Genomic DNA, 533,459 nt, shown 5'->3' with positions numbered 1-533,459 from the left:
CTGCCCATGACTGGGGCTTAGCCTTGTTGCCTCACTTCATTCTCAAATCTTTGAGTGCACTCATCCAGAAGCTCCATGCTGGATGGCTTCTTTGCATGTGGAGTGCTGCCATCATGCTCAAGTAATTAGCATCTTCTCCTCGGCAGTATTGACTTGTAGGTTCCTTTTACAGAGAGTCCCTTGTAGGAGAGCTGCTGCTGCTGCTGCTGCTAAGTCGCTTCAGTTGTGTCTGACTCTGTGCGACCCCATAGACGGCAGCCCACTAGCTCCCCTGTCCCTGGGATTCTCCAGGCAAGAACACTGGAGTGGGTTGCCATTTCCTTCTCCAATGCATGAAAGTGGAAAGTGAAAGTGAAGTTGTTCATTCGTGTCCGACTCTGCCCACCAGGCTCCTCCATCCATGGGATTTTCCAGGCAAGAGTGCTGGAGTGGGGTGCCGCTTTCTCCGTATAGGAGAGCAAACCATGACAAAAATTGGAAAACTTTCCTTTCTTTGGACATCTCTGCCCAGCGAGTTCCTTCCGTGCTTCCTAGGTGGCGCTAGTGGTAACGAGCCCGACTGCCAGTGCAGGAGATGTAGGAGGCGTGGGTTCGATCTCTGGGTTGAGAAGATCCCCTGAAGAAGGGCATGCAACCCGCTTCCGTATTCTTGCCTGGAGAATCCCATGGACAGAGGAGCCTGGCGGACTATGACCCATGGGGTCGCAAAGAGCTGGACATGACTGAAGTGACTTAGCACACCCAGATGAGTTCCCCGGGCATGGCTGTTCCTGCCATGTGAAGTGGGCTGGGATGAGGAGGCAGACAGGGTTGAAGGAGTGCTGAATTAATATCAGTTGTTCACTCCTAGCTCTAAAGCCAGATCTCAGGTCTTTAAATGTACTGAGGGTGCTTGTCATAGGAAGCATGTCCATGAAGAGATGCCCAAGACAAATAGATTAATCCAGAAAACAGGCAAACAAAATGTATAACATGATCCCATTTTCCCTTGCATTTCTCTATTATCTGAATTTATTTTTTATATAGTATATGCATGATGACTTTGTGCATAGTAAAAAAACAATAAAGATTAGAAAAACATGCTAAACTGCTGGCATATTGGTCAGGAATAGAGCCTTCAATTGAAGGAAAAATAGAGGGATAAGGTGGCATCTTTATAAAGACTGGTTTTGGAAACATTGGAAAAGTCATATTATCAAAATTGTTTTTTAAAATGATGAAACACAAAGTAAAATCCATTGTTGTTGCTGTTTAAAAATTTAGTCACTAAGTTGTGTCCAACTCTTTGCGACCCCACGGACTACAGCATGCCAGGCTTCCCTGTCCATCACTATCTCCTGTAGTTTGCTCAAACTCATGTCCATTGTGTCTGTGATGCCATCCAACCAGCTCGTCCTCTGTCGTCCCCTTCTCCTCCTGCCCTCAATCTTTCCCAGCATCAGGGTCTTTTCCAATGAGTCAGCTCTTTGTATCAGGTGGCCAGAGTATTGGCGCTTCAGCTTCAGCATCAGACCTTCTAATGAACTGTGAGCTAGGCTTCATTTCCATGAAATGATGGTAAAATGATGAAAATAATATCAGCAAGCATGCCCTGGAACAGCAGAATCATGGAGGAGCAGATGGCATTTCTGCCTTCTTTTGTCCAAGAAAATGTTCTGTGCCTTCTCCTCATGGAGGCTTCCTCGTTCTGTCCTCACTGTTGAGTAAGTGGTAAGTGGCTATGTTCTCTCCAGGGGATCATGCCAGTGTCTCAGAGGCATCCATTATCTGATTAGAGATTAGGGATTGAGAAGATGAGGGAAGCTGACATTTAATAGCACTGCTGTGTGTCCAACACTGGGCCAGTGACTTTATTGCTCTCATGACCCAAAGTCCTTGGATCCAAGAGGGGCTAAGAGCAAGTTTAGAGGTTCTAACTTCCCCCCTTTAGTTCAGCTCATATACTTTTTTAAAGATTTTTTTTTTAATGTGGACCATTTTAAAAGTCTTTATTGAATTTGTTACAATACTGTTTCTGTTTTATGTTATGGTTTTTTGACTGCAAGGCATGTGGGGTCTCAGCCTCCTGACCAGGGTTTGAAGCCACATCCCCTGCACTGGAAGGTGACATCTTAACCACTGGACCACCTAGGAAGTCCCCATATTTTTAAATAGACTTTATTTTTTAGAGCAGTTTTAGTTTGCAGCACAGATGAGAGGAAGGTACAGAGGCTTGCCATAAACCTCTGGCCCCCAGTGAATGCACAGCTTTACTTTTATCAACATCCCCCATCAGAATGGTGCATTTGTTACAATTGATGAACCTACTTTGACACATCATAGTCACTCCAAGTCCATAGTTTACATAAGGGCTCACTGTTGCTGTTGTATATCCGATGGGTTTGGACACCTGTATAATGACTGGATCCACCATTATAGTATCACACAGACTAGTTTCACTGCCCTTAAAACCCTCTGTGCTCTAACTTTCATTCCCCATAACCCCTGACAACCACTGGTCTCTTTATTGTCTCCATGGCTGTCTTCTGCAGGATATCACATAGCTGGAATCATGTAGTCTGTATCCTTTACAGATAGGCTGCTTTCACTTAGTAAAGTGCGTTTAAGTTCACCCCCAGTATTCATGGCGTGATAGCTTATTTCTTTTAGTAGTGGATTATACTCCATTGTCTGGATGTACCACAGTTTATTTATCTAGTCACCTGCTGAAGCACATCTGGGTTGCTTCCAAGTTTTGGCAATTATGAACAAAAGCTGCTACTATAAACATTCATGTGCAGGTTTTTGTGTGGACATGTTTTTAACTCCTTTGGATAAATACCAAGGAGTAGATGTTAGCTTTTGGCACTTTCTCCTGCTTCTGTGAACTTGAAAACTACAAATATGTATACCTGTTTTATTAAAAGGGCTAATTCAAATTACCCACATATAAATTAAAGTCTCTTTTAGTTGCATATGTTTTCTGTCTTAACTTGGATGATATTAGCTCCTGGGGCACATTAAAACTGATTTTTTTCAGTGGATTTACAATAAAATAAAAATTTACAATAAAAATATGTTTCTTAGTTCCCAGTCCAAATTAGCTGGAACACTTTCCATGTGGCTATTCAGGGTCCTGCTTCCTTCCATCACCACCAGGTGCCCAGAGTTCTTTCCATTCAGCTGATGGCCTGGGAGAGGGATTATGTGGAAGTCAAGTGTGTCTGAATCACCTTAACCTGCAGGAGACAACATCACTTCTGCACATATCTCCTTGGTAAGAACTGGTCCTGTCTAGGTACTGGGGAATGTAATGCTTCCTGGGCAGCCATTTCCCCCTCAAACTCTGCACCCTAGAGGAGGATCACGCATCTTTCCTGGTTACCCGACTACCCACCACAGGTATATGTGTGTGCATGCGTGCATGCTCAGTCGTGTCCGACTCTTTGTGACCCTTGGACTGTAGCCTCCAGGCTCCTCTGTCCATGGGATTCTCCAGGCAAGAATACTGGAGTGGGTTGTCATTTCCTCCTCCAGGGGATCTTTCTGACCCAGGGATCAAACCCGTCTCTTGCATCTTCTGCACTGGCAGGTGGCTCTTTACCACTGTGCCACCTGGGAAGCCCACTCATGATTCAAATATATGATTTTGGGTTCTGGAAAAATCCAATGTTTAATCTCATCAGTCACTTTCCAACTAGCAATGAATGCCAGAAAAAAAGAGGTTATTTGGAGTTAAGGAGAAGTTTGGGGCAGGGGGTAGAGAGGGCTTCCCAGCTGGTGCTAGTGGTAAATAATCTGTCTGCCAATTCAGGAGATGCAAGATGTGGGTCTGATCCCTGGCATGGGAAGATACCCTGGAGGAGGAAATGGCAACCCACTCCAGTATTCTTGCCTGAAAAACTCCATAGACAGAGGAGCCTGGTGGGCTACAGTCCATGGGGTCACAAAAAGCTGGACATGACTGAGTATGCATGCCCAGCAAGATGGTATAGAGAGTCAGATCAGTCATCCTGAAGCTTCCTGCCTGAACTTATGCAAGCCATGGATTGACAGATGTAACATCCCCTGAGCAGAGTGGTCAGAGAGAAGAAGCAGATCTGTTTCTCAGCAAATTCTTTAGCAGGGTAAAAATCCTCCATGGATTACAGAGAATGTCAATGTCTTGTGTGTTTCCAAGTGTTAGTCACTCAGTTGTGTCTGACTTTTTGCGACCCCATGAACTGTAGCCCACCAAGGCTCCTCTGTCCGTGGAATTTTCCAGGCAAGAATACTGGAGTGGGTAGCCATTCCCACCTCCAGAGAGATCTTCCCAAGCCAGGGATCGAACCCGGGTCTCCTGCATTGCAGGCAGATTCTTTGCTGTCTGAGTATTTCCAAAATTATTAGTAAAACTAAACACCCCTTTGTGTAGGAAGTAGCTATACGTCTAAAACACTGCTGTTGGCATTTCTGATGGATTCAGCTATTTGGAGAAGAAAATAGTATCAGACCTTAAAGTTGAAAACATGGACATCTTATGACTCGGCAATTCCATCAGTGCTCTATCGATAAGGATTTATTTTCCAGTCAACAACCCCAGATAACAAAATAGTGAAAACAACTGCATATATAAATAACTCCTAGTGGCTTCATTTTTTGACAAGATGACATCTGAAGAGCAGGAAAAAATTGACCAAGTTCTTATGAGAGAGAAATCGATTCTTTTGGAATGCCGCTGTCAGCAGGGGAAAATACACTTTGGCAGCAAGTTTCTAAATGATGGAGACTGTCATGCTGTTTGTCTCACAGACATTCTCAGGGCAAGTCTGAGAATTAGAACTTCGGTAGGTAAAAATATCTGTGCAGAGAAGAATCAATGGGTTACATCAGGCAGTTCATATGAGATGGGCAAATATATGAGATGGAATAATAAATTTTACAGTAACATTTTAACTCATTAAAAAAAATTAACAGAAGTATTGATTCAGGGAGAATGGAAATGTTATAGGATTTCTCAGTTGTAGGAGAAGTGGAGATTTAGAGAGAATAATTTGCTTTGCAGACCGACTGCAGAGCAGTTACTTCAAGTAACGTGATAGGAGCATGATCATGGTCACCCGAGTGATACATGTAGTCAATTTTCTTTCGTATGGTCACTTAATTGAGGACCTCAGCTCTTCAGAAGAGTGTGCTAGAAATATAAAATGTATATGCTTGGGTAGAGACATGGATGGACCTAGAGACTGTCACACAGAGTGAAGAAAGTCAGAAAGAGAAAAATAAATATCATATATTAACGCATATATGTGAAATCTAGAATGACGGTACAAGTGAATCTGTTTGTGAAACAGCTATAGAGCCTCAGATGTAGACAACAAACTAGGTATGAACACCAAGGAGGGAAAAGACGTGGTGGGATGAATTGGGAGAATGGGACTGTCATATCTATATACACTACCATGTATAAAATATAACTAGTGAGCACCTACTGTGCAGCCCAGGGGACTCAGCTCAGCACTCTGCGGTGACATGAATGGGGAGGAAATCCAAAGAAGAGGGATAAATGTATGCTTACAGCTGATTCACTCTGCTGCGCAGCAGAAACCAACACAACATTATAAACAACTATAGTCCAATAAAAATCAATTAAAAAATAAAATGTATATGAAATAAAATAGATCTCAGAGCAGAAAACCATGTCACAGACTTCATGGGCTTAAAGCTCAGACATTGTGCTCAGAGTAGTTTCCTCACAATACTGCTTGGGTTTGTCTAATCTAACTTTGTGTTTGTGTCTGACAGACCTGGCTGGCTGTTTGCTCCTTTAAATAGCATGGTTTAAGAGGAACACATTAGAGGGGTAGGTGTGTGTGTGTGTGTGTGTGTGTGTGTGTGGATACACACCTAAAACATGGTTCTTAGTGGGGTAATTTTGCTTCTCCCTCTACCAGGTAAGATCTGACACAATGTCTGGAGACATTTATTTAAGCTGAAGTGTAGTGGATTTACGTTAAGTTAGTTCAGGTTTGCGTGCGTGCTAAGTTGCTTCCGTCGTGTCCAACTCTGTGACCCTATGGACTGCAGCCGCCCCGGCTCCTCTGTGCATGGGATTCTCCAGCCAAGAATACTGGAGTGGGCTCCATTTCCTCCTCCAGTAGTGCAAGTGTATAGTATAGTAACTCAGTTAGTTTTTTCAGATTATGTTCCATTATAGGTTATTACAAGTTATTAACCATGATTCTCTGTGCTGTACTGTAAATCCTAGTTGCTCCTCAGTTTTATGTATAGTAGTTTATATCTGTTAATACCATACTCCTAATTTATCCTCCCCCCTTTCTTTCCCTTTTCGTAACCAAAAGTTTGTTTTCTATGTCTGTGAATCTGTTTCTACTTTGTATATAGGTTCATTTGTATTATCTTTTAACTTAAAAATTTTTTTCTCTGCCTACCAGAACAACAAGGAATTTGTTTTATTTTTTATACAACACTATAGTTCAATTTAACTTTAAAATTTATATATAATCTCTAAACCAAATACATATTATAGGACAAAAATTATTTATTAGAAAAATTATTTGTTGGCTAATTTTATTCGCTAATATAATTAAAGTTAATTAAACATGCTTGAATATCTAAGTGAAAAATAATTTTGTAATATCGAATATTTTATTAATAAACTTAATAATACAATGTTTGACAATACACTGATTAATACAAAATATTTTTACTCAGAATAACTTCTTTATTGTACATCATGCAAAATTATAAAATTATTTGAAAAAAATCCTAAGAGAACTTTTAAGAAATGTATTCTTTTTTGAAAAGGCTTAGTATATTAAAACAAAAATTTAGCAAACTTATCTAAACAATTGTTAAGGTCTTTCCAGTTTTGAATGTCTATAATCTGTTTATTCCATTTATCAGTTTATTACACAAGTAAATTAAGTTACTTAATCATTCAATATTTGTTGGCTCTCTAACAGTATAGCATAATGACCTGTATTATTATTTGTACAACAATGGATGCATTATTTGGTTATGATAATGTATATTCTTTATGGATACATTTTAATTTTTACCTATTTAATTCCAGTTAGACTATAAGTCTTTCAAGAAAAAACTGTATGTGAGAATTCTTCCCTTTCTTTGGGAAATTAGTTAAAAGGAATATATCAATCCTGCTGCTTCAAAATGTCTTGTTGAAAAAACTCTAAAATTGTATTACTCTTTAGATTCCACATATGAGTGATATCATATAGTATTTGTCTTTGTCTGATTTACCTCAGTAAGAATACTATTCTCTAGGTCCATCCATGTTGCTGAAAATGACAATGTTTCATTCTGTTTTATGGCTGAGTAATATTCCATTGTATATATACACACTGCAACTTCTTAAGTCAATCGTGTGTTGATGCCAAGACATGGGAACAACCCAAGTGCCCAGTTTTTGATTGGATTGCTTTCGTTTTTTGATACTGAGTTGTATGAGCTATTTGTATATTTTGGAGAGATTTTTGATTGTCCTGACTGGGAAGGAAAGGAGAATTGTTACTGGTATTCAAAGACAGAGGCCAATGAAGAATTATCAGGCACAAAATATCAGTAGTTCTTCTAGAAGCAGGCAGAAGAACATCAGAAGAATGTGTGTGGCAGCTTACAACCTAACAGTGAGGTAGGAGGCAGAAAAATGATACAAGCAGACACATGAGTTTCAAAAAATTAAATATGCAAAAGCATGTCAGGGTGACATGGCTTAGCACGGAGGCAAAGAACTCGATGCATGTCAATAAACTGCTGAGGCTATCTCTGTATCAGTGCGCTGAGTGGTAATGGCTGTTCAAATAATGTTAATGTATTCAGTTTAATAAAATATGTGGGTGATCTTTATTACCTGTGGCTAAGCCAGAATGCAGATAGTAGAGACTGACATCAGTGATAAACAAATACTTCTGAACAATGCCTGGAGCTAAGGGACTGCTACCCGGTGTACTGGAGGCAGAATTTATGTGAGAAAGGATGTGCATTCAGACATCCTAGCTCTGCCAGTGTGTGACCTTGGACGAATTTTAAATCTGACTCTCTGCAGGGGATTATCAGATCTACCATGCTGAGTGCTATGAAGATTAAATAAAAATATTTGTGTAAAGAGCCTGAGGCATAGAAAGCACTTAGTACATAAGAATTTTTACTATAGAAATGGTAAAGAAATCATTCATTCATAATGTTGATAATAAGTAAATACTACCTAGACGTATTAAAAAGCAGAGACATCACTTTGCCAACGAAGATCTGTATAATCAAAGCTTTGGTTTTTCCAGTAGTCAGATGTGAGAGTTGGATCTTAAAGAAGGCTGAGCACTGAAGAACAGATGCTTTTGAACTGTGATACTGGAGAAGACTCTTGAGAGTCCCTTGGATTTCAAGGAGATTAAACCAGTCAATCCTAAAGGGAATCAACCCTGAATATTCATTGGAAGAACAGATGCTGACGCTGAAGCTCCAATACTTTGGCCACTGGATGCAAAGAGCCAACTCATTGGAAAAGACCCTGACATGGGAAAAGATTGAGGGCAGGAGTAGAAGGGGGCAGCAAGAGGAGAGATGGTTGGATAGCATCACCAACTCAATGGACATGAATTTGAGCAAACTCGGGGAGGTAGTAAAGGACAGAGGAAGCTGGCGTGCTGCAGTCCATGGGGTCACAGAGACTTGGACACAACTTAGCAATTGAACAGCAACAACATCTATATTTATAATGTATTTATATAATAACAACATACGAGGAAAAATTTTTATAGATAATCTGATGTCTTGAGGTCTAGACATTTCAGTGTCTTGGCATTTGGCAAGTAAAAGGTGATCAGCACAATGCTGGCTACCTGAACTCTGTGACCAGCCCACTCACCCATTCTTGGACAGCAGTGATGAGTTTCTGGAGCAAGACGGTAGAATGAGGGTGCCTCTCAACCAGACAGACCTCGAGGACGGGAAGAAGAGAAACAAGCATTTACCTGAAAGTAAATGCTCCAGATATTGAACAAAGAACTCCACCACTACATTGTTGAATTTGATCCACCCAACAGCCATCTCATTGGAAAAGACCCTGATGCTGGGAAAGATTAAGGGCAGGAGGAGAAGGGGGCGACAGAGAATGAGATGGTTGGATAGCATCATCAACTCAGTGACCATGAGTTTGAGCAAACTCTGAGAGATAGGGAACCCTGGCGTGCTGCAGGCCACGGGGTCACAAAGAGTCAGACACAACTGAGTAGCTAAACGACAACAGCAACAGCCATCTCGGTGTTGGAGGGAGACTGTCAGTCTTGCCTATTCCGGCTCCTACCTGCTAGGAAAGCAAAGAAATCCTGCAGCATCTGCACATGTAATTAAATCACTTCCATCAGAAAGAACCCACATCAGTGAGGCAGTCACATACCCAAGACATGGTTAAGGGCATCAGTGACTATCTTTCTCTCCTTTAACTCCTGGACCTCTTATAGCTTCATCTTCAGACAGAACTAGGTTAGTATCCTGGCTTCAGGGCTTACTACCTTCGGGGCCTCGTTACTTCGGTGAAAAAACTGTAGAGAAGCAAGTTACTTTATCTCTTTAAGCCTCAATTTCTTCACTTGTAAAATGGGATAATAATAATTTCTATTTCTCAGGGTTATTGTGTAACAAACATTATTAAATAAAAATTACATACATATATTCAATACATATAAAATATTACAGATAAAATCATGTCCATGAAGCATTTAGCTCAAGGTTTGCATATAATAAGAATTCTATGAATGGTGACTGCTCTTTTCAGTATTAATTATTATCACCCTTGGGATGGCTTTGGGTAAAGATCTTATTGAATATTACCCTGATGATCTGGGTCCTAAGTTGGCACTGCTCTCAAGGAGTAATTCTTCTATTGGATTTCCTGTAGTTAGCTTTTAAAATTCACAAAAAAAATAAATTCAATTCTGAATTCCTTTTCAATAAGGAATAGCAACTTTTCCTTTTAAGAAAAGTTCAAACAGTATAATTAGTCAGAATTACTGTATGAAAGTGGACATTATCTATAAAAAGAAATTGCAAACTCATTGTTGAAATCACAAACTCATTTTTGTGGGAATTACAAACTCTTGTTGAAATTACAAACATATCTTATATCCTTTTTATACTTTTACATTGGTGAAAAGAACATGTCTTGGTTTATCCTGAGTTATTTCAAGTATTTTGAGTTACTGCCTTTTATTTTATTGTCTGTTTGTTCTAAAATAAACAGGTAGGTCTGCACCTGCTCGAGTCCAGTGTCCCTTGTGGGAATGGTCTAGCCTTACTCCTAGGACACATGACCTTTGAGCAGGTTGTGTGTACTGTATAGAAGACGGAACTTGTCTCAATTGAGATACACTTTCATTTTTTGCTGTCTGAGCAGATAAAGGTGAGACAGGAGCAAAAGCAGAGTTGTAGGCAGCAATAATTCTAAATATTGGTTTGCTTTGGGGCTTAGACCTGGACCAGCTTCTCTATTAATGTCAACTTGTTAAATGAGTTCACCCTGGCTGTTGGTTTTGAATACCATTAGCATGTTGATGACTGTATTTATATCTACAGCCCAAATCTCATCCCTGAGGTCATTTTCATCCATTGTACTGCCTACTTGACGTCTCCATGTGACTGTCTAATTGGAAATCTAAACTTCACACATGCAGAACCACCCTCCTGATTCCAGACCATGACTTTCACCAGGCCTATGCCTCTCTAGCTCAGTAAGTGGCCCCACTCCAGTGATGAAGAATTGTCTGGTCTTTGTCTCCATTCCTGGGACTCTCTAAACCCTTGGAATCTCCCAGGTGATAGGACTGGCTCTGTTAATCATGGCGGGTCTCTTAGACCACACCTGATTTTATGCTAATGAGATGACTAAGGACAAGGGCTGGCCGTGCCAGGAAGACAGCTGTGTGATTTGAGGGTTGGGGCCTTGAGCCACCTGACATCAGCCCAACCTCTGAAGATGGGGGAGCTGGAGAGTAAATTCAATTCTGTGGCCAAGGAGTCAATGCATCATGCCTATATAATGAAGCCCCCTTAAATACTCTGGGCACTAGGGCATGAGTGAGCCTCCTGATTTGTGATACACATCGATGTGCTAGGAGGGTAACACATTCCGAAAACATGGAAACTTCACCTTTGGGCTCCTCCCAGACCTCACCTTATGTGTCCCGTCATTAGGCTGGCCTTAATGTGTATCCTGTATTATAAAATTGCAAGTAAACTGTTTTCCTGAGATCTATAAGTTGTTCTAGCAAATTGTTAAAACTCAAAGGAAATGAACCCCAAACAGGTGGCCAGTTGATTAGAAGTGCAGGTGACCTGAGAACCCTGGAGCTTGTGGAGGACCATGCTGTAAACCTGTGAGGTTTGAACTAACTCCAGGCAGTTAGCCCGAGCTCATCCACTCCTTCCCATCTCTACTACCCCTTCCTCAATCTTAGCCACCATCACTTAAACCTGAACAACCTAGACGGTCTTTTCCTTCCACCCTTGGCTCTACAGTCTACTCTCTATTTTCCTCCATTCAGTAATCAGAGTGATCTTATAGAAATGGAAACCACTCAATGACATGATACTGAAAAATGCTCCTACAGTTTCCCCTCACACCTAGAATAGAGTTAAAGTTCTTCCCAGGGTCTACAAGGTCCTGCACAGACTTGCACTTGTGTGTTTATTTAACCTCAATTCCCTTTATTCCCCAATGGCGCAGTGGTAAAGAATCCGCCAGCAATTCAGGAGATGCAAGAGATTTAGGTTCCATCCCTGGGTTAGGAAGATCCCCTGGAACAGGGAGTGACAAGCCACTTCAGTGTTCTTGCCTTGAGAATCTCATGGCCAGAGGAGCCTGGTGGGCTACAGTCCATGGGGTCACACACAGTCAGACACGACTCAGCCTGCACACATGCCCTTTATTCACTGAGCATCAGACACACTGGCTTCCTTTCTGATCCTGTACCACAGTGATACTCAATCTAATTGCACTTTAAAATCACATGGAGCACTGAAAAAATACCAAGCATTAGAGTGAAGCCTGGGCATTGGTATTTTTAGAATGTTCTTCAAGGTCATCAAATGGGCAGCCATGGTTGAGAGCCAGAGCATCAACACCAAGAGCTCTTTTCTGCTGCTAGACTTAATCCTTGTAGTCCTGTCCACCTGGAGTGCTTCTGAGATTGCCAGGTCTCACTTCAGACATCATCTCCTCAGAGAGGACGACTCAGATATTCTCCTAAGGTGGCTCTTAGTGTTTTCCTCTTTCTCGTCCCTTTATTTACTTTATAATACTCACTTTAATTTGTAAGTTTCTTGCTCATTTAGGTTTACTTGTATCTGCTTCCCCCAGTAGAATGTGAGTACCACGAGAATAGAGTCTTCTTTGTTGCTGTATCTTTAGCTGCTTAGCACAAAGGCTGGCATAGATGCTCAGCAAATGCATTTTAAGTGTTTCTTAAGCAAATAATTGAATAACTGAAAAAACTAGCTAAGGTTCCACATGGAAAAACAGTACTCAGAAATGCATAACCAGTGGGATCTACTGTTTAGCTCATGGAGCTCTGCTCAGTGTTATAGCACATGAACTCTGGGTGGGAGGTGAGTCTAGGGGAGAACCGATACATGTAAATGTATGGCTGAGTGCCTTTGTTGTTTGCCTGAAATTATCACAACATTGTTAATTGACTATACCGCAATACAAAATAAAAAGTTTTTTTTTTAAAGAAAACTAGTACTTGATGAATTTAACTGCTCCTTTGTCTTTCTGTATGTAGTTTATCTGTATCTATATCTACATCTCTATTTCTACATGTCTATAGACACAAATGTATGAATTTGTATGTAAATACACATACACATACTATATGTGTAGTATATATTTTTTCCTAGGGAAAAAAAATGGTTCTTTTAAAAATATTTGTCCAACACTGGGAAAATGTGAAGTAAACGAGTCCCAGGAGGCCTAAAGAGGAGAGGAACATCATTTGGCTGTCAAATTGGAGACTGTTCAGGTTGAGGTCTTGGGCTCAAAGCCTTCCTGGAACGCTGCCGTTGTTGGACCAACGTCTGGTCCTGTCTCAGGCCTCAGCTTCGATGTCACTGCTTTGCACCAGAGTTGAGTGCCCTTCTGTGCCAATCACTGTGGAGGGTTTGATGTGCCTCCTTGTTTGTCCTGTCTCTCGGGGGCTGTCCTGTCTCCATTCCCTGAGCGCCCAGAACAGTGCCTGGCAAACAGCTGGAGCTCAAACGGGCACTGGATGCACTTGAGCACAGGGCAGCGACTTAGGAGAGGTTTCAGAGACATTAAATTGGGCTCGGACCCTAGCTGCTTCTTCAATTGTTTTATCACCCCAGACAGAGTCACTTCATTGAGGAGATAGGGAGAACAGTATCTACCCTCAAGAGTTGTGGGGCCAAATGAAAACTATACTGGGAAACGATTTGTAATAGCTATGTCCATTAAGTTTCAAATTAAATTGAATTTATTGACTTCCATGTGGTACATATTAATATATACAATGGAATATTACTCAGCCAAAAAGAAAGGAACAAAACTGGGTCATTTGTAGAGATGGGGATGGACCTAGAGACTGTCACACAGAGTTAAGAAAGCCAGAAAGGCAAAAACAAATGTCTTATTAACGCATATATGCAGAATCAAGAAAAACGGTATAGACAATCTTATTTGCAGAGCAGAAACAGGGACAGTCTTAGAGAACAAATGTATGGATACCAAGAAAGGGAGAGGGCGGATGGGAGGAATTGGGAGACTGAGATTGACATATATACATTATTGATACTATGTATAAAAGAGATGACTAATGAGAATATGCTGTATAGCACAGAGAACCCAACTCAGTGCTACGTGGTGACCTAAATGGGAAGGAAATCCAAAAAAGAGGGGATATATGTATATGTATGGCTGATTCATTTTGCGGTACAGTAGAAACTAACACAACATTGTAAAGCAACCATTCTCTTAAAAAATTGATTAAAAAAAATCTACTGGCTTCCCTATTTTCTCAAAGCAGAGACCTCAGACCTGGCCAACCACTTCAGACCACGGGGATTCATCAGGGAGCACGACTGTGCCCACTCTGTGCCTGCCCCTTCATGGTTCTTTCAGGCAACAGCGTTTCCCCAAGTTTCTTGACTACTAAGCAGGGCTGTGAGCTGGTGCAGATTCCCTGAAGACCAAGCTCCCCTCTGGGTGTGTGGCTTTGTGGAGACCTAGAGGATGGGTTAGCATCTGTGACATGTAAACGGAAAATACACGCTGGGGTCTTTGGGTCACTTTTCCCCCTGATCATTAAACTACAGCATGCACAGGAAAACTGTGAGCCTGAATATTAAATGTGGGGAACTGACAGTGGCTTCTTTGATGGAAAATTCTCAATCTGATTCTCAGGAATTTACCGGTAATTTACGACCTCATTGCTTGATTGATGAGGTTGTTGCCAAGGATTTCTTTTTTTAATCTTTGACATTTTTAGCTTGCCTACAATCCAGGAGCTTCAGGCACAGGCAGTTCTGTTCTTTTCTAGGAAAATGAACCTCTTTCCATGAAATAGATTTGTTTCTGAAGGCTCATTTTGATGTTGTCTCCCTCTCTCTTCCTGTGATGCAAGAAAGCTGCAACAAGGTAGGCCCTCTATCTGCAAATCTGAAACCATGGGGAATGAAGTTGTGCTCAGGAAATTAAAAAGAAAAATTCATGCTAGGTGGGGCTACCTATCTATGGAATATACCCTAAGATTGTCTGTGAACATTTAAGCAAACAGTTGGAGGACACGACAAGCTCTATCCAAGTGGAAGAACACATCTACAGTTGGAGAGAATCCATTTCAAATCCTGGCTCTGTAATCTACTACAAGTATAATCTTGGGAAATTTTCTTAAATTCTTTAAATCTTAGTTTCCTTATTTTTCAGTATATAGTTTGCCAATGTATATAGCAAGGAATTTATTATAACAATTAAATGAGGTATTATTGTATCTGAAGCCCTTGGATAATGCTCATACCTCACAGGCACTGAGTATAATGTTATTATCTCCAGGGCCATCTTCATTATGAAGGTTCTTAGGGTACAGTTTCAAGGAGGTGGGAAAATTGGATGTGACTGCAACTTTGAAAATGAATTGTCGACGTTTTTTGGAGTAAGTACTCATCTAAATGCTGTGTGATATGTATTAACTCAACAACACTGGGAAGTAGGTTCAACTCTCCCCTCTATCATATATATTAGGAAAATGAGGCACAGAAACAAAGTCATACAGCTGAACAGTGGCCGAAACAGGATGCCAATTTAGAGGGACCTGTGTGCCAAGCCACTGACTGTTCAGCTTCCTTCCAGGGTATACATCCACTTAACTTGTTTCCTTACGTTACAAAAGACCAGTGAAGAGGCGGGAAAGAGTAAATTTTATTTATGTGTTTACTTATGGCTGTGCAGAGCCTTCCCTGCTGTGTGGGCTTTTCTCTAGCTGCGGAGAGCGGGGACTACTCTGGTTGTGATGCGAGGGCTTCTGATTGTGGTGGCTTTTGTTGTGGAGCACAGACCCTAAGGCACGCAGGCTTCAGTAGCTGCGGTTTCCGGGCGCTAGAGCACAGGCTCATTAGTTGCAGTGCACGGGCTTAGTCGCCCTGCGGCATGTGGAATCTTCCTGCATCAGGGATCAAACCTGTGTCTCCTGCATCAGGAGGCGGACCCTTTACCACTGAGCCACCAGCAAAGCCCCTATCTTTCTCCCGACTTACTTCGCTTAATGTGATGATCTCTAATTCCTCTCATGTCGCCCTAGCATTACTCGCATTACAGATAGCATTACTTCCTCTGAGGCCCAAGGGCCCTGGAGCCCGTGCTGTGCGACAGGAGAAGCCACGTCAGTGAGAAGCCCGGGCAGCGCAGCTGGAGAGTGGTCCCCGCTCACCACCGCTGGAGGAAGAGCCCACATAGCGGCAGAGACCCAGCACAGCCTAAGTGAGCAGATGAAGACAGACACCGTATGATAGCACTTGTGTTCTGGTTTAGTTCCTACGCTGCATCTGACTCTTTTGCGACCCCTTGCACTGTGGTCCGCCAGGCTCCTCTGCCCATGGGATTTCCCAGGCAAGAATACTGGAGTCGGTTGCCATTCCCTTCTTCAGGGGATCTTACCGACTCAGGGACTGAACTCATGTCTCCTGCATTGCAGGCAGTTTTTTTTTTGTTTGTTTTTTTGTTTTTCCTTTTACCACTGGGCCACCAGAGAAGCCCCTATCACTTATATATGGAATCTCAAATATGTCACAAATGAACCTACCTATGAAGCAGAAAAGGATTCACACAGAGAATGGACATGATTTGCTAAGGGGGAAGGGAGGTGGGGGAGTGACGGAGTGGGAGTTTGGGGTTAGCAGATGCAAACTATTATATGTATTAATAGAACAGATATATAGCTCAGGCTCAGTTGTTTAGTCACGTCTGACTCTTTGCGACCCTTTGGACTGTAGCCCATCAGGCTCCTCTGTCAGTGGGACTTTTTGGGCAAGAACACTGGAGTTGGTTGCCAAGTCCTCCGCTAGGGGATCTTCTCTACCCAGGGACTGAACTTGTATCGCCTGAATTGCAGGTGGATTCTTTACTGCTGAGCCATCAGGGAAACCCCAATATAGCTCAGGGAACCCATATTCAATACACTATGATAAACCATAATGGGAAGGAATATGAAAAAGAATATATATATAACTAAATCACTTTATTGCATAGCAGAAACTACCACAACATTGTAAATAAACTACACTTCAAAAACAATAAATTTTTGTTTTTAATATCAAATTTATTATTTATAATATTATTCATATTAATTTTTAAATCACTTATTTTTATCTACCAGTTCTATTCTCTCTCAATTATTCTTATCACTTATAGTGTTATTATCTTAATTTTAATAATTTTAGTAATATTTTAATTTTATAAATGTATTTAAAATTAATATAGATTTTATCTGCTTTACCTAAAACCAGTGGTCCACATATAGAAAAATTTGAGAGATACTTCCCTATCTAATCCTACTCCAAGCTAGCACTGGGGGAAAAAGATGAACAAAACATGCTATTTCTGATATCAAGCACTTGAAATCTAACTGGGTAATTTATATGCATAAGTTTCCAGAATAATGAGACAATGTATGATATAATTATACAAAGAAACTTGTATTTGCCAAGTGGCAGGGCTAAAGCCAGGAGAGAGTTCTCTTGACTATATCACTGTATCAGTAGTCTTAAAATCTAACATTTAGTGTGAAGAATTTTGACTTTTAATTGCTCAGTTACTCAGTCATGTCTGACTCTGCCACCCCATGGACTGTAGCCCTCCAGGTTCCTCTGTCCATGGGATTTTTTAAGGCAAGAATACTGGAATGGGTTGCCATTTTCTCCTCCAGGGGATCTTCCAAACCCAGGAATTGAACCTATGTCTCCTGCGCCTCCTGCTTTGCAAGAGGATTCTTTTACCTCTGAGCCACTGGGGGGATTTTAAGCAATACAAAAAAGAAGAGTATAGGCTGGGGAGCCACATTTACTCATTACACAAATTCAATAATGATTAAACCCATGGACATTCTCATTTGATATACATTGCCAGTTACTTCTTCCCACACCACTCCCTGGATTATTTTGAAGCAAATCCCAGATATATTGTTTCATGCATAAATACTATCACAGTATCTTTAAAAGGTATGTGTCTTTAAAAAAAACTAATAATATCATTAAATTGCATAAAAGTTATTTACTTTCTAATCTTTGATCAATGTCCCAAATTTCCCTGATTGTCTTATAAACATGTGTACATGCAAATGAGCTAATGTGTTCTTATGTATGCTTGTGCATGGGCGTGTTTATACTTGGTTTGTTGGAAACAGGATGCAAACAATCCATATATTACATTGATTATCTTGAAAACATCTTTTTAAATCTACAGATGCCCTTTCCTTTTTAAAAACATTTTATGTGACCATTAAGAAAAAATATGTAATCAAATTGATCCATTCTTGCCTTACTGCATCTGGATTCTCTGTCATGGTTAGTGAAGATTTCCCCATTCTCAGATTAGATACATTCACACATGTTTTCTTCTGCATGTTTTCATATTTAATATTTAAACCTCTGATCCATTTGAAATTTATTCTAGCATAAGTTGTGAAGAGTGGATCTAATTTTATATGTTTCCAAATGACTATCCAAATTTCTCAGCACCATTTTTAAAATGTCCATCCCCATACTTCTCTTTTAAATTTCCTCACCTGGTCAAGGGAGAATAGCAGTGTAAGACAGATGAACAAATATTATTCAGACATTATAAGAAATCAAGCTATCCATGTGTACTGATGCAGAAAAACATCTTTCATATGTTGAGTTCAGTCACTCAGTGTGAGTCCTTGTGACCCCGTGGACTGCAGCATGCCAGGTCTCCCTGCCCATCATCAAGTCCTGGAGCTTACTCAAACCCATGTCCATCGAGTCAGTGATGCCATCCAACCGTCTCATCCTCTGTCGTCCCCTTCTCCTGCCGTCAATCTTTCCCAGCATCAGGGTCTTTACAAATGAGTCAGCTGTTCCCATCAGGTGGCCGAGGTATTGGAGTTTCAGCTTCAGCATCAGTCCTTCCAATGAATACTCAGGACTGATTTCCTTTAGGATGGACTGGTTGGATCTCCTTGCTGTCCAAGGGACTCTCAAGAGTCTTCTCCAATACCACAGTTCAGAAGCATCAATTCTTTGGTGCTCAGCTTTCTTTATAGTCCAACTCACATCCATAAGTGATTACTGGAAAAACCATAGCTTTGATTAGATGGATCTTTGTTGGTAAAATAATGTCTCTGCTTTTTAATAAGCTGTCTAGGTTGCTCATAACTTTTCTTCCAAGGAGCAAACATCTTTTAATTTCATGGCTGCAGCCACCATCTGCAGTGATTTTGAAGCCCCCCAAAATAAAGTCTTTCATATATTATTAAACTAAAAAGGATGTAAAGGTGAATACAGTATGAGTCAATTTTTGTTTTAAAATTATATACATACATACATACATACATATATAATATACAAGAAAGAATATATACAGGAAAAAAATATATGGAAAATACCTGGAAAATTTTTCTTCAAACTGTAAATAATGGTTAACAGTGATTACTTCTAGAGGTGGGAAAAAAGAGGTTGAGTTTTAATTTTCTTTTTGTATATTTTAGTTATTATTATTTTTTTTACAATAAGCACATACTATATTGGCTCAAAAGTGAAATCTGAAAAAAAAAGATCATTAGCACATCCTGGAAAATCCTATGGATAGAGGAGCCTGGTAGGCTGCCGTCCATGGGGTGGCTAAGAGTCGAGCACGACTGAGCGACTTCCCTTTCACTTTTATGCATTGGAGAAGGAAATGGCAACCCACTCCAGTGTTCTTGCCAGGAGACTCCCAGGGACAGAGGAGCCTAGTGGGCTGCCGTCTATGGGGTTGCACAGAGTCGGACACGACTGACGCGACTTAGCAGCAGCAGCAGCAGCAGCAGCACACCTTGAACTGCAGTCAACAAATGTTTATTAGTTCCACTGTGTGCTAGGTTTGCTTGTATGCTCTGTGTCTGTGTTTCCCCACAATGCATTTTCAAATCACCCACTTTCTCGTTTCTTGGTTTTCTACTCTGAAAAAAGGAAGTTTCAGAACGCTCTCAGGATGGACAATTAGGAGACCTAGATTCTGGTCCCCACCCCTCTGGACTAGCTTGTCAGTTAGCGTATGGCTTCTCTGATCCTTTTGCGTCTACACCTGTTAAAGGGGGCTTGGATGAGGTCCTCTCTGCATTGTGCTGTCTCTCTCTGGAATTCTGTGATCTGACAATGTTTCCAAGTACTCTGCATGCATCATGTGACCAGTCCCATTCTAGCCAGGCTGGCCAGTTCCAGTAAGTCCCTGACCATCCAGCCTGGCTGGAAAGTAGCATTCAGAGAATATTTACTCTGTTTGATTATGCCCATTCTGCAGACCAGGATAGATTCTTTAGGATAAATTATTTAATTTATATTTAAATTAAATATAGATTATTTAGGATAGATAGATTATTTAGAATAGATTATTTATATTTAATTAGTATCATAGGTTGCAAATGTCAGGGAAATTTTGGGAAGAGGAATTAAAAAGGGATTACATAAGTCTCTTAAGCAGCAAGTTTTCTTTTTGTTGGATAGTGAAGTTAATCTATTTCTTTTAATACCTTTTATTGAGTAATAAGTGTTTAATATAGCTTTTAAAAATTGAGTACAGTGTGATTATGTTATAAAAGCATTCAACTTCTGCAAAATCAGCTATATATATGTGTGATTCTAGTGTTTTGCACACAGCATGGACTTTATATGCAAGTTGACTTTCTTACCTGGTGCTTAGCTGAAGAAACAGCTATCTGTTCCAATGCCACAGGAATTACTAGTTAGATTGATCAACCAATAACTGACCAACCAGCAGTTGATCAGTCTGAGCACTGTATTTAGTGTACAATTAAGAGAATTCAATTTTAACTATATATAATTTTTCACATTGTAAGCTGCCATTGGAAGCTAATATTGACATAAAATGAATTTCTATTGTAATTTCAATGTATGCTCAATGTAAAAAGTTGAAAAAATATAGCAGCAGAAGAAACTAAAAGTTATCTATAATCTTTTTACATGGAGATAATAACTATAATGGTTGTTCAGGTTTATGGCTCTCCAATATTTACTCTAAGCACATATTAATGTGTTAGGATACACATTTGAGATATTTTTCTAGGTATTTTGCCCACTGGATTCAAAGTATTGTATTTTATCCTGCGGTCATCTCTCACTACCCTCCACTCTATCAGTTCTTAAAAGTTCAACATTACCTTTTGAAGCTTTTGTCAGAATTAAAGAGCCTAGAATATCTAGCTCTGGGATGTCAATATTTTGAAGGTCTATGTCCTGGAGAATTTAGTGCATAACATTGCACGAGTGGGGCTTCCCTGGTGGTCCAGCAGTTAAGAATTTGCCTGCCAATGCAGGGCACACAGGTTTGATCCCTGGTCCTGGAAGATTCCATATGCCTCAGTGCAACTAAGCCTGTGTTCAGTAACTATGTGCCACAATTACTGAAGCACGGAAGCCCTTGCACTGTAGAGTCCCTGCTCTACAGGGACACAGAGCACTTGCAAGGAGAGAAGTAGATGGAGTTGAGAAAAACTATGTGGCCTTGAGGGGACCCAGCACCGAGCTGCTGCCCATTCTTTGCTCAAGAGAGCACCATCTATGCTGGCAACTGGGAAATGTGTCAAGTCCCACTGACTACTGTGCCCCGCCTGGAGTAAGCTTTTGTATTACTAGGCCAAGAAACAAAGTAGGTGTTCCCTCCCTACCATCACACTAGTATCACCCACAGAGGTCTGTCAGTGTGTTTCTGGCACGTTGATCACCTGGCGTGAGTGCTGTCCATCTGTTCCCCGAGACACTGCTAGTCTCAGTCGAATCACCTCATGTGTCCAGTGGCCACTTTGCTGGTCACCAACACTTGTGAGCCCAGCTGGAGCCCGGGCCCTGGACACCTGGAGGGGCCATGGTGAGGTCACACAGAAAGACCCAGCTGTGGTTCTTTGGTGAAACCAGCTCTCTGAGACACCAACCCACCCCTTAGACATTCAAAACTGGCACATACTCCATGGCCTATTCAGAGAGCCTTCTTTTCCACTTTATAATCTAATCATACATTTCCTCCTGTGATTAATATTCTCCAGAAGAATGATTTTCATGGTTTCAGGGCATGTGCAGGTAGCATAATTTATTTTCAAAAATCATCTTTTGTTGGATGTGCAGATGATTTCCAGTGTTTTGCTGCTGCGAATGGTGTTACAATGACCTGCCTTGTGAAATCTTTGTGAATGTCTCTGAATTGAAAACAGACTCATAAAAAATGTCAAGCAATCACGGAACAAGGACTATGAACATGATTGCCTGGGTTTTGCCTTTGCTTTCCAAGATTATCAGCAGCCCATAAAGCAGCTGAAGCCTCAGCTGCCTTGCAGATGGGCAAAGCCCACAGGGGCTTCATGTGGGCTTAACACACTGGAGAGGGGAAGAAAGGCAGACATAGGAGTTTAAGATTGCCATGGAAACACACTTCTTGGCTAAATATACATCTTTCTATCTAACCCATGTCTCAGAGTCTACAATGACCTGTATATGCGGAGTGAGGTCCCACTTTGGGGTCAGCAGTTTCTGAGGAGACTCTGCAGTCCCTAGCAGCTTTTGCCCTCTCCCTTATGACTCAGGAAGTCCAGCTAGAGTTGTCTTCACACATGAACAGAAAAGTCGTGAAATACTGATGCTGTGTTACTGACTCTGCTGCAAACACTTGGAGAGTATCAGCCCCTTCCACATCAATAAGCTTTGCATTAAGCATGAGTGCCCCGAAGTCACGCTTATCCTTTTGGCTACAGGGTGGGAGGACTAGGAGCCCAGGCCAGAGGAAGATGCCAAACTGGGGGGGGGGGGGCGGTCATAGTCCCTTTTTTCAATGTTTTTACTGTAGAACCAGTTCAGTCAGTGCAGAGAACGAAAGTGTGTTACCCATCAAACAACCCATGACTTGGAGAAGCCCAATGGGTCACTTTGAATTTTCTACTCTTTCATATTAGAAAAAGGGAAATCGTGTTGTGCAGCAGAAACTAACATGACATTGTAATACAACTATACTCTAATTAAAAAATAAATAATTAAAAAAAGAAAAAGGGAAGTGGTAGGATTTTAACATATTTTATCTCTGTTTACACACTCATTACAGTAAATTTGGAGAGTGCAGAAAGATATTAAAATTTTAAAAAATTTGCCATTTCCACTCCCTAGTGGGATGGAAAGTTCACAGTGGCTGCCCCCGCAATAGGCATAATTATCAACATTCCCCTTTAAAGTGGTACATTTGTTACAGTCAATAGCTTATACTGACACATCACTATCACCCAAGTCTGTAGGGTTCACTGTTGGTGGTGTACAGTCTATGGATTTGGATAAATGTATGAAGACATGCATTTACCATACGACTGTCATAAAGATGAGTTTCACTGCCTTAAAAATCCTCTGCGCTGGATTTTTAGGGCAATGAATACATTGTATATGATACTGTGATGAAGCATACATGTTACTGTACATTTGTGCAAACCTACAGAATGTACAACAAGAGTGAGCCCTCATGTAAACTGTAGACTTCGGATGATTCTGATGTGTCAGTGTACTTTTATTAATCATAACATACATACTACTCCAGTGGGGGGTGTTGATAATGGAAGAGGACTTGATGGACATGTGTCTGAGCAAGCTCCGGGAGTTGGCGATGGACAGGACAGCCTGGTGTGCTGCAGTCCATGGGGCAGCAAAGAGTCAGACACGACTGAGTGACTGAACTGAACTGACTGATGCGTGTATGGGAGGAGAAGATATATAAGAAGCCTCTGTACCTCCTTCCTTACTTTGCTGTGCTAAAACTTTCCTAAAAAAATAAAGCCTATTATTAAAAAAAAACCCTTCATGCTTTGCCTACTTATCCCTTAATTTATGTGTGTCTTTATATTTAAAATGGGATTCTTGTAGACACCATAGAGCAGAGTCTTGCTCTTTCATCCACTCTGTCAAAGTCTATCTTTTAACTGGGGTGTTTATACTCTTGACATTTAAAATGTTTATCGATACAGTTGGATTACTATCTACACTATTTTTTCCTGTTTTCTGTTCATTGCGCTTGTTCTTTATTCCTATTTTTGTCATCCATTCCTTTTCCGTTATTTGTAGTTTTACTTGAGCACTTTATATGATTCAATTTTCTCTCCTTTCTTAGCATATCAATTTTACTTCTTTTTCAGTTTTATTTAAGGGGTTGCCCTTGATAGAAATTGAGCTTCCCAGGTGGCACAGTGGTAAAGAATCTGCTTGCCAATGCAGGAGACACAGGAGATACAGGTTCGATCCCTGGGTCAGGAAGATCCCCTGGAAGAGGAAATGGCAATCTACTCCAGTATTCTTGCCTGGAATATTCCATGGACAGAGGAACCTGGCAGGCTACAGTCCATGGGGTCGCAAAAAGTCGGACACGACCCCGCAACTGACTATGCATGCAGGCAGGCCTAGATAGAATTTGCAATACATATATTTACAGATGAATCCAAGTCCATTTTCTTTCTTTTTAACTAATTAATTTGGGTGCACCCAACCAGCTTGTGGAACCTAGTTCCCTGACCAGGGATCGAACCCATACCCACAGCAATGAAATCAAGGTGTCTTAACCACTGGATTGCTAGGGAATTCTGAAGTCCACCTTCAAATAACGCTATACTGCTTCACAAGTAGTGCAAGTACCTATGAAAACAAAAAATTCCTAATTTCTTCTTCCCAACCCTTGCTTATACCTTATATCACTGCAGTCATTTATCTCATTCATACAGAAGCATATGGAAGTGTGTATGCTTATATATACAATTGCATATGCTTATATTGTATATATTGGAGAAGGAATTGACTACCCACTCCGGTATTCTTGCCTGGGAGATCCCATGGGCAGAGGAGCGTGGTGGGCTACAGTTCATGGGGTCACAAAGAGTCGGACATGACTAAGTGACTAAATGATGATGATTATATTGTATATGTATAATAAACATACAGAATCAAGTACATTGTTGCTACCGTTATCTGTAACAATTATCTGTGAAATCAATTAAGAATCAGTTCAGTTCAGTTCAGTTCAGTTGCTCAGTCGTGTCTGACTCTTTGCGACCCCGTGAATCGCAGCACGCCAGGCCTCCCTGTCCATCACCAACTCCCGGAGTTCACTCAGACTCACGTCCAAGAATAAGAAACATAAAAGCTTTTATTTACCTTCATAGATTTCTTCTCTCGCACTCTTCCTTTCTTTATGTGGATTGAGCTCCTGACCCATATCACTTTCCTTCCGTTGGAGGAGTTCATCCAGAGGATGTGACCACTTGATGACCTGTGAGCCTGACCCAGGAGGTGGGAGGCTCTTCCGCCTTCCACTGTCCTTTAAGCCTGCACTCTGCCCACCGTTCCCACAGTGTGAGCCATTTTCAAAGATGCAGCTTTAAAGCCATCTGTTGTTCAGGCCATCTGGATGGTATGTGTGACCGAACTTTGTTCGGTCCTCTACATAAACTTTAAGATTCTGGTGGGCAGGTCTGGAGATTGACTTATCTTGTGGCCTAAGATAAGCCTCAAGGTAAGCCTCAACCTAATTATTACTGAATTAGGTCACGTGGATGCCTACAGGCGCCCCAGCTGGCCTGGGTGGGGAAGGTTTTTCCCTGTTCAACTGGGACAAAAACCGAAGCTGAGATGGAAGCAATATAAGCTTTATTCAATGGCCAGAGTCTGGAGAAGCAGGAACTTAGTTGCAAATCAACTTCTCACCTGGGTGAATGATTCAGGCAAGAATTTAAGGGTAAGGTTCATGAGGGGGAGGCATCTGCATGGGTTTTCTAAGAGCCAGGATTCTTCCTGGAACTGAGTTGCTACCTCTTTTCTGCTCACGCATGGTTCTCTGGCATCTGGGTTGGAAGCCGGTGGAACCATCCTGGTGTAGATGGCAGAGAGGTTAGTATAACAATGAGATGGTAAGGGCCTAGATCTGATGGATAGAGTGCTGATGAACTATGGAATGAGGTTCGTGACATTGTACAGGAGACAGTGATCAAGACCATCCCCATGGAAAGGAAATGCAAAAAAGCAAAATGGCTGTCTGGGGAGGACTTACAAATAGCTGTGAAAAGAAGAGAAGCAAAAAGCAAAGGAGAAAAGGAAAGATAAAAAGCATCTGAATGCAGAGTTCCACAGAATAGCAAAAAGAGATAAGAAAGCCTTCCTCAGTGATCAATGCAAAGAAATAGAGAGGAAAACAACAGAATGGGAAAGACTAGAGACCTCTTCAAGAAAATTAGAGATACCAGGGGAACATTTCATGCAAAGATGAACTCGATAAAGGACAGAAATGGTATGGACCTAACAGAAGGAGAAGATATTAAGAAGAGGTGGCAAGAATACACAGAAGAACTGTACAAAAAAGATCTTCACCACCAAGATAATCACAATAGTGTGATCATTCATCTAGAGCCAGACATCCTGGAATGTGAAGTCAAGTGGGCCTTAGAAAGCATCACTACGAACAAAGCTAGTGGAGGTGATGGAATTCCAGTGGAGCTATTTCAAATGCTGTGAAAGTGCTGCACTCAATATGCCAGCAAATTTGGAAGACTCAGCAGTGGCCACAGGACTGGAAAAGATCAGTTTTCATCCCAATCCCAAAGAAAGGCAATGCCAAAGAATGCTCAAACTACCGCCCAGTTGCACTCATCTCACATGCTAGTAAAGTCATGCTCAAAATTCTCCAAGCCAGGCTTCAGAAATACATGAACTGTGAACTTCCTGATGTTCAAGCTGGTTTTAGAAAAGGCAGAGGAACCAGAGATCAAATTGCCAACATCTGCTGGATCATGGAAAAAGCAAGAGAGTTCCAGAAAAACATCTATTTCTGCTTTCTTGACTATGCCAAAGCCTTTGACTGTGTGGATTACAATAAACTGTGGAAAATTCTGGGGGAGATGGGAATACCAGACCCCTGACCTGCCTCTTGAGAAATCTGTATGCAGGTCAGGAAGCAACAGTTAGAACTGGACATGGAACAACAGACTGGTTTCAAATAGGAAAAGGAGTACATCAAGGCTGTATATTGTCACCCTGCTTATTTAACTTCTGTGCAGAGTACATCATGAGAAACGCTGGACTGGAAGAAGCACAAGCTGGAATCAAGATTGCCGGGAGATATATCAATAACCTCAGATATGCAGATGACTCCACCCTGATGGCAGAAAGTGAAGAGGAACTAAAAAGCCTCTTGATGAAAGTGAAAGAGGAGAGTGAAAAAGTTGGCTTAAAGCTCAGCATTCAGAAAACGAAGATCATGGCATCTGGTCCCATCACTTCATGGGAAATAGATGGGGAAACAGTGGAAACAGTGTCAGACTTTATTTTTGGGGGCTCCAAAATCACTGCAGATGGTGACTGCAGCCATGAAATTAAAAGACACTTACTCCTTGGAAGAAAAGTTATGACCAAACTAGATAGCATATTCAAAAGCAGAGACATTACTTTGCCAACAAAGGTATGTCTAGTCAAGGCTATGGTTTTTCCAGTGGTCATGTATGGATGTGAGAGTTGGACTGTGAAGAAGGCTGAGCGCCAAAGAATTGATGCTTTTGAACTGTGGTGCTGGAGAAGACTCTTGAGAGTCCCTTGGACTGCAAGGAGATCCAACCAGTCCATTCTGAAGGAGATCAGCCCTGGGATTTCTTTGGAAGGAATGATGCTAAAGCTGAAGCTCCAGTGCTTTGGCCACCTCATGCGAAGAGTTGACTCATTGGAAAAGACTTTGATGCTGGGAGGGATTGGAGGCAGGAGAAGAAGGGGACGACAGAGGATGAGATGTCTGGATGGCATCATGGACTTGATGGACATGAATCTGAGTGAGCTCCGGGAGTTGGTGATGGACAGGGAGGCCTGGCATGCTGTGATTCATGGGATTGCAAAGTCAGACACGACTGAGCAACTGAATTGAACTGAACAAGAGCCCCACTTGTGACGCTGAACCAGCTTGCCAGGGTGTTCTTGTGGATGGACTCTTGTTCCTGTGCCATGAACAGGACATGGTTTGTTACTGTTCAGTCGCTAAGTCGTGTCCAACTCTTTGCGACCCCATGGACAGCAGCACGCCGGGTTCCCCTGTCCTTCATTATCTCCCGGAGTCTGCTCAAATTCATGTCACTGAGTTGGTAATGTTATCTAACCATCTCAGCCCCTGTCACCCCCTTCTCCTTTTGCTTTCAATCTTTTCCAGCATCAGGGTCTTTTCCAATGAGTCAGCTCTTATCATTGGGCTTGCCAGGTGGCGCTAGCGGTAAAAAACCCACCTGCCAATGCAGGAGACACAGGAGATGCAGGTTTGAACCCTGGGTTGGGAAGATCCCTTGGAGAAGGAAGCGGCAACCCACTCCAGTATTCTCACCTGGGAGATCCCATGGACAGAAGAGCCTGGTGGGCTGTAGTTTATGGAGTCGCAGGGTTGGACACGACTGAAACAACTTAACACGCACGCATGGTTTGGTCTCCTCACAGTCCAAGAAACTCTCAAGAGTTTTCTCCAGTACCACAACTTGAAAAGTTAGCTGTGGTTTTCTGCATTTTACCTGGAGGGAGGGGCAGGGGTATGGTCCTGGGGCCACAGCCTTGGTACCAAGTTCCCTTGCTTGTTAGACCTGCCACCTACTAGGCTGGAGCGTCTGCCTCTTTCTTAAGGCTCTCCTCATCCTTTGTGTCTGGGAATCTCTTTCAGATTTTCCACGGGAAGCTCTAGGTCGTTTTTTTTTAACATTAAAAAATATATATTTATTTAAAAACATTTTAAACTTCTTTTGGCAGTGCTGGGTCTTAGTTGCAGCTGGGCAGGATCTAGTTCTCTGGCTCAGGATCAAACCAGTACCCTGCATTGGGAGCACAGAGTCTTAGCCACTGGGCCACCAGGCTGTTGGTTTTGAACCAACACCTTCTCTCTGAAGAAACTTCTTTTAACATTTCAAGGCAAGAATGTATAGATTTTGCCTCTCAATTTTTGTTTGCCTTAGAATGTATTTATGGTTCTCTTTTGAAGAGGACCTCAGAATACAGAATCCTAGGTTGGAGTTCATTTTTTTCCCCCTCTCTACACTTCAAATATTTCACTCCTCGCTTTTGCTTGCATGATTTCTGAGGGAATAGGTGGATGTCATTTTTCCTTTGGTCCTTTTAGAGGGAAGGCATGTTTTCCCTCTGGCTCTTTTAAAGATTTTTATCTTTGATTTTCCTCAGCTGGAATATTATATGCTTAATATTTTCCCCCATTATCCTATCTATTCTCTGAGCTTCCTGAATCTGTGAGTTGGTGGCTGATGTTAATTTGGTGAAATTCTTAGTCATTATGATACTGAGTCCAAGCTCATTTTGCTCGCTGCTTGACAGACCAGTATACAGGGAGAGGAGTTCTGAGGCAAGGAATGACGATATTTGCAAAGGTAGCAGGCTGAGGAGACGGCAGACAAGCGTCTCAGAGAACCATCTTTCGCGTCAGAATTCGGGCTCCTTTATATAGAGGTGGGGGGGGAGGGGCACACTGTGAGGCGACCGTTGGTGGGGGCGGGAGGCTAACAGCCAATCAGGAAGGCCCACTCTAACGGCTGGGCGTCCAGGCCGCCCCTATTGTAATTGTTGCTCTGAATATTTCTTCTGTTCCTTCTTTTCCCCTTGGTATTCCTTTTACTTGGATGTTGTACCTTCTGTAGTTGTCCCACAGCTCTTGGCTCTTCTGTTCCATTTTTAATTTTTTTTCCTCGTTGCCTCTCAGTTTTAGAAGTCTCTAGTGGCGTATCAGGCTTCCCAGGGGGTGCTGCTGCTGCTGCTGGTAAGTCACTTCAGTCGTGTCCGACTCTGTGCGACCCCAGAAACGGCAGCCCACCAGGCTCTGCCATCCCTGGGATTCTCCAGGCAAGAACACTGGAGTGGGTTGCCATTTCCTTCTCCAATGAATGAAAGTGAAAAGTAAAAGTGAAGTCGCTCAGTCATGTCCGACTCTTCACTACCCCATGGACTGCAGCCTACCAGGCTTCTACATCCATGGGATTTTCCAGGCAAGAGTACTGGAGTGGGGTGCCATTGCCTTCTCCCCAGGGGGTGCTAGTGGTAAAGAATCCGTCTGCCAAAGGAGACCCAAGACAGGAGGGTTTGATTCCTGGCGCAGGGTAGATCTCCCTGAGAAAGAAATGGGAACCTGCTCCAGTGTTCTTGCCTGGAGAAGCCCATGGACAGAGGAGCCTGGCGGGTACAGTCCATGATCCCAAAAGAGTAATGTGTATACGTGGACTTGTGTATACATGGTGTCTAGATGGAGAAGATATTTGGGGAGGAAAGGACAAGCACTTCACCCAGCTTGGGTGGCTTCCTTAAGTGGGAATACATGAGCTGAGTTTTTAATGGTGACAAGAATTCAGCCAGATGAAGACCGAGCTGACAAAGAGAGCTTAGTTAGAGGAAACAGCTCATGCAAAGCTGGAGGCGTGGAAACTGGACAGTGTCCTGGGTGGCAGGTGAAGACTGACGGGGCATCGAGAGAGACAAGATTAAGAACTGGGTTAGCAGGAGTTATTTTCATTTTGGTCTCCAAGAACTGTGTTTCTCCTGGAAAGAGATCAGAAACTCACAGTTCTCTGTAGAGTACAGTCTGTAACACATGCTTCTGCTCAGTTGTGTCCCACCGTTTGTGACTCCAAGGACTGTAGCCATGCAGGCTCCTCTGACCATGGGATTTTCCAGGCAAGAATACTGGAGAGGGTTGCACTTCCTTCTCCAGGGGATCTTCCCAACTCAGGGATCCAACACATGTCTCCTGCATTGGCAGGTGGATTCTTTACCACTGAGCCACTGCATGTCAGTGAGGCCAAGCTTTACCAAGCAGAATATGGTCCAGAAATCTTTTATTATTATTACTTTTTTCTTAAGGAATCCTCTTTTATTATTATTATTTTTTCCCCTCAGGATCCTCTTTAAGAAGGTGTGGGACAAGGGTCAGGGTTTTTTTTTTTGTTTTTTTTTTTGATGTGGACCATTAAAAAAAAAGTATATTGAATGTGTTACAATATTGCTTATGTTTCACGTTTTGGTTTTTTGGCCTTGAGGCATGCGGAATCTTAGCTCCCCCACCAGGGATGGAACCCTCACCCCCTGCATTGGAAGGTGAAGTCTTAACCACTGGACCACCAAGGAAGTCCCAAGGGTCAGTTTTTAAAGGATTTTCATCAAACATAGAATTTAAAATGAAAGTTTAGCACCTAAGATAAATTTCACTTATCTAAAAAGTTCACTTAACTGGCTTACTTAGAAACAGTGCTTTTAGGCTTTTTTAATTAGAAAAATGTGTAAAAGTAAATATTGAACATAACTCCAGTGTAGAAAAAGCAGGCATCTCAGCTTGAAACAACGGTGTGTGTGTATATGTGTGCGTGCGTGTGTCTGTACCAAAGCATCCAGAACTCAAGTGATATGTGTGTCCTTCACCTGGAAGACTAGAACTATAGAACACAATTTACAAAATGTTGACTTAGAGAATATGAGAGATGAAGGAACTTACAGATGATTCAATAAATTGTTAGAATTCTAAAACCTTCATGTTAGAAATAGGAATTCTAAGAGTTGGCAAGGTATTGTAACTGTTTTTTTCCAGGGAATGAGACCAAATGATGTCTCAGGCACTCTAAAAATTCTGATGACTTAATTTCTCCACATGCTTTCTTTTCCCCAGAAAGGAACTTGACATACTGGGACCATCTTGGGCCTCAATTCAGGAAGTTTAATAAAAATAACAAGTATAAATTTTGTTATTTTGAGAACACTTTCTGTATTTCCTACACTGTGAAAGCATTTTCTATTTGTTATCTTAAATTTTAAAAAGATTGTGATAAAATACATAGAACAAATTTTGTTATCTTAGCCACTTTTAAGTATACAGTTTAGCAGTATTAGGTAATTCACGTTTTTATGCAACCATCACCACCATCCATCTCCAGAACTCTTTTTATCTTGCAAAACTGAAACTTGGTACCAATTATGGAACAATTCCTACTACCCTCCTGGCAACTACCATTCCACTTTCTGTCTCTTTGACTACTCTGGTACTTTATATAACTGGAATTATACAGTATTTGTCCTTTAGTTATTGGCTTATTTCACTTAACATAGTCCTTCATGTTCATCCACGTTGCAACATGTATCAGAATTTCCCTCTTTTAGGACTGAATTTCATTATATGTATATACCACCATTTGCTTATCCAAATGGTTGCTTCCTTCTCTTGGCTATTGTCAATAATATTACTAAAAATATGTTTTAAAATATCTCTTTAAATCCTTGCTTCCAATTTTTTAGGCATCCTCATACATGGATTCTGGGTCAAGTGGTAATTCTATTTTTAATTTTTTGAAGAACAACCTTACTGTTTTTCATGGCAACAGCACCATTTTACATTTTTCCTAACAGTGCACAACAGTTCCAACTTCTCTGCATCATTGCCAACCCTTGCTGTTTTGTTTTCTTTAAACAGCGATAGCCGTCCTAATGGGTGTGAGGTGGTAATTCAGTGTGGTTTTGATTTGCATTTCTCTAATGATTAGTGATGTTGAGCATCTTTTTATGTGTTTACTGACATTTGTATATTTTCTTTGGAGATATACCAGTTCAAATCCTTTGTCCATTTTTAAACTGGGTTTGGTTTTTGTTTTGTTGAGTTGTAAGGGTTCTGTATGTCTGCTTGCTATTAACCCTTGATGAAATAGATCACTTGCAAATATTTTCTCCCATCCTGTGAGTTGCCTTTTCACTCTGTTGACCGTATCCTTTGATGCACAGAAGCTTTTAATTTCATATATAGACCAATTTATCTTTTTCTTTTTTTTGCTTTTGTTGCCTGTTCTTTTGTTTGTGACATACCCAAGAAATCAATGCCAAATCTAATATCATAAGAGTTCTGTAGGGCTCACGCTTATATTTAGGTCTTTCCTCCATTTTGAGTTAATTTTTGTATAGGTTGTAAAGCAAGGGTTGCATTTCATTCTTTTACATGTGGATATCTGGTTTTCCCAACATCATTTGTTGAAGCCACATGACTTTCTTAAAGCCACCCAGCTAAATGGTAGCACAGATAGGAAAAAACCTTAGCTTTCTGTTTTTAAGTTTTTTAAGTCTTCCGCTCTATTCTTTGTTAGTGCCCATGGCCCACTCTTTTAGGTAACTGAGGCATTACTGTCATCACACACAGTTATGATGGAGCTTATACCCTTGAGTACACTTGCATTTTTAAGGAAGAATTTGTTGCCCCTAATATTTTTGAATAAGTAAAGAAATCACCGCCTGCTCAAATAGTCATCCAGTGTCCCCCTCTACTCACCATTCTTCTGAGTTTGGAACAAAGGCAAAGCAAATCACAAAAATAGTCACTTGTCATTTGTACTTTATTTCACATAGTTATCCGTACTAAATCCCAGGGCCCCTTAAGTACCAAGCATCTTTCCACAGGGAAAGAAAATAGGCTTGCTCAATGAGCTGTAAATATATTAAAGTATGAATTATGAAATGATTAATGTGAGAGGTCCAAACTTCGCTAACTAAATTTCTAAACTACATTCTACCTACTGAGACTCTCTTTGATCATAATGCTAGTTTGATTCATCACTAAACTGCCTTCTATCTAATTTTCTTTGTAGGAACTGGTACTTAATATATCTCAGAGGGAAAGATTTATGAGTAAAAATCCTAAGAGTAAAAACATTTAAAAATCACTTTCAAAATGTGTTAAACAGGACAAATTTCATTCTGTGTAAGCCTGTGTAACACTATGTATATTGAGTCCCACAGAGTCTAGTCTTTGCCTGGTGTTGTGCTTAAAGAAACACAACTCAACAATTAAAAGTAATTAGAATATTCCAGTGTTAGCAATCATATGCCTCTTGATCAACAGCAGAGTAGATTCAATTCATCACCCATGTTTCTTTCAGTCTGTGAGTCTTTCACACTCTGCAACCATCCTTCCAGCTGAATCAGATGTCCTCCCTGACACCTATCCAGTAGCCTGTTTTATTTTAATCCCTTCTCTCCTTCCTTCTAGAATCCATTTTCTTCCTCAGATATTTCCTTCCTCAAAGGTTTTACTGCAATGCACAATAAAGGAAATAGCCTTATCACCTTCATCCCCACCATTCTTGTCCAGGCCACCATCACTTCTAGCCCAAATATCTACATCAACATCTAAATAGTCTCCTTGCTTCCACCCCAGTCTGATCATCAAAAACCAGATGATCATTTAAAAATATACACCAGTCTCACCTGTCCCCCCACTTTGAGTACTCGCTTGTTTACTATCTGTTTCTCCTAATAGATGGTGCTCTTTAATGATGGAGAATCTTGTCTGTTTCTGGGTTGTATCCTCAGGGAGGAGAGCATTGATGATTGGTACATGAAAGGCACCCCCAGTTTTTTGAATGAAAAACTGAGCTGTTGAACAAACTTCTTGCTTGCTTTTATGCATTTATTTATTTGTTTTTGGCTGTGCTGGATCTTCATTACTGCGTGGGCTTTCCGCTAGGTGTGGCTGAGGGCTTCTCATTGTGGTGGCTTCTCTTGTTGTGGAGCACAGGCTCCAGGGCGCACTTCAGTAGTTGTGTAGGCTCAGTAGTGGTGGCTCCCGGGCTTGAGAGCACAGGCTCAGCGGTTGTGACTCAGGGGCTTAGTTGCTCCATAGCATGTGGGATCATCCCAGATGAGAGATCGAACCTGGGTCTCCTGCATTGGCAGGAAGATTCTTTACCTTTGAGCCACCATGAAAGCCCCCATCCTTCTTTTGTAAATACTGTTTCTTCTGTAGAGGATGCCCTTTGTAAGAACTGGCAAAATTTCAGCTTCAGGTTAAAGAAAAGATAGCATGCTTTATTTCACATAAACAAGTAGCTTACACACATTTTGAGCATGGCCAATGCGATACCAATAAGGCTTCACAAATAGTGAGGTGAACAAATCCTATACTCAAGGAAAACAAATGCTACATCTCTTCTACCTTCCTACTGCTACCCGCAATGCCACAATTCATATGAAAGTGAAAGTCACTCAGTCCTGTCTGACTCCATGGACTGTCTGACAGTCCATGGCATTCTCTAGGCCAGAATACTGGAGTGGGTAGCCTTTCCCTTCTCCAGGGGATCTTCCCAACCCAGGTCTCCAGCATTGCAAGTGGGTTGTTTACCAGCTGAGCCACAAAGGAAGCCCAAGAATGCTCGCATGGGTAGCCTGTCCCTTCTCCAGTGGATCTTTCTGACCCAAGAATCGAACTGGGGTGTCCTGCATTGCAGGCAGATTCTTTACCAACTGAGCTATTGGGAAACCCTATATATATATACAATTTTTTTTCTTAGTGGTTTCCTCTTAATAAAAGGGAGATCAAGAAGAAAGACTTAAACAGTAAGGAAGTTAATGTGTTTCCATTATTGGAAATACAGAGGTAGCCAGATTCTAGCAATAGGATGATGTTGTTGAGTTTGACGGTGCTTTTTATGTCTCTGTCTGACATCTGGTACTGTGTGTGTACAGCTCCTGTGCCCCGTCTCATATCCTCTCAGTCTACCTTCCATCCAGCCTTGGATGCAAGAGTCAGCTCTACTCAAGTGTTTTGGCACCTTGCCTCAGCAACACAGTGTATTTTTTACTTTCTGCCCCAGGGCTTTTCTAATACTAGATATGGGATTCTTCTGGGAACCTGCTTGTCCAATTCGAGGACCAATGAATGATTCAGTCCCAGAATCATCAGTTCTTTTGTGAAGCCTCTGTGAGGCAGCTAAACCAACTGGAGCACCAGCTGATGCTTCCACATAAATAAATGTGCAAATATGAAATTTACATTCAGTGCTCAGACCTTTGATCAATTAGAGATGAATGTGCCAGATAAACATCTTAGAACATCTAAGTGGCCTGGAATAGTGCTTGGCACATAGTAGGTACTCAATAATATTGGCCTATTATTAATATGGTTGAATACATTATATATATGCATACACATATATTAATATATTTAACAACACATTTTATCTTTATACATCTATTCTTGGGTTTCACTTGCAGTCATCTCTGTTTCTAGAGCTTGAAGTGAATAAAGATCTGTTGAATGAATGAATGAACAAATAGTACAAAGAATATATGCTATATAAATATCTGGAAGGGAGAGATTACTATGGGAAGCTAGGGGAGGAAGTGAGGTTGTCTGGGCAGGTTCATTGGAAGAAGTGGAATCTCAGCAGGTACTTGAAGGATAAATTAGGTTTTTATAGGGTTGAGGATTAGAAACAATATTAGTATGAGGAGCTGTATGTGTAATGATACAGAAGAGAAAACAAATACAAAATATTCAAGGGAGTAGACCGATTTGGGTGGAATGGGAGGTGTCGGGACAGGCATGAGGAAGAATAAGACAGGACAGCTAGGTTGGAACTAAAATTATTCCTATAGGAGAGTGATTTTATGGAAGAATCCAGGCTTTGGAATTTTACTGTAATTTGACTCGACCCTTTTGCTTATTGGTTGTGTGGCCTTCAAGGTATTACCTGACCACTTTAAGCTTTTAAAAAGAAATTTAGCACATGAAAATAAAGTGCATAACTTGCAGTGTTTTGGGAAAAATTAGCAAAAATATATATAGAATGGCTTTCAAATAGTAAGTATGTGGTAAAAGCAGCTGTTGAATCGATTGTTATTCTGGCAGGTAATGTTAAAAGCTTTTTTTTTTTTTTTTAAATACAGGAAGAGTGTCTTAACATCATTTGATGGTAATATAATTGAACCATCAAAATTTACAGAGTGATAAAACCCAGGAAATGAACCAGCAAGTCTGCCAGACGCGTCCAGTGTATGGAAATCGCTGTCTTCTCTGGTTGACTGGGAAGCAGCAGAAGGTAATGGAAATATTTAAAATCCTGTGATGGGATTTTGTGGGTTCTTTTTTTCCTCATTTAGATTTAGTTTTAAAATTCTGCTTTCAAGCAGGTAACTGCTTTCTTTAAAATGGAATTGTTTTGTTTTTCTGCAGTATCAGGTGATACTTTCCTTTCTAAGAGCCAACAGTCAAATCTTTCTCAGTAAGTTCACATACTGAATTTTGCCATGGTCAACTCTGGAATTTCTCCCTGCCTGTAGAGCAAGTGGAAGAGATTCTGATTCTTTGCATCTTAAGTTTTTCTACTGATAACAAGCTACAGTCAGAAGAGACTTTATCATTATCACATTATTCTTAGGCAAAGGCCCAGAAAGAGTAAACACTGGTTTTGTAAATAAGTTCATTCATATCACTTTTTAAAGATTCTGCGTATAAGTGATATCATATGATATTCACTTGTAAGATTTACTTCACTTAGTATGGTCATCTCCGGGTCCATCCATGTTGCTGCAAATGGCATTATTTCATTCTTTCTAATGGCTTTGGTAATATTCCATTACCATTGTATATACCTACCAGAAACAGACTTAGAAAAAGAATGTATGTTTAGCAGGGGAAAGTGTGGGGGAGGAAGGGCATAGATTGGGAGGTTGTGATTGACATGTATACACTACTATATTTAAAATAAATAACCAACAAGACCCACTGCATAGCACAGGGAACTCTGCTCAATATTCTGTAATAATCTAAATGGTAAAAAAGACTTGAAAAAGAAAAGGTACATGTATATGTATATGGCAACCCGCTCCAGTATTCTTGCCTGGAGAATCCCCTGGACAGAGGACACTGGCAGGCTACAGTCCTTGGGGTCGCAAAAGAGTTGGGCATGACTGAGCGACTAACACTATGTATAACTGGATCACTTTGCTGCATACCTGAAATTAACAAAACATTGTTAATCAACTATCATTTCAGTTCAGTTCAGTCGCTCAGTTGTGTCCGACTCTTTGCGACCTCATGAACTGCAGGACTTCTGGCCTCCCTGTCCATCACCAACTCCTGGAGCTGCTCAAACTCATGTCCATCGAGTCAGTGATGCTATCCAATCACCTCCTCCTCTGTCGTCCCCTTCTCCTCCCGCCTTCAGTCTTTCCCAGCATCAAGGCCTTTTCAGTTCATCAAGTGGCTAAAGTATTGGAGTTTCAGTTTCAGGATCAGTCCTTCCAATGAACACTCAGGACTGATCTCCTTTAGGATGGACTGGTTGGATCTCCTTGCAGTCCAAGGGACCCTCTATACTCCAACATAAAATAGAAACTTGAAAAATTAAGTGAAGAAAAAGAGTAAATACCAGTGCTTTTCAGAATGTGCTGGTTTCCATACTGTAGCTTCAGCTGTGACTCACACTTTGCAGCCACAAACCACTGGCAGCTCTCATTTGGCACTCGTTGGCCCTTCCAAAACGCAAATTGACTGTGGATTTTCCCATTTCTACTCTCATTACCTTAACCTTTGCTGTTCTAAGCAAGCAGTTTAGGAGTCCACTGTACTTACTTTCCCAAAGCGAAAACATAAAATGAAAGCGTTCCCTTAGATGCATTTGTATTCTTGAAGTGAATTGTTGTAATTAACAATAGAATTCTGTGGGAGGAGGACACAGAAATTTGACAGTTGTCCCCCTGATTCCTGAAGAAAATAGGACCCCAAATGCTTTTGATTAAGTGAGGTTTATCTCTTGAGGCTTGAGGGATAAGAAAAGGTAATTTAGTTTCTACAGAAACATTTTGGTGAGAGATGTGCCTTGAATTTAAAGTAAGTTACATATCTGACTCAAAACGAATCTCAAAAGAAAATTTTAAAAATGATCTTCCCTTCAGGTTTTCAGTTAGAAGTCAGAATTAGCATTTCTTTACCTATTGAAAAAGGAGATTTCCATTTATTAGAAGCAGTATATCATCGTGGTTATTGTCACTCCTGGTTTTAGGATGAGATAGCATAGGTTCATCTCCTGACGTCATTACTTACTATTAAGTGATCTTTGGCAAGTTACACAACTTGTCTGAAAAATGTACCTACCTCATAAAACAGTCGTGAGAATTAGAGTTAGCAAATCAATTTCTGCTTTCCAGTAATATTTAATAGGCGGCGTGTCATTAATCTTCTGCATCAACTAGAAAAAAAAGAATTAATTATAGGAATCATATTTTATTTTTATTATTATTTAAACATGTTTATTAATTTATTTGGTTTCATTGAGGCATGTAGGATCTTTCACTGAGGCATACAGGGTTCCTCTATTTGTGATGCACTGGCTCCAGCACGTGCGGGCTCAGTAGTTGCAGCTTTTGGGCTTAGCTGTCCCATGAAATGTGGGATCTTAGTTCCCCAACGAGGCATCAAACCCAATCCCCTGCACAGGAAGACGAATTTTTAACCACTAGACCACCAAAGAAGTCCCAGAAATCATATTTTAAAAGATATCTGAGAATAGTGGAAACAAAAAGGACTAAATGAGCTAACATTCCAAAAAGAAAGAGCTCTTTCTGTTGTTCAGTTGCTAAGTCTTATCTGACTATTTGCAGCTCCATGGACTGTAGCATGCCAGGCTTCCCTGACCTTCACTGTCTCCCGGAGTCTGCTCAGACTCATATCCACTGAGTTGATGATGCCATCCAACTATCTCATCTTCTGTCACCTGGCTGCCCTCAATCTTTACTAGCATCAGGGTCTTTTCCAGTGAATCAGCTCTTTGCATCAGGTGGCCAAAGTTTTGGAGCTTCAGCTTCAGTATCAGTCCTTCCAATGATCTCCTGCTAGGTGAGTTGATTTTGCTCTTTTCTTCCTTATGGAGATTTGCTGAGTCCAAGCATGAGCTGACGATCAGGTAAAGGGGCTCTACTGCTGCTGCTGCTGCTAAGTTGCTTTGATCGTGTCCGACTCTGTGCGACCCCACAGATGGCAGCCCACTAGGCTCCTCCATCCCTGGGATTCTCCAGGCAAGAACACTGGAGTGGGTTGCCATTTCCTTCTCCAATGCATGAAAGTGAAAAATGAAAGTGAAGTCGCTCGGTCGTGTCCGACTCTTTGCGACCCCATGGACTGCAGCCCACCAGGCTCCTCCATCCATGGGATTCTCCAGGCAAGATGGGCTCTACTAGGGGAAGACAAACCGGCAGAGCTTTAGAACACCATATGGCTCTATGCCTGTTTAAAATGTACAGAAACCCCAAATGTACATTTTGCCTGGCAGGATCTTTGCTGAATGCTGAGTCGGGGAGTGGTGTAAGAAGCTAGGTGTTGAATTGGAAAGGCAGAGTGAGATATTTTGCAGTCTCATAGTGCTGATAAGTAAAATCCTCCCTGAGGCAATGTCCTGCAATAAACACATGACCACTGTCATCTTTAAGACATATGAAAACAGAGGTGAAATTAGCCTAAGTAGAGCTAATATCCAGTTCCTTGGAAGCATATTTTTGGATGGATTGAGGTGAGTAACCCCTCATCTCATCTGTATAACAGAGGGCAAGGTAAATGATCTCTAAGAAGCAACAATAATTTCAGTTTTCAATACTTCCTTTACACACAATATCTGACATACAAATTTAAAAAAAGGGATAATGCAAAGAGACAAGAAAAATTTTACTAGTAGTCAACAGAAAAGATAATAAACTAGACTAAATTATTCCTAAATTGAAGTTAGTAGATTTTATTATAAATGTGTTAAAGAACATAGAAAGATGGAGCAAAGTCTACGTCAATTAATCAAGTAGCCATTGGAAAAAATGTAATATCTAGGCTTAAAAACTCATTGGATGGGTTTAATAGCAAATTGGTCATCAGTTCAGTTCAGTCGCTCACTCATGTCTGACTCTTTGCGATCCCGTGAATTGCACCCTGCCAGGCCTCTCTGTCCGTCACCAACTCCCAGAGTTTACCCAAACTCATATCCATCGAGTCAGTGATGCCATCCAGCTATCTCATCCTCTGTCGTTTCCTTCTCCTTCTGCCCCCAATCTCTCCGAGCATCAGAGTCTTTTCCAATGAGTCAACTCTTTGCATGACGTGGCCAAAGGATTGGAGTTTCAGCTTCAGCATCAGCCCTTCCAATGAACACCCAGGACTGATCTCATTTAGGATGGACTAGTTGGATCTCCTTGCAGTTCAAGGGACTCACAAGAGTCTTCTCCAACACCACCGTTCAAAAGCATCAATTCTTCGGTGCTCAGCTTTCTTCACAGCCGAAAGCAAATTTAGTGAACCTAAAGAAAGGTCAGTAGAAAACTCTCAAGCTAAAGTAAAAAGAAGGTGAAAAGGGAATAGAAAGAATGGAGCATAAGACATGAGGGATAATAGCAAAACCACTTAACCATGTGTAATGTATGTGCTCTCTCAATCTAAGAGTATAGGAGAGAGAAAACAGGGCAGAAACAACATTTGAAAAGATAATCTGAGAATTTTCTGAAACTAGTGAAAACATTAACCCACAAATTCAAGATGCTCAGTATCAGAAAAAAATAAAGAAAATCATGTTGTTGTTCAGTCACTCAGTTATGTCTGATTTTTTGTGAGCCATGGACTGCAGCTTGCCAGGTTTCCCTGTCCTTTACTAACTCCCAGAGCTTGCTCAGACTTATGTCCATCCAGTCAGTGATGCCATCCAACCATCTTTTCCTCTGTTGTCCCCTTCTCCTCCTGCCTTCAATCTTTCCCAGCATCAGGGTCTTTTCCAATGAGTCAGTTCTTTGCATCAGGTGACCAAGTATTGGCCAAAGAAAATCATACATAGGAACAGAATAATTAAAAAGAAAGAAAAAATTAAAAGAAGCAAAATTTTAAAAGATTACTTTCAGAGAAGTGAAAATAAGACTAATAGAGTTTTAGACTGAACATACAACACACATCAAGAAGACAATAGAATGACATCTTAAAAATGATGAAAGAAAAAAACTTCCATCTATAAGTGCTATATATAGTGAAAAGGGACCTTCAAAAATAAAGGTCAAATAAAGACATTTTTAATTGAAAAAAATTTGAAATAATTAGTCTCTAGCAGTCTAGAGAATTAGTCTCTTCCCTACAAAAAATACTAAAAAGACCTATTCAGACTGAAGTAAAGGAACCCCCAAGAAATATACAGGAAGGAATGAAGAGCTGGGTAAATATATGATAATATATAGAAAAACAATGACTGTAAAAGAACAGTAGTAACAATGTCTTGTGGGTTGTGGGGTTTGGTGTATATATGTATATATATATATATATATATATATATATATATATATATGCACGCTAAGTTGCTTCAGTCATGTCTGACTGTGTGACCCCATTGACTGGAGCCCATCAGCTCCTCAGTGCATGGGATTCTCCAGGCAAGAATACTAGAGGGGGCTGCCATGCCCTTCTCCAGGGCCTCTTCCTAACCTAGGGACTGAATCTGCGTCTCCTGCACTGTAGGTGGCAGGTGAATTCTTTACCCACTGAGCCATCAGGGAAACATATACATATTTATATATGAAATTTCTTCAGTCGCATCTGTCATCTGTCTTCCCACGATGGGAATGGTGTATGCTAAGACCTATCAACCCCATTTTATAGCAAGTTTTTTTCTTTTTTTTTTTTCGCCACGCCACAGCTTGTAGGATCTTAGTTCCCCGATCTGCACCCTCGGCAGTGAACTTGTACCTTTAGCAAAGAAAGCATGCAGTCCTAACCACTGGACCATCGGGGAATTCTCCACAGCAGGTATTACAGTGCATCAGACTGACATCTAAGGGTCAGGTGATATAATGAAATTCACTCATGTAATCTGAGAGGGGTTATTTGAAATATATATGAAGAGAGAGAGAGAGATTTGTTGGATCTGTTTCTGTATGAATAGCTCAGAAAAATTTCTTGGACAAAGCAGCTGGCCTAACTGAAAAGCAAAAAAAAAAATAAGTCTGTTTACTGATCTTTGCACTTGAAATTATGTCATTGTAAATTAAAAAATGTTTAAAAATTTTTATATTAAAATATATATTGTAGCACAAAGTTAAAAAAAAAGATAAATGGAGCTGAACTTAGATTTTTGCATTTTTTGGGAAGTGATAAGTGATGTGCTTTGTTGTGCTTAGTTGCTCAGTTGTGTTTGACTCTTTGCGACCCCATGGACTGTAGCCCACCAGGCTCCTCTGTCCATGGGGATTCTCCTGGCAAGAATACTGGAATGGTTTGCTATGCCCTCCTCCAGGGGATCTTCCCAACCCAGGGATCGAACCTAAGCCTCCCGCATTGCTGGCAGATTCTTTACCATCTGAGTCACCAGGAAAGTGATGAGGTGACTGCAATTAGAGTTGCACTATAGAAACAGAGCATCTAACTAAGATAAATATACTAAAAGGGAAAACTAAAGTGAATAGAGTATATATAATAATTTAATTAAAGATATTGATTAATGAAGAAGAAGGTAGGAAGATGATAAACAGACAATGAAAAATGGGACAGAAAACAAATTCCTAAAAGTTTGAAAATTATACTTCAAATAATCCTATGGATCAAGGAAATCACAGTCTACATTAGATAATAGTTTAAACTGAACAAAAATGTATATGGAACATATAAAAATTGGTTAGATATAACCAAATCAGTGTTTAGAGGGACGTTTATAGGCTATTAAAACTCAATAATCTAAGTTTCTATTTGAAGACAGGCAAGGAGTAGCATAAAAGAAAGGAAAACCATCAACTCACCAAAATCAGGAATGAAAAATGAGACATCACTGCAGCTAAAAATTTTGAAAAATTAAATGAAATGGATAAAGTTCTTGAAAAGTAATAGTTTAACAAAGCTGAGAGAAGAAGAAATAGAAAATCTGAGTAGTCACATGGCTAATAAAATAATTGAACTTGTAATAAAAAACCTCACAATAAAAACTTTAGGCTCTAATAGTTTCACTGATGACTTTCCCCCAATGTTTAAGAAAGCATACACAATCTATACAAACTGTTCCAGATAAAAGAAATGAGAAAAACTTTTCAGCTTGTTTATGAGGCCAGCACAACCTTGCTGTAAAAGCTTGACAGAGACATTGTAAAAGCAGAATTCTAAGTTAATATCCCTCATGAACGTAGAATATTTTTATATAAAATATTAAAATATCAAATCAAATCCAGTTATATATAAAATATGACATCATGGAGTTTATTTGAGGAATATAAAGGTGGTTTAACATTCAAAAGTCAATGAATGAACTCTCCAGAAAGCAGGAATAGAAGGAACATACCTCAACATAATAAAAGCTATATATGACAAACCCACAGCAAACATTATCCTCAATGGTGAAAAATTGAAAGCATTTTCCCTAAAGTCAGGAACAAGACAAAGGTGCCCACTTTCACCGCTACTATTCAACATAGTTCTGAAAGTTTTGGCCACAGCAATCAGAGCAGAAAGAAATAAAAGGAATCCAAATTGGAAAAGAAGAAGTAAAACTCTCACTGTTTGCAGATGACACGATCCTCTATATAGAAAACCCTAAAGACTCCACCAGAAAATCACTAGAGCTAATCAATGAATATAGTAAAGTTGCAGGATATAAAATCAACACACAGAAATCCCTTGCATTCCTATACACTAATAATGAGAAGTTCAGTTCAGTTCAGTCGCTCAGTCGTGTCCCACTCTTTGCGACCCCATGAATCACAGCACGCCAGGCCTCCCTGTCCATCACCATCTCCCAGAGTTCACTCAACTCACGTCCATCGAGTCAGTGATGCCATCCAGCCATCTCATCCTCAGTCGTCCCCTTCTCCTCCTGCCCCCGATCCCTCCCAGCATCAGAGTCTTTTCCAGTGAGTCAACTCTTTGCATGAGGTGGCCAAAGTACTGGAGTTTCAGCTTTAGCATCATTCCTTCCAAAGAAATCCCAGGGTTGATCTCCTTTAGAATGGACTGGTTGGATCTCCTTGCAGTCCAAGGGACTCTCAAGAGTCTTCTCCAACACCACAGTTCAAAAGCATCAATTCTTCGGCGCTCATCCTTCTTCACAGTCCAACTCTCACATCCATACATGACCACAGGAAAAACCATAGCCTTGATTGGACGAACCTTAGTTGGCAAAGTAATGTCTCTGCTTTTGAATATGCTATCTAGGTTGGTCATAACTTTCCTTCCAAGGAGTAAGCGTCTTTTAATTTCATGGCTGTAGTCACCATCTGCAGTGATTTCGGAGCCCCCCCAAATAAAGTCTGACACTGTTTCTATGGTTTCCCCATCTATTTCCCATGAAGTGATGGGACCGGATGACATGATCTTCGTTTTCTGAATGTTGAGCTTTAAGCCAACTTTTTCACTCTCCTCTTTCACTTTCATCAAGAGGCTTTTTAGCTCCTCTTCACTTTCTGCCAAAAGGGTGGTGTCATCTGCGTGTCTGAAATGATTGATATTTCTCCCGGCAATCTTGAATCCAGCTTGCATTTCTTCCAGTCCAGCGTTTCTCATGATGTACTCTGCACAGAAGTTAAATAAGCAGGGTGACAATATACAGCCTTGACGTACTCCTTTTCCTATTTGGAACCAGTCTGTTGTTCCATGTCCAGTTCTAACTGTTGCTTCCTGACCTGCATACAGATTTCTCAAGAGGCAGGTTAGGTGGTCTGGTATTCCCATCTCTCTTCAGAATTTTCCGCAGTTTATTGTGATCCACACAGTCAAAGGCTTTGGCATAGTCAAGAAAGCAGAAATAGATGTTTTTCTGGAACTCTCTTGCTTTTTCGATGATCCGGCGGTTGTTGGCAATTTGATCTCTGGTTCCTCTGCCTTTTCTAAAACCAGCTTGAACATCAGGGAGTTCACGGTTCACGTATTGCTGAAGCCAAGTAGAAAAAGAAATTAAGGAAACAATTCCATTCACCATTGCAACGAAAATAATAAAATACTTAGGAATATATCTACCTAAAGAAACTAAAGGCCTATATATAGAAAACTATAAAACACTGATGGAAGAAATCAAAGAGGACACTTATAGATAGAGAAATACACCATGTTCATGGATTGGAAGAATCAATATAGTGAAAATGAGTAAAAGCAATCTACAGATTCAATGCAATCCCTATCAAGCTACCAGTGGTATTTTTCACAGAACTAGAACAAATAATTTCAAGATTTGTATGGAAATACAAAAATCCTTGAATAGCCAAAGCAATCTTGAGAAAGAAGAATGGAACTGGAGGAATCAACTTACCTGTCTTCAGGCTCTACTACAAAGCCACAGTCATCAAGACAGTATGGTACTGGCACAAAGACAGAAATATAGATCAATGGAACAAAATAGAAAGACCAGAGATAAATCCACACACCTATGGACACCTTATCTTTGACAAAGGAGGCAAGAATATACGATGGAGTAAAGACAGTCTCTTTAACAAGTGGTGCTGGGAAAACTGGTCAACCACTTGTAAAAGAATGAAACTAGATCACTTTCTAACACCACACACAAAAATAAACTCAAAATGGATTAAAGATCTAAACATAAGACCAGAAACTATAAAACTCCTAGAGGAGAACATAGGCAAAACACTCTCTGACATAAATCACAGCAGGACCCTCTATGATCCACCTCCCAGAATACTGGAAATAAAAGCAAAAATAAACAAATGGGATCTAATTAAACTTAAAAGCTTCTGCACAACAAAGGAAACTATAAGCAAGGTGAAAAGACAGCCTTCGGAATGGGAGAAAATAATAGCAAATGAAGCAACTGACAAACAACTAATCTCAAAAATATACAAGCAACTTATGCAGCTCAATTCCAGAAAAATAAACGACCCAATCAAAAAATGAGCCAAAGAACTAAATAGACATTTCTCCAAAGAAGACATATGGATGGCTAACAAACACATGAAAATATGCTCAACATCACTCATTATCAGAGAAATGCAAATCAAGACCACAATGAGGTACCACTTCACACCAGTCAGAATGGCTGTGATCCAAAAGTCTGCAAGCAATAAATGCTGGAGAGGGTGTGGAGAAAAGGGAACCCTCTTACACTGTTGGTGGGAATGCAAACTAGTACAGCCACTATGGAGAACAGTGTGGAGATTCCTTAAAAAATTGCAAACAGAACTGCCATATGACCCAGCAATCCCACTTCTGGGCATACACACCAAGGAAACCAGAATTGAAAGAGACACATGTACCCCAATGTTCATTGCAGCACTGTTTATAATAGCCAGGACATGGAAACAACCTAGATATCCATCAGCAGATGAATGGATAAGAAAGCTGTGGTACATATACACAATGGAGTATTCAGTTCAGTTCAGTTCAATCGCTCAGTCGTGTCCGACTCTTTGTGACCCCATGAATCGCAGCACGCCAGGCCTCCCTGTCTATCATCCTCTCCTGGAGTTCACTCAGACTCACATCCATCAAGTCTGTGATGCGATCCAGCCATCTCATCCTCAGTCATCCCCTTCTCCTCCTGCCCACCAATCCCTCCCAGCATCAGAGTCTTTTCCAGTGAGTCAACTCTTTGCATGAGGTGGCCAAAGTACTGGAGTTTCAGCTTTAGCATCATTCCTTCCAAAGAAATCCCAGGGTTGATCTCCTTCAGAATGGACTGGTTGGATCTCCTTGCAGTCCAAGGGACTCTCAAGAGTCTTCTCCAACACCACAGTTCAAAAGCATCAATTCTTCAGCGCCCATCCTTCTTCACAGTTCAACTCTCACATCCATACATGACCACAGGAAAAAACAATGGCCTTGACTAGACAGACCTTAGTTGGCCAAGTAATGTCTCTGCTTTTGAATATGCTATCTAGGTTGGTCATAACTTTCCTTCCAAGGAGTAAGCGTCTTTTAATTTCATGGCTGTAGTCACCATCTGCAGTGATTTTGGAGCCCCCCAAAATAAAGTCTTACTCAGCCATTAAAAAGAATACATTTGAATCAGTTCTACTGAGATGGATGAAACTGGAGCCGATTATACAGAGTGAAGTAAGCCAGAAAGAGAAATATCAATACAGTATACTAACACGTATATATGGAATTTAGAAAGATGGTAATGGTAGCCCTGTATGTGAGGCAGCAAAAGAGACACAGATGTATAGAATGGACTTTTGGACTCTGAGGGAGAGGGAGAGGGAGGGATGATTTGGGAGAATGGCACTGAAACATGTATACTATCATGTAAGAAACGAATCACCAGTTTACGTTCGATACAGGATACAGGATGCTTGGGGCTGGTGCACGGGGATGATCCAGAGAGATGATATGGGATGGGAGGTGGGAGCGGGGTTCAGGACTGGGAACTCATGTACACCCGTCGTGGATTCATGTCAATGTATGGCAAAACCAATACAGTATTGTAAAGTAAAATAAAGTAAAAATAAAAATTAAAAAAAAATAAAATTTTATTTTGGTAAAAAAAAATAAAAGCAGAAAACACACTGTTCACCTTTTTTTGTTTTGATACATAAATTTCTGCTTTGATTATTATATTTTGTACCATGTGTTTCTTTGTGACATTTTATTTTTAAATCGTTCATGTTCTTTGTGTCAATCATTGAAAATTTAACAGTAATGATACTTATTTCAAATAGCCTTTATACCTTTTCTGCTGCCTTTAATCTGTTGGCACCTGGTAAAAACTATATCAAAGTTTCTTATGAGTTATACTTAATATAAGAATCAATATAACACAAAATGAAACTATATGAGTAAGAATTCTAGGCTTTAGTTGAGGAGCTTTGCAATAAAACATTTTGTTCTAAAAAAAAAAAGTCAATGAATGGAATCACCCATATGAGTTGAATAAAATAGTAAAACTATGGATATCTCAGTGGAGGCAAAAAACTTTCGACAAAATTATACATATTTATTATGAAAAGTTCTTTCATCTGATAGAGTTTTTAACAACGGCTAACATCATACTTAAGGGTAAAATATGCTTTTTTATGAAATTAAGAATAAGATAAGGCTCTTCATTATCACTTTTATAATTAAAATATGTAATAGTATGAAGACTTTTCCCCTGAATATGAATAAAACCAGATATCCAGTACCACGACTTTATTTTTGAAAAACCTTTAATTTTATACTGGAATATAGCTAGTTAACAATGTTGTGATAGTTTCAGGTGGACAGCAAAGGGACTCAGCCATACATAAGCATGGATCCATTCTCCCCCAAGCCCCCCTCCTATGGAGGCTGCCGCATAGCATTGAGCATAGTTCCCTTGCTGCACAGTAGGCCCTTGTTGGTTATCCGTTTTAATATAGTAGCCTCAGTACCACTTTAATTCAATGTTGTTTGAGAGGTCTTAACCAGAGTCGTCAGGCAAGAAGAAGTTTAGATATCAGATATAAGCATTGATGGACTTTCCTGGTGGTCCAACGGTAAAGAATCCGCCTGCCAATGCAGGAGACACAAGTTCGATCCCTGGTCGGGGAAGATTCCCTGGAATAGGAAATGGCAACCCATTCCAGTATTCTTGCCTGGAAAATTCCATGCACAGCGGAACCTGGCGAGCTGCACGCATGGGGTCGCAAAGAGTCCACACGACCGAGCAGGCACGCACTATCCGAGGATTCACCTTCCCAGGAATTCAAGTCGTGCCCTCCGAAGTGTCTTAGTTTGGGGCTGGTGAAAGGGAATGTGGAGTGCATAGCGCCCCCTGGTTCCGGGCGCGGTGGAAAGCGTGAAAGAGATGCCAGTCATCAATAGGGGATGAAACTCGAAACTCGAGGAATAAGAAGTTTAGCGTGTATTGCTCTGCAAATCCAGACAGCTTGAGTCCCCAGCTGGGTCCCCTGCCCATCAAGCTATCCCAAACACTCCGTCTTGAATCAGAAGGGGATTTAGAAGCGAGAAGAGGTGGCCGCCGCCAATGCCTTTAATGCCCAGGCCGGGAAGAAAGCGGGTTAGGATCTGATCCCGCTGAGTAGAGGACCCAGGAGCCTCCCGCCCTGAGTGCTCGGTGTGGCGGGGGCGCGCTGCGCGCTGCGGCGGCGCGGGCGCCGTGATGCAGGTGTGACACTCGCGGACTCCTGCCTCCGCCGGGATCGCCCCAGCACCGCGTTCTCCCGAGCAGCCGGCCGGGCCACCCGGACGGATCCCGCTCCGCCCGCACCCGGAGGCGGCCGCGTGCGGATTTCCCACCCAGGTAGGGGACGGCATTGCTCGCTCCAGTGCGTGCAGACCCGGCCGGGGGCGCGGAGCCCGCGCGACCCTGGGGGCTCCCAGGCTCGCCTGCCTGGGCTGAAACGTACACGCTGCTACCTCTGAATGTTGTTTATAGTAAATGGCACAAAGACAGGGGAGAGTCTTGGAAAGCTGGCGCAGAAAAGCAAGCACTTGCCTGCTGCGCGGGGTTGCGCGCCTCTTTGAAGCGGGCATCCCCAAGGGCTGTTTTTAAATCCTGTTTGAACTGTTAGCGCCATACATAGTTTTGCAACTTAGGCTATTGACGTTGATAACTCCCTTTCCATAAGCTTCCTAGTTACCCCTTTTAGTTTCAGTTATTTGCAATTAGATGGATGTGTGTGTGTGTGTGTGTGTGTGTGTGTGTGTGTGTGTGTGTGTGTGGTGAATGATGTTGTTGTTGGTTTGTTCTTAAAGGACAGATCGAAACCAGGCTTTCACCTGGTACCTCTGGATTGGGGTTTGTGAGTGTGTATTTGTGTGTGTGGAGGGCGCCCTCCGCGGGCGTGGGAGCCGTTTCTTAGGGACGCGGAGAGGATTTGTTTATAGATGGATTTTAGCGCAAGGAAAAGAACATGATTTGTTCTGCAGGGACGGGTGAGCGGGTGCGTTTAGCCAGGAAGGAGCGAGGCACTGCCGTTTCCTCCGCAGACGGGTGTTAGATATATCTGCTGTCCAGGGTTCAGCCTGGCTGCTGAAACACGATCCTTAAACCAGAAATCACAGATGCAGACTAACTCCTTTTAAAGGTAACTTAACCTCGGTGTCTGGGGCTCTGGTAAGAGCAGACCGGTAGGGTGGGGTGGGGTGTGTGCTCATTTTTTAAAAAGCGTGTTCAGAAGCAAATGTGGGTGGTTTTGAGGTTCAGGGAGTGGCAGGTGAGGGATAGGAAGTAGATGCCTACAGAGGATAATTAGACATCCTAGCCAGCTCAGTGAGCCTTCTGGTCTACCCTGGTCTCTTCTGTTTCTGCTTCTTGCCCTTTCCAGAAGAGGTCACTTGCCCTGCTTGCTCCAGTGGGTGCAGCAAGCACAGCACAGGCTCGCTCTGCATCTTTCTTGAGTCAGCAAATACTGGCTGAGCACCTAGTATGTGTCAGAGGCTGGATTAACCCTGGGGGGTGCAGAGAGCATGAAAACAAAGGCCATTTCCCCAGAAGCTCACATCTGGTGGAGAAGAAACACCTGTAATAAGGAGGTGTGATAGGTTCAGCAATGTAGATGTAGAAAGAATGGTGGGAGCAGGAAGAGAGGGATTAATGTGGCAGTGATTTTTTTTTTTTTAAACTTAAGCACTCCTAGGTGAGACATTACATGAATTTCAGTAGAAATGGGGTCCCTCTCTTGGTCCTTTGGTCTGTAACCCCCATCAGTCTCCCCGTCATCAGCATCAAGGCTGCTGTACGTGCAGAGCTCTGTAAGTTACAGCAGAGTTGGCATTTGCAATATGTTACCAGATACCAGTAGACACAGACACAAGATGATAACCAAGAGAAGAGAGTGTCCAGTGCAGGACGTCAGGCTTTTTGTTTCTTTAATGGATCGTTTCCCCAAGTTCTAGGACCAGGAAGGTTTGGGAGCAGTACATCACAAAGGCAAGGATTCTGGATAGTTCTGAGGGATTCTCCGAGCAGATGAACTTCTGTCTTCATCTCCTTTGGGTCCCTGACCTGTCTGTGCTTGTCCCAGCTCAGTTCAGAAGGAAAGCTCTGAACTTGGATGTCTCTAAATGGATGGAATAAAGGAAATCTAGAGCTATCCCAACCAATGTGCTCTGGGAAATAAAAATCCAATCTGACAGATTTTTTTTCCTGGACAAAATCTATGGTGGGTGATAGAAAAATGGTAGAATGAAGAACTCTTGTGTTATACAGGTTGCCAGAGATGCGTCTTACATGTGTCTTATAACCTAAACTGTCACTAAGGTATTTAAAAAGCAGATTGTCACACTTCAAGGACTGTGGGTTTTGATACTCAAACAGACCTAGGTAAGTGTCTTGTGCAGGTTTCTTAGCCTCGCTTTGGGTTCCTGAGCTGTAAAATGGAGATAACAGTGGAATTCTTATAATATAATTACATCATAAGTGCTTAAAAATATGTTTATTGGGAAATGATCATCATATATAAATTGCTTGACACAAAGTAGGTGCTTAAGAAATGGCAGTTCATTCATTGAGCACTATGTGTCAGGAATTGCTGTGTGTAGGGATAAGGACTGAATTAAATAAAGTCCCTCAAGGAGCTTACTGTGTGTGTGTGTGTGTGTGTGTGTATGTAAGATAATGGACAAATAAATAACAAGATAATGATGCATTGTAGTGGAGAGAAATAAAGCAGAGTAAGAGGAATGGGGAGTCTTGCCAGAGGGCGGGGTGAAGATTGTTATTGTTTAAAATAGCTTGGTCAGGGAAGGCTTTGCTGATGAGTGACATTTGACTGGACCCCTGGGGAAGTGAGGAGCGGGCCAGGCAGATGTCTGAGGAAGAGCATTCCGGGCAGTGTAGCAGCACCTGCAAAACCCTGAAGCAGGAGGGAGGTGTGTTCATATGAAAACCCAGAGAGGAGTCCAGTGAGGCTGTGGGTGAGTGAGCAAGGGGAGCAGCAGTAGGATTTGAGGTCAGAGGGGCAAGCCGGCAGGGTCACTGGGGTATTGCCTCTCATGATTTCTATTTGTTGCTAAGATTAATATCCTGAGCACTTGAGGAAGGAATTGGCTGACATCTTACACTCGATGTTTAGAAGAAGGCTGGTTGGGAGACATAGGTTCCTAGGTCACTCAGCCTGAGCAAATGCAGCCAGCAGAGGCATAAATCTTTCCAAGGTGATGAGGAGCTCAGTGCAAAACAGTGTTCAGCAACCTTTCATCCAGATCAAGGACTGTTTTAGGGCTTCTTTTGGGCCTTTACCCTGCAATGAAAGAAAGGGCCACCCTTAGCGAACAGTCCTGCAGGTATTGTCCTTGCTAGTTTTTAGTCTGTATTCTTTGAGGATGAAAGTAGTTTCTATGGCTATGGAAAGATATTAGAATCAACTGGAAATACATCGACTGTTGGTGTACTATTCATGTACCATGAACATGATATTATATGGTGCATTTATTTGAGACTTCCATCTTGTAGGCCGAACACGAGGAAGACCACAATTTGCTGCTCCACCCCTCTGGGACATCGTTCCTCTAAAGCAGGGATCCCTGACCTCTGGGATCTAATGCCTGATGATCTGAGATGGAGCTGATGTAATAGTAATAGGAATAAAGTGTGCAATGAATGTAATGCACTTAAATCATCCTGAAACCATCTCCCCTGCCTGGTCCATGGAAAAATTGTCTTCCATGAAACTGGTCCCTGGTGCCAAACAGATTGGGGACTGTTGCTCTAAAGAGCATGGTTTTGTCAGACTCACTGTTACCAAACAGGAGAGTGTGAGGGGAGGGAGGACAGATAAATTAGGAGTTTGGGATTAAAATACACACATTGGGCTTCCCAGGTGGCACTAATGGTAAAGAATCTGTCTGCAAGGCAGGAGATGCAGGAGACGCGGGTTTTATCTCTGAGTTGAGAAGATCCCTTGGAGGAGGGCACAGCACTCCACTCCAGTATTCTTGCCTGGAGAATCCCATGGGCCAAGGAGGCTGGTGTGCTGCAGCCCATGGGGCTGCAAAGAGGGGGACGTGGCTGAGCAACTGAGCACACACACACACACACACACACTATAACATATAAAATAGATTAACAACAAGGACCTACTGCATAGCACAGGAACTGCATTCAGTATCTTCTAATAACCTATAATGCAAAAGAATCGGAAAAAGAACTTATATACATATTTATATATTATATGTGTCTGATAGAATCACTTTGCTGTACACTTGAAATCAACTGGACCCAATTAAAAAAAATAAAGTGTATGGTTTGGGGGATTTGAGAGCTTTCCCCCATGGCTGACCCTAGTGCTGTGGGACTGTTGCAGTGTGTTTCATGGATACAAATGGGGTTGGATGCCTGAGAAGCTGGTCAAAGTTTCTATGAAACAGGATTTGACAAGGTTGGGTCCTGGCTGGGTGGCTGGTTGGGTGTCCCCCAAGTCACCCCTTTAGAAGGCGACTTTCACCTGTGGATTTTTTTTCCATCCAAGGTCTTGCTGCCTCAGAAAGCCGCTCTGTCCCTCTGGGCTACATCGCAGTGACCTTGCTCACCTCCGACTGTGAATTTGCAGTGGCTGGGACCCTGTGTGGCGTCGCGGGGTGTCTTCTTCTTGCAGATCCCCTTGGTGACAGCCACATCACAAGGAGAAGCTTTCCTGATGAGCACATATTCAGAGCAGAGCAGCTGAGATGCCTCCCCTGGGGGCTGATCACATACATTAGGGCTGATCTTACCAAGGGGACTACAGGACAAATCTCTCCACAACTTAGCAGCTTAAGACAGCAACCATTTCTCATTTTCTCGGGCTGGCCAGGCAGTTCTTTAGGTCTGAGTTGGGCTTGATTCATCCCAGCTGGGTTTGTTCATGTGACTTTTGTCTGCTGTTGGAGTGGCTGAGAGCTGGCTGCTTGAGGGTGGCCTTACCTGGGGGAACTTGGCTCTGCTCCGGGTAGTACATTTTCCAACAGGCTAGCCCAACATGTTCATATACTATCCCTGGTATCCAAGGGTGGGCGGAAACTTGCCTGACCTCTTGAGGTCTAAGCTTATGCTTGGCACACTGTTGTTTCATCTTTGTCTATTGACAAAAGTAAGTCACAAGACCATCCCAGAGCGAAGGTGTAGAGAGTCTGCCTGCGATGCAGGAGACCAGGGTTCGATCCCTGGGTCAGGAAGATCCCCTGGAGAAGGGAATGGATACCCACTCCAGTATGCTTGCCTGGAGAATCCCATGGACAGAGGAGCCTGGCGGACTGCAGTCCATGGTGTTGCAAAGGGTTGGACATGACTGTGACTGACACTTTCTCTTCAACTCACAAGGTCAGCCCAGAGTGAAGGTGTAGAGACTAGAATACACTTTAAAAAATTATTTACTCATTTGGCTGTGCCAGGTCTTAGATACAGCACGTGGGATCTTTGACCTTTTGTTGTGGCATGTAGGGTCTAGTTGCCTGACCAGGGATGGAACCTGCGCCCCCTGCATTGGGAGCGCAAGGTCTTAGCTGCTGAACCACCAGGGAAGTCCCTGGAGTACACTGCTTGATGGGAGGAGCTATGAAGGCACACTGCAAAGAGCATGGATATGGAGGGAGGAGGGAACTGGACAGTCTTTGCATTCAGTCTGCCATAGGGACGTTAATATTTAAAGCCCCCTTGACTAAGGCTCCTTTTTCCCCAAATTCTGCTTGAATGGACAGTGCCTGAAACTTGCCCTTTTCTTTTTCTCTGTTGTTCTCTGTCTCCATGGCTGATCAGCCTCAGACATATGAATCTTTAGATAGCCATTCATCCACCAGATATTTACTGAGTGTTCCTTACACGCCAGGCATGGGCTTCCCAGGTGGCACAGTGGTAAAGAACCTGCCTGCCAATGCAGGATGCACAAGAGATGCAGGTTCAATCCCTGGGTTGGGAAGATCCCCTGGAGGAGGAAATGGCAACCCATTCCAGTATTCTGTGCCTAGAAAATCCCATGGACAGAGGGGCCTGGTGGGCTACAGTCTATGGAGTCCCAAAGAGTCAGACAGGACTGAGCGACTGAGCGCCCACACAAACATGAGGCAAGGTGGCAAGGTCCATCCTCATGAGCGGCATCCTAGTTGGGGAGATGGCATGTAGATAAGTAAATATGCATTATGTGATGAGAGGACATCAAGCAGGGAGAACAGGATGAGGAGTGCCTGGTTGGGTGGATGAGGAGCAGGGTGAAGGGAGGGCTGGGAGTGCTCAGGGTGACATGAAGGAAGAGAATCAGCCAGATGGATGTTTGGGGAAGGACCCTTCTAGGCAGGGAAAGCGACAAGCGTGAAAGCCCTGAGGGAACAGTGTCCTGGTGTGGCCTGGGAACAGAAAGGGCGTTCGTGTCGAGGGAGTGAGGATGGAGAAGGTGAGATCAGACAAACTGCTGAGAGCTGGGTAATACAAGGTTATCTAGGGCCTTGTGTAGACTGTGGCTTTTACTCTGAGCATGATGGGAAGCCAGTGGAGAATTTTGAGCACTCGCTGACATTATCTGATTTAAGCTTTACAATGATTACCTGAGCTTTAGACTTTAGAATAGACTTTTGGGGTTAAGGGTGAAAACAGGGAGATAAAGTCAGGAGGCTACTGCAGTGATCCAGGCAAGAGATGATGGTGGTTTGGACCAGGGTAGTTAGTGGTGATGGTGAAAAGTCATCAAATTACAGATATATTGCTCTAGGGATTCAGGGATGACTCTACATATTTTGACCTGAGCAACTAGAAAGAGTGGCCCTTTACTGAAATGGAGAAGGAAGAGTAGTGGGGTTTAACTGAACATCCAATGGGAGATGTTAATTTGATAGTTACACGTGTGGGTCTACAGTTGAAGGAAGAGGTCCTAGAAGGAGATACAAGCTTGAGTGTCGTTAGCACTCTTAATTTGTCCCTTCAGTGAGCCCAGTCCCTGCTGTGCCACCAGTGCCCTGCATATTGTTTGGCACATAGTCTGCGCTCAGTATTTACTGAATGAGTGAATGGAGTCATTCAATCACTGGAGGTGACTGCGGATCTTTGTTTCAGTGGGTCTTGAAGTGTAACTCCCTGAAGTTATTCTTTTTCTTTTCAAGGTCTCATGAGAGCCTTATTGTGGATCCCACGGACTAAAAACAGACTTTAAATGTGAAGGCTCCAATTGCTTATGTCTTATAGAAAACAATGTGTGATGACAAGTAAGAAGGAGAAACAAGTGGGAACCAAAAAATAGCTCATACTTTCAAAAAAGGAGACAAAATCCTGCAGGAGAGGAGGTTGAAATTCAGAGGTGTGATGTTCTTGGGTTATTATTGTCCTCCTCTTAATTTAAGATTAAGCAGAAGCAGGAAAGAATCTTGAAAAAGGAAGATGTTTATTTAAATCAATTTTGTGCCAAGTGAAAGAGTGTCACCAGCTTGCTTGAAAAATCCCACATCCACAGCATCTTGTGTAATCTGTTCCTGTTTATAAAAGGAGAGAAATCCGCAATAGTCTTATAGGAAAAGGGAGGAACAGTTATGGGGTTTAATTGGTGTGACTTTAATTGGAATGACTTCAATCTCAGACTCCAGGTGCTGACCATTTCCTCCCTGTGGTGTGGCTGAATATGTGTGAGTGTGAGTTTTGTTTGTAGTGATATTAGAGGGGGTGGGAGTGAGGAAAAAAGTAGGTACTGCAATGGCAAATGGTTTCCTGTTTGTGTGTGTGTGTGAGAGAGAGGGAGAGAGAGAGAGAGAGACAGAGAGAAGGAAAGGGACAACAGTGGGAGAAAAAGAACTGAAGCTGAGAAGGAAATATGAGAAAGGGATATCAAGTTGGCCTCCGTTTTTACGTGTGGATACCAAGCTTGACCATGCTGGAGATTGGATGGAGCGCTGGGATTTGGGATCAAACAAAACTTGGTTTGGACTCAATCTTCCTTACTTTCTAGCTGTGTAACTGTAGCAAGTTATTTAATTTCCCTGAGCCCTGGTTCCTTCAGTTATAACATGGTGATGGTGATGATGGTGGCAGTGAGGGTGATGATGATGGTTGGTGGTGGTGATGAAAGTGATGATGGAAGTAGTAATAACACCCAAGTGGTCTGCAGTTTCTTTCATGCTCCTGTTCTTGGAAATGTGTTGGTCTAAATACTAATGAAAGAATTACTGAGTGCACGCTTAGTCATCAGTTGTGTCCGACTCTTTGTGACCTCATGGACTGCAGCCCTCCAGGCTCATCTGTCCATGGGATTCTCCAGGCAAGAGTACTGGAGTGGGTTGCCATTTCCTCCTCCACGGGATCTCCTGACCCAGGGATCAAACCCATGTCTTCTGTGGCTCCTGCATGGCAGGTGGATTCCTTACCTGCTGATCCATCGGGGCGTCCCAAAGGATCGTTACATCTAATGAAAGAATTGGGAATTCTAAGTGTAGAGAGAGTTTAGAACCTGTCATTTAATGTTTCCAGTTCTGATGAGATTATTTGTATGAAGCGCCCATTGTGTTCAAAATGAGACAGGTGGATAATAATAGACTTATGAGCTAGAGATTTCTGAGGTGCCTCAAAGGGAAATCAACCTTCCATTCTCTACAATAGGCCAACCCCCAGCTCAGCTCTGCATTGGCTCATACTTTGTTAGAATTCCTTGATCAAAGTTTTTGAGTCATTTGGATTATGGAGGTGCAGAAACTCTCCATCAGATGCCTCTGGGTTTTGCTCCCATAAAATCTACCCCATGATGTTTTCTACTGGAAAATCTGCTGTTTTCCCTACTCCAGGTACATAGTAGGCACACAATACGAGTCTATTTGATTCATGAATGAGTAAATGCTGTTGTGCTTGCTCGGTTGGCTGAGGCTTCTTGGCTTTTCCTCTTTGACCTGGACCAGACGTGATGATGTGAGAGAGTGCAGAGTCTGCAGCATCTAGTAAGTATTCAGCAGCTAAGGGTTTCCCAGGTGGCGCTAGTGCTAAGGAATCCGCCTACCAATGTAGGAAACTTGAAAGATGTAGGTTCAATCGCTGGGTTGGGGTCGGGAAGATCCCCTGGAGGAAGGCATGGTAACCCACTCCAATATTCTTGTCTGGAGGATCCCATGGACAGAGGAGCCTGGCGGGCTACAGTCCATGGAGTTGCAGAGTCGGACACAACTGAGTGACTAACATACAACACCCAGCAGCGAATGGTTTCTCTCTGTCCCACCTCCTGGCCTTTGCTGCCATTCTGGCCTCCTCTGGATCAAGGAGCATGGACTCAGGTTTCTCCTGGGGTTCTCAGATGCTTCCAGAGCGAAGACCAAAGCTCCCTTGCTGTCCTGACCATGAACTACAGTTCACCCACTGTGTCTCCTGTTGCAGTGAAACCCTGCACCGTGGCTTCCCTCCTTCACCAGCCCACACAGAAGCCTGTGGTCCTATCACATTTCTCTATTTCTATGGAAGCTCCTGCTCCACGCACTTCTTGTTTCCTTCAGTCTTTAGAGCTTGCTTCTGTCCAGGGCAGCAGTGGGAAGAGTAGCATTAACTTTTTTCTTTTCCCCAAAAGGCAACTGAAAATTCTCCTCTAACCAGAGACCCTGTGTGTGTGTGTGTGTTATTGCTCAGTCATGTCCGACTCTGCGACCCCATGGACTATAGCCTGCTAGGCTCCTCAATCCATGGAATTTTCCAGGCAAGAATATGAAGTGGATTGCCATTCCCTTCTCCAGGGGATCTTCCTGACATAGGAATCGAACCCCAGTCTCCCGTATTGCAGACAGATTCTTTATCATCTGAGCCACCAGGGAAGCCCAGTGATTCTGTGACCCCTCAGAAATAGAATTAAATTGAACCCTTAGGAGCTGGAACATATAGGCCATGTCTTCACTTCCATTCCCACTTTATAGACGGGAAACCTGAGGTCCAGAGTGAGGAAATCACAGATGAAGGTACTCTTGGACAAGCGGTGGAACAACCTCATTTCTTTCTCTTCCCGTTCTATGTAGAGGCAGGAGAAGGTAATTTGGCCAGACTTCTGGGGCCTTCTTGCATCACAGATGTCCTGGTCTAGCAGTTGGCTGTTCAAGCTGGGAGCTGGGGACCATTAACTGCTTCATACATCAAACCCAGATGATGCATGTGTTGGCAGGAGCTCTGGCGCCTGAAAGTCATGTAAGCATGGGGGAGATGTGTGTATTTCACCCATGTATTTTCATGGCTCCCCATTACTGAAACCTGCCAATGAATACATGTCCGTCCATCAATACCTCCAAACGTACACATTTGTTTTAATAAGTATTTCATTGGCAGGTTCCTTTGGCTTCCCTGGTGGCTCGGACAGTAAAGATTCTACCTGCAATGCAGGAGGCCCAGGTTCAATACCTGGGTCTGGAAGATGCTGGTAAAGGGAATGGCAACCCACTCTGTTATTCTTGCCTGGAGAAGTCCCTGGACAGAGGAGCCTGAGGGGCTATAGTTTCATCCAGTTAGGAAGAGTCAGACACGACTGAGTGACTTTCACTTTCACTTTTCGTAGGCAGTTTCCTTTTTGGGCCCAGAACAAGTTCAGGACAATGGAAGGACTTACTTGGACTAGAGGATCTTAGTGTTTCAGAGCTGCAGGGACTGTAGGAATCTAAACTCCCTACTAGGCAAAGACAGGAGCTGAGTCTAGAGAAGGAAATGACTTGCTTAAGGTCCCACAGTCAGGGAGCACTAGAGAGAGGACCAGAGCCCAGGTCAGGCCTGCAGAAACTAAGCTCGTCTGACAGTAGAGAGCAAGAGAGACCATGATCACAGCAGCGCTATTTACAAGGTATGGAAGCAACCTAAGTGTCCGTCAGCGATGACTGGGTAAAGAAGCTGTGTACATACATACAATGGAATACTAGTCAGCCTCATAAACAAATGCAGTTTTGCCATTCACAACAACATGGGTGGACTTGGAGGGTATTATGCTTGGAGAAATAAGTCAGCCAGAGAAAGGCAAATACTGTATGGGGTCATTTATATGTGGAATCTAAAAAAAGAAAACCGGCTAGTGAATATAACAGAAAAGAAACAGACTCACAGATACAGAGAACAAACGAGTGGTCACCAGTTGGGAGAGGGAAGTGGGAAGGGGCCGGAGAGGGGTAGGAGATTAAGAGGGACAAACTACGGGGCATAAAATAAACAAGCTACAAGGGTAAGTATTGTGCGGCACAGGGAATATCCAATACTTTATAATAACTGTCAGTGAGACACAAGCTTTCAAAATTGTGGATCAGTGTGTTGTGCTCCTGAAATTTATGTAATCTTGTACACTGCCTGTACCTCGATTAGAAAAATTAAGGAAAAAAAGAGAGCACAGGAAATGAAGCCTGGGTGCCCTTCACGCTGAGAAGCCCTCTGCAGCATGAGGGCCGGTTGCCCCAGGCAGTTGAGAGCCTGGGCGGCTCCCCTGCAGCTTCCTCCGAGAAATCCTCTGGGGGTTTCCCCTGCCGGTGACCCAAGCGCAGGCCCAGGGAGCGGAGCTCCTGGTCTGCCCGCGGTCCCTGCTCTCCTGCCAGGCGCAGGGTCTGACCGTGGCCTCTCGCCTGATCGGGGGGTGGGGGGCAACAGATGGTGCTGATCGGAGCCCAGCTGGCACGTGGGCGGCTCTGAGGGAACAGAAACGGCTTGGCGGGGAGGGGCCTGCGCCAGACCAGAGTCCCGGGCGCCCCCAGGACAGGGCTAAAGAGGTCACGGCCATGTCAGGAGTTCCTGACCTTGGCACTGGAGGGCTGAAGGGACTCTGTTCCACTCCTGTGCGACACCCCCACCAGGATGAGTGATGAAGGCAGCCCACCCACGGTTGCTTAAATGTCTGTGGGTTACAGGCGGCTGCTTTGAGTATTTTTCAGCAAAGCATAAAAATTAAGCTTGAAGGAAAGGGAAGATCTGGGAAAGCAGAGTAAAGGTGGTAGCTTCAAAATTAAAGTGGTAGCACAGGGAACTCTCGCTGGATGTTACGTGGCAGCCTGGATGGGAGGGGAGTTTGGGGGAGGATGGATACATGTATGCCTATGGCTGGGACCCTCTGCTGTCCACCTGAAACTATTACATCACTGTCAATTGGTTATGCTCCAATATAAAAGAAAAAGTTAAAAAATGAAAGTAGTGAGAGGATAAGACCACGTGGAGTGATGAAGGAGTCGATTAGAAAGGGTCAGAGCAAAATCCTCCCTGGTGGTCCAGTGGCTAGGAGCCCGAGCTTCTAGTGCCAGGAGCCCGGGGTTTGATCCTTGGTCAGAGAACTAGATCGCACAAGCTGCAACTAAAAAATTCCTGTATGTGGCAACTAAAGCCTGGTGCAGTCAAATAAATAAATAAAAATAGATATTAAAAAAGACAAAAGAAGAGAAACAGAGCAGCATGGAAACAGGATGGGATGCTGAGCTGAGCTCTCCTCTCCCTCCCCACGTTGGGTGACCTTGTCTTCATTTGGGGGTCCCAGCCCATCTCTGGCAGAGAAGCTGTGCCAGGCTCCCCACCTCACATCACAGGGCTGGGGGCCTCCTGTCTCCGCAGTGACCCAGTGGGGGACCAAGTGGAGCTCCCACAGGCCAGGCTATTCCGTGTCACTGCCAGGTGGATGTCCTGGGGCTCTCAGCCCATTTTCTCCAGGCCTGTAAGGTCTCTTCTGGCTGGCTTGACCTTCCAATTATTCCTGGATTCTTGAGCTTCTTAGAGAGGATAGAGAAAGCAAAGAGTCCTGGAGTCAGTCTCTCCTGGGTTCCCGGCCTGGCCTTGCTTCTTACTCAGTTGAGATCTTAGGTGAGTCATTTAGCAATGCTGGGCCTCAGTTTTCCAATCAGTAAAATGGGAGTGATGATGGTCTTACCTTCTCTGTAGAGTCACTGGTGGCAGATACTGTTAGATGCTGAATCCTCAGCCCAATGACTAATTGAGGTCCATTTACAGCAGCAGCTGCTGCAGGCCTGTCACCTCCAGATTTCCTGTGCACACCCCCAGATTCCCTGCAGCCTGCTCAGGGCTCTCATCTGCTCCCTCTGCTCTCACACTGGGAAGACGAGGAAATGCTTAGGACTTGCCCATTTGGGAAACAGAGGGGAAAATCATGCTGGTGTTAGAAGAATCACCTTCAGCATTTGCTCAGCACCTCATATTCCAACAGCAGTGTCCTCACAGTAACCCTCAAATAGGCAGCTTATAAATCTGTTATATTCTCTTATAGATAAAGAAATAGAGACAGCAGAGGTTTCATCTTACAGCAAAGTTAGCTTTGTACTGAGGACCCACATGGATGCATTAGATGTGGTTCCTCTGAGCTTGTAGTTTGATCATGTGACAATAATGATGATTATGATATATATATGATTTCATTTCATTTCATTCTTCTAATCCCTGTGAAGTGGGAGTTTTTTGTCTCCATTTCGTCATGGAGTAAACTGAGGTTCAGAGAAGTTAAATAAGTTTCCCAAAGGTTATTGTTGTTCAGTCTCTCAGTAGTGTCTGACTCTTTGTGACCCCATGGACTGGAGCACACTAGGCTTCCCTGTCCTTCACCATCTCCTGGAGTTTGCTCAAACTCATGTCCACTGAGTCAGCGATGCCATCCAACCATCTAATCCTTTGTTGTCCCCTTCTTCTCCTGCCTTCAATCTTTCCCAGCATCGAGGTCTTTTCCAATAAGTTGGCTCTTCACATCAGATGGCCAAAGTATTGGAAGTTCAGTTTCAGCATCAGTCCTTCCAGTGAAAATTCAAGGTTGATTTCCATTAAGATTGATGGGTTTGATCTCTGTGCTGTCGAAGAGACTCTAAAGAGTCTTCTCCAACACCACAGTTTGAAAGCATCAATTCTTTGGAACTCAGCCTTCTTTATGGTCCAATTATCACATCCACACATGATTATTGGGAAAACCATAGCTTTGACTATACAGACCTTTGTCGGCAAAGTAATGTTAGCATTGGTGGAAGGGGAGGATGGACTTGAATGCAAGGCTGCTTAACCTCAGAACGTGTTCTTTGCTGTGTGCTGTGTGCCCTCCCAACCAAGTCCATGAAGGCTGGTTAAGTGCAGCTGCTGCTGCTGCTGCTAAATTGCTTCAGTCGTGTCCGACTCTGTACGACCCACCAGGCTCCCCTGTCCCTGGGATTCTCCAGGCAAGAACACTGGAGTGGGTTGCCATTGCCTTCTCCAGTGCATCAAAGTGAAAAGTGGAAGTGAAGGCGCTCAGTTGTGCCCGACTCTCAGGTGCAGCAATGAGCCTCAATCCATGACCTCGACTCCTGCCTCTCCTGCCCCTGTTGCTACAACCCACAGGCCCCTAAAGGGAGTTTGCAAACATCTGGTTACTTCCTAGTGGGCTTAAATCAGGAACTGGATCCAGCTGGATTCCCAGCCTCTGAAGCTATTTTTCTACAAGGTCTTATAAGGACTGCAGTGCCTAGGCGCTGTTGTTGGGAAGCTCATTAATTAATTATGAGACTACAAGGTGAGACAATGATGTCACAGAGATATAAACGGAGTGAATGTTTGTGGGAGCATGGACTATAAGCAGTGATTATTGCTGCATAAGGAGAGAAGACTGAGGGCCAGAAAAACTACTGGACAGGGTGAAGGGGCATTGCTTAACTGGGCCTTGAAGGATGAGTAGGAGTTTTCCAGGAGGGCGCTGGGGAGGAGAATGGTATTCCTGATAGAGGAGATCGTTTGAGAAGTAGCTAGACCTGAGAGTGTTCAGTTGATTACGGAACCACAAGCAAACTGGTGTGGTGAGGTGGTTTTGGCTGGCAGGTGAGGCAGGAGAAGGAGATGGTGGAAGGTGGCATGGAAACACACTGGAACCTCTTGGGGTTTTCCTGTTTTAACTTTTGTTGGAGTATAATTGGTTTACAATGTTTTGTTAGTTCCTCTTGGGAGTTTCAATGTTATTAGGAGTGCAGAGGAGGAAAACCCCCTCCAAACCCACTAACATACTCAGAAGAGCTGATTTTTGTCTGGGCTCCTTGAAATGGTCTTTTGAATGTCGAGATAATTACTGTCCTTTGCTTCATTCACAAGGCCTGGCCGTGTGTGAACTGTGTGGATCATAAGTCTGATATAGTCTCCATCACAGACATCCATCCAATTAGAGAAACAACAGCAGTGGAAACTGTGATTGATGTCTTGGAGACCTTCAGTGTACAGAAAGATCCAAGATAGCGTGGAAAATATTTAAGAACTATAAAGAAGTCCTAGACCATAGTTGCCCAGAACAAACAGAACAGAAAGTTCTGTTTTCTGGCTTTAGAGTAGAGGAGAGAGCTGCAAGGGACCAAGAGGACCAGCAATCTCTTTATTAAACCTGCTTCCTACTCTTCCTGGACACACAGACTCCGTCTCCCAGCCTTTTTTTTGCAAGTGAGTGTGGCCATGTGACAGGTCTGTTGATATCATGAGAATGGGTGTGATGGGTACCACTTCCAGGGCCGGCCAGTGAACTTCAATATGCCTTCCTCCAAGCTCTTTTCCCGTCCACTGGCTGGCCCTGCTTGGCGCTGTCTTGTGCAAGAAATAGGCTCTGCCTACGTTAAACTACTGACATTTTTGGAGTTTGTTATAGCAGTTAGCCTACTTTCACCAATACAAAGCTTGAAATTTTAATTAGTAATTACTCATAAGCTTATAGGAGAAGGCAATGGCACCCCACTCCAGTACTCTTGCCTGGAGAATCCCATGGATGGAGGAGCCTGGTGGGCTGCAGTCCATGGGGTCGCGAAAGGTCAGACACAACTGAGGAACTTCACTTTCACTTTTCACTTTCATGCATTGGAGAAGGAAATGGCAACCCACTCCAGTGTTCTTGCCTGGAGAATCCCAGGGACGGGGGAGCCTGGTGGGCTGCTGTCTATGGGGTTGCACCGAGTCAGACATGACTGAAACGACTTAGCAGCAGCAGCTGCAGCATAAGCTTATGGGAACACATCACAGAGGATCAAGAAGAGCATTTCTTGATAACATAAAGATGAAAAAGCTACCTCTGGGCTGACTGCTGGGGTGCCTGTTTCATGTGAGCTTCTTTTGTTTTAATTTTAAAATTTATTGTATTTCTATTTATTAACATCTATTTTAATATTTAAACTTATTGAGCCTTAGGAAGCATCACTATGAACAAAGCTAGTGGAGGTGAAGGAATTCCAGTTGAGCTCTTTCAAATCCTGAAAGATGATGCTGTGAAAGTTCTACACTCAATATGCCAGCAAATTTGGAAAACTCAGCAGTGGCCACAGGACTGGAAAAGGTCAATTTTCATTCCAATTCCAAAGAAAGGCAATGCCAAAGAATGCTCAAACTACCACACAGTTGCACTCATCTCATACACTAGGAAAGTCATGCCCCAAATTCTCCAAGCCAGGCTTCAGCAATACATGAGCCGTGAACTTCCAGATGTTCAAGTTGATTTTAGAAGACGCAGAGGAACCAGAGATCAAATTGCCAACATCCGCTGGATCATGGAGAAAGCAAAAGAGTTCCAGAAAAACATCTATTTCTGCTTTCTTGACTATGCCAAAGCCTTTGACTGTGTGGATCACAATAAACTGTAGAAAATTCTGAAAGAGATGGGAATACCAGACCACCTGACCTGCCTCTTGAGAAATCTGTATGCAGGTCAGTAAGCAACAGTTAGAACTGGACATGGAACAACAGACTGGTTTCAAATAGGAAAAGGAGTACGTCAGGGCTGTATATTGTCACCCTGCTTATTTAACTTCTGTGCAGAGTACATCATGAGAAACGCTGGACTGGAAGAAACACAAGCTGGATTCAAGATTGCCGGGAGAAATATCAATAACCTCAGATGTGCAGATGACACCACCCTTATGGCGGAAAGTGAAGAGGAATTAAAAACCCTCTTGATGCAAGTGAAGGAGGAGAGTGAAAAAGTTGGCTTAAAGCTCAACATTCAGAAAACGAAGATCATGGCATCTGGTCCCACCACTTCATGGGAAATAGATGGAGAAACAGTGGAAACAGTGTCAGACTTTATTTTTGGGGGCTCCAAAATCATTGCAGATGGTGACTGCAGCGGTGAAATTAAAAGACGCTTACCCCTTGGAAGGAAAGTTATGACCAACCTAGATAGCATATTCACAAGCAGAGACATTACTTTGCCAACAAAGGAGTCTAGTCAAGGCTATGGTTTTTCCTGTGGTCATGTATGGATGTGAGAGTTGGACTGTGAAGAAAGCTGAGCATTGAAGAATTGATGCTTTTGAATGGTGGTGTTGGAGAAGACTCTTGAGAGTCCCTTGGACTGCAAGGAGATCCAACCAGTCCATTCTGAAGGAGATCAGCCCTGGGATTTCTTTGGAAGGAATGATGCTAACGCTGAAACTCCAATACTTTGGCCACCTCATGAGAAGAGTTAACTCATTGGAAAAGACTCTGATGCTGGGAGGGATTGGGGGTAGGAGGAGAAGGGGACGACAGAGGATGAGATGGCTGGATGGCATCACTGACTCGATGAACGTGAGTTTGAGTGAACTCTGGGAGTTGGTGATGGACAGGGAGGCCTGGTGTGCTGCGATTCATGGGGTCACAAAGAGTTGGACACGACTGAGTGACTGAACTGAACTGAAAATAGTTATACTGCACAGTATTTAAAAAATCCAATAATTTTAGATAGGCAGAATCACCATATGATTCAGCAATCCCACTCCTGGGCATATATCCAACAAAACTGCAATTCAAAAAAATATATGCACCCCTGTGTTCATAGCAACACTATTCATAATAGCCAAGACATAGAAGCAACTAGAAAGGGACAATTTAAATGTCCCTGGTGGTATATATCTTATATGTGTGTGTGTGTGTGTACACAATAGAATAGTACTCACCCAGTAAAAAGAATGAAATAATGCCATTTTGCAGCAACATGAATGTAACTAGAGATTATCATACTAAATTGTTGTTGTGCTTCAGTCACTAAGTTGTATCTGACTCTTTGCCACCCCATGGACTGCAGCAAGCAGGCTTCCCTGTCCTTCACTGTCTCCTGGAGTTTGCTCAGATTCATGTCCATTGAGTCAATGATGCCATCCAATCATCTTATCCTCTGTTGCCCCCCTTCTCTTTTTGCCTTCAGTTTTTCCCAGCATCAGGGTCTTTTCCAGTGAGTCGGCTCTTCACATCAGGTGGCCAAAGTATTGGAGCTTCAGCTTCAGCATCAGTCCTTCCAATGAATATTCAGCATTGATTTCTTTTAGGATTGACTGGTTTAATCTCCTTTCTGTCCAAGGGACTCTCAAGAGTCTTTGCCAGAACCCAATTTGAAAGCATCAATTCTTTGGCACTCAGCCTTCTTTATGGTCCAGCTCTCACATCTGTACATGAATACTGGAAAAACCATAGCTTTGACTATATGGACATTTGTTGGCAAAGTGATGTCTCTGATTTTAAATACGGTCTAGGTTTGTCATAGCGTTTCTCCCAAAGAACAAGTATCTTTTAATTTCACGGCTGCAGTCACCATGTGCCGTGATTTTGGAGCCCAGGAAAATAAAATCTGTCACTGTTTCTACTTTTTCCCCATCTATTTGCCTCGAAGTGATGGAACTGGATGCCATGATCTTAGTTTATTGAATGTTGAGCTTTAAGCCAGCTTTTTCACTCTCCTCTTTCATGCTTATCAAGAGGCTCTTTAGTAAGTCGGAAAAAGACAAATACCATATGATGTCAGTTGTATGTGGAATCTAACTATGACGCAAATGAACCTATGAAACGGAAACAGAGTCCTGGACAGAGAACAGACTGAGGGTTCCTGAGGGAGGGGGTTGGGGGAAAGGTGGAATGGGAAATGGGGGTTAGCACATGCAAGCTTTTATATTCAGAATATAAGCAACCAGGAGGTTCTTAAATGCAGGAAAGGGTGCAGGGTTAAATGGCCAGTGTTTCCTCTGATGACTCTTCCTTGAGCCTATGCACTCTGAAAAGACTCAAGTTCAATATTTTCCCCTTCCTCCCACATTGTTTCTGACTTCTATAAAACGATGAGGATATCTTGTAACATTTGATATCATTCAAAAAATAATAATTTTTTACACTGAAAACCGGGGAAGTTCTTGTCACATAAATTACATAAATAATTAAGAGTGTTGGAGCTCTTTGTATTATGCAGTGTGGTTGAGCATCTTACTGAGAGCAGTGCTGGGTGAGTGAGGAAATCTTCTAGGAAAAAAGCTCCATCTTTGGTGAAATGTGCCTGACGACCACGGAGCATATATGCCTCAGATAAGATTGGCTTCTCCAGGTGTGTTGACCATCTGTATCCTATATTGTAGTTTGGACCATCCACTGAAACTTGAAGTACTTAACAGGTAGATTTGGTCTTTTGGCCCCTGATGCTATACTGTAGATCCCCAAAGGGCTTGATGAAAGGTGTGACCAGATGCTTATTGGCCAGCGTGTTCTCAAAGGCTGGTGTCTGAGGTTGTAGCAGGTGTTTGAGGCCCAAGTGTAGCACATTAAAAATTTGATTCTTGCCCAAAAGTACACTTCGCAGTTATGTTTCTATTTTGTAGCTTTTATCTTCTAGGATCCCACTGATCTATTATTCTAGTATGAAGTGGTGGGCTTCTAGATTAGCCACAGTTTTTCCCGTGGTGAATACTATCAGAATATTACAGTGAACACTGGTGGAGTCCCCAGCTCACATTCCACACAGAGGATTCATCTCAGCAAACAGTGATAACCCCATTCACTTTGTTAGTGATTGGCTCAAAAGTGTGACTCAGTTCTGGCTAATGAGAAGTGAGGATAAGTAGACAAAGCAGCATCTGGGGAAGGTTTTTTTGGTCCTAAAGTGGAAACCACCCCCCCCCCCAAAGAAACCACAGTCCTTTTTCTTTCTCTGCACGTTGTCACATGTACATACTACACCTGGAATTGTGGCAGCCATCTGGGCTCCAGATGATACGTCATGGTTTTAGTGAATCAGCTCATTCTGGAATCCTCCCATCTGGACTTTCTGCTTCCTTATTGCTTAAGTCAGTTTCTGTTTCATTGTGACAAAATAATTTTTTGTGTGGAAAATACTGTTGGCTGCCTCTTCAGTATGTTTTATCCTTTTCTTCATTACCATGAGAACCTCACTTTTTTTTTTTCCTTTTTCCGCCAGAGAGGAAAGGGCAATATACTCAGCTGAAAATGTTTTCTCTTCAGATTTCTTTTCAGCTAGAGATGACTCCAATTCTAGCTACTGAGATATAGATGCAAAGTTCTGAGTGGGGCCTTGGGGAAACCTTTTTAATAGGAATAGGTTTTTTCCACCTTCTAAACTGTTTATCATACTTAGAATGATAGGTAATATGTGCTGAATTATGGAGTAGTTCATCTAGATATATTATTGAGCAGATGGTCTTTAGAATTTAAAGTTACCATATGTAAAATCGATGGTGGTGGTGGTTTAGGCACTAAGTCCTGTCCGACTCTTGTGACCCCATGGACTGTAGTCCGCCAGGCTTCTCTGTCTATGAGATTCTCCAGGCGAGAATACTGGAGTGGATTGTCATTTTTTTCTCCAGGGGATCTTCCCGACCCAGGAATCAAACCTAGGTTTCCCACATTGCAGGCAGATTCTTTACCGACTGAGCTATGAGGGAAGCCCAAAATAGATAAAAATCGATAAAATCGATAAAAATCGGTAAAATCAGTAAAATCAATAGCTGGTGGGAATTCATTGTATGATGCAGGGAGCTCAAAGCCGGTGCTCTGTCACAACCCAGAGGGGTGGGAGGGGGTGGGAGGGGGTGGGACGGGGTGGGACGGGGTGGGAGGGGGTGGGAGGGGGTGGGAGGGGGTGGAAAGGGGAGGGAAGAGGGAGGCAGGTTCAAGAAGAGCACGTATGCATGCCTGTGGCTGATTCATGTTGGTGTAGGGCAAAAACCAAAACAATGTTGTAAAGAAATTATCCCCCAATTAAAAATGAATTAAAAAAGTAAAAAAATAAGAGAAGCGTATCGTATACTAAGACACATATCTGTGGAATCTAGAAAGATAGCACTGCTGAAGCTGTTTGTAGGGCAGCAGTGGAGACACAGGCTTAGAGAGCAGGCTTGTGCACAACAGGGGAAAGAGAGGGCAGGGGGAGTTGAGAGAGCAGCCCCGAAACACATCCCAAGCCGCCTGTGAAACAGACAGCCAGTGGGAGTTCGCTGATGCAGGGAGCAGAAAAAAAAGTGAAGGTGACTTCAAGCTTTGCAAAAAAACTCCAACAAATTAAAATATGGCTTTGTTGCCACTGTTTAGTTTCGATATCTATGCCGTTTATACGCAACTTGATGTCCTTTTTCTTATTTGAAAGAGTTTTTAAAAATTTGTTTTTTGTTAAAAAAACAGTGGTAGTTCTATTTTCTGGTGTTGCTCAGTAATGCACCATATGTATTTATTTATCTATTTTTCTCTTTACCTTTTGATTCTGTTCACCCATTTCTCCAATTCCTTCTGTCCTTGGAAGGAAGGAGGACTGTTCTCTGTGTCTATGAGCATGTTTATTTATTTGTTTAGTAGATTCCACATAAAAGAGAGAGCTTGCAGTATTTTTCTTTCTTTGACTTACTTCACTTAGCATAGTGCCATTAAGTTTGTCACAAGTGGCATGGTTTCACTCTTTTTTTATGGCAGAATAATATTCTATTCTTTATCCATTCATCTATTGATGGACATTAGGTTGCTTTTATATCTTGACTGTTGTAAACAATGCTGCAATGAACATGGGGGGTACCTATATCTTTTGAGTTAGTGTTTTCATTTTCTTCAAATAAATACCTAGAAGTGGAACTGCTGGATCATATGGTAATTCTATTTTTCAGATTTTGAGGAACCTATAGCACGTTTTCCATAGTGGCTGTGCCAATTTATGTTCCCACCAACAGTGTACTAAGGGTCTCTTTTCTCTACAATCCTCATCAACACTTGTTCTTTCTTATCTTTTTCGTAATAGCCATTCTAACAGGTATGAGGTGACAGCTCATTGTAGTTTTGATTTGCATTTCCCTCATGATTAGTGATACTGAGCTCTTATCATGTGACTCTTGGTGGTTTTCTTTGGAAAAAAGCATGACGTAAGGTAGTGGCCACGTTTCTTTCTTTTCTGTGTGGCTGTCCAGTTTTCCCAATGTCATTTATTAATAGACTTTCCTTTCTGCAGTGTATATTCTTGACTCTTTTGTTGGAAATCAATTGACCATATATGCAAAGGTTTATCTCTGGGCTCTTTATTCTGTTCCATTGATCTATGTGTCTGATGCTTTTGCCAACACCAAAAATACACTGACAATACGTAGTTTCGTGGTGTATAGGAAGGTACCTTCATCTTTGTTCTTCTCTCAAGATTACTTTGGTTTTTTGAGTTTTTTTGGTGTGGTTTCATACAAATTTTAGGATTGTTTGTTCTATTTCTTTGAAAAATTCTGTTGGAATTTTGATAGGGATTGTATTGATGATGCTATTATTTTAAAACATATTTCATTTTTTTAGAGCAGTTACAAGTTGACAGGAAAATTGAGAGGAAGATACAGAGAGTTCTCATCCCTCTGCTCCCAAACATGCACAGTCTCTACTGTTATAGGATCCCCACCGAAGTGGGACATTTGGTACCACTGATAAGCCTACACTGACACATCACGATCTCTCAAAGTCTGTGCTTTACCTTAGGGTTCATTCTTGGTGTTTCCCATTCTGTGTGCCATAGCATTTTAAAGCCAAACAGCTTGGTTTGATACTTATAGGTTATATAACCTTGGACAAGTAGTTTAACTTTTCAGAGCCTCAGTTTCCTCATCTGTAAAATGGTCATAGTAATATGTACTTTCAGCAGTTATTGGGGTGCATTTATTGAGGAGATAGTGCTTTGCAGACCACATGGCGCTCAATAGGTGTTTTCCCTCTGGACTGAAACAGTTTCCTCATCTGTAAAATGGTCATAGTAATACGTACTTTCAGCAGTTATTGGGGTGCATTTATCGAGGAGATAGTGCTTTGCAGACCACATGGCACTCAACAGGTGTTTTCCCTCTGGACTGAAAACTCCCTGGGAGCCAACACTGTATCATCTTATCTACCCCTAAAGCTCTGGTGTCTACCAGTCCCTGGCAGACAAAGTGCTCAATGGTTAGTTATCTAGCACACTTGGCGTGCCTTTGAAAAAATAAGTAATTAACTTTCGGCTGTGCTGGGTCTATCATTCCTGCCCGAGAGCTTGCTCTGGTTGTGGAGAGCGGGGTCTACTCTCTAGGTGCAGAGCCTCTCATCCCAGCGGCTTCTCTCATTGCAGAGCATGGGCTCCAGCGCTCAGGGCCTTCAGTAGCTGTGGCTCTTGGGCTTAGTCGCTCCCCAGCATGGGGGATTTTCCCAGACTGGGGACTAAACCTGTGTGTTCCCTCCATTGTCAGGTGGCTTCTTAACCACTGGACCACCAGGGACATCCCACACTTGGAATACCTTATACCTTAAACCAGTCTGTGCATTTCAAAGGAGAAATGCTGTAAGCCTGGCTTGGAGAATTGAGAAGGGTGATGGAGGAACCTAAAGAGGGTCTACCACCTTGGCCCTCGGGTGCTGAAGGGTTAATAATCAGCTCACCAGAGGGCTAGAGAACAGGAATTTGCAAGAGAAGGTGGGGGTGCTTTCCATTTCTAATGTGTGTGCATGAGATTGCTCTATATTTGGATGATGGCTCTCTCATCTGAGGGTTAATCCTCTTTGTCCGAGTCATCCAGCCCGGGGATTAACTGCTTTAAACTCCAAGCCTCACTGTCCCTGACAATGTGAGTTTTGTGTTGCCAAGAACTGGGGCTTTCAGGGGTCAGTTTTTATTGACCCAGCACACAAGGCTCCTTTGTGATCACTAAATCCTCACCCCTTAATACTATGGAGAGAGAGACTGAGGCCCCTTTAGGGGAGGTAACATTATTTCCTGTGGCAGATTTATGATCAGAGCCTCTGTTTCCAGCCTGGAGTTCTCTCTTCTGCTCTGTGCTAGTGTTTAATGAAGGTTTCAGAAGAAGCTTAGCTGAAAGAGCGAAACAATGGAATGGAGTGCTGGAGTCCTGATGTAAATTCCATGTTGTGTTCTGGGGAAATCTCCAGTATGTCTGGGAAAAGTCTAGCTGGCTCCTTTGCTAATAGATGGTCTATTTGGAAACACTTCCACGGGTCTTGAGTCCCCCACCACTTTTGACTTTGGGTGCCCAGCTCCCAATTCCCTTTCTGGGATCAAGAAAATCTGGCTGACTCCACTGGGGTCACATCCCTGTCCTGGAGACAACTCTTTGAGTCCCACATGGTGTGAGGGAAGAGGAGTTCCTTAAAGGGAAATTGAGGATTTGTTACTAAAAGAAGGGGAATTGGTTATTGGTCATGGAAACCCCCGGTGTCTGTCACAGATACTGAGCTGACTTTTGCTTAAATAAAGATTATAAAGTATTAGTTTTGTTGATATGTATCAAAGACGTTAAAGTCTGGCTATGTCTTCATCTTTCCTTCTTTTCTAAGGGGTTCTGAATCTACTCTTTTTAAAAAATATGTATTTATTTGGCTGAATTGGGTCTTAGTTGTGGTATACAGGGTCTTCCTTGCGTCATGAGGGATCTTTCATTTGCAGCACCTGAAACTCTAGCTGTGGCATGGGGTCTTTAGCTGTTCCATAGCATGTGGGATATTAGTTCCCTGACCAGGGATTGAACTTCTGTTCCCTGTGTTGCAAGGCAGATTCTTAACTGCTGGACCACCAGGGAAGTCCCATGGTTTCCCTATTCTTGCATTTTAAGAATTAAAATATGAACAATTCAAAGGTAGCTTCCCCTCCATCCCTGAAATCCCCTTTACATCTATATTCAACAAATATTGATTGACTGCCCACCATGCTAGGCATCGGGGTTAGTGGTGCGGAAGGAAGACTCAATCCTTGTCCTCTGAATTGCTGGCTTGTCTGTAACTTGAAGACCTGTAAGCCCCACTGCTGGCCATCAGGGGTACTAACTTTGGTTAAAAAAGGGAGTGCGTCATTGAATCACACTGTTGAGTTATTCTGCCAAAGAACGTGACTTCACATTCTCCCTGCATGCAGAACATCCTGCAAATTGGAAGAGACAAAAAAATCCATCTTGGGACCAAACGTCTTGCTACTGTGTTCTCCTGAAATGGGGAAAGTGGGTGGCTTTGACTTGTACTGCTTCTGTTTGCAGGCTGTGAACAAGAACGGGCACTCCAGCCTGCTTTGTTGTTGTGTGGCGGTGTTTGAACACTGGACAGCGTATTGCTTTGCTATTATCAGGTTACTTGTATAAGCCTAGCAGCTGGGCAATTGTGTAATCGTTCTTAAAAGAAAAAGCCAGAGATATTTGCTTAGAGAGAATTTCTAAAAAGGTAGAGAATGAGACGTGCGGTGCAGTCCCATGCAGAACAACCCCAGCAGTTGGATGATTGCTCTTCACAAAGGCAGGATTGTTCCTTGGTTAGAATTCCCCGTGGGACTTCCCCTCTTCAAAGTTCAGGGATGGTTCATGCATTCTGGAAGGGAAGCCTGTCTCATTTTCTCTGCACACACTGACAGAGCTGGAAAAGTTGCCTTGGCTCTTGGGATCTAGTCAATCTTATGCTGAGAGCCTTGCAGCTCTGAGTCCAAAGTCAGTCCCAGGATACAGACCCTGGAGAGCATAGAGCTGCGCTTTTCTCTCTTCCTGTTTCATGTTCCTGCTGTGGTCAGATGACTGGATTTGAAGCTTGTCTCCTTCACTTGCTAATTGTGCTTAAGTGCTCTGTGCCTCAATTTTGTTATCTATATAATAAAGATAACATCAATGGGGCTCTGTCTCATACAGTTGTGATGAGAAAGAAACTAAATGAGGTACTACAGTGCTCAAGACTTCCCAGGTGGCTCAGTGGTACAGAATCTGTCTGCTACTGCAGGAGACTCAGGACAGGGGTTCAATTTCTGGGTTGGGAAGTCCCCTGGAGTAGGAAATGACAGTATTCCTGCTGAGGAAATCCCATAGACAGAGGAGCCTGGTGGTTACAGTCCGTGGGGTTGCAGAGTTGGACACAACCGAGTAACTGAACATACACGCACTATAGTGCTCAGCATAACATTGGGCAGATACCAAGTGTATCAGTCAGCTATTACTGCCTGAGAATAATAATGCTGCATAACAAACATCCTCAGATCGCTCAGTGACTGACACAATGAACTTTATTTATCTCACTCATGAGTTTGTCAGTCAAATAGAGAGGCTCTCCTTCATGTTGCAGGTCAGGTGCAGATCTGCTCTGTGCGTCTCTCATCCAGCTCCTTGGATGCTACAGGCAGCTGCTAAGGATGTGTCCTTCTCACGGCAAATGGTAGGAGGACATGAGAGATGCCTAACTGTAAAAGTAAATTGAAAGCCCCTGTGCATATCCTGTTGCTGACATTTCATTGGCCAAAGCAAACCACATCGCCAAACCCAACATCAACTAAGTGAGAAAGTACACATCTCTCACAGTGGAAAACACTGCCACATTATTTGGCTAAGAGTGTGGATTATAACTGTATTCCATTGGGGAGAAGAATTGGGAATGATAATTTGAACCGTCACAGCAAGTTATTTATATAACAGGAAGTTGAGTGGAAATTTTCTGTTGTTGTGCAGTTGCTAAGTCATGTCTGACCCGTGGACTGCAGCATGCCAGGCCTCCTTGTTCCTCGCCATCTCCTGGAGTTTGCTCAAACTTGCATCCATTGAATCGGTGATGTCATCCAACCCTCTCATCCTTTTCTTCCCTCTTTTCCTTTTGCCTTCAATCTTTCCCAGCATCAGGGTTTTTTCTTTTTTTTTTTTCCAATGAGTTCATATGAGGTGGCCAAAGTATTAGAGCTTCAGGATCAGTCCTTCCAATGAGTATTCAGGGTTGATTTCCCTTACAATTGACTGGTTTAATCTCCGAACTGTCCAAGGGATTCTCAAAAGTCTTCTCCAGCACCACAATTTGAAAGCACCAATTCTTCAGTGCTCAGCCTTCTTTATGAAAATTTTCTATCGTCCCAGAATAGGCATTCAGAGGGCAAATTTGAAAATATGAAGTTTTAGGCACTCTGTTTTTACACTGAGCCACAAATAACCAGGGGGCTTCCCGGATGGCTCAGTGGTCAAAAATCCACTTGCTAATACAGAGACATTACTTTGCCGACTAAGGTCTGTCTAGTCAAGGCTATGGTTTTTCCTGTAGTCATGTATGGATGTGAGAGTTGGACTGTGAAGAAGGCTGAGCGCCGAAGAACTGATGCTTTTGAACTGTGGTGTTGGAGAAGACTCTTGAGAGTCCCTTGGACTGCAAAGAGATCCAACCAGTCCATTCTGAAGGAGATCAACCCTGGGATTTCTTTTGAAGGAATGATGCTAAAGCTGAAACTCCAATACTTTGGCTACCTCATGAGAAGAGTTGACTCGTTGGAAAAAACTCTGATGCTGGGAGGGACTGGGGGCAGGAGGAGAAGGGGACAACCGAGGATGAGATGGCTGGATGGCATCACAGACTCGATGGACGTGAGTCTGAGTGAACTCTGGGAGATGGTAATGGACAGGGAGGCCTGGCATGCTGCAGTTCATGGGGTCGCAAAGAGTCGGACATGACTGAGTGACTGAACTGAATTAAACTGAATACAGGAGACACAGGAGATGCAGGTCCAGTTGCTGGGTTGGGAAGATCCCCTGGAGGAGGAAATGGCAACCTGCTCCAGTATTCTTGCCTGGAAAATCCCATGGACAGAGGAACCTGGTGGACTACACAGTCCACGAGGTTGCAAAGAATTGGATGTGACTGAACATGCACACACAAATAACTGGGGCCCCTTGTGACTTTCCAAGAGGTATCAAATCTGGCCTTGGAGCCCTCAACTCTAAGCCTCCAGGTCTACATAGGTATAAAGATGGAAAAGAAGGCATCATCTATGGAATCTTTACCTGTAGAACGTACTTGCTTGAGGTGAAGGACTGTTTGCTCCCCATGAAGTCAAGTGAAGGGACCTTGAGAGATTCCCTTATACAGACTGGAGATTCTTGCAAAGAGGGCTATGGGGCATCTTATACCCACAGACACTCCACCCCTCTGTGGTTCTGCTGGAGTGTATTGAGCTTGGAGGGCTTGATGTGTCCCCTGGAGTTTAGAGCAGTGAAGACATGGAGTGCCTCCTTTGAGTCTGGAAATTTTGACAGGTAGGAGGCTTAATAGAGTAGCCCATACCAGCAGGGAAACATGGATGGTGATACAGTGCCAAGGGAAGAAAAGGACCTTTTTCTCATCCATTCACTGAGGCTTTAGAAGGTACTGAAGGCTCCTTGGAAGGAAGCATAAAGCTTAGGGGAGGAGCAGGCGCCCCAGGGCTGCCTAAACAGTAGCTAAATCATAGCAGGGGGAAATCTATTGGGTTGGCCAAAGAGTTCATCCGGGTCTCCCCATAAGATGCTGCAGAAAAACCCGGATGAACTTTTTGGTCAGCCCAATACTTGAAGTAGTGGCTGGATGCATGGTCAGCTAGAGGGTGTGAGCTGGGACCCAGTTGCCCCTCTCTGAGATGCTCCTCAGTGCTGCAAAAAGCTAAGGTGAGCTGAGCCTTGCCCCAAGAAAGCAGCATACCTGGGAACTGCTGGCATTAGAGGGGCTGGTATAGACCAGAGCAATGCCAGGAGGGACATCTCCGTTACCGTAATTATTGTTTTGCCTCTGCGTCACTCAGCGTTCCAGTTGAACAGACAGAATCGATCTGCTGCCTTCCTCCACTTCCAGCCCCTCTTTCTAGCTCCTTCCTGCCTCCCTTTAGCTCTGCTTGGAGCCTGGCACATTTCATGTACTCGCTAATCAGCTCTCCCCATGTGGAGGCAGGGCACAGGGGTGTGGGCATGCTGGCTGATCTGCCTGGGGCTCCCAGAGCTTACTCCTAATCCCCAGCCTCTGTCTGGCTGGCAGCAGATGGGATCCTCTGTGGGGAGCTCACCCAGGATGCTCCACTTTTTAGGATAAGGCAAGGTCCAAAGAACAAAAATAAAATTCTGCTACTGAGTGTATATTTGCAAGGAGCAAACGGTTGGCATTTCTAGGGGAATAAGAGTTTCCTAGTGGTGAGCTATATATATGTATATTTTAATGATAAATCTTTCCTTAATCTCAGGGAGAGATTCAGTGGTTAAAGTGGATGAGGGAAAAGGATAAAATGTGCCTGAGGTCTAGTCTGAGTACAAAGTTCTAGTGAGCAATCCATTCATTCTTCTGTTTAGGTTGGGGTCACTTGCTGAGTTGCCTGAATTTAGCAGATGACAAATCCCCCCACTCTGGCTCTGGTTGTTGTAAACTATTATATTAATAACACACAGAATGTGAGTTATTCCAAGACTCATGTTTGCAAGGGAATTTGAAATTACCAAAATGTATTGGTGAAATTAGGAACTATTCAAGTTTGTCATCCAGGTCACTGGTTTCTGTATGCTTACTAATTTTTTTCTGATTAGCTTGATAATATTTGCTATTGAATAAGATTTGGAAAATAGTAAAACTTATATATTATAAAGTTACTCATAGTGCCAAGTTACTTTTCAGAACATGGTGCTAATTTACCCTACGACCAGCAATGTATGAATGCCCCTCAATGCATCCTTGATGTTTAATTATGAAAAAAATAAAAACATGGTCAATTTGTTCATTGAGACAAGATGTTACTTTTCATATATTTTATTGCTAACATGATTGAGCACTTTGCTTATTGACTAATTGTATTTCCTTTTTTTTAAGCATTGTCTTTCCATGTCCTTTGTCCATTTAAAATTGAGTGTTAGTGTTTTCCATATTTGTTAGTAAAAACTATGTGCGTATTGAGGTTACTAAATCAGTGACTCATAATTACTGTAATCATGTTCCAATCTATTTGCCTTTAATTTTGTACTTATATGGTCTTCTTGCCATGTAGCAATCTAATTTTTATGTATTCATATTGCTAGTGTTTTCAGTTAAAATTCCATTCTTTTCATGCTTAAGTTTTTCCTTACCCTAAAATTTCCTTACCCTGTAAATTTGGACTGTTTTTACCATTTTAATTTTATATGTGAGCTATTAATCATTTTTACTTTGTTATGATCTGATGGTGGGAGGTAGGGAATTAATCTCTATTTTGTTGTTGTTCAGTCACTCAGTCGTGTCCAACCGTTTGTGACCCCATGGACTGTAGCCCGCCAGGATCCTCTATCTGTGTAATTTCCTGGGCAAGAATACTGGAATGGGTTGTCAGTTCTATCTCCAGAGAATCTTCGCAACCCAGGGATCAAACCTGCTGCATTGGCAGGTGGGTTATTTACCACTGACCACCAGGGAAGCCCAACTCTATTTTAGTTCATTTTATCTGTGGTTGATCAGTTCTTCAGCACCACTTAGTGAATACTCCTTTCCCCACTGAGTTGAAAACCCACTTGTATATTTTGCTCTATTTGATCTCTCTATCTCAAACTCATGTAATTATTATACTTTAATGTTCTGCTTTAATGTCTAGAAGTACAAATCCCTCTTCAGTCTTACTTTTAAAATGTTCCTTTGGTATTTGGCTCAGATGGTAAAGAATCTGCCTGCAGTGCAGGAGATCAGAGTTTGATCCTTGAGTTGGGAAGATCTCCTGGAGAAGGGAATGGCAACCCACTCCAGTATCCTTGCCTTCAGAATTCCATAGACAAAAGAGCCTGGTGAGCTACAGTCCATGGGGTCACAAAGAGTTGGCTGAGTGACTTTCACTTGGGTATTTTCACCCATTTATTCTTCCAGGTGAATTACTGAGTTATGTTGCCAAATGTGTTGAGAAGCCAGAGCTGGTGTATTGAATTAAGAATATGCGAACTCTGACCTGCTGAATGAGGGGGTACAAACCATCTGCATAGGATTGGCAAGTGGCTCCTTCAGCCTCTGAGGTTCCACTTTGGGGAAGGGGAACTTCAGGGGTGGTTTTATTAAATTTTTAAAATTTACTTTTAATTGAAGGATAATTAGAATATTTTGATGGTTTCATGCATCAACATGAATCAGCCATGGGTGTACATATGTCCCCTTCCCCTTCAACCTCACTCCCACTTCCCCCCAACTCCATCCCTTTAGGTTGTCCGAGAGCGCCAGCTTTGGGTTTCAGGGGTGGGTTTTGACTGAAGGTGCAGTTTCAATACGCTTGCATGGTAGGAAGTGAGTGGGCACAGTTGTGGCAGGGGGAAGGGCAGTCTTCTGTCCCAGGTCACGATCCAGCAGGAGACTGAGGGCAGTGTAGTAAGTGCGTGTTGCTTATAAGGTGGTTGGGCCAGAAGTTCCTGATTTTTCATGGGCTTAACTCTGTGTGGTTATTTTATTTTTATTAATTAATGTTCTAAAAATTGGAGGATAGTTGATTTACAGTGTTGTGTTGGTTTCTGCCATATAAGAATGTGAGTCAGTCATAACTGTAAGTTTATCTCCTCCCTCTTGAGCCTTCCCTTCCCCAACCCACCCCTCTAGGTCATCGCAGAGCATCCGGCTGGGTTCCCTGTGTTACAGAGCAGCTTCCCGCTAGCTGTCTGTTTTACAGATGGCAGTGTATATATGCCAGTGCCACTCTCTTGATTGGTCCCACCCTCTCCTTCCCTTGTTATGTCCTTGGGTCTATCACTACATCTGCCAATAGGATAATCAGTATAATTTTTCTAGATTCCGTGTATATGCGTTAATATATGTTATTTGTTTTTCTTTTTCTGACTTTCTTCACCTTGTAGAGCATGCTCTAGTTCCATCCACCCTAGTTCAGTTGATTCACATTTGTTCCTTTTTATGGCTGAGTAATATTCCATTATATATGTATACATGTGCTTAACTCTAATTGTGAAGTCGTTCAGTCATGTCTGACTCTTTGCGACCCCGTGGACTATAGCCTACCATGTTCCTCCATCCATGGGATTTTCCAAGCAAGAATACTGGAGTGGGTTGCCATTTCCTTCTCCAGGGGGTCTTCCCGACCCAGGGATTGAACCCGGGCCTCCCACATTGTAGACAGATGCTTTACCGTCTGAGCCACCCCACTGAAGTGTTTAATAGCTGCCTAAGTAGCAATGTACCCTGTTTGGAGCAAAACCCAGGAGCAAATAATCACAACCTGGGAGGGTTGGTGTGGGGGTGGTTTCCTGGGAGGACACAGGAGGTCACCAGCTGGCTCGGCAGGTGGAATGCCAGCTGGGTCAGGGGTCTCTGAGTCCCTGGGCAGGGTGGCCACTCAGATGGTGAAGCATCTGCCTACAATGCAAGAGACCTGGGTTCAATCCCTGGGTCGAGAAGATCCCCTGGAGAAGGAAATGGCAACCCACTCCAGTATTCTTGCTTGGAAAATCCCATGGATGTAGAAGCCTGGTAGGCTACAGTCCATGGGGTCGCAGAGTTGGACAAAACTGAGTGACTTCGCCTTCACTAACTCTAATTAGTTATCTTAAAAGGGACCCTGGAAAAAGCAAAGCAGGAACTTATGGAGGGAATCCTAAACTGAATCCTTTTCTAATTGTCCAGACTCTGGATAGGGTTATCATATTGTAAAATGCCTAGGCAAAAGCTCAGAAAAACAAAAGTTGTTTTTCTCATCATACTGAGTTAAGAAAAAATCCTGTTGGAATTTGGATAAGAATTATAGTTTAATTCCACTACCAATTACATTTATATTTATGTAGTTACATTACTAGTTAATTTGGTGACAATTGGTTTTACACAACATGGTATATTTCTTTATTTATCCAATGTTTATTTTCAGTCTCTCTATGAAGCTTTGTATTTTAAAATAACAAAACTATTAAAATAAGAAAATAATAGAAAAAAAACTAACCCTCACTGAGGATTATATGCTAGGCTTTGGTTAGTTTAAATATAATATCTCATTAATCTTTCCAATTTACCCAAGATGATTCAGTCAGTAAATGGCAGAGAAACCTAGTCAAGACTTTTAGATTCTGGAGCCTGAGCAATTACACTATAGCCCTTCCCTTAAGATTCCGGCAAATTATCTCCTGTAGTTTAAAGTGGCAGGGAAATAGTCTATGAGAATACTAAGTTTTGTTCTTATGTTAATAATTTATATTAAAATTTTCTCTTTGAAATTAAGAAAGTGTTAGAATGGGGTGCACTTTGCTTGAAATTTGGTAAACACTATGGATTTGAAGGGGCTTCACAGGTGGTGCCAATGGTAAAGAACCTGCCTGCCAATGCAGGAGACACAAGAGACAAGGGTTTGATCCCTGGGTCAGGGAAGATCCCCTGGAGGAGGAACTGGGAACCCACTCCAGCGTTCTTGCCTGGAGAATCCCAGGGACAGAGGAGCCTTGCCGGGGTCCAGCCCCAGTGGATCCAGGGTATTTGAAGTGGAGACGGCATCGGCGTCTGAGGAATTAATTGCTTAATTAAAGATATGGAGGGAGATTAGAAAGAAATAGTGTAGTAGGAAAATTAGTGGAGAAAAGAGGCTGAATAACTTGGTTTATGTGGAGAACCAATAAAGTTCCAAGACAAGGAATTTGCACCATCTACGTAGGCCACCGGTGCCCGCTTAAATAGCAGAGGATGCCCCGCCTTGGGCTCCCTCTCGCATGGGTCTTAGAAGCTGGGGCAAATAAGTAGACTCGGTGAGCCTCCACGCTCCAGATGGGAATTCAGCCAGAAAAGGGAGAAAAGAACGACATGGGGGAGCCAAGCATCGGTGCCAGATCCACAACTTTATTTTCAAAAGCAGCTTATATACCCCCACATTGTACATAAAGAAATAATGGAATATGCAGAGTTATGCAGGGGCAGCAGTCCTGACCCTTATTGAGACCAGGCTTTCCTCTTGCATACCTTCCCATATACAAAAGGTCCCAGGTGGTTTTACATCATCTTCTGGCCAGGGGGCCTGTTAACATTTTTGTGGCTCTTTTCCTAGATAAATGTCTATAAACCAGAAAACTCTTTTTCCCTTGAAGTGTTTTCTCTTTAATCTGCATCACCCTCAAAGTGCTAATTAAAGTTACATCCCTGTAGAACAAAGGTGCAGTGGGTTATAACAAAGAAAATACTTAACTCAAAGATCTAATGTTGCCAATACCAGGTCTACTACCTGTTTTTTCTACATGCCAACTATATCTACAAATAAAAGATATGAAATTTTGGCAGCAAGTATTGGCTCAACAAATGAAACCCTTAATCAGTCCTATTCTAATGATTTTGACTCCTCTGAAGCCCCTACATTCCTAGGATGTTTTAAGCTTCCTGTGCCTCTTGCGGTCAGGAGGCCACAAACAATCACATGTGCAGCTGTAAGAGTCTGGCAGGCAGGCTAGAAAGCCATCAGAGGGGTGTTTGGATTGAAACACTCTTATTATGCCCAGGAGATTTATTATCTAAAAGCTCTAAATTAACTTTTTCCAGAAAAAGGTGGTAGGGGGGCAGCCCCCTGTTAATGTCAGAAGAGTAGGTAGAAAGCATAACACAGTAAAGCAGGCAGACTCTTGGTTTTAAGGGTAGATGCTTGGGAACAGGGTGTCTCCTGAGGCTCGATCCCGCCTTTGGCGTATGCCGAGCCTCCTTCCTCATGACCTTTGCCATGGGCGGAGTTCCTCACGCTGGCTCCCGGCAGAGCCTGGCAGGCTGCAGTTTGTAGGGTCGCTCAGAGTCAGACATGACTGAAGAGACTTAGCACAGCACAACACATAAATTTGAAGAGTGAAGATTTTCTTTATATTAGGCAAATTTTTATCCAGTGCTTTGGTTCCCAATCCTGGCTGTGTATTAGAATCAGCTGTGGAGTTTATTTAAAAAAACAAACAAAAAACCAAGCAATATCCTAACTCTCCTTAAGGATACTTAAGCCAAACTCTAAGGGTGGCAGTTTCTTAAAGAAATTGCCCAGTGATCCTGATGTGCAGCCAAAGTTTTCGACCCTGACAGAGTAAACATTCAGTTGTCATTTCTGTTTTCTGACATTTTTATTTTCCCCTAGAGTCACCCACAGTTCTTGGCTAGAATCTCCTTTCTTTGTCTTTCACATCTATCATATTCTCTGATCACTTTTACCTTTTTATATTTTTGATTTTCTTTCTGAAGGTGGACTCAACAGCCGGGCAAACCAAACAGATCACCCACTAGCTAGAAGGAAAGAGAGTTGGCTTAAAAAGGAAAACAGATGCGATTAGAACATCAATTCTCTTAAAACTCACGAGTCCTCATCCCAGTCGGAATTTTTTCCCTCTGCCACACCCTCTCCTTCTCCATCCACCTCAAGAAAGAATCTATTTATAAACTATTTTGAAAACCATTGCTTGTTCAGGAACCTGACTACAAGAGACTGTATTCCCAATATGTGCTAAACGGCCCCATTTGCAAACCCCCATTATGTCAGGTACTATACAGTAAGTCTTCTACATGCTAACCTTCAAGTTTCACACTTTCAAAAATGCAACCGTGCATGTGATTCTAGCAAAGAACCAGAACCCATGCCATCAAGATCAGTCGTGAGTGAAATCGCAGCTTGCACTCCGTCTCCTACTGTTGATGACCCTTCAGCTCTACCCTCTCCCACCTCGTCTCCCTCCTCCATCAGTAACTCTTCTGGCCTGTTCACTCCATGCCAGCCCCTGCAAGCCGGCTGTTGTACTGTACTACTGTACTTTTCAAGGTCCTGTACTATAAGATTAAAAATGTTTCTTTTTTGTGTGTGTTTATTTTTTAACGTATTATTTTTGTGAAAAGTATAAACCTCTTTCAGTACAGTACTATATAGCTGATTGCATTAGTTGGGTACCTAGGCTAACTTTGTTGGACTTACAAATTAGGCTTGCCAATGCGCTCTTGGAACAGAACTTGTTCATATGTAGGGGACTTACTATAGATATATGTCATGAGTATAAGGCCAGGGGTGTTGCAGATGCATCGAAGATGAGCACAAGGCCTGACTCAGAGTAGGTTTCATCAGAGATGCTCCCTGCCACCCATCAAGACTTAAGTCATGGTGCTCAAGTAGGGGTCCCCAAACATCCTGAGGACTCAGCTGGGAAAGCAGGGGTGCCCTGTCTGGAGCGTCTTTAACTGCTCAGCTTTCTTCTCATGGGTAGTGATTCTGCTCCTTTTGCCTTGTGAGCCATTTGGACACCAGTTCCCTGCTTGTTCTCTGCTACAGAGCTGGCATCCCAGGTCTGACTCCTTCTCCATCCCCTCTGCTGCTTCCAGTTGCTTCTTTTGTCTCTATGAGGGACTGAACAACGCTGGACTCCCCAGTTAAGATACTGAGCACCTGGGCTTATCTTCCCCAATGTTTCATCTATTCTCAGTCCTGCACTTTCCAAGACACCTGTTTGAATAAAAGCTTGAGGAAGAGACGGTGCTTGTGGGCCATCAAACCTCGAAGCCTGCATTTGTTTATCCAGGAATACCCAAGAAAGCCAAGATCCATGCAATAAACTGCATGCACATTGTTCTATTCATGGGACACAAATGGAGGGGAGTTTGTGTGTGTTCAATGCCTGCCATTTCTAAAGAGTAGACCTCCTTTGCTCTTTTCCAAAAATTCCCACAAGGGAGAAAGTATTATTCCCACTTTACAGAGAAGCTGAGTCACTTATCCAGTGTCTCATGGTTGGCATGTGGTAGAGTTGGGATCCACACCTTCAGATTCCTTGTCCAGGACTCTTTACATTGGGCATGTCTTCACTCTAGAGATGAACAGGGAGAGATTAATTGGGAACAGGCTGGACTCACTAGATAAGCCATCTCCAGGAGAGACCCTCCTGAGCTCTGAGCACATGTGGCCTGTGTCCCCTCACTGTTCCTAGATTACTGTTTCACCTGGAAGTCACCCAGGGCCACGTGGAAGACTGCTGCCCAGAGAGACGCCCTGAAGCGGTGCATAGGGCAAACGGGGGGAGCATCACTCTGGAGGTTACCCCATCATAAGGCATTTAGCTTTGCCAGTTCAAAGTTGTACTCAGTCACTCAGTCCTGTCTGACTCCCTGAGACGCTATGGATTGTAGCCTGCCGGGCTCCTCTGTCCGTCGGATTCTCCAGGCAAGAATACTGGAGTGGGTTGCCATTTCCTCCTCCCGGGGATCTTCCTGAAAGGGATAGAACCCGCATCTCCTGCATTGCCAGGTGGGTTCTTTATCACTGAGCCACCTGGGAAGTCAGTTCAGAGAGGACTCTTTAAATTCCTTGGGAAACAGTGGTCCATGGAGCCCTGTGGTGCTCTGCTCATCCCGTGGCTCCTCTTCCAGCCTCCTCTTCTCCCTGTTCTGGAGCCTGGAAGTCCAGGTCGAGGTGCCCGCAGGTTTGTTTCCTCCTGAGGGCTCTCTCCTTTAGCCCAGCTGATGTCTTCTTACGTGGTTTTCCTCTGTGTGTATCTCTGGTCAATCTCTGCATGTCCCCCTCACAGAATGGTCCTCCTGGGTAATCCTCAGGGTGGACAAAACTGTGCCTTGCCTTGCTGATGCTGGTTTGCTCTTCTTTTCTCACCACATTCATTACGTTATCAGAATGCTATTAAGATTTACATGAAACCTCCCAGCCTCGGGGCCCATCTGTTCTTGCTATTTATTCCCCCAGGGGAGTCACGAATCTGTCATCTGCGATTTTACAGTTCTCCGTATCCGAGGTGCCAGTGCCACGTTTCCTCTGTGAGGCCGTGATGCACGGCTCTCCTCTTCATGAAGGGCTCTGGGGGGTATCGTGCAAAGAATGACACCCCCTTCTTCAGGAAGTGAGACGCCTTCTCCTGAGTGCCAGGCACAGCCGCCAAGTCCTGCTGGGAAAATATGCACCCTTGCTTCACACAACTGAGGCCCCCGGGCCCAAACAGAGGTCAGAGACCTCTTTTAAGTCAGACTTAAAACAGCTTCCTGCTGTCCAGAGATACAGCCATTATTTGTTCTTGAAAGGGAGTGGTATTAGTTTGCCAGAGCTGCTACAACGAAATAACACAGATGGAGAGGCTTGATGTTGTTGAGCAGTCGCTCAGTCGTGTCCGACTCTTTGCGACCCCATGGACTGCAGCCCGCCAGGCCTCCCTGTCCATCACCAACTCCTGGAGTGTGTCTATGTTCATGTTCATCGAGCCAGTGATGCCATCTAACCATCTCATCCTCTGCCACGCTCTTTGCCTTTTGCCTTCAGTCCTTCCCAGCATCAGTCTTTCCCAGGGGAGGCTTGAACGGCAGGAAACCTCCTCCTTGTTCTGGAGGCTGGAAGTCCAGGTCAAGGTGCCTGCAGGTTCATTTCTCCTGAGGGCTCTCTCCTTGACTTGTGGGCAGTAGCCCAGCTGATGTCTTCTTACATGCTCTTCCTCCATGTGTGTATCTCTGGTGAATCCTGGCATGTCCTAATCTCTTCTTTCTTTAAAATATTTGTTTATTTAGCATTTAACAACGTTAGTTTCGGTTGTGTTGGGTCTTCGTTGCTGTGTGCAGGCATTCTCGAGTTGCAGAGCAGGGGCTGCTCTCCAGGTGTGGTTCATGGGCTTCTCTTGTGGAGCACAGGCTCTGGGCACTCGGGCTAAGCAGCTGTGGTACATGGGCTTAGTTGCCCCACAGCGTGTGCCGTCTTCCTGGACACCAGGGATCAAATCTGTTTCCCCTGCACTGGCAGGCAGACTTTTAGCCACTGGACCAGCAGGGAAGACCTCCTCTTATCAGAACACTGGTCAGATTGGGTCGGGGTCCACCCTGAGGGCCTCAGTGAACTTCCTGCTCAGTCTCTCAGTTGTGTCTGACTCTTTGCGATCCCACGGACTCCTCTGTCCATGGCATTCTCCAGCCAAGAACACTGGAGTGGGTTGCCATGCCCTCCTCCAGGGGATCTTCCTGACCCAGCGATCCAACCCGCGTCTCCTATGTCTCCTGCATTGGCAGGCGGGTTCTTTACCACTAGCGCCTCCCGGGTCACCTCTTTAAAGGTCCTGTCTCCAAATACAGTCACATTCTGAGGCACTGGGTGTTCAATGTATGAATCATGAGGGAGCATAAGTCAACCTATAACCGAGAGTTAATAAGTGAGAATACAGACACTGTTGAGTTTCTGTTCTGTGCCAGGCACTGTACTTGCAGTTTCACATACATTTTCCCATTTATTGAAAAGGATCTTATAGATCATGCAACAGCGATCCCAGCTGAACTCTGTATAATGACCACTGGCAGTCGGCACAAGAGGTGAAGCTCCCCTTGGGAAGCTGTTTAACACCAAGGGATAAAGATCAGAGAGAGGAATTTAAGTTGCCTTGAAGAGAGAAAAGGGTCCCCAGTCCCACTGCACTTGAACATAACTGGATTGAATAAATTAACAATGATGATAATAATACTGATAGTAATTGAAATTTGTTTTTTTTAAAATATATTTATTTATTTACTTGACTGCCTCCAGTCTTAGTTGCAGCATGTGGGATCTTCATTGCGTCATGGGGGATCTTTCGTTGCAGTGCATGGACTCTCTAGTCGTGGCACGCAGGCTCTAGAGCACGTGGGTTCAGTAGTTTAGGCTGGCAGGCTTAGCTGCTCCATGGCACGTGGGATCTTAGTTCCCCAACCAGGGATTGAACCGATGTCCCTGCATTCCAGGGCAGATTCTTTAACCACTGGACCATCATGGAAATCCCTGAAATTTGTCGAGTGCTTGCTGTGTTCTAAATGCTTTTAGCATTTGTTATTGTTGCTCAGTTGCCAAGTCATATCCGACTCTTTTCGACCTGATGGACTGCAGCACACCAGGCCTCCTTGTCCTTCACCATTTCCCAGAGTTTGCCCAAGTTCATGTCCATTGAATCGGTGATGCCATCCAACCATCTCATCCTCTGTCACCCTCTTCTTCTGCCTTCAGTCTTTCCCAGCATCAGGGTCTTTTCCAATGAGTCAGTTCTTTGCATTGGATGGCCAGAGTACTGGAGCTTCAGCTTCAGCATCAGTCCTTCCAAGCTTCTAGTGTATGACATATTTAATTGTTGCCATTCTAAAGAAAGAACACATTTAACACTCTTACGAGGTGTTGATCAGTCAAGTATGTGCAGAAAAATGAGCTTCTCAGAAGGCGATGCTGGCAGTACCTTCCAAATACTGCCCAAGAAAGGGGACATTCTAGCCAGCAGACCCAGGTATTGGCAAGGCTGTACCTACTATGGGGGCACAGGTGCCAGGATCTGAGCTGGAGGCCAGAGAGCATGACTCATCCACCTCTGCCTCCTCCAGTCCTGTTCTCAGCATCCTTCCAAATACAGATGGGTCTCCCATGCTGGTCTGCCTAATAAGATAGGGGGTGCTGGTTATGCCAAGATGAGGATTCTGACTTACCGGTAGGTGTCTCCTTGCAAACCAGTCAGGCCTTCTGGTTGCTGTCTGGAATCAATGGGGAATGGGAGAGAGACTTGTGTTGCAGGCCAGATGAAACCTGATTTGGGGTGACAGCCAGACCTTGGGCAGGGATATTATGTTTATTTCTTTTGCTGCTGTAATAAATCGCCACATAGTGGGTAAAAATGACACACATGTATTATAAGGGCTTCCCTTGTGGCTCAATGGTAAAGAATCCACCTGCAGTGCAGGAGACATGGATTTGATCCCTGGATTGGGAAGATCCCCTGGAGCAGGAAACGACAGCCCACTCCAGTATTCTTGCCTGGGAAATCCCAGGGAGAGAGGAGCCTGGTGGGATACAGTCCATGAGGGTTGTGAAAGAGTAGGACACAACTTATCGGCTAAATAGTAATAAATTGTCTTACAGTTCTACAGGTCGGATCGAAATGGGTGTCTCTGGGCTAAAATCAAGGTGCCTGCAGGGCTGTATTCTTTTGCAGGCTGGAGGAGAGAACCTGATCCCTCGCTTTTTCTGGTTTCTAGAATCTGACTGCATCCCCAGGCTTGTGCCCTTTTCTCCACCTTCATATCCAGCAGCTTAGCGTTCTCTGATTTCGCTCTGACTTTCCCCCTCCTGTCTTCCTCTTCTCTATGAGGACCCTTGTCATCACAATGGGTCCACTCCCATAGCTCAGCATAGCCTCTGCATCATAAGATCCTTTACTTAATCACACCTGTGAGTGAGTCCCTTTTGCTGTGTCAAGTAGCACGTCCACAGATTCCAGGGACTAGGATGTGGACAGCTTTGGGAGCTCATTCTTCTGCCTCCCACAGTTATGCCCTTTTAAAAATTGGTATCTCTTTGTTTATTTTTTTGACCATGCCATGTAGCATGGAAGATGTTAGTTCCCTGATCAGGGATCAAACCTGGATTGGGAGCACAGCCTCTTAACCCCTAGACTGCCAGGGAAATCCCCCCACAATTATCCTTACTGAGCTAAGAGCACCCTTTTGGGAATACGCTTGGATGACGGTCAGCTGTTCACTTTAGTGACACCCAGCCTCAACCCTGGCTGCACACTCTAATTTTTGAAGTTGGGGATATCCCAACCTGGTGAGGCAGTGGGGATGTTGTCATAACCCACATGAAGGTCCAGGAAACTGAGGGTCACAGAGGCTGAGTAGTTTTCTGGGATTGGCACCCATTTCCGCCAGTAGCCCCATCATTGGCATTGCACTGTGTTCCTTTCCAATCCATATAACAGACAGGGACATCAAAACTTATTTCCATTAGTATTTCTTTCATAAGGAGGAATATAATTCCTGACCAGGGGCAGGGAAGTAGAAATTAAAGCATGTTGTTGTTTAGTTGCTCAGTCCTGTCTGACTCTTTGCGACCCCGTGGACTGTATCTCGTCAGGCTCCTCTGTGCGTGGGATTTCCCAGGCAAGAATACTGGAGGGGGGTTGCCATTCCCTTTTCCAGGGGGTTGGTCAGACCCAGAGATCAAGCCCGAGTCTCCTGCAGTGGCAGGTGGGTTCTTTACCATCCCATCCACCAGGGAACACAAGTCTATTTCTTCATGTGATGTGCCAGGGATTGCCGTGTCTGTTTCAAAAGCTAACAGTCCTTGCTTTTTGGGGTCTCTCTGCACTTGGCTTTATTGTAAAACTTAATCAACAAATCAGGGTACAGACCACCTTCAGAAGGAAGTAGGCAGATCTCTTATTTTGTTAAATTGCTCACGCATACATGGATTCTTTCATTGCACACAGAGTGGCTTTTCTTTGGTGGGTGTTGTGAGGAATATAGAGATGTTGAAAATGTGAATATTGTTCTCAAGCAGTTCAGTCTGGTCATTTGTACTGTAGACCACAGAGGTAATCTTGTAGACCAGGCTTTGAAGCTGAAAGATGGGCTCAACTCCATCAATCACCAGCTGAGTGATACTTGGCAAGTAGCTTAACCTCTCTGAGCCTGCTTCAGTTCCTCCTTCCATACAATGGGATAATAACCGTACCTACCTTGGAGGGTGCTTGTAAGGACCAAGTGAATGTCAAACTCCCAACTCTGAGCTGAGTGCATGGCAGATGCTCATGAGATGTTCTCAATCCTTCTTTTCCCTGGCTGCTTAGCCTTGTCTTTACAGAAAAGAGAAGAGTGTGCATGAGATGGGGTGGGGAGAGTGGGAGGTAAATTTAAGCATTTCTGGGATGTTCTAATAATGGGCAGAGGCCAGGCTGAAAAGAGATCAGCTGTGCCTTTTGCGTGCCTGATGCAGAGCAAACTCGTTCGGCCCTCGCCCTCTGTTTGAGGCTGCCAGAGAGGCATTCTGTGCTCCAAACCCGCATGCTGGCAGCATTGTCCAGCATCATCTTCCAGCAGAAAGGCTCAGCAGGTGTTTAGAAAGCAGACTGTCCACCCTGTTCTGATTTTGGAAAAGAAAAGCTCTTTCTGTGGAACAAATAACCTCTGAATCAGAAAGAGAAGAAATACTCTAGAGGCATAACAGATGAATAGAATAGACCCAGGGACAGCCCAGAAGGATGTTTGTGTGTCTGGAGCTGAGATGCCAGTGGGAAGGTGGGGTGTGTTGAGGGGAAGGAGGAGAGAGACATTTGGTATAAGAGTTGTGCCAGGCTCTGTGTGATGCCTTTGTAGGCGGAGTTCAGGTTTTAATCCCTGAATACTGGAGTGCAAAAATAGTCCCGGTGGTGACCAGGATTTCTTTTTACTGACTGATTGAGGTATGTTTGATGAACAATGCTGTGTTAATTTCTGCTGTACTGCAAAATGACTCATGTATGTACATACATATCTTCTTCTTCTTTTTTTTTAATCTTCTTTTCCATCATGATTTATCCCAGGATATTGAATATAATTCCCTTGTGAGATATAGTCTGGATTTCTATGTTAACTCTGCAAAGCCAAGCAGATTCAGGAGTAGTTCTTTGAGCTTTTCTTGTCTTTTTCTCATTAGATGCATTAAAATGACTTGCATTTTGTGGACTGTAAGGAGACTTGAGTGGAGGGAGGGAAGAATGACATTTGGTGCTATTTGCACAGAGAAGCATCCCCCAGGTATTCGAGCATATTCCACAGATAAAAGAAGGTGAGTGCACTTCTGAATGCTCTTATCTTTCTTAGCCTTATCCCCAGGGCTCAAATCAAAGCTGAGATGGCGGAGAAAATGGCTCTCCACCCGGCGGGGACACATGCTGTCACCAGCCCTGCTCTCTGTCTAGCAGAGATTGTCAGCCCCCTCCTGGGAGCTGTTTTCACCCTCTCCCACCGATGAGTCATCCTCAGAGGCCAGTTCTCAAGAAGGTGGGATGGCAGAGCAGGAGGAGGTGTCAGAATGTGAAAGCTGTTCTGTTCTTTCCTTGAAAATTAACTTGGCAGCTTGTAAGCAGTGAGCTTTCTGCATGGAGACAGAACAAGTGAGCGGACCAGCTAGTGAGCCAGGGCCTGGAACCCACCCCCATCTTCCACTTAATTGAGTACGAGATCCCGACGTTGCCTTATGCAAGTCTCATCATATTGCTTTATAAACAGGGGTGAAATAATCATGGTGACAGTTTCTTTGGGAGATCCTTGGGATCAAGTCATTTCAACAAATATTTAATGTGCTCTGGGCCAGTGGTGAAGAACTGTCCACCAAGGCAGGAAACTCGGCTTGGATGTCTGGGTTGGGAAGATCCCCTGGAAGAGAACATGGCAACCCACTCCAGTGTTCTTGCCTGGAAAATCCCATGGACAGAGAAGCCTGGAAGGCTACAGTCCATGGGGTCACAAAAGAGTCAGACATCACTTAGCGACTAAACAACAACAATGGGTCAGGTATGTGCCATATACAGAAATAAGTACATTGCGGGTATCTGCCCTCGAGGCGATGGGAAAATGGACGTGTACATGACCATCACGTAAGGTCAGTGGAAATGAAGGCTATGGTCAAGGTATAAAGGGCCGGTGTGCCAATGAAGGAGAAATCCTTGTCTGCAGGAGCTGGCACGGGGGGAGGAGGGAGCAACCAAGTGAGATGGTGAAGCCAGCAAGGTCTGGGAAAAGCCCAGAACTGGAACATGATCTGAGGGCACAGATGTGGCCACGAGGTGGTCAGAACCCAAAGGGAATAACACGCGGAGCATCCTGTGTGCTGGTTACGTGGCTGCTGGGGACCCCTGGGGGCTCTGGTGCTGGGGAAATTGGTAGGCAGCAGGGAGCTGCCCAATGCTTCTTTTTTCTTTTTTCCCTAGACGTGGACCATTTATTTATTATTTTTAAAAATTGGAGTATAGGGCTTCCCTGGTGGCAATGGTAAAGAATCTGCCTGCAATGCAGGAGACTCAGGTTCGAACCTTCGGTCAGGAAGATCCCCTGAAGGAGGGCATGGCAACCCACTCCAGTATTCGTGCCTGAAAAATCCCATGGACAGAGGAGCCTGGGCAGCCTACAGTCCATGGGTCATGAAGAGTCAGACACAGCTGAGTGACTCACACTAACAGTTGCTTTACAAGGTTGTTAGTTTCCCCTGTACAGTAAAGTGAATCAGCCGTGCACATACGAATATCTTCTCTTTTTTAGATTTCCTTCCTGTTTACCGGGTCACCACAGAGCACTGAGTAGAATTCCCTGTGTTATACACTCGGTTCTACCAAGGTTTCTTTAGAGGGAATTGTTTTGGTCTGATCTGGTCTGCCGTTGGAGGCAGTAAGTGGTTTTAGGCTCATTTGCTGGTTAGACTCTTCACTAATTGTGTGCCTGCAAGCATGGTTTCCCTCGGGCTCTACTTCATCAGCTGTAGAGTGGAGGCAGAAATGGTGCCCACGTAGGGATCTTAGGAGGTGGAATGGGATGACATAGGGAGAATGCTTAGCTCAGTGACTGGCACTTGGAAGGCTCAGCAAAGGGTGTGCATGTCAATAGCCATTCAAGGAAGGCTCCACTGTGCGGAGCAGGGCGGGTGGGGATGGTACTCCCCGAGATGAGGGGCTGCAGGCCTGAGGCCACGTGACGGTTGCTGTGTTGGCAGGTTGGGGAGGCCAGTGCCTGAACCTGGGTGGCGGTGGGAAGGGGCAAAGAGGGACTGTGATGATGTGATGCTGAGACTGCAGGTCTATGAGGTGTGGGGAGTGGGGCTGAGGAAGGAGGGAGCAGTCAGCTGCTGGAGTTCCAGAGTTAGGACAACTGGAAAGAGGATGGGGCACTGCTGGAGGAATCCTGAGTTCCATTTGAGCATTTCAGAGGCTGGTGTACGTCTTAGTGGGCAGACTTGTGAGGTAATGGCAAATTCAGGGGGCAAGGTCAGGGCTGAGTTATGTGCTTGGCTAGGGCTGAAATGTGCTGTGGGAGAAGAGGTTGTACAGTCTTCCACGGAGAGAGAGTAGATACAGAAGGGAAAAGTGCCGTGAGAGAGCCTTAGGGAATATTCCCATATAAAAAGGAGGTGTGGTCCAGTGGCTAAGATTCCACACTCCCAAGGCAGGGGACCCAGTTCGATTCCTGGTCAGGGAACTACATCCTGCATGCCACAGCTTGAAGATCCTGCGTGCTGTGGCTAAGTCCCAGTTCAGCCAAATAAATGAATATGAAAAATAAAAAGGAGATGGAGGATAATGAACACGGAATGAGAGAGACGGCAGGGGGGATGAGAGAGAGGGCATTCAGGGAGGAAGGAGAGAGATCCAGGAGAGGGCTGGTGCCACGGACCCCAGAGTAGGAGAGGTCTGCCCAAGGGGGATCCAGGAGGATGGGGACCCACAAGAGACCTCTGAATGGTGATTAGGACAGAATCAGTGAGTCTGGAGGAGACTCTGCCAGCACAGTCCTGAGAACAAGAAGTGCAGCTCCAGGGGTGAAGAAACAAGTATGCAGGTGGGGATACAGGCCAGCGAACCTAGACATTTCTCAGGATGGTGGAAGAAGGAAGGAGACGATGTAGATTGACTTAGCGAGAAAGAGCATAGGGAGAAATGTTTTTAGAATGTGCGGGGCTTGAGCATTTTTACAGAATAAAAACTAAGTGAGAAGAAAGACCTGGAAGATGCAGGGAAGGAGGTGGTGGATGGAACCAAGTCTGGGACCCCCTGGGGGCAGGTGGGGCTGCTCACAGTGGGAGGCTGGTCTTCAGGCCATGATGGTGTGTAGAGAGCCTGGATGGGAGGAGGGTGGAGACGTTTGGAGACAAGGTTGCGGGACTCAGTGAATGGGGTGAAGAGGGAAGGTTTTGGAAGTGAGTGAGGTTTATGGGAAAGGTTTGGAACAGCCCTCACGGGGGATAACTAGGCACTAACCAGGGACTCAACAAACTGACAAGCAGAACTGGGGCTCAGTTGATTTGAGCATCCAGACTGGAGGCTGAGCTGATGAGCCCGTATGTGTGTGTGTGCGTGTGTACATATGTGTGTATTACATATGTAGTCCATGTATATATTGTGTATATATACATATACATATTGTGTACATATATTGTGTATATATACACAAATGTTGTATTTTGATTGTTTTTGTTTTCCCATGAGCATGGTCAAGCTAAGCAATGGGAAGAAAGTGGGATTATGCAGGGCTGGAAATTGTGCCTGTCTGTGGTACCTCATGAGAACTAGCATTGTTTCGTTTAAGGTCAGTGCCTGATAGGGAGCAGCAGACTAAAGACACGCTTGTGTTGTGTGCCAGACCTTGAGAAATTAGCTCATTTAATACTATGAAAACCCTATGAGGGAGGGCATGTTATTTTTAAAAATAATTATTCATTTATTTGGCTGTATCTTAGTCGCAGTATGTGGGATCTAGTTCCCTGACCAGGGATCGAACCCAGGCCCCCTGCATTCGAAGCTTGGAGTCTTAGCCACTGGACCACCAGGGAAGTCCTGGAGGCCATGCCTTGCAAATGAAGAAACTGAGGGTCATAGAAGTGACCTGAACATGCCCCACGTAAGATACGTGGCAGGCTTTCCAGATGGCACAGTGGTAAAGAATCTGCCTGCCATTTCAGGAGACACAGAGATCTGGGTTTGATCCCTGGGTTGGGAAAATCCCCTGAAGAAGGAAATGGCAACCCACTCCAGTATTCTTCCCTGGAGAGTCCCATGGACAGAGGAGCCTGGTGGGCTATAGTCCATGGGGTCACGAAGAGACAGACACGACTGAGCACGCGCGCGCACACACACACACACACAGACACACACACACACACAGAGGAAGTGGTGGTGGCGGGGAACAGACCAGTGAATCTGTAAGAGCTTGGCCTTTTGTCTCTGTCTGGTGGGTGCAGCAGAAGACGTGGGTTTGGGGGTAAGGTCACACGTAAGGGAAGCAGTTCCCCTGGGGCCAGATGCACCAGTGAGCAGCGGGCTGTGACTCTGGAAAAAAGAACAACGCAGAACCCAGCCTCCTGTTCCACTACTCTAAGGCAACATATGTGGGAACTTTCTCTTCCCTTCTCTCTCTTTTTTGAGGCTGTCTGCACAGGAATTGACAAATTCTAATGATAGTCTATTTTGGAGGGAGTGTTAAATTATTCAGATGCAGGCACAAATAGAACGTCTCCAGCAGCCTTGACATCCTGCTTGAACCCACAGATGTCAATTTCCTGGACGCTGTGAGGGTCTGCAGACCATGCCTGGGTGGGAGGTGGGGGCAGGGCTTTTATGAACTGTCTAAACACTGCTGTCCGGAGCCAGGACTCCAAACCCTGAAGGTGTCCAGCCACAGGCTGCAAGGACGGTGGGGTAGGGCATGGCTCCATGACGACGGGGCTTCTTCAAGTTCTCTTCACCCTCCTCCTCAAGGGCGTCCTAAGCCGGCCAGGTGTGCTAACCCTTGAAAGCAGCCACTGTGACCTCCGCTTCTGCTGGGATTACACCTGCGGTTTTGCATTTCTCAGAGCTCCAAAAGGCTCATGTGAGAATCATGATGATGTTCAGGAAAGTTCAGAAGTCAGGCATGTTTCAATTTCTCAACGTGGGACTTTTCTCTTGTCTCTCTGCTACTTTCTTCTCATGGTTCCTTCCATTCTCTGGAACTCCTTTGTCTTGAGGATGCTCAGCCAAGAGGCCATTGAGGATGGCTCTGATTCTAGACCCTCCCTGTGGAAGTCCCTGGAGGCCTGGACAGAGCAACCATGTAGGTGCAACCTAGGGCGGTTATTTAATTTATATCCAAACCCAGACACCAGAGTGAAAAGGGGGTGCTCTTTAATAGTGACCCCAGGATGTCAGGCATTAACAGGCACTGTTCGGAACAATCTGGGCTACTCTAGAAAGAATGGGGGCTGGGGGGTTGCAGTTAAGTGTTTTATTCATCTTTAAACAACTTCATTTTCCTCATTGGTTGAACTGAAATCTGCTTTCTGTGAGCCTGTTGGAGTAAGACACATCGTATGCCAGGCCCAATTCCTAGCACAGAAGTGTTCAATATATTGACTCCATCTCTTTTTTCTTAAAAAAAAAAAAAAACAAAAAACCTTAAACAAACTCAATAAAAACAATAGTGGCAACAAAAACTGCTCTGCACCAAAAATCATTTGGAGGTTCCCAGCAGGTAGCGTTGAGCGCTGGCCTATTTTCGCCACTTCCCCCTCCCCTGGCATTCCTGCTAATCCATAGGTAGAGGATTGCTTTTTCACTCAACCATTTTCTTTTCTTCTCAGATGCTGTTGTCTCAGGTGCTTGTCTTGTCTCCCATCAGGCGCTTCATCCCCCACAACCCCCCTCTTTTTTCACTTTAACCTCCCAAAGAGATTTTTCTTTTGGCACATATTCCCCCTATCTGCCACCCTCTTGATCCTCCTCATGAAATTAAAAAATGAATTCATCTGTCTGCCTGCATCGGGCCTTAGCTGTGGTCTGTATGATCCTTAATTGCGGCATGTGGACTCTAGCTGCGACACGTGGGATCTAGTTCCCCCACCGGGGATTGAACCAGGCCCTCCTGCATTGGGAGCATGGAGTCTTCACCACTGGACCACCAGGGAAGTCCTGTGAAATATTTTTTAACTTTTAATTTTATGTTGACGTCTAGTTGATTAACAATGTTGTGATGGTTTCAGATGTACAGCAAAGTGAGTCAGTTAAGTTACACATATATGTGTATCTATGCTTTTTTCAAATTCTTCTCCCATTTACGTTGTTACATAATATTGAGCAGAGTTCCCTATACTGCACAGTAGGTCCTTGTTGGTTTCCCATTTTAAATATAAGAGTGTGTACATGTCCATCCCAAACTCCCTAACTATCCCTTCCCCCATCCTTCCTCCTGGCAACCATAAGTTCATTCTCTAAGTCTGTGAGTCTGTTTCATAAATAGGTTCATTGGTATCATTTCTTTTTAGAATCCAGAATCTACATCATAGGGTGTTTCTCTTTCCCTGTCTGTCTTACTTCAATCAGTATGATAATCTCGAGGTCCGTCCATATTGCTGCAAATGTCATGATTCCACGTGCAGGAGGAAGTGCTCTGAATCTCTGCCCTGCAGGAGGGTGAGAGAACCCTCATGCATTCTCCCACTGCCAGAGTTTAGGTATTCAACTCCTCTTTCCTTACACACAACCTTGATTTTTTTTTTCCAGAGTTAGCTATGAATAGAAATATAAACTATCACGTTTTGAAAACTTTGTAAATATCCCTGAGAGGTCTGGGAGTCCCAGGGTAAATCACTGGTCTCTGATACATGAAAGAGTGACCTGTGTTCTCTGGAGATAATTCAGCAGAAGGCATTCAGGCAGCTATAGGTGGATGGTGCAGCTTAGGCATGAACCTAAGTAGGAAGAGAGTGGGCTGATCTCAGCGGGCTGTTGGGAGTTTTGATTCAGGGTTCATGCACCTGACAATTCCAGAATGTAAGGTTTCAGGTTGTGGGGCTTTACTCTCTAGGGACCTTTGGTACATTTTTAGAGAGAGAACTTTTTTGTTTAATTTTATTTGCTTAGTTGTTTTTGGCTGGGCTGGGCCTTCATTGCTGCAAGCAGGCTTTCCCTAGTTGCAGCAAGCGGGGGCTACTCTTCCTTGTGGTGCTTGGGCTCCTTATTGTGGTGGCTTCTCTTGTTGCGGAGCATGGGCTCTGAGGCGCGTGGGCCTTGGCAGTTGCGGTACCTGAGCTCTAGAGCACAGACTCAAAGTTGTCGTGCCCGGGCTTAGCTGTTCTGTGGCATGTGGAATCTTCCCGGACCAGGGATTGAACCAGCGTCCCCTGCTTTGCAAGATGGACTCTTAATCACTGGACCACCAGGGAAGCCCCTGGAGAGAAAGCTTTTATCTCCATGTGTTGATCCCAGCCAGCAGATACCAGTGAGAGGGTCCCGCCCTTTGGAGTGCTGTTCCTAAGCAGAGAACTGTGCAGTGGAATAAGGGATCTTGTGGGTAGCTGCCAGCAGTCCCCTACGTCTTTCATTTCATCACTGGCTAGATTCGCTGAGCCCTGATTGGACTGCGAAGTAGGAGCAGCCATTGCTTCCACAGTCTGTGAGAAGGCGCTCTAAGCTTCAGTAGGCAAATCCTTCTAGCTGTCAGCATGTCTATCTTCCCAGGAGCAGGGATGGCTTCCTCTTTCCCTGGGAAAGGTGGGAGTGGTGACAGCCGGGGCTGGTTCTTCTCCTGGGCCGAGAGGCATCTGGAAGCTGGTTCACAGGGACCCAGGGCTGGTAGTGATGAAGTGGAGACTGGCATGTTTGGCTGGAAAGGAGAAGAGAGATGACTCTGGGAGGACTAGTCATTCCTCCTGTCCTGGCCGTGGGCTCCTTCTCCTGACCTGGAAGAAACAGCTACTCCTTAAGGAAAGGTTGAATCCTGTGCAGAAGTTGATCTGTATGGCAAAAACCAGTACAATATTGTAAAATAATTAGCCTCCAATTAAAAAAAAAAAAAGAAATCAGAAGTGCCTCTCATTTTCAGGGAATGGAAGTCCCAACTGAGATAACAGTTGTTGGGACAACTTGGGAAAATCAGATTGTTGCTGAGCCTTAGTTTCTCCAGGTGAGAGGTGAGAGTTTTGGGTGGGATAGCTTCTACATCTCATTGAATATTTTTTTTTTCTGGTTCTGGAAAATTTTTAAATCATTTTATGGAAAACTTGAATATGATGGTGGGACACCCCTCCAGACTCCAATGACTAATCACGCCAATTACTAATGAGTGTTTAAGCCACTCTTATATCAGAATCCAGCCAGCTCAGTCACTTTGAAAATTGTGTGGTTCTCAATGTGAGACTGAAGAGGCGAGTGGCATTAAAACATTTACCACAAAACTGTTACTTATTTTAAACTTATAGTTGCATTTACTGTGGATAAAAGGTCAGCAAATAACTAGGAGTAGTCACATGTCAGACATGAGATGGTGGACAGATTACGTGAACATTTATCTTTAGACTCAGAAATCTTACTTCTGATATTTAATCCCAAAAATATGATGGCAAAAATACGAAAACTTATTTATAAAAGGCTAATAATTGTAGCCAAGAACATCAATTGATTCAAACATACCAAACACGTTTAGACCTACAGGTTCATAATGGTTCTCAGAATAAAATGCTGCATTGGTCACCTTTGTAGGATTTAGGAAGGGACTTCCCTGGTCGTCCCATGGCTAAGAGTTTGCCTTCCAATGCCGGGGACACTGGTTTAGTCCCTGGTGAGGAAACTAAGATTCCCCATGTCGTGGGGCAGCTAAGCCAGCTTGCCCCAACTAGAGAGTCTACGCTGCAGATTACAGATCATGCAATCAGAGAGAAGCCCGTGTGCTGCGTCAGAAGATCCCGAATGCTGAAACTAAGACCCGACACGGCCAATAAATGCATGAATAAACATTTTAAAAATAAAAAGGAAATTCCCTTAAAAGAAGATTAGGGAGCCAACTTGTTCTGAGAACTGGGGAAAGGATTAGATAGTTACCTTGCCTTTCCTATGCAAACTAGTTTAGGACAATTAAAGAGTAAATGAGGGAAAGCAGCTTCTTTTTATAGAGTTATTCCAGGTAATAAGTAAAAAGAGTGATAGAGCAGGAATTTTGTCACCCTTAATTTCTGAGTCTAGGCAGCGATCACCAATGGCTGCTAACATGATGAAAAACAGACAAGATGTTATTTGCTTCTTGGTAGAAGCACCATACCATTGCCTGTGAAGTAGCTTTGAAAAAAACTAATCTGAGTATGAATAAAAGCAGCAATGTCCAATAGAACTTTCTGTGATGACAGAGATGTTTTATATCTGCGCCATCTAATATAGTAGTCCCTGGCCTCATGTGGGTATTGAGAACTTGAAGGGAGACTAATGTGATTAAAGAAATGAATTTTTAAAATTTATTGGGTTGTGATTAATTTAAATTAAAAAAAAATTTTAATTGAACTGTAGTTGATTTACAAGGTTGTGTTAGTTTCTGGTGTATAGCAAAGTGATTCATATATATAATGGAAAAGAATATGAAGAGAATATGTATATATATACATGCAAGTTATACATACATATATATCCATTATCTTTTTCATATTCTTTTCCATTTTGGTTTATTTTATGGTATTGAATATAGTTCCCTGTGTTATACAGTAAGACCTTGTTTATTTATTTTATATACAGTAAATTTTACTTTATTTTGCAGTAAATTTATTATAAAATATGGGCTTCCCTTGTGGCTCAGACCGTAAAGAATCTGCCTGCAATGCAGGAGACCCGGGTTCGATCTCTGGGTTGGGAAGTTCCCCTGGAGAAGGGAATGGCAACCCACTCCAGTATTCTTGCCTGGAGAATCCCATGGATAGAGGACCCTGGCGAGCTACAGTCTATGGAGTTGCAAAGCGCTGGACACGACTGAGTGACTAACACTTTCACTCAGTTTATATATTTTTATATATCTGCTAATCTTAAACTCCTAATTTATCCCTCCTCCACCTCCTTCCCCTTTGGTAACCACGAATTTGTTTCCATGTCTGTGAGTTTGTGTCTGTTGTGTAAATAAATTAATTTGTGTCATATTTTGGATTTCACATATAAGTGACACCGCATGGTATTTGTCTTTCTCTTTCTGTCTTGATTAATTTAAATTTAGTTAGCCATATGTAGCTAAGGGCTATGACATTGGACCACACAGCTCTAGGCTTACCTGTGAGCTTATGGAAGACACATAGCACAGAAGAACATGTTAAATGACACCATAGGAATGCAAACAGCAAAACATACTGTAAAGAAAAGTCTATAGAACAAACTGTTTTCACCAGTAAATAAGATAAAAACCAGATATTCTGGGGAACATGTAAATTATTACAGATAAATGATAACCACCAATTACAAGATATGGAGCATCTTTGAATCATGATTTGAACAAAGAAACTAAAAAAATTATAAGAAAATAGTATTACCAAGTTATTACTGTTTTTTAGGTCTGATCACAGAATACTAATTATTTGAAAAAGAGTCCTATTATTTTAGAGACACTACTGATATCTTTATAAATGAAATCACATGATGTATGTGATTTGATTCAAAACAATCCAGTGTATGTGTGAGGTGGGGAAGAGGATAGAGAATTGAGTGGGTGTAGATGAAACAAGATTGGAATGAGTTGATCACTGTTCAAGCTGGTTGGTGGGTACATGGGAGTTCATTATATTATTCACTCTACTTTTGAATGTGTTTGAAAATTTTTGTGATAAAATGTGAAAAACTGAAAGAAGTAAAGGAAATTTCCAAGAAGCCTCTTCCAAGTTTAAATAACAGCAACAGTGAGAAAAGTTTCACCTTTGACTTAAATCTGAGCTGGGAGCTGGGGGCCATAAAGGATGTACACAGGGGACCCAAAAGGAAAGGCAGGGTCCCCTGAGGGCAGACGCCACTGTCAACCCTGCCATCAGGAAAACCTGGAGCTGGGGCTAAGATTTCTTTTTAAGCTGGTGCTGCTGCTAAGTCGCTTCAGTCGTGTCCGACTCTGCGCGACCCCATAGACGGCAGCCCACCAGGCTCCCCTGTCCCTGGGATTCTCCAGGCAAGAACACTGGAGTGGATTGCCATTTCCTTCTCCAATGCATGAAAGTAAAAAGTGAAAGTGAAGTCGCTCAGTCGTGTCCGACTCTTAGTGACCCCATGGACTTGCAGCCTACCAGGCTCTTCCGCCCATGGGATTTTCCAGGCAAGAGTACTGGAGTGGGGTGCCATCGCCTTCTCCTACCTCAGTTTAAAATGATTCCTGAAAAAAAAAAAAAAAAAGAGATTCCTGGTCTGTAGTGTCCCTGGTTCTCAGAGAAGGCAAAAACAAATTCTCTCTGAAGGAGAGCATCTTCCAGTTAGGCATGTGGGATTCTACAGACTAAGGTCAAACAAGTATGAACAAGTATTAGGGTGAATATAAAAATTATCATCCAAACTAGGACACTTTTGGTGATGAAAGAAAGTGATAAAATAATTTTTGTTGTTTAGTTGCTAAGTCGTGTCCAACTATTTTGCAACCCCTTGAATTGTAGCTTGCCAGTCTCGTCTGTCCTTGGGATTCCCCAGGCAAGAATACTGGAGTGGGTTGCCATTTCTTTCTCCTGGGGATCTTCCCGACTCAGGGCTGGAACCCACGTCTCCTGCCTTGGCAGGGGGGTTCTTTACCAATGAGCCACCAGGGAAGCTCTGCTGAAATAATTAGCAGATATTAAATTACTGCAAAAGAGAAAAACAAGGATTTTCCTGGAGAAACCAGTGGTTCCCCCTGGCAAACAGGTGTGGAAGGAAGACCCACCTCTTCTGCTTCTGGAGTCTGGTGGGAGTGAGAGATCACATCTCACCTCAGATCATTTGGAAGCTGATCTCATGCTCTGGGTCAGTGGTTCTCAAAATGTGGTCCTCAGACCAGTAGCATCCTGGGAATTTGTTAGGATTGTAAATTTCTTGGACTCTCCCCTAGACCTAATAAAGTAGAAACTCAGGGGTGAGGCCTAACAAGCTGTTTGGAACAAGTCCTTTTGGAACAGGTCAGCGGTCCTGACCTTTTTGGCACAGAGGCTGGTTTCGTGGAAGACAATTTTTCCATGGACCTGGAGCAGGGATGGTTTGGGGACGATTTGAGCACGTAACACTTATTGTGCACTTTATTTCTATTATTACTGTATCAGCTCCTACTCAGAGCATCAGGCATTAGACCTTGGAGGTTGGGGACCCCCGACTTAAGTGAGTCTAATGGCCTAAGTCTGAGAACCCCTGGCCTGTGCTCAGGTGTGCTCACTCAGTCGAGTCCATCTCTTTTGAGACCCCATGGGCAGTAGCCCACCAAGCTCCTCTGTCCATGGGATTTTCTGGGCAAGAATACTGGAGTGGGATGCCATTTCCTACTCCAAGTGATCTTCCCAACCCAGGGATCGAACCCACATCTCTTCTGCCTCCTGCATTGCAGGCGGTGGATTCTTTACCACTGTTCCACCTGGGAAGCCCTGTTTGAGAACCACCGGCCTAGGTAAACATTTTTTAACTGGTGTTATCAACTATTAACAAAATTCCAATGAGCATCACAATACCAATGACATGTTTCTTACAAGTAATAGCAGATAGGAAGAAAGGTGCATTTTTCCCCCATAATAAACATTTAAATGGCACCTGGTAATTCTATAGAGTCTAATGACAGTCTTTCAGTAATTATCTGTTGAGAAGGATTTTAAACTAATACAAATGCCTTTTATCATTTTATGTAAACATTTTCTGTCTCAAAGATCTAGTGATTCTGCCAGAGAATTAGAACAGAAATATCACTTTCTCAAGGGAGGATTTAATTAGGTGTATGCCTCTTCTCTGTGCCAGTTCCTGGAATTTTCCTCCAAGTTCTCAAACAGCTCTGGCTCATTTAGGTCATTTAGGTCTGGTACTCACTTAACCTGGGATCTAAACTGCAGCCGTTCCTGTCTGTTCTTGTCTTCCAGCAAAAATTGTAGCACATGGCTGACACTAGTTTCTTTTTCTTTGCTGGGTTTCCTGTACTAACCAGACTGAGTTTGGGGTATGAATTGGGTATATCTGTGGCTTAACACACTCTCTTCTCTCTAAGACATACCTGCACTTGTCCTGAACAAGTTTCTGGCATGTCTCAGTGGCCAAGCATAATAGGATGGGCTCTCCCCGTTAATTAGAGCCTTCCTGGAAGTTTATAAACACATGGAGAGAGTCTCTCTTCTTCAGTACTTTGGCCACCTGATGCAAAGAGCCGACTCATTGGAAAAGACTCTGATGCTGGGAAAGATTGAGGGCAGGAAGAGAAGGGGACGACAGAGGAGATGGCTGGATGGCATCGCTGACTCAATGGACATGAGTTTGAGCAAACGCAGGGAGATAGTGAAGGACAGGGAAGCCTGGCATGCTGCAGCCATGGGGTCGTAAAGAGACGGGCCGGACTCAGCAGCTGAACAGCAGCAGCAGATTCATTTCTGGCTGTGCTGGGTCTTGGTCACAGCGTGGGCCTCTCTCTAGTTGCAGTAGGTGGGGGCTGCTCTTCAGTCGCCACGCGCAGCCTTCTCCCTGCGGCGGCTTCTCCTGTGCCGCGTGCAGCCTTCTCCCTGCGGTGGCTTCTCTTGTTGCAGAGCACGGGCTCCAGGGCGCAGGGACTTCTGCAGCTGTGGCTTGTGGCCTCTGTAGTTGCGGTTCCCTGTCTCTGGAGCACAGGCTCAGTGGTTGGGGTGCACGGGCTTAGTTGCTCCGCGGTGTGTGAGAACTTTCCAGACGAGGCGTCAAACCCATGTCTTTTGCGTTGGCAGGCAGATTCTTTACCATTGAGCAACCAGTGAAGCCCCTCTCTGCTTTCTTATGGCCACAGGCCACAAATGGAAACCCATCCGGCCTTCAGTGGACATATATTCATGCTACAATTTCTCTCACTTCCTCCAACTTCTCTTAAAAATAGACCTATTATTGTGATGGAAGCTAGAATTTCTACAATACGAAGGGGGTAGTTCTTACACTTGAGTGGCATATAATCAGTGTTTTTTAAACCCCACTTCTGAAATTGGCTGCATTATGGGGGGGCCTTTAAAATACATTCTTAGAGGGATTTCCCTGGTGGTCCAGTGGCTCAGACTCCACCCTCCCAGAGCAGGGGGCCCAGGTTTGATCCCTGGTCAGAGAAGTAGACCCCCACATCCTGGAACTAAGAGTCTGCATGTCACATCTAAGACCTGGCTAAGCTAAGTCGCTTCAGTCGTGTCCGACTCTGTTTGACCCTATGGACTGCAGCCACCCAGGTTCCTCCGTCCATGGGATTTTCCAGGCAAGAGTACTGGAGTGGGTTGCCATAAATAAATAAAATACAGTCTTTTTTGCACCCCTTCTCCCAAAGAGTCTGCTTTAGCAGATATGCAGTGAGAAATGCCAATTTGGGGAGCCTTCTTAGGGGATTCCAAGGCACAGCTTGAATTTGGAGCAGTTGATGTTGAGTTAGAGCTGTTCTAGCAAAGATGATGTTTTTCCAGATCTTCTGCTGGTATCATTTTAGGGTCTGTTGCAGAGTAGCAATACACTCTTCTTCAAGAAGACCTGAGGTCTTCAGGAGCATCTTTGCAATTTACTCTTGCAATCTAGTCTCCATCCAGTGAGGGATCAGCCTGTGGCCTGGACAGGAGTGCAGGCAGGGTAAGGCTGGCAATGCCCCTTGCCATCTGACTCTTTGGGTAAATTACCAAATTCCTGTGAAACTCACGTTGCTTGTCCGAACAACGGTAAGAATAATATATACTTGGGAGGGCTCTTGTGAAGATTAATGAGAGAATAGGAATAAAATACTGAGTCTGACATCTAGTAACTACTCACTAAATAGAATATATATAAAATTCATTTATATATAATTTATCATATGTGTTTTTATATATTTTTTCTACTTAGAGGCTCAAGCCTATAAAGTTGCAAATAGTTTTCTTCTGAACAGAGGTCACATGTTAGCAACATATTTTTTTTTTGCTACAGATTACAGGAAGTTTCATTCAGAGAGGTGAATGCTATACCTGAAAGAGAGTATGCCTATTTTATTTTATTATTATTTTTAATTGCTGTATAGTTGATTTATAATGCTATTGTGGTCTGGTGTATAGAGAAGCAATTCGGTTATACATATATATATATATATTCTTTATCAGATTTTTCCATTATAGTTTATTATATTCAGTTTAGTTCTTTATGCTATATCTTATTGTTTATCTATTAATATTTTCTGTATAGTAATGTGTATATGCCAAATTCCTAATTTATCCTTCTCCCTTCTGCTTTCCCCTTTGATAATCATGAGATTTTTCCTACATCTGTGAGTCTGTTTCTGTTTTGAAAATAAAGTAATTTGTATCATTTTTTAAATCATATGGTATTTGTCTTTCTCTTTCTGACTTAATTCACTTCATATAATCTCTAAATCTACCCATGTTGCAGCAAATGGCATTATTTTGTTCTCTTTTATGATTGAGTGATATACCATTTGCGTGTATACCACATCTCCTTTGTCCATCTCTGATTGCGTAATATACCATTTGCGTGTATACCAGATCTCCTTTGTCCATCTCTGATTGAGTAATATACCATTTGTGTGTATACCACGTCTCCTTTATCCATCTATGATTGAGTAATATACCATTTGTATGTATACCAGATCTCCTTTATCCATCTATGATTGTGTGATATACCATTTGCGTGTATACCAGATCTCCTTTGTCCATCTCTGATTGAGTAATATACCATTTGTGTGTATACCACGTCTCCTTTATCCATCTATGATTGAGTAATATACCATTTGTATGTATACCAGATCTCCTTTATCCATCTATGATTGTGTGATATACCATTTGCGTGTATACCAGATCTCCTTTGTCCATCTCTGATTGAGTAATATACCATTTGCGTGTATACCACATCTCCTTTACCCATTCATCTGTTGATGAACACAGGTAGCTTCCGTGTCCTGGCTATTGTAAATAGTGCTGCTGTGAACACTGGGGTGCCTGCATATTTTAAAATTACATATTTTTCCAGAAATATGACCAGAAGTGAGATTGCTGGATCATATGGTAATTCTATTTTTAGTTTTCTTAAGGAACTCCATGCTGTTTTCCATAGTGACTGCACCAACTACATTCCTACCAACAGTGTAGGAAAATTCCCTTTTCTGCACATTCTCTCCAGCATTTATTATTTTTAGACATTTTGATGATGGCCATTCTGACTGGTGTGAAGTGATAACCTCGCTGTAGTTTTGATTTGCATTTTTCTAGTAAATAGTGATATTGTGCATAAAGAATATATGTTTAAAAGTTGGACACTTTCTGACAGAAATTAGTAAAAAGAATTTCTGTCTAGGGTCCTCCCAATGTCAAAATCAATGCTCCCTCAATGCTTCTGAGCAGAGGAGTGGCATAAAAGGGGCTGAGATGAAAAGATGGAGGTCTTTAAAAAAATTAATTAATTAATTTTAATTGGAGGATAATTACTTTACAATATTGTGATGGTTTTTGCCATACATTGATGTGAGTCACCCTTGGCTGCACCTGTGTTCCCCCATCCTGAGTCCCCCTCAACGCCTCCCTCCCCACCCCATCCCCCTGGGTTGGCCCAGAGCCCCAGCTTTGAGTGCCATGTTTCATGCGTTGACCTTGCCCTGGTCATCTGTTTTTCATATGGTAATATACACGTTTCAGTGTTATTCTCTCATATCATCCCACCCTCATCTCCCACACAGTCCAAAAGTCTGTTCTTTACATCTGTGTCTCTTCTGCAGCCTTGCTTATAGAATCATTATTACTGTCCTTCTAAATTCTATATATATGTGTGTGTTTTTTCTTTTTTTAATTTTTATTTTTACTTTATTTTACTTTACAATACTGTATTGGTTTTGCCATACATTGACATGAATCTGCCACAGGTGTACATGAGTTCCCAATCCTGAACCCCCCTCCCACCTCCCACCCCATATCATCTCTCTGGATCATCCCCGTGCACCAGCCCCAAGCACCCTGTATCCTGCATTGAACATAGACTGGCGATTCGTTTCTTACATGATAGTATACATGTTTCAGTGCCATTCTCCCAAATCATCCCACCCTCTCCCTCAGAGTCCAAAAGTCCATTCTATACATCTGTGTCTCTTTTGCTGTCTCACATACAGGGTTATCATTACCATCTTTCTAAATTCCATATATATGTGTTGATATACTGTATTGGTGTTTCTCTTTCTGATTTACTTCACTCTGTATAATAGGCTCCACTTCCATCCACCTCAGAACTGACTCAAATGTGTTCTCTTTTATAGCTGAGTAACATCCCATTGTGTATACGTACTATAACTTCCTTATCCATTCATCTGCCGATGAACATCTAGGTTGCTTCCATGTCCTAGCTATTGTAAACAGTGCTGCGATGAACATGGCGGTATGTGTCTCTTTCAGTTCTGGTTTCCTCGGTGTGCATGCCTAGCAGTGGCAGTTGTTTCCTGTTTTTTAAGGAATCTCCGCACTGTTCTCCATAGTGGGTGTACCAGTTTGCATTCCCACCAACAGTGTAAGAGGGTTCCCTTTTTTCCACACATGTGGTCCCATCACTTCATGGCAAATAGATGGGGAAACAGTGGAAACAGTGTCAAACTTTATTTTTGGGGGCTCCAAAATCACTGTAGATGGTGATTGCAGCCATGAAATTAAAAGATGCTTACTCCTTGGAAGAAAAGCTATGACCAAACTAGATAGCATACTGAAAAGCAGAGACATTACTTTGCCAACAAAGGTCCGTCTAGTCAAGGCTATGGTTTTTCCAGTGGTCATGTATGGATGTGAGAGTTGGACTGTGAAGAAAGGTGAGCACCGAAGAATTGATGCTTTTGAACTGTGGTGTTGGAGAAGACTCTTGAGAGTCCCTTGGACTACAAGGAGATCCAACTGGTCTGTTCTGAAGGAGATCAGCCCTGGGATTCCTTTGGAGGGAATGATCCTGAAGCTGAAACTGCAGTACTTTGACCACCTCATGCGAAGACTTGACTCATTGGAAAAGACTCTGATGCTGGGAGCGATTGGGGGCAGGAGGAGAAGGGGATGACAGAGGATGAGATGGCTGGATGGCATCACTGACCTGATGGACATGAGTCTGAGTGAACTCCGGGAGTTGGTGATGGACAGGGAGGCCTGGTGTGCTGCAATTCATGGGGTCGCAAAGAGTCGGACACGACTGAGCAACTGAACTGAACTGAACTCCAGCATTTATTGTTCATAGACTTTTTGATGGAAGACATCTTTAAAAGATATTTAAAAGCATTTATTTTTATTTACTTGGCTGCACTGGGTCTTAGCTGTGGCACACTGGATCTTTGATCTTCACTGTGGCATGTGAGCTCTGAGTTGCAGCATGTTGAGATCTAGTTCCCTGACCAGGGATCAAATCCAGGCCTCCTGCACTGAGAGCTCAGAGTCTTAGCCACTGGACCACCAGGGAAATCTCAACTTTTGCAGACCTCTTAGCGCAGCCTCGGTGTTAGCTGGAGGCTCTCTGACTCTTCAGTGCTGGATGTGGTCGGAAACATTCAAGATTTCCTGCTGTTCTTGGGGGCTTTCATTCCAAGATCAACTTTGACTACTTTACTCTGCTTCTTGTTTTTTCCTCGGTCTTGTGAAGCTCCTTTCCTTGCCACAAAACTTTGCTGTGTAGCAAATTTTACCTAAGTTTGGAGACATGGAAGTGAGTTTATATTATAGTTGGGACACAACTGAAACTCGAATATGAAGCGTCTCTAAGACTCCTCTTCCTTGTTCCTTAGTCTCACTGTTCTGTCTCCCCTCCTCACTCTTTTATGCTTAGTTCTTCCAGTTCATTTGAAATGCAAAACAATTTACCTACCTCTTTTTCTACTTTTTCTCTTGCTAACCCAAGCTCTCAGGGTTTCTGCTGCCGCAAGTGACCTTGCAAGATTTTTTCCTGAACAAAGAGAATTACTTCCTGAATAGAATTATGGAACTTTCTTTTAAGATGCTAATTTATTTCTCACCCCCATCCAAACCTAATTATTTAAGCCGTGAGATGCTGAACAAATACAGACACAATAATGTAAGTGGTGGTGGTGGTGTTAGTAATGGAGAGAAAAACAGGATGCAAGGGATAGAAATAAGAGCTCACAACAAATTGAGCAGAGAAAAAAAAAAATGGAAGGGAAGGGAAGGACCCATTTACTGAATGCCAGTATCTCGTGTGATATGACAACCCTATTGATTTTGTCCCAATTTTCCAAGAACGCCAAAGTTCAGAGAGTTTAAATGGAACTGTAAATGCAAGATGCAGGATCCAATCCAGGTATGAAGGAAAGACCTGTATTCTTTGCACTGTAGTCTTTTTTTTTTTTTTTTTGAAGCGATTAGGATATAGTTGCTTTCCAATGTTGTGTTAGTTTCTACTGTACAGCAAAATGAGTCAGCCATAACTGTACATATATCCCCTCTTTTTTGTATTTCCTTCCCATGTGGGTCCCCACAGAGCTCAAGCAGAGTTTCCTGTGCTATACAGCAGATTCTCATTCGTTATCTATTTTATACATAGTATATATGTCAACCCCGGTCTCCCAATTCCTCCTACCTCCCACCTTTGGTATCTGTATGTTTGTTCTCTTCATTCGTGTTTCTATTTCTGCTTTGTAAACAAGGTAGTCCATACTGATCTTTTTCAGATTCCACATATATGTATTGATACATGATATGACTTACTTCAGTGTATGGGACACTCTCTAGGTTCATCCATGTCTCTACAAATGACCCAGTTTTGTTCCTTTTTATAGCTGAGTAATATTTCATTGTGTATATGCACCGCATCTTCTTCATTCATTCCTCTGTTGATGGACATTTAGGTTGCATTGTATTCTTAGTCACTTCCTCTTCTACCATAGAGAACTTAAGGTTGGTTCTGAAATGATATTTTGTCTTAAGTGGGCTGCCACGCCCTCCTCCACGGGATCTTCCCAACCCAGGGATGGAATTTGCATCTCTTAGGTCTCCTGTATTGGCAGGTGGGTTCTGTACCACTAGCACCACCTGGGAAGCCTTCAGTTCAGTTCAGTTGCTCACTTGTGTCCGACTCTGCGACCCCATGAATTGCAGCACGCCAGGCCTCCCTGTCCATCACCAACTCCCGGAGTTCACTCAGACTAATGTCCATCGAGTTGGTGATGCCATCCAGCCATCTCCTCCTCTGTCGCCCCCTTCTAAACTAATTCAGTATAAAATTATTTTTGATAATAATAAAGTTTAGGCTATACCTTACTGTTTAGAAATTTTATTTACTTATTTGTCTTTGGCTGTGCTGGGTCTACATTGCTGTGTGGGTTTTTTTCTGGTTGTGGAGAGCTGGGGCTCCTCTCTAGTTGTGGTGTGTGGGCTTCCCATTGTGGTGGCTTCTCTTCTTGCAGGGCACGGGCTCCAGGGTGCACAGGCTTCAGTAGCTGCGGCACGTGTGCTCAGTAATTGTGGCACACAGGCTCGGTAGTTGTGGCACACTCCACAGCAGGTTGGATCCTCCCGGACTGGGGATCGAACCGGTGTCTCCTGCATTGGCAGCTGGATTGTTTACCACTGAGCCACCAGGGAACACCCACCCTTACTTTTTTGTGGCCCACAATTTGGATCTTGGTGTAAGTCTTTATATGGTTTATCATGTGAAAGCAACAAAAATCTGCCCCTTCACAGGTGCAGGTCTCTTGACTTACGTGATAGAGCAGGGCCAGCTCTGGCACATTCCAGGGAGGCTGGTTTCCCAGTGGTTACTACCATCCAGGGATAGACTGATTGGCTCACTGTCCTGGGAGGAGGCATTTAAGCAAAGAGTGTAGGGCCGCTTGGCTGGGATATTGTTGTGAGGATTCTGATTTGGATGAGAAGTTCCCAGATAGGGCTGCTCATCAGAATCACTTGGAGAAGACAGGTTCAAAATCCAGTCACCTGTGTCTTACTATCGATGATTCAGCATGTCTGGAATGGCTCAGGGGCATTTCAAATATACACCTCCTGTGGGACTTTCCTGGGGGTCCAGTGGTTAAGAATCCACCTTCCAGTGCAGGGGGCGTGGGTTCTATCACTGGTTGAGGAACTGAGATCCTATATGCCGTGTGGCCAGATAAAATACAATAGATAAATAAGGAAATAAAATAGACACTCCAGCCGATTCTGATGCATACCAAGGTTTGGAGACTGTTGGAACAGGTTATCATTAAAATCCCCTCCAAGACAGGGTGCTCAAGGCTGGTGCACTGGGACGACCCTGAGGGATGCGATAGGGAGGGCGGTGGGTGGGGGATTCAGGATGGGGAACACATGTACACCCATGGCTGATTCATGTCAATGTATGGCAAAATCACTACAATATTGTAAAGTGTTTAGCCTCCAATTAAAATAAATTATTTAGTTAAAAAAAAATCCCCTCCAATCAGGAGAATGGATACATGTGCATGTGTGGCTGAGTCCCTTTGCCATGCACTTGAAATTATCACAGTATTGTTAATTGCCTACACTCCAATATAAATAAAAAGTTTAAAATAAAAATTTAAATCCCCTCTATCACAAGGTTCTAAAAATTCTACCTTTTGTTGGGGGTAGTGGTCTTCCCTATCTTGTAGTCTTTAAATCACAGTGTTTTATTCATGTGGGCAGGGACAACTGGTCACACATAGTATCTGTTTCATTATTGGAGAACACAGAATATTGAGCTGCCTTTAAAGTATCTGGGATGCACCTTCTTTTTGTAAGGGGAAGTGTTGTTTATTTTAGGGATCCTTGTTCATGTTGCCAGAAGACCACACAGAGTTTCCTTTGAAGAAGCTCAATAATGTTTATACACCTGCAGGAACTAGCTAGAGGGATCAAGATGAGCTGCTTAGTTGATATCACATTTATTTTTTAAAAAGTGGAAGGGTAAACACAGGACTGGGGTGATTTGGGGCATGTGGCATGCCTAAGTACACTTTTCCTTGGCATACGTGAAGCAGAAAAAGAAAACTTCTCAAGGGATTCAGTAGTAAATGTATTGTTTTGGGGCCTTGGAGAATGCATTTCCCAGTATCTCTCCAGTTCTTTTCATTAATTAAAAAAAAAAGAAAAGCTTTGGCTCATTCTTCCCCAAATAGATGGATACTAGTAATAAATAATGAAAAAAATTGAATGCTGGGAAAATGACATGCAATTTTTCCTTGATATAAGCCCTTCTTAATAACCGATGCACCCAGCTTTTCTAGTGACTAAGGGTCTTTCCTTAAAGGAATATGTAATGTGGACAGAGCTGAGAGAGACTTTCTGAGTTGGTGGTTAGCTCCAAGGTGTTAGACGCTAAACTTGTGCTTCTCAACAGGAGCATCTCTTGGGCAGAGACACAGTGTACAGAAGTAATGGCTTTTCCCACTATTTTCACGTTGTTCCATGCTACTGAGCCTTCTTTGGCAGCTGGCCTGTTCTTCATTTTTAATGTAGGGAGCCTCTATAATTAACTCAAGCCTATTTCTGCTGTGTTAATTAATGTGTGCATACAGGAGGTTGCTGTTTTCCCTTAAGGTGTGATGAACGGAACTGGTTTTCAAGGAAGTCACCTAGTGCTTTAGCAGATGGAGCAGTTGGCTTTGGGAAACATTCACAATGAATAGCAAGACGAGACTAATTCTACTTGATAAAGTCTGTCTGTCAGGGTCAAGGGTATAAAGAGTGGTCCCCAGGCTCCTCTAGGCTCCCTGTGGGCATTTGAGGTTGATGAGAAAAGCAGAAGGGACTTGTTCACTGAAATCAGTCAGAGCTGGGTCTGAGTCTTAATGTGACCCTCTAGCGACTATGTGGGCCTTGATAAGTCTTACTTGTTCATCTATAAATGGGGCACGAAACACGCATTTTGTCTGAATTAATTCAGGTAACATTGGGGAAGCTTCTCTGTTCTGTAACTCAATGCATGAGCCTATAAGTTATCTGTGAGTGTTTATCCTGTCAGACAGTAAGCTCCCTGGAAGCAGAGACTGTGTTCTATTAATATTTGATTCATGTCTCTGATGCCTAGTAATAGTAAGAACTCATGTTCACTGAAAATATGAAAGATGAACTGGTCTTGTTTGATTAGTGGCTAGGGCCCGAGTGCATACAAACGTTATAGCCCTGAGCCCTTAACTTGTCTGTCCCTAAAGGAGTCTGAACCCACCGCTTGGACTTCCTCAGCCTCATTGGCAAAGTGTTGGTTTTGCCAGTCCAATTGCACTGCCCCTTCCTGAAGGGTCCTTCTAGTCTGGGAGTCCCCTTCTGTAAGTGAGTCTCCCCTTCTGAGATATGAGCTGGATGCAGGATTTTACAGAGATGCTGGCCTGCCCAGATGCGCCATGTAGTCGCTCCTTTCGTGGGTCTTGTCAGCAGCCAGTGACAGTGTGGCAGACAGGCAGAGCACGACAGGTGCCAGGGTGTATATCTCCTCCTCTCTCAGGAGCCTCTCTCTTTCCCCGTCCCCGGGGACTCTCTTTTAACTAGCATGAAATCAACTCTCCCTTTCTGCTAAGACACCCAGTCCGTGCTTAGAACTCCTCTTTACCGAAGGCCTTCAGTCTTTGGGACACATGACTGAGAACACGTTCAGGTAATTTACTCCCTGCTCTGCCATGAGCCTCTCCTGGCTGACCATGTGCAAAATTCACCACTTGCTTACATGTGTCAAAGGAGAGCTAGTATCTTAAAATGTTCTATACATAGTACTTAGGAAGAAATCATTAGGTTCTAGGGACTGGTCTTATTAAAGATGGCAATGTTACAGGACTTTGTTGCCGTTCAGTCTCCCAGTCGTGTCGGACTCTCTGCGACCCCATGGACTGCACCACACCAGGCCTCCCTGTCCCTCACCAACTCCCGGAGTTTGCCCAAATTCATGTTCATTGCATCGGTGAGGCCGTCCAGCCATCTCATCCTCTGACACTCTCTATAGTCCTATAAAGTTATAGGACTTGAGGGGCTATTAGTTCATTGTGGTTGCTGAGATGGTAATGAAACTCCAGGTATGATCTCAGTATTTAGGGCAGGAAGAAGAAGGGAAGAGACAAAAGTTTTCTTTCCAGATTTCTCCATTTTAATGAGAAATCAAATAGCATTTTACACTTCTACTTCCCCCCGGTAGATGAACTTGTTTGTCTCATTGACCAGGGCTGGGTCACACAGCTGCCTCTAACTGCACAGGAAGCTGGGAAAACAAAGGCTGTATTTTCAGCCAGAGCGAAGGGGGTTAGGAATGCTATTGGGTTAGCCTTAGTCTGGGTTCCTTCAGAAGGAGATTCTGATACAAGGATTTGAACACTAGCGACTCAGCAGCAGCAGCAGTGAGTGTGGGACTAAAATCATGACATCTGGTCCCATCACTTTATGGTAAACAGAAGGGGCAACAATGGAAGCAGTGACAGATTCTATTTTCTTGGGCTCAAAAATCACTGTGGACAGTACTGTGGCCTGAAATTAAAAGATGCTTGCTTCTTGGAGGAAAAGCTATGGCAAACCTAGACAGCATATTAGAAAGCAAAGACATCACTTTGCCGGCAAAGGTCCATCTAGTCAAAGGTATGGTTTTTCCAGTAGTCATGTGTGGATGTGAGAGTTAAACCATAAAGAAGGCTGAGAACCAAATAATTGATGATTTTGAACTGTGGTGTTGGAGAAGACTCTCAAAAGTCCCTTGCATTCTGCAAGGAGATTCAACCAGCCAAATCTAAAGGAAATAAAACCTGAATGTTCATTGGAAGGACTGATGCTTAAGCTGAAATTCTAATACTGTGGCCACCTAATGCGAAGAGCTGACTTGTTGGAAAAGACCCTGATGCTGGGAAAGATTGAAGGCAAAAGGAGAAAGGGGCAGCAGAAGATGAGATGGTCAGATAGCATCACCAACTCAATGGATATGAATCTGAGTAAACTCCAGGAGATAGTGAAGGACAGGGAAGCCTGGCGTGCTGAAGTCAGTGGGGTGGCAAAGAGTCAGATACAACTTAGTGACTGGACATACACACACACAGTGTGTCTGGGCGGTGAAGTAAGCCCTGGTAGAAGTGCTAGGAAAGTGAGGCAGAGAGAATAGCATTCTAGCATGTTTGTAAGAGTTCTCCAGAGCAGAGGAACCGGTGAGACATGGATACACATCTGTATCTACACACACATACACGATACGGAACTGACTCACACAGACGTTGAAAGCTGAGAGAATACAAACTCTGCAGTCAGCAAACTGGAGACCCAGGACAGAAAACTAAGTTCCAGTCTGAGTCTGAGTCCGAAGGCAGGAGAAGACTGTTTGCAACTCAAAGACGCCCAGGCAGAGAGAAGGAATTCATTTTTATTCAGCCTTTCATTCTGTTTAGACCTTCAGCGCATTCGATGAAGCCCACTCTCACTTAGGAAGGTCATCTGCTTCACTCAGGCCGCCAAGGCAGCACTTTGTTTCGTTTTTTTGTCTCTGCAGGTTTTTGGTTGCCCTGGGTCTTTGTTGTGGCATGGGGCTTTCCCTAGTTGCGTTATGTGGGGGCTTCTCTAGTTGTGGCGGGTGGGCTCAGTAGTGGCGACTCGTGGGCTTACTTGCCTTGTGGCATGTGGGATCTTAGTTCCCTGACCAGGGGATGAATCCATGTCCCCTGGATTGGAAGGTGGATCCTCACCACGGGACCACCAGGGGAGACCCCCCGTAGGCAACATTAATATCATCCAGGAATCCCTTCACAGACACACCCAGCAATAACGTTTAACTAAATGTCTGGGTGCCTCGTGGCCCAGCTGCACTTAAAGTTAACCATCACACCATGAAAGAGGGTGTTGTCAAGCTGGCTATCACTTTGGACGGCTGGAGCCTCACCCTGCTGGAGCATTTCTGAGAGCAAGTACGTCCAGCAGGCCTTGGTTGAGGGATGCAGGGGGAATTTGAGTCCCAGACACTTCCGTCCTGCCTGTGAACTGGCCAACAGGCATGGGCATTGGAAATAGGTCCTGGCATGGGGAGTCTGGCGGGAACTCAAAAGTAATAAGATGAAGGGATACGGGTGGGCTCAGATAGCATCAGCTACATCAACCCACAGAGTTTGCCACACAGGGTGGGATAAAGCACTTGGAGGCTTTCTTATCTTTAAAATATTTTTTTAAACTTCTAATTGGAGAATTACAAATTTACAATTTTGTGTTGATTTTTGTTGTGCTTTGTGCTCAGTTGTGTCCAAGTCTTTGCAACTCCATGGACTGTAGCCCGCCAGGCTCCTCTGTCCATGGAATTTTTCAGTCAAGAATACTGGAGTGGGTTGCCATTTCCTTCTCCAGGCTTTTGCTGTATAGCAATGCAGATCAGCCATAAGTATATATATATATATATATATATATATATATATATATATATATGCAGCCATAAAATTAAAAGACGTTTACCCCTTGGAAGGAAAGCTGTAACAAACCTAGACAACATATTAAAAAACAGAGACATCACTTTGCTGGTGAAGATCCATCTAGTCAAAGCTATAGTTTTTCCAGTAGTCATGTATGGATGTGAGAGCTGGACCATAAAGAAGGCTGAGAACCAAAGAATTGATGCTTTTGAACTGTGGTACTGAAGAAGACTCTTGAGAGTCCCTTGAACTACAAGGAGATCAAAGCAGACCACCTGACCTGCCTCTTGAGAAACCTATATGCAGGTCAGGAAGCAACAGTTAGAATAGGACATGGAACAACAGACTGGTTCCAAATAGGAAAAGCAGTACATCAAGGCTGTATATTGTCACCCTGCTTATTTAACTTCTATGCAGAGTACATCATGAGAAACGCGGGGCTGGAAGAAGCACAAGCTGGAATCAAGATTGCTGGGAGAAATATCAATAACCTGCAGATGACAGCACCCTTATGGCAGAAAGTGAAGAGGAACTAAAAAGCCTCTTGATGAAAGTGAAAGAGGAGAGTGAAAAAGTTGGCTTAAAGCTCAACATTCAGAAAACGAAGATCACGGCATCTGGTCCCATCACTTCATGGGAAATAGATGGGGAAACAGTGGAAACAGTATCAGACTTTTTGGGGCTCTAAAATCACTGCAGATGGTGATTGCAGCCATGAAATTAAAAAACGTTTACTCCTTGGAAGGAAAGTTATGACCAACCTAGATAGCATATTGTAAAGCAGAGACATTACTTTGCCAACAAAGGTCTGTCTAGTCAAGGCTATGGTTTTTCCAGTGGTCATGTGTGGATGATGTGAAAGTTGGACTGTGAAGAAATCTGAGTGCTGTAGAATTGATGCTTTTGAACTGTGGTGTTGGAGAGGACTCTTGAGAGTCCCTTGGAATGCAAGGAGATCAAACCAGTCCATTCTGAAGGAGATCAGCCCTGGGTGCTCTTTGGAAGGACTGATGCTGAAGCTGAAACTCCAGTACTTTGGCCACCTCATGCGAAGAGTTGACTCAATGGAAAAGACTCTGATGCTGGGAGGGATTGAGGGTAGGAGGAGAAGGGGACGACAGGATGAGATGGCTGGATGGCATCACCAACTCGATAGACGTGAGTTTAAGTGAACTCCGGGGTTGGTGATGGACAGGGAGGCCTGGTGTGCTGCGATTCATGGGGTTGCACAGAGTCGGACACGACTGAGCGACTGAACTGAATTGAACTGAACTGAAAGAAGTCAGTCCTAAAGGAAATCAAACCTGAATATTCATTGGAAGGTTTGATGCTGAAACTGAAGCTCCAATATTTTGGCTGCCTGATTCGGAGAGCCGACTCACTGGAAAAGACCCTGATGCTGGGAAAGAATGAAGGCAGGAGGAGAAGTGGACAGCAAGGTTAGATACCATCACTGATTCAAGGAACATGAATCTGAGCAAACTCCCAGAGATAGTGATGGACAGGGAAGCCTGGCATGCTGCAGTCCATGGGGTTGCAAAGAGTCAGACACAACTTAGTGACTGAACAACAAAAACAAATATATATAGATATATATGTCCTCTCCTTCTTGAACCTCCCTCACACCCCCACCCCCACTTCTCTGGGTTGTCACAGAGCACTGGACTGGGCTCCCTGTGTTGTGTAGCAGCTTCCCACTAGCTGTCCGTTTTACACATGGTCGTGTATTTATGTCAATCTAATCTCTCAGTTCGTCCCACCTTCCCCTTTCCCCACTGTGTCCCCCACCCTCTATGTCTGCATCTCTATCCTGCCCTGCAGATAGGTTCATCTGTACCATCCCATGTATCTTTAAAATATTTAAAGCTGGGGATCAATTCTAAGTCCCAGATGCTTTAACCTCTGGGACTCGATCTCAGAAGAAGAACTTGTGCTCTTAAGACATTTTCTCTGGGAACAACCCACCAAAGAAAGATTTGTCAAACAGGATCTCAAGGGACTGAACTGTCGATGTTATAGCCTGGACCACCGTGGGGGTCTCCCCATCTCGGATGGGTTTGGAGCCCAAAGGAAGGGTGAATTGCATTATCTTTTGTAACGTTCACCTTCAGCCTTGGGCGAGGTGATGCTGCCGACTGTCCTCAAGAGAGAAGGACTGAGGCTCAGAGACAGGGAGGAATTTACCCTAATCAGAAAGCTGGAAAGAAAAGTCACACAGAGTGGAATCTGGGGCCACCTGATGATAAGTCTGGTGCCCTTTTGGTGGTACCCAGCTGTTCCCCCCCAGGAAAATGACCTTTCAAAGGCACGGTATGAATTAATAATGGTATAATTATTCACTGCTACACTTTTTCTTGTGCTGACTCATGAGCATCCAGGCCTATGGTGGAAAGTGGGTTTTTCTGGTTGGGGAGTGAGTTGCACTGACCCTCTGACCTCTCTCCTCTCGTCTCTCCTTTCCTTTTCTCCCTTTTCCTTGTGTCAGGCCTTCCCCGCTCCACCCCCACCGTTCCCCTCATTCCTTCCCTTCCTTCTGCCCCCTCTGTTAGTAGGATCTGGTGTCATATTTCTGAGCCATTCAAGTCAATTTATCCTGGGTGACCCATGCTCTAACATGTTGCTATAAAGCCTTCAGGTACCTGCATCCATGCTGAGTTGCTTTAGCCATGTCTGAGTTTGTGACCCCATGGACTGTAGCCCACCAGGCTCCTCTGTCCATGGGATTCTTCAGGCAAGAATACTGGAGTGGGTTGCCATGCCCTTCTCCAGGGGATCTTCCCGACCCAGGGATCACAGGTAGCTGCAATAGCTGAGTCAATACATAAATGCTTCCATAACATCCTGGCCTTTAGAATTGCTCTTGACCCATAGCCTCTGCTGAAGGGAGGACCAGGGCTCTGGGTTTGTGCCTGCTGTGATGAGCATAGGGGTGGAGCACATCTGAGAGGGGAACAATCTCATCATATTTTCTGTCCTGAGAATCTAGTTCTGAAACCACGAGAGTGCAATAGTCATGGGTGAGTGGCCAAGCATACTACCAAGCCAAGTCAGTGTCTTAGATATGGGGAGCAGAGAGCTGGGTGTGAGCAGGGATACGTGGTGCTCCCTGGGAAGCAGACACAGAGAACAGATGGAAGGAATTGGACCCTGCACCCCCATCCTTCCCTGGGCTAGACTTTCTTCCCTTGCCCAAGACAGCGGAATGATTCTGCTTAAGGAAACCTCCCTGACACATGCTGCTGGGCGAGGGAGTTGATTTCTTTCCATCCAGATGAGTCTCTGCCCAGCGGGCTTGTGTAACAAGTGGTGGCCAAGCCCCATGATGGGCATGGGTGGAGCTTTGCTTCCGTGCTGACACGGAACACGGGCAGCCAAGTAGGCTTATGGAAACTTGAGCCTGAGTGTATATGTGTATGCGTGTGTTTGTGTGTGCTGTTTTAATTGATTAAAATTTTATTAAAGTATGATGATAAAAACTTCAGTATAAAAACTTAAAGTCCAGAGACTTCCCTGGTAGTCTAGTGGTTAAGGCTTCACCTTCCAGTGCAGAAGGCATGGGTTCAATCTCTGATCAGACAGTGAAGCCCCACATGCCTTGGGGTCAAAAAACCAAAGCATAAAACAGGAGCAGTATAGTAACATATTCAATTAAGATTTGTAAAAACGGTCCATGTTAAAAAAACACACAAAACTTAATAAAATCCATTTAAACAACTCCAAAGGTATGGCAAGAGACATAAAATAATGTGCAGAATATTCTTTCAAGGTATTTCCTGTAAGTTGCATTAGACCCCTTCTTCTAAAAAGAGCTTTTATGTAAGACACAAAAAGTCTTGAAAGATTAATAAGCTTGACAATTCATGTTCTGAAAAAGTTGCCTTACTTTGCAAAATGTTGAACTAGTACCCACTCATATCTTAAAGATAGTACCATTTATTTACTACCCTCCTCTTTGAGATACATTTTTGGAATTAGATTAGAACCTAGAAATCTTTGCTGCCCCTGGCTTGGTCCTGCTATACTCACAGGTTAAATGGCTTTCCAGGGTAGCAGAGTTAGTGGCAGCTTGGGACTAGAAGACTAGCCTCCAAAGTACTTGTTTAGAGGGACCACCACACCCCACCTCCATTTTTTAAATTAGATTCTTATACAGATAATATGGGCTTCCCTGGTGGCCCAGACGGTAAAGAATCTGCCTGCAGTGCAGGAGACCCAGGTTTGATCTCTGGGTTGGGAAGATCCTCTGGGGAAGGGAATGGCAATCCACTCCAGTATTATTGCCTGGAGAATCCCATGGACAGAGGAGCCTGGCAGCTACAGTCCATGTAGAAGCAGAGTTGGACACGACTGAGCACCTAACATACACACGCATAGTTGAATTACAATGTTGGGTTAGTTTCAGGTGTACAGCAAAATGATTCCCTTATATATATATTCCATTTCAGATCCTTTCCCCATATAGGTTACTACAAAACACTGAGTAGAGCTGTCTGTGCTGTACAGCAGGTCCTTGTAGTTTGTCTGTTTCATATATCATAGTGGTAAAGAATCTGTCTGCAAAGCAGGAGATGCAGGAGACGCAGGTTGGGAAGATCCCCTGGAGGAGGGTATGGCAGCTCACTCCAGTATTCTTGCCTGGAGAATCCCTGAACAGAGGAGCCTGGAGGGCTACAGTCTATAGGTTTGCAGAGTCAGACATGACTGAAGCGACTTAGCATGCCTGTAGTATGTATATGCAAATCCCAAACTCCTAATTTATCCCTCCCCCACTTTCCCCTTGGTAACCATAGGTTTGTTTTCAAAGTTTGTGAGCCCATTTCTGTTTTGTAAATAAGTTCATTTGTATTTTTTTTGTTTAGATTCTATATACAAGTGATATCACATGATATGTGTCTTTCTCTGACTTACTTCATTTACTATGATAATCTCTAGGTCCATCCATGTTGCCGCAGATAAGCCTGTGTGTTTCTTTGCAACACTGATCAAGGCCAGAACTCCTAACTGAAACAAAACAAAACCACACCCATCAAAAAAGACAACCGTCACAGCAGTGCATACCCAGAAAGTAGCCAGGTGGTTTGTATAGAAGAGTTGCAGGTTTTAAATTTTGTTCTAGTATCCCTTAGCGAGCAGATTGTGATTTCTACGTTCATTTGAAAAGGTAAACAATAAGCAGAAAAGCCTGGAATAACGAAAGTTAAGTATCAACTCTCTTAACCCAATCAGCCCAAGACCACCATCTGTGGCCTGACAAAGCTCCATCAGTCTATTGCATTTGAGGAGGCTGCACTTCAGAGGAACCATGAGTCTTCTCAGAAAATGGGGGAAAAGTAGAATCGTGACAGGATTTTGGAGAAGGGTAAAGTTTAAGTGAAATGGAAATAAAGGTTCAAAGCTGAGCAGAGCTGTATATAAAGGTGTCAGGTCTGGACTGTAAACTCGCCCCAGGCTTCTGTTCCCTTGGAAACAATGAGGTTATGATGCATACAAATGTTGTCTTCAGAGCCCCCTTCTCTGAAGTTCTGCACCTGGGCTGGAGATTGAGGCTCCATCTTTGTGTCAGAGTGGCTAAGATCCTCCACCAGGGGAGAGTGAAATGTTTTATTCTTACAGATCCTATTTCCAGTAGCAACATTTCTGGTAGTCTCTGCTTTTAGAGATCAAGGTTTTTCTGGATGTAAGAAAGCAGGAGTTACTCAAAGAAGGTTATAATGTCAGCGTGTCCTTGGGAGAAATATTTTTTTCTATTACTTTGCAGCTGGTTTTATCTTAATCTGTTATCCCAGCCTGATGAATAGCAGGGGTAGGTAGATTTATACTTTCCCAGTCTGAGCTTATTTTTACTTTCTCAAAAGTTTGGGGTTCTTGGAAGGAAAATGTGATGGTTAGGGGATCAGTGTTCTTCAGTTTTTCCAAAGCCTGTGAAAACTTGTAGCTATTCTAAATGAACACAAACCATTAACAATATTTGAGAAGCAGCTAGGTGGGAGCTGCCAGCTTGGCTGATATGGCAGCTGGTGGGGGGGGCCCAGTCTTGGGGATACTTCCCCAATCTGGGGTCTCCTGTGGCCCACCTTCCTGAGTTTCCCATATTGGGGATACCAGATGTTCTCTTACTGACATTTTTTTTTTTAAGAAGTAGATTCATATCTTTTACTTAAATAAATGCATCACAAAATGAAGCCTTTAATCACCACCATAAAAGGAGAAACAGTGTCAGCTGCATAAATTCAAAGTAACCATAAAAAAAGAAATAAGAGGATGACTAGTATCATTATTTTCTAGGTGATTTCTTGTCAAATTGCTGAGCTCAAGGCTTGCCTTGCCTTTAAAGAACAGGGTGGTGGTGGAGAGGCTAACAACACATGTCAGAAAGATGTTAAATCATATCCCATTCAGCACCAAACCCAGGCCTTCTCTGTGATATCATCAGAAAGATGAAAGAGAGCTAATAGAGGAATCTCACTCCAGAATTCAGTATTAAGGCTGTGTTTGGGTACCACTCCTATCATCTGTGGTGTCAACAGGACTCTGTGACTCACACCCCGGGAAACTGGTTTTGTGCTCTGAGACTGCTGGCTACAGAGTCTTGGTCCCAGGATGGAATCAAATCAATGGTTTGATCAGATGTGGGACCGTGGGGCAGGTGTCTAACCTCTCCAAGGCCATTTCCTCATCTGTCCCACTGGAAGAGTAGTTGTTACTACCTCTCATGATTGCTCTGAGAATTTAATGAGCTGATCCATGGAAAACCATTGACTCTGTGTCAGGCACATACAGAGTTCTCCATAGGGGTGAGCTAGGACACCAAGACAAGCTTGTGTCCTGTATCTGCCAAAGAGTCAGCTCGTGGGTAGGTTCTAGACATCATCTAGGTCACAAGAGATGTCTCTCCAAATGGGCCGAGGGAGAAAGACCCGCTGAGTGTTGAGGGTCAGTTCCTACTGTGCCAAGGTTGTAAGAACAGGGCTGCTAGACACAAAGGTCAAAGCAAAATAGGCAGGAACCTCCGGCAAGTTCTTAAAAGGACATCTGCCAAGAAGATGGTGGAAGCAAGAGAGAGGGCCCCAAATGCAGACAAGTAGTGCTGAAGGTGTGTGTATGTGTGTGTGTGTATGTGTGTGTGCACTCCGCTGTGTCCCACTCTTTGCAACCCTGTGGACTGGTAACTCATCAGGCTGCTCTGTCCATGGGATTTTTGAGGCAAGAACACCGGAGCGGGTTGCCATTTCCTTCTCAGGGGATCGTCCCAACCCAGAGATCAGATCAGTGTCTTTTATGTCTCCTGCGTTAGCAGGTGAGTTCTTTACCACTGAGCCACCTGGGAGCTTGTTCATGTCATAGGGACCTCCAGATAACTCCAGGCTGGGCTCAGTGAAAATGTCTCATGGAGACTTTGCTGCAGTGCCCAAGGGAAAGGAGCGGCCTCAGAAAGCTTGCATGGTCTCTGCCAAATTTCAGGGAAGGGTACAAATCACCATCCTTCCCTGGAGTGGAGTGAGAGGCCTGGTATGATTACTCAGGACCTCTCAGAGATGGGCTCTCTTGTGTGAGATCATGTAATAAGTGTGTGCACCTAGGAATGTCTGATGAGAGACTTCCACACTGAACCGCAGGCATAGCCTTCTGGTTCCCAATGATCCTTCTTAGGGCCCAGCATGGGGTCTGAGGGGATTATAATCCCCAGGGATGTAGCTGTGGTGGGGGACACAGCACCAGACACCAGGAGCTACGTGAGCCCTGGAGTTGTAGGTGGGCAGGACTGTCTAAACATCAGGAGAATCAAAGCTCAGAAAAATCAGGGTTTCCACAGTGGCTCAGTGGTAAAGAATCTATCTTTCCTGTGCAGGAGACACAGGTTCGATCCCTGGTATAGGGCCGTGGAGCAACTGAACCCGTCCACCACAACCCCTGCAGCGTGCTCTAGAGCGCAGGAATTGCAAGTGCAAAGCCCACGCGCCTGGAGCCCGTGCTCCCCAACAGAAGAAACCACTGCAGTGAGAAGCCTGTGCACCACGGCTGGAGAGTAGCCCCCACTTGCCGCAACTAGAGAAAAGCCTGCACAATGAAGACCCAGCACAATCATAAATAAATGTGTATAAAAGTTCAGGAAGATCAAGTCAAACCCTGAACAGGATGGCTGAAGCGGAGTAGGAACCTGTAAGCTGAAGCCAAGGGCAAGGTGTTGGGGGAGCATGAAGTAGAATCTGAGCCAGATTATGGATGGGAAGATGTACAGGAGAGATTAATGCTGATGGCTCTGCCCTGTCACCCTTGATGGGCATTAGCTTGGCTTAAGCATACTGGAACACATGCTCATTCCTACTTGGAAATCTCTAATCAAAGGCAAAGTCAGATAGACGCTCATCATCAAGCCGGAGGGACAACCAAAATCCCCAAGAAGTTTAGCGTCACCTGCCAGTAACACTGCCTGGAACGTCTCCAGGTGTAATGTCCTTTCACTCCATTGTTCTCGTGTGTAACCCTGGCTCCCTTGCTTCATGAGCCACATGGAGACACTGCCTCCTTGATGTGGACTGCTAGTGGTGATTTTTGTGTTTACCTAAAGCAGTGGGACAGATGCTTTATCTGGAAATGAAAACCCCAGGTAAACAAGTGCAGGTGCAAGCCCATCGCTGGGTGCCTGGGGCTCTCTGTCACTGAACTTGGCCCCAGCTGGAGGGTTGATCAGGCCATAGTCAGGGCGGGGTTAAGGTTTTGTGTGTATTAAACACTGATGTCATGAGGGCCGGTTAGGGACTGGCAGGTTGAACTTGGAAATGAGACCAGGATTCAGGGAGAATTTTCTCCTTTCCCTCATTTCCATCTGTATTCTGGGGCAACTGGGTGTACAATCACTGCGTACCCAGAGATACAGGGTTTCTGCATTAGCTCATCTCCATAAAGGATCTAGAGAGGCGTGACATCTGAAGAGGTGTTCTGCATCGCCCTTGGGAGACCCAGACCTCCTGCTCCCCTTTTCCTTTTCTTCTCTTCCTCCCCACATCACACATCCCTCATCGCTCCCTGGCTCCAAGATAATTTTGGCCGGAGTAACAATCTGAACACATAGCTTTCTTCATGACTCTCCCCCGATCAAAGATAATAATAAAGCAACCACTTTTTGTTGCTGACAATATGCTGGGCAGAGTTCTAAGCATTTTGAACATTCTAGCTCGTGTATTCCTTGCAACAACACCATGGTGTATTATCAGCCCTGTTTTATTCTTTTTAAAATTTATTTATTTTCAATTGAGGGATAACTGGCTTTCAATATTGTGTTGGATTCTGCCATATATCAACATGAATCAGCCACAGGCACATGTATGTCCCCTCCCTCTTTGACCTCCCTCCCACTTCCTACCCCATCAGCCCCGTTTTAGAGAGGAGGGAATGGAGGTGTGAAGGACTTAATTAACTTGTCCCAGGTTAGAGAGGTGATACGTGGCAGAGCTGGTTTGCACCTGGGATCTGAATTGAGAGTCCATGCCCTCGCCCACTCTGCTTGCAGGATGAACAGGTTCATTGGCCTGGGCATCCAGAGTCCTCTACCATCTGGGCCTCCTCTGCCTCTTCCCCTAGGTTTGCATCTCTGAGCACATTCAGAAGATGAGGTGCTTTCTCAGCTCCGCGAGGATCAATTTCTGACAAAACATTAAGTCAAGTAAGAAGAGAAGAAAACTTCATAAAGAGTACAAAGAAATTTATTAAAAATGAACAGCAAGCTCTATACCAAGTAGCATAAGACATCTTTATTCAAGTTTTGGATAAGGCAGAGATATTTGTTACTGCTATCATTCAAAAAATTTGAGGGTTCTAATTGATAGAATACAGTCATAAAAATAAATGACATATATTGAAAGAGAAGGAGCTAAAAGTTTCTGAAATCATTTTATACCTATAAAATCTAAGAGCCTAAATGAAAAACTGTTATAATTAATGAGATTACTTAGCTGGAAATTCAATGAATATGCAAAAATAGATTTCCCTTTTCCCCCATTAAAAATGATTTTGAAAGTAAAATGGAGTAAAAATTAATGACAAATTATAAAATATCTAATGATAAGTAAGAAATATATTAGCAATATGAAGAAAACTCTACATTTTTACAGAAGAATATAAATTTTATCAAAGGAAAGGGATATGCCATATTCTTGGATAGACAGGTGACATCATAAAGATAAAAATTTTTCTGAAACCAGTGTAAACATTTAATGCAACTCTGGTAAGAATCATTGTGTTATCTTTTTTTGGAGAGGTGGAATATTGAAAAATGTATTCTAAATTTCACATCACCTACTAAATACCTGAAAATAGCTAATAAGACTTGAAAAAGAAGAAAAATAACTAGAGGGTACCTACCATACTATGCATTATAATCTAACATAAAGCTACTACGATCAAAACAATCAATGGACTGGAAGAGGGAGTGGATTGGAAGAGGGAGTTCAGAAATAGTTCCAGGGATCATATGGGATGTTAGTGTGTGATAAATGTAGTAATTCAAATTATTGAGGTTACTATTATTCATTAAATATTAGTGGAAGGATTGTTACCTATTTTGGAAAAAAAATAGACCCCTACCTCAAACCTTATAATCAGAATGAGTTTCATATGAAATAATCATCTAGGAGTAGCCCCAAACTGGAAACAGTCTAAATGGTCATCAACTGGTGAGTGGGTGAACAAAAAGCTGCTTATTCACACAGTGGAACCCTATGCAGCAACAAAGTGGGTTAGCTACTGATACATCCAACAACCTAGGTTAGCCTCAAAAACAGTACGCTAAATGAAAGATGCTGAACAAAATACTATGTATCATGTGATTCCATTTATGTGAAATTTTTAGAAAAGGAAAAAGCTATAGAGATCGGTTGTTTCTTGGGGACTGGAGTAGGAGCAGGGATGGACTGAACACAAGCGTGAAGAACACTCTGGGGGTGAGGGCTGTGTTCTGAAACTGCATGCTTGTACAACTTCATACATTTGCTATACCATTTATCAAACTGCAGAACTGGGATGAATGAGTTTTAGGTATGAAAATAATCAACTGAGAAAGCTATTAATATTAAGAGTGAAAAAAGGAAAAGTATAAAATAATTAAATTTTGGAGTAACTTATCAGAAAATATTGTTTATAAATTTGTGATGAGGAATATTTTCTTAAGTCATAGGAAAGCCACTAAGAAACATATACATTTGGTACCACAAGGTCAGCAAAATTCATGGTGAAAGACACGTTTAAAATGTAAAAATGTAAATAATAGACTTGGGTAAAGTGTTTGCATCATGTGTAAAAGATGAGTGAATTTTTCTTTATACAAACCTCGTAAAAGTTAAAATAGACAAACAATTTAGTCTCAGATCAGCGAAGGATATTCACAGATGACAATGCAAATAGGCATTATTTGTATTATTCCATGGCTTAGGTAGCCATGGAAATGAAACAAAACTTACTGATTGGCAAAATTTCTAACATTTGATAATACTTAGTATTATCTGTGAGGGTGTGAAGGAATGAAGTCTGCTTTGGGGAGTGTAAATCAATTCAACATTTTTGGAGATTAAATGGATACTAGCTATAAAATTTTTTTTAAAACTACATGCTTTTGATGAAATAATCCCTCTTCTTGCAATCTGTTTTCCAGAAAAAAAAAAAAAAGTACAGCTATATCAAGACAAATGCATCTGTATGTTTTTTGGGTTCTTTGAAAATAACAAGAAATGAAACCTGGTGAATTTCTGTAAATAGGGATGTGTTTGAATGTTTTGCTACATCAATATAATATCCAGGACTGAGGTCCCCATCTCCTTGCTAGTTGTCACTTAGGGATTGCTCTCAGCTCCTAGGGGTCACTTGCATTTCTTGTCTCATGTCCCCTTCATCTTTAAGTCAAAATGGCATTGCCAAATACTTCTCATGATCTGAATCTCTGACTTGTGCTGTCTTTGAACTTAAGAGCCAGATTTAAAGAGTTCATGTGATTAGGTCAGGTGCACCTGGGAAATCTCTCTGTCCTAGGAGGAACTGGCTTGCAAAAGTCCTTCATAGTAATACATGGATTTCTGTTTGACTGAATAACTGGGAGAAGGTGTGTGCTCACCAGGTCCAGAGAATGCTGGGGGCTATCTTACAACAAAGCTAATCTGAAATCAAAGGACTGAGCATCGAAATACCATCAGACAATGTAGAGTTTTTTCTTTTCAACAGTCATACGTATTTTCAAGAATTTAACAGGAGAAAAAGAGTCTATCATATTTACCTAGATATTTACCATTTCCAATTTCTTTCTGATATTATTAATATTCTTTACCATCTGAGCCACTGTTTCCCTTCCACCTAATGTTTCCTTTAGTTTTTTTTTTTTTAATAAAATCTGCTGGCAACAAATTCTCTGTTTTTCTTCATCTGAAAATGTCTCAATTTTGCCTTTATCCTTGAAGGATATTTTCACTGGATATGGAATGTAGGTGAACAACTTTTCTAGCACTTTAACAATATCATTCCACTGTCTCCTGGTCTCCATGCTTTCTAATGAGAAATCTTCTGTGACTTGAATTATTGCTCTCTTATACCAGGGTTCTGGAATTCACTGGTGACAGTTTGAGCTGCATGATTCTTTGCTTTGGGGCTGTCCTGTGTATTGTGGGAAGTCCACTGTGGAGTGTTAAGCAGCCTCCTTGGCTTACTAGATGCCAAGGCATCCCACTCTCAGTGCGACAAATAAAAATGTCACCAGACATTGACAAATGTCCTTGGGGGGGTGGGGGTGAAAATCATCCCAGCTGAGAACCATTGTTATGTTCTTAATATAATGTAGCATAAAAAGCCCTCTTTCTTCCCTTCCTCCCTCTTTCCCTCCTGCTGGTTCTGTCCTTCCTTCCTCCTTCCCTCTCTGCTTGGTTTTCAGCAGTTTGATTACAGAGTATCTGGTCCTGCTTTTCTTTGAGCTTAATCCTATTAGAGGTCCACTGAATTCCTTATATCTGTAAATTTATATCCTATAAATTGGAGAAGCATTTGGGCATTACTTGTTCAAATATATATTTTTTCTGCACCAGTTTCCTTCTCTTCTCCTTTTGAAACAAAAATGATGTAGATTTTTAGAACTTTTGATATTACTACACTGCTCCCTGAAACCTGGTGTTTTTTTTTTTTCAATTTTTGTTCCTGTATTGTTCAGATTAGAAAATTTCTATTAATCTATCTTTTAGTTCATTAACTCATTCTTGAATCCTTATTCTTCTGTTGAACCCATCTAGGGAATTTTAAACTTCAGTTTTATTATAGTTTTCAGTTCTAAAATTTTGACTTGGTTTGTTTTGGTAGTTTCTGTTGTTTTCCTGAAAATGTCTCTTTTTTAATTCACTCAACGGGTATTTGCCTTCCCTTCATGGAACATTGTTGCAGTAGGTGTTTTAAAGTCCTTGTCTAATAATCTCAACATATAATTTACTCAGATTTGGCATCTGTTGTCTTTTCTTTTAGAATTAATGAGATTTTTCTGTTTTTTTTTGTTGTTGTTGTTGAGTAATTTGAAAGGCGACATTCATTTCCTATTGCTGATGTAACAAATTACCACAAATTTATTGGTTTAAGACAGCACACATTTATTTTCTTCTAGTCGTGGAGGTCAGAAGTCTAAGGTGTTGGCAGGGCTGCACGTTCCTCCTGGAGGCTTTCAGGGAGAATGTATTTTCTTGTCTTTCTCATCTTCTGGAAGTTTCTATAGTCCTTGGCCTATGGCCTCTTTCTCCATCTTCAACCTCTGATTTTATCGTCACATCTCCGTTTTGTCTGACCCTGATCTTCCTGCTCTTCTTATACAAAGACTCTTGTGAGTCCACTGGACACACCCAGAGAATCCAGGATAATCTCCCATCTCAAGATCCTTAACGTTATCACATTTGTGGAATCCCTTTTATCACGTAAGGGATTTACTGTCCTTTTACTTCACTAACAAAAAAGATTGATGTATCTTTGGCTGTGCTGGGTCTTTGTTGTTGTGCATGGGCTTTCTCTAGTTGTGTTGACCATCTGGTGATGCCCATGTGTAGAGTCTTCTCTTGTGTTGTTGGAAGACTGTGTTTGCTATGACCAGTGCGTTCTCTTGGCAAAACTCTATTAGCTTTGCCCTGCTTCATTCCGTATTGCAAGGCCAAATTTGCCTGTTACTCCAGGTATTTCTTGACTTCCTACTTTTGCATTCCAGTCCCCTATAATGAAAAGGACATATGTTTTGGGTGTTTGTTTTAAAAGGTCTTGTAGGTCTTCATAGAACTGTTCAACTTCAGCTTCTTCAGCATTACTGGTTGGGGCATAGACTTGGATTACTATGATATTGAATGGTTTGCCTTGGAAATGAACAGAGATCATTCTGTCATTTCTGAGACTGCATCCAACTACTGCATTTCGGACTCTTTTGTTGACCTTGATGGCTACTCCATTTCTTCTAAGGGATTCCTGGTATGATCACTCACCTAGAGCCAGACATCCTGGAATGTGAAGTCAAGTGGGCCTTAGCAAGCATCACTACGAACAAAGCTAGTGAAGGTGATGGAATTCGAGTTGAGCTATTTCAAATCATGAAAGATGATACTGTGAAAGTGCTGCACTCAATATGCCAGCAAGTTTGGAAAATTCAGCAGTGGCCACAAGACTGGAAAAGGTCGGTTTTCATTCCAATCCCAAAGAAAGGCAATGCCAAAGAATGCTCAAACTACCACACAATTTCACTCATCTCACACGCTAGTAAAGTAATGCTCAAAATTCTCCAAGCCAGGCTTCAGCAATACGTGAACCACGAACTTCCAGATGTTCAAGCTGGATTTAGAAAAGGCAGAGGAACCAGAGATCAAATTGCCAGCATCCGCTGGATCATGGAAAAAGCAAGAGAGTTCCAGAAAAACATTTCTTTCTGCTTTCTTGGCTATGCCAAAGCCTTTGACTATGTGGATCACAATAAATTGTGGAAAATTCTGAAAGAGATGGGAATACCAGACCACCTTACCTGCCTCTTGAAAAACCTATATGCAGGTCAGGAAACAACAGTTAGAACTGGACATGGAACAACAGACTGGTTCCAAATAGGAAAAGGAGTACATCAAGGCTGTATATTGTCACCCTGCTAATTTAACATCATGAGAAACGCGGGGCTGGAAGAAGCACAAGCTGGAATCAAGATTGCCGGGAGAAATATCAATAACCTCAGGTATGCAGATGACAGCACCCTTATGGCAGAAAGTGAAGAGGCACTAAAAAGCCTCTTGATGAAAGTGAAAGAGGAGAGTGAAAAAGTTGGCTTAAAGCTCAACATTCAGAAAACGAAGATCATGTCATCCAGTCCCATCACTTCATGGGAAATAGATGGGGAAACCATAGAAACAGTGTCAGACTTTATTTTGGGGGGCTCCAAAATCACTGTAGATGGTGATTGCAGCGATGAAATTAAAAGACGCTTACTCCTTGGAAGGAAAGTTATGACCAACCTAGATAGCATATTCAAAAGCAGAGACATTACTTTGCCAACAAAGGTATGTCTAGTCAAGGCTATGGTTTTTCCTGTGGTCATGTATGGATGTGAGAGTTGGACTGTGAAGAAAGCTGAGAGCCAAAGAATTGATGCTTTTGAACTGTGGTGCTGGAGAAGACTCTTGAGAGTCCCTTGGACTGCAAGGAGATCCAACCAGTCCATTCTAAAGGAGATCAGCCCTGGGTGTTCTTTAGAAGGAATGATGTTAAAGCTGAAACTCCAGTACTTTGGCCACCTGATGCAAAAGAGATGACTCATTGGAAAAGACTCTGATGCAGGGAGGGATTGGGGGCAGGAGGAGAAGGGGACGACAGAGGATGAGATGGCTGGATGGCATCATCGACTCGATGGATGTGAGTCTGAGTGAACTCCGGGAGTTGGTGATGGACAGGGAGGCCTGGCGTGCTGCGATTCATGGGGTCGCAAAAAGTCAGACACGACTGAGCAACTGAACTGAACTGAACTGAACTGAAAATCCAAGTCTAACCTGGAGAGTTAGGAGTTAAAAAATTAAGCCAGGAAATTCACTGCTATTTGGTTCTTTGAGTTTTCATTTTCCTCCCTACCAAGCCCACTGCTATTTACTTTTTAGAATCCTCATATAGTTGCTTTATCTAGTTTGTCCAGAGATTTTATCAGTAATGAGTGGGAGAGATAGAGAGCAGAGTGTACGCATTCCATCTTCCCCAGAACTGGACGTCCCAGGTAGAGTATTAATAATATGAATGATGATGTGGCTGCAGCTTTAGATAAGAAAGTGAAATGTATCATTATAGTCTTGGCTGTGGTGATTCTTCTTATTTGCAGGAGGAACCTATACTGAGTTCTCCTAGTTAGCCTGGGGGTAGACTATTGCTATTTTTAAAGGATGCCAGTAAATAGTTATTGCTCATTTGGTGTTTATAGAAGGTTCCTTTATCTTTCTGCGTACAAAGTAGTAATAATCACCGTCATTGCCAGGGTCATCTTCTTTCAGTACTTGAGTGCTTACTATTTTCCAGGATCCATGCTAAGGGCTTTTTACATATGTTGTGTCTCTTTAAAATAACCCCATCAGTGTAGACTTTGCAGACGTTCCAGGTTTGAGATTATTTCATAGTGGCTTCCTTAAGAACCTGGACTGTATTTCCCTCTCCTACCCAGCACTTAGCCCTGTACCTGGTATATAGAAGTTTCTCAGTAAATATCTGCTCAGTGAATGAATGGATGCAAGACCACCCCCACCCAGCCTTGCTTTATAGGCTTTTTAAGGAGAATGTAGGACTTTTTAAAAATTAGTTTTTATTGGCATATGGCTGCTTTACAATGTTGTGTTAGTTTCTACTGTACAGCAAAATGAATCAGCTATACATGTATCCCCTCCCTTTTGGACTTCCTTCCCATTCAGGTCCCACAGAGCATTGAGTCAAGTTCCCTGTACTATACAGTAGGCTCTCGTTAGTTATCTATTTTATATGTAGCATCCATAGTGTATATACGTCAATACCAACCCCCCAATTCCTCTCACCCCCAGAATTTAGGAATTTGTATGTGCTTTTCTTTCCTTACTTCAGCTGAGAGGAGAGACCCTTTCAAAGAACACACTCACTTTGCCCTGCATCTGTTCTCTGAACAAATTGCGTTCTGTCTGCTGGGGGGTGCAGTGAGGGAGGCAGACGGAATCCCAGCCCCACAGAGCTTGGCGTCTAATATATGAAAGGCAGGCAAGAAAAGAGGAATGGATAAACAAGTGAGGGCATTTCAGGGGGTGGTAAGTGATAGGTAGAAGCAAAAGGGTAGTGGGTAGACCCCGGGGGTGTGAGGCTGCGTTAGTTTGGATGATCAGGGAAGCTCTCTGTGGAAGAGGTCATGTTTGAGCTGATTTTTGAGAAAGGTGCCAGCAGACGGTCATTCATCTGCAGGTTCATTCATCACATCCCAACTTGGAGTTTTCCTGTTGCTTAACCTGCTCATTCTTTTCATTGAGACGATTAAAAGTGTAAATAAAACTTTAATAGGAGAAATGTTTTAAAAAGACTAAGGAGAATCAGCTCCTTTGTTTTCTGTTTTGGAATTTTCTTTATTGTTATTATTTTATTCTTTTGGCTGCGCTGTGCTGCACAGTATGTGGGGTCTTAGTTGCCTGGCCAGGGATGGAACGCATGCTCCGTGCATTGGAAGCGTGGAGTCTAAACCACTGGACTGCCAGAGAAACTCCTCAGTTCCTTTCAGATCATTAAAGGGGACCTATAAAGACTACCCAGTGATTTATTTTAGCCCAGCTTTAAAAAAGTTATCAAAGATTACAGAAATTGGTCTCCTAGGTCCATGTTTTCCGAGTTTGACCACCAGAACTAAAAACCCTTGATTAATTCAATAGCTATCTCGTGGGACTGAAGTGTCCATAGACATGGTTTGTATAATACCAGACAAAAAATAAAGATGCTTGACTGTGGTTTCTTTTTTAATTGCTCTTATAGCCTTCTGAGAGGTAAAAATGTTGGTTTGTTAGATTTTTTTTAAGAATTACAAAAAACATTCCGTGTGTGCGTACATGCTAAGTCACTTCAGTCGTGTCTGACTCTTTGCGACCCCATGGACTGTAGCGCCCCAGACTCCTCTGTCCATGGAATTCTCCAGGCAAGAATACTGGAGTTGGTTTCCATTTCCTCCTCTAAAAAGAACATTATAGAAACTTAATTGAAATTACATTAAAAAACGTAATTGCCCCTGACTGTTAGGTCTCTTGTGCAAGAGACCTTGCGTTCATCACTGCATTTTCAGAAACCAGAACAGCACTTGGCTGTAAATATTTGACATTCGTCAAATGAATACATGCTTCTGGGGAAGTTTTACTAATCTAATGCAATAATTAGGCTTTAATTAAAACCAGCACAATTCATTAGTGTTCAGGTTTTTTGAGGTAGTTAGTTGACAGTGAAACTTGAATAATATGCATCTTGGAATGTGGTTTTAAGTTCCTGGACTAATACTATCACATCTAGTCTTCATTGTCGGAGAAGGCAATGGCACCCCACTCCAGTACTCTTGCCTGGAAAATCCCATGAGCGGAGGAGCCTGGAAGGCTGCAGTCCATGGGGTTGCAAAGAGTTGGATACAACTGAGCGAGTTCACTTTCACTTTTCACTTTCATGCATTGGAGAAGGAAATGGCAACCCACTCCAGTGTTCTTGCCTGGAGAATCCCAGGGATGGGGAGTCTGGTGGGCTACTGTCTATGGGGTCGCACAGAGTCGGACACAACTGAAGTGACTTAGCAGCAGCAGTCTTCATTATGGACTCACTCTGTGTCAGTGGTTTCAGCACATTTAAATCCTCCACAACTCTGCCTTTTTCTTTTGCAGATGAGAAAACTGTGATGGAGAGAGGTTAAGTTCAAAGTCATGCAGCTAACTAGTAGCAGAACCAGAATTTGTATCTCAGTCCAATGTGGAGACTTGTGCTCTTAAACTGTTATCCTATTCAAAGACAGGGAAGTGTAGGGATCAGTCTTTGGGTTCTGGAGCTGAGTTTCCTGGGTTTGAATCCTGGCTTTGCTGTGTGACATTGGATACATGGCTTGAACTTTCCGTGCTTCTGTTTCATTTCAGTTCAGTTCAGTTGCTCAGTCGTGTCTGACTCTTTGTGACCCCATGAATCGCAGCACGCCAGGCCTCCCTGTCCATCACCAACTCCTGGAATTCACTCACACTCACGTCCATCGAGTTGGTGATGCCATCCAGCCATCTCATCCTTTGTCATCTCCTTCTCCTCCTACCCGTAATCCTTCCCAGCATCAGAGTCTTTTCCAGTGAGTCAACTCTTCACACGAGGTGGCCAAAGTATTGGAGTTTCAGCTTTAGCATCATTCCTTCTAAAGAACATCCAGGACTGATCTCCTTTAGAATGGACTGGTTGGATCTCCTTGCAGTCTAAGGGACTCTTAGGAGTCTTCTCCAACACCACAGTTCAAAAGCATCAATTCTTCAGCACTCAGCTTTCTTCACAGTCCAACTCTCACATCCATACATGACCACAGGAAAAACCATAGCCTTGACTAGATGGACCTTTGTTGGCTAAGTAATGTCTCTGCTTTTGAATATGCTATCTAGGTTGGTCATAACTTTCCTTCCAAGGAGTAAGCGTCTTTTAATTTCATGGCTGCAATCACCATCTGCAGTGATTTTGGAGCCCCCCAAAATAAAGTCTGACACTGTTTCCACTGTTTCCCCATCTATTTCCCATGGAGTGATGGGACCAGATGCCATGATCTTAGTTTTCTGAATACTGAGCCCTAAGCCAACTGGAAATAATTATGTGCACTAAGTCTCTTAGTCATGTCTGAATCTTTTCAATCCTATGGACTGTAGCCCTCCAGGTTCCTCTGCCCATGGGATTCTTTAGGCAAGAATACTGGAGTGGGTTGCCATTTCTTCCTCCAGGGGATCCTCTTGACCCAGGGATTGAACTGGCATCTCTTATCTCTTGCATTGGCAGGAGATCCTCTTTAGCATTAGCGCCATGAAAGTGAAAGTGAAAGTGAAGTCGCTCAGTCGTGTCTGACTCTGTGCAACCCCACGGACTGCAGCCCACCAGGCTCCTCCGTCCATGGGATTCTCCAGGCAAGAGTACTGGAGTGGTGTGCCATTGCCTTCTCCAACTAGCGCCATAGTCCTCAGCCAATACAGTTATTTAAGTTTTTATGGAAAGCCTGTAGTTACCTTTAGTGGTAAAGGACCCTCCTGCCAGTGCAGAAGATGTAAGATATGTGGCTGTATCCCTGGGCTGGGAAGATCCCCTTGAGAAGGAAATGGCAACCCACTCCAGTATTCTTGCCTGGGAAATCCCATGGACAGAGGAGCCTGGGGGGCTACAGTCCACTGGGTCCCAAAGAGTCAGTGTGTCATGACTGAAGTGACTTAGCACGTGTATATAGTCAGCAGTCCATGGGATGAAGTTCCCATCTTCAGGTCTGAGCTCAGACAGTTTGGGTGTGTTTGGTCTTTTGAGCTGGTGGGAGTACCAGGCTGGTGTCAGGTGTGGTCTTGAACATCCTGGCCAGGCTGCCTTCCTGCCTCTGCAGTCACTCTGAGCACTAGCCTGCAGTTTATGTCAAACGCTATCCTCGCCTGGTCTGCCGGTCGTGTGTCAAGTTGGCAGCCAATTTTCTCAGAGCAGTTGGTTGGAATGGGACTCTGAGGCTGTGCCCAAAGTCATAAAACACTCAGACTCTGCTTAAATGGCCATCATCTCTCCTCGTGATGCGTACGGATTGCTGCGGCTTTATTGATCAGGCAACAATCTCTTGCTCTCAGGAAAAAGCTCTGTGCTTAACCCACACAGACCAGTTCTGTCTTTTGGCCCTCTCTTTTCTTTTGGCATTTTAACAAAATCTGTGAATTAACACTTCCAGGGAGTGTTTTCAAGTAGTTGCCCATCAGTGAATCTATCTTGCTCCACGGATCAGAAGCTAAAACGACTGGGTTTTAATGATGCCATTGCCTCTTTAATCCACCTGCTGTCCGCACCCGCTGTAGGACTCCTTTTTTTTTTTTTTCCTAAGTATTTAGTTATTTATTTAACAAATGTATTTGGCTTCATCGAGTCTTAGTGGCAGCATGTGGGATCTAGTTTCCTGATCAGGGATAGAACCTGGATGCCCTGCAATGGGAGCGTGGAGTCTCAGCCATTGGGCCACCAGGGAAGCCCCAGGATAGTCTTTCTGATACACTAGTCTGACCATGTCACTCTTGGGCTTAAACGTCTTCAGTGGTGAGAAAGCTTTGAGGGGTGGTGGTAGAAATATCATGTTTCTGGTGGTGGTTAAATGTCAAAATGCATCAAACTGTACCTTAGCATCACATCATTAAATTGGTGCAGTTGTATCATATGTCAGTTACACTTTGTACCACAGAAGGAGTCAGGAGCGCAAACAGCTGCATGTCCTTTTTTTTTTTCTTTTAGGAAATCTCTTCTCAACCCTTCCCAGTGAGGGAGTTCCCCTTCTCTGTTCCTTCCCAGATGCCCCATGTGCCAGGCATTACGCTGTGCACAAGAGCCACAAAGGTGGGGACGCCACGGCTCAGCCTCCCTGGGTCACCCCGAGCGAGCCCCTTACAGAGCGTTTTCATCCGCAGCGAGTCTTTGCGTTTTCTTCCGGCACATGGCGTCTTCAGAATGGGGGGAAAGGATGGGAAGCATGAGCAGGGAGTAGGGCCTGGATGCTGGCAGTGATGTAAATGAGCTCTCCAGAGCCTCTCTTTCGTGCCTCCCTCCAAGATGTTTCCCACCCTTTCTGTAACACATAGAAGTCAGAGAGCAGAGCAGTGAAGAGTTTAGACTCTGGAGACTGTCAGTCAAGATGGCTAACCTGTGCGACTGCGTGCAAGCTGCTTAACCTCTCTGTACCTTGGTTTTCTACCTATAAGACAAAGAGGAAAATAAGAATTTTCACCTCAAAAGATTAAGTGGATTAATATGGGCTTCCTTGGTAGCTCAGATGGTAAAGATTCTGCCTGCAACGTGGGAGACATGGGTTCGCTCCCTGGGTTGGGAAGATCTCCTGGAAAAGGGAAGGGCTACCCACTCCAATATTCTTGTCTGGGAAATCCCAAGAACAAAGGAGACTGGCAGACTACAGTTGATGGGGTCACAAAGAGTCGGGCATGACTGAGTGACTAATACACACACACACACACACACACACACACACACTGATGACAGCATGTAGCTCATAATAAAGGTTATATATATCATTAATGTCTGGCAAATATACTGAGATGATGAGTGAGAGCTTGCCTTGAAGGGTCATTTTTTTTCCTAATGAAGTCAGATAATCAACAAGGGAACAAATCAGTACCAAGATGATGCCACATTGTAATAAGTTTTGTGAGAGGAGCAAAGGAGGTAATGTGCTCAGGAGTAATATTTTCTGGGGAAAGGAGACATTGGTTGGTGTGGGTCTCTGTGAAGAGGGTACATTTGGACTAAAGACCGAACAATGGAAGATTCTGTGACTAGGGAAGTTAGACTCGAGAGGCGAGAAACCTGGCTTTGAATCTCAGCTTCACTGACTATCTTTGTGGTTTCAGGCAAGTTACTTGAGTTCTTCATGTTTCTTTGGGGATAATAATTGAACCTTGCAGACACCAGTGTGATAGTTCTGCACATGATGGTTGTGCTAATGGTCTGATGGCACGTAGTAGGCACTGTTTACACTTTATTTCCACTCCCAGTGGGAAATTGAACGTTGAATGCTGTGCTATCACTTAATTTTGGGTGAAAATGGCTTAATTTTAACCCAAAGATCACATTCTCTTAATGGCATAAGTCCCCTTCACGACCACATCCTAATTTCCTTTATCTTCTCATTAAGTAATATTGTTCAGTCGTTAAGTTGTGTCTGACTCTTTGTGACCCCCATGGACTGCATCACATCAGGCTTCCCTGTCCTTCACTATATTCTGGAGTTTGCTCAAAGTCATGTCCATTGATTCGGTGCAACCATCCAACCATCTCATCCTCTGTCTCCCCCTTCTCTTCTTGCTCTCCATTCTTTCCAAGCATCAGGGTCTTTCCCAATGATTCGGTTCTTTGCATCAGGTGGTCAAAGTGTTAGAGCTTCAGTTTCAGCTTCAGTCCTTCCGATGAGTATTCAGGGTTGATTTCCTTTAGGACTGAGTGGTTTGATCTCCTTGCTTATTAAATAATATTCAACACTAAATGGGATCCAGCATGCCTAAAAGTGCTTCCCTGATAGTTCAGTTAGTAAAGAATCCACTTGCAATGCAGAAGATTCCTGGGCTGGGAAGATCTGCTGGAGAAGGGATAGGCTACCCACCCAGTATTCTTGGGCTTCCCTTGTGGCTCAGCTGGTAAAGAATCCACCTGCAATGCAGGAGACCTGGGTTCAATCCCTGGGTTGGGAAGATCCCCTGGAGAAGGGAAAGGCTACCCACTCCAGTATTCTGGCCTGGAAAATTCCATGGTCTGTATAGTCCATGGGGTTGCAAAGAGTTGGACATGACCGAGCGACTTTCACTTTCACTTTTCATGCCTAAGAGTGCTGTCCAGCTTAGGCAGTTTATACCTTAGGGAGTAGCCCATGGAGAGTGTTTTCATTCAGGTGGCAAAAGGAAGCTGATTGTAGTGATAGTGTAAGAAAAGCTTTTTCTAAGATAATTCTCCAAATTTGTGACATTTCTATGTAACTCATTAGATGATTCAGGTCACTGGATGGACCAGTCTCTTAGCATTGAAACTTCTGAGCCAACTGGTGTCCCAGATGTAGGAGTCAGCTTGAGTTGAAGACCCTGAGCAGAGTGAGGGTGATTTCAGACCCAGTGGTCTCCCTCTGGGAGAACTTTTCCAACTGTAATTCATAGAAGAGATGCCAAGGGCGGGTGGATGCCTATGGAGTTCTTTGTGTTCATTGCATCAGAGAAGGTGAGAGTGATGATGGGGAGGGTCTCTGAGACTAGGGTTGTGTGGCATCCTCTTATCAGCCCTATATCTCTGTCGCCACCTGGGATCACTTCAGACATGAATATATAGTGTGCTGTTCTGGCAAGGATAAAGCAAGTCTGGAAAAAAGTAACTTGACAAGAAATTATTTGTCCTATCAAATGGAACACAGTCTATTCCATCATATTACCTTGCCCCACTAGTAAAGATAAAAGGGAAATTCCACACCATTGACATGCTACAAGCTGATCCATCGGGTCGTTTTAGTAAAGGAAGGAGGGCACACATTTCCTTATTTCCTAGTAAGTGCCGATGTTTATGTGCCTCATCTGATTTGCTTGCTACCTTCTCCCTGTGATGTTGGATATGCTTATCTCCACTTGATAGAAGAGGAATCTAAGGTTTAAAAAATATAAGTCATTTTTTCCAGGGCCATGTGGCCAGGAAACAGAGGTCAAGATTCAAAATCACATATGTCTGACTCTGGAGACCACAATTTGCCTCCTACTTTGCTTTCCTGCTCAAGGGTTTTAGGGGGCTTCTTGTTAATGGGATTTTGAGCCTGCCCTGCTCTGTGTTAAGTACTGGGGCTACAGAGATAAATGAGCCATGTAGTCTTTAAATTTCTCTCATGCATTATGAGTTCACAATGTTGTGAATGTCAGGTGTTCTAGACTCTTCACAAAAGATGACAGTAGACATAGTAACTTCTTTACAAGACCAACAATTAAATAAGTCCTGATGCAATTGCAGTCATTTTTTTTTTTTTTTTGGGCCCCAGGCAGTTATTTAGAGTGTGAAGCAAGTCGTGAATGTAAGACATGCAGAAACGATGAGCAGATGAAAATGTCAACATTTTCAAAGACCAGGAGGAAAATTCAGTTTGCGTTCCATCCTGTCCTTGGCAAATAGTCAGTTTCCTCCCCCTCTGTTTTCGTGTTAATCACAAGTGAATGTGGATCTGGCTTGTTTACTTCTTGAATCTGTTTGCTCACTGACATCCACACAGCTTTGGGACTGGAGTATTCATTTCCTTTGTCATCTTGATGAATGCCCACAGAATTATATAGCAAAACGGCTGTGAAGTACAATGAAACTGATTCAACAGTGGAGCTTAGTCTATGGGAAAGGCTCATTGATATCCTACTAGAGAGGCAATAACCTATGATGGAATCTACCATGTTGTACAAAGAGTTTTGAAGAAATTCCCCCCTGAGTTTTGACCTAGAACAAGTCATAAATTTTATGCTGGATCATAAAACTGAATGTAAGGGTGCTAACTGAGGTGGAGAACCCAAGAGCTGTTTATGCAGTTGTTGTCAGACTGCTTTTGTTGAAGAGTCTATATAATTAAGGCAAAAAGTGTTTTCTGGCTAAGAGTTTGGTCAATTGCTCTGATTTTTCCCACTTGATGTTTCAGTAATTCACAATAGAAAATGAAATCATGGTGTCTAGGTAATTCAAGTGAAGGCTGACTTTCTCCAACTTATCTAAATAATTTAATCTTGATTTGTATGATCACATGGTGATCATAGCTATTTGGTAGTTAGTCTTCAGCCTTACCCAAAGCTTACCCAAAGGCCATCTCCTCCAACTCAGTGAAGTCCTCACATTAGATATTCCAAATGATTTGCTTTGATAGCTTTTTTTCCTCCTTTTTGATCTCCATTTCCAAATGATTTGTAAATGATCTCCTTTGCCTTAAAAAAAAAAAGGCTTTTATTGAATTTGTTACAATATTGCTTCTGTTTCACGTTTTGGTTTTTTGGCCCTGAGGCATGTGGAACTCCCCGATCAAAGACTGAACCTGCACCCCCTGTATTAGAAGACGAAGTCTTAACCACTGGACCCCCAGGAGAAGGGAAGTCCCTTCTCCTTTGCTTCTATAGGATTATGTATTTGCAATGTCTATCTCTTCCCTAGAATAGGTACTTCATGAGGACAGGGTCTGCAGTCTCTTCAGCCTTGTCATTGTGCCTGGCACAGAGGTGCTCCATAGAGGCTGTTCAGAGTAACTGTGAATTGATTGGATGACTCTTTGAGTCCATGGACATACCTATGAATGATAATTCTCCATAGCAGTTTCCAAACTTGACATTTCTATGTGCTTTTGAGCTTGATTTGTGGTTAACTAATATCTAGCAGAGTTGTGGATTTTTTTTCCTTTATGAATGGCATTTCAAAAGATGGTACAGACAAGAAACTTCAAATGAAGTCCTTGAAGTGAGGGACCCAAAGAGGTCCTCATGACCTCTGCCACAGAAACATGCCCTCGGCATTATCTACCCAGCTCTGACTTCGCGCTGACCCATCCTGGATGCCCCTGCAGTCAGTGGCATGCATTGGAGGGATGGCTGGCTGGGCGCAGGGCACAGACTGGTGGCTCAGAATGGCCACAGCTGATTGGCCTCTGGGGTGATCACGTTCCCAACCTGGGGCTGAAGAATACCATCATCACTGGATTCGTACTTAGGTTTAGGATCTCATTTCAGACGCTTGAAATTGGAGCTTCTAGTTTTTGAGGTTTTTGAGGCACGTTTTATTTGGCTAATCAGTTGTTCGTGCATTCAACAAATATTAATTGAGCACTTACTGTGCGCCAGTGCCAAAGACCACAAAGCAAGGCCCTTTGTTCACTGCAGGCCCCCATCACAGTGGCAGGTAGATGGACGGTCACACGCCGGGCCTTGCGAGGTTTCTAAAAAGGAAAGCACTCCCTGTTGACATGATCCTTGCTTTGAATTAGTCGTAGGAAAAACATTCCTATTCTGCTTCCCACAAAGCCTGTTTCTCCCGCTTGAGTTTATTTTGCAGTGTCAGCACGTTTTTCATTTGGGTGCATTTTAAATCAGAGGGCCAGTGATAATGTGGTTCTAGAAAGATAGACACAGATAGATAACCTGACATCTGAGATGTCTAAGTATTTCAAAATCAAAGAAGAAAAAGTGCAGATTTCCAAGGGTCCATTCTCTCTCTCTATTTTTAGAGTTAAACTCTTAAAACTACTTATACTGAGCAATTATCTTCCTCTAGAAATTCTTTCTTCAAGTTCTGCCCCTTGTGTTGACAGTCTGTGGTGGGTCCAGTCTGCTGGATAAGTAAAAAGAAATGAAAAAAATTTTAAAAAGCAATGGTCGTGGCCTTCCAGTCTTCCAGCCAATGTCTTCCTTTATCCACCCATATCTTAAATTTCCTGATTACCACTATTTAACTGTCTGGTATGCATGTATCTGGGCCTTCCCTGGTGGCTCAGTGGTCAAGAATCTGCTTGCAATGCAGGAGACACAGGAGATATGGGCTGTATCCCTGGGTTGGGAAGATCCCCTGGAGGAGGGCATGGCAACCCACTCCAGTATTCTTGCAGGGAAAATCCCATGGAGAGGAGCCTGGTGGGCTCTGGTTCTTGGGGTCACAAAGAGTCAGACACGACTGAAGTGACTGAGCCCTTGTATGTATGTATTCATACATCTATCTATATGTGTCTATCATATCTAGATATAGATTGCAGAGACATACAGTCTGGCTTGAACTAGAGTCTTTCTCCTTCTAAAAGACCAAGTGCTGCAAAGTTTTCTACATTAATTTACAGATAATCCACCCCAGGTTCAACCATGACTCTCACATGAAAGAAGTGACATCTGACAACTCCTTTACTCAAGGAAGTGACAGCTTCATGATGGTCATCAAACTGATTATTCCATTTGTTCACTGTTACCTAATTGGTTAATGGGATAAGTCATTATTTAAAGACAATGAGCTGAAATAAATTTTTTTTTTAAACTTTAGTAAGAAGTAGTGTTCTTTTGTGTGTATAATGAGGAAAGGGAGAAAACACTACCTAGCTTAGGAAAGTTCCTGATGCTATGAAATTCTCATTTGCAAGGCTCGGAGACTCTCCTGTGATGTCCATTCGAACCAAGGTATGACTTGGTGAGAACTTGAGTCAGTCATAATATAATGAGATTTTATTATCGAAGGAAGTAAGGTTGCAGGTGGAATGTTTTCTTTTAAAATTTATTATTATTATTTAAAAATTTTAACTGGAGGATAATTGCTTAACAATGTTTTGTTGGTTTCAGCCATAAGTATACATCTATCCTCTCCCTCTCAACCCTCTTCCATCACAGGTGGAATTCTTTCTCCTTCATTTCATTAGGTTGAACTGTATGAATTTTTTAACTTTCAAGAAATGTATTCCATTGTTGATCCAGAAATGTAATTTTGAAGATAAAAGCATGGGACTCTGAGTTTCATTTCCTGGGTACCATTGATTTGCTGCATGTCCTTAGTCAAGTCACTTAATTTCTCAGAGCTTTAGTTTTCTCATCTGAAAAATGGGAATGATATTGGTTCCTACCTCCTAGGATTAGAGAATGCTTGTAAAATGCTTAGCACACAGTACCTTTCCAATAAATACTACCTATGAATGCCTCATTTGGGCATCACAAGTGGATGTCCGATGTTGTGAGAGTTCATGGACAGATACCAGTTACTTCTTGGCTTTGGTTATGCTCTTTAAATTGTCCCTTTTTCTTAGCATCTTTCCCAAGGTCCTGCTATTGGAAGCTATACTGCCTTGTGATTCATCACCCAGTACTTTCTATTCCCCAATTTCTTTCTTCTTTACCTTGTTTTTTTCCGCTGCTAGTCAGCTGCTGCTTCTTTTGTGAGCTTGAAAGTGCCTACTCATGACTTATCTGTTACTTCAAAGCCATATGCTTCATTTTATCATTGGCATCCAACTTTGTATCTGACCTTCACTACTTTATTCAGAATTCAAACAGTCAGAAGCAACTGCCCTTTGTTTTCTCAAATGTTTGCTTAAGAATCTAAGTCAAAATGTTACCACAGTGTTTTGAGATTTCTCAGACTCTTTGGCTTAAATGTACATGACAGAATCTGCATATATTCTTGGTTGATTAATGTTAGTATAATAAAATTGTTACGAATCTACTTCAGTTAAGTATTTATAAATCAACTATATTCCAATAAAAATGCTTAAGAGGCAAATATCTATAAAGGTTTCTTTCATTTTTAAAGAGGTATGATATTGGGAATCATTTTATCCTGTCACTGGAGCTTTCTTCTGAAACGTATGTCCTGTCCATCAAGTTGAATATCAACTAAAAGATGTTTGAGAAAAAATTACTTTGCTTTCTAATTTATAAAGACGTGCAGCACATTTGTTGCTGTGTATCTGTTTGCAATCTTGAATTTTTGCAAGTAGTTCTTTTGCATCCATGATATGGATGATATTTTCCTTCCTTTCATTTAAACAGGGGGGAATGCTTAGCCTTTAAGGCATGCAACTCTCTCCAGTCCATTGACGGTAAGTGTCTTGCTCTTGTTGGTCCAAAGCTCATAACTATTTGAGAAGATATTCTGATTTTCTCCAGCAAAACACATGAGAATAAGTAGAATGGAACATGGAGATTTCTGCCCTTCATGCCCACAAGTCAGTGTCCTTTGAGGTTTCCTGAAGAAAATAGTACAGAGCATTTTCAAAGGTCAAATTGCTGAACCGGAAAAGTAATATGATGATTAGGGTGATGATAATGGCTAGCATTTGTTCAGCTTACCCTGGACTCAGGGACTCATTGAACTCTCAGAATACTCTGCAACATAGTTCTCATTATCTCTTTTTTTCCAGGTGAAGAAACTTAAAGCTCAGGGGTAAAGTAACTTGCCCAAGGTCACGTGGCTGTGGCCTGTTTCTGAATCACACACTCAGCACTAGTCCATCAACCATGAGGCTGACTGGTGCTTTATTATCAGGGTATCCTGACACCCCAGTGGGGTGGGACTAGACCCCTCTTTTGATGGACTGCTGCCTGTCTGAGGCTGTGTTTGGACTTCTGCTCCTTCTCTCCTTATCATCATAAACAAGAGGATTGTTTATAAGGGATTATTACACGGTGGTATTTTTCCTTCTTTGAACAAAGGTGTGGTTGTTGGTATGGAATTACCCACTTATTTTCTTCTAAAAAAATTAGGCTGTGGCCAGTCTGGCTATTTATTAGTGAGTCGGGGAATGACAAAGGCGAAGACTGATTTCTTTTACATCCAAAGCTGGTAACAACAGATCCTTAGGAGACCTATTTGCCAGATCACTGCCATAAATGTGTTTTCTTTTATGTAAACAGGACTAATGATGGAATTTAAATTTATTTCTTTATGTTTGTAAGTGAGATAAGCCACAGAGCAAACAGTATATGTAAAACTTTTTAGTGGGGCAGCATTATGGATGATAGGAAAAGCATAATTACACATGGAATTGGTCAAAGCTAATTCCAAAGACCAGCTTGTTGTGTGTCCTTTAAGGCATTTGACCTCTTTGAGGCTTGATTTTCTGATTTTTAAGAGGAAGTAATCATACCTACCCCTGGAGGTACTGAATAAGCTGTAGAAGTGTGAAAATATTCTAGATGCTTAATAAATCTTAAAAAATGAGAGGAGATTCAAGTCTTTCTTAGGCAATTAACTTGGAAGCATGATATATCAGTCGAATACACAAAAGAGATTTATTTGGGGAAGCTTGTTTATCTTTTAAAACTACGCTCTTTTTTTTTTTTTTTTGCACTAGAAAGATGATTGCTTGAACACATTCTGTTCTTATAATGAGTGCTGGAGAAGGCCTGAGTCACGCACACAACATGCTTTTAAGAAAAACTGACAGGCACTAACATTTCCCAGACATCCATGCCTGGATGCATGAACACTGCATTAAAAAAATCTACCAGCATTACCTTTTGTGGCATATTGTTGGAGGTTAATAATTTATCTGATGTGACTGCTTGAGGAAATATTTCTCCATATTTGCAAGTGGGTTCTTCTTTCTCATTTCTCAGTAGATTTATTGCATGGGTAAAGTGAATTCTATAGTGCTCTTAAATGTTTCTCTGTAAGAGATGAGTTTCAGAGTCTCACATTTAATCAATAATTTTTCACTTGACAGCAGAGTAGAGCATTCCCCAGGATCATTGGAAAACCGCAGGTAAAGGTCACTGTCCAATGTGCTGAAAAAGTGCTCCAGCTTATGAAATCAGTGACCTTGGGTTTGTTTTTTAGAAGGCACCTCATTCACATATGTAATCCAGTATTTAAAAATACCTCACAGTATTTAAAGTAAATCTTCATGTGGCTTGTAGGGTACCATCTGTCAACAGACATTGGTTTGATACCTAGAAAATAGTGATAATCCTGAAATCGTTTTATTTTTTCAATTTTTTTTTCTGTGGCAACAAATAAAAATTTCTTCTTACTACAGAGATAAGCGGATTTTGTGAAAGTTTTACTGAGTGTAAATTATAACTAGTTTAATAATTTTCTGTTTTCACTTACGAGGAAGTAGCACTTGGAGGCTTCCCTGATAGCTCAGTTGGTAAAGAGTACGCCTGCAATGCAGGAGACCCCGGTTCAATTCCTGGGTCGGGAAGACCCACTGGAGAAGGGATAGTTACCCACTCCAGTATTCTTGGACTTCCCTTGTGACTCAGCTGGTAAAGAATCTGCTTGCAATGTGGGAGACCTGGATTCGATCCCTGATTTGGGAAGATCCCCTGGAGAAGGGAAAGGCTACCCACTCCAGTATCCTAGCCTGGAGAATTCCATGGACTCTATTGTCCAAGGGGTTGCAAGAAGTAGGACACGACTGAGTGACTTTCACTTTCACTTTCAAGTAGCACTTGGAATTTGTGAATTTTCATTTGGCAAAACACTGACTGTATTTCTTTTCAGACTGGTGTGTTAGAGCTTTTGAGAAGAACCGAACCACAGTTTTGGAAGTTAAACTCAGTTTGATTTAGTATATTTGGGTTTAATTTTAAAGCTTTAATACCATAATAAACAATAATAATGAAGCTATTTTATACTCATAAAATATTCAAATACAAATTACTAATACATTTGGGATTGAAAGGGGCTTCCCAAGTGGCTCAAAGAAAGCTTAACATATTTTATTAAGACTGTATATTAGCTTTCACTTAGTTATTTTGTCAGTAAGTTTTCCTATACTTGCCTCATTTTAAAAGGAATAACTATAGAGACCCATCAGAGACAAATTTATTAAAGATTTACAACCTACCTTTTACAAGAGGCCAAGAGAGGCACCAGCAAGAAGTCTGTCATCTCAGTGTGGGCATTAACTTCTTGAATCCAGAGAATTTGGAAGCCAAATTCCTTTGAACATGAATGTGTGGCCTGAATAGTGAAAGCTATTTAAAGACTTTTTGAAAAACTAAATTGTTTTGAAAGCTTTTACTTCTATGAAAGTGAAAGTCACTCAGTCGTGTCTGACTCTTTGTGACCCCATGGACTGTGGTCCGCCAGGCTCCTCTGTCTATATTCTCCAGGCAGGAATACTGGAGTGGATTGCCATTTCCTTCTCCAGGGGATCTTCCTGACCCAGGGATGGAACCTAGGTCTCCTGCATTGCAGGCAGGTTCTTTACCACTATAGAAGCACCTTATTTCTATGACCCATCGTATATTCCAGGTTGTCTTGCTTTTTGTTCCTATGATTTGATAGATTCTAATACTAAGCACTGGTTTATCTGCACTGTTTTTCCTAGGCTAGCTTTCTTTTTTTCTGAAAATGCCTTTTTTTCACCTCTCTTTGGGTTTTGGACCATGTTTAATTTATGGCACACTGTTGTGATTGGTCCTTGGAAAGGTGCTCTGTGTTTCGTGTTTATTTAGTCATTTACATTTTTTCCTAGCTCCATCCTTAATTACCTCCTCCCAGAGGGATTTACTCCAACATGTTTAAGTCCATTTGTGTACGTTTTTGAAATGTATTGTGTTATATGTATATGTATTTATATACACTAAACATGGATGACTTTACACCATGGTTCTGTTTTGTTTCCTGCTTTTCCACTTAGTGCTATTTTTAAGGAAGTGTAGAAAGTGTTAGTCTCTCGGTTGTGTCTGACTCTTTGTGACCTGATGGAATGTAGCCCGCCAGGCTCTTCTGTCTATGGAATTCTCCAGGCAAGAATACTGGAGTGGGTAGTCATTTTCTTCTCCAGGGGTCTTCTCGACCCAGGAGTGGAAGCTGAGTCTCCTGTATCACAGAGGGTTTGTGATATAGGAAACTCAGGAAACCTGTGTGTGTGTGTGTGTGTGTGTGTGTGTGTGTGTACATACACACACACATATGGCTTCCCAGGGTGGCATGGTGGTAAAGAATCCGCCTGCCAACGCAGGAGACACAGGTTTGATCACTTGGTTGGAAAGATCCTCTGGAGGAGGAAATGGCAACCTGCTCCAGTAGTCTTGCCTGGAAAATTCCATGAACAGAGGAGCCTGGCAGACTATACTCCTTGGGGTCATAGAATCAGACGCAACTGAGCACAGGAACACATGTATCCATATATGTTTATATGCATTTCAACGCTTCTGACTTTATAAAGAAGTCAATTTTCTCCAAATTAACTCACCAACACATTGTGATTCTAATAGAATGCCCCATTTATATATGATGTTATAATTTCATTATAGGAGTATGGTAAATCTCTCCATATATTCAGGACTTTTGAAAATTTTTTGGGGTCAAATTTTAGGTATTCCCATACAGGCCTTATAGACTCATTTTTAGAATAACTCCTTGACAGTTTTTTAGATTTTTATAGCTTTTGTGTAGAGTATCTCATTTCATATTATATTTTCTTGTTAGTTATTGCTAATAAAGGGAAATGCTACTTATTTTAATATGTTGATCTTTTATCCATAAACCTTGAATTGTTACATCTATATGAATAATCTACACGAATGATCTTACCATTCATGAATAATAGTTGTTGTGCCCTTTCATCTCCAATGTTTTCTGTTTTTCCCTTATTTCTTTCTTTTGCGTAGTTGAATTGGTGGAGACCTCCAATACTGTGTTGTACAGTTGTGGTAAAACGTGCACTTTTTCCTGTTCTCAAGTGAACACATGTCAGATGTTCTCAACAAGCGTGATTTCTGTTGTCAGTTTTGGCAATGAACCCTTCCTGTAGTGCTTTTTCTAATTTAATTTAATTTAATTATTTTATTTTATTTTACTTTACAATACTGTATTGGTTTTGCCATACATTGACATGAATCCACCACGGGTGTACATGCGATCCCAAACATGAACCCCCCTCCCACCTCCCTCCCAACAACATCCCTCTGGCAAACAACTAATCTCAAAAATATACAAGCAACTTATGCAACTCAATTCCAGAAAAATAAACGACCCAATCAAAAAATGGGCCAAAGAACTAAATAGACATTTCTCCAAAGAAGACATACAGATGGCTAACAAACACATGAAAAGATGCTCAACATCACTCATTATTAGAGAAATGCAAATCAAAACCACAATGAGGTACCACTTCACACCAGTGAGAATGGCTGCGATCCAAAAATCTGCAAGCAATAAGTGCTGGAGAGGGTGTGGAGAAAAAGGAACCCTCCTACACTGTTGGTGGGAATGCAAACTAGTACAACCAGTATGGAAAACAGTGTGGAGATTCCTTAAAAAATTGCAAATAGAACTACCATATGACCCAGCAATCCCACTGCTGGGCATACACACCGAGGAAACCAGAATTGAAAGAGACACATGTACCCCAGTGTTCATCGCAGCACTGTTTATAGTGTTTTCTTTTTAACCAGTTCCAAGTGTCTTCAACTTTCCATTTTTATTTCTTCTTCATTCCAAAGACAGAGTATTTCTTAGTTTTCAGACATACGATGTTGACTTCTAATTTTATTGCTTTATAGTCAGAAACTAAATCTGTATGAAACTTCTGTTGTGGCCTGGTACACTGTAAGTTTTTGCTAGTGTTTCATATATATCAACAAACATATACACACATGTAGTTCTTCGACATGACTTTTTCTTTGCTTTATCTTCTTCTGAGAAGGAAGTATCAGAAAAGCTCCAGCTATAATCATTGGTTTATTTACTCCTCACTGTGGTTTTATCTTTCATGCTTCATGTACATTGATTCTGTGTTATTTAGAGCATTATGTTCATGGTTACTATAGTTTCTTGGTCTAGTGTTGCTTCCACCAGTATGTAACATAGGCCTTTTTTCCTTAAGATTCTTTTTACCTTACATTCTATTTAGTCTGATATTAAGAGTTTTGGGGGTTCTTATTTTTCCATTTCTTTATTTTCATCTGGCAGACTCCCACTTTGACCAAATTTTTGGCTCCTCTTAGTAATCTAGAGTTTGACCTTGGCCTTCAGAGTTCAGTTTCAGCAAAGAATCTTTATAAGTGAGTTTAGGGAGAACCTCCCCATCCTTTATGTCTGATCAAATGCCTCATCCTGTATCCTTGATATCCAAGTCCTTTACCTGCCTTTAGCAGAATCCTATTAAGCCAGTTTTGCAAAAATTTCCCCACCCTCATTATCTTGCCAGGTTCTTCTTAGTGATTTTCCATCTACTGACTCCTTCACTCTTCTTTCTGGCTGTAATGCTTCAGCTGTCTTTGCTGCCTTTGGAGTTGAGCTCAGTTCAACAGTGGAGTCTCTCTCCTCTATTGCAATAGCTCAGATAAAATTTTTCTTGTCCTTTTTGCCAAGTGGTGCAAAATATTTCTTTTACGTGATTTCTCCATGAACTTTTGCTTTGAATAAATCTCTTATAGGCAACAAATCTCTTATCTTTTGCTGGATAGTTTTCAAAATGCAACCTGAAGATATTTCAATCATGTTGTGTAACTTCAATTGTAATTATTATTATATTAGGATTTGTTGCGTTATCTTGTTTTCTGTTTTGGTTTTGCATACCCTTTGTCTTTCTTCCCCTCCCATCCTGCTTTCTAATACATATGTTGAATTCTACTTTACAGATTTTTTAAGTTGTAGTTTTAGTTTCCTTGTGGTTACCTCTAGGTCATTAAAGCTGCATTTATCTTTACGAACTAAGCAAATACATTGTCATAGTCTCACTTCACTCTGGTCTGGCCCTCCCTGTCCACCCCTATGATAGCACTGATCTTTAGTTCTAGGTACAGGAGAAGGCGATGGCACCTCACTCCAGTACTCTTGCCTGGAAAACCCCATGGGCGGAGGAGCCTGGTAGGCTGCAGTCCATGGGGTCACTAAGAATCAGATATGACTGAGCTACTTCACTTTCACGCATTGGAGAAGGAAATGGCAACCCACTCCAGTGTTCCTGCCTGGAGAATCCCAGGGACGGGGGAGCCTGGTGGGCTGCCATCTATGGGGTCACACGGAGTCGGACACGACTGAAGCAACTTAGCACTTAGCACATACACATATACATACATACATAAATATATATGTATTTGAGTCATCAGTTATTTAGAAAATAAAATGTTAGTATATTTACTTACTTTTTCTTCCTTGTATATAGGACTCTAATAGAATTTAATTTCTCTTTTTGCAGTACTATTCCTCTTAAAAAGTATTTTCAAAGTGAGTCTTTGTGTTATAAACCTTCTAAGGCCTTGAATGCCTCAAAATATCTTTATTTCACTTTTGCATTTAATGGAAAGTTTGACTAACAAAATTCTAGACTGTCTTAATTCAGTTTCTTTCTCTAAGTCTTTGTTAATCTGATATCTTGACTTCTTCTGTTGTGAGGGCCGAGTTTCATCATGGAAGTGACCTTTGGCCTCTCAACTTTGAATACAATGGTCACTGAGTCACCCCTCCTATGGCTTTAAAATATTTGACAAAATTCTTCCCTTTAAGAAAGGACGAGAAGAAAAGGGGAGAGTAGGTAACATTTCCTTTTGTTTCACAAGGTCATGGAATTAACTGATTTTTTTCTATTTTAAAAAAATCTCAGAAAGTTTTTCTTGCTGTGGACAGGAGCTGCTTTTTCTGAGATGGGCCTTAGGGACCGCTGTGTGATTCCTACCTTGAAACAAAGCTGCACTGTTTTTCAGGCACCTTCTGGCAGGCTCCAGAGGCCGGGTAGAGTGGAGGCTGTTCTTGATGCAGTGAGCTGGCCTGGAATGTTCAAACCTGTCATTTTCAGGCTGTGGCTGTATTTATACAATACACTATTCCCCTCCCTCCCCTGCTTTTCTTCTCTAAAGTGGAAAAGCAAATCAGGTCACTGATTTGTTTTCTATGTGTTAAAACATAGTGGTCACTTTTGCTCAGTGAGACATCTGTCTCTTAGGCATTTGTGTTTGCCCAGTATCATGCCCTGTCCAGCTCTTGGAAGTGATGGGGGAGTCAGGAAAGGTGAGCCTGAGAATGCAGCAGGATGGGAAGGAGCCCCTGTAAGTGATACAGGAGGTGAATCTGCACAGGGGTTATTTGCTGTGCCCGCCTGGCACCCCACCACGAAGCAGGACCTCATTAAACATTATTTGAAAAATGTACCTGTTGACCTTGATGCATATAGTTAACCTCTCATTTCCAAAGAAGCAGGATTCACTTTGTTTTGCCCTGACATTTTCCAAGCTGGAGATTTAAAAATTAATAATAAAAAAACCCAACAGCAGAGCCAGGGAACTCCCATAGGAAAACCCAGACTGTCTGTATTTCCTTCTCTTTCTTGAAGCAGAGCAGATGGTGGCTTCACTTACCAGGTCAAAGCAAGAGGCAGATCTCAGAGTGGACCCACCCTACACATTCTACAAATTTTAAGACCTTTGAAGACCTTCAAATATGTGAGAAAAGCTCAGGGACATTTTGCCAGCACAGAATGAAAGCAACTCTCATCTTCTCAAAGCTCCTCATTCTAGGAAGTACTCAGGAAGCACTTTCATATTTGTCCATTTATGTTATCCTGAGGATTAATTATCAAGCGGGGTGCTTGTAAAATCATCACAAAATAGATCACTGGAGTAGATTTAACTGCTCTGAATGTGCTTATTGCTGTCTCAGAGAGAGCAAGCTAAAAAAGATTTTCTTTGTTTTCCTCCATATTCCAGCATGTTTAAGTTTATCAAACCTGAATAATAGCCATGCTGCTGCTGCTGCTAAGTCGCTTCAGTCGACCCTGGAGACGGCAGCCCACCAGGCTCCCCCGTCTCTGGGATTCTCCAGGCAAGAACACTGGAGTGGGCTGCTATTTCCTTCTCCAATGCATGAAAGTGAAAAGTGAAAGTGAAGTCGCTCAGTCGTGTCCGACTCCTAGCGACCCCATGGACTGCAGCCTACCAGGCTCCTCCGTCCATGGGTTTTTCCAGGCAAGAGTGCTGGAGTGGGCTGCCATCGCCTTCTCCAATAAGGACCCACAAAGTTTCCCCCTACTTCTACAGTGTAAATGCGGGGTTGTAAGCCAACATTTGTGTTTGCAGTTGATCATCAGGAGGCTTGCTTTCTTACAGGACCCTGGCTGAGGCACTGAGATGCTGGAGTGGATGACCAGCACAGGAGAGAGTCGAACTGAGGCAAAGTCAGCTGGGGTCAGTCAAGGGCAGTTTCAGTTAGGGTCTTGTACTAGGGGAGGTGGGGAGAGAAGACATTTCCCAGTGAAGGGGAACGGTAGGATGGGGAGGCAGGAGGCCCTGGTTCATGACGTGTTGGGCGAGGGACAGAGCAGGGCACGTGTCGTTCTGCCTTAACCACCCCACAAAGGCACGACCTTGGGCGGGCAACCTGCGTCTCTAGGCCCCATGAGCTTCATTTCCCGTTTAGATAAAGTAGGAACAATGCCTTTGGGTAGAATGTATGTATTCCTTGGATATGTAGGGCCGTCTGGAGTGGAGAGTGGTCCAGTGTGTGTGTGTGTGTGTGTGTGTGCGTGTGTGTGTGTGTGTGTGTGCACTCGCACGTGTATGTGTGCTCAGTCACTCAGTTGCGTCTGACTGGTTGTGACCCTATGGACCACAGTCCACCAGGTTCCTCTGCCCATGGGTTTCCCAAACAAGAATACTAGAGTGGGTTGCCATGCCCTATATATATTATATATATATAATATACATTCATATTAAATATATATAATATATATTATCCAGTAGTATATATATAATATATATATTTTCCAGTAGTCTCAATATTACATACATCTATATATGCTCTTTATATGTATGCAAACAGGTGGATGCTACATGGTCTCTACCTCATCTGTGTTTATCTATGTGCTGTGGCTTAGTCACTTGGTTGTGTCCAACCCTTTGCACCCCCATGGACTGTAGCCCACCAGGCTCCTCTGTCCATGGGGATTCTCCGCATGAATACCGGAGTGGGTTGCCATGCCCTCCTCTGGGTGATCTTCCCAACCCAGGGATCAAACCCAGGTATCCCACACTGCAGGCAGAATGTTTACCATCTGAGCCACCAGGGAAGTCCAGAATTACTGGAGTGGGTAACGTATCCCTTCTCCAGGGGATCTTCCCTACCCAGGAATCAAACTGGGGTCTCCTGCATTGCAGGAGGATTCTTTACCAGCTCAGCTATCAGGGAAGCCATATTTATCTATAGCTATCTATCTATCTGGGCTTCCCAGGTGGCGCTAGTGGTAAAGAACCCGCCTGCCAATGCAGGAGACATAAGAGACGTGAGTTTGATCCCTGGGTCAGGAAGATTCCCTGGAGGAGGGCATGGCAACCTCCTCCAATATTCTTGCCTGGAGAATCCTGTTGGGTAGAGGAGCCTGGCGGGTTCCAGTCCAGGGGATCACAAAGAGTCAGACACGACTGAGTGACTGACACACAGACATATATCTATCTATATATCTCTCCTATCTATCATCTATCTGCCCATCTTCCTATCTACCTATCAATGGAGAGAGGAGATTTACTATGAGGAACTGGCTCACATAACTACAGAGGCTGAGAAGTCCTGTGATCTGCCGCTGTCTTCAGGCTGGAGACCCAGGAAAGTGGGTGGCGTAATTCCAGTCCGAGTTTGAAGTCCTGTGAACCAGGAGAGCCGATGGCGTAAATCCTAGTCCAAGGGCAGAAGTCTGATGTCCCAGCTCAAGTAGGCAGCCAGGAAATGAATGACTTCCCTGTTCCTCCATCTTTTGTTCCGGCCAGGCTCTCAGTGGACTGGACTGCACGGTGCCCACCCATTCTGTGGAGGACAGCTTTACTGAGTCCACTGATTCAAATACTCACCTGCTGTGGAAACACCGTCATACACACAGCCAGTTTAATGTGAGCGCCCTGCGCTCCAGTCAAGCTGACACACGCAGTGAGCCATCACAAGTTATAAGGCAGTGGGCGGGTTAAATGCTGAAGCGCAGATGAAGCGCCACTCAGGGCCTGACATGCAAGTCCTTGAAATCTGCTTGCTGTTGTTGCTGTAGTTGCTTTATGGATGCTGACGCTGTTATATAGGTACATTTTCTGTCGGCATCGGGATTGAAGGAGACTCCTCTGTCCTCCAATAGAGTTTGCTCAAATTCGTGTCCATTGAACTGGTAATGCTATCTAACCATCTCATTCTCTGCCACCCTCTTCTCCCTTTTCCTTCAATCTTTCCCATCATCAGGGTCTTTCCCAATGAATTGGCTCTTTGCATCAGGTGGCCAAAGTATACCAGGGTTCTGTTCTATTCTGTTACATCTAGAACAAAATGTGTCTACCTCTTTAAAACAGTCTGCAGGCAAGGAAAATATCCATACAAGGGAAGCTGTTTAAGTGCTTTAGACTTTATGTTCATAATAATTTATTAAAGATCTGCTGCTGAGAGTCTTTTTTTTTTTTTTCAAAAATAAATCAATAGTTCACTCACAGGCCAAAATACTAAAATTCTTCTCTTCCTGCGAGAAATGAATCATGGAAAAAGATCATATTTGATGTGTTTGTGAAACATTTATTCACTCTGTGTTCAGAGCCAGGCATGAGTATAAAATGAAGCATAACATAAATTAGGGCCCCTGTGATGCGGTGCTCACAGTCTAGAGGAGATGAACACTGGTACAAAGCATCTTAAAATAAGATGCTGTAACGTGGATGGACCTAGAGATAGTCATAGTAAGTGAAGTGAGACAGGGGAAGACAGATATCACACGATATCACTTCCATGGGGAATCTAATAAAATGATGCAAATGGTTATTTACAAAACAGAAATAGGCTCACAGACATAGAAAACAAGCTTGTGGTTATCAAAGGGGATAGCAGCTGTGGTGGAGAGGGGGAGTAGATAAATTAGGAGTTTGGGATTAATTGATACACACACTATATATATAATATATATACATATGCGTATGTACATATGCATATATATAAAATAGATAACCAACAAAGACACCGTATAGCACAGGGAACTATATTCAATACCTTGTGATAACCTAAAATGGAAAGAATCTGAAAAAGAATACATGCATGGCAGGTAGCTTCTTTACCGTCTGAGCCACCAGGGAAGCCCGTGTGTGTGTGTGTGTGTGTGTGTGTGTGTGTGTGTGTGTGTGTGTATATATACACATGAACTCTCTCTCTATATATATATAATCTTATATATATATGTAAAATCTATCTATAAATCACTTTGCTATACACCTGAAATAACACAACATTGTAAATTAACTTCAATTAAAAAATGGTTATAAAAATAGAGTAGGAAAATGGAAAGTACATTTCATGGATTTTAGCAAGCTGCTGGCATGACACACATACAAATAAGATGCTATTAAGTGCTATTGCATTAGAGTTCCATAGGTTCCAAAGATGATGGGAACATAGATGTGGGAGCAATCTGCTGTGTCTGGATGGGCTTCCCCAAAGCCTTGGGGAGGAAGTGATGCTTGGATTGGAGTTGCTAGGCTAATTGGACACCCCTTGTGTGTGTAGGGCCCTGTAGGCTGGAAGGAGGCACAGACTGAGGGGCAGGATGTGGGATGTGGCTAAAGATGAGATGAAGGGCTGAAGTTGCCTGCAAGGCCTTTGATGTTATGTTGGGGAGTTTGGATTTGATCCTGTAGTCAGGGGTTGGGGTGGACACTGTAGGGAAATATGCATTTGATGCACATGCCCTGGATAAACACCAGAGATAGGGAGGAAGAACATTCAGCAACGATGTGAATTTCCTCTGCTTATAGATCCAAGGAAGTTTTCTGCCTGTTGATCAAGGTGGGCCCATGCAACTTGCTGTTGGAATGAAATTGCATTAAAATCAGCGCTGCGCCTTTCAGGACTGGCACTGTGGGGTGACAGCTGGGAGTGTCTAGCTAGGCACAGGTCCGGGTAGATGGAAACAACAATGATGACGGATGTTTACACAGCATGTCACCTGCTGGGGGGAAGTTGGGACTTTGCCCCTCTTCTGCTCAGTCTGTTAGCCATGCAACCTTCAGCCCACAGATGCTGGTCTTAGATGAAAGCAAACCGGAAAGGCCCTATGCCCTGCCTCTGATCCATGTCAGAGCAAGGATGGCCTTATCAAAATATCACACTTCTTCCTGGAGAGTCAGTATCAGTTAATGCAAAGGAATGCTGTGATCATTGTTTTTTTTTTTTAAGATTCTTTTTGATGTGGACAATTTTTGAAGTCTTTGTTGATTTTGTTACAATATTACTTAATTTATGTTTTGGTTTTTTGGCCACGTAGTATATGGGATCCTAGCTCCCTGACTGCTGCTGCTGCTAAGTCGTGTCAGTTGTGTCCAACTCTATGCGACCCCATAGACGGCAGCCCACCAGGCTCCCCCATCCTTGGTATTCTCTAGGCAAGAATACTGGAGTGGGTTGCCATTTCCTTCTCCAATGCATGAAAGTGAAAAGTCAAAGTGGAGTCGCTTAGTCATGTCTGACTCTTAGTGACCCCATGGACTGTTGCCTACCAGACTCCTCCGTCCATGGGATTTTCTAGGCAAGAGTACTGGAGTGGGGTGCCATTGCCTTCTCCAAGCTCCCTGACTACTAGGGATCAAACCTGTAACTCCCAGCATTGGAAGGCACAGTCTTAACCACTGGACCATCAGGGAAGTTCCATGATCATTGTGTGTGTGTGTGTGTGTGTGTGTTTTTTAATAAACTTTTATTTTGTACTGGGGTATAGCGGACTGGAGAAGGAAACAGCAACCCACTCCAGTATTTTTGTCTGGAAAATCCCATGGACAGAGAAGCCTGAAGGGCTATAGTACATGGGGTCTCAAAGAGTCAGACACAGCTTAGCACCTAAACAACAACATAGCCAATTAACAGTGTTGTGATAGTTTCACGTGAACCTTGAAGGGACTCAGCCATACATGCACATGTATCCATTCTCCCCCAAACTCCCCTCCCACCCAGGCTGCCCATAACATCGAGCAGAGTTCCATGTGCTGTACAGTAGGTCCTTGTTGCTTATCCATTTTAAATATAGCAGAGTGTGCCATGATCATTGTTTTTAATGACAAAAAACCTAAATCACCTTAAAGAGATGGATCATTACAGAGAAAGGTACGAAGGAATACTATACCTCAGTTAAATTAATTAGGATTACACATATGTTATGGCTAAATCTCTATAATGTTGGGCTAAAAAACCAGGGTATTTAACATAGGACCCCACTTATATAAAGTTTAAAAGTCATGCAAAGCATATTGAACAGATACAGTGTTATGTGGGAAGCTCTAAATACTTTGGCCACCTAATGAGAAGAGTTGGCTCTTTGGAAAAGACCCTGATGCTGGTAAAGATTGAGGGCAGGAGGAGAAGGGGGCACAGAGGATGGGGTGGTTGGATGGCATCACCTACTCAAAGGACGTGAGTATGAGCAAACTCAGGGAGATAATGAAGGACAGGGAAGCCTGGTGTGTTGCAGTCCATGAGGTTGCAAAGAGTCTGACTTTTGGAGAGCCATGACTTAGTGACTGAACAATAATAAAAACCTGTGAATCTCTGGGAAGAAGAGAGAGAGATGTTACAATATGGGAAAGGTCTACATGGGGGAGCTTCAGGTTTATCCAAACAACTTTCTTTGTTTTGAAAGCAAGAAGTCCACAAGGTCAAAGTTAAGATTAGATATATCTGGGCCATGAGTTCATGGTTTTTCATTATGGTATATTATTTTCTCTTTGCATTTCTGTGTTTGAAGAGAAATTTCATTAACACAATAAAATCTTAAAAGGCAATGCTTTAATCAAGGCACCCAGGTCTACTCAAAGAAGACATTACTTTTGGCATTAAAATTTTCCTAATTGCTTTGTCTTCCCCATTGACAGGTTTTGGTCTTCATCCAGAAGACATGTGTGTGCGTAGGGGGTGTGTTTGGAGATCTGTTAGGGGAAGCGAACATATTTGTCAAAATGGAGTATGGTGTTTGTATCAGAAACCTAAAAAACTATTTTCTTTAAGTGAAATGCAGAACATATGACCTTAATGAATAGAAGGGCTGTGCTGTCAGTGAGTGGACCTAGACCTTGGGAGCTGAGCACACCATAAGGGGTGAGTGGGGACGGTGGTGGGGAAGCAGGAGCCTGCTTGAGGTGATATTGCCCAAGGAGGGTGGCTGGAGATCTTAGTTATAATTTTTATTAAAAAAATATTCATTTCTTTGGCCGCGTTGGGTCTTAGTTGCCACACGTGGGGGCTTTGTTTCGTCACGTGAGATCTTCTGTTGCAGTGTGTGGACTCTCAAGTTGCAGCTCCTGGGCTGTGGACTCAGGAGTTGTGGCTTGTGGGCTTAGCTGCTCCTTGGCCCGTAGGATCTCAGTTCCCCGAACACGGATCAAAGCTGGGTCCTCTGCATTGCAACTCGGATTCTCAACCACTGGACCACCGGGGAAGTCCCTTAATTATAATTATTAAAGCTATGTGGCCAGCTTTGGTTTGACCCAGACTAGTCTTGCTGCGTGCTCGGGGCCTGATCTGCTGGAGGGAACATAAGCCGTAGTGATTCTAAAGACGCGAGATGGCTCTTTAGGACTGGCTGAACCTCCTGTGGTTTTGCATGTGTATTTACAGTTTGAAGCAGCGTATCTGGTATTACCGGATATATTTTCTCGACCTCCCTCGTGGTCCAGTGGTGGAGAGTCACCTGCCAATGCAGGGGACACGGGTTTGATCCCTAGTCGGGGGAGGTCCACATGCTGTGGAGCAAATAAGCGCATGTGCCACGACCACTGAGGCCGGTGGGCACAGAGCCCGTGCTCCACAGCAAGGGAAGCCACAGCAGTGAGAAGCCTGATCCCAGCGACTGGAGAGGCGCGCCTGCTCCCCGCGACTAGAGAAAACCTGTGGGCAGCAGCGAAGACCCAGCACAGCCAAAAATAAATGAATAAACAAACTTTAAAAAAGAAAACCAAGAAACTTAAAATTTTTTTTCTGCATTGAATATAATACTTTTTTCTTTCCTCCGCCCCTCCCCCCGCCCACCCCATGTGTATTACAGAGAGCTAAACTCAACATATCTCAGGGGAAAAACTTTCAGAAAATAATGTGACTCTTAACAGAGCCATCACACCCTCGGGGGAAGAATGAGGGTTAGGAAATGAATGGCTGTGGAATTTGTTGAAGTGGGGGAAGTGAAAGTGTTCCTACTCTTTGTGACCCCCTTGGACTGTAGCCTACCAGGCTCCTCTGTCCGTGGGGTTTGCTAGGCAAGAATACTGGAGTGGGTTGCAATGTCCTCCTCCAGGCGATCTTCCTGACCTAGGGATTGAACCCACATCTCCTGTGTCTCCTGCATTGGCAGGCAGATTCTTTATCTACTAAGCCACCGGGGAAGCCTATAAAGGAGGGGGAGCATAGGTAAAAAAAAAAAGGCTGATAACAATGCTCTAGGCCAGAATGCTCAGGGGACCAGAATATTGGTGGTGATGATGAGGATGCAGGCGTTTGATAGCAAAGCGTGTTCTTCCGTCTCCTAGAGATCTCCCTGCCTGGAGTGGGAGCAAGTAGTGCTTCTGAGCAGGTGTTAGGCTCCCAGGTTCTGGGAGCAGAGTAAATACTTTGCAGGCTGTGATGGTCCTTGTTTGTTTTCAAGCCTGTTAGTATTGAATCAGTACCACAAGCAGTAAGAGATGAGAACCGTTGAGGGACCTGCATTTCAGTGCCCAGGTGGGGCTGTAGGTAAGCCAGGTAATGAAGCAGAGGCCAGTAGAAGTTTCTGGACATTCACCATGGGGATGAGGGCTTGGCATGTTACTCTGGGCTAAAGGCTATTAATTTTGAGCCCACTTGCCGATGAGGAAGCAAGTGTACAGTTAAATATGGTTAAAATAGTATGGTTTTTTATGGTGCTCCCCAGGTGGCGCTACTGATAAAGAACCGACCAGCCAATGGAGGAGACATAAGAGTTGCAGGTTCAGTCCCTGAGTCAGGAAGATCCCCTGGAGGAGGGCATGGCAACCTCCTCCGGTACTCTTGCCTGGAGAATCCCATGGACAGAGGAGCCTGGTGGGCTATAGTCCATGGGGTTGCATAACGTCGGACGTCGGACATGACTGAAGCAATTTAACACACATGAGTGCAAGACAAATTAACAGGAGAAAAACAAATTTTATTTTGTATGTACAAGGAAACCATCAAAAAATAAACAAGGACTCAAAGAAATGACCCAAACAGGTGGCTTTCATGCCTTTTAGACAGAAACACTAAATTTGTGAGGAATTGACAAGGCAAAGGGGTTTTGGATTGAGTAGTAACTTAGTGAAGAAATAACAACGTTTATTGACACAGGCTTCTCAGCCTGGAGCTCCCTGTCTTTGGTCATAGGGATGTCTCTCTTCCTTCTGGTACAAGCAGGGTACCTTTCATGGGGGAGGTCTGCTTTTAGGGGAACGAAAGAGGGTCAGAGTGTCCTTTTCACAGCAGCTGTTTCTTCAGTTCAGTTCAGTTCAGTTCACTCGCTTAGTTGTGTCCGACTCTTTGCGACCCCATGAATTGCAGCACACCAGGGCTCCCTGTCCATCACCAACTCCCGGAGTTCAGTCAGACTCACGTCCATTGAGTCAGTGATGCCATCCAGCCATCTCATCCTCTGTCGTCCCCTTCTCCTCCTGCCCCCAATCCCTCCCAGCATCAGAGTCTTTTCCAATGAGTCAACTCTTTGCATGAGGTGGCCAAAGTACTGGAGTTTCAGCTTTAGCATCAGTCCTTCCAAAGAAACCCCAGGGCTGATCTCCTTCAGAATGGACTGGTTGGATCTCTCTGCAGTCCAAGGGACTCTCAAGAGTCTTCTCCAACACCATAGTTCAAAAGCATCAATTCTTCTGTGCTCAGCCCTCTTCACAGTCCAACTCTTACATCCATACATGACCACAGGAAAAACCATAGCCTTGACTAGACGGACCTTTGTTGGCAAAGTAATGTCTCTGCTTTTGAATATGCTATCTAGGTTGGTCATAACTTTTCTTCCAAGGAGTAAGAGTCTTTTAATTTCATGGCTGCAATCACCATCTGCAGTGATTTTGGAGCCCCCAGAAATAAAGTCTGACACTGTTTCCACTGTTTCCTCATCTATTTCCCATGAAGTGATGGGACCAAGTAACATCAATTCAAAATAATCAGTATGCCAAAGTGGCATCTTTCGGGACAGTCTACTCCTGAACCCCATCACCAGCCTGCAATATTGCCTTCCCATAATCTCCTGATCCTGTTCCATTTTCAGTCAAAGCTGCTCCTCCTGCAGATTTTTTTCATCTAGTCTCAGAGTCATCTGACTCCTCTCTTGTGGTCACACCCCACATCTAATCCATCTACAAATCCAGATGGCTGTACCTCCAACACAGAGCCAGGTCTGACAGTTCCTACCACTTCGGTCATAACCATCTCAGCCTAAACTACTGCTCTTGCTGGTTTGGGTTATGGCAAGACCGGCCTTCCCCTGTGGCTTCCCTGTTCCCTTCCTTGTCTGCCCACCCCCTGTCTACACGCCCAGTCTATTTTCAACACAGCGCTGACCAGAGTGATCCTGTTAAAATTTGTGAAATCACATCACACCTCTGCTCTGTATCTCTCACGGCTCCTGACTTTGCACTTGCCCTCTTTACTTGAACTACTTTCTGCAACTACAGTTGTTCCTCAGTATCTGCAGGGGGTTGGTTCCAGGATCCTCCCTGGATACCAAATTCTGAGGATGCTCAAGTCCCTTGTGCTATAAAATGGTGTAATACAGCCAACCCTCCCGCATCTGTGGATCCTGCATCCATGGGTGTGGACCCTGCAGATAGGAGAGTGCTGACTATATCTGCATGGCTCATGCCTTTACTTCCTTCTATTCTTTACTCACATGTCAATTTATCATGAGGTCTTCCTTTATTTCTCTACCTGAAACAGCCCATTCTCACTGTTCCAGGATCCTGTTGCCCTTAATCTGCTTTGTTTTTATACAGGGCACTGTTAAATAACAAAAATTCAACTTGAATAAATTTGAAGACCTAACTGGCTTTTTAAAAATCAATTCAATTTTTTTTTAAACTGGTTATGTTTTAAATGGTTCTATCAGTGAGCAGCACTTCCTAGTTTTATCCCCACAAAGCTACATTCTTGGCAGCTCCATCACGTGGGGTTGCAAGACGCGTCTTGATTACGGTCTGCACAGCATGGATGTCAGCTGGGCACACGGACTGTCAGGAAGTCTGCGTCTGTCCAGTGTCTTGAAGCAGATATTGCAGATGCTGTACCAGTTAGTTCTGACAGCTTCAATATCACTCAGCAGATGCTGGGCCAGGCACATCCCCCAGATCGGTAGCAATGCAATGCCTGTGAAAATAACAGCCACGATGGTTAAGCTGCCCTGCAACCACCTCTCAATTTGGGATACATAGCATTTCATAAGCTTCCCTGGTGGCTCAGAGGTTACAGTGTCTGCCTGCAATGCGGGAGACCTGGGTTCGATCCCTGGGTCGGGAAGATCCCCTGGAGAAGGAAATGGCCACCCACTCCAGTACTCTTGCCTGGAGAATCCCATGGACGGAGGAGCCTGGCGGGCTACAGTCCACGGGGTCACTAAGAGTCGGACACGACTAAGCAACTTCACTTTCACTAGCATTTCGTATAGATTGCTATCTGCCAACTGCCTTTCGGTTTTTTGCCTGGCGTCCTAGCCACGCCGGGTCTGTTCGTTTACTTGGCTGGGTCTTCGTCGCTGCGTGCGGTCTGTCCCGGGTTGCGGTGAATGGGGCTGCTCTCTGTTGCCGGGCGTGGGCTTTGCGCCGCAGTGGCTCCTCTTGTTGTGTGTGGAGCACAGGCTCTCGGATGTGTGGGCTTCAGTTGTTGCTGCCCGTAGGCTTCAGCAGTTGTGGCTTGTGGGCTTACTGCCCTGCAGTGTGTGCGATCTTCGCGGATCAGGGATGGAACCCGTGTCCCCTGTATAGGCGGGTGGATTCTTAACCATTGGACCACCAGGGAAGTCCCTGCACCGAGTGTTAAGTCCACCTTCGGAAGGCTCTTTAGTACAGCAGGAGAATGTCACACTGCGTTGTTCTTGACTCTCTTTGGAATCTCTGCAACTGCAGTAAATATTAAATATTTAGGTTCCAACCGTCGGCTCCAAAAGCCTCACAGCAGCATCCTGTATAGCAATAGAATGCAGCTCTGCTGAGCTGCAAGAAAGGAAAGGCGTACAAAGGCAGAGGGGCTTCCCTGGTGGCCCAGTGGTGAAGAGTCTGCCTGCCAGTGCAGGAGATGTGCTTCAGTCCCAGGGCTGGGGAGGTCCCCTGGAGGAGGGCACGGCAACCCACTCCAGTGTTCCTGCCTAGCAAATCCCTCGGACAGAGGAGCCTGGTGGGCTACAGTCCATAGGATCACAAAGAGTCGGACAAATCTGAGTGACGATGCCTGCAAGCACGGTTACCCTAACCACATTTCCTGTTCTCAATAGTCAGAGGTGGCCGGTGGCTACTGTAACAGGTAGCCCAGAAAGTTCTGCTGGACAGAAGGTTTTGCCTTCGTGTCTTTTAGATTTCTAACATTTTCTAGTTTTGAGTAGGGATGTTTGTTTAAAAGAAAAGCTAATGCACATTTGTGATGTGTTGAGAGTTACGATAGTAGATCATGTAATATTTATGGAGGTTTACACACATCGGCTGTGTTTATCTATCCACTCACCTTTCTTCTGTGCTGTGCTAAGTCGCTTCAGTTGTGTCTGACTCTTGGTGACCCTATGGACTGTATGTAGCCCACCAGTCTCCTCTGTCCATGGAATTTTCCAGGCAAGAATACTGGAGTGGGTTGCCATGCCCTCCTCCAGGGTATCTTCTGACCCAGGGATTGAACCCGTGTCTCTTATGTCTCCTACATTGGCAGGTTTTTTTTTTTTTTTTCACCACTAGTGCCACCTGGGAAGCTCTAACTTCTTCTCACCATCACCCTATAAGGTGGGAAACACTGAGGTTGAGAGGAGTTAAATAAACTTGCCAAACTTCTGCCAACCAAGTTGACCTAAGGCTGAAGTATGGACCCCAACTTTTGTTTTCTGGAGTAATTCACATGCTTCAGAAAGAAGCTCACAGTTCCCCTGTTGTTGCTGCTCCCTCATCTCCTCTTCTTCCGGAAAGCTTTATTGTCTGGATACAGTGCCCATGATCCCCTTTCCCAGAGGTCACTACTGTTAATATTTGGTTAATATTTCCCAAAGGTTCTCCATGCATATAGCCATATTTTGCACCAAGGGGGACCCTTTCCAGGGCTGGAGAGTGGGTTCTTGTTTAACACTCAGAAATGAATTGTTTGAGGAGACACATGTGCTGACAAGGCAAGGGACTTTATTGGGAAGAGGCTCCTGGCTGGAGAGCGTCAGGGTGAGGGAACCCAGGAGAACTGCTCTGCCACGGGGCTGGCAGTCTCAGGTTTTATGGTGATGAAATTAGCTTCCAGGTTGTCTCTGGCCAGTCATCTCATTTGACCCATATTCTGTCTGACTCAGGGCTCTTCCTGATGGTCAATCTTGACTGGGTTCTTCCCAGTCAAGCCAGGGTCCCTGAGCCCTGAGGAAGCAATGGCAACATTTCTGAAGTAGTTGAAACTGACTGGTGTTTATGCAGCTGGTTTCAAATTCCCCAGCAGAGACCTCTCCCATTTTGCAAAAATGCTCGTATCCACACTTCTATATATATGGACATGCATGCATGCAAGCATGCTCAGTCAATCAGTTGTGTCCAACTCTCTGTGACCCTGTGGACTGTTGCCTTCCTGGCTCCTCTGTCCATGGGGTTTTCCAGGCAAGAACACTGGAGTAGGTTGCCATTTCCTCCTCCCAGGGAATCTTCCCAACCCAGGCATCGAACCTATGTCTCCTATTTCTCCTAAATTGGCAGGCGGGTTCTTTACCGTGGCGCCACCTGGAAAGCCTATACATATATGCACACCAGCTTGCAGATTACCTTTTTCCCCCCTTAGATGTCTAGGGTGAATCATGACTGTGTGGTTTATGATGAAGAGGAAAGTCTTTTTTTTTTCCCTTCTGAAAAGAAAACAACACCGGGCTAGTTGCTTTCAGAGGTGGAAGTTTCCAAAGATCAGCATGCTAAAGACAGTAGCATATTCAGGGAACACAGAAAGACGTGGCGTCTTTGGCTTCACGGCTCCCAATGGTAGCAGCCGGCAGCTCTGGGGGTGGATCCCGGATGATGCTTGAGCAGGAATTGTCCTTCACACGGCATGTTGCCGTGATGTGCCATCTGTTTCTGGGATGATTCTAGTAGCTGTTGAGGAGCCCATGAAAATATCCCTGCCAGGTCTTCTTAAAATGCATCTTTCCCCATAGAGGGTGTATGACAACCCTCTAAACAATAAGGCAGTTTAGGAATAGGGGGACAAGGAAGATGCATCTTTTAAGAAAAAGAGCTACCTGCCACCCAGTATGGCTCCCTCCTCCCTTCCTCCTCCCTTCTGTCTCACTCAGGAGTTCAGGACATAGCTCCCCTAGTTCATTTTGGTGTCCACAGGCAGATGAAAGGATGCTGTGATGGATCATTTATTTGGGTTTCGACTGACGCTCAGGGGCATCAGTGGAAACCCAGTCTTCTCTTTGTTTTTCTTTTGCAACACAGTATTTATTAAGTGGGGCTTCCCTGGTAGCTCAGACAGTAAAGAATCTGCCTGCAATGCAGGAGACCTGGGTTTGATCCCTCTATCAGGAAGATCCCCTGGTGAAGGAAATGGCAAACCACTCCAGTATTCTTGCCTGGAGAATCCCATGGTCAGAGGAGCCTGGCGGGCTACACTGCCTTGAGTGCAGAGTTCTGCAGCCTGGCACTGGGAGACAAATACAAGGTGGACCCTGCCCTCAAGGTGCTGGCAGTCTAGGCAGTCAGCTCCAAGGGTGGGGGAGGGCAGGGATGCTGCGTGGGGTGGCTTAAACAGAGGTCTTTAAGGTGCTGACATCATTTGAAATCTCTCCTTACCGAATAGGTCAAATAGGTTGGAGTCATTTCGATAGGAGGGCCAAACAGCAGAAAGAGCCATGTCAAGGAATTCTATCACCCAAGTAGCCAGGCTTGTCGGGTGTCAGACTGAGATAATCTGTGACATTCTGTAAAAATGTGGAGAAGCCCAAAGACCACAGCCGAGGCTGCCAAGTATAGCCCTGGGTGTGAATCTGACTGACTCTCTCCGGGCTTGTGACCTTAGGCAATTCTCTTGAACTCTTGTTACCCAGATCCACCCGTTAGGTCCTCGAGAGGATGAAATGAGCTTGTGTGTGAGAAAGCTCCTGACATGTATTACAAGCTCATTACAGGGTCCCTTCCTCTCCCCTTTTCTTTCGCTGTTACTCTAGGGTCTGGAGTGGAGCCCAGAACTGTATAAAACTCTAGACTCTAGCACTAAATCTGTTTGCATTCCTGGCAACATTTGAGCCCTTTCTAATTACCAAGTGTATACATTGCCAAAGCTGAATCAGAGGCGAGGACGGAAAGAAGGAGGAGACTAATTACAGAGATGTCATACCCTGGAGTGGGGGGCGGAGGAGGACCACGGGGCCAGTCACACCGAAGACTGAGTCATCCCAGGATAATTAGGAGCTGGAGGCAAGAATTAGCAGGTCCTGGGGTAGGGACTTCCCTGGTGGTCCAGTGGTTGAGAATATGCTTTCCAATGTGGGGGATGTGAGTTCTATCCCTGCTTGGAAGCTAAGATCCCACATGCTGTGGAGCAGCTAGGTCCATGTGCTGCGGCTAAGCCTGTGCGCCACAACTAGAGAGCTCATGGGCCGTGACTAAAGAGCCCGAGCAAAGCAACCACTGAGCCCTCATGCTCCAGGGCCCGTGGATCCCGACAAGAGGAGGCTGTGTGCGCCACGACTGGAGAAAGTCTGTGTGCTGCAGCAAAGACCAGGGGCTAGGACATGGAAGCAACCTAGATGTCCAGTGACGGACGAATGGATAAGAAAGCTGTGGTACTTATACACAATGGGATATTACTCAGCTGATAAAAAGAATGCATTCAAATCAGTTCTAATGAGATGGATGAAACTGAAGCCTATTATACAGAGTTAAGTAAGTCAGAAAGAAAAACAGAATATTAATGCATATGTATGGAATTGATGGTAACAATGACCCCATATAAGAGACAGCCAAAGAGACACAGATGTAAAGAACAGACTTTTGGACTCAGTGGGAGAAGGCGAGGGTGGGATGATTTGAGAGAATAGCATTGAGACACGTATATTACCATATGTGAAATAGATCACCAGTCCAGGTTCGATGCTTAAGACAGGGTGCTCAGTGCTGGTGCACTGGGATGACCCTGAGGGATGGGATGGGGAGGGAGGTGGGAGGGGGGTTCAGGATGGGGGACACATGTACACCCATGGCTGATTCATGTCAATCTATGGCAAAAACCACTACAATATTGTAAAGTAATTAACCTTCAATTAAAATAAACTAATTTTAAAAAGTGTAAAAAGAAAAAAAATGTACTGGGGTAAATTTAAAAATGTATATTATTTTTGGGAAACATAGGGGACTAACAAAAGCAAGATAAGCCAGGAAGTGTTTCTTCAAAGTGAGAAGTGTGGGGGAGGTTTCCAGCAGTGGGGAGAGCAGCAGGATGATGGGACCCAGGGTGCAGCCATAACCAGGCAGCAGAAATCAGGGGCCCCTGGTCAAGCGGTGTGTGATAAGTCCATTGGCCTGAGCTGCAGAATCTGCTACTTGTAGGCAACCCTAGAGGAGGGGGCATGTCCATGACTGGGCTTCCCAGGTGGCGCTAGTGGTAAAGAACCTGCCTGCCAATGCTGGAAACATAAGAGATGTGGGTTCGATCCCTGGGTTAGGAAGATCCCCTGGAGTAGAAAATGGCAACCCTCTCCAGTATTGTCTGGAGACTCCCATGGACAGAGCAGCCTGGTGGGCTACAGTCCATGGCATTGCAAAGAGTCAGACACGACTGAAGCAACTTAGCTCAGCATGGGCAAGGCTGGAATGTGGCGAAGAGCAGATTTTTTAAAATAACTTTTTATTTTAAACTGGAGTATCCTTGTTTGGAGGAGCCTGAGTCAGACGTGATTAAGTGACTTCATTTTCACTTTTCACTTTCATAGTTGATTAGCAATGTGTTAGTTTCAGGAATACAGCAAATTATTTAGTTACACATATACATGTATCTATTCTTTTTTCAAATTATTTTCCCATTTACATTGTTATATAATAAGGAGCCCATTTCCCTGTGCTATATAGTAGGCCCTTGGTTATTTATTTTGTTTTAATTTTTGTTTTTTCCCCACTAAAAAATTTTTTTTAAAATTTTTGTTAACACTGAAAACGTTTTATATGGGGGTTAGCCATATGTGAAACGAATCACCAGTCCAGGTTCGATGCATGATACAGGGTGCTCGGGGCTAGTGCACTGGGATGACCCAGAGGGATGGGATGGGGAAGGAGGTGGGAGGCGGGTTCAGGATGGGGAACACGTGTACACTCATGGCGAATTCATGTCAATGTATGGCAAAGCCAATACAATATTGTGAAGTAAAAAAATAAAAAATTAAAAAAAAATTAAATCAAGAATGTTATAAAAACAAAACAAAACAATGTTGTTGTAGTTTCAGTTACACAGCAAAGTGAGTCAGTTATACATGTGTCTGTGTTGTGCTGTGTTTAGCCGTTCAGTCGTGTCCGACTTTTTGTGACCCAGTGGACTGTAGCCCCCTCAGGCTCCTCTGTCCGTGGGATTCTCCAGGCAAGAATACTGGAGTGGGTTGCCATGCCCTCCTCCAAAGCATCCGCCCAACCCAGGGATCGAACCCATGTTTCCCACATTGCAGATGGATTCTTGACCTTCTGAGCCACAGGGAAGCCCATACGTGTCTCTATTCTTTGTCACATTCTCTTCCCATTTAGGTTGTTGCATGACGAGGAGCAGAGTTCCCTGTGATATACAGTAGGTCTATGGCAGTGTGAACCTACCAAACTCCGTAGCTATCCCTTCCCCCACCCTTCCCCTCCTGGCAACCACAGTTTCACTCTAAGTCCATGCGTCTGTTTCTGTTTTGTAAATAAGTTCATTTGTATCTTTTTTTAGATTACCATAAAAGTGCTGTCATATGATATTTGTTTTATTTTGTCTGACTTACGTTGCTTAGTACAAGAATCTCCAGGTCCATCCATGTTGCTGCACGTGGCACTATTTCATGATTTTTTTTTGTGACTGAGTAATGTTCCATTGTATATATGGACCACATCGTCTTTATCCGTTTCTCTGTCAATAGACGTTTAGGTTGCTTCCACGTCTTGGCTATTGTAAGCAGTGCTGCGATGAACATTTGGGTGCATGTAACCCTTCGGACCATGTTTTCCTCCAGTTATATGTCCAGAAGTGGGATTGCAAGATCATATGGTAGGAGGGAAGGCTAGTTTTAAGAAAAAAAAATGGACAGGGGCTAAGACAAGAGAAGAGGTAAATCAAGACATGAGGAAAAACTCCTTCAGCCCGGCTCTTCTTCCTCCGATTTGCCCTTGGGGGCACGTTGGGGCGGCCTTGGTTCCTCCTTGTTATCACCTTTCTTCCATCTGCCATGCTTCATTTTCCTCACCAATCTGTATCCACAAAGTTTTTAGTCTTTTAGGAAGAGATCCAGTTTTTTAACCAATGGCCCTGTACTAGAGTATCAAATCATTTAAATTTAATGCCAGTTCTATATTTTTACTTTTCAGTTCAGTTCAGTTGCTCAGTCGTGTCCGACTCTTTGCGACTCCATGAATGACAGCATGCCAGGCCTCCCTGTCCATCACCAACTCCTGGAGTTCACTCAGACTCACATCCATCGAGTCCGTGATGCCATCCAGCCATCTCATCCTCTGTCGTCCCCTTCTCCTCCTGCCCCCAATCTCTCCCAGCATCAGAGTCTTTTCCGATGAGTCAACTCTTCGCATGAGGTGGCCAAAGTACTGGAGTTTCAGCGTTAGCATCATTCCTTCCAAAGAAATCCCAGGACTGATCTCCTTCAGAATGGACTGGTTGGATCTCCTTGCAGTCCAAGGGACTCTCAAGAGTCTTCTCCAACACCACAGTTCAAAAGCATCAATTCTTCAGCGCTCAGCCTTCTTCACAGTCCAACTCTCACATCCATACATGACCACAGGAAAAACCATAGACTTGACTAGACGGACCTTTGTTGGCAAAGTAATGTCTCTGCTTTTCCATATGCTATCTAGGTTGGTCACAACTTTTCTTCCAAGGAGTAAGCGTCTTTTAATTTCATGGCTGCAGTCACCATCTGCAGTGATTTTGGAGCCCCCCAAAAATAAAGTCTGACACTGTTTCCACTGTTTCCCCATCTATTTCCCATGAAGTGATGGGACCAGATGCCATGATCTTCATTTTCTGAATGTTGAGCTTTAAGCCAACTTTTTCACTCTCCACTTTCACTTTCATCAAGAGGCTTTTTAGTTCCTCTTCACTTTCTGCCATAAGGGTGGTGTCATCTGCATACCTGAGGTTATTGATATTTCTCCCGGCAATCTTGATTCCAGCTTGTGCTTCTTCCAGCCCAGTGTTTCTCATGATGTACTCTGCATAGAAGTTAAATAAGCAGGGTGACAATATACAGCCCTGACGTACTCCTTTTCCTGTTTGGAACCAGTCTGTTGTTCCATGTCCAGTTCTAACTGTTGCTTCCTGACCTGCGTATAGGTTTCTCAAGAGGCAGGTCAGGTGGGGATCTACTTCTAAAGACTGTAACTCACCAGAAGATGGAGATGATCTTATGTGTGAAGAAACCTGTCCTTACAGAAATCTGTTGTTCTGGGTTTCAGTAAAATATCTGTGAGCTAGACTATAAGGGGTATGAGGGCAGGAGCTTGTTATACTCCTCTCAACACCCCCAGTGGGCTTCCCAGGTGGCACTATGGATAGAGAACCCTACTGCCAATGTAGAAGACAAGAGACGCAGGTTTGATCCCTGGGTTGGGAAGATCCCCTGGAGGAGGGCATGGCAACCCACTCCAGCATTCCTGCCTGGAGAAGTCCATGGACAGCCTGGTGTGCTACAGTCCATGGGGTTGCAGAGTCAGACACGACTGAAGTGACTGAGCACACACACACACACACACACACACACACACACACACACACACACACAGAGCATCCCCAGCTCTGGGCACAATACCGAGCCCCAGCCCCGCAAGGTGAGCGACGGTGATGATGAGAGTTCAGTGAGACTAATCCCCTTAGGAAGGAGTTATGAGAAAAGAAAATATAGCTGGGGAGGTGGAGTGTTGCTTAGCACTGGTCCTTCAAGGTCAAATTTGGCGGCAGTGGTCTGAAGGTCTTGAGAAACCACTTAAGAAGAGCTGTTACTCAGGCCATAGGGAGGTGAGCTGACTCTGTTGGGGTAACTCAGGTGAGAGGTGTTCTGAGGCGGTGTCAGTGGGATGAAGGCTTGTCTCCAGACCTTATTTCTCTGGCACAGTGTCAAAGTGTAAAAGCTAATGGGCTTAGTGGGCAAAACCTGTAAACTACACAAGAAGGGGACCCTGGGTATTTGGCTTTCTTGATGATGGACACAGAAGTGTTCAAGCTGATAGTCAATTCTGCTATTGGTATGGCACTCTAAACTATTTGTTTCTTATCTTTAAGCTGTGTTTTCAACCAGTAGAATGATTTTTGAATCAAATCTATTTTGGGGAAGGAAAAAAGGTACATTTGAAATGCCCAGCAGGTTCTAATCGCTCTTCTTGCACTGGGCGATGGAAGTCCACTGGCAGTGAGACGCATCTTTCAGCGCTCCCTTAGATAAAAGCTCGTGCTGTGTTCTGTGAGTGTCCAAGTAGATGTGGGCAACACAGGGGGTGTCAATTTAATAGCTCTTACTTTTCTTTCCAAAGGAAATATTGCTTCTCAGGAAAAACAAAGCAAACATTTATTTTTCAAAAGGCTAGTTTAAAATGTACCTGTGCTGAACTTTGCTCAGTGTCATGTGGCAGCCTGGATGGGAGGGGAGATGGGGGGGGGAAATGGATACATGTGTATATGTATGGCTGAGTTGCTCTGCTGTACACCTGAAACTATCATGACATTGTTAATTAATTATACTCCAATATAAAATAAAATGTTTAAAAAAGAAAATCAACAACAGAATAATTAAAGAGAGCTGATGGGGGGATATGCAGATATAGATATTTCACATCATTCTGTGATGGAATAGTAAAAAATTAAAAACTGGGAAATATTTTAAAAAATAGAAATTAAAGCAAAATGAAATGTACCTATGCTGCTTCACGCCTCAGCTTTGAGGTGTCAGTGAGTCCAGCACCCTCTGTTGTCACTCAAGGCCCTTCTTAACCTTGCCTTACCTTCACTTCCACATCTATCTCCAGCCATCCTCCCCAAGGCCTGCCAAGCTCCCTCTGGGCTCACTGGCCTCCATGGAGCTCCCATTATTAAAAAACCTGATGATACCAAAGGGAAGCAGAAAACGCCACTTTGGCATATTGATTCTTTTGAATTAATGTTACTTAAGAAACTGCCAGTACAAGAAGAACACTTTAATTTTCCTTTGTTCCCCTGAAAGCAGGAAATAAATCTCTCGCATGAAAAGTAACTTCCCTGTACCAGGAGGGTAGTGGGCATCCTTTTTACAAGAAATAGGAAATTTAGCTCCAAGAAGGCTGTCTAAGCAAACCTTCTTACCTCTTAACTAATTTACTTCCAAAGTTCAGGCCCCTTTGTCACGTCGGTTCTTCACATATTTGTTGTTTCTTTGCCTACAAGGCATAAACACTGCCTGCATTAGTCATCTCTTTGAGTCTCATATTTTTATGAGGCACCTGTACATATCAAGTTAAATTTGTTTTTCTCCTGTTAACTTGTCCTATGGCAATTTAATCATTATGCCCACCAAAGATCTGAGGGAAGAAGACACTGTTTTTCTGCCCCTGTGTTACCCAAATTTGCTGTGTAATCTTGTCAGTCTGTGAGTTTACTTAGGGCACATATGTTCCTAAGTGAACATTCAGGGACGTTTTCAGTTGTTGCTTGGAGTATACAGTCTTTGTTGAGTGTGTCTGATTGCAAAGTGAAGTGGGATGGAGACTTCCCAGTGGTCCAGTGATTAAGACTCCACCTTCCAATGCAGGGGCCACAGATTCCACCCCCGATCAGGGAACCGAGGCCCTACCTGCTGTGGGGTGTGACCAAAAATAAAAAACAGCAACAGGAAAGTGGAACTGTGGAGTGTTCTGTTACAGAATAGAGGAAGCCTGGATTCCAAGGGCCTGAGACAGGGCGTCTGTGTTATCAGGCAGGCAGGCCCTCCCAGCAGTAGGTAGTCAGTAGACTTCTACATACATTTAATTTTTCATCAAACCAGCATTGGTTTCCATCTGGCAGCAGGAAAAGCACTAAGGGTGTGGGGGAGGAAGCTTGGTCCAGGTGGAAACTTTGAATCTTGACTCTCAAACTTAGCTGTGTGGCCTTGGCAAGTGACTTGGACTCTGAGTCTGTTTTCTCATCTGTGGAGTAGAAAAACAAGCCTAACTATCTCGTAGTGTGGTGAAGCTGAAACAGAGATGATAGACTTGAAGTACTCAGGAAACAAAATGTTGCTTTCATTCTGCTTTGAAGGCAGTGTTTTGTCTCAGTGATATTTGCCAACCATGCCTTCGTCATGCATGACCCTCAACTATAAGGGCAGCCGTGGAGACGCACACAGAGGAACAGACTTGTGGATACTTGTGGGTGAAGGAGAGAGTAGCCTGGGAAACGCGTACATTACCATATGTAAAAGAGATGCAGGTGAGAATTGGTTGTGTGATACAGGGGATTCGACCCAGGGCTCTGTGACAACCTAGAGGGCTGGGATGGGTGGGAGGTGGGAGGGGGGTTCACGAGGGAGGGGACATGCGGATACCTGTGGCTGGCTGATTTGTGTTGGTGTATGGCAGAAACCAGCACAGTATTGTAGAGCAATTGTCCTTTGATAACTGTATTTTGCTCTATATTTGTCAATATTGTACAATTAAAACCTTTGATAATTATTACTCAAGGACAGTTATGTTTTATAAATACTGTTCAGTTGTCCTCTCCAATAGAATGATGACTCAGATGCACTCTTTCTATAAAACTTTACAAGTAATAGAAAAACAAAAACTGAAAACAATACAATATTAGGTTATTAATGTTTCGTTTCAGTTCAGTTCATTTCAGTTCAGTTGCTCAGTCATGTCCAACTCTTTGCGACCCCATGAATTGCAGCACGCCAGGCCTCCCTGTCCATCACCAACTCCCGGAGTTCACTCAGACTCACGTCCATCGAGTCCGTGATGCCATCCAGCCATCTCATCCTCTGTTGTCCCCTTTTCCTCCTGCCCCCAATCCCTCCCAGCATCAGAGTATTTTCCAGTGAGTCGACTCTTCACATGAGGTGGCCAGAGTACTGGAGTTTCAGCTTTAGCATCATTCCTTCCAAAGAACACCCAAGCTCCGAATCTAAGGCCTGTTTCACTTTGGTTAAAAAGGCAGTTTAACAAGTTAGCAAGCTGATGATAGAGCTGTGCTGGCCCCCCCCGAAGGAGACTTTTTCTTTGACAATCAAAAGGGATAGAAAGAACATTAAAAATACACTTTTCTTCATGCAATTAATGTTATTTAATGGTATGGTTGAACATCTATCTTTAAAAAAGTTTTTATTTTATATTGGAGCATAGTTGATTAACAATATTGTGTTAGTTTTATGTATACAGCAAAGCGGTCCAGTTATACATATATTTGTATCTATTCTTTTTCAAATTATTTTCCCATTTAGGTTGTTATGTAATATTGAACAGAGTTCCCTGTGCTATACAGTAGGTATATATGTTGGTTGTCCATTTTAAATATAGCAGTGTGTACATGTCCATCCCAAACCCCTATTTATCCTTCTCCTTCCTTACCCTCTGGTAACCATAAATTCATTTCTAAGTCTGTGAGTCTGTTTTTGTTTTGTAAATGAGTGCATTCATATAATTTTTTTAAAAAAGACTCCCCATGTAAGCGATGTCACGTGAGGTTTGTTTTTCTCTGTCTCACTTCGCTTAGTATAACAATCTCCAGGTCCATCCGTGGTGCTGCACATGGAACTATTTCATTCCTTTTAATGGCTGAGTAGTATTCTGTGGTATATCTATTTACCACATCTTCTTTATCCGTTCATCTGGGATCTTTTGAAATCATATCAGATACCAGCAAAGGTAGCATCACCCACTCTGGGAGCCTGACCTTGGGAAACAGTCCTTTAGGAGTGTCAGGAAGGGGGAAATTTGCCCCTCAATTCCTCTTGAGTTCTTGCGGCTAGACTAGTAATAAAATTGACACAAGACAGATGAAGAGGAGAAAAAGAAACACATTTTAATTCAAGCATATAGAGGTCTGGTAGAAATGAGACCTAAGAAGTGGCCCAAAGCAGGCAGCTTTTATACGTTTTAGGCAAGGTAACAGTACATCTGGGAAGAATTGGCACAGCAAAGAGATTTAGGTTTTAGGTGCTCAATCAGTGAAGCATCTAGAATTTAGGCCTGGCATCGTCAATTAAAGAAGTGACAGGGTTTGTTCATGAATTCTCTGCCTGAATTCCCTGTTTCTGGCGATAAGGGTGTTCTCTTAAATACAGATGTACCTTTCACATGAGAGATTTATTTCCTGCTTTCAAGGGGACTTCAGATGATCAAAGTGTCCCTCCTGCACTGGCTGTTTCTTAAGTAACTGCAATTCAGAGTAATCGATATGGTGTATTTTGAGGGAGCCACTCTGAACCATAAAATGTGCAAATTATCATCTGGTTACTGCAGGGATGGGGGTGGGGGGGTCCCGGGGGGAGAGGAGGTGGTACAGAGTGATGGGGGGAGGTGGTCAGGACTCTAGCCAGAGGGTAGGGACTCCTGAGACTGCTGGGGCTGCAGCGGAGTGCGGTGCTAAAAACCGAGAGAATATTACTTCAGTCTGTGTGTTTGCTGTTTGTGGGATGCACTGAAGGCTCTTACCATCCTTCTAGTTCTGTTACGCAGTGCTGCAGAGGTTAGTGGGTATGTAGAAATGCATAGAGTGCGTGCTCAGTCGCGTCCAGCTCTGCGACCCCATAGACTGTAGCCTGCCAGGCTCCTCTGTCTGTGGAATTTTCCAGGCAAGAATACTGGAGTGGGTTGCCATTTCCTATTTCAGGAGAAATTCATATCTCTGTGTTATTCATTTATATAATAATAGCTATTTTTATTGAGCTCTTTCTTGATGGTAGACACTGTACCGAGCTTTTTGAATCTATCAACTCATTTAATTCTCATAAAGACCCAATGAATAGGAACTCACTTTCTCTTCATTTCACACATGAGGAAACCAAAGCTTAAAGGTTAAATGGCTTGCTCAGATTCTCAGAGCTTGTGAGGAGCAGAACTAGAATCTGCAGATGTATGGCCAAGAATTTGCTTTACAATATCACAGCAAGGCAAGAAATACCTTTAAAAATGTGTTTCTTACTCAAATAAGAGTAGGGTTGGTAAGATGGCGATGATCAGTCTTTGTTAGGGCTCCCTTCCCCACTCCACTGAACTGTTTTAAGTGTGTGTGTGTTACTTGCTCAGTCACGTCCAATTCTTTGCCACCCCATGGATTATATGTAGCCCACCAGGCTCCTCTGTCCTGAAATTCTGCAGGCAAGAATAGTGGCGTCATAGCCATTCCCTTCTCCAGGGGACCTTCTCGACCCAGGGATGGAACCCAGTCTCCTGCTTTGCAGGCAGGTTCTTTACCATCTGAGTCACCAGGGACTACTTAAGGCCCCCCTCAAATTGTGAGGATGCCTGGTTCTTGGTCCGTGGCTACAGCCGCAGAGATTCTCCTGGTCCTTTCTGGTGCTCAGTGTTGCCTGTGGGATCAGGTTTTCTGCCATCTGTCGGGCGGTTCTGGTTTGGATGGATACAGTGGCACCATCCGACAATTCTTGATTTTTTTTTTTTCACTGCATGAGACCATTTTTGCTGATTCTGCGGTGCAGGATTAATAGCCTCCACGGGCACCCACAGCCTATCCTTCATTTGCAGTGCCGCCTGCTGGACAGATAGGGCTCTATCTTCTCTTAGGAAACTCACAGGCTCCTTCTCTGTGAGTGCCCTCTCTCAGGGCTTGGGTACATCCCCTACAAGTCAAAGCACCAGCTCCTCTTGCCCTCTCCTTCTTCCAGGAGCTTCTAGTTTAGCTCCTGGAAGGAACTAATTGTCTGAAGACTTGGCTGAGGCTGTCTTTGGATTTGCCCTTGAATCTCAAACAAATTGTTAACCGCTTCCAGGGGTAAGAAGAGCATCAGCCAGAGGTTCTTGACTTTGAGTGATCACAAGAACTACCTGGAGAGCTTGCTAATAAAACAGATTTCTGTCCCCCTTCTGTGTCAAAAGGTTTGAAATAGGATCGAAGAGTGTATTTACTTGGCACCAAGTGATTCTCCTGGAGGTGGTTTGAGGGGTGTCCTTAGAAAAACCCTGATTTGGCCTTAGAACACAGAGGAGGAGTTCAGTTCAGTTGAACTGAATCCTAACCCTGACCCTGACCCTGACCCTAACCCTGACCCTGACCCTAATTTTTCTATGGTTCAGTTGAGTGCAGTTCAGTCACTCAGTCGTGTCCGACTCTTTGCAACCCCATGAATCGCAGCACGCCAGGCCTCCCTGTCCATCACCAACTCCCAGAGTTCGCTCAGACTCACGTCCATAGAGTCGGTATGCCATCCAGCCATCTCATCCTCTGTCGTCCCCTTCTCCTCCTGCCCCCAATCCCTCCCAGCATCAGAGTCTTTTCCAATGAGTCAACTCTTCGCATGAGGTGGCCAAAGTACTGGAGTTTCAGCTTTAGCATCAGTCCTTCCAGTGAACACCCAGGACTGGTCTCCTTTAGAATGGACTGGTTGGATCCCCTTGCAGTCCAAGGGACTCGCAAGAAGCTTCTCCAACACCACAGTTCAAAAGCATCAATTCTTCGGCCCTCAGCCTTCTTCACAGTCCAACTCTCACATCCATACATGACCACTGGAAAAACCGTAGGCTTGACTAGACAGACCTTTGTTGGCAAAGTAATGTCTCTGCTTTTCCATATGCTATCTAGGTTGGTCATAACTTTTCTTCCAAGGAGTAAGCACCTTTTAATTTCATGGCTGCAATCACCAAAATATAAAGCCCCCAAAATAAAGTCTGACACTGTTTCCACTGTTTCCCCATCTATTTCCAATGAAGTGATGGGACCAGATGCCATGATCTTCGTTTTCTGAATGTTGAGCTTTAAGCCAACTTTTTCACTCTCCTCTTTCACTTTCATCAAGAGGCTTTTTAGTTCTTCTTCACTTTCTGCCATAAGGTTGGTGTCATCTGCATATCTGAGGTGATTGATATTTCTCCCGGCAATCTTGAATCCAGCTTGTGCTTCTTCCAGCCCAGCGTTTCTCATGATGTACTCTGCATAGAAGTTAAATAAGCAGGATGACAATATATAGCCTTGACGTACTGCTTTTCCTATTTGGAAACAGTTTGTTGTTCCATGTCCAGTTCTAACTGTTGCTTCCTGACCTGCATACAGATTTCTCAAGAGGCAGGTCAGGTGGTCTGGTATTCCCATCTCTTTCAGAATTTTCCACAGTTTATTGTGATCCACACAGTCAAAGGCTTTGGCATAGTCAATAAAGCAGAAGTAGATGTTGTTTTGGAACTCTCTTGCTTTTTCCATGATCCAAGGGATGTTGGCAATTTGATCTCTGGTTCCTCTGCCTTTTCTAAATCCAGCTTGAACATCTGGAAGTTCATGGTTTATGTACTGTTGAAGCCTGGCTTGGAGAATTTTGGGCATTTAACTTTGCTAGTGTGTGAGATGAGTGCAATTGTGCGGTAGCTTGAACATTCTTTGGCATTGCCTTTCTTGAATGAAAACTGACCTTTCCCAGTCCTTTGGCCACTGCTGAATATTCCAAATTTGCTGGCATATTGAGTGCAGCACTTTCACAGCATCATGTTTTAGGATTTGAAATAGCTCAACTGGAATTCCATCACCTCCACTAGCTTTTTCTGTAGTGATGTTTCCTAAGGCCCACTTGACTTCAGATTCCAGGATGTCTGGCTCTAAGTGAGTGATCACACCATCATGGTTATCTGGGCCATGAAGATCTTTTTTGTACAGTTCTTCTGTGTATTCTTGCTACCTCTTCTTAATATCTTCTGCTTCTGTTAGGTCCATACCATTTCTGTCCTTTGTTGTGCCCATCTTTGCATGAAATATTCCCTTGGTAACTCTAATTTTCTTGAAGAGATCTCCAGTCTTTCCCATTCTATTTTTTCCCTCTACTTCTTTGCATTGATCAGTGAGGAATACTTTCTTATCTGAGAGAGAGAAAATTAACAGTTCAGGGATCACCAGATCAACATTGATTGGGCTTCCCAGGTTGCTCAGTGGTAAAGAGCCCACCTGCCAATGCAGGAGACACAGGAGGCATGGGTTCAGTCCCTGGGAAGATCCCTGGGAGGAGGAAATGGCAACCTACTCTGGTATTATTGCCTGGAAAATCCCATGGCCAGAGGAGCCTGCCGGGCTACAGTCTATGAGGTCACAATGACTTGGACACTACCTGGCGACTGAGCACAAGCAGGCCGGTCAACATTAACATCTTAATGGACCATCCCACCAGATAGGAATACATTTGTATGATATAAACACATATTTACAACATATAATGTTATGGAAACTATTGGCATAGTGATTTAAATGTATGATTTACCTAGTATTCATCTACTATTGCAGTGTGATCATCTTCTAGTATAGTGTTATCATTTTTTCTTAATGAATTCTTCAAAGCCTATACTTTTTATATCACCATAATATTTAACTATATAAGTATGCCAACATTTATTTTGTTGTTGTTTAATTGCTAAATCACTTCCAACTCTTTGCAAACCCTTGGATTGTGGCCTGGCAGACTCCTCTGTCCATGGGATTTCCCAGGCAAGAGTACTCAATTGGTTGCCATTTCCTCCTCCAGGAGATATTCCCAACCCTGGGATAGATCCCATGTATGCATTCGCAGGCATATTCTTTGCCACGGAACCACATAGCCCCTGTTGTTTAATATACAGGGATGGTTTTCCAGGCTTGATGTCCTAAATAATGCTTGGATTAGCACTCTTCTCCATAAATTGTTATTTTGCTTTTGTATTTAAAATGAAGAACCTCTCAACAGTCAAATTAAGGATGACATTACTCTAAAGGATTTGATAGTACTTTTTATTTCCCTCTAACTAAAAAGATCACGTGGTTTGATTCTTTCTTAATAATCATTTCTCACACCTTGGAAACTCACTTTCTGTTTTAACACAATAGAATAGCAGGATGATTCAGCTAAGAGGAGAGAAGTACTTTTAATATCACACTAATGAGCTCATTCTGTTTTAAGTGGGACAGTGATTGTTGGAAACCTCAGAGAAAACATCTTCCAATACCAGCCAGATTAAGTCTTGGTATTTCTTGCTCACAGGAGATATAACCTACTACAGGAACATCAAGCAGTGTATTACAGGGAGCGTTGCAGGTGGTTAAAACATGTTTTACCTTCTATAGTTCACAACAAATAACTCAAGTTGTCCTTAGAACCGTTGCATTCTGGGTCATCTCAACTGAGACCTCGGGGTCAATAGAAGGCCAGTAGGGAAGTAAAAGAGTAAATGACTCCTTATAAAAGGTGGCATCTTCAGGATGTCAGCTGATCAGACTTTTCTTTGATAAAGGTAAGCCAGCTGGTCTGTTTATACCAAAGGCAGGGGAATTGTGGCCCGTGGGCCAGTTTTGATTTGCTTTCAGGCAGGCACTGAGTTAGGGCTTCCCAGGCAGTGCTAGTGGTAAAGAACCTGCCTGCCAGTGCAGGGGATGTGAGAGACGCAGGTTCGATCCCTGGGTTTTGAAGATCCCCTGGAGTAGGAAATGGCAACCACTCTTAGTATTCTTGCCTGGAAAACTCCACAGACAGAGGAGCCTGGTGGGCTACAGTCCATGGGGTCACAAAGAGTCGGATCCAACTGAGCACATGAGCAGATATGTAACCTGTGATCTCTCTAATCCTCTAAGACACTGAGTAGCTGTTAACCTCCTTTATTGAGCAAATATTCTCAAAGACCTTCTGCAGACTCTGTAATTGGTGCTGGAGATGAAGAACTTAGTAAAATCCAGTGTTTATCTATCCTAGAATTGCTCACAATCTCTTGGTTGAACTACACAACTACAATATAATATACATACATATATATTATGTATACATGACAATGCAGCCTGACATTTAGACACATGGATCTGAATGCCTCACCCAGGTTCCCACCATGACTTGATGGCAGGCATAAGACTATAGTTCACATCCTGTATCCCTGGGTCCAGTGGTCTTTCTCTTAAACTACTGACAATATTTTGTACTGAATCCCCTGCCTTCTCTTTGGACTTATTATTGGCATGACCTGTACAATTAAGATGGGAAGTGAAGCAAGAGGTGTATGCAAAGCTAACTGACGCATGGACTGTCTCATTGGTGCTCATCTGTGTATGACTGAGTGACTGAACTCAACTGAGTTTGCCGACCTTCCTATCTCTTGTTCATGTAAGGTAGAATTACACTAAGTTTCTAGATAACATTTTTCTCAGGCTTTACCCCTCTTTGCCTCAGTTCAGTTCAGTTCAGTCGCTCAGTCATGTCCGACTCTTTGCGACCCCATGAATCGCAGCATGCCAGGCCTCCCTGTGCATCACCAACTTCCGGAGTTCACTCAGACTCACGTCCATCGAGTCAGTGATGCCATCCAGCGATCTCATCCTCCGTCGTCCCCTTCTCCTCCTGCCCCCAATCCCTCCCAGCATCAGAGTCTTTTCCAATGAGTCAAGTCTTCGCATGAGGTGGCCAAAGTACTGGAGTTTCAGCTTCAGCATTATCCCCTCCAAAGAAATCCCAGGGCTGGGAATCCTTCAGAATGGACTGGCTGGATCTCCTTGCAGTCCAAGGGACTCTCAAGAGTCTTCTCCAACACCACAGTTCAAAAGCATCAATTCTTCAGCGCTCAGCCGTCTTCACAGTCCAACTCTCACATCCATACATGACCACAGGAAAAACCATAGCCTTGGCTAGACGGACCTTAGTCGGCAAAGTAATGTCTCTGCTTTCGAATATGCTATCTAGGTTGGTCATAACTTTTCTTCCAAAGAGTAAGTGTCTTCTAATTTCATGGCTGCAGTCACCATCTGCAGTGATTTTGGAGCCACCAGAAATGAAGTCTGACACTGTTTCCACTTTTTCCCCATCTATTTCCCATGGAGTGATGGGACTGGATGCCATGATGTTCGTTTTCTGAATGTTGAGCTTTAAGCCAACATTTTCACTCTCCACTTTCACTTTCATCAAGAGGCTTTTTAGTTCCTCTTCACTTTCTGCCATAAGGGTGGTGTCATCTGCATATCTGAGGTTATTGATATTTCTTCCGGCAATCTTGATTCCAGCTTGTGTTTCTTCCAGTCCAGCATTTCTCATGATGTACTCTGCATAGAAGTTAAGTAAGCAGGGTGACAATATACAGCCTTGACGTACTCCTTTTCCTATTTTGAACCAGTCTGTTGTTTCATGTCCAGTTCTAACTGTTGCTTCCTGACCTGCATACAGATTTCTCAAGAGGCAGGTTAGGTGGTTTGGTATTCCCATCTCCCTCAGAATTTTCCACAGTTATTGTGATCCACACAGTCAAAGGCTTTGGCATAGTCAAGAAAGCAGAAATAGATGTTTTTCTGGAACTCTCTTGCTTTTTCGATGATCCAGTGGATGTTGGCAATTTGATCTCTGGTTCCTCTGCCTTTTCTAAAACCAGCTTGAACATCAGGAAGTTCACGGTTCATGTATTTCTGAAGCCTGGCTTGGAGAATTTTGAGCATTACTTTAGTCCCCCCTTAATTCCTGCCAAATAGTTTCAGGAGTCCCCAAGCCATCTCCTGTGTTGATGCACTAGTCTTTCTAAGTGTAGGTTATCTGCCATGTTCTTCTGCTCTGAGTCGTTGGGGTGAAGGCCAATATCAGCTGAAGGGCACTGCTACCTACTCCTGCTAAAGAGGCCAAGGAGTGTGCTCAGTTTGAGCTCAGACCAGGGGTGGTCTGAGTCTACTGGTATCTTTGCTAAAAGGACATTGTCTATCATTGTTTGCACCCAAGGAGCTACAGTCTGGGCTTTTAATGTACCACATTTGATTTGATTGAAGCTGGTGGAAAATCTTGGAAGGTTGTGGTTGTGGCCCATTGGGCTACAACCAGGCTATTTTGTGCTAATTCTTACTTCTAATGGGTCCAGCATGCAGATAGATTCTGGGACACCTGCCAAGTGGTCTTTCAATACATGACAAAATCCTAAGATGAATAAAGCCTAGGTTCTAAGCACAAAATGAGTGCTTCACTATTTAGAAGAGTCTGCAGGCATGCTCAGTTGCTCAGTTGCGTCCAACTCTTTGAGACCTCATGGATGGTAGTTTGCCAGGCTGCTCTAACTATAGGATTTTCCAGGCAAGAAAACTGGAGCAGGTTGCCATTTCCTACTCGAGGGAATCTTCCCAATCCAGGGATTGAATCTGCCTCTTCTGCACTGGCAAGTGAATTCTTCATGACCAAGCCACCTGAGAAGCCCCCTTAGAAGAGCCTATATTCCATAAATGTTAATACAGGTTCCAAGGAAAAAGAGGTCTATAATCACTGGTTTCAATCAATTAAATCCTGTTAAATAGATTTTGGAAGGAAGTAAAGGGAGAGAATAGCAGCTTTATTACGTAATATACATTATAAAATCATTTAAAATAATAGGGCTTCCCTAGTGGCACACATGGTAAAGAATTCACTTGCAATGCAGGAGACCTGGATTTGATCTCTGGGTCAGGAAGATCCCCTGGAAAAGGGAATGGCTACCCACTCCAATATTCTTGTCTAGAGAATTCCATGGACAGAGGGGCCTGGCAGGCTACAGTGCATGGGGTTGCAAAGAGTCAGACATGACTGAGCAACTTATTTATTATATTTAATATCATTTATTATTAAAATACACATGATGTAAAATCCACTCATTAGAGTAAATGGTTTTATTAAATTTATAGAGTTGTGCAGCAACCATCACTATAATCCAGTTTTCGAATATTCCCAACACTCAACTTTCCTGAAATTTACTTATAGTCACTCCCCTCTCCCACCTCTGGCCCCAGGCAACCACTTATCTGCTTTCTGTCTCGATAAATTTGCCAGTATGCTACTGGAGATCAGTGGAAAAATAACTCCAGAAAGAATGAAGAGAAGGAGCCAAAGCAAAAAAAACCACCCAGTTGTGGATATGACTGGTGATGGAAGTCAAGTATGATACTGTAAAGAGCAATATTGCATAGGAACCAGGAATGTTAGGACTGTGAATCAAGGCAAATTGAAAGTGGTCAAACAGGAGATGGCAAGAGTGAACACTGGTATTTTAGGAATCAGTGAACTAAATGGGTGAATATTACTCATGATCATTATATCTGCTACTGTGGGCAAGAATCCCTTAGAAGAAATGGAGTAGCCATCATAGTCAACAAGAGTCTGAAATGCAGTACTTGGATGCAATCTCAAAAATGACAGAATGATCTCTGTTCATTTCCAAGGCAAACCATTCAATGTCATAGTAATCCAAGTCTATGCCCTGACCAGTAATGCTGAAGAAGCTGAAGTTTAATGGTTCTATGAAGACCTACAAGACCTTCTAGAACTAACACCTCAAAAAAGATGTCCTTTTCATTATAGAGTACTGGAATGCAAAAGTAGGAAGTCAAGAAACACCTGGAGTAACAGGCAAATTTGGCCTTGGAGTACAAAATGAAGCAGGTCAAAGGCTGACAGAGTTTTGCTAAGAGAATGCACTGGTCATAGCAAACACCCTCTTCCAACAACACAAGAGAAGACTCTACACATGGACATCACCAGATGGTCAATACTGAAATCGGATGATTATATTCTTTGCAGCCAAAGATGGAGACGCTCTATACAGTCAGCACAAACAAGACCGGTAGCTGACTGTGGCTCAGATCATGAACTACTTATTGCCAAATTCAGACTTAGATTGAAGAAAGTAGGGAAATCCACTAGACCATTCAGGTATGACCTAAATCAAATCCCTTATGATTATACAGTGGAAGTGAGAAATAGATTCAACGGATTAGATCTGATAGACAACAGAGTGCCTGAAGAACTATGGATAGAGGTTCATGACATTGTACAGGAGGCAGTGATCAAGACCATCCTCAAGAAAAAGAAATGCAAAAAGGCTAAATGGTCATCTAAGTAGGCCTTACAAATAGTTGTGAAAAGAAGAAAATTGAAAGGCAAAGGAGAAAAGGAAAGATATACCCATTTGAATGCAGAGTTCCAAAGAATAGCAAGGAGAGATAAGAAAGCCCTCCTTAGTAATCAATGTAAAGAAATAGAGGAAAACAGTAGAATGGGAAAGACTAGAGATCTCTTCAAGAAAATTAGAGATACCAAGGGAACATTTCATGCAAAGATGTGTACAACAAAGAACAGAAACCGTATGGACCTAACAGAAGCAGAAGATATTAAGAAGAGGTGGCAAAAATACATAGAAGAACTATATAAAAAAGATCCTCATGACCCAGATAACCATGATGGTGTGATCACTCACCTAGAGCCAGACATCCTGGAATGTGAAGTCAAGTGGGCCTCAGGAAACATCGCTACAAACAAAGCTAGTGGAGGTGATGGAATTCCAGTTGAGCTATTTCAAATCCTAAAAGATGAGGCTGTGAAAGTGCTGCACTCAATATGCCAGCAAATTTGGAAAACTCAGCAGTGGCCACAGGACTGGGAAAGGTCAGTTTTCATTCCAATCCCAAAGAAAGGCAATGCCAAAGAATGCTCAAACTACAGCACAATTGGACTCATCTCACACCTTAGCGAAGAAATGTTCAAAATTTTCCAAGCCAGACTTCAACAGTACATGAACCGTGAACTTCCAGATGTTCAAGCTGGATTTAGAAAAGGCAGAGGAACCAGAGATCAAATTGTCAACATCCCTTGGATCATTGAAAAAGCAAGAGAGTTCCAGAAAAACATCTGCTTCTGCTTTATTGACTATGCCAAAGCCTTTGACTGTGTGGATCACAACAAACTGTGGGAAATTCTTAAAGAGATGGGAATACCAGACCACCTGACCTGCCTCCTGAGAAATCTGTATGCAGGTCAAGAAGCAACAGTTAGACCTGGACATGGAACAACCAACTGTTTCCAAATAGGAAAAGCAGTACGTCAAGGCTATATATTGTTACCCTGCTTATTTAACTTCTATGCAGAGTACATCATGTGAAATGCTAGACTGGATGAAGCACAAGCTGGAGTCAAGATTACCAGGAGAAATATCAATAACCTCAGATATGCAGATGATACTGCCTTATGGCAGAAAGTGAAGAAGAACTAAAGAGCCTCTTGATGAAAGTGAAAGAGGAGAGTGAAAAATTGGCTTAAAACTCAACATTCAGAAAACTAAGATCATGGAATCCAGTCCCATCACTTCATGGCAAATAGACGGGGAAACAATGGAAACAGTGACAGACTTAATTTTGGGGGGCTCCAAAATCACTGTAGATGGTGACTGCAGCCATGAAATTAAAAGACGCTTACTCCTTGGAATAAAAGCTATGACCAACCTAGATAGCATATTCAAAAGCAGAGACTTAGTTTGCGAACAAAGGTCCATCCAGTCAAAGCTATGGTTTTTCCAGTATTCATGCATGGGTATGAGAGTTGGACTATAAAGAAAGCTGAGCATTGTAGAATTGATGCTTTTGAACTGTGGTGTTGGAGAAGACTCTTGAGAGTCCCTTGGCCTGCAAGGATATCCAACCAGTCAATCCTAAAGAAAATCAGTCCTAACTATTCATTGGAAGGACTGATGCTGAAGCTGAAACTCTAATACTTTGGCCACATGATGAGAAGAACTGACTCATTGGAAAAGCCCCTGATGCTGGGGAAGATTAAAGGCAGGAGAAGAAGGGGATGACAGAGGATGAACTGGTTGGATGGCATCACTGACTCAATGGACATGAGTCTGATCAAGCTCCAGGAGTTGGTGATGGACAGGGAAGCCTGGCGTGCTGCAGTCCACGGGGTTTCAAAGAGTTGGACATGACTGAGCAACTGAACTGAACTGAAATTTGCCAGTTCTGGAGATTTCATATAATGGAGTCACACACCAGATGGCCCTTTGTGTTTGCTTTCTTTTTAACTGACGTAATGTTTCTGAGGTTCCTCCATGTTGTAATATGTGCCCATAGAGTTTTTCTTTTTTTCTTTCTGGTTATTATTCTGTTGCATCGATAGACTACCTTTTGTTCTTTCCTCATTAGTTGATGGACATTTGTATTGTTCCCGGTTTGGGGCTATTATAAATTGTTTTGTTTTTTAACAGTCATGTATTAGTCTTTGTGTGGGCATTATGTCTTAACTTCTCTTGGGTAGATTCCTAGGATGGAATCAACAGGTTGTTTGGTAAGCATATGTTGAACATTTTAAGAAACTGCCAAACTGTTTTCCAAAGTGGCCGAATCATTTTTCATTCCTACCAGCAACATATGAGGGCTCTAGTTCATCACAAAGAAGCTAACGCTTGCTGTCGTTTGTCTGTTGATTGGAGCAAATCTGATGTGTGTGTTGTGGTAGCTCATTGTGGTGCGAAGTGGATTTTTATGCAGGTCTTCTCACAGCTTTTAACATAGCCATGTGAATTACTAGTCTCTGAAAGAAAATGGTGAATAGAGTATACACGTTTCCTAAACTCATTTTCTCTTGAAATTCTTTTTTCCCTTAAATGAGCATATTAAAAGGCCTAATGTTCTGCAGAACACATTTTGGGAAGCATTACATCATTTGATTGTAATATTTTTAGCTTTGTTCTCTGTGATATTTAATTACAGACAAGTGTTTACCACACAATGATTCTGAATCAGGTGGCATAGATGCAGAGGTTAATAGAATGCAAGAGTTAACGGAGGATGCTTAAGAGATTTGTGCTGGGCTGTTTTTGAGAAGCAGTGGTTTCCCTGAATAACTAAATGTCAGTTTGTTTTTCTCTGTACTTGGTTCCCCAGCCCAGTCCAGATGGGCCTCAGATCTCAAGTGGAGTTCAGCAAAGCTCAAGCTGAGATCCTGGCTACATTTTCCTTATCAATGCTCAGATAATAATCATAACAACAACAATGATAATAACTCAAATTTATGTTGATCACATCTGTGCCAGGCACTGTGCTAAGCAGTCTTCATGAATTATCTTCTCAAATCCCCAGTGTGGGTACTAGTATTGCGGCCACTTTACAGATGAGTAAATTGAGGCACAGAGTGACCAGCGGCTTGCACACAGGTAGCAGGAAGTGGCAGAGTCAGGATCTGAACCTGGGGCGTTGACACTTGGGCTGTGTTCTTGAACCACTCTGCTATATATCCTGCATGCATGCTTGCTAAGTTGCTTCAGTTGTGTTTGACTCTGTGAGACCCTAGGGATTGTAGCTCACCAGGTTCCTCTGTCCATGTGATTTCCCAGGCAAGAATACTGGAGTGGGTGGCCATTTTCTTTTCCAGGGGATCTTCCCAACCCAGGGATCGAACCTGTATCTTTTATGTCTCCTGCATTGGTAGGTGGGTTCTTTACCACTTGGGCCACCTGAGAAGCCTGGTATATATCCTACCACTTTCCTGGTGGCTCAGCTGGTAGAAACTGCAGTGTGGGAGACCTGAGTTTGATCCCTGGGTTAGGAAGATCCCCTGGAGAAGGGAATGGCTATCCACTGCAGCATTCTGGCCTGCAGAATTCCATGGACTGTATAGTTCACGGGGTCACAAAGAGTCAGACACGACTGAGTGAGTGACTTTCATTTCACCTTCCAAAAAGGCAGATCAGCCTGAAAGAAGATTTTTGCTTGTCTTAACTGCACAGCAGTTGTAGGATTTCCAGTCCAGAATTCGCTGCCCTAGAGTCATCATCATCCCAGTTCCCCTTGCTGTTCCTTCTCACCTGCCAGGAAACATATCACTCGTTCTCCTGAGAATGTCTCCTTGTGTTTATCCTTCTCTTCCTGTCTGAAGGCCACCTCCTTTGTCCAGGCCTAACCTGACGTCTGGGCTATTCACACACACACACACACACACACACACACACACCTCTACCTGGTTTCGTTGTCTCCAGGTTTTCACTTAAAAATCAGGATTTGCATCCCCACCAGCAACATCTTTCCAGATTCCCGCTCGACACGACACACCACTCTTACTCACTTCAACAACCACCTTCAAGGCTCCTTTTGTTCCCAGGATAATTCCCAGTCCCTGAGCGGGGCATTCAGACTGGCTGCTATTTACTCCCCCGTCTATCTCCCGTGATTGCCCCTTTTGGATCCTCTGCCGTGGGCGGGTGCTTCATTGCTGCCAGAACAAGGGAAGCCATGCCTAACTCTGTGCCTTTGCTTCTGCCTGTCCTCCAGCCCGCAGCGCCTTCTTCTCTGTTGTTTGCTCTCTGAGCGCTTGCCTGCCCTTGGAAGGCCCCTAACCTCTAGGATGCTATTTCAGCAGAACTTAGCCTATGGTGATCTCTCCCTTCTCTGAATCCCCTGAGAGAACTACAATCTGGGACACTGGTCATCTGTCCAACCTCTTCAGCCTCAGTCTTATTTATTGTAAACTGAGTGTAAAAACAGCCCCTGCTTCATAGGGTTCTTGCCCTGGTTGGAAGATACTACAAAACTTAGCACTGTACCTGGGTCAAAGCCACAGAGCATCCAATAAATGAAAGATAATGTTGTTGATAATCAAGATTGTCATTTTCATGATGCATGGTGCTTTGTGTTGTTTCACTGTCTCGTGAGGGGTAGACCTCTTGAGAGTGGGGATCGAGGCATGTCATACCTAACGCACTGCCTTAAGCACTAAGGATCCTGGGGGATGTTTGTTGAGAATGGGCAGACAATCTTGAACCTGGGAATCAGAAGCTCAGTGTCAATCCTAGCTCTGTAGGCAACTCCATGTGTGACCTTGAGTTGGCCCTTTGGACTCCCAGTTTCTTCCACGGTGTATCATCCCTAACATGCTCTTTGAGGCTGGCTTCAAATCCAAGCCCTGATAGTGATTCTCTGTGTTACTTTGGGCACATTCTTGAATCCTCTTAGCCCTCAGTGTCTTCATCTGTGAGATGGCGAGAATAGCAGTGCTTCTTTATTGGCCGTGAGGATAATGAGATAATGCTGGTAACATGCTTATCTTGATAGCTGCTCTTCTGGTTGTTTTAGTATTGCTGTTTATCTGATAAACACTAGACTTGCTAATGTTTTCGAATGGATGTATTTCCTGGTGTTGCCATAACGAAGCACTATAAATTGAATGGCTTAAGCAAAGAAGTTGATGGTTTCAAAGTGCCACAGTCTAGAAATCCAAAGTCAAGGTGTTGGTTTTGATCAGTCCTGATGAGGGGGGTTGCTTCCTTCTGACGGGGGTTGGCCCCTTCTGAGGGCTGTGAGCCATGTCTTTCTCCTACCTTCTGGTGGCCTCAGGCATCCCTTGTCTTGTCAGTGGTACCCTTCCTGCGTCTCTGCAGCATCTTCTCTCTCTATGCGTGTCTGTCTCCACATCTAGATTTCCCCCTTTTATAAGGTCACCAGTCATCTTGGATTAGCGGCCACCCTAATGACCTGACTTTAACTTGATTACCTCTGTAACAATGTAGTTCCTAAAAAGGTCATATTATGAGGTTCTGGAAGTTAGGGTTTCAGTATACCATTTTTTCCCAAGTCAACCTGTAACAGAGGAAATGACTAATTATTGTATTCTCTAGAAAATACTTTGCTGAGAAAATGAGTTGGCATTTCTCAATGAAAGAGGAGAAAACCCACCACACTTGACAGTGAGTCTTCCCGACTCCACAACCCCTGATGTTCACCACGGTCCATTTAACTGGATATGATGAGAGGAATTCGTTTTGACAAAGATCTGCTTCTTTCCACAAAGTGAGTCCCAGGACCTTTGCCCCGAGTGGTATTTGCCACACGTGCTTCTGGAATTGCACAGCTATCATTTTTGGTTCATGACATTTTTGCAGAACCCCCAGGATGGAAATAGCACACCAGATCTCAGGCAGTTGGCATCCTCTCTCCATCTTTTATAGCACTCTGCTAAGCTCTCATGCTGTTTACGTGTGATTTATATTCCTCCTGTGGTCCTAAACAGATATAATAAAAACAGATTAAGAATATTAATTTGACATGGTTCAGTCTGGCATGGGCTAATACAAATTTATTTATCTGTAAGATAAAGATACAGGCACAGTTTTCTTCTCTTTCTGATCATTGTAGGAATCAGGGATAAAGGATATGGTACGTTTAGCACAGTTCCTGGTGCCCAGGGGACATCGTTAAATGGTGGTTGCAGATCTTGTGAGCACGGGGTTATAGGGACGTGATTAGGACAGGGTCTGCTGGGCTTCCCCGGTGGCTCAGATGGTAAAGAATCTACCTGCACCGTGGGAGACCCGGTTCCATCCCCAGGTTGAGAAGATACCCTGGAGAAGGGAATGGTTACCCACTCCAGTATTGTTGTCTTGAGAATTCCATGGGTAGAGGAGTCTGGCAGGCTACAGTCCATGGGGTTGCAAAGAGTCAGGCATAACTGAGCGATGGAGCATGCGTACATGCATGCAATAATGTTTCACTGCTGGGCATGGAAATCAACAGATGGACCCAGTGATTGGAACTGGGATACAAGGTAAGGTCTCGGGTCTGACAATACTGGGCCCTGGTTCCCAGAATTGGAGCTAGGAAGAAAAAAGAGCAAAATAACATCAGTGTTTAAATAGGGTTGCTCTACTAGAAAAGGATAACCAACAAAGTCCTACTGTATAGCATGGGGAAACCTGCTCAGTGTTATGTGGCAGCTGGATGGGAGAGGAGTTTGGGGGAGAATGGATGCATTTGTGTATATGGATAGTCCCTTTCCTGTCCACCTGAAACCATCATAATATTGTTAATCAGCTATACTCCAGTGTAAAATAAAAAGTTTTAAAAAAGCTTAAAAAGTGCTTACCAAGCGAGTCTGACACTATCCTGAGCACTTTATGCACAACCTCATGAGTTAAGTACTATTGATTATCTCCAGTTTACAGATGAGAACATCAAGGCTCAGAAACATGTGCACTATCACACTGCCACTACGTGGCAGAATGGAATTTCAGACACAAGCCAGCAACTATTCTTACCCATTTTAAGGCAAGTGCAAGGACATCAGAGTAGCCCTGGAACCACAACGCTGAGTATCATTAAGTAAGCTGAGCCTTGGGAAAAATGGTCCTAGATATTTCCTAGCCATACATTTCTAGGTATAAAATTGCACAGACACTTCTTGACAGTTAGAAAAGCTGGCCTTCTCATAACAGAAGCTGAACTGTAATAAACCTGCCCTGTGGCCAAAAGCTTGATTAATTCTAACAGAAAATCCATAACACAAGATCATCTTGTATTGAAAAACTTCTTGCCCACTTTACATTTCATTCTTGTATTAATATAAGACTTGACCCCTCTCATGGGTTAATCAATGCTTCCAAGGGCTCTCTGACCACTGTTCTTTCTCACTGATTTGAGGCTTATTCATTTGATATGAATCTGATGTCTAATCTAGATGTCCTCCACCTTACACATGAAACCTTGGCACTAATAAATATGTTTGTTCAATTCTGAGAGTAACTTGCTAGAATTTCTACATTTCATAACACTCTTTCCTTTCTTTCACTCCAGAGCATAACCTTCAGAGGCGGAACAAATCAGGCCAGTCAGCAAGCTGCCAAGTCCTGTGGGCTCCTTGTCAAGGAGAACAGCTGGACCCATTTCGAATCAACGTTCAACACAACACCTTTGGATTGCTGAAGGAGACCAGGCCAGACTTTGAAACTTTTCAAAGACTTCCAGTAGCCACTGAATGCAAAAAGACAAAGGGTGTTACGTTCACCCAAGAAGTCTACATTTAAACGTCTGTACCTAGCATGGATGATGGTTATTGAGACAGCCCAAACCTCTATCGCAGTGAAAGGAATATAGCTCACGAGGCAAGCAGGCAGTCCCAGAACCGAGGAATGGCTGACTACAAGTATCAGGACCACTATGAGGGCTATGCCCCCGGTGATGGCTACTATCGTGGCAACGAGTCCAATCCAGAAGAGGATGCGCAGAGCGACGTTACAGAAGGCCATGATGAGGAAGACGAGATCTACGAGGGCGAGTACCAGGGCATCCCTCACCCGGATGACGTCAAGGCCAAGCAGGCCAAGATGGCGCCCTCCCGGGCAGATGGTCTCCGGGGCCAGGCAGACCTGCAGGCCGAGCGGATGGAAGACGAGGAGCAGCTGGCGCACCAGTACGAGACCATCATTGATGAGTGTGGCCATGGGCGCTTCCAGTGGACCCTCTTTTTCGTTTTGGGTTTGGCCCTGATGGCTGATGGGGTGGAAGTGTTCGTGGTGAGTTTTGCCCTGCCCAGTGCCGAGAAGGACATGTGTCTCTCTAGTTCCAAGAAGGGAATGCTTGGTAAGTAGAAGTTTTCAGAGCTCATTCTCCTTGTGGCGTGAAAATCTGAAGCGGGAAAGAGCAGTATAATTTGTATAGCACCTGTCACTCTTAGGCGTCTTAAATCTACCATAATGTCCTTGCAGCACTATCATTTTACATCCGTTTTGTCATGAAGGTGTTTTTATCTCAGAGACTTTAATAGGCACAGGCTTACAAAGCTGATAGATATTGGAGCTTAGGTTCCTACTGAGAACTGTCTGACTCTCAAGAATTTAGTTCTTTTTTCCAAGTCTTTTTTAAAAAAATTGAAGTACGGCTGATGTACAGTATTATATAAGTTACAGGCGTACAATATAGGGATTCACAAATTTTAAAGGTTATACTTCCTTCTCCTCCTCCCTGAGAGTCTGATTTCTCTCTTCTTTATATTAAGTCATCTTCCATATCCAAATAACAAATTCGTTTTGTGTGTGTGCGTGTCTCTTCCACTCAGTGCTCCTCTCTGACTTTCCAGAATCCGTTAGCATCTGCTCCTGGTTTCTCTTGTATATAAGTGTTAGTGGGCCGAATGCCCGTGTGTCTTGGCGGTAAATGCTGGGCTGAGCCACCCGCTGAGCCCCTGCAGGCTGTTGGGAGCCACACTGTGAGGCACAGATGGAGTCCGTGGGATGGAGGACGGGAGCTTGGCAAATCCTTGATGAGACTAGCACCATCAGAGCCAGACTTCAGATATCTGGGCTTGAGGCACAGAGAATTTTGTGAAGTTAGAGAGAGTGTGGGCATAAATAGTGTGGCATAGAAGAGATTCATCAAAATATAGACAAGGGCTTGTCTTGGTCATTAAATGTCCTACAAAACATATTCATTCTCTAAATTCACCATCCATACAGTTGATTGTTTAGCAAATGTACAGTTTCAGAGAACTTACCGTGAGTCAGGTTCTTACTCGAGACTGAGACACTTTAATCGTTATGACCCTCAAGAACTCAAAATCCGTCCAGCAGCTTAGTTCATTCATTCAGCAAATATTTCTTGTTTGTGTACCATGTTTTAGTCTTTCTGCTCCAGCCCTGGAGAAAAAAATATTGAACAAGGTAGATGTTGTCCTTGCCTCTCAAAGAACTTGTGTAAAGTAGGACAGACAGGCATTAGCAGAGAATTATTTGATTATGGTAAGGATGCGTGCTTTCAAACATTCTGTGCCACTCTGGCCCCACTGCTCGCTTTAGAGCAGGGACTGACAAACATTTTCTCTATAGGTCTAGATGGTCTCTGTCGCCACTACTCAACTCTGCCTCTAGCACAAAAGAGGCCATAGACAATATGCAAACAAACAGGCACAACTGTGTTTCAATAAAACTTTATTTAGAAAAATGTAGCAGGCTGAATTTAGCCTGTGGGTTATAGTTCACTGGCCCCTGATTTACAGCCACAATAAATAGGACTAGGATAAAAAAATGGAGAAAACATCTGCATAAAGAACTATCCCTAGAGGCTTTTAAAAATGGTTTTATAGACTCTCAGATGTAGTAAATAGATTTGTGGTTGCCAAAGGGAAGTGGGGGTAGGGGGAGGGAAGGAATGGGAGTCTGGGATTAGCAGAGGCAAACTGTTATATGTAGGATGGATACATCGTAAGGTCATACAGGGAACTATATTCAATATTCTGTGATAAGCTGTAATGGAAAGTAATATGAAAAATACCTATCTATATTTAGAGAGACCTATACATCTGAATCACTTTGCTGAAGAGAAGAATTTATGCAACATTGTGAATCAGCTATACTTCAATAAAACTTTTTAAAAAGAAGCATACAGGCCACTATCCCTAATGAATATAAATGTGAAAAAAAAAATCAGCCTTAAAGAAGAAGTAAATTCTAACACAAGCTACAACATGGATGAAACGAGTTACACTAAGTGGAATAAACCACACACACCCACGTTTTTTATTTATTCCTGTTTAATTAAAGTTAAAGGGACCTTTAAAATTATGAGATCTCTGTCAGGTATGGCTATCAGGGAACCAAAAGAGACCAAGTATATACAAACAAAAGAAATGACTCAAGAAGCAAGATGTCACCCAGAGTTTTTTTATTGTTTTAAAATAATAAAAATTATTATTATTTTTATCAGCAAAATTTTGCTGTCTCTTCAAGTTTCAACAGACTTTTTAAAAGGGCAAAAGCCAAAATGAATCCCAACCCCCTGACCAAACAAGACTGTTGCCTGTTGATCTAAACATTCCCAAGACCATTAATTTGTTTTGTGGAATAAAACAGGTTTCGACTGAAACCCTGGATTCCTATTAGTCCAAATTGGCATGTCAGTAATGACTTCATGCCCTCTTGGTCTGTCCACTACCCTGGTACCCGACAACCTCATTAACAGCCGGCTCTCAGGGCAAATGCTGGGAATTGAGGAAACATGGTCCCAATCTGGAGACGCGACACTGTCAAGTTTTGCTTTCAGTGTTTACGATGAAGATGCTATGACTCAGCCCAAGAGGGGCAGGCAGACTCCTGACAGAGATGGACTCCCGTATGCGCCTGTGGGGCCCCCTTAATGGGTCCAGGGAGGTGGGTGACTGGAGAGTCTCATCAGGCTGGCTTCGCTATGCATTTTCTCATGTCAGCTGCATAGTCACCATGGTGCTTATAGGAATTTTTGTCCCATTTGTACATATCAGGAAGCAGACTCAGTGAGCTGTATTCGATGGCACATAGTAATTGCTGGAGCTGGACTTTCAAACCAGGTCTTTCTGAGTTTAGGATCTGTGCTGATTCTGCTACACCATACAGCCTTTCTTTCATGCATGGTCTTTAGGAAGGAGGTCATGCCATGGGGAAGACTTCTCTCCAGTCATCAGGCACCCCATAGGGTACCTGAACACCATGAATTTCTTCCAACAGAGAGGTAGCATGGTGTGGGGAACGTTGCCAATGTGGACACTGGTGTCCCTCAACAAGGTTTTGGCAACTGGCTTTGTCATTTATCTTTCCTGGCAAGTGACCTTGGGCAAGTCATCACTTCTTTAATGATCAATTTTTCCTATATATGGAATAGGGTAATGATACATCTGTTGCAAGGATTATATGAGATAAAGCTGGTAAGCCCCATGCCCACTAAACTACTGTTAGTTCTTGTTACTTTGTATTATTACAGCCCCCCTGCAGCATTTATAGTGAGTTGCAGTTCCCTGGTGGCTCAGTGGTAAAGGACCTGCCTGCCAAGGCAGGAGATGCAGGAGACACAGGTTCGATCCCTGGGCTGGAAATATCCCCTGGAGGAGGAAATGGCAACCCACTCCAGGACTCTTGCCTGGGAAATCCCATGGACAGAGGAGCCTGGTGGACTACAGTCCATGGGGTTGAGAAGAGTCAGACATGACTGAAGCAACTTAACACAGTTGTACTGAGATCATGGAACAGCCTGGACCCTGCAGCCACGTGGACCCGGCCTCCTCCAATTCTTAGGAGAGTGACTTTGGGAATTACTTAGCTACTCTGTGCTCAGTTTCCTTCTCTGCAAAATGGAGCCGCTAAGGATATCTCACGTCATAGGATTTTTGAGGACTAAATGAGTTTAATGCATTTAACTTGCCTGAAACGGTGGCTGCCCATTATAGGTGCTCAAGATATTTTAATTATTATTGCTAAGGTTGTTTCTTTCTTTATTATTTTTTAAAATATTAATTTATTTATTTTAATTGGAGGCTAATTACTTTACAATATTGTATTGGTTTTGCCATACATGAATCCACCACAGGTATACACGTGTTCTCCATCCTGAACCCCCCCTCCCTCCTCCCTCCCTGTACCATCCCTCTGGGTCATCCCAGTGCACCAGCCCCAAGCATCCAGTATCATGCATTGAACCTGGGCTGGCGACTCGTTTCATATATGATATTATACATGTTTCAATGCCATTCTCCCAAATCATCCCGCCCTCTCCCTCTCCCACAGAGTCCAAAAGGCTGTTCTACACATTCTAAGAAATAATTGTGCTTAGTTGCTCAATTGTGTCCAACTCTTTGTGACCCTATGGACTGTAGCCTCCTCTGTCCGTGGGGTTTATTTATTATTTATTTGGAACGCTCTGGGTCTTAGTTGAGACTTGAGGGATTTTCTTTGTGGCACACAGGGTCTTCCATCTTCCTGGTGGCACGTGGGATCTTTAGCTGTGGCATGTGAGATCTTGTTCTCCTACCAGGAATCAAACCCGGCCCCCCTTCATTGGGAGCGCAGAGTCTTACCCAATGGACCACCAAGGAAGTCCTTGTGGAGGCTGCTGTCATTACTAAGTTGATTGCTTGATCATGGTGACTCACCCAAATTCAGGACTCAATTTTCTCAGGTGCCATTGCGCATTCCTTTCACCCAAGATTATTAATAGTAGGTTTTGAAGGTCAAGCTTCCCTACCTAGGCTGGTGAAAAGACCTTTTCTTTCAGGTGCTAAGCTAGTTCTTTCTTTCCCCTCCCTAGTGTTTTTTCATAAGACAATTTTTTAGAGCAATTTTAGATTCACAGACAAATTGAGAGGAAGGTATTTAGATATTTTGCTTATGTCCCTGCCCCTACATATGTATAGTTTCCTCCTATTATCCATATCCTCTTCCAGAGTGTACATTGTTACAACTGATGAACCTACATTGACACGTCTTATTCACCCAAAGTCCATAGTTTATTTTGATTAATACCTCAGGGTGCAATCTTGGTGTGATACATTCAATGAGCTGGACAAATGTATAATGATACATAGCTGTCATTATAGTGTTTTACAGAGTATTTTCACTGCCTTAAAAATTCCTCATGTTCCACCTATTCATCCCTTCCCTCTTCCCCAATTTCTGGAAACCACTGATTTTTTTTTTTCTTTTACTGTCTTCATAAAGTTTTGCCTTTTCCAGAATTTCGTACAGTTGGACTCATATAGTATGTAGCCATTTCAGATTGGCTTCTTTTGCTCAGTAATATGCATGCAAGTTTCCTCCCTGTCTTTGGATGGATTGATAGCGCATGCCTTTCTAGGGTTGAATAATATTCCATTATTTGTATGTACCACAGTTTTATTTATCCATTCGCCTACCAAAGGGCACCTTGGTTGCTTCCAAGCTTTGACAGTTGTGAATAAAGCTGCTATAAATGTCCATGTGCAGGTTTTTGTATGGATAGTTAGTTTTCAGCTCCTTTGGGTATCAAGGTGTGTGATTGCTGGATTGTATGGGAAGAACAAGTTTGGTTTTGTAAGAGACTGCCAAACTGTCTCCTAAAGGGGCTGTACCATTTTGCATTCCCAGCAGCGTGTGTAAGAGCTTCTGTTGCTCCACATCCTCAGCAGTATATGCGTTCTGGATTTGGTCATTGTAGTAGATGTGATGTGGTATCTTGCTATTTTAGCTTGCATTACTCTGATGACCTCTGATGTGGAGCATCATTCCCTATACTCATTTGCTATCTGTATACCTTCTGTATGGCTTCCCGTGGCTCAGCGATAAAGAACCCGCCTACCAATGAAGGAGACGTGGGTTCAGTCCCTGGGTTGAGAAGATCCCCTGGAAGAGGAAATGGCAACCCTCTCCAGGATTCTTGTCTGGGAAATCCCATGGTACAGAGGAGCCTGGTGGGCTACACAGTCCATGGGGTCACAAAAGTGTCAGACATGACTTAGTGACTAAACAAGCATACCTTCTTTGGTGAAGTGTCTATTAAGGTCTTTGAAAGTGAAAGTGAAAGTCGCTTAGTCGTGTCCGACTCTGTGTGACCCCATGGACTGTAGTCCGACGAGCTCCTCTGTCCATGGAATTCTCCAAGCAAGAATACTGGAGTTGTTAAGTTAGGTTTTTTACTTCCTTATTGTTGAGTTTCAAGAGTTCTTTATAGTTTTTGGATAACTGTCTTTTAACAGATGTCTTTTGCAAATATTTTCTATCAGTCTGTGAGCTGTCTTCTCATTCTCTTAACTCTCTTGTTATTTTAAAAAAAAAAAAAAAAGACTGGAGTTGCCTGTGGTCTAGTGGTTAGGATTCAGTATTTTCACTGCCCTGGCCCGAGTTCAATTCCTGGTGGGGGAACTGAAATCTCTCAAGCCATGTAGTTGGGCCAAAACAGAAAAAGGAAAAAAGACACTGAAAGTGATGCCTCTAGACTTGACCCTAGTTCATGTTCCAGGGAAAGAATTCAGAGGGAGAACTCCTCCCACTCCCAAATTCAGACCTCAAATTGTGAACTATTTTGTTATTTTTCTTCCTGAAAATGGATGAATCCATTCAGAAGATAAAAGAAGCATCCCTAGGCCAGGTAACAAAAATATCTAGGTGCTGCTATGCCGCCTTGCTGAGCTTTTAAAAAGATGAAAGATGAACCCTTCCTTCAAGGGTTGTGTTTTAGTGGGTCACATTTAAAACTGTCTCATTTGGGGAAGAAAAAGCCCCATGAAAAATGTTAGCATTCAAGGTTCAGCCCTGTTCTTTTTCTTTTTTTACAGTTTCAGCAGTTGTTTCTTTTTTTTTTAAATTTATTTTTAATTAAAGGATAATTACAACATTGTGTTGGTTTCAGCCATACAACAACATGGATCAGCCATAGGTGTACAAGAGTTCTCTCTCTCTTGAACCTCCTTCCCACCCCATCCCACCCCTCTAGGTTGTCACAGAGCCCCAGTTTGAGTTCCCTGAGTCATACAGCAAATTCCTACTGGCTGTCTATTTTACATATGGTAGTGTATATGTTTCCATGGTAATCTCCCCGTTCCTCCCGCCCTCTCCTTCCTCCCCCTACCTGCCATGTGTACAAGTCTGTGCTCTGTGGCTGCGTCTCCATGGCTGCCCTGCAAATCGGTTCATCAGTGCCATCTTTCTAGATTCCATATATATGTGTGTTAATATGCGATATTTGTTTTTCTTCAGCCCTTTCTCTTATGAAGCGGTTAGTCCTCTTTAAGACAGGAAGAATGCATTCATCTGCAAATTAAATTCGTTATTCTTATTTTTAGAAGGATCACTGAACATTTCCATGTAGTATTCCCTCGTGGCAATGCAAGGCGGGCAGGTCCCAGCACTCAGTGAGCTTTGCTCTAATGGTGACGAGAAACATGGAATACCAAACAGCACTTTGCAATTAAGCAATGCTGTGTTCAGATGTGAAGGAGACAGACAGTGTAAGGGACAGAACCTGAGGCTGGCAGGTTGTAGAGTCAAGTGGCCTGTGTTTACACCTGCTCTTCTGTTCTGTGGCTGTGTGTCCTTGTGCTGATTTTGGAGTCTTCTTCTCAAAGACTTCCATGATTTTAGGTGGGTGATGAATGAATCTATACTTCTTTTTAATCCCTTTTAGTTACTATTTATGTATTTTCTGGTTATATATAGGGGAAAAATCATTTAAAAAGACTTGAAGATAGGAAGTTAAGGACTAGCTGGCATGACATTTTCTTTTTCAAATGACATCCAATTGTTGCCATCTCTAATCCTTATTTCCTTACAGCTAGGACAGTACTTATTCATGACACATGAAACAAACCAACAGAGTCCTTCTCTGCCTGACTTTGGTAAATTACCACCAAGGTTTTCCCATAATTGTAAAAATACTCCTTAAGCTGGAACTGTGGGTGATTCCCACCTTCATGCTGATCCGAAGAAAGAGAGCTCTGTTTTCAGGCCACAGTTCCACCTTTGCCTTCAGAATTTGGATTTCCTGAAAGGGTCTAGTTGCTCTGTGGGTACTTTATTGGCTGTTAGTTTTTCTTTCGATCAGCAGTGGGAAGGCTCAGGGAGTCCTACAGCTTCAGACAGTGATTTAGAACCTAATAGGGGACCCCTGGGGCTTGATGTCTGTATGAGCCAAGGGAGGACATGGAGCAATGTCAGAAGGAGTGGGTTCATTAGAATAAACTGTGCACTGAATTTCCATAGCGGCTCAGAGATGGATGTATTACTCTACTGTCACGAAAGATTATCCTTTAATTGTTTTATATGCAAATTCACAGTGAGCATCAGGGCAGAACACTTGATTTATGAGCCGCTTTATCTTTAGCCCTGAATTCAGAGTGTCAGTTCCTAAAAGGAGAGGCCGCCTATACCCTAGAGCCTGGCACACAGCATGTGCTCAATAAGTGCTTACTTAGTATCATGGAAACTGACACTCATGATGGTGAAATCCACCACTAGGAATTCTCATATAATCTTTTTGTGTTTGATTGTATCAGTTGTTTTTATGATTTTTTTGATCATGGAGTTCTTTAGAATAGAAAGAAAACCAAGCGCTCCCTTAACAGAGTCCACACTGATTGCCATGTTTAGGAAGGTGGGCTTGATTGCACAGTCAATGGAAGAGCTTTTAATGGAGAGCTATTAAATGACTTTGAGGAAGAGAGTGACAAGCTGGTTTAAGATGATGACTCTACTCCAGTGATTTTAGTACTGGGCGTGGTTCTAGGGGAACAGAATCTTAAGGATATGTTTACTGAATTGATTCTGGAACTTCTGGAATCAGCCCTGTGATCCAGTTAGATTGGAAGGCAGCATTGACTCTATTTCCATGGCAAAGAGAGCATTTCTGTGTTTACAGCATGAGGTGGCCATAGGGATATACAAAATTTCATTGGATACTCCTGTTCAGATACTTAAAAGAGATAAAGATCTGGGTGACCACTTTTGTTAGACTAACATTTTTGTCAAATTAATGAGTATGAGATTGGCTGGTTGCTCCTAATGTCATTGACAAAGTGGGAAAAGAAATGAATGAACTCAGGGCTCAAATTCCCAGCACCAAGCACTGCATAAGTGACTCCAGATCTTCTGTGTCTGCCCTGAAGGAGACGTTTACCTCCTGAGACTGCTGACAACCAAACCCAGAATCTCATCCTCTAAGTGACTGAATTACAAGTGCAGGGTTGAATTCCCAGCCTCACAGAATGTCTACTGTTGATAGGCAAGAAATGAGATCCTGGAAGTTGCATGGGGATGTATGGGAAGACGCCGATGAAGCTGAGGGCACTGAACTCCTAAAGTTTGCTGAGTCTTCTTCGCCAGTAGAAGCAGCCTCTCCATCTGGGTTAACCCTGCTTTGATGAGGAAGCTGTAATTGCCTCCCTTGTGGCAGTTGCCTTGCGAGACATTGTTGATTCTCCTGAGGACCTCAACCCCCTCTTTTCCTCTGGACTTGTATAACTAGACTCAAGTTGCTGCAGGTCCCTAAAAGTGAGGGTCAAAGTGAGACCCATGAAGAAGTCTTTGCATTGCATGCACGCTCAGTCATGTCGTGACCTTTTGTGATCCCATGGACTGTACCCATGGATTTCCCAGGCAAGAATACTGGAGTGGCTTGCCATTTCCTTCTCCAGGGGATCTTCCTGAGCCAAGGATTGAACCTGTGTCTCCTGCATTGGCAGGCAAGTTCTTTACAATTGAGCCACCTGGGAAGCCTATGAGGAGGTCTGTTACACTGCAAAAGAACTACTCGGTTTTCTAATTTACACAGAAGTTCAGGAAACACGTGTGGGAATGGATATTAAGGGTGTCGGGTAATGGGAAAGGAAAATAAAATTGAATCGGGCTGCATTAATTGATAATGGACCTGCTAAACAGAAATTCAACATTTAATATTGAAGACTGAGGAGTTAAAAAGGGCTCTACCGGTTTGGTTAGTTGGGTGGCTAAAACATGGACCAGACGCTGGCCCACAGTGTATGAACTTGAGTGCCAGACCTGCCTAGGCTTCATGTAGAGGAAGAGATTCAGAGGCTTAGGGAGATTGGAATGGTAGAATGGATTTGTCATTTAAAACCTATGCACCCATCTTGGGAGGGTCCACAGCATATATTTTTCACTGTGTCTATGAGAAATAAATTTGTTAGGCCACCTCCTAACATTCTTGAAGAGCTCTATGATCACTCTTAATTTTTTTTAATAAGATAAGCGATCTTTTTTAAAATTTGGTTTTTAGTTTCTTGGTTGTGCCGGGCCTCTGTTGCTGTGTGTTGGCTGTCTCTAGTTGCGGTGAGTGGGGCTGCTCTTCCGCGTGGGCCTCTCACTGTGGTGGCCTCTCTTGCTGCGGAGCACGGGCTCTGGCGGCAGGGGCTACAGTAGCTGCAGCGCGCACACTCAGCAGTTGTGGCGCATGGATGCGTTGTTCCGTGGCAGGTGGAATCTTTCCCGACCAGGGGTCAAACCTGTGTCCCTTGCATTGGCATGGGATTCTTATCCATGGGGGAAGTCCTCTGTGATCACTCTTAAATGCAAGCCAGACCTCAGAGTGGGGACTTTGGCCGCTGCAGTGAGGAAGTAAGTGCAGGGGGAGTAACTGGACCCTGGGTGGCAGGGGTCAAGGGGCAGCACTTAACCGCCAAAGTTAAGGAGGGTGTGATTGCTGTAATGCACCACAGAGTCAAAACAGTGACCGGAATAGCCCGACTCTTGGAGACTGAGGTATTCCCAGAAGTGAAATACATAGGAAGCTTACTGAATTCTTGTTTGATCTGTATAAACAGAAAGATTCCAGGTCAAGGGAGCAAAAGGCTAACCTGTCTCAAAAAAACAGTCACAGTTCCTCAGTCATTTCCCAGGTTTGAGCCAGTTGATAAGCCCCAAATCCATGAATGAATGGGAGGCTGGGTCTCCTTAAAGAAAGGATCACAGTACCCTTGCCCAAAATTTATACTGGTTAATCTTTCTCCCAGTTTCTCCCAGGGGACTTCTGTCTTTCTACCAGGATGATTGTGCATTGGGGAAAAGGAAATAATCAGACCTTTTGAGGATTATGGGATCTGGACTGACACTAATTCCAGGAGATTCAGAACATCACGGTGGTCTATCAGTCAGACTAGAAAGTCAGGTGGTCAATGCAGTTTTGGCTCAGGTCCATCTCACAGTGGGCCTGATAGATCCCCAAATCTACTCTGTGGCTATTTCCCCAGTTCTGGAATGTCTAATGGGAGGAGATATATTTAGCAACTAGCAAAATCCCCACGTTGATGAAGAATGAATTGTCAGATGGGAGAGCTGGCTGAAGGTTATTGGAATAGTCCAAGGGGAAATATGCAATTCCTGGACTATTATGTAGAGGAAATAGTAGAGGCTGTTTGAGTGTTTTGAAAAATTGAGATTTTTATGTGGAGCTTTAAAATATTTCTGCTATAAGCATCAGTTTTTCTTATTTAATTTATTCAAGGAAGAAAACAGATGACTTATGCAATGAAGACAAACTCTCTTAACTTCAAGAGGTTTACATTTTTACACAGCTGGTTGTGTTTATTATAATAAGATCAGTGAATTCATAATCAGAGGGTTGACTATTACAAAGCTAGTGAGTAAATTCAATTTTCTGTAACAAACATACAATGAAGAAAAATAATTTCCTCTAAAACCAACCAACCCACCAGCTAATCAACCAACCCCAAAATCAGCATCATAATTTCAAGATGAAAAGTAATTTCACAGTTAACCATTGGGGGTTAAGAAAACCCTTGCAAAGAGAAGGTCTTGAAACAAAATCATCATCTTCATGATGTCGGCTACATGTCAAGTATGGGTTTAGCTCTGAGTGAGGCACTTTTCCCACTTGTCTCTGCTATCGTGTGTGTGTGTGTGTGTGTGCTTTTCAACTAAGTCCTACATCAAAGGATAGAGCCTACCTCAGTCTAAAAACACTTGTGTCAACAACTGCCAATTATTAACCACTTGTTCAAATTTACAGATCCTGGATTTCTACTCTGATTTTAATCAAGATTGAATCAAAGCTATTTGGAGTTCTGTGTGTGTTTTACTTTTACATGGAGTAAATAGCATTGTATAAAGAAAGAGGGAGAAGAAATAGAAGGAGAGAAAGGGCAAGAGGGGAAGGGGAAGGAGGGGAGGGGGCGGAGGGAGACTAGGAGGAATCCTTAGCTCTCAGGGCCTTTGGGAGAACTGAGTGAGAGTGGTAAAGAACCCGCCTGCCAATGCAGGGGACATTAGAGACACGGGTTCGATCCCTGGGTCAGGAAGATCCCCTGGAGGAGGGTGTGACAACCCACTCCAATATTTTTGCCTGGAGAATCCCATGGGCAGAGGAGCCTGGGGGGCTACAGTCCATAGGGTCACAAAGAATTGGACACGACTGAAGCGACTTACCATGCCTCTGTGCTGACTGTCCAGCTCAGGGTCTGCACACAGTATGTAATCAATTAATGCTCATTCTGTTCTTGTGATCCATCTCCAACAGACGACGTTCTGCTTCTAACTTGTTTGAACTTTTACTGTAGCAAACATGTCTCAGTACATTCTGTCTACACTGCCTGCAGAACATCTTTGGCCATGATTCCTTCAAAGATTTGAAGGACTTTTTTTTTCCTCCACTGTTGTAAGCACACTCCTCAAGATCTAAATAAAAGATGTTTGCTAACTAATAGTTTACTAATTTTTGGAATAAAAATATGATCTTTATTAATTTATATGGATTCCTCTATATTTGCCCCTACCACGGAAAACTTTAATGAACTAGAAAAAGTCCACTGAGCTCTAAATCCACGTTTGTCATTGTTTTTCAGTCTCTGACTCATGTCCAACTCTTTGTGATCCCACGGACTGCAGCACTCCAGGCTCCCCTGTCCTTCACTGTCTCCTGGAGTTTGCTTAAATTCACGTCCGTTCCGTCAGTGATGCTCTCATACCATCTCATTCTCTGCTGCCCCCTTCTCCTTTTGGCTTCAATCTTTCCCAGCATCAGGATCTTTTCCAATGAGTCTGCTCTTCACATGAGCTGGCCAAAGTATTGGAGCTTCAGCTTAACCCACATACTTGAAAATATAATCTTCAGATCGTGGAAAATACAGCAGGAATGAGTGGGAGAAATCCTTAAGTAACCTGTTATATCTACTAGGAATGGAGGGCAAGTTGCAGGGTCAGGCATGGGCTGGATTTATACACATAAATACATACATATGCATATACCTAGCTCACTCTGTACAAGTGTGTGTATTGTTGCTGTTTACTTGCTAAGTCACGGCCATCTCTTTTCGACCCCCTGGACTGTAGCCCGCCAGGCTCCTCTATCTATGGCATTTCCTGGACAAGAATACTAGATTGGGATGCCATTTCCTTCTCCAGGGGATCTTCCCAACCCAGGGATCAAATCTGCGCCTCCTGTATGGCAAGCAGATTCTCTACCACTGACCCACCAGAGAAGCTCCAAGTATGCGTGTGTGTATATATATATATATAACTAATAACTAAAAATGACTCCAGATATTGCAAAATGTCCCCTGGGGGCATGAGATCACCTCCAGTTGAGAACCAGTGCTCCAGGTGAGTGGTTCTGGCCTCTGTCTGCCCTTTTGCATCACCTGAAGAGCTGTTAAAAAAAGAAAAAAGCAACCAAGCCCCATCCTAGAATAATGCTGTCAGAGTCTCTGTGGGTGAGGTGTGGCAGAGGGTTTTGGGATCACTGTCAGTGGTCTGGCGATTGTGTTGTGCAGCCAGCATAGAGAATTAGGCAGTTGACCCAGAGACTCAGGGTCAGCAGGAGCTGCTGGTCATCAGGGTTTGCGCTTACTGTGCTGTGTAGGACTTCTCCCCAGATGGCTTCCTTCTTGTGTCCATGGGGATGGATGGGATGTTTGCACACACCTTGACCAGCAGGAAAAAAAAATGGGGCTGTTACCCAAAGACCTTGCTTACATTTGCACAGTGCTTCAGGGGTTATCAGTGATTTTCACAGATACTCACATGTGATCTTTAAATGACACTGTGAGGTGATCAGAGTGGTAATCCCCAGTTTGCGGGGTGAGGGACCTGCTGCTTGGAGACCGTAAGTGATACACGTGGTTGCTAAGGTAGGCCTCTTGTCCTGTGTCGTCGCTCACTGCTGCTCATGTTCACTATGGGGGACTTTCTAGCAATGAGGTTGGAAGGTTTATTTTCTCACATATGGATTTCTTCATAGAAAACAAAGAACCGATGCTGAAAGGTCCATTATTTCCCAGTGTTGATGCAAACTCTGTTACCCTTCTTTTAAATTAAAAGCAAACTACAATTATCATGCTACTACCACCAGCAATACTTACAATCTGATAAACTCTTTTGTACTGGAATGCGTGGGTTCTCAGTCATGTCCAACTCTTTGCAACCTCATGGACTGTAGCCCGCCAGGCTCTTCTGTCCATGGAATTTCCCAGGCAAGAATGTCGGAGTGGTCGCCATTTCCTCCTCCAGGGATCTTCCCCACCTGGGGACTGAACCCATGTCTCTCACGTCTCCTACATTGGCAGGTGGGTTCTTTACCACCAGCGCCAGCTCTTTTATACTAAATATTTTAAATATGACATTTCTGATGCTTGGAACAACCTACAAAGGAAGCATTCTTTTCATCCTTTTAAAGAAAACTTTTTTTTTTTTGTTTTGAAAAAACAGTCTCTAAGAAGTTAATGAAACTTGTCTGAACTAGTTAGTGACGGCTCTAGGAGTTGAAACCAGCTATGTCTGCCGTGAGAGTCCATTGCTTCTCCTCTACCTTGCCATTCCCTCTGGGGAACATGTTCCTCTGTGCCCACTGCATATGGAACCCTGAGCAACCTGTATGCAAAATGCATCACTCTGTTAAGATGAAGTTGCCAGTTAGGCACTGGGCCTCCATCAGCGTGCTGGAGTCAGTTACAGTGTATTTCTGTAGGCGGGAGGGTGATGTAGTCCACACCCCAGCCAGGATCAGGAAGGCAAGGGACCTGAGGTGATCTGATACTTAGGCACCTCTGTCAGCCCACAAGAGGCCGCTATATTGCCTAAGCGCTTCACTGCCATCCTCCCATGAAAAGGGTCCCAAGAAATGCTCCAGAGCAAGGGAGCTCTGGAGGCACCAAGGACCTCTCCACCCTCCCCCTGCCAGGAATCACATCAGATAGCGTAGAACATCAGAACCTGTAGAACATTTTAAAAAGGCACCCGCGTTTTGCAAGTGAACAAGGAGAAATATTATATCTTATGGAGCATTTATCATGACACTGCTGGCCAGGAGTGACTGCCATACAGCTGTAATTCATCATGTAATTGAAGACAGACAATGTCAGTCCAGTCATGCTTGACTGAAAATTTCTGTTTCTGGCTCTCTATAAGAATTGACTATAATACATCAGTATTTTTATTATAACTCAACCCATACGTATACCACATATGCCAAGCAGCTGCATGGAACATTTCCTAATCCTCGGTATTCTGTCTTATTCTAATATTCAGGTTTTATATTTTTAAAAATTGATGCACATCAGAAGTCTTTATATGAAAGAATTTTTTTAATTGCCTTTCCTTTATTTTCTTGTAAGGGCGCCTCCTTAGTTACTTCTGCAATGGATTCTCTTCATATAAAATTATTATGTCAGTTGTATCAACATATGGCATATGCTAAAATAAATTTCTTAGAGAGATGTTAATCTTTTCTGTGACTGAATAGCAATAATAAAAAGAAAATTAGAAATTAAAAAAACACAAAACGTTGACATCCAGTGTGGAGTTCATGACTGTACAGCTATAATGCCCTTTTGCAGGCCAGTGGCTGTAAAATCTCTCTGTATTTTTAACTCTTACACAGCACAAGCCCAGATGAGTTGGGTTTTTCTTTGCAACTGATTGAATTTTAATTTCCAGAGAGTCTCAGATATTAGCAGGGCAGGGGAGAGAGACGGGAGACTCAGATAGATGGTCTTGGAAATGTAACAGCTTTTGACATGTCCTCTGGGGTCTGTGAGCAGACTGAATGTAAATGCCTTTCTCTCCATGGGGACTGGCCCAGACTGCGCAAATATGCAGAGTGAGCATCTTTTGTTTCAACACTGGAGATTTTGCTGACTCAGAGACATACATCAATCTCCATTGGTGACGTGCAGCAATTAGCCCAAAGAAGTCCCATCCTTTCCTTGGCCTCTCTTCCTCACCTCTCCTTGGGTCCTAAAAAGGGAAGTCTTATAATCTGTAACACAGGGTATAATGCAAAACCCATTACTTACAACCTTATAGTATTTAGAAGGAGAATGGATAAAGGAGAACTCTGGACATGCCCTTTCTTTCTTCTTTTTAAAAAAATATTGTTTATTTATTTGGCTGCGCTGTGTCTTAGCTGAGGCAGGTGGGATTTTTTATTTGTATCGTGTGAACTCTTAGTGGCAGCATGTGAGATCTAGTTCCCTGATCAGGGATGGAACCCAGGTCGCCTGCATTGAGAGCGAGGATCTCAGCCACTGGACCAGCAGGGAAGTCCCCCTGGAGGATTTTAGTTGCAGCTTTACTGGCATTCTTTTCATTATAATTCTTGGTGATTTCCATAAGCATTTTCCAATGTCCTCGTTTCTTTATTCCTTAAGGTCTTCTGCAATGATAGCCCCCTCCCAATCACTTACTGTCCTGGTCTTACCCTAGGTCTTATTATTAATAACCCCAACCCCTCCAAAAATCCCAACGTCGGTACCCGCTCCTGTCTTTGTAACTCACCGTATACAGGCTTCCAACTCTCAGAATGGTTCGACCTCAGGACAGCCACACCCTGTTGGTCTGTCTCTCACCACACTCTTGTCCTCACCACATTCTTCCCGGGATTTTAGTTCTGAGGACAGACCATAACCACTCCCTGCACAGACCATCAGTTTCTTGTGCTTCTCCAGGTTGTTGCATTCACCAGCTCTGCGTGCACCTTACTCTTTGTGAGTCTGCATTCCGTAGCTGAACGCGGCTGGTGAGCTACACAGCACGTGGTCCACTGGCCTCACTTTAAATTCATCGTCAAGAACCTCGAGGGGGCCCTTGTGCCGCCAGCATCACCCTTCATTTCCCTGAACCACTCACTTGCCCACGCTCCTTGATGACTGCTTTGTGCCTCACCTCTGCTGTCCAACTCCCAGCACCTCCTCAGCGTAATGAACTCAGTGCCTCTTTCACTGAGAAAGCGGAGGAGCGTCCAGAAAGGGCTCCCACCGTGCCCACCGCCACATCGGCTTCCTAGCTGCCTCTGGTCTTCCCCCTTCCTCCTGTGGCCGTGGACGAGCCATGGGGCTCCCCTGTCCATTCCCAGGCTCATGCCTCCCCCCTTTCACTTCCCCAGGGTAGCACTTGCATAATTGTCACCTTCCCCTCCCTCACTGACTTTTCTCTCTGGAGTCATTCCCATCAGTGCACAAACATGCTACTGTTTCTCTGATTCTGACTCCACACACATCTCTTCCGTTTTTAGTAAAACCCACTAAGTCCAAGTCCTCACTTCCCATTCTCACTTGACTTTGAGGAGGTTAGTCCCCAGCGCTTCAGAAGACTGTTCTTGTCTCGATTACCCCCATGTGGTCCAATCTCGGTCCTCCGCGTTCCTGACCTGCTGGCAGCCACTGTAAGAGGTGATCCCTCCGCCTCCTTGACATACTGTCTTTGTTGGACATCTGGGATATCCCTGCCTCCAGTTTCCCTGCTGTTCCACTGGCCACTCCTTCTCATTCCCCTCTGTTGGTTTCTCTTTATCTTCCGGGCCCTTTAACATTAGAACATGTCAATACTCAGCCAGAGAAGGTTCCCTCTCTCCCCGCTCTTTTGGCGATCTGAAACGCTGGGCTGGATGAAGCACTAGCTGGAATCAAGATTGCCAGGGGAAATATCAATAACCTCAGATAAGCAGAGGACACCACCCTTATCGCAGAAAGCAAAGAGGAACTGAAGATCCTCTTGATAAGAATCAAAGAGGAAAGTGAAAAAGCTGGCTTAAAACTCAACATTCAAAAAACGAAGATCATGGCATCTGGTCCCATCCCTTCATGGCAAATAGATGGGGAAACAATGGAAACAGTGACAGACTTTATTTTCTTGGGCTCCAAAATCACTGCAGATGGTGACTGCAGTCATAAAATTAAAGGACACTTGCTCTTTGGAAGAAAAGCTATGACCAACCTAGACAGAATATTAAAAAGTAGAGACATTAGTTTGCTGACAAAGGTCTGTCTAGTCAAAGCTATGGTTTTTCCAGTAGTCGTGTATGGATGTGAGAATTGGACCATAAAGAAAGCTGAGCATCAAAGAACTGATGCTTTTGAACTGCAGTGTTGGAGAAGACTCTTGAGAGTCCCTTGTACTGCGAGGATATCCAACCAGTCAATCCTAAAGGAAATCAGTCCTAAATATTCATTGGAAGGACTGATTCTAAAGCTGAAGCTCCAATACTTTGGCCACCTGATACTAGGAGCTGACTCATTGGAAAGGACCCTGATGCTGGGAAAGATTGAAGGCAAGAAGAGAAGGGGAGGACACAGGACGAGATGCTTGGATAGCATTACCGACTTGATGGGCATGAGTCTGAGCAAGCTCCAGGAGTTGGTGATGGACAGGGAAGCCTGGTTTGCTGCAGACCATGGGGTTGCAAAGAGTCAGACAGGACTCAGAGACTGAACTGGACTGAACTGGCCTAATCTCTGCTTCATATGTTATCCATCCTCTTGACTTTACTTTAAAGTTTTAGAATATTTATGTATGTGTTTAGCTGAGTTGGGTTTTAGCTGCGGTAAGTGGGATCTTTTGTTGCAGTTCACAGAGTCTCTAGCTGTGTTACGTGGCTTAGTTGCTCCGTAGCATGTGGGGTCTTAGTTCCCTGACCAGGGACTGAACTCACATCCCCTGCCTTGCAAGGCAAATTCTTAACCACTGGACTGGGGAAGTTTTTTGACCCTACCTTTAAAATACATCCAGAATCCAGCCCCTTTTTACTGCTTCCACTGCCACCAATCACCCTGCCAAGTGGTCAGTGTCACCCACCTGGGTTTATAATGGCCTCTAACTGGCCTTTGTGATTCCATCTATTGGAGGGAGAGACCCCGTGGATGGGTAGCCAGGGAAGCTTTGGCCTGGACTATGGGAAGGAGCCAGCCGTGCAAAGATCTGAACATGACAGATGGAGAAACAAGCAGTGTGAAGACTCAGATGGGAAAGAGCATCACTTGTGTGTGCGTGCTAAGTTGCTCAGTCATGTCCGAATCTTTGCAACCCCGTAGACTGTAACCCTCCGGGCTCCTCTGTCCGTGGGATCTCCCAGGCAAGAATACTGGAGTGGGTTGCCATTTCCTCCTCCAGGGGATCTTCCCAACCCAGGGATCGAACCCAGGTCTCTTGCATTGCAGGCAGATTCTTTACCCTCTGAGCCACCAAAGGTAACGAGAAAAGAGTAATTGTCTTAAGAATAAAAAAATTAAGAGGTCTGATCCATGAGATACATTTTATTTCAACAAAAGCGTGAATACTCACTTTCCTAACATACTAATATCAAAACCTGCCCAGATCTCTGTTACATAGGATTCTCAAACAGTGGATGAAAATAATTGTTTGCTTAGCTCAGTTCTGTTCACTTGCTCAGTCGTGTCTGACTTTTTGTGACCCCATGCACTGTAGCCCACCGGTCTCCTCTGTCCCTGAGATTCCCCAGGCAAGAATCCTGGGAGTGGGTTGCTGTGCCCTCCTCCAGGGCATCTGCCTGACCCAGGGATCAAAGCTGTGTCTCACGTCTCCTGCATCGACATGTGGCTGCTTTGTCATTAGTGCCACCTGGGAAGCCCACAGTCACATAGGTTCTTATTTAAAGTGAGAAAGAGCGTGTAGGCAAGCACCGGATGTTCAAAAGATATACAGGCATAGTCACGAGGGCCCTATTCTTATATGAACTTGTCTGCAGGTAAAACCACCAAGATCTGTGCAAGAAATCTTCCCTTTCGGAAGACCTCAAGGCAGAAGTTCTCAGTGGGATTTGCTCATCCCTCTGGCTTTTGCTCCAGCAGTTTTGAGTAACAAGTTATGCCGCTGAAACCATGAGTAAACAAACTGACTGTCGGGATCGCCACGGGAGTTTTAGACCTTAAACAGCACATCATAAATCTCATTGCCCTTATCTTGGCCATGAGTCAGAGCCAGACCTCTAGGTGTCCCAGACAGAAAGACAGATCTTTTCCAGCCCCAGTTGTAAATCAGCTCTGCACTAATATAGAAGCTAATGTTCTTTGAAGACAAGGTGGCCTGTTCAGAGTCATTGTATCAAAAAGACATCCAGGTTTGGGAAGGTCGTGAGTTTGACCTCTGCCAACAACCAGCCTCATCACCTTGATTCTTTTGTGTGATGCTCGGTCCGCTGCTCTCCCTCTGACCATCTTCCATCACCCCAACCGTCTGCTTATTTTGCCCCCACCCTCCTTCCCGCCATCACCTTGCCAGAGTTCTTGCTGTGGCCTTTCTCTGGCCCCTGCCCTGTTTTACCACTTCTTGTGTCCACCTATTTATTTCAGCTATATTGTGAGTGTTTTTGAAGGAGAGGATTGGGCTGGGCTTATTTAATCTCTATGCCCTCTTCCCATACTCACTGACATGTAGATAGTGGGGTTGAGCAAATTCCAGCATGAAGATTGTAGTTTCTTTTCTTATGTCAGCTATTCCCGTCTCAGCTTCCAGTTCTCAGCCATGTGCTCAGTCACTCAGTTGTGTCCAACTCTTTGAAACCCCATGGACTGTAGCCCTCCAGGCTCCTCTGTCCATGGGATTTCCCAGGCAAGGATACTGGAGTGGGTTGCCATTTCCTCCTCCAGATCTTCCCGACCCAGGGACTGAACCTGAGTCTCCTGCTTCTCCTGCAGTGGCAGGTGGATTCTTTACCGCGGCGCCAAAATACTCTACCGCTAATAAGCCTACTGTGATTCCCCTGGACTGGTCCTGGGTGTCATCAGGCACATTGTTCCAGCCTCTGGACGTGAACACAGTGGCAGCCACAACTGGGCTGTGGTGGAGTGGAGGAGGGGTTGCGGGTCTCATGGGTAGTGGTCACAGCTGAGATGCTCAGGGTCCCCAGGAGAGCTGTCCAAGGTGTCACACCTCTACAGCTTTAGCCCAGATGACGCGTCTTCTCACCTGCACTGAGAGGTACAAAAGGAAACCTCTGCTTTTCTAAGATGGCTCTGGTGTCGGGGGATGTGAACACAGCAATGTTAGGATTCTCACAGCATCCTCAAGGAATATTTCTTAAAGCCTCTTGCTATCAGCTTGAGAGGCGATTAAGGGACACGCCAGGTACCCCTTTGCCCCAGGGCTAGTCTGAGCCCCGGGCAGAAACCTCACTGGTATTCTGAGTGTTTCCTGTACTGTTGCTTCCACCATGACTATAGACCTGTCTTCTACTCACCAAAGACATGGCTAGGGGTCTGGGGCCTGGGTATCCTTACCGGCTCAGAATATTGCCTTGTGGCTTGAGCTTGGTTTTGCATCACCACCTGGGATGATGGAGTCTCTGGGCTCCCTTGCAGGGTCTTAAGTTTCCCATAAGTATGGATGGAGAAAGAACCTCTTCCTGGGATTAGACCTTATCTATGTGCTTCCCCAGTGGCTCAGCGGTAAAGAATCCACCTGCCAATGCGGGAGACCTGGGTTCAGTTCCTGATCCAGGAAGATCCCGCATGCCATGGAGTAGCTAAGCTCATGCCCCACACCTGGTGAGCCTGTGCTCTAGAGCCTGGAAGCCACAGCTGCCACAGCCTGCACGCCCTAGAGCCTGCGCTCCACAACAAAATGAGACGCCTGTGCACCGCAGCTAGAGAGTAGCCCCCGCTCGCCACAACTAGAGAACAGCCTGCACAGCAATGAAGACCCAACACAGACCCCTGAAAGGTTGTGAATTACTATTAAAATATATTAAAAAGACCGTATCCTTATGCTACACTACTGTAACAAGTGTCCCTGTCCCTCTAACTCTCCAATCCACCTGCAGACCCTGCTTCTGGGTCTGTTGGCCACAGCCCGATCCTAGACCTTCCAAGACAGATGATTCTGCTTGTCCATGGGACTGTGGCTTCTCTATAGCCGAAGGAGCAAGCATTAGTGATTGTATCGCATCCTTAGGCAGAGCGACACATGCCTCCAGCCCTGGCGTCCTCATATAGTATTGATGCGTCTTTTCTCACGGACTGCTCCATCTTTTGGAGAAGGCAATGGCACCCCACTCCAGCACTCTTGCCTGGAAAATCCCATGGATGGAGGAGCCTGGCGGGCTGCAGTCCATGGGTCGCTGAGAGTCTGGCATGACTGAGTGACTTCACTTTCCCTTTTCCCTTTCATGCATTGGAGAAGGACATGGCAACCCACTCCAGTGTTCTTGCCTGGAGAGTCCCAGGGACGGGGGAGCCTGGTGGGCTGCCGTCTATGGGGTCGCACAGAGTCGGACACGACTGAAGCGACTCAGCAGCAGTGGCAGCGGCTCCATCATTGGGTTTCCCTGGTGTCTCCAGCAGTAGAGAATCCGCCTGAAATGTGGGAGACCTGGGTTTGACCCCTGGTTTAGGAAGATCCCTGGAGGATGGCATGGCAACCCACTCCAGTATTCTTGCCTGGGAGAATCCCCATGGACAGAGGAGCCTGGCAGGCTATAGTCCATGGGCTTACAGAGAGTTGGACACTACTGAGCGGCTAAGCACACTCCATCATTTGAGGCACATAATTCATCATTTGATGAGTCACCCAACTATAAACCTGGATTTCTTCCATCAGATATGGGAACAGTTTACTTAGATAGAATAATTGTGGGACTTCCCTGGTGGTCCGATGGTTAAGGGTCTGCCTGCCAAATCAGGGGACATGGGTTTGATTCCTGGTCTGGACAGATTCCCATATGCTGTGGGGCAACTAGGCCTGTGCACCACAACTGCTGAGGCCTGTGCCCCCCGCCAGAGGTTGTGTTCTGCAACAAGAGAAGCTGCCCCAGTGAGAGGCCTGCGCACTGCCACTGGAGAATAACCCCTGGACATTCAACTCCTTGCAACTAGAGAAAAACATTGTTTCCAAATGTCTTAGTGACCTTTCGGAGACGTCCAATTTTCAGCAGACTGTTAACCTACTTCCCTTCAGCAGGGCAAGTTAACCTACTTCCAAAGATTCATTCACTTGAGTTTATCTGACATAAAGCGCTGGGGCTTCCCAGGGGGCGCTAGTGGTAAAGAACCCCGCCCGCCAATTCAGGAGACGTGAGATGCGGGGTCGATCCCTGGGTGGGGAAGATCCCCTGGAGGAGGAAATGGCAGCCCATGGCAGTATCCTTGCCTGGAAAATTCCGTGGACTGAAGGAGCCTGGTGGGTTGCAGTCCGTGGGGTTGAAAGAGTGGGACGTGACTGAGCGCTTGCACACAAATTGGCGGGAGAATCACTGCAGTGACTGCAGGTTGGGCTCCACTAGACCAGCTGTTGAAGCCAAGCTTCTGTGCTAAGCACTTAGACTCAAGAGAAAGTCTTTACTCATCCCAGAAGTTTCCAAGCGTTCAGATGTCATAGAAACAAAGCACTTGGCCAGCCTACCCGAGGCATCTGGTTTAATAGGGGTATGCACATAGACATCTTGGTGTTCTTCCATGCCTTGGTAGCAAAGTGAGACTTCTCCTGGGGGGGTTCCCTTAGATATTCAATCTTTATCACAGCTACCACTGACTTCCAGGCCCTTGTCCAAGAGAACATTACCCTTCAGGAAAGTATATTTGGTTGAAGAATAAAGTGGAATGGCAATGGTTCCATTTGGAGAGGCTGATTTTTTATTCCTTCAAAGCATATGCATGAGTCAAATAAATAGTGGAGTGGTTGCAGAAAAAGGGAGCTCAGAATTTTCCTTGGATATTAATGCATTTAATTTCAATGCATTCAAGCAAAAAAAGAAAAAGAGAGAGAAATGCCTTCGCTGTTCTTGGTTAATTGCTAAATAAAGAAGATTATTCTGCAGGGGGCTCTTCTTTCCCATCACATTTCAGCCAGTACAATCTGACTGTTTATTTCCTCAACCTGCTGCCTCTGGGGCTGAGGGTATATTCTGTCAGTGTGAGGAGCACCTCTAGAGACAAACATTGAAACAATAAGTACATCGGAGCAAATAGACATATGTTATATAAAGTATGTGGAAGGACCAGCAGAGATGACAGAATTTCCTTTGGAACAGGACAGGAGCCAGCAAGCTGTGATTTGTGGGGTACGCTCAATCCCCTACATACGACCCTTCAAACTGTGAACTTTCAGAGATGTGAACATGCTTTCCATCAACATCAGGCGGGAGTGACACGCCAGCGTGCCCTCCGTCTCCTGCTGCTGACGGCCCTTCAGCTCTGCCCTCTCCCAACCCCTCTCCCCCCTCCATCACGAACGCTTCTGGCCTGTTCACTCCATGCCAGCCCCTGAGTGCCAGCCCCTGAGTGCGAGCTGTTGTGCTGTAGTCCTGTTCTTTTCAAGGTCCTGCACTGTAAGAGTACAAATGTTTTCTTTATCTTCGTGCTTGTTTCTTATGTGTTACTTGTGTGAGAAGCATTATAAACCTGTTACAGTGCAGTTTATATAGCTCACTGTGTTAGTTGGTACCTAACGCTAACTTGGTTGAACTTGTGAACAAATTGAATTTATGACCATGCTTGTGAAACAGTACTTGTTTGAATGTAGAGGACTTGTTGTATTTTTGTTTTTATATTTTTAAAGGATTATAAAGAAAGAAAAGAAGCGTATGTCACAGAGATCACAAGACATCTGTAAAGTAAATTATTTGCAAGTAAAATATTAATTGTTTGACCCTTTACAGAGAAAGTTTGATGAGTCCCAGTTTGGAACATCAGGCTTGCTTCTCTTAGGAGATGATATTTAATCTGGGAACTTTAGAAAGAGAATTGGGGCAGAGGAGAAGTCCCCTGCCAAAGTCTTATTAGAATAAATTTGAAAAAAACTTTTGTCCTAAAAAACTTTTTATTGGAATCTGGCTTCCTTTCCAGGTAAGGAGACAGGGAGGTACACTTAAAGGGCATGCTACTATAAATAAGTTTCTTTTGCTTGTCTTGATCCTTGCTGCAAATTCTGATATATGGTTGGTTTCATTTTAAAATATTACCAACCTCTTGTCATGTTTCCAATCCCAAGGCTCTCTCAGTTCCCAGCCCCATTCTAAGCTGGACTGCTTATAGCAACAATAGCAACTTTGATCACTTACCCATTTTTTTTTTAAGTTTGTATTTGAATAGTCTTGGGGAGGGAGTCTCATGGCCTCGCAATGTTGTGTTATTCTCTGCTGTACAGTGAAGTGAGTCGGCTATAGGTATGTGTCTGTATATATCCCCTGCCTCTTGGACCGCCCTCCCACCACCTGCCTCTCACCCCACCCCTCTAGGTCATCACAGCGCGTGGGGCTGAGGCGCCCTGTGCTTTGTCACAGGTTCCCACTAGCTGGCTATTTGGCACATGGTAGTGTATATATGTCAATGAAACTCTCCCAATTCATCCCACCCTCCTCTCCTCCCACCTCATGTCATCTCGACAGAAAAGAAGTAAGGAAACACGAGCTTTAAATGACACAATAGACCAGATAGATTTAACTGGTATTTACAGGTAATGCATCACTTTTGAGTCAGGCATCCTGCTGCATATTTGCAACCCACTGTCTTAAAAAATCCTAATAACTCTGCAAGATAACTCTGTGTCTGAATTTTACAAAGAAGGCGCGGTGGTCAGAGAAGCTGGGTGAAGTGCCTGTGGTTATGCTGCTGGCCAGGACTGTGACATGACCAGCTGAAGTGTCATGTGTGAAGACTGGGCTCTTCCTTTTATGGGAACTTATCAGCATGGGCTCCTCCCTCTTCCAAGGAAGCCTATTCCATTTTATTTGCCAGTTGAAAGCTCTTCTTACTCACCCCATCCCTCTCCTTTCGCTTCCATCCTCCCTCCTCTGAAAGTAGCAATCTTTTTATTTGTTTGTTTTAATATTTATTTATTTGGCTATGGCATGTGGGTTCTTTAGTTGCAGCACACGGGATCTAGTCCCCAGACCAGGGATCAAACCCAGACCCGCTGCTCTAGGATCACGGGGTCTTAGCCACTGGACCACCAGGGAAGTCTTTGCAATCATGGTTTTTAATTATCTAAAAAACTCAGTGTTATTAGGGATGACATTGCCTTAAAATGCCACTGAGCTTGTTGAAGGAAGGTAGACTTCTTAACAGCTTTCTAACTAGTCCCTTATCAGCTTCATGCTAAAGTAATTTTTGATAACTCTAATGCACTCTAATTTTCCAGATTTATTGTCTTAACTTCTGTGGAAGAAAGATTTTTAAATGAGTTTAATAGCAGAGCCATTTCAGAGGCATTGTGAATTTTCTACTTTTCTTCTCCTTGGATAAGCTCATCTTTTTTCCTTTCTTCCTTTTCGTGGCCTCCCAAGACAGTGCAGGGGAGGAAAAACTTCTCTCTACCTTCCTAGGTTCGGCGACAGGGGGCCATTGATTTAAACTAACAAAAGACAGATTAGCAAGAGAAATACAAACAGACTTCATTCCCACACACAATGCATATACTTGAGAGTACCTCTAGGGATGGTTACAGTCTGGATGGTTACAATTTAGACAGCATCTTCACAGAGGACAATACATTGTAGAGAAGGGACAAGACGAAGAAAAAGGGTCTTAGGCTTCCAAGAGCGGTGAACTGTGGTAAGGTAAACATACGGAGCAATCCATTAATAATACAGAATTGTTTTAAGTGATATTTTCCCTCTTTGTCGTGTCTTTGGGTTGATAAGAGTCTCCGATGATTTAGAGTCTAAGCCTGCTGCTGCTGCTGCTGCTGCGTTGCTTCAGTCGTGTCCGACTCTGTGCAACCTTATAGATGGCCTGCCTGCTTTTAGGCAAATGTAGGGGAGGTCAGGGGCTTCTCTAGTGGCTCAGGGGTAGAGGATCTGCCTGCAGTTCAGGAGACCCAGACTGGAGCCCTGGGCCGGGAAGATCCCCTGGAGGAGGGCTTGGCCGCCCATTCCAGTACTCTTGCCTGGAGCATCCCATGGACAGAAGAGCCTGGCGGGCTACCGTCCATGCGGTTGCAGACTTGGACACGATTGAACAGACTAAGCAACAGCGGAGAACAGGAGCTTTTCCTTTCTTTGCGAGCCTGCTCTTTCTCAGCTGTCTTCTGCTTCAAACACTCCTTGTATCAAAGTGGCACATCTGGAGGCCACGTATCCTGATTCCCTGTGACAGCATTCTGAGAAGCTCTTGTTTTCTCGAGTTCCTGCTTTGGCTTGGACAGTGAGGTTTAGTAGCAAAAGTACCGGCCTTGAGTCCAGGAGACCAGAGTGTATGCAGGGCCAGCAGAGAGCCTCTGCGAGTCCCTGGCCTTCTCTGGCACTCAGCCTCCTCACCCGGTACAGCATAGGCATTGAACTCAGTGCCTAATTTCTAAGATTCATCAGTTTGCCTATGTGTCTGAATCTGTCAGGGTGTAGTCAGGAGACAGAAATTATGCCAGTTATTGTAACAGAGAGAATTTAATGTAAAAAAAAAACCCTATTAATTAAGTACGTATAAGTGAAATGTTTATAGAGCGTATACTGAGGTAGGGACGGCAAGAAGGAATAAATTAGAATTATGATAACTTAGAAACTGAGAGAAAGCATTCTCATGGGGTTACAGCTCAGATCTCTGGAGAGGGGTCCTGGCTGGCTGGTGCTGTGTGAAGGGAGGGGAAGCAGGATGTGGCTGGTTAATAAATTTAATAATTAACTTTATGACACATTTTAAACTTTTTATTTTGTCTTGGAGTCTGACCGATTAACAATGCTGTGATCGTTTCGGATGGATAGCAAAGGGACTCAGCCTTGCATATTGTTCAATTCCTTAGTTTAGTTCCTCAGTCGAGCCCATGGCCTGTAGCCCGTCAGGCTCCTCTGCCCATGGGATTTCCTAGGCAAGGGTACCGGAGTGGGCTGCCAGGGTTGCCACGCCCTTCTCAAGGGGATCTTTCCGACCCAGGGGTCGAACCTGCGTTTCGGGCTTGGCAGGTAGATTCTGCTGAGCCACCTGGGAAGCCCAGCCATCCATATACATGTGTCCATCCTCCCCCAAGAACCATTCTCCAGTGGTTCTTCTTGTTGGATTCCGCTGCTGCTGCGGCGGAAGGGAACTGCGGCAGCCAGCGTCAAAGAGCGTTGCTCAGGTGAAACTCGCAGGAGCAGAAAGCATAGGCCCTTGCTCCTTCACCAGCCTTTAAGCCTCCCTCTAGTGCCCCCTACTGGCAGGCTTGCAAAGCACATGTCGTTTGTGGACAATGTAGGGGTTGGAAGGGTGGCTTTGGAGCTGAGAGGGAATAGCTTAATACCTGGCTCAATGTTTATTGCTGAGATTGCAAACTGGTGGCCCAGAAGCGACTTAGGGCCACCTCTGACCCATCTGTCCTGTGTGACAATCCCAAACGTTTAATCATCCATTCATGTTTGGTTTTTTGTTTGTTTTTTTGCTTTTTCACTATTCCCCCAACATTTATTATGAAAAATTTCAAACATATAGAAAGATAGAAATAATTTTACAATATACACTTATATACCTACTACTTACACTTTACAATTAATATTTCACTATATTTTCTTCATTGTCTACCTCTCCACAAAACCGCCTTTTTAAAAATTATTTTTTATTTTTAAAAAGATTTTTGGTCACTCTTTGTAGCACAGGGGAACGTTAGTTCCCTGGCCAGGGATGAAGCCCCCACCCCCTGCATTGGAAGCACGGGGTCTTAACCTCTGGACCGCCAGGGAAGTCCCAGCACAAACCTAGCTTTTAAAAATTCCAGTTATAAGATGCTTACAAAAGACATAGCTAAAGCAAAACAGCATAGAAAAGTTTAGAGAATTCAAAAGTCACTTGGCTTTACCCAAATAATTTGAAAATGTATGTCCACACAAAAACCCACCTACTGAAGCTTATAGCAACTTTATTCATGATTGCTCATACTTGGAAGCAACAAAGATCTCCTTCAGTAGGTGAATGGATAGACCAACAGTGGTATAGCCATACAGTGGGATATTATTCTTGGCTTTGGGTTTGTTTTTATAATCTGACAATCTTCTTCCTGAGAAATCCACAGAATTTCATCTTTCTCTTTTTATATTTTTTACAAACGAATGGGAAGGCAGCTTGGAGGGTGCATGCTCAGCTGACTGTTAGTAATTCTGTGGGCTGTAGCCTGCCAGGCTCCTCTGTCCATGGGTTTTCCCAGGCAAGAATACTGGAGCGGGTTGCCATTTACTTCTCCAGGGTATCTTCCTGATCCAGGGATCGAACCTGTATTTCCTGCATCTCCTACATTGACGGGAGGTTCTTTACCACGGTGCCACCTGGGAAGCCCAGCCTGGAGGTTAGCTACTTCAGTAATCGGTTTGCAGATGTGGTGGTCAGGCCCTTGGAGGGTGAGAGGATATCTCTCAAATTATGCAACCAGTGAACAAGATCTTTGGTTTCCAGGGACCAGGATTCCATCGCTACCCCTCCCTGTGTTTCCCTGAGGGTGGGTGTACACTAGCCTCTGAGTGTGGTCCATGGATCAGCAGCACCAGTCTTGCTAGAAAGGCAAAACCTCAAGCCCCAACTCAGACCTATTGAACTGAGAATCAGAATCTGATATTAAGAAGATCCCTCTGTGATTTGTGTGCACAGTGAAATTGGAGAAGTGCTGAAGATAGCTTTATTGAAGTAAGAGAAAAAGAGAACTTCTTTTGGACTCTGGTGTTTTTCTCTGGGGTGGGGCCAGGGTATGGGGTGTATGCATGCATGCTAAGTCGCTGCAGTCGTATCTGACTCTGTGCGACCCTATGGACAGCAGGCCACCAGGCTCCTCTGTCCACGGAATTCTCTAGGCAAGAGTACTGTAGTGGATTGCCAGTTCCTTCTCCAGGGGTGTGTAGATGGGTTCTTGCCAAATGTCCTGACCATTCGTCTGATTCTTGTCTCCCCTTCTAAACTTGTAGGCCCACAGGCATGTAGACAGCACACGTGCATGCAATCATACGTGTGTGTGCATGTTCTGTCTCTCGCACACACGTACACCCTCTGCGCCATGCATGAGCTGGCCTCAGTCCTCACCAGCCCCAGTTCCTTGCATGTCCCACGTGTACTGCATTCTGTTCACACGGAACTCCTTGCAGGTAGTTGTCCACTCACATCAGGGGCTGTTTCTGCCTCCCTGTCTCTGCACCTGCTGTCTGCTCCCGCCTGTGATATATCCCATCACCAAGGTGGAACCCTATTTTTTTTTTTAAATCTGAAATTCAAATTTATCTTATTTTTTAAATTAATTGTTTGCTCAGCCATGTCTGACTTTTTGTGCGCCCATGGACTGTAGCCCGCCAGACTCCTCTGTCCATGGGATTCTCCAGACAAGAATACTGGAGTTGGTTGTCACTCCCTTCTCAAAGGGATCTTCGTGACCCAGGGATCAAACCCGGGTCTCCTGGCTAGTGGCCAGTATTGAGTGTTTGCTGTTTTGCTGCTGTTATAGGATGCATTAGGCTTCTTAAGTGTGTTGAGTACTTCAGATTGGTTCAGTTCAGTCACTTAGTCATGTCTGACTCTTTGCGACCCCATGGACTGCAGCACACCAGGCTTCGCTGTCCATCACCAACTCCTGGAGCTTGCTCAAACTCATGTCCATTGAGTCAGTTATGCCATCCAACCATCTCATCCTCTGTCCTCCCCTTCTCCTCCAGCCTTCAATCTTTCCCAGCAACAGGGTCTTTTCCAATGAGTTGGTTCTTGGCATCAGGTGGCCAAAGTAATGAAGCTTCTGCTTCAGCATCAGTCCTTCCAATGAATATTCAAGATTGATTTCCTTTAGAATGAACTGGTTAGCTCCTTGCAGTCCAAGGGACTCTCAAGAGTCTTCTCCAACACCACAGATCAAAAGCATCAATTCTTTGGTGCTCAGCTTTCTTTATAGTCCAACTCTCACATTCATACATGACTACTGGAAAAACCATAGTTTTGACTAGATGGACTTTTGTTGGCAAAGTAATATCTCTGCTTTTTAATATGCTGTCGAGGTTTGTCATAGCTTTTCTTTCAAGGAGCAAGCGTCTTTTAATTTCATGGCTGCAGTCACCATCTGCAGTGATTTTGGAGCCCAAAACAACAAGTCTGTCACTGTTTTCATTGTTTCCCCATCTGTTTGCCATGAAGTGATGGGACCAGATTCCATGATCTTCGTTTTCTGAATGTTGAGCTTTAAGCCCTTTTTCACTCTCCTCTTTCACTTTCATCAAGAGGCTCTTTAGATCTTCTGCACTTCACTTTCTGCCATAAGGGTGGTGTCATCTGCATATGTGAGGTTATTGATATTTCTCCTGGCAATCTTGATTCCCACTTGTGCTTCATCCAGTCCAGCATTTCTCAAGATATACTCTGCATATAAGTTAAATAAGCAGGGCGACAATAAACAGCCTTGATGTATTTCTTTCCCTATTTGGAACCAGTTTGTTATAACATGTCCAGTTCTAACTTGCTTCTTGACCTGCATACAGATTTCTCAGGAGGCAGGTTAGGTGGTCTGGTATTCCTGTCTCTTTAAGAATTTCCCACAGTTTGTTGTGATCCACACAGTCAAAGGCTTTGGCATAGTCAATAAAGCAGAAATAGATGTTTTTCTGGAACTTTCTTGCTTCTTCGATGATCCAGAGGTTGTTGGCAATTTGATCTCTGGTTCCTCTACCTTTTCTAAATCCATTTTGAACATCTGAAAGTTCACAGTTTACATACTGTTGACGCCTGGCTTGGAGAATTTTAAGCATTACTTTGCTAGCGTGTGAGATGAGTGCATTTGTGCAGTAGTTTGAACATTCTTTGGCATTGCCTTTCTTTGGGATTGGAATGAAAACTGACCTTTTCCAGTCCCATGGCCACTGCTGAGTTTCCCAAATTTGCTGGCATATTGAGTGCAGCACTTTCACAGCATCATCTTTTAGGATTTAAAAGAGTTCAGCTGGAATTCCATCACCTCCACTAGCTTTGTTCGTAGTAATGTTTCCTGAGGCCCGCTTGACTTCACATTCCAGGATGTCTGGCTCTAGGTGAGTGATCACACCATTGTGGTTATCTGGGTCATGAGGATCTTTTTTGTATAGTTCTGTGTATTCTTGCCACCTCTTCTTAATATCTTCTGGTTCTGTTAGGTCCATACAGTTTCTGTCCTTTATTGTGCTCATCTTTGCATGAAATGTTCCCTTGGTATCTCTAATTTTCTTGAAGATATCTCTAGTCTCTCCCATTCTATTTGTTTCCCTCTATTTCTTTGCATTGATCACTGATGAAAGCTTTCTTATCTCTCCTTGCTATTCTTTGGAACTCTGCATTCAAATAGTATATCTTTCCTTTTCTCCTTTGCTTTTAGCTTCTCTTCTTTTCTCAGCTATTTGTAAAGCCTCCTCAGACAACCATTTTGCCTTTTTGCATTTCTTTTTCTTAGGGATGGTCTTGATCACTGCCTCTTGAACAATGTCACGAACCTCCGTCCATAGTTCTTCAGGCACTCTGTCTATCAGATTTAGTCCCTTAAAGCTATTTGTCACTTCTGCTGTATAATCATAAGGGATTTGATTTAGGTCATACCTGAATGGTCCAGTGGTTTTCTCTTCTTTCTTCAATCTAAGTCTGAATTTGGCAACAAGGAGTTCATGATCTGAGCCACAGTCAGCTCCTTATTTTTGCTGACTGTATAGAGCTTCTCCATCTTTGGCTGCAAAGAATATAGTCAATCTGATTTCAGTGTTGACCATCTGGTGATGTTCATGTGTAGAGTCTTCTTTTATGCTGTTGGAAGAGGATCTTTGCTATGACCAGTGTGTTCTCCTGGCAAAACTATGTTAGCCTTTGACCTGCTTCGTTTTGTACTCCAAGGCCAAATTTGCCTGGTACTCCAGGTAGCTCTTGACTTTCTACTTTTGTATTCCAGGCCCCTATAAGGAAGAGGACATCTTTTTGGGGGTTAGTTTTAGAAGGTCTTGCAGATCTTCAGAGAACTGTTCAACTTCAGCTTCTTCAGCATTACTGGTTGAAGTATATACTTGCTACCCCATTATCTATTCCTGTATGACTCAGTGGCTTAAAGCCACTGTATCATCTGCTTTGCTCATGGAGCTGTATTTTGGATGGGAATTCCCTCCTCCTCCCTTCCTTTATTCCCCTAAATATCTATTTGTTTATTTGACTGTGTCTGGTCTTAGTTGCAGCACGTGGGATATTCACTGAGGCTCATGGACCTTCTAGCTCGACTCACAGGCTTAGTTGCTTGGGCCATGTGCTATCTGAGTTCCCTGACTAGCGATCAAACCTGTGTCTCCTGCATTGCAAGGTAGATTCTTAACCACTGGACAATCAGGGATTCTAAACCACTGGACCCCCTTCCTCCCTTTCAATATCTCTTTCTTTATTCCAAATGTTTACTAACCAGGTATCACGAGACCAACACAAGTCATTTGTTGGCTGAATGGGATGGTGGAAATTCTAGGCAGTTGTTGTTCAGTGGCTTAGTCATGTCCTCTTTGCAACCCCACGGACTGCAGCATACCAGGCTCCCCTGTCCTTCGCTACCTCCCGGAGTTTGCTCAAACTCATCATGTCCACTTGATTAGGTGATGCCATCCAGCCATCTCCCCCTTTGCCACCCCCGTCTTCTGCCCACAGTCTTTCCCAGCATCTAGGCAGGGAGCCACACTAAAATGAGGCAAGCCAAACTTGGAAGCTGCACGTACCTACCTGGCGAAAATAGTTCCCTCTCTGCTCTGGTCTAGAAGCCTGAATTACCAAGCATAAGGAATGATGTAAAACTCCCTTGTCAACTGGGCTGGTGGTGACCTCCCAGGGGCCTGTCTGGGAGGGGAGAAGAAGGGCAGGGCATCTCATATGTGGGGCTCTGGCCATGGGTGTCCTGGGGGAGGCCTGGTCGGGCAGGGGCAGAGTTTGGGACTTATCTGATTGGTTAGGGCATCAGATGCTGGTAGGAAGCTAGCATGGACCAGGCACCAAGCCAGTCTTGCAGACTAGTACGCCTGATGAGAGTAACAGGAAAGCTCCAGCCCGACCCAGGCACAGGACCCAATTCCTTCTTTTTAAAAATATTTATTTGCTTTTATTTTGCTCATTTTTGGCTGTACCGGGTCTTCATTTTTGGCTGTGCTGGGTCTTCATTGCTGGGCACAGGCTTTGACTAGTTGTAGCGAGGGAGGGCTACTCTCTATTGAGGTGCGTGGGCTTCTCACCGCGGTGGCTTCTCTCGTTGGGGAGCACAGCCTCTAGGCAGGCAGGTCAGTAGTTGCTGCACACAGGCTTAATTGCCCCGAAGCATGTGGGATCTTCCCAGACCAGAGATCCAGCCAGTGTCCCCTGCATTGCACGGTGGATTCTTGGCCACTGGACCACCAGGGAAGCCCCCAATTCATTCTTGATAGAGATGGGTCATGGCCACAGAAGATGGTTTTAAGACACCTTCATCAATGAGTAAGGCATTGAGACATAACACTCAATAGGTAAGAGCTGGGCAAGATTAAGTCTGCCAGGAGCCAGATGCTGAAAGCCCTTGGCCGGTCAGGGCTGAATCAGGCAGACAAACTCAGAGTCTAGTGGGAACACTAACCAGACATCATTACAATACAGCATGACCCAGGCCTGAGCTGGGTTTGCAAGTCTTGGCTCATTTTCTCAAACACAAATGTCAATGACCTAATAAAGTGGGAGATTGCTCACTATATTTTCTAAGCTGTGGGCTGGGAAACTGGTAAAATAGTAGTGGAGAAAAACCTTGGGCCCAGGAGCATAGGTACAGCAATTTCCCCTAGACATCCCCACATCTGACTCACTGCAGGTCTTTGCCCAAATGTCCCAGTTCCCCGAGGGATGTCGGAACCATTTTGTTTGGAAATGTCACCTTCCACTCTGATTCTCCCTGTCTCTGCCTCCGTGTTATTTTTCTTTGTATCACTTTCAGCAACCCACTTACTGTATATTTCACTCACTTACTTATCATCTCTTTTCCCAACTAGAATGTAAGGGCCACGAAGGCAGGGATTTTCATGCGTTTGTCTCCTGCTGTATTCCCAGTAATGGAAACATGGGCTAAGTCACTTCAGTCATGTCCGACTCTTTGTGACCCCATGGACTGTAGCCTGCCAGGCTCCTCTGTCCATGGGATTTCCCAGGCAAGAATACTGGAGCGGGTTGCCATGCCCTCCTCCAGGGGATCTTCTTGACCAGGGATCGAACCTGAGTTTCTTATTTTTTTGCATTGACAGGTGGGTTCTTTACCACTAGCATCACCAAATAACACTTAACTAATAACAGGCATTGAATGCATGTTTGTAGACTCATGGGCATGTTTCCTGGACTAATGTCACATATGGAAGGGAAAAAGGAAAGGGCTTATTTCGTGGCTTTGAGTTGTGTAGAGGTGAAAAGTGACGAGGCGTGTGAGTGAAGGAAGTCTTAGTGAAAACCACTGACAGCACCGAAGTTATCTTCTTTTCATCTCATAAAATAAAATAATAAAAGAAGGAAACCTGTCACCGGGAAGATAAAGCAGAGCGTAGTTCCACTGATCCTTTTGGGGACCTCCCTTCAAGTTGATTAAACAGCTAATGAAGATTTTGGCTGTACGTGGGCCCCTCCCAGCACACATCTGCCTAAATAAAGCATCACGGGTCAGGAGAAGCTTCCTGAAAGATAAATCATTTTCTTCATCTGATTTACAGTCAAGGTTGAGCAAAAGTACACTTACCTAATTTGTATTCAGGATTTCCACTGTATGAAAGACGTTCTCCAAAATTTCCTTCTTGGGTTTAGTATATAACGTATCAATATATTCTTTTTTATTTTTATTTTTACTTTATTTTACTTTACAATACTGTATTGGTTTTGCCATACATTGACATGAATCCACCATGGGTGTACATGCGATCCCAAACATGAACCCCCCTCCCACCTCCCTCCCCACAACATCCCTCTGGGTCATCCCCGTGCACCAGCCCCAAGCATGCTGTATCCTGCATCGGACATAGACTGGTGATTCGATTCTTATATGATAGTATACATGTTTCAATGCCATTCTCCCAAATCATCCCACCCTCTCCCTCTCCCTCTGAGTCCAAAAGTCCGCTATACCCATCATGGAAACAACCTAGATGTCCATCAGCAGATGAATGGATAAGAAAGCTGTGGTACATATACACAATGGAGTATTACTCAGCCATTAAAAAGAGTACATTCGAATCAGTTCTGTTGAGATGGATGAAACTGGAGCCGATTATACAGAGTGAAGTAAGCCAGAAAGAAAAACACCAATACAGTATACTAACACATATATATGGAATTTAGAAAGATGGCAATGATGACCCTGTATGCAAGACAACAAAAAAGACACAGATATAACGTGTCAATATATTCTTAAGTCATTCATAAATAGTAAGTATTCAGTTTTTAGTTGGAAAGAATTATCTGTGTGCTTCTAGAGATCTGCCACCCCTCTGAGGATGCTGGTTTTACTGGAATTCCATAAATGTGTCTACAACAGTGTGTTTATATTACTATATCTCAAGGTAACTGATGGGGCTTCCCCAGTGGCTCAGTGGTAAAGAATCCACCTGCCAATGCAGGAGACCTGGGTTCGATTCCTGGGTGGGGAAAATCCCCTGGAGGAGGAAATGGCAAACCACTCCAGTATCCTTGCCTGGAGGATCCCATGGACAGAGGAGCCTGACAGGCTACAGTTCATGGGGTCACAAAGAGTCAGACACGACTGAGCAACTAAACCACCACCAGGGTAACTGATTGTATTACAAGCATGTAGTAGTTACATCTGTTGGAGAAAGGATAGCACATGGCTGCTCTCTTCTACATTCTCCTGATAAATCTCAACATTTAAAGTAATTACAGTCCAATAAAAAAGGAAATCTGAACATTGGTTGTGGCTTGGAAAAGGCCCTTCTTGGGTGTTTAATGAAATGAACTGTCTTGTTGGGAGTCGCTCTTATCACTCTCGTCTTGTCTTCTCCCTCCCGATGGTCCCCATACCTGCCTCACCACACTTTCCCCTGGGAAATTTGTCTTTAAGCATAACCCCACAGGTAAGGACATTTGAGGCACTGCCACTTTTTTGTTTAAAAATAAAAATGACAGAATTTCCTTCAGCTGCACATTACGCATTTCAAAGAAAGGTACGTCAAACCCAGTTCTGGTTGATCTATTTTAGCACGTGTACATATGTGTCAACCTGGTGAGGCTGTTATTTTCTGAATAGCATTCCTCAGAAGTCGCGTTTGTCCGACGTGTCTAATTTGCTGCCTACATCTGTCACACTCCACCTTTTATGTCTGTGACACAGAATTTCTAGGATGCATTAAGATGGGCATCAGGTTTTCCAAAACATCGTACGGTCTCTAATCTCTTGCCTCCTCCCTCCACCCTCCCTTCTCTCTTTCTCTTTCTCACAGGGCTGATAGTCTACCTAGGAATGATGGGGGGCGCCTTCGTCCTGGGGGGCCTGGCTGATAAGCTGGGGAGGAAGCGAGTCCTCAGCATCTCCCTGGCCATCAACGCTTCCTTTGCCTCCCTCTCCTCCTTCGTACAGGGATATGGAGCTTTCCTCTTCTGCAGACTCATCTCAGGCATAGGGTACGTAATCACAGAGGTTCAGCCGGCCCCTCCTGCCCACAGACCAGCGGTCCGTCCATCCTGGTACCTTGCCTCTGAGTGGTTATCCAGAAAACCTTGAACTGAATTCTGCTTTTTAATTTCTGGCTGTATCTCACGGCCTGTGGTGCCTCAGTTCCCCAACCAGGAGTCAAACCCACGCCTCCTGCAGTGGAAGGCAGAGTCCTAACCACTGGACCACCAGGGGAGTTCCTGAATTTTGTGTGACTTCCAAGATACTGTGTAAAGGTTGAATCTTAGAAAGGGGAAAGGTTGCAAAGTCAGTGTATAAGGTCAAAAGAACCTAACGCTGCCTTAGGCTGGTCTTTTGAATTTACTGGGTTGTTTCACCACTTGGCCCAAGGGTGGGACAAGGCAACTGGGTTCCTGGTCTGACTGTGTTTAGTGCCTGACTTGGTTCTGCCTTTCTGGCGTTTTCTCTCTGCAGTATTGGGGGTGCTCTGCCCATCGTGTTCGCCTATTTTTCTGAATTCTTGTCCCGGGAGAAGCGAGGGGAGCATCTCAGTTGGCTGGGCATCTTCTGGATGGCTGGTGGCATCTATGCATCTGCCATGGCCTGGAGCATCATCCCGCACTACGGTGAGTGCAGAAAGCTTCAAAGGGCCGGGGGGCCTTTGATCCCAGACACCTGCATCCGAACAGCGTTTCCTGTCCTCAGCCTTGATCCCGCACTCTCATACACAGTTCCTGAGTACAACCTTGATCTTTCTAAAGAACTTCCAGCGCTGGAACACATTGCTAATTTCAGTACATGTCTGTCTGGAAATAATACAGTCTACCCTTCCTCTCTTCCCCTCTCCTTCTCTCCTTTCCTCTCTTTTATTTAAAGGGATTTCAGCTTTCATCTCCAGCCCTCCTCCTCACAGCAAATTAGGCTCCATTCCCTTCTGCAGGGGATCTTCCTGACCTAGAGATTGAACCTGGGTCTCCTGCATTGCAGGTGGATTCTTTATCATCTGAGCCACCCAGGAAGCCCTTTGAGGCAAACGTCATCTCCAGTTCTCCTCCTCACAACGAGTTAGGCTCAGTAACTCCTTTTTATAGATGGTGTAGCAGAGGCCAGGAAGTTGGTGACTCAGCCAGACTGATGACTTGGCCTTGACGTGACCTTGGATCCTGACGCCCCCTCCTGCGCAGCGCAGTGCTCTCACGCGTTTTCCATTTTACTTCCTGCTGTCCCTCTTTTGGTTGCAGACATGGAGCAGCCCTTACAGACAGGGTCTTGGTTTCAGCCAAGACAATTTTATTATCTTGGTTAATTGCGAAAACTGGATTTTCTGGACAGAGACTTGGCAACATTAACTTCCACTATTGGATTTTATTAAGAGTAAAGTAGGGAGAAGGCGGCAGTTTTGAATTTGATTAGGCCTTTGGAGTATCCTGGGTAATGCCATTAACATCCTTCAAAATTATTTTTGGCAAACTACAGATCATGGGTGTAGGCTTTGCCATCATCTAGAATCCTGCAGACCACAGGGAAGAGGAGACAAATGCCCCTGAAGTTAACCAACACTTCTCCACCCATTCCCCTCCTTGGTGTGTGAGTGTGTGTGTGTGCATGTGCGTTTGTGTGTGCGTTTATTAAAGTACAGTTTATTTGCAATGTTGTGTTACTTTCAGGTGTACAGGAATGTGAGTGAGTTATCCTTTTTCAGATTCTTTCCCCATATAGTTTATTACAAAATATAGGGTATGGTTCCTATACTATATAGTAGGTCCTTGCTTCTGCTGATGCTGCTAAGTCACTTCAGTCGTGTCTGACTCTGTGCAACCCCATAGACAGCAGCCCATCAGGCAACTCTGTCCCTGGGATTCTCCAGGCAAGAACACTGGAGTGGGTTGCCATTTCCTTCTCCAATGCATGCAAGTGAAAAGTGAAAGTAAAGTCGCTCAGTTGTGTCCAACTCCTAGTGACCCCATGGACTGCAGCCTACCAGGCTCCTCCGTCCGTGGGATTTTCCAGGCGAGAGTACTGGAGTGGGCTGCCACTGCCCTCTCCCACCTTGCCCTTTGGTAACTGTTAATTTGTTTTCTGTGTCTGTTAGTCTGTTTCTGTTTTGGAAATCAGTTCATGTGTATCATTTTTAGATTCTACATATAAACGATAACATAGGATAATTGTCTCTGTCTTCACTTAGTCTGATAATCTCTGGATCCATCCATGGTGCTGCAAATGGCATTATTTTCTTTATTTTTTATGGCTCAGTAATATTCCATAGTGTGGCTTCCTTGGTGGCTCAGTGGTAAAGAATCTGCCTGCAATATAGGAGCCTCTGGAGATGATATGGGTTTGATCTCTGGGTGGGGAAAATACCCTGGAGGAGGGCATAACAACCCACTCCAGTATTCTTGCCTGGAGAATCCTATGGGCAGAGGAGCTTGGTGGGCTACAGTCCATAGGGTTGCAAAGAGTCAGACACAACTGAAGTGACTCAGCACGCATGCATGCAGTATTGCATAATATATATCACATGTTCTTCATCCGTTCATCTGTCCCATGGACATTTAGGTTGCTTCCATGTCTTGGCTACTGTAAATGGTGCTGCTATGAACACTGGGGTGCATGTAGCTTTTTGAATTAGAATTTTCTGCAGATAATGCTCAGGAGTAGGATTGCAGGGTCATATGGTAATTCTATCTGTTGTTTTTTAGGGAACCTCTATACTGTTCTCCATAGGAGGATGTACCAATTTGCATCTCCACCAACAGCGTAGGAGGATTCCTTTTCCTCTTGGGATGCTTGTTTCAAACCTAAACCTTGCTGTTGTCTGTTCTGGGCTAATGGAGGCTTCAGCATTATCTTTTTAAGAAGAAGCAATCTTCTTGGATTGGTGTAGTTAAGGAGATGCTGAGTATATTAACCTGAGAACCTGATCAACCCTGAAATCTCAGTGGTTTCATACCAAAGATATTTTCCCCTCCTTCAAAGCTGGCTGGTCCTTCTGATCTGTGGGCAGCTCTGCTCCTCAGTAATCTTAGGGCTCGGGTTCCTCCCAGTGTGTGCTCTCCTCTCTTCAGAGTGATTCAGGAAAACAGCATGGGCAGTTGCATGTGGGTGCTTTTGAAGGGCAGGGGAGGAAATGGATCACATCCTCTTTGCTCACATCCCCTTGGCACCAAATCTGTAATGCGACTACATGCTACGGCAAAGGACACTGGGCAGTGTAACCTAGCTGTGTGCCCTGAAGCTGGAGGAAATGGGTTTGAGACCATATCCCACCGGATTTTGTATTAGAAACAGAGAAAGAAATGTGAACAGAAACAATGAAATAAAGAGTTGACGTTTTCCAGATAATTCTGTTATCATAGGCAGTTCTCCCTGGAGAAGGGTGCGGCAACCCACACCAGTAGTCTTGCCTGCAGAATCCCATGGACAAAGGAGCCTGGCAGGCTACAGTCCATCAGGTCACAGGTGGACACGGCTGAGGCGCCTAAGCACCCACGCAGGCAGTTTTTCATAATTTTAGATACAAAACTGTATTATTCCCCATATTAGGCTCTGCATTCTACCCTTCCCCCAAAGGCACACTTTAATTATCCAGGCTGTTGGTTACATGGGTCCAAGGAATTGCTTTTGTCCTTGCTATTAATATAATATCATTTCCCCGGGTCATTGGTCCAAATGTGTTAACAGTAAGAAATTATTTCTACATATAAATTGAACTAGAAAAATTTGCTGGGAGGGGAACAAATAGATTCTGGATAAAAGCTAAGTCAAAATAGCGGGGCTCTGTAATTTGGAACAAGTCACCCTAGCTTGTCCAGGCTTGGTTCCTTCATCTATAAAATGAAGTGAGAAAGAAGCAAAGGGAATTGACTCTAGAGATCTGATCTGTGCCAGCCTTAACAGCCCGCAGTTCTTGGGATGCAAAGCATGTCGAGAAAATTTTGGAGAGGATTCTAGAACTTGGGCTGGCTTCCCTCCAAGCTGCATTGGCAATTCTAGCCCTGTTTGCAGACTGCTTTTTCTGTAAGGGGACCGCCCCCACAACCAGCCAATGAGCAAAGGTTCTTGGCTTCACTCTGATTGGATCAGCTTAGGTCATATGCTCACCTCAGCCAATCACCAAACTCCAGAGGATGCCAGATACTGAGGGTTCATATACTTCATTCCCCGTCCCTGGCATTGGGGGTGGGGTCAGTCCCACCCAAACCACAAATCTGCAACCCAGTGGAGAAGGACTGGAAAGATTTTGTGAGGCGGGTAGCAGCCTTCAGTAGTCACTACAAACTGTGTCATTTTTTATCTTCACTTTACACACTAACACGTGCCAATGTCTGGGTGTCTGGTTTTAAAAGAAGCAATAAAATAGTTCAGGTTGGGAACTTATTGATCAAGACTGAATGGGATGCCCATGGCAGAGGGGCCATAAGGCTGCTGGCTGATAACAGGACTTATGCTTAAATATCCTACTCCAAATGGACGGGATATTTTCCTATTTGTATGCCTTTGTGGACTGCAAGGAGATCGAACCAGTCAACCCTAAAGGAAATCTGTCCTGAATATTCATTGGAAGGACTGATGCTGAAGCTGAAACTCCAATACTTTGGCTACCTGATGCGAAGAACTGACTCATTGGAAAAGACCCTGATGCTGGGAAAGATTGAAGGCAGGAGGAGAAGCAGGTGACAGAGAATGAGATGGTTGGATGGCATCACTGACTCGATGGACATGAGTTTGGGTAAACTCCGGGAGCTGGTGATGGACAGGGAAGCCTGGCATGCTGCAGTCCACAAAGAGTCAGGCATGACTGAGTGACTGAACTGCACTGAACTGAGGCTTGTATGAAATCTGTGGCTTTTACATGCCATTTAAAAATGGCCTCTTGGATGATTAGGCTTGAAGGCTTGAAATGCACATTTACTTGAGGGCAAACCACCCTAGAAATATGGTGGACTAGAATCACAGGGTAACAGGAGTGACTATTTATTTTAAGCCTCATTTTTACCAGGACCAGATGTTTTGTCCACAGTGAGCCAGTTATTTGATGATATTTTTTAATAGACCTAAGACATTAATCCTCTAACATCGCCTCCTCTCAGCAGGGACAAATGCAAGGGTGATCCAGAAAGGAGACTGAATGTTTGTACGTAGCTTGTACAAACCATTTAATTGCTTTTGCCGGAATGAAATGATGTGAGGTCTTGGCACCAGGAATTTGGGTGACGGAGTCATTAAGAAAGAAAATTACAAAGCTCAGAATGTTTTTCTGGGAAGTCATGGGCACAGCCCTGAAAAAAGTGGCTATATTATGGAAGATTAATTCCCGCTGTAGTCAGCAGCACCAGCTGTTTGTGAGATCCTAACGGAGAAAAAGTAGGGCAAGCTAAAAGATCAGTGAACAAGACAATCCATATCTCCAGATTAGCAGTTGTTCCATATATTTGGAAGCAGTTCGCTATTTAATTTTATTTAATTTAAGGCCCCAAAGATGTGCCTAATGAAGTGCAGGTTACTAAGTCACCGTGAAAACCAGAGAGGCATGAGGGAATAATGGATTTTGGATAATTTGCACAGATTATCATTTTTTTTTTTTAGTTTTTTTTTTTCTTTCTTTCTTTCTTTATTTTTTTTTTATTTTTTAAATTTTAAAATCTTTAATTCTTACATGCGTTCCCAAACATGAACCCCCCTCCCACCTCCCTCCCCATAACATCTCTCTGGGTCATCCCCATGCACCAGCTCCAAGCATGCTGTATCCTGCATCAGACATAGACTGGCGATTCAATTCTTACATGATAGTATACATGTTAGAATGTCATTCTCCCAAATCATCCCACCCTCTCCCTCCCTCTGAGTCCAAAAGTCCATTATACACATCTGTGTCTCTTTCCCTGTCTTGCATACAGGGTCGTCATTGCCATCTTCCTAAATTCCATATATATGTGTTAGTATACTGTATTGGTGTTTTTCTTTCTGGCTTACTTCTCTCTGTATAATCGGCTCCAGTTTCATCCATCTCATCAGAACTGATTCAAATGAATTCTTTTTTACGGCTGAGTAATACTCCATTGTGTATATGTACCACAGCTTTCTTATCCATTCATCTGCTGATGGACATCTAGGTTGTTTCCATGTCCTAGCTATTATAAACAGTGCTGCGATGAACATTGGGGTACATGTGTCTCTTTCAATTCTGGTTTCCTCGGTGTGTATGCGCAGAAGTGGGATTGCTGGGTCATAAGGTAGTTCTATTTGCAATTTTTTAAGGAATCTCCACACTGTTCTCCATAGTGGCTGTACTAGTTTGAATTCCCACCAACAGTGTAGGAGGGTTCCCTTTTCTCCACACCCTCTCCAGCATTTATTGCTTGCAGATTTTTGGATCGCAGCCATTCTGACTGGTGTGAAGTGGTACCTCATTGTGGTTTTGATTTGCATTTCTCTAATAATGAGTGATGTTGAGCATCTTTTCATGTGTTTGTTAGCCATCCGTATGTCTTCTTTGGAGAAATGTCTATTTAGTTCTTTGGCCCATTTTTTGATTGGGTCATTTATTTTTCTGGAATTGAGCTGCAGAAGTTGTTTGTATATTTTTGAGATTAGTTGTTTGTCAGTTGCTTCATTTGCTATTATTTTCTCCCATTCAGAAGGCTGTCTTTTCACCTTGCTTATATTTTCCTTTGTTGTGCAGAAAGATGCAGAGAAGGCCTTTGACAAAATTCAACATCCATTTATGATAAAAACTCTCCAGAAAGCAGGAATAGAAGGAACATACCTCAACATAATAAAAGCTATCTATGACAAACCCACAGCAAACATTATCCTCAATGGTGAAAAATTGAAAGCATTTCCGCTAAAGTCAGGAACAAGACAAGGGTGTCCACTTTCACCGCTACTATTCAACATAGTTCTGGAAGTTTTGGCCACAGCAATTAGAGCAGAAAAAGAAATCAAAGGAATCCAAATTGGAAAAGAAGAAGTAAAACTCTCACTGTTTGCAGATGACATGATCCTCTACATGGAAAACCCTAAAGACTCCACCAGAAAATTACTAGAGCTAATCAATGAATATAGTAAAGTTGCAGGATATAAAATCAACACACAGAAATCCCTTGCATTCCTATACACGAATAATGAGAAAGTAGAAAAAGAAATTAAGGAAACAATTCCATTCACCATTGCAACGAAAAGAATAAAATACTTAGGAATATATCTACCTAAAGAAACTAAAGACCTATATATAGAAAACTATAAAACACTGATGAAAGAAATCAAAGAGGACACTAATAGATGGAGAAATATACCATGTTCATGGATCGGAAGAATCAATATAGTGAAAATGAGTATACTACCCAAAGCAATTTACAAATTCAATGCAATCCCTATCAAGCTACCAGCAACATTTTTCACAGAACTAGAACAAATAATTCCAAGATTTGTATGGAAATACAAAAAACCTCAAATAGCCAAAGCAATCTTGAGAAAGAAGAATGGAACTGGAGGAATCAACTTGCCTGACTTCAGGCTCTACTACAAAGCCACAGTCATCAAGACAGTATGGTACTGGCACAAAGACAGACATATAGATCAATGGAACAAAATAGAAAGCCCAGAGATAAATCCACACATATATGGATACCTTATCTTTGACAAAGGAGGCAAGAATATACAATGGAGTAAAGACAATCTCTTTAACAAGTGGTGCTGGGAAAACTGGTCAACCACTTGTAAAAGAATGAAACTAGATCACTTTCTAACACCGCACACAAAAATAAACTCAAAATGGATTAAAGATCTAAATGTAAGATCAGAAACTATAAAACTCCTAGAGGAGAACATAGGCAAAACACTCTCAGACATAAATCACAGCAGGATCCTCTATGATCCACCTCCCAGAATTCTGGAAATAAAAGCAAAAATAAACAAATGGGATCTAATTAAAATTAAAAGCTTCTGCACAACAGATTATCATTAAGAAAAAAATATCTCTCTGAGGCAGAGTACTCTAAACATACCTGTTTTCTGTTCTTCTTCTCTTGTTACCCGCCTGAGTTGGATGGCTATGTGGTTATTTCTAATTACGCCAGAATGGTTTTTGAACATGAGCTGAGAATGTGGAAATCTTCCTATGGTTTTGTCTTTCTCTTCCAGTTGTCACTCCCAGGAGAAAGGAAAGGCTTTTTAATCAAAATTAAAATAAACAAGCAAACCCCAGTGATATGGGAAGGAGGATGGGCTGTGCCTAAAGAGGTTGGATTCTGATTGAGAAGGCTGGGTGTGTTCTGTGTATTATGTTCTGTGGCCATTGTGTAAAAGTGGCCACAGTCCCCTGTTTTTCCACCTGGGATTCTCTCTGGCCAGTCCTTCACTCTGCAAATAGAGTCAGAAATATATGCAGAAGCAAGAGATATTAGTTAGGAGTCTCTGGCAAGTACAACAAATTGAACTGCAGTGGTAAGTAATAGACTTCAAGACATAAACTTCCCACCTCTGGAGTTAGCCATTCAGTGTATTTTTCAAGTAAATGGAATAGAGATTTTACAGTGGAATAATGTTTACCCTTTGAACTTTAGAAATCACCATATTTATTTATAAAGTTAGGTAATTTTAAGAAATGCTATTGAGGGACTTCCCTGGTGGTCTAGTGGTTAATACTGCCTTCCAAAACAAGGGGTGCAGGTTTAATCCCTGGTTGGGTAGCGAAGATCCCACATGCCTTGAGGCCAAAAATCCAAAACATAAACAACAAAATTCTGGTAAAGAATCCACGGACAGTGCACGAGACCCCAGTGTGTTTCCTGGGTTGGGAAGGTCCCCTGGAGAAGGAATAGCCTTCCCCCTGCTGTATTCATGGGCTTCCCTGATGGCTCAATTGGTGAAGAATCTGCCTGCAATGGGGGAGCCCTGGATTTGATACCTGGGTTGGGAAGATCTCCTGGAGGAGCGCATGGCAATCCCCTGAAGTATTCTTGCCTGGGGAATCCCATGGGCAGAAGAACCTGGCAGTCTACAGTCCATGGGGTCGCAAAGAGTTGGACATGACAGAATGACTAAGCACAGCACAAAAACCAGAAAAATATTGTAACAAGCTCACTAAAGACTTTAAGAATGGTCCCCATCAAAAAAAAAAAAAAAAAAAAGGGACCTTAAAACCAAAACCAGAAATGTTGTTGGAATTGTCTTCAGAGGTTGTTTTGTATGGCATGAGAGAAAAAGAAAACAGTTCTTTTGCTGATCTTTGCTGATATTCACCCATTTTACTCAACATCTTTGGCACTAAATGTCATGTAACTATTTCTAAGCAAATCAAAGCTACCCTCAAAGAAGGTGAGGTATTATTGATTGCTGGGGAGGTTTCACACACAGTGAATCTGTGGGAGCACCATTAGCTGCATTCTACAGCTGTGAAAACTCACCAACATAATAACGATGTGAGAAAGCCAGGACTTGGACTCTGACCTGTGTGACTGCAGAAGTCCAGGCACTTTCCACTGTGTCACTGTTCCCTGAAAGAGGGACATTTGCTACTTATAAAGATGTTTGAAATAACGTTTTGTAGATTCTGAAGGCAATTTCCAAAAATGAGTTTTAGAAATACTTTGAATATAATGAAAGCTGAGTTGGAGCTAGTCACCTCTCTGTTTCAATGATTATGAATTCATTTGAATATAGAAACTCAGCTTCTTTAAAAAAAAATTAGTGTTATGACTGACAGTGGTTTTCAAACTGTGGTCTTAAGCCCTGTGCTTTGGAACCACCCAGAGATGGTGTTGCTCTTTGACGTGGGTGAGAGTAATCCCCCATCAAAACCCTAGGTCACACAAGGCCCTGCTCTGGCTCTCCTTTGGCTCAGATGGTGAAGAATCTGCAGGAGATGCAGGTTTGATCCCTGGGTTGGGAGGATACCCTGGAGAGGGGCATGGCAGCCCACCTCAGTATTCTTACCTGGAGAATCCCATGGACAGAGGAGCCTGGCAGGCTACAGTCCATAGGGTTGCAAAGAGTCAGACAGGACCGAGGGACTAACACTTTCACTTTCCTGAAGGTCGTTCTAAGACCAAGTGTCAGAGACACTCTGACTGCTTTATTTTCAGTTGGAGTATAGTTGCTCTACAATGTTGTGTTAGTTTCTGCTGTGCAATGAAGTGAATCAGCCATACATATACACATATCCCCTCCTTCTTGAGCCTCCCTCCCTCCACCACCGCATCCCACCCCTCTAGGTCATCACAGAGCGCTGAGCTGAGCTCCCTCTGCGATACAGCAGCTTCCCACTAGTTATCTATTTCTGCAGATGGTGACTGCAGCCACGAAATTAAAAGACGCTTACTCCTTGGAAGCAAAGTTATGACCAACATAGACAGCATATTCAAAAGCAGGGACATCACTTGGCCAACAAAGGTCCATCTAGTCAAGGCTATGGTTTTTCCAGTAGTCACGTATGGATGTGAGAGTTGGACTATAAAGAAAGCTGAGCACCGAAGAATTGATGCTTTTGAACTGTGATATTGGAGAAGACTCTTGAGAGTCCTGCGGACTGCAAGGAGATCCAATCAGTTCATCCTAAAGGAAATCAGTCAGTCCTGAATGTTCGTTGGAAGAACTGATGTTGAAGCTGAGACTCTGATACTTTGGCCACCTGATGCAAAGAGCTGACTCATTTGAAAAGAGCCCGATGCTGGGAAAGATTGAAGGCAAGAGAAGAAGGGGATGACAGAGGATGAGATGGCTAGATGGCATCACTGACTCAGTGGACATGAGTTTGGGTAAACTCCGTGAGTTGGTGATGGACAGGGAGGCCAGGTGCTGCAGTCCATAGGGTCGCAGAGAGTTGGACACGACTGAGCGACTGAACTGAACTGAGCGTATATATGTCAGTGCTCCTCTCCCAGTTCATTCACCCTCCCCTTTCCCCTCTGTGCCACATGTCTGTCCTCTATGACTGGGTCTCTATTTCTGCCCTGTGAGCAGGCTCATTTGTACCATATTTCTAGACTGCACAAATGGGCATTAATATACGATATCTGTTTTTCTCTTGTCTAACTTACTTCACTTGGTATGATGGACTCTAGGTCCATCAATATCAATACACATGACCCAGTTTCATTCCTTTTCATGGCTGAGTAGTATTCCACTACGAATAGATAGTACCTCTTTATGTATTTATTTGTCGACAGACATTAGGTTGCTTCCACGTCCTGGCTGTTGTAACTAGTGCTGCATGTCTGGCTGCTTCTTCACAGGCTGGGGCTTCAGCATGGGCAGCAGCTACCACTTCCACAGCTGGAGAGTGTTTGTCATCGTTTGCGCTCTGCCCTGCACCGTGTCCCTTGTGGCTCTGAAGTTCATGCCGGAGAGCCCGAGGTTTCTGCTGGAGGTGAGTCAGTGCCCCACCCCGTGCAAGGCTTGCTGTCCCGGTCTCTTGGTCCCAGGTCGGCTTTGACCTGGCCTGTCATTAAACCCGTCGTGATGGTGGCCTGCCCAGGATGCGAGGACTGCCAGAGCTGGAGGGACAGAGCTCACAGAGTGCAGAGCAGCGGCACTGTTTCCTGAGTCTGGGTGGGGCTGGAGGGCACCCTCTTGAAGATGCTTCCGGTACCCATGCTCCCCAGGGGTCCTGATGACCTTCAGAGCTGCATGAGCAGGACTTCCCTGGCAGTCCAGTGGTCCTCTCCAACGTGCTTCCACTGCAGGAGGCACTGGTTCAATCCCCGGGCAGGGAACTAACATCCGCATGGTTTGAGGCAGAAAACAAAACAAAACAAAAAATGCCCAAAACAAAACAAAAAGCTGCATGGAGTTTTTTCCATGTTACAGCAGTGACCTGGGTTGTCTGTCTTTCTCTGCTCCCCAGCCCTTCAAGACTCTTGTCTTTGCAGGACCTCTCTCCTCCAGAAGGCTGCTCCCACAGTCCTGTGAGGTTTCCAGCTGGATGGTGGTGGTGGTGGTGGAGGCTTGCAGTGGTCAGATGGGCAGGGCTGGTGGAAGGGCGACAGGACTCCAAGGCTGTTACAGCCCCAGTCCTCAGAGTCCACTCACTAGCTTCCTTCTGACTTTCTGCAGACTTTCCTGTTGAATGTCTTCTTTCATCCCATTGATCAGGGGCAGATGCAGCAAAAATTTTTTTTTTTTAATCCAAGCATGTCTCAGAAGCTTTGATGTGTATTATCTCTCTAGGACTGCTGTAACAAAGCTACACAAACTGAGTGTCTCAGAGTCACAGAAATTTGTTGTCTCCCAGATCTGTTGGCTAAAAGTGCCAAATCAAGGTGTTGGCAGGGCCACACTCCCTCAGAAGTCCTTAGGGCAGAGGTCCCCAACCTCTGGAACCTAGTGCCTGGTGATCTGAGGTGGAGCTGATGTAGTGATAACAGAAATAAAGTGCACAATAAATGAAATGCACCTGAATCCTCCCCAAACCATCCTCTGCATCCTGGTCCATGGAGAAATTGTTTTCCATGACACAGGTCCCTGGTGCCAAAATGGTTGGGGGCCACTGCCTTAGGGCAAACTTCACTTCCTCTTCCAGCTTCTGGGTGGGTTGCTTACATTTAGGGTGGTCCTTGGCTTGCAGCTCTTTCACTCCAATCTGTCTTTGTCACCACAAAGTATTCTCTCTGAGTGCCTCTAGGTCTTCACTTGGGCTTCTTCTTATAAGGACACCAATCATGTTGGATTAGGGGCCCATCCTACCCCAGTATGACCTCATCTTAATTACATCTGCAGCAACCCTACTTCTAAATAAAGTCACCTTCTGGGGACACTGAGGGCTAGAACTCCAACGTATTGAAGTAGCGTGGGGGACACAATTGAACCTGTTATATGTTGGGTCTTGGCTTTAGTCGTCCAGAGAGGATCACGGCTCCCACCTGCAGTCTATTCAGCCTAAAATCTACAAGTGGTTACTCACAGCCTATGATGATAGTAATACCCAGCATTTACACCTCGAAGGCACAGCCTGATTACCCTTCCAGGATGGGCTGCGACAGAAGCTTGTCCCGGTTTTTCATAAGCTGCAGATTGTAACGTATCCATGGCCAACAGCCTAAGACGTGGGCATCAGCACCCTGTTGTCTCGGTTGGGTTTTCCACCTCTAATTAGCAAAGGATTGTTCATGTCTCTCTCCTTGGTTTTACCAGATGGGCAAACATGACGAAGCCTGGATGATTCTCAAGCACGTGCACGACACCAACATGAGGGCCAAGGGGGCCCCAGAGAAGGTGTTCACGGTGAGTGTGTGGTCACCTGTGCCAGCCGGAGGGGGCCTCTCCTCTTCACTGTTTTGGTTTGCTAAAAAATAATTTTACTGCATAAGCACAGCATGGAAAATTTGTCAAAAAGGAAATAAAGCCCCGGATATTCTGCATCATATTACTGCATCATAATTATTTTTTGTATTTTGATGGATTCCTTCTTGATACCACTAATTGCTCAAAAATAGCAAAGGGAAAAACTAGCTGTATTCGTATGGAGATAGCCAGATGTACCTATATTTACATATAAATATATATGATTTAAGAGCCCTCATAGACATTCTACATGTGTCTAATAGTATTCAGAATCATCCTTTTTTAAAAAAAATATTTATTTTAATTGGAGGCTAATTACAGTATTGTGGTGGTTTTGCCATACATGGACATGAGTCTGCCATGGGTGTACACTGTGTCCCTTGTCCCAAACCCCCCTCCCACCTCCCTCCCCACCCCATCCCTCTGGGGTGTCCCTGGGCACTGGCTTGGAAGGCTCCGTTTCATGCATTGAACTTGGACTGGTCATCTATTTCACATACAGTAATACACATGTTTCAGTGCCATTCTCTCAAATCATCCCACCCTCGCCTTCTCCCACAGAGTCCAAAAGTCTGTTCTTTACATCTGTGTCCCTTTCCCTGTCTTGCATATAGAGTGGTTGTTACCATCTTTCTAAATTCCATGCGTTAACATACTGTATTGGTGTTTTTCTTTATGGCTTACTTCATTCTGTATAATAGGCTCTGATTTCATCCGCCTCATCAGAACTGACTCAAATGCATTCTTTTTAGTAGCTGAGTAATATTTCATTGTGTATACGTACCACAACTTTCTATCTATTCATCTGCTAATGGACATCTAGGTTGCTTCCATGTCCTGGCTATTATAAACAGTGCTGCGATGAACATTGGGGTACACGCGTCTCTTTCAATTCTGGAATTCTGGTTTCCTCGGTGTGTATGCCCAGCAGTGGGATTGCTGGGTCATAAGGCAGTTCTGTTTCCAGTTTTTTAAGGAATCTCCACACTGTTCTCTATAGTGGCTGTACCAGTTTGCATTCCCACCAACAGTGTAAGAGGGTTCCCTTTTCTCCACACCCTCTCCAGCATTTATTGTTTGTAGACTTTTGGATAGCAGCCTTTCTGACCAGCATGAGATGGTACCTCATTGTGGTTTTGATTTGCATTTCTCTGATAATGAGTGATGTTGAGCATCTTTTCATGTGTTTGTTAGCCATCTGTATGTCTTCTTTGGAGAAATGTCTGTTTAGTTCTTTGGCCTATTTTTTTTGATTGGGTCATTTATTTTTCTGCTATGGAGTTGCATGAGCTGCTTGTATATTTTGGAGATTAATTCTTTATCAGTTGTTTCATTTGCTATTATTTTCTCCCATTCTGAAGGCTACCTTTTCACCTTGCTTATAGTTTCCTTCAGTGTGCAAAAGCTTTTAAGTTTAATTAGGTTCTGTTTGTTTATTTTTGCTTTTATTTCCATTGCTCTGGGAGGTGGGTCATAGAGGATCTTGCTGTGATTTATGTCAGAGAGTGTTCTGCCTATGCTTTCCTCTAGGAGTTTTATAGTATAACATTTAGCTTAAACTTTTCTTATACATGTGTATATGTTAATCATTCAGTTGTGCCCAACTCTGTGCGACTGCATGGACTGAAGGGGCACAGAGGATTGACCTCTCAGAGTACAGGGTCTCCTCCTTCCTTCTCCCCACCCGCCTCCTCTTTTCTCCCTCTTTAGTCCCCTCCCCTCCCCTATCCTCTCTGTGGAATAAAACACATTTTTCTCCTTGACTCATGCAAAGAAGTTTATGTCTTTTGAGTTTGAGCCCATGTCCCAAGAATTTTCCCACATGTGAAGCAGTTTATTAATATGTGGTTTTTATTCCACAATAACCCTGAACTCTCCTAAGAGGAGTCTTTGGGTAGATTCAGTTCAGTTCAGTTCAGTTCAGTCGCTCCGTCGTGTCTGACTCTTTGCGACCCCATGAATTGCAGCACGCCAGGCCTCCCTGTCCATCACCAACTCCTGGAGTTCACTCAAACTCACGTCCATCGAGTCAGTGATGCCATCCAGCCGTCTCATCCTCTGTTGTCCCCTTCTCCTCCTGCCCCCAATCCCTCCCAGCAGCAGAGTCTTTTCCAATGAGTCCACTCTTCGCATGAGGTGGCCAAAGTACTGGAGTTTCAGCTTTAGCATCATTCCTTCCAAAGAACACCCAGGACTGATCTCCTTTAGAATGGACTGGTTGGATCTCCTTGCAGTCCAAGGGACTCTCAAGAGTCTTCTCCAACACCACAGTTCAAAAGCATCAATTCTTGGGCACTCAGCTTTATTCACAGTCCAACTCTCACTGTCCACTTCATTTGTGTGTCTGTCCCTATAACTATAAATCTCCCTGACCTTCCACCTCTGTCTTGCCCTGCTTGTCCCATGCAGGACCTTACAAAGGGTGGTTTTCCTAAGGTTGCCTCTGGAAGGATCACTTCTAAACTAACCACAGATTGATACTTTGTATAAAATAAATAACTAATGAACACCTGCTGTATAGCACAGGGAAGGCTACTTAACACACAGTGGAGACTTGAATGGGAAGGAAGTCCAAAAAAGAGGGGATATATGTGTATGTGTGACTTCCCAGGTGGTGCTAATGGTAAAGAATCCACCTGCAATGCAGGAGCTGCAGAAGGCTCAGGTTTGATCCCTGGGTTGGGAAGATCCCCTGGTGGAGGGCACAGCAAACTATTCCAGTATTCTTGCCTAGAAAATCCCATGGACAGAGAAGCCTGGTGGGCTACAGTCCATAGGGTTGCAGCGTCAGACGTGACTGAAGGGACTTCGCATGCACGTGACTGATTCATTTTGCTTTATAGTAGAAACGAATACAACATTGTAAATCAACTATTCTCCAATAAAAATTAAAAAAAAAAAAAACAACCACAGGGTTGCCTGACTGGGACCCCTTTTCAGAGAAGTGGTCTGACGTTCTCTTTTTAACAACCCATTCTAACGTAAACAGTTTACTTTTAAGAAATGAGATCTTTCTTGGCCTGAAAATCAATCAAAACTCCAAATTCCAAAGGTGAAACTGAGCCCTTCCTTCAGGACCAGAATTCCTCATTTCAGGAAGGGTGTGCATGCCCCAGAAGAAAGCTCAGGCAGGAATCAGTGAGCAGAGGACTCTGAGACCTGGAATTTTGTCTTTTTCCAACATGCATGCCAGTCACCAAATCCTTGGGCATAAACTCTGTTTTTAGTAGTTTCCACCCCTCCACAGGAAAAGGGAATTAGAAAGGTTATGGACTCAGTATTTCCATAACTGATGCTAGAAGCTCAGCTTCTCTGTACACAAGTGCCGAATCGAATCTCAGAGACAGTTTTGGATGAAGTAGAAATGAATAGCTTTATTGCTTCGTCAGGAAAGAGTGGGGGGCCACAGCACGCTAATGCCCTCAGAAATGTGTGTCCCAACTTGGGGAAGATAGTGAGAAGTTTCATAGTAATTGCTCAAAGAGGATGTGATCAGCTCATGGACGTTCTTCTGATGGGTAATGGGTTGGTGGTGAGTTAAGTAGGAGTCAGCATCATCAACCTTCAGGTCTAACTAGTCTGGGGTCTACTTGCTTGTGGGCAGCATATCGTCATTAATAGTTAACTTCTCTCACCTGGAGGGGATTTCAGGATCTGTAACACAGCTCAAAGATACTGTGTGTATCCACTGATGTGGAAACAGGACCTTGCTCCAAGGCCGCACTATTGTTTCTCCCTGATCTCTCATCCCTTCCGTAATTAACGACTACTTGGAACTGCCCATTGGAACTCAGGGAAGGTCATGGAGGCTGAATGAAGGCTCTTTCCTGTAATCAAAGAAATGGGGGACACAGAAAGGCCTTATGCCCAAGAGCCCCACAGGGTCCTGCATGGTATCATGCTGACTTGATGGTCATAATTATGTAGGAGTGGATGACTGGATGGGGCAGGGAGAAAAGGGAAAAACAAATGACTGGAAAGTGTTATAGCCTCAGACCGCTGGGCTGTGGCTGGAGTCGGACGTGAATACTCAGCCCCACTGGCTGGGGTTGCCTGTTCTGCTCCTGTGTGCTCCCCTCCGTGCATGTATCACAGTGAACGTACTCAGTGGCCTTGAGGAAGAGCGTCAGGCAGGCTGGACTCAGTGCCCATGGGAAGCCCTGGGTGTGGCCCTCCTCTCTCTGCCTTTGAGCTGATGGGGTTCAGGATATAACAGCCCCAGATTATGGCACCTCGGCGTATTGTATCTCATAAGCTGAAGGAGTTGGAGAGAACAGCAGAAGCAGAAAGGTTGCTCTGACCTCCCCTTGCTCCCCCTTCTTCCCTGAAACAGGCCGTAAATCTCCCACGTGAAAGATGCTTTCCCTGAACCAGGAGGAAAGAAGACGTTGTTCTCAAGAGCTATGGCCATTGTCCCTCAGATGAAGAGGGCTATATAAGCAAACCCTGTTAAACAAACCCTTATCATCTTAATTACTTCTTCACCATTATTCACCCAAATCCCTTTGTTTTGTCTGTTCCTCACAAATTTACTGTTTCTAAGGCTTCCCTGGTGGCTCAGGTAGTAAAGAATCCGCCTGCAATGCAGGAGACCTGGGTTCCATCCCTGAGTCAGGAAGATCTCCTGGAGGAGGGCATGGCAACCCACTCCAGTATTCTTGCCTGGAGAATCCCATGGACAGAGCAGCCTAGTGGCTTATTGTCCATAGGGTCACAAAGAGTTGGACGTGACTGAGCAAGTAACAGACACACACACACACACACACACACACACACACACACACACACACAGAGTATAAAAGCTTCCTGCACCGGTCACTTCTTCGGGACTTCATTCTCTTGTGAAGGCTCCCGCAGATACGTAAAAATTTAGTAAAACATGGGTCCCTTACTCCTACTAATCTTTTCCAGCTGTGCTGTCTCAGCTGCAGCACTCGGAATCTTTCAGTTGAAGAATCTAGATCCATGACCGGGGATCAAACTCAGGCCCCCTGCATTGTGAGCGCAGAATCTTAGCCACTGAACCACCGGGGAAGTCTCTACTCCTGTTAAATCTGTCTTTGCCAGTTTAGCTTCCAGACCCAGTCAGGGAGTCTAGGATGGTAGAGGAGAAATTTTTCCTCCCTTACAGGGCCCTGGCTTCACCAGCCCTGTTTGCTGCCTCACAAGCTTCCAAAATGTCCCCTGGGCAGGTGCCCCTGGGACACCTTTGCAAAGGAGAGGTGTTGAAATATTCCCTTGAGAACTGCTGTTCTGCATGGCTGGGGGGGAACACAGGTCATATTATAGTTTAGACCAAAGGAAAGCCAAGCATCCTACTTAATTGTAAATTAGAGTAATTGTGCTTGCAGCTGTCAACACACCACTCCCAAATCCCTAGGGAATAGGGTGTTATTTTCCTCAAGAGGAAAGCAAAGACAAAATTTGCATTTTTTTGATGGTACCACAAGGCACGTGGGATCTTAGTTCCTCTACCAGGGATGGAATCCAACAGAGCCCACTACAGGAGAATCATGGAGTATTAACTACCAGACCGCAAGGGAAGTCCCATTGAATGTGAATCCTAACGTGTTTCCTGACTTGGGGTCAACTTTCCCCTGGTGGCTCAGATGGTAAAGAATCCACCTGCAATGCAGGAGACCTGGGTTCAATCCCTGCATGGGGAAGATCCCCTAGAGAAGGGACTGGCAGCCCACGTGAGTAGTCTTGCCTGGAGAATGCCATGGACAGGGGAGTCTGGTGATTACAGTCCATGGGGTCGCGAAGAGTCAGACATGACCGAGCAACTGACACTTTCCCAACACTTCCACTCAGCCTCTTTTGGCTTCAGCTGTGTTCTTGCCTCGCCTGGGTTATCTAATAACAGGAGGATCAGCTCCAGCCTAGAGGCCTGTGATGTGGGCCCCTGGGTCCCCTCTCCTGTGTCCCTGTCTGGACCCAGGCAGTAGTGCGATTGCAAAGGCCCCACCCCCGGGAATGGCAGCGCCAGCTCGGGAGGCTCTGGTGTGCTTATACACCTGCAGTTTTAGGAAGAGCACCTATACTTTTGCTAGGTTCTCCAAGGGGTATCCAGCCCAGTCAAGAGTTTAAGAACCACTGTGTTCAAGCTTTAGAAAAACGAAGCTGCGCCATCCTGGGCTTGGTGCTGGGGAATTAAAGAACCACTTGTTTGTATTTCAGTGACTGCATTTCCCATGTGATATTCAGCCTCACTTCTCTCTCTCTTCCTTTGTCTCTTTACATCCTCAGTCCCTTGGTTGAAGAAAGAATGGGAGACGCTCTTATGACTAAAGCCTTTTCTCCCCAGAAGAAAGATTTGTTGGAAGAGGTGCTAGAAACTGTTTTTGAATTTTTTGAGTAGGCTCTTCCATTTTCTTCTGATTTGGTCTGCGAGCATAGGCCTTGATAACTTGGCTAAGAGTCTGTGTGGTCAGAAATCTTCTTAACGTGACTGTTAGTTATAGAATTCAGTGGTTGTCTTACACTTTGATTAAACTGAAAATCACTGTCTTAATGAGTCAGGATTGCTCCTTGGAGATACCTGCTGATATTGGACAAATGGACACTTTCCAGGGCTCTTGTGTTGCTGAGTCCAAGCTTGGTCTGCTCACCACACGACAGGCCAATAAATCGGGAGAGGAGATGTTGAGGCAAGGAAGAGAGACTTTATTTGGAAAGTTGGGTGTCCAAGAAGATGGTGGACTACCATCTTATTGGGGTCTGGGTGCTAGTTTCTTTTGTAGAATAGAGACAGAGAGGAGATGAGGAAGTAAAGTAAAAAGGCCATAAATCTTGCAAAATATCTCCTGGCTTGGCCAGCCTCTCGGGGGCGGGGGGGGGGGGATGTGTTCATTTTTTCTTTTCTGCAGCCATCCACAGGTGGGCAGGGTCGTGGTGTTTCCCTGTGAGCTGAACAAAGACACTTTAGTTTAAAGTCAGTAGAGGGGTGGGCTTTCCAGCTGGCTGTCGTGGTAAAGAATCCACTTACCAATGCAGGAGGTGAAAGAGACGAAGTTTCCATCCCTGGGTCATGAAGATCCCCTGGAGAAGGAAATGGCAACCACTCCGGTATTCTTGTCTGGAGAATTCCATGGACAGAGGAGCCTGGTCAGCTACAGTCCATAGGGTCACAAAGAGTTGCACATGACTGAAGCAACCTAGTATGCACGTAGAGGGGCAGAGTTCCCCAAGCAGGGAAAGCTTACAGCTGTAGACAGCATCCTTTTAGTAACAAAAGCCACAGAAAGCAAAGGTTAAAGAAACATATCCAACATGAAGTCAGATTCTGTTCTTCCCTGTTACACACAGCCTTATTCCCACTTCCTATCTCTTTGATTTCCAACAGGAAAACCAGGGGTAGCAAGGAAGACCTAATTTCTCTTTTTAAAAAGTGAAATAAAGTTGCTCAGTTGTGTCCGACTTTTGTGACCCCGTGCACGTAGCCTACCAGGCTCCTGTGTCCATGGGATTTGCCAGATAAGAGGACTGGAGTGGGTTGCCATTTCCTTCTCCAGGGGATCTTCATGACCCAGGGATGGAACCCATGTCTCCCACATTGTAGGCAGACGCTTTACCATCTGAGCCACCAGAGAAGCCCCTTTAAAAACAAACTGAGGTACAATTGGCATGTAACACTGTGTTAGTTTCAGGTGTTCTGTATAATGATTCAGTGTTTGTATACATCGCAAAATGATCAGCACAATAAGTCTCGGTACCATCTGTCACCACACAGTTACAAAATGTTTTTTCTTGTGCTGAGGACTCAAGATTTACTTTCTTAGCAACTTTCAAGTAATGAATATAGAGTATTATTAACTATTATCAAACCAGTCCATCCTAAAGGAAATCAGTCCTGAATATTCACTGGAAGGACTGATGCTGAAGCTAAAACTCCTATACTTTGGCCACCTGATGCAAAGAACTGACTCATTGGAAAAGACCTTGATGCTGGGAAAGATTGAAGGCAGGAGGAGAAGGGGATGACAGAGGATGAGATGGTTGGATGGCATCACTGACTCAAGGGATGTGAGTTTGAATAAACTCCGGGAGTTGATGATGGACAGGGAGGCCTGGCGTGCTGCAGTCCCTGGGGTCGCAGAGTCGGACACAACTGAGCGACTGAACTGAACTGAACGGAACTACTATCACCATGCTCTACATTACATCCCAGGACTTATTTTATAGCTGCAAGTTTGTACCTTTCGACCCCTTTCTCCTGTTTTGTCCAACCTTCCCACACCCCTCCCCTCTGGAAACCACCAGTCTGTTCTCTCTGTCTATGAGCTTGGTTTTCTGTTTTTGTTTGGTTTGGTTGATTCTCCGAATATAAGTGGGATCATGCAGTACTTGTCTTTCTCCATCTGATTTATTTCGCTTGCCATAATGTCCTCAAGGTCCACCCACATTGTTGCAAATGGCAAGATTTTATATTTTATGGTTGGTTAGTATTCCTGTGTGTGTGTGTGTATCACATCTTCTTTATCCTTTCACTTATCAATGGCCACTTGGGTTGTTTCCATATCTTCACCTTTATAATAATACTGCAGTGAAGATGGGAGCACAGATATCTCTTTGATTTAGTATTTTCATTTCCTTCAGATAAATATCCAGAAGTAGATTCATAGATCATATGGTAGTTCTACTTTAATTTTGGGGGGAAACCTCCATACTATTTCCCATAGTAGCCTCAGCAGTTTACATCCCCACCAACAGTGCAGAAGGGTTTCCTTTTCCCCACATCTTAATGGACACGTGCTGTTTTTTGTCTTTTTGGTAATAACTATTTTAGCAGGTATGAGGTGATATCACAGTGTGGTTTTATTTGCTTTTCCCTGATGATTAGTGGTGCTTAGCATTTTTTTCACCTGCCTATTGGCTATCGCTATGTCTTCTTTCAGAGAAGGCAATGGCAACCTACTCTTGCCTGGAAAATCCCAGGGACGGGGGAGCCTGGTAGGCTGCAGCACATGGGGTCGCGAAGAGTCGGACATGACTGAGGCGACTTAGCAGCAGCAGCATGTCTTCTTTGGAGAACTGTCTATTCAGATCCTCTGTCCATTTTTTAAATTGGATTGTTTGCTTTTTTTAAATTTTTTTGCTGGGAGTTGCATGGGTTCTTGATATATTTTGAATATTAGGCCCTTGTCAAATTTATGATTTGCAAATATTTTCTCCCATTCAGTAGGTTGTCTTTTCATTTTGTTGGTGATTTCTTTTGCTGTGCAGAAGGAGGACTTAATGTCTTTTATTCTGGTGTATTTAAAACATGTCTCACACAGGGCTTCCCTGGTGGCTCAGTGGTAAAGAATCCGCCTGCTGATGTAGGAGACGTGGGTTTGATCCCTGATCCAAGAAGATCCCACATACTGTGGAGCAGCTAAGGCCATGTGCCACACTATTGAGCCTGTGCTTTAGAGTCCAGAGGCTGTAACTACTGAAGCCTCGTGCCCTGGATTTTGTGCTCCACACCAACAGAAGCCACCACAATGAGAAGCCCACAGACCGCAATTAGGGAGAAGACCCTACCTGCCACAACTAGAGAAAGCCCGTGCAGCCACAAAGACCCAGCACAGCCAAAAATAAACAAAATAACTAAAAAAGTCTTCCAGAGCAAGCTTTCTCTCCCAACACACACACACATGCACACACACACTGTTGTCTCTGCAGGCTCTAGACTTCTCTGATGTTAATGCCTATTTAGACCTGTGAATTTTAAGGTGCAGTCAACGCTATTATGGGCAAGTAAGATATAGACAGGACCTCAGTGTATTTCCCAAAGCCATAACTGAGTGAAAAAACTCTGAATCATCTGTCTGCAGTGGGGCATATCTACTTGAGAAAGATTGCTAAGAGATGCTATGTACAATTTTGGCTAAGAGTTACTGAACTAGAGAGTCACCGAAAGCTCCTCTAGCCCTAAGGAAGTTAATAAAGTCAGTTACAGTCAACTGAAAATTGAAAAGTCAAAGTAAGGTTGAGATTCTCTAGCCCGTCTTTGCTTCACAGGTTTCCAACATTAAAACTCCCAAGCAAATGGATGAGTTCATTGAGATCCAGAGTTCAACAGGAACTTGGTATCAACGCTGGTTGGTCAGATTCAAGACCACTTTCAAGCAGGTAAGTTTGGAGACCTGGGGTGGGTGAGAGGGAGGCTTTATGGTGAGCTGTAACGACAGTGGATGAGGAATAGAGATTCTGAACACGCCCGTCAACCCAAGGCACAGTGATGGGCAGGAAGCAACATCTGGGTCCTAGCCCACACCGATCTCCAACTCCTGTGAGCCCTGAACCACAAAGTATCTAATCCTTAGTTTCTTTTCTTTGCTCTTCTTTCCAAAGGCTGAGATTTTGAATGTAGATACAATGTCTAGTCTGAGAAAGCACCGTTCTTTCTAGCACCTTCTTCTTTTTTGGTCTGAGAGTTATGTTTTATTCAGTGGGAATTTTTAGGACTTCAAGCCCTGGAGATAGCAGCTCAAGTAACTCTGAGAGAACTATCCAAGGAGGCGAGGACAGGGGAAGCCAGATATATAGGAGTTTTGCAACAAAGGGCAGGTGGTCTGACAGTCAAAAGTTTATTGTTAATGAAAGAAAACTAGATATGCCAAGTTAAAGAATTTAGTGCTTTTCCATGCCCGAGAAGATGCGAAAGTCTGGGCTCACTGAAATTATTCCTTTTATATGCACTCAGCTATCTGGGGCCAATGTCCTTCCTGTGTTTTCACACCCTGAGTTTCCTCAGGGCTCCCCGTGGGGAGAGGCTGCAGTCTGGTGGCTGCTAAAAGGCAGGCATTGTTTTCCCTTCTGAGTTCCCTCAGGGTTCACCGGCTCGCCTTCTGGTGATGGCTGAAGTCACTGATGAATGAGACCAATATGACAGGCAGTATTCCGCCTATCAGTTCCTCCTCTTGGCCCAAAATTCGATCCATCTGTGGGAGGCATTTCAGGGTCGGTTTTTGCCCCACAGTGCTGGGGGTCTCATCCTAGACCGGGTGAAAATTCTTGCTGATAAGCCACTGCCGTGGCATTTTCTCTTTAAATAAACTGTGGGAAGGAGGGAGGGAGTGAAAGACAGGACCCCTTTAAGGTTTGTTGGTGACCTCTGAGAAAGTCTTTATGAAGGGCAAGGCCATTTCTCCAGAGAAGTGGTCCTGTGAGACAAGCCAACTGTCAAACACCCAGGCAGGCAACGGCCAGGATACTGAGCCTGCATAACCCTCCTGGGGCAGGGTGGTTCAGTGTTTGAAATAGCATCCGTTCCCATTGACGGGGAGATGAGCTCAGGGCTACTCAGCACCTTGACATCCCCACTCACTGTGCTTTTGGTCTCATGCACCATTGTGTTCGAGGACGCTGCAGGACTTAGAGCGTGACACCAGCTGAGAAGAACAGAAGAGGGTTCCTTGTTCCTTGAGCAGAATTGCTGCCTCTGGAAGACATTGCTGCCTGTTCTGTCTGTGGGTTCCTAAGCAGTTTAATAGAGAATCTTAAAAAGGAGCTCTTCCAAGTCACAAGTTTCTGCCTTTAACCACCCATCTCTGCTGTGGGTTACAGGTCTGGGAAAACGCTCTGTACTGTGTGATGGGACCCTACAGGATGAACACACTGATTCTGGCCGTGGTCTGGTTTACCATGGCTTTAAGGTAAGTTCTGTCTTCCTTAAGTTCATTAATTAATAAAAAGCTATCACAAACGTAGACAGTGTAGTGCTGGAGAAGATTCTTGAGAGTCGGACTGCAAGGAGATCAAACCAGTCATTCCTAAAGGAAATCAACCCTGAATATTCATTAGAAGGACTGATGCTGAAGCTGAAGCTCCAATACTTTGGCCACCTGATGTGAAGAGCTGACTCATTGGAAGAGACACTGATGCTGGGAAAGTTTGAGGGTGGGAGGCCCAGACGGGCCCCAGAGGATGAGATGGTTGGATGGCATCACCGACTTAATGGACATGAGTTTGAGCAAACTCCGGGAGAGAGTGAAGGGACAGGGAAGCCTGGTATGCTGCAGTCCATGGGGCTGCAAAGAGTCAGACCCAACTTAGCAACTGAACAAAAAGTTCATTAATTTTCTTGTGCTCTCCATGCCTCGTCTGTACGTTGAGGGTTACCGTTGGTTCTAACTCATATAGAGTCTGTGTCAGATTGGATGGTTTTGGCTACGGCAGACAACCCACTCTAGTGGCCTCTACAACAAGGAAATTTCTGATCCTTTGTAATAAGAATTCCATGGAGAGGCAGCCTCCAGGTGGGGATTCAGCCTCAGGCTAGTTCTCATCTGCTAGCAAGATGCTGCAGCTGCTCTCGGCATCCTCAGACATGAAAAAGTGTCCCAACAAGGAGGAGGCTGCCTTTCTCTGAGATTGATTTTTAAAAAAAAAAAAAAATATTTTTTACTTGGTTCTGCTGGGTCTTGGTTACGGCCTGTGGGATCTTTGATCTTCATTATAGCATGCAGAATCTTTAGTTGCTGCATAGGTGACTTTTTTTTTTTTTTTTTAAGTTGCAGCTTGCAAAGTCTTAGTTATGGTGTGTGGGATCTAGTTACCTCACCTGGACCCCTGCCTTGGGGGGATGTGGAGTCTTAGCCACTAGACCACCAGGGAAGTCCCTGAGCTCCACTTTTTAACATCAAGGAAACCTTTCTCATCTTTGCTGGTGGCTCAGATGGTAAAGACTTTGCTTGTGATGCAAGAGACCTGGGGTTCAATCCCCAGGTTGGGAAGATCCCCTGGAGAAGGAAATGGCAACCCACTCCAGTATTCTTGCCTGGAGAACCCCATGGAGAGAGCAGCCTGGCGGGCTACAGTCCATGGGGTCGTAAAGAGTCGGACACGACTGAGCGACTAACACTTTCACTTCAAACCTTTCTCAGAAGCTGCCAGCAGACTCTCCCCACCCCCACATTATATTAGCCAATGTGTGTCTCATGCTTCAGGGCTAGACTAGCCACTGGTGAACGGGGTGTGATTTCCCAGTGACTTCAGACTGATCAGGATTTGCCTCTCAGCTGATGATACTGTTAGCTTTCCTGAGCATTGACACCCAAACAAAACCAAAGCAGGGAATGAATGTTGGGTCAGCAGCTGTCAGTGTCCTTGTGGATCTTAAATGGAGAAGACAGAGAACCTTTGCGATAATATCCACAGCAATAAAGTAAATGAAGTGTAACGTGACTGAGGATTAGCTGGCTCCTCTCTTAAGTAGTAGTCTTTCACCCCAGTCATTTTACTCACCTCCAGATAACATGACCCTTCTTTCCGTGCCAGTTTTGGGGTCCATTTATAGTGTTAAGAGGCTGTTTCATAGCACGGATAAAGTGCAATTGTTTCTGGCACGTCAGTAAGTGCTCAGTAAATTGCTATTATCAGCTAAAATCTTTTGGTGAGATTTTAAACTTTCATCTATGAAGTTGCTTTGTTCACCACTGCCCATGGCCAAAGACACATTCCCCTCAACCCAGGGAACTCAACTGGCTTTAATGACCTCTTGGGTTATGGGAGGAATGTGGGAAGCCCTGCTCTTTCCAATATCTAACCAAGTGTCTTCCTATAGATATTGATGGAGACCCAAACAGTCTCTACCAAACAGGTAAGGTAGAAGCAGACTGCTCACTTCCACTCGTCCCATCCAAGCTAGACGAGAACACAGAACGTTTCAGAAGCTAAAATGTAGACCCTTGGATCCAATTCACTGAAAGTTTTAAGAAATCTCCTTACGTCTAATTTAATTTTGTCAAGTGGGTGATGACTTTCCAATGTTGGAACCTCAGAGAGATCTGGTCTCCCTTCCTTCCCCCTCTATTTACTCCCTTCTGCCTCTTCTATGTAGTTCCCTTTTATTTTTCTATTTATCATTCTAGTATTTCTTTTTGTAAATTTAAGCAAATATATGTATATTTACAAATTTCTTTATTGTTTCCTTATGAGAAGGAACTGCAAGAAAGCAGTTTTGCATTTCCTTTTTGCATCCAACAATATATTCTGGAGCTCTCTCGTACCGCTGGATAGAGATTCACGTTCTTTTTTTTTACAGTGGCATAGAACGTGTGCCTAGCTCTTCACAGTACAACTCTACACTTCCTTCAGTTGGAACCTTGCTGCCAGATTGTTGGGAAGTTTTCAGACATTTGTTGTTGCAAACAGTGCCACAGTGCATCGCTCTTTGTGGGCTTCTTTGCACTGGACAAGTTAATCAGTGGAATAGATTCCTAGAAAGAGAATTATGGAGTCGAAAGGCGATAAATCCACCAGTAATTGTTGTAGGGACTGACCAGTTCGCCTCAAGATGGTATTGCAAAATGCGGTCCTCTTCCCAGCAATGCATAAGAGCACCTGCTTACCTGCAGCCTCACCAGCAGAGTTTTTGCAAACTTCAAGGTTTCGGGTCTGGTGGGCAAGAGTGATAACACAATGTGGTTTTAACTTTCACTTTTCGGGTTATGAGTGGGGTGGAGCATCATTTTTGTACGTTTCATGGCCATTTGTTTTGAGCTGGTGATCTTGAGATTTTAGGTATAAAATGTCGTCTGCAAATATAGTTTTACTGTTTGCTTTGTAACTTTGTATTCCTATGTTCTTTTTCTTGCGTAGCTGAGTTAAGACTAACTTAATTAACTGAGTTAGCTAACACTACAACGTAGTGTTAGATAGTAGTGATGACATGGGTATCCTGGTCTTATTTCTTATGTTAGTGGGAGTGACCGCAGTGTTTCCCCCATTGAAAGATCCTTCCTTTTGAGTTGAGATATATTTATATATATTTTGGGCTTCCCTCATGGCTCAGATGGTAAAGAATCTGCCTGCAATGCTGGAGACCTGGGTTTGATCCCTGGGTCAGGAAGATCCCCTGGAGGAGGGCATGGCAACCCACTCCAGTATTCTTGCCTGGGCATCCCATGGACAGAGGAGCCTGGTGGGCTTAGTCCATGGAATCGCAAGAGTCAGACACAACTTAGCAACTAAACCACCAGCACGATATATATTTTTACACGCTAAGGAAGTACGCATGAATTTCTAATCTACTGGCGTTTTAATCAAGAATGCATGTGGTTTTTTTTTATCAAGTGCCTTTTTGGCATCTATGGAGACGATTGTGACTTTGTTCCATTAGATCTATTTATATGAGTTATATTTTCTAATGAACCATACTGACTCATTTAAAATGGGCTTGATTTACATCATGTCAGAAATGCAGACTCTGATGGTGTTGCTGCTCCAATATTCTTTCTTCTCGATTACAGTTACTATGGACTGACAGTTTGGTTCCCCGACATGATCCGGTATTTTCAAGATGAAGCGTACAAGTCCAAAATGAAGGTGTTTCACGACGAGCACGTGTATGGTGTCACAATCAACTTCACGATGGAAAATCAGATTCACCAACACGGGAAACTTGTGAATGACAAGTAAGTGAGGGACCGTGGACTTTCCTTAGATCGAGAGGAGTGTGTGTGGGTACTGCCTTGGGGAGGGAGGCATTGGCCAGATAAGAATTCAATATGGTGGGGATTGAGCTCTGAGACGGGTAGAATATCACCTTTGGCCTAGGCTGCCAGAGACTCGACAGTACCCCCTGGTGGCCCTGTCTCTAGCGTGCAATCCCCCATCATCCTGGCTCGGGTTGATTGATCAAGGAGGGTCAACCAGGCTGTCTTGTCTGAGATCTCAGAGAGCCCCTCAATGATGCCTGCCTGGAGGGAGGGCCCAGAGGTCCGGCACCAACTCACAGCCTGATTGTTGAGCTTTTTCTTTGATTCTGGATGCTTCTTCAGCAGCAAGCCCAAGGCTAATATGACACTATTTTATGATATTCTTTCACCTATTACTGGCTTCCCCGACAGCTCAGTGGGTAAAGAATCCTCCTGAAATGCAGGAGATGTGGTTTGATCCCTGGGTCAGGAAGATCTTACCTCCAAGTGTCTTATCGGCATGGCCCTTTCCCATCAAGAGTGTTGTTGTCCTTTGGGGAAAAAACTTAGAGCAGTGTTAAAAAAGTCCTGCCCATGTCCTCTTCAGGGTTTCCCTGGTGGCTCAGTGGTAAAGAGCCCACCTGCAGTGCAGGAGACACAGGGAGACGGGTTCAATCCCTGGGTCGGGAAGATCCCCTGGAGAAGGAAATGGCAACCCACTCCAGTGTTCTTGCCTGGAGAATCCCATGGACAGAGGGGCCCGGCAGGCTACATAGTCCATAGGGTTGCAAAGAGTTGGACACAACAGCACTCTCGCAGACAGACCTCTTCTTCAGTCTGATTCCTCTTTCTACTCCTGGAACACTGAGATGGATAGTCCAGACCGCTGGGCTTTAAGAATGCCTCCTTGAGGTTTTCCTCCAATGGCCCCAAATGGGTCAGGACAGTTCCCTCCAAGCCACGTGATCCACTAAGCTGAGCATTTTCACCTCTGCTGTTTGCCATCTTGAATTATCCTTAGCAAGTTCACTGGGTCAGGGGAGGGCTACACCAGAAACCCCACAGCCCAGGCAGTTCAGTGTCGGTGATAGACGAGGCCCCTTAGTTCATGCACCTGTGCAAGAATTATTGCCAGGGATGCTCTCCTCTAATGCCAGCTCTACTTTTCCAGCCCACACCCAGCTATGTGTCCAAGTGACTGTGCCCGTTGACTCTTAGCCACTGTGGGAAAGAAGTACGTGTCTGGATGAAGTCCAAGGAGGGGGTCTTGGGCCGTCTAGTCCATATGTTACTGGCCAGACCTTAGCAAATGTTCTTGGTTATTTAGGATGAGAAAGAAAGTGTGATATGAAAAGAGGAATGTTATTTCTATAAATATAAGGCCTTTGAGGAAGGAACGTTAGGCGTGACTGTCAGCAGACGCGGAATTCAGACTTTCAGATGATGTTTTAAAATGCCGAGGCTCAGTCACAAACATCTCCACGTTTACATGCCCTTGTGTGCACACGCCCTCGCTGGGGACACTTGGGCCACTGGAATCTGCTGAGAGTGGCCACTTCAAGGATGGCAGTGCCAAGGCTGATGGTTGGTGGTGGGTGGTAATCCCCCCCGGGATTTCTCACTGTTGGGGCTCTTCTGTATAAAGCCAGAGATCTTGCATTGGCATTGCCAAGGAAGAGAGGTTGCCTTTCTTGGGACTTCCCTGGTGATCCAGCAGTTACGAATCCTCCTTCCAATGCAGGGGACTCAGGTTTGATCCCTGCTCCAGGAAGTAAGATCCCACATGCCTTGAGGCAGTTAAGCACTAGATGAAAAGAAAAAAAAAGCCTGTGATTTGCAGGAAGACCCAGCACAGGGACCAACCCCCCACCAAAAAAAAGAAGATGAAATGTTGCCCTTCTTTATTAGAATGCTTTGAAAGTGTTGAAAAGTAAGGGATGTTATAGATGGCTAGATGTCCTTCTGGTATGATGTTATTCCATGGGGAGACAAATTCATTAAAAGAGACTTCATCTGTGAAGTCGCCTCTGTTCAGTGACACTCTATTGCAGTGTTACTATAGTGGCGATGGTGATGACGATGATAACAAGGCTGATTAAGGCTGATTATTTTGTAGATAATCTCATATGTTGTTGTTCAGTCACTAAGTCGTGTCTGACTCTGTGACCCCGGGAACTGCAGCCCACCAGGCTTCTCTGTCCTTCACAATCTCTCGGAGTTGGCTGAAACTCATGTCCATCGAGTCCGTGCTACCATTTAACCATCTCATCCTCTGCCATCCCCTTCTCCTCCTGCCTTCAATCTTTCCCAGCATCAGGGTCTTTTCCAGTGAGTCAGCTCTTTGCATCAGGTGGCCAAGGTATTAGAGCTTCAGTTTCAGCATCAGTCCTTTCAATGAATATTCAGGATTGGTTTCCTTTAGGGATTGACTGGTTTGATTTCCTTGCTGTTCAAGGGACTCTCAAGAGTCTTCTCTAGCACCACAGTTCGAAAAAGATTAGGAACCTTGGAAACTAAGGAACTGAATGTGGGTTTGTTTGTTTTTCTTGAGTTATGCTGCCATCTGCTGGTCACAAACTAGAAAACATCTCACCGGTGGGAATCTTGAGCCTCTTGACAAGTTAAATGCTTCACATTCGTTAGCATTGTCCCCACTCTTACCAGCAGTCGCCTTTTGAGTTTATCCACACTTTGCTGACTAAAAATTTGGGTAAAATTATTTACTTTATTAGCTACCACACATGGGGGAAGATTACTTTTAGCAGGGAGAGCAAAGAGAAAGAAAGTCTAGAAGAGAGAAGGTTGATTTCATGCGTCATAGTGACATGCCACACACACAGTTAAAAGCTCTTTTTAGTGAGGCATTGGCAAAAATTTTATTCATCTGCAGTGGGTGTGTTTAAGGGCAATAACGCTCTGTGAAGCTGCCAAGGATGGGAAATGTGTTAAACTTACTTTCTGGCTTCAGGTCTGAGGAAGTAGCCAAGACTTGGGGCTCTACGTTCCAAGCCTTGATGGGTCAGTAACTAGCTGAACCCTCTCTGACCTGTGCAAGCCTCTGCACATCAGAAAGTCATAATATTGAGATAAAACGTCCGTCATGTTTCAGGGTTGCTGAAATTACTGTTGATGTTGTTTATTTGCTACGTCGTGTCTGACTCTTTTGCGACCCCATGGACGGTAGCCTGCCAGGCTCCTCTGTCCATGGCAGTTCCCACGCAGGAATACTGGGGTGTGTTGCCATTTCCTTCTCCAAGGCATCTTCCTGACCCAGGGATCAAACCCATGTCTTCTTTACCACAGAGTCAACAGGGAAGCCCACTACTAAATTACCTCAGCATAATTTAGAAATTTAATCTGGGCTCTGCATAGTTCTTATAGGGCTTCTTCCTGAATATTTTACGACTGTGCGTGCGTGCATAGTGCATTGCTTCAGTCATGTCCAGTTCTGTGTCCCCCATGGACTGTAGCCCTCCAGGCTTCTCTGTCCAATGGGATTCCCCAGGCAAGGATACTGGAGTGGGTTGCCATGGTGTCCTCCAGGGGATCTTCCCTATCCAGCAATCAAACCTGCATCTCCTGAACCGCAGGCGGATTCTTACCCACTGAACCACGTGAGAAGCCCATTTTACAACTAAATAGCTACTAAAAATGGGGTGGCTGTTCTTCCATCAGACCTTTACCCAGATTATTATTGCAGATCAACAGAAATCTGCTGATCTGGGGATGTTTGAGCTGAGCTCTTTTATTAGTTCTAACAGCCCTGTCATCTGCCTATAACAATTGTTTTGTCTCCTTTCTTTTCTTTTTTATTACATCATGAAATATATCAAATATACAAAGAACACAGAATAACACAACAACCCTATTCAGAGCACCTAGCTTTGTAAAATCATGAACTACGCTGCACTGACTTTGGGCTTCCCTTGTGGCTCAATGGGTAAAGATTACGACTGCAATGTGGGAGACCTAGGTTCGATCCCTGGATTGGGAAGATCCCCTGGAGAAACGAAAGGCTACTTGCTTCCATATTCTGGTCTGGAGAATTCCATGTACTATATAGTCCATGAGGTCACAAAGAGTTAGACATGACTGAGCGACTTTCACACTGACTTCAGATTTTAATGTAGATTAAACATCGCTCACTCGGTTGCTCTTTTTGATGCTGCTTTTCTTCCTCCCAAGGAGTAATGATCACCACAGTCATAAACTCGGTGTTTTACACGCATGTGTGTTTTTACACTTTCCCAGGTATTTGTGTATCTGTAAACACTGTACAGCCTTCTTTTGTGTGCTTAAGTTTTAGGTAAATATCACGCTTTGTTACAGATGTGAATGTATACTTCTCATACTATAAATTTTGCAATTAGTTTTTTTTTGTTATTTTTAGGCCATTTACTTCTTTTATTTTAAATATTTTTAATTGAGGTATAGTATTGTGTTGATTATAATGTCAGTGCTAATGGGTATCCTGACTTCAGTGGGGGTAATTTGGGTGTCTTACTTTGAAGTATTACACTTGCTATGTTTTGATTGGTCTTCTTTATAAAGTTAAGGAAATTCTCTTTTAAGTATGCTGAGAGTGTTTATCGTGAAGGCATACTGAATCTGTCACATGCGTCTGTTATTTTCTGCATCTATTATGACAATCATATGGCTTTCTCCTTGGACCTATTAATATGATAGATTAAAGTAATATTTTTTCTGGATATTCAACTGTACTTAATTCCTGGGATATATCTTGATCATTCCATGTGATTTTTTTAAAATGGTAATACATCGACAAATTTGATTTACTAGTATTCTTTTTTGTGTTGTTTAGATGTTTATAGCTGTTTTATTCATAACTGTCAAAATGTGGAGGCAACACACATGTCCTTTATTTTTTATTTTCTACAGAAAATTGTGCAAATATTTCAGATTGGTTTTCAGCTTATTATTTTGTTAAGATTATTTTCAGAGCTGTTTACGTTCACAGTGAAATTTCAAGGAAGTCACAGAGATGTCCCATATACCATCTGCCAGAACTACCCTGTTATCTAGCAGTGATCTAAGATGTCCTTGTGTAGGTGAAGGATAAATCAACTGTGGTACATACTGGCCCTGGAATATTATTTAGTGCCAAAGAAGTAAGGGGCCAAGTCATAAAAAGACGTTGAGAAACCTAAATGCATGTTCCTAAGTGAAAGAAACCTCTCTAAAAAGGTTTATGATTTCAACTGTATATCATTCCTGAAAACGCAAAACTATGCATGTAAGTGGCTACCAGAGGCTAGCGGGGAGGGAAGTATGGATAAATAAGCAGAGCTCAGTGGAAACAGTCTGCATGGTGCCGTAGCGATGGATGCATTTGCTAAAATCCAATTGGCACTAGTTGTAAAGAATCTGCCTGCCAACACAGGAGATGAAAGAGATGTGGGTTTGATCCCTGGGTCTGGGAGATCCCGTGGAGTAAGAAATGGCAATCCACCCCAGTATTCTCGCCTGGAAAATCTCACGGACAGAGGAGCCCTGGCAGGATGCGGTCCCTGGGGTCGCAGAGTTGGACACGACTGACCATGCACGTGTGCACGTGCGCACACACACACACACACACACACACACACACACACAGAACTACTTATGTTCTATTTAGGGTTTTTGCATTTAAATGAGATTGGTGTATATTTTCCTTATACTATTCATATTGATCTTTGGTATCAAGGTTATGTGGTGTTATGTGGCTGAGCCATGGTGACTCAGACCATAAAGAATCTGCCCGCACTGCAGGAGACCCGGGTTCGATCCCTGGGTTGGGAAGATCCCCTAGAGTAGGGAATGGCAACCCACCCCAGTATTCTTGCCTGGAGAATTCCATGGACAGAGGAGCCTGGTGGGCTCTAGTCTATGGGATCACAAAGAGTGGGACACATCTGAGCGACTAACACACACACACACACACACACGTGCATGCACCAAGGTTATGTAACTGAAAGTGGGGTCTGGCTGCTCATTGCTCAAAAGCCAATACAGAGGCCAGGTTGGCAGAAAGGAAAGTTTGCTTTCTTTCAGATGCCGGCAACTCAGCGTTGGGGCAAGGGGAGGAGGTGGACATGTGTCCGAAGGCCAAGCTCCCCCCACTGACGATCAGAGGGCAAGAGCTTTTACAGATGGAGGGAGGGGGCTACATGCAGAAACAGTACGGTTGGCTGACAGTCACCTTGAAATTGGTCATCAGTGGTCTGACCAGTGGTATCTTGACTGTTTTAAGTGCAGTTGATCTTCGGCTCCAGGATTGGTTTGTTTCCAGTCCTTTGAGGCCACTTCTAAGAATTGTGACAGCGCACGTCACGGCTAGTCTGGTCATCATGCAGGCAACCTCTCCACCTGGTGGGGGCATCCGTATCCATAAGACAGCTCACGGACATGGCTCAGAATATGGTGAATAGGCCTTGAGAGGGAGATAAGGCCCCTGACCATGTGTAATGGCTAAATTATTATCACTTGCCCTCCGTTGACTATTTTCCTTTGTTTCTGCATGTTTTCACTTCTCTGATGGAACTTACTCTTTGGCTAAAGTTTTTCCACAGACAGAAGGCAGGCTGAGGACATGGGAGGCAAGGACCGTAGTATCCTGCTCCTTTTCAGTTATACCCTCTTTTAAAAAATGTTCTAGGATCCGTGTAAAGAGACAGGGTTAGATATGGTGATTTCAGCACTTAGGTGGCTGTAAGCGTAAGAGAAGATGGAGAGAGTAAGTTGGATTTACTGGCAGATCCCCTGAGGCATAAGGATTTGTCCCTAGAGAGTCTGTCTGGAAGACGCAGCGCTGGTATTTCCCATCATATACGTCTGCTTCTCCATGAAACAGTATTTCAACCATTTGATGGCCATCTCCTAACTCTACTCCTTTCTTTCCCAGGCTACTTATAGTAAAGATACCTCTCATTTATAAAACCAAATACTAGCACCGGAAAAAGTCATCTCCTCAATAATGTTATTTTAAAGATTTTAAAATACAAGCCTGCAGAGGAGAAGAGACTTGCCTGAAATCTTTTAATGAGAGTCCTAAAAGCTGAACTCTATTCTTCATTTTTTGGAAGGTAGTGTCAGAGATGAAGTAAAAGCCTGATGCCTATGTGTGGAGAATTTAAGAAGTTACTTAGAGTTATATAGAGAATTTAAGAAGTTGCACAGAAGTTATAAACAAAAGACCCTGTGTTTCCTTCATTCTTTAAGCAAAATGAGCCCAAGCATGTATTTTCTGAAGTGATTTTCTTTTTTTCTTAAAGATCCCTTTTACGTGGACCATCTTAAAAGTCTTTGCTGATTTGTTACAGTATTGCGTCTGCTTTATGTTGGGGTTTGGCCATGAGGCATGTGAGGCGCTGGCTCCCTGACCAGGGATCGAACCCTCACCCCCTGCCTTGGAAGGCGAAGTCTTAGCCTGCCAAGGAAGTCCCCTGATGTGGGTGGTTTTCTCATTCCTGCTTTGCTTCATCTCAGATTAGGACCTGATATCAGATAATGTGTGAGAAACTAGAGTTCCGGGTCTTTCCCAGAAAAGTTTCTCTTTTATTTCACTGTATGTGGAAGGCTTATTGTAGGACGGTCCGTGTGTGTGAGCTTTGGGAAAATAGACCCTTTGTTTACTTTCTCTCTGAAAGGTGATATAAATGATGTGAAAGAGAATTTACGCTTAACAAAAAGTCAGTTGAAGGGTAGACAGTATGTATCATGCCTCTGTGCCTTAGCATATGCTCTTCCCTTTGCCTGGGATTCACTTGCTCTGCATCTTGGCTTGGATAGCTTTTATTTATCCTTAAGGAAAAGCTAATATCATGGTGTACCCGACTGTATCATAAGTGCCCGTCTGCAGGGATCTTGTGGCTTATCTCTAATCTTTTTAGAAAAACAGTTTATATCTGGTCACGATGAGTCTTCATTGTTTTTCCTAATAGTCTTTCTCTAGTTGCAGCGAGTGGGGGCTGCTCTTCGCTGTGTGCGTTAACTTCTGAGTGTGGTGGCCTCTCTTGTGCGGAGCACAGGCTGCAGGCACACGGGCTCAGGAGTAGCCTGAGGGCTTGGCGGCTCCGCAGCAGGTGGAATCTTCCCGGACCAGGGCCTGAACCTGAGTCCCCTGTGTTGGCAGGCGGACCCTTATTCACCACACCTCCAGGGGAGTCCTACGTATGTCTGAGCTCGATAGTTATCACGCCAGATTCTAATTGTCAGGTTTCTTGTTTCCCCCTTCAGTTTTGAGTTTCTTGAGCATGAGCCCATTCAAGTCTAAATCATGGTGACTGTGTAGCTGCGGCTTCTGGTATAGTTTAGATCACCTGGTGGATGAAGCACTGGCTGAGGGTAACTGAAATAAAGTGTTGGTAATAATAATTCCACCACAGGCTCTGGATCACCAATGGCTTCTGTTTCCTTAAAGGAAGGGTTCCACAAGCTACTTCTGTTAACTTTTGTTTCAGCCTTTGAGACCTCTGAGTGAAGCATCTTGGACCAGTTCAGTATATAAATTAGAGATCGGAGGAGATGATTTATACAAAAGACTCAAAATATGCCTTGGCCTTTTCTCCTTTTATCTCTCCTTTTATAACTTTGGCTTTTTATAACTCACTTGGAGATACATTTTAAGGTCTGCCGGTGTCAGACCTGTTATGATTTATGGCCCTTCTTTCTCACCCACCTTCGGCAGAACATTAAAATATCACCGGAGGCCACATCACCAGCCCATTACTGTATTAAAGAGAAGGATATATTAAGAAGGGCAAAGACCTGAGACAGCCTCCAGGAATAGCTTTCCCAAGTAAATACAGTCAGCATACAAATTACATTAATTTTGAAATCAGAGCCATCTTCCTGTAACAAAAGGCTTGGTGATCAGTTTTTCCATAGAAATAGGAAGAGTTCAGCAGTAGCTTTTGGAGGCCGATTCAAATTTAACCCTAAGAAAAACTGTTGAAAACAATTTGGCTTTCTTGATCAGAGATTCTCACATATCCTAAAGTGTAATAATCTGGCATCTTCCTCTGGTGATTATAGTTCAAGAGGTGCAGGTTGGAAGAGAACTCCCATCTTTCGTAATAACCTCCCATTTTATTATTATTTTTTGTGTGTGTACCTAAGTTAAGTCAGTTCATTTTACCTTTTAAAGGTTAGAGTATAATTGCTTTACGATGTTGTGTTGGTTCCTGCTGTGTAACCTTATGTATACATAAATCCCTGCCTCTTGAGCCTCCCTCCCACCCCCCCACATCCCACCCCTCAAGGTCATCACAGAACACCAGCTGAGCTCCTATGCTTCACAGCAGCTTCCTGCTAGCTATTTGTCTTACACATGAAAAGTGAAAGCATTAGTTGCTCAGTCGTGTCTGACTCTATGCGACCCCATGGACTGTAGCCCACCAGGCTCCTCTGTCCATGGGATTCTCCAGGCATGAATGCTGGAGTGGGTTGCCGTTCCCTTCTCCAGGGGATCTTCCCGACCCAGGGATCGAACCTGGGTCTCCTGCACCGCAGGCAGATTCGTCACCATCTGAGCCCCCACAGGGTAGTGGATGTAGGCCAATGCTACTCTCCCAGTCTGTCTCCCTATTTTATTCTGATGCAAGTGTTCTGGGGACTTCCCCTTGAGAAGCACTGGCCCAGGCCTTCTTATTGCTGAGAGGTCTTTTTGTCAAAGCTAATAAGATGTGGTTCTAGGTGAGGGTTCTCAGTAGAACGTAGCTGAGAGTGAAGAGTAAGGGGCCCTGGCCATCGTGTGTGCTGGTGGATGGAGTGACCTGGTGGCCCTGAGGAGAAGCAGTGGTCCTCAGTGCCCTGTGCTGCCTCTGGGTCCCCACTGAACTGTAATTGTCTGTTGGCTCCGTCTCTCTTCCCCATTAGGCTTGAGGGCAGGTACTGTGTCTTTTCTGTCTGTACTCGTAGCACCTAATGCCACCCTCGGTAAAACTTTGCTTGAGACTGAATCAGTGAATGGATAGACAGATGAATGAATGAATGGGGTTGAAATTCTTCACAAATGAAGACACAGCCAAAGGTTTCTCACTTAATAGCCTAACCAGGCTTGGGGCGCACAGCCAGGAGAGGCTGATGTCCCTGTGTGGAGTCCATGTTTTGAAGTGTCCTGCTGCTTTTTCCTTTTAAGTTTGTGTAGGAGTTGAAGGCGTGCAACAGCTCCAGCCGTGGGCTGTGCCTCACAATTATCCAGGGGTTTTGCCTCTTACTGGCTGTTTCGGTTATAAGTGAAAAAGTATTATACACACTTGGGATAAAGAAAAATTTTTCTGAGCCCGGAGGGCTACAGTCCGAGGGGTCACAAAGAGTTGGATACAGCTGAGTGATGAACACATTCCCTTTCAGCCCCTGGTGCACCTCCCCAGGGCCACACACACCCGCCCATGTCTGTGGCACTCTCTCCAGGTGTGTGCGATGCACTTGCAGCTGTATGTGCCGTATCCTTTCTCACACGAAAGAAACTCACATGCTGTGAATATCATGCTGCACTTCTTTATTTTTTTTCAGTTAACAATACATCTTAAACGTGGTTCCAGATTAAGACACACAGATCTGCCTGACTATTACAATGGCTACGGGTCCTCAGCTGCTCGGTCGTGCCTGACTCTGTCCGACCTCAGGGACTGTAACCCACCAGGCTCCTCTGTCCATGGGGTTTCTCAGGCAAGAGTACTGGAGTGGGATCCCATTTCCTTCTCCAGGGGCTCTTCCTGAGCTAGGGGTTGCACCTGGGTCTCCTGCATCTCCTGCACCGGCACGTGGCTTCTTTACCACTGAGCCACCCCATGGGTCGCGGCCCACGGGGTCGCAAAGAGCTGGACGCAGCTGAGCACCTGAGCACCTGTAGCCGTTATAACAATTAGGTGGATGGCTATGTGTGGTACCTGTCTATCTATCTATCCATTATCTCTATCATCTGTCTACCCTATCTGTCATCTATTATCTGTCTCTCCTATCATTTACCTGTGCCCTATCTATTATCTATCGTCTATCTATCTATCCATCTATCTTTCTAGTAAGCCATTGCTGTTATCAGCAATGTTGCAGTGAGGGTCAGTGAATGCATCTCTTTGAATGCATGAGCAAGTATGTGTACAAATTTGTAGAGGTGGTATTCCTAGGTCAAAGGGATAGTACATTTCAATTTTGCAAAGCTGCTCTCCAAAGAGCCTGCACCAATTATGTTCAACAGTGTGGATAACATTGCTTATATTCCCCCACATTTTTGTTGGTTCAATTTTAAAAACAAAAATTCTGAGGCCCTCATACGTCTATTGCCTTTAAACCTTTCAAGACCAGCTAAGGGATATTCCTGTTTTTAAAGCTCCTAAACTGAGATATTATGAATATTTTCACATCACGCTATTTCTCTTTCCATGATTCTGATGCAAAAAGCCCATGAATCTGCTTTTGGGAATCATGGATTGATGCCTAGAACCGTGTGCGTACCTGGACTAAATGTCAGCTCCCACAGTCCTGAGGCTCCTCTCTGTTTATAAATACACAGTGAAGAAAAGGGGAACTAGTTTGGGTTGAAAATAATGTGCTAGAACCTTTTAGTTTGCGATTCTTCTTCTTCTGCCTTTCTGTGTTTTCTGTGTTAGTCTCAAGTCTCCTTTTTTTTTTCCTGGATGAATCATTTGGGAGCTATTTTTTTTCCCCATAGGTTCACAAAGATGTACTTTAAACATGTACTCTTTGAGGACACGTTATTTGATGAGTGCTATTTTGAGGATGTTACATCGACTGATACCTATTTCAAAAACTGCACCATTGAATCGACCATCTTTTATAACACAGGTAAGAGCATGAACAGGGTGAGCTTGGTGTCTAGAAATTGTCCGACTGCTCAGCCATAAGCTTTAGGAGTAGTAAAGTGTTCACTGGTGTGTGTGCTGAGTCTTGGGTTCTTGCCCCATGCAGGGCACAAAGAAGTTGCCATGCCAAATCATTTAATCTGTTTGAATCTCAGTTTGATCACATGTAAAATAGAAATAAAAGCACTGGGCAAGTGTTCTGATCTCTCAACAAGACTGATGCTATATGCTCAGGGTCTCTGTAGGAACAAATTATGACCCAGATTAAAAAAAAATAGCATTCCAAGAGGGTGATGTATTATGCCTGGAGTATATTCTCGAAGACCTAGCATAATTTGAAACTTATAAAATTCTCATGATAATACATGAAAAGGAAAGACTGCATCTTTTCAAGCTTCATGCATGAAATAAGATAAGAATATTTTAAAATTACACCATTTCAGACTTCCATGATTAAAAAAAAAATCACAAAATTCCACCTCTCTCTCACTCATTATTTTTACTGCTCTCTTTATGAATTAATACCAAGTGAAGCTGGGTTTCAAGGAAACTAACTGAGCTTTACCAGGGGCTTCACCGATACTGTCTCAAGTAAGAAATGTACCAACATCCACATCTTACAACTAGGGAAACAGAAGCTTAAGCAACTTACATTAAGGCCGCAGATAACAATTCCCCCACAGATAACAAGTGAGGGAAACTTGGCTTCATGCGAGAACATCTTTTTCCCCTTCATGACGCCAATCTCAAACAATTCAATATCTGGTCTCTAAATATCCCTTGGTCTTTAAATAGTCCATTATGGAACTTATCTTTCTAATTTATTTTTAGCCTGAACTTAAAAAAATATTGGTGAGTTTTGTACATTTCGTCTTTGGCATATCTTTTATTTTCTTCTTTCAAGTTTCAGTGATGCCTCTTTGCTTGCTCTCTTTCTCTTTTTTCCAATGTCAGCAAGTACATATTATTTATGTAAAATATTTTAGGAATTTCAAAGATCAAATCTGCTATTTCATTAAAATTTTATATTATATATATATAAAATTCTTTGAATATATGTACTCATATAATTTAATAACACTTCACTTTCACTTTTCGCTTTCATGCATTGAGAAGGAAATGGCAACCCACTCCAGTGTTCTTGCCTGTAGGATCCCAGGGACGGGGGAGCCTGGCGGGCTGCCGTCTATGGGGTCACACAGAGTCGGATACGGCTAAAGCAACTTAGCAGCAGCAGCCCAAGTAACTTTATGTGTCTGTATACTTTGTATGTATGAACTATATATATATATATATATATATATATGGGCCTCCCAGGTGACACTAGTGGTAAAAAACCCTCCTGCCAATGCAGGAGGCATAAGAGCCACAGGTTCAATCCCTGGGTCAGGAAGATCCCCTGGAGGAGGGCGTGGCAACCCACTCCAGGATTTTTCCCTGGAGAATCCCTTTGGACAGAGGAGCCTAGAGGGCTGTAGTCCATAGGGCCGCAAAGAGTTGGATAACACTGAAGCAACTTAGCATGCACACAGGCACTATATATATTTATATGTTCTCACATAACACAGTATGACATAGATGTTCGTACACACTGCACAGAATTCACGAACATATATTCGCTGTATACCGGCACACATTATATGTACACAGGTGCAGTCAAGTCTGTACGTTCACACTTATCCATGTATATACAGACATGGGCAACATAGCAATTCATTTAGTAGGGTCTGTCCTTACTACTCTTCCTAACATTTGAAAAAGTTATGAAACTTATATATGATCATTGCAAAAGTTCAAACATTAGGAAGGACACAGAGCTGAACTAAAACCTTGTTTCCATCTGGCGCTTGACTTCTGAAATCTTTTCTTCTTTTTCCAGAGGGAGCTGCTACATAACAGTGTCCTTGCAAACTTTTCATGTTTATTCACATAGGTAACATATTTGTTTGTTTAAAAGTAAATTGATTACATAGCTCACATTGTTGTGACACTGCTTTTTTAAACTTAATATGCCGTAGATATGCACTGCCTAACGTGGTAGGTGAGTGAGAGCTCAGTTGGGTCCGACTGTTTGTGACCCCGTGAACTGTAGTCCTCCAGGCTCCTCTGTCCATGGGATTTCCCAGACAGGAATCCATGCCCTCCTCCAGGGGATCTTCATGACTCAGGGGCTGAACCCAGGTCTCCTGAATCTCCTGTATTGGCAGGTGGATTCTTTACACTGTGCCACGTGGGGAGATTGGGATTTTGCAAACACTTGTAGTCATGAAATATCAGAGCTGGGAAGCAGTGGCTATCATTAGGTGTTTCCTCTGACTTTATAGGCAGAAGCTCAGGGAGGTTAAAGAGGGCCAGCCACTGAGCCAGTTCCCAAACCCAGGTTTGTGGAGAGCCTATATAGTGATCTTTCTTCTAGAACAGCTGATGTTAGAAGGTACCAGAGAACATGAAACTGGTTCCAAAGCAAATGCTTATTTTATTAATTTTTTAAGACTTCATCTTTTTTAAGAGAAGTTTTGGGTTTATCACAAAATTAGAAGAAAGATACAGGAATTTCCATATGCTGCCTCCTCATACACCATAGCCTGCACCATGATCAACATCCCCCACCAGGGTGGTACCTTTGTTATAATAAATGAACATCATCACCCAAAGTCCATAGTTCACGCTGAGGTTTATTCTTTTTTTGCATAGTAAGGCTTTTGTTTTTTAATTTTAAAAGTTTTTAATTGGAGCATAACTGCTTTACAGTGCTGTGCTGGTTTCTGCTGCACAGCAGCGTGAGTCAGCTCTGTGTGTTCAAATGCCCCTTCTCTCCCGAGCCTCCCTCCCACCACCCCGCCCTCTAGGCCAGCCCAGAGCCCTGAGCTGAGCCTCCCATGCCGTCCAGCGCTTCCCACAGCCCCTGTTGCACGCCTGGTGGCGTGTGTGTGTCAGTGCCACGGCCCAGTTTGTCCCCTTCCCCCACCCTCGGTCCACACGCCTGTTCTCTGCATCTGTGTCTCTGTTCCTGCCCTGTGAATAGGTTCATCTGTAGCATTTTTCTAGATTCCACATACATATTAGTGCATTCGTTTATGAAGCTGCTGCTGCTGCTAAGTCGCTTCAGTCGTGGCCGACTCTGTGCGACCCCATAGACGGCAGCCCACCAGGTTCCCCCGGTCCCTAGGATTCTCCAGGCAAGAACACCGGAGTGGGTTTCCATTTCTTTCTCCAATGCATGAAAGTGAAGTCGCTCAGTCGTGTCTGACTCTTAGCAGCCCCATGGATTGCAGCCTACCAGGCTCCTCCGTCTGTGGGATTTTCCAGGCAAGAGTACTGGAGTGGGGTGCCATTGCCTTCTCCCATTTATGAAGCACCTCCCACAAAAGAGTAAATCAAAATTTAAAATTCCACACTCTTCACGTTCTTCTTTCCTCACACATTTCTGCCCAAGCTTCTAGGTCTCAAAGTTTAGTTAGAGATAGGAACAGACTTCCAGAGCAATAGGGGAGGGAAAGGCCTTTGTTCTTGGTGTTCTCCGTTCAATGGGCTTTGATGCATGGATAATATGCATCATTGTAACATCATGCAGAGTATTTTTACTCTACCAAGTCATCTATTTCCTGCCTAACCCCCACAACCACTGAGCCAATGGTGTTTATTTAGAAGCATGCTCAGGTTTTTGTGACCAGCTCAATCTGGACCCAATTCTCTGGTCAATGCCTCTTATAAGCTGGGAATCCTTGAAGGAGTACCCCAGGCAGGGTGGGCCTCAGTGTCATATTGTTGATACAAACAGGGCTGTTAACTGGCTTGAAAGATGTTCTACTTACACATGTCCCTCAATGAATGTTCATTCCATTTCCTTTTGCTTATAGAAACTTACACAAGTTGTTATATTTTTAAAGATTTCTTGCTACATCTGTGGGAGAAGGCAATGGCACCCCACTCCAGTACTCTTGCCTGGAAAATCCCATGGATGGAGGAGCCTGGAGGGCTGCAGTCCATGGGGTAGCTAAGAGTTGGACACAACTAAGCGACTTCACTTTCACTTTCATGCATTGGAGAAGGAGATGGCAGCCCACTCCAGTGTTCTTGCCTGGAGAATCCCAGGGACAGGGGTGCCTGGTGGGCTGCCGTCTATGGGGTCGCGCAGTCGGACACGACTGAAGTGGCTTAGCAGCAGCGGCAGCAGCTACATTTGTACCTTGGCCCCTGTTGTTATTGTTGTTCAGTTGCTAAGTCATGTCTGACTCTGCAGTCCCATAGACTGCAGCATGCCAGGCTTCCCTGTATTTCACTACCACAGTTTGCTCAAATTCACATCCATTGAGTTGGTGATGCCATCCAACCATCTCCTCCTCTGTTGCTCCCTTCTCCTCCTGCCCTCAGTCTTTCCCAGCATCAGGATCTTTTCCAGTGAGTAGGCTCTCCACATCAGGTGGCCAAAGTATTGGAGTTTCAGCTTCAGCATCAGTCCTTCCAATGAATATTCAGGATTGATTTCCTTTAGAATCAACAGGTTTGATCTCCTTGAAGTCCAAGGGACCCTCAAGAGTCTTCTCCAACACCATAATTTGGAAGCATCTGTTTTTTGGTGCTCAGCTTTCTTTATGGTCCAACTCTCATATCTGAACAGGACTACTGGAAAAACCATAGCTTTGACTATACAGACCTTCGTCCACAAAGTGACGTCTGTGCTTTTAAATATGCTGTCTACGTTTGTCACCACCACGTGTTACCTTGACTTTGTCTGAGTGCTGGGGGTGGTGCTGCCTGCCCGAGGAAGGGGAATAACTCCAGTCCCTGCCTCTGCCCCACATCTCCCCAGCACTCTCCCCCTCCCCGACCCCTGTTTCACATGAACCACGTGTTTCCTTCTCTCCGCAGACCTCTATCAACATAAGTTCATCAACTGTCATTTTATCAACGTCACCTTTCTGGAACAGAAGGAGGGCTGCCATATGGACTTAGAGCAAGACAACGACTTCCTGATTTACCTTGTCAGCTTCCTTGGCAGTCTGTCTGTCTTGCCTGGGAACATCATTTCTGCCCTGCTCATGGACAGAGTTGGAAGACTCAAGATGATCGGTGAGTTGTCAGGGATGTCACGCCTGTGTTCTAGTGCGCCAGGGCGGAGGCTTAAGGTGGAGGAAAAGCAGTGGGATTTTCCTTTGTCTTTTTCAAGAAAACTCGCACAGGAAACCATGTAGGTAAGATGGATTCTGCTGGTATAGAACCAAGTCTGCAAAATCCCAGGGCACCTTGGAGATCTCTGAGATCCCTAGTCCAGGTCAGGCACAAGCCTTCATTTCCTGATTCAGCAATTCTGTCACAGTTACGTATTCTATTAGCACTTCAGTAGGATGTTATAGACATCCGCTGTACCCACTTTGTATTCCTCTTGGTGGAAAAATACACTAAAATGCTTTTAAATGAGCATCAATTTCATTTGATGATCTTAGATGAATCTTGTTACTTTTTATTATGTAATAGTAATAACATTCTGGGCTTTGGAGTTGGACAGGCTCATGTTGGAATCCTATCACCTAAAGGCTATTTGACTTTGGACACGTTCCTTTTCCTCTCTGGGCCTCATTTTACAGATAAGTAGACTTATGATGAGCTGGCAGGGGTTTGGGAGAATTTAACACAATGCACCCAAAGCATCTCCCAGTGCTCGGTGCATTGCAGGTTCTCACGTCTGCCTTGCTTCATTCTGCCAGATTTGCAGCAGTTTGTTACCAAAACACAAGCCAGGCATGGTAAGCAAGAAACGAAATATGCATACACCCAGAGCCAGGGTAAGCGTGGGGCTCCCCAGGTGGCACTAGTGGTAAAGAGCCCACCTGCCAGTGCAAGATATGCAAACGATATGAGTTCAATCCTTGGGTCGGGAGTGGGGGGAGGAGATGGCAGCCCCCTCCAGTATTCTTGCCTGGAGAATCCCGTGAACAGAGGAGCCTGGCAGGCTACAGTCCATGGGGTCTTGAAAGAGCTGGACACGACTGAGCCACTGAGCACAGCACAGGGAAAATGTACACAGAAGAATATGGTCAAGGGGCTTCCCTGTGGCTCAGCGGTCAAGCAGCCGCCTGCCGATGCAGGAGACACGGGTTTGATCCTTGGTCCAGGAAGATCCCACATGCCCTGAGGCAACTAAGTCCGTGCACCACAACTGTCGCGCCTGTGGTCTAGAGCCTGGGAGCTACAACTGCTGAAGCCTGTGCGCCTGGAGCCTGGGCTCTGAAGCAAGAGAAGCCTCCGCAGTGCAAAGCCCTCACACCGCAACGGAGAGTAGCCCCCCGCTGTCGCAGCCAGAGAAAAGGCCGCACAGCACTGGAGACTCAGCACAGCCAAAAATAAGTTAATAAAATTATTAAAGAAAGAATATGGGTCAAGGCCAGGGGAGGGGGAGCAGACAGTAGGCTGATACACGTGCCATGAGTTCAGCCCCGGGGATGTAGTTGTCGGGAAAGATTAATTCCGAGATCCTAGCAGCAAGGCTCAAAGGACACAAAACAAATTGTAGAGCCTCATTGTCAATAAGTAGTTGCATGAATATTTAGAATGGTGAGCCCGAGACGTGCCTGTGGTTTCTGCTTTTTAATCTCGTCGAGAGGATGGTCCTGTCTCAGGCATAGCAGATTGAGCTGTGTCCTCTTCAGCGACAGTGTTCTGGTTAGATCGGAAACCTGATGCGGGAAGATGGTGGCTTATCAACTTCTGTGAAGTCTGTGCCCAGCTCGGTGTCTGCCACTGAGTCATGACTTAGTCACGCTGTGGGACTGAGAGAACCAGCAAAGATGACCTCTTTCCTGGCTGAGCTGGAGGCACCAAGTTTTTCAGGGCGGCGTGGTGTCAGAGACTGGTGGCTGGGAGTCAGGTGGCCGTCTCGGCAGGCACTGGCTTTGTGAGTCCGCACGACTTCCTCGACTGCTCTGAGATTCTCTCCCACGATGGTTAAAATAATACCTCTGTTTGCTCCAGTGAGAGTAAGTGTGTGACACTTCTGCCACTGGCCCTTTTTTTAAACTTTGGAAATACTAGTATGTAAGGAGCTAGACAAATAGCATGTTTCAAGCAGTCTCGGTTGGTCTGTATAATAACAACATAGAGAAGAAAAACAGGTGACTGAAGCCATACATTTTTACTTGGCATTTGAACTAAATCACTTGGAGTGGCTCTGACAGGTCTATTTTTATGGGAAAAACCCCCCACAATTTCGGAGAAGAAAAGAGCAATCTTCGTACAAGAAGGTGAATTTGTTTTTCTTTCTCTTTTTCAATGATTTATTTATTTATTTTTGGCGGCACTGGGTCTTTGTTGCTGCACGCTAAATGACAGGGCCTGGGGTCTGCTCTCTAGTTGCGATGCACAGCCTTCTCGTTGCAGTGGCTTCTCTTGCCGCAGAGCGCGGGCCCTAGGATGCCTGGGCTTCAGGAGTTGTGGCACATGGCCTCGGTAGTTGCACCTCCGGGGTCTAGAGCACAGGCTCAGTGGTTGTGGCACATGGGCTTAGGTGCTCCATGGTTTGGGGGATCTTTCTGGACCAAGGAGTGACTCTCAGTCGGTAGTTGCACCTCCAGGGTCTAGAGCACAGGCTCAGTGGCTGTGGCACATGGGCTTAGGTGCTCCATGGTTTGGGGGATCTTTCTGGACCAAGGAGTGACTCTCAGTCTCCTGCACTGGTAGGCAGGTTGTTTACCACTGAGCCACCCAGGAAGCTCTGTCGTAAGGTGTCGAATGTAGTCCCCTGTCCTATACAGTAGGACCTCGTTTATCCATTCTGTATATGATAGCTTCAGGTAAGTAATATTTTTCTTAATTTTAAAATTTGTGTCTTTATTTTATCTTCCGCGGTGCTGGGTCTTTGTTGCTGCGTGCGGGCTCTCTCTAGTTCTGGCACGCAGGGGCTACTCTCTAGCTGTGTGCATGGCCTTCTCATTGCAGTGGCTTCTCTTGTGGCAGAGCATGGTCTCTAGGGCCCGAAGACTCCGTAGTTGTGTTGGAAAAGTTTAGTTGCCCTGAGGCATGTGGGGTCTTCCTGCACCAAGGACCGATCCCATGTCCCCTGTGTTGGCAGGTGGATTCTTAGCCACTGCACCACCAGGGAAGTCCCCAGGAAGTGAATTTCTATCACAGGTCTTTTAAGTCCTAGGGTTGAATAGTGAATTCTGTGTCACGTCCTGGAGTAGCTGAAAGAGTTCTTGGGAGATAAGTGTGGATGAAGGGTCGGGAGTGGGGGGGTTGCCCCTGTGAACTAGAATGGACCACCCCCCTCAGCCAAGGGCTCAGGGAGGGCTGAGCACAGGGAGCAGGCGGGGCAGGGAGAGAGCACGTGTCCTTTCCTTCTCCACGGAGTCTCTTCTTATCATCATGAATGTGTCCCAGCTGAAAATAAAGTTCTCCAATGCTAACTAGTCGTACTCCCCAGACTGGATATCTGCAGCTAATATTTACCATTCATCGTTCTTTCTATGTTGTTCAGTCACTCAGTCATGTTCAGCTCTTTGTGATCCCATGGATTGCAGCATTCCAGGCTTCTCTGTCCTTTACCATCTCCTGGAATTTGCTCAAACTCTTATCCATTGAGTCGGTGATGCCATCCAACCGTCTCATCCTCTGTCGTCCCCTTCTCCTCCTGCCTTCAAGCTTTCCCAGCATCAGAGTCTTTTCTAATGAGTCAGTTCTCTGCATCAGGTGACCAAAGTATTGCATCTTCAGCTTCAGCATCAGGCCTTCCAATGAATATTCAGGGTTGATTTCCTTTAGGATTGGCTGGTTTGATCCCCTTGCTGTCCACGGGACTCTCAAGAGTCTTCTCCAGCACCACAGTTCAGAAGCATCAGTTCTTTGGTGCTCAGCCTTCCTTATGGTCCAACTCTCACATCCGTACATGACTATGGGAAAAACCATAGCTTTGACTATATGGACCTTTGTCTTTATATTTTCATCTTTTGCTAATGTCTATTTCATTTCTGAGCAAGACTGTTAAAAGCTCATACAGTGTTCTTTTTGTATGTTTAGAAAAAGGTCTGGCACACAGAGTATCAACTACTATATTCTCGGGCCCCAGTACCTACCAGGTACTCAGTTAATGTCTCGATGTGATGTGGAGTGACCTGTTTTGAAATTGCCTTTCCCAAGACCCTGGGACAACCCCCCAGTCGAGTTTGCTGGAGCATCATTTATCCTGCTTACTCTGCCACTGTGCCCTCTTTGGGCCAGAATTGTGCCTTGTTAACAGTAGAGAAGAGATTTTTCCTGATGAGCCCATTATTCCTCATTTATTCAATTTAATAAACATTAATTTGTCCAGAACAGTTCTCCACCAGGCTGTATGGTCAGCAACGGGAATACGATGCTAATTGAGACAGACAGCGTCCTTGTGCTTAAGGAACAAGTGATCTGTGGGGAGAGACAGACATAAACTAGAAATTTCATTCAACTAACACTTAGGAAGTGCTTATTAGAGGTCAGATTTTGTTTCAGGCATTTTATAAATATTAATATATTTAACCTTCACCGTAACCCTGTGATGGGGAAAGTGAGACAGCTCAGGGAGGTTAAGTGTCTCACTCAAGGTCACACAGGGGCAGCTGGGGTTGACCTCAGGCCTCTCCAAAACAAGGGAATAAGGACTAAAGATGAGAGTGGAAGAACTGGGGACCAGAGGGATCTATAGCGGAAAGACTCAACACAGTCAATCCTAAAGGAAGTTAACCCTGAATATTCATTGGAAGGCCTGTTGCTGAAGCTGAAACTTCAGTACTTTGGCCACCTGATGTGAAGAGCCAGCCCACTGGAAAAGACCCTGATGCTGGGAAAGATTGAGGGCAGGAGGAGAAGAGGGGGACAGAGGATGAGATGGTTGGATGGCATCACTGACTCAATGGACATGAGTTTGAGCAAGCTCCAGGAGATAGTGGAGGACAGAACAGCCTGACAGTCTACAATCCAGCGAGTAGGGGTTGGGGGGGGGGGTCTCAAAGAGTCAGATATGGCTTAGCAACTGAACAACAGCAATGGTTCCCTATCACTTGATTTCTTTGATGATAATATTTGGTGTTCAATAAACATTGTACACCAACGCCCATGGCTGGCCTCCTTGAGCGATGCATGCGTGTTGACGATACAGTTCTCAGGGCACTCGTGGTCCAGTAGATAGCAGTCTCCTCCCCCTCTAGTTCTCTCCTCACTGTTGGAAAGAGGTTAGCATGCTACCCAGTCATAGCCTATCCCTCCCCAGAATCAGCAGAATGCAGCTGGACAGTTACCATCCCCCAGCTCGTCAGCAGGGTTTGGCATGAGTCTCAGCGGCTCCAGGTCTGACGGTGAGGCTCCAGGCAGAGGCCTCCTCCCCAAGCCCCACCCAGGGATGCACTTGCAGGGGAGGCCAGACCAGCCTTCTGGTTCCTTGGCAACCTAAAGATCTCCCTTCTCCAGGCTCCTGATCCCTGGTGGGGACTCTTCTCTGTTTCACAGCTGGTTGGTTGGGACCTGCTTCTTACATTCCTTTCTGCCAACTATTCCCACCACATTTCCAGAATACTCTTGATCCCCGCCCTGCACCCACTCAAGACTTCCCCAGCTCTTCCGGGCTGGATATATTGAATTTGGGTAGGATATGACATAGCCTTCTTTGAAGGGAATCTCTTGTCATTAACTGTATCACCCAGAGTCCTGGTGGGAAAAGGAATTCACCCAAGATAGTTCTGGTGAAGACTGTATGCTGGAGCAGCATCTAAACGTGTGGGCAGGGTTGTGGGGATAGATGAGGTTGATGAGACACCCAGATACTAGTGACAGTGGGCAGCAGGCTCTATTTCCAGGGACAGAGGGAGGAAACAGCAGTAACTGAATCCAGGGGGAGCTAGAACCAAGGAGGAGGCATCCCGGAGAAACTATAGTCCTGGAGGGATGTAACATCTGCCCCAAAAAGGGCTTATAAAGCAGGCTGGGAACTGGCATGAAATACCCTGAGCCCTTTCTCCTTGCAACTGATAAGGGAGCCAGCTGCAGGCATGCTGTCCACAGGGGTTATCTTCCTGGGGCAAAGGGCAGGGCTGAGGAGGGTAGCTTAGATATCTGGGATGCAGGTGGCATACATAAGAATGCCCAGCGGGGCTCTTGATCAGGTGTTCTTCTGTAGCCAGTGTCCAGTTGAACTCGAGCTCCATAAAAATGGAGTCTTAAAAAAAAAAAGATGATTGCCTATGCTCTGTGACAGCCTGGAGGCATGGGATGGGGAGGGAAGTCGGGGGAGGTTTAAGAGGGAGAGGACGTACGTATGCCTGTGGCTGATTCATGTTGATGTATGGCAGAAACTGTCACTATATTGTAAAGTAATTATCCTTCAATTAAAAATTAAAGGGCTTCCCTGGTGGCTGGGTTGGAAAAACCCCTTGGAGAAGGCAAAGGCTACCCACTCCAGTATTCTGGCCTGGAGAATTCCATGGACAGTTCATGGGGTTGCAAAGGGTCGGACAAGACTGAGCAACTTTCACTTATACTGCTGGCTCAGCTGGGTTTAAAAATTTTTTTAAAAAATTTCATTTATTTATTCATTTTTGGCTGCACTGGGTCTTCGTTGCCACGCTGGCTTGCCTCTAGGTGTGGCGAGGGGGAGCTCCCCTCTTGTTGCGGAGCTCTGGCTCTAGGGTGACAGGCTTCAGTATTTGTGGCTCCCGGGGGCTCTGGAGCAGGTGCTCAGTAGCCCTGTGGCCTGTGGGAGCTTCCTGGGGTCAGGGATTGAATCTGTGCCTCCTGGATTGGCAGGTGGATTTGTTACCACTGAGCCATCAGGGAAGTCCCAAGAATGGAGTCTCCTGACACTGATGAATTTCAGCACCTTAGGAAGTCTGGCATATAATAGTTTCTCAACTAATATCCACCCTCTCTGCCTTGTCTTCAGTTACTCTGGGCTGGACAGTACTCAGTTCAGTTCAGTTGCTCAGTCCTATCAGACTCTTTGCGACCCCATGAACTGCAGCACGCCAGGCCTCCCTGTCTATCACCAACTCCCGGAGTCCACCCAAACCCATGTCCATAGAGTCGGTGATGCCATCCAACCATCTCATCCTCTGTCATCCCCTTCTCCTCCTGCCCCCAATCCCTCCCAGCATCAGGGTCTTTTCAAATGAGTCAGCTCTTTGCATGAGGTGGCCAAAGTATTGGAGTTTCAGCTTCAACATCAATCCTTCCAATGAACACCCAGGACTGATCTCCTTTAGGATGGACTGGTTGGATCTCCTCGCAGTCCAAGGGACTCTCAAGAGTCTTCTCCAACACCATAGTTTAAAAGCATCAATTCTTCAGCGCTCAGCCTTCTTTATAGTCCAACTCTCACATCCATACATGCATGACCATTGGACAGTACTAGGGAGGGAGAATTTTGAAATCCTTCCTGGTGGCTCATTCTGGTGACATGACCCATGCAGGCTCTAATTCCACGGCTGGGGTGCCACGTGGGGGTCCAAGCTGTGCTCCCTGTGTGTGGAGATGAACCTGCTTTTGCAGGTGTTGTCTGACATGGGTTTCATGTTTCTTTCTCCTCTGATCTCCCTGGGCAGGTGGTTCCATGCTCATCTCGGCCGTCTGCTGCTTCTTCCTGTTTTTCGGCAACAGCGAGTCCGCGATGATCGGCTGGCAGTGCCTGTTCTGCGGGACCAGCATTGCTGCCTGGAACGCACTGGATGTGATCACAGTGGAGCTGTACCCCACCAACCAGAGGTCAGCTCCTCTCTGTGCTTCCTATGGGACTTGCTTGGGCTCCTTTGGCCAAGAGTCCGCCTGCCACGAGATCCTCCACCAGGGCCATCTTGGTCTTCTTGGAGTTCGATGGACCAAATGTCTCTTGGGTTGTTGAGTTTCTCTTGCCCAGAGGCTGGCATAGGCCTGGAGCTGGGAAGGCTAAGGCTTGATAGAGTAGGTTGGATGGCAAGATGTAAAGGACCAGGGCAAACCTTGTCCAGGAGAGAGGAGCCAGGGCTAACCCTATGTATGTGCCATCCAAGGGGAGGTGAGAACAGACATGCCAGCGGGAAGTGAAGGAGAAAGGGGAAGAGCTGGGCAAAGGGTGGAGCAGAAATAAAGGTGGCATGAGGCACGATGGTTAGCACATTTGCAGAGAATGTGGCAGGAATGGCCAACGTTTATCTGCTTTCGTGCACACTCTTTAGGAAGAGGTCTAGCTTAAAGGCATAGAGTCAAGGCCCATTGCTTAGCAGGTAATTTCTTCTCATGGAGGGGGAATTTTTTTCTTTTGTGGATTTTTTCTTTATTTAATAGATAAGTTACACAGACAGTGTAAAGTCAGACAGTGCAAGAAAAAAGGATTTACAATGAGAAGTTCAATCTTTCTTCTGCTACAGGCTGCTAGTTCCCCTCTCAGAAGCAGCAGTTACTACCAGTTTCTCGTGTATTCATTAGAAATATTCTCTGCATAAATAGGAATGCATGTGTGTATGTGTTTGTGTGTTTTGTTACCATCTTTGTGTATATGTTACCATCCCCCCCCTTTTAAAACCAAGATGAGAACATGCTATGTTATACCATTCTATGCCATGCTTTATTCTCACAGGCATATATTTTGGAGATTGTTCCATATTACTTTCTCAGTATTTTAAATGGATTCATAGTATGTGGAGGGGGGATTTTTCAGGACTGCATGTGAGTGGCTCTTGGGCCAGAAATGAGTGTGAAGTGGTATGGAAGGCAAGTAAATGCAATTCTGCAGAAAATAATGATATTCCCAAGACAATTGATGACAGAGGTAGTGGATTACAGGTAGCTATGGAAAAGCACAGGATATTATATTTGAAACCTCTTCTGTTAATGAAAGAACTTCTATTACAAAAAATAAGAGATGGAAAGTTATCATCATTTCAGTGATATGTGATTTTAAATCCAGGGAACCTAAGGGAATTAAACAAAGAGAGTAATAGGAACAATAAAATAATTTGGTAAAATGGTCAATAATAAAACTGACATAAGAATTTATAGATCTTAAAGAAGACAAAATATTAAAAATAAAGTGAAATTCATTTAATAATGGAAGAAGTCATAAAATATTTCAGAATCCATTTGATGAGAAAACTGAAAAGCTTGTGTGAAGAAATCATAAAACTTTACTGAGAGATATAAAATAAGACTTAAATAGATGTCAATATGTATCTAAGAAGATTTAATCTTACAAAAATGTTAAGTATTTTTTAGCATTTGAAGCATTCATTTACAGCTCTATGAGATTTTTTTTCCCACCCTGGGAAACTAAAAAAAAAAATGACTGTAAAATTTATCTGGAGAAATTCACATATGAAAATACCCCCCAAAATTCTGAAAACAAAAAGACGGGTTGGGGTTGGCAAAAATGGAAAAAATGTTAAAAGAATTTAAAGTAAAAAAATATATATATTCTTTATAAACTTGTGGTATGAAATAGATACAGTTTACTTAATTTGGGGAGGACCAGTGCTCAGAACACGGGCTTCTAAGGTGGCTCAGTGACTTGGAAAGAAAGTTATGACAAACCTAGTAGCGTATTGAAAATCAGAGACGTTGCTTTGCTGACAAAGGTCTGTATAGTCAAAGCTGTAGTTTTTCCAGTAGTCATGTATGGATGTGAAAACTGGACCATAATGAAGGCTGAGTGCCGAAGCATCAGTTGATGCTTTTGAACTGTGGTGCTGGAGAAGACTCTTGAGAGTCCCTTGGACTGCAAGGAGATATAACCAATTGATCCTAAAGGAAATTAACCCTGAATATTCATTGGAAGGACTGATGCTGAAACAGAAGCTCCAGGACTTTGGCCACCTGATGTAGAGAGCCAACTCACTGGAAAAGACTCTGATGCTGGGGAAGATTGAAGGCAGGAGGAGATGGGGACAACAGAGGATGAGATAGTTGGATGGCATCACCAACTCAATGGACATGAATTTGAGCGAGCTCCATGAGGTGGTGAAGGACAGGAAAGCCTAGGGTACTGCAGTTCATGAGGTCTCAAAGAATCAGACACGACTGAAGGACAACCAATTCAGGAGACGCATGAGTCAAGGGTTCGATCCCTGGGTTGGGAAGATCCCCTGGAGAAGGAAATGGCAACCCAATCCAGTATTCTTACCTGGAAAGTTCCAATAGTGCTTAGAATATTGTCTCTGTACATAAGTGAAGTCAGAAGACAATTGATGGTTGACAGTAGTTATCACTGGAAAGCGTGGTTAATACCAGTTAGGATTAGGTTCTGCCATGAGTGAGAGACTCCAGATATTAATAACTGCAGATGTAGGAAGACAGGAACTGCAGGCTCTTTTTATCTTGTTTCTTCCTCTTTCATGACCTCAGTCATGGTCTGCAGCGAGACCATCTATATTCCCAGAAGCAGGATGGAAGGAAAAAGGACTCTAAAAACAAAGCAAAACAAAACTTTTAAATTTTATATTGGAGTATACCCACTCCCCACTCCAGTACTCTTGCCTGGAAAATCCCATGGATGGAGGAGCCTGGAAGGCTGCAGTCCATGGGGTTGCTGAGGGTCGGACATGACTGAGCGACTTCACTTTCACTTTTCACTTTCATGCATTGGAGAAGGAAATGGCAACCCACTCCAGTGTTCTTGCCTGAAGAATCCCAGGAACAGGGGAGCCTAGTGGGCTGCTGTCTATGGGGTTGCACAGAGTCGGACATGACTGAAGCAACTTAGCAGTAGCAGCAGTAATACCCACTCCAGTACTCTTGGGCTTCCCTGATAGCTCAGTCAGTAAAGAGCCTGCCTGCAAGGTGGGAGACCTGGGTTTGATCCCTGGGTTGGGAAGATCCCCTGGAGGATCCCTGGAGGAGGGCATGGCAACCTACTCCAGTATTCTTGCCTGGAGAATCCCATGGACAGGGGAGGCTGGCCAGCTACAGTCCACGGGGTCACAAAGAGTCAGACACGACTGAGCAGCTAAGCACACGGCACGTAGCCAATTAGCAATGCTGTGATAGTTTCAAGTGAATAGCAAAGGGATTCAGCTATTCATTTACGTGTATCCATTCTCCCCCAAATGCCCCTCCCATCGAGACTGCCACGTGACATCGACCAGAGTTCCCTGTGCTGTGTAGTTGGAAAAGACCACTCTTGACATCTCTTAAGGAAGTTTCTCAGGAACTGCTGCCTGTACTTATATCCCATTGGCTTAAACTTACTCACATGGCTAGGCTCGGAAGCACAGGAATCTGGGAAATATAGTCTCATATCTGGAGATCTGCTATTTAGGCAGAACCGTTTTTGCCACAAGAAGGTAGAGGAGCTATTAATGGGGAACACGTACACTTTCTGCTCCATCCTTTTCCATTCTTGCAATATGTCACAGTACTCAGGTACTTGTGTGCATGCTAAGTTGCTTCAGTGTTTGACTCTTTGTGACCCCACGGAAGCGGCCTGCCAGGCTCCTCTGTCCATGGGATTCTCCAGGCAAGGACGCTGGAGTGGGTTTCTATGCCCTTCTCCAGGGGATCTTCCTGATCCAGAGACCAAACCTGCCTCTCTTATGTCTCCTGTATTGACAGGTGGGTTCTTTACCACTAGTGCCACCTCGGAAGCCTGTGAACAACTCAAGTTGGAAGGAAATACTCCAAAATGTTAATAATGGTGATTCCTTTCAGTGGTGAAGTTACAAATTCTTGCATCTTTATGTTATTCTGTATTTCCAAATTAGACTAAGAATGTGTTACTTTGATATTTAGGGAAAAAAATTCCCTCCCGCATCTTCACTATACTTCTTCTTCTTTTTTTTTTTTTTTGCTTGAGGGATTCACTCCGACAGGGTTTTTATTTTTTATTGAAAAACCTTTTTATTTTGTGTTGAGGTAGAAAAGAATGTGTTGATTAGAAAACAATGTTGTAGTTTCAGGTGAACAGCGAAGGGACCCAGCCATACTTATACATGCATCCATTCTCCCCGACTTCCCTCCCATCCAGGCTGCACTCTACTTCTTTAACAAGGGAAAGGAAGAACCCAGTCCCACACATCTAAGGAGGTCTAGTCTGCATCCTCCAGAATGGTTTACTTTCTCCTTCTTTTATAGGGCAACAGCCTTTGGCATCCTCAACGGATTATGCAAATTTGGCGCCATCCTGGGAAACACCATCTTCGCTTCTTTCGTTGGGATCACCAAAGTGGTCCCCATCCTTCTGGCGGCCACTTCCCTCGTTGGGGGTGGCCTGATTGCTCTTCGACTGCCGGAGACTCGAGAACAGGTCCTGATGTGAACCACCTGCCAGGGAAAGGAAATGTTGGAAGAACCCTGTCTGGGAACCTCCACGGTGCCCTCACTTCCTGTCTGTCACTGTCCGGCGGACCCCTGGATAGCGCAGGAGGAAAAGTTGAACTTGGGACCCCTAGCTTAGCACCTGTTTCCGCTGTCTGTATGTTTGTAACTCGGGGGTTTCCTGAGCTGTCCTCCCGTAGAATCCCAGAACTCCATGCTTGGCTTCTAGTGTGCCCAGCCGAGGGGAGAACACCCCCAGTGGGAGCACAGACTAAGCAAGGGGTGTGTATTTCTGCAGGTGAGGTACAAGGACTTTCTTGCATTTCAAAATGAACTTGAGAAACACTCATGTTCCTCCGTAAAGTTCCTCGGAGCCCAAGGACTTAACGAATGGACTTGGTGGGGAAGTTGAGTCATTGTCTGAATACTGAAGTACATATGATACATATATTTTTGGAGTTAAAGTGTCACTTCTCATAGTTTCCATTTGAAAATTGGCACAATAGCATTGAAGATACTCTGATATAGGAAACCAAATATTTGAGCAATATCTGTAGAAATCTATGTTACCCACTCCAAGAGTCCTAAGTTTTCCATGATGATTAGGGGGTAAATTGAAGAATAATATTTATTCCTATTTTGATCTAGTCAAAAACACTTAAGGGGATAGGCATTCTTTAAACTAACTTTGTACATAATTGTCTTTGGGTTTCATTTGCAGAAATGGTGTCTGCAAATATTTGCCAGCATTTAGCCATATTTGGAGAGGAGTTGGTGTTTGAGGTCCCAGGAAATTGGGGCTGATGGAGTGAAGCGCGAGCACAATTTCTTATAGCCATTTAACTTGCTAGTGGGAGGATGCACTTCACGAGCTCACGTCGCACTGTTCATTTCGTCTGGCTCTTTTCTTCTTGTGGGGGAGGAATTATTTCCTCTCTTACACAGACTGCTGGTGAAACGCAAGCTCACCGTCGTCCATCCTAGCAGTTGATGTGCCTGCTCACCCAGAAGCAACACGGAGAGTGTTCCGCGGCTCCTGCCATCTCCTTTGGGCAAGAATGAGATGCGGGCATGGGGGATGGAGGGCGGGGTGGGGAAATGCAGCCACAGGCCTTCGAAGTGTAAACTTGGCAGTGAAGCACGATCGGTGTTTATTGTAAAGGTCAGATCCGTGAAAATCTACTCTGTGTCTCGGTTCGGCTTCTTTTTGGAGCAGACATTGGCATGGGAGTTGGGGAGCACAGGGGTTTTCATATATGTTTTTGTTCAGTCCTCACAAGGAACACTTTCCTGAGATCTAGTATGAAATGTGAATGGGGGTGGGGTGGGGGGGGTGAGGAACTCAGGACAAACTGCTTTGGTAAAAGTCAGTGATAGATTGGAGTCTTGAATCCATTGAAAAAGAAAGACTGTTTCACCCTTCAGAACTGTCTCGCATGGAAGGGACTGTGAGCTAGACGCCCTGGGTCCCTGGAGGTGAACCCTGAGGCCAGATGGACCTCAGTCTGCAAGAATTAGCCCTTGATTTGTGATGCTTTCAATAAAGTGCCAGGCTTTTGCTACCAGAAACCTCAAAAATTTAAAGAAGAATAAAGATGGCTGCACCGAGTGTATTTTCTGTTTTGGAGAAACACTTAGGCCCCGTGATAACTTCCAGCCGTCCTTTGGTTATTCTCTCGAGTAGAAGGTGGAGAGGAGAAAGAGTAAATCCTGGCAACTCTCTATCCTGGATCTGAGATCAGTTTTAATGATGAAGAGGTTTTCTTTGCTTCTCTTGTCCACTGATAATTGAATCACCATTTCTTTTTTCTGTGCAGGGAAGGAAGACGCATCAACTTGGGTTTGATATCCTGACTCCCCCAAATGTGTAAATGTATCATTGTGTATTAGTGTTTCTCTCAGTTTGTTACAGGAGTTACCTAACATCAGTGCTACATCAATAATGAGAGGATCAATGTAACATAGCTGTAATATACTTGCTTGTGATACAGAATACACTGGCTAGGTTCATAAAAGAGAACGGTATAAACTGGGATTACTACATCCCTTCTAACACGATTTTCCAGTGGGAGAGTACAATTCGATGAACAGTTACTGCTTGAGAAATTTATAAGGCAGCAAAAGCCTGCATTTCTAGTTCGGACGGATCTTGTAAATCTAAAGCCTGATTCATTTCTGAGCGTTGGGATGGCTGCGACGATTTGGGGTAAACTCCATTTGATTCCCAAGTTCTCACTTCTGCATTATCCTTATGGCTCCATACACCAACCATCTAGCCAACCAAGGGCAATTCCCATCCCATCCATCACCCAGGCCTTTGTAAAGGTACAGCCATGCTCTGCAGACTTTTCCCATGCAGAACTGTCTGGCACTGGGACCTGGCCACTTCTTAAATGCTGTCACTCCTGCTGAGATAAATGTGTCTTTAAAAATAGTCCCTTTGGCAGGTCACTGGGGGATAACGCACAGCATTCCTGGCCAGGCGCGTCTTTTTCATTTCACATTCTACCCTGAGAAACTCCCTATGGCATTCGTGGAGAAGCAGAAGGATGAGGCTGTCCCTCGTTGAGCAAATCTGTTCGCAGTTCATGATGTACTTTTATGATGCCCAGTTTGGGAGGAGTTGCTTTTAAAGATCTCAGCTGTATTGTGTCATCTCTCGATGCTGATTTCTCGATCTTTTGTTTTACTGGAAATAAATAGTGAAAGGGGTGTGCCTACTTGTGACGTTTATAGCACACGACCCTGAGGTCATGTAATAAATAAGCTCTTTCCCAGGGTTTCCTGGCACCTTGTATTAGTTCATTAAAAATAATAATAAAAGTCATTGTAAACAAGCCTTAAAGAACTGAGACTAAAGATTATTTCTAGACTCTGAAGTCTCTTCTGGAATCTTTGATTGATTGGATGTGCTGACAGGATGCTGACAACCATTTCCTTCTTATGTTGCATACGGGGACCTTGAGAGGTTGAATGATGTGACCAAGGTGACATGTAGTGCTTGGAGTGGGTTACAAGTAGGTTGCAAGTTGGTCTAGTTCTGGACTCACTGATATATTACTACAGAGTCGCCCATAGTCTTCGAGGAATGGGAAAATATGACCAACACTTCCCTGGGACCATTCTCTGAAAGTCCACTTGATTCCTTTACCTAGAATAAGTGGAAGGACCAGTATAAACATGAAAGGGTTTCATGTGTATTCATGGACACGCAGGCTCCAGCCCTGGGTCGGTAAAATCGGTAAGATCGCCTGGAGAAGGAAATGGCAACCTGAGCCAGTATTCTTGCCTGGAAAATTCCATGAAAAGAGGAGCCTGTTGGGCTACAGTCCATGGGATTGCAAAGAGTTGGACGTAACTGAGTGACTGAGCAAGCATGCATTCAGTGACTCATTTTGTTTATTCGGCAAATCCTTACTGAGCCTCTACTGGGTGCCAGTCTCCACACTCAATTCTGGGGACGCAGAACTGAACGCCATGGCCGGCGTGGCCGCTTTGTAATCTGATTACTGGGGGCAGACTTCTGCCTTTCAGCTGCTGGTTTTCAGTGCTGTTTCCATCATCAAGGCTGCCTCACTGACTGAGATGGCACCGGCCCTCACATCCACAATTCAGTGGGAAGCAGAAGGAAGGGCAACGGGCGAAGGGGCCGCACTTCCCAGCTGAGGCAGCCTTTCTTGGACCTGCTGTCATGGATGCCCCTTCTGCTTGCTTCCGCAAGTATGTCATGGACTTCCCTTTGTTGCAGGGGAGGCTGGGAAATGCCACCTTTACCTGGGAACATTGCCACCTGTCCTCCAAATTGAAGATCTTGGCACTAAGGGAGAAAAAGAGAAAGGAGAGGTGGACGATGCTTCTTAAGACTTAGCATGTGTCAGAATCACCTAGGGGCAGGGGCGGCGGCTAAAACTCACACTGCTGGGCCCCACCCCATCTGGGGTGGGATCTGAGAATCTGCATTTTTAACAGACTCCCAGGTGGTGTGGATGGCCTCAGTCCTTGGATCGTATTTTGAGCAGCATCAACAATCTGCCAGTTTGATTTGTTGGAGAAGTTCTGTTGTACCGATCGTTTAAAACTTGCCTAAATCAGAAAGAAACTCACAAAACTAGAAGCCATGAAAAGACGATGACCATAGTCCTCAGGTTCAGGGACAATCAACTGGATAGTGCATTAGTAACTGATGGGTGTCCATGAAGCTATGGCTACATATGAACTTGATCAGCGACAGTCAACCTGAACTTGGCACGGAAATATCTCTAGAAAAAGGCGAAGAGATTTCTTTCGAAAAGAGAAAGACTGATATGAGGAATTCCTCCACTTAGACCTCATCCAACACATGTTTGCAGAGTGGTTACGTGTATCCCATGCCCCACAAGGCCCCCACCTCTAAGTGATTGTCCCCATGTTCAAAGTCTGGGCTTTTGCGGGTAGCTGAGTCATGCTTCGGCACAGCCCTAAGAACTGTGTGGAAATAAATCACATGAAGCCTTTGCATTTGAGGCAAGCTTAAAACACATTTTATTTAATTTGCAGAAGCATGGTGGGGAGATTTATATGCATAGCTTTTGTGACAGCAGTGAAGTTTCTGAAAAGATTGATGATGACCTGAAACAAATTCTAGAGCTATCCACAAAAGTTAATGGAGAAGTAAATGGTGCTATATCGTTGTTAATTACAGGATGAACAGGGGATGTGCTCAGCAGGACGGTAGTAACACACTCCAGGAGGTTCGAGCCATGAGCTGGGCAGTGAGGACTCTTCACCATGTCCCCTGAAAGGACATGCTTGGCTATCCATTCACTTCTGGCCCCGCTGGCTACAAATGACTTTGAATTTCAGGGACCATAAATATGTACTCCTCTGGGAATTACAGTTCTTTCAGGAGATACCCCCCACACCACATTTGGTCATTTGGCTAGATAGGGAGGTCTGTTTAATTCCATGACTGTCCCTCAGGAAAGCAGGCTATTCGAAACCAGCTATCTTGTCCACCTGTCACCTACACTCGGTCATGTCTGACTCTGCGACTCCAGGGACTGCAGCACATCAGGCTTCCCTGTCCTTCACTTTCTCCTGGAGTCTGCTCAAATTCATGTCCGTTGAGTTGGTGATACCATCCAACCATCTCATTCTCTGTCACCCTCTTCTCCTCCTGCCTTCAGTCATTCCCAGCATCTGGGTCTTTTCCAGTGACTTGGCTCTTTGCATCAGGTAGACAAAGTATTGGAGCTGCAGTATCAGTCCTTCCAATGAATATTACACCTACGATATATAATCTCAGCAATACAGATTTCTCTAAATCTGAATCAGAGTGTGTGAATTCAATAGGATACATGCAAAAGGCCAACAAAAATAGCCTTTCAGGAAAATTTGACTTTGAACTATCTCACAAAGGACTACTTTAAAAAAACCTTTTTGTTTGTTATTGGGGTGCAGCTGATTAGCAATGTTGTGATAGTTTCAGGTGAACAGCAAACGACTCAGATATACATATATGTGTATCCATTCTTCCCCAAACTCCCCTCCCTTCCAAGCTGCCACATAGCATATAAATGACCCTTATTTACAAAAGTGTTTCTTCCAAAGAATCACAAAGCTAATTCTTTCAACCTCAAAAGTATTTGGAAGTGGCAAAACTCTCCTTCTTTAAAATTTATTTTGTGGTAATAGCTTTCTTTCCGATTTGGAGTTGGTCTGGATGAATCAAGAAAACTCAACGTTAACAAATATTGTTAAAATATAACAACTTTAACAAATAGCTATTGCTAATAGCTAATTTGCCCATATTCTTGCTAATGATTTTTAATAAGGATACCATCAGAAACCTGCATTCTACATACTTTACGGTTGAAATATCAAACCATAAGCTGAAGATTTTGGATCAGAATATAAATGGTATGTTGCTGAGGTGTATGTTAGAATATGTGGTGTAACAAGTGAGGCAGGAAAAGACCGTTACATTGGTAGTCTTGAAGAGACAAATATATAACCAATAGGTTTAACTGATGATTTTGAAAGGTAGTTCAACCTCTAAAAATTAAATTTTGGAGAAGTAAGATGGAAGTATTTGTGACATATATACATAAAAATATCCATATATACATTAAAAATATCCCTCCACAATGTAGGGGCTTCCGTGATGGATCAGTGGTCAAGAATTCACCTGCAATGCAGGAGGCCCAGGAGATGTGTGTTCGATCCCTGGTGAAGAATCCCTTAAGGAGAAAATGGCAACCAACTCCAGTATTCTTGCTTAGAAAATCCCATAGACAGAGGAGCCTGGCGGGTTGCAGTTCATGGGGTCACAGAGAGTCAGACACACACATGTACCCAATGTATAGGCAGGAAAACTATTATTGTTTAAGACACATGCCATGAATTAGTCAGTTTTGATTCAGGCTATTTTTACTTTATGTGATAAAATCTAAAGGCTATTTTAAAGTTTAAAAGTGTGAAATATTTATCAACTGGTGAGACGCGGACTTGTCAATCCTGCTACATTTCAGTTCAGTTCAGTTCAGTCGCTCAGTCATGTCCGACTCTTTGAGACCCCATGAATCGCAGCACGCCAGGCCTCCCTGTCCATCACCAACTCCCGGAGTTCACTCAGATTCATGTCCATTGAGTGGGTGATGCCATCCAGCCACCTTATCCTCTGTCGTCCCCTTCTCCTCCTGCCCCCAATCTCTCCCAGCATCAGAGTCTCTTCCAATGAGTCAGCTCTTCACATGAGGTGGCCAAAGTACTGGAGTTTCAGCTTTAGCATCAGTCCTTCCAGTGAACACCCAGGACTGATCTCCTTTAGGATGGACTGGATGGATCTCCTTGCAGTCCAAGGGACTCTCAAGGATCTTTTCCAACACCACAGTTCAAAAGCATCAATTCTTCAGTGCTCAGCCTTCTTCACAGTCCAACTCTCACATCCATACACGACCACAGGAAAAACCATAGCCTTGACTAGATGGACCTTAGTCGGCAAAGTAATGTCTCTGCTTTTGAATATACTATCTAGGTTGGTCATACCTTTTCTTCCAAGGAGTAGGCGTCGTTTAATTTCATGGCTGCAGTCACCATCTGCAGTGATTTTGGAGCCCCCCAAAAATAAAGTCTGACACTATTTCCACTGTTTCCCCATCTATTCCCATGAAGTGACAGGACCGGATGCCACGATCTTAGTTTTCTGAATGTTGAGCTTTAAGCCAACGTTTTCACTCTCCTCTTTCACTTTCATCAAGAGGCTTTTTAGTTCCTGTTCACTTTCTGCCATAAGGGTGGTGTCATCTGCATATCTGAGGTTATTGATATTTCTCCCGGCAATCTTGATTCCAGCTTGTGCTTCTTCCAGTCCAGCGTTTCTCATGATGTACTCTGCATAGAAGTTAAATAAGCAGGGTGACAATATACAGCCTTGACGTACTCCTTTTCCTGTTTGGAACCAGTCTGTTGTTCCATGTCCAGTTCTAACTGTTGCTTCCTGACCTGCATATAGATTTCTCAAGAGGCAGGTCAGGTGGTCTGGTATTCCCGTCTCTTTCAGAATTTTCCACAGTTTATTGTGATCCACACATTTCATATAGGCCAGACTTAAAAATAGCTGGTTTGTGCATTTCCATTTGGTCCCAGATTTTTGGTCAGTGTGAATCCTGAAGGCCCCCAACCCTAACAGCCTAAATTATTACTTCTTGTTCTTGATGTGATAGGTATGTACATAAAGCAGGTTGAGTTATTAGGAAAAGAAGTTCAAGTTTTTTGCTCCATCTTCTCTTACTGACTTATGCTTCAGAACCTTTTAAAAAAAATTCTGGAGTAGTAGGTTACATTTAGAAAGTCCCAACAAAGCCTCTGGGCTGCAATAAGCAATGCTGGGGGACTAAGAGTTTTTATTCCCTCTGGTGGGAGGGGAGCTAGAGAGGGGCCATTTTGGGGGGAAGGTCACAGCATCCAGACGTGTGACTCCTCACGATCTTCCTTGAATGTTTGACCAGTAGTTTTGAATGTGTTTTATAGTCACTACTATAAACATGGCTATCCCAGTCCTTTGACTGGGTGGGGCACTTCTAACTTTTCAAACGTGAGCAGTTGAGTAGTTACGTCCATCATGGTTCTTGGTTGGGTGTCTGGAACAAAGCTGATAGGGACGATCTTGCCAGGTATCCAGTGTAGCCCTGCACAGTGCTCTCAGGTTTGTAAAGAACGCGTTGTAGACATAGAAGGAATTTATAGGAAGGCATATACAAGAAAGCAGTATTACTGCATACAACAATACGGACACAGACATAGAAAGCAGTGTTATTGCTGCTGCTGAAATGTGCTGAAACACAGCCCATGGAGGAAGGAGCTCTTCCTTCGGAAGCCTGCCATCTCTCTTTGGAAGCAGCTTCACGCAGAGATTACGAAGAGTGGGTTTGCTTCACAGTTGCGTGTGACACGGCCACAAGGAGGATACAGGGCCACAAGCTGTGAGCCAAGAAGAGGAATTCTGCACGTGACGGGCAAAGAGACTCATTATCCGCTTTACAGTGACTTGACAGCTGGCTGGATAAAGCTTTGCTGTATGGAGCTGTCTGGAGAAGTCTGTAAATAATACCATACATCGTGAGTGCACCTACTGAATGATTAAAGCGAGGCTGAGGCTGTGAAATGACCAGAGTCAGTTTTGTTTCCTCTTCACATTTTTCATGCTCTAGTTCCTTCTCCCTTTAAGTGCTTTTCCATCTGACTGTCTCTGGAAAGTGGAATTGCTCCGATGACCTAAGCTTTTTTGTTCTTTAGTGTGTTAATGTAGTAGAAAGATTTGGTTTGGTGAATACATTTAACTATTAATACCTTGTGATCCTAATATTAGCAAACACGTACGTATGGAAAGCTTTCTACATGACATGAGATATGATATATCTCCTTATAAAAAACTAAAGGTCTAAATGTTAATTTCTTACTTTTAGAGATGGGGAGAGCTTCCCAGGTGGTGGTGGTAAAGAATCTGCTGCCAGTGCCGGAGACCCAGGAAGGGCGTGTTTGATCCCTGGGTTGGGAAGATCCCCTGAAGTAGGAAACGGCAACCCACTCCAGTATTCTTGCCTGAAATATTCCACGGACAGAGGAGCCTGGAGGGCTACAGTCCATGGGGTTGCAGAGTCGGACACGACTGAGCACACTCACGAAGTATACTTTTTGCTATTTGCACAGGCCACTAGAGGGCAGTAGCTACCTTGAAGATGTATGACATTGATACTCAGGGAGGTTAGCTTTCGGTCCTGGTCTCCGTCAAGCGGAATGTGACAGCTTTTGTAAAACGACAAACATTTCCCTCTATTCTTTAGGATGCATGTGAAAGTGGAGATGATTCCAGAATAATTTCTCAAGGGATCAGAGTGTTCTTCAATCATTTAATATGCTCAGGTCTGAAACAGAAGGACTTACTTGTTGGGGGCAACTGTCTAGATTCAGATTGAGCAAACATTTATTAAACATTCATGCGGAATGAGGAGAGAGGATGAGATGATTGGATGACGTCCTCGACTCAATGAACATAGGCTTGAGCAAACTCTGGGAGATAGTGAAGGACAGGGAGGCCTGGCGTGCTGCAGTCCGTGGGGTTGCAAAGAGTAATTGAACATCACAACTTAGTGACTAAACAACAACAACAACAACATGTGGAAACACTTAGCAACATCCTAGCAGATGACTAACGTTGTTGTTTACTCGCTAAGCCATGTTTGACTCTTTATGACCCCATTAACTGTAGCCTACCAGGCTCCTCTGTCCATGGGATTCTCCAGGCAAGAATACTGGACTGGGTTGCTATTTCCGGGGGATCTTCCTGACCCAGGGATCAAACCCAGGTCTCCTGCATTGCAGAAGGATTCTTTGCCTTCTGAGTCACCAGGGAAGCCCATATTTATAATGTATCCATTCAAAAGTTGAGCTCTTCCACATATGGGAGCATTAAAGATGGAGAAGGCAATGGCACCCCACTCCAGTACTCTTGCCTGGAAAATCCCATGGACGGAGGAGCCTGGTAGGCTGCAGTCTATGCGGTCGCTAAGAGTTGGACACGACTGAGTGACTTCACTTTCACTTTTCACTTTCATGCATTGGAGAAGGAAATGGCAACTCACTCCAATGTTCTTGCCTGGAGAATCCCAGGGACAGGGGGAGCCTGGTGGGCTGCCGTCTATGAGGTCGCACAGAGTCGGACATGACTGAGGTGACTTAGCAGCAGCAGCAGTGGTAAAGAACCCGCCTGCCAATGCTGGAGACGTTAGAGACGTGGGTTTGATCCCTGGGTTGGGAAGATCCCCTGGAGGAGAGCATGGTAACCCACTCCAGTATTCTTGCCTGGAGAATCTCACGGACAGAGGAGACTGGTGGGTTCAGCCATAGCGTTGCACAGAGTTGAACATGACTGAAGTGACTTAGCATGCATGCATGTATGGGAGGCAGCTCCTGACATTAACCGTGTTTAAGTACATGCAGCCAGCATCCCAGCAGAGTTTGTGGGAGCAAGTCTCTTCAGCATATCTGATCCACATAAAGGCAGTCGGATACACTCAGAGAAACTCCCTTTGGGGGCCTAGAGTTTCTTAGCTCTACTCTTAACTTGTGTGATCTAGGGAAGGGCTGGGAGGTCTTGGCTTGGTTTCTTAGCTCCAGCTTCATCATCTTTAAAATAGAAGAGGTGGACCAATGCTTGTAAGGTCCCTCCAAGTTCTGATTTCCTACAGTGAGAGCCAAAGCGAAACACGGAAATAGAAGCTTCTGCATGTGAATCTGGGTAGGATGCAAAGAAGAGGCTGCATGCAAAGTTTGATAAATTTCACTTGGAGACACTTGACAGGATGTACTCTGCTTATTCCCCCCACGGTTGGCTTCTTATGAAGGAAAAAAGCAGTGGGTGATCTGTAAAAATAATGTGGAGGGAAATCTGGACTCAGGGATAATTTACAGGAAAAAGAAAAAGGAAGTAGTCATAGTGAAAATGGAGTCTAGTTTTATAGTCAGATCTTAACTGAGATACCCAGAAAGTGGTAATAGGAGACTTCAGTCAGGCCGATGGAAACTACAAAAGAAAGTAATCAGGGAGAGAAAGAGACGGAGGGATCCAAATCCTGGTTCTCTATTTTATTATTTATTTAATTTTAATTTTATTCTTAGCTCCCTGACTGGGGACTGAAACTGTACCCCCTGCAATGGAAGTGTGGAGTCCTAACCACTGGACCACAGGGAAGCCCCTCTATCACTTGTTAGATGGTGAGCTTGGGCAAGCAGGGGATCTCCCTGAACCTCCCTTTTTTCTCATCTGATGTTTGTAAATGTTAGTTGTCTCCCTCTCTTTGCATTTACTTGAATCTGTAGTTCTAAGGGAAAAGAAATTTCACCTTTTTTAAATGCAAAATAGTTGCGGGTTTCATCTGTTCAGTGCGTATCGCTCTCCCTGAAGCCCAGTGGAGAGAGAGGAGGCCAGGAAGCACAGTACCACAGGGAAACTGGGGTACAGTAAATCTGGCCGCAAGGAACCGTGATTTTCCAGCTCGCTCCCCACCTAAAGATGAGCAGGCGTTGAAAGAAGACCAGAGAGGACAGTTGGGTGAAGGACGTGAAGATGTAGCTGAGTGTGAGTCCTGGTGTGTTCCACGAGACAGACCTTTCTGGCATTGGTTTGCGTGGCAGAGTTCGTTTTGGCAGGAGAAGAAAGGAGGTCAGCTGTGTGCACCAGGTCCCAGGGACCTGGAAGGACAGGAAGACAATGTCGTCTTGGAGACCGGTCACTGGCCACCTCCCCAGACTTGGGTGGGAGCCCTGGGTGAACAGCTGCAGGACTGTGCGTAGAGGCTCGGCGATGGTGACAGTGAGGAGAGGCTTTGTATTGACAGGACGCGCTAAACATCAAAAGCGGGAACCAGACTGTGCAGAAGAGCTTGAGGGAAACACTTGTATGCCGACAAGTGGCACCCCCGTGCGCTTTCTGAAAAAACCAGGAGAAATTATTTCTTTTTCTTTTTCATTATGGTTTGTTACAGGATAGTGAATATAGCTTCTTGTGCTATACAGTAGGACCTGGCTTATCCATTCTACATGTAACAGTTTGCATCTGCTAACCCCAGACACCCCAACACTCCCTCGCAGCTCCCCTCTGCCTTTGCAGCTGCGAGTCTGGTCTCGAGGGCTGTGAGTCTGTCTCTGGTTTGTAAAGAGCCCCATTTGTGTCATAGTTTAGAGTCCGCATGTGAGTGATATCATGACGGTATTTGCATTTCCCTTTCTGATCACTTCACGTAGTGTGATAATCTCTAGGTCCATCTGTGTAGCTGAAAATGACATCATTTCATTCTTTTCTAAGGCTGAGTAAACTCCATTGTGTGTGTGTATATAACACACACACACACACATCCGATTGTGTATGTGTATACAGTGTTCATCCATCCCTCTGTTAATGGACGTTTAGGCTGTTTCCATGTCTTATCCATCCTAAGTAGTGTTGTTCATGTATCTTTTTGAATCACAGTTTTCCAGGAGAAGCTCTTACTGTGATTGGAAATCCTATATTAACAGCCTGGAGAAAATCCTAAGAAACACGAGTGGTTACTGCAAATGAGATCCAGTTTATAAGAAGCTTAGAAACATACAGGAAACACGCAGCTGTAAGTCATGTACCCTAGAAAGAATGGTTGAGGGAGTTTCAGATTTCTTATGTGGAAAAGCGACAGAAGAGGCCTGGGTGAAGTTCAGCAGAAAGTACCTCTCTTCCAAAATTCGGATGTTGGGGTTTCCTAGAATCAGGATGCAGGGTCTGTGATACCAACAGACTGCTTTGGTATTACACGTTTTCATGATTTGATCATTACGTATTTATTGTTTGAGCCTGCCTCATATTAAAGAACTTCATAATTTTGTTAAAGATATTTCAGCAAGCATACGAATGGACTACCCACAATTTACATGATCTTGCTTAGAAATCAATGCTGCGTTTGCATCGAGCTTGCAATTGTAATTTACACTGTATGTAGGATTCTGCCTGGGGAAACCTACCCTGAGTAAAAGAGGATGGATAAAGAGGAGAGAGAGAGAATGAATCAGATGAAGGTACGAGAAGAGCACAGACGGTGAGGAGGAGGCCAGGAGGTGGAACGAGTCCAGGTCGGAAGGGGACAGCAGGTGGTGCGCACAGAAGCAAGAACGAGGTCCCCATGAGAAATTCTAGGGACACAGAAGGAGAGTGTGTTCAGTGATCCTGAGTCCTTCAGTGGAGGAAACTGAAACGTGCCCGATTACAGATTCCTTTTTAGATGGGGGACTTCCCTGGAGGCTCAGACAGTAAAGCGTCTTGCTTACACTGCGGGAGACCTGGGTTCGATCCCTGGGTCGGGAAGATACTCTGGAGAAGGAACAGCACTCTTGCCTGGAAAATCCCATGGACGGAGGAGCCTGGTAGGCTACAGTCCATGGGGTCGCAAAGAGTTGGACATGACTGAAGCACTTGAGCACACACTTGCTGCCTGAGGGAGTTTTGGAGTCTGTGGCGGGGCACACCCAAAGCACGTCCCAGGACCCACCGGTGCTCACCCCTGACATGCAGGGAGTCGGTCCCCTGTGGGGACGCCCTGGACCCATTTGGGACGGAGCCCAGGGTGGATGCCTTCTCCCTGTCTTACCCAGATGACGTGGAGACATGTTCCATGTTTTCTCAGGTGATTCCTTGCAATCAAGTGGCTCAAGAGCAAGGACCAGTTAGACAGCGCAAGTGCACGGCTTTCCTTCTTTCCTTTTTACTCTTGTCGTCAGTCTTGCTCCCGTGGAATCACCCTCCCCAATAGGCTACTCTCACATATGCCTGTATCTCAGGCTCTACCCAGGCTAGGGAAATAGCAGGCTGAGGGTGAGAAGGGGGTGGGGATCATTCCTCCGGGAGAACATCTTGCATGTAACACATCTCCACAGGGAGCCCCAGCGCAAAGGCTGAGGACACTTCCCTCTTCTGCTTTGGAGAGGTGGTGAGCGCATGGGAATATCATCACTATTATATTATTATTATTACCAACTCGCTGGTTAATGATATTCTTTTTTCAGGAGCAGTTCCTCTGCTCTTCAGATTTCACTTGAAAGATAGACTTTGCAATCTCCAACTCCACACACTTCTCTAGGCCAAAGACTCTCAGTGTCCCCAGGGCTTAATTTTAAGACACAGTTGATGGATCTGTTCACTGACTTGGTCTCCTGCGCCTGAATGCAGACCTATCCATCAATGCTCTTCTGAAACTGGTCTCAAGAGCTGTGGACCTCCCAGCAGGTATGATCCGACCAGACCAGAAGCAGGGAGATCCTTGCCTCTTGTCACCGAGATGCAGCTCATGGTCAACTAATGGAGTCCTGGATGGTAGCATGCAGGTCTTTGCTTTCAGGAAATTCAATTACGGTGCTGGGAGCACTAATTACCTGCTTTAAAAACAACATTATTAGCCGAGAATAATTATTACTGCAAGGAAAGTGAAAACAACTGGGAAGGAACATGCCTTAAAGCCATCTTCCATTTCAGCTTTTCTCCTAGTGGAGAGGGGAGCGCACAAACTCCCACTCTCCTCTCTATTAAGGCGGAAGTCCGCAACTGCCAGCAACCTGTTCCTGAATCCCATTTATATATATATATATTTACCTATGGTGTGAATAGTAATTAGGGAGAGCAACAAAAACACAACATGTGGTGCTTCATACAACTTTGTTATTTTAAACTCATTTTGGCGTTATAGATGATTTTCAGAGTTTGAGCAAGTTATGGTTGGTGGGTAAGAGTGTGTGAAATGTGTGCCTGTGTGTAGGGTGGGTGGGCAGCATAATGAGGCTTCTTGGTTACCATGACTACCTCACAAACTTCCCCTGGCAACTTGAACTGTATATGGGCAAAAAAGGCAGGGGAAGGTTTGGAAAATCATACAAATGAAATCAGAGAGGGTTACGTGTTCTCATATTGGAACACTGTATTTCCTTAAATACTGCTACCATCTGGGCATATTCTCTTTTAAGAGTCTGTACTCCAGATGCATTTTTGTCAAACAAAGCTGAGTTATCTTTAGTAATAAAAGATTAAAGGAGCAGTGACTTCATGTAATAATTCCAAGGAAACCTGGGAATTGACTATACAGCGATGTTTGATCTGGTTGGCATCGTTGGGATCTCTGGGCCAGAGGACTAAAATCTCCCTTTCCTTTGTGGAACTAGGGAGGACGAGCTGGATGTCGTGACGATTTTCACCCTCCTGCCTTCATCTTCCTCCAGGACTGCAGTTGCCACATCTCTTGCGGGTCCCGCCTCAGCTCCCAAGCTCCTCCCCGCTGTGGGGAGAGAGAATGAAAGGACGGATGAGCAGGATGAACCACTGACTTTGGGCCTCAGCTTCTGCACCAGGAAATGGTCAGGTCTGGAGTTCAGCATCTTTCAGACCTTCTGCTTTCTTTGCACTTCACATCTTCACGAACTACAAATGCTGTCTCAGGTTCATTGACTGAACAGAGACTTTTGGTACAATTGTGCCAGGAGCTCCACTGATCTGTTCACCAGCGAAACTGGTGAGAATTAGTTTAAAAATCCCAATCATGTAAAACTTCTGGAAATGGTCCTTTGAGCAAACAGCAAGAGAAAAAGCAGGGCTGCAAGAGAATCTATGAAAATTTGATAAAAAAGAGAGTTTCTAGTGTTTGAACTCCCTTTCTCATGACTTCTGCTTAGCCAAATGGAAATTCCATTCCAGATGCCGCAGCCAGGAACGCAAAGCTCCCTCTCTCCCTTGCTTCCAGTCAGGGGGCTTTCTTCCCAGGAAGAGACAGTCTTCAGCATTTCTGTATTTGCTTCCCAGATATGGGATGCTGCGGCTAAGTCCCGGCATGAGGTTGGAGGCGGGGCTTCCTTCCTCTGCCCAATCCCCAGCTGTGAGACACTGGCCTACCTTTGTGTGCTATGCTGTGAATAAATAGGTAAGTAAGTGGAGTCACTCAGTCATCTTTGACTCTTCGCGACCCCAGGGACTGTAGCCCATCAGGCTCCTCCATCTATGGAATTCTCCAGGGAAGAATACTGGAGTGGCTAGCCTTTCCTTTCTCCAGGGAATCTTCCAACCCAGGCATCACCCTGGGTCTATGCATTGCAGGTGGATTTTTTACCATCTGAGCCACCAGGGAAACCCAGGGCCTTGTTGCCTGCCAGGGCTTGTGAGGTCGTGGTCCCATGCCAGGAGAGGCAAATCGAGAGGACTTCAGATTGTACCTTTCTTTCAACCCCCAACCAAGTGGTCAGCAAATAGAGCAGGTTGTCATTCAGAGCAAAGCTTTCTATTTTCCTTACCTCTAGCTCTAGAGAGGTGGCTCCGAGATTTTACCTGGGAGAGAGGCTGGTAACAAGACAGACAGCTCCTAATCTCTTCCTCAAAGAACTGACTCCAGTTGCAATGGAGTGTGGAGAAGTTCAAACCTAAGCATACTCTTAAGACCAGTGATGTGTGTGTTCAGCTGTGTTCAACTCTTTGCGACCCCATGGACCATAGCCCACCAGGCTCCTCTGTCCATGGGATTCTGCAGGCAAGAATACTGGAGTGGATTGCCATTTCCTTCTCTGGGGGATCTTCCGAGTGCAAGGATCGCACCCACGTCTCCTGTGGCTCCTCGCATTGCAGGTGGATTCTTCATCACTGAGCCACTGGGGAAGCCGCAAGAATAGTGAAGGTTGTGATAAATGGTAACTGGGTGGATACTCATGGATTTAATGAAGACACAGTTTAGGTTGTAGGCAGGCTCCACTGCAGGAGAGAACTGGGGAATAAGACAGCTGGGAAGAACCTTCCCAGGGTCAGATTAAATATCAAACTTGAACATCAGAAATGATTCCTCCAAAGGAGTCTCGATTTGATTGGATTAGTTCATAGAGCAATTTAAGGCCTAGAGCATCGTTGAAAGCAATAAAGAAATCAATAGGCAGTTAATAGAGTTTAACAGCTGGGGGAGGTCAGGGAAAGAGAAAGTGAGCCCTGGCAACACCATAGTCATCTTAGGGTGACTTGAGGCCTCCCCAAATCTGCACCTCCCTTAGAACAACACCAGAGTTTTAGCATTCTCTGTTTGTGGGAAGAATGTGCGTGTGCTAAGTCTCCTCAGTAGTGTCTGACTCTGGGACCCCATGGACTACAGCCCACCAGGCTCCTCTGTCCATGGGATTCTGCAGGCTAGAATACTGGAGTGGCTTACCATGCCCTCCTCCAGGGGATCTTTCAGACCCAGGAATCGAACTTGTGTCTCTTATATCTCCTACATTGGCAGGTGAGTTCTTTACCAAGAGCACCACCTGAGAAGCTGGCCTTCACTAAAGCTTAATTAGTTACTAAAAAATAAATGTGTCCATGAAACATTAATCAATTGATCTAATAAAGAAATGGAAAATCTTATTTGAGCCAAATTTGAACATTATAACCCAGGAAGAGCATCTAGAAAGGTCTGAGAAACTCTTCCACCTGTTAGAATTCAAGGCACAGTTAATAAGTTTTTTTGAGATGGGGGCTGTACATCAAATGACATATTTTAGACAGTTTACACAATTCAGAGCTAAACTGCCCCATACAAGATCAAGAAGGAATGCTGTCTTTTAAGGAGTTGCCTTGTTGGTGTTAGGAAATGTAGCTCTGTATGTTTGAGCAGGTATTTCTGCCAACGGGGGAGGTTTGGTCATGCATAACGTAGATACTCAATGCACTGTAGAGGGGAGATAGGAGGCCAAAGGGAAGGGAAAAATTTTTTTGTTTGAATTGTTCTTGTCTTGACATAAAATATGAATTTTATTTCACATAAGTGAATAATGAAAACAAGCCTTGGAGGGGGATACCAGCACCCAGAGATTATTGCTACAATATATAATCTGAAATGTCTACTCACCCACAAAAATTATAAAGCATATAAAGAAATAGGAAGGTATGACCCATTCACCAGGAAAAAAAGAAGACAGATAGAGAAACTGCTTGTGCGAGTGACCAGAAGTCAGCTTCAACAGCAACCAGTGTCAAAATGGCCATTGTAAACATTAATATGACCACAGAAGTAAAGGAAACCATGAGTTAAGAAGTAAAGCAAGGCATGATCCTATCACAAATAGAGAACATTAAAAAAAATAGAAATTGTAACAGCATCAAGTTCTGGGGCAATTCTGGGGTTGTAAAGTAAAAACAGCTGAAATAAAAATTTTCCCAGAGGGCCCCTAAACTTGTTTTGAAGTGGCAGAAAGAAGAATCAATGAACTTGCAGAAAGCCCAATGGAGACTATGCAAGGTGAAGAATAGAGAGAAAAGAGAATGAATAAAAATGTATGGGACTTGGGACTTCCCTGGTGGGCCAGCGGTTAAGCATCACCCTTCCGATGCAGGGGACACGGGTTTGATCCTGGTCCGGGGAACTAAGATCCACATACACAGGGCAACGAAACCCTCGTACCACAACTAGAGAAGCCAGTTCGCTGCTGTGAAGGCCCAGCACAGCATCCCTCTACCCCTGCAAATGAGCGGACTCTCCAAGAAATGTGGAGGGGCCACCATCAAACAGAGCATCAAATGTATAATGGAAGTACCAGCAGAGGAGGGGAGGAAGAGAAAACATTGCCAAATAATAGCTTAGAAGGCATATAAGATTATGGTAATAAGCAAAGCAATATAAAGCTGCATGAACTGAATGCTGATAATCTTTCACTCACACCCGTGCTCCCCATCCAGCCCGAGGTAACCGATGTAACCGTGCATATCCTTCCCATGTTTTCCTCTCTGCTGATGCAAAAATGAGCAAATATGCTTATGCTTATTTAGCTTTTTAATGTATAAAACAGAGGGGGTAATATTCCATTGTTTCGATGTAGCACCATTTATTTAGCCATTTCTCAATACAACTCCCTCTCTGTAAAATCTTTTATAACCATGATTCTGTTTACCTAACTGCAGACGTTACAATGTAAAATTTCTACCCAACCAAATCTTGCCCCGCTTTAGGAGTCCAGAGCAATGCTTGCACTGAATATGTTTGATAGAATTCATTGTCATTTGTAGGATGTTTACCAGCCCAATTTGAATATTAGGCATAATAATAAATGATAAATGGTGAAAAAAATAGTATAATATGTGAAATGCCAATTATTTAAAAAAATTGCTATGTGTTAACCTTACTGGACAATAAAGAAATATTTCAAATTAAAAAAAAAAAGAAAAAGGATGACAAAGATAATCTTGTTCAAATCTCATTTGGTTCAGCCCAATTTCCCATATATCAAGTATAGTTTTAGTAAAAGTTTCAGACTACGTGGTAATATGTGCTTGCTAGGTCACGCAGTTGTGTCAACTCTTTGTGACTGCATGGACTGTAACCGGCCAGACTCCTCTCCTCCATGGAATTTTCCGGCTAAGGATACTGGAGTGGGTTCCATCTCCTATTCCAGGGGATCTTCCTGACCCAGGGATTGAACACGAGTCTCCTGTGTTTCCTGCATTGGCAGGCGGGTTCTTTACCACTGCACCACCTGGGAACCCAATACAGCGCTAAAAAGGCAGTGGATTTGGAATGAGAGGTCTGAGCTTGAACTCTGACTTAGTCACGGATGCAGTCAAGCATGGCCACAATAATGTTAGGTAACACTGATCGCAAAATCTCAGTAGCGTACCCAAATAAGCACTGATTTAGCTCCAGGGTCTGCAGGACAGTGTGGGAGTTGGGTGGATGGGGTAGACCGGGCTTGGTTCAGCCAGGGTGGCTCTTCTGCACGTGTCTCCTTGGAACCAGAGCGCTAGGCTGGTGGTTGGCAGAGGTGGAAGAGAGCACGTCCAACTGCAAAAGCTCTTTCAGTTTCTGTGGATTCCCATGGACTAACATCTCATCAGCCGAAACAAGTCGTGGAGGCTGAACTCAGGTCCAGGGGCCCTGTCAGCTTACGTGGCCAAGGTCTGGATGTGGGACCCTGTTACTGGAGGTGGAGTAAAGATTCAGCGTCATAATTCTGTCTGTTGCAGCCATTTATCAGCAGGGTGCTTTGTGCTCTCTGAAAGGAGGTAACACTACCCACCTTGTAATTTTGTTTCAAGGGTTACTTGCAATATTGTATGTACTTCCCTAGGCATATAGTCCACAATGAATGGCTATTAACTTCCTGGAAAAGCTCTCATGGAATATGTGATTCCTTTAGGTTCAAAATTTTACACAGTGTGGGTCAAATTGATCAAATAAGAAAAGGATATGCAGGACTTCCCTGGTGGTCCAGTGGCTAAGACTCCATGCTCCCAAATCAGGGGGCCCAGGTTTGATCCCTGGTCAGGGAGCTAGAGCCTGCATGCCACAACTAAAAGATACTGCCTGCTGCAACGAAGACTGAAGGTCCCACGTGCACAACTAAGACGCGGCACAGCTGAACAAATAGAAATAAATCAATAAATAGTAAGAAAAAAGCATATGCAATAATTAAAATTTTCTTTTTCTATACAGGAGTGTAAGAATGGCTTCCATGTTGCCTTTTGCATGTCACTTGCATAAATACTTTTTGCGCATGGGGTCCAGAGTACATGGGCCATTCTGAATTTTGCCATTCAGAATTTTCTTACATCAAAGCATTGTTTTATACTTCTACACTATTTTTCTAGTAATCTCGTGTGTGTGTGTGTGTGTGTGTGTGTGTGTGTATCTGTGTGATAGTTCATCATTTGACTGAACCATAGGAGGTAAACTATTTCATGGAGAGGTTTTGGAGCCTCCAGCCTGACATCATTTACCTGGGCTGGTGTCCTGTTGGTTTCAGAGCGTTGGCACCTGCTGAGTGATGGTGCGGTGGATCTCAGGGCCCCAGAGAACCCATAAATCCTCTCTTCCCTGAGAAGACAAGCAAGCATGCTGGAAAAGTAATAAAGTCCCCCATGTTCTATTAGTGTGACTGTGCTTGTGTGAGGAAGACAAAGCCACACGCAGATGCTGTCAATGACAACAACACTGGGTGCCTGGCTCCAGTCTCACTGAGTTGATTTTGTGCTCTAAAGTATTTTAGCCAATGTAGGACTGAGTCTGTGGCTTTGTAAATTCAACAGAGGAGCCATATCAGCTCAATCGTTAAATTAAAAAGCAGTAAGTGAAGGGGACCTAGAACTGATTTAATGAGGATGTGTTAAACTGCAACAGGAAGAAGCAGGTAGACCCCCCGCCTGGGCAGGTTTTCTCCACTTAGGGTAGATCTGGGGCTTCTCTGGTGGCTGAGACAGTAAAGAATCTGCCTGTGATGCTGGAGACCTGGATTGGATCCCTGGATCGGGAAGATCCCCTGGAGAAGGGATAGGCTACCCACTCGAGTATTCATGGGTTTCCCTGGTGGCTCAGATGGTAAAGAATCTGCCTGCAATGTGGGAGACCTGGATTGGATCCCTGGATTGGAAAGATACCCTGGAGAAAGGTACGGCAACCTACTCCAGTATTCAGCCTGGAGAATTCCATGGACAGAAGCGCCTGGCAGACTATAGTCCATGGGGTTGCAAAGAGTCAGATATGACTGAATGACTAATACTTTCACTTTTATTCACGCAGCAAGCCACTGGTCTCTTTGGGGTCCATGCATCAAGCCACATTGCTGAGAATAGTATCATGACTAGACTCCAGAAGACTCCAGAGGTTTGGCCAGGGCTCTGTAACAACCTAGAGGAGTGGGATGGGGAGGGGGGTGGGAGGGAGGTTCAAGAGGGAGGGATCGTAGGTATACCTGTGCCTGACTCATGTTGATTTTGGCAGAAACCAACACAATGTTGTAAGGCAATGGCAACTCACTCCAGTATTCTTGCCTAAAAAATTCCACGGACAGAGGAGCCTGGTGGGCTACAGTCCATGGGGTCACAAAGAGTTGGAGATGACTGAGTGACTTCACACTTAATTATCCTTCAATTAAAAAGAAATAAATTTAATGATATATATATTAAAAAAAAAGACTAGGGGTTTGGTCCAGTCAGGAAAAGGGACTTCTTTTGTTGAGGGTTTTCTGTTAAACACTTTTTGTGAATTGTAATCCATGGTCCAGTGGGAGAGAGACTGGCTCCTTGCGTGTCCCCAACTCCCTACTGCATCATAACCTACTCTGCAGAAGTAATTACTTCTCCTTTTAGCTTTGCCCAGAAACTTCAGAGAATGCCCTGAGTATTCATCATGGTTCTCACGAGCTTCTTTTGATTTCCTAGGGAGGTGTGTGTGTGTGTGTGTGCTCAGTTGCTTAGTCGTGTCCGACTCTGTGATCCCATGGACTGTAGCCTGCCAGGCTCCTCTGTCCATTGAATTTTCTAGGCAAGAATACTGAAGCGGGTTGCCATTTCCTATTCCAGGGGATCCTCCTGACCCAGGAACTGAATCCGCATCTCCTGTATTTTCTGGTAGATTCTTTATGGCTGAGCCACCCGAAAAGAGTCTCTGCTGTTGCTGTGCCTCAGTTTACACATCCAACCATGGATCCCTGGATTGATGGATACATGTTGCAACAGTTACAAGCATGGATTCTGGAGCCAGGCTGCCTGGGTTTGATTCCTGGTTCAGCCCTTCAGAAGTTGTCACCTCGGGCAAATCGCTTAATCTCGTTGCGCATTAGTTATCCCACTTGTGAAACAGGGATACTAATGACTCTCTCCTCATAGGATTATTTCAAGAATTGAACAGCTATTAAAATGCTTGGAGTTCTTGGCACATAGTGTTGGGTAGGTGCGGCTATTACTAAGACTGTAATGAACATTAATTAAATGAGGTAATGCATGTAAAATTCTAAGCGTAGATAGACAGTGAATTATGGATATTTTCACTACTGCTGCTGTAAGGTGTGCAAGTTTTATCTCCTTTTGGATAAGACATCTGAATGCAGATCAAGTCCTGATTTGCCTTTTCTCTGAGTCCAGCTCTACAGACGCGTGCGTTTGGTGGTCACAGAAGTTTGAGAACTGCTGCATGGCTGTGTTTGTGAGTATGTGTGTTTCTAATACTTGTCAGGTGGCTCAGTGGTAAAGAATCCACTTGCAATGCAGGAATAGCAGAAGACATGGGTTTGATCCCTGGGTCAGGAAGATCCCCTGGAGAAGGGAGTGGCTACCCACTCCAGTATTCTTGCCTGGAGAATTCCATGGACAGAGGAGCCTGGCAGGCTACAGTCCATGGCTTTGCAAAGAGTCAGACACAACTCAGCATGCATAAGAATGAATGTTTCTAACACATAGTCAGACCACAGAACTATTTTGCTTGAAAACACACTTCGGAAAAGTTTTTCCACGACCCATGGAAAGATTGAGAGTGGAAAATTTCAGATGAGGAGAATTGTTGGGGAAAGTGGAATTCTGACCCCTTTTCAAATAAGGCTAATTAAAAAAAACTGCCCTTCCCACCTCTGAGAGTAATGAAGGGGATTTATTAACACCTCTTCTGAGCCAGGCATTGATCTTGGCAGTTCAGATACGTCATTGCCAATAAAAATATGCTAATGGCTATCACTTAATGACCACCTAGAATGTGCCAGGCATTTTATATAAATGATTCCTACCATCCAAAACATCTTTGCAAAGTAGGTGTTATCAACCCCAGCTTATAGATGAGGAAACTGAGGTTCACCATGGCTAATCTGTGGGCTTCCCTAGTGGCTTAGATGAATCCGCCTGCAATGTGGGAGACCTCAGTTTGATCCCTGGATTGGGAAGATCCTCTGGAGGAGGAAATGCAACCCACTCCAGTATTATTGCCTGGGAAATGCCATGGACAGAGGAGCCTGGCAGGCTACAGTCCATGGGGTCACAAAGAGTTGGACACAACGGAGTGGCTGAGCATGTCACATGCTCATTTTTCCATTTAGAAAGTGTTTTTCACAACGAAGTTTGTCATTTGACTCCCAGGATGCATAATCTGGGTCCGACCTCCCTCTCCAGCCTCTGCTCCCTCAGTTTCTCCTCATTGAGAGGCTCCGCTGATGAGGTCCTGGCCTTATTCTCTCAATTCACAAGGCTCTTTTGACTTCCTGTGTTTGCTCACATGGACCTCTAGGCATGGTTGACGCGATGACTGTTCCACGCTCCAGTTTGCCTTTCCTGAGCACCTTGTCCCAGTGGCTCTGGATGGAATCGATTGCTTCTTCTTCTTTGTGCCCCAGGATTGTGTACAAACCCGTCAAATGTTGTTATCACATTGAATTACAATTACTGCTTGAAGGAGTGAATGGGTGAGTACGTAGCAGCTCACCCTGCAGGAAGGCATTGGTTCTTTGTGTGTGTGTGTGTGTGTTTGAATGAAGATAGTGAAGTTTAGAAAGATTTGGTGACTTGTTCAAGGTCATATAAATAGTTACTGGTGGAGTTGGGGCTGTAGCCTTGATTTTAGGAACCAGGGATAAGAGTTAAGTTTTCTTAGACGTCTTCTCCAGTGACTTCCCTGAAGAACATCACTTTTAGGGATTGATTAGTTCAAGAAGAGAACTCTTATGAAAAGAGTAGCTGTCACCTCCTTCATATATGCACCTTAGGGTTTATGAGGGCTTCCCCAGTGGTTCAGTGGTAAAGAATTAACCTGCAATTTAGGAGCCACAGGAGACCTGGGTTTGATCCCCGGGTTGGGAAGATCCCCCGGATGAGGGCATGGCAACCCACTCCAGTATTCTTGCCGGGGAAATCCCATGGACAGAGGAGCCTGGTGGGCTACTGGCCATAGGGTTGCCGAGATGCAGTCACGACTGAAGCATTTTAGCACGCACATGTACAGGGTTTACAAACACCTGATATTCTAGACACTTCAACACTTGTATTAAGAGGGTCATGCCATGATTATTTTCCCCCTGACTAACTGATATAAGAAAGTATATTTTATGGAGGTGTTAAAGGAAACCTCCAACTACAGCCCTGTCATGATCTCGGTCTCCCCCACTCCATTCTAATGCTTTTCTGGGACAGACTACACTCTCTTTTAATCTGTGGGAAAGTTTGCACTTTCACATCCTACAGAGACCAATTAAAAGAATCCATTAAAGTCAAACTTGTGAAGGCAGCGATCCAACAAAGTGGGGATGAATGAATGAAGGATGTTTATCGTAAAATGAAGCTGAAAGGTTAATACTGCCTAAATACTCACTTACAGGCCTCAGGACTGACAGCAAGGTCCTAGCCTAGGAGGTCTTGATTTGGCAAAAGCTTTGTATGCCTGCGTTTTCTTGAAATCTTCCCTCTGCAACTTGTTCTGGGGTTGAGGTCTTCAGTCAGCAGGGGCAGCAAGACAGAGCATGTCAATCAGAGCAAAGGGGTAGCCCTGTTCTCCCTTTGAAAATTGGAGTCTAAAGCCATATTAGCTACAGCCTTAACGCTAATTATAGCATGACTTGCGCGGCAAGCCTTTCTGATTATTTTTGGTAAATTTTCTTTGAAGATAAGAAAGAAACCATTATACCCAGATTATGGTTTGTCAGTTGCAGGAAGTGCCTGTTAGGGCAGCTTCAAACAGAGTTCTAGACAATGAGAACAGAAGTGCAAGCACAGCCTTGGGTCTGTTTAGGGGTGAGGCGCTGCCTTCTTGGGAGCAGCTCCAAGCCTGGCCCTCAGCTCCTCATCCGTCCCTGTCTCACCCTCCAAGCTTGTCTTCTGATTGCTTTGTCAAGAGAGTGAAAATGACTTTTCAAGAAGATCCAAAAAGAAGCCTTGTCTTTGTATTCTTTTTTTTTTTTTTTTGGTCTTAGAATTTTTTTCCCCAATTCTTTCAGATCAAGGTTGTCTGTTACAGAATTCCTTCCTCATTTGATAGGACAGACCTTGCATTTACAAAACTCATTGAAAGCTGAATGTATTTTTTATCCTGAAGCCAGAATCTCAGGGCTGAACTGAAGTGTGAGCCTGGTTACACCTAGGCTAAACCTGTTTCTTTCATTAATTCTTCTGCTAACTGAGCCCTTATGTAGGATTCAGACTTTGACCCCCCCGCAACTTCATGAAATCTTTTTTTTTTTTTTTTTTTTTGCTTTTGAGAAGTGAATGTCTCGGGTATTACATCTCAGTCAAGTACCTTTATGCCTATATTTTTAATGTCATTTGACTATTTGGACCATAAAGAAGGCCGGGGACTGAAGAACTGATGCTTTCAAACTGTGGTATTGGAGAAGACTCTTGAGAGTCCCTTGGACTTCAAGGAGATCAAACCAGTTAATCCTAAAGGAAATCAATCTTGACTATTAACTGAAAGGACTGTTGCTGAAGTCAAAGCTCCAATACTTTGGCCACCTGATTTCAATAGCCAACACGCTGGAAAGGTCCTTGGTGTTGGGAAAGATTGAAGGCAAAAGCAGAAGCGGGCAGCAGAGGATGAGATGGTTAGATAGCATCACTGATTCAATGGACGAGTCTGAGGAGACTCCAGAAAATAGTGGAGGACAGAAAAGCCTGGAGTGCTTCAGTCCATGGGGTTGCAAACAGCCAGACACGACTTAGCGACTGAACAGCAACAAAGTGCAAAGTTCACTGGAGAGTTCTGGGTATAGCGTCAGTTACACCTAAATGAATGGTGACCCCCAGAGCAGTTGCCTTGTGTGGACATATTATTGTTTAGGATCATTTAGGTGCTAGTGGAGGAAAATCACACTAGCTGAATTAAGAAGAAATGGGATTTATTGAAAAGATACTGAGAGTCTCACAGAACCTAAGAACATAAGTGTTATCAGTTCTCATCAAACCTGGAATCAGAAACACAGATGCTCTTAGAATTGGCTTTCTATTTCTTTTACGTATGATTCTCTCTATGTACCACATTCTTTCTTCCTCCTTTTTAGGTACAAATGTTTCCTTCATTTCTCTAGGGTATGTCATAGGAAATTAGAATACACTTCCAGTCCTAGCCTCCCACCCTATGGTAAACCACTCAAGGACTAACTGACTTTCTTTCTCTGTTCTAGTTTTTAGATTTCCATGTCAGCGCTCTGGTTGACTTACCTTGGGACAGGTGGCTCACCTGCCAGCCATCCAAATGGAGCAATCGGATGTGTTAGGTGGTGTTGGAAGAAGGTGAGGGTGTTGGGAAAATGAAAAATACCCATGGAAATCAGCAGTATGTCCTCTTTATGAGCAAACACTGAGCTCATTAGTTCTGTTAAATCAATCCATTTTCTTAGGAAGTGAGCGATTGTAGATTTTTAAGTCTGTGAGCTATTAGCCCCTATTATTAATTGAATTTACTTAGAGAAATCAATTCCTTTACAAGAAACCATTTATTTAAACATATCTATTTATGTTGTTCTTTTCCTTAAGCAATGTATAATAAGAGCAAACACATATATTTATTACATATAAGTAAACATGACTGAGCGACTTCACTTTCACTTTTCACTTTCATGCATTGGAGAAGGAAATGGCAACCCACTCCTGTGTTCTTGCCTGGAGAATCCCAGGGATGGGGGAGCCTGGTGGGCTGCCGTCTATGGGGTCACACAGAGTCAGACACGACTGAAGTGACTTAGCAAAACATATATAAGTACTTACTCTGCACAAAACACTGTTCTGTGTTGTGTGTGTGTGTGTGTGTGTGTGTGTGCAGGCACACATGTATGCTCATTCTGGTCCTCGAAACAGTTGTATGAGGAAACTGAGGCATGAGAAGTTTAAAAAATTTGCCCAGGGGTAAGCGATAATTGGGTCTTCCCTGGTGGCACAGTCAAGATTCTGCCTGCAATGCAGGAGATGTAGGTTCAATCCCTGCGTCAGGAAGATCCCCTGGAGAAGGGACTGGCTACCCACTCCAGTATTCTTGCCTGGGAAATCCCATGGACTGAGGAGCCTGGTGGGCTATAGTCCACGGGGTTGCAAGCAGTTGGACAGGTCAGAGCAACAAGCAATAATTAGTGGTGGAATCCAACTGGGGAGAGATGATATGCTCGAATTAACAGCTAATAATGCAACGTACAATGTAGCTTACTGACAGTTTTTCAAACATACGTCCTAGAATTTGGAGAAATTCAGGAACCATAGGAAACAGCCTCACTACTTTGTGTTTATTTTATTTTTTAATGAAATCGCTATTATTGACATACTCAATCACTGCTGTTCCTCAACACTAGAGAAAAATAAATTTTACAGGCAACTTTTTATTGTTTGAAAATGGCCATAAGAGTGTGGGGCTGGGCAGAAAAATAATCTTCAAATATCTAAAGCACAGTCAAGTGGAATAAGGGCAGACTTCTTTAATGGGTAAAAAGTGAAGGGAGCCAGGTCACATTCAGTAGGAAAAACTTGCTATTAGGTCTACCTCCTCTTGTAGCAGCACCCAAAGATCAGTACAGTGATCCGTGAGATCAGCGAGCTTTCCTAAGTGTGGTCCCTGGGCCAACAGCATCGACATCACCTAGGAACCTGGTGGAAATGCAGTTTCTAGGGTCCCACCCCAGACCTGATGAAACAGGAAGTCTGGGTCTGGGGTCCAGCCCTCTGTTTTTAAGAGCCCTTGTAGATAGTTCAGATGTCCCTTGAAATCTGAGACCCACTGTCACAAAGGCCAGGGCCACAGAATAAAAAAACTGCCAGAATCACGGTTTCTTGAAAGACAGTTAAGGCAGGAATACAGAGTCCAGTGCCTGAGAGGGGCAGTGGAGTCTATTAATAGTTCATGTAAATGCTGGAAACTTTCAGGTGATCAGAGCTGAGCCGTATATCACACCTAGAATGACACCTGCCTGGTCTTACTGTCTTGTAAAACATGGGGCAGGCATCACATTACTGTCAAACAAAACCTCTGTGGCCTGTGTGGTGTTTTCAAGCCCGTAAGATTACAAAACTGAGGTCCCAGCAATCACGAGTTGGAATCAGAACATGGGTCTCTGTTGACTCAATTCAGCGACAGAGAAGAGAGCCATGTGCACAGTATTGGGTTCTTAGGGGCCATGAAGTGTCTCCAAATAAGTGACTTCTAGTCCATTTTCACACACGTTAAAGTTTTCTGAGCTACATAAGATGACCATTCATAATCAGTTCAGTTCAGTTCAGTTCAGTCACTTAGTCGTGTCCGACTCTTTGCCACCCCATGAATCGCAGCACGCCAGGCCTCCCTGTCCATCACCAACTCCGGGAGTTCACTCAAACTCATGTCCATCGAGTCAGTGATGCCATCCAGCCAGCTCATCCTCTGTCCTCCCCTTCTCCTCCTGCCCTCAATCACTCCCAGCATCAGAGTCTTTTCCAATGAGTCAACTCTTCGCATGAAGTGGCCAAAGTACTGGTGTTTCAGCTTTAGCATCATTCCTTCCAAAGAAATCCCAGGGCTGATCTCCTTCAGAATGGACTGGTTGGGTCTCCTTGCAGTCCAAGGGACTCTCAAGAGTCTTCTCCAACACCACAGTTCAAAAGCATCAATTCTTCGGCGCCCATCCTTCTTCACAGTCCAACTCTCACACCCATACATGACCACAGGAAAAACCATAGCCTTAACTAGACGGACCTTTGTTGGCAAAATAATGTCTCTGCTTTCGAATATGCTATCTAGGTTGGTCATAACCTTCCTTCCAAGGAGTAAGCGTCTTTTAATTTCATGGCTGCAATCACCATCTGCAGTGCTTTTGGAGCCCCCCAAAATAATCAAGACCTTGTCTATTTATTGGAAAATGTGAATTTGCTTTAGTCATAAAATAAGAGAATCATAGAGATCATCTAACCTGGTTCAACCTTCTCATTTTACAGGTGAGAATAAAAAAGAAACAGTCCCCAAACCTTGACAACCAGAATGCATAAGATCCTGCAGATACATAATGCCAGATCCTACATTTTCAGAGCCAATGAAATTTTGTGCTGTCTGTTGCATTATGTCAATATTCATTTAATTTTTTCTCATTTCAAAATAGGTGTAATGTTATTTCTATTCCTACTTAAAATATGAATAGAAATTTTTGAGGAGGAACATGGGTTGCAATGAAACATAGGCTGAAAAGTATGGTATTAAAATAGTAGGAAAGTATTTTAAAAGTGTCATATTAAAATGAACATAGATTGGAAATATAGACTAAATGTTATATAGACTAAAATGTTACAGAATATTCAATGCTATTATCTTCAGCATTGATTTTCCTGTGAGATCTGTCCTCCTGTACGTTGGGTAGATTCAGTCATAACATTTTAATACTAGGAGCGTCCTTAGTGATCATTACTTCCTAGCCTTCATTTTACAGACAAGGACATCGAGGTCCAGGGAGGCTAACATGACTTGTAAAGGTCACATACAATCAGAAAGTTCTCCATGTTGGACTTCTCTAAGGATAAATGTCTTGTGAATGGCTCCCTTGAAACGCCTGCACAAAATCAAGCTGGGGCTGTTGTCTATTTCATCTATAATTTTCCCTCTGGTATTTAACACTGCAAATGAAAGTACCAGGCCAGATGCTTAATTGCTTCTAAAAAGGTTGTGAAATGATAAGAATTTTTTTGGCTATCTGTTCTGTGGGTCATTGTGTCTTCTCCAAAGTCATTATATTTTTGTTGTTTGTGAGCTCATTTCCAAACTGGGAATTATGAAAACGATCTTTTGAAGCATTGAAATGATTTATAGAAAACTTTATTATAGCAGTTCTAGATTTTTCCTGCAGTAGACGACACCACCCTTATGGCAGAAAGAGAAGAGGAGCTAAAAAGCCTCTTGATGAAAGTGAAAGAGGAGAGCGAAAAAGTTGGCTTAAAGCTCAACATTCAGAAAACGAAGATCATGGCATCTGGTCCCATCACTTCATGGAAATAGATGGGGAAACAGGGGAAACAGTGTCAGACTTTATTTTTTGGGGCTCCAAAATCACTGCAGGTGGTGATTGCAGCCATGAAATTAAAAGACGCTTACTCCTTGGAAGAAAAGTTATGACCAACCTAGATAGAATATTCAAAAGCAGAGACATTACTTTGCCGACTAAGGCCTGTCTAGTCAAGGCTATGGTTTTCCTGTGGTCACGTATGGATGTGAGAGTTGGACTGTGAAGAAAGCTGAGTGCCGAAGAATTAATGCTTTTGAACTGTGGTGTTGGAGAAGACTCTTGAGAGTCCCTTGGACTGCAAGGAGATCCAACCAGTCCATTCTGAAGGAGATCAGCCCTGGGATTTCTTTGGAAGGAATGATGCTAAAACTGAAACTCCAGTACTTTGGCCACCTCATGAGAAGAGTTGACTCATTGGAAAAGACTCTGATGCTGGGAGTGATTGGGGGCAGGAGGAGAAGGGGAGGACAGAGGATGAGCTGGCTGGATGGCATTACGGACTCGATGGACGTGAGTCTGAGTGAACTCTGGGAGATGGTGATGGACAGGGAGGCCTAGTGTGCTGCTATTCATGAGGTCGCAAAGAGTCGGACACAACTGAGCGACTGAACTGAACTGAACTGATGCTACCTTACATTTCCATTTGACATACAATTAGATGACCTTAACTGGTGGTATATTTCTAGTCAACTTTTAGCACAACATAAAGCTGTAAATCGTCTTCCCTGATGGTTCAAAGAATCTGCCTGCAATTCAGGAGATACAGGAGATGTGGGTTCAATCCTTGGGTCAGGAAGATCCCCTAGAGGAGGAACATGGCATCCCACTCCAGTATTCGTGCCTGAAAAATCCCATGGACAAAGGAGCCTGGCGGGCTGTGGTCCAAAGGGTCACAAAGAGTTGGACACAACTGAGTGACTTAGCACACACAAAGCTCTAAATGGAAAGAAACAGGATATTTCTGGCCAGATGCGCTTTGATAGTCTGTTTTTCTTTCCTTCTTTAATAGGCAGAGTTTACTCTTCTCAGGTAAAAAATAGCACTCAGCTGCATGGTAAAAAGATTAGAACATATTTTAAAGCATAGGAGAAAGAAAAATATCCATAATCTCATCATGCAGAGAAAATCTCCCTTGTTATTGCAGTGCATTGCATTCCACTTGAAAAATAATTTTATGGTGATAAATGTACATAAAATAGATATGTATATATTAATATGTATTAATAAAGTTCCTCCATGGATTTCCCAGGCAAGAATACTGGAGTGGATTGCCATTTCCTCCTCCAGAGGATCTTCCTAACCCAGGGATCAAACCCAAGTTCCTTGCATCTCATCATTGCAGGTGAATTCTTTACCTGCTAAGTCACCAGGGAAGCCCAAAAAAACTTAATGAAAATTACTAAGGCAAACATCTGTTTTAACCTACACTTACTCCTTATTTAAGTAAGGAAAGAGCATTATAGGCATCCCAGAAAATACCTACATGGCCCTTGTGATCACACCCGCTAACCTTCCCTTTAAATAATCACTATATATTTTTAGTTTCTCTGTATAGTTTTACATTGTAAAACTACCTATTAATCCCCCAAACTATCCATTCATTGTAATGTCCATTACAATGAATAAACTAATATTGATACATTTTTATTAACTAAACTGTATATGTTAGACTTCATAAATTATATGAGTGTTAAGATCTGCCTATGACAGAAGCTGACCTTTGGTTTCTGGACCACTGTTTTTGTCTCAACTCAGGGCTTATACTTACTTTCTCTTGCAGGCTGAAAGCTAGCCACCATCAGGGAAGGATTCCTACTCTAATAGGAAACATAAAAGTCCCCTAAAAAAGAGTACCCTCCTTCACTTCTGGAAGGAATGTAAATTGCTATAGCTATTCTGAAGACCAGTGCAACCATATTTAGTGCAATTAGATATGCGTATGCCTTGCAACCCAGAAATTTCACTTCTGAGTAGCGTGTGCACAGAAACTTTCACACAGGCAGATAATGAGATGTCTCCAAGGATGTGTGTGGAGTAAAAAATTGGAGGAAGCTCAACTGTTACTCCGTGGAAGAATGGATATGTAAAATATGACATGTGCGTATGACAGAATGCCACATTGCAGCCAGAGAAGGAGTGAAACAGATCTACAAATAGCAACCTCTCAACTACATAATGTTAAATGAGAAAAAAAGAGTCAGGACCAGAATGAGACGCATGGCTGCTATGAGGTCTGCTGCTAACAGGCCATCTCAAACTCACTGCCTTCCAACTACTATTTATTAGCTCTGGAGGCTGAGAGTCAGCATCTGGGGCTGGGATGAACAGGGCAGCTCTGCTGGTCTCTCCTGGGTTCACTCATCCCCCTGCTGTTGGTAGGGAATTGGAACAGTTGTTACTAGGTTGCCTGCAATGGGTTTACCTGTCCGTCTAGTCACTGATGTTGGCTTCTTATGTCTGAGGGTCTCATGTCAGCACCAGCTTGTGGCCTGGCTTGGGCTTTCTCACAGGGTAGCAGAGAAGGCAAACCCCTAATGCAGTTACCAAGCCTTTGCTTGATCATACCGGCTAATGTCACATTAGCCAGGGTAAGTTATGTGCCAAGTCTGGAATCTGTGACAAAGAGGGTACAAGAAAGCATGGTTCCAGGGTGGTGGGTGGCTCATTGGGGGCCAGGGTAACTGAGCAGGACACTACAAGGCCTTCCTGGGATGGTCCCCGCCGCCCCGCCCCACTCCAGATCCCCTAATTGAGCTCCTTTCTGAAGAACCTAGATAACTATTTGCTCCACACTTTCTGAGTTGCTCTGCGGGTGTGAAAATTCTCCACCAAATGGAAGATTTAACTACTTGATAAACACGAACATGGAGTTTCCCTGGTGGCTCAGAAGGTAGAGTCTGCCTGCAATGCAAGAGATGGGGGTTGGATACCTGGGTTGGGAAGATCCCCTGGAGAAGGGAATGGCAACCCACTCCAATATTCTTGCCTGAGGAATCCCACGGACAGGGGAGCCTGGTGGGCTACAGTCCGTGGTGTCGCAAAGAGCTGGACATGACTGAGCAACTAAGCAGGCACGCAGGCACCCAGGAGCACATAGCCCAGGCCTCTGGGAGCCTAAAGACTGATCAAGCTCAATCCCGTGACACCGCCCTGTTTCCGCATCAGCAGCCAATCAGAGCATTGTGAATGAACTGAGCACACACTCTGTGACCCCTCCTCCCTTACCTGGCTTTCAGAAATGTCTTGCTGAAACTGGAAACCCTTTGCGGACTTCAGGGCATTTTAGGGTACAAACCACCCGTTTCTTTGCATGACCTTGCAGGAAACCTTTCTCTCCTCCAAAATCCCATGTTTTGGTGTGTTTCGCCTCATTGCACGTGGGGCACACAAACTTGCGCTAATACCAGGAGTACAAAAATGAAGTTGCACAGCTGTGTCCAACTCTTTGTGACCCCACTGACCTGCCTGGACCTGCCAGGCTCCTCCGTCCATGGGATTTTCCAGGCAAGAGTACTGGAGTGGGTTTCCAATTCCTTCTCCAGGGGATCTTCCTGACCCAGGGATTGAACCCGGGTCTACTCGCCTTGTAGGCAGATGCATTACCATCTGAGACATCAGGAAAGATCAGGACTACAAAAATTGACTATAATTAAACAGTAATGCTTATGGGCTGAATCGCGTCCACTCAAATTCATATGCTGAAACCCTAACCTCCAGGACTGTGGAAAGTAACCAGATGTAAAGATAAGATCTGAAAAGAGGTTAACTAAGTTAAAATAGAAATTTTTAGATTGGGCCCCAGTACAGCCTGACTGACGTCCTTTTGTGAAGAGGAAATGTAGTTGCCGGACACGTACGCACACAAAGGAAAGACCCTGTGATGCACGCAGAGAAGCAGCCCCTCCTAAGCCCAGGGGAGACTTCAGAAGAAGCCGGCCTGCTGTCACCTGGATCTTAGACTTCCAGCCTCCAGAAGTGTGAGACACGTCTGTTGCTTAAGCCACTGCATCTGGGTGGTATTTTGATATGGCAGACCAAATAAACTAATGGGATGCTCTTTGCGTAAATGTAAAGGATTCACTCACAAGCCATAACTTCCGCAGATAGGAAGAGAAGAGAATAAACACACATGTAGGTTAGAAGTATGTATACTAGATACAGGCGGGACTGTGCTTATGAGGGAAAGAGAATAGGATCAGAACAAGAAATAAAGTGAGAAACGATTTCGAAAGAGACCCACAGAACCTGCTGTATAGCACGGGGAGCTCAGCCCAACCACTTCATGGTGCAGCAGAAGCTAACACAATATTGTAAAGCAGCTATATGCCAATTAAAAAAAAATAAAAAGAGACTCACAGATGGATGGATGATAAAAGTGTGCCGTGTATTTAAGCGGACAATCAAATCTGTGTACTTGAGCTTAAAAAATAGACTAAAGTAAAATTTAAAAAGCCTTTCCTGATTGAGGCAGAGTTGCCTTTCAGACCAGTAATTAGACCAGCTTTTAAAACTAACACTGCTATATGAAAACTATGCTACCCTTACATCATTAAATCCTTTATGTGAAGATCCCGTTGCTCCCATTCATAGGAGAGGAAATGGAGGCAAATAGATTTTAGATGAACTGCCCACGGGCGCCCTGGGAGTAGTGGCTGGGCAGAAGGCTGAACCAGCTGGTACGATGCCCACGGCGAGCCTTAGCCACGCCCATCCGATTGTCTGTTATTAGCGCCTGCGCCCCTTCAGTTCCTTGGCCCACCTTCCGTGTCTGAAATTGGACTCGTCTCTTGCTCTTGGCTGCCTATCCTGTTCCTGAGTCACTGCTCTAGCTTCCCTGCCTTGTTCTCCGCTGTCTACTGGCTCTGCTTTATAGGCTGGCTCTGCCCTGGTCTGGGTTTGGCCCCTCTAACACGCTTCGCCTCTCTAAGGCGGGTTGCAAGGCTGTACCCACAAGGTCTGAGACAGCCAGGGAGCCTGAGGGCAAAGGCTCACGGCCAGCAGTAGGCAGCCTTTAACTGCCCTCAGTCATGGGCGCTTTAACATATGGGATGACCGGGTCTGATCTTCAGAGGTTTTGATAGAACTAGCCTGGGGTGCAGCATAGGCCAACAGCGCTTTGAAAAAGTGTGCCAGTGGCCGTAATGCGCAGTCGAGTTGAGAACCACTGGTCTAAAGTTTGACTTTAGTGCTAACCAGATATGGATATATACACACAGAAATTTAATAATGTTTAATTATTACCCCACTTTCCCAGCTTTATTGAGGTATAGTTTTTTTTTTTTTTAATATTGCTTATTTATTTGGTTGCACTTGTTCTTAGTTGTAGCACTCAGGATCTTTGATCTTTGTGGCTTCACGGAGGATCTAGTTCTCCCACCAGGGATTGAACCCAGGCCCTCTGAACTGCGAGTGCAGACTCTTAGCCACTAGACCCTCAGGGAAGTCCTGAGATATAGTTTCTTTTCTAAGTTTTACTGGAGCATAGTTGATTTGCAATGTTGGGTTTCAGGTGGACAGTGAAGTGAGCCAGTTACACATACGTGTGCTTGCGTGCTTAGTTGCTTCAGTCGTATAAGACTCTTTGCAGCCCTATGGACTGTTGCCCACCAGGCTCCTCTGTCCACGGGATTTCTCAGGCAAGAATACTGGAGGGGGTTGCTGTGTCCTTCTCCAGGGGATCTTCCTGACCCAGGGTTCGAACCCACGTCTCTTGTGGCTCCTGCATTTCAGGCAGATTCTTTACCTCTGAGCCACTGGGGACCCATATATCCACTCTTTTTTAGATTCTTTTCCCATGTGAGTCATTACAGACTCTTGAATAGAGTTCCCTGTGCTACACAGTAGGTCCTTATGAAGTATAGTTGACAATTAAAATTGTAAGATATTCAAAGTATACACTGTGATGATTTGATATATGTATACATTGCCAGGAGAAGGCAATGGCTCCCCACTCCAGTACTCTTGCCTGGAAAATCCATGGACGGAGGAGCCTGGTGGGCTGCAGTCCATGGGGTCGCTAAGAGTCGGACACGACTGAGCGACTTCACTTTCACTTCTCACTTTCATGCATTGGAGAAGGACATGGCAACCTACTCCAGTGTTCTTGCCTGGAGAATCCCAGGGATGGGGGAGCCTGGTGGGCTGCCGTCTATGGGTCGCACAGAGTCGGACACGACTGAAGCAATTTAGTGTACATTGCCAGAGGATTCCCTCCATTGAGTTAATTAACTCATTCATCACTTCACATATTTATCCCCCCTTTTCTGGTAAGAATATTTAAATCCTACTCTCTTAGCAAATTTCAATCCTACGATACAGTGTTAACAACTGTAGTCAACAGTATTATATATTAGATTTTTCAGATCTTACTTGTCATACAACTGAAAGCTTTACCAACCTCTCCCTGTTCCTGTCTACTCCTCTCTTCCCAGCCCCTGGAAACCACTTTTCCACTCCCTGTTTCTGTGAGTTTTATATAAAAGAATAAGGTCAAAGGGGGGCTGGAGCTGGCTTATAATGACTAGTTAGAGCAGACTGTTAAGTACCAAAGAATTTTCCAAGATTGTTGAAATTGGCCACAGTGGGAATATGTATACCCCAGAAACTGAAACAGGGCTTGGTTTTGGGAGAACTGGCTTATCAGAACATGGATAGATATGGACTGTAAAAATTCATGTGTGCAAAAAGTCATTCTACTGTAATGTAAAATGTCGTACAAGAGTCTGTGCTGTGGAGTCAGAAGACGTGAGCTCAAATCAAACGACTTTATAGTCAAATGATGAAGAACAATTCTTTTGTCTTACCTGAACTTTGATTTTCTTAGCTTTTAAGAAGAATAATAATATCTACTTCAGTGAAGTGTTCTAAGGAATAAAAAGCATATATGAAAGCATTGTATACAAAATAGGTGGTTGAATATGATTAGCTGATTTTGCGCAAGGAACAAAGTCTAACTAATAAACCCATCCAGGCAGCTTTCAAAAAATGCAAATAATAATGATATTTACAAATGTTCCCCGTATGCCAGGTATTATATTTTTCATGCTTTAGTCTCTCCCACCCACAACAACCTTTTGAAGAAGGTGCTATTTTTAGTTGCTTTTTAAAGATGATTAAACTCACAGAGCTATGCTTTTTTTTTTTTTTGATAGGGGCTGAGTCTATCAGGTTTTGGAACTAGCCCTCTTAGCTGTTACAGGCTACTGGGAAAGGGTGATAAATGCTAAATGATGATAATGCATGCAATGAACATGATCACATGTGGTAAGTGTGTCTGCCTAATTCAATTAGGTGTGAGGTCATCTGGCAAACAGCACCCTTTGTGTCAATTAACGTGGAATTACAGGTTTGTCAATTCCTCAGGGGCTGCCTGAGATCTTTGCAAGAAAGTGTGCCATAAACCGCGGTCACGTTTTATGCAGTGCAGTCACTTTCTTCAATTCTGTGGGGATTATCGTCTTACTGGAAGAGGTTCTTAACAGTCTTCAGCTAAACCAACTCGCAGCCCAATTCTCTTCCCAAGATCCCATTAACAGACCTTTGATATGGTACTGATAACTGCCCATCACTCTGCGATTAGTCTCTCAGCCTTCTTCTGAATCTGGGCCAGTTCCTTTAAAGAACATAAAGTGAAGTAGTCATTTCATTCCAGGATCCTTGCTTAATCAGTTATGCTGTTTCTGGACCATTAGAAGATCTCGATTTTTTCATCTATCCATGCTGCATTTCAAATAAGAGCAAAGATGGTTTTGTTCCTCCTCTGGAATTTCCCCTCCTGTCTGGTGTTTTGCAGAACAGAGGCAATGTTAGAAGCTTCTTGTTTTCTTTTAATGGAAAAGAAACCTGGAAATTGGAATCTATTTCCCTCCCATTTATTTTTCTTTATTTAGCAGCTTCGCTTACTCCCATTAGAAGAAAAGTAGCTTCATTTCCTCTCCTTCCCGTCCCTCTCCCCCTCCCCCTTCTCTCTTTCTCTTCCTGCCTCTTCCTTCCTTCCTTCCTTCTTCTCTTCCCACTTTTATGACTTCTGTAATAGGTCATAATAAGCATATTTCACCTGTAGGAAGTCGACAAAATAGTACTATGATTCTACTGAGAATGAAACAGCTGGAACGATTTGTTTCTGCAGCAGAGCTGATCAGATTTTGAGAGGAAATTTGAAGACTTAAACATTTAGCCTTAAAATATTTTGCATTATCTCCTAATTACTGAGTAATGTCCCCAAAGTACAAACGGAGAGCCAGAGACAGTCCTCAGAACCTCTTAAAATGCGCATCTGTGCACACCTCTCTCTCTCTCTCTCTCTCTCTCTCAATTTCTGACTGTGTGTGTGACACCACACACACATATGTGCCGAAGAAAGACCACCAATGATCACCTGAATTATATATATATAAGGGATACTTCGAGGACATTACTCATTTGAAAAGACCCTGATGCTGGGAAAGATTGAAGGAGAGAGGAGAAGGTCATGACAGAGGATGAGATAGATGGTTGGATGGCATCACTGACTCAATGGACATGAGTTTGAGCACACTCTGGGAATTGGTGATGGACAGGGAGGCCTGGTGTGCTGCAGTCCATGGGGGTCACAGAGTCGGACACGACTGAGCGACTGAACTGAACTGACTGAGGACTGTTTTAAAATAATTGAGAAATACTCAAAGAACTAAGAATGACTCCAAGTAGAATCATCTATGCGTGTGTATGTATTTTTGTTTTTCAAGAAAAGTTAAATCAAAGGATGGGTGATATACACAGAAGGGAAAATTACTCAGTCATAAAAAGGAATGGAATTGGGTCATTTGTAGAATGTGAATGGATCTAGAGACTGTTGTACATTGTGAAGCAAGTCAGAAAGAGAAAAACGAATATTGTGTATTAACACATACATGTGGAATCTAGAGAAACGGTAGAGATGAACATATTTCCAGGGCAAGAATAAAGACGCATGTAGAGAACATGTGGACACAGCAAGGGAAAGGGGGGATGGGATGAACCGAGAAAGTAGCATTGACATATATACACTACCGTGTGTAAAATTGACAGCTAGTGGGAAGCTGCTCTACAGCACAGGGATCTCTGATGACCTAGGCGGGAGGGGTGAGGGGCGGTGGGAGAGAGGTCCAGAGGGAGGGGATATGTGTATACGGTAGCTGATTCACTGCATTGTACAGCAGAAACTAACACAACATTGTATGGCATTTATAGTCCAATAAAAAAAGAGGAAGAAGAAGAGGCCTAGATTTAAAAGAAGAAAAAGAAAGGGTATCCACTGGATGAAGCAAGGCAGAAGGAGGACAGGAAAATAGATGGTGCCTGATGGGAAAATAAAAATGAGAATGAGAGAGAAAAAAATCTTAAAGTTAAGAAAACAGTTTCTCCCCAGCTGGAACAGGCAGAGAGAGAGAACATAGAGATGACACCCATCTGGAGAGCATCCCCCTTCCAGGTCCAAGCTCTGAGACAAGCCAGTGAGCCTCTCGCACACAAATTTGGGTGCCCTGAACCAGCCTTTTCTGGGATGGGCCCTAGCTGTGTGAGTCTGAGCATGAGTCTTTTAAGAACTCTTTGTTGGATTGCAGTAGCCTTGGGGATCTCATGGATGTAAGTCCTGTTAGTTTCCAGAGCGAGATGTTTTTGGCTCATCTCTGAGGTGCAGGTCTTAAATGTTGATGGTGCCTTATGTGGGGTTCAAAGTCTTTGTTGCATCAAAGAGAAGCTCCAGGTTTTGGGTTCCCTCCCAAATGTAGGTGGCAGTGCTGGGGTTGGGGTTTAAGACAAGCTTGTGTCCTGGCCTCTCCAACCTGTTCATTGTGAGTCTTGTCTCATTCACCTGGTGTGTAGGAGTCGCTCAGGCAGTTTCTTGCTTGCTTTTTTCTCCAGAGGAAGTTGTTTCCTCGGTGGCTGTAGATTCAGTGTGCTTGTGGAAGGAGTTGAATCTGTGATCCTCTTGTATCAACATCTTGAACTGTAGCCTCTAGAGGAGCAAGCTTTGTTGTGATAAATGTGCTCAGTTGCTCAGTCGTGTCCAACTCTTTGCGGCCCCGCGGACTGTAGCCCGCCAGGCTCCTCTGTCCATAGGCTTCTCCAGGCAAGAATACTGCAGCGGATTGCCGTTTCCTTCTTCAGGGGATCTTTCTGACCCAGGGATTGAACCTGTTTCTCTTGTGCCTCCTGTATTGGCAGGTATATTCTTTACCACTAGCGCCACCTGGGATGACGGTTATGATAAATGTCGGACATTAAATAAACATTAATAACATTAAATAAACATGGAATCCTGGTTTTACCTTTTGCTACCTGTGCCAATTGAGACAAATTCTCAACCTTACCAGCCTCATTCTCTTTCACTGGAAAATGGAACTGTTCAATATCTGTCTATGGAAGCTAGATGAGATGTTACCAGAGACGTTCTTTGCATGAGGAGCCTCAACAAATGTGAGCTATTTTTAAAAATTACTTTTATTGGTTAATTTCATAGAGATACGCCAAGTTTCTTCAAGTCCTTGCTCAAATATCTTTCCTGAGAGCCTTGTCCTAGTCTTTCAAGGTAGAGCTTAAGCAATGCTTTTTTCATGTCTCCGCTGGAAAGCAAAACTTGTCGCTTTGCAATTGATCTGTTTCCGTATCTGTCACTTCCAGCGCGCTGAATCCTCTTGACCAAAGGGAATGTTGAATGTTGTTCATCTTGGTGTGTGGCTCTTAAGTACTTAGCCCAGTACCTACACATTATTGTCTCTGTTTTTCGCCAGATATTTATTGCCTACTATGTGCCAGATATTGTGCTAAGGACTAAGCATGCAATGGTATATGGTCTCTATCTTCAGGAAGCTCACCATCCAGTTAGAAATATTTAAAAAAATGAATAACCAATGAAAACATGGTGCGATAAAAGTTCAACTACACCTTTTTTATACTTGGAGGAAACCAAGGAAGTTTTCCTGGAGGAGGAGGTTATATCTAAAGTGATACATAGTTGAATGTGAAACTTTGGGGGTCTTGCATCAGGTACTCTCAAAAGCAGAACCTGAGAAAAGGACTTGAGTGTAAGTAATTTATTAGGGAGGTGCTCCCAGGAGCAGGGTATTGAGACAATAGGGAGAATGAGAAAGGCAAGGAAGAAAATCCAAGGAAGGGTGCATTCCTTGTTGAATAGAGTAGCAGTATGGGTAAATAGGGCTTCAGAGGTTAAAAGCATCTGCCTGCAATGCTGGAGACCTGGCTTTGATCCCTGGGTCAGGAAGATCCCCTGGAGAAGGAAATGGCAACCCACTCCAGTATTCTCACCTGGAGAACCCCATGGACGGAGGAGCCTGGTGGGCTACAGTCCATGGGGTCGCAAAGAGTCGGACACGACTGAGCAACTTCACTTTCACTTTCACTTATGGGTAAATAGGATGTAGAATACTTGAAGGGCCAGAGATGAGACATTTACTTAGTGACTTAATCTCCTATTGGGTGGGGCTTGCCTCCAGAGGCATTAACTATCTTGAATTTCTGGCTCTGTACAAAGGCTGAACAAGTTTCCTTGACTTCAGAAAGGATCTAAAGGCAAAAAGTATACATTTGAATCAGTTCTAATGAGGTGGATGAAACTGGAGCCTATTATACCGAGTGAAGTAAGCCAGAAAGATAAACAGCAATACAGTATACTAATGCATATATATGGAATTTAGAAAGATGGTAATGATAACCCTATATGCAAGACAGCAAAAGAGACACAGATGTATAGAACAGACTTTAGGACTCTGTGGGAGAAGGCAAGGGTGGGATGATCTGAGAGAATAGCATTAAAACACGTATATTATCATATGTGAAATGGATCGCCAGTCCAGGTTCGACGCATGAGACAGGGTGTTCAGGGCTGGTGCACTGGGATGACTCAGAGGGATGGGATGGGGAGGGAGGTGAGAGGGGGGTTCAGGATTGGGAACACATGTACACCCATGGCTGATTCATGTCAATGTATGACAAAGCCGCTACAATATTGTAAAGTAATTAGCCTCCAATTAAAAAAAAAAAGGATCTAAAGGCAGAAAGTGGAAAAAGGCTTGTGGGGTGGCGGGTGGGAAGATGTATTGGGAACTGTCCAACAGAGCTTTGGCTAAAATCATATCCAGGTGATGATACATTAATACAACACAGAGGGCCTTGCTTTGTCCTAAAACTCATGGGAAGTCTGCATCTTAAGAGCTATTAAAACTACTTCAGAAATTCCTGTAAGGTTCTCTTAATTGCCTACTGTCGAGGCTCAATTTGGTTTCCCTCTGTAATCACCCAACAATTGTAGTTGGGAAAGAGAGTATTGGGTAAAAGAATGTGTAATATATTCAATGAGTATGTGATTAATTACATTTTTTTTCAGGATAAATTCTACTTCTCTTTGAAACAAAACTAAGGAGGAGAAGAGATTCATTTCTCCTCCTTTGTATGCCTTGTCACGTCATCAAGCCCCTGAGGAAGCAGCTAGTATTGCTTCCTGAAAAACTAACCATTCCTTTCCTAGCAGGAGGACAAGAGGTGGAAAGGAAGGAGATGAGAATGCATATCAACTCCCCACAGAGGGCACAATGTGTGAACAATAACATGATGGCTGCAGTTTCCATTCGGGGAAAGAGTGGTGGGGAAAGGGTGCCTCTGAAGATTCCTAATGGTTAGATTCAGAAAAATTGGGACATCATCTTTAGCTCCCTAAATAATCATTCCTGGAAGGATGGATATCATTCCAAATGCCAACCCTCTCTTCAAACTAGAGTATCCATAATGATTATGACTTTCTTGTATGGTAGCAAGCACATGTGGTTTGGAGGCAGACAAACCTGGGTTTGAATACTGGCTTTGCTAATTACAAGGTTCCTGACCTCAGAATAAAAATTTAATCTCTCTATTTCTTCATCCTAAAAGGGGAAAATAATACTTCCTTCACAGTTCTGCTTGTAAAATTGAAAGTCTTCTCATGCATTTATTAAATGAGATGATATCCATTAAGCTCTGTGTACAGAGTCAATATTTGATAATGCTAGTTTTTTTCCCCTATTCCCTTAACAAAGGGAACATGAGCAATGTTGAATTTCTACTCACATGCATCTGGACAGATATCTCTTACTTATAGAATAGCCATCATGGTTAAGTTTCCCAAGCTCTGAGAAGCAGATCTGTGTTAATTTTATTATTATTTATAGTTTTATTACTTAATTTTATTTACTTGTTAGAGGACTTTCCTGGTGATCCAGTGGTTAAGACTCCATGATTCCACTGCAGGTGGCATGGCCTGGGCTTGGTCCCTGGTTGGATCAACTCACATGCTGCACAGTATGGCCAAAACAGTCAAGGTGTTTAAAATAATTCATTTACTTACTACATTAATAAACATAATTAATATAGTAATATAATAGATATCATTATATAATAATAACAGATAAATAACAAATGAAATTTGTTATTCACTTAGACTTTTTTGTTATTCACTTAGACTTTTCTCATCCAAGCTTTCAGTGGATTATCCTCTTCTGAAGCAAATAGATACAGGGATTATTGGAAGCAGACTTTCACGATGGTTGCCCAAGAAATAGAAAGGATGAAGCATATGGATCCACAATCAGTGGAAGATGGAAACCAAATGGCCAATGAATGCATGAGAAGATGTTCAATTTTCCAAGTAATCATGCAAATGAAATTAGATATTACGGGATGTCATTTCAAATCCATCAAGTTGCAGAAACGTGTAAGACTGACAGTACCAAGCGATGGTGAGGTGGCGGAGCAGTGGCCGTCCCCTTGCACTGCTGGTGCAAGTGAGTGAAGCTCTTCTGGAGAGTAATTTGGCAGTAGGTGGCAAAACTGAAAGCATACGCACGCCTTTTTGGGGAGAGTCCGGGTGGGAGCGGGAATGGGGAGGTAGCAGGCTTTTACAATTATTTATTTGTTACTTTTGGCTGCAGCAGATCTCCGTTGCTGTGAGCAGTCCTCTCACTGTGGCGGCGTCTTTTGTTGCAGAGCACGGGGTCTCGAGCACAGGCTCAGTAGTTGTAAAGCACAGTCTCAGTTGCACCTTGGCACCTGGGATCTCCCCGGACCAGGGGTGTCCCCCATTAGCAGGCAGATTCTTAATCACTAGACCACCAGGGAAGTCCCCCCCCAACACACACACTTTTTGACCAAGTAATTGCAATTAGAGGTCCACAGAGTAGTGAAACTGTCATGTGAGCTCATAGAGACATGTAGCATTGTTGTTACATCTTAAAGAGAGAAGCAATCTGCAGGTCCAGCAATCCACATTTCAACACATTTTAGTGATTTGTATTTTCTAGAATGTTGTTTAGACATTAAAAAGATGAGTTATAGCAGCATGTACAGGCACAAAAAGTTCTCCAAGATGTATTGTTTCATTAAAAACATGTCACAACCATTTCACATGTGCACAGACAAGTACAAAGATGTTCATTGATGTTTATTGTAGCAGTTTTGTAATAGTGAAAAGTTGGAAACAAATATACACCAGCAGGAGAAGGGATAAATAATTGTGGCAGATTCATAAAATGTATTATTAAATGGTGCCAGATTAAATTGGAGCAGTCATACCAATATGGGTAAATACCAAATGCAGAATGAAAGACACATACTTTTTAAAAACGAAAAGCCCAGGAAATAATACTATGTATTGTTCAGTAGTACCTACATACACAATTTTGGAGACGTATGCAGGAAAAATAAACACCAAATTGGGAGTAATTGTCATGGGGGACATGGCAAGAGAAGGAAATATAATGGGTGGGGATAGGGACATTTCATTTACCTGAAATATTCTTTTAATGAAAAATGGAAAATAAGGGTCCTAATAGGAGAAAAATTTGCCCCTACTAATTTAAACAGTATTTTATTTAGAAAAGAAAAAATTTAAAAACCCTTTTTCATCTCCCCTTGCATTAACTACAAAATCTAGGCAGCAAATTACTAACCCGTGTTTCTACATTTTGGACTTTCCAGAGTTCATGATGTGAGCTTAGCATCCCTGTTTCAGTTATGGGCAAGGTTCAAACCAGTCAGTCCAAAAGGAAATCAACCTTGAATATTCATTGGAAGGACTGATGCTTAAGCTGAAGCTCCAACTTTGGCCACCTGATGGGCAGAGCTGACTCATTGGAAAAGCCTGATGCTGGGAAAGATTGAAGGCAGGAGGAGAAGGGGATGACAGAAGATGAGATGGTTAGATAGTATCGCTGACTCAGTGGACATGATTTGAGCAAACTCTGGGAGGTGGTAGAGAACAGGGGAGCCTGGCATGCTGTAGTCCATGGGGTCACAAAGAGTTGGACATGACTTAGCTACTGAACAACAACAGTGACAAGACAGGGAAATAGGACGAGCCTGTCTGGACACTGCTCCAAAGAAAAGAGAGGCCAGCACACACATCTATCCTGTTTGCTCTGAACCCTTACTTCCCCACAAGCCCCTTTGCTTCCTCCTTAAGCCCCAGAGCTCCCCATGGCCCCTTCATCTCCATAATCCCTAGTGAAGAGTAGGGAATCAACAAGTTTTATCATCACATTCAGCCTTTTGAACAGAACTGAATGGCGTCAAACTCCTTGAAATTTTACTGTAGTCCTTGTCATTGTGATGAACGAGCCTTCTCACTGTGGGCTTTGTTTTAAACTACCATGGATCCTAGAGGAGAACATAGGCAAAATACTCTCAGACATAAATCACAGCAGGATCCTCTATGATCCACCTCCCAGAATTCTGGAAATAAAAGCAAAAATGAACAAATGGGATCTAATTAAAATTAAAAGCTTCTGCACAACAAAGGAAAATATAAGCAAGGTGAAAAGACAGCCTTCTGAATGGGAGAAAATAATAGCAACGGAAACAACTGACAAACAACTAATCTCAAAAATATACAAGCAACTTCTGCAGCTCAATTCCAGAAAAATAAACGACCCAATCAAAAAATGGGCCAAAGAACTAAGTAGACATTTCTCCAAAGAAGACATACGGATGGCTAACAAACACATGAAAAGATGCTCAACATCACTCATTATTAGAGAAATGCAAATCAAAACCACAATGAGGTACCACTTCACACCAGTCAGAATGGCTGCGATCCAAAAATCTGCAAGCAATAAATGCTGGAGAGGGTGTGGAGAAAAGGGAACCCTCCTACACTGTTGGTGGGAATGCAAACTAGTACAGCCACTATGGAGAACAGTGTGGAGATTCCTTAAAAAATTGCAAATGGAACTACCTTATGACCCAGCAATCCCACTTCTGGGCATACACACCGAGGAAACCAGAATTGAAAGAGACACATGTACCCCAATGTTCATCGCAGCACTGTTTATAATAGCCAGGACATGGAAACAACCTAGATGTCCATCAGCAGATGAATGGATAAGAAAGCTGTGGTACATATACACAATGGAGTATTACTCAGCCGTAAAAAAGAATTCATTTGAATCAGTTCTGATGAGATGGGTGAAACTGGAGCCAATTATACAGAGTGAAGTAAGCCAGAAAGAAAAACACCAATACAGTATACTAACACATATATATGGAATTTAGGAAGTTGGCAATGACGACCCTGTATGCAAGACAGGAAAAAAGACACAGATGTGTATACCAGACTTTTGGACTCAGAGGGAGAGGGAGAGGGTGGGATGATTTGGGAGAATGGGAATTATAACATGTATACTGTCATGTAAGAATTGAATCTCCAGTCCATGTCTGACGTAGGGTGCAGCTTGCTTGGGGCTGGTGCATGGGGATGACCCAGAGAGATGTTGTGGGGAGGGAGGTGGGAGGGGGGTTCATGTTTGGGAACGCATGTAAGAATTAAAGATTTTAAAATTTAAAAAAAATAAAAAATTAAAAAAAAAAAAAACTACCATGGATCCAAACTCTGATCTCCATGGCTGGAAAACAGAGGGACAAGTGCCTTTGTGTTATGGAATTATTCACAGTCCTTCATAAAATGTCCAGCTGAAGAAGAATGTTTTTAATGGACAGAGACGTAACTCCTACACTGTTGCTGAATCCTTACCGCTCCTGGAATTAACCTTGATATGGGAGGTTTCCCTTTTATGTCTAGGAATTTCTCCAGACTGGGAAAGAAAGCAGAATGCCAGCCAGAACTCTGGGTGGGGACTGCTTTTTGGTTCCTTGTCAGTCTAAACTATAATGGCTGTTTGGGGTGCATTCTGCTGTGTTTATACCCTACACTTGGCTGAACACATATTGAGGCCAAAAAGAGGATGGCTCATGAGTAGGAGCTGGAGAGACCCTATAAGGATAACCAACTGCCTACAAGGATTCAATCTAGAACCAGAATTGCTTTTTTTTTTTTTTTCACTTTGGATTTAAACCACGATTGTAGGCGTGGGATCCTGGGTGAATCCCTTCTGATATTTAAAAAGCTTGGTGTGGACATGCACATACTGCTATATTTATAGTGGATAACCAACAAGAACCTACTGTCTGGCACAGGGAACTCTGATCAATGTTATGTGGCAGCCTGGAAGGGAGGCAGTTTGGAGAAGAATTGATACAGGTATATGTGTGGCTGAGTCCCTTTGCTGTCCACCTGAAACTATCACAGCATTGTTATTCAGCTATACTTCAATACAAAATAAAAAATTCAAAATAAATGAATAAAAAGCATGGTGTGGTTTTGGTTGATGAGTTTTGTCTGCCTTTAAAGACAGAGAATGCAGGAGACCAGATGGAGAGGTTTATTTCACATGGATCTGGACATAGTTCTCCAGGATCTTGGTTTCCATGGGGAAGTCCAAGTAGGAGTCCAGGTTCCCAACACTTTTTCTTAAGGCTGAAATAATTTGTTTGTAGATTAAAGTTGAGAAGAAAGCTATCAGGAAGAAGAAAAAAATCTCCCTGAGTGTGATTTATCAGTCTTCTTGATGACATGATCCTGCTGAGAAATTAGTTTAACTCTGTGAAGTCTGGTTGTTCACATGCAGGACTCTGGCTTTTAATTTGATCAACTGCTTAGACATCTAGAATAAAACTGAGACTGGGACAGGAGGAAAACAAACCCTGCTAATAACTGCATATTATCAATATATGCAGTTCCTAATATATTAAATATATCTTCCCATTCACCCTTCAGATAAGCAACAACACATTACCAAAGCCTTAGCTGTTCCCAAGGCAAACAATTTAGCAAAGGGAACTGAGGGCATGAGGCTTGAACTTTCAGCTTGAGCCTCTCTCTTAAAAAAAAAATTATTTATTAATTTCTGGCTGTGTTGGGTCTTAGTTACGGCACTTGGGATCTATCATTGGGACATGCGGTCTTGTCTCTAGTTGTGGCACGTGGGCTCCAGAAAGCATGGGACTCTAGTTGGGACACGTGGACTCTCTGGTTGAGGTGCCCTGGCTCAGTAGTTGCAGTGTATGGGCGTAGTTACCTTGAAGCATGTGGAATCTTGGTATCTTTGTTCCTCTACCGGGGTTCGAATCCATGTTCCCTGCATTGGAAGGTGGATTCCTAACTACTGAACAACCAGCAAAGTCCCTCAGCTTGAACTTCCTAAGAGAACAATGATCTGAAGGAGGAGTATCATTGTGACTGCAGGGAGGTTGCATTTTTTAACCTACGTGGTTTGCCATTCCTGGCCGACAGTCTATGCATCAATACAGGCATGTCAGTGGGCTTCTTCTCTTCTTTATTGAGTGTCCATTCTGATTTGTTAGTGACAGTTTCATGCAGCTTGTTGAATATAATTAATTATCACCCTGATTCCACAGTTCCATGGACATATCATTATTTATTTGATCAGTCCCGTATAGATTAACACTAAGGTTTTTCCTCCCAATTGTTTGCCATCACAAATAATGCTTCAGTGAGCATCATTGTACATATGACGTCTCACACATGAGCAAGAATGAATAAGCGTAGGGCAAATCCCTAGAATTGCAACTTCCTGATTAAGTATGTATATTCTTTATTTGAAAAGATATAACTAACTTGTTCTCCATAGTTTGCACAGAGTCATGAGGTGGAAGAAGCATGCAGGGGTTATGATATGCATCTATGTGTTGCAGACTCTTGCATTACTGGTCACATCCTGGCCATCCACGTGCAGCTCAGTTGAATAGGTATGTATCCAGTTCCGTCGGCAGGGTCTACATCCAACTTCCAATGCACTGAGGCTCTTTCCACTTTTTGCCACAAGTGAGCTGGCTCAGTCGGCATAATAGCAGTAAGAAGTGGGGCTGGGAGCAGTTACATCCCTTGGGGCAGCCCTGTGCAAGGGACAAGCGGAGGCAGTGGGTCAGTGTCCAAGTGCACAGCTGTGGTATGTTTTGTACTCCCCAGAGCTCGCTTTGAGTCCAGCCTTGCTGCTTTGCACAGTGACTTTGAAAATGCAGCCTCTCTGTCCTCCTCCCTGTCTCACTGTCTCCATTCCCTCACTTACGTATTCAGGCACCATGTTCTGAACTCCTCACTCAGGCTCTGACTGTAGGAAAATCCCCAGCAAGGCACAAAGTAAGGTGCTACTCAATTGGTGGCAGCAAAAAATGATAGACCTTACTTTATTGTGTTTAAAAATTGTGCTGGACATATAACCAAGTTTAGTTCAGTTCAGTTCAGTCGCACAGTTGTGTCCAACTCTTTGCAACCCCATGAATCGCAGCATGTCAGGCCTCCCTGTCCATCACCAGCTCCTGGAATTCACTCAAACTCACGTCCATCGAGTCAGTGATACCATCCAGCCAACTCATCCTCTGTTGTCCACTTTTCCTCCTGCCCCCAATCCCTCCCAGCATCAGAGTCTTTTCCAATGAGTCAACTCTTCCCATGAGGTGGCCAAAGTACTGGAGTTTCAGCTTTAGGATCATTCCTTCCAAAGAACATCCAGGGCTGATCTCCTTCAGAATGGACTGATTGGATCTCCTTGCAGTCCAAGGGACTCTCAAGAGTCTTCTCCAACACCATAGTTCAAAAGCATCAATTCTTCGGCGCTCAGCTTTCTTCACAGTCCAACTCTTGCATCCATACATGACTACTGGAAAAACCATAGCCTTGACTAGACAGATCTTTGTTGGCAAAGCAATGTCTCTGCATTTAAATATGCTATCTAGGTTGGTCATAACTTTTCTTCCAAGGAGTAAGTGTCTTTTAATTTCATGGCTGCAATCACCATCTGCAGTGATTTTGGGCCCCCAAAATAAAGTCTGACACTGTATCCACTGTTTCCCCATCTATTTCCCATGAAGTGATGGGACCGGATGCCATGATCTTCGTTTTCTGAATGTTGAGCTTTAAGCCAACTTTTTCACTCTCTTCTTTCACTTGCATCAACAGGCTTTTGAGTTCCTCTTCACTTTCTGCCATAAGGGTGGTTTCATCTGCATATCTGAGGTTATTGATATTTCTCCCGCCAATCTTGATTCCAGCTTGTGTTTCTTCCAGTCCAGCATTTCTCATGATGTACTCTGCATAGAAGTTAAATAAGCAGGGTGACAATATACAGCCTTGACATACTCCTTTTCCTCTTTGGGACCAGTCTGTTGTTCCATGTCCAGTTCTAACTGTTGCTTCCTGACCTGCATATAGATTTCTCAAGAGGCAGGTCAGGTGCTCTGGTATTCCCATCTCTTTCAGAATTTCCCACAGTTTATTGTGATCCACACGGTCAAAGGCTTTGGCATAGTCAATAAAGCAGAAATAGATGTTTTTCTGGAACTCTCTTGCTTTTTCAATGATCCAGCTAATGTTGGCAATTTGACCTCTGGTTCCTCTGCCTTTTCTAAATCCAGCTTGAACATCAGGAAGTTCACGGTTCACGTATTGCTGAAGCCTGGCTTGGAGAATTTTGAGCATTATTTTACTAGCGTGTGAGATGAGTGCAATAGTGTGGTAGTTTGAGCACTCTTTGGCATTGCCTTTCTTTGGGATTGGGATGAAAACTGACGTTTTCCAGTCCTGTGGCCACTGCTGAGTTTTCCAAATTTGCTGGCATATTGAGTGCAGCACTTTCACAGCATCATCTTCCAGGATTTGAAAGAGCTCAACTGGAATGCCATCACCTCCACTAGCTTTGTTCATAGTGATGCTTTCTAAGGCCCACTTGACTTCACATTCCTGGATGTCTGGCTCTAGGTGAGTGATCATACCGTCATGGTTATCTTGGTCGTGAAGATTTTTTTGTACAGTTCTTCCGTGTAGCCTTGCCACCTCTTCTTAATATCTTCTGCTTCTGTTAGGTCCATACCATTTCTGTCCTTTATCAAGCCCATCTTTACATGAAATGTTCCCTTGGTGTCTCTAATTTTCTTGAAGAGATCTCTAGTCTTTCCCATTCTGTTGTTTTCCTTTATTTCTTTGCATTGATCACTGAGGAAGGATTTCTTATCTCTTCTCGCTATTCTTTGGAACTCTGTATTCAAATGCTTATATCTTTCCTTTGCCACTGGCAAACCCATTCTGTTGATCTGTTTTCCAAACTCCACTTCATAGGCCCCTACAATCTAAGGTCTTGCCTATCATTAACTAGCATTCATAATTTCAGGTCAAGAATTTGAATTTCAGGGATTAAAAAACAGAGACATTCTTGAGACCTCCCTGGTGGTCCAGTGGTTAAGACTTCTTCCAGTGCAGAGTGTTCAGATTCAATCCCTGGTTGGGAGCTAAGACCCACATGCCTCAGGGCAAAAAAACCTAAACATAAAACAGAATCAGTGCTGTAAAAAAATTCAGTAAAGACTTAAAAAATTGTTCACATAAAAAAAAAGGCTTTTTTTTAAAACAGATTCTTCTCCCTGTACAGACATCTGCTTTGATTGAGAATGGCTTGCAGGGGAGCTGAGAGTGGGCAGAAAGATGTCATGTGTGACCACTCAGAAGAGAGAATTAATCCTTTATGCAACGGCTCTCCTTGGTTAATCCTTTACTTCCATTTTTTTCCCCTAAGGAATTTCTAATTATATTCACATATTTTTAAGCCCTAGAGTTGATCCTTCTATTTCAACATGGTGGTAGACAAAATAAAAAGGCAACTGAGGACTTTTGAATCTCTGAAAAAATCTGGGAAGAGTCAAACTGTACATTTCCTTTTGAATATTGTGCTTTTGGAAGTTGTGGAGCTAGAGGCTGTCCAATCCATGACAGAATCCTAGGATATGTAAGGTTAGTGTATTCGAGACACCCTCATAATTCCTTGGCAAGGAAATGAGTGGTAGGTTAATGCATGACTTCAAATCAAAATTATTGGCAGAAGACGACAAGAGGCTTGGCATGTTCTTCAAAGAAGCTCCCGGGGTAAGGATTTAGCATTCAAAAGTCTGTGTCTTTGAGGTTTTTCAAAATATTGAAGTTCATTTTTTCAAATTATTAGCACAACTTAGTCCCCCCCACCCCGCCAAAGTATAAGAATTGAAAAGAACAGAAAGAAAAAGAAAATCAGAAAGTAGAAGAGGAAACAGGAATAAGGCAAGACATTTAAAAAATTAGTAACAGAAGAGAACACAAACCAGGTGGATATACACCATGTATCCATTCTCCCCCAAACTCCTCTCCCTTCCAGGCTGCCACATGACATTGAGCAGGGTTCCCTGTGCGGTTTGGTAGGTCCTTGTTGGTTACCTATTTTAAATACAACAGTGTGTACATGTCCTTCCCAAACTCCTAACTATCCCTTCCCGCAACCATCCCCTGGCAGCCGTAGGTTCATTCTCTAAGTCTGTGGGTCTCTTCCTGTTTTGTAAGTTCATTTGTATAATTTCTTTTTAGATTTCACATATAAGGGGTACTGTATGATATCATGTTCCTCCTTCCTGAGTCTTCTGTGGAAATAAGACAGATGCGAGAAGCTATTGGAGAAGTCATCCAGGAAGTGAAGCTTCCTATCCTTACAGACTTTGCCTGAGCATGTCCAGGAATGCTGATCTTGGGTCAGTCCTCTGAGAGGCAAGACCTCGTGAGCACTGGGGGCAGCGTCACAGTTTAGGAAGCCCTGCTCTTATACTGAGAGGACTTCAGCCCATTCCTAACCTTGCTTTGGCTTTGTCAATGAGGCTTTGGTTCCACGACTATTGGTTGATGACCTCACCTGGGCTTCTGTCCCAGCCTTGGTCCTCCCGCTGGCACTGACAGCTGCTGGGGACCCTGCTTGACAGGGGGTGTGAGATGGGACGGGAGGGGCATCCTTTCACATTGAGGGTGCTAAGCCTGTGCGCACGTGCTCAGCATGCTGTGTTTGCCCCTGAGATGTTGGAGGGCGTGTACATGACCTAAGGTCAGATATAACTGGATTGGACAGTTTGCCTCTGATTGTTTTTCAGTTCTTTAAAAAATGCTCATTTAATTTTGGCTGCTCTGGGTCTTCGTTGCGGCATGCAGGCTTTCTCTAGTTGTGGTGAGTGGGGGAAGCTCTCTAGTTGCAGTGCCCGGGCTCACTGTGATGGCTTTTCTTGTTGTGGAGCACGGGCTCTAGGCAGACAGGCTTCAGTAGCTCCCGCACAAGGGCTCAGTAGCTGCCGCTCATGGGCTCCAGAGCAGGCGGGCTCAGTAGCTGCCGCTCATGGGCTCCAGAGCAGGCAGGCTCAGTAGTTGTGGCACACAGGATTAGTTGCTCCAGGGCATGTGGAATCTTCCTGGACCAGGGATCGAACCCACATCCCTTGCATTGGCAGGTGGATTCTTAAGCCCTGGACCACCACTGGGGAAGTCCTGCCTGTGATTATTTTCTATTATCTTTGTGCCCAACTTCTCTCCTTCAGTGTGGATCTTGGAGGAAGGCATGTTTCTGTTTCTGAAAGAGTACTTCCGGCAGGTCATGAAGAAGTGAGCCAACCACTCAGCATCACTGTCAGTCTTCAGAAGGCCATGTTGCCAGTAGAAAGAGGAGAAGAAGGAAAGATGAGTATGAGGAAAGCAAAGGCAGTGCTGCGTTGCCTGATGATTCATGTATCCTTTGCCATTCCCTTGGAGAGAGAACTAGGAACTAGGAGTACACCTGCTTGAGGCCAGGCAGTTCACTGGGGAAGAGAGGAGAGTGGTTTTCCTCCAGGGATAATAACTAACACTCCTGCAGGATGCTCATGTAATTTTCATGGATCTTATTTTGTTCGCTTTTCTAACCGTATTGTAGAGTACCTTCTACACCCCTATGCAGAGCACATGGATTTGATCCCGAGCCCATGTGCCACAACTACTGCCTTCCTGCCCATTTTACAGATGAGGATACAGGGTCAGAAAGGTTAAATTGCTAACCCTGAGTTCCCAGACCACACTAGTGCAAATATCAATGAATGTAGGCTTTGTGACGCCAAGCCTAGCAAGAATTCATTCAGATCATCATTCCCTTCTTTAAATGAGTGCTGCTCTAGGTGGAGGCAGGAGAGACACATTATTAAGAAACTATAGTTGCTCAGTCATGTCGATTCTGCAACCCCATCCACCATAACCTGCTAGGCTCCTCTGTCTATGGAATTCTCTAGGCAAGAATGCTGGCGTGGTTAGCCATTCCCTCTCCAGGGGATCTTCCCTACCCAGGGATCCAACCCTGGTCTTTTGCCTTGTATGTGGATTCTTTACCTTCTGAGCCACCAGGGAAACCCCTATGACAAACTTGGACTTCTAGCACACTTCCCACAAATTAAGCTCACAAGTGTTCTATTGAATGCTTTGTATAACTAGGAAGATTGGATGATCCTGCCTCTATCTTGGTCAGTAATGACGCGATCCTTCCATTCTCTTTTCTGTGCTCTCTCAAACCCTGTATTCTGATTCATGCTCAACCTCTTGTCTCCATCAAAAGATTCAATTGCTATAAAAAGATAAATATGTTTGCAGCATTGCCCTTGTTTTTTCATTCAGTTGCTAAGCTGTGTCTGACTCTTTGCGACCCCATGGACTGCAGCACATCAGGCTTCCCTGTCCTTCACTGTCTCCCAGAGTTTGCTCAAACTCATATCCTTTGAGTCGGTGATACCATCCAACCATCTCATCCTCTGTTGCCTGCTTCTCCTCCTTCCCTCAATCTTTCCCAGCATCAGGGTCTTTGGAAGCTGGCAAGTAACTTCATTCCAGTTCTTGGTAAAATAAGGGTCACAGATCCATCCTCCATAAGACTGCAGGGAAGATTGACTGTGATAAGGCATTTATCAGCAAACTCTGAGACAGAAGAGTAGCTATTATTAGCCTTATTAGTCAAATTTTAAACTCTCTGTGATTTAAGTTTGTCGCTAGTGCTTGACATTCCGTAACTAGTTGTTGGTGCATCTGTAACTAACTCCCAGGGTTTGATGCCAACATATTAGAATGTGAGGACTGCCCACTTTTTCCTTTCTCAGAATTTAATCCTGCTTCCTTTCCCTATAAGTACTGGCATATTTAAGATAAAACAATATAAAAATGCCAGGCACTCTTGCCTCAAAAGGACTATAAGTGAAAGATAACACCAAGCTTGTGTCAGGAGCCTCATCACACCCTCATAAATCCAAATATCTGCTTATTCAGGCTCATCCCTCAACTGAGAAGCCGTAAGAGTGGAGATCTGTGTGCCTGTCTCTGGGCTAATTCAGGCCTGGGAGAGAGATTTCTCTTCCTGATTCCTGGGGAGGACAGTGCTTAATTGATTCTAATGAACATAGAACAGCCAGCTCCTGCTTACCCCTGAGATATAGCCCAGGGGGTTAATCTCCCATCTTCGGTTTAATCAGTTTCCTCCCCAGGCTGAATTAAGCCTCAATTTTCATTTTTGATAGAATCTGTCTTTGCTGACAGATGTTTTCTGGGCAACCCAGAAAGTCTTCAGCATGAGATAATGTGATGGAAGCGCTAATGAATTCCTAGCTCCTCTGTTGGAATTATTCTCTGGAGTCTTTAAGATATCAGGGCTGAATTGTCCCAAGGAAAGCTGCCGGCTTGGTAGACCACTGGCATAATTACCCTATGGAACTGTCGCCTAGCACGGCTCCCAGCAGATCCTACTCCTTTTCAGAGGATACGGGGGTTGATTTACATCTCAACTCTGCCACTTACTGACACTGCTACTCTTGCTATGGAGAGAATATGAGTAACTACAGTTTTAATTGCTAAGAGTTACAATGCATTTCTATCCTCAAAAAGATGGTCCTTACATCAGTAGCTGTCAGCTTGCTGAAATGTAGAACCTCGGTCCACTCTCCAGCCTCTTGATTTGCAATCTGAAAGTGAAAGTATTTGTTACTCAGTCATGTTCTGCTCTTTGCAACCCCATGGACTAAACCTGTCAGGCTCCTCTGTCTGTGGGATTTCCCAGGCAAGAATACTGGAGTGGGTAGCCCAATCTATATTTTACCAAAATCCCGAGGTAATTTATATACCCTTGAAAGTCTGGGAAGCACTTGCAATTAACTAGTTTATTCCTCCTTATAATATTAAACACTTCTGGAAGGTGTTGCTGGCTCTGCTTCACTCTCACCCCCACTGTAAGGACCTGATGGCATTTGCTCCTAGCTGTGTAGCAAGGATGAGGAAAAACCAATCTCCTTCTAGGCCAGCATCTTGCTCCCTCCATCTTGACAAGTATCTTAGATTTTCCTAGGGCAGAGATGGGATGAGGTCAGGATTCTCACTTCTTATTTCCTTTTCTCAAGAAAGCTGCATAAACACTCAAGTCTTTGATGGAGGGTGGGAGTGGGGGCTAGAGATTTCACAGTTTATTGGCTTTGGAAAAAGAAGGGGCTCTGATTTGTAAATATATATATGTATATATATATATTTAAAGGATGAATATGCTTATTGTTGACAGCCAGTTTCTATGGTTTTGGTTTCTCAGTAATAAGGGTGATCAATCATAAAGGACAGGAGGATGGCAGAAGTATTTAAAGAAGAGAGAAACATGGTATCTGGACCAAAGAAACAAGCATGTATTTAAGGACCATGATCTTATCATTTCAGGATCCAATTTTCAACCAGATGCATCTCAGATCTTATCATGTGTTCCTCAGAGAGCAGACGAGATAGAGAGCATGTGACATTCACATTGCTTCCTCAACCTTATCTCGGACTTCAGACTCGAGTATACAGTGAGGAAATTGCTTGGGGACAAGACAGAAAACCTCTGGGGCAGCCGGGTGAAGGCCATGGAGAAATCAGATTATCCAAGGAACTTTTCTCCTGTGATTAATGTCTCTGAAAGTGAGTGTCGGGGAACTACTGAAAAGTGGATTTATGACTACATTTTAGAAAGAGAAGCTTGGAATGCAGGAGGAGAGTAGTGAATGCGCACAAACCTTGAAGTGACTGCTCACAATGGGAAGCATATTAGTTATTTATTGTTGCATGACAAATTACCTTAATGCAAAGTGATTTAAATAGCAATAAACGTTTATTGTTTACACAGCTTCCTTATGTTAGGAATTCAGCAGCAGTGTGGCCAGTGGGTTCTGACTCTGGGTCTTTCGTGAGGTTATAGTCAGGATATTGGCAGGGGCTGCAGTCATCTAAGGGAGCTTCTCTGGTGGCGCTAGTGGTTAGGAACCTGCCGGATAACGCAGGAGATATAGGAGATGAGGGTTCGATCCCTGGGTCAGGGAGACCCTCTGGAGGAGGTATTTAAAGGCTTTTAGGGGCTGGAGGATCCATTTCTAAACACAAGCAGCATGTGTCTGTTTGCTTGCTGTGGACCACTCCGAAGGCCCTTGGCTATCCTCACAACACCATGGCTGGCTTTCCCCAGAGCAGATGGTCCACAAGAGCAAGAAAGGAGCCACAGAGGCCTTTATGACCAGTCTCACATTGTCGTTTTCACAGTACCCCATTGGTTATACAAGTCAGCCTTATTCAGTCTGGGAGAAGATGATACACGAGTATGATTACCAGGAGACAGGGGTCACCGGAGGTCATTTTTGAGACTGGTTACCACGGAAGATAAAATATAACTATTCAGTGGTTAAAAATCCTCTTGCCAAACAGGAGACGCGAGTTTGATCCCTGGGTCGGGAAGATCACCTGGAGTAGGAAATGGCAACCCACTCCAGTATTCTCGCCGGGAGAAATCCCATGAACAGAGGAGCCTGGTGGGCTATGGTCCATGGGGTCACAAAGAGTCGGACACGACTGAGCTACTGAGGACGCGTGCACACAGGGACTGGGCGGGTAAGTATCCTGGCTGGATTCCTGAATTTCTCCCTAATGATATGATCTTAGATCATTTGTAATCTCTTAGTCTCAGTTTCTTAAACTCTAAAGTTGTTAGAATAGATGATCTCCTGTGTTTTAATGCTATAGGCTTTTGGCATGATGGCAAGATTAAAGACTCACAGTCTGAGGACCTTGGTTCGAATTCCAGCTCTCTGTCACTTGCTGGAAGGTCTAAGGTTAGTCACTTCCACTCTGAAGAATGGATTTCTGATTTGCAAAGTTCTTTGTAAAGTGAAGGCAGTCTTGAGGATTAAAAGAGAAAATGGATGTCAAGCTTCTTGTGACTCTAACTTCCAAGCACTTGTAAGGTGTTCTATTTCCTCATGAGGAAGCTGAAGTGGAGGAAGCCAGAAGGCCTATCATTACCTTGAAAAATAAAATTACCTACTCCTCTGCATTGTACGATGAGCCCTCCAAACAGCCTCCTGATCTGCCAGGCTAGGCTGTGATCTTTTGAGCTATGCCAGGTGGTTATTATCATAGAAACTAAAAGCCATATTATTTCACATGTGTACTTTACAATTTATAAGGAGCTTTTACTGACATTATGTTAGTTGGGCTTCACTTTTTTTTTTTTTAAACCAGAATAAAGGATCTCCATTTACGAGAGTACTTTTTGAACTAACAGTTTTTTTTTAAGAAATGGGAATTCATGCTGGTTGTTATTTTTATGATTGAGTATCATCCTCTCGCATGAGGTAGATAAAGTCAGCCCGTTAGGTCTCACCTTTATCTTCTGTCACGTGAGAAATTTGCATCTCAGAAAATTTAAGTGGCTTATCTCATGTCACAGAGCTACTTAGGATAAGCCTGTAGAGACCTCTTAAGTCTCTGGCTATTTTTACCATTTAAAGATTAAAAAAATTTTTTTTAAATTTTGTGTTGGGGTGTAGCAATTAACAATGTTATGATGGTTTCATGTGGACAGCAAAGCAACTCAGCCATACATATACATGCATCTATTCTCCCCATGATGATTTTTATTTATAAGGATTGTGTTCTAAATTACTGAAATAAAAGAAGAAAATCAAAGGAATCAACTATTTTTTAAAATTAAATTCTATAAACATTATGTTCTTTCTTTATGCCATGTGCTGCAGTCATAAAGATGAAGAAAACATGGTTTGTAGCTCACTGTCTGGTAGATATGGTGAGTCAGGCTATACGTATATATATAGACAGACAGACACACATTCATCATTTCAAGGTACTATGGTATGTTTCAGCTTTCCTGGTGTCTCAAACAGCAAAGAATCTGCCTGCAATGCAGGAGCCCTGAGTTTGATTCCTGATTTAGGAAGATCCCCTGGAGAAGGAAATGGCTACCCACTCCAGTATTCTTGCCTGGAAAATCCCATAGACAGAGGAGCCTGGTGGGCTATAGTCCATGGGATTGCAAAGAGTTGGACATGACGGAGCAACTAACACACACATGGTATGTTTCACTACAGAAGTTGATAAAAAGTGTGTGTTTTGGGAGAACAATTGTTGAGTAAATCAGCCTTCTGATTGAGGATCTAAGGAAAAAGGGAGTGGTGCTTTAGAACTGAGTTAGAAGGCAATATAGGTTAGGTAGATGAAAGTGAAAGGCATTAAGGCAGAGAGGGAAATTTAGATGCTTATTCCAGAAGTGATGGGGAGACTGAGGCTAAATTGAAATGGCTTTAAATGTACATCACAACCCTTGGAATTTGTCCTTTAAATGATAGAGAACAATTGGCACAGAGGAAGATTCTTTCTCCTGATTGTGTAAAGATGGCTTTTGTTTTGCTTTGCTTTCTTTAAACAGTTTTTTTGATGTGGACCATTGGTAAAGCCCTCATTGAATTTGTTACAATATTTTTTTCTGTTTTATTTATTTATTTATTTTGGCTATGAGGCGGGTTGAGCTTAACTCCCTGACCAGGGAATGAACCCAAACCCTCTGCATTGGAAGGTGAAGTTCCAACAACTGGACCACCAGGAAAGTCCCTATACATAGCTTTCAAACTGGGAGATGGCATGGGGAAAGTGATGAAAAGTGTTTTTTAAAAGGGCAAGAATGAAAGCAATAAATTCATAGCCAGTGGAATAGGTCAGGGTGGAATGAAAGGGAGTTTAGAGGTGACCTGTGTTGTGGGGATCAATGGATCTGTACCCTTTGAGCAGTAATGTCCTGGAGCTCAGGGGTCAACGAACGTTTTCTATAATGGGGTAGATCGTAAATATTTTGGACTTTTCTGGCCATATGGTCTCTGTTGCAAATACTCAAGTCTGCTGTTGTAGTGGGAGAGCGGCCACAGACAATATGAAAATAATGGCACATGGATATGCTCCAATAAAACTGTACTTAGGGATGATAAATTTGCATTTTATATAGTTTTCACATTATTTCATGTAATTTTCACATGCCATAAAATGCTATTCTTTTGAGTTTTTTCAGTCATTTAAAAGTGTAAAATCCCTTCTTGGTTCACAGGCCTTCCAAAAACAGGCAATGGGAATCAGTTCACCCATGGACTATAGCTTGCTCACAGCGGTGTGCGTGCTCAGTTGCTTCAGCTGTGTGCTACTCTTTTTGGCTCCTTGGGCTGTAGCCCACCAGGCTCCTCCATCCATGGGGTTTTCCAGGCAAGAATACCAGAGTGAGTTGCCATTTCCTACTCTAGGAGATCTTCCCGACACAGGGATTGTGCCGGCGTCTCTTGCATTGGCAGACAGATTCTTTGCCGCTGAGCCACCTGGGAAGCCCTCACCACTGTGTAGTCTATTGAAATTCCATCATCATGTTTACCTGTGTGTTCTTGGCAAATACATGCATATCAACCAGAGTAAACGCAGACTTCACCTTCTGCAAAAAACCTTCTGCTTCATAGCAGTGTTCTCCTATTTGGAGGTGTGTGCATGCATGCTAATTCGCGTCAGTCATGAGGAGGTGAAACACTCACAGAGTAAAGCTTAAGCATGAGCAAGGAGGGACATGCATGCCTATTCAGACCATCTTTCCACAAGCCGCTGAGATCTGTGGGCAGATGGGGGCCTCCTTGAATTCCTGACTCAGACTTTCTTCACTTGTCTCTGCACTAGCCATCACAGGCTGGCTAGGCTTGTGAGTGCAGTCAGGTCAATGGGTGGAATGGCTTAACTCAGAAGACAGACAGACATGTGATTGTCGAGTGGTGATGGAAGAGCTGGGCGAAAGGGAAAACGTTAAACCTGATGCATTTAGTTGAGCAATTTAAAGTCATCTTTTTAAGGAGAAATGTCTATTCAAGTCTCTTGTCCCCCTTTCAAATCAGATTATTTGTTTTTATGTTACCGAGTTAATACTTTTTGATAGTAATTCTTGATCAGATATAATATTTACTTTGAAAATCTTTTTTCCATTCCATCCATTGGCTTTTCACTCTGTTGATGGATTTCTTTTCTTTTATCTTGATGTCCCAAATTATTTGTCTAATTTTGCTTTTGTTGTCTGTACTTTCGGTGTCATGTCCAAGGAATCATTGCCAAGTCCAATGTCATGAAACTTTCCTTCTGTTTTCTTCTAGGAGTTTCATAGTTTTAGGTATTATATTAAAATCTTCAATTAATTTTTGACCATTAATTTTTAATAAGTATTCATAGAAATGTGCTGAGTACTTGCTTTATCTCCTTGACAAAGCCTTGTTTCACACATGAGAAGAAACAAAGCCAAAGGGATATGTCATTCCATTTAGAATCGCACAGCCAATCAATGCTGGAAGTTGAGACTCACACTTGGATCATTTGATACCAAATGCCATTATCTTTCTTCCATCCCACCTGGTCTTTTATTTAGTTCACTTTGAATGGGGGTGAGGGAGGCATGAAGAGAGAAGGGAAGGTGAACAGAGCACCCAGGAGACTGCCTTCTTTCAAATGAAACAAGATAGTGATGTATTTGTTCAGTCCTTAAGGAGAGATCAGCTTTCTCAGCCTACTTTTATTCCCTGACTCCCTCTGCCTTCCTCCATGCTTTTGTATCTATTTTCCAGCTCTCTTGATACCTACTATCAAGAGATGTAATTATTACAGCAATTATTATTATATCCAGGTCAAGAGATACAAAAACAAATATGATTTTAAACCATAACAGTCTGAGTATTTGAACTTCAGTGAACATGTGGCCAATACAGATTCTGTTCTTTATCAACCACATCTTTTTTGGCAGAGACGAAGGGCAGAGTTCAGGGGATTTCATGATTTTCCAGAGTGCTCTAAGGAAATTCCTGGTGGTGGTTTAGTCACTAAGTTATGTTAGACTCTTGCGACCCCATGGACTGCAGCCCACCAGGCTCCTCTCTCCATGAAATTCTCCAGGCAAGAATGCTGGAGTGGGTTGTCATTTCCTTCTCCAGGGGATCTTCCTAACCCAGGGATTGAACCCAGGTCTCCTGCACTGCAGGCAGTTTCTTTACTGACTGAGCTACCAGGAAGCCCAAACTCCTGGTGTGTCCGTATTTTTCACAGTGAAAAAACAAAATGTGAGCAATAATGACATTTTTCCTGTTTCACTCTCTCTCTTTCCTGAATCAAGCATATTCCTTCAGGGATGTTGGAGAGTATTCACATGTTAAGAGCCTCCCCCAGGCTTTGTGGCAGGATGGGTGGCTTTCTGAATGAATGAGCTGGGCCCCCACTGGCTAGAGTAAGAGTGGGGTGGTAGAAGCTAAAGTTTTGGTTATGTTTTCTCAGACTGTGCAGAACTGGGTTGTTTCCTCCTGCTTCCTCCCTCTCTTTGCCTTCACCTGATAAATACCATCTGATTTCACACCTTTCATTTTTCTTACACAACACTTAACCTGGGCCCATTGCTTGTTCATGAGAATGCCTTGGTGGGGGCTGTCCTTCTGTGCATTTGCTACCTCTCTTCACCACCTTTAGATGGGGATAAGCTCCTCTGTACATCTCTAGACTCAAACAAGACCTTTTATTCAATTAATTATCTAATTTTTTGAACATACTGTATGGCTTGTGGGCTCTTAGTTCCCCATCCAGGGACTGAACCCAGGCCCTGTGCATGAAAGCACTGAGTGAAACCACTAGATCACCAGGGAATCCCAAGCTTGCTAAGTTGCTTCAGTCACGTTTGACTCTTTGCAACCCTATGGACTGTAGCCTGCCAGCCTCCTCTAGCCATGGGGATCCTCCAGGCAAGAATACTGGAGTGGGCTGCCAGGCCCTCCTCCAGAGGATCTTCCCAACCTAGGGGTCAAACCTGCATCCATCTCCTGCATTGACAGGGGTTCTCTGCCACTAGTGCCACCTATAGGTAGTCTAGATTTTCATGACGATTTTGAAGCCAGAAGGAAGAATAGTCTACTTTGTATGCACTGGAGCAAATTCCTCAAAGCCTTTTGAACATATTCTTTTTCCCCCAGCCCTTCAGTCTTATGACTTCTCCTTTTTCTCTGACCCTCCCTTCCACACCTTTGTTCCTTGTCTTTTCTTCCCGATTCTGAATCATCCACCTCTCTTAATCTTGAAACCATTCATGATAAATGCAATCTGGCTCAGTCCTGCTCCTACTTTCATAATCTTTCAGACACCAAGGCCCATCCTTCTTAGAGAGCTATAGGGAATTTTAGTAAGAAAGATTTGTTAGTAGTATTTAGAAAACTTGGTTTCTTATCTTTGTTTTGCCATTTATAAGATGTGTGAGATTATACAAAATACATCATGCCTTGGAATCAGTTTCCTTTCTATAAAATGAAACTAACATCTGTTCTGCTATCCGGAGGAACATCAAAATATAAAATAACCATAACTGATAAGTGTGGAGCACCAGCCATGTCCCAGGCACCATGCTAAATGTTTTATGCATAAGATTCCCCTTACCTTTTGATGTGGGAACTATTATCATCTCCACTTCACAGACTATTAAATTGAGTATCTGAGCTACTAAGTAACTTGTCCAAGATTTTCCAGCTGGTAAGGAGAAGAACCAGGATTAGAATTTGAGATATAAACCTCTGTATATAAAACCTGGAAAACCCAGAGTTGTAGCTGGCCCAGGTAAGGGCTCATGTATGTTTATTCATTGAGTGGGTGGAACTAGAGTAAATGCCTTTCTGCCAGGATGACAGAAGACATTGCATGAGTTTCCAAGTGACCCAGGATAACATGAAATCACTTGGGATGTTGGCTTTAGTAGTATTTGACATTGCTATGCACGCACCCCACTCCAGTACTCTTGCCTGGAAAATCCCATGGACAGAGGAGCCAGGTGGGCTGCAGTCCATGGGTGCGCTAAGAGTCGGACACGACTGAGCAACTTCATTCTCACTTTTCACGTTCATGCATTGGAGAAGGAAATGGCAATCCACTCCAGTGTTCTTGCCTGGGGAATCCCAGGGACGGTGGAGCCTGGTGGGCAGCCTTCTATGGGGTCACACAGAGTAGGACACGACTAAAGTGACTTAGAAGCAGCAGCATGCACTAAATAGGGCTTCCCAAGTGGCTCAGTGGTAAAGAATCCCCCTGCCAATGCAGGAGATGTGGGTTCTATTCCTAGGTTGGAAAGATCCCCTGGAAGAGGAAATGGCAACCCACTCCAGTATTCTTGCCTGGGAAATCCCATGGACAGAAGAGCCTGGGGGGGGTGGTATGGGGTAGCAAAGTCTGTAGTCTAAGGGATCACAAAGAGATGGACATGACTTAGTGACTAAACAACAACTATATAGTAATAGGTCCCACAGAAGCATGTTAGCCTAGTACAGTGGCTTTGGAAAGAGATCAGAGTTTAGAAACTAGGCAAGAATTTACACTTTCTAAGTTTCCCTTCTCATCTATACTTTTTCAAATTCTGTTTTAGAAACCACTCATGAGTTGCTATACAGATTCAATGAGACCATGAACTTTTAGCAGAATGTGATCTGGCATAGACTAATAATTCACCACTAGTTGTCTTTCAATGGCAACCACAACAATAATGAACCAATAACTGACAGGAGAACAAGATGGAGGAGGAGGAGGTGGACGTGGAGCACATCTCTCTCCACGGATGCATCAGGAATACGCCTTCAGACACAGAAGTGCATGCAGGACACCAGCTGAGAGCAGACAGGAGTACCTGACCAGCGGCAAAGAATATACAGACCCAAGAAAAACTAGGTAGGACAAAGGAACTAGGGGGAAAAACAGGAGTGTTAGTAGGACTGAACCTGCCCTCAGTGGGTGGGGGAACTGAAGCAGGGGTCCGATCCCCACATCGGGGCAATTGTCTGAGTCAGAGGAGAAACTTTTAAGGCTGAGAGTGAAACAGCTGATCTGTGGCAGCCTAAATGGAATGAGAATCAGACAGTCCTTGCCTCAGCGATGCATACCTTGGACAGGGACGCAGGTCCCCTGGAAGGTGCAGCAGCTGAGAGCTGGAGTTTAGGCATTGTGGAGCAATCCCGGTGTGAGGGCTGCTGTTGACTTCAGAGAGATGGATCAAGGGGATGGGAGGGAGGAGATCGTGGGAAATGCCTGTGGAGGAAATCTAGGCAGCCATGGAAGCAAGGCGATACTGCTGAGTCATGCATGGGGGTGGAGCCATTACCACAGCTTCTCTCTCGCCATGCCAGCATCAGCAGCTGAACAGTAGAGAGGTTGGCCCATCAAACGCCTGATGCACTGAACTACAGAGTAGGACCCCTCCATGTGCCTGGCAAGCTGAACAACAGAGAAGGACCCCAGGCAAGGGAGTCCTGTAAGTGCCTGAACAGGTGGAGCTACAGAGAAAGACTGGCCAAAGAGGCCTTCTGATTGGCAGCTACAGGAGGCTTGAAAAAAGACTCTGATAAGGCCATAACTCCTGCTGCAGAGGCAGTCTGTGTCCCTAAACACTTGGTGCCGCCAGGGTCCCCGCAAGCCAAGCAGCTGCACCATCTTCATGCTCAACTCTCACTGGGGCAGAGCTGCCACAGGCAAAAAAAAAATCTTGCATCTTTGTGCGCAGGGTCACTTTGGTCCTGTCCAACTCTTTGCGACCCTGTAGACTGTGGCCTGCCAGGCTTCTCAGTCAGGGGGGTTCTCCACGCAAGAATACTGGAGCGTATGGGCCAAAACTGGGTGCCATACCCTTCTAGAGCACTGTATTTCCTGCTGCCCTAGCCACCAGCTGAGTACCTGGTGCTGCCAGAACCCCTGCGACCCAAGCAGCTGCACCACCTCCAGGCCTGGCCCTCCCAGGGGCAAGCCCAAGCCCTCCAGGGCAGCCTCAGAAGCAATCCCCAGTGGACGACCCACATGTAGAGTTGGAAATAAAACCACAATTGAAACCCAGGGGCAGTGTGGCTAAGGAAGAAGACCCAAACCCTTCCCACCAGCTGTACAAGATGCAGATTAATCCACGCGATCAACTAGGCAGACTCTGTGTCTGTGGAATATATAAAAAGCCCTTGAGAGCTCCCACAAAAAAAGACACACTAGCTCTGATAGCTGTGGACATTGGAGGCAAGAACACACAGGAGTGGGACTAGATTAGAATCTGAGCTGCCCCCACAGCAGGTCCAGAAATCAGCAGTGTTGGAGGGCATCCTATGGAGGCGAGGTGGACTGTGACTCCCAGCCAGGGAAAGGACTCTGACAGCAGTGACTCAAACATTTATTATTCTTTTATTTTGACTTGTTCTACAGATTCCTTTGGATTTTTTCTTTTCTTTTTTTCCTTTCCACCCCTCCCCCCATTGTAGCTGTCGATTTTATTGGCATTATGAAATCTAATTAAGCTTTTGAGCTTTTTTTATTCTCAGTCACATTTTTTATTGTTGTTATAAACCTCTGCCTCTACATTGGGCTTTTTCAGTTCTGTGGAGTTTTCCTTTTTTTTTCCTTCTTTCTTTTCTCTTTTTTTAATTTCAGTTTTTGATTTTTAAACCTATTATTATTTTTTCTACATTTATTCCCTTGTTTGCTTTTCCTACTGTCCTTTTCCCCTTGCAGTTAATCTTTAATGTATATAAATCTTCTTTATCTATCTCTATTTAACTTTGCATCTCTATTCTTTCTTTCTTTTCTTTCCTCTCAACATATTTGTTAGCTTTATTTTAATTGGTTTGTTCCCCAATCGGCATCTTGCTTTAGTTTTATTTTCCCATTTGTGCTTTAGTTAGCTTTGTTCTTAACTAGTAGATAAAATTTTTGGTTTCCTTTGTTTGCCAGGTGACTCTATTGTACCTTATTTTTGTTGGACTCTCTTGATTTAGCTTATGGGTGTATATGTATATGTGTATACTCAGTCACACTTTTTATTGTTGTTTTAAACCTCTGCCTCTACGTTGGATTTTTCAGTTTTGTGGAGCTTTCCTTTTTTTTCTTCCTTCTTCCTTTTTTTTTTTAAATCTTTTTCATAATTTTAATGAAAAAAAATTTAAACCTGTTATATCTTTTCTACATTTATTCCTTTGTTTGCCTTTCCTACTGTCCTTTCCCCTTGCAGTTAATCTTTAATGGATATAAATCTTCTTTATCTACCTCTACCTAACTTTGCATATCTGTTCTTTCTTTCCTTGCTTTCTTTCCTTTCCTCTCAACATGCTTGGTAGTTTTGTTTTCATTGCTTTATTCCCCACTTGGCATCTTGCTTTAGTTTTGTTTTCCAGTTTATGCTTTCATTAGTTTTGTTCTTAGCTGGTAAATATAATTTTTGATTTCCTTTGTTCACCAGGTCAATCTAGTGTACTTTATTTTATTGGACTGTTTTGACTTTGTTTGTGAGGGTATATGTGTACATTCCATTATTTTAATTATTATTTGCCTGATTTTGTAACTGCCATTTGTCTGGGGTTCATCTTTGGTTTCTCATTTTTGGGTATTTGTTTTAATCTCACCTAATGCCATAACAAATCACTTGTGGAATCCTCGTTCCTGATCAGAGATCAACCCCTGAGATTTTGGAGTGGGAGTACTGACTCCAAGACCCTAGACTACCAGAGAATGAATCTTAGGGCGTATCAGGCAGTGAGAACTCACACAAAGGAAACCACTTGAATACAAGACCTGGCATCACCCAACCACCAGTAGTACCCTGTTCAGGATGCCTCGTCTAAATAACAAACAAACCCAAAACATGAGGCAATCATCAGCAGACAGGATTACCACCTCACTCAGCTTTGCCCATCAGAGGAAAAACAAGCAAAACAACAACAACAACAACAACAACAAAAAACCTCAGCACAAATCTCACCTTGTACAAGCTTACAAAAACCACTGGACCAACCTTAGCAGGGCAGAAACCAAAAGAAGAAAGAATTCAACCTTGAAGCCTGGGAAAAGGAGACCTCAAACACAATAAGTTTAAAAAATAATAATGAAAAGACAGAGAAATACTACACAAATGAAGGAACAAATTTGAAGCACAGAAGTCCAAATAAATGATGAGGAAATAGGCAGACTACCTGAAAAAGAATTCAGCATAATGATAGTAAAGATGAGTAAGAACATTGAACGAAAAGTGAAGAAAATGCAAGAATCAATTAACAAAGACCTAGAAAAATTAAAGAATAAAGCTAAAGAGACAAACAACACAATTACTGAAATTAAAAATACTCTGGAAGGAATCAATAGCAGAATATCTGAAGCAGAAGAATGAGCTGGAAGATAAATGGTGGAAATAACTTCTGAAGAGCAGAATAAAGTAAAAAGAATAAAAAGTCTCAGAGACCTCTGGGACAATATCAAATGCACCAACATTTGAATTATAGGGGTCCCAGAAGAAGAGGAGAAAAAGAAAGGGTATGAGAAAATTTTTGAAGAGATTATACTTGAAAATTTCCCCGACATGGAAAAGGAAATAGTCAATCAAGTCCAAGAGACACAAAGAGTCCCATACAAGATAAACTCAAGGAGAAACATGCCAAAACACATACTAATCAAACTAACAAAGACTAAACACAAGGACAGAATATTAAAAGCAGAAAGGGAAAAGCAACAAGTAACATACAAGGGAAACCCTATACGTTTAACAGCTGATCTTTCAGCAGAAACTTGCAGGCCAGAAGGGAATGGGAGGGTATATTTAAAGTACTGAAAGGGAAAAATCTACAACCAAAATTACTGTACCCAGCAAGTATCTCATTCAAAACTGATGCAGAAATAAAAAGTTTTTCAGAAAAGCAAAAGTTAGGAGAATTCAGTACTACCAAACCAGCTTTACAACAAATGTTAAAGGGACTTATATGGTCAAGAAATACAAGATAAGGGAAAAGATATACAAAATCAATCCCAAACAATTAATAAAATGGCAATAGAAACATATTTATCACTAATTACTTTAAATGTAAATGGATTAAATGCTCCAACCAAAAGACACAGATTGGCTGAATGGATATGAAAACAAGACCCAAATATATATGCTGTCTACAAGAAACCCACTTCAGACCTAAAGACACATGTAGACTGAAAGTGAGAGGATGGAAAAATATATTCCATGCAAATGGAAAGCAAAGGAAAGCTGGAGTAGCAATCTTCATATCAGAAAAAATGGACCTTAAAATAAAGAAGATTGCAAGAGATAAGGAAGGACACTACATAAAGATCAAGGGATCAATCCAAGAGGAAGACATGACAATTGTAAATATCTATGCACCCATCATAGGAGCACCTCAGTACATAAGACAAACACTGACAGACGTAAAAGGAGAAATGACAGTAACACAATAATAGTGGGAGACTTTAACACCCCACTCACACCAATGGACAGATCATCAAAAGAGAAAATTGATAAGGAAACACAAGTCTTAAATGATACATTAGGTGAGATGGATCTCATTGATATCTTCAGGACATTCCATCCAAATGCAGAAGAGTACACATTCTTCTCAAGTGTAAATAAAACATTCTCCAGTATAACTGACAAATGACACCATGAAAGTTCAGTGGTCTTGCCTGGCCTCTTTGTTTAGTGGCTGCATGATTTTTTTTTACTGTTTCCACTGAATGGCTTAATATTGGCCATTGGGGGATTTTGATAGATATATTTAGAATGGGGAACCACAGGACTTGTATTTTAGTCTCTTCTGCTACTTCCTTGTTTTGTGGGCTAGAGCAAGGCACTTTTCCAAGTTAATCCCACTTTTAAAAATAACTATGAAAGCACTCACTGTCCTCCTCACCAATGTGCCCCCATACAGTGTGACTTTTCATTAATACAGTGTAGGTGATGGCACTTTATGAACTCTGAAGTGCTGAGTACATGTTATTTTTTCTCCCTTGAATTTGGGAGCAGTATTTTTTGGCTTCCCTTAAATGACCCATTATCACATCCCTGGTTACTAAATACATTTGCATGGGAACATTTGGCTAATATTGGGAATGGCATTTGCAATCAATATTTTCCCTTGAAGAGCAAGGTAAGTTATTATGAACTAAACTGTAGCAGTGCCATTTACAATATTAAGTTTTTGAGAGCACTTGCTACTTTGCCTATTTTGCTAGGATGGCATAATAGAGATTATTTAAGGTGATTAGATCAGTAAAGCACCAATTTGATAGACCGATCAAAGAAGAGAGTGAAAATAGATAGACATCTGATACCCTGAATTTACAATCAGCTCAAGAAATAACAGCCAAAAAAAAAAAAAAAAGAAGAAATAACAGCCAATGAGAATAAGTACTGTTCATGTGGGAGAGGGCTGCACACCAGTCACTTTCTGGGAACTTTCTCTAACACTTCTAGCAACATCGTGATATAGATATCGCAGTCCCCGTTTTGGGCTTCCCAGGTGGTGCTAGTGATGAAGAACCCACTTGCCAATGCAGGAGACGTAAGCGGTGCAAGTTTGATCCCTGGGTCAGGAAGATCCCTTGGAGGAGGGCAGGGCAACCCACCCCAGTATTCTTGCCTGGAGAATCCTTTGGACAGAGGAGCCTGGAGGATGACAGTCCATAGGGTTGCAAAGAGTCAGACATGACTGAAGAGACTTAGCATGGGTGCATCCCATTGTGTGGGACGAGGTGGCTGAGTGGTTAAGGCGATAGACTGCTAATCCATTGTGCTTTGCACGCGTGGGTTTGTATCCCATCCTTGTCGTTCATGTTGTTACACTGGAGGTGGTTCTTAATTTTTTAGGACTTCTGTGGTGGCTCAGATGGTAAAGCGTCTGCCTACAATGCAGGAGACATGGGTTCGATTCCTGGGTCAGGAAGAGCCTCTGGAGAAGGAAATGGCAACCCACTCCAGTACTCTTGACTGGAAAATCCCATGGATGGAGGAGTGTGGAAGGCTACAGTCCATGGGGTGGCAAAGAGTCAGACATGACTGAGTGACTTCACTTTCACTTTCATCCCCATTTTATAGATGAGGAAACTGAGGCTCAGAAGTTTATGTCACCACTCTGGTCCTCCTTGAATTCTGTTTTTCAGAGAATGATACCACCACCTACCCAGTTACATAAGCCAAAGCAGTATGAGTTAGCTCTGATTAACCCCTTTCTCTCATTCCCAATATCCAATTTATTATTAAGGCTTATTGATTTTAGCTTTGAAAAATCTCCTACATTCTGTTTACTCTTTCCATCTGGAGCATTACTAGCTCTTGTTTGGATTATGCACTCGCCTCCCACACATACACCTGTGTCCATGCTGTCCCCCAGTCTGCTCTCTCTGCTTAGATCTGATCATGCCCCACAACCCCCATGCCACCTAGAATGAGGGCAAACCTCCTTACCATGGCCACAGGCCCCTCTCTGTTTCTTTGACCTCAGCATGTGCCCCACTTCTCAGCTCACTCTGCCCAGACTCAGCCTCCCGGGTGGGATGTGTTCCCTCTCAGCACTGCACCGTGCCTGGGATGCAGGCTCCTCCTCATCGCAGCAACTTATTGTACACTTAAGGGCTTCCTAGGTGGCACTAGTGGTAAAGTACCCTCTTGACAATGCAGCAGACCTAAGAGACACGGGTTCAATCCCTGGGTCGGGAAGATCCCCTGGAGGAGGCATGGCAACCCACTCCACTATTCCTGCCTGGAGAATCCCATGGACAGAGGAGCCTGGCAGGTTACAGTCCATGGGGTTGCAAAGAGTCAGACACAACTGAAGCGACTTAGCGCATACCTATGCACTGTCCTTCTGATCTCAGCTCCAGCCGCCCTTCCCAGGGGGAGTCTTGAATTCCTATAGGCTAGTGTGCTCAGTAAGATGTATGTGTGTGTGTGCACTGTGCGCTGCCGGGCTCCTCTGGAAAACTGAAATTTCCAGGCAGGAATATTGCAGCAGGTTGCCATTTCCTCCTCCTGGGGATCTTCCCCACCCGAGGACTGAACCTGGGTCTCCTGCATTGGCAGGTGGATTCTTTATCACCACTGAGAAGCCTCTGGGAAGGCACTGATGAACAAATAAATGATTCAGGCAGGGCATTGCAGCTAAGAAGTGATAGATGTTGGATGGAAACTCCTTTCTTTCTGGTTCTAAGGCTTTTAAAGACCACTCTTAACACCAGTCACTTTTGGGCCAGGGTCATTTTAGCACTAGGACCAATAGACGTACTTTATTCTAAGAACAAACATATGTTGGTTCCATCAAATAAAGTTTGCTAAAAATTGGTTATTAAGAGCAGATTTGATGAGCAGAGCTTTCTATCCAACGTGTCTGGATTTTTAAACGAAAAGGGATCAGCCTGGGTGGATGGGAGGGATGGGGACTGGAGAGCAGCTCCATCTGTATTGCTCTTGACCCTTGCCCCTCTTCTTCATTCTGCCTGGAACTGCCCACCCTGAGTGCTATAAGATAATGATGAATTACCTCCCTTGGGCTGTGTGGGCGCTGGGCTATGTGTGAGTGGGCAGCTTCTGTGATTGCATGAAGCTGTGTAATTAAGGAATTTGTAGAAAATTGCAAGTGCGCTTTGTTGGTCTGTTCTAGTGCCTCTCCCCAAGCTACATTTTCTTTCATTTATTTTTAATTGAAGAATAATTGGTTTACAAAATTGTGCTGGTTTTGCTATATATCAACATGAATCAGCCATAGGTATACACATGTCCTCTCTCTCTTTAACCTCTCTCCACCTCACACTCCATCCCACCCTTCTAGGTTGTCACAGAGCACTGGTTTGATGTCCTGAGTCATCGAATTTCCTTTTATTTACCGCAGACACTGGACTTCCCAGGTGTTGCAGTGGTAAAGAATCTGCCTCCCAATTCAAGAAATGCAAGAGACTGGGGTTCAGTCCCTGTGTTGGGAAGATCTCCTGAAGGAGGAAATGGCAACCCACTCCAGTATTCTTGCCTGGTAAGCTACAGTCTATGGGGTCGCAAAGAGTCAGATGCAACCGAGTAACCACACAGGTATCAGGAACGCTGGTAGCAGCAAGATGCGAGGGAGGGAGAGGGAGGTCGAGTGTTAAAACTCTTAGTTCCTAGTTTCAGCTCTGATTTTGATCAACCCCTTTCGGTCTCCTCATCTGAAAAAGCAGTGATGACCTGAATTCCTTTTAACTCGCACTTCCTCTCCCTGTGGTTGCAACACTTATGGAAGCCGTTGTTCTCCTAGTTTTTCCAGGGAATGATGTGGCTTCTGTGTTACAAAGATGTGGTCTCCAACCTAAATGACCCGTCAAGGAAATTAAATTTTTAACCATTTCCATCTGGTAAGTGAAATGGCTCAAGGAAAGAGCTAGCTGTCAATAGCTCTGTGGATGGCAGATTAATTCAGTGGAACAGAATCTGAGCAAGCACGTGCTTACACAGCCATAATTTGCCTTTCATTTTCCTTTGCAGCTTAGAAGAAAGTGAATAATTTCCAATGAGCCTCTCATTTAAACATATTGAAAAAACATGTCATTAGCAAAAGGAGCATTTAGTTGCTTGATTACCATATATCTCCAAGTATGTGGAACAGTCATTTTTCGGTTGGGGGTAATTAATTAAGCAGAAAGATGCAAAATCTTGGAGGGGGCAGCAAAATCCTTGTATATTTTAAATGGGTATTGAGAAAGCAAAATTAAAACAGAGAGTGTAGGAGGAGGGAGGGGGTCAGCTGCATTTCCTATGGCTATTCAAATCCAAGTCCCTAAAGCAATGAGGATAAAACTGTATATGGAAATGTGTTTGTAGGGTTTCATTAACCCAAGAAAAGGACAAAAGATAAAGAGTTAAAAGAGATGAATTTTTAAAAATCCATTATTTAATTTGCTTATCTGCCTTTGTAGCCTTCCAACTATCACTCACATTTTTTTCCTTTTGTCTAAGGCCAATCTTCTAAGGGATTCCTGCCCGCAGTAGTAGATATAATGGTCATCTGAGTTAAATTCACCCATACCAGTCCATTTTAATTCGCGGATTCCTAGAATGTTGATGTTCACTCTTGCCATCTCCTGTTTGACCACTTCCAGTTTGCTTTGATTCATGGACCTGACATTCCAGGTTCCTATGCAATATTGCTCTTTACAGCATCAGACCTTGCTTCTATCGCCAGTCACATCAGCATCTGGGTATTGTTTTTGCTTTGGCTCCATCCCTTCATTCTTTCTGGAGTTATTTCTCCACTGATCTCCAGTAGCATATTGGGCACCTACCAACCTGGGAAGGTCCTCTTTCAGTATCCTATCATTTTGCCTTTTCATACTGTTCATGGGGTCCTTGAGGCAAGAATACTGAAGTGGTTTGCCATTCCCTTCTCCAGGACCACATTCTGTCAGACCTCTCCACCATGACCTGCCCGTCTTGGGTGGTCCCACAGGGCATGGCTTAGTTTCATTGAGTTAGACCAGGCTGTGGTCCTTGTGATTATATTGACTAGTTTTCTGTGAATATGGTTTCAGTGTGTCTGCCCTCTGATGCCCTCTCACAACACCTACTGTCTTACTTGGGTTTCTCTTACCTTGGACGAGGGGTATCTCCTCACCGCCACCCCTCCTGACCTTGAACATGGAGTAGCTCCTTTCTGCCCTCCTGCACACTTGCAGCCACCATTCTAAGTGAAGAGGAAATAAAATGCCTCTTGATGAAAGTGAAAAAGGAGAGTGAAAAAGTTGGCTTAAAGCTCAACATTCAGAAAACTAAGATCATGGCATCTGGTCCCATCACTTCCTGACAAATAGATGGGGAAACACAGTGGAAACAGTGTCAGACTTTATTTTTCTGGGCTCCAAAATCACTGCAGATGGTGATTGCAGCCATGAAATTAAAAGACGCTTACTTCTTGGAAGGAACGTTATGACCAACCTAGATAGCATATTCAAAAGCAGAGATATTGCTTTGCCAACAAAGGTCTGTCTAGTCAAGACTATGGTTTTTCCTGTGGTCATGTATGGATGTGAGAGTTGGACTGTGAAGAAAGGTGAGCGCCGAAGAATTGATGCTTTTGAACTATGGAGAAGACTCTTGAGAGTCCCTTGGACTGCAAGGAGATCCAACCAGTCCATTCTGAAGGAGATCAGCCCTGGGTTTTCTCTGGAAGGACTGATGCTAAAGTTGAAACTCCAGTACTTTGGCCACCTCATGCGAAGAGTTGACTCATTGGAAAAGACTCTGATGCTGGGAGGGATTGGGGGCAGGAGGAAAAGGGAACGACAGAGGATGAGATGGCTGGATGGCATCACTGACTCGATGGATGTGAGTTTGAGTGAACTCTGGGAGTTAGTGATGGACAGGGAGGCCTGGTGTGCTGCAATTCATGTGGTTGCAAAGAGTCGGACACGACTGAGCGACTGAACTGAACTGAAGGCCAGTCTGGACTATCAGCTAGCTACAGGAGCAATCCTGGAAAATTGTTTAAATTCTCTAAGATTCTTTTTTTTGGGGGGGGGGTACACTTTGGGGCAAAAATCCTTGATTTTGCTACCTTGAGTCCTCTCTGTTCAAGTCTGATATGACAGATTGTGTGTGTACATTATAAAACTGATCTCCCAACAGATAGTATGGGAAAATTCAGATGGCTTGACAGAGGGCAGCTACTTCTTGGGGTTTGGCTGTTACTGATGGGATGGAGTGCAGAGGAGTGGCAGAGAATAGGATTATAGAATTTTTCAAGACTATTGTTTTCATCCAGAAAGTAACAATGCTCTTATATTTGAAGACACCCACCTGTATGTGCTTTGGTTTTTCTAGTAGTCATGTATGGATGTGAGAGTTGGACCATAAAGAAAGCTGATCACCAAAGAATTGAAGCTTTTGAACTGTGATGCCTGAGAGTCCCTTGGACTGCAAGGAGATCCAACCAGTCAATCCTAAAGGAAATCGACCCTGAATATTCACTGGAAGGATTGATGCTGAAGCTGTAGCTCCAATACTTTGGCCAGCTGATGCAAAGAGCTGACTCAGTGGAAAAGACCCTGATGCTGGGAAAGATTGAAGGCAGGAGGAGAAGGGGATGACAGAGGACGAAATGGTTGGATAGCATCACCAATTCAATGGACAGGAGTTTGAGCAACCTCTGGGAGATAGTGAAGGACAGGGAAGCCTGGTGTGCTGCAGTCCATGGGATTGCAAAGAGTCAGACACGACTGAGCAACTGAATGACAATGTATATGTGTATACAGAAATTCTAAGATTGTCAGGGCTTTGCATTGATTCTGGAGCAGAGTTTCAGGACTCCTGGAGCAGTGCCATCATTTCACATTAGGATTGTAGTCAACAGGCTGCTCTTGGCCTCCCTGATGTGTGAAAATCTTGTAGAGGATGGAGAGTCTGGAGGCTAGTATCACATTGTTCTTCTTCCAGGCTGGAAAGTCCCATGAGGGCAATACTAAAAATTTAATTGGAACATTGATCAGCAGTGATATGGAATCCATCTCTTAAAGTCTTCCTGGGAGAGTTCCTGAAGATTTATAGGAGGCACTGCCTTGATTAAATGGCTCTGTTGCTTCCTTCTTAGTAGAAACAACACATGCCACCAGGCCACTTAGAACCTTATGTTCCCTCTTTCCTAATAAACCATCACCTCTTACAATTTATTTAGGGAATAGCTCATGCTATTTAACTCAATATTTTGATTAGCAGAATGAGCGCTCACAGAATATCAAGATAAATTGAAATATCATAACTAACTTCATTTAAAAATGATCTAACTATAGATAACTAATGAGAACCTACTGTATAGCACAGGGAACTCAAGTTAATGCTCTGTGGTGACCTGAATGGGAAGGAAATCCAAAAGGGAGGAGAATGCATGGAAAAGTATATCTGATTCATTTTGTTGTACAGTAGGAACTAACATAACATTGTAAAGCAACTATACTCCAATCAGATTATTGAAAAAACAAATTTTTTAAAAGCAAATTTTTTGGTAACCTTTAGTTCATTGTTAGGAACATGAATATTTTACAATGTGGAAAAAAATTTGAATTTCTTTTCATTTAAAACATATAGCTTTTGATTTAGCCCAACTTTTACAAATGTATAATTTTTCCACTATGGAACAATTAATGTTTAGAGAAAAATATAAAGAAAAGCTCACCTTTCCCAATTCAAGGGTTAACAACTGTTAATATCTTAGTTTGGTTCTAGTTCCTCATGCTGTGTCTATAATTCATGTAGTTTCAGTATATGTCATAAGTGAAGTGAAGTGAAAGTTGCTCAGCTGTGTCTGACTTTGTGACCCCATGGACTACACAGTCCATGGAATTCTCTAGGCCAGAATACTGGAATTGGTAGCCTTTCCCTTCTCCAGGGGATCGTCTCAACCCAGGGATCGAACCCAGGTCTCCTTCATTGCAGGAGGATTCTTTATCAGCTGAGCCACAAAGGAAGCCCAAGAATATGGAGTGGATAGCCTATCCCTTCTTCAGTGGCTCTTCCCAACCCAGGATTCAAACTGGGGTCTCCTGCATTGCTGGCAAATTCTTTACCAACTGAGCTATCATGAAAGCCCATTATGTCATAAAGTTGTATATATTAGCTTCAAAACAATGCATTTTTATTGTTATCAATAAAATGTTTTGTATACAACTGTAACACAGAGAAAAATATAAAAAAAGAAATCAAAGTCATTTAGAATCTTACCTTTTAGAGATAATCACCATTAAAATATTGGTGTCTGTTCTCAGAATATTCTTTCCTATGTATTTTCTTTTTTCCTCCTTATTAAATACTTCAAAAAATGTAGAAAAGACAGAGAATAGTATAACAAACACTTATGTGCACATCATCAAAATTTTAAAAATATAGATATTTTTCTCCATATACTTTAAAATCTTTTTTTTTTTTTCTGTTATCCAGTGTCCCCTCTCCTCCTCTTTTTTGTCAAAACAAAATACTGTAGATGGTGTTGAAACTCCTATATCAACTGGGATCAACTGATACAGGATTGATCTGTTTTATCAACTGATCAATTGGGCTTCCCTTGTGGCTCAGCTGATAAAGAATCCACCAGCAATGTGGGGGTTGGAAGGATCCACTGGAGAAGAGAAAGGCTACCCACTCCAGTATTCTGACCTGGAGAATTCCACGGATTCCGTCGTCTATGGGGTCGCAAAGAGTTGGGCATGACTGAGCAATTTTCACTTTCATCTTGATAAAATATTAATACAAGATATTTTTATCTGGAAATACAATATCTTGATAAAAGATATGCTCAATTTTATCTTGTCAAGATTTATGTTTATTAAAATGTATAACTCTAGTCTACTTAATTTTCCTGCTAAGTAATCTACCATATGGACAGCTCACAATGTGAACATCATACTCTTGCCATGTGCATTCTTATGCAAATCTCTTGACAAGAATATCTCTTAAATATTCAGCATTGCTAACTTGTTGGGTAGACTTGTCTCCAGTTTTTCTGGGAATTGACCAACTGTTTAAAGTGGTTATGACAATATTCCCACAAGTGACACTGGATAGCTTGGTCTGTTTTTAGCTTAACTTGGTATTGTGAAGCTTTAAAATTTTTGCCAATCTTAACAGTGTAAATGGCATTTTTTAGTTTAATGTTTCTGGAGAAGACTCTTGAGAGTCCCTTGGACAGCAAGAAGATCAAACAAGTCAATCCTTGAGGAAATCAACCCTGAAAAATCATTGAAAGAACTGATGCTGAACCTGAAGCTCCAATACTTGGGCCACCTGAAGTGAAGAACTGACTCACTAGAATAGACCCTGATGCTGGGCAAGTTTGAGGGCAGAAGAAGAGGGCAACAGAGAATGAGATGGTTGAATGGCATCACTGACTCAATGGACATGAGTTTGAGCAAACTCTGGGAGATGGTGAAGGACAGGGGAGCCTGGCGTGCTGCAGTCTATGGTGCGGCAAAGAGTTGGACACGACTTAGCAACTGAACAACAATAACAAATAGCTTATTATTGATGATAAATGTAACCTTTGTTTCTAAGTCACAACTGGCACAAATTTTCTTAACTCATTCAGGAGCACTTATCAAGTGTGAGGTTTCCCGAGGGGTCTACTCAGGGCTACTGTTGGATCTGGCTGCTCAGATCCACCTTGTCCAGGCCTATATCTCCAGCGTTAATATTCCTGCCCTCCAGTTCTAGTGTTCTTCAGGGCCTTGGAAGGTCCTTGCTATAGAAAACAGTTGCAGTAATAGGGAAGATTGTATTAAAGCAACTTTAGGGTCTTCTCACCTAGTAATCATGCAGATATTAAAGTATTATATTTAGAAAAGTTACACAAGTTATATGTGAAAACATACAATATCAAAGTATATTAAAAATACAAGCCCCCCTTGGAAGGGGGGAACAGGGTGAATTGGGAGATTGGTATTGACATATGTACACTCCTGTTTATAAAATAGATTACAATGAGAACCTACTATATAGTACAGGGAACTCTACTCAGTACTCTGTGGTGACCTAAATGGGAAGGAAATCTAAAAGAGAGGGGCTGTGTAGCTGACTCGCTTTGCTGTACAGCAGAAACTAACACAACATTGTAAAGCAACTCTACTCCAATAAAAACTAATTTTAAAAAGTACAAGCCCCTCCCTTAATTCTCCTCTTCCAATAAAGCACTGCTTGTAGTAGATAAACTCTACTTGTTCCTTCATATTTGTGAATATTCTTGAACGTGTCTCCTTGGGGGACCACGAGTAGAAGATGAACGTGATTTTTTCACTTAACATTATTTGTCAACATCTGCACAGTGTTCGTTATGTGAAAGCATCAGAACTAACCTAGTTCTTCTTCTGATTATGGCATTTAGGTTGCTTCCAGTTTTCCATTATTGTCAACAATGTTGTGGAAAACATTCTTGTAAATGTCTTTGGGCATCAGTGCGAGAATTGCCTTCTGAAAAATTCCTAGAAGTGCTATTTGCATGCTAATATTTTTTTACATTTTAAAAACTTTATTTTATATTGGAGTATGGTTGATTACAAACATTATGTTACTGTCAGGTATACAGCAAAGTGATTCAGTTATATATATACATGTATTTATTCTTTTTCAAACTCCTTTCTCATTTAGGTTGTTACAAAATATTGAGCAGAGTTCCCTGTGCTGTACAGTAGGTTCTCGTTCATTTTCTATTTTAAATATAGAAATTCAGTTCCACAGTCTCTGTCTGTCCCTCCCACACCACCCTTTCCCCCTGGTAACTGTAAGTTTGTTCTCTAAGTCTGTGAGTCTGTTTTTGTTTGTTAGTAAGTTCAGATGTCCATCGACAGAAGAATGGATAAGGAAGAGATGGTATACACATACGATGAATATCGATGAAATATTGCTCAGCCATAAATAGAATGAAATAATGTCATTTGCAGCAGCATGGACAGACTTAGGAATTTTCACACTGAGTGAAGTTAGAGAAAGAGAAATATCGTATGATATGGTTTCTGTGCTGTGCTAAGTCACGTCGGTTGTGTCCGACTTTTTGCGACCGCATGGACTATAGCCTGCCAGGCTCCTCTGTCCATGGAATGGTCCAGGAAGCACACTGGAGTGGGCTGCCATTCCCTTCTCCAGGGGAACTTCCCCACTCAGGGATAGAACCCATGTCTCTTATGTCACCTGCTTTGGCAGGCGGGTTCTTTTACTACTAGCGCCATCTGGGAAGAAACCATGTGAGGAATCTTAGAAAGAAAAAAAAGGATACATGCTAATTTTTAAGTTTCTGAGGAATTCGTGACTTCTAAGTAGGTTTGGAGGCTTACTAAGTGGCACAGTGGTAAAGAATCCACCTGCCAATGCAGGAGATAGCAGAGATGTGGGTTCAATCCGTGGATCTGGAGGATCCCCTGGAGGAGGAAATGGCAACCTGCTTCAGTATTCTTGCTTGAAAAATTCCATGGACAGAGGAGCCTGGTGGGAATATCGTCCATGGGTCATGGGGTCACAGTGACTGGAAACACACACACAAGAAGGTTTTGGACATGGTACCTAGATTCTTTGAGCTTTGTAGTCTGTATAATATGGCAGAAACAATACTAACTGCTTGGTAGGGTAGTTTGGCAATAAAAAGAGATATTGTGGAGATAGTCTACACAGAGTTTGGACCACAGTAAGGATTCAATCCTTATTGGTTCTTTCACCTCCTTCTTATACATCACTTCCTAGTAAGAGGAAAGAGTGAAAAATAGGGAAATAAAACACATTCCCATTTTTATCAGACTTTGGTCTTGAACTGGCATTCTTCTCAAATATCTTTAACAGGCACCCAGGGAGAAAAAAAGTCTATTTCTTATCCAGAATGTAACAGGAAACATAACAGATGGAAAAACCCTTCAATCCTCTGTGTGAAAGATCACTGTGGTGATTATATTTCTTAAATGGTAAAGTGAGGCGGAAAGGCAATCCTCAGTCATACATATTTTCCATCAGCTTCACATTGCTCTTATTTTCCCATCTGGGGATAATTGTAATAACGAGAAAAAAACAGTAGCGTAGCACTATGAAAGGTTTATTGAATGCACTGGATCTAGTAAGAAACAATTAGAGATGGTTTATTTTTTCCCTCTACCCTTTAAATTTGTTCTGTGGACTCATTCTATTCTTATAGATTCATTGGATAAAATCTTTGGCACCCAATATTTTCATGAGCAATTCTAGGTTTAAAGAATTCTGTCCAGTTTAATTTCAAAATTCAAAAATATGATCTAATTTCAAAATTCAAATTTAATTTCCAAATTCAAAAAAGTTTATTTTTTCTTCTATATTTTAATACAAAGAATAACCAATGAGGAATTGTAGAAGGAGGTATATCAACCTTCTTCAATGTGTTATTAAAAATTCAATGGGTTATTTTAAATGGAATCATAAAAAATTTAAATAACCCAAAAAAAGTCAGGGAAAAAGGAACAGAGACAAAAACAAGGAGGACAAAAAGTAAAGAAGACAAATAATAAAATGGTGGGCATGATCTAATTTCATTATTGAGCTATCAATAAACCAGTATTTAGTAACATTAAATGTTAATGAACTACACGCTCTAATTAAAGTCTAAGGATTGCCAGACTTATTAAAAAAAAAAACACAAGACCCAATTATGTATTGTCTATAAGAGAGTCACTTTAATTATAAATAAACACATTTTAAAACACATACTATGAAAATAGAAAATGATAAAAATCTAGAGTAGCAATATTAATAATCAGATAAAATATGCTTCAAGTCAAAGAGATAAAGAGGATTGTTTTATGATAATAAAAGAGTCAATTCATTGGGAAGATGTCAAAACATTTTAAAAAGTACCTAATAACAGCTTCAATCTACATGAAACAGAAATAGAATTAAAGGGATAAATAGACCATCTACAATTTTTGTTGGTGACTTCGACATCCATCTCTCAAGCATTTGGTAGATCAACTACCAAATATTAGTAAAGACATGGATGAGCAGGACATTAAACATCTTGAGTTAACCTATAGAAAACCATACCCAACGACCACAAAATATCTCTGTCTATCTGCAGATGTGCTGCTTGTGCCAACTCACTATTTGTGACCTTATGGACCGTATCCTCCCAGGCTCCTCCATCCATGGGATTCTCCAGGCAAGAATATTGAAGTAGGTTGCCCATGTCATTCTCCAGGGGATTTTCCCAACCCAGGGATCAAACCCGAGTATATTATATCTACCTGCATTGGCAGGTGGGTTCTTTACCACTAGTGCCACCAGGGAAGCCCCATCTGTCTGTCTATCTGTCTGTCCATTTATCTATAATTTTTCCAATGTGTATGATCTTTGCCAGGAGAGATTACTGTCTGAGTCATGAAAAAAGACTCAGTAGATTAAATCAAATCAAAATCATAATGAGAGTATTCCCTAACCATAATAAAATTAAAATAAAAATCATCAATAAGATATCTAGGAAAGTCTCAAATATTTGGAGATTAGATATAATCTATGAGTCAAAAAAATCATAACAGAAAACATAAAGCTGCAATCTGAATGGCAATAAAAATACAACATATCAACATTTGCAGCTATAGTGGTGATTAGAGGGAAATTTATAGCTACGCATGCTTATATTAGAAAAAAATGAAAAGTCTAAAATCAATGGCCTAATGAAGATAGGAAAAAAAGAAAAGAAACCACCCAGGAGGTGACGTGAAGGAAATGATATGGATCAAACTTTAGAAACCAACTAAATTGAAGAAGAATATAGAAAAAACAAAGGAAATGCTGGCTTTATGAAAAGATTAAAATTAATAAACCATTAGCTATTCTGATCATGAAAAGAAAGAAAACATGCATTCTCAATAAAAGAAGTGGAATTATCACTACAGACCCCACAGACATGAAAAAGATGACAAGGGAACATTATCAATAGTTTTATGGTGACAAATTTAACAACTTCGATAAAATGAACAAATCCTTTGAAAAATGCAACTTACAAAAAATAACACAGGATCTTGCTGAAAAAAACAATCGGCTAATCAAAAACTACATTAAGAATATAAATATGCAAGCCATAGTCTGGGAGGAAATTTTATAAATCCATTGGCTGACAAAAGAAATCATTTCCAGGATATATGAAGAATTTTTACAGTCTAACAATAAAAGATTTTTAAAAATCCCCCAGAAGGGGATAAGATTTCAAGAGACACCTCACAAAGATAATATACAAATGGGAAAAAGAGTGGTTGATATCATTAGTCATCAAGGAAATACAAATTAGAGCCACAATGAGTCCCTACACACCTAACAAAATGGCTGCTTGAAATACTTAATACCAGTGTTGGCAAGAATACGGAGCAACTGGAGGTTTTGCTATATTGCTGGTGAGAATATAAAATAGTACAACCACTTTGGAAAATTTCTGAAATTTCTTTATAAAACTAACCATACAGCTACCTTATAAATTCAATAATTTCACTGTTAGGTATGTACTCAAGACTAATGAAAATGCATACTGAAAAAAAAGACTTGTAGAAGAACATAACAGTTTTATCCATAATAATCAAGAAGTGGTAACAGTGCTGGTATCCATAAACAGGAGAGTAGAAAACCAAGCTACAGTCATTTACACCATGGAATATTGCTCAGCAATGAAACTAAAAGCACTCTTGATATGTGCTCAAAACCATTTTATTGGCTTGAAAGAAGGCTTATGCCAGAGTGATCACTAAATGATTCAATTTACATGGAATTCTAAAATTTGGCAAACTTAATCCGTTGTTGTTGTTCTGTAGCCCAGTCGTGTCTGACTCATTATGACTCTTCTCAGTCCCATGGACTGCAGCACACCAGGCTTCCCTGTCCTTCACTATCTTCTGGAGTTTGCTCAGACTCATGGCCATTGAGTTTGATGCTATCCAACCACCTTATCCTCTGTCATCCCCTTAACCCTCTGCCTTCAGTCTTTTCCAGCATCAGGGTCTTATCCAATAAGTTAACTCTTCATATCAGGTGGCCAAAGTATTGCAGATTCAGCATCAGACATTCCAATGAATATTCAGGGTTGATTTCCTTCAGGATTGACTGGTTTGATCTTCCTTGCAGTCCAAGGGAAAGGGGTCTTACAGACTTTCTAATCCTACCGCTCTTCACAGTGGAGACTCAGAGATGTGATGTGTTTGCCTGGGAAAACACAACAAAGTAACAGGAGAAATTAGCTGATTTCTGGTTCACTGCTCAGAAGTCAGCTTTTCACAACCTCCCCTCTGCCAGGGAGAGAATGAAGGCAGAAAATTTCCTATTTCTGAGCCTGTGCTCCACTGCTCCAGTGTTGAGCCTTTGACCCATGAGTGACTGAGAGCAGAGCACCATCCCCGGAGAGCTCTAATAGGACCCTCAGGTCACCTGAAACACTGCCCATCATTTGAGTAGTTGCTTCTTTAAAAGAGGAATTAGCCTGAAAGCTTTGTCTAGCTTTGTGAGTCAGCTGGAAAAAGACCAAGCAACTCTGGACTAGGGTTGCAGAGAAAAAGAACCATGTTTGTCTGACCGAGGGGCTGAGGGGTGAGGGCCGAGTGATGGGTCTTTTTGATTACCAGCTGAAAAACTGTGCTTGGGCTCCTGTGAACTCTGCCTCCATTTTATTGTGTGTATTTCAGGGCTGGTCTCTAATTCTTGTTCTTCTGAAGGGTGGGGCAGAAATTGCATTTGGAGTCCTTGCTGTGAGGGGTGGGAATTGGTAGACTCAGGCGGCCATGAGTAACCACAAGTTAGAGGTGCCACTGGGCAAAAACGTTAACAGTGTGGTCTGGAGCCCTCTGTTTGTCCCACTGACCAGAGCTGTGTTTGTCTGAGGGTCCTCGTATGATGTGATCTCAGAGGGGAGGGAACTGTGCTATTCAGCACTCCATGAATACGGACCTTAGGCTAAGAACTTTATGTTGCTTGCTTTGTTTCAGACTCACAATGGCCTTGATACTATATTTTCCTTTTATAGAAGAGACATTAAATAACTTGCCCAGAATCACACAAGTCACAGATAAGGAGGCCAAGTTCTTTAAGTCAGTGGTCCCCAACCTTCTTGGCACTAGGGATGGGTTTCATGCAAGACAATTTTTCCATGGACCAGGATGGGGGTGTGGTTTCTGGATGATTCAAGCACATTACATTTAATGTGCACTTTATTTCTGTCTTGATTACACCAGCTTCACCTAGTTCATCAGGCATTAGATCTCTCAGAGTTTAGGGACCCCTCCTTAAGCAATCCATGAGACTTCCCTCCCAAGAACTCAGAGATAAAGGCAATAACTTTGAGGTCCAACTAATCAGTTAAACTAATCAACTTGACATTTAACAAAAAGCAGTCAATTACCTCCTAGTGGCTCTAAGAAGAGCCACTTGACTATATAGTAATCAGTGATAAAAATGCTTCTACCAAAGAAATATGTGAGCAGAGTTTATGGGCAGCAGTGGGACATAGCAATATGGGAAAGAGAGCTGTAAGCCCTGGGATATGTTGGAGGGGACTTCTCCCAGTTCACCCTGACCCTGGCATGAGGTGGTGATGGTGGGAGAATTGGGGAGATGTGGGTCAAAGGATACAAGTTTTCTATTGGAGATCTAATGCACAGCATAGTGTATACAGTCAATGGTACTGTAATATGTCTGTCAAAATTGCTAAGAGACTAGATCTTAAATTTTCTCCACAAAAAGAAATGGTAAATTTATACTCTGGCCACTTGATATGAAAAGTTGACTCGCTGGAAAAGATTCTGATGTTGGGAATAATTGAGGGCAGGAGGAGAAGGGGTGACAGAGGATGAGGTGATTGGATGACATCATGACTCAATGGACACGAGTTTGAGTGAACTCCAGGAGACAGTGAAGGACAGGGAAGCCTGGTGCGCTGCAGTCCATGAGGTTGCAAAGTGTTGGATATGATTTAGCGACTGAACAATAACAATTACATGACTGAAAGAAGTGTTAACTGACTCCGGGGAAGTAGTCATATTGCATTGCGGTCATGATTTAGTACCTAAGTCATGGCCAACTCTTGGGACCCCATGGACTATAGCCCACCAGGCTCCTCTGTCTGTGCGATTTCCCTGGTAGGAGTACTGGAGTGGGTTGCCATTTCCTTCTCCAAGGGATCTTCCCAATCCAGGGATTGAGCCCACATCTCCTGCACTGCATGTGGTCTCCAGTCTCCTGCATTGCAGATGGATTCTTTATTGACTGAGCCATCAGGGGGGTGATATTGGGCTATATAAGTGTATCACATCAGTAAGCAGTACACCTTAACCCTACACAATATTATCTGTCAATTATGTCTTAATTTAAAAAATCATCAGAAAAATAAAATAAAAATAAAAATCTCTTCTATTTTTGGAAAAAATATGGATATAAATTCATTCTGTTAGCTTGTATTACTTTGTCCTAGGGAAGGCCATGACATACTGTTTGAAATACATTCATCAATGTTGAAAACTTTCATTTTGGTGAGCAGAACTGATTTCAAATTATCTTCTCATCACGAATTTGTTCACTGGAGAGAAAACCCAGTTTTGGAGTTCTTGATATAAGAAGGCATTTGCTGGGGCTTTGAGGGAACTTTTGGAACACTTTGGATTAAGTTCTTGTTTTGTGAAAATATTATCTGCTTTTATCTCTTTGAGGATTCTCACGATGGATTTCTGAAGATTTTATCTCTTTTTAAAAATATTATTTATTTATATATTTGGCTGCACCAGGGTCTTTATTGTGGCATGAGGGATCTAGTTCTCTGACTGGGGATTGAACCCAGGCCCCTTGCATTTGAAGTGCAGAGACTTAGCCACTGGACCACCAGGGAAGTCCCCAAAGATACATCTTTATACAGTCCTTTTTCATCCAGGTGGTTTTATTTGTTTTATTTTTTTGCTATGGCCTCTGCCTTTGTTGTTGTTGTTAGAAACTTTCCTCAGATATCTGGTGACACTTAGCTGTCTGTTTTGGTTAAAAAAAATAGAGCATCTAAAAGTAGTTAGAGTTCTTTGGGAGAGGGGCTTCCTTGGAAGGTGGTCTGGCTGGGCCGGTTTTCTGAGAACTGCACCCCTCCAGGCCTGTCTTTCAGTATTTTCAGCTGTGCAGGTAAGATTCTCTCCAGAGAGGAATCTTCTTGTTTCCTGCCTGGGTGTTTACTATCCTGTTTGCAACCAGTCGGGAGGAAAAGCTGGAGGATATCAGTGTTCATTGTGTAACTGGTCACTTATTGCTAGTGTTTTCAGCACTTTGTGTACCGAGAGCTCCTACTGAGAGACCCTGTAGAAAAGATACTTCTGGGTGGTGCCACTTTGAGGGAGGGACAGTCATTTCGGAGCAGGTAGGAAATCTGGGCTGTACTGCTGCTTAATTCGAATTCGACCTTGTTTTTCATCTCACTTTTACCTCTGCCTCTGGAGGTAAATTATGTTGCCAGCTCAAGCTTTTAGGGGATTCTGGTTGCTTTCCTATTGCTGGCTTAGGGTTCAGCAGTCCTGGGTCTGTTGTCAGGCACCACTTACACTTTCTGCTTCCCAGCTTCCTAAGTGCTGGGTAGGTACTCAGCTTCCTAGGTACTGTCTTTGCTCTTTTTCTTATCTTAGAGGGTTTCCTTTTTTAAGATCCTCTCACTGTGACTTTAATGTAATGTAAAGAAGGAACAAAAGCACGTTCATTTATTCTATTGCCTCTCTTAGCCAATGCTGATATATTTTTCTTGGGGCATCCCTGGTAGCACAGTGGTAAAGAATCTACCTACCAATGCAGGAGATGTGGGTTCTACCCCTGGGTCAGGAAGTTGCCCTGGAGAAGGAACTGGCAACCCACTCTAGTATTCTTGCCTGGGAAATCCCACTGACAAAGGAACCTGGTGGACTACCGTTCATGGGGTCATGAAGAGTCAGACTCAACTGAACAACTAAACAACAACAATTGTATTTCTCTTAGAGTAAAATCTTGATCATTCCATGTTTCAGTTAATTAGAATTTTATATGTGCATTATGCTTTGATGAAGGAGAAAGAGTAAGAGACAGTGATAGAGAGAGAGAGACAGACTGAGAAGGAAGGAAGGGAAACATGGTATTATAATAGACAAACAATAAAGATTTAGCCCTGTTTTCTTTTTAAAAAGAAGTGATATTCAGACAATGATCTTGAATCAGTATTGGGGCAAGGGGGAAGATTTTTTTTGTGTTCAGTTTATAATCCTTAGGACAAAAGAATAAATATTGTAAAACACATTAAAAAAAAGAGTTTCTGATTAACCCACAAATAATTGGCCATGGAAGGTAGCCCAAGCATCTCTGGCTAAGTCAGGGTCTGTGGAGATTTTCTGTGCATCAGTGACTTGCCCTTTAAATTATTGTACTTTTTCTTCAGCTTAACATTCAAAAGAATAAAGGGAGATACAGGACATAGAAGGAAGAGATCACCCATAACCTGCCTCTTTTCCCTCCCACCCGAAGACAACTGCTGTTAACATCTTGCTATATTCTCTTCCTATACTTTTTGAGACACCTTTCTAGAAGATATTTTTATTCATGAAATTGTCTTAGGCGATGCGTAAGTTGTCAGCGAGGACCACCCACTCTCCTCTCCTCTCCTTCTCCTTGAAGGTGATTGACTTAGGAACCCCTTATCTTAACCATACAGTGTCGACGCTAAGTCTTCTGTCTGGTTACTCTGCGGCGCCCTCTCCCTGTCACCGTCCCCTTCATTCTTCCCCTTCCTGCTTCACACCCCGCCCACACACACACACACACACCAAGAGAAGGCCGTGCAGAAAAATAACGCTCTCACTCTCCGAAAGAAGGGACAGCTACACTTTTACAGAGGACAAAAGGCAGTTCTGTCTATAAAAAGGCTTTTCTATTAGTGCTGGCGAGAGGCTGAGAGGGATTTCTCCCTCAATCCAGTTGGAGAGAGAGAGAAAGTGTATGTGTGTGTGTGAGAGAGAGAGACAGAGAGAGGGAGAGGGAGGGACGTGGACAAATGCATTGTGGGAAGAGCAGCCTGACAGAACGCGGGGCAGGCAGCTGCAGAGCCGAGATAGGAACTTGGAGTGCTTCACCGTGCCACGTCTGTCAGAAACTGCTCCTGGGGTCTGAAAAACAACAGCAGGACCCCGCATTCCTCTGACAACCACTCAGAAATAGAGTGTAAAGAAGTGGGAGGAAGGAAAGATGTAGGGCGAGCAATCAAAATGCTTCCTCCTTCTCCATGGAAGCCTGTGAAACCTTGGCTGCTTGAGCGGCTCAGGTGAGGGGAGATTTTGGACAAAGAATAACAGTGGTGCTGCCAAGCCACATAAGCTGCTCTTCCTCGAATAGTGAATTTTCTTAAAGTGCTTGGGAGAATTGTCCCTTAATTTACATAACCCCACTTATCCTAGATTGCTGCTTCAGTTTTCTGAAGTGACTGCTTGGTTGATTATGTCAGGGGTCAGCAAACATTTTCCAGGAAGGAGCCAGATAGTTGATATTTTAGGCTTGGTGGCCCATATGGTCTCTTGTTGCAATTATTCAACTCCTCTGTTATAGTGTGAAAGCTGCCATTGAAATACGCACAGGAGAAAGTGTGGCTGAGTGCCAATGTAATTTTTTTTAATGGACACTGAAAATAGAATCGTACTTAATTTTTTTACATTCTGTGAAATATTATTATTCTTTTGAATTCTTTCAACCATTTAAAAATGTAAAAAGCATTCTTAGACATTAGGTTGGATTTGGCCCATTGGCTGTGATTGGCCAAACCCTGGGCTTTATCCGGATCACAGAGGTGTAGACACAGGCAGGAGAGTGTACTAACTCCTTCCCTCCATCTCTTCCCTACTCCTCCCTCCCCTTCCTTTACCTGCCCTTTCCTTCTCTTCTCTTCTCAGCTTCACATTGTGCTGATTTCAAAATTAACAGAGACTTCTTTGGTGCTCCAGTGGTTAAGAATGCAGGGGGCATGGATTTGATCCCTAACCTGGGAAGATTCCACATGCCAAGCTGCAATAAAGCCCGTGGGCCACAACCGTGGAGCCTGTGCTCTAGAGCCCACGAGCTGCAGCCACTGAGCCTTTGTGCCCCAACTATTGAAGTCCGCACGCCCTAGAGTCTGTGCTCCACAACAAGAAAAGTCACTGCAATGAGAAGCCTTGCAATAGAGAAAGCCTGTAAACCCAGCACAGCCAAAAATAAAAATAAAAAATAAATTAGAAATTGAAAAAATAATAAGAAAGAAAGAACATTAATGAAAGGAAACTAAGGGAAGTGAAGGATTTCTTATTTAACCCATTAGTGGCAGTGTCAGAATAAAAACTCAGAATTCAAGGAGCAGTCTCTATAGCCCAGAGCAAGACTATAGGATTCTTTTTTGTGCACACAAGCTCCTTAAGGTTGTGCTGGGTCTGAAACTGACTTCTTTGTTAACTGCCTGTTCTATAATTCTTGAATGCATAATTAATTAAGTTATAGTAGTTAATGTGCTTCATGCAACTGGGCTGAAGAGATAAACAAGGTTGGACCTGCCTTCTAGGAGCTCACTTCTTCAGGGTATTCTTTTGAATGATTCCTATAAACCTACCAATGTGTTGTTTTACCCTTAAAGAATTAAATTCAGCTATACTTTCATAAACTGTGATTAAAATTAAAATTTGGAAGGATATCCACCCTTGAAGCATGCAGGTAAAGGGAATTAAAAGCAAATAAATAACTCATACTTCCTACCTGTGCATTAGGGTTTGAAATAACAAGACTGTTATTTTATTTTTTTTTACTATTATTTTTAAATGACACCAAAAAACAAACTAGTTTCTGTTTAGTAAAATTATCCTAGATCATGTGAACTTGAAAAATACCTAGGTTAGTTTCTGTTGTATTTAAATGCATATAAGCACTTTCTTTTTTGGGGCTCCCAAATCACTGCAGATGGTGACTGCAGCCATGAAATTAAAAGACGTTTACTCCTTGGAAGGAAAGTTATGACCAACCTAGATAGCATATTCAAAAGCAGAGATATTGCTTTGCCAACAAAGGTCCGTCTAGTCAAGGCTATGGTTTTTCCTGTGGTCATGTATGGATGTGAGAGTTGGACTGTGAAGAAAGCTGAGTGCCGAAGAATTGATGCTTTTGAACTGTTGTGTTGGAGAAGACTCCTGAGAGTCCCTTGGATTGCAAGGAGATCCAACCAGTCCATTCTGAAGGAGATCAGTCCTGGGTGTTCTTTGGAAGGACTGATGCTAAAGCTGAACCTCCAGTACTTTGGCCACCTCATGCGAAGAGTTGACTCACTGGAAAAGACTCTGATGCTGGGAGGGATTGGGGGCAGGAGGAGAAGGGGACGACAGAGGATGAGCTGGCTGGATGGCATCACGGACTCGATGGATGTGAGTTTGAATAAACTCTGGGACTTGGTGATGGACAGGGAGGCCTGGTGTGCTGCAATTCATGGGGTTGCAAAGAATCAGACACGACTGAGCGGCTGAACTGAACTGAAGCACTTTTTGCTTTAAGTTAATGAAATAGTTTTTACATATTAATTTTGGCAATGCCATCCAAAGGTAGAAAAATAACATTTATAATGTACATAAATAGACATATGCAGACACAGACAGAAACTTCTTAGCTTTCATTTGAAAATTTTAGCCATGAATCAGGTACAAACAAAGTTCACTGGTCTATAAATAACAGTTGGAATAAATTAAGTTTATTGCTTAGATGACTAAGATTTTTACTATTTGTGATGATGACATTATCATTTGTATTTGCCCTTGACAAGCAATTTTAAGACAGCTCTGGTTTAGAGTTTAGGCAAAAACCCTATTAGCAGTTTGTATTTAAAAAGGCCTTTCCCCCCTGCTCCCTTTTTCCTCTTAGTCTCAAGCAAGTTTTAGTTATCTCCTAGGTGATCCCATTTTAAAGGGATAGCAAAAGAAAATATAAGTTTTTTCCTTGGAGTTTTGAAGTATATTTGTCTGTTATCAGAAATCTTAGGCTAATTATTTTTCTTCTTTCTTTGAACAATTTTGGCTCCAATTACCTTGATCTTATGCAATATCTAGGGCTTCCCTGGTGGCTCAGATGGTAAATAATCTGCCTGCAATGCAGGAGACCTGGGTTCAATCTCTGGATTGGGAGATCCCTGGAGAAGGGAATGGCAACCCACTCCAGTATTCTTGCCTAGAGAATCCTATGGACAGAGGAGCCTGGCTGGTTACTGTCCATGGAGTCAAAAAGAGTTGGACATGACTGAGTGACTGTCACTTCACTTATGCAAATCTGTTACATTTTGAGAGGAACAGGTGAAGTTTGGGGATTGTTAATGTTATGTGGTCTTTGACTTGCTTCTACATTTACATTTCTACTTTTGTAGAGATTGCAACACAAGGACAGTTGCTTCTACTGTTTCTCGTATATTAGCTCCAAGCGGATCCATTTCCTGATCATTTGTAGGAGGGCCTTTGAAAATTCTGATGACAACAGGTGAATTTTTAAGAGAGAATTTTTATTGAAAATTTTTTGCAGTCTAATTGCTGTGCTTTCATCTTGTTAGGGAGTCTCTAAGGCCATCTGTTTTGTGTGTGTGTATGTATATATATATATATATCACTTTAATTATTTAAAATGAAGTATAATTGACTTATAATGTTATATTAATTTTAGTTGCACAGCATAGTGATTTGATATTTTTATACATTGCAAAATAATCACCAGAATAAGTCTAGTTATCATCAGCCACCATATAAATTTATCACAAGATTATAGACTATATCCCCATGCTTATATTACGTCCTTGTGACTTATTTATTTTGTAACTAGCATTTTGTACTTCTCAACCCCTCTCATCCATTTCGCTCCTCATCCCACCCCTTTCCTGTTTGGCAAACATCAATAACAAGACTGTTATTTTAAATGAGAACAAAAAAATCTTACTTATGAATATATTTCCTAGCAAATAAAACATTGATTCCTCTGGTTCCAGACATTTCTGAAAGTGTCCTTACTGCCTAGGTTACTTCCTTCTGTAAAAACTACTGCTCATGTCTGTATCCTTTGTGGCTGGATGTGCTTTGGAAATGACAACTTTTTCTTTTGAAGTCATGTTTTGCAGATAACCTGAGCCATCTTGCCTGGTGGTAAGTTTGGGTGAGAAACTTCACGTAAAGCACATTGTGAAGTAATGGGTTGTTATGGCAAAGGCTCCAAGTATTGGGTTGAGGCAGAGGGGTGGAGAGAATGCAGACTTCAGAGTCAAACAGATAGTTTGGAGCCTACCTCCATTGTGAATTGCCTGTGTGATGTCAGAAAAGATACTTCTTTGAGATTCAGTTTTCCTATCTGTAAAGTGAGACTAAGAATCCTTTCCTTACACTGTTGTTGTAAGGATTAGAGATGATGTAGCCATGCTGGTGGCTCAGCAGTAAAGAAAATGACTGCAATATGGGAGACCAGGGTTTGATGCCTGGGTTGGGAAGAACCTTTGGAAAAGGGCAAGGCAACCCACTCTAGTATTCTTGCCTGTGAAATCCCATGGACAGAGGAGCCCGGCAGACTACAGTCTATGAGGTAGCAAAAAGTCAGACACACTGAGCATGCATGTACACACACATACACACACACACACACACACACAATATTCTTATTTAGCCAATTCACTACAAAGGATAAAGTGACATGAGATAGAATCTCTCCAAAATAGGATTTTGGGAATAAACTCTAAGGCAGTGTTAAATAAATGAATCAAGATATTTTTACTCCTGTTTTTGAAGTATGTGACTTCTTGGGTTTTGATAGTGTTGAAATTTTCCACGGAAGCATTTGACACCTCACTTCTGAGTCATACTAGAAACACCATGTTTCATTGCTAGTTACTATTTTCCTTTTTTAAAAAAAGTGTTATTCGTCCAGCTTGTCTTGAAAGATCAGTTAAATGTCATATTATCCCTACTTCTGTTAATCTTTCAGAATGCTCACCACAACAGTCACAACAGTTTCCTCATGCTGAAGTTTATTTAAGTACTGTTTCTCTAAATATAGTGTTACTGAATTTTTATTTCATACATCCAAGTTTATTTTTTCCACATAAAAATAGAGATTCACTGTAAAACATCTGGAAAACACAGAAAAATAGATTTAAAATATTCTTTTAGTCTTATAACACAGAGTTGAAAGTAAAAGTTGCTCAGTCGTATCCGACTCTGCGACCCCATGGCCTGTACAGTCCATGGAGTGGGTAGACATTCCCTTCTCCGGGGGATCTTCCCAACCCAGGGATCCAACCCAGGTCTCCCACATTTCAGGAGGGTTCTTTACCAGCTGAGCCACAAGGGAAGCCCAAGAATATTGGAGTTGGTAGCCTATCTCTTCTCTAGCACATCTTCCTGACAGGAATTGAACCCGGGTCTCCTCTATTGCAGACGGATTCTTTACCAGCTGAGATACCAAGGAAGCCGCACAACACAAAACTAGCCACAATTAAATCATCGCTTCTCTTTTGGTATATTTCACTCTGATGCAATTACTATTTTTACTGTCTCTTCCCCAATAATGGTGATGACATGATGTGTATATGAATGTCTATATATAAGCAGTCCATAAATATGTATCTTTCAAATAATGTATGTTTGTTGTTGTTCATGCTAATATACCTATTAATCATAGGGAAGTTGAAAAATACTGAAAACTGTAAAGGAATTGTGAAAGATATCTAGTAATCCTATCATACAGAAGTAATTTCCTTAACATTTGTTTCTGTTGCAATTTTAAACTATTGAGATATTACTACATATTCTGATCTTTAAGTATAGTTAATGAACATCTACCAGAATAAGGGATTCAGTAAAGGATTCAGTGAAGATATTGCTTTGGGGCAGAGAGTAGTATGTTTTTCAATTATAGAGATGAGTGCCAAAGACAAAGGGAAAGTCGCTCAGTCACGTCGGACTCTGCGACCCCAGGGCTATGCAGTCCATGGAATTCTCCAGGCCAGAATACTGGAGTGGGTAGCTGTTCCCTTCTCCGGGGAATCTTCCCAACTCAGGGATTGAACCCAGGTCTCCCGCATTTCAGGTGGATTCTTTACCAACTGAGCCACCAGGGAAGCCCATTCAATATGGGTTTTGAAGACTTAGTCCTAGGTATGAAAATAGACATTGTACTTCTATCAACAAGGGCTTCCCAGGTTGCGTGGTAAAGAATCCACCTGCCAATGCAGGAGATGTAAGAGACGTGAGTGCCATCCCTGGGTTGGAAAGATCCCCTGGAGGAGGAAATGGCACCCCCCTCCAGTATTCTTGCCTGGAGAATCCCATGGACAGAGGAGCCTGGGAGGCTACCGTCCATGGGACTGCAAATGGTCGGACATGACTGAGCACACACACATATATTCTATCAATAGCGCAGTTTGGAAAAAATTGACTTTATTTTTTAGAAAGTTTCAGGTTCACAGCAAAACTGAAAGAAAGGTACAGAGATTTCCCATATGTCTCCTGTCCCTACATGTATAGAATCTCATTACCCATTACCTGGGGAATGATACACTCCATTTAGTCCTTTTTGTCATGGCGTGCTGGGGTCTGCTGTTGAAGTTCTGGTCATTTTCTTTTGATTTAGATGTACCTACAGAATGACTTCTTTGTCCTGGCTGAAGACTCTGCTGATCACTAACCCCGTGGGCACCTCCTTTTTTCCTCGCTGTGCCATGTGGATACTTTTGCATCCCTACACCACCCTTGGGGAATGTAGCCTTCGGTCAACTCTAATCATCTCCCTTTGTAGGTCTAACCTGCTCTTGAGGTGCCATGTTGCTCAGGTGACCAGCTGAATGTCAGTCTTCCTAGTGAAGGCTAAATCTTCCAGTTTGTATCTGGGAAAGGAAGAAAAGGCTGGCTACATTCTCTAGAATTTCCAGTTTAGTTGGTTGTTATCAATACAGCCTCCTCCTGGATTTTGTCCTAGACAGTGAACCAGATCAATACATCTGCTCAAGTGCTTACCCTTCTCTTTTCTCCTCAAAGCTCTACATCCTCCTGACCCAGAACTTCTCCGTTTTCTCCCCAGGAAGCTTAAAATTCTCTTTATTATATACAGAGCTTTCTAGCTTCATATAGCAAAATCCTATGAGTTCAATCTCAAAACTTGAATGTACCTTGCATTTGCTTTGATTAGTAATAGTTTTTTTTTTCCCTTGTCTGTTTTTTAAGTTTAGAAATGGCTTTCACTCCTGACAAAGGCTGACTTTCAATAAAGGCCTAGCTTTTTCTCAGTTATTTTTGGCCTTTCTTTCCTACCAGAATATGCTATGGATGAGGAAACATGTGGTAACAAGGCTTTTGGCATTTAAGACTACATCTGGCAATACTGACACATATTTCTCCTTTTTCTCCATTCTCAAGTATATTTGGTGTTGGACATTTGTTGACACCCTGAAGGATGCTGATGTTCTGTGGAAAACAGAAAATTCTGGCTCTCCTAACGTTTGAGGTATTTGGTTTGACAAAAGTGGAGAGAGGAGATAGGTGGGGAATCCCTATGGCTGATGGGTTTTGTACATTGCAAAGTTGCATAGACAAGTCAGAATCTAAAAATCTTTTTTAAATTCTATTTTTATTATTATTTTTAATTGTAGTATAATTGACTTATTGTATCAGGACCGTAGGGCTTCCCTGGTGGCTCAGCGGTAAAGAATCTGCCTGCAATGCAGGAGACACCGAAGACACGTGTTCAATCCCTAGATCAGGAAGATTCCCTGGAGGAGGGCGTGGCAACCCACTACAGCCTTCTTACCTAGAGGAGGACAGAGGAGTCTGGATGGTGATGGTTCACAGGGTCGCAAAGAGTGGACATGACTGAGTGACTAAGCACAACACAGCACATCAGGAGTGTGAGATATTTCACATTTTTTCCCCCTTTTCCCCCAGTATATGTGCATAGTACTTATCACCCCAGTGGCTCAGCTGTCTTAGGAGCAAGCAGCTAGAACAGAGAAGGATCTGAAAGAAAGGGAAGAATATACTTGCTAAATTTCTTGATTTCTGCTAAAGAAAGTAGTTTGTTAGCAAGACCTTGGCTTGATTTCCCAGATGTAACAATCATAAAATAAGTAATTATTTTTATACTCAGTTATTTTATCATAGCCGTCAGTCTGGTAACAGCAAAAGCTCTTGTTCAACTGTTTAGGATATAACGTGCAATTTCTATGAAAGGGACATGGCCTTGATTTCACTCAAGCACCAAATTTATCTCACTGTCTCTAATCAGCTTTTGTTTCTTAATGATAAGATATGTTCCTGCCCATCTTCCAGCATCTCTTCCACCTCCAACTGCTCAGTATCTCCTAGCAATGATTTCACCGTCTATTTGACGGAGACAATTGAGTTGATCAAGAATGGACTTATCTTAAAGCCCTACCCTGACAAGTCTATCCTCCAAATCCACTCCTTTGTCTGTTCCATAACCTCAAGGAGGGCCTACCAATTCCAAGATGCTGTCTGATTTCTGTGGAATAACTGACTTGTCTGAAAGTAACATACAAATGTGTCGTGAGTGTATTAACACTACACAGAATTCTATTTTCTTTCAGGAGTAGACAAAGCCTGATAATAAGTAGCCCATTGTTTGGCAGCTTTGCACCCAAGTCCTCAGGGACCCAGACTCATGTAGCTCACCACTTAACTCTTTCTAAATGTAATCTGCATTTTTAGCAGTTTCTTCACCTGAAATAAGAAGGAAAAGATGAATAAGGTGAGAGTCCAGGGCGTGTCCCAACTGTACCTTAAGGAAAGATCCCTGAAACAGCCACATGACTTTCCTCTTATAGTTCCAAAGGCCAGAACTTAGTCACATGGCCACACCAAGCTGGGACAAGGTGGTGTGTCCAGGCAAAAGACTCTCTTTCTATGGAAGAGGGGAGAACTGGCGTGGAGGGGTACTCAGGAGCTTCTGCTCTAATGAAGAAACTCATTTTCCTTTGTATTCTTTTCTAGCTTTTTATCTTATACTGGAGTGAGTGAGTGAGTGCGTGAAGTCACTCAGTCGTGTCCAACTCTTTGCAACCCCATGGACTATAGCCTATCAGGCTCCTCCGTCCATGGGATTTTCCAGGCAAGAGTGCTGGAGTGGATTGCCATTTCCTTCTCCAGGGGATCTTCCTGACCCAGGAATCGAACCCAGATCTCCCACATTGTAGGCAGACACTTTACCGCCTGAGCCACCAACAATGTTGTGATAGGTTCGGATGCACAGCAGAGTGACTCAGCCATACGTATACGTGTATCCATTCTCCTCCCAATTCCCCTCTCATCCAGGCTGCCATATTACATTAAGCAGACTTCCATGTGCTATACAGTAGGCCTTTGTTGGTTACCCATGTTAAATATAGCAATGCGTACTGTCCATCCCAAACTCCCTAAACATCCCTCCCCCTCTCCCTCCCCCCTTGGCAGATATAAGTTCATTCTCTAAGTGTATGAGCCTGTTTCTGTTTTGTAAATAAGTTCATTTATATCATTTATTTTTTAGATTTCCCATATAAGGAATATCATACAATATCCCTTACGTTTTATATTCTACTCTAAAACTATCTCAAAGAATATTTTTGATAAGGACAGCCTCTCTGGAACAGATTTCTGGTCTGCCTGGTTGGAAAATGAGCTTCTTAGTTGATTATGAGTTTTATTTATTCGTTCTTAAAATATATATTATTATGAAAGTTATAGTAATATTGCTATCTTAATTACCTTCCTTGCTAAATCACCTGTTTTATCATTACGCATGTGGCATTATTATATATTTTGAAGAAAGAAAAATTTTCATGCAAGCTTTTCACAGATGAGTGGTAACAGTTCTCCAGTGGAAAATACACTCTTGAAATACTTAGACATGAAATAAAACCCTTGCATTGTGTCTGAGTACAGAGCCAAGAATTACTGAAATTAGGGAGGATTAGGATATGGATGTTCTGGTTTGTGGCTGAAGCTGGTTTCCCTCCAAGGTCTACTAGGAAGCTCTTTCACAAGTAGCAGCCTCAACTTGTCCACAGTGGGCAACTGAGCTCAAAAACATAGCATGGGACTTGTCTCTAAATTCCTTGATTGCTTTGAAACTGCTGACAGTAAAGCAAAGTTTGCCCAAGGCAAAAATTCCACTGTTTTTCTTCTGTTGCCATTTGGGTTCATTGTAGATCAATGAGAATTGCGTGGATCTTTAGTCACTCAATAAAATTTTATTGGTGGTCTATGATGTCCCAGACACTGGAATTTGGAAAACAACAGTGAAGAAGTATGCAGCTATTTGGCATTTGGATTACTGACCCATTCTCTGACATTGCCCTGCTCTGTTGCGAACAGCATTTCTCAGGCTCTTTTGCCAACTGGCTCCTGGTTATATTTCAACATGGCTACTATTAGTAAGTCACTTCAGTCGTGTCCAACTCTGTGCGACTCCATAGACGGTAGCCCACAAGGCTCCCCACCCTTGGGATTCTCCAGGCAAGAACACTGGAGAAGGGTTGCCATTTCCTTCCCCAATGCATGAAAGTAAAAAGTGAAAGTGAAGTTGCTCAGTCACGTCCGTCTCTTAGCGACCCCATGGACTGCAGCCTACCAGGCTCCTCCGTCCATGGGATTTTCCAGGCAAGAATACTGGAGTAGAGTGCCATTGCCTTCTCCAGTTTCAACATGGGGAGGAAATCAATTGTGAGAGGAGTGGAGATGGGGAGGAAATCAATTGTGAGAGGAGTGGAGAAGCCTGAATTTTTCTCATCCATCACTTCCATCCCCATCCCAGGCTTTAGGTGGTACCTCCAACCGTGGTTGTATCTCTTCAGTGGTTTCAGGTCTACTAGACCCCATGACTCCATGGTCCAAGCTCCTACAGGCAGCCCCACTGTGGTTTCACTTTCCACCAAGTGGCTCAGGCTTCTGGCCTCTGGTGATACCACTTTTTCTCTCCACTCCGAGGGACAGAAGATTCTTGCTCATCATATCTTTTAACTCCTTTGTTACTAGTTCCCATTATTAAATGTTACATGAAGCCTCTGGCAAAACTCAATATGAAAGTTACAGGTAGGGCCCTAGGGTTTTACAGCTTTCTTCCATTGGTAATTATTCTTACTCTGAGATCCAGTTACAGGTAGACACAGTTGTTTAATCCTTAAAATCCAACTGACCGTGTGGCTTGACCCATCACATGTGAACGGGGTGCTAGCTGATCTTTTAATACCAAGGCAGAAGCTTGCTGTGTGCAACAACACTACATCATCAAGTGGAAATGGCAAACATGAGATCAGGCTCTACAAGTTTAAGAGACACAGTATAGCATTGTTGCTAAGTCGTTGCAACGCCAAGGACTGCAGCATGCCAGGCTTCCCTGTCCTTCACTATCTCCCAGAGTTTGCTCAGACTCATATCCATGAGTTAATGATGCTCTCTAACCATCTCATCCTTTGCCACTCCCTTCTCCTCCTGCCTTCAATCTTTTCCAACATCAGAATCTTTTCCAATGAGTTGGCTCTTCACATCAGGTGGCCAAAATATTGGAGCTTCAGCTTCAGTATATGTCCTTCCAATGGTTATTCAAAGTTGATTTCCTTTGGGATTAACCAGTTTGATCTCCTTGCAGTGTAAGGAACTCTCAAGAGTCTTCTCCAACACCACAATTCAAAAGATCAGTTCTCCAGCACTCAACCTTCTTTATGGTCCAGCTCTCACATCCATACATAGGCTACTGGAAAAACCATAGCTTTGGCTAGATGGACCTTTATTGACAAAGTGATGTTTCTGCTTTGTAATACGCTGTCTAGGTTTGTCCCAGTTTATAGTGTATGAGCAGATAACTCAGATCCCCAGGCATTGGCTTCTGCAGCTTTGCCATCCTTACTTCCAGCTACTCCTAATGGAGTGTCTCCTATAACTAGTTGATGGAGGAAGAAAAAAAACTTGGACCTGGTGAACAGATGCTTCTGCATGATAAGCTGACAACAGTTGGAAGTGGACTGCTTCTGATTTACAGCTTCATTTGGGAGGAATGAAGGGAAGCCTCTGAGTGGATAGAATCTTTGGCAATAAATCTGGTTCCCTACTTTGCAACGAAAGAGATATAAGTATGTTCCTACACTGATTCATGATAGTGGCATAGACTGGTTAGTCAGGGAGTGAGGATGAATCAGACTGGAAGATTGGTCACAAGGAAGTCTGGAGAAGAGGAATGTGGCTGAACTTCATGAAAAGGTGCAGAGTGTGAAAATATACTCCTTTTATGAATACGGTCCCCATAGGGCACCCATGGAAGCGGAGGCCCTCAGTAACTAGAAAAATAAGGTAGCCCATTCTGTGGACATCACTTGACCTCTTCCCTCCAAGCTTGCTCAACGGTCTCGTGTACAAAGTGACCATAGTAGTGATAAAGTTCATTCCTAAGCTCAGCTAAATGGACTTCCCTTCACCAAGCCTGATTTGGCTTGACCACTGCTGAGCACCCAAAGTGTGGCTGTAGGATCAGTGCTGCGCAAGATGATATCAGGTTGATTATGCTGACTGACCTCCTTCCAAATGAAGGAGGTCTATCCTGGAAATCACTTTGCCTTTTCTTCCTCCAGACTTTCTATCAAAGGCCATATTCACCATTATGGTATCCCATTTAATTGTGTTCCTGACCAAGGAATTCATTTTATTGTGAGAGAAATTGACCTCAAGTTCAGCATAGATTTCAGCATCATACTACATAAACCCTCTGCCTGCAGGTTAAGGCATGCACTTTGAACAATAATAGAAATACAATGTTGTTTTCACCTGAGTCAAATACATGGATCTGGGAATTACAGGTGAAAATGGGAGAAATTCTCAGTATTACATTTAATGGCCCACATATAGCATGTTTTCCTCCTGTATCGGCAATTATGGTTCAGAGGTCATAATTCCCAAAAGAGAGATGCTTCTATCACAAAGGATGTTTATGGTTCTGTTGAACTGGAAGTTGAACATCACTCTTGCATACAGCATGTTTGGCTTCTCATGTCACTCTGAAACAGCAGGCAGAGAAGAGACTCCAGATTTCTTAACTATATCCCCCCTACCTGCATCTTACCTGTCTCATGTGGTTCCTTCTCTATATCTTTAGTTGTGGAAAATCTTTTCTCCTAGTGTTCAAGTCATCCTCATAGATAGTGGCTCCATATATGTGTGCTAAGTCACTTCTGTCGTGTCTGACTCTTTGCGACCCTATGGAGTCCATCAGGCTCCTCTGTCCATGGGATTCTCCAGGCAAGAATACTGGAGTGGGTTGCCCTGCCCTCCTCCAAGGGGATCTTCCCAAGCCAGGGATCGAACCTGCATCTCTTACGTCTCCTGCGCTGGCAAACGCATTCTTTACCACTGGTACCACCAGTGCTCCATATATAGTTGTAGTTTTGCTGTGCCCATGGAAGGAGTGAGTTCACGGTCTTTCTATTCCGCCATCCTGGCCGCGTCTCCTTCCCACACTCTGTTTAGTGGGCGCTGTTTATTCTATTGACTTAGAGAAGGGAGAGGGACCAAGGTAATTTAGAAGAAACAGGGTTGAGAAGAATTAAGTGAAAATGTGTAGTTCAACGATACCATGTGGAGAAAGGAAAATAAAGAGGAGAAAATGGCAGAATGGTTACTTTCTTGGAACGACAAGAGTGAGGGAAGCCAAGAACACAGTTGGAGCTGGACCAGGTTGAGCAGAAGTTCCAACTGAGGCTGAACTGAGAGTGCTCCCTGCTTATCTTGATAATAGTCTCACCTTCTGCTGATGATGCCCACATGAGAAAAATCTGGGAAAAAGAGCCAGGGGAGGCAGAGTCATCTATGACCCAATGTACCTTACCTTGGGAGAAATCTGAGGAGGAATTTGGGGAGGATTGTGTTGCAGACAACAGGTGAAATGATAGTGGGAGAATTTCTGGCTTGGTATAAAGTAACTGGGACCTCTGTTTGTGAATTTCTGTTTGGATGCTACACCATGTGCTATGTGTTAGTCACTCAGTCATGTCCGACTCTTTGCAACCCTATGGACTGTAGCCCGCCAGTCTCCTCTGTCCATGGGATTCTCCAGGCAAGAATACTGGTGTGGGTAGCCATTCCCTTCTCCAGGGAATCTTTCCGACCTGGGGATCCAAGCTGGGTCTCCTGCATTGCAGGCAGATTCTTTACCATCTGAGCCACCAGGGCCTGCTAAATTTTATCCCACCAGTGTAAAGAATGAGCTCTGATTATTATGGTTGTCACTGGCTGGCTGTCTATTATTTTCCAGAAACTGTGGTGGAAACTTTATATAAGTCATTTAATTACATTTTTTCAATCTGCATATGAATTAGATTTTATGATCATTTTATAAATGAAGAAAATGAGCCTGAAAGCAATTAATAAATTGCCCAAGGTCAGATTGCAAGTAAGTATCAGACATAAAACCCACATCAACTAATTCCCAAGCTTCTGCTCTTTCAATTATGTTACAAACTTGATCACAAAAAGAATTACTTTATTTGTTTGTGCTCTTTCGCCAACTATTAGGTTTATCTGTCAGATAATCTAATCAAATGAGTGGGAATATGTCATTTAGAAAGACTTTGAGGAAAAGAGATTAAATTAAAATGTTAACACATGGCCAATGATCAGAATATTCTGCTTTTTAAAATGTATGTGAGAAATTGGACCAGTTGTATGTTCAGTTCAGTTTCATGAACGTTTATTGACAGTGTGCTATTCTTGGGGAAGAGTGGAGATGAAGTGTCCATGCCCGCCTAGGACAGCAGAAGATCACTTTTTCTGCAACCTACATATTGGTAGAGCTTCCCCAGTGACTCAGAGGATAAAGAATCTGCCTGCTATGCAGGAGACCTAGGTTCAGTCCCTGGGTTGGGAAGATTCCCTGGAGAAGGGAAATGGCTACCCACTCCAGCATTCTTGCCTGGAGAATTCCATTGACAGAGGAGCCTGGTGGGCTACATATTGGTAACAATTGCAAAAAAAAAAAAAAAAAATCACACCCAAGCCTCACATTAGACATCTAAATCTTGCCAAAATACTCATACTACAAACAGTGCATAGCAAGTGCAAGCAGAACTAAATAAATGCTTTAGTTTATTGCCTCCGAAGTATTAATCCTTCTCTTGGCATTACAACCAAATAAAAGAGATTTTATCTCAATTGAAACACAATGTGTGTTGTTATGTTTATTGAACTAATGTGTAAGTAAATAGAACTCATGTTCAAGGTTTTTCCTCAGTGTTAACATTAACTTGTTCCTTTATATGATTCTCAAAAAACAATGTAGGTGAGAGCAAAATTAATGCTGACAAAGTATTATTGCAGAAAAAAATGCTCCCATTCTTCATTTACAGTCTTGGAAGGAGGTACTAATAATGAATTTATTTGCCTAGAAAAATTTGGGGGTGGTGACCCATTACACAACCATTCCTGAGGTGAATGTCCATTTAATCCTAGGCCTCTGGCCATAGGAAACTGATATAATAGATAAAGATCTCTAACCTCAAAATATTTTTTCACAAGCATCCAAAACATGTGAGGGAAGATACAGAGATCAAGGCTAGAGGAGCTGAGTTATACAGATGACAGTCCTCTAGAGAGAAAAACCCATCTTGGCTGCTGTGCTCAATAGCAAAGGTTAATAGAAGTTTTTGCAACATCATGCTAGCTGAGACATTAAGGGACCAGACCATTCAAGAGTGAAATACCAGACAATTTCCTGGGCAAATAATTCTGATTAGCTGAGTTCCTGCCTAAAAGCAAGAGTCAAGAGGAGTCAAGGGTCTGCAAGGAAGTCAGAAATACCAGCAACGAAGGAATGTCAGTTTTCAGTAACAAAGGAAAAAACCTCTACTTGCATTTCTTTGTTTATGTCTATATCTTTTTCTAAAAATATTTTTTATTGGAGTCTAGCTGCTTTAAAATGTTGGGTGAGCGTCTACTGTTCAGCAAAATGAATCAGCCATAAATATATATATCCCTTCTGTTTTGAATTTTCTTGCCATTCAGGTCATCACAGAGATTTGAGCAGAGTTCCCTGTGCTGTGCAGTAGGTTCTCATTAGTTATCTATTTTATTCATAGTATTATTAGTGTCTGTGTCAGTCCCAAATATATCTATATTAACATTTAACATATGATAACATTTAACATATAATAACCTTTTCCTTCCTTTCATAGTCTCTGCATTTGCAGAGTATAAAGATAGAATTACTACAAATCATAATAAATGGCTATTACCTGGAGACCCTGAAATCACTAAAATGTGGTCTCGTGACATTGTCCTTTTCTTTGTAGTGGGATAAACATTTGGGATGTTTCCCATTGGAGAAGAGAGAGAGACTGTTATTATATATAGAATAATTACTTCTGGTTGTATGGAGAATATGGATATGTGGGAAAAAAGATTTGTGCACTGGGTGTAGGGATGTGTATATGTAAGTGCCCGTGTACACGTGTGCACGCACACACACACACACACACACACACACACACCCCAGACAGCTGGGGACAGAATGCCAGAGACACAAAGCGGGATGGTGGCCCAGCTCCTGATGCTTTCCCCAGTACCATAGCTGCAAGATAGAATTTGTCCCCTGGGCACGGCTGTTTGTTCCAAGAATAGAGACACCTGACTCAAGCTGAGTCAGTTAGATTTGCTCTCCTAACTATTTGAAAATCTGAGTTGAGACACATGGAAATGGAGTTGGAGTTGCATAACCCTGAGCCCTGCTGTAGAAAGTATGTCTTCAACCCCCAGCTGCTGGAGGTCCTGGAACTTCTTTGTTTTAGTCTTTGGAAAACAACCACTCAGTTCTTCCTTTATTCTGTAATCACCAAGCCTTTGAAATATATCCTTTGCTTGAAATTTAGAAAAATAGAAAAAAACAGGGCAGAGAGTCTAATCTTAAAATTAAGCTGAACTGAGAGGGCTGATGAAAATGCATATATTTGTTTGAAGGGCTGTGTTTATTTATTTTTAATTTATTTATTTAATTGGAGGATAATTCTTTACAACACTGCGAAGGTTTTTGCCATACATCAATATGAATCGGCCATAGGCATCTTTGTCTCCCCATCCTGAACACCCCTCCACCTCCCTCCCCACCCTCCCTCCAGCTTGTCCCAGAGCACCGGCTTTGGGTGCCCTGCTTCATGCATCGAACTTGCACTGGTCATCTGTTCTACGTGTGGTAATACACATGTTTCAGTGCTATTCTCTCAAACCATACCACACTCACCTTCTCCCACTCAGTCCAAAAGTCTGTTTTCTATGTCTGTGTCTCCTTTGCTTTAGAGGGCTATGTTTACATATCACAAAAAATAAGAGAGGGAGATAGACTCTATATATCTCCAAATATATCTCTATCTATCTATATATATGTATACATATAAATACATATTTTTGTTTTTTTGTTAAATTTAAAGTATTTGTTATTAGGGTATAGTTGCTTTACAATGTTGTGTTAGCAAAGTGAACCAGTTATATGTACACATTTTTGCTGCTGTTGAGTCACTAAATCTTGTCTGACTCTTTGGAGATTACATAGACTGTAGCCCACCAGGCTCATCTGTTCATGGGATTTCCCAGCATCCCCTCTGTTTTTTGGCTTTCCTTCCCATTTAGGTCACCACAGAGCATTGAGTAGAGCTCCCTATACCATACAGTAGATTCTCATTAGTTATCTGTTTTGTCCTTAGCAGTGTATATATGTCAATCCCAATCTCTCAGTTCATCCCAACCCCCCTTCCCTCCATAAGTTTGTTCTCTTACATCTGTGTCTCTATTTCTGTTTTGCAAGTAAGTTCATCTGCACCGTTTTTCTAGATTTTACATATAAGTGATATTATATGATATTTGTTTTTCTCTTTCTGATTTACTTCACTCTTTATGATAATCTCTAGATCTATCCATGTCTCTGCAAATGGCACTATTTCATTCATATATGAATAGCTGCATTTGAAATATATATGTGTGCACACATATATACTTCAAATGCAACTATTCTGATATGATCCTTCTGAAAATTCTTTATCATCCACATTTCTCATGGATCTCTTTCTTCTCGGAAACATCAGTTCTTTGAACTTGGCTCCTTTTCTTTATATTTTAAGAGCTGATTTTAATTGTAACTGATACAAACTAGCATAAGCAAGTAAGGAATTCATTTTCTTATGGAAGAAGAGCAAAGGTGGTGCTCAGTGGCAGATCACCAATGCTGCTGAAGCCCAGGCCCTTCCTGACTTTCTGCTTCATGCCCTCAGCATGTGGCTCTCATCCTCATGGTTACAAAACGACTGCAGGATCTCTAGGCATCAAGCTAGCATGACAGACAGAAGGAGACTGAAAAGGAAGAGGCAGCACTAGTAACCTGATGCTTGTGTTTCAAGGGCCAGAACTCTGTTGTACAGCGCCCTCTAGCTCTAAGAAAGGCTGGAAAATCAATTTTTTAAGCAAAAAAGTTAAGGAAGAATAGGGTTGGAACCCATGCCGAGTGAACCAAAGAAATGTATCTTCCATAGCCTTCCAGAAAAGTTTTAATGAATTTTCTTGGTTATGATAATGTTTAGAAATAAAAGGCAAAGTAGGCTCTCGAGTACAGTTTTCTGATTTCCTGGACAGAAATTCAATCACACACTGAAGGCTGTCCTCACTCATAACTATTGTCAATAGACTCCATTCACAAATGTGTATTGTTGATCAACTTAGTGGGTCAGTGTGTGTGTGTGTGTGTGGTGGGGGGTGGGTGTTGTGTGTGTGAGAAAGAGAGAGAGATATTCCATTTTTTATACATATATTCTCTTTTTAAAATATTCTTTTCCATATCATTTATCGTAGGATACCGAGTACTGTTCTCTGTGTTTTAAAGAAGGACCTTGTTGTTTATCTATTCTTTCTATATAAGAGTTTATATCTGCTAGCCCTAATCTCCCACTCCGAAACTCCTCCAAGCCCCTCCCCGTTAGCAACTACCAGATTGTTCTTGATAGGATACCTTTTACTCCCCAAAATGACAGTCCCAAAGAGCTTTGTAATGTGGGTGATATCTATTGATGCTTACAGCATTAGCAATGAAATTTTTAATTTTTTACATTTACTTATATATCTATTCAAAGTAACATTAATAAATCCATTCTATAAGGGTCCATTCTATGAAAACATTCTATAAATAAGATTTTTATGGAATACTTAGCTATATTTTCCCAAAACAAAATACTTGTAAAAAAAGTGGCAGTTTTACCTTTTTGCAAATCTCTTTAATATCTTACTAAATTAAAGACAGCTGGAGTGTCATAGCCCTTGTGTATTCAGTATTTGTGATAAGTTGTTTCAGTTTATTTGAAAAAATTTAGACTCATAGAGGCTACATAGTTGGAAAAGGGAGAAATATTTAATAGTTTTTCTTTTTCAGATAATTGTATTCTGAGATACATCATTAAATCTAGGCAAGTGGCAGTTTCTTAAGCATTAGTTGTAATTCTCTACTTCTGTTTATAAAATTTTCCTTTTCTGTTACATTTAAATCCATGTGGACTATCTCACAACGTAAGTGGATTTTTTTTACCCATGCGTGATTTTATAGATCATGTATTGATCATTGGGAGATTCCTCTTCTTAAATGAGCAATACACGTACATGGAACAGAGTCTGGATGTATAATGCAAAATTTTACCTCTTGTCCTTGTCCCTCACCTTTGTCCCTACCCCAGAGGCCATCAGTTATCAACTTATTAAAGATCCTTCCAGAGAGAGCTTATAAATTCATAAATATAAAAAAGCATGACCTGCAATCCTCTCTTAAAATCCCTGGTCCCATCTTTGCATGTCTCACAAACAGGTGGCCATGCCACCGTCTTTACCAGGGGGAGAGAAGGGCTTCACTCGGCAGGTCCGTGCCAGGTGCCTCTGTATGCAAGGTCTCACTTAATTGTCACGACGACTGCTTGATCAGGTTGGATATCTGAGGCTCAGAGTCATAAGGTGACACACATAGACCCCAGAGTTAAGGGCTGAACTGGAGTTTAAAGCCCTGTGTAGTTGGCCCACCTCTGAAGCATCTGCATTTGAGTTCCTCTGGCTTCATTTACTCCAACCTTTGATCTATCCTACTTCTGCCAGACTGTTGACGCTTTCTGCTGCAACCAGTTATCCAAGTCTTTGGGTAATCTCTGTTGCATTATCTTCCATCTGACTTCTTGACAATGTACACTGATGACTGCAGAAGCTAGGCCTCTCCCGTTTGCATTGCTTAGAGCAGTGATTTGCAATGAGTTGACAATAAATTCCTGTTAATTAAATTATTTGTACTCCCTCTGACTTGAGCCTGGAGCCCTCTCCATTGCTTCCTCGGTGCCTAACTACAATTTTTTTCCATCCTGGTCTCTCTGGGAGAATTGTTAATCAAAGCGCAGTCTGCAGATCAGCAGCATCAGCAGAAGCATCTTAGAAATTCAGATTCTTAGGAACCACCCCTAGACCTGGTGAATCAGAATTTTGTTCTCACAAGAGTCTCTGATAGTTACTATGCACACTGATGTTTGAAAAGCTCTGTTCTGGATATGCCTTTAGACCAAATCTACTCAGCTGCTTGTGACCAGGTTTTACAAGGTTCTATAAGTACCTATAAAATATGCTCAATTTCTCCTCTTGGTCCAGAAAACTTAACAATGTTTCCTACCTTGTTCTATAAGAAAAGTGCTTCCATTGGCTCAGATGGTAAAGAACTCATCTGCCAATGCAGGGGACACAGGAGAAGTGGGTTCGATCCCTGGATCAGGAAGATCCCCTGGAGAAGGGAATAGCTACCCACTCCAGCATTCTTGTCTAGAGAATTCCTTGGACGGAGGAACCTGGTGGGCTACAGCTCATGGGTTGTAAAGACACGACTGAGCGACTATCACTTTCTTTAAGAAAAAGCTTGTTGATCTTGTTCTAGAGCATATGCCTTAGTGTATTTGAATTCTGGGTGGGTTTTATCTTGCTTTCACCCAAATACCATCTGGATGAAGATAAGCGAGGATTCTGTCAAGCTTCTTTATCTTTGTGCACCAGCAGTTTTTGGTACACTTGCATTTGTGACTGTATGTTAAGATTTATCTTCAGTTTGAATGTTTATAGGTATGTTTCTCTGCTAGGCAGAAAGCTTCCTGAGGGCAGGATGAGACAAGGCTCCCTGGGATCAGAGCCTGGGATGGCGATTCTATTCAAGGGAGTTATTAAAGGAATGCTCCCGGGAAGAACCTGAGAGCCAGGGAAGGATGCGGGACAGGGGGAAACGAAGCAAAGGTGGATGACTGCCCTGCTGTCTTGCCTCACCCTGACCCGTGCAGAGCCCTGGAGTGTGAATAGCATCACAGAGTTGCCCTGCCTTAAGACATAGGGCTGGGATTCTCACATACCAGTCATTGGCAGAGGCTGCCCTGGGGAGAGGCTTCCTGGTGCTAGAGTTAATGAACCCACCTGCCAATGCAGGAGACATAAGAGGTACGGGTTCCATCCCTGGGTTAAGAAGGTTCTCTGGAGGAGGAAATGGTAACTCGCTCCTTTATTCTTGCCTGGAGAATCCCACGGACAGAGGAGCTTGGTGGGATGCAATGCACAGGGTCACACAGAGTCAGACATGACTGAAATGACCTCGCAAGCATGCACACCCTGGGGAGAGGTGGATCCCCTATGGCTTTCCTGCATGAGGCTGCTCCGTTTTTTTTTTTTTTTTTTTTTACCCTGGCCATTCAGCTGGGCTTGTGGGATTTTATTTCCCTGACCAGGGTTTGAACCCAGGACCTCGGCAGTGAGAGCCTGGCATCCTAACCCCTGGACCACCTGGGAATTCCCCAAACTGCTCCTTTTGCCTGAGGCTATATGCCCTTGGCAGCCACTACTCAAGCAACTGGGAGTGGGGGCTCAGTGTCCAGTGTGTCTTTTTATTTTAAATTCCATTTCCTTTAGTTTCTAATACAGTTCCTGATACTCAGCAGGTGTGCAATAAATCTTGGTTACAGGAATACGTCTCTTCCTAACGTGATATATACTCATTTGTTAATTAAGACAGATGAGATTCATTGTCTTTGTTTATGTTCATCCAATTAATAAGGTAAATCATCTTCTACTTAGTTAATTTCACAAGGCTAAATGAGAGAATCCAGATAAATGCACCTAACAAACTGTCTGTTGTTTAATAGGCAACAGTAAATGTTAGTTTATTTCTTTTTAGATAAGTGGGTTATGTAAATATATTTTATTGGGAAGAGTATCAGCTTTCCTGTTTATGGCTTGTAACACATTCTGGAGAATTAAGAGAGATTTCAGGTTTTATTATCCATGCAGTCTCTATTTGAGTCTTCCTGAGATCACCAATCTTAGCTGTGCAGAGGCATAATAAGGATATAATCTGAGATATAATAATAGTAATGATATTAGAAGGTACAGGATGTATTAAGAAGATATGGTTGTTAAAATGGTTGCAATGTGAAAAATCATAGCTGCCATGTATTTAGCTTACAGGCCAGGCACTGTGCTATGTGCTTCATATTCCTTACTGCTGATCATCAAAATAACCCTAAAAGATAGAAATTTTAAGTGCTAGATACACAATAAGTGACAAGGTATGCAATTGTTGTTGTTGTCCAGTCACTTATCGTGTCTGATTCTTTGAGACCCCATGGACTGTAGCACGCCAGGATCCTCTGTCTTCCACTATCTCCTGGAGTTTGCTCAAATTAATGTCCATTGAGTCATTGATGCTATCTAATCTTCTCATCCTCTGCCACTCCCTTCTTTTGTTTATCTTCAACCAGAAATGCAGGGGTACCCGTATTTTTGTATAAAAAATGTTATTTATGTCCTATGCTAGAAATCAGAATTTTATGAATTTCTTCACACTTTTTTGTTTATAATTATTTTTTAAAAATTCAATTGCACAAAGAAAATCTCTACTATCTTTTCAGAGCCTAGGATTTCTAAAAGTCTTAATTTCTCACCCTCTTCTCCAGCAAATATTATTAGCTCAATTTTAGAAGGGAGGAAATTAAAACTCACAGAGGTTGGACAGCCTGAATCAGTCAGGGGTCATGGGATGAGTAAAAAGGAAAAGGGGATTACACCCAAATGAAGATTTGCATTCACCTCTTCAGTGGAGAGGAGCTGCTGAAAACACTACAGAAGTCAGTTTTGAATCCACTGAAGATGCCGCAGAGACTGGGTCTGGAATCAGCTGGGGCTGCCAGATTCTGGAGTAATCTGAAATAATCTGGAAAACACCTAGCCATCTCTAGTAACTGCCGCTCTGTTGGAATCAGAGCAGAAGACCTCTCTGGTCCTGTTGCCTTCTGATCTCTTGTCAGTGCTCACCATGAGAAGAACCGAAAGGACACCAGGAGGTGAGAGAGTCTGAGAAGTGGAGTCTGCAGACTTCTGGCCCTGCAGAGCAGAATGGGGAAGGATGGGCACAGGTAGGAGAGATGACAGGGAAGTATTCAGGATACCCAGACCGTATGAAGGTGGTATGGCAAGAACCCCCTCTGTATAATGTGTATGTTTAATGGCAAAGCTCTCCTATTGAGTTCATATTTATTTCACTTGAAAATTCATGCTGGAGTGAGTCTAATTTACTTGATTTGAAAATTTATACTTCTGAGGTCTGAAAACTAGTTCATTTGACTTCTAATTAAGTTCTTAAACTTTGAACATGATCTTTCAAAAGAGCAGAGAAATGTTCCATATTGGTGAGCTTATGAATTTTGGCATTTGTGCACACGGGTTGAAATCTCAGCACTCTGGAACCCTGCTGGGGTCTTCTGTTGCTACTCATTATGGCATTTTCTCACATCGCAGAGAATGTGTTTGAAACTGAAATAGCAATTTATATTCTTACTTGCAATACTCAGCTGTTTGGTGGAAATTCTTGAAATGTGACTAGGGCCAAATGGCATTGGATTTTCCCATTGCTGTCGCCCTTTCAATAATGATTGTTTACCAGACACCCTGAATTAGGTACTGAGTTACTAGATAAGATAAACATTCCTATTAGTGAGGTACTCCTACCCTGATATTTGACTGAAAGGGAGAGATTTTTCTATCAGTCCCCATCTAACGCTTTTCTTGAAAACACTTCAACTTAGGTTGCATGTCTTATTTTCTTTTTAAATACACCAATTTTCCACTTCAACACAAGGACTCAGAGACAAAAGAGGAACATTAAGGAGGGTAAACTTTTTATCATAATGTAATCCTGGGATGGTCCCAGTTTAGCCAGATATTCTTCCTAACTTGTAACATTGGTCCTCTATTTCTATGCTGGAACAATGAGTGAGAAGTGACCTTACCTTGAGAGTGTGTGTATTTGACAGTGGAAGGACAGGTGGGAATCTGGCCTGATTTCATTCTTATGTTGCTGCCACACAAGAATCATGGTGGTGAAAGGCAGAAGACAGTAACAGAGTGATTCTATAACTCAAAACTATCAGAATACTCTCTAAGAATAATGTATGGGATAGGGCCAACTGTGAAGCATTTTTCTCAGTTTTACATTCTTACTAAAAAAATACTCCCCACCACCTACTAAATTAACCTAGAATTCACAGCATGGAGTTGATCCATTGGACAACTGGTTCTGTTCTTTTCCAATCTTGTCTACCATTACACTCGACCCCAATCCTCCCCAGCTTCAAGTTTTTTGTTAAGCAAAGCAATCCTTTTTAATAAAATAAAACATTATATAGAGCTGCAAGATATGGCACAGATAAAGGCAGAACTGTTTGGTTAGAAACTGTGAGGGATCCGGAGCCTGACTGCCTTATCTTCTTTGTGCCTTGGCCACCAGGGGAGGTGGTGCTAGTGGTAAAGAACCCGCCTGCCAATGCAAGAGACATAAGAGATGCAGGTTTGATCTCTGGGTGGGGAAGATCCCCTGGAGGAGGACATGGCAACCCATTCTAGTATTCCTTGCCTGGGAAATCCCATGGACAGAGGAGCCTGGCAGACTAAGGCCCACAGGGTCACCAAGAGTCGGATATGACTGCAGCAACTTAGCATGCATGCATACCTTGGCCACAGAGGCAGCGGTTCCAATTTCCAGACTATAGTAGCATTCTAAATGTTTCATCTTTCTTATATCTTTTACTTTCTCCTGTTGCTCAGTTGGAATTTTTTCTTGGCATGCCCTTCTTCTCTAGCACTTCTTGTTCAAATATATCTTCAAACTAAATTCTACCTCTTCCAGGAAGCTCTTCACTTGAAACCAATCTAGATCTCTTCTGCTTTCCCACAGCACTCTATTTCCAATAGTTGTATTCAGGGAAATTTTCCTTACTATATAGTAAACTGTCCTGAAGTCAGGGAAGTTTTGTCCACTTTAACATCTTCATCATGTCCTGAACTTGGTAGGTACTCAGAGGTCTAATTAATTACTTTTTTTTTTTTAACAATAGCTAGAACATGAATGAGATGGGAATACCAGACCACCTGACCTGCCTCTTTAGAAACTTATATGCAGGTCAGGAAGCAACAGTTAGAACTGGACACGGAACAACAGACTGGTTCCAAACAGGAAAGGAGTACATCAAGGCTGTATATTGTCACCTGCTTATTTAACTTATATGCAGAGTACATCATGAGAAACGCTGGTCTGGTAGAAGCACAAGCTGGACTCAAGATTGCTGGGAGAAATATCAATAACTTCAGATATGCAGATGACACCACCCTTATGGCAGAAAGTGAAGAGGAACTAAAAAGCCTCCTGATGAAAGTGAAAGAGGAGAGTGAAAGAGTTGACTTAAAACTCAACATTCAGAAAACGAAGATCATGGCATCCAGTCCCATCACTTCATAGGAAATAGATGGGGAAACAGTGGAAACCCTGTCAGACTTATTTTTGGAGGCTCCAAAATCACTGTAGATGGTGATTGCAGCCATGAAATTAAAAGATGCTTACTCCTTGGAAGAAAAACCTAGATAGCATATTCAAAAGCAGAGACATTACTTTGCCAACAAAGGTCCATCTAGTCAAGGTTATGGTTTTTCCAGCGGTCATGTGTGGATGTGAGAGTTGGACTGTGAAGAAAGCTGAGCACCGAAGAACTGATGCTTTTGAACTGTGGTGTTGGAGAAGACTCTTGAGAGTCCCTTGGACTGCAAAGAGATCCAACCAGTCCATCCTAAAGGAGATCAGTCCTGGGTGTTCATTGGAGGGACTGATATTGAAGCTGAAACTCCAATACTTTGGCCACCTGATACAGAGAGGTGACTCATTTGAAAAAAAAGACCCTGATGCTGGGAAAGATTGAGGGCTGGTGGAGCAGGGGCGACAGAGGATGAGATGGTTGGATGGCATCACCGAGTCAATGGAGGTGAGTTTGAGTAGACTGTGGGAGTCGGTCATGGACAGGGAGGCCTGGCGTACTGTGGTCCATGGAGTAGCAAAGAGTTGGACATGACTGAGTGACTGAACTGAACTGAATAGAACTGTAAGAGTCTCAAGCCTGCAGTGATAGAAACATGGCTTCAAATGCAGACAGATTTCCCAGATATCCTAAATTAAGGAAGTTAGTGTTTTTCTATGTGTAGGAGTATCCAGGAGTCTGGGCTCAGTAGAATCATTTCTTTGATATGCACCTCAGCTCTCTGAGGCCAGCATCCCTTGTTTTCACATCCTGAGTTTCCTCAGGGCTCACCATGCGGAGTTGCTGCAGTCTGATGTCTGCTAGAAGGCATGTATTCTTTCCACCCTGAGTTTCCTCAGGGTTCACTGGTTCACCATTGGTGATGGCTACAATTATTGATGACTGTGACATCCTTTGTTTGTCAGTATGACAGGAAATATTCCATTTCTCATCCAGAACCTGGATAGTTCCTTGTATGAAGAATGTAGTCAATTTTTGTTTCCTTGCTGAATTGAATGGAGCCAGTAGAATTACTATTCTAGAAAATTAATGAGAATTATATGGGAAAATAATGGGCTCCATTGACGGGAAGATTGGGAAACATCAAGTTGTATCTAAATACGTTATTTGAAAACAGGATTTAAAAAACCCTTTGATTTTCTAATGTGCATGATTTGGCTATATATCTCTTCACAGAGAATCTCAGAGGACTAATGTTCATTGTGCAGAAGTTGAGAAACAGAAATAGGCTACAGGTCCTGGAGGGAGTGGGAAGAAACTCTGTCTGCCCTCAGGGTGTCTTTCTTGTCCAAGGCTGGCTGGCAGTCTCTTCAGAGACCTTGTGTGCTTGTGTGCTAAGTCACTTCAGTTGTGTTTGATTCTGTGACCCTATGGACTGTAGCCTGCCATACTCCTCTGTCCATGGGATTCTCCAGGCAAGAATACCAGAGTGGTTTGCTATTTTCTTCTCCAGGGGATCTTCCTGACCTGGGGCTCTACCCCATGTCTCTTACATCTCCTGCATTGGCAGGTGGGTTCTTTACCACCAGTATCACCTGGGAAAGACTCTACAGGTTGCCATTTCCTAGGCCGATTCACCAGTAGCCCATGGTCTGACGTTCAGGCTCTTAAAGTGGTTGGTCAGCCTGAGGATATGGACTATCTGTCAAGCATTGACTTGCATTAACCAAGTTTAGATACTGCCGGATAAACATTGTTCAGAATTTGTTCATTTGTCATAAGCCTTCTCATTTCAGGTGGAACTTACCGTATGAATTGATTCAGTTATGTAAGCTTTTGCTTCTTTGTCTGATCTACAGGCAAAGTCAAATTATAATGATAAGGCTGTTGAGAAGCCTGAATCAGAAACAGTCGGAAATTCCTCAACTGATTTAAAGAGACGTCCACAGTTAGACTTTCTCCTTCCTCTTTCCCTTTCTCCTTCTCATTTATTCATCAACAATATTTCTGGGAAACCAACAATGTGAGGCAGAGAGCACTGAGGAGAACCTTCCTAATTTTCAGTCACTAATATTCTACTTCTGGTCACGTGATCTTAAAAAAAAATGTATTTATTTATCTTTGGCTGTGCTGGATCTTCGTCGCTGCTCTCCGGCTTTCTCTGCACAGCGAGGGGGGGGGCCACTTTCTGGTTGCAGCATGAGGGCTTCTCATGGTGGTGGCTTCTTGTGAGCAGGGGCACTAGGGCAGGTGGGCTTCAGTGGTTTCAGCACACAGGCTCAGTAGTTGTGGTGCTTACTGGCTGCCCAGTGTGTGGAATCTCCCTGGACCAGGGCTTGAACCCTTGTATCCTGCTCTCGCAGACAGAGTCTTAACCACTTGACCCCCAGGGAAGTCCTAGCCATGTGATCTTGGTGAGGTGACTTAACTTAGTGCTGCCACATCTCTTGCATAAGAGCACCCACTCCAACCAGGTTAAAGAAATTATTATATGCAGATGACTCAGACTAGCACCTGGCACCGATGGCCTGCATACCTCTTTAATGTGCACATAGATTAGCTAGCCTGCACCTTTTAAATTTTATTTTTTATGCACATCAGGAAATTGAGTTCCAAACGATTAATTGCTCTGCCCTAGGTCAAACCCAGTTAATAAGTAGCAGAGTTTGTTCAGGACCGTGTTGTAAAATCTACTGTTTATTTTAGAAAGTCATGGATTTTGGCATCCTGGGGGAAGAAATAAAACATAATAGTTATATGGTCTCTCATTTCCCTTTAACAAATTCTGTACAAATGAAGAATGGACTCTAATTTCTATGTTTATCATCAACTTTTGATGGATTTTGTCATTTTCCATATTTATCTCCTATAATTTGGACCTCCCTCAAAAGACATGTTAACAAATGAGATCAATTTTGTTCTCAAACGTTTTTTTTAAAAATTTTTTTAAAAAGAAATTACAGTCATCTCAGACTCATGTTCTTAGGGAGGAAGCAGCACATTTGGCAATTTCCATTGCTTCTGGTTGTGATCAGACTGAATTTCAGGCAGTCATCTTCAAGCTATGCCCTAATTAAGATGAACAGATATTGTCAGCCGGCCTGTTTAATCAGTTTCCCATCTGGCATAATCATGTTTATGAGCAGGATCTGCTTTTTCTTGGCTTTGGAAGTAGCTAAAGTTAACAGAACAAAGCAATCACAATTCCTAAGGTGAGAATCAGGGTCCAATCTTCACCTATAGTCCTAGATGGGAAAGCAGAATTTCAAGCTACAGAATTAAGTGTATGTGATATTTGCATTGCTGTACTCCCCAAAGGCTCATGGCATCCATCCATTCATCCATCCTCCACCCATAATCCATCTATATTTCTGTTTACATTCTCTTCCAATAAATGTCCCTTGAGCCCCTCATATATACTGGACTCTCTACGACCCAGGGCATACTGTAATGGAAAAGAGAGTATTCCTGCTCTCAAGAAGCTCTTGGTGCAATGAAAAAAGTATCAAAAACATATATATAGATCTGAAAAGTAAAGTGTACTACTATTTAGAGGGGGGTAGCATATGAAAAATTCTTGCATTGAAAATAATTGTCTATACAGTTTTCTATTCTGTCTCTAAGAATGGTAATTGTGCCAAAGGAGGGTATAGAAGTTGACCTTTGTCGCACTACTTCTTCAAAGTAGCAGGCCTTTGATAAATTATTTGTATCTCTATGATGGATGGTGTTTTATTGATTGCCTGACTAAACAAAAAACCAGAAACACTGAGAGAGAGATTTCAAGTTAACACAGGTATGAATGAGCTAATACTACTGCTTTTCTATCAAGAGAACAATTTGGGCATCAGAAAAAAAAAATCTATGGGAATGTTTCTGCATATCTCCTATAAGCTATTTGGATCTCAGCTGCCAGTGTGGCAGCTCTTGTAATGTAAACAAAGGCAGGAAAGATACTAAAATGTTCTTTGGTTCAATCATGCCCTCAATGTTATATTTCACAAGGGGTTAGTTAAAGTTCTGTTAATAGGCGACTTAGGCAACTAGATCATGTTGTTTTAGGAAGAAAATGAATAGTTAGTTGCTAAGGCATGGTGTGTTGCTCAGTGGACTCAAAAAAATATGCATACCCTAAAAGTCGAGAGTTTTGTTTTGTAATTTTTAGGACTTTGAATTCAGGAGACAGCATCTCAAGTAACCCTGAGAGAACTGCTTTGAGGAGGTAAGGGGAAGAGTCAGGTTATGTAGAAGTTTTGCCACAAAGGGCAGATTGTCTGAACATCAAATGATTATCATTAATTAAAGAAAATCAGATATCCCAAGTTAAGAAATTTATCAGTTTTCTGTGTATGGGAAGATGTAAGGGTCTGGGCTCACTGAAATCATTCCTTTGATATGCACCTCAGCTATCTGGGGCCAGTGTTTTCACATCCTGAGTCTCCTCAGGGCTCTTGGAGGGAATGACTGCAGTCTGATGGCTGCTAAATGGCAGGTATCCTTTTCTTCCTGAGATCCTTCAGGGTTCAGCAGCTCACCAACTCCCCTGTGGTGGTTGCAGTTGCTGATGACTGTGACCTCCTTTGTTTACTGATATGGTGGGAAATATTCCATTTCTCAGTTTTTAGGAGATTTCAATTGACACTGGCTACACCCTTTACTGGAGGAGAGAATGAAATGGAATAGGAGTTCCCATCTTCTTTCTCCCATCCTTCTCTTCTCTCTGGGAGCTTGGGCAGAAGGAAGCCTCCGTTATGATATGAGGAAAGCCCTATGAGATTAGAATTCCTTCCCTAAGTAAAAAGGGTTGGAGTTTCACACAAGAATGGGGTGGTGACACCTCCATATCGCGAGACTTGAGTTGTGAGTAGAGGAAGAAGACAAGAACAGGGAGCAGTAAGAGGGTCACTGAGAAGAAGGGTGATGAGGAGCTAGAACATATTTATAAGAACAACTAACAAAGGTCCCAGCTGTAAGCCCCTAGACATCTGCATGAACTGTGGTGTTGGAGAAGACTCTTGAGAGTCCCTTGGACTGCAAGGAGATGCAACCAGTCCATTCTGAAGGAGATCAGCCCTGGGATTTCTTTGGAATGAATGATGCTAAAGCTGAAACTCCAGTACTTTGGCCACCTCATGCGAAGAGCTGACTCATTGGAAAAGGCTCTGATGCTGGGAGGGATTGGGGCAGGAGGAGAAGGGGACGACAGAGGATGAGATGGCTGGATGGCATCACTGACTTGATGGACATGAGTCTGAGTGAACTCTGGGAGTTGGTGATGGACAGGGAGGCCTGGCGTGCTGCGATTCATGGGGTCACAAAGAGTCGGACATGACTGAGCGGCTGAACTGAACTGAACTGAACTGAACTGAACTGGGAAAGTATAAGTAATTCTGACCAAGTCATCACTTTTGTCTCTGTTGCCTGGGTGGTTGACTGAATCATTAGTTAAAAAACGGCTTCTACATCTGTTAGCGTTCTGTCTCTCTTTCTTCAAGGAGGAGAGTGTGGGATTATCCACAGATGAAGCTGTTGCAGATAGCATGTAGGATCACTTGGTGGTGCTCTGGTGGGGCGAGGCATGGCAAGTGGAAGGGGGAACACAGACCTTCCTCTTGGGGTCACCTGTTTGGAGAAGACCGCCAGTCATCCTGTGTGCCCCTGGGCAATGCAGACTGCTGCGTGGATCTCCTGGATTCCCCTGATAAACTCTTTCCTATCTAGGGACAGAAATGGGACCCTGCCATCTGGTTACATGAAAAAGCACTTTATAATGGTTTAAGTTGTTTAAATAAGTGGACTACAGAGGGAGGAAATGAAGTCCTTGGAAGTTGCAGATGTTGCTTGTTGGGACCAAACTGAAGCCAGGACAGGCTCTAAGGGGCAGGCCCACAGGCAGCGTAGCTAGACCAATCAGAAAAAAATCCCCGTAGACCCCGCCCGCGCCAGACCCGAGCCGATCCAGATAGGGATGAGAGGTTTAAAAGTCCTGTGCGCGCCTATGGTTTAACCAATCAGCTATGCTGTTACAGAAACAAAGAACCATCTGTATAAAAGTATAGGTGATTCAGAACTCGGGGCCCTTGTTCCACTCCACTGCATTGGATGAAACTTGGGCCCTGGCTCGAGCTAGCAATAAATTCCCTTTTTGCGTTTGCATTGCTGTGGATGTCTTATTCTCTCAGTTTTGGGACTCGGACTTTATGCCCAGAGTTGGACATAACATTGCTCAGCAAATTGAAAGGGGTGTTTGGGGTAGAATTCAAACGCTATAAAGGTGACCAGAAGCTGCCAAAAGTAACTGCACATCAAAATTGGCTATTGAGCTGTTGAAAATACAACTGCCTGGGTACTACCCCAAGACTGGCTAAATCAGAGCATCTGGAAGTAGAGGCAAGAAATTTATTTTTTACATAGTGATGCTAAAACACAGCCATGTTTGAAACCCCTTGGACTAGATGAGTTTTAGGATAGAAATTCAACTGTGAGATTTTATGTTTCACAGTTAAAAGTGTTAAAAATTTTTTGCACAAGATGAAAGTTGAGAGGTAAGTTTTATTTGAGGCAAAATGATCACTGCAGCCCAGAAGACAGTGTTTCAGGGCTCCAAGAGACTTCTCTGAGGAAGTGAAGGCAGAAGCCAAGAAATATAGAACTTCTGTAACAAAGCAGGCTTCCTTTGTGGCTCAGCTGGTCAAGAATCTGCCTGCAATGCTGGAGACCTGGGTTCGATCCTGAGCTAGGAAGATCCCCTGGAGAAGGGAAATGCTATCCACTCCAGTATTTTGGCCTGGAGAATTCCATGGACTATACAGTCCATGGAGTCACAAAGAGTTGGCCATGACTGAGCGACTTTCACTTGGGACATCAAAAGATTACTGTTAATTAAAGAAACTAGGTATGTCAAGTTAAAGAATTTAGTGCTTTTCTGTATATGGGAAGATCTAACAGATTGAACTCACTGAAATCATTCCTTTGATATGCACCTCACCTATCTGGGGCTAGTATCCTGTCTTTTCACATACTGAGTTTTTCCTCAAGGCTCAGGGCTACAGTCAGAAGGCTGCTAGATGGCAGGTATTCTTTTCTTCCCACCTTGCCTCAGGGCTCACCAGCTCACCAGCCAGGGTGACTACAATTGCTGATGACTCCGACATCCTTTGTTTACTGATATGGCAGGAAATATTCCATTTTTAATTTTTATTTATTTATTTATTTATTTTTGGGTGTGTGACTGAATTTTTTTTTTTTTAATTTTAAAATCTTTAATTCTTACATGCGTTCCCAAACATGAACCCCCCTCCCATCTCCCTCCCCGCAACATCTCTCTGGGTCATCCCCATGCACCAGCCCCAAGCATGCTGCACCCTACGTCAGACATGGACTGGCGATTCAATTCTTACATGACAGTATACATGCTAGAATTCCCATTCTCCCAAATCATCCCACCCTCTCCCTCTCCCTCTGAGTCCAAAAGTCCATTATACACATCTGTGTCTTTTTTCCTGTCTTGCCTACAGGGTCGTCATTGCCATCTTCCTAAATTCCATATATATGTGTTAGTATACTGTATTGGTGTTTTTCTTTCTGGCTTACTTCACTCTGTATAATCGGCTCCAGTTTCATCCATCTCATCAGAACTGATTCAAATGAATTCTTTTTAATGGCTGAGTAATACTCCATTGTGTATATGTACCACAGCTTTCTTATCCATTCATCTGCTGATGGACATCTAGGTTGTTTCCATGTCCTGGCTATTATAAACAGTGCTGCGATGAACATTGGGGTACATGTGTCTCTTTCAATTCTGGTTTCCTCGGTGTGTATGCCCAGCAATGGGATTGCTGGGTCATAAGGTAGTTCTATTTGCAATTTTTTTAAGGAATCTCCACACTGTTCTCCATAGTGGCTGTACTAGTTTGCATTCCCACCAACAGTGTAGGAGGGTTCCCTTTTCTCCACACCCTCTCCAGCATTTACTGCTTGCAGATTTTTGGATCGCAGCCATTCTGACTGGTGTGAAGTGGTACCTCATTGTGGTTTTGATTTGCATTTCTCTAATAATGAGTGATGTTGAGCATCTTTTCATGTGTTTGTTAGCCATCTGTATGTCTTCTTTGGAGAAATGTCTATTTAGTTCTTTGGCCCATTTTTTGATTGGGTCGTTTATTTTTCTGGAATTGAGCTGCAGAAGTTGCTTGTATATTTTTGAGATTAGTTGTTTGTCAGTTGCTTCATTTGCTATTATTTTCTCCCATTCAGAAGGCTGTCTTTTCACCTTGCTTATATTTTCCTTTGTTGTACAGAAGCTTTTAATTTTAATTAGATCCCATTTGTTTATATTTGCTTTTATTTCCAGAATTCTGGGAGGTGGATCATAGAGGATCCTGCTGTGATTTATGTCTGAGAGTGTTTTGCCTATGTTCTCCTCTAGGAGTTTTATAGTTTCTAATCTTACATTTAGATCTTTAATCCATTTTGAGTTTATTTTTGTGTACGGTGTTAGAAAGTGATCTAGTTTCATTCTTTTACAAGTGGTTGACCAGTTTTCCCAGCAACACTTGTTAAAGAGATTGTCTTTACTCCATTGTATATTCTTGCTTCCTTTGTCAAAGATAAGGTGTCCATATGTGTGTGGATTTATCTCTGGGCTTTCTATTTTGTTCCATTGATCTATATGTCTGTCTTTGTGCCAGTACCATACTGTCTTGATGACTGTGGCTTTGTAGTAGAGCCTGAAGTCAGGCAAGTTGATTCCTCTAGTTCCATTCTTCTTTCTCAAGATTGCTTTGGCTATTCGAGTTTTTTTTGTATTTCCATACAAATCTTGAAATTATTTGTTCTAGTTCTGTGAAAAATGTGGCTGGTAGCTTGACAGGGATTGCCTTGAATTTGTAAATTGCTTTGGGTAGTATACTCATTTTCACTATATTGATTCTTCCGATCCATGAACATGGTATATTTCTCCATCTATTAGTGTCCTCTTTGATTTCTTTCATCAGTGTTTTATAGTTTTCTATATATAGGTCTTTAGTTTCTTTAGGTAGATATATTCCTAAGTATTTTATTCTTTTCATTGCAATGGTGAATGGAATTGTTTCCTTAATTTCTTTTTCTACTTTCTCATTATTCGTGTATAGGAATGCAAGGGATTTCTGTGTGTTGATTTTATATCCTGCAACTTTACTATATTCATTGATTAGCTCTAGTAATTTTCTGGTGGAGTCTTTAGGGTTTTCCATGTAGAGGATCATGTCATCTGCAAACAGTGAGAGGTTTACTTCTTCTTTTCCAATTTGGATTCCTTTGATTTCTTTTTCTGCTCTGATTGCTGTGGCCAAAACTTCCAGAACTATGTTGAATAGTAGCGGTGAAAGTGGACACCCTTGTCTTGTTCCTGACTTTAGGGGAAATGCTTTCAATTTTTCACCATTGAGGATAATGTTTGCTGTGGGTTTGTCATATATAGCTTTTATTATGTTGAGGTATGTTCCTTCTATTCCTGCTTTCTGGAGAGTTTTTATCATAAATAGATGCTGAATTTTGTCAAAGGCCTTCTCTGCATCTATTGAGATAATCATATGGTTTTTATTTTTCAATTTGTTAATGTGGTGAATTACATTGATTGATTTGCGGATATTGAAGAATCCTTGCATCCCTGGGATAAAGCCCACTTGGTCATGGTGTATGATCTTTTTAATGTGTTGTTGGATTCTGATTGCTAGAATTTTGTTGAGGATTTTTGCATCTATGTTCATCAGTGATATTGGCCTGTAGTTTTCCTTTTTTGTGACATCTTTGTCAGGTTTTGGTATTAGGGTGATGGTGGCCTCATAGAATGAGTTTGGAAGTTTACCTTCCTATGCAATTTTCTGGAAGAGTTTGAGGAGGATAGGTGTTAGCTCTTCTCGAAATTTTTGGTAGAATTCAGCTGTGAAGCTGTCTGGACCTGGGCTTTTGTTTGCTGGGAGATTTCTGATTACCGTTTCAATTTCCGTGCTTGTGATGGGTCTGTTAAGATTTTCTATTTCTTCCTGGTTCAGTTTTGGAAAATTGTACTTTTCTAAGAATTTGTCCATTTCTTCCATGTTGTCCATTTTATTGGCATACAACTGCTGATAGTAGTCTCTTATGATCCTTTGTATTTCTGTGTTGTCTGTTGTGATCTCTCCATTTTCATTTCTAATTTTATTGATTTGATTTTTCTCTCTTTGCTTCTTGATGAGTCTGGCTAATGGTTTGTCAGTTTTATTTATCCTTTCAAAGAACCAGCTTTTGGCTTTGTTGATTTTTGCTATGGTCTCTTTTGTTTCTTTTGCATTTATTTCTGCCCTAATTTTAAAGATTTCTTTCCTTCTACTAACTCTGGGGTTCTCCAATTCTTCCTTTTCTAGTTGCTTTAGTTGCAGAGTTAGGTTATTTATTTGACTTTTTTCTTGTTTCTTGAGGTATGCCTGTATTGCTATGAACTTTCCTCTTAGCACTGCTTTTATAGTGTCCCACAGGTTTTGGGTTGTTGTGTTTTCATTTTCATTAGTTTCTATGCATATTTTGATTTCTTTTTTGATTTCTTCTGTGATTTGTTGGTTATTCAGAAGTGTGTTGTTCAACCTCCATATGTTGGAATTTTTAATAGTTTTTCTCCTGTAATTAAGATCTAATCTTAATGCATTATGGTCAGAAAAGATGCTTGGAATGATTTTGATTTTTTTGAATTTATCAAGTTTAGATTTATGGCCCAGGATGTGATCTATCCTGGAGAAGGTTCCATGAGCACTTGAAAAAAAGGTGAAATTCATTGTTTTGGGGTGAAATGTCCTATAGATATCAATTAGGTCTAACTGATCTAATGTATCATTTAAAGTTTGCGTTTCTTTGTTAATTTTCTGTTTAGTTGATCTGTCCATAGGTGTGAGTGGGGTATTAAAGTCTCCCACTATTATTGTGTTATTGTTGATTTCCCCTTTCATACTTGTTAGCATTTGTCTTACATATTGCGGTGCTCCTATATTGGGTGCATATATATTTATAATTGTTATATCTTCTTCTTGGATTGTTCCTTTGATCATTATGTAGTGGCCTTCTTTGTCTCTTTTCACAGCCTTTGTTTTAAAGTCTATTTTATCGGATATGAGTATTGCCACTCCTGCTTTCTTTTGGTCTCTATTTGCGTGGTATATCTTTTTCCAGCCCTTCACTTTCAGTCTGTATGTGTCCCTTGTTTTGAGGTGGGTCTCTTGTAAGCAGCATATAGAGGGGTCTTGTTTTTGTATCCATTCGGCCAGTCTTTGTCTTTTGGTTGGGGCGTTCAACCCATTTACGTTTAAGGTAATTATTGATAAGTATGATCCCATTACCATTTACTTTATTGTTTTGGGTTCGGGTTTATACACCCTTTTCGTGTTTCCTGTCTAGAGAATATCCTTTAGAATTTGTTGGAGAGCTGGTTTGGTGGTGCTGAATTCTCTCAGCTTTTGCTTGTCTGTAAAGCTTTTGGTTTCTCCTTCATATTTGAATGAGATCCTTGCTGGGTACAGTAATCTGGGCTGTAGGTTATTTTCTTTCATCACTTTAAGTATGTCTTGCCATTCCCTCCTGGCCTGAAGAGTTTCTATTGAAAGATCAGCTGTTATCCTAATGGGAATCCCCTTGTGTGTTATTTGTTGTTTTTCCCTTGCTGCTTTTAATATTTGTTCTTTGTGTTTGATCTTTGTTAATTTGATTAATATGTGTCTTGGGGTGTTTCGCCTTGGGTTTATCCTATTTGGAACTCTCTGTGTTTCTTGGACTTGGGTGATTATTTCCTTCCCCATTTTAGGGAAGTTTTCAACTATTATCTCCTCAAGGATTTTCTCATGATCTTTCTTTCTGTCTTCTTCTTCTGGGACTCCTATAATTCGAATGTTGGAGCGTTTCATATTGTCCTGGAGGTCTCTGAGATTGTCCTCATTTCTTTTAATTCGTTTTTCTTGTTTCCTCTCTGATTCATTTATTTCTACCATTCTATCTTCTATTTCACTAATCCTATCTTCTGCCTCCGTTATTCTACTAATTGTTGCCTCCAGAGTGTTTCTGATCTCATTTATTGCATTATTCATTATATTTTGACTCTTTTTTATTTCTTCTAGGTCCTTGTTAAACCTTTCTTGCATCTTCTCAATCCTTGTCTCTAGCCTATTTATCTGTGATTCCACTTTGATTTCAAGATTTTGGATCATTTTCACTATCAATATTTGGAATTCTTTCTCAGGTAGATTCCCTACCTCTTCCTCTTTTGTTTGGTTTGGTGGGCATCCCTCCTGTTCCTTTACCTGCTGTGTATTCCTCTGTCTCTTCATCTTGATTATATTGCTGTGTTTGGGGTGGCCTTTTTATATTCTGGTAATTTGTGGAGTTCTCTTTATTATGGAGCTTCCTCACTGTGGGTGGGGTTTTATCAGGTTTGTGTTGGAGTTCTGGTGGGTGGAGCTGGGTTTCTTCTCTCTGGAGTGCAGTGGAGTGATCAGTAATGGGTTATGAGACGTCAAAGGTTTTGGAGTAACTTTGAGCTGCCTGTATATTGAAGCTCAGGAGTGTGTTTCTGTGTTGCTGGAGAATTTGTGTGGTATGTCTTGTTCTGGAACTTGTTGGTCCTTGGGTGGAGCTTGGTTTCAGTGTAGGTATGGAGGCATTTGATGAGCTCCTATTGCTTAATGTTCCCTGAATTCAGGAGTTCTCTGATGTTTTCAGTCTTTGGACTTAAGCCTCCTGCTTCTGGTTTTCAGTTTTATTTTTACAGTAGCCTCTAGACTTCTCCATCTATACAGCACTGATGATAAAACATCTAGGTTAAAGATGAAAAGTTTCTCCACATTGAGGGACACCCAGAGAGGTTCACTGAGTTACAAGGAGAAGAGAAGAGGGAGGGGGTAGTTGGAGGTGACTGGAATGAGATGCAGTGAGAGCAAAAGAGGAGCGAGCAAGCTAGCCAGTAGTCACTTCCTTATGTGTGCTCCGTAGTCTGGACCGCTCAGAGGTATTTACGGAGTTATATGGGGAAGAGGAGATGGAGGAAGTAGACAGAGGTGGCCAGGAGGATAAGAGAGAGGAATGAGAAGGAGAGAGACAAATCCTGCCAGTAACCAGTTCCTTAGGTGTTCTCCACCATCTGGAACACGCAGAGATTCACAGAGTTGGATAGAGAAGAGATGGGGGAGAAAAGAGACAGAGGCCACCTGGTGGAGAAAAAGGAGAGTCCAAAGGAGAAGAGAGTGGTCAAGCCTGTAATCTCGCTCCCAGGTAAAATTGGGTAGTGAAGTTTGGGTTTTTAAATGTACAAAATTGACAACAAAAACCAAAGAGCAAAGATTAAAAATCTAGAGAAGAGGTTGGATTTTCAAAAATACAATATTAAAGAAAAGAAGCAGAAGGAAAAAGGAAAAAAGAAAAAAAAAGCCACAAGAATTATTAAACAAACAAACAAACAAACACCAATAACCACCCAAAGACTATATATGGTGTTTGCCTTAAAAAAAAAAGTCTTTTTTTAATATTAATAATAGGTTATAGAAATAAAAATTAGAGGAGAAATAGAAGACTTAACTATTAAAAAAAAAGTCAGAAAAAAGAAAAAAAAAGGAAAAAAAGGAATGATTTTAAAAATAGTAAAAATATACCTGGCCCTTCTCTGATGTTGTGGGCATTGTGGGGTCACTTCCAAGGTGGTTCCCTCTGTTTAACTTCTTTATGCTGTTTTCTTAGGCTCACTAGTTCAGTCGCACTGTGGGGAGGGGGGATGCTGCAAACAAATAGCACTGTCGTGTGCACACAGTGTCTCAGCCCCGCTTGGCCTGTCCCTTCTCGCGGCGCACAAACCACTCCGGTTCTACGATGCTCAGCCAGGAACCGTCTGAGGCCGGCCCTAGGCTGCGTGCACTTCCCCGGTCTAAGCCTCTCAGGTTTGGCGCTCAGGTAGCCCTCAGAGGCACAGATTTGGTTGGGGCTGCGTTTTGTGCCCTTCCCGGGTCCGAGTAGCTCAGGAGTTTGGCGAGTGCGATAGTTGCGACTTGTCACCTTTTCTGCCTCAGCTGCTCAGTTTTCTGGATGGACCGCTGGCGCCCCTTGTGAGGCAGATGATGACTGTCCAGCACCCCCAGAAGTCTTAGCAAAGAAGCCTGCTTGCAGTTTGGTAAGTGAAGTCTCTCCGGGTCTGCAATTGCCCCTTTCCAGTCCTTACGGCTCTGGCTGCCTGTCCCCGGCGGGGGATGGTCTGCAGCCGGCTTTTTCCGTTCCGTCCTTTGTTCTGTGCTCGGTCCTGGCGGTGTCTTATGTTCGAGCTTTTCGCGTGGTAGCTATCCCACAGTCTGGTTTGCTAGCCCAAGTTAGATCGTTCTGGTTGCGCGTGGGGCGTTCCTGCCCGATTCTTACAAAGCTCTGCAGCCCGCGCCTCCCACGCGTCCCTGCCCTGCCCCCACTTCCCAGTGGCGGATGCAGGCGTCTGTGCTGCTTTTCCGCTGGGGGAGTTACTGTTGGGCTTGTAATCTCTTGGTTTTAATTATTTCTTTATTTTTCCCTTCTTGTTATGTTGCCCTCTGTGTTTCCAAGGCTCGCCACAGGCTTGGCAGGGAGAGTGTTTCCTAGTGTTTGGAAACCTCTCTTCTTAAAATTCCCTTCCTGGGACGGGCTTCCCTTCCCGGGACGGAGCTCCTTCCCCACCTCCTTTGTCTCCTTTTTCGTCTTTTATATTTTTTCCTACCTGTTTTTGAAGACAATGGTCTGCTTTTCTGGTTGCCTGATGTCCTCTGCCAGCCTACAGAAGTTGTTTTGTGGAGTTTGCTCAGTGTTGAAATGTTCTTTTGAGGAATTTGTGAGGGAGAAAGTAGTCTTCACGTCCTATTCCTCCGCCATCTTAGGACCACCCCATATTCCATTTTTTAAAAAACAACTGTAATCTTGGAAGTTTGATAAACTTTAACTGCCACTCTATATGTTGGATCACTTTTTAAGGCCTGGTCCTTCAATATCTCATAGACACTGGGTGTTTTACCACATGTTGAAGGATAGTTATACCAAGGGCAGTTGCGTTTCAGTTATTACCTGCCGATGCTGGCTGGTAGACCTGTTGAGTGACCTGGTGTGTGGGTTCCCAAAGACCTACAAACAAGCTGTAAAAGAGTTCAGGAACTCTTTCCAGGACACTGAGAGTTGTGTATATAACAGCATCATCTGGTACCAATTATCTTTCTTCTTTGTGTGGGCTGAGGTCAGCAGTGAGGGGAAAATACGATGAGGAAGACAAAGGTGTACAAGATAAGTGATGTAGTACAAGCATTTTCAACATTGACACTCCCATGTTGGTGCCAGGCACGCATGGGGCAGAGAGCCTTAGTAACTGGCCATTTTATAAAGGATCCTGGCAAAACTCCTCTTTCTCTCTGAGACCATTTTATACTTGTCACCAGATGACCAAGGGAAAGCCCTTAAAGGACAGACCTAGTGTGAACCCCGAAGTGATGGGATGCAGAATAGGAGAACAAGCTGTACAGTTTAGCACATGGGCTTAAGGATTTGTTTTTGGACACTTCCCCACATTTGCATCAATCTTAGTTACAATCCAACTTGCTTCTCATACTCTTGCCTCCATGGAACATGCTACAAAAGCTAGCCTTCAATCGATCAGGCATCAACCCATCACATTCTTTCCTTCCTAAAATATTTCAAAGGTTCTTCATTGCTAAAAGGACAAAGCTCAGCTCCTTAGCCTGAATACTTCCCTAGATTGGTCTTCAACTCTGCATTTTTCATGCCCCATACTTGAGCTATAAGTCCTTAGTATCCTGGACAAACTTTCTTGGGCTTTGCCTGCTTGATTTTGCCCATGGAACTTATTCTATTCACATCTCCTGACTATCTAGTGATTCTCTAGACTTCTGCTGAAGTTCTTCACAATTTTCCCTCTGATTCTCCACCCCCAAACTGAGTTGATCTCCAGGCTTGGGCCACTGTTCTATCTAGAACATAAATTTGTATGTAATTGACTATATTTTGCAATTATTGCTTTCTAAAATCAGTAATTGTTTTATTTAAAAAATCTTTTTATTCAAATGACAACCCTCAGAATGGGAGTTCAGTTCAGTTCAGCCGCTCAGTCATGTCCGACTCTTTGCGACTTCATGGACTGTAGCATGCCAGGCCACCCTGTCCATCACCAACTCCCAGATCCTACCCAAACTCATGTCCATTGAGTCGGTGATGCCATCCCACAATCTCATCCTCTGTTGTCCCCTTCTCCGCTTGCCCTCAATCTTTCCCAGCATCGGGGTCTTTTCCAATGAGTCAGCTCTTCACATCAGGTGGCCAAAGTATTGGAGTTTCAGCTTTAACATCAGTCCTTCCAATGAATACCCAGGACTGATCTCCTTTAGGATGGACTGGCTGGAACTCCTTGCAGTCCAAGGAACTCTCAAGAGTCTTCTCCAACACTGCAGTTCAAAAGCATCAATTCTTCAGTGTTCAGCTTTCTTTACAGTCCAACTCTCACATCTGTACATGACCACTGGAAAAACCATAGCCTTGACTAGATGGACTTTGTTGGCAAAGTAAAGTCTCTGCTTTCTAATCTGCTGTCTAGGTTGGTCAGAATGGGAGAGAATAACAGCAAATGAAAAAACTGACAAAGCTCCTGCAACTCACTACCAGAAAAACAAACAATCCAATCAAAAAGCGGGCAAAAAATCTAAGCAGATATTTCTCCAACTACATACAGATGGTTAATAAACACATGAAAAGCTTCTCAGCATCATTCATTATTAGAGAAATGCAAATCAAAACTACAATGGAGTATCACATCACACTGGTTAGAATGGCCATTATCTACAAACAATAAATGCTGGAGAGGGTGTGGAGAAAAGGGAATCCTTTTGGACTATTGGTGGGAATATAAATTGATACAGTCACTATGGAGAACAGCATGGAGATCCTTTAAAAAAAAACTAGGATTAAAACTACCATATGATCCAACAATCTTACTATTGGGTATACATCCTGAGGAAACCATAATTGAAAATGGCACAGGTACCCCAATGTTCATTGCAGCACTGTTTACAGTATCTTGGACATGGAAACAATCTAGATATCCATAGACAGATGAAGGGAGTTGTGGTACATATATACAATGGAATATTGTGAAAGTGTTATTCACTCAGTGTGTCCAAATCTTTGCAGTCCCATGGACTGTAGCCCTCCAGGCTCCTCTGTCCATAGAATTCTTCAGGCAAGAATACTGGAGTGGATTGCCAGGGGATCTTCCTGACCCAGGGATCAAACCTGTGTCTCCTGCATTGTAGGCAGATTCTTTACTTTCTGAGTCACCAGGAAATACTCAGCCATAAAAGAGAATGCATTTGCTTGTAGACTTTTGGATTGCAGCCATTCTGACTGGCGTGAAATGGTACCTCATTGTGGTTTTGATTTGCATTTCTCTGATCATGAGTGATGTTGAGCATCTTTTCATGTGTTTGTTACCCATCTGTATGTCTTCTTTGGAGAAATGTCTATTTAGTTCTTTGGCCCATTTTTGGATTGGGTCGTTTATTTTTCTGGAATTGAGCTGCATAAGTTGCTTGTATATTTTTGAGATTAGTTGTTTGTCAGTTGCTTCATTTGCTATTATTTTCTCCCATTCTGAAGGCTGTCTTTTCACCTTGCTTATAGTTTCCTTTGTTGTGCAGAAGCTTTTAAGTTTAATTAGGTCCCATTTGTTTATTTTTACTTTTATTTCCAATACCCTGGAAGGTGGGTCATAGAGGATCCTGCTGTGATGTATGTCAGAGAGTGTTTTGCCTATATTCTCTTCTAGGAGTTCTATAGTCTCTGGTCTTACATGTAGGTCTTTAATCCATTTTGAGTTTATTTTTTTGTATGGTGTTAGAAAGTGTTCTAGTTTCATTCTTTTACAGGTGGTTGACCAATTTTCCCAGCACCACTTGTTAAAGAGATTGTCTTTAATCCATTGTATATTCTTGCCTCCTTTGTCAAAGATAAGGTGTCCATAGGTGCGTGGATTTATCTCTGGGCTTTCTATTTTGTTCCATTGATCTATATTTCTGTCTTTGTGCCAGTACCAAAAGTCTACAAGCAATAAATGCTTGAGAGGGTGTGGAGAAAAGGGAACCCTCTTACACTGTTAGTGGGAATGCAAACTAGTACAGCCACTATGGAGAACAGTGCGGAGATTCCTTAAAAAACTGGAAATAGAACTGCCTTATGACCCAGCAATCCCACTGCTGGGCATACACACCAAGGAAACCAGAATTGAAAGAGACACATGTACCCCAATGTTCATCGCAGCACTGTTTATAATAGCCAGGACATGGAAGCAACCTAGATGTCTATCAGTAGATGAATGGATAAGAAAGCTGTGTTACATATACACAATGGAGTATTACTCAGCCATTAAAAAGAATACATTTGAATCAGTTCTAATGAGGTGGATGAAACTAGAACCTATTATACAGAGTGAAGTAAGCCAGAAAGAAAAACACCCATACAGTATACTAATGCATATATGTTGAATTTAGAAAGATGGTAATGATAACCCTGTATGCGAGACAGCAAAAGAGACACAGATGTATAGAAGTCTTTTGGACTCTGTGGGAGAGGGAGAGGGTGGGATGATTTGGGACAATGGCATTGAAACATGTATAATATCATATATGAAACGAGTTGCCAGCCCAGGTTCATGCATGATACTGGATGCTTGGGGCTGGTGCACTGGGACGACCCAGAGGGATGGTACGGGGAGGGAGGAGGGAGGGGGGTTCAGGATGGGGAACATGTGTATACCTGTGGCAGATACATGTTGATGTATGGCAAAACCAATGCAATATTGTAAAGTAATTAACCTCCAATTAAAATAAATAAATTAAAAAAAGAGAGAGAATGCATTTGAATCAGTTCTAATGAGGTGAATGAACCTAGAGCCTATTATACAGAGTGAAGTAAGTCAGAGAGAGAAAAACAAATGTTGTATATTAACACACATATATGGAATCTATTCCCATCAAAACCAGATCCTATAAAACTACTAGAGGAAAACATGGGCAGTACACTTTTTGACATAAATTGCAGCAATATTTTTTTTTTGATCCATGTCTTAGAGTATTGAAAATAAAAACAAAACTAAACAAACGGGACCTATTTAAATCTAAAAACTTTCTTGCAGGAAAGGAAATGCTAAACAAAACAAAAAGGCAAGCTTCAGAATGAGAGAAAGTATTTGCAATAGATACAACCAACAAGGGGTTAATCTCCAAAGTTTACAAACAGCTTGTACAGCTCAACATAAAAAAAACCCCCAAACATCCCATCGAAAAATGGGCAAGAAGATGTAAATAGACATTTCTTCAAAGAAGACATACAAATTGCCAAAAGGCACATGAAAAGAAGTGCAACATTACTAATTATTAGAAAAATGTAAATCAAAACTGCAATGAGGTATCACTTCACAGTAGTCAGAATGGCCATCACCAATGGCCATCTACAGAAGGGAAACCTCCTGAACTCACTTGTTTATAAATCTGGTCTGTCTCTTCTAATAGACTGTAATTGTCTAGTAAAGGCCTGGTTTATTGTCTTGTTCAGTATCTGGCACCTCGAAAGTACTTTCTATACATAAGAATCCCTAGTATTTACCCTTAAATACTAGGGATTTTTATGTTCTTTATGAAACAATAGATTCCAGGAACTTTGAGAAATAGTTATGTACCAGGAATATTGATTTGTCAACCTGTGTTTGCTGTGTTCATCCCAAGATTCAGACTAACCTGAGTACGTCTCAAATACCAGATAAATAGACACTAGGTATTTCTGGAAAAGACACTAGGTATTTCAAAGAAGAATTTCAAATTTATTCTGAGGAAAACCAGGCAAGTTAGAGGGGAAGAGTGATTTTGAGTGTAGTATAATACTTATTATTATGAGAATTGCCTGACCCATCCCTCATGAGTTGACTAGAGGAAAGTCCTTGGAGAAAGATGAAGGTGAAGGTGAAATCGCTCAGTCGTGTCCGACTCTTTGCGACCCCGTGGACTGTAACCTACCAGGCTTCTCCGTCCAGGGGATTCTCCAGACAAGAATACTGGAGTGGGTTGCCATTTCTTTCTCTGGGGGATCTTCCTGACCCAGGGATCGAACCCAGGTCTCCCGCATTGGAGGCAGATGCTTTAACCTCTGAGCCACCAGGAGAAAAGAGTATAATAATTACAGAGTGAGTAAATAGAGATAGCTTAGTAGAATCAATGTGAGACATTCAGAATCATTTTTTAGCTAAAAGAAACCCTCGTAGAGGTGGTAATGTAACTGTGCTACTAGGAACGACACTGTTAAAATACATGTTGATATAGAATAGAGATATGGACCTAGCAAGGAAGCCAGAGAAGCTAAAGGCTGAAGAGAGACAGAAAGAGACAGAGCTGCAGGAAATGACAGCTGACTCATTGGAAAAGACCCTGATGCTGGGAAAGATTGAAGGCAAAAGGAGAAGGGGTTGGCGGAGGGTGAGATGGTTGGATAGCATCACTGACTCAATGCACATGAATTTGAGCAAACTCTGGGAGACAGTGGAGGACAGGGGAGCCTGGCATGCTGTAGTCCATGGTGTTGCAGAGTTGGGCAGGACTTAGTGAGTGAACAACACCAACAACAATGAGCAGAGAAGAGACGAGAAGCCTAATGGACACAGATGGACACATGGTGAAAGCGCAAACAAGACAGCCTCCAGTAGTCCCTGAAATATTTGAAAGAAAGTTTTGTTTCTTCTAAATGAAAGACAGAAGCAGAAAAATGCGGTTTTATTTTGTTTGTAGATACAATCTCACTTTTTTTAAAACCCCCTTTTCTTCCCTTCCTTTTAGTGTGGCCTTAGAAAACGCAATTACAAAAAGGCATGCCTGATGCTGTTCTTGTCAGCTGATGGACCGAGACATGGATAAGTATAAAGAAAACCATGCAGAAGTGCTTCAGGAGTCCCCTCCTGGAGCGGTGTCCAAGAGAAGTGTCCTCTCCTTTCTAGATTAAATTTCCTGGCAGATAAGTATTGGGATTTAATATAGCCAAAGCTTTTAGCTGCTGTTTTGTCCCAAAGGAAAGCTGAAGAAGGGGGAAAATGATACCCTCCTTCCAAGCTCAACTTTGCATCAGTGTACACCATTGTTGACATCTGAAAGGCAGCTCATTTGAAAGATGGGGGTCTAAAAATTAGGTACTTTAATTTTCTTTCCATTGTAAAGTTCATGTGGATGAGAAATAAACCAGTGGCTGCTATAAACGTTTGGGTCAAAGAGCAGCTCTCAGTAATACAGAGACTCACTGAGAAAATGTCTCAGGAGATGAAATCAACGGACTTCCCTGGTGGTCCAGTGGCTAAGGTTTCACCTTTCAGTGGAGGGACTGTGGGTTCACTTCCTAGTCAGGGAGCTAAGATCCCACATGTTTTGAGACCAAAAAACAAAATAAAAACAGAGACGATATTGTAACAAATTCAATAAAGACTTTAAAAATGGTCCACATTAAAAAAATATATATGAAAAAAGGTTGATTTGGGAGCTGTTTGTTTAATATTGACAGTGAAGTGAAAGTCACTCAGTAGTGTCTGACTCTTTGCGACCCCATGGACTATGGCATCTGTGGAATTCTCCAGGCCAGAATACTGGAGTGGGTAGCCATTCCCTTCTCCAGGGGATCTCCCCAACCCAGGGATCGAACTCAGGTCTCCTGCATTGCAGGCAGATTCTTTACCAGCTAAGCCACAAGGGAAGCCCAAGTATACTGGAATTGGTAGCCTATCCCTTCTCCAGTGGATTTTCCTGACCCAGCAATCGAGCCAGGGTCTCCTGCATTGCAGGCAGATTCTTTACCAACTGGGCTCTCAGGGAAGCCCATAACAGTGACAAAATGCTGGCCTTTAAATTTTAACTGGTAATTAAAAACTTGGAGTTTATCTTAAGGTTTTTTTTTTTTTTTCATTTAATTATTGTGGCTAAAGCATTCCTTGCTCTGCTAGAAGGTGAAAAGTCTATGAGAAATTCCTGGCATCTTCATATATGAGATATAAAAAGAAAAATCAAGCAATTAATTTGCTGTTAATTAAAAAAAAAAACAAAACAACACAACAAACTATCACCTAAGACCTAAGGACATGCCTGTAAAATGCAGAGCCCACTACATAGTCAGGAATCACAGTGTCATAGACAGGAGCTGAGAGGATCTGGAAGATCACCCAATCCAATGCCCTCATCTCACAAAGGAGAAAACCAGAGGAAAAGATAGATTGTTGGCTGAAAAAGTTGCACAGTGTGTCTACTACTTCTTGTGGCTTCCCAGACGGCTCTGTGGTAAAGAATCTTGCCAATGCAGGAGACACAGTTTCAATCCCTGGGTTGGAAAGATCCCCTGGAGCAGGAAATAGCAAATCACTCCAGTTTTCTTGCCTGGGAAATCCCAAGGACGGAGGAGCCTGGCAGGCTACAGTCCATGTGGTCACAAAGAGTCAGACATGCCTTAGCAACTACATAGCAGCAGCAGCAGCAGCATCTACCACTTCCTGGCTAGAGTGAAGTAGCTATTAGGAAAACAGGACTTGAGCTAGAACTATGTAGGAAGAATTACATAACAGTTTAGTTTCCCCAGAGTACAAAGAAGTTAACTAGAACAGTAACACCATACTTCAAATGTTTGGTTTTAAACTACTTTGGGTTATGGGTAACATATAAAAAGCTTTACATATTTGATGTAAACAACTTGGTGAATTAGGGGTTAAGTATACACTCATGAAATCATCACCACCATCAACATCATAAGCATATCCATCACCTCTCCAAATATCTTCCCACCCCTAAGACGACAAAGAGGAGGATAATGTGTGGAAAGAACCCTTACCATAAGATCTACTCTCTTAGCAAATTTTAGATACAATATAGCATTGGCTATACATACTACACTGTACAGGGCATATTATTTATTTTGCATAATTGAAACTTTGTACCCTTTAGCATCTCCTCTTCATTTTCCTCTCCATCCAACCTGGGTAACCACCATTTTACTCTCTGCTTCCTTGAGTCTATTTTAGATTCCACATGTAAGTGAGATATTACAGTACTTGTCTTTCTGTGCCTGGCTTGATTATTTATTTATTCCATTTTAGTGATGTTTTTTATTTTATTTAAAAATTTTAATTTAGTTTAATTTTTATTGGAATATAGTTGATTAATAATGTATTAATTTCAGGTGTACAGCAAAGAGAATCTGTTACACATATCCTCCGGGTCCATCCACGTTGTCACAAATGGAAGGATTTTTTCTTAAAGGTAAGTAGTATTTTATTACACCCATATACCTTATTTTCTTTACCCATTTATCTCTAAGTGGATGTTTAGGTTGTTTCTATATCTTGGTTACTGTGAATGATGCTACAATGAAGACGGGGATGCAAATATCTCTTTAAGATTCTGATTTCAATTCTTTGGTATATATACCCCAAAGTTAGATTGCTTGATCATATGATGGTTTTTTTTTTTTTTTTAACTTCTTGAGGAATCTCCATTCTGTTTTCAATAACATCTGTACCAATTGACAATTAACAGGAGACACTGAGCTCACACACTGGGATCCATTGCCCAGTTGTGGGGAGAGGAAGATGGTCTGAAAAGGAACAGACAGGTTCTTTATCTTAAGGTGAAGAAAGTCCACCCTCCTCCCCCCCAAAAAAAGAAAGAAAGAAAAAAGCCCACCATTCTTTTAAAATTATTATTTATTTATTTATCTGGCAGCACTGAGTCTTTGCTGTGGCACATGGGACCTTCAATCTTCCTTGCAGTATGTGGAATCTTTAGTTGAAGCATGTGGGATCGAGTTCCTTCAACCAGGGTTTGAACCCAGGTCCTCTGCATTGGGAGCTTGGAGTCTTAGCCACTGGACCACCAGGAAAGTCCCAAACTCACCATTCTGAAGATTCAATAGGAACAAATTTTGGGGATTATTCACACCTTCTGTAGGGCAGCAACTCCAAATTATAGAACGTTAGCCCTGAGATAGACCCAGGAGGTCATATGGTAGGGCCCTTTTCTTTTTAAAATCAGTTTCTCTCAAAGATTTCTCTTAAATCACCAGTTTCAGAATCACTAAAATAGAAAATCTGTAGTCTTTAATCAAGTGTTCTAAATTAGACTCTGAAGGTACAGGGGTGAGGATTTGCATTTTAATCACATTTCAGGTGAAAAGGAACCACTGGTTTTGTGGTTCTTAACCTGTGTGCTAAGTACTAAGTCACTTAGGTTGTCTTCGACTCCTTGTGATCACATGGACTGTAGCCCTCCAGGCTCCTGTGTCCATGGAATTCTCCAGGGAAGAATACTGGAATGGGCTGCCATGCCCTACTCCAGGGGATCTTCCTGACCCAGTGATCAAACCCATAAGAACCCAGACTTTTATGTCTCTTGCATTGGCAGGTGGGTTCTTTACCACTGAGCTACCAGGGAAGACCTGGACTGCCCATTATATTCACCCACAGATGATATCCTGACTGTGGGCTGATTGAATTGGAATTTCTGAGAGAAGGTCAAGGCACTGGTATTTTAAGGTGCAGACTGTGTTGAGAACTACTGGCATAGAGGGTGGTAAAGTGACTTTCAAAAGGACACTGAAGCCAATAGTGGTAGAATTGGAACCAATTCCATCTTCCCTAAAAGAGTCAAACAGAGTCTGAATGGCCTCCAAGACTGAGAACAAAAATATCAAAGTTAGAAAAATGGAACTGGTGATTTGAGGAAGAGGGCTATAGCAGTCTAGCATCAGCAGGGATTGATGGGGGACGTTGATTGCCTTTTTGGACTCGCCATAACTCAGCATGCCATGGGCTGACTGTGTTTAATCAGAGGTGTACGAACAGAAATTGAGCCCCTGAGCACTCAACTTATGACGCAACTGCTGCAAAAAAGCCACAGGTAAAACAATCCTTACCATTATCCAATTAGTGGCCAACGCACTGTCTTCTTGTTAACAAATCTTATAGCCCCAGGTGCCCGTCCAAATGGATGAGCAGGTGCATGCAAACCTGATTGTGGAGCTGAGACAGAGAATGGAAAAGAGCAGGTTTCGCGTGATGCAAAAGGAGAGGGCAGGAACTAGGTGTGTATTGTATCCCCCTCCTTTTTCTAGACGCATGATTCTGCGTTAGGAAGGTGGATCCATCTCAGCTTCGACTTCATGAATCTCTTGATGCCTTAGCTCCAGATGCTAATTAAGTTCCTAGCTGGCAACGGTTGTGATCTGTTGCACACTTTGCGTGTGATGTGTATTATACTTGCCTCTATTTTTGAGTTTGTGTTTTGGGGGTAAGTGAAACTGGTCCTAGTGGGGACTATTCAGTTCAGTCCAGTTCAGTTCAGTCCAGTCACTCAGTCGTGTCCGACCCTTTGTGACCCCATGAGCTGCAGCACGCCAGGCCTCCCTGTCCATCACCAACTCCCGGAGTCCACACAAACCCTTGTCCACTGAGTTGGTGAGGCCGTCCAACCATCTTATCCTCTGTCGTCCCCTTCTCTGCCTGCCCTCAATCTTTCCCACCATCAGGGTCTTTTCCAATGAGTCAGCTCTTCACTTCAAGTGGCCAAAGTATTGGAGTTTCAGCTTAAACATCAGTCCCTCTAATGAACACCCAGGACTGATCTCCTTTAGGGTGGACTGGTTGGATCTCCTTGCAGTCCAAGGGACTCTCAAGAGTCTTCTCCAACACCACAGTCCAAAAGCATTAATTCTTTGGCGCTCAGCTTTATTCACAGTCCAACTCTCACATCCATACATGACCACTGGAAAAACCATAGCCTTGACTAGACGGACCTTTGTTGGCACAGTAATAATATCTCTGCTTCTTAATATGCTGTCTAGGTTGGTCATAACTTTCCTTCCAAGGAGTAAGCGTCTTTTAATTTCATGGCTGCAATCACCATCTGCAGTGATTTTGGAGACCAGAAAAACAAAGTCAGCCACTGTTTCCCCATCTAATTGCCATGAAGTGATGGGACCAGATGCCATGATCTTAGTTTTCTGAATGTTGAGCTTTAAGCCAACTTTTTCACTCTCCTCTTTCACTTTCATCAAGAGGCTCTTTAGTTCTTCTTCACTTTCTGCCGTAAGGATGATGTCATCTGCATATCTGAGGTTATTGGTATTTCTCCCAGCAATCTTGATTCCATCTTGTGCTTCTGCTAGCCCAGCATTTCTCATGATGTACTCTGCATATAAATTAAATAAGCAGTACTTGGATGCAATCTCAAAAATGACAGAATGATCTCTGTTTATTTCCAAGGCAAACCATTCAATATCATGATAATCCAAGTCTATGCCCTGACCAGTAATGCTGAAGAAGCTGAAGTTGAACAGTTCTATGAAGACATACAAGACCTTCTATAACTAACACCCAAAGAAGATGTCCTTTTCATTATAGGGGACTGGAATGCAAAAGTAGGAAGTGAAGAAACACCTGGAGTAACAGGAGAATTTGGCCTTGGAGTACAGAATGAAGCAGGGCAAAGGCTAATAGAGTTTTGCCAAGAGAATGCACTGGTCATAGCAAACACCCTCTTCTGACAACACAAGAGAAGACTACACATGGACATCACCAGATGGTCAACACCAAAACCAGATTGATTATATTCTTTGCAGCCAAAGATGGAGAAGCTCTATACAGTCATCAAAATAAAAGGACCAGGAGCTGACTATGGCTCAGATCATGAACTTCTCATTGCCAAATTTGGACTTAAATTGAAGAAAGTAGGGAAAACCACTAGACCATTCAAGTATGACCTAAATCAAATCCTCTATGACTATACAGCAGAAGTGACAAATAGATTTAAGGGACTAGATCTGATAGAGTGCCTGATGAACTATGGACAGAGGTTCATGACATTGTACAGGAGACAGGGATCAAGACCATCCCCAAGAAAAATAAATGCAAAAAAAGTGAAATGGCTGTCTAAGGAGGCCTTACAAATAGCTGGGAAAAGAAGGGAAATGAAAAGCAAAGGGGAAGAGAAAAGATATACCCATTTGAATGCAGCGTTCCAAAGAATAGCAAGGAGAGATAAGAAAGCCTTCCTCAGAGATCAATGCAAAGAAATAGAGGAAAACAATAGAATGGGAAAGACTAGAGATCACTTCAAGAAAATTAGAGATACCAAGGGAACATTACACGCAAAGATGGGCTCAGTAAAGGACAGAAATGGTATGGGCCTAACAGAAGCAGAAGATATTAGGAAGAGGTGGCAAGAATACACAGAAGAACTGTACAAAAAAGATTTTCACGACCCGGATAATCACGATGGTGTGATCACTCACACTCACCTAGAGCCAGACATCCTGGAATGTGAAGTCAAGTGGGCCTTAGGAAGCATCATTATGAACAAAGCTAGTGGAGGTGATGGCATTCCAGTTGAGCTCTTTCAAATCCTGAAAGATGATGCTGTGAAAGTGCTGCACTCAATATGCCAGCAAATTTGGAAAACTCAGCAGTGGCCACAGGACTGGAAAAGGTCAGTTTTCATATCAATCCCAAAGAAAGGGAATGCCAAAGAATGTTCAAACTACCGCACAAATGCACTCATCTCACATGCTAGTAAAGTAATGCTTAAAATTCTCCAAGCCAGGCTTCAACAGCATGTGAACCGTGAACTTCCAGATGTTCAAGCTGGTTTTAGAAAAGGCAGAGGAACCAGAGATCAAATTGCCAACATCCACTGGATCATTGAAAAAGCAAGAGAGTTCCAGAAAAACATCCATTTCTGCTTTATTGACTATGCCAAAGCCTTTGACTGTGTGAATCACAATGAACTGTGAAAAATTCTGAAAGAGATGGGAATACCCAGACCACCTTACCTGCCTCTTGAGAAATCTATATGCAGGTCAGGAAGCAACAGTTAGAACTGGACATGGAACAACATACTGGTTCCAAACAGGAAAAAGAGTATGTCAAGGCTGTATATTGTCACCCTGCTTATTTAACTTATATGCAGAGTACATCATGAGTGGGGACTATAGTGGATCTGAAACAGTGAAGGCCCCTCCCTGGAGAATGGCTCCCCTTGTCTTTATTTTGTCACTGGCTTTGGTGCGAGCATCCCTTGATGCTGCAAATATAAACAGGTAAGATCAAAACAGCAATGGGTATAATTTAGAAATTTAGTCAAATCCAATACTGCCTGTGATAGGATGACTCCCTGAAGACTTCACATCTTTTCAGCTCTGTGGAGAAAGAGACTAGGAAACTCCCTGGATTGGCCTTCAAAGGGTAAATCACTTATTTACAGTGATTCTTGTAAGACCCTGATCCTTCCTAAGAGGAGCTGAGATGGGAGGATATAAAACTGTCTCCAGGCAGATCATCATCATGATCGTAGGCATGTTCAGGCAATCAGACTATTTCTATTCACTTAAGGAGGGGAGCTGAGGGCCCCACTGATAATCCATGGAAGTATCCTGAAGATATGGATAAGCTTTCTTATGGGCATGAAGAACTGTGTGCCTCAGGTGTTAAGTAGGACAGGGACTAGAGTGAGGTGAGTAAGGGACCCATGCTGGGTGCTGAACTTAAGTCGGCTCCGTAAACTCACAATTAAATAAGTACTTTATTTAGAAAATATTTTATTTTGCTATTATTTTAAAAAATATTTTATTTATCTAAAAAAACCTTGCATTCCTAGGATATATATTCTCCTCTTAAATTATGTTGTGTTATTCAGAAAACGAAGATCATGGCATCTGATCCCATCACTTCATGGGAAATAGATGGGGAAACAGTGGAAACAGTGTCAGACTTTATTTTTTTGGGCTCCCAAATCACTGCAGATGGTGACTGAAGCCATGAAATTAAAAGACGCTTACTCCTTGGAAGGAAAGTTATGACCAACCTAGACAGCATATTCAAAAGCAGAGACATTACTTTGCTAACCAAGGTCCATCTAGTCAAGGCTATGGTTTTTCCAGTGGTCATGTATTGATGTGAGAGTTGGACTGTGAAGAAAGCTGAGTGCCGAAGAATTGATGCTTTTGCACTGTGGTGTTGGAGAAGACTCTTGAGAGTCCCTTGGACTACAAGGAGATCCAACCCGTCCATTCTCAAGGAGATCAGCCCTGGGATTTCTTTGGGAGGACTGATGCTAAAGCTGAAACTCCAGTACTTGGCCACCTCATGGGAAGAGTTGACTCACTGGAAAAGACTCTGATGTTAGGAGGGATTGGGGGCAGGAGGAGAAGGGGATAACAGAGGATGAGATGGCTGGATGGCACCACTGACTCGATGGACATGAGTCTGAGTGAACTCTGGGAGCTGGTGATGGACAGGGAGGCCTGGTGTGCTGTGATTCATGGGGTTGCAGAATCTGGCATGACTGAGTGACTGAACTGAACTGAACTGATCCACTTCTTATTCTGTAGAATTTGATTTGTTGGTGTTTTATTAAGAATTGGTATGCATATGTTCATGAAGGACGTTGGTTTGTAATTTTCTTTCTTTCTTTCTTTTTGCTGTGTGATCTTTTCTCTACTTGCTGCGAGTGGGGGCTACTCTAGTGGCAGAGCACCGGCTTCCCACTGGGGTGGCTTCTCTTGTGGCAGAGCATGGGCTTTAGGACATGTGGGCTTCAGTAGCTCTGGTTCAGAGGTTAGTCTCCCTGTGGCAAGTGGGATCTTTCCAGATTAAGGATTGAATCTGTGTCTCCTGCACTGGCAGGTGAATTTTTAATCACTGGACCATCAGGAAAGCCCTGGCACTATCTTCTAAAGCTGACCTGGTATGTCACTTGTGGCCCAACAATTCCAACAGAGATGCACACATAAGTTGACCAAAAACTATGTATAAGAATGCTCAATATCATTAATCCTTGGGAAAATGCTGATTAAAACCACAATAAGATACTACTAAATATCTATTAGAATGTCTAATAGGTGTCTATAAGAATTGAATGAGCAAGTGTTAATGAGGATTAGAAGCAACTGAAACTGTTATATACTCACTTCTATTGGAAATGCAAAAGATACAATCAGTTTGAAAAATAATTTTAAAGTTTCTAAAAGTTAGACATATTTCTATCACATGACTCACTAATAGATATTTACTCAAGAAAAATGAAAGCAGGTGTCTGCAGAAAGGCTTGTACAGGAATATTCATAGCAGCTTTAGTTTTAATAGCCACAAATAGGAAACAACCCCAGTGCCCATCTGCCGGGGTCCAGCCCCAGCAGGATCCAGGGGTACCCTCAGGAGAGACGGTGTCGGAGAGAGAGAGACAGAAAGAATGACACAGGGTGACCAAGCTTCGGTGAGCGAGGCCAGTAACTTTATTTTCAAAAAGAACTTTTATACCTTGACTTGTATATAGAGGGAAGTGAAAGATGCAAAGTCATGCAGAGTCAGCCCAAACATTACATCTGTTTTGTCTTTATCGAAATCAGGATTTTTTCTGCATACTTTTCCCATAAACAACGTTGTGTACATTATCTTCTGGCCTTGGAGGCCTGTGGACATTTTATGACCCTCTTTTGATAAAAGCTGCTCAACCAGAAAACTTATTTTCCCTTGAAGTGTTTTTTCTTTATATTTCTAATCTATATCAGCCTCAGAAAGTACTAAACAAAGTTACATTCTCACGGAGCAAAGGTGCAGTGAGTTACAACAAAGAAAGAACCAATTAGGTCAAAGGTCTGATGCGGTTAATTCCAAGGCTGCTGCTGCTGCTGCTTCTGCTGCTGCTAAGTCACTTCAGTCGTGTCCGACTCTGTGTGACCCCATAGATGGCAGCCCACTAGGCTCCCTGGTCCCCGGGGTTCTCCAGGCAAGAACACTGGAGTGGGTTGCCATTTCCTTCTCCAATGCATGAAAGTGAAAAGGGAAAGTGAAGTCACTCAGTTGTGTCCGACTGTTAGTGACCCCATGGATTGCAACCCACCAGGCTTCTTTGTCCATGGGATTTTCCAGGCAAGAGTACTGGAGTGGGGTGCCATTGCCTTCTCCGAATTCCAAGGCTACTACTTGTTTTTCTTACATTCCAACTATGTTAGCTAATGCACTCCCAGGTGCACAATGGGTAAGGGATATGGGCACTTGGCAGCAAGCATTGGCTCAACAGTGAAATTCTACACCAGCACTACTCTAATAATTTTTAACTCTTAGAAAGGCTCTATATTTTTAGAATGTTTTAGGCTTTCTGTGTCCCTCCCAGTTGAGAGGCTGTGAACAATCACATGCGTAGCTGCAAAAGTCTGGATAAACCTGCCAAGCAAGCTAGAATGCCAACAGAGGGGGTCTGAATTGAAATATTCCTTTCATGCCCAAGAGACTTATCAACCTAGATCCCTAAGTTGATTTTTTCCAGAGAAAGGTGGTTGAGGATAGCCCCCTCTTAACGTCAGAGGAGTTGGTGAAAGGCACAAAATAGTAAGACAGACAGATTCTGGTTTTAGGGTAGATGCTCAAGCAGGTCCAGGGGGTCCCTCGAGTCCTGATCCGCCTTGCTCATCAGGTCTCTTCCACATGACCTTGTCATGGGTGGGATCTCCCGTGCTGGCTCCCAGCACCCATTAACAATGAATAGGTAAGCATATTATGTGGTATATACATACAATCAAACTCCGGGAGATGGTGAAATACAGGGAAGCCTGCAAGCTGCAGTCCAAGGAGTGGCAGAGTCAGACATGACTTACCGACTGAACTGAACTGATAAATACAATGAAACACCATCAATAACAATTAAAAAGGGATAGACTTTTGATACACACAACAACATGGATAAACTCCAGAATAATTCAGCTGAGTGAAGAAAAAGAGTATACATTGTATGATTCCAATCATAGATAATTCTAGAAAATGCTAACTAATTTATAGGGATAGCAGACCACTGGTTGTGTGGGGATTAGGGGCAGAAGGAAGAGGGGGGAGGAAGGGCTTACAAAGGGAGAGGAGGGAACATTTGTGGATGTTGAACGTTTTATTGACGAGTAAGTTCTATAATTTTATTGTGAATCTTTTAAGTAGACATTTTTCAAAATTAAATGCATGCACTTGATTTACTGCAGTATGACAAGTTTCATATATATTTTCCCCATTGTAATTAGTATCATAGGGTTTATTGAGAGATTCTCATATTATTTATAGATTAAATGATTTTAGTGACAGTTTCATACGTGTGCATTGAAATTTGTCAGATTGTACACTTTAAATATGTGCAAGTTATTGCATGTTAAGTATAAATATAAAATCATTAAAAATAAGTACAGAAATAAGCTGCTCATTGCATAGCAGTGGACAAACATATCATTATTATGCACACGTGTAATTATAGAGGGCTTTGGCAGTATACAGTAGCAAGCCAATCCAGGAGTGCATTCTGTCTGGGGGTATCACAGAGGGCTCTAGAGGGGGATGGTTGGTGAAGTGCAGGGGCTCTAAAATCATCCATTCAAGACAGGGTCGGAGACATACTTAGAAGCCAGATGGTTAGGCTAAAGAGCTTGTTTGCCACATTAGGAAGATGTGTGGCAAGAAGAGAAGTCAGACCCATGAACACATTAACAACATTAGTCACAATTTTTGGTGGAGGCCCAATTTTCTTGGTAAGATTTATGATTCACAAATCTAGTCATTTAAAGATCAATGGACCTTGATTGAACAAATTGCCCTTTACTCTCTTATTATCACTGCATGTCTTAGAAAAATGGGTACTAACACAAATGTGATGGTTCCATTTCTAATGGGATTGGAGCATTCATTCCCGTCAGGGATAACAATTTGTCTTTGTCCTTTTGTGTTATCTTTCTTTGAGTGTAGTAAAAATACATTTTTTCCTGCTTATTTTTTAATGTATTTAAAGGATATATTAATCTTTCCTGGTGGCTCAGAGGGTAAAGCATCTGCCTGCAATGCAGGAGATGCAGGTTTGATCCCTGGGTTGGGGAGATCTCCTGGAGAAGGCAATGGCAACCCACTCCAGTATTGTTGCCTGGAAAATCCCATGGTCAGAGAAGCCTGGTGGGCTATAGTCCATGCGGTCGCAAAGAGTAGGACACGACTGAGTGGCGTCACTCACTCACTCACTCAAAGGATACAATAAATATTTCTGTTAAAGTTGGTCTAAATAAAGTAGTGTAACAGGTCAATTTGTTTAAAGATTTAGGGAAAGGATGTTTCTGGTAACCTACCCAAACTATTATGGTAACTACCCCAAGACTAATTTGCCTTCAGCTAACTTTTAGGTGGGATGAGTGGAAGAAGGAGAGAGAATAGCAGGGGAAAAAGCAGAAGAGGAAGCAGAATAATGTGAGACTCCACCAGTCACTGCTTAGTAAACAGTGTAATAAAATTGCTATTAAAGCCCTTTCTTACTTATTTAAATCTATATTTCAATGATTTTGGCCCAGTTTTATATTTGCAAAAGAGCCAGAAAGTGATATACACTTCTTAGTTTTCATTCTATATTATTCTCTCCAAAGTGCCAATAGATCAAATCTATGGATTGTATTTTTTCAACACTTGGAATGGAAATAAAATTTTTGCCATTGTATAAAGAAACAGGCTCTGACTTTCAGTGACTTAAAATAGCTAATGTTTCCCGGTACCTCTATAGTTTTATTTATTTCCTTTTACTTAGGCCCCACAGAAACCTACTAAATTGTTTTTGTTAGACCTATTTAGAGACGAAGGAAATGGAGGGATAGAGATTGCTAGATTGCTCAAATAGTTAATACTACTACTATTAATTATTTCCTTTGCCATCTGAAGGTAGAGTGTTTCTAAGTAAACTTTTTTTTTCCAGTTGTAACTGAAATGGTATAAAGTGAAGAAACAATTACCTTAAGACACATCTTGCTAATGGATGCACAAAATAAATTGAGATAAATCACAGTTGCTCACAGACATAATTCAAAGTTGTAGCAACTTGGTGGTTGCAGTTAATAATGCTATGTTGTATACTTAAAAGTTGTCAAGAGAGCAAATCTTCAATGCTTTTATCACATACACAAAATGTAACGATATAAGGTGATGGATGTGTTAACTAACCTTTTTGTGATAATAATTTTGCAATATATCCACATATCAAATCATCACATTGTACCCCTTAACTTATGCAATGTTATATGTCAATTGTATCTCAGTAAAGCTGGAAAAAATGTACCAATTGGGTTGAAGAATATATAGGTAGGAACTGGAGTAGGAAATGGCAACCCTTTCCAGTATTCTTGCCTGGAAAAGTACATAAATGGAGGACACTGGTGGGCTACAGTCCATAGGGTCGCAAAGAGTTGGACACTACTGGACAGCTGAGCATGCACGCAAGTAGAAATTGGCAGGTGAATGGTTAGTGAACTCAAAGAAAGGTCAATATAAATTTTCTAACGTGAATCTCAGAGACAGAATATAATATTTTTAAACATGGAGCTTCAGTGTCTTGTAGGATTATATCAAAGAGTTTAAAATATATGTCCCTGGAATCCCAGAAATAGAAGAGAAGACATGGCACAAAAAATAATAGCCAAATATTTCCTAACTTTTGTGGAAAACATGATCTTATATATCCAAAAGACTTATTAAAAAAAAAAAACACCTCAATTAGGATAAGTACAAAGAAAACAATACCTAGGCATATCATAGTCAAACTGCTGAAGACTAAAGATAAAGTGAAAATCTTGAAAGCACCTGGGGGAGGGGGGTGGTGGTGGGAAGACCTTATATACAAGATACCACTGTCTAGATCTTTATCTAGGAAAGAAATGAATGTCAAAAGATGAAGGAATGACATTTTTAAAGCACAAAAGAAAAAAAAAGCTGTCAGCATAGGGTTTTATGTCATCAGAAATATCCTCAAAAATGAAGGTGCGTAAAAGACATTTTCAGATACACCAAAGCTGAGAGATTTTATTGCCAGCAGACCTACATCACAAGAAATGGGAATATGGATTATGGTAGGCATAGAGAATTCTAAAGATGTCCTTGTCTTAAGCCCTGAAAATGGAATATGTTATATTACGTGACAAAGGGGGATTAACTAAGAAGATGGAACTAATGTTGCTAATCAGCTGACCATCAGGGCAGTACAGTGGGGAGAAGGGACAGGCAATGTAATCAGAGTCTTTAAATACGGAAGAGGGAGGCAGAAGAGGCCATTTCAAAGTGGGAAAGATTCCACTGGCTGTTACTGGCTTTGAAGATAAAAGGAGGCCAGGAACCCAAATATATGTGCAGCTACCAGAAGCTGGAAGAGGCAACAAAAAGACCTGTCTCCTAGAATCTCCAGATGGGAATCCAGTCCTGCCGCTACATTGATTTTAGCCTGGCGAGATTCATTTCAAATTTCTGACCGACAGAATTAAAAGGCAGTACATTTGTGTTCTTTCAAGCTACCAACTTCGGGGTAGTTTGTTAAAAGTAATACATAAATGATTCGTCCTGAAGGAATTAACACTAGATAGAAACTTGGACCTAGGAGAAGGAATGAAGAGGATAGGAAATGGTAAATGACTGAGTAGACGTAAAAGAGCATCTTTTAATTCTACCCTTAAACTCTTTAAAAGACTAGTGATAATTCAGTGCAAACAGTACAGCGTTTCATATGGAATTACAATGTATGTGGTTGTAAAATAGAACAGCACATAGAATGGGGGGCTGAATGAAATTACATTGTTGCATGTGTTTTAAACTTTCGTGTAATGTGGTACGATACGAACTCCATGTAGACTATGATATCTTAAGGACATCTGTTATAAGATCAAGGCAATCAGTAAAAACTATTAAAAGCTACAGCTAAAAGAAAGCATTAATCACTGAAGAAGCCTTTCTTGTCTCTCCTTGCTATTCTTTGGAACTCTGCATGCAAATGGGTATATCTTTCCTTTTCTCCTTTGCCTTTCAGTTCTCTTCTTTTCATAGCTATTTGTAAGGCCTCCTCAGACAACCATTTGCCTTTTTGCATTTCTTTTTTGTGGGGAAGGTCTGATAACTCTGATTTTAATCAGAGTTATGGGATGTAAGCTCAATATGCAAAATTAGCTTTTTTTATGTACCAGCAACAAAAACTTGAAAAATAAATTAATAATAAACCATATTCATAAATTGAAACAGTGTTAAGATTTTTTACTAAAACATTTTTTCTAAAATGATTTTTTGATTTAGAGATTCAGCATAATCCCATTCAAAATACCAACATGATTCTCATTTTATAGAATTGACAAATTCCAAAATTCGCATGGCATTTCAAATAACCCAGAATGACCAAAACAAATTTTGAAGGAGAAGTTTGGAATACTTAAGACTTCCTGGTTTGAAGACTTTCTTGATATAGTCAAGGCACAAATGAGTGATGATTTCTTTTTCAAAATGAGGATGTTGGACAGAACAATTTTAAAGACTTTGATGATTTTTGTCTCTATAGGAAATTATAGGTAAAAGGGGACTCTAAAGTGAAATTAGATTATGGGCAAAGTTGTGCAACTCAGCTGGCAATGTCTCACATTTTTTATCTCATTTCAGGGAAACCTTTGTTTCCTTTGTTGAGAGGTTATATATCTGCTTAACTGGCCTGAAACTAGCTGTGAAAAATGACAAGACTTCAAGCAGTACTAATTACAGTATGTATTCTTGTTACCATTCCTACTATCATGCCATTCAAGAAATTTGTTTAACACCTACTATACATATCAGTCACTATCTTGGGATCAGAGAATGTAGAAATAAATGTCCCAGCTATCACCTGGGTAAGAAGATAGGGGGAAAAAGTTTGATAAATATGGGACATACTTGGTGGTTTAGTGGTAAAGAATCTACCTGCCAATGCTGGAGACACTGGTTCAGTCTCTGCTCCAGGAAAATCCCACATGCCATGGTGCAACTGAGCCCATACACCACAACTATTGAGCCTGTGCTCTAGAGCCTGTGAGCTGCAACTGCTGAAGCCCACAGGCCCTGGAGCCCATGCTCTGCAAAGAGAGAAGCCACCACAACGAGAAGCCCAGGCACTGCAGCTGGAGAGCAGCCCCCGCTCATGGCAGCCTGCACGAAGCCCACATAGCATCAAAGACCCAGCACAGCCAAAAATAAATACACAAAAATTAAAAAAACAAAACAAAAATAGACAAATGTGGTCTAGTGTCATAAGTACTAGTATAGAGATATTATATTAGTCATGCAGGTTAGGATATGATGCAGTGATAAACAGCCCCAGGGTTTCAGTGCATAATCAAGAAAAAGTCTTATTTCTTGCTCACACAAATTATTTTGTGGATCTAGCTGTTTTTCCACGACAACTATTCTTCATATGGCACCCTGGCAAGCCAAGATACTGGAACTTCCACTATGTTAGAGCTTTACCATCTGCAACATGTGACCCCAGTTGAAGGAGGAAGGAAAGAGAAGGTTGGAGAATCACCAGTCAGTCCTTAAATGCTTATGCCTGGAAGTGACACTAATTATTTCTACTCACTAGCTAAAACAAGTTGTGTAGCCATGTATAACATCAAAGCCTGGAAAAGTAGCCTTTTATATGCATGGAAGGGAGGATTTGGATATAATAATGAGTATTAATAATGTCTACCATATGCACAGTGTTATACTTGGGAGGCATTTAGGAAGTGAAGTCTAATACAGTATAGCCATCTTCTAAAGACAGGAAAAAAATAAATTCCAGGAAGAAGGAACCATATGTGCGAAGGTATGACGATGTTGCAATAATTGTTCTATAGAAAAAGTGGTGGGTAGAAAAAGACTTGAATTGTAGTCAGGTCATGGGCCACAAACTGCCCCTTCAAATGGTGCAAATAGTTGCTGGGTTTGCAGTTATCACCATTTGTTGTTGTTGTTGTTGTTGTTGTTGAGTGGCTAAATAGTGTCTGACTCTTTGCAACTTCATGGACTGCAGCATATGAGGCGTCCCTGTCCTTCACTGTTTCTGGGAGTTTGCTTAAATTCATGTCCATTGAGTCTATGATGCCATCCAGCCATCTTATCCTCTGTCACCCCCTTCACCTCCTGCCCTCCATCTTTCCCAGCATCAGCTTCTCTTCCAGTGAGTCCGCTCTTTGCATCATGTGGCCAAACTATTGGAGCTTCAGCATCAGTCTTTTCAATGAATATTCAGTTACCACCATTCAAGAATATAAAGGATTTTGACACCAAATTATTGGTTAGTATGCTAACCAAGAAGTTCTGGAAGCAAATTAGAACCAGAGAAAGAGTTTCCCAGCTTGCAGAAACTGTGCAGAAGTTTAAGGAGCAGTTGGAAAAAAGGGATCCTTATAATGTAGCTCTCAGACCTCAGAGTGCACACTCCACTCAGATAAGAAAAAGTCATTCTTACTGTTTTCTAGGGAGAAATACATTTAATCTTCTTTTCCCCCAACTAACACTGAATATGTAGGGTTACTAGACTATATTTTGAACTTCTTTTTTCCTTTTGAAGATTTTCTAGGCATGGTAGGAGGCATCTCTGGTTCCTGCCAGGCTTCATGAGGGTTTCACACCAGGACTGATTGGTATCATATGTGCAATGACTGGAGGGCAGGTTGTTTTCTACTTGCATGCTTCAAGTGCTCAGTAAATGTTCAACACAAACAACATCAAAAGGGTGTTCTCCCTGTCATACCATTGGTACAAATCTTGTGGATCAGATGATTGGATATTTCAAGAGCATTCATCTAAACTGCACGTTTTCTGGTGAGCAACAAATATGTATGTAGCTTGATAGGTCAGGCATTTGAGCCAAAAGAGCATGTTTCATTGCAGTTAATACATAGATTCTTGTATTCTTTATTTGAGGGGGAAGCTGGTCAGCAAGTAGTATAGTAAGATCATAGAATATTAGATTTTCAAAGAAACTTAATTTTCATCTGATCTGAATATCATTTTATAAATGGGAGCAATGATTTGTTTAAAGTCACATAGCTGGTAAAACTAGTACTAGAACCAAGGTCTGTTCTCTTTCTTATGATCTTTCTGTTTTAGTGAAACTTTATTTTTACTAATACCTCATTCAAATTAGTCACATAGTGATTATTATTAATTGTCATACTGCTTTGATTTACTCATATATTACCTTTTTTTTTCAGTTCTTATTATTTCTTACATACCACTGCTAGCTTCTCATTTTAATTCCTAATGACCCAAGTATAATCCTTAAACTGGAGCTCTGTTAGTGAGGATATGTTGATGATAAACTTTATCAAAATGTGCCTGAAAGTATCTTTATTTCATCTTAATTATTAAAAGATTGCTTAGCTGAGTGTGGGAATTTGAATAAAGAATTTTATCTTGAGCCTAAGAGATTGATCTTTTACTTTCAGCATTTAAGAAGCATTATTTCACCGCTGTCTCATCTTTACTGTCACTATCAAGAAGCCTGCTGTTATTCTAACTACAACTCTTTCATACAGAACTGTCTCTTCGCTTTGGTTATTTTTAAGATTTTATCTTCATCTTGGGGCTCTACAGTTTCACTATGATGCATTTAGATGAAGATTTTGATTTTGTTTATCCTGCTTGCTAGTCTGTGTCTTTATCAAACAAAGTATGAACATCTTTCATCAATTATGGAAAATTATGGAAGATATCCTTTCAATTTACTTTTATGTCTTCTATCGACTCTTACTTTCTACTACTATTATTAGATATATATATTAAAGTTTCTGTTCTGTCTTCCACGTTTCTCTAAAACTTTCACATATTGTGTTTCCTTAGTTTCTTCCGAATTCTAGCTCCCTGTTTCATAATTTTCTCTTCATCTATGTCTAATACACTGCTTCAGTCCTCTACTGAGCTTAATTCTAGTTAACTATGGTTTCATTTTTAGAAACTTAGTTTCATTTTCTAATTTTTCCTGATAATTTTTATTCTGTCTTATTCTTCCCTTGTGAATTTTTTCCTACATTTATCTTTTTAATAATTTTTAAACATATATTTTGATAGAGCCCTATTCTATAAATTTGGGTCCTAGGGTGCTAAATTTTGTGATATCATACCTATTTCTTTCTGATTTTTTAATTTCATGTTATTTCTTTATTTTCTTTATTGTAATATTTCACTGAGAGCTCACTTTCAGCAGGGGTTATTAATTTTGTTGGAATTGAATGCAATCTTATTTGAGAAAATGTTGCAAAAAAGTAATTCTACATTTGCTTGTGCCAGATACACTGGGAGTTTTCCTGTTACATAATCAGTTTAACGCTGAGCTCTCAGCATTGGTATTCCTACGCTACAGAAACTAAAATCTTTGGAAATGCAGAAAAATCCATTTAAACTCTGTTCTAGAAGAGAATTAGAGTGAGGGAGGAAGGGTAAATGGGTCATTTCAAAAAATATGGAGATCTACCAGATGCATTTCTAGCTCTTTTGCATCGAGAACTGAGCTCATTAGTATCCAGCATATTACATTCTGAAAAATCTGAAGGGAAGACAGACTCATCCTTGCCAAAATGAGTCTTCATTCCAACACTGACAACAAGTAGCAGCTTGTATTCCAAAGCACACAGAGCTGGAAAAGCCATGTTCTGTACTTAACTCTCCCCAAATGTTCAAGCTGCTCTTCCCTTTATTGAAACTGAGTGCACAAGGCATTCTTAAATGTGGGTAGCATCTTAGAATTGTAAGTTCTAATTTCCTACTACAACTCTTGTTGGCCTCCTGAAGGTACACTTGGTTTCCTGGCAATACCTCTCAGGTGGGATTAGATGTAGGTATCTGTGGCTCCCATAGCAAGGAACTAATTTAAAAGTTTAAGGCTATGTTCTATTGGTTCTTGTTTGACATTAAGCATGACAGTAATAACTAACATTTACAGGCTCTATGTAAATACTTTATATTATGACATTTAATCATTCCAAATCTCCTAGTTCCTCTACAAACCAGAAAAACGTGACTTGGAGGGTTTAATAACTAGCACATGGTCATAGACTTTTGGAATCTGGATTTACACTCAGGCAATCTGATCCCTGAATCGTACTCTTAAGCTCAATGTGTGTTGCTGCTACTGCTATTGATACCTCTTATTCTAGCAAGCAATAGAGACAAACATTTTAAGGCAATAAAGAGCCATCTTCAGAGTCATACCAACGGTTTTAAACATGTTAATGTTCTGTAACCATTTCAATTTCAACATTTGTTCTATTTTCCCAAATGTCACTGAGTGAATATGTACACTTTGCAGAAAGCACTTGTTCCCAGAGGCTGCTGAGAAGTGTTTTGTTGGTTAGGATGTCCTGGATTTCAGTTTGAAAGATGGTTTTCCTAATGCTTCTCAATCATTGCAGAATTTTGAAATAATCCTTAAAGGAGATAAGCTCTATGTTGGCAGGTGTTAGCTCTCCCAGTATTTTCTGGGACAGGGCGACTGAATGATAAAGAATTAACTGATATTTAGTCATTCAGCTTCCAAATCTAAACATCACTGCACATTAATTTCCTCATGTTTTCTTCATCCGTTTAACCTTGTGCATTGTCTTGTGTGATGGAAAATGGTGTGCCACAAACAGCAGTTGAGGCAGTTTATAGAAAAATAGTGTACTTTTCAGAGAAAGAAAAAAAATGAAGCAAATTCCATTTTATAAAATGAATGTTTTTTTTCTATTGTGAAAGCCCATGGTTATTCAAGAAAATTTGGAAAATGCAGAAAATGACTCCAGTTCTTCCAGAAAGACAATCATTGTTAATAGATTCATATATTTCTGCCTTGTCTTTGTTTGGTTTTGTGTTTTTATCTTTGATAGTTATAAACATACCATAGAATCAGAGCTGTTTAGAGTTTTGTTTTGCCTAATATTATAAAAGTGTTTTTCCAATTATTCCCTATATGGATACACACATGCTGCTGTTCAGCATGGGGGTAGAGTAGTAAACATGGGCTTCCCAGGTGGCACTAGTAGTAAAGAACCCACCTGCCAATGCAGGAGATGTAAGAGACATGGGTTTGATCCCTGGGTCAGGAAGATCTCCTGTAGGAAGGCATGGCAACCCACTCCGGTATTCTTGCCTGGAGAATCCCATGGACAGAGGAGCCTCGAGGGGGCTACAGTCTACAGGGTCACAGAGTCAGACATGACTGAAGCGATTTACTACACAAGCGGTAAACAAGATAAAAATGTAGGCAAGACAGACATTAAACAAATAAATGTGAACTATAGTTTCAGGTAGTGATATGCATCCCTGCATTAAAACAACTGAAATGAGGTAAGGATGTGAGGTGGGGCTGGGTCCGCTGGACATGATCTCAGAGAGACAGCAATGAGTGATCCTGAAGAAAGATATTAGTGCCCTACCCCCACTCCAGTACTCTTGCCTGGAAAATCCCATGGACAGTGGAGCCTGGTAGGCTGCGGTCCATGGGGTCGCAAAGAGTCGGACATGACTGAGCGACTTCCCTTTCACTTTTCACTTTCATGCACTGGAGAAGGAAGTGGCAACCCACTCCAGTGTTCTTGCCTGGAGAATCCCAGGGACGAGGGAGCCTGGTGGGCTGCTGTCTATGGGGTCACACAGAGTAGGACATGACTGAAGTGACTTAGCAGCAGCAGCAGCAGCCCAGGTATTGAACCTGTATAACCTGGTAGACATGAACTTGGGAAAACTTTGGGAGATGGTGAGGGACAGGGAGGCCTTATGACCCAGTCCATAGGGTTGCAGAGTCAGACATGACTTAGCCACTCAACAACAATCTGGATGAAAACCCAGGAAACCTAGCCACCAGACCTCCAGGGCCTGGCATGTTACAGTACCTTTGGCCAATTATCTTGTTTCTTTTTTCACACCAGACTGGTCCTAGGACCATTCGCTAGGTGTGTGGGCAAAGTTTGCTAAGATGGATCCCACTTCAGAGGCCTGTGGGAGCATGTCCACACTTATTATGGGGTGGCGCCTCCTCCCTTTTTGACCCCCAAGGAGCCTTCCTGCGCATGTGCAAACAGGGAAATTTTCCTTGACCTCAGGAGTGGTCATCTTATCTCTTTGCTTCAGCAGAACTCAGCTTCTGTCACTAGCTTTGTCCTTGGAGTGTCTGGGTGAAGACAAAGCTTCAGCTCTGCTCCACTTGACAATACCAGCTGTCTGGCCCAGGGGGCCATTTTCCTCCTACCTCAGAAGGGCCAGGGAGGTGGAAAGGAGTGGAGGTTTGAGTGGATGTAGGAAATGAGAAGGGAAGAGTCTTTCAGAAAGACTGAGGGAAAGTGCCCTGGTTCAGGGCAGGGACAGGCTTTCCATTTGCAGGTGTGTGGGAGGCCCAGCTGGGAGAGTGCAGGGAGGTGCACTTGAGAAGGTGAGCAAGGTCTAGCGACACAGGCCCTGGTAGGTGAACATAAGGAGCCTGAATTTTATTTTGAGTGTAAGGGAGTATCTTGGAGGGTTTTGAGCACAGCGGTGTTTTGATCTGACCAATGCTTTCAGAAAGTCATTCTGGTTGCTCTGTGGGTGGGCAAGAATGGAAGCATTTAGACCAGTTTCTCTTAGCTTTGTGAAGCTGCTAGGGACTGAACTGTGTTCCTCACAGATTCATATGTTGAAGTTCTTACTCCCGACGTGATTGTATTTGGAGATGGGGCCTTTAAGGAGGTGCGTGCATGGATGGATGCTAGGTTGCTTCAGTCATGTCCGACTCTTTTGCAACCCCATGGACTGTAGCCCACCAGGTTCCTTTGTCCACAGATATTCTCCAGGTAAGAATTCTGGAATGGGTTGCCATTTCTTCCTCCAGGGCATCTTTCTGACCCAGGGATCAAACCGCATTTCTTGTGTGGAGGGAACTATGACTAAATGAGGTCATGGGTGGGGCCCTAATCTAACAGAATGAGTGTCCTGATAAGACATTGATAAGAGATATGTGTCCTGATAAGAGAAAGGGAGACTAGAACACTCACTTTCTCCCCCCCTCTCCTCACACAGAGAAATAGCCATGTGAAGACACAGAAGAGAGGGCATCTGAAAGACAGGAAGAGAGTCCTCACTGGAAATTGAATTGACTGGTACCTTGATCTTGGACTTTCAGCCTTCAGAATTGTGAGAAAATAAGTTTCTACTGTTTAAGCCATGTAATCTGTGATATTTTGCTATGGCAGCCAGAGAAGACTAACGCAAAAACCTCGTATGAAAATCCCTTGGGGAGATTTCTTTTAAAAAATTTGTTTTGTAGATCCCTACTCAGTGCATGAGTCAGTGGGTGAAGCAGCTGCTAGAACAGCTGAAGCCACCTTGACTGAACTGTTGGTGTTTGTCCCTACCTGTGGGGCGGCTAGAGCTCCTGCGCTCTGCACAGGTCAGACCACATCTGAAGACTGTGTGCCTCTCTGGTGCCGCATTTCCAGACAATGGATACAGGGCACTGTAAACCATACCCATAGGGGAGAGAATTCCAGAAATCACACTGTATGTGAAACAGTTCAAGGAACTAAGGATGTCCAAAATGGAGAAAAGGAAGATGGGAGTAGAGAGAAATGCTGATCTCCAGGACTGCAAGTGTAGTAACAACATCAAGGAGAGGAATATTTTTAAAATTTAATTTTATTTTGTAGAGTATTTATTTATTTTGGGCTGTACCGTGCGGGATCTTATTGGCCCTCTGCATTGGGAATGTGGATTTTTAACCACTGGACGACCAGGGAAGTCCCAAGGAGAGGAAATTTTTGGCAATCAGATTTTACCTGAACATGAAAGAGCCTTCTTGCACAACTATTTAAAACAGAAAAACATTACCTAGGAGAGAAATGACCTCATTATCTCTTGAACTGACCACCTCAGGACAGAAAAATATATAAATTGTTTGTGTTTTATACGAATATTACAAAAATATATGAAAAAATATTTATAAAGTGCCCAGCGCAGTGGATTTCTTCTTCCTTTGAGAGAACAGCCATCCTTCACTACCTGTGTATTTTAAGATGTGAACCAGAAAACAGACTGTTCCTGAGACCAGGCACTGAGGTCATATCACAGAGATAACTCCACATATTGTGCATGAAATCAAAGAACATTGCCAGGCTCTGAATCTGCTGCACCCTTTATTCAGTTGAGCAGTTCTTGATTTGGAAAGTTTGCCCTCTGGCAAGCAAATATTCACATTATGGATTTTGATATTGCTCTTCATATTTGTAAAGTAATGAGTTTATTCCATTTTTAATATTGAAATCATTTTAGGAAGAGAATACAAACAAATGAACTTCTGTAAACAAAATGGCATTCTTTTTATGATTATAAATGTAATGTTTGTTCATGGTAGAAAATATAGAAAATAATCACCCAGATTTGATCTCCAAGAGACAATCCTGGTTAATATTTTAGTGTATTTAATGGCAGTCATTTTTACTATGTATTATATGCATACACATATCCCTATTAAAATTAAAATCGTACCATGTACTTTTCACAATATGTGATACATTATGAGCAATGCCCTCTGTCATCAAAAAATTTGAAAATGCAATTTTTTGACAGCTGTGCCTTATTCAATGCATGAATTTACCACAATCACAATAAAATTTCAACATCTGTCCCTTAATGTTTACAGTGTTGCCAACATTTCACTGTTAAAACTACCACTCTGCTCAACACTTTTGTACAAATATGTTTGCATACATCTTTTATTATATTGAGCTAATTATAAAGCACAGGTTTAATGGGTCAATGCATCTATTTGTTAACTGATTTTTTTCAGATCGGAGGACAATTGCTTTACAATGTTGTGTTGGTTTCTGCCATACAACAACGTGAATTCTTCATAGAAATTATGTCAAATTGCTCTACAGAAAGATTGTAGCAACTTATACTCCCATTGTTGGTACATAAGGCTGCCAATCTGCCTTACTTCCATCAATTCTAACATTGTTTTTAAGGATTAATTTTACCACTTTTATAAGCCAAAGTGGACCTTCAATTTCATGATAATTTCTCTGACTAGCAGAATTTACATTTTTTTCCTTCTATATGGTTATGTGATTTAATTTTTTTTCTAAGTTCGTTCATGTTCTTTGATAGTTTTTCTTTTTACATTTGTCTTGTTAATTTGTAAGGGCACTTCACAAATAAATAAACTCTTTGTAAAGTTGTTTTTTTTTTTTTAGTTTAGCATCTTTTCTCTCAATTTCCCAGTATTATTGACTTGAAGAAGTCAAGTGACTCTTTTGCTAAAACCATCCATCTTTTTTTTTTTGCATTTTTTTCTATTTAACTTATGCTTAAAAAGTTCTTTCCAACTTTAAAATTACCTAAATATTCAGATATATTTTATTTTATTTTTTCATAGCATTTAAAATCTCTCCCCTCCTTTTCCCTCATTATGTCTTTTAAGTATACAATGAGGTATGTTAGTATGTGTGTGCTCAATCAGATCTGACTCTTTGCAACCCCATGGAGTGTAGCCTACCAGGCTCCTCTGTTCACAGAATCCTCCAGGCAAGAATACTGGAGTGGGTAGCCATTCCCTTCTCCAGGGGGTCTTCCCAACCCAGGAATTAAACCCATGTCTCCTGCTTTGGCAAGTGGATTCCTTACCACTGAGCCACCTCTGCAGCCCTAATCAGGTATGACTCTAACTTAATTATCTCCCAAATGTTTAACTAGTTGCCCCACACTATTTCCTAAATACTCCTTTCCCTTCAGCTATCTGAGATACTACCCAAAATGTATCAATTCATACATTATTACTATACTTTTATAATTATTTGAGTTTTATTGTAAGTTTTATCAATTAATCTTTTGAGTGGTATTTATACAAGATTGGTAAAATGTCATTATTGAAACTGGGTAATGGGTACAAGGGAATTTTTCATGAGGGTTCTCTTACATTTCCTTTGTATTTAAAAGTGTTTCTAATAACATGAGCTTATAAACTTATAGACACAGGAAGTCCACGCCTTCATAACTGAACTCCTCTATCCCCCTCAAATTCAATATTCAGTTGAGAGAAAGTGAAAGTTGCTCAGTCATGTTCGACTCTTTTCGACCCCATGGATTGTAGCCTGCCAGGCTCCTGTGTCCCTGGAATTCTCCAGACAAGAATACTGGAATGGGTAGGCATTCCCTCCTCCAGGGGATCTTCCCAGCCCAAGTATTGAACCTGAGTCTTCTGCAGTGCAGGCAGATTCTTTACCATCTGAGCCACCAGGGAATTATCACCAAAGCCTATCATGGCCCTTTAAGCATCATTCCTGCCCCTTCAGCTTAGGCAGCTCTCATTTCTTTCCTAGACCTCTTGCCCATGTACTCACTGCTCCAACAGTCCTCACATCAGATCTTTTTGCCAGGCCCTCCTTTCTGCCCTGGGTCCCTTTCCTGCCAACCCCAACCATGCACCTTGGAATGTGGCCTTAGCATACTAAGTACTCTCCTTGAACGCACTCTGTTGCATCTCACCTTGGTTTATTTGCACTCAGCTCTCTCCATCCAAAATGCATCTGCCCTCCTTGTTCACTCGAAAAACTCGCAGGGCCCCTTCAATATTCAAGGCACACCAGCCTTAGGAAGTCTTTCTGGGGACTACACGGGACTCCCAGCCCTAGGTAGCTGAATGCTCTCTCCCTGGGATTCCCTGCTCTGAATAGACTATAGTGTATATTTGTTTATGCAGCTAATATTCAAGGAATCCAAGAGTTACATTTATTTGTTAAAACTTAGTGCTTAGCAAGGGTCAGTGAACAATTGATATGTAAATAAAAAGAAAATCTGCTTTCTAAACCCAAATGAAAAAATAATTATCTTAATTTGGAATTTAATTGGGGTTATTTTTCTGCTCATTTCCCAGATACGGTTGCCCTTCCAGGTTCTATCCTAACAAGATGTTGATTTACCATGAAAGAGAATGGAATTTAAGTTTCAGGTCCCCTCATAGTACACTCTCCTTCTCAGATCCTAGGAGCAGCCTAGAAACATGCTCACATTGGTCATGTTGTTGTGGTTTAGCTGCTAAGTTGTGTCTGACTCTTTGAGACCCCTCCAGACTCCTCTGTCCATGCAATTTCCCAGGCAAGAATACTGGAGTGGGTGGCCATGCCCACACTGGATGTATGATATGCTAATACTTGCAAAATATAGGTCTCTTCCCTTCCATTTCCTTTTCTTGTTGGATGGTGGTAGGGTGAGCATGGGCACTTGTGGGATTCAACTAAGGAAAGGTAGCATTAGAAATACAGCAAGGTGAATGTGATCCAGTCTGCTTGCTGATATGGTTTACAGTCATTTCTGTGCCGTCTATGGGGTCGCACAGAGTCGGACACGACTGAAGCGACTTAGCAGCAGTAGCAGCAGCATTTCTGTGCACAGTTAAGCTGTGATGAGCTGATCTCATGTAGAAAAGCTACCTCCTTCTGCTTACTCAGCCTCATCTGATCTCATGACACAAAATTGGCAGGGCCTCATGTTCTATAATGATGTGACTGTGTCCTGAGTCACCTGGTATCAATATGTGAATACTTGAGGAGAAGCATAGTTTCATATCATGTGGTCATCTGTGAAAAATCCTTCTAATCATTAGATATGTGCAGTATTAGTCAAACAGATATTCTTGCATCTCAAGGATATGCTTAAAATACAATGTTAAAATACACAAAAATTAAGATTTTTGTTTGATGGACATTGAACCAGAGAGAATGTCTCAGAATTCCTATGCTTGCAGGGCATACCCACCAGTGATGACCTCTGTAGGAAAAGTGGTGGCTTTGTCTGTCAATGTCTGGACTTGACTTCTCTGGAACAGTGATGAGTGATGAAGCTGAGGGAAACCTTTTAAAAATATCAATAGCTAAACAAATATTCATCCATCATGCCTCCAAATTGAATTATTCTATCAACAGAAAATTATTACAAAAATTTTTTTGCAAATACATACATGTATTAAATCAACATGCTATACACCTGAAACTTACACTATATTACACATCAACAAAGCTGGAAGAAAAGGTATTGAGAGATTTTAAAAAGAGAGGTGCTCTTACACCTCCCTTTGGCTTATGGCATTTAATGTCAGACCTCCCCTGGAGCAGAGACTATGACACCTGCTCATTTTTAGAGGGTTGTAGCTCTTTGGCTCAATGCGCTCTCCTGCTCACAGTCCTTCCGTGGCTCTCCACTGCTCATCCTGATCCTCTCTGTGATCCCACCAGCCCTGTCTTGTGCTCTAGTATTTCCCTTCCCAGTTCTATGACCAGAAATCTGGGATTTGGGTTTCCGCACTGTTCCATGAACTTCCTGTACCTGTGAATGTGTCCAAGGTTCAGTAGTGGGAGGAGAAAGGGATAAAGATTTTATACCTGTGTGTGTTCATTGCACACTCTCGGGACACAGATCCTTTCATCAGAAAGAAGGCTCAAGGTGCCATCCACTGCCATGTATGTCACTGTGCCACCACCAGCACACTCAAGGAATTGCTTGGGGGTTATCATGGGAGAGAAGAGAAAGAAAGGAAAGCAAAAGCCTAAGGTATCATTCTCAATTGCTCTGGCCCTTTTCTGATCCACAGGCAAGAAAGGAAGGTCTTTACCTGACGCTCTTTCTGTCCATGTCTGGCGTGTATTCCAGAGATTTAGGCTGACTTTCATTCTCGGCTGGTTGATACTGGAGGGAAAAATGATAAACTCACCACTGGTTCAGGAGGAGTTCAAAGTCTGGTCTCCTTCCTGAATCCGCCTGCTACCATCCATGGTGAGAGTCCTCAGAAACCCCCTCCTCCCATTCTATCCAAGCCTGATAGTTGCATTCAGTGAGAGAGACAGAATGGAGTGTTTTACTCCAACTTGTCTCTAACCACATCATAACTTACATTTTGCTGCTGTTGCTGCTAAGTCACTTTAGTCGTGTCCAACTGTGCCCCAGAGACGGCAGCGCACCAGGTCCCCCGTCCCTGGGATTCTCCAGGCAAGAACACTAGAGTGGGTTGCCATTTCCTTCTCCAGTGCATGACAGTGAAAAGTGAAAGCGAAGTCGCTCAGTCGTGTCTGACTCTTAGCGACCCCATGGACTGCAGCCCACCAGGCTCCTCTGTCCATGGGATTTTCCAGGCAAGAGTACTGGAGTGGGTTGCTATAGCCTTCTCCGAACTTACATTTTATTGTTTATTTATTTTATCTTGGCCATGCTGTGTGGCTTGTGAAATCTTCCTTCCCTGACCAGGGATTGAAACCATGGCCTTGGGAGTGAAAGCGCAGAGTCCTGACCAGCGTACCAACAGGGAGTTCCCCATCGCTTACGTTTTAAAAATCTTTTTGTTTGTTTGTTTGTTTGTTTAAATTACAAAACACTGTTGATATTATGAGGAATATACAGGTAAGGAAAAAGAAGAAAGCAAAAATGACCTCTAACACCGTGGTGTAACTTCTATTTATTTGCATCTTAAGGAAAATTAGATCATGCTGTACATGTGGCTTTTTTTTCCTTTTTACATAATATGCTGTAGACCTATTTCCATGGTAATATACAGATTCTTCTCCAAAATCATTTCTCAAAATTGCATGGCAAGCATTTCTTCTTTTGAGTGTGTACCCTAATATTTTCAACCAACTTCTTATCATTCAGCCTTCAAGTTACACAGCTTTTATATTGGTGGCAGCCAACGGGTAAGCAGCTGGAGAAATCACAACAGAAGCTAAATGCTCTTAAATCCGCTTTAGTTCCCATTTGAATTTTTGAAACGAAAATATGCTATTTTACAACTCCACCTCCAATTAGCAAAGTGTATGCTCTAGAAAGAGGGCCACCCTTTAAATGCAACAAGCGGGATTCTTAAAGTACGGACTAAGAGGGTACCATGCTATAAAAATAGCATCTCACATCTAAGCACAGAGGGAACTTCATCTGGGGTTAGACGCCTGAAAGAGCAGCCAGCGGGCAGTGTCCTTAAGAATAAGTGCATCAGGATTATTTTCATGTGTCTCTGAACCTCAGCCTTTGCCACACGTGACAAAGATGAGCCTATGTCTGCACGATGGTGATAAGACGCCATGAGGAAGTGCTTGCAGATGGCTGCGGTTTAAAAAAGGAACAAAACACAAAGCATTTTTAAATTAAGTCTTCTTTTCACCCTTATTAAAATTTGGGGGAGATTACCATGGAATCGGTACTCTATCTCAGAAACAAATCCTAATCACTTCACAAGGCTGCCCTAGGTTGCCTGAAGTATAGCTTATTATTTCACAGTGGCTTGATAAATGGGAACATGTATATGAAAACCTTCAACAGTTAGAAAACTGTAAACCAACTTCTGACATTGTTAGAGAATTGGCTGGTAGCTGGCCACTTACAATTGTCATGCAAGGTAAGTTTAAAAAGCCTGCACCTGCACTTATGCTTACGGATATACAAGGATCTTTGTGCGTGTATGTGTGTGTTCATGTGACAGCAGTTCTGTCTATGATATTTCATCACCCCTGCAACTTGAAATTCTCTAAGATATTTTAAGGCTTATTAAAATCCCATGGATACACTGTAGAATAATGCATCTAAGCACAAAATAATGGGGGAAATAAAGAATTTTATAATAAGAACTGAGGGTCTCACAAAAAGTAAGAAACACTCTATGAGGTTAATCCCTACAAAGTCTGCTGTCCTGAAAATAAATAAGCCTGGAGGTAAAGTTTGACAGGAATAAAAATAGTCATCATAATGCCTGAAATTTAGGGAGCATTTGTACTTTGTGCTAACCACTTTCTCTTTCATGATTTCAACAGTTTTAAATCACTGTTCTTATTTTTTCCCTCAAGAAAACAGAGCTTTGGGAAAGATCAGTAATCTGCCCCAACTCCCACAGCTGTTAAATTCTGAGTACTGGATTTGAATCTGGGTCTCCCTGACCCCAGGATCTTGTCTTTAACCACTTGCAATGCAGGAGACCCAGGTTCGATCTCTGGCTTGGGAAGATTCACTGAAGAAGGGAATGGCTACCCACTCCCGTATTCTTGCCTGGAGAACCGCATGGATGGAGAAGCCTGGTGGGCTACAGTCCATGGGGTCACAAAGAGTCAGACACAACTGAGTGGCTAACACTTTCCAAGTATCGCTTTTATGTATACGTATAAATGATTCACTTTGCTGTGCAGCAGAAACTGACACAACTTTGTAAAGCAACTATATTCCAATAAAAAGTTAAAGACGGAAAGTGGGAGCAAAGCGAGGAAAGATGTGGGCTGGGGGGAGGGGTCTTCAGGGAACTTGGGGAAAGAAATGGAGAAACTCTAGAGCGAACCAGAAGAGACCAAGATGAGAAGGAGGAGGCAGGGGCAGCAAGGACAGAGAGCACTGCTGTTCTTGCTGGCTGGGTCTCCTTTCAGATTCTCTCAAAATGGAAGAACTGTCTGGCAGCGTTTCCATCATTTGTTATGATTGCGCCCTGTATTTCTGCAAAACTGACCTCAAGTTAATGTTGTGAGCTTTCCTGGCCCCTGTTTCAAGTGTGCAGCACAAACTTCTTCCTAAATGTGTGCTTTAGTTTGTATAGTTGTTTAGTCGGTACTCTTTGAGATTTCGTTTTATCTATTTTTTATTGGCTTCTAAAATCTCGGCTGTCAGCATACAGTACCCCGCTGGAATCTCTGTTGTTTTAATGGACAAATCTCTGTGTAAACCAAGGAAAGAAGGCCTGTGTAAAATGACTAAATCCTGCAGTGATCAGAAGTTTCTGTTTTTCTGTAATTCTTTTGAAAATAGAATGGTTGTCTTAAAGGATTTATGGAACTCCTTTGGTATATCAGTATCTTCAAAATGAATACAACTAAGCAGTTATATTGACTTGAACAGTTATCGCTTCCAACAGAAATGTCAAACTTCGTAGTATGATATGTGCTAGGCATCAGGACCCATGCCTGGAATACAATGATACATTGACGATACAGTCTCTGCTCTCAGGCTCACTGTCCAGTAGGGAAATGAGGGTGTAAGGGCAGGCAGGCAGCTTAGCTGACAGCCCTTAATAAATCAGTTAATGTACACAGTACAGTTTATCCTCTTTATCCAACATCAATGATTCCTAATAAGCTCCACAGCTCTAACATTTCTAACAAGGGTTTTGGTGGAGGAAAAAAAAAAAAAAAAAGGAGTTGGCAGAGAGTTTCAGAATTGCAAATACAAATTAGTTTTCCAGAAGGAATTTCAATATGAAAAGAGTTCTTGTAGCCATAACTAAAGAGTTTTAAACCTAAACATTATTTGGCAAGTCCAACTTTTGCATATTTATAGTCAAGAGAAGAAACAGAATGGGCTTGAAATGAAGACTTTCTCAGACTGGCCCCTCCTGGCTCTACTGTCTTGTTTCTCAGCATCCCCCTCTGATGTTTGCTACTCCAGGAGACCAGAGGCATCTTACTCCCAGCATAACTGAATAGATTATGCCTTCACTCTCCACAAATATGGAAGCAATACATATTCAAACAATACATGAATTCAAGCCTCATTTTAAATAGCGCTTCCTCAGTGATGCTACCTGCGACCTCCCCCAGGAAGGCAAGCTGTTCCTTCCCATTGCACTTGGATATATCTGTGGTTTAGCACTGACGCCATAATACACTGGATTTTTTTTTATGGACTAAAAATGGTCTCATTTATTGGTTCAATTATTGGTACATTCTTCCTGCTCTGTGTATTTTGTGTGTGTGTGTGTGTGTGTGTGTGTGTGTGTGTGTATGTGAAATAAAAATATCCATGTTTCCTTTGCTTCCATTTAACATCGTGGCTCAGACAGTAAAGAATCTGCCTGCAATGCAAGAGACCCAGGTTCAATTCCTGGGTTGGAAATGGCAATGCTGTCCAGTACTCTTGCCTGGGAAATCTCATGGACAGATAAGTCTGGTGGGCTACTGTCCATGGGTTTGCAGAGTGGGACACGATTGAGTGACTAACACTTTCACATTTTTTACTTGAAATATCATAGTGTCTTGCTGCTGCTGCTGCTGCTAAGCCACTTCAGTTGTATCTGATTCTGTGCGACGCCATAGATGGCAGCCCACCAAGCTCCCCTCCCTGGGATTCTCCAGGCAGGAACACTGGAGTGGGTTGCCATTTCCTTCTCCAAAGCATGAAAGTGAAAGGTGAAAGGGAAGTCGCTCAGTTGTGTCCGACTCATAGCGACCCCATGGACTGCAGCCCACCAGGCTCCTCCATCCATGGGATTCTCCAGGCAAGAGTACTGGAGTGGGGTGCCATCGCCTTCTCCGATCATAGTGTCTTAGTCTTGCTTTAAAATGTTGTGTTGGTTTTTGCCATATAACAGTGTGAATCAGTCATAAGTAACAAAGGATTTTATATAGCTGAGTATTAGTCTACTTGAGCTTCTAGAAGAAAATGTCATAGACTTGGTAGCTTAATCAATAGACATTTATTTCTCATAGTTTTGAAGGCTAGAAGTCCAAGATCATGATACATGGTTGGATTCTGGTGAGGACAACCTTCCTGGCTTACACAGATGGTGTCTCTTTGCTGTGTCCTCATGAGGTAAAGAAAAAGAGAGCGTTGGTGTCCGTTCCTTTTCTTATAAAGACACTAATCCCTTCATGGGACCCTATCTTCATGACCTCATCTCAACCTAATCACTCCCAAAGTCCTTGCCTACAAACACCATCACTTTAGGGGTTTGGGCTTCCATTTACTCCATAGTGACTTATCTCCACTGCTATCTGGCCAATCCTTCATATGGCATGGGTGTTTCCCATTCATCTCTGAGCCTTGGGTAGCTGTGCTGAGATACTGCCCAGGTAATATTGCAGTGTTTACATGAACATGACCTCAATGCTCCTTACACATTTTCAAATAAATATAATCTCACTTTCATAAATGTCAAATACATATAGTATCCTGGACATGAGTTTGAGCAAACTCTGGGAGATAGTGAAGGGACAGGGAAGCCTGGTGTGGTGCAGCCCATGGGGTCTCAGAGAGTTGAACATGACTTAGCAACTGAACAACAGCAACAAACTTACAAATCAAATGCTGAGAAAAAATTTACAGGAAGAAATATTAAGATTTTGATCCAATTAAGATTGAGAACTTTTAGTAGTTTTGCACAGACCTACTTTCTGCTTAAGCTGATGTTCCAATACTTTGACCACTTGATGTTAAGAGCTGACTCATTGGAAAAGACCCTGATGCTGGGAAAGATTGAAGGCAAAAAGGAGAGGAGACATCAGAGGATGACATGGTTAGACAGCATCACAAACTCAATGGACCTGAATTTGAGCAAACTCTGGGAGACAGAGGCAATGGCACCCCACTCTAATACTCTTGCCTGGAAAATCTCATGGACAGAGGAGCCTGGTGGGCTGCAGTCCATGGGGTCATGAAGAGTCGGACATGACTGAGTGACTTCACTTTCACTTTTCACTTTCATGCATTGGAGAAGGAAATGGTGACCCACTCCAGGGTTCTTGCCTGGATAATCCCAGGGACGGTGAGCCTGGTGGGCTGCCGTCTATGGGGTCGCAGAGAGTCGGACACGACTGAAGTGATTTAGCAGCAGCAGCAGCAGCAGCAGCAGCAGCAGCAGGAGCCTGGTGTGTTGCAGTCCATGGGGTTGCAAAGAGCCAGACACAACTTAGTGACTGAACAACAACTTACGCAACCCTCCTGGATCTTTGACATCTGAAAAATACTTTACATTTTATGAGCTCAGTTTTTTTTTTCCCCCAAGTCTCCAGACTATCCACTGGTGACATCATCTTTGAATCACATATTTGGAGACTGAAGTATAGAGAGGCTAAGTCAGTGGCTTAGGAGGCACAGAGGGATTTAACGGATGGGTGGAGCTTAGAAGATACAATTCTATTTATTTTATCCTGTCTTCTCTGGTTCTCTATAGGCTTCAGGTATTCAGGAACAGGTTAGAGAAGGCGATAGAGTTAGAGAAGCAAGGAGAGGCAGTTTAAACTGCTCTGCTTATCTTCTAGTTGTCATCAGAGAAGCATGACTGGAAGCAGGTAACGGACCAGTAGCTCTGCTTCAGCTCCTTGTTAAATACTGACTGGTGCAGGGCTGATGGCTGGTCCCCTAGTACCTAGAGGATGAAAGCATCTGGGGCAGAGGGAGGGAAATAATTGGTTAAAGAGGACACTGTTAGGAGTCCTGGGCTGCAGGTAAAGTGAAAATAAATATGCTTTAGCTAAGAGACAGAAATGAGTCAGGTGACTGCAATCAATTCTGAAGTAAGCATCAGTGGACCAATTTCAACACAGATATTTAGAACAAGAGCAGCAGCCTCCCAGAAGGCCAGATCGTAAGAGGGTCTCCAATAGATATGAGCAAGATGAGGTTTGGGGCTTAATCACTGAGACTCTGGGCAGATGGGATCCAGCCAGTATGCTTCTTGCTCTCCAACGAATTATAACTAATTCTTACATCTGTATAGTCTCACTGCTCCCAAGAGGCATCCTGATACATTGTTTATTTATCCTTCCTAAAGACCTGGCAAGTATGTATCACCACTCTTGTTTAACAAGGAAGACAGAGTGAGAGAGACTGAGTGATTTGAGTAAAGGAACCCACGCGGATGAGCTCAGCATTGAATGCAGACTTTCTGGCTTGCTGTCCTCTGGACTGAACTTTGTTTAGGGATACGCTGCCTTCATGGGCTGTGCTGTGCAAGATGCCACTGCATTTGGCTCCTGTCAAAGAGGAGAGGGGGCTGAGGCTCAGAGTCATCCATCCAAATTATAATCTGAAGTGTGCTAGATGCTGGGGATTCAACAATGAACCACACAGATGTGATCCCTGCCCTGGAGGATCAGGGTGGCATTCACCAGTCAAAGACAGACAGTGAGCTGGAAGGCTGCTGGCACAGGACTGCCCTCCTCTTTGAAATTCCAGAAGGATAGAGGAATTTGGGACTTCCTAGAGGTAAAGAAGGCTGAGCACTGAAGAACTGATGCTTTTGAACTGTGGTACTGGAGAAGCCTCTTGACAGTTCCTCGGACAACAAGGAGATTAAACCAGTCAATCCTAAAGGAAATCAACCCTGAGTATTCATTGGAAGGGCTGATGCTGAAGCTGAAGCCCCAATACTTCAGGCACCTGATGAGAAGAGCCAATTCATTGTAAAAGACCCAGACGCTGGGAAAGATTGAAAGCAGAGGAGAAGGGGGCAGCAGAGGATTAGATAGCATCACCCACTCAATGGACATGAATTTGAGCACGTTCTGGGAGATAGCGGAGGACAGGGGGCCTGGTGTGCTGCAGGGGGTCATAAAGTGTCAGACACAATTTAGTGACCAAACAACAAGAGGAATTTGGTCTGAAGCTGCTGAGGAAGGGCTGCAGTTCTAAAGAAGCAAGAAGGCAGGCTCTTGGGAGCTGGCCAGGGAACCCCCTGAAAAGATCGTTCCCTTTCTGTTCCCATTCATCCCCTACTATCCCCTTTAATACACTCAATCTACCAAGAACACGAGGTGTAGGGAAGGCTCCTTGTAGCCTTTTGCATCAAAAAGCTGAGGACACCCCTGTGCACATCGCTTTGCCTTGACTGCCCAGTGATGGTGAACAGTAAGCAGTGGTCCTGCAGTTTGCACGCAGCCCATCTGGCGTCATGATGGGAGTTGCACTTTCAGAATTTCAGCATGAAACCAGAAAGATGTCTCCCTGTTGCATCTTCTCAAACATCTCCAGAGGACGACATTTTAGTGGCCGGAAATCCATGCCAAACTTCTTACTGACATTTTCCTAAGTTGTAAGAAAAAATGTTTAAAAATAAACATCAGTTTCAGATTGACAGGTACATGCTGTTGTATTTAAAACAGATAGCCAACAAGGACCTACTGTATAGCACAAGGAACTCTGCTCAAAATTCTGTAATAACCTAAATGGGAAAGGAATTTGAAGAAGAATGGTCGTGGTGGTGGTTGTTTAGTTGCTAAGTCATGTCCAGGTCTTGTTACCCCATGGACTGTAGATCGGCAGGCTCCTCTGTCCATGGAATTTTCCAGGCAAGAATACTGGAGTGGTTTGCTATTTCCTTCTCCAGGGGATCTTCCTGACCCAGGAATTGAACTCAGGTCTTCTGCATTGCAGGAGGATATATATATATATATGAAAAAATCCCTAGAACATCAAGAGTGAACCCTTATGTAAATTATGGCCTTTAGTTATTAATAATCTATCGATATTGAGTCATCAGTTGTCACAAATGGACCACACTAATACAGAATACTAAAAATAGAGGAAGGAAATTGTTTTTAGCAGGTAAAGTATATTAGAACACTCTGGTTGTTCTGCTCAATTTTTCTGTAAACCTAAAACTACTTTCTTAAAACAGGCCTTTAATGAAAAACAAAAAACTAACAACAAAAACAATCAGATACCAGGAACTATCCATTTTCCCAAAGATCTTTTATTAATTCTTTGATATTCAAATTAATCTTTTCTGAAGCTTTATTTTGTGAATTCTTCAGCTTTTCATTTGTGTGACTCTGGTATATCACCATTTATCTATTGCTTTCCAGTTGTGTTTTCCAGTAACAACAAAAACTATGTACAAATGAGAATTTTCAGTCTGGATGCCTCTTGTCTGGGAGTGAAGGTCACAGGGGGCCTTGGGACTTGGGGGGACTACTGCACCCTTACCTGGAGACCTACATGATGATACTGAGAGAGAAGGGGAGTTCTGGGCAGAGCCCGTGGGTTTTTTAAAAACAATTTTGTTTATTTATTGGCTGTGCTGGGTCTTCATTCCTTCCAGGGCTTCTCTCTAGCTATGGTGAGCAGGGGGCCACTCTCTGGTGGTGATGTGCAGACTTCTCATTGTGGTGGCTGCCCTTGTTGCAGACCACAGACTCTAGGGCGCTAGGGCTTCAGGAGGTCTGGCCCATGGGCTCAGAAGTTGCAGCTTGAGGGCTGTAGAGCGCAGGCTCAATAGCTGTACACGGGCTTAGCTGCTCCACAGCACGTGGGATCTTCCCGGATAGGGGACTGAACCTGTGTCTCCTGCATTGGCCGGTGGGTTCTTTATCACTGAGCCACACAGGAAAGCCCACTGCCTGTATTTTATTTTATTTTTTATTTTTAAAAATTATTTGGCTGTACCAGGTCTTAGTTGCAGCATGTGAGCTCATAGGTGCAGCCTGTGGGATCTAGTTCCTTGACCAGGGATCGAATCCAGGCCCCCTGCATTGGGAACTTGGAGTCTTAGTCACTGGACCACCAGGGAAATCCCACAGTCTGTGTTTTAAAATAAAATACCCTCTGGATCATCTGACCCTGGCTCATGGGCATTCTTTAGGGGGGAATAACTGTGTGTGTGTGTGTATGTGTCTAACCAAAGAGCCATTCAATGGCAAGTATAAATCTCCCACGACATGGAGATGCCATAGTTGAACTTGATTGTGAAGGAGAGTGTGCTTTTCTGTTTATCCCCATAGCCAGTGAACGCAGTGACAGAGCAGCCATGCAGGGGTGGGTGGTGTTCGGAGGCCTGGTCACTGAAGACCTTTTCTTCAATAACCAAGTGTTGCGCTGCACCTGCCTTCCAGGCCCTTGACATTCTGGGTGTGCCCAAGGCCAAGAGAGATGACTTTAGCAAGGAGTGCATCAGCGTCACCTGGAGGACTGGGTGAAATACAGATGGCTGGGCTCTATGGGGGAGATTCTGATTCATTAGGTCTAGGGACTAACTGACTTGTTGGGAAAGACCTTGCTGCCAGGAAAGATTGGAGGCCAGAGGAAAAGAGGGTGGCAGAAGATGAGATGGTTGGATGGCATCACTGATTCAATGTACATGAACTCGGGCAAACTCTGGGAGATAGTGAGGGACAAGGGGGCCTGGTGTGCTGCAGTCCACGGGGTCACAAAGAGTCGGATACAACTTAGCAACTGAACAAGAACAACAAAGTCCTGGGGGGGCGGGGCGGGAGTTTGTGTTCCGAGTGAGATTCCAGGAAGCGGTGATGCTGGTAACCGACCGCCTGTACTCTGAGAACTGCCAACTTAGACTACTAACCAGGGAGCAAGAGTGACCTGGGAGTGGTGAGATTGACTGTCTCCAGCAGGACGCCAATTGACAGTAACCAGAGCTGAAAATCAAGCAACTCCTGCTCTTTAGGCACAGGGTATTCGGTTATTTCCTCTTCTCTTCCTTCTCCTTTGACTTCTAGTAAGAATGTACTGTGCATATTATAACATAAGTAAAATAAACTGTATGAAAAAGGCATTAACATTGCTGGATGGGGAGAAATGGAAATATACTGTTGTAAGCTTGGAATAGGATGTATCAAATGATATAATATTATTTAAGGTACATTGTAGATTAATTTTCCTTCTGCGAACCCCAAAGCAGCCACTAAAACAACACAGCAAGTAATTATAGCTAATAATCCATCAGTGGAGATAAAATGAATCATAAAAATGTTCAACTGAAAATAGAACAAGAGGGAGAAAGGGTAAAAAGAAGAGATGGACCCAATAAAACTAATATGACAGTTGTGTATTTAGTTTATGAATGTTGCTATTCATATCAAATATAGGTGGCCTAAGCCCTCCAATTAAAAGGCAGAGATTGTCATTTTGAATAAAAAAGCAAGACCCAGCTATAAGCTGCTTCTGAGAAACTCAATTTATATAAAGAGAGATGGTGCTTTAAAAATAAAAGGATGGGAAAAGATTTATCCTGACATATACTATGGCTATACTAGGTAGACAAAGAAGGCACCATAACAATGCTGTCAACATAAAGTACATTACATAATGATCAAAAGAATGAATTTATTGAGGGTACATGGCAATACTAAACCAATACTAAACTGGCTGCTAAATACTAAGCAGCCCGTAGCAGAATCTCAAAATAAAGTCAAGCCTGATAGTACTTGGGACTTCCCCAGTAGTCCAGCGGTTAAGACTCTGCATTTCCAGTGCAGGGGCCTGAGTTTCATCTCTAGTCAGGCAGGGCTTCCCAGGTGGCGCTAGTGGTAAAGAACCTACCTGGCCAATCCAGGAGACGTAAGGAGATGTGGTTTTGATCCCTCGGTTGGGAAGATCCCCTGGAGAAGGAAATGGCTACCCACTCCAGTATGCTTGCCTGGAGAGTCCTATGGACAGAGGAGCCTGGTGGGCTATAGCCCATGGGGTCACAAGGAGTCAGACACGACTGAAGCGACTTAGTGACCTAGACACACACAGGGAACTAAGACCCTGGATGCCCCAAGATGCAGGGAAAAAAAAAAAAAATTCTACCAGTACTTCAAGGAGATGAAGAAAATTCCTACAGGTAAAGAAACTGACAAGTTCCATGTTATGAATCTACGACTGTAATCGTATATAAAGAGTGAGTACCTGGTTTTCAACTGTGTTCACCCCAGATTTTGAACAGGAGCCTAGGTGGTGGAACACACAGCCTGTGACAGCAGAGAAGCCACTGTGGCAATGACAGGGGTGCCACAGGGGCCGGTGCCCATCGTGCAGGGTCGGGGGATGCAGCGGGACAGGCGCTGCCATCCCTAGCTCAGTGACAGTGGTGAGCTCCTAGGTGGGTCCTGCCTGCTGCGCAGACTTCCTTGCCATGATCTGCATTCCAAACCTGGTTCTCTTGCCTTCCTCTCAGCTTGTGAACCTTACCTAGAGCAGAGAGAAGTCACTTTCCTCAGTAAGCAGTGTGGCTGGGGAGAATCCCTCCATCACAAGCAATTCTGGGCACATCTCCAGACCTAAGCCCTAAGCCCTAAGACCAAAGCCCTAAGACCTAAGTCTAAGACCTAAGCCAAAGGGAAGCACCTTCCTCTTCCCTCTTCCTCTCCATCACCTTTCCTTTCAGCAGACCTCCAGCCTGGAGATCAGTGTCCTGTACAGCTCCTCCCACCAGCCTGCATTTCCCTTTGTTGATTGAGCCACAAGATCCTTTTCAGATGATGTTTGGAATTTATATAGATGGCATAGTGGCAAAGGAATCCGCCTGCCAATATAGGAGACTCAGGAGATGGATTTAGTCCCTCAGTTGGGTAGATCCCCTGGAGAAGGGAATGGCAACCCAGTGCAGTATTCTTACCTGGAGAATCCCATGGACAGAGGCGCCTGCTGGCCTACAGTCCATGGGGTCACAAGGAGTCAGACACAAATGCACACACACACGCGCAGGCACACACACACGCAACATGGCCTAGGAGCCCGAAGGCGTTGGCTGAAAAGCAAGTATTTTGGGTACTGAGAATTTCTCTGGTTATTCTCAGGTGGATGCTAATGCAGTGACTAGGTTTTCCTGTGAGGGAATGCAAACTAGTACAGCCACTATGGAGAACAGTGTGGAGAGTCCTTAAAAAATTGCAAATAGAACTGCCTTATGACCCAGCAATCCCACTGCTGGGCATACACACCGAGGAAACCAGATTTGAAGGAGACACGTGTACCCCAATGTGCATCACAGCACTGTTTATAATAGCCAGGACATGGAAACAACCTAGATGTCCATCAGCAGATGAATGGATAAGAAAGCAGTGGTACATATACACAATGGAGTATTACTCAGCCATTAAAAAGAAGACATTTGAATCAGTTCTAATGAGGTGGATGAACCTGGAGCTGATTATACAGAGTGAAGTAAGCCAGAAAGAAAAACACCAATACAGTATACTAACACATATATATGGAATTTAGGAAGATGGTAATGATAACCCTGTATGTGAGACAGCAAAAGAGACACAGATGTATAGAACGGACTTTTGGACTCTGTGGGAGAGGGAGAAGGTGGGATGATTTGGGAGAATGGCACTGAAACATGTATACTATCAGGTAAGAAACGAATCGCCAGTCTATGTTCGATACAGGATACAGGATGCTTGGGGCTGGTGCACGGGGATGATCCAGAGAGATGATATGGGGTGGGAGGTGGGAGGGGGGTTCAGGATTGGGAGCTCATGTACATCTGTGGCTGATTTGTGTTAATGTATGGCAAAACCAATACAGTATTGTAAAGCAAAATAAGGTAAAAATAAAAATTAAAAATAAATAAATTTAAAAAAAGAGAAAAGTTGCTCTGAAAGTCTTCTCTGTTTGAAAGCGTCTGCCTGTCTTTTCTCTAGCCGTTTGGACCAGCTCACTCAAAGTTGGTGAGCAGTATACAAAACTCTTTAACAATTCTCCTGCCTCTCCCATTCAAATAAATAAACAGAATATATGGCATTTCTACCAAAGGCAGCAGGAGAAGACATCCCATTTCATGCTTCAGCGATCTGACTAAGGAAACAAATACAGATTTTTCTTCCAAATGCCTTCAGGTTATAAGCCAAGTTGATTAAGGCCTCCCTTTAAGCCTCACCAGAGAAGTAAATGGATGATCAAGTGGGCCTACTCTTAAGAGAAAGAGGTTATGTCTAATACTGACTCTCCTAATCAGTTTGACATAAAGCATATTTCTCACAGACATGGCCCTCCAACCCATCTCGTGTGCAGGAGAGATGAAAGCCATATGGATTTCAGTTTCCTGTTAGCTGAGAATAAATTAGATCATGTTCTTTTCTCCTCCTTACCACTCCTTGGTGGATTCAATTTCCATGTAGATACGTCCGATATTATTTTTTTAGGAGGAGTTAATAAATTGCTTTTTTCCTTTTATCATACTGATATGATTCTTGCCTTTCCTTCCCCCTGGCTCTCCCTGCTGCCAAAAAAATAATACAAAGCATAAGAAAACGAGAGAGGGAAGAGCTTCATGGGTAGTGATATTAGTTTGACCTTTTTGAGGCTGCAGAAGAGCTGATCATAAATCCTGGTAACTCACAGATCAAAACTGTTCCTAGAAATTCCTCAAGTGTAGTGATGTTCTTGACAAAGAGAATTATTTTCCCAGATTTTATATTATTTTATTTATTTTTATCTTCCGACTGCACTGCATGGCATGTGGGATCTTAGTTCCCCAGCGAGGGATCAAACTTGTGCCCCTTGCACTGGCAGCCCGAAGTCTTAACCACTGGACAGCCAGAGAAACCTCCAGGTTTTAAATAGCGTATTATATTGGCTGAGGTAGAGCTGCTTGCTGTAGTGAATAAAATTTAACGTCTCCGTGACTTAGCACAAGGAGAAGTGTTTGTTTCTCTCATCAATTTCATCCAGCAGTGGGGAAAGGAGAAGGAATGGGGTGAGGTTTGGTGAAGCAGATTTTGTTTCATGAAGTCTCTTATTAATCTAAACTAATATGAACACTGTTGCTTTTAAGTTTAATTTTTCAAACTGCCTGGGTATTCACTTCCACCCTGGGGATGGGAGGAGAGAGAAGGAGAAAGAGCGAGGGACAGACAGGCAGTTGGGATCATTGCAAGGTATTCCTTATGGGCTAGGCCTGGAAGTGGGGTATTATATTTGCTCACATTTTATTGGCTGAACACTGCTGTGTGGCTTGAAGAGCTGGGAGATATCTTGAAGTTGTGGGCTCAGGAGTAAAGAGAGAGCTAGCTTCTAGTTTCTTAGGAGGGAGTAGAATTTTAGCTCAGATGGTAAAGTGTCTGCCTACAATGTGGGAGACCTGGGTTCGATCCCTGGGTTGGGAAGATTCCCTGGAGAAGGAAATGGCAACCCACTCCAGTATTCATGCCTGGAAAATCCCATGGACCAAGGAGCCTGATGGGCTACAGTCCATGGTGTCGCAAAGAGTTGGACACGACTGAGCGACTTCACTTCATTAGAATTTTCATGAGGCCATTTTTGAATATGGGACCCAGATAATCAATATTAAATCATAATGTTTGTATTATATGCTTTATCATTCATGAATATTTTTGTTGACTTTCTCTTGTAGTCATATTTTTAATTATATGATTTAAAGATATTTTAACCTGATACTGTACTACCACTCCTTTTTCACTAGATTGCCCTATTTTTATGTTCATAATTTTGATTAAAGCTTCTCAGATGGTTCAATGGTAAAGAATCAGCCTATCAATATAGGAGTCGCAGGACACATGGGTTTTGATTTCCGGGTGGGGAAGATCCCCTGGAGAAGGAAATGGCAACCCATTCCAGCATTCTTGCCTGGAGAATCCCATGGACAGAGGAGCCTGGTGGGCTGCAGTCCGGGGGGTCACAAGGAGTCAGACATGACTGAGCGTATACACATGATTTTGATTAATCTTCCAACCAGACGGACTATGCCCTCAAGGCAGTTTTTTTCCCCAGGCCAAGTGTACGTGTGTTTTCTAAGCTCTTACATTCCTGAGATTTTTCGTCTGTTTTCTTGACAACTTTACTAAGTCAAGGGTTGTAAAACAGGGATGACAACTGATTCTCATATGTGGGGAATCAAAAGCATCCATCAATTGTATTTTTCTTGAACTGACAAAAATAATTTTCCATACTTCCTCCTCTAAGTGTTTGCTAGCATAGTTTTTTCTTTCAGAAGAATAACTGAGAAAGAAAAGAAATTCACTAGGGAAAGAATATTTACAGAAAGCAATCCTGATACCTTACTAAGATTACAGAAAATCCTGCATGTTATAGTAATTGTTAAAAGCTTGACACTGTGTATTAAGAAATTGTTATTCACTATTCTAACATTTACTCAATTGCCAATATACCTTATAGGAAATTCTGATCAAAAGCTCTGTTAGTTGCTAAAAATATTTAGCCATAGAGAGCTTTACTCTCATTAAAGAGAGAGAAAAAATTCCTATAAAGCCCCAATACTTTGGCCGCCTGACGCAAAGAACTGTCTCACCGGAAAAGACCCTGATGCTGGGAAAGACTGAGGGCAGGAGGAGAAGGGAGCGACAGAGGAGGAGAAGGGAGTGACAGAGGATGAGAAGGCTGGATGTCAACGTCGACTTAATGGACATGAATTTGATCAAGTTCCGGGAGATAGTGAAGGATAGGTAAGCCTGGTCTGCTGCTGTCCGTGGGATCACAAAGAGTTGGACACGACTGAGCGACAGAACAACAATGAAATTGTTTAAATCTCCTCCTGATGTATTTACATTACTCGTGCTAGTCTACATTGATTTATTTTTAAAAAGAAGCTTTATTTTGTTCTAGGGGCTGTGACAGTTAATTAGTGATACCTTCCAAGTCTCAGATTTTTTGAAAAAGAGTGAAGAAATCCAGACCCAGCTGATTCTCTTTTTTCCCACTTAAGCAAATGTCTTATACCGGAAACTGAAAAGTAATATAACTAAAGAATGATTCTTTATGTATTTTGAAGTTACTTTTTGTGTTTCTTGATCATATATTCCTCTATAAAATCTATAACATCTTTGCCTGCATTTTTAGTCGTACTTTAAAAGAAAAAGTTTGACCTTTTATTTTACAATGTGACTTTTAAATTTTATACTGTTTAACTGTGGAGTTTAAAATCTCTTGTTGTCTGGAAACAGTATTAAGAATTCTACAAAATTTAGACTGCTTTGGGCTACATAACTTAAAAGACAAATGAATATTCTAGCTTCTCTGAAAATGTCAAGTGTATAGAATTAATTACTTTCTCTGGCCTTACCTGACCTTAGCTAATGAGGCCAGAAAAGTTCTTAGAGGAATCCTTGATTTGAATTTGACCCTGGGGTCAGTGATGGTGACCCATGGAAGACACAGGCCCCTTGGCTTAAACAGAGAGCTTGCTTCCATGACTCTTGCCGACTCTCCTCTAATTAATTTCTCCTAATTTATCTCATATTAAAAAGCAGAGACATTGCTTTGCCAACAAAGGTCCATCTAGTCAAGGCTATGGTTTTTCCAATAGTCATGTATGGATGTGAGAGTTGGACTGTGAAGAAAGCTGAGTGCTGAAGAATTGATGCTTTTGAACTGTGGTGTTGGAGAAGACTCTTGAGAGTCCCTTGGACTGCAAGGAGATCCAACCAGTCCCTCCTAAAGGAGATCAGCCCTGGGTGTTCTTTGGAAGGAATGATGCTAAAGCTGAAACTCCAGTACTTTGGCCACCTCACGGGAAGAGTTGACTCATTGGAAAAGACTCTGATGCTGGGAGGGATTGGGGGCAGGAGGAGAAGGGGTTGACAGAGGATGAGATGGCTGGATGGCATCACCGGCTCTATGGACGTGAGTTTGGGTGAACTCCGGGAGTTGGTGATGGACAGGGAGGCCTGGTGTGCTGCGATTCATGGGGTCGCAAAGTCGGGCACGACTGAGCGACTGAACTGAACTGAACTGAATTTGTCTCATTAATGCCTCTTCCTTCACCAGCTTCAGTGATTAGGGTTTCTCGGAAGTCAGTCCTAGGGTCACTTTCCTTCCCATTTCACACATTCTCTCTGAACAGTCTTGATTATCTCCATGGCATCTCTTACCACCTGCAAGGCAAAGGCTCCCAAATCTTCATCCACATCTAGGTGTCTCTCCTGACTTACAAGTCTCTGTGAGATCGGTACTTTCCTCTCCTTGTCTTTGTTTTGTTTTTCCCACAAACTGATGTTTCAAAGCTAGTACCGAGGAAGATGGAGGATTGAACATGAGGATGGCATTCTGGCACAATTGTTTTGGGAAGATGAATTCCTGTTGAAGGAAATGTGGCCTGTCTATCCAACTTAAAACAGGCATTTCCTCTAGCTTAGAAATTTCACTTCTAGGAATTTACCTTAGGAAATTATCCTAAGGAAATAATTGGACATGTGAATCAAAACATATTTACAAGGATATGGCTATGTTGTTTGTAATATCAAAAACGTGGAGACCCCCTGAGTTACAGGACCCTGTGCACAATGATATACAAGGCAGCCACTGATAGTCCTGTGTGTTTATTTACAGAGACATCGACAGTTGCCTCTGATAAGATGCCAATAAGAAAAGGCAGGGTATAAAACACTATAGGTGTTATGATTCAAATTTTATTAAAATATTTTATGCATATTTTATCATAAAAAATATGAGAAGTTATGCAATAGAATATTAACAGTTATCTCTGGATGATGGGATGGGATTACTGGTGATTTTCTCATTGTTCTCTATAACTTACTATCTGAATACATATACAGTAGGGAAGTACTGCTTTTATAAAACCATAAAGATATTTTTATTTTGAGAAGAAAGTGAGTTATTGTTTTAAAGAATTAGGAGTTTGGGGTTAATAGACATCACTACTAAAATAGATAAACAATAAGGACCAACTATACAGTGCAGGGAACTATATTTCAATTGAATCAATTATATTTCAATGACAAACTGAAAATTAAAAAATACCCATAGATAATTATGGATAAAAGAAAAATCATCTGTCCATGCATTAAAATTGCTCAGATAAAGTGTCTTTTTATCTGAAACCCAGAGCTTTCTCTTGTGCGCTCTGATTTATTCTGCTTAATGAACGTTGATTAAGCCTAGGGTGTCCTCTCCTTCCACTTTATCTAGTAGTTTAATGGCTATTTCTACCTGGATGTTCCACATGCTCCTGATGTCAATATGTCTAAAACAGAATTTACCATAATGTCTTGAAATCTATCTCCCCCTATATTCCCAGTCTCAGCTAACAGGGTTTTAATCCACCCACGGAGAAAGTCAGGGAGTCATCACGGAGCCCCCATTTACCTCCCCTACCACATTTAGTAACATGCAAGTCCTGTGGTGCTGCTGTTCTTTACAATCTACCCTCTCTTCTCCATTTCCCATTCAATGGTCCTAGCTAAGCCCCTAAGCCTTGCTTCCTTAGATTGTTGCAATTATCCCCCAACTAATAAATCATTCAGTTTATAAAATCTTAAATGTTTTTGCTTAAACAGCTTCATTTTTCCACTCCTCTTCTTTCTCCAACCCTGTCCACTGGGAGAATGACTGGTCAACTCTCAAGACTAGGTTCAAATGTCACTTCTAACTTTTCTATTGAAATTGGCAGGTTTTCTCCTTGGGATCCTTACTGGGAACTGCAATAGGTCTCCTATAGTGATGATAATGGCTAATATTGATTGAGCTTTCATTGAGTTCAACCATCATTTAAAAGCTTCACATGTTTTAACTCATTAAATACTTTCAACCACTCTGTGAGATAGGTACTATTATTATCAACAGTATAGATAAAGAAGCAGGTTTAGTGAACTTATTTTGCCAAACATCACACAATCAGGAACTGGAAGAGCTAGGATTTGAATCCAATGTTGGCTTGAGAGCTTTCACTCTTAGTTCTAAGATGTTCACACATCTGTGTACCTTTAATCTACACTGTATTGCCGCATAGCATCTTATTGTACCTCTTTTCCTACCAATATGTATGGCTCAGTGCAGAGGTCACATACAGTTCAGTTGCTCAGTGATGTCCAACTCTTTGCGACCCCATGGACTGCAGCATGCCAGGCCTCCCTGTCCATCACAAACTCTTGGGGTTTGCTCAAACTCATGCCCATTGAGTTGGTGATGCCAACCAAACATCTCATCCTCTGTCATCCCCTTCTCCTCCTGCCCCCAATCCCTCCCAGCATCAGGGTCTTTTCCAATGAGTCAGTTCTTCACATCAGGTGGCCAAAGTACTGGAGTTTCAACTTCAGCATCAGTCCTCCCAATGAATATTCAGGACTGATTTCCTTTAGGATTTACTGGTTTGACCTCCTTGCAGTCCAAGGGACTCTCAAGAGTCTTCTCCAACACCACAGTTCAAAAGCATCAGTTCTTCAGTGCTCAGTTTTCTTTATAGTCCAACTCTCACATCCATACATGACCACTGGAAAAACCTAGCTGTGACTAGATGGACCTTTGTCAGCAAAGTAATGTCTCTGTTTTTTAATATGCTGTCTAGGTTGCTCATAACTTTTCTTCCAAGGAGCAAACATCTTTTTAAATTTCATGGCTGCAGTCACCATCTGCAGTGATTTTGGAGCAGCAAAAAATAAAGTCTGTCACTGTTTCCATTGTTCCCCCATCTATTTGCTGTGAAGTGATGGGACCAGATGCCATGATCTTAGTTTTCTGAATGTTCAGCTTTAAGCCAACTTATTCACTCTCTTCTTTCATTTTCATCAAGAGACTCTTTAGTTCTTCTCCACTTTCTGCCATAAAGATAGTGTCATCTGCATATCTGAGGTTACTGATACTTCTCCAGCAATCTTGATTACAGCTTGTGCTTCATCCAGCCTGGCATTTCACATGATATACACTGCATATAAGTTAAATAAGCAGGGTGACAATATACAGCCTTGACATACTCCTTTCCCGATTTGGAACCAGTCTGTTGTTCCATGTCCAATCCTAACTGTTGCTTCTTGACCTGCATACAGATTTCTCAGGAGGCAGGTAAGGTGGTCTGGTATTCCCATCTCTTTCAGAATTTTCCATAGTTTGTTGATATCCACACAGTCAAAGTCTTTAGCATAGTCAGTAAAGCAGAAATAGATGTTTTCCTGGAACTTTCTTGCTTTTCCAATGATCCAACGGATGTTGGCAATTTGATATCTGGTTCCTCCGCCTTTACTAAATCCAGCTTGAACATCTGGAAGTTCACAGTTCACATACTGTTGAAGCCTGGCTTGGAGAATTGTGAGCATTACTTTGCTAGTGTGTGAGACGAGTGCAACTGTGCGTAGTTTGAACATTCTTTGGCATTGACATTCTTTGAGATTGGAGTGAAAACTGATCTTTTCCAGTCCTGTGGCCACTTCTGAGTTTTCCCAATTTGCTGGCATATTCAGTGCACTGCTTTCACAGCATCATCTTTCAGGATTTGAAATAGCTCAACTGGAATTTCATCACGTCCACTAGCTTTGTTCATAGTGATGCTTCCTAAGGCCCACTTGACTTCACATTCCAGGATGTCTGGCTCTAGGTGAGTGATCACACCATTGTGGTTATCTGAGTCATGAAGATCTTTTTTGTATCTTTCTCATCCTAAATAAATGTGTGCAGTGATTGATCAATTGGACTTCCCAGGTGGTGCTAGTAGTAAAGAATTTTCCTGCCAATACAGGAGACACAAGAGATTTGGATTCAATCCCTGGGACAGGAAGATCCCCTGGAGTAGGAAATGGCAACCTTCTCCAGTATTCTAGCCTGGAAATATTCACTGATGGAGGAACCTTGCAGGCTACAGTCCATGAAGCTGTAGAGTTGGACATGACTGAGCAACTAAGCACATAAGGATGGAATGTCTAAGTCCAATGGAATTAACATTGTTTAGAATTTTTTGTTGCTTATTTTGTTTAACCTGAATGGACTCTGAGGTCCCTTTTATTGGAAAACAGTAGAGTACTGTTCCCTCTTGCTTAGTGGACTGTATCTTGCCTAGTGATGAGACTGTAGAGGAGAATCAACTGAATCAGTTCTTGCATATTGAATGCAACGATACTTGCCTGAGAGATGGTGGAGATGATCTTTGTGGCAAATATAATGAAAAGTAAAATGTGACTCTCAGTTTACTGGAGAAAGACAAATCTCATTCAAGCCATGTGTAAACATGGCGAAAATAAATCTCTTTGTAGGTGTTTGGAAGAAAACAATAAACCTACTTAGTGAATGTTTATCATTTCAGAGTTCTATGCATATACAAGATACCTGGGTTAAACGGACCTCATGGGTGAAATAGGGCGTCCCCAGCGACTCAGAAATATGCAATGCAGGAGACTCACGAGACCTGAGTTTGATCCCTGGGTCAGGAAGATCACCTGGAGGAGTCAATGACAACCCACTCCAGTACTCCTACCTGGAGAATCCCAGGGACAGAGGAGCCTGGCGGATTATAGTCCATGGGGTCACAAAGAATTGGACATAACCGACTGAGCATTCACAGAGAGGTCAAATATACACGCTGCCATTCCTATCGTCTAGATATCTTTATTTATTTTTATATCTTTTTGTTTATTTATTTTTAGTTGAAGTATAGCTGTTGTACAATATTACATAAGTTACAGGTGAACAACATAGTGATTTTTTAAAGGCTACATCCCTTTTATAATTACTATCATACACTGGCTATCTTCTCTGTGCTGCACACTATAACCTTGTAGATTATTTATTTTATACATGATAGTATGTACCTATTAATCCCCTAACCCTAGCTTGCTCCTCCCCTCTAGGTGTCTTTTAAACATCCTTTGAGCCCCTACCTCCTGAATGCAGACCTTTCATAGCCTGCTCACTACTCTGTTCCTCTTGTGCTGCCTGTACACTGCTCACAATCTTTTTGAAACACAATTGGGATCAAGTCACAATCCTTGTTCAAACCTCTAGTGACGACTCATTGTCCCAGGTAGTGTTCATGCTCTGTTGCCAGGTCCCCACAAAGGTTGTCATCATGTCTTACTAGCCCTTGCTTCTGTCTCTTGATTCAAGCAGTCACAAGTCCACCTTGTGAAAATACTGTCATGCCCTAAACATGGTATGTTTTCTCTGCCCAGAATATCTTTTCTTCTCATTAGTTTCAAGATCCATCTCTTCTACTCTCTCTATGCCGTCAAGGAATTCCCTTTGCTAAGTGATGTTCTTTCTCTTCCACATCTGACAAGGGTAACTCTGACATACCCTTTAATAGATGTACCATAATTACCTGTTCACGCAATCTATTGCCCTCTTTGTACTAGAACTTGAGGTTGGGGACAACTTTTTATTTTGTGTATTAGTGCTTCTCAAACTTTAGTGTACATATAAATAATCTGGAGAGCTTCTAAAAAGTAGAATCTGAATCATCAGGTCATAAGTGAGGGCTGAGTAAGCATTTCCAAGAACTCCCCAAAAGAATATCAATGTTGTTAGCCTGTAGATCACACCAGGGAGATGTATTTTGGGCAGTTAATTTTGAATAAATGAATCAAAATGAAAAAAACAACCCAAATAAAACATATTGTCAGACTGTGCTCTACTTTATTTTTACTTTCTTTTTTTAAACAAGTGATTAATATTTTCATTCAGTCGATGTGTCAGCCTAGTCATCATTATATTTTTATAGCTTTAACATTTCCTCACATTGTAATATTGTTACATTTTTTCTTTACATTTTTCCTTTTTTAGAATTAAATTTTGTTTTAACCAGGACTAATATTGCAAGAATCTATGACTACAATGGGGTAAAACTTAAATCTTGAAACAAAATTCTTAAAAAAAATTTTGTATGTCTATAGACACTATTTTAATCATAACCAATGCTACATAAAATTGCATTGGGTTAAAATATATATTCAGAAGTTAATCAATGTACAGTGCTGATTCACTCAGAATGTTCTCTGTCATGTTTTTGAACAAGCGTTTTTTTTTTTAAAGAAATCAGCTAAACTTTAAGGAGGATGCTTGATTTTCATAGTCACTTCCCATTCTGATTAATATTCATTTACATGTGTACCACACAAACCAATTAGCTTACTACATCTGGGCTAATTTGTGCTCAAACTTAGATTTTCCACATTCTTTTCCTCTATGATTAAAAAAAAGATGAAATTCAGTTCTTTACAGCTGGAAAGAATCCATGGACATGTTCCACAAATTTTGAATATTTTACTCACTATCAACATTTCTACGTTGGAGACCAAATCCAAAGGCTCAGATATATCAATTACATCCTAAGAAATTCAGATCAATCACCAAGAAGTTAATGGGAACATCTGATTATTTTTATGATGATAATGAACAAATCCATGAAGACTAACACAACTCAATTAGAATCACAAAACGGATTCAATAGCAACAGTAACAAAAGACTGATTCAAGATAACTAGTTGATAACACCGGGTGAGATCGCGTTTGCTTCCACTGTATTGCTTAAGAACATTGATAAACAAACGTTCTATGTTTCATCAGAAAACCTGCAGCAATAAGCACCCTTTAAACTCCAAATCCCTGTGCTCAATAAATAATGCTATTTTCTCTCCTGTAAGGTCTCAGTTTCCTACTTAGTTGTTATGCCCTGCTTTGGCTGTGATTTATAGGTACTTTTAATTCCAAACATGTGAAATCTTTCGTCTTAAGGAGACACAGGTTATGTATTTGTTTCAGTGTACCTCAGGGAGCAAAGCCAATGTACACTGACGCTTCTATTAGCAGTAGTAAGAATGGTGATTAAAGAGCTAGACATGTCTGGCTGATTCATCTGGTCTCTTTTCATTTCATTTTGTAGGGACTAAATGTAGCTTGAAGTGAAGCTTTATTTTAAATTAGCATTCAATGCTATCTAGCCAAGAAAGACTGTTTATTTATTTTTTCTCCCAAATGTGTTCCCTTGTACACAGAGAAATTCACAATCCGCTTTCCACTATGTGTGAACTTCTCAAGTCATATGAAAGAACTGCTAATCTGGAATGTAGAGAAAAGGTCCACTGTATGGCTAGAAGATCACCTTTCACCTTGTCACTTTAAAATCACAAACGTGTGATGTGTGGATTGATCAGTCTTTAGAAACTTCTCAATTACTTGATAACATCAAGGGAACTCCCGGGCGATCCAGCGGTTAGAACTTCCAGCAGCAGGGGCGTGTTCGAACCCTAGATGGGAAATTAAGATTCCACATGCTGCAGTGGCATGGCCAAAAACAAACAAACAAAAAAAACAAAAAAGGACTCGAACTGGAGAGGCATCAGGTAATCTAAACTTCTGGCTTCAAGTGCAAAGGTTGAGTCACGTTTGGCCTTCTCCCACTGGTCACGCGTTCTCCAGTTTGCATGGTTCCCACTTGATAAATGTCTTGCATTTATGTGGCCTGCTTGATTCCTAGATGCATCTTCCTGCTTTGAAGTTATTGGTTGTATAAAACTTCATGACTGCACACAGAGACATGGAGGCGAGGGGCAGAGAATAGAGTGGGACTTACCCATCTGGATTTAGACAGAGACCAGGAATACACCTCACTCAAAGGTTATTGTAAATATACTTGAATTAAGCTTGGATAAGGACACACATTTATAAATCTGAAGACCCTGATGCTGGGAAAAATTGAGGGCAAGAGGAGAAGGGGGTGACAGAGGATGAGATGGTTGGATGGCATCACTGACTCAATGGACATGAGTTTGAGTAAACTCAGGGTATAGAGATCGACAGAGAAGCCTGGCGTGCTGCTGCTCATGGGTTCTCAAAGAGTCGGACATGACTTAGTGACTGAACAATGACAACAAGGGAACTTACTTTGAGAGGGAGCAATCCTAAGACTGAGGTCAAAGACATCAAGAGTCATCTTCATGAACAGGGGCAGCAAATATAATGTGGCAGGACTCTGGCAGGTAAGGAGGGGGACTGTGGTGGGGAGTCATCTTTTGAGAGGAACTTTAAGGACTAGCAAGGAACTCTCCTGCAAGAATAGGGTGCAGGACCTCATTCCCTGGGAGAGTAGACAGAATGAAGCAGAGACCCCCTTTGCTGAGAACTGAGGCTCATGACAACCAAAATGTAGGACTCTGGGTCTTTGGGGAAAGCGATGTGGCAGCTCAATTGTTAAATCCAGGACAACCAGATATGCTGAGTTTTGGTAACCAGCAGGCTGAAGTTGTCGGTGCCTTCTCTAATTCAAGAATAGGGTCAAGAACCAGAGCTGGAAGCAGCCAAAAGATGGGAGATGTCCTTATATCTGACCTTGAGAACCTGGGGAAATGAATGCAGAGCAATTAGAGTAGCTCTGGGATGCCTAAGTGGGTGAAAGGAATATGGGAGAACTCTTGATTTCATACGTCCATTTAGACATAAGACTAAACTCTTATGTTTAGTTAGCATAAAGTCTGAAGTCCATTAAAAAGAAACAACTCAGGGTAGAAATCTGTGCAAACACATTATAACAAAGGAGAGAATATATCAAATATCTCCCTTTGTCCTTCAGTGTCTGTTCAACCTGTATTAGCTAAACTCACATTGAGTGACCACTCATATATATAAGTGAGAATTAGGGTTTGAAGTCCAGGGACTTCCCTGACGGTCCAGTGGTTGGAACTTCGTCTTCCAGTGCAGGAGCATGCAGGTTCCATCACTGGTCAGGGAGCTAAGACCCCACATGCCTTGCAGCCAAAAGACCAGAATATAAACAGTGGAAGCAATATTGTAACATGTTCAATAAAGACTTTAAAAAATGATTCACATTTCAAAAAACCCTTAAAAATATAAAAGAATTTGAAGCTCACAGTTCTTGCCTTAATCCCCAACTTGGTCCTCCCCATGAGAGAAATAGCCCTTTGCCTCTTGAGCATTTGAGGGTTAACTAGCCAGGGAATGGATTACTGCTTAAGCAGAGGGAGAGATTAGATGAGGGATGATAACATGCAGCCCTGGGCTGTTATACCTCTGATAGGCATCTCTAATTGATTACAGCACTTGTTTCCTGCTCATCTTGGATAAGGCCTCGGAATCTCTCCCAATGCCATGCTCCAGGAGCCAATCAATTAGGGTTGACACTGGAAATGAAATGCATCTGCCCTTCTTTTATTAGGGTTTTACTGCCAAGTTGCTGTGGATGAAGCCACTGACTGGGGAAGAGCATCCATGTCCAGATTGAAAGCAGGCAAATTGCCAGTCAGGGAAGTTTACACCAGAATAAGAAAAGGTATATTAATTTGTGTTTATCCCTCCTTCTCTCCCCACCTCTTCTATGTAGGTAAGCAAATCCCTTATAATTCCTTGCCTGTGGCATTATTGCTGGGCAGAAAGTATAAGATATAACAGTGCATCCATGCATGCTCAGTTGCGTCTGACTCTTTGTGACCCCAGGGACTGTAGCCCACCAGGCTCCTCTGTCCATGGGGTTTCCCAGGCAAGAATACTGGAGTGGCTTGCCATTTTCTCCTCCAGAGGATCTTCCTGATGCAGGGATTGGACCTGCATCTCCTGCATTGCTGGTGGATTCTCTACCACTGAGCCCCCAGGGAAGACTTACTAGAACACTTACAGTGGCTAAAGTCTTAGGCTTCAGGTAGAAGTACAGCTGAACTTACAGCATCCCTTGATGAAGGGGTGGTTGGCAAGAGTTCACTTTGCCTTTGTGATCAGCACAAAATCTTTTCATGCAAGTTCAGGCAGGAGTGAAGGTTGAAAGGAAATGGTTTGATGAGTGACAGACGTATTCCATCTGATCTTTGGATTCCTGCCTCATCCTTTTCCACCTTGCAACCTGTGCAACAACAGACTCCCTTGCCCTTTGGTTTCTGATCTGTTTTGGCCATAGGAATCCTGGCAGGAGAGAGAAGGGAGAAGAGGGAGTGATGCAGGACTACTTACCTCCCTGGCTCTGTCCTCATGTGGCTTCCTGGAGCTAGTTTGTCCCTGCACCAGTGATCACTGCTGCTGTCTACATCAGCCTGCTACTCTGTCCTCTCCTTCCCACTCTGCAGACTGCTCCTCCCCTCATTCCTCTGGGCAAACTGGCTATAACTGCTCTGCTGTTATTGGACTCATGATACTTCCCTCTTCCTGTGGCTTCCCCTCTCCTAATTTGAAGACATCATCTCTTTCCTGTTGGGACCCTGATCGGTACAGGTTGTTTATTTATAGTCTCCTTCTACCCACATCCCTGTAGGATTATCACTGAAATGAGCCTAAATAGCTCCTTCTTCCCTTCTTTCTTTTTGGAACACACAGAAGAGAATCTTTTTCTTCAGTTTTAGGTTTTACAAAAGACAGGTGGTACTGTTACACTGAGGGCTTCCCAGGTGGTTCAGTGGTAAAAAAAAAAATCCACCTGCAATACAGGAGACCCAGGAGACATGAATTTGATCCCCAGTCCAGGAAGATCCCCTGGAGGAGAAAGCAGCATATCACTCACTCCAGCATTGTTGCCTGGGGAATCCCATGGACAGAGGGACTGAGCAACTGAGCCCAAGACTTCATCTATCCCTGGATGTCTGGGATCCCTTACTCTGAATGGTAGACCACCATGTCATTCACATCTCTGAGAAAAAGAGTAAGTTCAGAACCAGTTGCTAATCTGTGGAAGGCCTTTATGTTTCCCTTTCTCAGTTCACAGTAATTCTGTTAAATGGCCATGGGTTCCTCTGGGAAGGAACTGGCGACTCATTTTAGGTTTCTTTCGACCAGCCCTAAGTTTGTTCACCTATGTATGTCAAGCATTACCTCTTTCATTTCTTGAGAGTCCATAATCAATACACTACTATTGCATATTCTTGGCAATCAAAACGCTCTAAGACAGTGTCATCGATGAGTTATACTAAGATGTTTAAGGAATTCATAGTGTCAATCATACATGTCATACTAGAGAACCGAGAAAACGTCTGTGGGTGTGTGTGCTCCATCGCTTCAGTTTTGCCCACCTCTTTGTGACCCTATGGTCTGCAGCCTACCAGGCTCCTCTGTCCATGGGATCTCCAGGCAAGGATACTAGAGAGGGTTGCCATTCCCTTCTCCAGGGGATCTCCCCAACCCAGGGACTGCAGGCAGAGTCTCTACTGTTGAGCTACCAGAGAAGCCCAAGAAAGAGTATAGACACTCCAATTCATGTCATAAAGCTAGAATAACTTTAATTCTAAAACCCCAAAAGACAGTATTATAAAGGAATAGACAGGCCAACATTATCATGGATATATTTGCAAAGTTTCTAAACAAATTATCAGTAACCCAAATCTAGCAATGTACACCTGGATTAATGGCTCAGTTGAAATTATCCTAAGACTTGCTTGAGTATTTGAAAATCAATGAATGCAATTCACTGCAACTGAATAAAAAGAAAACTATATGATTATCTCAATAGACAGAAAAATACTTTATAAAATTCAAAATCTGTTCATAATAAAGAATAGATATATGAAACTAAAGAGACAAGACTGAGTGACTGAGCACGTGAAAATGAAACTAAAAATTATTTTGAGCTAAATGGCTCACCATAATGAACTTAGTGATAAATGGAAGATGTTTTCAATGATTTGTGTCAGGTCAATCGGATATCTGTGTTCAAAAAGTGAAGCTTGACCTCTGCCTTTCACCTTAAAGAGCAATTCTTTGTGATGAAGAAAAGGTCATGACCTAAATCAATTAAACTTGTAGAAATTAACAGATGGAAATATTTTCATAATATTGGGATAGGCAAGGATTTTTAAACAGGATACCAAATGTCCCAATTTGGTATAAAAGACAAGATTTATAAACTAGATCTTATTTTTAAAAAGACCCTGTTAAGAAAGTGAAATGACAGCTCCTAAGAGGAGACATTTGTGATACAGAAATCCAAAGGAGGCCCCATGCTTTGGAGTCAGAGGGTTTAGGTTAAAACTCCCATACAGTGTCTGTGTGAACTCTGGATAAATTATTTAAACTCTTTGGGCTTCATTTATTTCATATAAAATGGAGAAATAATGGATACACTCTAAAGGTGATATGTGATAATATATAGTGTTTCTCTATAGTTTTCAACTATATGAGCTAACAAATTTCCTTTATTGTTAAAAAGACAAAAAACAAAGTAGGACCCATATCCAGAATATATATATATTTAAATGTCTACAAATAAATTATAAAAGTTAGACTCTGAAAACGGGTAAAAGACTTGAACCTCATTTCACAAAAAAAGTGAAAGTGAAGTCGCTCAGTCGGTCCGACTCTTTGTGACGCCATGGACTGTAGCCTACCAAGCTCTTCCTTCCACGGAATTTTCCAGGCAAGAGTACTGGGGTGGGTTGCCATTTCCTTCTCCAGAGGATCTTCCTGACCCAGGGATCGAATCCAGGTCTCCAGCATTGTAGGCAGACTCTTTACCATCTGAGCTTCCAGGGAAGCCGTATTTCACAAAATAGGATACCCAAATGCTCCCCTAACTATATAGACACATCACTAATATAATATTATCAGTGATTATATTAATAAAAGGTGGAAACTGAAATCACAATATGATATTGCCACACTCCCATCAGATAGGCTAACACTAAAAAGCTGATGATGCCCAGTATTCTACCAGAGGAAGTGATTACTTGGTGCAACCAGTTTACAAAACTGTTTTTTGGCATTTAGCAAAGCTCAGCACCTACTTTATTAGCCAGCAACTCTACCCCTGAGTACATATCAGATGAATACTTATATTCACCAAAAGATATGTTCAAGAATCACCAGAGGAGCTTTACTCATAACTGCCCCAAATTAGAAACAACCCAATTAGCCATCAAAACTAGAATGAAATAAATTGTATTGTATTCATACAATGCAGTTACACAGAAATGGAGAACAAACAACCCAAACTACTTTATACATACAATAACATGAATGAATTAGAAGAGAAAATGGCAATCCACTCCAATAGTCTTGCCTGAAAATCCTATGAACGGAGGAACCTGGTAGGCTATATAGTCCTGCTGTTTCTGCTAAGTCACTTCAGTCGTGTCCGACTCTGTGCAACCCCATAGACGGCAGCCCATCAGGCTCCCCTGTCCCTGGGATTCTCCAGGCAAGAATACTGGAGTGGGTTGCCACTTCCTTCTCCAATGCATGAAAGTGAAAAGTGAAAGTGAAGCTGCTCAGTTGTGTCCGACTCTTAGTGACCCCATGGACTGCAGGCCACCAGGTTCCTCCATCCATGGGATTTTCCAGGCAAGATTACTGGAATGGGGTGCCATTGCCTTCTCTGCTATATAGTCCATGGGGTCACAAAAGAGTCAGACATGACTTAGTGAGTAAACAACAACAAATAGACAAAGAAAAATCAATGGTTTTTATTTTCAGTCATCTAAACTCTCCCGGAGAATTTGACTATACCATCAAATAGCAACTAAGTAAAGGCACATCTGTTCTCTAGGGTTTCCCAGCATGTGGTTTCATTAGGTCTGTCCACTGCCTTTCTCCCTTTCAATAATTCTGTATTTGGTCCTCTCTCTTGGATTGTGAAGCAGATGGTCTCTGTCAGTTGAATTATACCAGACCTTTGAATTTTCCCCACAAGCATACCTATGCTCCAACCACTTTTTTTCTATAGGCCAGAATAATATACCCATCTTTATGCTTGCAAATGGTACACCAGATGAATGCTAAAGCAGAAATGATATATAGATACCTAATGAATACACAAATGACTCAGGAGATACAGAGTCAACTGAAATTGTCTCCTGTGATTTTGGTAAATTTAACAAAGAAAGAGGGTTAGCTTTGTCTACGACTCTCTTTTTTATTTCATTTGATCATGATTTGGTGAGTTTGAGGAAAATGCATTTTAGATTGCTTGAGTTTTGGTCTGCACACATTAAGTCATTCATGAGTGAATACCTACTATTGCTAGGGACCAGGGACATAAAATTAATGATGTATGGTTTTTCCATGAGCTCAAGTAGGTAATTTAAAAACTGTAATTTGTTAAAAAGTACGGGTAAACAGTTTTATGAAAACACAAGAAAGAAAGAATTTAACTCTCCCCTGAAAGGTCAGGGAATATATATTTAGTTAAAACTATTCATCCGGGTCAGGAAGATCCCCTGGAGAAGGAATAGGCAACCCATTCCAGTGTTCTTGGGCTTCCCTGGTGGCTTAGGCAGTAAAACACCCACCCGTAATGCAGAGATCTGAATTTGGGCATGAAAACCCACTTCAGTAATTGGGAGACTCCCCATGGACAGAGGAACCTGTCCATATCCATGTGGACAGGAAAGGCAATGGGATCTAAGAAGAGGACATGCCCCAACCAATGACGGTTCGATTCTCAATCAACTGAGATCCTTTTTCAGCACACACACACACACACACACACACATTACTGTAAATATGTTGACTATTACTGATGAAATGGAATTACAGAAAGAACCACCTAAAGTAAATCATAGTCTCTAATTTACTAAGATCAAAAATTCAGTGTCTTACTTAAGACAATCAGAATTGTGCTTTGGGGAAAGTTTAGAAAGCAAAATGAAGAAGAGAAGTAGGTCAAGTGAGTGATTGCTCAAGACTGAAAAGCCTTCAAGAGACAGTAAACCTGAAGACATTTGCCCTTTAATATGGCAGGAAAGCCACCCCTCGTGTATTTCTTAGACCTATGATAAACAGTCCCTTTACCCACAGCTAGTTAAAGCAGGGGTGCTGGACAGATAACTCCATGCATGCCAAAGTCCTTCCAGGATCAGGAATTGGTTTTATTAACCTTGTTTAAGGGTATGCAAATTTTAGCACACCTTTGGCTCAGTGGTAAAGACTGTCTGCCAAGGCAGGAGATGTGGGTTCAATCCCTGGGTTGGGAAGATCCCTTGGAGATGAAAACGTCAACCCACTCCAGTATTTTTTCCTGGGAAATCCCAGGGACAGAGGAGTCTGGTGGGCTACAGTCCATGGAGTCTCAGAGTCAGATACAACTTAAGGACTAAACAACAATAACAATGTCATATTGCATCAATAACTTTTTCTGAATTTGTGTGGATCTCAAAGTTCTTCCCAGGCCCTGGATCACTAGATTCTTAACTTTTCTCCATGGGTCTGACACCTAGAAGGGAATCTCCTATAATATTCCCAGTAGTAGGAATCTCTGCTTTATTCTCGCCACACCCACTAACTCCAAGGCTGTGTTCTCTTGTGTACCAAAATGGTACTCAGTGTACTGGAGGGGCAACACTTTTCCCTCCTGCTTGATGCTGTACAAATGTATTAGGTCTTCAAACTGATCTCTGTAACACTGAGCTAGCTCTGCATTGAAGCCACCCATAACTTATCCCCCTGCTCTGACACTCTGGCTTTGTTCTTAGCTCCAGGACTAATTTGCTGACCTTGAACTTTTTGAAACACAGTTTTCATTTGCTCCCATTTCTCCTGGCTTCCTGCTCACTGAGCCTGATCCTTGTGTCTATACGCTGGGTGTAGACCACTGTGTTGGGACCCTTAACTGGATTTGCTTTTATTCTGATTGCAAAGACCTGCTACATATTAGATGACGATAATAATAAGGTCTTGTGTGAGAGGCTTTCTGTACATTATCACATTTAATATTCACAACATTTTAAGGTTATCCATCACCTTCCTGACTTTTTAAATGAAGAAACTGCAGATCAGAGAGTAATACATCTGCTGGAGGTCACATAGTCAATACACAGAAGTTCAGGTTGTCTCCTTTAACAGAAGACAAATTCCTACAAATCGTTACATACCCTACATCCCTGTATATAGAGACAGAGGAGATTCTGAATTATAATGCCCCCCGCCCCCGCCACCAGTCCTAAAGGCCATAACTCTATCCATCACTTTGCCAGCATTTCTCTTAGTTCTCATCAGTCAATTGTCTCCTTGTGTGGGGAGATCTTCAGCCTCCCCTCGAGCATTGTCCAGAGGCATGCTGGTGTTCTGTACAAACCCCTCCAGGGACTAATTTTGCAAGAAACATCTCAAGGCAACAAAGAGTGAGATAGTTAGTGGAAGGGTGCGATTCTCAAGAGGAAATCCTTTGATTCCTATTATGAAGGTACCTTGTTAAATGAAAAAGGTGTAGCATGAGTGTACTTTTGCTGCCTCTTATGTATGAAACATGCAAACATTGGCTTTTTTAAAGTAGTGGGACGATAAACTAAAAACTAACAAAAATCATTATTCATGATGGAAGTGAAAAAGAAAATGAAGAGGATTATTCTTTGTTTAATGGTCTTGACTTTGGAGCCATGGAAATGTTCTGCTGCTGCTGCTAAGTCACTTAATCGTGTCCGACTCTGTGTGACCCCATAGACGGCAGCCCACCAGGCTCCCCCATCCCTGGGATTCTCCAGGCAAGAACACTGGAGTGGATTGCCATTTCCTTCTCCAATGCATGAAAGTGAAAAGTGAAAGTGAAGCTGCTCAGTCGTATCTGACTCTTAGTGACCCCATGGACTGCAGCCTATCAGGCTCCTCTGTCCATGCGATTTTCCAGGCAAGAGTACTGGAGTGGGGTGCCATTGCCGTCTCCATGGAAATGTTCTACAGTACTATAAATAAAAAGGGGAACATAGTCACAATCTCTGGAATTATAAAGCAGAATTAAAGCCGTGAACACAGTTGTGTGTGAAGTTGGCAGCATAATGACACAGAAAAATTAGCACCAATTACTTCTAACCACAATAATTTGAGTAATTCTACTATACATGTCTAATAAAATAATCCCAAGAATACAAGAAACTGCTAAGAAACTTAAGACTATTTTAGTAATAATGTTGGTATTAGTGTTTTGAAAATATTAGATAAATGAAAGTGAAAGTGTTAGTTGCTCAGTCGTGTCCAATTCTTTATGACCCCATGGACTGTAGCCTGCCAGGCTCCTCTGTCCGTGGAATTCTCCAGGCATGAATACTGGAGTGGGTAGCCATTCCTTTCTCCAGGGGATCTTCCTGACCCAGGGTTTGAAACTGGGTCTCCTGCATTGTACACAGATTCTTTACCATCTGAACCACCAAGAAAGTCCATTATGTGTATAACGGACTTTTGGACTCAGAGGGAGAGGGAGAGGGTGGGACGATTTGGGAGAATGGCATTCTAACATGTATACTATCATGTAAGAATCGAATCGCCAGTCTATGTCTGATGCAGGATACAGCATGCTTGGGGCTGGTGCATGGGGATGACCCAGAGAGATGTTATGGGGAGGGAGGTGGGAGGGGGGTTCATGTTTGGGAACGCATGTAAGAATTAAAGATTTTAAAATTTAAAAAATAAATAAATAAATAAAAAAGAAAGTCCATTAGATACATATTTTAAAATAAAACTAAATAGGCAATTATTGCAATTAAGGGGAAAGAGTCTCAGAGTAAGACAAAAAGCACATAAAATCAAGAAAGGAAGGTAAAATACTATAACTTTTCATTTGAATTGGAAGTATCAACATGAATTTAGAATTTTTTCTCTTTCTATAAAAACATGTATTTCCTGGCCTTGGTTTTGAAAAAAAAAAAAAATGTCTAGAAGTAATAACAACCCAATGGCAATTGCAACGTTGGCATCCAGATTGTTGCTTTATATGCTATTTCTCACCAAAAGGAATCAGGATCCCTCAGAAAAAAATGGCTCATTTCCTCTCTGGGACAGAATTTTTATAAGAGCCAGAAATACCTTGGTGTGCAAGACAAACTGGTGAGATTATAGTAGAAAGCCATAGGAGCCAACCTGAATGGGGTCCCAGTGGCCAAAACAATTGGCACAAATTAAGCATCAAAAAGAAAAATGAATTCAATGGATTAAAATATATAAATTACATTATAATTCATAGAAATATTCCTTTAATAGGTTAACTCTGGGTGTTGCTAGGATACCAAGTCATTGTTTGAAAAGTAAGCAAATAAAAGTAAGACATCAAGTATTTATCTTGTCTTTTATACAAATTATGTTTCAGAATAGCTAAATAGTTGGTAAAAGACTATTCTTTATATGTGAATTCCAGTTCATAAATGCAGAAAATAATAGAATTAGAAATCATTACTTTGCAACTCATAATGAAACAGTGTTTGTAGTTAACACTAATTATTGGCTGCTTAAGCCACTAGATGAAAAGTTGATGGTGAATTTTATAATGGATGGATTAGGCTGGTGAAACGAGACCCAGACATTTGGGACTCCTGATCTAAGGCAATATGAAGTACAGACTTCCAACCATGAGGCAATTTTGCAAAGAAAAACAAAAAGTTGAATTTAATCAAGATTCTAACTACCAATTTATAGGAATGATAAAGGATAAGCAGTGTATTAAATCACAAAGATGCAATTGGTCCAAATCATAAAATAGGGAACTCTTTAAGATGAATTAGATGACTTCTTCAATAAATACTTAGCACTAAAAAGAGAAATCTTAAAAGATTCTTATCAACCGCATGTAATGTGTGCAGTGTATGGACTCTGATTTTTAGGAATCTAAGCGTGAAAAGAATTTGCTGAGACTCTATTACATACTTTTAGGGATTTATAATTAATTTTTATGTGTAATAATAATACAGTCCTAATACTTTAAAAAGGGCTTCACTAGTGGTAAGGAACCCGCCTGCCAATGCAGGAGACATAAGAGATTCAGCTCTGATCCCTGGGTCTGGAAGATCTTTTGGAGGAGGCCAGTCAACCCATTCCTGTATTCTTGCCTGAAGAATCCCATTGACAGAAGAGCCTGGCCAGTCATGGTCCATAGGGTTGCAAAGAGTCAGGCACAACTGAAGCAATTTAGCACACAATACTTAGAAAAGAAAAGAAAAAAAAAAAAACTTTGTTAATTATACACACTGAACAAAAAGAAGAATGAAATATGATGCTCAGGCTTTTCCTGATAATAACCCATACCTTGGTCCCAGAAGCAGAGCCTGAGATGAGGATTTAATGCAAGAAATACAGCTCGGAAGCGGGGCTAGGCAAGGCTGGTAGTGGGCGTGGTCAGGGGTGCGCACAGGGAACGGAAGTCAACAAGCGTGTGCTGTGCTAAGTCGCTTCCGTCTTGTCTGCCTTTTTGAGATCCTATGGACGGAAGCCCGCAAGGCTCCTCTGTCCGTGGGATTATCTAGGCAAGAACACTGGAGTGGGTTGCCCTGGCCTCCTCCAGGGGATCTTCCAGACCCAGTGATCGAACCAGTGTCTCAGGTCTCCTTCATTGGCAAGTGGGTTCTTTTCCACTAGTTCCATCTGGGAAAACCCAACATGGGTGTAATTTCAGGCGAACTGTCGTGAAAGGTAGCTTCAGCTCTGATTATCAGGGGAACTCTGAAGTTACACCACAAAGCCTCTCTGTCCTGAAGCAGAGAGCTTGTTCTCATGTGTCTCACCCATCCACCACTGGCTAAGGATCACTTCAATTCAATTCAGTTCAGTCGCTCAGTCATGTCCGACTCTGCGACCCCATGAATCGCAGCATGCCAGGCCTCGCTGTCCATCACCAACTCCTGGAGTTCACTCAAACTCATGTCCATCGAGTCGGTGATGCCATCCAGCCATCTTATCCTCTGTTGACCCCTTCTCCTCCTAACCCCCAATCCCTCCCAGCATCAGAATCTGTTCCAATGAGTCAGCTCTTTGCATGAGGTGGCCATAGTACTGGAGTTTCAGCTTTAGCATCAGTCCTTCCAATGAACACCCAGGACTGATCTCCTTTAGAATGGACTGGATGGACCTCCTTACAGTCCAAGGGACTCTCAAGAGTCTTCTCCAGCACCACAGTTCAAAAGCATCAATTCTTCAGCACTCAGCTTTCTTCACAGTCCAACTCTCACATCCATAAATGACCACTGGAAAAACCATAACCTTGACTAGATGGACCTTTGTTGGCAAAGTAATGTCTCTGCTTTTGAATATGCTGTCTAGGTTGGTCATAACGTTCCTTCCAAGGAGTAAGCTTCTTTTAATTTCATGGCTGCCATCACCATCGGCAGTGACTTTGGAGCCCCCCAAAATAAAGTCTGACACTATTTCCACATCTATTTCCCATAAGTGATGGGACCAGATGCCATGATCTTAGTTTTCTGAATGTTGAGCTTTAAGCCAACTTTTTCACTCTCCACTTTCACTTTCATCAAGAGGCTTTTTAGTTCCTCTTCACTTTCTGCCATAAGAGTGGTGTCATCTGCATATCTGAGGTTATTGATATTTCTCCTGGCAAACTTGATTCCAGCTTTTGCTTCTTCAGTCCAGCATTTCTCATGATGTACTCTGCATATAAGTTAAATAAGCAGGGTGACAATATACAGCCTTGACATATTCCTTTTCCTATTTGGAACCAGTCTGTTGTTCCATGTCCAGTTCTAACTGTTGCTTCCTGACCTGCATACAGATTTCTCAAGAGGCAGGTCAGGTGGTCTGGTATTCCCATCTCTTTCAGAATTTTCCACAGTTTATTGTGATCCACACAGTCAAAGGCTTTGCCATAGTCAATAAAGCAGAAATAGATGTTTTCCTGGAAATCTCTTGCTTTTTCCATGATCCAGCAGATGTTGGCAATTTGATCTCTGGTTCCTCTGCCTTTTCTAAAACCAGCTTGAACATCTGGAAGTTCATGGTTCACGTATTGCTGAAGCCTGGCTTGGAGAATTTTGAGCATGACTTTACTAGCGTGTGAGATGAGTACAATTGCGTGGTAGTTTAAGCATTCTTTGCCATTGCCTTTCTTTGGGATTGGAATGAAAACTGACCTTTTCCAGTCCTGTGGCCACTGCTGAGTTTTCCAAATTTGCTGGCATATTGAGTGTAGCACTTTCGCAGGATCATCTTTCAGGATTTGAAACAGCTCAACTGGAAGTTATGACCAACCTAGATAGCATATTCAAAAGCAGGGATATTACTTTGCCAACAAAGGTCCATCTAGTCAAGGCTATGGTTTTTCCAGTAGTCATGTATGAATGTGAGAGTTGGACTGTGAAGAAAGCTGAGTGCCAAAGAATTGATGCTTTTGAATTGTGGTGTTGGAGAAGACTCTTGAGAGTCCCTTGGACTGCAAGGAGATCCAACCGGTCCATTCTGAAGGAGATCAGTCCTGGGTGTTCTTTGGAAGGACTGATGCTAAAGCTGAAACTCCAATACTTTGTCCACTTCATGCGAAGAGTTGACTCATTGGAAAAGACTCTGATGATGGGATGGATTGGGGAAAGGAGGAGAAGGGGATGACAGAGGATAAGATGGCTGGATGGCATCACCAACTCATGGACATGAATTTGAATGAACTCTGGAAGCTGGTGATGGACAAGGAGGCCTGGCGTGCTGTAGTTCATGGGGTCGCAAAGAGTTGGACATGACTGAGCGACTGAACTGAACTGAACTGAACTGGAATTCCATCACCTCCACTAGCTTTGTTCGTAGTGATGCTTCCTAAGGCCAACTTGACTTCACATTTCAGGATGTCTGGCTCTAGGTGAGTGTGAGTGGTCACACCATCATGATTATCAGGGTTGTGAAGCTGCTTTTTGTACAGTTCTCCTGTGTATTCTTGCCACCTCTTCTTACTATCTTCTGCTTCTGTTAGGTCCATACCATTTTCTGTCCTTAATTGAGCCCATCTTTGCAGGATATCTTCCTTTGGTATCTAATTTTCTTGAAGAGATCTCTAGTCTTTCCCATCTGTTGTTTTCCTCTATTTCTTTGCATTGATCACTGAGGAAGGCTTTCTTATCTCTGCTGGCTATTTTTTGGAACTCTGCATTCAGATGCTTATATCTTTCCTTTTCTCCCTTGCTTTTCACTTCTCTTCTTTTCACGGCTATTTGTAAGGCCTCCTCAGACAGCCATTTTGCTTTTTTTGCATTTCTTTTTCTTGGGGATGGTCTTGATCCCTGTCTCCTGTACAATATCACAAACCTCCGTCCATAGTTCATCAGGTACTCTGTCTACCAGATCTAATCCCTTAAATCTATTTCTCACTTCCACTGTATAATCATAAGGGATTTGATTTAGGTCTTACCTGAATGATCTAGTGGTTTTCCCTACTTTCTTCAATTTAAGACTGAATTTGGCAATAAGGAGTTCATGATCTGAGCCACAGTCAGCTCCTGGTCCTTTTATTTGCTGACTATATAGAGCTTCTCCATCTTCGGCTGCAAAGAATATAATCAATCTGATTTTGATGTTGACTATCTTGTGATGTCCATGTGTAGAGTCTTCTTTTGTGTTGTTGGAAGAGGGTGTTTGCTATGACCAGTGCATTCTCTTGGCAAAACTCTATTAGCTTTTGCCCTGCTTCATTCTATACTCCAAGGCCAAATTTGCCTGTTACTCCAGGTGTTTCTTGACTTCCTACTTTTGCATTCCAGTCCCCTATAATGTAAAGGACATCTATTTTGGGTGTTATTTCTAAAAGGTCTTGTAGGTCTGTTCAACTTCAGCTTCTTCAGCATTACTGGTTGGAGCCTAGGCTTGGATTACTGTGATATTGAATGGTTTGCCTTGGAACGAACAGAGATCATTCTGTCATTTTTGAGATTGCATCCAAGTAGTACATTTCGGACTCTTTTGTTGATCATCATGGCTACTCCATTTCTTCTAGGGATTCCTGCCCACAGTAGTAGATATAACTCAGTAGATCTGAGTTAAATTCACCCATTCCAGTCCATTTTAGTTCGCTGATTCCTAGAATGTCGACATTCACTCTTGCCATCTCCTGTTTGACCACTTCCAATTAGCCTTGATTCATGGACCTGACATTCCAGGTTCCTATGCAATATTGCTCTTATAGCATCAGACCTTGCTTCTACCACCAGTCATATCCACAAATGGGTATTGTTTTTCTTTGGCTCCATCTCTCCATTTTTTCTGGACTTATTTTTCCACTGATCTTCAGTAGCATATTGGGCACCTACTGACCTGGGAGGTCCCTCTTTCAGTATCCTATCATTTTGCCTTTTCCTACTGTACATGGGGTTCTCAAAGCAAGAATACTGAAGTGGTTTGCCATTCCCTTCTTCAGTGGACCACATTCTGGAAGATGTAAACTCCCAGGTGCTCCTGAGCAAAGCAGTTCCAGAACCCAAGGGCAGGCATTGGAAGAGGAATCTCATGTGTGAGTCTTCGGATATAAAAGCACACTGAAGCTTGGACAGGGACACAATGATGGTAAATGGATCTGAGAGCATCTGAGTTGGGCATCTACAGTGTCTATACTAAGGACCCTCCAGTAGAGAGAGGGAATGTGGGTGGTGATTGAGGAGAAAACAAGATGCACATAATATCAAAACATGTTGGAGCAAGATGAACATGCTGGAAATTTTCCATAAAAACTTGGAAAAAGTAAGCAATCATGACTGTCTCACCTGTTAAATATATTGCATGATACAAGCAATTCTAATCTTGAAAAGATTCATTGGCTGTGAAAGTTTGTTCCCATTCAGTTGTTGAGAACTTGGAAAGAATTTACCTGTGGAAACAATGTCATATGGTGGTTAGTTCCTAGGAGAACCCACAGAAGACACATCTGCCCATAATTGGGAGGGGGCCCATATGCTCACAATGAAACATAGTGGAAAACACCACAGAGGCAACACAAGTAATTAAATCACACCATACTTCCAAGAAAGAAACTGCTTTTGCTTTGTCACTGATGCTTTTAGGGAAAGCAGCTGTTCTTTTTTTTTTTTTTTAAGCTTTTTATTTTATACTGGAGTATAGTTGATTAACAATATTGTGATTCTTTCAGGTGAAGTGCAAAGCGACTCGGCCATACATATACATGTATCCATTCTCCCCCTAAACCTTTCTCCCACCCAGGCTGCCACTTAACAGAGCAGAGTTCCCTGTGCTGTACAGGAGCCATTCCTGGTTATCCATTTAATTTTTTTTTAATTATCGACTTTAATTACAGCAGTGGGTGCATGTCCATCCCAAACTCCCTATCTTCCCTCTGTCCTTCCCCCTGACAACCATGTTCTCTAAGTCTATGAGTCTGTTTCTCTTTTGTAAATAAGCTCATTCCTTTTCAGATTCCACATATAAGGGATGTCATATGATAGTTCTCCTTCTCTGTCTGACTTACTTCACTCAGTAGGACAATCTCTATGCCCATCCATGTTGCTAAAGCAGGTGTTCTTAGAGCTCCTTTGGTTTCAGTTTTTTTCTCTGCCAGAAGGCCACTTTACAACTTAACCATCAGCTAAGAGATGGTTGGAGGCGTGTGTTCAGGAGGGGTGTTTACTTTTTAATATCAACAACCAAGGGGTTGTTATTGCTGCTGCTGTCTCAGGTGGTGTCACACTCAATGCTCAAATCACAGATTTCCTAACACAAAGTGCTCTCTGCCCCCTTCAACACACCACACCCTGCTTGCTTCCACTTGAAACAAGGTGAAAGTTTTGGTTAGAAGGTAAAGTATGAGGGGAGACTCCCATAAAATGAGCTTGTCTGTTTCAACACACTGTAGTACCTGGGCATAAAGTTTGGTCTCTTACGAATCCATCTTTCATCTGCTCCTTCATGAATGCACTATGACTCAGATGATTGCTATTAACTAATGTCCAGGCCTTTTTCTACTCTAATAAATATTTCCTATCCAAGCAGTATGTCATGGACACACACTGTTGAATTCAATGCTCATTAAAAATACTTTGCACCTTTATACAGATGAGGGTCAGGATGATGGGGTACCTCCCCTAAGTCATGCTGCTGGTAAAATATAGAGCCAGGATATACGCTTGTCTGACTCTAACTGTCCACGTTCTTTTCTATTCTGCCTCAAGAAGAGCTGGGGAGATGTGGCATGGTCCATCCTTCCTTTTTCTGACCATTTTCTAGATTTCCTTTGGAAAAGTTGTCATTGCTTTACCAAGAACTAGGATAATTTTCTTTCCATCAAAGGAGCTCTATGTGATATATACTATTGCTGTCCCTATTTTAAAGATAAGGACAGATGCCAAGGAAGTAAATTTAGTCAAAGTCACCTGGGTAAGTAAGTGGCAGGACTGGCTTCAGAATATAATATGATCATAAGGGCTTCCTTGCTGACTCAGATGGTAAAGAACCTGCTTGCAATGTAGGAGACCTGAGTTTGATCCCTGGGTTGGGAAGATCCCCTGGAGAAAGGAATAACTACCCATTCCAGTGTTCTTGCCTACAGAATTCCATGCACAGAGGAGCCTGGTGGAGTACAGTCCATGGGGTTGTGAAAAAGTCAGGTACCACTGAGCACATGGGCACACACAGTATGACTCTAAGGCCTGAACCAGTATGCAATCAGCCTCACAAGGACTGAAGGTTTTAGCTCAATGGCAAGGCAACAGTATTCCCAGGAGGGCTCATCAGTAAGTCCAGACCACTGCTAGTCTAGCCAATACTTTTGTGGAAGATTGCATTTTCCAAAGATAGTGGCAACACTGTTTCCCATCTGATGTGCTCTTCTTAAAATATGAGCTAGGTAATCCTTCTGTTGTGCGGAGTAGGGTCTGTTTCCTCTCACTTGAACCTGGGCTGATCTTTGCAACTGTCTCCACTAATTGAGTCTGGAACCAATGACACTGTATGGCTTCCAAGGCTGAGTTGTAAAACTACCAGCACTCCCGCCTTATTCTCTTAGAATGCTTGTCCTTGGAGCTCACCAGGACTGTAAGGAAGCCCTAAGCAGTCCACGGAGAGCTACATGGAGGGGAAACCGAGTTCCCCAATCCATGGCCCTGGTTGACCTCCCAGTCAATGGGCCAGCACCGAATCTTCAGTCACAGATGGGTACCGCCTTGAAAGTGACTCTTCTGTTCTCCAGTTAACCTGCCCCACCTAGCTGACATTACATGGAACCTGCTCAGCTCTACTCAAAATGCAGATTTGTGAGCAACATAAAAGACTGCTGTTGTTTTAAGACCTTAAGTCTTAAGGGGGGTTATTAACACATTAATAATTAATATTAATATATTGCAGCTGTAAGACATTATAACAGTTCCCAAAGCAATGTCCTCTCAGAATGATATCTGGTGCCTAACAGTGATGGTGGTGATGTTAGTAGGACTGGGATAGGATAAATGATTGACACAGATGAGTCAGGTACCTTACCTGGTCCCCCACACACCTTATCTGGTCTGTTTCCTAAATTAACTCTGTGCAGAAAGTGCTCTAAGTTTACAGGGAAGGGACCTGAATTCCAGAGAGTTCAGCCCCTTCATTATCTGACATTCTTGGCATCAACAAATATGCAGTGAAACTGAGGTTTAAGTAAGGCCTTTCAGAATCCAAACACCTGTCTCATCACTAGTATTTTATTTCTGCCTTGAATCCTGGTCCGTTAAAAGATGGTGACTACATGTGGTAAACTAAAAAAGCACAGGACTGAAGAGGCTAATTAAAAACAGAAGCTTTCCTCAGGTCTAGGATAGTAGAGTACACTGTTGACTGTGGAAGTCACACTGAAGATGTGGTTCCCAACTGGAATATAATAATAATAAGACTGGTAGTGACGATGGTGGTGAAGATGATGGGATAGCTACCACTGATGGAGTAAATACTAAAAATATAGTGTATTTAAAAAAAAGCCAGGAAAGCAAGCGCCAGGTTCTACCATGTCAGGTGCTGCATGTAGATAAACTCTTCAGCCACTCTAGGATGTAGGTGCTATTGAATCCCCACACAGGATGAAAGCACTGGGAGTCACACGGGGTGCAAAAAGTTCTTACATTCTTTAAATTGGATTATAGTAGCTTTACTATATAGCAAAGTGAATCAGCTCTCTCTGTGTGTGTATGTGTATATATCTCCACTGTTTTTTTAATTTCCTTCCCATTTAGGTCGCCACAGAGCACTGAGTAGAGTTCCTTGTGTTATACAGTAGATTCTCATTAGTTATCTATTTTATGCATAGAAGTGTATATATGTCAATCCCAATCTCCTACACCCTCCCCTTACCCCCTTCAATATTTATTTAAAATTAATATTTAAATTCAAAGTGAGACATATGTTTGTTCTCTACGTCTCTGTCTCTATTTCTGCCTGGCAAATAAGTTCATCAAAACCATTTTCTAGATTCCATATATATGCATTAATATATGATACTTGTTTTTCTGTCTTGGACTTACTTTACCCTGTATGACAGTCTCTAGATTCATCCACATCTCTGCAAATATGGCACTATTTCATTCGCCTTTATGGTTGAGTAATATTCCAAGGTCGTATAGCTTTCTGAAAGCTGACAGTGAGTGGCTCTGATGGTACAGTCCACCTCATTATACTATTTGAAAGAAGGAGCTGAGGAAAACATACATACGATTCCAGTGAAATGCATTATATTGACTGACAGTGAGTGAACAAGGCGGGAAGCAAGGGCAGGATGGGCAGATATCCATCAGTAGCTAGATATCAGGTGATAGCTAACCAGAGGCAGTGAGTGAGTGCTCTAGGGTGCTCAGAAGGCTGCAGGCTGCTACAGGGAGCTTATGGGCATAGCTGTGACTTGAAGTTCCCACCAGCTGGGCCCTTCTCTGCCTGGCATTTGGGGGCTGTTGCAGCCCCAGAGAACACTTCTCCACCCTCTGATGCTTGGAAATCCCAGTACCTAATGCCACCATGCTGCTGGAAACAGTGGCAGACATTTAAGCTTCAATGCCACTTGTACAAACACTCCTTGCTTCTGCTGGCTCTTATTAAAATGTATGAGTTAGTTCCCTGTCCACCAGGGGCATCTCTGATCTGTTCCAGAGACCATTTCAAAGAGGCCAGCCAACCTTGAAGGACTAGTCCTCCCTATCCCAAAGGAAAACACGGACCAGTAACAGAACAGCCTCAAGCCCTGATCCCATGACAAAGCATTGGTCCTTCTTGAAATTTCCCCAAAGACAAATACTTCCGAATAAAATTGAAGTCTGGAGGAGAGGAGGTTTTGAAGAATATTTCTTCTGACTTGTTGGCAAGAGACCATTTGTGGAGGAAAGCATGTTTTAAAAATATAGTCACCTGTTTCCACTGTTAATTCCAATTCTGAAGTTAGGGGTGTCTGCTTGTATTTTTGAAAGAGAGGGAGCAGGGTACAAAATCCTCGTTGCCATAGGAATGAGAATTCTCTTCCAAAGGAGTATAAATTCAAGTGAAAAATTGGGATCAGAGAAGGTGAGCTATTCTGAAAGAACAGTTATCTGTTGTCCTGCAAAAATCTATAGCCAGACAGAAAAAATAAATTCTAAAGAATATGCAGAGTGTGGAATTGTGAGTTTCCCCATATATTTTCACTTAATTTTTCAGTAACAACTAGGAATCTTTGGCTGATATGGTTTAAAGATCAACCTCAATACTTATTTAAAATTAATATTTAAATTCAAAGTGATGTCTTTGCTTTCTGATATGCTGTCTAGGTATTAAAAAGGGACAATTGAGAGACATCAACTTAGCAACTGAATAACAAATATTTAAATTTCTTTTCACCTGTTTCACTTACATTACAGAAATAATGTGGGGTCTGACAGGTACTTGAAAGCTTTGGAGAAGGTCTGTGGTTTTTGAAACACCATGAATGAGTGCCTTGGAGTCTGTTTCTTTGAAATGGCTGATGACAAAATGTTGGATTATGAGATTTGGAGTTGGACAAGTTTACAGATGAATCCTGGCTTCACCACAGGTTGTCTAAAATAACATCTGGCCCATTTTTTCACCTGTCTGAACACAATGAGGACAGCAATTCCTACTTCACAAGGTTAAAAACCATGACACATTTTAAAACTCAAAACAGAGACTTCTCTGTGGGTCCAGTGGTTAAAAGACTTCACATTCCAATGCAGGGGATCCCTGGTCAGGGAGCTAGGATCCCACACGCCTTGTGGCCAAAAAAACAAAAAAACCCCGAAAACCCAAAACATGAAACACAAGCAATAACAAATTCAACAAAGACTTTAAAAATGGTCCACATCAAAAAATCTTAAAACGAAACAAAAACTCAAAACAATGCCTGCCACATAGTAGGGAACACTGACTGGCAGCTTTTGAGACTATCACAATCACACGCCATTTGGTTCAGTTAACTGTCTCACTTTTTCAGTTTAATTCAAATCACATACCCAGGGATCAGGACTCCTAGATTTGGATTACATGGGATATCAGATAGGATTGGGTGTGACGGCTTGTGACAGATATCCCAAATAATAGAAGTTTAAAACAAGATACAAGTTTATGTTTTCTCCTGTGTTAAATAAATCCCAGGATATGCAGCACGGAGCTGGTACTGGAATCAAGGGCTCGACGTTCTGTTCCTAAGGAAGAACAGGAGCCCAGGTATTGGAAGGCCGCTGGCAGCCTGTGTGTCAGTTCCCTACTGCATCTTCCTTCTCAGTCCTGATTATAAAGCCTCGTGCTCTACTGTTTTTCTCAGTGGAAGGAAAGGGAGAAACACGCAAACTGGCCACAGTAAGTGAAACACTTTTGTTTCCCTATTTTAATTTACCCATTCCAACAACAATGACAACAAACAGAATTTATCAGCATTGCACTAAATGCTGGAGAAGGAAATGGCAACCCATACCGACATTCTTGCCTGGGAAATCCCATGGACAGAGGAGCCTGGCGGGCTACAGTTCATGGGGTCACACGAGTCAGACACAACTGAGCCCATGCACACGTACTAAATGCATTAAATGTTGCCCATATTGATGCTATCTGTATTTATAAAATCATGTGAGCAGTATTTTCCACTCTTATTTGAGAATTTGGACCAAGAAGGACTTTCTATGCAGGAAAGGCTAGTATGTGCAGTAAGAGCAAGTCAGCTGCTAAATTTGGTGAACGCAGGAAGAACAGATCTAGGATTTTATGATTATTAAATAAAAACCAACTATTTTTACCCTGTGAATCGAGTACTGCTTGTTACCTCTACTTTGAAGGTGATGAAGTAAGGTTCAATAAGGCTCAGTAATGTTGCCATAGTCGCATCACAGGTGACACCATGATCTGTAGCTAACTGTGCCGCACAGTTATACACACACACACACACACACACACACACACACACACACACACACGAACTGGCTACTCAAGCATTCTGTGAAAAATGAATAAAATATAGTCATGGAACAAATTTAAAAAACAAACACCAGGAAAAAACAGAATATCATATTTTATTTATAATACAGACCTAATTGTGTGAAAATGCCCCCCAAAGACTGGAAACAAACTATTTTCTTAACAAGGGTAGACTCTTGGTGGTGGGGTTAGACAGTAGTATGCTAAAGCTGGCTAGCAAGAGCCTATTGTTAAATATTCAGGAGCTCTGAGAGCTAGTTGTTAAACTGTTGGTAGCTTTAAAAAGGCCAGGATGGGTGTATATACAACAGGCAAATTGACACAGACTACAAACGGCTTTGCTTCCCCCCTAGAAAGCCAGTTTACCAACACAATACTTGTTTGGTGCTCACATCTTTCATGCTTTTGTGTATTGTGTTCTATATTAAACACAATATATTTTGCAATAACATAAATTAGCATAGAGCCAAGAAAAAAGAATATGGTAGAGTTCATACAGCATAAAGGGCTTCTCAGTTAGTGCCAGTGGTAAAGAACCTGCCTGCCAGTGCAGAAGACGTGAGACTTGGGTTCAGTCCCTGGGTCAGGAGGATCCCATGGAGGAGGGCATGGAAACCCACCCCAGTTCTCTTGCCTGGAGAATTCCATGGGCAGAGGAGCCTGGTGGCTACAGTCTGCAGAGTCAGACACAACTGAACAACTAACACACACACACACACACACACACGCGCACATTTCATTCATTGAGCACCTTTGTTTCTATTGTTATTACATCAGCCCCACCTCAGATTATCTCGGAGGTCAGGGAGCCCTGATGTAGACAATCTGTGTGTGGTTTTCCTTCATGCTTGCTGCTGTCTTTGAACTCAGAGTTGGCTGTGGTTTCAGAGGAGAGAAAAGTAAGTCCTGAGAGTCGTTTCCAGGTGCAGTGCCAGTCTCAGCCCTACCTTCCTCACTGCAGAGGGTGGTGAACAGCTACAATAAATAGAACACCTGTGTGTAATGGGCTGTGAGTCACACAGCATGTTTTCTCATATAGTTCTTGTTGGAAGTTAATGCAACTTTAGGTCACAGGTGGTCTTCCAGTACCTCGTGTGGTTTGGAATTTCTTTTTTGACCTTCCTTCATTCTGTAAATCTAACTCCAAGTAGAGGAAAAAAGGCTTAATTTAAGAGGATCTGTAAGAGACCATTGACCTCCTTCTTGAAGAGGCTGAATTCCTCGCCTGAGCACCGAACAGGCACACACTGAACAGGTTGTTCCCTGCAATCCCTAACCCCCAAGCACATGGCCAAGCTTGGCAGGTGCGCTTGGCACATGCTGTTAGGCCCATGAAAAGCAGACCTCCCTCAACAAAGTGCTCCATCCACCCGCCGCAGTACTGACATTGATATTCTTAGGTGCACGTGGCAAACGCGGTTGTAGCTTTGGTGGGAGGGAGTCAAGGCTGTAACAAGACACGTACTGCAATTGTAGAGTCATACGATGAGACGGAGACCAGATGAAGCAGGCGGCTTTCAGTGCAATGTCCAGAAAAGCACACAGGGGCCTTTTTTTTAGTCCATTGCCTGCCTGGTGTGCTGAGTCACAGCCCTAGCTTCTGTTGTGGGAAAGGGCTGCTTATATTGAATTATCCTGCACCCAGGGAGGCAGAGCAGCTCCAATTGTCCTAGAAACATTGCTCTTGTTGAGTCACTGAAACCAAAGATTCCAAAGACCCATTATTTCCTCTGCTCATCCTCTGGGGATTGATGTAAACTAGATCCTTCTATGCGCTGCCTATTTCTTCTTCCATATGGTTCTGATTAAAAGAGTTGAGAAAATATCCATGGTCTAATTTGGAATCTGCAGAGTGTAAGAATAGTGATATTGTCAGATCAAATTAACCAGTATTTATTGAACAACTACCCTCTGTTAGGCACTTTGATATGAACCTCTATTGAAATTCTTCTTAGCAATTCTCTTCTTAGCAGTTCCACTCCCTCAGCTGACTCACTTGATCCAGAAAACTGTAACTCATTGATTGGGTAAATTAAAAAAAAAAAATATGTGTGTGTGTGTGTGTGTGTGTGTGTGTAAAAATCAAGTGTGAATTGATCATATGTGTCTGATGTTATGAGCTTTTCCATTGGCTCAGCTGTAAAGAATCCACCTGCAATGTAGGAGACTCAGGAGACATGGGTTCGATTCTTGGGTTGGGAAGATCCCCTGGAGGAGGGTATGGTAACCCACTCTAGTATTCTTGCCAGGGAAATCCCATGGACAGAGGAGCCTGGTGGGCTACGGTCCATGGGGTCACAAAGAGTCAGACACAACTGAGGTGACTTAGCATGCACGCAGGTCTGATGTTAGGCTATGTGCTGTATATTCATTATTATTCATAAATTTGCAAATGTTAAAATCATTCTCAGTTGGAGGGAGAAATGGAAATGCAGAAATTCCCAGAGAAGGAACAATCTGTGAGACATTCACTCCGCTGCACAGCAACATCAGAAAAAATAAGTGCCCCACCAGGCTGTCATGGGTGCCTCTTCCCACTGTCAGGGCCTGGGGGAGATAGCTGTCATCCTTCCAGGCCTGTGTCTCTTAACCAAAGAATAGAGTGACAGAGCCTGTAGTTCTGACCAATTTCCCTGGAAACAAACATAACCTTCTGCCGCTATGTATGTAATTACTCCTGTTCTAGCATAATGCTTAAAGCAGAGCTCCACCGAGGGGATGGAGAAATAAAACACTTTGTTTACACTCTTGCTCTTAGCAGAAAAAATATGTATTCCAAACATTAGCTTTGTCCTTTCTATTAAACACACATATTACGGCAAATTCTTCATGTACGTTTTTTCTTCAATATACAGGTCGATAAATGCTATCATTATGTAATTCATCAGAGGGTGATCTGTTGCGATGTTAATCCAATTCAGGAGAGTCTCCTGAACAATCCCCTGACATCCATAAACTCTCATTTTTTTTTAAATTTCACCATCAAAAGAGTGTAGCAAACGCTACACATTTATCATGCCCTTTCTCTCTGTGTGTCAAAGGTTAATCACATCATGAGTCTGAAGGCTCTTTTTCCCTTATTTCTTTCAGCTTTATGAGTTATTACATTGGCCTTCAAGGTTTAAATCATCATATATCAATTGGAATTACAACTCAAATTCCATTTGAGATTTCTGATTGCACAGAGTTGCTGCTGAAATCAATGATAAACATGACCTCCAGAAGAGATGTAAAGAGCTCTCCAGGAAATATTGGTCAAGAAACTGTTAAAAATGAAACATCTTCAAATCAAAATTCTACCCCTATAGCATTTAGAGTTGTACCCACTAGGGAAATGCATAGACTGAGTATTTTCTCAAGTTCCAAATATTCTCAAGATCTTTCATGCATATCATTTTCATTTATATGTATAATATATTTTTACACTCTGTTTTTCAAAACAGAAAACTGTAGTTAAAGGTTATATGAGAGAAAAATTAGACATGTAACTTGATACTTTTAAATATACACCCATATATTAATATATACTTTTTTAGAGCAGTTTTAAGTTTACAGAAAAATTGAGCTGAAAGTACAGAAGTTTCCTGTATGCCCTCCACCCCCATTCATACAAATATCCTCTCCTGTAATCAGTATTCCCCTACCCCCAGAGTGGTACATCGGCTATAATTGATGAACCTACATTAACACATCATTGTCACCTAAGTCCATAGTTTGCATAAGAGTTCACTCTTAATGTTGTACATTTTGTGGGTTTGGACAAATGTACAAAGACATATATCCATCATTATGGTCTTATGGTATTATTATACTTTCTTCAGCTCTCTGCCTTCTTTATGACCCAGCTGCCACAACCATATGTGACCACTGGGAAGACCCAAGCACCAAAGGATTGATGCCTTCTAAGTATGGTGCTGGAAAAGATTCCCGAGAGTCCTTTGGACAGCAAGAAGACCAAACCAGTCAATCTTAAAAGAGATCAACCCTGAATACTTGTTGGAAGGACTGATGTTGAAGTTGAAACTCCTGTATTTTGTCAGGGAACAGCTGACTCCTTGGAAAAGTCCCTGATGCTGGGAAAGATTGAGGGCAGAGGAAAAAGAGGGCATCAGAGGATAAGATGGCTGGATGGCATCACCAATGCAATGGACATGAACTTGGGCAAATTTCAGGAGATGGTAAGGGACAGAGAGACCTGGGATGCTGCAGTCCATGGGGTCGCAAAGAGTTGGACTTGACTGGGTGGCTGAACAACAGCACAGAATATTTTCACTGCCCTAAAAATCCTCTGTGCTCCATGTACTCTTTCCTTCCTCCTTCCTAAACCCTGGTAATGACTGATCCTTTCACTGTGCCCATGATTTTGCCTTTTTCAAAACATCATATATTTGGAATCATACAGTATGTAGTCTTTTCAGATTGGCTCCTTTTATTCAGGAGTATGCATCTAAGTTTTGCTCATGTCTTTTCATGGTGTTAAGTGGCTAATTTCTTTGCAACACTGAATAATATTCCATTGTCTACATGTATTACAGAGCAAAGAGTTGGCTGCCCTATGAAAATAGAATTTAGTACTATGGCAGGCTATAGTACAGGCTTTTAAGAAAAGAAAAAGATTTGTGGTGAGGTCTATGGGTAAGGAGACAGGCGGAAAGGCTTGCATCAGTGTCTCCCAGATTGATCTGGGATTTTGGTCAAACTTCCAAGGGAGGAGAGTTAGTATTCAGAATCACTAGTGAAGCAGGTTTCCATTGGAGAGCTTTGAAACTTTGCTGTTTATGGTAAGGTATGGTAAAGGGGCTTCAGCACTAGATCTCCCTGGACAGCGATTCTGGTCATGTTCCCATCATGCCCCGGTCCTTTGGTTCAGGTCGTTGTTTGAGGTCAAAATCATCTTCCATGTGTATGATCCAACTGTATGACTTGTTGTTTTGTTCTGTTGTGTCTGAAAAACTAATCAGGATCTTGTTAGAAACAAGATAGGGCCAGTTTGGGGCTGGTTTTCCAGTTACAGAGGAACCACTGTTTATTTATTTATCCACTCACCTACTGAACGGTGTCCAAGTTATATCTGGGTTTTGCTAATTATGAATAAAATGGCAGTAAACATCTGTGTTAGTTTTGTGTTTATATAAGTTTTCAACTTCTTTGGGTTGAATACCAAGTATTGTGACTGCTGGAATTGTTTGGTAAGAATATGTTTAGTTTTGTACTGAGTATCTTTTTGAAGTTCTTGTCTTCAGGTACAGCGATCACACTTTTACACCACCACTAAATAAACCTGAGATGAAATGCACTGAAAACTTTTGGGATTTGCCTTTTCCTTTGATTTTACCCTGGGATAAAGTTTCCAAACTTTCAATTCCCTCTCATTTCTCAAAGCTGAGACCAATGGACTGTTTCATTCTGCTCAAGCATGAAGCAGATAATTATTCTGAGTCACCTACAGTGAATACTACCTCCTAATTTCTATCCTTCTTTTTATTTTTAAAAAAAATTTTGTAATGAACCATTTTTAAAGTCTTCATTGAATTTGTTACAATATTGCTTCTGTTGCTTGTGTTCTGCTTTTTGACCATGAATCATATGTGGAAGCTTAATTCACTGACCAGGATTTGAACCTGCACCACCAGCATTGGAAGGCAAGATCTTAACTACTGGACCAACAGGGAAGTCCCTCTATCCTTATTTTTAATGTGTATATAGAAAACATTTCACAATTCCCTCAAATACTGTTTGGTTGAACATTTCACTTGAAGGTCCCTTTGAAGGGGAAAGGATATAGTCAAAGACATGTCTATCCCAGCCCTGGAATACTTCATAGAATAGTAGAACCTCAAATTCTTTTCATGATGAGCATGCATGCATGCTTAATTGCTCAGATGTGTCTGATTCTTTGCAATCCCATGGACTGTAGCCCATCATATGATGAGAAATTGATGCCAAAAGGAAACTTATTATGGAGGAGTCTTTATCTCAGTAGCCCTTGTGTTTTTCTTTGGTTTCTAGTCCCCAAGTCTTGGGTAGGGTAAGAGTCTGCAAAACAGTTGAAGTGATCAGTCACCACAAATACGTACCCAGGGTTTCAGCTCTCAGGTTAAAAAGACAAGAAGGTTTCCTGCACTTGAATAATGTATTTGCTTTGTATGATTTCTATATCAATGTTCCATTTTAGAAAGTTATTCTGTTGGATGATTTGAAACCTAGTGTTGCAATTAAAGTGAGGTCCTCAAATCTTTCATACCCCCTATCCCATCACAACTCCCAAAATATCACCTAAATTACTGGTTCTTTCCTGTCTGAGATGAGCAATGTAATTGGGAAATTCTTTTTGCCTTGAGATGATTTTCCTGTGCCACTTTCCCAGCTTGAATGGGGGACTGAGGAAGAAGTAGAGGGAAGAGAAGACTACAGTCCTGGTAGGGAGTTTTACTTGAGTGAGTCTAAAGTCTGAACTGATTAAATAATGATCCCACAGAGATAGTGTGAAGCAGGAGACACTAGTCACTGGCAGCGGAAATTCCAATTCTTCAAATAGTAAGAAATACTCTAGAGAAAGACTAGAGATAGCAATCTTATTGGAAAAGAGGAGTAGGGAACTATCTTGATTTGAATAGAACTTCTTGTAGGTGCCAAGATTAAGAAGTGCTCCACATTGATGGAAATGGGAGCTCCCAAGGTAAGATGCTGTAGTAAATGTTGTGCCTGATTACCCTTTCCTTTGGGATGTATATTCCTGTAAAGTTTTTTATGAGCATCTGAGTTGCTTTGGATGATGAAATATAAGCAGAAATGATGCACATCACTTCTCTGTGGAAGAATTTATGGGCTGTATAATGATTCTCCAAGCTCTCTTCTTCTATACTCAGAGAACCCGGGAGATTTATGTTAAGATACTGGTGCCATAAGATGACGGAGATTTTTATCACCCTGGGTTTGTGAATGACTACTATAGATCCATAACAGACACATATCATGAGTGGGAAATAAGCCTTTGTCATTTTAAGCCTTTGAGATTTGGGGATTTTTTGTTACTAAAGTTAGGAGATTCTGATAAGTAAAGATGTCTGGTTATAGAAAAATAAAACTCTATTCTTGTACATCTAATTTTGTATTTGTAAATTTCAAGCCAGCTACACACTCATTTGATGCATAAGAATTTGACTATAGAAACTCAGCAAAGAAAAATAGTATGTTTAAAAAATGTGGCTGGTTAATCCTGATACCTTTCAAGGAACATACATTTTAACTTGTGATGGAAACCTGCCGCTACTTCTGTGGATCTTGGCTCCTTTGTGCTGCACATAGTGAAGAATTTTTGTACTGAGGGACTCAGGCCTTTAAAGACATGCATAATTTCATACAAGATAACCCAAACAGAAACTAAAGACTTCATCTGGAGTTTTATTCAAAACAAAAACAAAATACCTTCCCACACTGAAACAAAATATAATCTGTGCCACTGTTCTCAAGCTAGAGTAAAGAAATGTGGTTGGTGGACAGAATATTGAGACTTACTCTCAGGCTGACTTATGCTGGTGGAATTTAGGGGCTTTGGAACCTATTTAGAGTAATCCATAGGTTTAAGCCTTGTTTGAATGCAGACAGTGTTGGTGGAGCCAGCAAATGCTGGATCAGAAGTCCTACTAAACAGGCCACCCTGGACACTTGCCCAGAGGTGATGCCTGAAGACCCCCAAAAGGCTCAGGGGTTGGGACACTGGGCTTGGACCTCCCCATTTCTTGCTGATATTCCCAGAGCAAACTGAGACTTCAAGGTTATGTCCATTAAAGAGATTTGGGAAAATGGATTGCTTTTTCTACAAACCTCCTAAAATACCCATCAAACCTTAGAAAGTCTTTAATTCATTTTAACAGGGCAAGTTGGTAATAATAATGATTTTGAAAGGCTGCTGCCCATCTCTAATTTTTATGACACCATTTGCTCAGTAGATTTAACTGAAGCCAGCAGAATTTACTTACATGACAAGGGGTAATTTTAAAGCTCTTTCTCCCAAGTAGGTCAGTAGAAGGATAGTTCAAGAAAACCAGTTATATTATCCAGATATAAGATAACAAGATATAGATGGAAGACAATAGCACCACATGAAACAGTTCATATCCAAAATGACTTTTTTTTAATTAATTTAACATCAGGAAGGGAAGATGGGCTCCCAAGTGTCTCAGAGTATCCTTTTAAATTTCAGAACTCTAGAGGAAAGAATATTGCCCTTCTGTGTCTTTTTAAAAATTATCATAGCCTTTGATAATTTGTGCTTTTAAGATCCATCACTGGAAAGTTTATTCCCTACCAGGAAGTCCAAGACATTTTATTTTAAAGTGTCTAATAGAATTTGGTACTTCAAGCATGTCTGGATTAAAAAAAAAAAAAAAACTAGCTCAGTGGGGAAGCATTTGAACAATGGAACACTGAAATAATTCTGTTATTCAGTAGACTTAAAAAATTTTTTACTTATTTACTTGACTGTGTCAGATTTTAGTTGCAGTGCAAGGGCATGGAGGCTTAGTTGCCCTATGGCATGTGAGATCTTAACTCCCTGACCAGGGATCAAACCCATGTCCCCTGAACTGGAAGGCAGATTCTTAACCACTGGACCACCAGGGAAGCCCTAGAATCAGTTGGTTCTATGGGGTTGCACAGAGTCGGACACGGCTGAAGCGACTTAGCAGCAGCAGCAGCAAGGAAGTTTTATAAATGATCACTCTCAGGCACTGCAACATTCCTAGGTCTTGTTGCCCTATTTGATGTCATTTGCCCCAGATGCACACGTGTTTTTCTTCTATTTTCCTGGTAACTTGGAGTTGACAAAACAATAGCTCTCTAGATTAAATTTTAGAGTCCACCTGGGAGGACTTCAAGATGTGAAGTCTGGAGAAGCAGCCTGTGGCTCCTCTTCTGTTTTCTGCAGTCTTTGCTCATTGGTAGTGGAAGGGGGAGTCACCCAGAAACTTTGGCTCTGGGTAAGCATTTGAAAGGGGCTTCCGTAGCTCAGTTTGTAAAGAACTCGCCTGCAATGGAGGAGACCCATGTTCCAACCTTGGATTGGGATGATCCCCTGGAGAAGGAAATGGCAACCCACTCTAATATTCTCTCTGGGAAATCCCATGGACAGAGGAGCCTCGTGGGCTACAGACCATGGGGTTGCAAAGAATCTGATATTACTTAGCAACTAAACTCCACCACCCAAGCATTTCAAATCCTGAAATGAGTTCCTAGCAACACAAACATCCTGCGCATCTTTTCTGGATCAAAGCACCCAGCTGCTTACCTCACCTCACTTTAAGATTTTCCTCCTTGACCATCAGATAATGAAGAAAGAGTAACACAGCCTAAGTTTCTGATTTTTTTTGTTAAATTTTTATTTTTACTTTATTTTACTTTACAATACTGTATTGGTTTTGCTATACATTGACATGAATCCACCACGGGTGTACATGCGATCCCAAACATGAACCCCCCTCCCACCTCCCTCCCCACAACTTCCCTCTGGGTCATCCCCGTGCACCAGCCCCAAGCATGCCGTATTATGAATATGGCTTTAAGTGAGTCTTCTAAAATGTGTCTGAAAGGAAGGGATGAGTTCAAAAAAGGGATCAATAGAAAGAAGCAGATCTTGTTAACTGAGCACCTTCTGTGTGCCAGATATGGGGCTGGGTGTTTCACATACACCTAATGGGGCCATCAGTAACTATTCTGTTCCCAAGTTAGTGTCTGAGATAGAACCAGAGGCTCTGAAGTCCTAGAAAGTTGTGGGAGCTGGACTGTGAAAATTGGATAAGTGGTTTCTTCATGTTCCTAGCTAGAAAATTTGGGGTACTTCTTCTTGTGTGTGCTCAGTTGTTCAGTCATGTCTGACTCTTTGTGACTCCAAGGACTGTAGCCCACCAGGCTATTCTGTCCATGGGATTTTCCTGGCAAGAATACTGGAGTGGATTGCCATTTCCTTCTCCGGGGGACTTCTTCCTAACTCAGATCAATCAGTCTGTATCAACAATAATTTTTCCTCTTCTCCCAGCCCAAGTACTTGGGAATATTTCACCCAGGACAGCTGTCGCTTGTGTATTTGTTTCTAGTGCACACAGTGAGACTATAAAACTACACAACCATTTTCAAACAAACAAACCAAAACATATCCTTCAAAATGGATGGTGCTGTCTGTGCAAGAACTCTTATCAGATACTAGGGATTTGTTCCAGCGAGACTTTCAGGGTAGCACTGGATCTGAGTGGCAATGGAGCCTTGGGTGTGTTCTTGGGAACTGCCTCCAGAGTTTATGCATCTTTTTAGGATTTTCTCAGGATGCGCAGACCATCTGCAATGAAGGAGCCATGTAGCAAGTTGTTCAGTCCCTCAATCATGTTCAACTCTTTGCTACACTATGGACTGCCGCACGCCAGGCTTCCCTGTCCTTCACTATTTTCCGGAGTTTGCTCAAACTCATGTCTGTTGAGTCGGTGATGTCATCCAACCATCTTGTCCTTTGTTGTCCCCTTCTCTTCCTTCCTTCAGTCTTTCCCAGCATCAGGGTCTTTTCTAAAGAGTTGGCTTTTCACATCAGGTGGAACAAAGTATTGGAGCTTCAGCTTCAGCTTAAGTGCTTCCAAGGAATATTCAGGGTTGACTTTCTTGAGGATTTGATTTTTCTGTTCAAGGGACTCTTAAGAGTTTTCTCCAGCACCACAGTTCAAGGGCATTGATTCTTCAGCACTCAGCCTTTTTTATTGTCCAGCTCTTACATCTGCATGTGACTACTGGAAAAACAATAGCTTTGACTAGACAGACATTTGTTGGCAAAGTAATGTCTCTGCTTTTTAATATGCTGTCTAGGTTGGTCATAGCTTTCTTCCAAAGAGCAAAGTCTTAATTTCGTGGCTGCAGTCACTGTCCACAGTGATTTTGGAGACTAAGAAAATGAAGCCTGTCATTGTTTCCATTATTCCTCCATCTCATCTGTTTGCCATGAACTGATGGGATGAGATGCCATGATCTTTGGAATGCTGAATTATAAGCCAGCTTTTTCATTCTCCTCTTTCACTTTCATCAAGGGGGCTGTTTAATTCCTCTTCATTTTCTACCATTAGGTGGTATCATCTGTATATCTGAGGGTATTGATATTTCTCCCAGTAATCTTGATTCCAGTTTGTGCTTCATCCACCCTGGCATTTCACATGATGTACTCTGCATATAAGTTAAATAAGCAGGGTGAAAACATACAGCCTTGACATATTCCTTTCCAAATTTTAAACAAATCCATTGTTTCTTGTCTGGTTCTAACTGTTGCTTCTTGACTGGCATACAGATTTCTCATGAGGCAGGTAAGGTGGTCTGGTATTCCCATTTCTTTCAGAATTTTCCACAGTTTGTTGTGATCCACACAACAATCGTGTGGATCAACAAAATTGGTGTGATCACACAGTTTCTTGTGATTCACATAGTCAAAGACTTTACTGTAGTAGATGAAGCAGATGTTGCTTTTTTTTTCTGGAATTCTCTTACTTTTTCTATGATCCAATGGATACTGACAAATTGATCTCTGGTTCCTTATATGGCAAGTAGACAAAAATTAAATAGACTCTATTGTTGTGAGCTAAAAGGATGCAATGAAGGATCCTCTGAAGGGCAGGGCAGAGGTTGACCTGGATGGACATGTGTGGTTGGAGTTCAGGTGTCTGGAGATCAGATATGCTGGTTAGGGAAGAAGAGCTAATAACAGGTGGGAGAGGGAAGTCAGAAGATGGTAAAACTGGTGCACAAATAAAGTGCTGTAGTGTTCTGAGTCCTCTTAGAAGCAGATTTCAAGATGAGATGAATATATAAGACTTTTAAGAGAGAAAACATCCTTGTGAGAGAAAGCAGAGAGATTCCATAGCTGGAAAGATCACCAGATTTCAGTGTATGCTTCCTAGATGGCCATTAAATCTAAGGAAGGCTTGGAGAAGTTACTGCAAGTCCTTGAGCCAAAGCTGGTCATCAGAGGGCTCTCACCTCTCCCAATTAGGTTATCCCAGCCTTGCTCTGTGATTGGCTGGGAGCAGCTAGCAGAGGACGTTTAGCTACATGCAGGGGGTGGTCCATAATTCTCTTGGGTAAATGCTGGAAGTCTGTAAGGTGCATTTCCATGGCATCCAGAACAACCAACAGGAACTCTGAGAAGGAAGGATTACATCCAAAAATTATGATACCTAAAGAAACTTCTGAGTCAGGACTGGGCTATGAAGCCAAAAAGATCACTGGCTCACTGGTGGAATGGTAGGTGGGGGATCCCAGGTGCGGAATTAGCACCAAAGCTGGGCAATTAAAGCAAAGGACAGTGCAAGTGAGAGGCTCCTGTGCAGCTGCCCAGCATCTGAGCCTAACTCCGGGCCGGTGCCTTTCTGCTTCCCAGGGGAGCTCTGAAAGCATCTGATGGATGCTCACGCTGTACCGAGTCATTTTGATTGTGAAACATGAGAGGTGATCCTCAAATGAGGCTCTCTTCTGGTGTGACTAGTAACATGGCTTGAGAGATAATGTTCTAGTTCCAAAAATAATTTGATCAATGGCAGCACTGTTGGGATAACTGTTTATTTTCCCAAAGAGAATACTTTGAAGGGCACAGTGCTCATTTGGATGTGAAAGTTCTAGTGGCTTTTGTCCAGAGTAGTATTTACTATTGCTTGATTAGCAATGTATGATTTTTTTAAGAGTGATTTGCAACTATTATTTTTTAAATCTCTCCATCCATTTTATTTTTTTTTTCAGTAAACAAACCCAACACTTTATTCGGATTTGTTGGTTTCTCCTGATGGTCTTTTTTTTTTTTTTTTTTTTACACTTTACAATACTGTATTGGTTTTGCCATACATTAACATGAATCTGCCACGGGTGTACATGAGCTCCCAACCCTGAACCCCCCTCCCACCTCCCTCCCCGTATCATCTCTCTGGGTCATCCCAGTGCACCAGCCCCAAGCATCCTGTATCCTGCATCAAACCTGGACTGGCGATTCATTTCATATATGATATTATACATGTTTCAATGCCATTCTCCCAAATCATCCCACCCTCTCCCTCTCCCACAGAGTCCAAAAGTCCGTTCTCTACATCTGTGTCTCTTTTGCTGTCTCACATACAAGGTTATCATTACCATCTTTCTAAATTCCATATATATGTGTTAGTATACTGTATTGCTGTTTTTCTTTCTGACTTACTTCACTCTGTATAATCGGTTTCAGTTTCATCTACTTCTTTAGAACTGATTCAAATGTCTTCTTTTTAATGGCTGAGTAATACTCCATTGTGTATATGCAATGGGCCAAAGAACTAAATAGACATTTCTCCAAAGAAGACATATGGATGGATAACAAACACATGAAAAGATGCTCAACATCACTTATTACCAGAGAAATGCAAATCAAGACCACAATGAGGTACCATTTCACACCAGTTAGAATGGCTGCGATCCAAAAGTCTACAAGCAATAAATACTGGAGAGGGTGTGGAGAAGAGGGAACCCTCTTATACTGTTGGTGGGAATGCAAACTAGTACAGCCACTATGGAGAACAGTGTGGAGATTTCTTAAAAAACTGGAAATAGAACTGCCTTATGACCCAGCAATCCCACTGCTGGGCATACACACCGAGGAAACCAGAATTGAAAGAGACACGTGTACCCCAATGTTCATCGAAGCACTGTTTACAATAGCCAGGACATGGAAGCAACCTAGATGTCCATCAGCAGATGAATGGATAAGGAAGCTGTGGTACATATCCACCCATTTTTTAAAAGGTTTTCTGATGTAGACAATTTAAAGTCTTTATTGAATTTGTTGCAATATTGCTTCTGTTCTATATTTTGGTTTTTTGGCTGAGAGACATGTGTGATACAGGGATTGAACCCACAACCCCTGTATTGGAAGGCGAAGTCTTAACCTCTGGACCGTAAAGAAGCCTCCCTCTCCATCTTTTTAACATGCCCTATATACCATCATCAATAAGATCTTTTGCTACTCTTCACCTTTCTGAGAAGGAAGTTAGGGAAACTGGAAAAGGCAATCCCCGTTCCCCCTCTATGCTTATTTGTTGTCTGTCTTCATCCTCTAGAATGTATAAACTCAAAGAAGACAAGGACCCTATCTGTTTGCTTACTGCTGATATTTGCATCAAATATTCAGTTCAGTTCATTTGCTCAGTTGTGTCCAACTCTTTGCGACCCTATGAACTGCAGCAAGCCAGGCCTCCCTGTCCATCACCAGCTCCTGTAGTTCACTGAAACTTACGTTCATTGAGTTGGTGATGCCATCCAGCCATCTCATCCTCTGTCGTCCCCTTTTCCTCCTGCCCCCAATCCCTCCCAGCATCAGAGTCTTTTCCAATGAGTCAACTCTTCACATGAGGTGGCCAAAGTACTGGAGTTTCAGCTTTAGCATCATTCCTTCCAAAGAACACCTAGGACTGACATCCTTTAGAATGGACTGGTTGGACCTCCTTGCAGTCCAAGGGACTCTCAAGAGTCTTCTCCAACACCACAGTTCAAAAGCATCAATTGTTCAGTGCTCAGCTTTCTTCACAGTCCAACTCTCACATCTATACATGACTACTGGAAAAATTATAGCCTTGACTAAATGGACCTTTGTTGGCAAAGTAATGTCTCTGCTTTTCAATGTGCTATCTAGGTTGGTCATAACTTTCCTTCTAAGGAGTAAGCATCTTTCAATTTCATGGCTGCAGTCACCAACTGCAGTGATTTTGGAGCCCCCAAAAATAGTCTGACACTGTTTCCACTGTTTCCCCATCTATTTCCGATGGAGTGATGGGACCAGATGCCATGATCTTAGTTTACTGAATGTTGAGCTTTAGGCCAACTTTTTCACTCTCCTCTTTCACTTTCATCAAGAGGCTTTTGAGTTCTTCACTTTCTGCCATAAGGGTGGTGTCATCTGCATGTCTGATGTTATTGATATTTCTCCTGGCAATCTTGATTCCAGCTTGCACTTCTTCCAGCCCAGTGTTTCTCATGATGTACTCTGCATATAAGTTGAATAAGCAGAGTGACAATATACAACCTCGACGTACTTCTTTTCCTATTTGGAACTAGTCTGTTGTTCCATGTCCAGTTCTAACTGCTGCTTCCTGACCTGCATACAGATTTCTCAAGAGGCAGGTTAGTTGGTCTGGTATTCCCATCTCTTTCAGAGTTTTCCACAGTTTATTGTGATCCACACAGTCAAAGGCTTTGGTGTAGTCAATAAAGCAGAAATACATGTTTTTCTGGAAATCTCTTGCTTTTTCCATGATCCAGCAGATGTTGGCAATTTGATCTCTGGTTTCTCTGCCTTTTCTAAAACCAGCTTGAACATCTGGAAGTTCAGGGTTCACGTATTGCTGAAGCCTGGCTTGGAGAATTTTGAGCATTACTTTACCAGCATGTGAGATGAGTGCAATTGCGTGGTAGTTTAAGCATTCTTTGGCATTGCCTTTCTTTGGGACTGGAATGAAAACTGATCTTTTCGTGTCCTGAGGCCACTGCTGAGTTTTCCAAATTTGCTGGCATATTGAGTGCAGCACTTTCACAGCATCATCTTTCAGGATTTGAAATAGCTCAACTGGAATTCCATCACCTCCACTAGCTTTGTTCATAGTGATGCTTTCTAAGGCCCACTTGACTTCACATTCCAGGATGTCTGGCTCTAGGTGAGTGATCACACCATCATGATTATCTTGGTTGTGAAGACATTTTTTGTCCTGTTCCTCTGTGTATTCTTGCCACCTCTTCTTAATATCTTCTGCTTCTGTTAGGTCCATACCATTTCTGTCCTTTATCGAGCATGATTTGTTCCCTTGGCATCTCCAATTTTTTCTGAAGAGATCTCTAGACTTTCCCATTCTGTTGTTTTCCTCTATTTCTTTGCATTGATCGCTGAGGAAGGCTTTCTTATTTCTCCTTGCTATTCTTTGGAACTCTGCATTCAGATGCTTATATCAGGCAGTGATTATTTGTTCAATGATCATTGAACTTAAGGTATACAGTCTTCATATATTAGTTATAAGATGAAATCGTAAGATCCCTTCAAATTCTAATAGTCAATGATCCATGGCTTTCTGTTTCTTTGTTGTTGATACTTTTTCATTTCCTTACAAATACTCCTTGTTTTGCCAGAAACAATTCTTTGAGAAAGCCTAGTAGCACATTTTCATTTTAGAGGTCAGAAAACCAAGGACCACGGTGATAAAGCACTGACCACTTGTACTGCACACTTAGTCTGTGGTGTGTCATTAGCTAGTTTTTTCCTGCTGTGCTCTGACTTTCCCACTAGTGCATTAAGAGAGGGATTAAACTTTATTCTCTCTGCATCCCCTCTACGTAATATACAATCGCCACTGCACAATAATCCAAGATTCAGGTCTGACAAGGTTCTAAGGGGCTTCATTGTATGGACTCTTGATCTGTTGGTCTTTTTTATGATACAATCCCTCCAAGTTTCAGAAAACAATATTTTTAAAAACTTATTCTTTTGGACACAGTATTATATATATTTCCTTTTTGCTGCTCTTCTTCCTAAACTATCTGTACTTGTGCCTCCGTGCTCAGTCACTTCAGTTGTGTCCGACTCTTTGCAACCCAGTGGACTGTAGCCGGCCAGGCTCCCCTGTCCATGGGATTGTCTCATGTAGAAAGGCTACCCACTCCAGTTTTCTTGAGGATACTGGGTTGCCATGCCCTTCTCCAGGAGATCTTCCCAACCCAGGGATCAAACTGGAGTCTCCTGTGTCACCTACATTGGAGGGGGATCCTTTATCACTGAGCCACTGGGGAATCTCCTCTTAAACTATCCATCTCCCAGATGTTTTGAACTTCCATAAGTGGAAAATCCTCTCCACCCACTCCCACCCTCAACAATTATCATTCTGCTATAAAATATCAGATGAGAAAGAACTGGGCTTGAACTCTCACACTCAAGTATGGAGGTTTTGGCTCCTTATCTCGGGCTCTAGGGCTTCACCTGTGGCTCAGCAGGTAAAGAATCTGGCTGCAGTGCGGGAGACCTGGGTTCGATCCCTGGATTTGGAAGATCCCCTGGGGAAGAGAAAAGCTACCCACTCCAGTATTCTGGCCTGAGAATTCCATGGCCTGTATAGTCCATGGGGTCGCAAAGGGTCAGACATAACTGAGTGACTTTCACTTCATTCAAGCTTTAAGAGATTAAATAATTTCCATGTACATTTTTCTTCCCCCATCACATTAGTATTATGGCATCACAACAGTGCACTCAGCTTGCAATCACCATAAGTGATAGCCTTGGAGTTCAGTCACTGCCAAGAAGACTAGTTATAAAGCAACCACTTCCGGGAGTCAAATGTGTTTTGCTGACATCCACGTCTGTTAGGTGCCAGCAGCTCCCTAGGAACCTCCCCAACCAGAAATAAAAGCGATTGCAGTAATGATGGTGGGAGAAGCATCAACATCCATAATCATAAGACAATGACAAAATTGATGCAGCTATGTACAAATTTTAGCTCTGACACCGCATGTATTCTTTTCAAGTGCACTCCCAAACACAAGTATTCTGGTTTCCTGAGAAGATTCTGCTTTGCTAGGCAGTTAGTGTATAAGACAAGAGTCATGCTATCCTTGGGGTCTCTGGGATGGAGAATATGACTTCAGAATTATTAACAGTGGGCACTGGAGCAAGTAGCTGATGGTCTGGTCCAACTGGCACACAGAAAACACCCAATACAAATTACTGACAGTTGACCTGTGATGTCTGAAGGTTTTACAGATATCGACAGTCAGGATGTTCATATATTTATATGATGCCTTGGAAAATAATTTTTTCTGTTCTTAGGATGACTTTGCTTTAAGTGTAGTAAAAGGGGCTTCTGTGGTGGTCCATTGTTTAAGACTCTGTCTTGCAAGCCAGGAGCCACCAATTTGATTCCCGGTCCAGAAAGATCCCACATGCCACAGGAAAAGGATGCCAGTGCACCAGAACTTCTGAAGCCCATGCACCCTAGAACCCATACTCTGCAACAAGAGAAGCCCCCACTGTGAGAAGCCCATGCACCTCAGCTAGATTGAAGCCCCCACTCGCCAAAACTAGAGAAAGACTGTGCGGCAACCAAGATCCAGCACAGCCAAAAATAAAACATAAAATAAATACAGAAAGTGTTTTTAAATGTAGTAAAAGAATAAACTAGCATATGTATATAGGAGGCAATCTGCCTACTGAAGATCGCTGACGAGGTAGTCATCAAAATTGGATTTGCTTCTCAGCCACCCTCTACCAAGAAGACAATATCTGATTCTGAAACCTACAGTCAGATAAGGTGAAAGGTGTGTTAGTCACTCAGTCATGCTCAACTTTTTGCAACCCCATGGACTGCAGCCCACCAGGCTCCTCTGTCCATGGCATTTTCCAGGCAAGGATATTGGAGTGGGTTGCCATTTCCTTCTCCAGGGGAAACTTCCTGACCCATCGATCAAACCCGGGTCTCCTGCACTGCAGGCAGCTTCTTTACCTACTGAGCTAAGAAGGAAGCCTTAAGTCAGATAAAGTAGAGGCAAAAAGCCATCTACATACCCCTACCTCCTTAAAATAGTCATTAATGTGACATTGATCATGTTAGCACAGCAGCCATTTCTGCACCTTTGGAAATTCAAAATTGATGTTTGCGCCCGTGGAGTCCATCAGGCATTAGGAGGGCAAAGGTTCTTATAAATAAGCTTCCTATTCATTGTATTAACCTATGACACCATTGGAAGGCTCATCTATATTCAATGAGTAACTCTTTTAAAACTCTTTCTTGGCTACCATTAGGACAGTGCTACTGATACCCTTTTAGGCAGACATTGAAATTCTGGGCACAAAGTTTTTCCTTGTATGGTCTCTCTCAACCTTCTTAAGATGTCACAGGGAGTTTCCCTGGTGGTCCAGGGGCTAAGACTGTGCCCCCAGTGCAGGGAGCCTGGGTTCAATCCCTGGCCAGGGAACAGGATTCCACATGCTGCAACTAAGACCCAGTGCAGCCAAAGAAATAAACAAAAAGGTTAAAGAAAAAAATAAGAAGTCACAATGTTGGTCCAGGTTCTATAATTGACAAACTGGTCCTTGTCCTTTTCAAGGATATGAAGTAACCTCCTTGCCTTACCCAGTATCGTCACTGATCTAAATAAAACTGATTTCTTTCATTACTACTTACATGGTATGGTTTTAGATTCTCTCATCAGGCTGGTCATATTTTTCTGGATATATTCCAGATCTTCCCCCTGGAGGACTAAATGGCCACTCACTCCGGTATTCTTGCCTGGGAAATCCCATGGACAGAGGAGCCTGGCGGGCTACAGTCCATGGAGTTGCAGAGTTGGACATGACTTAGTGACTTAACAACAAATGGATTTTTAGCATCCTTCTCCAAACAAGAATTTGGAAGCAGACAGCTTGAATGCAGAACAGAAGGGAAATGCAACCAATAGCCCTTTTGATAGCTGGTAGCATCTGACTCTAATGTTTTTTGTTGGGAAAAGAACACTTAACATGAGATCTACTCTCCTAACCGGTTTTTAGGCATGCAATACAGTACTGTTATCAATAGTCACAATGTTGTGCAGCAGGTCTCTAGCATTTATGCATCTTGCCTAACTAGGATTTTATGTCTTCTGATCGCAACTTTTCATGGCCTCCTCCTCCTAGCTCCTGGAAACTGCCATTCTATTCTTTGCTCCTATGAATCTATTTTCTATGTTATTGTTTTGTAATTTCAGAGTGTACTTAGATGAAATTACATATGTTATAAATTTCTTTGCATGTCATTTCATCTTGAAGCTCAGATATTTGTTCTAAGATTTTCTTCTTCTTGGAATGCATCCTTTTGAAGTTTATTTAGTGTAAGATTTTGGTAATTCTCTTCATTTTTCTTTGCCTGAAAACGGCTTCATTTCATCCTCACTCTTCTATGGGTGTTTTAGGTTGATTTCTTCTCTCAGCATGTTGAAAACATTACCCTACTGAATTTGGGCCAAGAGTTTAACTATCTTAAATGCCTCACATGAGCGGAATCATGCAGCATGTGTCCTTCTGTGACTGGCTTATTTCACTCAGCATAATTTCTCAAGGTTCATCCATGTCGTCACATTTCTTCCGGATTTTCTTCCTTTTAAAGGCAAGCGAATTGCAAGAAAATCCACTTTCAGGTGAAGAGCAGAATAGAGGAACAGGCTTTATGGGCTTTTTTAAACATTGAAAAAGTCAAATAAACTCCTGATTCCAACTTCTTTTCACAGTTGGAAGCTCTATCAACACAGGGCTCACATAGCCACATGCCATCTCTTACCTGGAGTTGAACTGAGGTGGCCTCTTTGAGGCAGGACAAGCCTTGCTGGTTTGCTGCCATCTCCACCAGTCCCTATTATACATCGGCCAGCTATATGTATTTATATTACCTGCCTAGTCCTATACGCAGTGCAAGTTTTTCAAAAAATGTTATTTTATTGAAGTGTAGTTGATTTGCAATGTTGTGTTAGTTTCTGCTGTACATAAAAGTGATTTAGTTTATATATGTACACACAAATATCTATCTATATATATAGGGCTTCCCTGGTAGCTCAGCTGGTAAAGAATCCACCTGTCAATGCAGAGGAGGTGGATTCAATCCCTGGGTTGGGAAGATCCCCTGGAGAAGGAAATGACAATCCACTCCAAAGTGTTCTTCCCTGGGAAATTCCATGGACAGAGGAGCCTGGTGGGCTGCAGTCCATGGGGTTGCAAAAAGAGCGGGACATGAATTAACAATAGCATATATATATATAACACCTGTCTGTGTGCGTGCTACACGACTGTGTAAGTCACTACAGCTGTGTCCAGCTCTTTGCAACCGTATGGACTGTCGCCTGCCAGGCTCCTCTGTCCATGGGGTTTCCCCGGCAAGAATGCTGGAGTGGGTTGCCGTGCCCTCCTCCAGGGGACCGTCCCCACCCAGTGAAGGAACACTTGCCTCCTGCGGTGCCTGCACGCAGGCAGATTCGTTACCGCTGGGCCGCTGGGGAAGCCCATACAGACACGCTGCTGTCGTTCAGTTAGCCAGTCGTGCCTGAGTCTTTGCGACCCGTGGACTGCAGCACACCAGGCCTCCCGGTCCCTCACTGTCTCCCGGAGTTCACCCAAGTTCCTGTCCATGCCCCTATGTACACACACACACATTCTTTTTCGTGCTCTTTTCCGTTATGGTTTATCACACGATAGTGAACACAGCTCCCTAAACCGTAGGACCTTGCTGTTTACCCATCCTATATATAATAGTTTACATCTGTTAGTTCCGAACTCCCACTTCAAGCCCCCCTTGATGCCCGCCCGCATGTCTGTAAGCACTACACATTTTGACTCTTGATCTAAATTATGAACTCCTAGGGCAAGTACTGACGCTAATTTCTTTCTGTGCATAAACAACTCAGTAATACATTTTAGCCACATAAACAACTTGACTTTCACTCCTTGGTCCCCAGACATTCCCGTCGCTGCCTCTGGCCATCTGCTGTTCTAACACTGCAGTGTCCTTTCATTTGGGTGAGTATGGAGAACAAAATACAGGGTGGTGGCAGGGGCGAGGGGACTAGGTCAGGAGTAATGAGACTGAGCATATGGAATATAGCGGAGGGACATGCCTGGTGGTCCAGAAGCTGAGAATCTGCCTTCTGATGCAGGGGGCATGGGTTTGACCCCTGGCAGGGGAACTAAGACCCCACTTGCTGAAGGGCAACTAAGCTGGCATACGATAACTACTGAGCCTGTGTGCTCTAGAGCAACAAGAGACGCCTGCTCACGCTACAACTAGAGAAAGCCCACACACCGCGACAAAGAGCCAGTGCAGCCTCAATAAATAAGTAAAGAATAGGTGATACGGAGGGAAGATGGAAGCATCACCCTGACACCAAGGAAGTCTTTTTATTTTTCCAGTCTTACATGATGTCTCCATGATGGGCTAGGTAATAATACACGCTTCATCCGGCTGCTGAGCGCTCAGTCATGTCAGAGTCTGAAGCTCCCGCATGGACTCTAGACCACCGGGCTCCTCTGCCGATGAAAGTTTCCAGGCAGGAATACTGGAGTGGGATGCCATTCGCTTCTCCAGGGGATCTTTCCAGCCCTCCTCTCTTTCTTCGGCAGGCGGATTCTTTACCACAAGCGCCACCTGGGAAGCCCACATCCCCCTCATTCTTGTTGCTAAATATTCAGATCTGAATGCTTCCCGGGTTTGAGTGGTGAACTCTCTGAAAACTGGAAGCTCAGGCCTGCTGGGTGACCCAGAGTTAATTACACTCCCCCCAACCCCTGTCAAACAGCACCGGCCGGGTTAGAGCCTCTGACAGCTCTGGCAATATCCAAGGGCCCAGCTAGTGATTCTGTGAGCTAATGGAAAGGTAATGACCCAACAGCTGCAGATCACAGTCACCCTCTGCCTTGCTTTTTTAAAAAAAATCCCCCCTCCACCCTAATTCAAGCCTGGTATTGTACTATTATCTTTTTAAATAAAGGCCTAGAAATGTCAGCCTCAGTGATTATACCAGCAGGTGCCTAGACTTCAAAGTGGGCACCTGTCACTGAAAAGATAATTGACTTTATTCAACCAATTGTCTCCCTGTTGTAATCAAGCCATTTCAGTCGAATGGATCTTTCAAACTGTTCTTTGGAGTAAGCGGGGGCGGCCGCGGTGGCTGGTGGATCACAATTACCATGGAGAGGGAGAGGGAAGCGGAGGAGCTCAGGAAACAGGGGCGGCAGCAATGAGCTGTCAGCCTTTCCGAGAGCGGTGGCTGGCTCAGGGGAAGGTTTGTAGGTGGAAAGACTCAAGGAAGATTGGGGAGAGGTGGGGGAGACTCCCGCTCCCACTCCGTTCAGCATTCTGCTTGTTTATTTAGTTCGCCTTCTGGCTGCAGATACCCCCAGTCTGCATCTTGTTTCCAGCATCAGTTGCCCTGGGCAGGATGGGGAGGGGGTACACCTCTGTGCCCCAAGCATTCCTTTTCTCCCTCTGGGGATCAAGGTTCATGTAAACCTCAGAGCGGAGAGGGGAACTGTGGACAGACTCAGATTCTGTGTCCCTCTCTCCTACAAGGAGCTAAATTCCCCTTAGTCATAGGTGTCTTGCTGGTGTTGACAGATTCAGATGTCCCTGGAGCAGAAGGCTAGGACTTGAACCAAAGGGAGCCTCAGGCAGTGATGAATTCAGTGACTCTGTTTCCCCTGAGTGCTGACTTCCATGAGTTCTGGGAGGGTGGGGCTGTCCATTCCAACAGTGTCAGCAGCAGCTGTGTTCTGGGGAGCCAGGAACTGCCACATGGCACATTTTCAATGTAAACCAGAGTGAAGGTTGTTCGGTCTGTGAGACTGAGCTCTGTCCACAATGAGAAACCTTACCCTGTGGAAATATAATCTGTGTTGGGTTCCTGGCACGGCTGTTAATCAGAGGTCTGACATGGAGCAAGTCACCTAAGGCGCTGAGTCTCCATCTTCTTCCTACAAAGTGGAGCAATAGTGCGGTGAAATGAAACGAGTTGAGATAGTGAACCCATAGCTCAATAACTCAAATGCCTGATGCCTTTTTATGTCCTCAGTGAAATGCAGGGCTCTTCTTTCAGAAGGGATAGGGTGTGGAACAAACTCCCAGTCCATAAACATGTTGTTGAAGTTGGTAAAAACAAAAGCAGCAGAATACTGAGAATTTGACAGAGTTCAACCTAACATGTAAACTTAATCCTCATCTCCAGGGTAACAGATGCTGAGTTCTGAATTGGTATGAATTCTGACCCATGAGATCTTGTCATCCTGTCAACTACCAAGTGCTGTAGAGAACTTTCAGCTATTTTAAAAATTGTTATTGTGATAGATTTGCTTTTCTCACTGATTCTGGTGAACATATTAGAAAGAATCATGGAGCTTCATGTCCCGGTTATCTCAAAGGCATCAGTGCTGGAAACAGACCCCCAGAAACAAGAAAATAGCAGGTCGTCGCCAGGGTTTGCTTCATGAATGCAGAGCCAGGAGAGACACAGGGCTCTGCTCCCAGAAGGGCCCACACTTGGGGATTAGTGGTCTTTGGGTACCATCTTGAATTTCCTCATGGTCTAATCATTGAATTTGTGCTTTGCAAGTGCATTCCAATGGGATGATGGACCATGCACTAGAGCTTTGCAGCCCCCAGCCCCTCTCTGGCGTGGGTCTTAGGCTGCCTTCTGCCCAGCCCTTGCCCAGCAATAGCTACCACCCTGGGATAAACTCAGGGAGGGAAGGGTTTGGGCAGTGAGACACAGAGAGGAGTCTGGTCCAGGCATGTGGGAAGGTCAGTATTCACCCCTCAGGTATCCCTGTGTCCAAGGGGACACAAAACTAAATAGCAAATAAGGAACATGATAAAAGGTCAAGGAAAGATTGTGTAAGAAAGGAAAAAAGCTTTGTTTTCACTTTTTGAACTAGAGGCGCCATATTTTCCTTTTGCATGGGGCCCTGCAAATGATGTTGGCAGCCTGCAGGCTGAGCCGCTGGGCACCATGTGCAAGGGGTCAGGGCAGTTCATCTCCATGTACTTAGAGGCACTCCAAAGGTGGGCTCCTGGAGGAGGAAAGGCAGAGTGTGCCAGTCAGACTGCTTTCAGTGATGGCCTTGGATGTATTTTTTAGGTCGATGCACATATTATGTTTCAGATAATAGATAACTACTCATTATTTTGGGGGGACTGGAGAGTGTTCCCTGTAAAGAGGAAATATCTGAAGCCACTGCTTGAGGTATGACTGAACATTTGGACTTGGGATTCCATCCTTGTCATCATCTAGTTTTGCCTTATTTTAAACTACATTAACTCAAGGGTCAGCAGAGGTTTCCAGGTGGAGACTTCTGTGGTTTGTTTTACATTTAATATCAACCATTATGATCCAGCGTTGTCCTGTGTATTCCACTACAATCTTCTTTTAACACACTTTTATTCTGCTGCAAGCCTTCTATCAACCCTGCATGAGACAGAAAAATAACCTTGGTATTGTCTGTTTTACATGTACACACACACTACTACAGAATATGATATTGTTTTATTTATACTTTAGCAATGAGTGCTTAGAGTTGAAGTACTCTAATCAGGAATACACACTCCAGGGGTAGTTAGTACTTTAATGAATTTAATCAGAATCCCACATTCTAAGGAAGTTGTTACAAATATTCAGCTATCTACAGAACATTTCCTGATTAGAATGGATGGTGTTAGAAATACTCTTCTTCCACTCATGAAGAATCCCACGGACAGAGGACCCTGGGGGGCTTTAGTCCATGTAGTCACAAAGAGTCAGACATGACTGAGCTATTAACACTCACTAAGTACTCTTGTCTGGAAAATCCCATGGACAGAGGAGCCTGGTAGGCTGCAGTCCATGGGGTCGCTATGAGTTGGACACGACTGAGCAGCTTCACTCTCACTTTTCACTTTCATGCATTGGAGAAGGAAATGGCAACCCACTCCAGTGTTCTTGCCTGGAGAATCCCAGGGACAGCGGAGCCTGGTGGGCTGCCATCTATGGGGTTGCACTGAGTTGGACACGACTGAAGCGACTTAGCAGCAGTAGCAGCAGCAAGTACTCTTCCACTAGTGAAATGACTGATATTCAGTTATCTAGACCGAGTGGAAAAAAAGATTATATATGAACAAACTTCCTTTCCTGTCTGAATTATGTGTCTAGGGTCCCAGTCAGTCTATAACTGTTGAAGAGGTACCTTTGTAAAGGACTCCATCAAGTCCTGCATCCTGTTCCTCTTAGGAAATAATTTCGTATTCTTTTTATATCAGATTAATAAATACATTTTATATCATGACCTACTGCTAGTAGTCTGACTCTTTGAG

At 43.0% G+C, this 533,459-nt stretch overlaps 1 protein-coding gene and 1 non-coding gene across 3 annotated transcripts; both read left to right on the top strand.

Moving 5' to 3' along the window:
- SV2B (synaptic vesicle glycoprotein 2B) lies at positions 49,300–296,873 on the top strand. Of its 2 annotated transcripts, none has more exons than XM_018066594.1 (13): positions 49,300–49,739; positions 198,081–198,866; positions 236,112–236,292; positions 236,759–236,910; positions 247,519–247,652; positions 249,416–249,505; positions 259,571–259,681; positions 261,119–261,207; positions 264,805–264,969; positions 276,647–276,780; positions 281,670–281,870; positions 289,355–289,514; positions 293,850–296,873. In XM_018066594.1, the coding sequence occupies exons 2-13, from the start codon at positions 198,416–198,418 to the stop codon at positions 294,031–294,033; spliced, it is 2,052 nt and encodes a 683-aa protein (XP_017922083.1). In that variant the 5' UTR covers positions 49,300–49,739; positions 198,081–198,415; the 3' UTR covers positions 294,034–296,873. The 2 variants fall into 2 exon arrangements, with proteins under 2 accessions (XP_017922083.1, XP_005694993.1); XM_005694936.3 differs by lacking the exon at positions 49,300–49,739 and adding an exon at positions 50,334–50,526 and having other exon boundaries at positions 293,850–296,865.
- On the top strand, positions 365,866–365,947 carry TRNAS-GCU. Its single transcript has one exon. It is a non-coding gene; the product is annotated as a tRNA-Ser (tRNA).

Source organism: Capra hircus, chromosome 21 (assembly GCF_001704415.2).
Source record: "Capra hircus breed San Clemente chromosome 21, ASM170441v1, whole genome shotgun sequence".
NCBI lineage: Eukaryota > Metazoa > Chordata > Mammalia > Artiodactyla > Bovidae > Capra > Capra hircus.
Note: the sequence above shows the minus strand (reverse complement) of the source record. Positions and strands in the feature narration are given on the sequence as shown.

Excerpts from the sequence above, each read along its gene's own strand:
- SV2B (XM_018066594.1), top strand. The coding sequence starts at position 198,416 with ATGGCTGACTACAAGTATCAGGACCACTATGAGGGCTATGCCCCCGGT. Across the intron at positions 236,911-247,518 it reads GAGCATCATCCCGCACTACG|GCTGGGGCTTCAGCATGGGC; the intron begins GTGAGTGCAGAA and ends GCTTCTTCACAG. Across the intron at positions 247,653-249,415 it reads GCCCGAGGTTTCTGCTGGAG|ATGGGCAAACATGACGAAGC; the intron begins GTGAGTCAGTGC and ends TGGTTTTACCAG.